At 43.0% G+C, this 576,716-nt stretch overlaps 1 protein-coding gene across 1 annotated transcript; it reads right to left on the bottom strand.

Moving 5' to 3' along the window:
- Positions 1 to 74,116: 74,116 nt before the first annotated feature.
- On the bottom strand, positions 74,117 to 410,330 carry LOC146856904 (G protein-activated inward rectifier potassium channel 4-like). Its single transcript, XM_085646777.1, has 4 exons — positions 410,117 to 410,330; positions 171,608 to 171,884; positions 137,900 to 139,142; positions 74,117 to 76,160 (listed from the first exon to the last, which is right to left on the bottom strand). Exons 2-4 carry the CDS (start codon positions 171,821 to 171,823, stop codon positions 75,700 to 75,702), a joined length of 1,920 nt encoding a protein of 639 aa, XP_085502903.1. The 5' UTR covers positions 171,824 to 171,884; positions 410,117 to 410,330; the 3' UTR covers positions 74,117 to 75,699.
- Positions 410,331 to 576,716: the final 166,386 nt, after the last annotated feature.

A 576,716-nucleotide genomic window follows, 5' to 3' on the forward strand; every position in this document is an offset into this window, starting at 1 on the left:
GCGTGGAAGCAGACTCTCTCATTGAGGTATTTGGGTCCGATGTTGTGGAGGGGTTTGTAGGTGTGGGTGAGAAGGTTGAAGGTTATTCTCTTCTCGACGGGGAGCCAGTGTAGGTCTTGCAGGTGTTGAGTCATGTGTGTGAGAAGTTGGCCTGGCATATACTGTCCACTAGTTATAGTGGGCACCTTGCACCAGTCCAAACTACCCTTATTGACGATAGGTTTAAAGACATCCTTTATTGAAAGCTATCCTAGTGGTAGCTATGGAGAGCAGCCTTCAGGCTAAGTCTTGAAGGAGTGTAAAGCAGCTTGGTTTACCAGATTATAACCTCTTGAATTACTAAATGAATGGAGAACCACGGAATGTATATATATAAAATATATGCATTTATTTCTAAACACCCTCTACTAACCTCTTTATGAAGTTAGAGAGCACAGCACACAATGATACAGTTCTAAAACGACAATAAATAGCTCAATATACAATGGGCCCTAGGGGCGGACCAAACCATATATTTAGAAAGTGGTATAAGAACCACAACTTGACTAGACACAATGCCTATAGCACGTATAATCGCTGTGACCCCAAGGAACCACCCAAGGTAGTGACACAGGAGACCCACGGGGGACGCGTGCAGTGTGAGAACACAGGCGCGAGACCCGTACTATTCTATGGGAAAGTCGCAGTTGGAATTTTAGAAGTTAAGGACACTTAGGAGCGGACTTTGAGCAAACCCCTTTAGACTTAGGGGGTTCTAGGGCCAGCACCCACAGGAGCACCAAAGTACTCGAGTTACCTCACCCAGGGAAGCCGGGTGCATAGGTGTCAAATAGTGTCGGGAATCATCGTTGATTTCAGTAGCGATCTGCTGCAAAGTGCTGCTGCCGGGAAGGAGAGAAGCGTCCGGTGTGATCCAAGCCTGGATTGAAGATCAGAAGAACCTGAAAGCAGAGGGGACAGAGTCCGGGTCGCTTGCCAGTGACCAGGGCACAAAAGACGAATGCCCACCGATGTCGGGTGTTTCTGGTGTGAAGAGGTGAAGCTTGACTCTGCAGCCACGAGGACCAGGAGGCGTTGACGACAACCAGGAGCTGGATTCGAGCTTTCCCACGAAGGATGTCGAGTGCTGCGTGTCGGTGCCCGGATTGGACCCAACAAGCCTTGGCAACAGCAACCCACGCAGGAAGAGAAAAGATTCTTCGGTGTGGACCAGCAAGGTACTGGGGACTCCCCAAGCGATGGAGAGTTAGGGCACGTCTGGAGCAACCAGGTAAGCCCAATTAGAAGTAAAGTTGCCTTCACAAAGACCCACCAGTTGACGGACTAGGGATCGCGAAGGGACCTTGAGAGAAAACACAAAGGGCCAGCTCACAAAACACTCGTGGAGTGTAAGGGGGCAATCTTCGGTGCAAATGCTGCTCAGGGTCAGGGCTACAAGTAACCCAAAGTTCAGCTGCAGGAGGCGCTGGAAAGCTGATGCTTCTGTAAATGGTCGCGGTGTCCAGGAGTTCAGGTTGCACGGTCTTCCACGAGGGATACAGGCCTCAGAATTGTTGAGTGCACAGATCGACCTCAGAGACCACGGAAACCCACCTCCTGTGTTGCAAAATTCTTTGGAGTCCAGCAGGAGCTTCGGAGATGCAAACCGGACAGATGCGTCTTTGGTGCCTGCCTTGCAGGGGAGTAACTCCTTTACTCCAGGGGAGATTCTTCAGTCATCTAGTTCAATGTAGATCATCAAAACAATAGGTTTCCTGTGACAGGAAACCTATTGTCCAGGATTCCCCTGCCAGAGTTTCATCCAGCAGCAGGAGGGCAGACTCGTGTCTGTGGCTGGCAGCATCCATTTTGTGATGCCAGGGCTCTGTTAGCTGGTACCGGGTGTACCGGTGCTATCATGACTCTCCCTCTAGGAGGGTGGGATCATACTCCCACACCAGTTACTGGTGTGGGGGTATGATTCCAAGGTGTTTGACACCAAACATGACATATTTCCGTGCAGCCATCCCAAAGATAGCATTTACCGTTTGGTTATAATGCACTTAAGAGTATATGGTTTGGCTGCATCACAAACAACCCCGGAATACAGTTTCCGAAGGCTGCAGATGTATGGGCATCCTTTCACTTAAAACCCAGCACCCTGCCTTCAGGATTAGTAAGGCCTGCCATAGGAGTGACTGATAGGTTTATATGTGCAGTGATATTGAGAGATATAGTGAACCTATATCTCAGTAAGGGGTGCATGCACCACCTTACCCAGGCTGCAGTAGCAGTCCTGTGGTGTCATTTTGGAAGGCTTCCCAGGGGTGGCATAAGGCATGCTTCAGCCCCTGGTAGGCCTCTGGGGTACCTATGCCCTGGGTACTTAGTATACCATATACTAGGGACTTATAAGGGTACCCCGGAATCCAATCTGGAGTGTACCTAAAGTACTGGGAATCATTTTAGAGAGGAAGCAGCTAGGCTGGGGTCCTGATTAGCAGGATCCCAGCCAGACTAAGTCGAAAACCAGCTAAACACCAGGAAAAAAGTGGGGGCAACCATGCAGTCAGATTCCACCTTCCTACATGTTCGTGCCTAGGGATCCCGAGAACGAGTCTGGCTGCGGCGTTCTGGATGGTTTGGAGCTTGTGTAGAAGTGTCCTGGTGACACCGGCGTAGAGGGTATTTCCATAGTCCAGTCTGCTGGTTATGAGTGTGTGGGTGACGGTTTTTCTGTGTTCAGGGGGATCCATTTGAAGGTTTTTCAGAGGATGCGGAGGCAGTTGAAGCTTGTGGAGGTGATGGCGTTGATCTGATGGGTCATGGTGAGGGGGGAGTCGAGGATGATGCCGAGGTTCCTAGCGTGGTCTGTCGGGGTGGAAGGGGTCCCGAGGGCAGAGGGCCACCATGTGTTGTCCCAGGCGGAGGTCGAGAGACCTAGGATGAGGACTTCGGTCTTCTCTGTGTTGAGCTTCAGGCAGCTGTCCTTTATCCAGGCCGCGACGTCCTTCATTTCTTCCTGGAAGCTGAGCCTGGTGTCTTTGGGATCCTTTGTGAGGGAGAGGATGAGCTGGGTGTCATCGGCGTAAGATACTATGTTGAGCCCATGCTCTCTGACGATGGCGGCGAGGGGGGCCATGTAGATGTTGAAGAGCGTGTGGCTGAGCGATGATCCCTGTGGTACTCCGCTGTTGATCTATGTAGGTTCAGAGATGAAAGGGAGGAGTCAGATCCTCTGGGTTCTGTTGGAGAGAAAGGAGTGGATCTAGTCGAGGGCGGTACCTTGTATCCCGACGTCGTGCAGTCTGCCTGAGAGGGTGCGGGGTGAGACGGTGTTGAATGCCACAGAGAGGTCCAGTAGGATGAGGGCGCGGTGTGTCCCTGGTCGAGTAGCATGCGGATGTCGTCGGTGGCGGCGAGGAGGGCTGTCTCGGTGCTGTGGTTGCTGCAGAATCCAGACTGGGAGACATCTAGGATGGAGCTCTCTTCGATGAATGTGGTCAGCTGGGTGTTTACGAGTCCTTCGGTGACTTTGGGGGTGAAAGGGAGCAGAGAGATGGGCCGGTAGTTCTTCAGGTCCGTTGGGCCGGCCATGGGCTTCTTAAGGAGGGGCTTGACTTCCGCCCGATTCCAGTCATCAGGGAAGATGCCGGATTGGAGGAAGGCATTGACGGTCCGTCCTAGTTTGGGTGTGATGGTGGAGGCTGCCCTCTGGTAGATGCGCGGTGAGCAGGGGTCCGTGGGGTCATGGTCGTGGTGATAAGATCCACTGTGGCGGGAGTCCAGGTGGTGATGGTCGGTTGGAGGTCGGCAGAGGGGGAAGGGGTGGTGAGCGGCATCTGGTCACTGAAGTGGTCATTGAGGGCCTTGATTTTTCGATGGAAGTAGGAGCTGAGCTTGTTGCAGAGTTCCTGCGAAGGTGTGATGTCCATGGCCTCGCTGGGGGGTTTGGTGAATTGCTGTATGAAGTTGAAGAGTTCTTTGGCGCTGGTTGCCCTGGTGTCGAGTTTGCTCTTGATGAAGGTCCGTTTGGTGTCCCTTATGAGCTGGTGAAACTCCACTGTAGGTGAGGGTGGTGCGCAGCGTGGTCTTGGAGGAGGTATGGATCTGGAAGTGGAGGTGTTCTGTGTTGGAGTGGGGGTCACTCGTACTGGAGGAGATTCATATTTTTTAAAAGAACTACCTACTTGTTTTTGTTTTAATTGTAATACTTTGCTCATTTTGGTAGTTTTCTGTTTTTATATTATAATATTTTATATTTAAAAAAAATTGTTACAATATGCAAATGTTACTCAAGAATCAGTTGATTCGAGCTAATGACTGTATCTCTCTGAAACCAATGGAGTATATTGTTTTATCATAATCTAACTTATTGAATAAAGTGCAAGTGCAATAAATATTTATCTATGTGAAAACCTGTGGACACTTACACATTCAGAATTCCACAATGGTAAGAGCCATGGTATAAAGATATATATATATATATGTATATATATAGTGATATGGAGGAGTGAAGTCAAATACATTTTTGCACTGCAATTTAAGTGGAGTTTGTGCCTGTGTGTTTGTCCGCTAGGAAAAGTGGAAGGGCTTTTGCATCTTTATATATATATGTGGATTTAAACACAGAAGCATCATTTAAAGACACTGCTGATAGATTGGGCATAGACATTTATGGAACTAGTGCAACAGAATTTAAAACTAAATCAGCTTTTGTACTGTTACTTCCAAAAGATTCAATTGATATGTTTTCAGATCGAGTCATCAACGATTTAAAGGACATTTCAATAGAATCAAACAAAAACTATGGAAGGGATACTATGGAAAAGGAAAGAGACAATACAAGAATCATGGATAAATTGAAAACAAGGACAGACATAGTATTAAGACAATCAGATATTGGGGAAACGTAGTCCTTTGGCCCCTTAACAAATACAACGATGAGCCAAATCACAACTAAGAGACACTGAATGTTACCAACGGGTACCACAAAGCAATCTTGTGTAGGTGAAAAAGAAGTACTATAAGGAATTAACAAGATGGAGATGTATGGGACTTGTAACAGAAGCAGAATATCAATATTTAAGAGTAAATAATCCTGTTGCACCAGTATTGTACCTCATACCGAAGGTTCACAAAGATATGGTACCCCCCAAGGTAGACCGATAATTTCGGCCATTGGGAGTCTCTTTCAAACCTCATCTAGATACATAGACTATTTCCTGCAGGATCTTGTAAAGTCACTACCGACCTATATACAGGACACATGAGTTTTTTTTAAAAAGAAAACTGCATTAGGTTCACTGGGAAGAGTCAGATCTCTTGATAACGTTAGATGTAGCCTCGTTGTATACGAATATCGCACATCAAGATGGTCTAAGAGCTCTTAGACATTTTCTGGGAACCAGATCAATAAAAGTTTATCAACACTCAGAAATGCTTTTTGCATATTTTGTGGGAATGCCCGAAGGTGGAGCGATTCTGGCGTGGTGTGCATGAGGTCCTGCGAGTGGTTACGCATGTCGCGCTGCTGCCTGAAGCGAGGAGATGCCTGCTGAATGTGTGGGAACCAACTGACTACTCGGTTCCGCAGACGCGATGGGTGACTCTGGGATATATGATAGCTAAGCGTGACATTGCTCAATTGTGGGGATCCCAGAGGCCCCCGGCGGTGTCGGCCTGGAAAGAACACATGGATTGGTGCATGTTCCGAGAAAAGGTGGTGTATGTGGCGAGGGGTAAGCCTGGGGCATGGGTGAAAGTATGGGGCCCCTGGAACGCCTACCGCGGGGGTATCTGCGCACCACCACTGCTGCCTGCGGCCTCACCAGCCCCGTCCCCTTAGTTGACTCCTTTCCATAGCCCCGAGCACGGAGTTCCCCCAGTCCTCGATCTGTTCCCTTTCCCCTCTTTAGACTCCTGTTGATGGCTGGGGTCCCCCATTCGGGGAGCACGTGCTGTTACTTTCGATTGCGGGTTGCCTTGCGGGTGTGGTTTTTGTGTTGTGTGTATAAAATGAAACCGTATTGTGGGGTCAGAGTGATGTGGCCCACGACGCCGATACCTCCTGATTTTGCTTCTCTGCACCGCCCAGTGTTCTTATATGAATGTCATATGCTCCTGTCATTCTAGCGGCCGGCCGGAAGGTTGTAGGCCCATACTTGTATATTCTTGAGATTGCAATAAACGGTTTCACAAAAAAAAAAAAAAAAAAAAAACCACTCAGAAATGCTTATCAAAATGGCAGAACTGTGTCTAGAGAACAACTTTTTCCTTTTTGGGAATGATACCTATAGGCAGCTTAGGGGTATGACCATGGGCACCTGCTTCACCCCCAGCTATGCAAATTTACACATGGGCTGGTGGGAGGAATATATATATATTTATATATAAATATATATATAAGGACCAACACATTTAAATGCGTTAGTCTAAAGCCTAATGTGTGGTACATGACAGGGCTGTGAATATATATATATATATATATATGTATATGTATCCCTGTCAAGTACCACACATTAGGAGTTAGACTAACACATTTTAATGTCGTGGTCCCCATCATTGCATTAATATGCATTGTCACGCATTTTTAGCTTCTGTTGTCCACCTGCGCACGCTGTGAACCTGGTGAACTAAGCAGGTATTGACCGCAATTGTCAAATACTGCAGCAGGGCGTCCTTGAGACTGAGCGCACTGTCGAGGCACAGCTGGGGCAGAATACAATGCTGGTTTAAAACTGATTAACTGAGGAGTAAAGTATAAGGATTTTTGTGTCTACCTTTCCCACGAGTGTTATTGGCTAAGGTTAGAAAAAATGCTCATTCGAAAATCCCCAGGCTGCTGCACCGGAAGAGACATCACCTTTGCTCCGGAGCCCAGAGTTCCAGACTGCGTGTGATTACTAAATTCCTTCACCTCTTTTCTACAGGACAAGGCAACGTTTATTGGGTCAGGGGACGAACGCTCTCTGATGCTTTCTGTAACTCTGGTGTTCGAGTGGCCAGCCATGTCCTTTGGCAGCAACCCTCCTGCTTGATGCATCTTTGCCAGTGTAATGATGATGGTTATCTTGATGCTGTGCATGAGGTGAGTCGAGCTGCAGTATTTATTTCAGTTTGTTAATCCATATAGATTCATCAGTCTCCCCAATACTGCATGGGTGGGGAGCAAGCCTGAAACTCATACAGCTATTTGGCACAAGTGGAGCTTGCCACGTGAGTGAGGCAACAAAATAACAGGGAGAGCTGAGCCAGAGCCGAGCTATGGGCAGGCTCTGACTCTAACAGCCTGTGCAGAGCATTTCAAATATTTGCCACGTATATCATGCAGCAGTGTGCTATTCACAAACGGTGGGACTGGCTGCATAAGAGTGTTTTTCAATAAGTGAACGTATGCATAACTGTGAAACTAATAAACAATTGCATATCATTGTAAAAAAGCATGTAAATAATGAACATGAGGAAGAAAGTAAGGTAGGAAAGTGAAAGAAGGGCAGAAAAAGGAAGGGAGGAGTGGAGTTATGGAAGGAAGAGAAAGGTTAAAACAAAACGGAAGAAATAATTAAGGACGAAAGATATATGACAGGATAAAAGAAATAAATAGCGCAAACACAGATGGAAAAAAAAGGTTAATGTTGTTTAAGCAACCCTTTGATTTAAAAAGTTTCTAAGTGTAATGTGCAACTTTTCAGTATTGAACTGGAGGTCAACAAAATATTTTGGCCACTCATGGCACCATCATGGGACAGTTCAGAGTCCAGTGAAGAGACCCTGGAGTTGTTGTGCACTATCGAAGAGTTTACAGATCTCACTAATGGCAACAGCTGCAGCAGCGCACACACATAAATGGGGGAAAACATTCAGCTCACCACACAAAGATTCAGCAGTGCAAGCTTCCCTCATGATTTGACTTTGTCAGTGAGTGAGTGCATGTGTCAGTGGTATATGGGTGAGTAACTGGGTATGTAAAAGCAGGATAAGTGAGTGATAGGATATGTGAGTGACTGTATGGGTGAGTGAGTGAATGTGAGATTGGCTGTATGGGTGAGTGTGTGGTTGTGTCAGTGACTGTATAGGTGAGTGAGTATGTGTTAGTATATTTATGAGTAAATAAGTGGGTGTGTGTGTAACTGTATTTGTAAGTGGCTGTGTGAATGACTGTATTGGTGAGTGAGTAAGTGTGAGAGTAGCTTTTTTAGTGACAGACTCAGTGTGAGTGGCTTGGCTGTATGAGTGTATGTCCGTGGCTGTATCAGTAAGTGAGTGGGTGTGTGAGTGGGTGTATGGGTGAGTGAGGGGATGTGTGTGTTGATCTGTGAATCAGTGAGTGGCTTTGTAAGTTCTGGTATGTGTGTGTGAATGGGTATGAGGATGGTAGTGTGAAAGTTGGAGTGGGTGTATGAATGATTATATGGGACGTGAGTGTGTGCGTCAGAGATTCTGTGGATGATGTCGTCAGTGATGTCATTTGAGATGTCATCAGCAATGTCATGAGTGATGTCACTGACCATGTCATGATGATGTAATATGTGAGGTCATAAGCAGTGCTTTATGGGGGCGCGAGTTATAGTTAGCTCACTAACTATAACAACTGAATTTCTCTGGTTATGTGTGAAATGTTAGCCTAACTGTAATGTCTCAGTAACCGTTGTTTTTTACAGTGAATTTATAAGGTTTTTTAAATGCTATTTCCTAACTAAACATTCCTGTAGCCTTTGTTGTTTTGTGTGATTTTCTAAGGTTTTTTTAAATGCTAATTCCTAACTATAACACCCCTGTAACCTTTGGGTTTTTTTCAGTGAATTTCTAAGGTTTTTTTAACTAGTAGTCACCTTTACAGAGTGGTGGAGTAAGGGTCTGGGCCTCCGACCAGCTATCAGGAATCCCGCTGTGTAGGACTTACAGGAGGTATCAAGAGGGCTTCTTGGCCCCCCCAAGGTCCCTCAGGAGTAAAGTGGACTTCATCTCCCAACCAGAAGGGCACCTTGAGCTGCGTTTGCAGAGTGATGGAGAAAGGGGGCGCTCCCACCATGCAATAGCAAACTGCAATGGCCCGGGTGTGGGCACCCTGGGACATTGCTGGAGGAGGCCCTGGGTGGTGGTGTCCCGAGGGCTATGCACGGCTCCAGGATGGGGGGGCGCTCGGCCTCCCTTCCTTTAGTAGGGGCCTGCCCTGGGAAGGTGGTGGTTCCCAGGACCAAGAATGGCCTGGGAGGGGGTCCACATGGTCCCCTCCCATTTCTTTAAAAAAAACATTTGGCCCCGGGGAGGTTTTGGCCCTAGGGTTAGGGGGGTCATCCGCGAGGCCCCCAGTCATGAAAATGTTAAAGCAGTGGCGGTCCCCAGCGATGCGGTGGAGGCAATAGGGCCTCCCCCACACCTTTTAAATATGTAGCCCCTGGAGGTGGCAGTGCTCGGGGCTGCGGGGGCACTGCGGGGGCCCCACGGTCCCACGCAACTCTTTTATTATGTTTGCCCTGGGGAGGTGGCGGTCTCCGTGGACAGAGGGTGTCGCATTACCGCATGAACTTCCCCCAGTACCTGGCCCACCTGAGGGCCTTTATTTAACAAAGATCCGGAGATGGCGATTAGTTTTATTTTTCATTTTGTCGAGTTTTGCTGATCCAATGCGACTCCTCCCCAATTTGTTTTTCAAAAAATGTTTTTGGGTCCCTAGGGGTCCAAGTAGAACTCCCCCCCTCCCACACCCCCCAAGACGACTAGGGGTTAGGGGTCAGGATGTTTCTACACTGCCCCCTTTTCTTTTTTTAAAATCTTTATTCTTGTGACTCAGTTCAACCATTTCATGCCCATGTTGGCAATAAAATCTTTGTCACTTTACTTCATCAGTTGATCCGGGACATACCACTTAAAAGATGAAGTGAAGTGACTGAGATTTTATTGCCAACATGGGCATGAAACGGATGTATGGAAGATAGATGTCATTGAGCACATAATAGGAACTCCAAGTGTACGAAACAAGATCATAATTGAACCAAATAAGCTTGTCCCTGACATCAAAGGTCTGATCCATAAATAACCAGCATGGGGGTGAGAATATTGAAAAAGCCCTGAAGAAGTGTCCAGGAAGAGACTAAATGTGTTGGCTACATGTGATGAATAACATATGATAAAAGAGAGAAATGAATAGAGGACAATGAATAAAAGTTTTATTAAACAAATTTAAATGGAGTCTGTGCATCATTTGATTTAAGTTTTCTGGAATGTACAATCATTTTTGTAAAAGAATAAGTAGTGAGTGCTGATTATTTTTGTTAAAATAACTAGGTTTCAGATCAGAGCACCACTTGTTGATACTGTATCCTCTTCCTCTGGTTTCTTTGTTTGCTATACCCCACAGAGCTGCCTGCAGCGCCTCGTTGACCATTCATGAGCTAGTAAATATGTAACATTAGCATTGTAGTGCAGTGTTGCGAACACAAGGACCACAATGTGTTACTTTAACCCCTCATACTTGGAAGCCACTGCAGACAAAAAAAATCAATAAAGCATTTGGATGTGTGGTCTTGTTGGTCGGAAAGTTTTTAATGACAACAGTGTACCCTGCTGGTTAGTTACAAGTGGTCGTGACAAAAGCTGTGCTACAATTGAACAATAGACTCTGGGTGCAAACCTGCTACTGGCAACACAACCAGTCTTTCCATTGGCTAATGCGAGCATCTGTAAACCTTCACAATGTGAGCTTGAAGTGAGAAACTTGACAGATGAGGTAAAGGGCCTCTGCTCTCCTGTCTAACTATTGTTTCTCACACCAGCATTCCATGCATGCCTTGAACGGTCATGCCAGGTCTAGTGTACGAAACAGCACCAACATAGAAGCAAAACTAGAGTTCCATGCATCTTGTGGTGCAGCACTCATTTCTGACTCTGCACTGGGCCACACCTCCTTTTTATCAGAAGCAATCAATTGAGATGTCTTCATTACAAGTCGCCTCTGCAGATGCTACCCAATGTTCACTACTATGCCCTGCTACATACAAACCCACTAGCACCTCCAAGCCAGAAATGTGGCAGATGACCACTGATTTGTTAAGTACGAATGTATTACCTCATTTGTCATTTTCTATGAATGGCTATCATGTTGTGAGTATGGACCATATTTCATGAAGCTGGCAGGTCACGCCAGATGCCCCAAGAACCTATTCATGCAAGGCAAACAAGCACACAAGGCTAGAGGCATTTTAAGGCACAAGGCAAGTGGTCAATTGCACAGGGTCCCCAGGTTCTGAGGGGCTCTTCGAAAATTGATTGGGACTATCAAACCTTCTACTATGATGACATTGTACATACAAAAAACAACTTTTTAAAAACAAATTGACAGCTGAGACTGCTTAAAATAATGCATGGCCTTGCCTCAATTAACCTTCACTGTCCCAGGCAGCTGGTAGCAATTCTTTAAAAAAGAATCTTTCTAACTCCCTCCTTAGTACACCTCATCTCTTCTACATTACCTTTCTCTCGCAACCACTTTCTCTAGCTGTGTCTGCTTCTCCATCTATCAACACCATCTCACTCTTGTTCAACCCCTATGTCTATCTCACATTCTCCCTCAACATAAAAAAGCTCATTAACAAGTTAAAAGTTGACTAGACATTATTGTTGTATTGATAACTATAGTCCTTTAAATAATGTGTACAACAAAAAAGTGCACAAGTTTCTCTCTCTGTAAAACAGAAAAAAGGGGAATTAACAAATGCTGGTCTCTCTCATCGGTGTATCCTGTATTCGCTAACAAGATATAACTAAAGCTATTAGCAGAAGTGAATGTCTCATTGTCTATTGTAATGTTTCTTTCACCATGATACATGCAGAAATAACATTGCAGGAAGATTAATGTGATGATGTGCAGGGGAATGAATTCATGCAATGTATTTTAACGTTGTTATTTTACTTTGACATAGGAGATTTAATTCATAATGACTGCTTGCGCCGTATTCATATTTTATTTATAATTAAATACATGAATCTGGGTGGAAAGGGATAGAAATTTATTTAATTTGATGTAACATCTTGTTTCCTAAATCGTTGCTAACAGAATGTTATGTATTTTAAAATATCAGAATGTTTGTCTGTATAATGAGTATGGTTTAGAACATTGTAAGAGGATTTGAGTTTTTTGTCAAGAGCTCTCTTCTTTTTGCTTGGATCTCTGCAGGTCTGTACTGCTCTCTTTTTTATTTGCAGATATTTTTGCTAGAACATTTTATTTTTCTGCATTTGCTTAAATATTTGCACATCTGCTTTATTAATGCTTGTAGCTCTTTTGCCTGAAAGCTCTCTCTCTAACTGTAACTTGACACAAATAGCACTGGCTATTTCATTCAACTTAACATCAAGCTTCTCAACAAGTGCACAATTTATGGCTTATATCTCTGCGCATAGGATGTGTTTTCTCATGCAAAGCATTGGGTACGTATTCTAAATTACACGGTTATTTAATATTTTTTTTAAACTAGTTCATGTATTGTTTCTTTTGACAATTTATATACAGAGAACCTACAATTGGTTTTCTGTTCTCTATTATATTTATGCAGGTTTAAATAAAGATTTAACATTAATTATATTTACTGCACAAATCGAATGATTAAAATAATAAGGGCCTGATTTTGATGTCGGTCGGAAAGCCTCCGACCTGTGGTTGAAGACTTTCTGACCGACATCTTTGGTTTCAATTCTGACTGCCGTATTACGAATACGGCGGTCAAATTGAAACTGGCCGGTCATTCCGACTGGCTTCTGAGCTACTCAAGGAGCCTGTCAGCCAGTCAGAACCAGCACGTAATCCCTCAAGAACGGTGTTTACGCCATCGGGATTATGATGTTAGTTTCCCATAGGCTTTTCATGTCGGGCTTTCTGATATGAAAAGCCTGTCGGAACGCGACTTTGAGGGCCCCTAGCAGGGCCCCCTTTCTACTGTGGCCTCTGGTTGTAGGCTTGGGGGGCACATATGGTGCCTCCTTGTCAATCCCTGAACCCAGTGGCAGGCACCATGTGGTGCCTGCCACGCGTTGCAGGGATTAACACAAACTCCAATTTGCCTATGGGAGCTTGTGCTGCAGCCGGCTTCTGACTGCAGCACAAGCTCCCATAGCGAAATGGGAGTGTGTGACTGCACCATGTGCAGTCACATTCTAATACTGAGGTCAGTCTGTCCAGATTCCCCAACGGTATCGTAATGAGGCCCAAAGTGAGAGCTTTTTGGTTTATTATTTTAAGCTCAGTCTATCTACCTGTACCACAGTGCCTTTACCTGTTTCTAACACACATCTCTACTAATCTCAATTCTCTTTTTGCCACCCCTCAGTGTACCTCACTCTTTTCTCTTTTTCCACATTTCCTATCTTTAGCTCTCTCTAATTCTCTACTTCCCTCTAAAGCCTTGTCCCTCTCTCTCCACTTACTTCATCCTATTTTTACCTCTCTGTATCTTTCTTTCTGGCTACTTGACCTTTACCTTTATCAATATTCCTTACATCTCTCTCAAATTCATGTATCTCTCTACCTCATCACTATCTCTCCCTCTTCCCTCCATTTAATTTTCATTGTACTATTTCATTTCTATCTCTGCTTTTCCCATTGCTTTCCCTTCCAATTTTTCTTAACAAGCAAAGTTAGAGGTAACTGTCTAATGAGAGAATTGCACACAAAGACAGGGGAAGTGAGATTAGAAGAAAATTAGCAGATTTCAGTAGATGGAATAGTGAAAATGCTCAGAGAAGTGTTTATATTTTTCTGTGTTTCAGCAAGAATTCCATTGATGAATGTGATTTATTTCTGATTATGAATATCCAGGACCTAAAGCTTTAGTTACAAGCAGTGTGTGCAAACATCTTATTTTAATACTATGCACAGTCCAGTCAGGGCTGGACTGGCCGTAGTGGGCAGTGTGTGGTTCCCCGGTGGGCCGGAGTGGTGGGGGCCGTTTTTGTACCCTTGGGGGCCGGTTTTGTTACTGAGGCAGTGCTGCAATATTGGCCCCCTGTAACAAAAGCAGGAGCAGTGCTTCTCACTAGTACAAATCCCTCACCCCCCCTCCCACCCACATGCTCTTGGGGCCGGTCGAGCAGCAATCTGCCAGGGTTGGTTGCTGTTTCCAGTTCTGCTGTGAATCCAGTAAACATTCACCCTAAAAGGGCCTTTCTTACAGTGGGAAGAGCAGGTTGGGTTGATACTGAATTCCATGCAAAATATTGTTACATATCAAAAAATACATTTAGTTCCAAGCACATAAGGAATGGCATTACCAATGTGTGCTCAAGCTTTCTTCAGGTATTGTGTGGCTGGCTGACACCAGACAGCTTGAGTTTCGTCTGTTTTTCTGTGTCTCCATTTCTGAAAGTTTAACTTATAATTTAATAATATATGCAGGGCCGCAGCCAAGAATGTTTATTCAAGGGGACATGGCAGCCAGTATTGGCATCATGCGAAGGTTCAATTTGAGTGCACAAGAAAGTGAGTTTTTTTTGACTGACATGTTTTGAAAATATGCTGCAGGTTCCCTTACAATGCTAAAGTGCTCATTTCATGTTTGGTGGAAATCTTGATTCAGGCAAGAAAATTAAGTTTTGTCCAAATTGGGATACAAGTTGTTTTGCCTGTGCAGAAATTTCTAGAAAAAAAACTTCTGGCTTTAGGCTTGGAGTTGGCTGTCAGGCTTTTGTATTGGTCATTGATTGTTCTGTCATTTGTTTTGCCAAACAGCATTATCGGAGAAGCTACCAGGTCCACAACAATGTATACAAAAGACTGTTGGCTTAAAAAAATTAATTTTTGAGGCAAAAAAAACACACATTGGCATAGTAGTATCTGACAGTGGAGGGAACTACTGTTTTTGTGGATATGGTCCCTGTGAAAAGTTGTGAAAGACCAGAATGCCGTCAATTATGTTGAAGTTAGCCAATTGAAGTGGACTGACCTATTGTCCCAGTCTGTAGTGGGCGACAGAAACATGTGAATGCTGCAATAACAGGACAATAGAAGAAAAATACTAGCTGAAAGCCCCTAGAAGTGAGTATATTTATATAGTGTTAGTAAAATGAAAAGGTTGTGACTAACACCAATCCAAAGAATGGAAATATGGGATGGTTTAAAGTGCCTAAACTAAGGGAAAAAAGTTGGAAATCATCTATATGTAAGCATCAATCAAGCAACAGGCTTTATTTGTTGAACAATACATTCAATTAAACCAATGAAGTCAATGACATGCAGAATTATTATAGAAAAGAGACCATGGATGGAATCGGCTTGCAGAAAACTCTGCATTTGTAAGAGAGATTATAACTGAAAAGAGGGATTGATTGAATAGGTGTGGATACTAAAGCATTCCAACACCATTTATCAGAGATTTCCCTAAGAAGAAGACTAGAATTAATGAGAGATTGACAAACATATTTTCTTTACCTCTAATTTGATTTTGTCAGCAAAGTCTAAGCATTAAGTGTGCATATAAGCTGTATTCATACACTTGCTCTTCCTTCTTTATATCTGTTGTTCATTCCCTTGCCTCCTACATCTTACTGTTTGTGTGCTATTTAACTGTATCCATGTCAGAAGTGATCCTGTGTGTGGCTTCAGTTTTTAGGTCTCGCCTAGAGAATGCAGCGCATGTGCTGCTTCGCCTTGGCGAGCCTATTGTTGTCGGTTTGGTGCGCGGAGAGAGACAAACCATGTGTGCGCATTGACAGGCGATGTGCACGTGCATGGCTTCTCCTCTCTGCCTCACACGTTTGCACTGCGCACTCACACGCTCCCACCGTGTGCTCACACGCTCCCACCGCGCGCTTAATTCAGCTTTTAGTTTCACTGCGCGCTGCAACTATATAAGGCAGACACGCGCTTGTTCTGAGTTGGTTAGTGGAGCAGACATGGGTACCTAACTTTCCTTGCCACTTTCCTACCAGGCCACTACTGTTTAAATCATGTCAGGCCAATTTCCTCAGAATCCTTGCCCATCCCTCAAGATTTATGGCCTCTAGACTCTCCTGTTCTCTCTTTCCCTCTGTATTTCCTCTTTTGCTTCCTTATTGACAGGCAGATGCCTAAGATTGTTAACTATTTCTCCATCTTTGAGAAGATCATTGCATTCACAAGGCACCTTCCTCATTTCCTCTCTCCTAGTCCTTCGTTTCACATCTGGGTTTTCATCAATATGTTTAGGACGAGAGCAACATAAAGTGCTTTACAATCACCCAACATAACATAATACTTTACATGCCCCTTTGTCTCTGTGTGAGGGACTGAATATCAGGTGTATTGATTGCCCTTAGAGTTGTGAATATGAGTGTATGTTTGTCGGCTGGCCTGTAAGTGATTTTTCAGTAACAGGACATGTAAAAGGTACAAGTATATGTCCACTTTTTCAAATACATTGCACTCTGCCCTCTGGGCTATGTTGGGCCTAACCTAGAGATTATATATGTATTAAAAAAGAAGGGTTAGGCCTGGCAAAAGGTTAATTTGCCAGGTCGAAATGACAGTTTCAAACTACAAACACAGACTGCAATGACAGGCCTTAGAAATGGTTAAAAAGCGGGTGACACCATGAGCGTTGCAGGCCCACCAGTAGCTTTTAATTTACTGGCCCTAACTACACATAGTACCTGTACTAGGAACTTGCAGGTAAATTAATTGTGCTAATTGGGTGCAAGCCAGTGTTACCATGCTTTAGGGGGAGAGCAAAAGCACTTTAGCTCTGGTTAGCAGTTGGAAAGTGTGCAGAGTCCTAAGGTCTGCAAAAATGAAGTCAGCAAAAAGAGGAGGAGTGAAGGCAAAATGTCGGAGGAAACACCAAGCCTAGGGTGGCAGGTGCAACAGTAGGAATGTGTTATGAACTCGCACTCGAGCGCACCACAGCGACATCGTCAGACGCCCCAGCCTCGAACTACGTTTCCCGGCATCCCGAGCGTCGTCATGCTACACGCCTTGTCTCGTGCGTCACGCCGCTACGTCTCTTACAAATGCGGAAGCACCACCATACAGCGCGTCGGAAATTCCTGGCGGCGGCTGTGGATAGCTTCGCACAGCATCTTGTACACGTTCATTGTTTGCAGGGGAAGAGCTGGATCCGGTACAGTCTCTGCAGCACTCCTAGAGCTCTCCGAGGCCTTTATGCCTGCCACCGAGGTCTGGTAAAGGTGCGGTGCACCGATACAATATCCGCTCCTTCTCTACTCGTCTCCCCTCCTCCGTTGGTGAGCCATTGACGCGCTCATGCGGAGGGAGGATCCTTGTTCTAAATTCCTTTGTGCTTTGTTGGAATTGCTCTCGTGCCTCGCATTTGAATTCTTATCGGGTGGGGCTACGGGGACTCCCGGTTCTTCGCATTCCACAGGAACCCCCTCAACGAGGCCTGAACTATTGAGTGGCCTCAGAGAGCTACGCTCTTCCTGGTACCTAGGCTCCTATCAGTTAGCCTGGAAACAACAAATAACGTTTGCTCATTCTTTTCGCCATATTCTGAAGCCAAGAATATAAATATGAGACACATTCATGAGCGAAGTCTTGTTGGTGTTTATGTATACGTTGGTTATTGTTGCTGTTGTCCTTTTTAATCCACTCCAACAGGGATCTACCGTAAGATAGAGGTTCACGCGCTCTCCCTGTACTGAAGAGTGGAGTTTATACTAGGGTAGGTGCTGCGGGGTGGGGAAAACACACCTTGATTGCTGTCTATATTGCGGAAACTCTGTGCGAGAGCTGGCAAAGCTTTTGATGTTGTTCTATGATGCCCTTGTCTAATATTTGTATTCATATCTTTAGCCAACACAAGAGAACAACAAGTACGACCACGCTAAGATGTAGATGTGTCAAGTCATAAAGCAACTTGTTCTTTTTCTTTACAGGTATATTAAGGAAGAGAAACTTAGTAACGGTCATTATATTGTCGGATGTGTAGTCAAGAGGTTAGGGGAGATAGGTAGGGTATTAAATCTTGTTTCTTGTGTCTTACAGGTCTCCCTCCCCGCTGTTCCCTTCCTTTCCTTCCCCCATTTGATCCTCCCGATGACCTGTGCCATTACGGCTATCTAGGCTTGGGTAGATCAAGAGGTGGACCACTATTAGCAACAATCCGATCCCAAGGACTGAACCAACGTGACAGAATGTTTGAATTAATGTAAATCATGTGGCAAATACTCAAGCTGCCAACCGCAAATCAGTCTTAGCAGTGTGGGATGAACTAGGAGTAGGATCAAGGCTGATTTATACAGAATTAGTCTAGAATGACAAAGCAGTAAACAATAATGGGCTGGAACGTGACCCAAGTAATTTCCAATACCTGCGATTCAATCAGGCATTTTACCCATCACCAGTGTTTTTTAACTGCACTATATCTGTCATTTGTGATTTATTGTTTGCTTTGTAATGGGGAGTAATGTGATGACCCTAAAGCGGGTCCATCGCCTTGATGACGGAGTGCAGGTGCTCCCATGGGGGTCTCACTTCTCCAGCAGGGGCTGTCAATCAGTTTGCACTTCTTGTTTCTCCTGGTAACAGCCTCTGGCAAACAGGGTCACCATATCCTCCATGTACACGGGTTCCAGTCTTTTGGGCACAACAAAGTGCTCAGCTGGGGCACTTCCTGACATACGGTTTCGGGACTCACCACGGCACAAGGGCCACAGCTCTCACAGTATGGCAATATTCTCATGGCGGCCCAATCCTCACTACATACCAGCCTGATAGGCACAGTGATGCACATGACTTATTTCATGGCAGCCTCTGACAAATGAGGGTTGCCAACTTTGTCCTGCACAAGTGCAATGACATGATCTCTGCAGCAGCCGTCTCCTCACACCTTGTGAATGGAGAGCACTCCACATGGCTCCCCACTGTTCCTTGCTCCCTCTAATGCTCTCATCTTCCTCACAGGAAACATTGTCCTTGGCAAGCAGGAAGTTGCTGATGCTCTAGGTGATGTCACCTAATCCATTAGGGAAACTAGCAGGCCTTTGCCCCCAGTCCTGGTCACAGGCAAAAGTTTGCAGAGCTTCCTCTTCTCAAACAGTCTGTCTGGCTGCTTTGCAGATTTCAATTTTTGAGGCCAGAGTGCCCCTTCATATAGTCCTTTTCCGGACACCAACTGTGATTTAGAGTGTGAGTCTGTGAGGTTTATGTTGGGGGTCTGCTTCTTTTGAACTGTCCACTCCTCTGTCCTCTTTCTATTTAAAGCAGTCTGTCACAGCAGGAGTGACTCCAAAGTAGATAGCCCCACAACACAGGCCATGGGAGGGACTAGAACTCCCACCTGGATGTCAGTCACAGTGATATGTTTATAAAAAGGTTAGCCAAGGCACCCAGCCCTACTCTTTATCATTTACTCATCAGCACCATCCCCTTACCAAGATGTGCCCAGTTCCTTCCTTGTGACATCTCCCTGAATCAAAAAGCACCATTTTCAAGTGTACATACTGGGTCTCCTGTCTTAAGTGTGTGTCTCACCCAGCTCACAGGAATGCAGCAATCCACAAATCTGGGGGGGGGGAATTTGGGGGGGGGGGGTGTTCCTTCACCTCACCGCCTCATGATTCAGCATGCTGCTGGCCTGATTCTCACAAAATGGAACACAGGGTCCTCTATGTATTATAACATTCACAGACACACATACACGCAGTGCATGTATACGACATACTCACACTGCACAGCAATATATCCTTTGTGCATTGTACCACTCATAGGGACATATACACCTAATAAATATATTTAACATGCATGCACACAACAGCACTACAACCCTCATGTACAGTACCACTCATACAAAAAGAACAATTGATGGGCAGAATGCTGATGCATTCACCCCAGTTCAGAGATCTGGGCCTAAATCCATTGTTTCTTTGCTCCCTATGCCATTCCAGTTTAGATCCAGCCATATGCAAATCATTCTTGACCCTGTTCCCCATGGGAACAGTCCAGCCTGAACTGCAGGCCAACTCCTCGTGGACTGGAAGCAAGCATCCTAGGACCGGTTTTGGGGTATTGGTGCAGTTCGGATTACTCAATTACCCCCTGCTTCTACAGACAGAGTGATTTCTCAGTCACACACACATACACACATCACACGCTGGTGGGGCCCATAACACCAACATTCATTGTCTCAAACTATCCGTGCCTACAAGGGGACATCAATTCCGAACCACAACTATTCTCTTTGATAGAGGAAAACCACTTCTCCTGAATCACCCTAACGATTCCACCATCAGGAGGTCGATTGAATCATTTAGTTGGTATTTAGTTTATTGACACTTTAACTCTCAAACTAATCAATAAACATTTCAATGAAATAATCACCCGACACAGTAATTCAAATAATGATTTTCTTTATCTAATTTATATGCAGGTTAAATCTAATAATGCAATATCATCTTTTGTCATATTTACCTATTCTGGCTAATTGTCGTTTTCTAAGTCAGAACTTGTCCTCAGTAAATTCATCAGAGTTCTTGGTCTTATCATGTAGAGTCACCGTCCTCTCCGTCAGCATAACATCAGGATACTGGAAATGACGTTCAAGAAGTGGCGTTCGTACCTCTCTAGTCTACCAATATTTATACTAAAATTTACATATTAAAGTTACATTTTCTCATTTCCCAGGCAAACGATTGGCTGAATTCAAATACATCTCAATACATTAGGAAACATTTTCAAATTCTCTCAAGCGGAAAAAGTCTCAAAGCAAACGTATGGGACCAAATGTCCATGGTCCTAAATGTAACAGTTAGTTGAAACAGGTTGGGTTTGATAGTTCATTTTCTTATCTTGCAACATTTGCTTCACGTTCAGGGGCATTGGCACCTCGCCCAGAGTAGTCTTCATGAGCATGGTCTGACAGGTCACACAAGGGAAGTCAGTGCAGGCGCCTTTCTCCATTGTTCAAATGATGAAGTAATGTACTTTAGTTAGGTTTCAGTCGGCGGCCATCTTTTGGTAGGCCAGAATAGTCAACTTTAAGCAAAGAAACACAAAATTGTAATTAATACATAGAAATGATTAAAACAGTGTTATTCCCTTGCTAATACCCTTATGTGTATGCCTTTATCTAGCCATATGCAACATTCAAAGCAGTTAATGCTGGTTTATTTAAGCACAAATCACAATAACATTACTCAAGCGACATTTATCGTTTTAATATGCATATTTCACCTATTATTTTAGTATTGCAAATGCATTCCCACGTATATTCTCCCTGTTAATTAGGTTGGTTTAGTACTCTCACGTCACACTGTTAATTATTATAATTAATCATTAGTTCTTTTAATATAAACATATAGAAATGGATTGGGTATATAAAAAGAAAACATTTTACCCGCTCCATCAATCCCCCCTTTGGTGATTTTATCACCACAAAAATCAAAACCCACAAAAATCAATTTATTTTCCCCTTTTATGGAAATTCGAAATATTTTCTTGCTCAATTATAATTCAGTTTCCCCTTCATCTTCTCTTTTTGTTTTGTCATACATGCTCTCCTTCCATTCTTCTAATTCTATTTCTTCAAAATATCTTTCTTGTTTCTTTTCCTTCTTTTTAATATTTTCTCGTCTAATTTTCTTTTTATTTCTTTTGTGTTTGCAACACATACATCCTAATCTAAGTATTAATAATATGAAAATGACACACATTAATGGAAATAATATTTTCCCTAATATAGTACTACCTAATTTCCCTAAGAAAGTCTTAATAGCAGCCATTTTATTACTAATTTTAGTCCAGATACTTTCAACCTCCAGTGGTTTTATTTCATTATGCAATTCTGTAATGTTTTTGATATAGACTTTTAGATCTTTGCTTTCATCTGGAATGTAAGTGCAACAATGTTGAACTTTCAGCATTCCACAGACTCCACCCTCTTTTGCCAATAAGATGTCAAGGGCAAGTCGATTTTTCATAATCATAGCACGCATAGCAACCATTTCAGTGTTTACCAAAAGAAAACCTCCAGCGGTGCTTGTTGACAAGCGATCCACTATAGTTGACAATTTTCGAATATTATTTGCATTCAAAGATATTCCCACTGCTGGTATCAAGGCTCCAAAAATATCACCTACAATTTCTAACCAAGTTTCTCTTCTACTACGCATTAGTAGGTTATGTGATCCACTATTTTCTACTCTGTCCATGTGAAAGATCTTTGGAAAGACCAGGCCAACATAACATGTGCCATACCAATGGTCGGGCAACCTGTAATAAGCCTTGTTCCCACAAATGTAGTACAATCCAGGAAACACTGGATCCTCTCCGCCTCTAAATCCCCATCCAGATGCAATAAAATATGTATCATGACACTCACTTGTCCCTATATAATAATAATCATATTGAGATCTTTCCCTCATAATACATAGTTTGCCTTCCTGGGGTGAGTCTATAGCTATTGTTGGTCTAACTTCACCCTTTATCTCCTTTTTCCCATCTATGGTCCAAATATTTTCTCCTACTTCATGTCCTCCTGCCTTTTCATGCATTTTCACTCTCCTTTCTTCGACCATATCTAGAAATGTTTTTCTTCTTTCTTCAAACTGCAAGTTAAATTGTTTCTAAAAATGTATTCTAATGTTAGTTCCTTAGTCTCTATAAAAATCTCACCTAGTACATTAGCAGTTTTAGCTGGATTCAATTAATTATTCATGGGCAATTGTCCAAGAATGTTATCTATATTAGACAGATTATATTCTAATTTCCCTAATTGATAAAATATACTTGTTAAAACGCTACATGTTATTCCATAAGTTGCTGGGAGGTGATGATAAGTCACCCCTTCTGAAACAGAGGCAGGTAACTGCATACATACATAGCAATCCCTTACATCCATGGTTTTTACATATTCATACAATAATTTTGAAAATACATTGCTAGAAAAATCAGTTATAGACCTATCCTTGTGTATATGTTCAGTGCTTGTTTTAAATGGAACTACCTTTTGTGAATTCTTCACTACGTTAGTCATATTTTCTGTATGCCCTTCTAGCGTATCTAAAGTTACTTTGAAAGAGATCAAAAGAGCGAGTACGCTCCATAGAAGCATTAATAATCCTGTACAACAGCAACATATTTTGCACCATCTTCTCATAAAAGTACATCTACTCTTGTTATCATCTATGTTAGCCATCTTGATAAATTGACTGTGTGTTTTGACTTAGCCTCTTCTACTCCATTCCTTGCTCCTTCACCTAAAAGAGCAAAGCACTTATCAGGTTAACCCAGTTCTTCAATTTCTTATTCAATCCTTTATATTTTCCACAATGACCTTCTTGAAATTACTCAGTTTGGCATCTCATCGTTTTTCACTTCCTTTTCATCATCCACATACAGAAATTCCTGAATTTCCGCTTCTTCTCCAATATCGGATAGGATAACTCTCAGGATTTCCGCTGTTTCTTCTTCCTCCACCACTTTCAGTAAAGTCTCCTCTAGATTTCCTTGACCTCTGTCTCACCCTCTTGTTCTTTGAGCTGACTAGTCACTTCATTCACTTGTTCAGCTTTTGTGGGTTTGACTCGTGTCAATCGGTATCTCAGTCTCTTTATTTTGTTTGGCCAAAGGTCTCCTTTAGCATTTCTTCTTAGTTTACCTTCTTTACTGTTTCTTTCCTCGATCCAAGTTCTCCTTCTCAGAACTTGACCCTCTGGTATTTCAGTTTCACTGTCTTCAGATTCTGTCTCGTTTGGCTTTTCCTTTTCAACAGTTTCTTTTTCCACCTCTTGTGTTTGCCCTACTTCTGTCCCTCCTCGGGTCTCCGGCACGCAATCTTCCTGCTGACTACTTGTCCCTTCACCTAACTGGGTGTTGCAGTTCCCTACACCTCCTCGGGGATCCTCCGCAATCTGTCCCTCTTTCTCTGTACCTGTCCCTTCTTCTCCTTCAAGAATTTTCTCTGGTGGAACTTCTCCTACTCTTTCATCTGGTGTGAATGTATCTTCTGTTGAAATATTCTTTTCTTTTCTTTTCTTCTTTCTATGCTCGCCACTGGCGTTTTGCTCGTTTCCAGAATCTGAACTTTCTGAAATCTGCAATCTCTTTCTCAGGATTTCTTCTCTTGGAGTTGGAACTAGTCTTGGCTCCTTCTCCCCCTTTCAGGATTTTCTTTTGTCTTTGAATTCTCATCATCTGAATCAGCACTTGATTCCGAAGCATCAAAATATTCATTCCCAATGCTATCTGCTGGATTTGGAACTCTCAAAGTGTGACTTGCATGTATCCAATTTTTCAGTCCGGCACACTTCACAGCAGTTGTTGTGGTCAGGATGACTTGCCTTGGCCTTCCCCACCTTGGAACCAAGCAATTCCTTCTTCTGTGTACTTTTATTCTCACCCAGTCACCTGGGCTCAGATCATGGGCTGGTTTTCTCTCAAGGGTGGTGGCATCCGCTCCAACCTGGTGAAACACAGAATGGACTGTGTCAGCCAGACCTTTGCAGTAATCCAAAATCATGTCATCAGTTATTGTCATCAATTTGTTGACTGGAACAAACACGTGTCTCATGGCTTGTCCCATGATAATTTCGTGGGGACTCAAACCTGTAGTTCTGTCTCGAGTAGACCTGATTGTCATCAAGACTAGAGGCAAGACATCAGGCCATTTCATTCCTGTGGCTAAACACATTTTCCCTATTCTGTTTTTGATCGTACCATTCATTTGTTCAACCACACCACAAGCCTCTGGTCGATAAGCACAATGTAGTTTCTGTTGTACACCCAATGCTTCACAAATCAAACCCATTATCTCATTGTAAAAGTGTCCTCCTCTGTCTGATTCAATGGTCACTGGGAACCCGTATCTGGGGATGAATTCCCTTAGCAATAGTTTTGCCACTGTGAGTCCATCATTTCTTCTTGTTGGGTAAGCCTCCACCCACCTGGAGAACAGACAAACTACCACCAGAACATAACTCAACTTGTTATAAGGGGGCATTTCAATGAAATCTATTTGCATTCGGGTGAAAGGTCCTCCCTCTCGGCCTATTGTGCCTAGGCTCACCACTGTTTTCCTTCCAGGATTGTACTGCTGACATATCAGGCATCTTTGACAGAGACTTTCTGCTATCAATCTGAATTTTGCATTGTACCAGGTCTGCTTAAAGGCCCTTATCATGGCATCCCTCCCTAGGTGCCCTTGGCCATGATACATCCGTGCCATGGTTGACATCATGCTATCAGGCATTACTGGTCTTCCATCCCGATAGACCCACACATGATCTTTCTCCCTTGGGGCACAACCTGCTTTTACCCACTGTTTCATTTCTTCATCTCCTGCTTCATCCTGCAACTGCCTCACTTCTTCCCATTTTCCCACAACGTTAGTAAACTTTATGGAGCAAGAAGACATTTCCTTTTCTTTTCCCCTATTGATGGAGTACTGGTTTCTGGCACAGTACTGAGCCATGTCATTTGCGTATCGGTTCCCAGTAGCGATGTAATCACTACCTTGACTATGAGCAGCACATTTCACAACTGCCAGCTCTTTAGGCAACTGTATTGCTTCAAGCAATTTTCCAACCACTTCTGCATTCTTTATAGGAGTTCCACTAGAGGTCAGGAAACCTCTCTGTAGCCACAGTTGGCCGAAGTCGTGGACAACTCCAAAGCCTTACTGGCTGTCAGTTATCACAGTCACTCTCACATTCTTCCCAATTTTGCATGCCTTTGTCAGTGCCACTAGTTCTGCTACTTGAGCGGATTTAACTCCTTTCAAGTGCGATGCTTCCACGACTGCTGCAACTGTGCATATTGCATATGCTGCACTCAACAATCCTTCATCCGTTCTCAAACAAGATCCATCCACAAACATCACATAATCACTTTCTGGCAATGGTAAATCTTTTATGTCTGGTCTGGGTTTTGTGCAGAAATCAAGCACATCCAAGCAATCATGATCAATATCATCTCTTACCTCCACTCTTTCCGCATCTGGCAATAGTGTAGCTGGATTCACATTCACACATCTCTCCAGACTTACATTGGTTGCACCTAGAATGACCTTCTCATACTTAGTCAGCCGACTATGTGACATGAACTGTGTTCGGCTCCTTGTTAAAAGGATCGCCACATCATGTGGTACAAACACTCTTACTGGATATCCCATCACAATTCTCTCACTTTGCTCTAGACTTCGACATGTTGCAGCTACTGCTTTCAGACATCCTGGCAGACCCACCGCTACTGGATCTAGCATTGATGAGAAATATGCAACTGGTCTCCTCAGTCTTCCATGTTTTTGTATTAACACTGAGAGTGCACATCCGTTTCTCTCACTGCAGTACAACTCAAACTCTTTCTCATAGTCTGGCATACCCAGAGCTGGGGCTTCACAAAGTTTTTCCTTCAATTGTCTGAATGCTGCCAATTCTTCTTTGTTCAATTCAAGAGGATCCTTAACCTCGCTTTTTGTCAACTTTACCAAAGGCTTAGCAATCACGGAAAAGTTACTTATCCACTGACGACAGTAGCCAACCATCATTAGGAACATTCTCACTTCTCTTAGTCATTGGGGCTCTCATTCATCTGATAATTCTGATTCTGTCTATTGTCACTTTTCTCAGCCCTTTTTCAATGTTATTTCCTAGGTATTGTACTTCCTGTTTGCAGAATTGCAATTTTGTCGGAGATACTTTTAGTCCTCCATCTGCCAAATGATTTAGCAAAGCTATGGTAGCTGTTTCACAAGCTTCACGCGTTTTCGATGCCACCAGTAAATCATCGATGTACTGGACCAAAACTGAATTTTCAGGCATCGTAAGACTCTCCAGAGATTTCTTTAACAACTGATTAAATATTGAGGGGCTCTCTGTGTACCCCTGTGGGATTCGGCACCATGCCAAAATACGCTCTCCAAACCGAAATACAAAAATCGGCTGGCCGTCATGATGCAACGGAATGGAAAAGAAAGCATGACACAAATCAATTACTGTGTACCATTCTGCATCATGGGGAATCTGGTACAAAATTATTGATGGATTTGGAATAATGGGACAGCATGACACAACAATTTTGGTAATTTTTCTCAAATCCTGCACTATTCTGAACTTTCCATTAGGCTTCTTCAGTCCCATTATAGGTGAGTTACATGGACTGCTCATGATTTCCCTCAACACTCCTTGTTGAATCATTTTCTCAATTAAAGGTGTCACTCCTTCAATTATTTCAGGTGCCAGTCTGTACAGTGGACTGTTTGGATAAACTAATCCTTCTTTTAATATACTTTTTACTGGATCTACATTTCTCATAAGGCCTACATCTTCTCCAGTAAAATCCCAGACTCCTGCTTTCACAGACTGCTTCAATTCTTTGGGAAACTCATCAGGGTTAAATACTGCATAAGTTCCTATAACTTCATGCTCTTGATTAGCTATTGTCATTTTATACAGTACATCCTCATCTGGTGTCTCAAAGGCTATTCCATCTGGGGTACAGAATATAGTGCAATTCATCTTGCACAACAAATCTCTCCCTAACAAATTTACAGGACTGGTATCACGCACCACAAATCGGTGCATGTCTGTGAATTTCCCTATTTTAACCTTTACCGGTTCAGTAAGGTAGGTCCTTATCTGGGTGTTTGACTCACCAACTACTTGGATTGTTTCATCCGAGAGAGGAAGATTCTTTACATCTGCTGACCTGACAGTTGATCGTGTAGCCCCAGTGTCTACTAGGAAAGTAATGTTTTCATCATTAATTTTCCCATCTACAAATGGTCCTGTCTGATCTATTTCTAGAGTTGTGCCAAGCATGCACTCTTCTTCCTCCCTTCGGCACCGTCAATAATTCTCCTATGAATCACTCTCTTCATTTCGCAGCCAATATTGTGAAACAGCGCTCACGCGTTGCGGCTTGTTTACCTGTTCTTCATTGTAGAATCCCACTTCTTTATTGTATTTTTGGGTATTTCTGCTTTGCGACAGTGGCGGTTTTGGCACCTGATTCTGTGGATTAACAGCCTTCTGCTTTTGCTGCGGCTGGCCACCCACCTCACACTGCACCTGTGGATTCAATGATTGGATTTTCATTATTAGTACTTGGTGGATATTTACACTCGGATTTCCAATGCCCTAACCTACCGCAATTGTGGCATGGGAACTTCTTTTTGGCTTCTTCTATTTTACCCTTCCCCTTTCCTGGGCCAAATCTCGGTTTGATTCCTGGGTTATTGGCTTGTTCGACCAACTGAGCTTCCTGTCTTTCTGCGACTTTCACTTGAGCCCACATTGCCTTTTCCTTCAGTTTTCGCTGCTTTGCCTCAATTTCATCACTAAAGTATTTGGCATGCCTTAAGATCTCATCTATTTTCTTGCTCTGCCAGTCTACCGTATGCTGCTTGATCATTTCGCTAATTTCGGGACGTAAACCATACACAAATCTGTACACAAAATGACTCAGATCCTTTTCTCCGAGATTCTCATCTCCACTAAACTGTTTGAAAGCTAGTATTAGCCTTTCATAGTAAGCATGAACTGATTCTTTCACTTCTTGATGCGTTCGATCTATTTTAACCCAGTCTGTTTCTTTGGGAGGCACTTTGTTTTTCAAAAATACCATAACCTGTTCGTATTTCTTCATTACCTCGGGGTCTGGTGCTCCTGTTTTGGGGTCTCTCGGGTATTCTTTAGTTGGCCAATCTATGACTATCTTGCATTCTGCCCATAAGTCTGCTGGCACTATTATATCGAATAGGCTATTTAGATCAATCCACAGTACTTTTGACAGCTTAACAAATCTGTCCACCTGTCTGTACCACTCAACGGGCTTTTCCCCGCAATCGAGGGAAGTCATTTGTAAATGACAAAATGTCCTGTCTTGTCCACGGGACATGCACATATCCCCCTCCTGGAATCTCTCCCATGGGGAACTCTGTCACTACCTTTTCCTTTTCTCTCACAGGTAATGCTGGGAAAGTTCTGTCTGATGTATCATCCCGCTTTCTATACCACTTGCTTTTCCATTTGTCCACATCTCCCCATTTACTTAACACTGTGATTATATCCTTAATCTGGACTGTTCGTCCTGCAGGGTTCAGATTTTCAATATCCTTTTCCGTGAAATCCACTCGGTAAGGCTTCTGTAAAGCTTTTACCTTATCCATGTCAATTCCCATTTCACTTGCTATTTCTTCTAGCCTGTCATGTAAATTCCTCGCTCTCCAAGTGACACTCTTGCACAAAAACAACAGTTCTTCATCCTGGTAATTTTTCAGCTTTTCTGTGGGGATTGTCCCTACTATTAATTCTTCTAACACCATGCGTAATTTTGCCACATCAATAGTTTGAGATTCTTTCTCTTTTCCCTGCAGACTCTTCAACCATTCGCTCAATTCAACTGTAGTTATACCTACTGATTTTTCTACATTGCCTGGTTCTGTCATTCTTTGTGGTTCTAATATTGATCCTCCTACTATTCTGTCTCTTTCTACAGAATCAGGACTATAAAACGGGTTATTTGACATATTTAGTCCACTTTCACTCATTGTGTGTCTCCAAGGATTCTCCCTTGCTTTCATTAGAGGCTGTTCCGCTTGTCTATTGCTTACATACGGAACTGTTGGACCATGCTCACTTTCTTTCTGCTTCGAAAAAATGGGCATAACTGGATCTATGGTTACAGGGACTGTAACTGCTTCTAGATTCTTTTCTATACGGAGGTGGGTTTTTGTAAAACAATTCATCTAGGACATCGTCCTCTGATTCATTTGCTCCATACCTTCTAGATTCTACATTATGTCTTTTTTCTACACACTTCCTTCCTTCATTTTCTCCTGCAGCTCTAACGGGAAACAGTCCTTCAGTCATACTTGCATCTCGCCACCTTCTCATTCGATCACAATGAGTTTCGCGATCATTTGGCCGTCCAAACATGTATCTGTACCTACTACCATTTCTCTGTTTTTCTCGCTCATGCATCTCATCTTCCCACTCAGTCAATGCCTCAAACTGTGTAGGTCTCGGACGGGGGTCTAATCCCATCATCCTTTCACGTAGATTCCTTAAAATCGCCAAATTAAATGAACCATCTTCCTCTCTTTCGTGAACCCCTAGGGTTTTCGTCAACTATACAGTCTCTAGTCCAATAGCAGCGCGACTCTCACTTACGCACCAATCCGGGGCATCTACGTCACTGTCACAATCCTCAAATCCCTGCGCGACTCACACTAACGCACCAATCCTGGAGCGTGTACGTCACGCTGTACTTCTCCCAATCCTTTCGCGGCACACACTAACGCACCAATCAGGGCGTTTCTGCTGTTCTGACCCACTGTCCAATCCCAGGGCGGTCTTTCTGACGTCAGCAGTCGCTGCAGCAGCTCCTGCTCCTGTCTACTGTCTCCAGTCTACCCCTCTTTTACAAAACTACTCGGCAGACTTTGTTTCAATTTTACGATACTGTTAGTCACAACATACAAACATCCCCATTGTCTGCTTCGCTACCCACAGAATAGCAATAGACCTTTCCCACGAGAATTCTGCCTTTCCCGAGAGCAGTGCTTACCGCTGCCCTACTACTGAATCATTACTTCCGTTGATAAAGTAGCACATCCCTCTACTTCACCCTTCTATCAAGCATCAATTAACTGTTTTCTCCGGAATTAAGACACATAGTTGGAAACGCAATGCTCCTGAGAAATAAAACCAGAGTTCCGCAATTAACCTGAATGCTATTTCATTCACGCACTTTCACACAAGAAAATGTAGTTCATTCACACAGAATCCTGTCTTTTCCGAGAACAGCGAACAGTCTGTCCTACTACAGAATTATGACATACGTTAACAAAGCAGCGCTTACCTCTACTTTGTCCTTCACTCAAGCTCAGAGAACACCTGCTACCTTTTCAGTGATAAGCGTTATCGGTATGCCAATTGGTTTCCTGGTACTTAAAGACCAAAATTTCACAGGTACCCTTCGCTATCATACGCACTTCTTTCACACAGAAAATGTCTCTAATGGCAACACACGACGATGTCACCGAATCGAACCCAGACAATGCGACACGCAACTTCAATTGTTACACGTTTTTCCCCGTGTACCTACGGGCAACCACAATCCCGTCCTTCCCGAGAGCAGCGCTTACCTCTGCCCCACTACGGAACTGTCACCGACTTCTTACATCCCAGAAGCCGTACAGACTACATAAAACTCAAGACGACTTCAACATGTGGTGTTAGTATACATATTAATACCAATCGATAAGCTATATACAGGCAAAAAATCATCAAACCAAAACAATAAAAACCATCATCTTGCTACCAGTGCAGTTCGGATTACTCAATTACCCCCTGCTTCCACAGACAGAGTGATTTCTCAGTCACACACACATACACACATCACACGCTGGTGGGCCCATAACACCAACATTCATTCTCTCAAACTATCCGTGCCTACAAGGGGACATCAATTCCGAACCACAACTATTCTCTTTGATAGAGGAAAACCACTTCTCCTGAATCACCCTAGCGATTCCTCCATCAGGAGGTCGATTGAATCATTTAGTTGTTATTTAGTTTAATGACACTTTAACTCTCAAACTAATCAATAAACATTTCAATGAAATAATCACCCGACACAGTAATTCAAATAATGATTTTCTTTATCTAATTTATATGCAGGTTAAATCCTAATAATGCAATATCATCTTTTGTCATATTTACCTATTCTGGCTAATTGTCGTTTTCTAAGTCAGAACTGGTCCTCAGTAAATTCATCAGAGTTCTTGGTCTTATCATGTAGAGTCACCGTCCTCTCCGTCAGCATAACATCAGGATACTGGAAATGACGTTCAAGAAGTGGCGTTCGTACCTCTCTAGTCTACCAATATTTATACTAAAATTTACATATTAAAGTTACATTTTCTCATTTCCCAGGCCAACGATTGGCTGAATTCAAATACATCTCAATACATTAGGAAACATTTTCAAATTCTCTCAAGCGGAAAAAGTCTCAAAGCAAACGTATGGGAACGAATGTCCATGGTCCTAAATGTAACAGTTCGTTGAAACAGGTTGGGTTTGATAGTTCATTTTCTTATCTTGCAACATTTGCTTCACGTTCGGGGGCATTAGCACCTCGCCCAGAGTAGTCTTCATGGGCATGGTCTGACAGGTCACACAAGGGAAGTCAGTGCAGGCGCCTTTCTCCATTGTTCAAATGATGAAGTAATGTACTTTAGTTAGGTTTCAGTCGGCGGCCATCTTTTGGTAGGCCAGAATAGTCAACTTTAAGCAAAGAAACACAAAATTGTAATTAATACATAGAAATGATTAAAACAGTGTTATTCCCTTGCTAATACCCTTATGTGTATGCCTTTATCTAGCCATATGCAACATTCAGAGCAGTTAATGCTGGTTTATTTAAGCGCAAATCAAATAACATTACTCAAGCGACATTTATTGTTTTAATATGCATACAAACTTAGTTCACCTAATATTTTAGCCATGCAAATGCATTCCCACGTATATTCTCCCTGTTAATTAGGTTGGTTTAGTACTCTCACGTCACACTATTAATTATTATAATGAATCATTAGTTCTTTTAATATAAACATATAGAAATGGATTGGGTATATAAAAGAAAACATTTTACCCGCTCCATCAGTATCACCCCTCATCAGCCAGGCTAGCTTGATGCCAGTGATATGGAGAGCACGGGACACACGTCGGGGCATACCCATCCCACATGGATGACAAATGCAAAAAGAGCAATTGATGAACAGAATGCTGAACAATGTCATGCATTCACCCTAGTACAGAGATCTGGGCCTAGATCCATAGTTTAGTACCACTCATAAGCACACATTTATCCACCACATGCATTTAGCATGCATACACTGCACAGTTCTGCATTATTCCTGTACTGTACCCTTCCCAGGCATACATATACCCAGAACAGATACACTACTCATGCGTTGTCAGCGCTTAATTTGAGCCGGTGGTTACCTCTGCTAGGCACCAGCACTTTATTGTCTGTACCTGTATTTATGACAGCCTGCCACATGGTGGCGCTGTGTGTCTTATTTTTTTGAGGAGAACAAAAGCTGTTTTTTAATAATTAAATATACATTGAAATCACTTATACCTGCCACCCAGCGCCAAACAAATAGCTTGAATTGCATTTATTCGTTATTTTAATGTATATTTAAAGTCTGAATTAAAATACAAGTACGAGTTTGATGGCTAGTAGTGATAGTACTGTCATTTGCAGCGATAATGGGAGAAATGGGTGGTACAAGCTACTGTGGCCTCCTTACACTTCTTTTTTTTCACAAATTAAGCACTGTGCACTGCACAGCACTATAAACCAAACTGATGCAAGGCAAGGGTGAGTTAAGCACAGAGCAGTGGAACATTAACTGACTGAGTCTGTGGGCCTCACTCCAGTCACACATGTTAAAAAGGACATGCTTACTCCATCTGATCACTACTCGATATGGTACAAACTGCTTAACTCCTGGTGAAAGCAGCAAGCTCTCACCTCTATGAGAAAAGAGCTTTGGGCATCCCTCTCGGTCCAACAAGGCCACAATCCGTGAGACACACCTGTGTCATGATGCACATGCATAATCTGCGTTTGACTATCACAACACAATCAGCATGAGGGATCCAGATATCAGTACAGTTTTGCCACTCAACATATGGGTGCATGCCCATTACCACAGGGAGGACTTTCCATCCCGACATACACCAACAAGTACTTGAAGAAAAGATCACCTGGCCAAACAGACTCTCACAGTGGAGTGAAGGGATTAGTCCACTGAGACACAAGAGCTAGCAATAGTCCCATGATTTAGCCATGCTGAAAGAATTATAATGTATTACCATCTTGCATGTAGCATCTATGCTTTGCCTCGATGAACACAGTGATTACACTCGCTAGGTCTCCTTGGTAGACTTCATAGACATCCCCAATCCTCAGCAAGATATCCATTTAAACAGAATGATCATTCACAGTCAAACTGCTTTTCATCCGACATTTCTCTTGCAGCTGCACAACATGTACGCATGTGAAGAGGAGAGTAGTGAAAATTACTGCACCGATGGCTATTTAAAGCTGCATTTCTTCTTGTATGCTTTGTGTTGTGCAAAGGTAGCTTTGACCCTTTTATTGATATATTATTAGCTCCAGGATAATAGTCCATCCTGCAGCTTCAGAGTGTGGTCACTCTTGTAAGGATTCTGGAAACAAAGAAAGTGGATGCTTCATTTTGTGTCATGTTAGCGTATTGGTTGTGGCCACTTAACCCCTTCTGTGCCACGCCCTTTCCCCCTCCTGTGCCGGGCGTTACATTAGTGGGTGGGGTTCATGACGAGATAGTCTCGTCATGGGCACAGCGCGACCGTGCTCCATGAGGAGACTATCTCGTCATGGGCACTGAAGAGGTTAAGTAGAAGTTACTGAGATTTATCATTTTCTATAATATTTTTTAAAATTGTGTATTTTTGAAATGTACTGTTATTTACAATTTCTGTGAACCTTTGATTGTATTCATATCATCTTCTATATTATCCTTTTACTATTTTAATGGATATTATATATCATTATTATTCTTTATTACACCTTCATGTATTTATGTATTAACAAATAACTGCATATACGAAGTATTGTTTTTAAGATCATATTACTCTTTTCATTAAACCGTTTCTTGAACTTAAAAAAAGAAGTTACTGAGATGACAGAGATTATGTACCGCTAGGTAACAGAAATGCAGAACTGCAAAGCACTTTGCTCATGATGCACAGAGCTCCGTAAGCAAAGTACTGAGAAAAAACACTGTTTACTGAAATTGTGAAGGAAAAAAGGGCAAGGTTTACTCGTGCATCTGCTGCAGAGCACTTGAAAGAAACTGTTTCATAACCCAGAGGTCCAGCTAATTTTCAGAGCTATTCCAAAGTCAATGCAATGAGTACCAAACCTGCTACCAACTTTGTAAGATGCAAAGAAACTTCAGAAGAATACAGTAAGCTATAATGATTATTATAACTGAGTACCAATAATATCACTCTCTAAATACTTTGCATTTTGTTATCTACAAAGGTGGCTCTCCTGTTTTGCTTATCGCACTTTTTACCTCTTGCCTTACCATGGTTTTCTCACAGTTCTTAAGAACTATCTCCTGGCTATACTTGCTGTTTTTATTTCTAGCTTTGCCCTGTTTATGAGGAGTATAAAAATGTCTATGTCCGTGATGTTTGCAGTGCCTATTCAGTGTAGTAACTATCATTAGTGCAGCATGGGTAATGACTCCAGGATCAGTAATCTGAGAAGCTCACATCCACACAATGGAAGCGTTTATCAAACAACCTAGAAAGCCACTTTTACTTGCTTGCATAATGACACTTAACAGCCCTGATACCCCACTTGTATCTCTTTCAGGAGCAGCGGTAGAAGTGAAAAAGGACTACGGGGTGCACGTATTCAGGTTATATATCAACGTGTGCTAGCACAGTGTGGTGATCTGTGTGCAATACCACAACTGATTGAAAGATCAGAGTTCTGATGCACATGTGCACGCATTGCCCTCTTTCAAAGAATGATACTTCACCTTTATGGAGCAGACTGAATGTGTCAATTTGCATCTCAGGTCACAGGGAGCCATGGACAGAAAGAGCAGAGTGATTCTTTGACACAAAACAGCTCGCCAGAAGATCATGGAAGGGTCTAACAGGCTTCAGGACTAAGCCGAAGGTGTAGGGGGAGGTAGGTGCAGTGACTGTGACCAGGCATTCAGGACCTGGGAAGCTATTAAAAGCCAAGAGAAGCTCAGGCGGGGAAAGAGACACGCTCTTCATTGCTGACACAGAATCTTATTGAAGGTGCAGTAACATAACAGAACAACTCTACCAGTCTCTCCCACCAACCCTATCAACCAAACTCTCTCCCAACATCAGCTTCTGACAAATGTCTGCCTAGTTTAGTAATATCAAGCCTACAGTAAATTTTGTACCATCAAGGTAAGCAAGTAATAAAAACACCTGCAGCAGGATTAATCTTCAAACTTATAGACCTATAGAATTAACCACTATATATATATATTTGTATGTGTGTTAAAGTGTATCCTCATGAGAGCCATCACAAGTCACGCAAGCATTGTCAACTTGGTACTGGAATAAGTAAGCAAGTTGTTTTGATCGAAGTGTAAAAGGTAGCACAGAGACAGGGCCATACGGAAAGGTCTGTCATGCTTGAATAATTTTCCTTCCCACTTTGTGACAGCCACTCAGGAAGACAGCGTGTCAAAGTGAAATTGAAGTGAGTCACTTATTGGGTTGCTACCTGGCTCGTTTTAATGTCCAAGGCAATACAAAGTTAAGAAAATAACTCAAAGCCAGTATTTTTCCTCTTATCGGTACATACTTTGAACAGTTAAAAAAAGAGGAAATAACTTTAAAATGTGTTCTACCACTGCCTTAAAGTAAACAAAAAGACCGAAAGGCCATGCTAAACACTAATACATTCAATTACACAGAAGATTGCACTTCCGATCACGTTCGGGACCTTGTAGAATCTTAAAATGCATCCGACATTTTTCTCATAGACTGGTGGCAACCCCACTCACTTAATGGCACTACCTTTTATTGCAATGGTGTGTAGGAGTCCTTGGGCTATCTTGCAGCAGTGGGGCATGGCCACAGACTTTCAGCAAAACCCCGGTCATCTCCAAGCAGGCCGGCCGCTCCCGATCCCGTGTGCCAGGAGGAGCGGTGTGATGGTGAGTGCCCTGACAGGTTGCAGAGAATAAAGGTAAGGGATAGATTCTGTCCCTGATGATAAAAATAGCCCCAGGACAGGGCAGAGGGGCCAGTGACATGGGCAGTGCAGGCAAGCATGCTGCAACAAGAGGGTATCGACGTGGACCAGCTCGTATGACCTGCACAATGTAGAGCAAAGGTTCCCTTTGTTACTATTCCAGAAGCTGGTGATTGTTTGATTCCCAACAAAGACCGTAGGATAGTCTTAATCATAACTGCACATGAAGGTGTTGCTTCCGCTCATGCCAGTGTGGCGGTCAATACACATTATTGGCAGCATGGCTTATACAAACATGCCATGAAATATGTCCTTTGTTGTGACTTTTGTCAACAAAATAAAAGTTCTACTGTGGAATGCCCACCACAGACACACCTGTTTATATCCAACAAACCTTTCGACTGCATGTGTTTAGACTATTGTGGTCCTCTGAATGTGGATGGAGTGTCTAAATTGATCCTACTTGCAGTTCATTCCTGCTCAAGATTCCTCTGAGTGTAGCCAAAACGTTCAGCTGATGCTACATTGTTATTAAAGATTTGCAAGTCTTTTTGGAACACATGCATGCATTACATTCCACTCAGGCCAGAGCCCTGCTTTTGCCTCTAATGTGTTTAGGGATACTATGGCTTCCCTGGGGGTAGAAGTGCGTTACTCTTCTCCATACTGTCCCAAGGGAAGTTTGGTGGTTGAAAGGATGAACCATGACTTAAAGAAATCATTAACAGCTAGAGTAATAGATTCAGGGCATAGTTGGATTCATCCCCTTTATGGGCAGCAAAGGGAACTTCATAATCTCCCTAAATAATCTCTGAATGGCTAAACACCATGCAAGGTCCTTTTTGGCATCAAAATGTATGTTCCAGACCTTGACAGTATAGACATTGTTGCGGCAGCCAAGCCCTTTGACATAAATGATTGTTGTTCTGTCTTACAGGATTTACAAAACGTCTGCACAGTCCAATCCAACAAGCAGTTGAAGATGTCTGACTCTACCTGGATCAAGGAGCAGCCAGCACCTTCTGGCTGGATTCCACGAATTGTGGATCTCGTTCGAGAAAAGATAGTGGTAAAGAAGGAATATGTGAATTTGCTCCATCAAGCCAGTCCTTCTCATTCAAGGTACATGAACTGTAATATTGCCACAGTTAGCTGGCTCTAATCACATCAAGTTACATCATGTGGCCAATTCTTAAGAGAAAGCCACGGGGAGTCCTTGGTAGTTTCCTACTTCTCTTGCTACCGTACAGGAAATTTCCTTACAGATTGTGTGAAACATCAAAGCTGTTTCTCCCAAGCTGGGGGGGGGGGGTGGACGGAAAATGAACTTCAGTTACCTCTTAATACTGCTACAAATGCCAGCTATTCGATGAATGTGAGTACTGCAGATGGTGTTGTTTATACTGATCCACCGCTAGTGGACTATGCCAGTTTTCTTACTTCACATGTAGCTCCTGTTTTTTAACAAACTGCTTCTGGGTATTTTGTGGGAACAGATGACTTCTCATCTGTCTCCGTTGACACTTGCATCTACACTCTGCCTACATGGGTCTGTGTTTTCTTTTCATGGCTGAAACACAGTTATCTGGTCTCTCCTTAGATATATGTTTGGATATCACTTTCCATGTTTTTTTCTATTTCTTTAGTTTTGATCTGTGACTGTTTTCTTCTTGCTAATCTTTGGCCATTTCCTTCCAGAACACTCTGCCACAGAACTGGTAGATGAGGTGTTGACGTCTCACTCATCTTCAAGATAAACTGAAAAGAGACCTGTCTCTTGTAACATTTCAGCTGTCCCAGTAATTATTTAGGATAAGGTCACTTATGATATTTTCGGCCCCACAGAAATAGTACAGATTTCTTATGTTTTTAAAGTCTCTATGAGTTTGGGATGTTGATACTGTAAATTCCACTCCTTCACTGAATCTAAATTCGTCTAATTATGGTGAAAGGTTGTGTTATCGTGTTCAATGCACACAGGGGAGCTTAAAATATGTAGAACCATATATTCTGGACATGAGGCAGTTAACCAGAAATAACTTTTATTTTAAACTTGTCCCTACATCAGCAAAGAAATTCATGCTTACACAAACCAAGCTAATATGTACAGTTTTGTTTGTCAAACAGTTATCCATAAAAGGATATGAGCATTAGAAGGATACTGTTGGCATGAAATCAGTTTGGAGTACTGCACATTGGTAAGTTCAGGGAACAGACACTTTATTTAGAGCCTGTTTAATTCCAACACAAAGGGTTTTTCCAAATGACAAAGTTCAACAGACTACTTATCTAGGATTTGCTAAAATTAAAGACATGAATTCTCCCAACAGTCCTTCTATTGCCCGATTTGATAATTGGCAACATTTAACAAATTCTACTGAAGAACAGCTCAATAATATGGTGCAGAATGGTACACTTAACTTCACACTTTCAGGTCCAAACTGGTGGTTATTGTGGCCAATGGAGACAGATGGTTATTATGCTCGTTTTTTTAATGCCATATCGCGGTTTCAGTCAAGCAGACCCGACCCTCGTTATTCCTATTCACAACACTCCGGTATAGTCACAACCTGTTCCGTAAGGAAATTGTGCCAACAATGGTTGGAACATTCCACTCTGTCTGTAGTAAACAACATCTTTCCCTCCTCTCAGAAAACATGGACCGATCTGATTTCTTCTTGGATCCTAAGTCTCCATGGGGCATATCAGCACCGAGAGGCGATAGAATTATCGCCACGTTTGCAGCCGTTTTTCGGCCGAAAAGCGGCGATAATTTTATCGCCTAATTACCAAGCTCATGCTAACGTGTGAAAACTTGCGTTAGCGTAGGAATTCCTAACGCCCAGCTTTGCATCTCTAATGAGATGCAAAGTGGGCGTTCCTGACCTGACATGACAGGAGAAATGTTGCTAAGCGACATTTCTCCTATCATCAAGCCCCACGCTATGAAGCATTGCGGCAAGAAAAGTAGCGATAACCCCTGTTATCGCTACTTTCCTTATGCCTGCTTCAGGACTGACTTAGCCATGATATCCTATGGAAGGTGGATATCATGGCTAAGTTTGTGAGTCCCTATCATCAAGCTAACGCCACAATGCGTGAGATTATCGCTGGGTTTCCAGTGATAATCTCACGTTAGGCAGTTAGCGTGAGGATTTTTATCGATTTTGAGATAAGCGTTGCTAATAGCACGCTATCTCAGCGATAAAAATCCACGCTAGCCGGCGATAATTATCCTAGCGCTAAGTGCGCTTAGCGATAATTATCGCCGGTTGTTGCTGATATGCCCCCATGTTTTAAAAGATTTGTTTATGCAACCTACAATGAAATTTGGAAATTGTCATAAATGGAAGAAGCTGCATGTGTAAGGCAAACTGAGCAAGATAATTTGGACAAAGTACTTGCTGTTGTTGATAATGGCATTAATACGTTGTCTTCTTGCATTTACATTTTGAATAACATTGTGTCATCCGTTATTGATATTATGCAAAATGACATGTCTTTATTATACCATAGGCAAAGTAATCTTAGATCATTATGAAGTTTAGTTGGAGACTTCATGTCCTCACAAATGGTCATGGGCCATGGCGTTACCTTACTTCAACGCAGCTAATTTTGCCTTTCAACCTGACACGTAAACAGCGACTCTGGGCCACAAAAAAATGCCACTTACGCAATGTCACACATTGAGAAGTTAGAACAGTTGCCCTTTATTGTAGCTGAAACACCATCCCCCTTTATGGTTAATTCACGGCGTAATATCTTTGCCGAATGCCACATTCCAATTCCCATCTTGCACAAACATTTCCCGGTAGGTAGATACAAAGCCCTGGGAGGCCGTCACAAATTGTGGTCACTCCATTTTGACTCCCGATGTGAATAGGCAGACAGGACGGTATTCCTTACTGGAATGAGATTCATCCGTCGGCTGCTTACTTGTTTGTAAAAATGTTACAGTCCATGGGGCATGTGACACTTTAGTAGCAAATTTGGCGTGTTTTCTTAAAGGAATACCAGTCCCTTTAATTCTTCCCCTCATACTGTCCTTTCCAATGGAAGTTATTTAATGTTAAGTGATCAAGACTGTTGAGGAATGAAGGCCAGGATCCGGTATGTCCAGTCTGTTTCCCAGATAGTGACCTGATGCAATAATGTGCTTTTTACACCAATGCATGTGGTTTCTGATAGTTTGTTGTGGCCTTCAATTCCAACTTTAAAGATAAGCTTTAGCAAGCTAAGTCGAATCAAAAACTTATTGTTTTAAAAAGATGTGGGATTGACATCTGCCCGAGAAATCTTTGAACTTCAGGTTTCAAGGACATTGGGCGAAATACAGCATATTTTAAGCACAAATCTCCCACAGCATTTTGGTGAATGTGTGCATCTCATCTTTATTGATTCCAACACTGCCAGTATTGTGCACTTAAAAAAAAATAATTGGAGCTGGTTTCGTCATTACATTTCAGACAGTCTTTGGAGTAATACCCACCTTTATACATTTCCTGTTTTCCAGTGTTTTTGGGCGCATATCCTTGGTGTTATTCCTCATTTGCGGCATTTTGCTTCTATTTCCTCTACTCTGCAATGGATGTTCCGTTTCAAAGCTCACTGGTATTGGAACTACCACTGGCCCAGCTGTGCGATAAGCGCATGATGCAACTCTTTGGAGTCCTACTGTTCCAGGAACAGAAAGCTGACTAGGCATTATCATTCCGACCTGCCTGGCTCACCTGCGTACAGCTGTCGTTTTATTGCATATGGTGTCCCTTCGAGTGGGTACCTGATGTCTGACGTGCACTGCAGTAGCCTGTTCCTACTAACATGACCCTATTGATGAATCTGATAACAACCCATTTTCGGAGTTGTCCCATGAACTTGCAGCTGACACCCAGATACTAACCTTGAACCTGTTTTCCGCGAGGTCATCCGGTCCGGGGAATATTTCAGCCTTTCCTTCAAATGGGCTAAGTCAGAGATTTTTTCATTCATAGATGACTTCCAGGCCCGACCTTGGATTATCCTCTAAAATGGAGTCCTGATGGTGCACATTACCTTGGGATATGGGTTTCTTGTGAACTATGATGATCTTATCAATGCTAACTTTGGCACTGCCCTCGAAACATTCAATGCTAGGGTGGAGCGGAGGGTGCGTCTTCCTCTGTCCCTTCTCGGTATAATCTCCATAATAAAGATGATTGTGCTTCCTGAATATTTACACCTATTTTCTAATATGCCAGTCCACCTCATCTGTATTTTTTCAATCAGCTGAAGAGAACTTTAGATTGATTAAATGTTAGTGGCAAATCTAAAATATGCCATGAAATTCTCATATGACCCCTGCAATCTGGTAGTCTAGCACTGCACGATTTCCACACTTAATACCTTGCAGCACAGGCCCTCTATTTAAAATCCTGGATCTCGATGCCGACTGCACCTGCGCACATCATGGTGGAATGGGCAATAGCCCAAACTCACTCACTGCTTGGGAAGCTCTGCGTAGTGCTACTAATTGCACGACGCAATGTGAATTTCCTAGCCCTTACTTGTCATGCCTGGTGGCAACTTTCACACGGCTTGCACAAGGGGAATCACGGAAAATCCTCTGCTACCCTACCAACCATAGGTGAGAAAGCCACGAAGACACTGATTTGTCAGATGGGTCTCCTCACACTAGGAGATATGTTTGTGAATTACACTTTTATCACACAGCAAGCCTTTTGCTCCCATCAAATTGCAACTTCTCTGGTTCTGTATTGCTACTTTTGGCTGCAGTCTGCATTCCGGGCAGATGTACCCTCAGTCCCTGTTGCTCCACCAGAAGCCCCACTTCTCACTGCTTACATTAGAAGGACAGGTATGAGACACTCCATCTCCTTCTCATATCTATAAATCAATTATCTAACCTCCATGTTGGACATGATGCCTGAGGCACGGCATAAATGGTAGTCCACCCTCGACTACCAACATACTGATAGACATGGGCATATTGCTGTTCGCGAGGTAAAAACACCTCCTCTAATTATAAACATCAGCTAATACAGTTCAAGTATCTGCACCAATACTGTTACAGACCTGCTCAAATCTCCCCTTTTGCTGGACATAATGGCAGTGTATGCCGCAGATGTGGCCTCATTAAGGCGAATTTTATACAAATGTCTCGGCTTTGCACAGGCATAGTTTCTTTTTGGCGCGATGTATTTCAGTCCCTGTCTGATATCATAGACACTCAACTTCCACGTCCCCTCCAGGTAGCCCTGTTGGGCTCCTGCCCTCATGCTGGCGCCTCACCTCTTGTTTGCTAAACACCAGTGGTGGCTAGTGATATTTGAAAGTGGTGAGGTGTAAAAGTTCTGGACAAGTACCCGGTGTCAGCGAGCATTGCATACATGGACTTCGGGGGGTTCCCCTACCCCAAGAACATTTTGAAAAAAGAGTGGGTAAATGGTGCATTTTCAATCAAATTTTAGAAAGCAAGAAGGTTAATATAGTGATTGAGAAAGTGTAGTTATAACATCAATAAAGAGTACAGGAAGCTTGAAATAAACTAGATGAGATGTAAATGGCCTAGTATCTGTTGCTGGACAGTTAAGATGTCTATCCATTTTTAGGTCTCGGGACCATCCGGTCGGCAGACCGGAAGTCCGGAGATTTAATGTCTTTGAGAAGAGGGGCTTGCACCCGCCCCTCTTCTCTCCTGTTCTCCATTGGCTGGCCTCTTAAATGCTGGCCAGCCATTGGAGAAGAGGTCCCGTCACTCCAATCATGCCCCGTCCTTTTCGGATCGGGGGGCGTGTTTTTTGCAACTTTTCTCATTCTCTCCTCCAGCCAATGGCTGTGTCTGCGAGCTCTCAGTCCGCTGCTCTGAAAACCCAGGGAAGGTCCTTCGTTTTCGAGGCCAGCTTCAAGCTCTTTCCCAACATGGTAAGAGTTCAAGGGGAAGTTTGTTCGGTAAACCGGGGCTGGGCGATTACAATTTTATTGAAGGAGTAAATACGTTATATCCGTGCGCTCTGTGCCAATCTGTAGCGAGAAAGGCGGTGGTGTGCCTTTTGCTCTGCCTTGTTGGGAGTACTGTTGCTTTAACAGCAAGCCGGCAGAGAACGGCGCCTTTAAAACACAGCGGCTGCCTCTACTGGGAACAGCTGTGTCTGCGAGCTCTCAGTCCGCTGCTCTCCCCAGGGAGGGTCCTACCTATCTCACAACTTTTCACTGACTCTTAAAACCTCCAAAACTGTCCCCTTCCTCACTCCTGCCCACAGACAAGTGTACAGCATGGGTTGGAGCTTCGAGGCGCTCTGAGCACTGCCAATGGCTTCATGAAGGAATGAGCAACCAGAGTCATCGCCTGTCCTTTTCAAATCTTGCATGGTCGCACCTTTAAAACTACGAAGCACCATACAAAACACTTTACAAAACAATAAAATACATTGACTCCAAAGACGTTTAGTTGTATTGAGAACCAGTTTAGAAATAAATAAGTGCCCCGGGTTTTGTCTGAAAGACTGTGCCTTGTGCATAGTCCTGATTCCACCCCATGTCTCTTTCTTCCGGCACCTCACACTTCCGGCCTCTAGCTCATCCTTGCAGGGGCTCTCGTCTCAATCATAATGCTCTTCCTTTGTCTTCGCGTTCCCGTGGTTCTCTTCCACCTCCCATTGCTGTGTTTCTTTCTCTTGCTTCGAGGCAAAGTCTGACGATGCAAAAGAAGTCTCGGTTCCAAAAAAACATTCCGGTGCCCACCACCTGCAACCGCCGGCAGAAATTAAGCACCAGAAAGCTGGCTCTTTATAACACTACAATACCGCAAAACTGCGTAGCAGGTACAGTTAAAAGTTGGAGCGGCTGTTTCAAAGCTTTGGGTGCGGCTGACTCCGTTCCAACCCTTGTGGTTTTTATGTTATAGTGCTTGGTGCGGGCAGCATGGAAAGCCCTGGCGAGGGGCCGGAGCTCTGACGAACGTGTTCCCAAAACATACACGCACTCAGGGGTACCTCGCCCCCAGCCTATTCGATAGGTTTCCTATCGAATAAACGATGCATCTTAAGGAAAAGAAAAATGTGTCTTTTTGTATTTATCCCACGTACAAAAGCGTGTTCCAAGAGTAGGCAAATTAACAGACCGTCTCAAAAAATGATGAATACTACCAGCAGCGCGCAGCAAACACGTTACAAAACGAACTTCTGAAATTTACAAAACCGCAGTTATGGACTCTAATGTTTTACAGGCGTCCGGGCGTCCCTGAATCAGCTTTCACTTTACGCACGCCACCGTCGCAATATTTGGAAAGCTCATCATATTCGGCACCAATGCGGGTTTTATATGTGTTACGATTTATCTGTGGTGCCTTTTTCTAGTGTTTGTTAAACAGTTTATTTCACGAAGGTGCGAAAACGGCGCGGTGGGCGTTTTTTGGGGTAAACAAACACTGACATTTTTAAAAGTCAATCATGCATGGCCAATTAGCAAAAAAAGGGGGGGGGGCAGGCCTGTGTGAAGAACAAGTCTGTGTCAGCGGTGGAGACTCAAGGTCCGGTTCGGGCGTTCGGGAACGTATCAAGCTTACATATAACAAGGTTAGTAGTCTCCGGCTCATTATATATCCTCAACCTGCTTGCCAATGTGGGGTGGGACAAAACCGAAAGGACTCCTGTCGTTTATTAGAAAGAAAGAACAAGCATTTACAATGCAACGGTCTCGGCATTGTTAAAGTTAGAGCTATTGGCATTGCTCATGACATTATTTTTGTTTATGTTTTTAAAACATGTAAAGAAACGGCATTGTTATTTACAATGTCAATAGCTTAATCTGTGTGTGGGTGCAAATGCAATAGGTCTCGCATTTGAGAGTGATTAAGCTATTGACATTGTAAATAACAATGCCGTTTCTTTAAATGTTTTAAAAACATAAACAAAAAAAATGTCATGAGCAATGCCAATAGCTCTAACTTTACTAATGCCGAGACCATTGCATTGTAAATGCTTGTTCTAATTGGATTTAGTCTTCCTTGAAGATTTTGCTCACAGCCGAAAACTGCTGTAAGACTGGACCTGCAAGTGGTACATCTGATGGGTCTCTGCTCTTGTGTTCTGGGGTTGAAGCCCTTTATAGGTCGAGCATTCAAGACCTCTTGTATATACTTTAGTATATACGTATTATATATTTATATGTGTATGTACTTTGTGGGCTCTGGAGACCAGCCCTAGGACTTGTCTCCTTCCGCTTAGGGACTTTTTTTTCTGTTCAACTTCCTCTATTTAACTGTCTTGATAGAAAACAACCAGCAGAGGTCAATAAAATACCAGAATTGCTTTCTGCAGAGGGGACTTTCTTTTCTTAATTTTTCTTGTAACTGCCTCTATTTAACTTTCTTGATAGAGAGCGACCAGCAGATGTCAGTAAAATACCAAAATCACTATAGCATTCTCTAGATTCCGGTCCATAGAAATTGTCTTCCACAAGCACCAGTAGACAATAATATTTTTCTCAAATCTTGTATTTTCAGTGATATGAACACCGAAGGACCTGATTTTATATTAAAAACAGAGCTTTGGACTATACCATTTCCCGCTGAAAGGCAATATTTCTCTCCATGTGTTCCCATACCTGGTGTGTCATGCAGTCTGGTGCTTACTTTCCCTTCATGTTAAAGAACAGTAGATATTTCAGCACCCAGGGTAATGTGCTGCATCGCTAAATAGATATATGGTCCCAAAGGCGAGACCGATTGCATTGCAAATGCTTGTTACTTCCCACATATGCAGTTTCAGCAACAGAGGGATAAGTTATATGCCCAGTCTCATATTTATTTTGGTCAAGTGAAGAAGAGTTAAAACCCAGGTTTCTAAAATATTCAGCACAGTGGCAACTCAGCTAATTTTCAATGACAAAATGACAAGAAAATAATCAAACAAATTAAATACAATTTTAGCTTGGTAGAGCACGATTTCAGCTATTTTCTGGTGGATTTTAAATTCATATTTAAGGAACTAGAAAAAATGGTTGGGACTGTGCAGGAAGCTCTAAAAGTGGATTCTAATATAATTGTGTGGTATCTGCCTCAAGAGGTAACATATGCCAATGTTTCCCCAACACATCCTGGTCCTGACCACATTATTTAGGACAGCCCTCAGCACATACAAACATCATATACTACTGAACACTGTACAGGCGCATGCAGCAGAAGAAGGGCCTGATGAGAGACGGATGAACTCCAAGGGGCATATTATCAAGAGCACTATCACCGCTTTTCCGGCGCATATCGCCGGAAAAGTGGCGATTTTCCTATCGCACAATCAACAAGGACTCGCTAACATGCGTTAGCGCTTGTTTCCTTGCGATAGCGGCCGTTTTTTTGCCGCTTTGCATGTCAGCAATATTAATCGCTAATGATATGCAAAGTAGGCGTTCCTCACGACAACAACATGGAAACAGTCGCAAACTCAACTTCTCTCTATTACCAATGCGGCCCCGCACCCGCAAAGCGATAATAAAAGTCGCACTAACCGCAATTATCGCTGGTTTCTAACGCCTGATTAAAACCTGACTTACCCATCTTGTCAATGGGAGGTGGATTGTCAGGCTGAGTCTGCACTTGCCCATTAGCAAGCTTTACAATAGCGCAGTGAAAATAGCGCTGGTTTTCTCACGCTATTGCTGGTTTACGCCGCTATCACTGGATTTTGCATCGCCTCTGAGATAAGCATTGATAATAACGCGCTAACTCGGAGACGAAATCCAGCGATAGTAAAAAACGCGCTAAGCGAGCTCTGCTATGTTTTTCGCAGTTTGTTGATAATATGCCCACAAGTATTGGCAATAGAGGTTAATCTCAATATAAAAGGAGATTGCGTTTTATGCTGGGGAATATTGTCATCAAATATAGGAGTGGAAACAGTGACTGGGGCAATGCAAGACCTCACACCTGTCAACCGTTGCCTCGGGTGCACGCAAGTTTGCTATGAGATTTTGATTTAGGGCCACTGATGAAAATACCATGGGCAGTCTACCAGCCCTTTCCTCCATCACGATCTATGATGCAAAAATAATAAATTGCATATTATTTCAAGGGAGGGATAGCAATATTTTCAAAGCCCAATATAGATTCAGTGAGACTAAAAGAAGCAACTATAACTTAGTTTGCTTTTATTCTTCTGCCCTTTCAAATGTCTGTAACAGATGTTACTGTCAGCCCCTTCAATGGCACTCAGTTTGTCGACCACGGAAGGGTGAACGTCGGAGTTGGTATCATTTAACATTAAAAAAGGGAAACTCTCAGAGGTACCATGGCATAACTCTTGATGGAATTCGTGTGCACTCGTGGTTTCTTATTTTTACAATTGTGTATGTGTTTATTGCCATTAAAGGAAAACAAATGTCGATCAGTCACTCTGAACATAGATATAGTGATACCTCTATGGAGTTTGGTGTGATTGCAACATCGCTGCCAGTCGGGGCACTTGGAGTATGAAAATTAGGGGAAGAAGAAAAAAGGCTAGAAGGGGAGATGAATAAGCACAGTACGGAGATAAGTAACGGGAAAAAAAAATAATCAGGCACACTCTTCCATAAACGGAATGGGTTACATTTTCGGCGAGACATTTGTATCTAGAGCAAGTCTCCCCTGTGAGAAAACTACGCAACCAGATTTAGCATTAAGAGAACAGAATTTGCATGCAATACATTTAGCGTACAAACCAACAAGGCAATATTATACTCCTAAAAGACATGCTATATAGAAACACTGTTATGAAGCTCTGTATAAATGCAACTACAGAGTACAGAGTGCCTGTGGAGTGTCTTATACTGTGCACTCGCACACCATTCGTGGGAGGTCAAAGGTCGAATTCCCGATAATACACATTAGAAAAATGAAGATTTGTAGAGCTCTGGTCAGATGTCAGAAGCCATGAACTGCACAGATGGTAAATTGGTCCAAAGGGGGGGGCGCAGCACAGACCACAAACAGCTCTATATGTGTGCAAAAGGCCGCTTTACTGAAGACAGGTGCACCTTACAACAAAACAATGACCTTGGCCTTTGCCGTACAAAACTAAACCTCACTAAATATTTTTCTTCCTATCTTTCCTCCCACCCCCACCCCCAACCCCACCCCTAAAGTTTCCCCTTTCCCCTTACTTGCAACAGTTTATAATACCCCAACTCGAACATTCCATGCTGTGACATTAACCTTGTAACCTCTCCTTACTTCCTAAAATAACTATCTAACTAAATTTCTAATGCTACCTTCCCCTTCCTGCCTGCTCCCGGCATAACTTTTCCAAACCTAAACCTAACCTGTAACCAATATAAACCACTATTTACCAAGAAAAACACCACTCAAAAAAGTCCTTGCCTTTCAAACTTTTTTGACCACCCAACTAGGGCCTAGGACTTCTCCGTCCAGTACTTCCTTAATCTGAATGATGTACAACTCCAAACCAAAACGTGGCAAGTGCACCCCATCCTGTCTGAAAAAATATATTGCCATGTATCTAAGGTCAGGATGTTCCACTCTCTCCTTGCACTCCTTGTCGCAAAACAGTCTCATGTCCCTGTTGATTTTCCTCCTGGCCTTATCTATCGCTGCAGGTCTCTTTGCCACCCCTCCAATGCCTTCTCTGGATGAACTCTGACCAGATGACATAACATACAGAGCATTATTGCTTTATTTCCAATAAGTCTCACTTCATCTGCTTCAATAAGGCCAAACTCTTGCACATAACCAAATCGTTCTCACCCAAGTGGTGATCAAAACATCTGGACAAATGTTACCTCTAACCAGCTCATTTAACAACGGAAACAACTCATGCCATCTCATGCCCCCTTTCACATGTCAAGAACACTTAAACAATGCTGTGTCAAGACCGAGACTCAAACCTTTCCTTTTATCCCACTTGTGACGCTCGGCCCACTTAACGAAGGAATGGCCAACAATCCAAATGGACAACTCAGCGGGCGCTGGCCCAGCCACTGCACCTGAAAAGACACGTATGTGAGAATCAAACACTGGAACAAATTTAAGCCTCTCCTCCCCCAAATTCTGTAACTGAATGTATAGTTTAAAGCAATCTGACTTTCATCCTCCCAAGTGCATGATCCTGTCCCTCCCCCAACCCTGCAAGGCCGCCTCTGTAGTTGCCCCTATGCAGAAAGAATGGGTACCAAAATCGCTCGGCGCTTTGCCTATGCACAATAGTGCTCGTCGCATTATCCACAGCAGCTGCACCGCTGTCACACGGAGGCCTGATCCCCTACAGAAAACCGCTCCAGAACCCGGCATCCTCCACCAACTTAAAGCCCTTCCCCAAAGAACTGGACACAACTCCCTGTCATCTGTGGCACACATAAAAACCCACCTCCCAGCTCCTCTCTGGTCTGTCTTGGATTGTGTGATATTCAATGCCACCCGCTCCTCCCTTAGTTCTGCTTTGCCCCACTGCACCCCCTGTAGGCCCTTCCTACCCAAAAGTTCTGACACCCGCAAGGCCCCAAAGTACATCCAAGATATTAAAGTGGAAAACAAAACAGCCTCCTCCCTGTTCCTGCATATCCGAGGCACTGCCTGCAGCAAGCCGAACAACAAAACCTTAGACACCGGTCTCCTCACCCGTGGCCTAATACCCCTTTCTCTCACCCAACCTTCCAGCATGCGGCTGCCTAGCTCCCCCGCTGAAGGAGCATAGCCCCACGACAATTTCCCCATAAAAGCGATGCCTGACAATTTGCCTGCTATTGTAACCTTAGACAAGCCTCTGTCAATGAGTGACAAAATAAATTGGACCACCTCCTACTCCCTCGCCCATTGTTCTGCTCGTCCCCGAGCCACCCTCCAGAAATTCTCTCCATTCCCGCGTCAATGGTGCCAGGGACCCTACTACCAGGTCAAGCATCCTTTGTCACCTACTGACCACATCCACGCTGGAACCGGCATCTTGCCTTCATCCACCTCCGTGACTAGCACATGGAACCGCTCCCACTGTGAACGAGACAAAGCGTCCGCTATGTCATTGTCCATGCCTGGCACATGTCTGGCTGGAAACAAAATTTCATGTTTCAGACAGCTAAGAACAAACACCCTCATCAACTTAAGTACCTGTGCATCCCTCGCTGATTGTCTGTTCACCACCTGAACCACTGACATGTTATCCACTTTAAAAATCACTTTCTTGTGCACCAAATCCTGCACCTAAACTGCCACAGCCACCACTAGCGGGAAAAGCTCCAGAAAGGTGATACTTCTCCCCCCATTCTTCCAGTGTCGAGGCCACTCTTCTGCGCACCACCTCCCGTCCCACTAAAGCTCAAAACCATGAGCCCCCGCTGCATCGGAGTATATGATGACCTCCCACTCCCACTCCTTTGGTGTTGCCATGGGGATGCCATTAAAATCCTCCAAGAATGTTCTCCACATGCGAAGATCTGCCTTCGTCCCTGCGGACAGTCACATGTGATGGTGTGGCATTGTCAAGCTCGCCAGAGACCTCCCCAACCTCCAGCAAAAAGTCCATCCTGGCCTGACTGCCCTACATGCGAAGTTCAGGTGTTCTAGCAGTACTTGCACCTCCCGGACCGTCACCTTTTTCTTTGCCAGGATGTCATCAATCAAAATCAACATGTGCAGCTTTTTTTCATACGGAAGGCAGGCCTCCATCGCTTCCGAATCCACTAACTCCCTGGCTACGTCCACTGATGAATAAGAGACTGATGTCAGGTTATCCACTATCAAGTCGTTCACTGATGACCCCTCCAGCCAGGAAAGGTGTTGTATCAGCCTGAACTGCCCTGGCTCCTTCTTTGGCATGATCCCTATGGAAGAAATAATCAATTTCTTGATGGGAGAGACTGAAAATGGCCCTACCATGCGCCCTTTCACTACTTCCTTGAACAGTTTGTCCCTTACTACCTTTCTGTGTGTTGTAGCTGATTTCAAATTTTTGGCACACCTGGCAGTCTGAGGGCCCTCATAGCCAATTTGAAAACCTTCCCTGAAACCCACTCTTTTTTTTTAACACAGAATTTTATTAAGTTTTTGTTTTAATACAGTCTAAAACAACATCACAGATCACATAAATAGTACGTACATATAGTAATACCCACTCTTAATAAATCTGCGTCCTCTGTAAGGGATAGGCCGCCAAAAAACGCTCTAAGCATGTCTGTCTAAGGGGTGTAGGAGCCTTTTCCCATATTCCCCTGTGCTCCTCGGCCACCCATATTCCCGGCGTTGTTGTGAGCCCCTTGGTTAAAATGCTGTCCTTGTCCGCTGACGCTCGGCCCATAGCATTGAACCAATGGGTGCTTGCCTGAGCACTTCGAGCATTCGTGTTTGAACTTGCAATACTCCCTGGAACATGTACCCTTGTTTAAATCCCAGCATGCCCCTTGCACATTTCCTGTGCCTTTAGCTTTGTATCCCACCCCCCCTCAGGTGGGGCGGCTCTGAAAGGGGTGGTAAACCAGTGGCAGGTAGCTGGCCGTATAAGTCGTTTTCCCAAACTTCACAGCCCCCATTGTATGTTGCTAAAGATCTGCATCTATCTCCCCCCACTTAGCCTCTGTGTCCCATGCGAGCCTAGCCCAGAACTCCTCATCATAATGTGAGCATGTGTATCCCCCATATGTTAATTCCGCTCTTCTGATCATGTCCATGTATTTGAACAGGGCAACCGATCTGTCTGGGTATTTTTCGCAGTATACGCTTGCGAATATCAAAAAGGCCGCTGACCAGTTTTCAATGGTCATGGGCACCCGGGGCCTCTTGCCCAGTTCTAGCTCTTGCTCCTTTGACCCTGCCAGGCCAGGTCCTCCCTGGACCAGAAACAAGCATCCTGGGACCAGTTTCAGGCTATCATCGAGGCTACCTTGAAAGCAGTGACATAGCAAACAAGGGACCTGAGTCTGGGCATACCCTTGGCAACTTAGGGCGAACACAGCAAATACAACAGATGATAGACGGAGTGCTGAAACTTTTCAACCACTCACCCCAATCACAGATCTAGGTTATATTCATTGTACTTTTGCTCACTATGCCACCCCAGTTCGGACCCAGCCATATACAAATCAACATTGACCCAGTTCTTCATGGGAATAGTCCAACCCGAACTACCAGGCTAGGTCCTCCCTGAACCAGAAACAAACATCCTGGAACCAGTTTTGGGGTTTTACCCCTCATCAGCCAGGCTACCTTGAATCCAGTGGTACAGGGAACAAGGGACCCATGTCTGTGCATACCCTTATCCACTAAGGGCGAACATAGCAAACACAACAAGATGATGGACGGAGTGCTGAAACCTTTCAACCACTCACACCCAGTCACAGATCTGAGTTTAATCCATCATTCTTTAGCTCACTAAGCATTGCCAACCCAGTCAGATCTTTGTGACTGGGGGTGAATGTTTGCATTGTTCAGCATTCCCTCCATCAATTGTTCCTTTTGCTTTTGCCGCCCTAAGTGTGAATGCCCAGACATGGGTCATGTGATCACTGCACCACTGGATTCAAGCAAGCCTGGCTGACGAGGGGTGATACCTCGAAACCGATCCCAGGATGCTTGTTTTTGGTCTAGGGAGGAACTGGCTTGGCAGTTCGGGCTGATCTGTTCCAATGAGGAACAGGGTCAAGGCTGATTTGCATATGGCTCGGTCCAAACTGGGGTGGCGTGGTGAGCAAAAGACGATGGATTAAACCCAGATCTTTGTGACTGGGGGTGAATGTTTGCATTGTTCAGAATTCTGTCCATCGCTTGTTCCTTTTTCTTTTGTCACCCTAAGTGGGAAGGGTATGCCCAGACATGGGTCCCATGCTTACTGCGCCACTGGATTTAAGCTAGCCTGGCTGATGAGAGGTGATGCCTCAATACTGGTCCCAGGATCCTTGTTTAAGTTCCAGGGAGGACCTGGCTTGGCAGTTCGGGCTGGACTGTTCCCATGAGGAACTGGGTCAAGACTGATTTGCATATGGCTGGGTCCAAACTGGTGTGACGTGGTGGGGTGAGCAAAAGAACAATGGAATAAACCCAGATCTTGGTGACTGAGGATGAATGTTTGCATTGTTCAGCATTCTGTCTATCAATTGTTCCTTTTGCTTTCTCCTTACACATCCCTGTGTGCCATGCCTGCCAGCACTACATGTGGCATAGGTAAGACACCCTTACGGCAGGCCTTTCATCTCTAAAACAGGGTGCACAAGACCCCTGTGAGGGCATGTCTGTGAGTCTGGAAATGCCTAGGTGATATCTATGTTCACCCTTAGATATTAGCAGTGCACAGAGAAACCATAATGAGTACATGGGATTGACACTTGTCATTACAGGTTTCCCAGCTATATGATGGCCTGACTGTACCCCAAGGTGTTTGGTCCTAAATATCTAATCTAAATAAACCTAAACTTATGCCAGTGCTTGATTTATTATTAAATTCACACAGAGGGCACCTTAGAGGTGCCCCCTGAAAACCTACTGACTACTTGTGTGTTGGCTCACTGGGCTCGACCAGCATGCCACCACTAGACATGTTTCTGGCCTCCAGGGGTGAGTGGCTTTGATCTCAGAGGCCGGGAACAAAGCCTGCTCTTGGCAGAGGTGTTCATACCTTGTCCAAGTAGGAACTGACTTCCAGGGCAGAAAGCCTCATAGGCCATCCCACCTTTGGAAGCAACCCAGGCCTCTCCAGCTAATGGAAGATGCAAACCCCCCTGTCCTGTCCCCTCTTTTTGGCGGGAGGACAGGTGGGAAAACTAGTTACATTAAGAGGTGTTCCCACCCCCAGCCAGCACCACCCATAAAGTGGGATAGCTGATGTGGACCCCACTTTTTAGGATCCTCTATCTTGTGTTGAATGGAATTAGCCTATTAGGTTCAGGGTTATGTCCATTTCCCACAGGAAGTGGTCATATAGAGGGTGTAGTCGCCCTACAGATATCTACCCGGCACTCCCCGTAATGCCCCTAAATTGAGTATTAGGCGGCACCCCTCGACCCTGAATTTTGGATTTGACTGCCCTAAAGACAAAGAGGACAAAGAAGAGCTGCTGCTGAACTCGAGACCTGCGTGCCTGCTGTGGTGTTTTTCAAAAAGAAAAGATTGTGGACGGAATGCTGAACCAATCAAACATTCACCCCCAATCACAGATCTAGGTTAAATCCATTGTTTTTTTGCATGCCATGCCCTTCCCGTTTAGACCCAGCCATGCGCAAATTAGTCTTGACCCTGTTCCTCATGGGAACAGTCCAGCCCGAATTGCCAGGCCAGGTCCTCTCTGGACCAGAAACAAGTATCCTAGAACCTGTTTCGGGGTTCCACCCCTCATTAGCCAGGCTAGCTTGATTCTGGTGGCATAGTGGGCAAGGGACCTACATCTGGGCATACCCTTCCTACTGTGGAGACAGAAGTACCGTCTGGAACCGTGCAGTACCAACCCCTAGGATACCGGACGCCCTGCACACAAGACTGGCATTGAAGAGTCCAATCAGGACTCCCACTGTACCAGAGCTCAGCAGCTGAGACCAACTTCGAGAGGCGCCAACCAGTCCTGAATTTGCTCCTCTGACCACGAGAAGCACCTTTACACACTGTGGCCGGCCAGCCTACCTGCTCTGCTCCTCAGCCGCCCAGCCTGTGTAACGATGAACTGGCCTGCTCCCTTGTCCATGAGGCCCTTTTGACCCCAGTCCTCATTTGGGAGCTCTCGGACTTGCCCACAAGTCCCCTTGTGCAGCCTGCCTTTAGAGGCCCCTCTTCTACAGTTATTAACTCCCTGCCCCAGCGGAATTCGATATGCACCTAACGATCTGTTGGTAGAACATTGGACCTTGGCTCCCTACTGCTCTAAACCCTGAAGATGAACCCCTACAACTGCCTGTGCTGTGTGCTTTCCTACCTGTTTTTTCTTCCAATAGGATTGTATGGTGTGTAATTGCACACATCTTTGTACTATTTGCTTACATTTTAAAATTCATAAGAAAAGAGTAACTTACCTCTGAACGTAGTTCTTGGTTTGAAAATATATATAAAACGACTTGTTATTCTCTAAATTGGTCACAGATTTATTCTTTGAGTGTGTGTCTCATTTATTGCCTCTGTGAGTACAACTAATGTTTAGCACTTAGAGCAAATGTTTAGCGCTACCCTCTGATAGGCCTAACAGCTCACCCACACTACCTCAAAAAAGAGCATTAGCGTTATCTACTTTATCCTCTGCAAACCGATTGGGGACCCACTGGTCTCTATGCACAAAGTTCTTTGTTTTAGTACACTATTTGGAGAGCCAGCTTTCTACACTTCCTCTATGCTAATGTCATCCAGCATTACTAGAACAAGCTAGATACACAAACAGCAGTATGTTAAATGAATGCATAGGTCAGAAAGATCATGAAACATAGTTGTAGTTGGTGACTGAGCCAAGGAAGGTGAATCGAAACAGCATGAATAATGACAAATCAAGGCTAAATCGTTCATTAGTACACATTTATGAGGGATGGGACCTTAAGAACATTTTCTTTAACATAGTTGCACAGTCCTCGTTGAAAATTAACTGCCAATGGATAAGAATTCCAGTTGAAGTCAAGGCTAAGTGTTTGAGCCTTGTGATGTATATCAAGTCTTTGTTTCAATTCTTGGGGGTCCAAGAGTTCTTCTTAGGACACATGTTCCATGAGGCGTCCCTGACTAGCCAAATGGAATTTGTTGATGTAAGCAGGAAAAGAAGAAAAGATGGTGGATTGATCATTTGCAATTAAAGAATGGGAAATTGATAAGGTGGCAGACCATCAAGAAAGCATTGGACTTTAGGGACCCTAGAGGGTTCTGGAATTTGGTGAAGACAGGCAACCCCGATGGTAAGAATGCAATTGAGCCAAACCTCGGGGAGGAAATCTGGCGAGACCATTTCCTAGTGTTATACTCTAAGTCCCAAATAGGAACAGCTGTAACTGGACTGCCAGTAATTCATTCTACTCATGTTCCACCTACAGACATTCCCCTCTGTTCCTTGGCTGAGGTGAGAATGGCTTTGGCCAAAGTCTTGCCCAACAAGGCACCTGGATTGGATAGGGTCCCAGGAGATTTATTCAGAACTGACCAGATAGTCTGGGTTCCATACCTGTGGTCTCTTTTTAATGCAATTCTTCTTGGTATGTCACCTCCCAAAACGTGGGTGGGTGCTGAGATTATTCCCATCTACAAGAAAGGTTCTCCAATAGATCCGGCAAACTATAGGCCTATTAGCCTAATTGATGTATTGCAAAAGATCTTTGCACGCGTTCTCTTGGGAAGACGCCAGTTATGGATGGAAGACCATAACATACTTACCCCTCTCCAAGCTGGTTTTAGATCCAAAACTTCAACTATAGACCAGTTGTTCAGATTACAATTAATCTATTGGAAAACCATCATGTTGGAGGGTGGTTCCCTCTACCTTACTTTCATGGATCTCAAATCAGCTTTTGATTTGGTAGACCGAGATCAGCTGTGGGACTTGCTGTTAGAGATGGGGGCTCCAGTTTATCTCTGTCTACAGATAAAACGCCTCCACAAAGTCAATTTCGCCAGAATTAGATTTGGAAAAAGAGGGGAACTCTCTGTTCCGATTCCTATAGAGAAGGGCGTGAGACAAGGTTGCGTTCTCGCACCAACTCTCTTCTCCCTTTTTCTAAATGGGCTAATTGAAGATCTCTTATCAGTTAAGGATATAGACTCCCCTACACTTGCCAATCGTAAAATTCCTGCTCTAATGTTTGCAGATGACACGCTGCTCCTATCTAAAACACCTATGGGGATGCAACGTGTCCTAGAGAAGTTTGGCTCGTTTTGTAAGAAAAGGAATCTTGAGGTAAACATAAAGAAAACAAAGTATATGGTGTTTCATGCCAACTCCACAAATTGCCACATCCCAAAATGGACGAAAGGCCTCTAGAGAGGGTCCCAGTCTTCGATTATTTAGGGCTTACCATAAGTGATAAAATGGACTGGGGCCCGCAGATCGCCAAGGCGAACTTAAAACTTACTCAAGTTAGTGGGGGGATTTTAAAAGTCCATAGGAGCTGTGCCGTAAGGGTTATTGGCCCCCCTGTAGAAATTTATAAAGTCCAAGCAAGGGGTGCAACCCTTTACGAAGCTGAATTATGGGGTCACTGCCAGACTAAATCCCTGGCACTGACCGAAAAAAAAAATGTAAGGCAACTTTTGAGTCTCCCTCAAAGTACTCCTTTAGTCCCTCTAAGGATGGATCTGGGTATTCTCCCTATCACTGAAGTGATAGCCTCTCGCCCATTATTGTATTGGCGAAGGCTTTGGAGTACCCCTGAGCTGGTTATATACAGAGAGGAACTAGAATCAGTTATGCACATCTGGGGGGCGGAAAAAATCCCTTGGCTGTCCTATATTCGGGATACCCTTCGTCAAATTGGGAGGAGTGATTAATGGTCTTCTCCCGAGGAATCTTGTCTTGACACTTCTAAACAGTCACTAACCTCTGCTTTAAAAGAATACTGACTGATGTGTACCAGTAGGGTGATGTTAAAATAGACTACAAATTGGAGCCAGCTCTTGATCTCATTCAACCCTTTTTAGCCAAGAAACTTTTCTTCAATTCCGACACGTGACGCTCCCTCTCTATGCATTTACTAACAACTGGGCGGCGGCCAACAAACTATTATGTCCCGGGTGTAACGAGACAGATGAGACTGAGACCCATGTGATCTTTTTTTTGTCCCGCATATAAGGCCGCTAGATCTAAATGGGTCTTTCAGCTCTGTAGGAATTTGGGAATTAGAAATTTTAGAGAGGTTTTTAGGCTACTGAAATATGATACACATCCGGTCCTTGTTGCTGCTATATCCAAATTTCTTTTTGCTATGTGGTGTAAACGCAGATGCCTAGTGAAAAGTTAGGGCTGAGATTTGGGTGATGATATTTAAATCGATTTTGTCAGCGTAATTTTAAAATGTTATTACTGATGTTCAAATTTCAAATCATGTCTACCAGCTTATATATATTGTTTTTTAAAAGGTATGGTGCAAGAGGATGATACTTTTCCTTATATGGTCAAAAACTGCTTCATCTAATATACCGCTCCTAGTCTAAAGACTTTAATGATCTAATATCTATGTGGGAGTGAGAATTGTTTTTATTGTTATCTTCCTGTTAACAGGGTTTTAAATCTAAACAGCACCTTTACCTGTTATTTGTTTCTATCTTTTATTTTCTTCTTTTTAATCTTTAATATTTAAATTCTATTACAATGCTGTATTTTTAATCCTATCTTATTGTGCTTTTATGGCAGTAATTGCCGAAATACAGCTTTTGACTGACTGGCAATTAAAGACATAGGGGGATAATTACAACTGAAGTGGCAGTGTGAGGCGTTAGCCATTATGGCTCAACGCCTCACTTCGCCACTTTAGAAATGCAAGGCTGCTCTATATTTACGAGAATATAGTGCAGCCTTGCGTTTCCCCATGCACTGGTGCTACACCTAGCAGTGTAGCGCCAACACAGGCATCCTTTCACCATAGTGCAAGGGTGTCTGGTTGCAGACATAAACGATCTTTTAATGCCATTTTGTCACTTCTATGTGTGCTGCTTAATGCAGCACACTTGGAAGTCACAAAATGTAATTTTTAAAAAAAAGATTGTTTATGTGCAGGAAGGGGGACCTTCCTGTACATAAACAATCCAAGGCTTTTTGCTTTTTCCATGTGTGCTGCACAAGGCAGCACACATGGAAAAAGCAAAAACGAGGAGAAACAAAGAATTTCCCTTCGTTTCGCCAACTTAGGACCAGCTATTTCCTGGTCTTAATTTTGGCGCTGCCTTCTATTTATGCTGCCCTTCTAAATAGGGGACAGCATCAAAATCAACGGCTAGAGCGGTCGACCTTGAATCTGGGGAACTGGGTTCGAGTCTCGGCAATGACGCTGAACATCCTGTGATTCTGGGCAAATCACTTCATCTCCCTGTGCCTAACAAAAAAATGAATGTGTCATCATGTAACGCAACTGGTGCTATGTAAAGCGCTCTGATACCTGATACCTTCGGGTCAAGTTCGCACTATATAAAAGTCCGTAAAAAAAAACACCCACTGCTGGACCATGGGAAAGTCACACGTTCTGGGTGACCGCGATGAAGTGCCAGTCGAATACAGGGACCAGGTTCATTCCGCTGAAGAACTACCTTCTCGAGACTGAGTGAAGAGCTGCTGTTTACATTGGCGGGGGACACTAGTAAGTTTTTGTTGACCGAAGGAGGAGGTTGGGCATCATGGATGGTGTCTGTAGTGGCGAGAACAACTAGTCATTGCAGGAGATTTGTGTTGGCTGTTGACATGGTCTGTCATAGAGAAGATCAGATCTCGCTGGAGCTTCGTGTTGGTGGTGGCCACTGATGGTCACTGACGGCTTGAAGAGCAGGTCCTGCTGGAGCTTTGCATTGGCGGCTGTCACGAGTGGTTGATTCTCAGCATGAAGAGGTCACTTTGCACTTATGAGCAGCCCAAAACCTCTGTACCTTTAACATTTGTTCAGTAGTAGTGCACTTTGATGCCAGCCAAGCGTCCACGACAAGAGGGATACTTCTTGGGGATCAGGCCAGTCAAGAGCTCAGGGAGACCAGTTGATGGCCAGCTGGGTATTTGCAGGTATGCCTCTGGAAGCTTGTTGTGTCCCTGTAGTTCAAGTCAGTCAACTGACCCTTGAAGTCAACTCTGGGAAGCTTGGGTTAAAGACAAGCAGGTCCAATCTTCTTTTTTCAGACAGCAGGGCATTCCTTCTTCTCAATCTACCACATGTCCGGGAGTGTTCTGTTGAGAGGTTCTGAAGGTGTCACTTTTATACTTGGTGCCAGCCTTTGTGTGGGCAATTCCCTGGCCTTCTCCACAAACTGGTTCTGATCAATTCTTCCTCTTTCCTCTTTCCATAATGTCTACGGTGAAAAAACACAAGGGCAAGCCTGGTGTCAAGTTCCTTTATGTGTGCAGCAGGCAGGTCTCTTTGAAGTGCAATCAAGGCAGGGCACAGCTCCTCCCCAGCCATCCGGTCAGGAATACCCACTCTCTCCACACCTATGCCACGTTTGTCTCGATGTCTGGAAATGCTACACAACCCACCACAGGAGAACCATTCACAGTCATGTGACCCTGGACACTGGCAGAAAGGCACATTTGGCTTAGGCAGAAAAATTGCAACTTTAAAAAAATTATAAATATCCAAAAAGGCACATGACTTACGCACCCATCAGTCGCACTGTTTAAAAGTGGCATTTTTGGAATAGTAACTTAAATTCCAACTTTAACATTAAAGGGGATTTTAAATTACAATTCATTTGAGTGGAAACAGCATTTCCCTATATGGTCCCAAACCGAAGTTATAGTTTATTAAGTGTAATAAGATAACACAGTGTTAGTCTGTGAGGGAGATAGCCTTAATGCAGTGAAAAATGACTTTAGGAGTTTTTCCCTGCCAGGACATGTAAAACTTAGGTACACATATCCTAATTATTAAAAACAATGCGTCTGCGCTATGAGCATTTAGGGCCTACCTTAGGGGTGACTTATCAGTATTAAACAGAAAGATTTAGGCCTGGCATAGGGTTATTCGAAATGGCATTTTAAAAGAGCACCACAGGCTGCAGTGGCAGGCCTGAAATTTGTTTTGAACGGCTGTTTTAGTGGGTGGCACAATGAATGCTGCAGTTGCATTTAATTTACAGGTCATGGGTACATGTAGTACATATACTAGAGACTTAGAAGTAAATTAAATGTACTAATCAGGTGTAGTCCAATTTCACCAAATTTTCCAGGGCGAGCATGATCGCTTGCGACTACTTAGCACAGAGTCCTAAAAGCCAACAAAAGCTGATTAAGCAAAGGGAGGAAAAAAACTGGAGTGACCCTGCAGAGTTGGCATTGCCCAACTGGTGTAGGCATGCAGAGCATCACCTTTCACTCAAAACTGAGGGTTCCGCTATATTGAACCATTGAACACATGCTAAGCCTCATGTTGATTGTGGCTAAAAAAAATAGTGAATTCTTGCAGCTTATGCAGAACGAATCCCAAAAGGCTGTAGCTGGTTTATAGATGCAATGCTGTAGTTTTGTACATCTGTAGCATAGCTGCGAGCACAATTGGTCTGGTTCAAATCATACTTGGGAGAATATAACATAATAGATGAAGGAGCAGGATGGATGGACTGGCCCATCCCAGCCGGAAAGAGCCTTGAGCCAAGAAAGGAGGAGTACCAGGCAAGGATCTGGCAAGATATAAGCAGGAGAAATCATAGAAATCTCTCAGGAAGTTTAAAGTACTTGTTGAGAACACTGTTGTAAAGCTCTGTTATAAAGGACAACTCATTATGACAGTCTGTGCTGGGATGAACTTGCACAAAGCAAGTGGGAAGGACCACTAATCCTTTGCAGGGGTGAATAAAAAGGACAGCACACCACTTTGCACAGATACCTGCTTTCTCCACACATCCGGGAAGATAGTATGCCCCAAGGGAATTGCCATGCTGCCCTAGTGGTGTGCAAAGGTTGCCCTGTAGCCATACCAAAATTCCTAACCACTGGAATGCTATTCCACAGGTAGAACCATGGTAGCCGATCTTATAGGATTACTAGTTTGATCTGTGTGCTGGTTTCTCTGGGAACTGTGGGCTGGTGGTGCTTGTTTTATTCTTACATCAAGTGGCTTAACTCTATGCAAGTAATTTTGCGGACTGCCTTTTTAATCAGCACACATTTTGGGTGATGGTAACCCTCCCTTTCCTGCACTTGGGATGTTTTCGATTTCTGTCACTCATGTGGTGGTGGTTTTGTATGTGCTAGGTTTAGTAAGATTATTCATTTTAATATTTTTGTACCATTTTCCTTGTTTCATGTAGGTAAAAACTTGTATGGTTACTTTGATCTTGTGACATGTTGTCCTGATGATGACCCTGATCAAGTCTACCTTTAGGTTGAAACGTCAACCTATATCTATGCACTATTAATTGCCTTATGTTTTGTTTTGTTTGATTCTTACTTTTTCAAAAATCTCTGAATTATTGTTATTTTTGATGAACAGTATTGCTTCGATGAACTGTTGGAAGCTTATTGAGCTGTGTGGTCTTTATCAGCATTATTTGTGTTGCTTTTAATTTGTTTTATTAATTAAGAACCCTTTTGTGACCTAATCTTTCAGTTTTTGGCAATTTCATTTTCACTCACAGTTGTTCACTGTTTTTGTGTTTTGGGAACAATTGGGGACATAGGTTTGTATTCTCCTTTTCAATCTGCGCTACTTAGTTTCATATTTCCTTGTGTGTTATTTAGATGCAACCATTGTTCGGTTATTTGGGGGTTCCTTACATTGCAGGCACATTTTACTTCCAATGTTACATGTTTTCATTGAGTCTCAGCCTGTGTTTGTTGAGACTATCCCAAGTGAACCACAGTTACTTGCTGATGTATCATGTATAAAACCATCATGACTGACTGCATACCTGGCTGACCATCTCACCATCTCTGATGACTTCCGGCACTGCCACAGCATCGTCAGACTGGGGGCGGAAAAGGCAAAAAACAAAAGCAACGCAATATGCAGGCAGGATGTGGGACAACATCCCTGTATCCATAAGGACTGCCACAAATTAGGAAAGAGCTGAAGAGGCTCCTGCTTAAAGAATACTATATCACGATGCAGCAACTGTCTGCTACTGCACCCCAAACCCTTGTTGACTGTATCTTTTCCTCTGACACTGTACAGCACTCCCCTGCACATACATACATATATGCCGAAGGTGAAATATCCTTCTGAAATACCACTGAGCAGCAGTGTTCCTCCTAAACTCAAAATTTACTCTTGAAAGAAACTACATCACAATAGAGTAACAGTCCACTTGTGGTCTCAGTACCCAGCTACTTCACCAGTCACTTGTTGAGTGTCTTTCAGGCGCGGTGCGTCCATTGGGGCGTTGGGGCGTTGCCCCCCCGCCCCCGCCCGCACCCGCAGCTCCCTCCTCGATGTCTCTGAACTTAGTTTACTTAAGTTCAGAGACGCCGAGGGTGGGGAAAACTGACAATGCATGTCAGTCAGCATGACGTCGGACCGTGGGCGGTCCGGCGTCATGTTGACTGACATGCATTGTCAGACAAGTCAGGGAAAGGCAGCACTGCAGCACAAGTGCGCATGAGTGGGCATGGAGAGTAATTTTTAGCCCGTGCCCAGTCATGCGTACTTGTGTTTTTACTGCCTTGCGCATGCCCATTAGGAGCCCCTCGGTCTCCTAATGGGCAGGCGGCGGGCGTAGGGTAAGCTGTGCCCTCAGCAAATCCTGGCACTGCAGCAGCGCCAGGATTGGCTGAGGGGTTGCCACTCCAGTGCTGACGTGGTGTTCCGGTTTGAAGGGGGCAGAGGCGCCAACGCGGACCAGGAGCAGAGGCGGTCAGGTAAGTTTTTGTTTTAATTTTATTCAGTTCTCCCGCTGCTGTCAGCTGCCTCCCCCCTCCTTCCGCACTAGAGCAGTAGTTCATTCAGGTGGTGCTGGGGTACACCGAGGAGCAATAGCGGAGGTACAGGGGGGCAGAGAGGCACCATGTACCAGCCGGCGAGGCTGACAGCAGCTCTGTACAGGTGAGAAGTGGTACGTGGGTATAGCGAGGACTGATACCGGAGGTACGAGAGGCTGACAGGTGCCGTGTACCAGCCGGTGAGGGCTCACAGCGGCTCTGCACGGGGTTGATGTGGTACTGGGGTTTAGAGAGGAGTAGTTCCGGAGGTACAGGAGGAGGGGACAAGAGGCGCCGTGTACTAGCAGGTGAGGGCTCACAGCAGCTCTGCACAGGTGAGAAGTGCTACGGGGGTACAGAAAGGAGAAGTACTGGGGTACTGGGGGTGCTAAGAGGCACCCTGTGCAGCTCTGGGACCGCATGACAAAAAGTGATTGGGAGCCAACAAGAAAAGTCAGGGAAACTAGCACCAGGGTAGGGCACAGGCAGAAAGGCAGGTGTGCGGGATACGAATAAGCTAGAGCAATAGAAATAAACAGATAGCGGTTGGAGAGAGAGAGGTGAGGAGAGGTAGAGGCGAGGATAAACGGAAGCGTGTGCACCAGAACAGGCTTGGCAGCTTTATCTCCCACCTTTGCGCCGAAGTGGTAAGCTAGCGTCCAGATTATGTTACGGGGCACTCCTCCAGCACTTTTACGCCCCGCCATTTTCAAATGTCACCAGCCGCCCCTGGTGTCTTTACCATTGACATTGTATTGGGCTGTCTTACTCTTTGGCTTGTTTCATGCCATACAAATACCATATAAATACTATTCTGAGAGTTACAGGAATTAACGCCTGTGGAATGGTGCAAAACCTGGGAAAATCAATGCAAGTGAAACCGTAATTCCAGACCTTTATTTAGCAGCAGGCTTGTAAGGAAAACTTTGGGCCTGGCGCTTATTCTTTAACAAATTAGGCACTGGCAAAAGGGCACCAATACCAAGCTCAAAAGGCCAACCCACCGCAAGTGGTATATCATCAATTGTGTGTGAAAACAAATACTACAAAAACATATTTTGCACGCAAAGTAGATTGCAATATACGGATTGCCAAAATCTCGATTTACCGCACATATTTTCCTTACAAAAACTTGCCCTATATTTAAACTTTAAAACTCTTCCAATATAATTTCAGTGAAGTAATTTTACTTTCTAACGCCAGTCCTCGCAAATTAAGAGGCATGTGAATGATGGCGTTTTTAGGAGCAGGTAGAAAATTGTATAGGGAAATATTTATTGGAAGCAGATATTTTGGAAGTCACTTTTTAGATATTGTTTTTCAGTCAGTTATTGCTCTTCATGTTTTCTTTTCCATGCTACCCACATCATTACCTCAGCACCACCCTGTATTTTCTTCATTGGAGAAAGAATGAAGGTCATGAAAAGTTTTCACCTGCCATTTACACACATGTCTGGCCCAGGTTGGCATACTCTGCAGAGAGGTTGAGTTGGACTACTGCCCCTTACCTTGTCTACCTGGTGGTTCAGGAGGCAGGTCACCACCAAATCTGCAACACATTGAGGCCTGAATTTTGACTACAAGACTTTGAGGCATAAATGATAGCGGCCTCGAATCCCTATGCTATTGCATATATATGTATATCTTCCTCATGCAAACACACTTTTTATGACCATTTTTTAATTTTGCATAATGCGTTTCACACCTAAAAAAGATTAACTTACACAAAGTTTTTCGTATAAGTGTACTCTTCAGCTGTGCGGAGTCGGTGTATCATGCTAAGAATGCCCTTATAGTTTGGTTAGAGCCAAAAATATGGGAGCAAAATCCAGAGTTCCTGTATTGCATAAAGGATAGAAAACAGCACAGAGCCATATTTATGGCCTGCTGCTGCTGTTAGTCCCTGCACAGGCTCCATAAAAGGCTTCCTTCTGTGATATACAGTATCGCACTGAAGAGCAATGGTGAGTCTGCACTGTCTAGTATGAGAGTTGTATTAGAAACATACACACGTCTAGTGCAAATACCAATGCCTGGACAAACACTAAAGCATCCTACACATTGGATGTGTGCTATGCACTGCAGTACTCATGCAATGTTTGGCCAAATTAAAGTATTTCCCCTTTTTAGGTAGAAACTAGGCAGTGCATGCGCTGCTCTGCGAGGCGTGCTGCATTTGGTATATGGGCTATTGGGTACTTTGGACATGCCCACCACTTTTGGTTGGGTAGTTGGGCTGCTCTTTAAAATTCCTTTTTTCTGGTTGGTTAATATTGTGCATCTGGCCCGCCTTTTGGTGCTTCGTTCTCTCCCAAAGGACATCACCAATTGATTATTTTGGTTGGCCAGCTCTGGCCATCTCTTGACTCCCCGCTTGCACTCCCTCCCATCGCACGTAAATGCAGCGTACATCCATGTTGTTATGTGGAGGGGGAACATTTAGGCCATTTTCTACAGACTACTGGCCTGCTGAGTTCACCTCATGGGATCCCAGAGGTAAGATCAAGATTAAACAAGTATGTGCAAATCAATAGGTCTTGCATTACTGACAGTTTGATTCATTGGCGTTGCAAATAATAATGTGACGCCAATAGCTCAAACTTTCAACAATGTAAGACGTATTGCATTGCAAATACTTGTTAACACCTACTTGAAGGAAGTGATATTGTTTGATGCAAAGCCGGGTCTGCCTATTTTGTGTCAAAATCTTTGGGTGTTTTGCACTTATCTACCCAAGTTACACCCCACTAATATCACCTTCACGCAAAGTGATGCAAAAAGCCATAAAAGTTCACATTTGCAACACAAATAATTTCCCGCCGGAAAGTTTATACCCTTGGAAACTTTGTATGACCTTGCGCCAGTGCAAGTTTTTATTAAATCTAGGTCATAGGTGTCTTTTTTTAACAAACCTAAACCCAAGCCATTTTTGCCATAGAAATGATGAGGTATATAACCATGTAAGAGGCGGGAGGATCAGAGTGATGCATATTTCAAAAAGTGTTTTTGTGTAAGAACTTTTCCCACGTGTAATGTCCCCTAAAAGAATGTACTGGAGAAATGTCAACATTACGTAGCTGTGAGCATGAATTAAGTCATCTAAAGAAACCACAAGAAATACAAATGCGTGTTACTGGGCTGACTGATTCCAATAGCTAGTGTTTGAAATGGGTGGCCACCAGACACTGGTACATTACCAAATAGTTCCTTTTCTGCAGAATGAAGCATGGAGCAGCAATACACCGGGATACTACGACATGCCCAGTCGTTTTTAAACTTCGGTACTACTTCGCCTGCACTGCTTGCGCTTGGCTGAACGTGATCTGACATAGGCTGGAGAGTACGGGATACTCTGCAGCCCCAGAGCTTGTGTGCTGCCTCCAACCCCTGGATTGTGGCATGCAGTGGTGAAGCTTGCCGGGTGGCTCAAGGCATGTTCATGCTGCAAAGCATCCAACATCAGCTTGTGAGCTACATAAAGAGAACATCGTCACAGAAGATCCCTCAGCTGCTCCGCGCGACTCCATGAATAAGGTAAGGTGCAAGCGCTCAGACCGGCTCATGCCTTCATGTTCAAACCAAACCACAGCAGTTCAACTGTTGTCAGCTTGTACAAATCACAGCCGATAGAAACAACTCCATAATAAAAAATCTCACCTCTAATGGCCCCCTAAGGCCGCCGGGTCCACAATCAAAGTTTTTGATAAGCAGGCAATGAAAGCGGCTCAGACAAAGCACTGCCACACACCACGACACGGTACAAAAACATATTGTGCAGCCATATCCCTTCCAGACCTTACGCATTGATGATCGTGACGCATGTATAATCCTTAAATGATGCATATTTTCTTTAAAATGTCCACCTTCTAGATGCAGGCAACTTGGTGCCAAATTCTACTGTGATGTCAAATGTTCCACACATCAGATGAGGTAAAGTTGAAAAGTTCACAACAGATATCCAGTTGCATGAAAAAAAACATTGTAGGTTGTCCGCTGTGAAGGACACGGGTGGGGCTGCAAGGCCTGGTGCTCCATTTTCTCTGCTTCCTTGTTGACACTTGTTCTCTTCTGTGAACATCTTCTTCCTTGAAATGTACTTTGCTCTGTCTGCTCTTCTGTGAACATCTTCCTCCTTGAAATGTACTTTGCTCTGTCTGCTCTTCTGTGAACATCTTCCTCCTTGAAATGTACTTTGCTCTGTCTGCTCTTCTGTGAACATCTTCCTCCTTGAAATGTACTTTGCTCTGTCTGCTCTTCAGTGAACATCTTCCTCCTTGAAATGTACTTTGCTCTGTCTGCTCTTCAGTGAACATCTTCCTCCTTGAAATGTACTTAGAGCTGTCGGCATCTGTAGTTTCAGTAGGCTCCTTCAACTGTACAGACTTCTTTACCATGTCACCCTTATCTTCCTTAACACCAGTTTTCAAGCATGAGTTTGTCTCCAGATAATAACCAAAGATATGTTCTGACGTACCAGATGTAGCCGAGTTGTATCTTTGTAGTTTCTTTATTAAGCCTCAGTTACAGGTTGGTTTCCATGTAGCGCAGCCCCACCAGGAGCAGCCTGCCTGCTGCTCAGCCCATCTTCCACTGTCACACCTCGCCACATGGGCACCCAAACATTCCATGCATCTCTGTCACACCAACATTCCACTCAGAACACACACTGGCTGAGCAGCTAGGAGCTCGTTAAGATAGGAGTAACATTAGTACATAGGCAGGATATAACAACATTGTTAAGCATTTAGGAAACAGAGTTTCATCATGAGCAAAAATATTATCCCTACTGAGAAAAAATGTAGCAAGTGCATTTGTAGTTGTTCTGGGAATATACATGTGTATATTTTCTCATGCAAGCATTACATTTACAAAAGTCCACCTGTCAGTAGCTGGACAATATCAGCAACATCTGCGAAGAACTTTTTTACAAGGAGTTTAGTGAGTGTGAAAGACTTGTACCCATGTATGAACAAGACAATACAAGAAAAGAGGACAAAGTGGCTCATATTAACCTTTGAGGAGTTCTAAAGCAAGCTTAAGTGGGGTGAAAGGGTGAGATTTTATGTTCAACGATAGACAGAAGTGACACAAACCACCCATTTACCCTTTCAGCGCTACAATACGAGCAGTTCAGGAATCTGCAGTCGCACATCCGGCAGCGCAGATAACACCAGATGGGCCTTCGCCGTTACCTTCAGCGGGGCCGCCTGTCGACGTGGAGAGAAAAAGACGTAAACATCCAGTGCTAAAGTCAAGGAGCCTATTTTGCACCTGTGCTGTCATGGTGAAGACGGAGGCAGGGAGGGAGACATCTGCAGGAAACCGTCAGTTCTGTCCCATTAGGCTTATCAAATTCGAACTTCCAAAGGATTGCAAAACTCAAGTGCAAAAGCAGCGTTTGGGCCTCTGCTCCGAGGTTTCTTTTGTGTTTGATAAATCTCATGGAATAGCACACTTATTTTTGTTTGTGCTTTTTTTTTACCTTCCTTTACTGCTGTGTCGGATTTGAAGGGAACAGATCATGATCTCTCTAAAATGTGATGTTTGCAGTTATATTTGAATCGTTTATTGTCCTGTGAGATTCAAAACGTATCATGCACAACCTGAGATGGGGGAAGGGTCAGCTCTCCCTGGCTTTCTCGGAGTCCCTTAGCCTGACTACTCAAACGGAACAGGGTAGTTCTTAGTCTGTTCTGAGTAACACCAATCTGCTAATTAGCACCATGTTAGGTATTCGTGAGGGAATGCTATTTTACCAATTGTTTTTTCCTCAGAGGTAACTACTATTCTGAGCAACAAAATCAGTAATCGGGTCAGGTGACGTGTAACATGTTAAATAAGTCAACATACAATTGTATATCTACTAGGCCTGGGCTAAAATTCCGTTCCGCTCGCGGAAATTGCGACAATTTGACATTTTCGCGCTCCGTGGAGAACGCAAAAATGTCAAAATTTCCACAATCCGCATCTTACCGGAATTTCTTTTCTTCCTCGCGCTGTAAAAAAAAATACATTCTCACATGCGCGTGATTGCCTTACCTGAATGCCCGCGTTCGCCGACAAGTTTTCCCGATCCAGTCGCGTTCTCCACGAGATGTTGGATTGTTGGAAGCCATTTGCGCTGTATCGCGACAGTTCACGCTCGCGTTAACGTCGTTTGTCACGCGATCACGTCATTCGTCGTGCAATCACATCTTTCTTCTCGCGATCATGCTCCGTGAGAGTATGAGATGATTGAGATCTCGTGGCCATGAGCAACCGCATGGGTAAGTTGGCGAGCCGCGATCACGCATAAAATATCGCGAATGGGCAGGAAAAAAACTTCTGCGTCTTCGCGATATTTCCCTGTGTTTGCGGAGATTTTTAACATTTTCGCGATAGTTTGCGAAAGTGAATTTCGCAAATTTCGCCCACCCCTAATATCTACCTAATTCAGAAGGAATGGTACAAATAGCAACAGATTTATGGCTTAAAAGAAGTTTATGAAAATAACTCTTTTTCCTAAATCAGTCGTAAAAAAATATACTTTTTGAAAAGTGACGGTATGCAAAAGTAGGTAATGGTGTATGATGCCTCCCTGGTTGACGCGCAGTACTCTAAGTGTGCAGGAAGCAGGTCTCAGGAACTAGCAGTTGACAACAGCAAATGATGATCGGAAATATGTGATTTAAAAAAAAAAAAAACGCTGTTGGGAGTGTGCTCAATGGCGGGGCAGCTACGGTGCTCAGGTGGTGAGCTTCCTGAAGTCCCCCCATGCCTGTATCTATTTAGGTTGCATGATGGACTAGTCTTCACGTTGGAGCCGACTGGAAGAGCTGGAACCTGATGACGTCGGCTGACCTTAATAGGCCAGCGGTTAGAAGTGGAATGGAGTGTGGTAGAGAAACAAATGGGTGACATTGGAGGAAAAGCCATTGTTGGCCTCCGTAATGACTGCCAAAGCGAGTCGAAGCTCGGGCATTTTAGTAGGAGAAACTCAAGTCATTTAATATATGTGAACAGGAATTCTCAGTAGGTGGAACAAACAGTCTGCATTACTTTCAATTAAGGAACTGTGTACTATCTCAGAACTGTAGGATTGCGAACACCAGAGACTTAACAGTGTTTGAGACACGCTTTGCAACATTCTCATCATTCTCACCCAAGGATTTGATCTCCAACATGTTCTCCCTGTTAGCACGCATTGCTGTGGGATTTGACTGGTCCTATATGAAAAGATTTGGAAATATGCTGGGTATAGAAACTGGTGGCGTAGGCTAAGAAAAGATATGTCTAACCTGAGTTTCAGTGCACTGGAGGGGAAAAGATGCATAAAGTAATTTTCCATTGGTATTTGATTTGACTTCAGACAAACTGAAGCACATGTATCCAACATGATGGAGGGTGAATGATGGAGAGAATGTGGAACGCAGGTGGATGAACTGCTTATCTGGCCGTCGCGTCCAACGAGCCAGCCTTACTGGAAGGAGGTGATAAGTCACATTAAGTGGACTTTGGGGTACCAGGCTATGATGGACCAACCCCCAGTGATTCAGGGATTGAAACCAGCATTTTAAGCAGGGATGCCTAAAAATTATTGGATGCTAGCTGCTAAGCATACAATTGCGGTTCACTGGAAGAGTATCCATCCCACCCCACCCCACCGTCCACATGTGGTCAGGAAGGTTGTAGTCGATGATGCCCATGGAATTATTGTTGTGGAAGGTGCAGCATGAGGGTAGTAGGTTTGAACAATGTGCACATTGATGCCGCACTGTTTGAATGCAGGATCTCACACCAGATCGCTTCACCTACTATGGGAACCATGTAAGAAGAGAAAGATGGAAATGGTGGTCTACAGTCTGGGGACTTCTGTGGTGAATTAACTTTCTACTTTGTGAATGCATATTAGTTGTTACTGTTGGCTATATGAAAGGGAGACCTGAACTTGTGGGGGGGGGATAAAGTGGAGTGATGGGTGTCTCTAAGACATAATGGATATGTGTCCTGTCAAGAGCGTTGAATGTGTTCTAATATAGCCTTATAGCCTGACGTAGCAGGCTCTACTGGCCATTAAAGGCCCACTCTAGCGTTAATGGCACGAGCTGATGGCAAAAGCCTTTAACAAGGGAGCGGGACTTTAATGCCAGTATAGCCCAGCTACAGAGGGCTATAAGGCTATTAGAAAATTCTGCCACTAGAGAGCAGAATGTTCCTACAAAAAAAACAAAGGCCTCAAAGAGCCCGAAGGGAATGAAATCCCCTCAGACTCAGTGAGGCCTCTGTTCACAATAACAGCTGTGAACGACAAACACTGAAATGTTGGAGCTTCGGGCCTCTACCGGCCATTAGAAGCCCAGAAGACTCCGTTGTCTTCAATTGAGCTTCCAACATTCTACTATTAGAAGGCATGTTGCTCGGTATGGTACTGTTTCCTAAGAAGCTGGGTAGGATCACCCCTAGCTCAACTTAGCCACCTCAGGTCTCTTCTCTCTGTAACTTGCATTCTCGACCCCTACCTAGGGTAGTGTTTACAGGAGGTGAAGGTGTACATGTACGAACTGATCTTTACAACCCAGGGATTACATAACATTTCAGAATTTTCGTGACTCAACACATTTCACCCTAAAAGAACAATCTGACTGACGTAGAAAGATGACCACATCAATGTTTCCTTGCATTTGATATTGGTATACATTACCAGTTCTGGAACGTTTTGGAGATAGTTTTTCGGAAACATATTCTTTTTATTTTTTAAATCTGATTTGCAACAGGTGCACTCAATGTGATATAGTTAAAAGGAAGAATTTGCACTGTCCAAATGTATCACGTGTGCATAGCAATTAGGAGGCAGCAAAGAAGAGCGGCGCTGGAGTTAACCTATGGTAAGGAGAAGGCGGGATCAAAGTACTTTTAGTGAACACAGCATGTCTTGCAGACAGTGCAGGTGCCCTGCCAGGCTCGACCTAAAAAGGGGACAAGCAGGACACAATGTGCATGGTGAGTGGGGTCAAAAGAGTTGTTGGTCACTCTTCAGCTAGAACATAGGCTATAAAAGCTTTGGAAGCTTGAGCAATTAATGTTGATAACTGGACTAATAAGGAACAGAGCCTCTCTCCACATAGAACATACAAACATTTAGAATGTGCAGCATGCTGCTTAAGCTCGATTGCTAAAAGGTATACCAATACTGGTCCATGTTGACACATGCAAATCCACACACATGCAACATTTCTCTGGATGGCAATCATGCACCAGCGGACAGAAAGAGCTGTGAGTCCTGCCCACCTGCAATGGGCCCACCCAGTGGTGAAGGGGACGTTTCTACTGAAAATGTGTTCACCTGTTTGCCGCACAAGTGCATTTCTAATGAACTTGCAGTATTTTTTCATTTGATTAACAGCATTCTTAGGTTCTCCTAGTTTATAAGACATTGCTATGCTCCCAAATGACCTACCACAGTCAACAATGACAGTTGTAATCACAATCTGCTTGTTTGTGCTGTTTTGAGTGAAAACACTAACAGATTTCCCCACAACTGGCTAATTGAGATGGCCAACAATTTTGAGCCCAGTTGATCTTCTGCTTAAAGACTTAGATGAGCACTCTTTATATTTCAGAATAGCCTGCACACTCCCATTGTACAAATGAAATGCTAAAATATTTTGGGATTAATATATGTCAGCAAAGAGAAAACTTTTACAGAGAACACACCACAACCAAACTTCATTATTGGTAAGAATTCATGTAAGTCATTATAGTATTTAATTTTCTTAACCACTGGGGTCAAAAGGATAATTTCTTACTAGTTAAAGGCTTACAATAAGCATTACAATTAAGGCAGGATAAAGAGCGGAATTATGGCGAAACATAGGGTTACAGCAAAGGTTTATTTTTGATTTTCAGCAGTTGTATATCTCAACCATAATCCAGACAGTTTACAGTTTGACAGAAAGAACCAAGATAGTTAAACAGTGTTGAGAATTCAGAGACATAAAGTAAACAAACATTTGAGAGTCATATGCAAGAGTGGTGCAACAAGAATTCCTGGAAGTGTTCGTGAGAGGGGGCAATAACCTCTAAATCACTAGCTGGAGAGATAGAAATAGTAAGGCGAACAGAAAGTAAGGGTAGAGTAGGAAACTGGATGGAAAGATGCTGAGAGATGTTTAGAAAGAAGGAAAAGGGGACAAGTTAATCTTTAGCAAAGGGTTAATCACTTGACTATATATGCTTAAAGTTTCAATAACTACCATCAGCGACTATGCGATCTATAGTTAAGAGTTAGGATAATGTTAAAGTTGAAGTCAGTTAAACTTATGGTTTGAATTTGGATAAAGGTTATATTAAGAATTAGGGTAAGGGATATATTAGGTTTAGATTAGTATATGTCACATAAGAATTCACTGTAGCAAGTCTGTAGGGGCAGATAAGGTAATGTTAAGTTAAAAAATGTAGGGGTTCATGATGGAGATTCTTTGTAAATACATGGCCTGCTCTGTAATCATCTTCTGTGTAATGAAATAAACAGAAATCTCAGCAAGCCAAAGACATTTGAACACCAGGTCATCATATAAAACACCAGGCCCATCATATAAACCACCAGGTCCATCATATAAAGGTTCACACCACCTACTTTGGCTTTCTGAAATTACAGAACATACTTCTGCAATATTGCGATGTTCAAAAATTAATAACACCTGCACTAAACACTGTTGATTCTCTCATGGGAAGAAACTTGAGAAAACCTACCAACATCACTACAGCCATTTGCTGAAACTTGTCCACTGCCAATCTTTAATCCTGCCTCTATGTGTGTCTAAAGCTACAGACCCTTTTTGGCATTCTACCCCAGAAGAGATCCTATTTTTGGAGAACATTAATTTAAGTTGGCTGACCTGGAAGAAGGTCTGAATAGGATAGGCGGTGAAAAATAAGAAACAAAACCTAAAAATGTAATTGAGTACAAAGTTTGGCATTAACTTGCATATGTTGAATAAGATCCCATCTCATACAGTCGTCTGAGAGCCTTTGAAAAGGAGGCTCGAATGATGTTGTCTATGTGGGTCCCCAGAGGAAAAACTATATTTCTATTTAGAATTGAATACCAAATTTAGATTTCCAAGATTCTACACTTACTAAGAACACAAAATATGACTATTTATATACATAAAGTAACACACAAATAAAATTGTTCATAGGCGCTTAAGTAACAGGTGCTATTAATAACCTTCATATTGGTACCTATTTCATTGACATCCAGGCAATGAAATTCTGAGTCAAATGTGTAGGGATTTAAACCTGTGATCTACAGGTGTCGGGGGAGAAACTCATCACATTGAACTATCTTGCTGCTGTTTGTGTTGTTTATGTTATGTCAGCTCAATACCATTATCTCACCCGACACAATATATAGCACTGTATAACAGTGACAGTGCCCTGAAGCTGAGTACTGCAATGTAGCCCAGATTGTCTGACTACATTTTGATGCTCCGGCACATTGACAAGAATGTCTAAAAACTGTCAAACATCCATGTCGTTGCTGTTAAACTCCTCACTCTTCTCCTCACTAATGCTGGGAAAACCCATCCTGGAGTAGTCTTGGGAAGCATCATCGTTGGGTACCATGTTCATATCGTTGGGCACCATGTTCATATCATTGTGCATCATGTTCATATCATTGTGCATCATGTTCATATCATTGTGCATCATGTTCATGTCATTGGGCACCATGTTCATGTCACCTCCTGTGACACAGGCATGGCCCATATTATCCCAGAACAAGCTAAGTGTTGAATTATCAGCCTGCTCCATCTCTTGCATCTCCTTAGCACTCCCCCATGGAGTCTGGACATCAAAGGTCTTGTCGAACCGGCTGTAATCGACCCGAAAGGCGCCCTTCTCGAGGCTCATGCAGGGCTCGAACCGATGGCCCCAGAGAATCTCATCTTCTGTGTATGAAGTCCTGGCTTGACAGGTCATCCCTGCATTGAAAGAAGATGCTTTGTCAGCTTCCTTTAGGTCAAGCAATTGTTTACAAAAGTCAACAAAGAATTTCCTGTTCCATTAGATAGACCTTATTGATCAGAACATTAGACATTGCTGACCATTCTTTCTACTACATAGCATTCGACTCATCAAGTGACAAACTCATTGAATATACTGAATATTGGATAGATTTTTTAGAAAAATCTATACATCAAGTTTCTTACTGAGAGTTACCTTCTCATAAACCTTTTAAAAAATGTGGCAAAAGAAGACAACACAAAGGGCGATTGGTGTATCATTGATGCCCAATTGTTAAATTATAATAATAGATTTACCAGTATTAATGCTAGACACGGTAGTAGTGGGAACAATAGTAATGACAAACGTTTTTCTAGAGTACCATCGGTCACAGTAGCACTAAGTAGCAGTTTAACCACACATTGTAATAGTAATTGTAATATTACTCTTAGCAGTTATTAAAGTAGATTTCTCATTCATGTTGGAGAGCATCTTCAAACTTTCTTTCCCTTCTCCCATGAATTAAAAATAAGCTATTTAAAGCCCCTTGGCCTATGATGAGTTATTTTAGTGGACCATTGAGCATGATCATGAGTACATTTGTGCCCACAGAGACTGATTTGTAGTTTGAAGTACAGTAATTTCCTCCGTCAGGGCGACAGTAAAAATACTTTGTCGTCCTGATGGAAGAACTGTGCTCCATACTGATGAGATATCTGCTGGCCCACCAGACATCTCTTACCATTGGCAGGAACCGCTGTCACAGCAGTTTTTATCAATGTATTAAAAGTTTGATGGATGGCTCTGTTACCACAACTGTACCATCTGTCAAACTTGTAACATGTTTTTGTATTTGAATAACAAAATCCAAAAGCGCGATTTTGTATTTGAAAATAAAAAAACTAATGGCCCTCACTCTATTGGAGTCGTCTTCCATGATGTGGGGGTTATTATGCTGTTTTCACTGCCCCTTACTGCCATTTTTAACCCAGCGGTGACGGACAGTGAAAAATGACCTTTCGACCACCACTCTAAATCGTGTGTGTGGCTGAATCGATATACTTCAGACTGCCATTACTCTGTCAGGCTGTCAAGGAGAATGGCAACAACAGAGAGATACTGAGGGTCTGTAAATCAGGCAGGCGGACCTACAGTTTGGCAGAGAGGGTACTCCGTCTCCTTTGCTATGGAGCACCCTCTCTGCCAAACTATAAACCAGTCTCAGAGTCTGGTTAGTCGTAATGCCCTGTACAGGGAGTAAGTAGACATTCCAAGTGTCAATGGTAGATACAGAGTTCGGGAGAGCTTAGTGTTTCTTTATTATGTATTGTTTGGGTGCTTCCCAATCTATTATTCTCCAGAGGGGATTTTCTTTTTTTTTTTTTATCTAAAAACAAAAAGTTACCTCTAGGTTTAATTCTTTGACTGTTAAAAAGCTTTTTCAAGATCAATGTATAAAATCACAATTTTTGTTCACCTTAATAACATGTGATACAACTGCCAAACGGTGGCATCATTTTGGAATAATTGTGGTAATTTTGCACTTCACATTCTTTCTGCACAAATTCCTTTAGGTGTTATCTAGACAAATCGGTATGGTGAAAAAGATCACAACAAGGACAAATGCATGGGATTTGGGTGCAGTAATACCTATTATGCACTCTATCCCTCTTCCTAACCAGAAAAAAATTGAATATGGTGATTACATCGACCTGGAGAGAACGGCAAGTTCAGTGATGGATGAACTCTCGGGCAATTTTACTATCAGTAATATCTTGTCAATGGAATGTGGGACAAGTTTAGGAACTGAATACAAAAGGTTCTCACAAAGTGTGAAAGTGGAGGAGGGTCCAAGGGAAGATTTAAAGACCAACTACAGTATAAATCCCCAAATCTATATATACTTAACAACAAGTACTGAGGGTCTACTATTCTGTATGTACATAACTCTAACGAACTAGACAAATGAAACCTCCAAAACAATTACAATGAATAACATGTCAAAGATATGATTCCCATCACCCACCAGAGGTGGCTTGTCATCATCTGGGAATTCAGGGCTGAACTAAAAGGACCAACCACTCTGATGGTAATGGTGGTCAAATAGTTATCCCAGTCGTGAGAGAAAACGGTAGGGTGATGGTTGCAGTGCAAAAAGTGAAACAGAAAGTGCTATTAAAAATGGCTATCTAGATGCTAATAATTTTATTCTGGCGCTTATCTAAATGCCATTAGTAAAACCTGTGCGTAAACAGCTTAAAAAATAACTGCTGGATTGATGGTCGACATGTTTCGGCAATTGGACAATGAGTCCAAGCTCTCATCAGGACCCAAATACGCTACTGCAAAAAGTGTGAAAAACGGAACATTCAAAGGAGATTATAAGTTACAGACATGATTTCCACCAGAAGGGTATAACATACAACCTGATCTGTTCTGTATGTCCAATTTGAACTATTACAGGTTGGAAACCTAGGTATAAATCAGAAATTGAAGGAGGTTCAGCTAGATGTTAGTGACAATACAACAGGATGTATAGAAAGACAATGTGGCTTATCATTTGTCATGATCATAATGTATATATGACTACAAGTCAAATAGTACTTGAATTGTGCACTTACCCACGAATTTATGGGCATGTACCTCACCTCGCCTGGCATCTGCTCAGGATATTGAGGCCCCGCTCTACAGAAGGAAAATTCAGGTAAACTCATTAGAGATAAATCCCAATGGGCATGAATGTTCAGAACATTGGAATTACCAGAAAAAACCAAAAAGAGCGTTTAGGCTAGGCAAGTGTAAATACAAGGCAGAGTGCTGATCTGAAAAGACAGAGCGAGTAATGCTCACTTAGATAGTAATGACCGTGTCCTGATAACAGCCACAGCCATATACACCCTTGTCTGAAAATGAAGACACTGATGTACATCTGTCATCAATCAGTAAAATGTATCGAGTGATTGCCGCTCATGTGTATTCTATGAATAAGAGCGAAGTACTGAGGTATATGCACACTCATAATAGTATTGGCGTGCCGAAGGAGTGAAAGTATATTCACGATGTGAATGAGCCGTTAAATAGGCTCACTCGAACACCGGAATAGCAAAGCCTCGTACAGATTAAAAATAACATTGCTATTACGGTAGATATTACACAACTGCTAATCGCGCTCAGGCGTGTAACGTACAGATTTTGAAAAAACGAGCATGTCAGATAAGATTGCGGGCGTGGGACGCTCACCGGGGACGAAGCAGAGGCAAAAGGAGAGGGCAGCCACAGGTACACTGGCAAGTGGACCAACAACTGCCCAACACCCGCAGCAGGAAAGGTCCCCTACAACCGCAACCCCAACCAGGGACCAGCACGGACACAACGATTTAGTTGTGAATTTGAGTACTAGGCCTTTAACATCTATTGAATCACAGGTTCTGAACAAAGGTTTAGGTTATGTTCCAACCAACAAGGGAGATTTGTTCCAACTTAGAGTTGAAATGGCCAAATTCTTTCGGAAAATCCGTTTACAATTCTTTTTCAAAGATAGGGAACTTACTATATCCCAGGATGATATTTCTGATAAGAATACTGGTCTTAAATTACCATCTACATTCAACCCTCCAACTCACCTTGTACCGGATCGGGTTAAGGTGTTTGAACAAGCAGTCATCCATGACATCACTGGCCTAGGGTCTAGGCAAGAAAAAATCTATCAGAATCTGTCCAAGAGTGAAAAGCAAGCCCTTACCACGTTGGCAAATGATGAGAGCATCATTATCAAGCCGGCCGACAAGGGTGGGGCTATTGTCATTCTTAATACTGTGGATTACCGTAAAGAATGTCTGAGACAACTGGACAACCCGAAATCATATAAACGCTTGACTGTAGATCCCACCCCGAGACTAACAAGAGAAATTCTCGCTCTGGTTGAGGATGCGGAAACAGCTGGATGGATCACAGAGCAGGAAGCACGTTTTTTAACACCCACACACCCGGTGTCTTCATTTTCAGACAAGGGTGTATATGGCTGTGGCTGTTATCAGGACACGGTCATTATTATCTAAGTGAGCATTACTCGCTCTGTCTTTTCAGATCAGCACTCTGCCTTGTATTTACACTTGTCTAGCCTAAACGCTCTTTTTGTTTTTTTCTGGTAATTCCAATGTTCTGAACATTCATGCCCATTGGGATTTATCTCTAATGAGTTTACCTGAATTTTCCTTCTGTAGAGCGGGGCCTCAATATCCTGAGCAGATGCCAGGCGAGGTGAGGTACATGCCCATAAATTCGTGGGTAAGTGCACAATTCAAGTACTATTTGACTTGTAGTCATATATACATTATGATCATGACAAATGATAAGCCACATTGTCTTTCTATACATCCTGTTGTATTGTCACTAACATCTAGCTGAACCTCCTTCAATTTCTGATTTATACCTAGGTTTCCAACCTGTAATAGTTCAAATTGGACATACAGAACAGATCAGGTTGTATGTTATACCCTTCTGGTGGAAATCATGTCTGTAACTTATAATCTCCTTTGAATGTTCCGTTTTTCACACTTTTTGCAGTAGCGTATTTGGGTCCTGATGAGAGCTTGGACTCATTGTCCAATTGCCGAAACATGTCGACCATCAATCCAGCAGTTATTTTTTAAGCTGTTTACGCACAGGTTTTACTAATGGCATTTAGATAAGCGCCAGAATAAAATTATTAGCATCTAGATAGCCATTTTTAATAGCACTTTCTGTTTCACTTTTTGCACTGCAACCATCACCCCACCGTTTTCTCTCACGACTGGGATAACTATTTGACCACCATTACCATCAGAGTGGTTGGTCCTTTTAGTTCAGCCCTGAATTCCCAGATGATGACAAGCCACCTCTGGTGGGTGATGGGAATCATATCTTTGACATGTTATTCATTGTAATTGTTTTGGAGGTTTCATTTGTCTAGTTCGTTAGAGACAAGTTTAGGAACACCATGCATTTTTTATTTATTACATCTTCACACCATTTAAAAATGATATTCCTTACAATGTTTTTATCCATATCTTTATGACAAAAACTGCACTCTTTATGCTCATCATGTTAGCCATCCACTTCACAATTCGTGTACACGGATAGTTTCTTACCTAACTTTATTATTACTCTGCGTTCATTTTGACTGATACCATTTTTCACAAATTTGGTACACAGCATTAGTCTATATAAATCCATCATGTCATTATTTTCCTTTGCAAAACGCCATCTTAAAAATATTTAGGGACGGTGGAAACACACATCAGCTCTGCCTAGCCATACTTCCCTTTGATGTTCCCTTTGAAATTTCTCTACTGGAATTTAAAGACAAGGGTGCCTGCCGTCTGTGCTATCACTATGTGTACCCCAAATACTGAGTGTTCTTTTCAATCAAAGAGACATTCAGGGGCATCTATATGTAGCAGGAGTGAGGTTGAAGGAAGTGAGAGCTGTCTTTGCAATCAGGTCCAGATGTAATGCGATCTCTTTGGGTGGTGCTAAGAGAGACAGGCAGTGCCAGAGTCATAGATACTGGCAATTAAAGGCTGAGCCTCATTGGGGCATAGTTGGCAAATTTGTAAATAGTGTTCTATGAAAGAAAACCCATTCTGGTAAAGCTGCTAATGCGTGTGCGTTCAACGTGAGACATGCACATACATAAATTGTGACATGTGGCGCCATTTTTAATTTATCAAACTAGCATGGTGGATAGTCGTATTAGACCTGTAAATTAAAAGAAAAAAAGGTTAAAAACCTGCTCAACAGTATAAAAAATGAATCGAGCAGACTGGCAGATTCTAGACGCTTGAATAAATAAATACAAAAAAGATAAATGGGAAAGGGAACATTGGAGGGGAAGGGGAGCAAAAAGACATCACATGGTGGGCACTGAAACAGGCGGGAGGGAGAGCAAGAAAACCTGTGCACTCTCATAGAGAGGTAAATGAAATCTCTCCAAAAAGTCTAATTGAATTAGCAGAGAAGGGATACAGCCCATCCAATCAGAACACTGCAGGACTGAAATGCTCCTGAGTGGGACAAACACAAGAATAGGAAAGAAAGCGACACAAACAAAAGCAGAAACCCGATATTGAAAACAAATCCATCAAATTATGTGCGATGGATGACTCAAAGCACACTCTAAGTATATATTATGTTTGGGAAAGAACAGGTCTTGTCATAGATAGCTAAAGAAAGTCTATCGTTGAGACGTAAGGAGCATCAGAACCTGGAATGGACTCTGAGGCAAAGGGGAAGTAGTTGACATGGAGTGTCTGAGATTGGTAGATATAGTAAGTGTTGTGGGTTGTCTCTGGACCTAAATATTGAGTGATATGCGTTATGGGCAGTGAGGTGCCTGCCTGCAGGCTGTGGCAGTCTTCATATTTAAGGACTGTGACAAGGAAGAGAGACGCTTGGTTTTTTCTGATTTACACAGAGGAATGCTTACTTCAAGATAACAATAAATAAGGGTGTAGCAAGTATTCGGATCAGCTGTTATCCGGTCATTTATTTCAGCCCTTCCCTCAAACTGAAACATTTACATCTATTTGATGCTGTTTTGAACCACGCGACAGTACATTGGATAATGAACAAAGTCCCCATCTAGCTTTTGCAGAACTAGTCTGCCCCAGTCCCAGTCGGATAGCAACAAAATCTGAAAACCGACAGAAAGCAGACACTGACTTGTCCTCACCCTAATTAACAAATAAATAAGGAATCTGGTGTTGATTCCTCCTTGTGATGCCAAAACGGTGGCTGTAAGGAGATCAGACAGAAGGAGATTATTGAGAACATAAAGTACAGGACAGTAATCTTTTCCCATTTGCTTGCTTTATTCCATAAGAGTGAAATTTATTTGTACCAATAATCCCCTTGCAGAGCTTTGAAACTAAATAAAATTCACCCGGCCTGCTCCATGTTTAAGACTACATGCCTCCCAGTCCCTTTTCATTCACCAAAGATAGGGAGATGCCTATACATACAGTATTGAGCTACATTTCTAAGGTTTTTATTAGATTGCTTAATTGTCCATCCAGCCTCTTAAAAATGGCACCAGCTTTCTCCTGTTTACAATGTTGTTGGTACATGGAACGCTCACACATCATCATAGACATTGCCTGCCCCATGCGTTGCATGGAAGGGAGTGATGGAGCAGGGTTTTCGCGAAACAAAACCTGCTAGGATTGAACCTCTCATTTGCAAAATAATCATTAAAAAGTTAACTGTGTGCTATTAATCGAGTTTGAATTTAACATTGTGCATGCATAAATCAGAACCCCTTTAGAGAAATTCTTGGGTAGGCCGCAAGCCTGCACATGACTAATGCAGAAATTAATGACTAAAGGGCTGCAAGTTAATGATTGTACTAATGCTTTTTGAAATCTTGTGCAAACCATTAATATTGCTTAGCAGAATACTTTTAGAGAATAAACTCATGCATGTCACTGCTGCCACCTTTTGTACGCTACCTTTAATAAGCGGTAAACGAAGCTACCGCTGGTTACAGGTATTTTCTTCCCTCCCGCGGACTGCCTAGGATCACATATCCCAGGGGGCATAGCGACTGGAGCCGTGCATCGCTCTCGCGCCATCCGGCGCATAAAGCATCACCGGGACTCCCGCGGCGCAGGACGCCTGTTTGATTCTGTCACTGCTGCCACCTTTTGCACGCTACCTTTAATACGCGGTAAAGGAAGCTACCACTGGTTCCAGGTACTTTCTACGCTCCCGCGGACTGCCCAGGACCACATATCCCAGGGGGCATAGCGACTGGAGCTGCGCATCGCTCTTGCGCCATCCGGCGCATAAAGCATCACCGGGGCTCCCGCGGGACGCGCGCAGACTCTTCGGCCGGGCCAAGGGCAGGTCCGTCCTTGCCCGTCAGAGCCCGTATGAGACTGGGCTGGGCCCAATCTCTTGTGTCGCCTGGATCACGACGAACAGACTAAGTAACTTTACTATATAATCAACGCTGTGGATTGGTACTTAGATTTCTGTGCATTAGGAAGGCAACTTTCCATTAATTGTTCATTATTATACAAGTGACAGTTATTTACGTTTTTAAGAGTATTAGTACTTGTTTTTCATGTCTAAGTTTTCTTAGTCGGTGGATGAAAAGACTCTGGCAGGGGCTGGAGAAATCTATTTACTGTATTAATCGAATAGATTAAAAAAGAAAAATATAATGGGGAAAAGAAAGTTACCCAACGCACAGCATACAGCAGTAAATACCCTGTCGGGGATGTACAACAAACTCTACTGAGCTATCTTACAGGAGCAATGGGGGCAATAGATAAACAAATATCCTCAGTAGAAGAGTCAATAGTGGCGGGCACGACTTGTCCTAACACCAAACTAGACAGAGACAAAGACACAGAGCCATCAGAGTCTCTTGGGCAGAGTTTAAGGGATAGTTTACCTCAGAATGGTTGCATTCAAAATGTATCCGATGAAATAATACTTAGCGATTCCGATTGTTTTACACAACCCCCTCAGAAAAAGAAAAAAAATCCAACCATAATTGACAAAAGAAACGATGAGTATGAAGGAGAGACAGATTATATAAAAAAAAACTAGTCTGGCCCCTAATACCCCAAAACAAACTAAGCAGGGAAAAAAAAGAACGGGGACAAGAAAAGGCTCTTGGAAATCCAAAGAAGAAACCCAAAGAAAGACTGACTCACAGGGCAACGACTTAAAAAAACTAACAGTCCTGGTAGAGAGATTAGACCTCTACCTATGAGTCTCACTGGATAAAATGGGGGAAAGAATATCTGTAATAGAAGCCTCCTTGACCAACCATTTACACAGTGGAAGCAGCAAAAAACATACACCTATTGACTCTAGCAAGGGAAGAAATGATAATCAGGAAACAAGTAGCATTGCTGATCCATCAAAAACTCATTCCAATACTGTTCATAGAAAAGAACTTGTAATTCGTCGTGAGAGTAACTCTTCCGAAAGAACCTCCATCCCTAATCCAGACACATATAAATCTAACATGACTGGTCATTACTCTAATAGCATAGAGAATAGGGGCAGAAGAGGTAGAAGTATGGATAAAATCTCAGAGCGTAGGCTAAATTACTCTATCTCCAACCAACAGATAGTATCGCAACCTGGGGTATTATACCCAGAAGCATGCAACAACCATCTTAGTAGAGGCCAACATTTAGATCTACCCCCAGCGGCAACAGTCATCTTAGCAAATGTACCTAAATTGGGCACTTCAGAAAATGAAATATGGGAAACGCTCAGAAACAAAGCACTACACTGGCTTAGTATGAAGGTCGGGTTTACTGAACAACTCTTTACTGAGTTTAAGATGGCGCGTAGGATCCAGTGGATAGGCAAAAGTAAAAAAACACTACCAGGGGACTGTGTGGTTTTAACGTTTAAAACACCCCTTTTGGTGAAAAATATTATATGCTTTGCAGGAAATAACTTTGTGTCACCAAGAGGGATTTATATATTGCCACTGTTTTTTTTTACCAACCACCCTTTAGGGTAGACAGAGCTGATACTATTAGTAACACCGTGGCAAGGCATAATTATACCTACAATCTCCCGACTGTATTCCTGAAAGTTCACTTTGCTCTCGGGTTTGGAAAAGATAGACTGACTGGCCCAGACACAGGAAACGCAGCTAAAGGAAGCATTAGGATGTATACCCCCTGGATCATACTGTATAGACTCTATTTCCAAACCTAGCCTGCATGGACCATATTTAGAAAATGTCTTAGAACCACAGACCAGGAGTTTAGTTAAAAACTTGACCATTAATAGGTTAACAGTAAATTCGAGCTTAGAGGCTGAGCAGTAAACAACTACTGTCATGAGCTTAGCTGTATATTCACCTAGGTCAACAACAGTTAACTTTAAACAGGTATCCATCACTAATGAACCTAGCCTTATAATTTTATTCTGGAATATATCTGGTATACGATCGAAATTGACTAACCACATATGGTATGATTTTTTGGGGAAATGTAATATTCTCTGCTTTCAAGAGACATGGGCCACTGCTGAAACCCATATTGAGGGTTATAAGACTTACCATACCCCAGCTATTCCGTCAACTTTTGGGAGGGCTAAGGGGGGTTTGACAGTATATATTTCCAACTTGTTGACGATAAAGGAAATATCTTTTGCAAAGTCAGAACCTAACTATAAAATAATAATCCTCAATATGACCAAGCAAGATATATATGTATTTGTTAATTCTTACAACAATGTACAGAAGGAATATCTGGGGGATGTTTTAAAACAACTTAGAAATGCCTTGTTACAAATTCAGAATAATTGTACTCAACATGTTTTATTCATCTGGGGGGGGGGGGGATTTCAATATTCCCCTTTTTACAAAAAATAATAATTTAAAATGTGGCTTGACTGATGAGAACAATAGGAGCCTACCCCACTTCCCTCATACAACCAACGGTGACTGACTAACACAGACCTTTAATGGCAGAGGAGCAAGTACAATCATAGATTTCATTCTAATTTCAAATAGGCATGCTTCCCGTCTTTTGAATTTTGGTACTCATCAAAGCGCTATTAGTGATCATTTACCACTGAGTGTTTCATTTTCTTACCGTATAAAACTGGCAGAAGTGAGAGTAAGAGGATACATGGGCCCAAAAATCTGGAAATCAAAAACGTAAATGGATATTCTTTAAAATGGAATGAAATTGAACCACAGGGGATCATAGAAGTAGTGGTTAAAAAATCCTTAAATTCTATTATGAAGTGCTTTGACTCCTCTACTCCACATCATGAAATTTTAAAAAGCTACGTGGAAATAACAAATGTTATTAAGGATTCACTGAAAGTCCAACTGAAACAGAGAAATGATGAGAGGAAGGGCTGGTTTAATAATAATTGTACAAAAGCATATACTGATTTAAAATCTGCACTACACAATAGGGATAGGGACAGCTTGGAGATTAGACAGCTCAGAAAAGCATATAATCGGCTGTGAAATTAAGAAAAAGTGAAATAAAAAAAGAAACATGGGAAGAGCTACACAAAGCCTGCATTAACAAGGACAGCATCGCCTTTTGGCGAGTGGTTAAATCCCCCTTTCTTTCTACAACAGGAGATACACCGTCTGTAGATATTGCAATAGATGAAAAACATTGGGTGGAACATTTTTTTCAGATCTTTGGTTTGTCTAACGAGGATAAGTATGCAAGCAGGCTTAGGTAACATCAGTACCTGTCCCCGATTGATACATTTTCCTATAGCCCTTGATGTCACCTCAGCAGAGGTTGAGTCTGCACTAAGGGCTAGTAAGGGGGGAAAGGCTCCGGGCCCAGACGGGGTCCCAGCAGACCTTCTTAAGTACAATATGGAGCTATGGTCTCCAATATTAACAAGGGTGTTGGAAGCTTCCTGTGCTGCAGGACTTATAGAATAAAGGTCGGAATCCATCTTAGTTCCGATATTCAAGAAGGGTGACAGACAGAATCCGGCCTGTTACCGTCCTATTTCATTGCTAGATACATTGGGTAAAGTGGCAGGCCGTATTGTACTTAACCGTTTACAACAATGGGCAGAGGACAATAATGTACTGTCGGATCTCCAATTCGGATTCAGGGAAGGATTGGGCACCATAGAGCAAGGTCTTAATTTGACCCTTCTTATGGGAAAATATGTAAATGCGAAAGGGGGAAAATTGCATATGGCCTTTGTAGACCTAACAGCCGCGTCCAATTGTGTAAACCACTTTAAACTATGGAGAATCCTGGAAGCATGGGTGTGGACATCCCCATAATTAACTTCCTAAGACAACTCTATGGAAACGCGACTGCTAGGGTGCGGTTTGGTATCAACGGGGAGTGTATGGGGTTGTTTAAATTAGAGAGAGGGGTAATGCAGGGTTGTGTCCTCGCACCCTTCCTTTTTACACTTTATACAAATGGTCTGGAACAAGTGATGTTGGAAGGGTGTCGGGACCTACCACTGTTGCAGAAACGTCCAATCCCTGCCCTCCTCTATGCGGACGATGCCGTAATTATGGCATGGACCACGATAGGAATACAACGTGCCCTTAACTCCTATTATAAATTTATGGTAAATTTAGACTTAAAAATAAACATCAGCAAAACCTTTATAATGAGTTGTGGGACAGGTGGAAGCAAACAGATGGATATTTCTATAGATAACATAAAGGTGGAGTCTACTAAAACATACCCGTATTTAGGTATTTTAATCGATAATAAGGGCTCATGGCGACAAGCAATAAAAGCAAGGAAATTACTTTTTATGAGGTCAACAACGGCTTTGGTGAATTTCTTGCAGAAGTTAGGCAAGAGGCCCCCAACGGAGATGGTCCAAATATACCGTGCCAAATCCGTAAGCATAGCAACATATGGGGCAGGTATCTGGGGATATGGTGAAGTGAACGAACTACAGAAAGTTGAGAATGCCTTTTTAAGATATTTATTGGCAGTCCCTCAAGGCACCTCAACATTCCTTTGTCACACAGAATTGGGAATTCCCTATATCATAGATACAATAAAGATACAACCTGCCTTACTATGGCATCGTATTTGGTCGTCTCCACAAACATCATTTAATCGGGAGGTTCTGAAAGATAGTCTTGGCCTTGAGAATGCCTTAAAGATTGGGTGGCTCAAGTACGTAAAACATTTCTTGGTTGACTTGAGTTTAGAAAACTACTATAAAAAACCCACTTTGCTAGCCTTAATCCGTAGGAAAACATTTTTAAAAAAATGCATGAGTCACATGGAGGAGCTTAGATTCACCGCAGAGGCAAATAAGCAAACAATACAGAATAATCTAATGATGCAATCTAGCCTTGGCATTCAACCATATCTAACGTTTATCATAAGTGGATACGATAGATTTGTGTTGACACGCTTTAGGCTGGATGTTTTTCATCGCTTGGTTAGCTTCCCTAAAATGAATGATTGGAGCAAAAACCTAGCAAATTGCCCCTGTGACGAGGTCTCGCCGCAAACATCGATGCATGTGGTTCTGTTTTGTAGATTTCATAAAGAACAAAGAAAAAAATGGATCAAACCAATTTTAAAAATTTGGGGAATGAGACAGTGTCGCCCAGCCTATCTTGCACTACAATTTTTAGATGCAGAATGTTTTACGAGGAATATAGCACAATATCTAAAATCTACAATTAAGCACAGAAAGTATATGTGAAGAATGTTTTACCATGAATTTTGTTTGTGATTAAGTGATTAAGTTTTTAACTTTCTCTTTAAATTGATATATTAGATTTTTTAAAGAAACATCTTCTTGTTTACAGTACTTAATAATGATGTCATGAAATTAGCAACTGAAAAGAATTTTTAAACTTAATGTTTTAATGAGATAGGAAAATTGCTTTTATTGTTGAAAATTGTGTTTTTATTGTTTTTTTTGTATCATCATATGAAAACCGAATAAAGATAAATTGATTGATTGATTGATATTCATGGTGTACTAGTCTTTTTCTAGAACATTTTCTAGAAAATTGCTTTGTGCTGGAGAGCAAGTCCTCAGAAAATCTAGCTTGAAATATTAAACCATTGTGTGAGGAAGGGAGAGTGCTCAATCAGTTTTCCGTGTGTCTTCGGTAACCAAGGTTACGGAGGAAACAATGAGCCTCTGAAAGCTAGTTCCTCTGGAAGTGGACTGAGTGGATAGAACAGTTACAATAAACATGCGAACATGCTGCGGAAGAGAAAGGTACATAAGACTGCAAATGACGTATTGAATTTGAACAATAGTGTGTTTGAAAAACAGAACTTGCTTGGAGTGGTGTGACCAAGACAGCTCCTTGTTTTAGCCAATTAGAATCTTTAGTTAGGTGGAGTGGATAGAGTAGGGGCTGGTTTAGTGTCAATTTGGGGTATAATTATACCTAGTAAGTAGGTAGGGTAAGGCGGCGTATTCCTAACTTTGAGTGAGGAGAGAGCTGTATCGCTGTTTCCTATTCTCTTGGGCTGACTGTTGATCTGCTGTTCCTGACTCTTATATTTGAAGTGCCCTGCTTACTCATGGCCAGAGGGTAGCATTTCTAATCTTAAGACTTGAATGATAGGTAAATATAATCAGTTTCTGATTTGCATAATTATTTTGCAAATGATTTCTCTTCTTTGTCTCTCTACCTATCCACTTTCAAACTGCGCTGTTCATGAGATGTATACTGACTTGATTAAAAACGAATGTTCTTTGTGTGAAATACTCTGATTTATGCTGTGTTTGTACTTAATGAGCATCACATTATTTTAGATAAAGATTATTGTTATTAATAGAAAAAGTGTCTGTTGTTATTCTGGTATCATTTTAGATCACGGTATAAGTTCTGATTATTATTTACCAAATCCCTTCATTCTTAAAAAAGATTAATCATTTAGAGGTGATACAATACATAAGTTGGTAAGGACTAAACTCATAGTGTGGAGGCAACTAAAATTTGGGTCCAGACTATGAATGAGTTTTCTATGACTTTCCAAAACGCTGCATCAGTTTTTGGTAGCAGAGATTGATGGTTTAAAGGGTTACTTTTGGTGAATTAATAGGTTGGAACTAGTGTGTTTGGTGATTAACAGGTCATACAATGAGTTGTATTTAGTGGTCCGTCGTTTACCTTAAACTCAGGCATGAGTGGCCTAAGATCCTAGGATGATATTATTAACCTGATGGGCAGAGGAATAAGTGTGTCATACACTACAGAAGTGTTTTGTCTGCTGGTGTGATATTATGCAACGAAGGAGGTTGTTAATAATGCATAAGGAACTCTGAAGTTTGTATAGTTGAGATTTATTTGGGTACCTCTAGAAAGCACAGCTGAAGAATTCCCGAGAAACTTTCACTTGAGAGAGGGTGGAATAAAGCTGGTCGATATTCTGCTAGTATCAAAATAATTCTTTGTGTGTTTCTATCTATCTTTTCTGGTTTAGTGGGGCAGACAAAGCAGAATTGTTTTATGTTGTTTCTAACATTAGTTTATTTTCAAAAGAGTTTGAAAAACATTACCGTAGAATTTTTGTAAAGGGAGTGTCAGTTGTAAGAGTTACACTGACGTCACCGTGTGCCGCGCTGGCATTGGTCAGCTAGTGTGAAGTGTCATTGAAAGCTGTGCTGGCATTGGTCAGCTAGAGTGAAACGTCGCAGTGAGAGTCGCGTAACTATTGGTTGGCAGATGTGAGGTGCGCTGGTATTGGTTGTAGTGTACAAATAACATCTGAAGATTTACGAAAGAATATTGTGTTTGTTCATTTAGAATTAGTGTAGTGAGTAGAAAGAAATGCAATTGTTAAAAATGATGAGGACATTATTCAGAAAGGATGAACCAATTGAAATTAGAACAGGAGTCCTAGTACCAAAAGATGGTACACCAGCTACTTTCATGACTTTGGAACATGGTTATCATACGTGCTCATGGTTGGAGAACTGGATGACATATACCAAAGTAGATGGTGATTTGGCATTTTCAGAGAATGGTACTTTTAATGTGAGAATTTTAGAAAATTTAAGGTATCAAATGAACAGGTTGAGACCTAATCCTAGACCGATGCAGTATGAGGCACTTGAGGCATGGGAACATGAGGCATATCAGAGAGAGAAAAACAGGACAGAGAATAGATACAGAAATACAATGAATAGATATTCAGAGGCAAAATGGGATGCACAAATGAAGAGATGGAGGAGAAATGTGAGAGAAAGTGAAGGGTTATATCCGGTTATGGTAGCGGACGATCAAACAACAGAAAAATGTAAAGAGAAAAAGAAAAATGTAGTAGGTGTAGCATCAAATCCGAATGAAATTGATGATGAGTTTTTGGATGAGCTTTTATTAAATAGACCTCCGCCATATCAAGAAGAACAAGAGAGGGTTACACCTAATGCACCATTAATTGAAGATGAAGTTTCTCAGTCCTGTCAAATAAGAAATGTTGATAACTCAATGCAGGTAAAAAATTACTTGGAACAAAAGATTAATCAATTAATTTTGAATGCAGAAGCTTTATCGGTACCAGTGACAATTAGTCCAATAGTTCAGTTTTACAGTGAAGGTCAAAATATATCTCAAGTGCATGCCTTGAAGTTGCCAGTGCATGCCTTGACGTTGACAGTGAAGTTTGTAGAAGTGCTGGACTGAGTGTAGCAGAACCTTTGGTTGATATTCCAGAGAGACCTGTAGAAACTCCAAAGCATAATGCGCAGATAGAACCAAGGAAATAGTTACAGAATTCGGGAGAAGCAACACCAACATCGGAGGGGGTTCAATAGGACCATTTCCAGAAGAGTTAGATGAATGGATTAGAGGAATGGTGTCGCACAGAGTGAATGTCAACGTGGATGTAGGTAGATTAAAAGAGGATTGGGAAGAAATGTATCTAGGTACGATAAGTGAAGAAAGAATAAGTAAATATCAGGAAGAAGAGTTGTTATTTTTGTGTAAGAATATCACAATGAGAGCTAAAGGTCTTCATGAGAGATTTGCTGAAGTAGCATAGACGTATGGAGTGGATATTGAGAAGTCAAAGTTTTTACAAAAGACATATTGATTGGACTTTAGTGATAAAGTTTTAGAGAGTTTAAATGCTTCAGGGAAACAATTGCAAATTAAAGAGCTAAATAATACATTAAAGCGCTGGGGTGAGTTAGAACGATGGAAGGGCAGATGGGCTCAAAAGAAAGAAGAGATGCTTGCCAATACAGGAGCAACATCATCAATGTATCCAGTGAGGGAAACAGATAAAGAGACAGTGACGACTGAAATGATATATTGAATGAGAGAAGTACCAGGTGGTGGATATGTTGATGTGCCATGGAATAGAGAGGATATATTGTCTTTTACAAATGACTTACCAAAATTGAGGGTAAAACCAGTTGAATGGTATAGACAAGTGTAAAGATTTGTAAAAGTGTCAAAGGTTTTGCTAAAAGATTTGGATGGCTTGTTTGATATTGTGGTTCCAGCAGAATTGTGAGTTGAGTGTAAGATTGCAACAGATTGGCCTAAGGAAGAATACCCTAGAGATCCAAAAACAGGAGCACCATCGAATGAAGTAATGAAAAAATATAATCAAGTCATTGCATATTTGAAAGGAAAACTATCACCAAAAGAGACAGATTGGGTTAAAATAGACAGAACAACCCAGGAGTCAAAAGAAACAGGGCATGCATATTATGAGATGCTTTTACAGGTGTTTAAGCAATATAGTGGTATGAAAAATATCACTGATTAAGAAATGGGACATTTTGTGAATAGGTTTGTGTTGGGATTGAAACCAGAAATTAGTAATATGATTAAGCAGCATTTGATATGTTGGCAAAGTAAAGGCATAGATGAGATACTTCATTTATGGAAAATATTGTAGTGATGACATTGACTCAAGGCCCAAAAAATTAAAAGAGAAACTGATGTGGGCACAAATGAAAGCAGCACAGAAAGGTAGGAATTTTGCAGATGGTTCTCAGACAGGTTTTCAGGGAGAATGTCAGAATCAGAATACTTAGAATGGATAGTTTTCTAGCATGGGAGGTGTTGTGATGAATGGAGGTGTTCAAACACAGGTGAAACGCAGAGGTAGAGGTAATAAACAAGATTTGAAAAATAAATTCCCTTGTCATGCATACGGTAAGTTCGGGCATTGGAGACGCAAGTATAGGCTTGTTCTGGAAAATAATGGAATGGATCAGAATTTCAATCAGCAGATGCAACGTTTAGTGAATAATAATCAACAGCCACAACATCAACAACAGCAAGTAGTGACACAGGCACAGATACCACACGCTCTGATGCCAGGTAATGTGAATGCTCAGGTACAAAAATACAGTGCGAATGTGGGTTTTCATTCAGGAGGACAGGATGAAAATAATCAAAATGTACAAACGTCTTCACACTATTGGCTGCAGTGTCAGGAGAGTGATTCAGATACATCTCAATGACGCTGCCTGAGATGGAAGGAGGAGTGCGTGCTTGGCACATCTCTTGAGGTAGATCAGTGTGGTCCCTTTGTGGCTGGAGAAGTAGAAGGTAATGCAGTAACATTCCTTGTCGACACTGGTGCTACCCGTTCCACAGTGAGAACTGCGGAAATTCCAAACCTACCCCTCTCAGGAGAAACAATCCAGGTTGTTGGCATATCAAATCAGGTGATTAAAACTCCAGTGACAAACCAATGAAGGTACACATTGGAGATTTTCGAGACTCGCATCGTTTTGTGGTGCGTGATTCGGGTCCAGTAAATTTGTTAGGTAGAGACTTGCTTTGCAAAATGAATTGCACCATCTATTGTATGCCAGAGTGAAGAGCATTTCAGACCCCAGATGAAGATTTTGCTTTTAAATTAATGTTGGCAATACAAGAGTCAAAAGTGAATGATGAGTTTACTTTGTTTATTGTGAAATATTTGCCAGATTAATTGAGTGACAGAGTGATAATGGATGAGTGGGATTTTACAGGACGGGATATTGGGCTGATGAAAGGAGTTCACTCAATTCAAATTTCAGTGAAACAAGGAGCAGAATTTCCAAAAATCCCACAATACAAAATGAGTCCTGAGACAATTACAGGAGTAACGCCAGCAATTGACCAAATGATTGAACAAGGCATTTTAAAAGAAATATTGGGAAGTCCTTGTAATTCACCTATTATGGGTATTAAAAAAACCAAGCAGGAAAATATAGGATTGTACAATATTTGAGGCAGGTGAACAAAATAGTTATAACTTGCTGTCCATTTGTACCATATCCAAAAGTGAGCAAGCATTTTTCTCGATACCTTTACATCCGTATAGACAATATTTGTTTGCTTTCTGGTTCGGAGACTGTGTTTTGGCATGGTGCAGAGTTCCTCAAGAGTATACAGTGAGTCTCTCAATTTGCAATCAGATATTGAAAAATGTTTTGGAGTCATTGGTAATGCCAGAAAATTCGGTACTGGGGCAATATATAGATGACTTGCTTGTTGCATCAAAAATGAAGGAAGCTTGTGTGACAGATACCATTGCTATACTGAATCATTTGGCAGTAGATGGGAATAAGGTGTCACCAGCTAAATGACAATTTTGTAAAAAATAAGTTTTGTATTTGGACACAAAATTGAAAAAGGAGTCCAGAAAATATCACAAGATCGAATAAATGTGATCTTGCAAATGAATCCTCCCAGAACACAGAAAGAAATTCTAATGTTTCTGGGCATGGTTGGATATTGCAGCAAATGGGTCAGTGGTTTTTCACTGATTGCCAAGCCCTTATAAAGATTGACACACAAAGATGTGATCGATTCAATTGATTTGGATGAAGAATGCATGAAGGCATTTATAGAGTTGCGGTACAGTCTTTGTTGAGCACCTGCATTGGGAAGGCCTGATTACAGCAAGAATTTTACATTATTCTGCTGTGAAAGAGATGGTTGTGCACTTTCAGTTTTAACACGAACACATGGAACAATACGCCGACCAGTGTGGTATTTTTCTGCTACATTGGATGCTTTGGCAGCAGCATTGCCAGGTTGTCTAAAAGCAGTAGCTGCTACATGTGTGAGCTTGGAACTAAATGAGCCCATTGTTATGGACTATCCTTTGAGAGTGTATGTGGCTCATTCTGTGGAGTTTTTATTGACCAGAACTCAAACACAGCATCTCACTAGTAGTCGTCTGACTAAGTATGAGAGAATGATTTTGGGTGCAGAAAATGTGACAGCAGTAATAATAAAGACTAGACCAGAATGGTGGGCAGAGTTTTTCGCAAAGATGTACCAAGTGATCGTGGAGACAGGAATTGTACCAGAAAGTTGGAGGGGTGCAATTATAAGACCAATTCATAAGAAGGGCGATCGGAAATTACCGAAGAACTATAGGTTGATAAATCTCCTAGATGTAGGGGAGAAAGTTTTTGCAAAAGTCAGTTTGGGACTACTTAAAGAGTGGACGGAGGAAAATCAGATTATACCCCCAGAACAGGGGGGTTTTAAAGCAGGCCATTCCACAATTGACCATTGTTTTGCTCTCTGGTCCATAGCGCGGAAGTCGATCGAACAGTGGGGAAATTTATTTTGTTGTTTTGTGGACTTTCGTGCAGCTTTTGATCTGGTGGATCGGGAGTTATTGTGGGAGGCCCTAATTAGTTATGGTATCCCAAAAGATTTGCTAAGTCTGGTTCAAATGCTCCACACAAAGAATTGGGCCCAGATAATTTTAGATGTGGATGGAAGTTTAACTAGGAAGATTGAGATTGGAAATGGATTGCGGCAGAGATGCGTATTGGCTTCCCTGCTGTTTTCCTTGTTCTTGGCAGATTTGCCATCGACCCTAGAGACCGCCAACGGGGCAGGCCCAAAACAAGATGGTAAGCATATTGCATGTTTGCTCTATGCGGACGACCTGGTGATCATGGATCAGACAGAAATCGGCCTGCAGAGGAAACTAAAGATATTTAACGATTATTGCTCCAAGAAAAAACTTGTGGTTAATATGGACAAGACTAAAGCCCTGAGATTTGGCCAGAGGAAAGCTGGGTTTGTATGGTTTTTGGGGACAGAGAAAATAGAAACAGTCACAGAATATAGGTATCTGGGAATGTGGATTATAAGAAATTTGAACTGGCATACCCATCTAGATGCGTTAAAATTAAGAACATCAGCATCGATTAGCGGTTTGAAATTGTTTAACAAAACCTACGGTGCGATGTCAGATAGACCAGTGTTAAAAGCTTACTCTGCCATGGTACCTCCGCAGTTTCTGTATGGCGCGGAACTTATACTTGAGCGGCAAACAGGGCTGGGATATTGAGGAAGGCAAATGTTTAAAAAACCTATTCTCACTCCCCTTGTCGGCAATGGTACAGGCCACAAGACTTGAGTTAGGACTGACCTCATGGGGCATTCTAGCCAGTATGGCTCTTCTCCGTTCTTGGCAACGCCTAGGAGTAGGTGAGAACACCAAAATATCACAATGGTGTAAAAACGAAATTCAGAACAGTGAATTAAAATGGGCAAAAGAGTCTAGAGCTATCATGACGAAACTATGTTGTACGATGAAGGTCAAATTGTGCCCCATCCCTTATACGATTAATTGTGATAAGAAGGTACTTAGGATGTTGGGGAATGAAATATCACAGGCACGTGATCAAAACTACCTTGCGAATAAAACCTCAGTACACTTTATGACTATGGCATGGAAAAATGAACAATGCTTTCCCTATGTTGACAGGTTACCCGATTGCCGTTTGCGAAGAGAGGTTTTAAGGGTAAGAATTGGGGTAAACCCGTGTTATGTAAATAATGTGGTAAAAAGTTCAACGATTGATAAGATGGGAAGATGTACTTGCACTTTGGGCACTTCATGTGACTTGTTACATATTTTAATAGATTGCCAGAAGTTTTTTGATATTCGAATTATGATTTTAAGACCGATTTTTAGGAAATATGAGATAAAATCTAGGGCCCAGGCTGTAACGTTGGTGATTGAAATGAGCCACTTAGACAATGCCGTTGCTATTTGGGAAGTTTATGCAAAGAGTGAAGGCACTTCTTCTTATTGGTTTTAAATGAGTTTTAAGCCACCAAGAATTAATTAATTAATGGAGGGTGTATTAATTGTATGCGTTTTAAGATGTGTTTAGTGTATTTAAGGCTATGCAATTTTAGATGTATTTTAATTATATATGTAAGGTTTGAGGACCAATGGTCTAAATAAACATAAATTGAACTGAGCTTATGGACTATCCTTTGAGAGTGTATGTGCCTCATTCTGTGGAGATTTTATTGACCAGAACTCAAACACAGCATCTCACTAGTAGTCGTCTGACTAAGTATGAGAGAATGATTTTGGGTGCAGAAAATGTGACAGTGACAAGATGTACAAACCTAAATCCAATCACACTGTTACCAAGTCCAAGTTGTGAAGAAGTGGTGGATGAAACAGAACATGATTGCCCGGATGTGACTGAATTGTGTACAAAACCAAGGCCAGATATTAAGGATACTGTAAAGAAGAACTCTTGTCAGACCTATATCTCTTTATGTGTGGCCTCCTAGGGCTCACATGCAAGACTGATCCCCAGTATAAATATCATATACAACAAATTATTCGAAAATATATTGTATTTATATATTTTTTGCATTAAAAGTTTTTTCCTTTTTTTATATAAAATAATTTCCTGCAGTTTTTTGTTCATATCTAATCATTATTCACAGGTATGTACATATGTTACACAATTCATATGTGAGCAGATAGACAACAAGTACCATTACACCGTTGCAAGATCTTCGGTTCCTTTGTAAACATTATATCTTATGACAAAAAACAAACATGACATGCAAGAATCAATATATTACATATATAAAAATCAACAATAACCCCACTCTCAACAATCAAGCAGTCACTCTCACCAATTAAACAATCTCACCCATGCTAACACTCATACACAGAATGATCCAATTGTATAGGGAAATCCTAATGTTTTCTCGACGACATACACTCTATCTTAATTCTGTGGTATGTTTCAATCTGAATATTTTGCAGTGGTGTGGTGTATTTTTATGGGATTTCCCATGTGAGCAGTCGTGGTCAATGCACGTTTGGAAAATTTTCAGATTGAATCATACCAAGGAATTAAGATAGAGTGTATGTCACAGAGAAAACATTAGGATTTCCCTATACAAATGGATCTTTCTGTGTATGAGTGTTAGCATGGGTAAGAATGTTTGATTGGTGAGAGTGACTGCTTGATGGTTGAGAGTGGGGTTATTGTTGATTTTTATATATGTAATATATTGATTCTTGCATGTCATGTTTATTTTTTGTCATAAGATGTAATGCTTACAGAGGAAGCGAAGATCTTGCATCGGCGTAATGGTACTTGTTGTCTATCTGCTCACATATGAATTGTGTAACATATGTACATACCTGTAAATAATGATTAGATATGAACAAAAAACAGCCGAAAATTATTTTATATAAAAAAAGGAAACAACTTTTAATGCATAAAAAAAATATAAATAAAATATATTTTCAAAAAATGTGTTGTATATGATAATTGTACAGGGGATCTGTCTTGCACGTGAGCCCTAGGAGGCCACACATAAGGAGATATAGGTCTGACAAGAGTTCTTCTTTACAGTAATTGTATTTCCCCCTCACTCTTGGACCTGGAAATTTATATAGGGGGACCTTTTCTTCTAGATGACTGATATTAAGGATACACCTTTGTCTGAATCAGATTGTGTCATGTTTGTAGATGGATCATGCATAAGAGATGAAAAGTGTTCTTTGCGTGCTGCATATGCATTCTGTACAGTGGCAATGGTTCTTGAAGCTTCAGGCTTAAAGAGAACAGTCTCAGCGCAAATTCCAGAACTTGTGGTGCTAACCAGAGCATGTATAATTGTAGAAAATTTAGGAGTAACCATATTCACTGATAGTAAATATGGTTTTGGGGTTTTTCATGATTTTGGACAACTGTGGATGCAACGTGGATTTTTATCTTCAGCAGGCTCACCAATTTGGAATAGTAACTTTGTAAAGTTTTTATTGGTTGCATTACAGCTGCCCAAAGAAATTGGAGTTGTAAAATACTCTGCACATAAATGTAGAAATGATTAAATTACGGTTGGTAATAAATATGCTGACCAGGTTGCACGAATTTGTGCACAAAATTCAGTCTCAATAAACAAAAGTACCCAGAGGTATGATGCAAATTGTCATCTAATGTTTTATTCTGTTGAAACTTGGTACGAAAATAGACAATTGCAGGAAGAAGCTAGTGATGAAGAAAAAGAATTATGGATTAAGTCAGGTTGCACACGTAAGGAAGAAGACGAGGTGTGGATATGTAGTGATGGAAGACCAATAATGCCAGCTAGCTTGCTGTCACAGATGGCAAGAATATATCATGGCGTAACACACATAGGTAGGGATGCCATGATCAGACTTTTTAAGCAGACATGGCATAATTCCAAATTCAGGGTCAATGTAGAGAGTCTTTGCCAAAGGTGCGTGGCGTGTCAACAAAATACAGGGAGGAAAACAGTTGTCAGTTGGGGATGAATTGGAAAAGCAGCAGGCCCATTTACCAAATTACAGGCCAACTTCATTGAACTACCCCCTTGTAATGGACTAAAATATGTGTTGGTGGTGGTTTGTCTGTTCTCTAGTTTGGTGGAAGCCTACCCAACAAGATGAAATGACAGTCTAACAGTTGCTAAATTACACCTGAGAGAGATAATACCTAGATTTGTATTTCCAGTCTCTTTAGAAACAGATAGAGTGGCATACTTTAATAATGAAATAATTTGGATGATTTGTGCAGCTTTGCAAATTGAACAAATAATACATTGTGCCTATCGACCAGAAGACTCAGGTGAGGTTGAAAAAATTAATGGCACTATCAAATCCAGATTTACAAAAGTATGTGCATCCACAGCACTCTAATGGCCAGATGCTTTACCCCTAGTTCTGATGACTCTGAGACGTATCCCTGATAAGAAAACTGGATTATCCCCTCATGAAGTGCTTATGGGGAGAGCGATGAGACAGCCAATAGTTCCAGCGAATCAATTAATGACAATAACTGATGATCTACTGCTCAATTTTTGCAACAGACTGGCTGATGTGTTATGTTCTGTGTTTCATCAGGTTGGAGAAGTTCTAACCACAACACAGCAAGAACAAGCACATGACCTAAGTCCAGGTGAGTGGATCCTAGTGAAGAAACATGTGAGGAAGTCGTGTTTGGAACCACGTTGGCATGGGCCATATTAAGTGATACTGGTGACAACAACAGCAGTGAAGTGTGGTGGTTTACCAAATTGGATTCATGCAAGTCACACAAGAAGAGTCCCAAGTCCACAAGAAATGAATGAAAGAGATCAAGAACAGGCTGAAAATAATGGAGAGTCTGAAAGTGATCGAATAGAGTGGGCAACAATTACTGGGTCCCAAGAAATTGTTGAGATTGTTGTCAAAGAAGAAGGAGAACAGATTCCAGTTCAAGGAAAAATTCAAAAGAAAGAATCCACCAAAATAAGTTTTGAGAATTGTCTTGAATCTGGTGATTCTGTGCAAGTTAAAAAGGCGAGAAAAGGAGATGTATGGCGAAAAGGAGTAAAAAGACTGAAATCTACTCTGAAAAAGAAGATTCCAATTCCAATAATAGAAGTATTGAGCCAAACAGAACAAAGTGAATGTGAGGACAAGACAGTTCGGAGAAGAAAGAGAATAAAAGCACCGAACAAAAAGTACACAGCACCTGAATGGACATGTGTGGTAACTGAAAAGATCAAACAAAAGAATCAAAGCCAAGAAGAAGTTGTGACAGGTTCAAGTTGTGAGCATTTTTATGAGCCACCCTAAGTAAACTGTCAAATAAATTAATGGTGAAGAAAATCGAAAAGAAAACTCGAAAAGAGTGAAGAAAATTGAACTGGAACGAAGTCAAGAGCTGTGAAATAAAATAACAAATAAAAGAGGCTTAAGTGGTGCTTGGATACACTATATTTTCAAAACTTTAATTTTTTGTTTTGTTTTAGTTTTTTTAAACTTTTCTAAATGGCAGAAATAAAACATCATGAGACTAGATATCACAATCAAGGTTGTAAACGTAGATGTGTTAAGGCTTGTTTCATAAGTATCTTACTACTAATGTTTGTCTGGTTAACACTGATTGTTGTAGTGCCATATTTAATGTATCCTACTAAAGGTAATATTACTACTGATGGGGTGAATGAAAAGATAGATGTGGGAAGCCTTAAAGAAGAACCACAATCTAGCATAGAGAAATTAACAGATGATAGCATGTATCATCATCATAATTCAATTATTGACTTTTCGTTAAATGTTTTTACTTAATTACTGTATGAATATGTAGACATAATGGATACAAGAGACTGTTATGTGTGCATGCAATTACCTTCATCTGTGTCCGAAGGAGTGACTTACCTCTAATGTATGGTGTTTCATGCAGCGTCTTAACAAGTCTCTTTTATGAGAAGGGTAGTTTACAGTACTATTACTCTAAATACGATCTAGTATTTTCTGAAGTACCTATCAGAATATGAATAAAGTGAGTAGTACACAAGATGTAGAATATTTTGGGGATTTCTTCCATACAACTAATACAATTGGCACGGTATATGCACATAGAAATAATTGAACCTATAGATTACATAATGAAGAGATTGAATTCATAGATTTAGTGGAAGTAGAAGACAAAGTTTTTAAAAAAAGGCTGCCAACAAAAAGTCTCATATACGTCCATGGGCTTTTAGGGAAGGGAATTATAAGAAAAGGGAGACATGCTGAAATGACGCTGGATTAGAATCACAAGGGAAAGCTTTTGTTTACTTAGACAGAAAACAGATTTTAATAATTATTTCATTGGTTCTAGTGAATGTGATCATGTTTTCTTAATCACTGGTGGATGGGGATTAAAGGGTGGTACTGACCCAGTCTTTCCGGGAACATATGTGTGTGTTAAAAATGCCTATTATAAATTGCCTGCACATTGGTATGGGTGTTGTTACATGGGAATAGTCTTTCCAAAGGTATATCATACAGATAAAAATCATGGAACCCATGGGAAAATGGCTGGACTAACACAGAATAAAAGGGGAGCTAATTTTACTGAAATTGTGGGTGATATATTCAGAGCATTGAAACCTTCAGTTGATGTTATCCTTAAATCACACAAAATTAGAAAATTGTCTACAATGGTTGATCGTTTATCAACAGATACTGCTGGAGGATTTTTAATGATTGATACTGAAATAGTTGCTATAAGGTCAATGGTTTTGCAGAATAGACTTGCTCTTGATGTAATATTGACAAAAGAGGGCGGAGTCTGTACAATGCTGAACATTCAACAGTTATTTACCTCAATCCCAGACAAAAGAAAGAATCTAGAGGGATATATTAAGAATTTTACTGATTTACATAAGGATTTGGCTGAACTCAAGGTTGACGGTGCTTGGGAGAAACTTGGTAAGGGTTTCTCTTCAGTAGGTAGTTGGGTTTCCATCTTTAGTAACAGTTTGATGGGGAAAATACTAATACCAATAATTGCAGTGGCTAATATTGATAATGATATATAAATGTTGTAAATTCAAGAAAGAAAATTAGATATTAGATGTAGAGCTAAGAAAAGAAAAAGAGAAGATATTAAACTAGAAGATAGAAAAAGAAATTACTATGAAATAGTAAACGATATAGATGAAATAAGAATGAAACAAAAGAAAATTGCAGCTTTTTAAATAACATATGATGAAAATAAGATTTTTGGGTTAGTTATTGATGGCTCAAATCGCCATCAATTGATGGAGCAGGGTTTTCGCGAAACAAAACCTGCTCGGATTGAACCTCTCATTTGCAAAATAATCATTAAAAAGTTAACTGTGTGCTATTAATCGAGTTTGAATTTAACAATGTGCATGGGAAGATGTGTGGGCAGCGTCCAGGGCGACTGACACCGGAAGAAAAAGATACATAAGCTTGAAAATGACGTATTGAATTGGGACAATAGTGTGTTTGAAAAACGGAACTTGCTTGGAGTGATGTGACCAAGGCACCCCTTGTTTTAGCCAATTAGAATCTTTAGTTAGGTGGGATGGATAGAGAAGGGTCTGGATTAGTGTTAGTTTGGGTTATCATTATACCTAGTAAGTAGGTGGGGTTAGGCAGCGTATTCCTAACTTTGCGAGAGGAGAAAGCTGCATCGCTGTTTCCTATTCTTGTGAGCTGGCTGTTGATCTGCTGTTCCTGACTCTTAGCTTTGCATTTCAAATTCTTCTTTGAAGTGCCCTGCTTACTCTCATGGCCAGAGGGTAGCATTTCTAATCTTAAGACTTGAATAATAGGTAAATATAATCAGTCTCTGATTTGCATAATTATTTTGCAAATGATTTCTCTTCTTTGTCTCTCTGTCTTATTGCACTGTTCATGAGATGTATACTGATTTGATTGAAAACGAATGTTCTTTGTGTGAAATACTCTGATTTATGCTATGTTTGAACTTAATGAGCATCACATTATTTTAGATAAAGATTATTGTTATTAACAGAAATAGTGTCTGTTGTTATTATGGTATGGTTTTGCATCACAGTATAAGTTCTGATTATTATTTACCAAATCCCTGCCTTCTTAAAAAAGATTCATCATTTAGAGGTGTTACAATACATAAGTTGGTAAGGACAAACTCATACAGTGTGGAGGGAACTAAAATTTGGGTCCAGACTATAAAGGATCTTTCTCTGCGTTCCCAAAATGCTGCATCAGGGGTTTGTTGCAGATGTTAAAATTCAGCACAGAGGCTAAAACCCCAGGCTAGATATATATTAGAACAATTTTAAAATAACCAGTGGAGCTGTATTCTTGTGACCGAAATGCAGGATGTGGTGGTGCTTCGCAAATAAAGACTCCAAACAATCTTCTAAACCATGGGTGCCCATATTTTGCACAAAAATTAAAATTGCGGACTGACATATTTGCACATGCACATTTTTAAAGGATTTTAAGAAATTTCTCAATGTTGCACACCGTAGCACAATTCTGGTCCAAATTCAAGTCTGCATGTGTTTAGTAAATTTTGCCTGATGGTGTTAGAGTATAATTATTACTAGATCTTCTAGTAGCAATTGCACTCTTTGAGGAAAAGCAAACATGACGTCTTAGCTCTGCTTTGAACATCGAAATAGAAAATGATGGTATATATATTTTTAAATATTTATGTGTGCATTGTATACAGTGCAAATGAGTTCCTAGGGAATTAGAGTGCTTTACATTCAAATGAGCAAAGATACACCATATAGCACAGACAACTACATCACAACCAATGACATAACAGTCTTTAAACCTCAAGCCAATTCTAACTATCTGAGAGGCAAAAGATTCCATGTAGTTAAATACAGCCAGAGCATCAAAGCCAAAATAAGCCTCCAGATAAATATACAAAAATCAGCTTTAAAAACCCCTATTATGGAAGATATTTCAAAGTGGAGACATGAAAAGAAGGAAGTTGCAGATGTTTCCCACATTTGAACTATGTGTACATTAATATTGGTTGTTTTACATCTGACTTCACACATGTTTATTAATATAGAGCTATTGCAATTGAAGCAAAATCATTATGATGTATTTCAGTGTGTTTTTCTGGCTTAGACTAAATTAGGCCTTAGTTATGCCTCCTCTCCATCTTTGTTAAAATCTGCCATCTCATGATGTTCGTTCTGTGTTTATATTTCTGGTTTGACACCACGTGCAGGAAGATGTGAACTGTTTATTTTGCTTGACATATTGTTCTTGAAGAAATTGCTGGAGGTAGACCTTGGCTACTGTCCAGGATCTTCCTTCTAGCACACTGTACTGTTTTCATTCACAATTGTTTTTGTAGTTTATGTTACTACTTTTTTCTGACACCTCTGGACATTATGTCAGAAGTGGCAAATCAATATTCATGTAGTGGGTTGGTGCTAGGATGGGAGGGTATTGTGACGTTTTAGAAATATGAAATGTGATTTGCTGGAATATTGCTCACATTATGTTGTCTTAGCAGATTTCCCATGTTGAAATTGTCCATGTAACCCCTTGATTTCAAGGATGAGCATCTAGGGATGCTGCTCAATTTCCTAATGATTTGCTGCACATTTGGGACTTACTTTATTGACCTATTTTTGTTCATTACAGTACTTCTGTAGTTGAAAACCTTTATGGCAATTGTTTTTTATTCATCCTGACTGTTTCAAAGAGATTGTTGCTGTATTTGCATTTTTCTGGCTTCTGTGTGGCGCTTTAAATTTTAATAAACACTGTGCACTGTATGCGGGGGCTTGAAGAATGACACTGCAATGCAATATAAGACAGGGGTGAGCCTGCAGTGGTAGAAAGCTAATGGTGGCATGCCCTCCCATTAGCTTAGCCAGTGTGCCATGGGCTCTAGTGCAAGGAAGGAAATGGTCCATGTTGGCTGCTGTTTGAACTGAAAAATATAGCAATTGTCCCGTCTTACTCTGAGGAAAATGTTTCTAAATAATAAAAATATGATATTGAAAGAATAATACTATTATTCTTCCTGAAATTAAGGAAGTCATGGCCTGTCGAAGGCTAAGCCCCAAAAGTAGACTGCAACCTTTTGGGAGAAAAGGAAAACTAGCAGGTGTCTCTCGCCTTTAGCATTGAGATATGGTTATGTGGGTAAGGGTGTCAGGTGACAATACGGAGACCTACCTTAAACTCAACAAGTTAGCACACAATTATTAGCATTTGGCAGCAAATGAGAAATTGTTATATGCTCTCAAACATCCACTTCCTGACTCTACAACTAGACCAAAGTTACTGTTGGCTCTGAAAAAATATTACTCAATCACTTTTTAGGGTGAGTACACAAGTAGGAGAAGAGGCAACGCACATGACTCAGAGAGATTGGCGATTGTTCCCCTCCTAGCCCTTGAGGTTACTCCCCTTGTATTCACTAGGGGACGTGACAGAGGGACCATAAAAAAGCTGCAGATGCGGAATGCAGATTTGTTTTGATATAGCGCAAACTCGATCCAAAGGTTTTGGAGTGAGGAGTGAGATTAGAAATGTGTTCTCTAGTTGGCAGAGGTATGCACCCTGTCCAAATAGAGACCACAATCCTAGTCAGGGTAAGTCACGACACAACCTGAATTATCCTGTGCTCACCTTCTGGTAGCTTGGCACAGAGCAGGCAGGCTTAACTTAGAAGGCAATGTGTAAAGTATTTGTGCAATAACACATACAGTAACACAGTGAAGTTGAGATATTGAATTTTGAAGAAATAAATGCAGTAAAGCACTTAGAAGCAAGAACCACTAAAAAAGGTTACTTTAGCTCACATTGGACTGGGGCAAAGTAAAAGTTCAGGCCAACCGTGATGGAGCGCCGACCGGATACAGGACCCACACGGCCGCAGTGAACAAAGTACTTTTCCTGGACACAAACAGAAAGATGCATTAATATCTAGGCCCATAGGCACAGGATGTGTCGATCTTCTCCACCCAGTGAAGGCGATGCGTCAGTTCCGAAGACAGGTGCCAGAGTCGAGAGACATTGAGTGGTGCACCGGATTCTGCCACGCAGTTGGGGTGAAGCGTCGATCCCACCAAGCTGTAGCGGCAGCATTACGCTCACCGAAGTGTCGATCTCTAGAGGCAAAGCGCTGGTTCCCAGGTGATGCTCCAATTATACTGCCACAACTAGGTCGATGCACCGGTTCTGCTACAGTTAGACAGGAGATGCATCAAAATCCATGTTGCAAGTATCTGGGCCACTTCCATTGAGCCAGGAGCAGGGGTAGATACTTTGATATCCCTGAGTCTCAAGCAACAGGAGGTAAGTCAAAAAAGCCCTTGGGGATCACTTGGAGTGACGACAGAGTTCCGCTTCCCTTAAGCAGAGTCAGAAAGCAGCAGGCAGCAGGGCAACAAACAGAAAAGTAGGCCTTACAGACCAATAGTCCAGTTGAGTCCTTTCTGCAGCACATCACTTCGCCTGACAGAGGTTCTCTTGTAGACCTAGAAGTGTCTGATTTAGTGGGGTCAGAGATCCAGTACTTATGACCAAATGTGCCTTTGAATGGGGGAAACTTCAGAGGGTGCCTTTGAAGTGCACTGGTATCCCTTTCAACCCAGTACTGTCTGCCAGGCAATCTGTGAGATATAATCAGTCCTTTGTGTGGAGTCAGGACACAACCTAATTGAAGTATAAGTGTTAGCCCCTTCCTCCCTTCCTGCCCAGGAAGGGCCATCAGAATGCAGATTCATGTAGATGGATACTCAGCAACACCTAGCCTTCCTGTGTTTGTGGCTGTCTGGAGAGAATGCACGAAGTGTAGCTGTCACCCAGCCCAGGTGTATATTGGAGACAGGCTGTAAGGCACACAGGGTATTAAAAGCATTTAAATGTCCACTTTCTAAAAGTGGCATTTCTAAAATAGTAATATTAAATCCAACCAGTAATGAGGATTTGTCATTACCATTCGAAAGATATTAAACATGTTGCAGCTCCTTTGCAATTTTGAATTGCAGCTTAAAGGTATTTTAAGGATTTCCCAATGTTATTCTATGAAAGGAGTAGGCCTCACAGTAGTGAAATACAAATCTGAGTGTTTGTCACTACCAGGACATGCAAACACAAAAGTACATGTCCTACCTTTTACTTACACAACACCCTGCTCTATGTGCTACCTGGGGCCTACCCTAGGGGTGACGTATGTGTAATAATGTAATAAAAGGGGAGTTGAGGGCTTGGCAAGTAGTTTTAAATGTCAAGTTAAAGTAGCAGCAAACTGAACACACAAGCCTGCAGTGGTAGGCCCGAGACATGGTTAGTGGGCTATTTGGGTGTGTGGCACAAGCAGTGCTGCATGCCCACTAGTAGCATTTAATTTACAGGCCTTGGCCACATGTAGTGCTCTTTACTAAGAACTCATAAGTAAATTAAATATGCCAATTGGGTATGAGCCAATGTTACCATGTTTTATGGAGAGAGCACATACACCTTTGCACTGATTAGCAGTGTGCAGAGTCCTAAAGCCAGCAAAAACGAGTGTAGAAAAATTGAGGGAGGCAAGCAAAAAAAACACCCTAAGGCCGTCAGGTCTCACATGTGTCCCCCAGCTGAAAGTGTAAAGAGCTACCCAACCCCTTTGGAGCTCTCTTCTCTAAGGCGGATGAATCTGGGCGACCAGCAGCATTGGTGCGGTCAGTACCCGGGTGATGCTCTACCGTAAAGACCATTCCCTATAGGAAGATGGACCACCTCAAAAGTTTGGGATTTTCACCCTTCATTTGCATGTGCCATCTGAGGGGTCTGTGGTCGGTCTGAACCAGGAAGTGAGTCCCAAAAAAGTATGGTCTGAGCGTTGTCAGTGCCCTGACCACAGCAAAAGCTTCTCTTTCAAAGACACTCCACCTCTGTTCTCATGGAAGTAGCCTCATGCTAATGAAGGCTACTGGTTGGTCTAGGCCCTCCTCATGTCAAGTCAAAACTACTGATGAATTTGGCAACACCCAGCTTGTCAATGATCTCATCAGCTCTGGGAATGTGCATCAGTCCTGGTGACTGAGTTGAGTCCTCTGTAGTCCATGCATAACCAGAGTTCCGGTTTGGCACCCCGTGGGACAGCCTTTGTTACCAGCACCACAGGGCTAGACCAGGGACTGTTAGAGGGCTCAATCACTCCTAAGTCTTGGGGACTTCCTCCTTGATGCAGGCTCGCAACCTGTAATGTTTGTCCTTTACAGGGGACTGTCTCCAGTGTCAACATCCTGGACACACAGATGTATGAGTCCAGGTGTGTGGGAAAACAGTGAGGCAAACTGTCCCAGCAACTGGTAACAGTCACCTTGCTGTCCTGGAGTCAGTGTGGCACAGTGGTTGACACTCTCCACTGACCGATTGTGTTCCTGTGCAGAGAGGAGGTTAGGGAGAGGTTCACTCTCCTCTTCCACACCCTCATCCGTCACAAGAAGCATACTCGCTTCGGACCTCTCAAAGTAAGGCTTTAACCTGTTGACATGGAGAAGCACCCTTAAGGGGTTTCAAGGGAATTGGAGGTCCACCAAGTAGGTGCCCCCCTTGCGCTCCTTGACTTCGTATAGGCCAGTCCAGTGGTCCTGGAGAGCTTTGGGGTCTACTAACTCCATCACCCATACCTTCTGGCCAGGTTTAAACTCTACCAGAGTGGCCTTCTGGTCATACCAGCATTTCATCAGCTTGTGGCTGGCCTTGGCCATCATCCAGAAGCTGTGCATCTGGTTACAGGGGGCCAGCATGTAGCTGACCACATCCTGGGGGTGATTACTAGGCGCTTTGTCCCACCCCTCCCTTATAACGCTCAGAGGTCCCTTTAAAGGGTGCCCATGGAAGAGCTCACAGGTACTGAACCCTACTGCTTTCTGTGTCACCTCCCTGTAGGCAAAGAGAAGGCATGGCATGGCAAGAGAACTTCCCACTTATGCCTCTTGGGCTCAGGTGGGCCTACAATCATGCATTTCAAGGTCTTGTTGAATCTTTTAACCAGACCATTGGTTTGGGGGTGATAGGGAGTGGTGAACTTGTAAGTTACACCACACTAATCCAACAGTGACTTCATGTACGCAAACATGGAGTTAGTACCTCTGTCAGACACTATCTATTTGGGGAACCCAACACGGGTAAAGATCCCTATCAGAGTTCTAGTCACCACAGGTCCAGTCACTGTCCGCAGAGGGATTGCGTCTGGGTAGCGTGTGGCACAGTCCACCAAGAGCAGGACATATCTGCTGCCTAAGGCTGTCTTGAGGCCATAGGGTCCAATGACATTGATGCTCACCCTTTCAAAGGGGGTGTCAACGACAGGAAGTGGGATTAGGAGAGCTTCCTGATTTTCCCTGACTTCTCACTGGCCAGGCAGATGGGACAGGTCCTGCACAATGTAGCTGAGGCAGTCATCAATATGGGCCAAAAGAAGTGAGAGACAAGTCTGGTGAAGGCCTTGCCTTGCCCTAAATGTCCTGCCACGGGTAGGTCATGAGCCAAAGCTAGATGGAAGGCCCAGTAACATTGGGGGACCACCAGCACATGGGCTGCCCCATCACCAGCGATCTTAGACTCACTGTAAAGGAGATCCAGGTAGTGTGCTCCAGGTAATTGCCTAATAGACAATCTACAGGCATGGAGGGCTCAAAGGAACTTTCAGAGAACATGAGACCCCCCCTACTCAAAGGGAACCAGAGTCACTGACAGATGACTCTCACGATTGTCAGTAATTGCCAGTGACTATGATTTGGTGGAATGTGTTTGGGAGGACCTGTTCTGCTGAGACCAGCTGACACTTGATAGTTGTCATGCTGGCTCCTATGTCACGCAGAACCTCCACTTGTTGCCCACTAATGGTGACCAATTGCATGTACTTTTAAGTTGTTTTCAGGCCTGAGAGCTTTTGGCACCATTTCTCCTGGAGAAACTTGGGTCACCTCTGGCTGTCCCTCAAAACTAACTGGGACTACCTCCTCCCTGAGTTCTATACTCACCAACCCAGGTGTCTGCCCACCAGTGGGGGGCTGTGCCCTGGTGAGACATTTGGAGTCACCCTTAGTGTGACCATAGTCATTGCACGGGTACAAACCTCCCTTATTGTCAAAGAGCTCCTTTTTCTTTAGATCAGACTGGGACTACTCCCTTGGGAATTATTATGGGGGCCTTTTGAGAGCTCCTTGTTTTTAGGTTTTTCAACCCCCTCATTCTTTTGATGGGAACCCTGACCACCTTTGTCAGTGTCCCTCCAGATACATTTTTGGATACTCTGGTGCTAGCCCAGAGGTCTGCCTCCTCAGCAAGCTTCCTGGGGTCAGTCAGCTTATTGTTAACGAGGTACTGATGCAACTAAGTCAAGCAAATACTGAACATGTGTTCTCTCATGATCCAATGACAAAGCCCTACATAATCATTTACTTAGCTGCCACTCACCCAGCCAGCCATTCAGTACCTTTCTGGAGTAATCGACAAAATCTACCCAGGACTGGTTGGGGTGCTTCTGGCTGTCCCTGTACATTTGACAACACTTCTTAGGAGTCAGCCCAAATTTGGCAATAAAAATGGTAGAGTAATGTTTATTATTTAGTTAATTAAAACCATAACAATTTAAAACAAGTAGCAAAAGCACAAAATTACAATGAGCAGTTAAAAGCAGAAATTTAAATATAAAATCATTTTGTTTCTTAAAAGTCCAATGCAGAAAGTTAGACATCATTTATCCAGCTTCCGACCCTTTTAGCAATGCTTTTTAAAGGCTTTTAGAAATTTAATCAGTCTGCTATGCAATGGGGGGTCTGAGGGGCTTAAGCACGCCATTATTGCGGCTCTGCAAGATCTAATACCTCTTTCGTTGAAACTTGTCTTTAAGAAGATTGCACGTTCAACCCGCAGTTTTTTACATGTGCAAATTATATGAATGAAGTCTTCTTTGTGATGATTGCACAGCCGACACGTTTTAGGGCCTGTATGCAGCCAAACTGGCTGCTCAGCCTGGGATGGTAGTGTTCCAAAACGCAGTGCCATAAGTTGTTTTTTTATGTTAATTGAGTAAGTTTCGCATAAATAAGCCGCCGGTACGAGGGTCTTATAGTGGTTTATCACCATCCATGCGTGCAACCTCGATCTTAAAATATTTTTATCCAGTAGCAGTGAATGAGTTTTTGATGCTTTATTTACAACTTGTTTAAACGATTGGTACGGCAAGTTTTTGTTCCATATTTCCGTCGTACATGTGGCCGAAAGGGATTTACAAAGGTATTGATTAAAAGGAGAAGATTTGTCTTGATTTAGTTCAGTCCAGATGGCCTCGGTGATTTTTGAGGTAGCAGCATTTAACTTAAAGCGGTACCAGGTTTTCACCGTCGCATACATTCTGCCAACTTCTTCATTTGTAAGGCCGAAATCCAGCCGAACCTGGGCTGGAGAAGCTGACCTTGGAATCTGGAATACTTTTTTGTAGATGGAAGCTATTAGTTGGTTTAGGAGCTCACCATCCTCGCCATGGAAGGCCTCGCTGGCATATGTTAGAGTTGGCAGGATTTTTGCCTTCATTACGGCGAGCAAAGGTTTATAAGAGGGGCCCTTCAGCTTTTTAGCTAGTAGGCTAAGAGCAAATGTTAGTGCACTTGATCTCTGAGACATATATTTTTTGTGCTCCGTGAGATTTCTTGAGTTGTCGATATAGAGGCCTAAGTATTTGTATTTTTTTACCTCCTCGAGTTGGATTCCGTTAAGCCAGATTGTCTGTTTTCTTAACTGTTTTTTCCCAATCACCATAGTTTTTGTTTTAGATGTGTTTATTTCAAGTTTGTTTTCAGAAATGTAAACTGACATTTTATTCAGGCATCTTTGCAGGCCGATCTTTGTTTGGCTCATTAGTACCACGTCATCCGCGTATGAGAGATGCGAAAGTCTCAATTCGCCAAGTTTTGGTGGATGGGAATTGGTACAGTCCAGCCTTGGAGAGCGGTCAGATAGGAACAAATTAAAAAGGTGGGGGGCCAGAACACACCCTTGTTTCAAGCCTCTGGTGGTTGTCAGCTTCCTTGAGAGTCTGGACCCGTCACCTATCTTAATCCTTAGCCAGGTGTTTGAATAGAATAACAGGATGCCTTTTAAAAGCCTTTCAGGGATAACCCAGGCTCGCAGCTTTTTCCACAGGAGATGGCGGTCAACACTGTCAAAGGCAGCTTTTAGGTCTATAAAGCAGAGGTAAAGTTGCAATTTCCTCTGCTTACACTTGTTTGTAATTAGCGAGAGACCTAAAATATTCGTTGTCGTACCAAGGCCTTGTCTAAAGCCCGTCTGGCTTTCCGGAATTAGGTTACGGTCGTCAGACCATGCCTTAAGCTCTTCAAGTACCAGGGAGGCATAATATTTGGCCTCTACGTCCAGCAGGGCTATCAATCTGTAGTTGGCCGGATTAGCTCTGTCTCCGCCTTTAAATAAAGGTGTCAAAATCGAACCTTGCCAGTTTACTGGTATGATGTTTAGTTTCTCTATTTCTTGATATAAGTTGGAAAGGTGTTTGCCTCAAAACGGAATATCATATTTGAAAATTGCTTGAGGGATGCCTGGTGCGCCGTCGTTTCTGCCTTTCTTAATTTTGCATTTAACTCCTTCAATCAATGAGGACGAGTAACTTATGGCTCAACTCGGGGAGACATTTTCCTCCATTGGATATATAACCACGTTCAGTTGCTCCTTCTGTTTTGAAGTTGCGGCGTCTTCTGGGCTGGTGCTTTCCAAGAATCCACTGGGCTTTACATGAACTGCCCCGTGATCATAGGTGTTTCCCATGATTAATTCTGGCAACGGAGCTTCCCAAAACCTCCTAGATAGAAATTCCACCCACTCAGGTTCTTGTATGTTTGAGGATAACACTGTAACCGGTCGATTCAGGTTGTTTATAATGGTCCAAAACTGTTTTGAGTTGGATTTCTTTGAACTACAGAGGAGTTCGGCCCAGAATTTATCGTTGCTCTTTCTTTTTTCTTCCCAGAGATCTTTTTTATAACATTTCCTGAGCTGTCTTACTCTGTCCCATTCAGCTGAGTCAGGAGTTGTTCTTTTTAGCATCCTTATGTATTCTTTGAGTTTACGTTTCAGGGTTTGCAGACCTAACGTTGTTGTTTTTTTCCGGGCGTTGGGCTGCTTTTGTCCTGACGGCATTAGTGTTTTTAGCTCAGCTGTGAAGCTTTCCCATGCTTGTATTTTCTCCTGGGCTCCAGTTTTGCTAATAATTAACAAGTTTTTTATTTTTAACTGCAATGTTTCAATTGTATCGTTTGACCATTTTAGACGTTTTATGTGTTACCATCAATAGTTGTATTTACCTGATGTTTGGTAATTTTTGACCTAAAATGTATCAGCTGATATGAATGGTCACTCCTGGTTGTAAACTTTAGCGAAAAATGCGATAGGGATGGTATCAACGATACTGAGATTGCTGTGTAATCCAGTCTTGATCTTGTCTTCCCCCCATGGAATGCAAACGTTGGGGGGAAGTCATCTGGAGTTCTACCGTTCAATACTCTTAGCCCAAGAAACTCTAAGGCATTAACCAACTCTTGACCTATGCAGTCCACTTTTGGCCTCAGTGGCTGGAACTGGTGTGGAACGGACCAATATATGTTGTCTGCTGATGTAGAATCGTCCTCGTCCGGAGTATAAATCAAGTTTGAGTTAAAGTCCCCTGTGAGTATCAAGTCCCACAAGGGAAAGGTGCTCCGGATGTTAGTAATAATTCCGACTAGTTGTTTATTATGGGCCAGTTTTTTCCTGGCCGAAGGGTGTGTGTATGTGTTTATCAAGAGGACGATTTTTGATCTATTAGCAGGCCCTAATGTCAATTTGATCAATTGAATGTTTGGTCCTTCTGAATCCATTTGTTCACTTTCAATCTTTAACTCTGAAGAGATATAGACTGCCAAGCCCCCTTTTGGGCGACCAAAGGTTTTGGTTTTGGTTGCTGGAACTGTATAATGAATGTAATTTGCCAATGGGAGGGCTTCTAGAGCCCAAGTTTCCTGCAAGGTTATTATGTCATAATTTGCCCATTTTTTTGGGAGTTCTCCGTTCTCCAACCATTTTTTTGCCCCCGCGATGTTCCACGAGAGCATCTGTATGTTGCCTATGTCTTGAGTTGATAGATTGTTTTCCGTTGGTCAGAGGCTTGTTTTCGAAGTTAGTACTCCTGGCAACCATCCCCAGTTGTCCTTAGTCCTGTCCATTCCATTTACCCGGTCATTAGGTGCCCCCTCTTTCCATGTTGTAGAGAGGTTGCTGCCAATTGCCCCTTTGAGTAATGTTTGAATGTTAGATGTGTTATCATTTCGCCTTTGAGCTTTTCCTTTACTACGGTTGAGAGTGTTGTTTAAGGGGCCGGGATAACGGGGGGTCGCTGGTTTTAGCAATTTAATTCCCCAAGCTTCAAATTGCACCTTAGAATCCATGATGTGCTGTGCGTCTTCTTCAGTCAGCCAGGTGGTCAGTGTTTGCTCCTTACTCTTTTGGTGTTCCATTCCTATGAATTCTACTGCCAGTAGATTAACTGATGTTAAGTATTTTAATGTCGGAATGTTTGATGTAATTGCAGGATGTTCCCTCTATTCAATATATCATTGGGCCCTTTTGAATCGTATTCTGGGATTAGCAATAATTGCCGTTCTGTTGGTGCAGTGCAATGGCCTGGCTGGGGCGTTTGGTGTTCTTCCATATTACCGAGTGTAATTTGCTTTAAGTCGCCTGTAATTTCGACTTTTATGTTAACCCGGTGAGACTTGAGATCCAACGCAGACTGATCGACCAATAGGTCGTCCACCCAGTGTCCAGCGCTCGAGATTGTTTCTGCTTCCCGTGCCGTACTCCTTAAGATTGAGTCGGCTTCTTGTTTTGGTTGTGGTGTCTTTTGGTTTCCCACCAATCCGTTGGTTCCCCCCAGACTAAGCATTTGGAACTTTGGGATGTCCGTTTTCTGGGCAACTTTCATGCTATCACCGTGCTTTTGGTGCCCCATGTTTGGAGTTTCTTGACTGTCAGGGAGTTTCCATATTTCTCTTTGTCCGTCTACACGATCTCTATTAGTGTCATGGACCATTTCTAATTTGTGTTGTCCTTGATTGTTTGCAACTTTGTTTCCACTGCATTTTTCTTCAGGGCAATTTAGAGCTGTCAGGTTACTAATCGTAACTCGTTGTTCGCCGTGACTTCTTGCGTCTACAATGATGGTTTCCATTCCTTTCCCTTTTTTTTTGTTTTTAGAGCACTTGTTTTTTGTTATTTGTTGGGTTCCAGTAAAGTCTCCAACTCGGGCACCTCTTTATTTGGGCCTTGTTTATTATCTCCCTTTCCTTCTGCTAGTTTTTCCGTTGCTGCCGGATCTAAGCAAGCTCGGGTCACCTCTTTATTTGTGCCTTGTATATTATCACCCTTTCCTTCTGCTTGTTTTTCAATTGCTGCCAGGTCTAAGCAAATCACACTATCGGTGAGATCATCTGTTGAACTAACCGAGGCTGTTGTTGTATGACCAATCTCTGGTAGGCGAAACATTGGATAGATCTTTGTTGTATGCTGCTCTAAAGGCAGAGACAATTTATTCCGTGCTTTCCTGTCGCGTTGTTTTTGTTTACGTGATAATTTTCGATCTTTGTTGCATGATCCATCCTGATTGTCTGTCTGTTTGTCTACTTTTATTTCATTATGGTGCTCTGGGCTTGACGGAGCTTGATCGTTTTCTGTTTTAATCATTATCAATTCCTTTTCTTTTGTTATGCCCTTCAGGCCCAAGGAGGATTGATTGAATTGAATTATCTGATCTAGGAGTGTTGGCAACAAGCTTAGTTTGTCTATTATTGGGCTGCATGCGCACTGGACGGAGTATTTTGCCTGGGCTCTGGAGATAAGATTGTTCATACTCTCCAGTTTAGTATTGATCTCTGCTATTTGTGTTGCTATAATGTTCATCAGGTCTATTTGAATGTCCATCTTATCGTTTTGCATATTAAACGCTGTTATTGTTGTCTGTAGTGTATTCAATAAAGATTTAGATGTCTCCGAAAAAAAACTGTAGTTACAGGCTGATTCTCCTTGTTGCAATTGTGATTTTGAATTTTTGGTCTCCTTTGGGACTTGTTCCTGGTTAAGCTGATGGGTATTGTCGTCAATCACCCTGCTGAAGCTATTGTTGGTATACCTTTGTTTGCTTTTTTTTTTCCAGGGTGGATTCTTGTGGCATTGTATTATTTTGGGAATTAGCATGATGCTTTCCACCCACTTGAGCAGGCATTTCGGACACGGTTATTTGCATGATGTCTTTGTTTGATGGTGACATTCTTGCAATTTGACGGACGTTATCAATACATTCTTGGTCGTCTTGGTCCGGCTGGTGTACCTGAGCGGCTATGTAAAGTCTTGTTGGTCTAGCGTTGTTTATTACAGGCTTCGGGGTGGACGATGACATGTCCCCTCGGGGTGTTTTGAGTATTGGTGTTGGCGAGTAGGATTTTTCACTGAGACTTAACGCCCTTTGCTCGATGGTTGTTAAGCCTAATGTCTGATTCAGGCCGACCGTGGGGTTAGTTAGTTCTGTGTTGTATTCAGTGATATTGAATATAGTGCCCTTGTTATTTGTCCTGTATGCCTGTGCTATGTCAGAGCTCAGGCTTAATTCCTCTTTAAGTGCCGTTCCTATGCTGATATCGTTCATCAACTCCTCCCTTTCTGACGCTGACAAAACAATCTTTTCCTCTTCCAGGCTTGGTTTTCGTAGAAGCCACTGTTTGATGGTACGGGCTGAGTTTTGTCCCCCTTCCTTTTGTGGCTTATTTTTTCCATTCCAAGGCAAAGAAAGTGTCTGAGGAGCTAGAGGGGTCATAAGGCCTGGGATCTCCGCTGAAGTTGAGTATATGGCTGCACCAGGATCTTTCAGCAATAGCAGTCTGGCGCCATCCTTAGTGTTACTAAACATAGTTGCAATCGGTGATATTAAAGGGCTTTTTTGCTTGGTGCCACAGCTTTCTGCTTCGATTTGTGAGCCTTGATTTTTCTTTTTCCTATTCTGCCTGCCGCTCTTGGTTTTCTGAGTGGGGGTCTGTCTGACTCTCCCCGATCTCATCTCCCTGAGTTGTCTGCCCTCGTCGGTCTTGCTACTAGCCACCAGGTTGAGCCAAGTGCGCGGGCTTCCTTTGTCTTCTTGCCTTATACCCCCTTACAACACCCTTTTGCCCTTTCCTTTGCCCACAACTATGCCGTTCCCGGCCTGTGGAGGAAGACCTAGTTGAACTGCCTAACGGTCAACCCCCAGGTTCTTACTTTGCGGCCGCCTCAATCGGCAGCCGCGCTCGCGTCTCTCTCCCCCCCCGCCTTGTGTCGTGCTCTGGTACTGGTAACGAACCCGGTACCGAATTACCGGGATGCGCAGCCTCACCTTCCTTTCACCTTCCTTTCACCAGGGAGATGGGCGGGCGGTGCAGAGTGCTCAAACCAGGCTGTAGGGGCCCTGAAGGGGCCCTGGATCGCTGGAAGGGGATCCCGTAAAATCCTATGCCTTCACTTTTGCCTCTCCTCGCCCCACCTTCAACACGCGACTGAGACGTGACTGGGACGATAGAGGAAATGAAGGCTAGGGTATGCCTTGCTTTCCTTTGCTTTACTCTCGAGTCTCTCCTCTCCCACCGCTGTGTCCTGTGCCCCCAGCAGCTAACCACGAGCAGCGCCGGCGGATGGGGGCGGCTCTCCACTCACTGCGCTCTCCCCGCTTTCACGAATCCAAAAGCCGGCGTCCCCTGCAAGCTGTTCTGGCCCCGTGACTGCAGCAACCGCAGAAGCAGCCGCCGAGGACGACCCCCAACGGCAACAGCAAATCTCCTCACGAGAAAGCTTCAATGGTAGCAGCGCCGCGGGGGCAGGCTCCAAGCTCACGGCTCACGGCACACAGCTCGCGGCGGTGGCGACGGCGGCAGCTCTCTGTACAGGTTCTTGCTCTCCGCAGTGCAACAGCAGCACAACAGCGGCACACAGCGACACCTCGTTTACCACCATAAGCAGTTCCAGGACATTATAAAAATCAAGGATTTGAAAAGCCATTTTCAGTCATTTTTGCTGCCTAGGAGTCTTGCAGTTTAGCAGCTGTTTTCAGAAAACATGAAAATTCAACAACTGTGCTTGGCTCACTTCTGTCTCATTGCTGATTTCAGCTATCGACCGCACTTACCACTATTACTGTGCAGTTTTCAAGCTGATTCCCAGCTGATTCAGGTGAAGCAGACTGCTGCTGGAAAGTGCGGCATGGAGGAACCGGTAATCCGGTAGTCCTAAACCCGTTGGGGTCGGGGTCAGATCCGTCAGGGTCAGGCTCTGGTCCTCATAGGCCCCCTTGCCGATGTTTAATTCCGGCTGCGCGACTGAGCGGCTTAACAGCTCGCTTCTGCACTGCCGCTTCTGCACCACCACTAGGGCTAGCCGCCGTCGCACTGCTCTGCTCTCTCAAGGTCCACGAGCCGGCAATGGCAGCTGCCTGCAAGTGGCAGCGGCAGCAGCAAGGCAAGGATCGTGGATATAGCAGGATACCGCGGGAGCTGCAGGAAGCCTTAGCAAAGTTCAAGCGGCGCTCGGCAGCTCCTTGTGGGGTAAAGCTGAGTGAAGGAGAGAGCAGAGAGCGCAGCGTCCTCCTGGTGCTTTCGCTCAAACTCGCTCGCACAGCGTCTGGCAATCTGCAAAACCTGGTCCGGAGTCCTCCTAAAAATGGCTTTAATGGGGGTATACTTGCTGGGGGCCCCAACCTCAAAGTTTAGGGGTGTCTCCCTCCCAGTATATTATCTGTGAAAAAATGCCTCCCAGACCATCAATTGGTATGATTCACAACTGAAGGATTAACAATGTTATCCTTTGTGTTTTTTTTTTTATTTAACCTTCATTGACTCTCAAATTTTTATGTAAGCTTAATTTACCAACATTCCTCTTTTGGCTTGGTATTTTGACAGTACCTCACGATTACTAAACTTTCATACACTAAAATTTGTATTCAAATTTTTGTGTCAAAAATCGATTATACATAGTTATGTGACAAAGACAGACATATATGTAAATAAAATTTTTTTTTACACGTAATATAGAACACATTGACCACAACATTAAAGCAAGCATGTGCATCAATTAGATGCTACCTTCTGACGGGAAACAAATTAGTAACCTCAGGTATACATCAAAGACATAAATCGTTCTATAATATGTTAACCTGCAGTACAATTAATATCTTTACAGCGAATTATTGTGTCCGGTTTAGTAAGTCCTGGGACAAACTGCTGTTATGTCCTCTCGTGTTTTGGTATATTGGTCTCACTCCATGGTCCTGGAAAGGTAAGAGGTATCATTACATAATTTGATGGTTGCGCCTTTCCATGCGCTTGTCACCTAGTGCCGACTGTGCACTTTCCAATTATTTTTGCTAGACTCTTGACCTATATATATAATACGCTGACGCGTTTCGACCTTCAAATATGGACCTCATATAAGATTTCAGATAGGTCTTCTTCAGGGCCAGATGTACATTGTAATGACACGTGTTGTCTTATCAATTCCCTACAGTTTGGTGTTTATGTCTCATTGAGGAGGTGGGTCTCCATGCTGTTTTCAGGAGAAACCTTGTACTTTTTCGTTTTCTTTCTTTTTCTTCAAATTGCTTTAGATGTCGGGACCTCAATTCCGTATTCTTCGTTGGTGTCTCTCTCTCAGATAATGCTATTTTGATTCCAGCCTCCGCAGTCCTGAATTTAATCACCCCCCCTTTAGGAGACTCCCTCCCAGTGTAGACATGTGTCCCTCCTCATGCCTCCCCACCTCCCAGTGCTCCTCAGGGATCCTGTGTACCTTCAGTGCAACTGCATAAGCAGAAAACCACTTATCAATGTCGGCTCCCACCTCATAACTGGGCTCCAAGTCCTTGTGTACATGAACCTTCTCATCAGGTACTGAATGTATGTTTCCCCGATCACTTCTGAAATCAGGCAGCCTGGCATTGATCTCCAGCTCCTTTAGACTCAGTTCATGAGCCAACAAATGTTTCTTCTCAGCAAAGACTTTTTCAGCCTCAGCTTCCATCTTTAACTTTGCCATCTGTAGTTTGAATTCTCTCTCCTCCCTTCTCTCAGCCAGTTCCTCAGGGAATAGGCCACGGCTGGAGATACTGCTACCTGCTCTCACAAGAAACTCAATTTCAGGGATGTCACCCTCAGGCACTGCAGGTGATTCCTCAGAAGAGCCATTACCAGACTCTCCCAAACCATCATTCTCCTTGGAGCGGGCTTCTGCCCATGCCCTTAGTGCCATTTGAAACTCCACCTTCTTGGTGGCTCCTTGTGGCAGGTACCCCAATCTCGCATTTTCAACTGTTTTACTGTATAATCCTCCAGCTTGGCCAGCTCAAACTCCATGTCTCCGCTTGCAGAACTAGCGAGACGTCATGTATAGGATGGATCAAAGATGTAAAACAGGGAGAAATGAAGAAAAATTGAAATGGTCTTTGATTTGGATCACAGTGTTCACCAAACTACTGCTAGGCACTGCACAAATATAAGCCCTATCCTCACCGCTGATCACCAATGTTAGAAATTGGTTCTCTAGTTGGCAGAAGTATGCACCCTGTCCAAGTAAGACCACAATCCTAGTCAGGGTAAGTCCCAACACAACCTAAATTATCCTATGCTCACCCTCTGGTAGTTTGGCACAGAGCAGACAGGCTTAACATAGAAGGCAATGTGAAAAGTATTTGTGTAATAACTACACAGAATAAAAAATAAAGTATGATTTTAAAAATAAAACAAGAACAAAACAATGAAAATCTAATGTGTGGAAGCAGAGATACAGAATTTTGAGGAAAAAATGCAGGAAAGCGCTTGGATGCAAGTAACCCTAAAAAGGTTACTTCAGGCCATGCTGAACCTTGGCGAAGACAAAGTTTGCGCTAACCACGATGGAGCCTTCCCCGACAACAGAACCCAAGCAGGCCCCTGTGAACAAAGTACCTTTCTTGATTGCAAACAGTGAGATGCGTTAATGTTGAGGCCTGCAGGCGCAGGAATCGTTGATCTTCTCCATGCAGTGAAGGGAATGCGTCAGTTCAGAAGACGGGTGCTGGAAACGAGAGGTGTCGCCCGATGCACCAGATTCTGCCACTTAGTCAAGTGGATGCATCGATCTCACTAAGCTGTAGCAGTGGTGATAAGCTGTCTAACGCGTTGCTCTCTGGAGGCAAGGAGCTGGTTCCGAGGCGATGTTCCTATTTTAGTCCTGCAGCCTTTCAACCCAGTCCTGTCTGCCAGGCTATCTGTGGGGGTAATCAGTCCTTTGTGTGGGGTCAGGCCACCATCTTTTGAAGTGTAAGTATTAGCACACGAAGAACCATCAGAATGCATATGTATGTAGATGGGTACTCAGACACACCTAGCCTTCCTGTGTTTGTGGCTGTCTGGACGGAATGCACAAAGTGTAGCTGTCTCCCAGCCCAGACTTCAATTGGAGACAGGCTGTAAGGCACACAGAGCAGTAAGAGCAGAGAAATGTCAACTTTCTAAAAGTGGCATTTATGAAACAGTAATGGTAAAACCAACTTTACCAGTAAAGAGGATTTATCATTACCATTCCAAAGATATGAAACATGATGCAGCTACTCCTTTCCAATCAGGATTTGCAACTAGAATTTATTTTAAGAAATTCCCATTGTTAGCCTATGAGAGTAGTAGGCTTCACAGTAGTGAAAAACCAATTTGGATGTTTATCAATACCAGGACATGCAAAACACAAAAGTACATGTCCTACCTTTTATTTACACAGCACCCTGTCCTATGGGCTACCTAGGACATACTCTAGGGGTGACTTTTGTGTAATGAAAGGGATGTTGAGGGCTTGGCAAGTTGTTTTAAATGGCAAGTCGAAGTGGCAGTAGAATGCACACAAAGCCCTACAGTGGCAGGCCTGAGACATGGTTAGAGGACTACTCAGGTGGGTGGCACAAGCAGTGCTGCAGGCCCACTAGTAGCATTTAATTTAAAGGCACATGTAGTGTACTTTACTAGGGACTTATAAGTAAATTAAATATGCCATTTAGGTATACACCAATGTTACCATATTTTAGGGAGAGAGCGCATGCACTTTAGCACTGGTTAGCAGTGGTAAAGAGTGCAGTGTCCAAAAGCCAGCAAAAAAGAGTGCAGAAAAATGGAGGGAGTCAGGCAAAAAGTTGGGGGAAGACCACCCTAAGACTGTCAGGTCTTATGAAGCACTTTACATGAGCCCCAGTAAATTACATAAGGGCGCATTCATTTTAGGCTTTTTTTAGGCACAGGGAGATCCTGAGGCTGATTCACAAAGGGCCACCATGCTCCTGGTGGAGGCCCTGCAGTCATGTGAGAGTATTTGCACTTAGGGCGGAATCTCTGTAATGAGAATTCTCATTGCGGAGATTCCACCCTAAGTGTGGTAACTCCCCCACAGCTGCAGGGCCTAAGACATGAGTGTGGAGGCCCTTTGAGAATCAGGCCCTAAGTGATTTTACCAGAATCACAGGATGTTGAGCTGACACCGAGACTCCAGTGTGGTTCACCAGTTCCAAAGTCGGCAGCTCTGGCCGTTACTCCACATTCTCTCCCCCATAGTCAAGCATGTTGGTGGGAGGTTGCACACTTGCATTCCACTGACTGCATTGTTCCTCAGCCCCTTTCAAGGAGATTACCTGACACTTGAGTTGCAGAAGTGGCTTCAATGCCGGTGTGCTCGAAGAGCACCAGCTTATAATATTTGATGTAGAAATGTTCTATAGGAGTTATTTGTACAAAAAACCTGGAACCTAATCACATTGCTGATTTTCTTTAGTGATTAGCACCAATTGAGAGAGCTGTGTTATCTTCACGGTGCTTATTGAATTCCCCCTCTAAATCAAATGCAGCGAAGGGAGTGTTATCAAAGTCCTGCGGATACAGTTGGCAGTGTACATGAATGGGACCATTTTTTATACCTTACGTAACCCTCAATGTTATCTTCTTACACTTCCCTGAGGTAGCTGCCATAACCTTTTCCCTTTCTGGATAGTGCACAAAGTTCTTTTACATTCTGCCAAGAAATCTATGGCAGAAACAAATACACATAGAATGAAAAGGTGAAACAGTGGCATTACTAACCGCAAGTGACGGAGGAGCGTTCTCCACCGGCACCAAGGGGTAAGAGAGGTATTACAAGGAAGTGGATACACCCCCCCAAGTCAACTACAGTAAACGTAAAGTATCCAGAACCTTCAAGCTCAAAGTTAGACTTACGTGGTGTATCCTGCTCGAACGTGGGAAAGGAGGCAATTCCTTTTTGTTAATTAACCCTCACACACCCTATTGGTGTCAATCTTCATCATAGGGTTCACCCTGACTCCTAAAGGTCAGGGTGGGCTCGACCATATTTCAGGGAGCGCTTAGGAGATGTAGGCTAGGGGGTCTAGAGATAATAATCCTACTGCGTTCCCCAGGTATCCCTTTATTTGTGGGGACGCAGCGGAGATTAAAAATTATTATATACAAGGGGTCGTTTAGAGGTAATGATCCTATGACCCTAAAGATGTGCCAACATGTTTCAGCCCTTGTTTTATGGCCTGTCCGGTCCCTGGTTTTCTTCAGTGCAAAACAAATTTCCCTCCCTGGTATTAAATAAGGAATGTTCCTATATATTTTTATTTGACAAAACAGAAAGCTGCTCCCTCATGAAAAGCATATGGAGGGTATACTTATCTCTCCATCCGGAAAGAACACAAAAATTACGCCTGTAAGGCAAAAGTAAAAAGAGACAAAACAGGCAATTTTTCATTTTATCACATTTTTCATAAATATGCACTCCCGATGAGCTTGGTGTGCTTTGATTCCTTTCACCCTGTGATCTGTGACCATATGAATGTGCTATTGTTGGGTAAACTTGAACCCAGACTCGCAGTATGCGTCCAGTGCTCACATTCAAATTCTACTCGTAAACTGTGAGCACCTACTAACAGTTAAAAGAAACTCGAACTCCAGTATTCCACCTCCTCTATATGAAAATCTTAGAGATACCATATACATCTGCAACATGAATCACTCCACTACTACGTGTATTGCCCATCATCTTTTTTGATAGAGTTATATCAGGATTTGCCCATACCCGATTGTGGTGGAAAAAGCGATTCTCATGGGGATCGGGAAGGGGTAGCCTTATAGTCAAACGCTGTGGAAAAGTGAAATGAACCTCAGCGTTAACAATACATGCCCCCGTAATAAAATTGACATTTTTTAACTTGGTTCCCTGGTCTCGCCAAAGGATGGCACTTACTACTCCAAAGGTTCGCCCCTCACATCACCTATTAGGCTCCTGCGTCTCCCGACATTAGCATTAGTCTTGCCCGGGTCGCGGCTTTAAATAGAAAGGACTATTGGTGTCAGCGTACTTGGAGGGGGTGTGGCTCGGGCACAGTCGCCCGCATGACTTGTAGACTGTCAGGTCTTATGAAGTGCTTTACATGAGCCGCAGCTACATTAAACAAGGGCGCATTTATTTTAGGCTTTTTTAGGCACGGGGAGATCCAGAGGCTGATTCACAAAGGGCCACCACTCTCGTGGTGGAGGCCCTGCAGTCATGTGAGAGTATTTGCACTCAGGGTGGAATCTCTGTAATGAGAATTCTCATTGCGGAGATTCCACCCTAAGTGCGGTAACTCCCCCACAACTGCAGGGCCTAAGCCATGAGTATGTTGGCCCTTTGAGAATCAGGCACTAAGGGGTTTTACCAGAATCACAGGATGTTTAGCTGACACAGAGATTCCAGTGTAGTTCACCAGTTCCAAAGTCAGCAGCTCTGGTCGTTACTCCACATTCTGTCCCCCATAGTTAAGCATGTTGGTTGGACGTTGCATACTTGCATTCCACTGACTGGCATTGTTCCCCCCCCCCCTTTCAAGGAGATTCCTGACATTTGATTTGCAGAAGAGGCTTCAACGCTGGTGTGCTCGAAGAGCACCAGCTTATAATATTTGATGTAGAAATTTTCTATAGGAGTTACTTGTACAAGAAACCTGGAATTTAACCACATTGCTGATTTTCTTTAGTGATTAGCACCAATTGAGAGAGCGGTGTTATCTTCACTTTGATTATTGAATCCCCCTCTAAATCAAATGCAGCGAAGGGGGTGTTATCAAAGTCCTGCGGATACAGTTGGCAGTCTATATGAATGGGACAATTTTTTATACCTTACGTAACCCTCAATGTTGTCTTCTTACACTTCCCTAAGGTAGCTGACATAACCTTTTCCCTTTCTGGATAGTGCACAAAGTTTTTTTACATTCTGCCAAGAAATCTACGGCAGAAACAAATACACATAGAATGAAAAGGTGAAACAGTGGCATTGTCTGCTGGTAAACACAAATAATTATGCAGACTAATTAAATCCTTTATTTTGTGGTGAGGGGTGCATGAGAGATTTGAATGAGGGGGAAATATCAGCAACTGTAGCTTGCATTAATGGTTATTTGGATCATTCACTAAAGTGGGACATCACTAGTTAGGATGTATCCCTAACATTCATCATAAATTTCCTTGGATTTGCCCTATAGCCCATTTGCGAGTAAATCATTGCTTCTTTAGATTATGCCTTTCTCCGCCACTGAGAGATATACATAGACCCTTCTACTGAGGTGCAGTAGACTGGATATGACTGCACTGTTGCTTTTGTTTGGGATCCCATGAAGCCATCTACTGATGGTATCTGGTTCTCTCAAGGTGCCCCTCTACAGTTTTGATTGAACTTCACAGACCTTTATAAAGTGGTGATAATTTTACTCTGTTCAACACCCGCCAAGATGGAAAGGATAGAACTCCCACTAAGCTTCTATTTTTCAATCAGTTACATGGAATACGTGATGCACAAAACACACATTAATCATCTTACATACTTCTACAAGCTAGCAGCGACAAGTTCACTGTCACATAACCAGACTACATGTAAGTACCTCAACTCACCTCTCCAAAGCCTGACCACGTAGGCCAAATGACTACCTCATGTAACTTCACCAAACATTCAGCTCCTTCTGTAATTGCTTCCGTAAGTTACAGTGTTAAGATTGCACACAATGGGAATTGCACACTACACAAATGCCAGATCACAGAATGCAATCTGACACAACAATAGCTCACAGAGTTCTCAATCACTGATGGATGGATACTGCTAGAAGGTTATTATCCTTCATTGTGCAATGGTCTATCTAAAGTTACTCCAGTCTTTAATGTGTTAAAGCAGGTCCTCACTTTGAAGTGCATTTGTGGGCAAGTATAAAAAAGCAGGAGGCCACTCTATCAGCAAGCCAACACTTCCATCAAACTGTGGCCAGGTGTTATCAAGAACACCAGTGGCACCATAAATAAGAGACACCACTGGTACAGCAAGAGAAGGCACATATTTGGATTCTCAGGGCCACCAATTATCCCAAGCATCAACAGAGCACAATAGTGAGTACAGGCACTACCAACCTACAAGAGATTAAGATGTAGAGAACGATGGATAGCCTGGTGAGAAAAACCAAGGATTGTGTAGTCAGTCAAAAAATATGCTAGATATTCTTTTGGTGGTAGAAATGAAGTATAAGGTATAATCAAGAGTCAAAATAATTAAGCGGTAAAACAAGCCATTAAAATTAGGATCTTGTGATCAGTTGGTAACACAACAGGAGACATACCCTCTCCATCACTGTTCCCTATAGAACAAAGCAACTCTACTCCCAATTCTTGGATTCAATGAAGTTGCAAAGGTGACTGTTGTAGTATATCATAAGACAAGCATTTGTAGAGCGCACATGTCTCTTGACACTACTTGACAAATATCAGATGTTCGAGGTTATTGAAATGGTTCTCGTTTCAATAACCTCGAAATGACGAAAGACTCAGTGGACTGCAAGTATTTGAACCTGCGATCATTGGCTCCAAAAATGATCATGGATCAGATGCATTAGTTTACTTAGCCACCATGCCAGCAGGCATTTAAACTGCATAATGTTCTTGATGGCGGAGAAGCACAATTCATAGTGAGGACTGAGGTGATAGAGATAGCAGGAAAAATTCAAAACTGTGAAGCCAGAATGATTTAAAAAAATGAAAAAGAGTCACAATTTGCTAGACAGGGCCTTTGAGACCTTTTATATCAAAAAGTAGCTTGATAATGGCGATGCAAGGCATTAAGAAAGTAAATTCAGTCAGACATACTGTTTATCATAAGGAAATCAGCTTGGGAAACATCCTGACAAGGGACCTTCAAAGTGTTACATTTCTGTAGTTTCAGGAAGCAATTCAAAACCGAACCATTGCAAGAGATCACATTTAATAGCTGCTATGTAAAGGAGGCAGTCATTAATACCATCTGGCAAAGCAGAGCCCAGATATTTGAGCAACCAATGATGCATAATGTGCTGCAAGGCACTGTTGACTAGTAATAGGAATTTCACTATCAAATTCTAAATGTAGTCAATCCTAGCAGACGATCGTGGAAAACAGTTTGCCATGATCAGCGAATGCAAGAAAAAAGATCAGCATGGATCCTGACTCACATCTAACTCCCAAGCTGGCATACCACATATAGCCTGTTTCCAGCCATTTATTAACTATACTCCCACCTAACACTTCAGGTGGCAGCGCTTAGTAGCGACTAACTGGACTAAGCTCATAATAGGAACACCCCTCTCATAATCTGGATCTAATGGTCTAATTATTAGGTTGATGGTCTTAGAATACAAAGGCTTGGGTTTGGACTCTGGCTTGGCACTTGAACAAAAAATGATTGATTCTGGAGAAATTGCTTTATATCAGTAGGCAATTGGAGAGGTGGTCTTGATGCAATTTTGTGTTTTTTTACGAAGGACTATTTTCTTAATTTTTCTGGTGATGACTCACTGTAAGTCTTCATAATGTAGTTAGGTTACACATGGGAAGTTTTTGAAAGTTCAGGAAATTGTCATGTTACAGAAAATGAAAAGCTTTCCTTTTGACAGTTTACCTCCGGCCACTCTTTTGAATTCTTTATAATAGGGACCTTAAACATTTCTGTTACAAAAGCTACTTCTGATCAATGTAAATTACACAGATACTTACAATTTTTATATCAGCAATCACCCTTTGCAGAATTACCAGTGGTCACCACACTGGAAGTGATATAAGCAATAAGTCTCTCCCACTGTGCTAGAATTATCATGCCATTATCATGCCAGTACAAGCTTCAAATGTAAATTGGAAATACAATTTCCATAGATGCCCATAAAAGTCCAAGATTTGCTATCATTATTAAGCCAGTGAAGGATACCACAATGTCAAGAATGCCAACAATATGTCAATAATGGATATATTTATGTCAGTGATGTCCACCTTTGTCCCTGAGATAGTCTGTTTAGGCCAATTATACCAATAATGTGGCAAAGATGGCCACCATTTGGTGTGGGGTGGCCGCAATGTGAAAAAGGATACCCACAATAAGTCAATAATGGCAACCATTATGCGGGTCCCTCATAATGCCCAGGTTAGACACCATCAAACTAAGAAGGGTGATAATGTAAAGGATGGACTACATTATCCCATAAGGTGTCACCATTATCCCACTGGTGGCCACAACTAGGTTCACTGACAGAATATCGGAAACAAAAATATATGTGAACAGAATATTGTATCAAAAATATCAGTACCAAAATATCGAGAAGGTAAGTGCAAATAGGTAAGTATAGATTAACTCTTCTTAATTCCACATCTACGTACCTTAAAGAGGTACATAGATGCGGGTAGGTTTGTGCTCTCCCCTTGCTGATTCGCTGCTTCGCTACATCGCTGGATAAGTGAAATTGTTTATTTTGTTAATTTTGCTCAATTTTGTTTAATTTTGTACTGTCCACCTCAGTTAGTCCTCTGTTTATTTTAGTTTAATTCTGCACTGTAGCTGTGAATTGCCTTTGTTTCCCCTGTTGTGATTTTCCTGTTGTTTTTCCACCGGTTTGCCCCCACAGCCCATTTGCTTTTACCTGCCATTTGTCCTGCCGTATCTCCCTCCTCCTTACCACCAGCCCCCCCGCCGCCCCTCAACGACCATACCTCCTCCCAGGACCTACTTAATGGAGACCGCAGCGCGCCAAAGGTGCGATAAAGGCAAGCCCACCTGTGCCTGGACCGCGCTGAGCAACAGGAACCCTGGCTCTCCCACGACTCGCAGATACACTGCCGCTGCACTCCGAGCCCTGGACCTCAGACTCCGCAACAACAACTGCTGCTGCACCTCTCCATGATCAACAGTAGGACCTTTTTCCTTACAGCATTGTCTCGTCTCCTGCAACACTGGAGCACCCAGACGCATGAAGACCACTACCACGCTGACCATGACCGCTCCAGAACAACTCCACTGTCTCCTGTTCAATGCACAATCCCTCTGGAAGCACACCAACAAAATTTGGGACACCATCACCTCCCTCACCCCGGCGTCATCTTCCTCACAATACCTGGCTTAAAACTGCATCCACACCTGACATCGGCTAAGCAACTCCTAACGGATACAAGATAGCACACCAAGACTCCATCATCCACAAAGAAACCTTCGACTGCAACATCATTATATACGACACCACCCCAATCATGGTACACCTCAGCTTCCAACTCCAAACCTACAGCAAAACAACCATTAGAGGAACACTCGCCTACAGACCCCCAGGACTCACCCCAGCTTCTGTGATGCCATCCCTGAATTCAATGCCCCACTTGCTATTGACTCCAAACTCCACCCTTCCCCGGAGACCTCAATCTTCACCTTGACGACCTTAATGACACCTACACCACCAACCTCCTCAAAAGCATGAACATCATCTGCCTCACATACCTCACACACACTGCAGGACACACTCGACCCCATTTTCATGGCCAGCGACAGAGTCAAGCACAGCCATGGCACCAATTTCACCTGGACAGACCACACCATAGTCCACTTCACCATCAAAGGATCCCCTGGTACCGCCAGCAAACTGCTCAGAGCCTCAGATTACAGCTGGAAGTAAAAATCAGAGAGCCAGTGAATCAACACCCTCAACACCTCCCACCCTGACTCCTCAATTAACCTAGAACAGGATGTCAAGAACTTCTCTGACTGGATCACCGATTTACCAACAGAGTCGACCACGTCAAACCAACCAAACTCAAGAGATCCTCCAAACAGGCAAGTTGGTACACCGCGGAACTGAGAACCAAAAAACGTAACTGCAAGTGACTTGAGAGTAAATGGCGCACCAGCAAGAAACCCACAGACGAAGCCACATTTTAGACATCCCTCAACCAATAACACCAACTCCTGAAAGAGAAGAAAAGGAGTGCTCTTGCCAACCTCATCTAAGTCAATCCTAACCACAGCAAAGAACCCTTCAACATTGTGAGAGAGTTCTCCAACCCCCCAGCAACTGAAAACATCATCACCCCTACACAGGAACTCTGCGACAATTTGGTGAACTTCTTCCACAACAAGATCTCCGCCATCTACAAAAGCTTTGAAACCCAACCCACCACTGCTGACATCCTCAGCCTCCTTGTTCCCACAGATGCAAACTCCGACTACTATTTCACCACATGGGACCAGCTCACTACAAAAAACACCTCAGCCATCATAAACTACATCCACTCAGGAGCACCCAGAGACCTCTGTCCCCACCCCATTTTCAACCTCAGGAGCAAGATGATCAGCAACACACTCATCACCATCTTCAATGCATTCATCACCACGACTATCTTCCCTGAAGAACGGAAACACGCAGAAGTCAAGCCCTTTCTCAAGAAACTGTCAGTTGACCCCAGTGAATTCAAGAACCACTGTCCCATTTCTCTGCTCCCCTTTCTCGCCAAAGCCCTCGAAAAGGCCATCAACCACCAACTCAACAAACACCTGGAGAACAACAATTTTCTGAACACCTCCCAATCCAGATTTCGCACCAACCACAGTACTGAAACTGCCCTGATCTCTGCCACCAAAGACATCAGAATCCTTCTTGACCAGGGAGAAATGGCGGCCCTGATCCTCCTCAACCTGTCAGCAGTGTTCAACACTGAATCCCACCACACCCTTATCAAGAGACTTTACCACATTGGAATCCAAGGAGACATCCTCAAATTGATCACCTGCTTCCTCCCTGGAAGAACCCAGAGAATCAGCCTACCACCTCCAAACATAAGAGCATAATTTGCGGCATCCCTCAGTGCTCAGCCCTCAGCCCTATACTGTTCAACACCTACATGACCCCCTTACCAACATCGTCAGAACCCATGGACTAGACATCATAGATGCTCAACCTATCGCTATCAGAAGACCCCTCTACCACGATGGCAAACTTCTGCAGGTGCATGGCAACTGACGCCATCTGGATGAAAGACAACTGCCTAAAACTCAACAGAGTGGAACAACTCCTGGTGGCCTTCCGAACTAGGACCCTTACCCACTCCGACAGACCATTCCCGCAACCTTGGCATCATTCTAGACAGCAAGCTTACCATGAAAAGCCAGACCAATGCAGTCTCCTCAGTCTGCTTCCTCACTCTTCGCATGCTCCATAAGATCATCAAATGGCTCTCTGTCAACAGTAGCTAAAATGTCACTCAAACCCTAGTCACCAACCAATTGGATTACAGCAACCCATCTACGTAGGAATTACCTCGCACCTCCTGAAGAGACTGCAGACCATACAGAATTAAGCAGCCAGACTCATCCTCGACATCCAAAATCAGACCCACATCACCCTCCACCTCAAGAAGCTCCACTGGCTCCTCATTCAGAAGAGATGTAAATTCAAGATGCTGATCTAAACCTACAAAGCCCTACACAACCAAGGACCAGACTACATCAACCGCCACCTGACCTTCCACCAGCTCTCCAGACACCACCGCTCTGCCTTCCTCTCCTTCACTTGCACCCCCGCATCCACTGAAGCAACAGTGGACAACGCTCCTTCTTCTACCTGGCTGCGAAGTCCTGGAACGACCTCCCCTTTACCTCCGGACCTCCTCCTCTCTGTTAAAATCCAGGGAAGGATTCCAGAACAGGCTGTTTAACTGAACACTCCATATGCAGCACAGTACTCAGCGCCTAGATACCCTCACAGGTGATTAGTCGTGCTTTATAAGTCCTGATTGATTGGTTGAGATATGTATAGCAAAGAGGTATATGTATGTGGAGCTATACATAGTAAAACTTTGGTTACCTATAGAAACTTATCTTCACAAACATTTTGTCCTCAATATTTTTGACACACTATTTTGTCCCACAAAGTTTTTGTTTCTGATATTCTGTCTAGATACCCACTATTAGGCCAACAATGCTCAAAATAAAATGCACAAGCAAATGTTTTGCCTTGTCAGGATCACTGTAATTTAGGAATGGGCACCAGTATGGCAGAGATTTCCTGAATTGTGCCAGAGATGTCGCATAGTGATCCCAGATTCTTGGGATTATATCTAAGAAAGTACAATATCTGTCAGTGAGGGCCCACACTCCAGGTGCTCACAGACGTACACAGACAGGCATGTAACTCATGCGCATATATAAATACATAAAGGTGCATATATCTCACACAGTTCCCGACAGCCAGTGAGCTACTTACATATCTACACTCCTGCTCCTGTCCTGATGTCTTTTTTTCCTGGACATATTTAGCACATGTGTTGTAACCTTTGCACCCACCCATGACATCACTCTCAAGCTTCTGTGGCTACCACAGACTAACCCTGGGCAGAGTACGCGGAGTGCCACTACTTGGAGTTCCACGGAGGTTAAAAAATACTCTATGGAACTCTGCTCGGCTCCACCCTCCCTAACAATAAAAAACAGAAAAAAAATCACTTACCTGCTCTGGCGTCTCCAGGCTGCCCTCCTCCTCGCCGACGAGGACGGCGATGAGGAGAGACCACAACGAGGAGGAGGGCAGCCTGGAGACGCCAAAGCAGGTAAGTGATTTGTTTTCCATTTGTGTGGGCATGGGAGGGGCGTGGGCAGGGGCTAATTCCACTCCACCATGGAGTCAGAGTTTTGCTTGAATTCCACGTTCCCGAAGGAGTGCAGAGTTGGCAAAACTCCGCAGACTCCACTGGCAGAGCGGAGTTTGCCACCCGGGCTTACCACAGACATTCATATTTCCCAATCATGTACTTTAAATCAATGTGACTGATAGCATTGGCTCTGGCAGCATGACCAATCCCCATGACAAGACGTGTATGTAAGCATGCAATATTGCCATCAGTTTGGTTGGCTGCAGTTCAACAGGTCTGGATCATAGCAGGACTGTCTCCTGCAATTTGCAGAAGGTACAGTGGCTCAGTTCCAGACATCCCACTTGGTGAACTAGGCTGAGATTTAGGATCCATACCAGCAGCTTACCAGGCCCTGTTTGTTGTTTTTTCAAGCAGGCAAGCACTCAATGTTACCATTTGTTTATTGACTTGTTCAATGAGTTTGATATTTAAATGTTGAGGTTGGGGGTCCGCTATAAAGAAGTTTGGTTAAGTTGAGATGGCGGCTCCTAAAAAGTACTGTGAAAACAACTAGTTTTGGTTTTAAAAAACAGGTTTATTTCTTTTGTAACTGAGTCTTGCTCTACTATCTGTGATGAGTCAGTGGTTCCTTGCAGATATTGAGTGTTGTTGGAAGAGAGATGCATTATATAGTGAAGGAGGATAGGGCATGCCTATATTGGCTGTGTTGCACTGCTTAGATTTTTTACTTTGATTTCAGGTATGAACACTAAGACAAGCAAATCCTTTTTTGACCATGTGCGGAAACTCATAGTTTGGATTGAACCCATATTGAAGGAATGTATGACACTGCAACGCAAACTATTACAACGCATACCTTTACAACATGGTCGATTCAACGCAGCTTCCATTACAATGCATGCCATTTTAACGCAAGCCATTACAACGCGTATTCCATTACAATGAAAATTACTATTCTAACACCACTGGGTGCTTACCTCAGGGAAGGTGTTGGTCAGTGATATGAGTTGTAATGGCATGCGTTGTAACGGCATGCATTGTTATGGATCCTGCATTGTTTTGACAGCGTTGTAAAGGCATTGCGTTGTAATGCCTGTGTTGTAATGGATGTTTCCCGTATTGAAGGTCTGTACTACTTTTCCCACCGGTTCATGTCTTTTGAGGTTATAGGTTTTTGGTGAGGTGTGACTACTAAAATATCTCCTGATTTACTTTTGGAATTTGAATTGAGCTCAATTTTAGATCTTTTAAAACTGTCTTTTTTATTTCACTGATATTTTTATGAAGTCAGGGTGGATCCTATTGCATGTGGTGGGGGTATTGGGAGTTGAGTTTCATGTTGCAGGCTGGTGGCTTTCTGACTCCATGTGCTGGGTGGAACCAATATATTTTGTGATCTCAGTCTCCTAAACCCTGGAGGCATTCTAAGTCTTCATACTGTGCAGATCTGGCCTTCCATCGTTCCATCACAGTGATAGGTCAGCTTACCTGGGAGATCATTGCAGAGGCCGGTGAAAGTCAGATTGCGGTCTTTGAGTCCTTAGCCGGCTGCAGCACAAGGAGGCTTGTCAGCAGAAAGTAGAAACCCCGGATGGTGTCAGAAGCCATTAGGGACAGAAGACAAGTACTTCAGAAGAAAGACTTGGGGGGAGGCCATTAGGAACAGACGTTGGGTTATGGAAAACTGCAACCTAAGCTGCAGAACCTGGTGCCTGCCATGTTTGTGCTCATCCAGGGCACATTCTCCAGCAGTAGATTCATATGAAAAAGGGGGGCATGAAAGTGAGTTGAGTCGTGCCCCCTAAGGCCAGTGTGCCTCTGGGCCCAAATAGGATTGACTAACTTTCAGACCCCGATGGATGAGTACAAAGACATGAGAGCCACTGGTATTGACAAGTGCCTTTCTTTTCTCCAGGCATGAGACCTTAAGAGAGGGTGGAAGGGAGAGATGTGGAGCATATGGGAGGGGATGAGAGCAGAGACACGACAATCACTAGGGTTGACAAGTCCCTATTTCCGTGTTCCTATTACCTCAAGGACAGTGGAGAGATAGACTAGAGTTATCCCAAGTGGCATTTGTAATCATATTAATTGTATATGAAGCAGCATCCAATCATCCAGATGTACATCCCAGAAGTAAAGTGCTTCTTTGGATAAATATAGCTCTTCACCCTGTGCTCCTTGGATGTCATATGACAGATGGTGAGAAATGAATGTCTTGACCATACAGTTAGTAGAATAGTGCTTTTACATCAATGTCATATTTGGCTACTAGGCCAATGTGTCAATATGTCCTGTTGAAAGTGTGTGAATGCTCACAATTTGGAGGTAACTATATATGCTCAACATCTTTATCCCTTTTTGCCCCATGTCCAGTTGCTCTCTTTTGACCTACAGCAGGAATACTACAATTGCAAGATCATTTTGGAAAAGTTCTTAGATGTAATGGCAGTTTGGACATATAATCTAGGAAAGAATGTGCAATAGCCTGAGGATGGCAGCTGACTGCTATTAATGTTTTCACAAGGCAACTTCAGGGAAACAATGTATAGTTCAATAAATTCACACCAAAGTAACTTTTCATCAAGCTGCACAACCTTAAGAATCTTCCATTCATTCTCAATCAACCCCTGTTCTGCCAATCTGAATTGACTGGAATGGAATGAGACAAAACAGTGTGCTGCAGTTAAGAATATGAGGGTATTACAATGTAACCACTGCATTCCTTAAACAACAAAGAATTTTCTTTACAGGGTAGTAGAACATTGGAATGTGGAGCACTCCATTGTAGACAATGGAGTTCTCCGTGCTTCTACGGGCCGGTAAACGCCCGCAGAGCAACATTCCAATGTTTTACAAAAGCCTCTCGAAGCTCGAGGGGATTTAAATCTCTTCGAGCTTCGAGAAGCCTTTGTTTAATTTGTTAGAACATTCTGCCCTCTAGTGGCAGACTGTTCTAATAGCCTTATAGCCCTTCGTAGCAGGGCTATACCGCTATTAAAGTCCCGCTGCTTTTGTTAAAGTCCCTCGTTTTCGGCTCGGGCCTTTAACGCTGCAGAGGGCCTTTAATAGCCGGTATAGCCCGCTACGGCGGGCTATAAGGCTATATTCTGTCCCAAACAGACCAGATCAATGTTTGATATTGACAGATATGATAAAGATAACAATGCCATTTTGTTTGTTAAAAGTTTTCTTGGCTTTGTTTGTTTTTAGAGTGCCACACACTGCATTTTTTACATTTCTAACAACTACAATTGACAAGTTTTCCAGTACTCGATTTAATACTCAATTTATCAGGCACAGTGGAAAGGAAGGATGAGTTGGCCTTGCATGAATCTACCGCTTAATTTTGCACTTCTGAGTTGGTGTCAGCAGGTCTAGAATAGGTTGAACCATCTAACCAGTATCCTTGTGGTTTTTGGCATTGTGCATACTACTGAAAATTGGTTATTTGGGATTTTTGTTTAAATATAGCTAATTATTTATCTAATATGTGTACACACTACACACCTGATAATATATTTTTTTTAACTCAAAATCTTTAAAATTTTCAGGAGTATGGTCTCCCACAATAAGTTTAGTTTCTGTAAATCACTACTCTATGGTTCAAACTTATCTTGTAGCACAGACTTGCATTTATTTACCCACCTGTTGCTTCCACAATGCCTTCTAGAATCACAATGATCTCAAACTCCTCCCTTTTAAGGGACTCTGCTGTCATTTCCCAGAAAGGACTATGATCATTAATGATGTGACAAATGATCTGTGGCTCCACCAGAAACAGTCGGTCCTCCCCTGTGTCGTAGCCAAGGTTGATTTCAGATTGTTCCAGGGGAATAAATTCCCCTTCCTTTGTCTGTCGGGACTTGATCAATTTGGCTCGTATTTTAGCATCCACCATGTGGCTGTCTCGCAGGTCTCCAATTCGAAACATGAGGCAGAGTTTGTCATCCCTGTGAGACACCACACACTTTTTACTGAACATTAAAGTCTCTGCTCTTTTTTTAGGGCGGGAGATTTTAACAAACATACAGCCCACCATAAGAGCATCAATCATCGATCCAAGAATCGACTGGATCATCAGAAGTATTATGCCTTCTGGACAGTAAGCTGTCACCATTCGTGAGCCATAACCAATTGTTCTCTGACTTTCCACAGAGAATAGTAAGGCAGAAAGGAAAGAGTCTACATTTGTAATGCAAGGCTTCCACTCTATGTCAGCTATGTGGTTCACATCATCCCTTAACAAGGCGTCCACATAGTAGATAACAGCGAACATGACCCAAGTCACAACATAGCATGTCATAAATAGAAAAATAAACCAACGATATTTCAGGTCCACTATGGTGGTGAAAAAGTCAAATAAGAACCTTGTTTTTTCCTGAATGTTTCCAAGGTTTACTCGGCATTTGCCATCCTTGGTAACATATCGTTGCCGTTTTTGTCTGTTGCCAAGATTGAAAACCTGCCGGTCATCATACATAAGTTTGCACCGCATTTTATTTGATTTTTCTGAGGTGGGCGCAGACACCACACTCCGTGTTGGAGTTTTACTGCGCATGGGAATGTTGGGCACACTGAGCACATGTCTTGGGTACCACTTGCTGTTTGCGTTTGGGGCAGGCATTTCATTTTTTGAAGCCCGGTGATATGTTGGCAGGTCCTCTGTTTTGATCGAGACGCTGGGTCGGTGCTTGTAGCCATGGCCTGAGGCAGTCTTTGTGGAGTCAGCAGAGCTCAGTCTTCTGTGGAGGCTGGCCAATGCGGCAGCGTGAGGGGCATGGGGTAGAGGTATGAAGTTTGACATAATCCCACTTTTCTTTCGAGGAACTGGCTCAGGTTTGTGATTGATCTCTTCTGTTGAAGGCGTGGACACTACCATAGTTTCAGGCTGCAACACATAAAAATTGTAAGAATAGTTAACAAAGACATCTTGAAGAGTCTACCACTGTATTCTTTCCGCAGTAACGAAGCTAATTTGGCTACTTTTCAAACCTTTCTTGATTGATTTGAAACATGCCCTGGTTACATTCTGATATTTATGTATCCAAAATATAGGTCTTCAAAAGTTGAACAACTTAATGTTGCCAATGCTTAAAATACAAAACCAATCTCTTTTACAGAACATTCTAGTGATATGTTTGATCAAACAAATGACTGTTTAGAATTTTCTTCCCAAAACAACAACCCAATATGCTTCCATTTATCAGTATTCATTTAAGGAAATCAAAACACGAGAACATTTTGTACACAAAAATTGTAATTAAACCCCTTTGATGGGCTTGGTGCAGAAAATCAGAATGTACTTTCTGATTGCTTGTTTGGGACCTGACTTCAAAACTACCCTTATTTATTTGGACAAAGTTTTACTATTTTGCGCCAGAGCAGTAAGATCTAACACAATCCATGGAGTATGATTCACTTTACTTCTATATTATACACTTAAATCCATGCTGGGAAAGGTATGCAAAATGTTTTATTAGAAAGTTACATTTTTCAGATTTTTTTCTACGCAGTAGAAAATTACATTTTATGTGTGATGCATGCGTTTTGCATAATCATGTTTTATAGTTAATTCAAAGATGCATGTGAAATAATTGGCCTTAAAAGTCACAATTTTCACATGCACGTTTTGAAGTAGGAAATTAAAAACTACACAAAGTTGCAATGTTTTAAAAAATAATTTGCAAATACTGTGTGACTCCCTAAGAGCAAATACAATCTTCTGAGATTGGTATGTCTCCACCATTCTTCTACACAATATTTAGGAAGTTGCAGGTAAAAAAATATTCTTTAAGCTTTTAATGCTAAAGTCGATGACGATTCAAGGTAAAATGGAAGCATATAGGTGAGCACACACATCTATGGTGAAAGTACACAGTAGAAAAATACAGCAAAGAACTAACATAGGATTTTCAGGTGGTCCTAGGTACCTGGAACTGGATGGATGTGAGTCAATGCGGTAGGCCAGTGATTAAAGATTGGCCTACCAAGGAAAGTTAACCTGTTTTTATCTAGCAGTATCATGCTTCATGCATTAGCCAAGTAACGTCCGATGACTAATGGCAGCTTTGGAAGGAGCCTAGTGATGACACACACTGGTAAAAACACTGAATGCTAGAGGTAGGGCAAGGTGCTTTTGAAGGTTCATTAACCCTTTCCGTGCTCATGACGGAACCACTCCGTCATGAGCCACGGGTGCGCTGTGCTCATGACGGAGTGGTTCCGTCATGCAGTGGCCGTAGGCGGCCGCTCCGCCCACGCGGCGCTAATTCCCCGCCTGTGCGGGCGATTAGCGCAGTGGGCGGAGACGTGACGGAACCACTCCGTCATGAGCACAGCTCACCCGTGACTCGTGACGGTGGTTCCGTCACGAGCACAGCGGCACCGCAACTGCCCCCAAACTCCCCCAGCGCCGCGGCGGAATTCCTGCCGCGGCGAAGGGGTTAACAGCAAAGGGTTATTGGAGGTCCCGGGTGTTATTGTAATAGGCTGGATTTAGCATTTTCATGGCTTAAAAGGCCACAGCGGCTGCCCTGGTGCTTTTCTGTTCAATGTTCCAGCATGGCAGATCACTTAGCAGAAGCTGAAAAAGAATGGCTACACAAGACCGCTGGAGAAGTATAATTTTAATCCCATCTTAGATACAGTAGGAGGGCATAATAATCATGATTAGTCAGCACTCGAATATATTCCATGTAAATAACATCACTAAAGAAAATGGAGTATTGTATATTTAAAGGGCTCCACGTGTAACAGATACAATATTATAACTTGTGTGTTTAAACGTGACAAATAGAAAAAGCTGAAATACTTATTCATTAATAATATAAATGAAATCTAAGTTCCTGACATGATTTACTTTGAGACTAATGAGGTGAAAAAAATGTGTAACTACTGTTTAGAATTTATGTGTAGCATGACATATTCACTTGAGAGTATTTTAATTAATATTTTGTACTAGTCTGTGCACTATTCATGCGTTAAGAAGCTTCAGTCAGGTATGCATTTACATGTGTGCACATATTCTGTAACCCCTTTTCACTGCTAAAGTTGACTAGAGTGGGCCTCGAGAAACCAGTTCAGTTCAGTTCATGCTCACATTTAAAGTTTAACATGTAATTCGTACTTTACCTTTTGCGTAGAATGCGTTTGCTTGTATTTTGTTTTGTAGTGAATGAGAAAGTTGTGCAATCTCAGTATTAACACAGAATCATGGAAGTGCCCGTAGACCAGTTAGTTGCCGTTTTTTCAGCTACTCTGGATCCAGTAGCATCAGCTTTGCCTTGATGTCTCAAATCTGTTGCTGTAACAGGTGTCAGCATAGAGAGATGCAAGAGCTTCGTAATGGGCCACATGTGACTGTCTACATACCCCATTCAGTCTAGATATTGTTCACTCAAACTCGTACTCAGCACCTAACCAATAGTAGGCTTACGAGGTATGGGCAGAATATTTTGGCAGCTGAGAACGTTACCTTGAAAAGATGTTCAGTTCTGAACCCTGCTTCATTGCTCCCCTTACCTGATTGTGATACAGATGAGATTGAAGTAGAGTATGACTGTCTCAATGTCACTAAACTCTGCACCAAGCCCCGTCCCGACATTTCTGACTAGCTATTACCTAAATCTGATAATGCCCTGTTTGGGGATGGCCCTTATCACTGGGACAATGAGGGAAACCTGAGGGCTGCTTATGCTGTCTGTACTGTTACGGGAGTGGCCAAAGCTGTCTTGCTTCAAGGAGTATTCTCAGTGCAGGTGGCAGAACTGATTGCTCTTTCCCAAGCACGCTGCATTTCAGACAAACTAAAAGTGACAATATTCACCGATAGTCAGTATGGGTTCGGTGTCGTTCAAAACTTTGGACAGTTATGGTCTCAGAGGAGATTAATGACCTCGTCATAGTCCCCGATCAGCAATGGAGAAAAAGTGAGAAAACAGTTAGAGGCCCTGCAGATGCCAGAACAAGTGCCTGTCGTTGGGTGCTCTGCCCATTGTAAAGCAAATTATATTGTGACAATTGGGTATCAATATACAGAAAAAGTTGTATGTTGTTGTGCACTAAACATTTTAATGGTGAATAGACAAATGAGGGAACAGATGAAACCAATTTCAGCCTTTTGATGACAATTGCTGACACATGGGAGTAAGTGAAGAGGTTGCAAGAGGATGTTACTGAGGAGGAACGGCAAGGTTGGATCACAGCAGGATCCGTGAAACAAGATGATGACATTTGGGTTTCAGGAGATGGAAGAACCAGTACTGCCTAATAGTTTGTTGCCACCGATGATGAGGTGCTGTCATGGGTCGATGCTTCTTGGAAAGAATGCCATGGTGAGGTTGTTTAGACAGACTTGGTTTAACCCGAGGTTTCGAGCAATGTCTGAGGCATTGTATTACTGATGTGTGATTTGCTAGCAAATTAATGTGGAAAAGTGAACTGCTGTTACACTGAGTTACATATGGAGATCTGGAGTTCCTTTTAACAGAATACAGATAGATTTCATTGAGATGCCAGTATGCAGGTGATCTTGATCACTACGACTAGAGTGAAATGTGGTGGTCTTCCTAATTGGATGTATGCGTTCCACACTCGTAGAGTCCCATATTCCCTTGAATGAGTAACAGCACCTCTCCTAGAAGATACGACAGCAGTGGTCGAAAGGCCACAGGAAGAGGTCAGCAAGCTGTACGGGTCCAGACAGAGCCTGAGGCAGCACTTGAACAATCTGAGTGGGGTCTTGACAAATCTGAAGCCAAATCTAAACTTGATTAAACTGATGCTGTGCTGGGGAATTAATCAGATTCTAACCTCAAAAAAGGAACTAGTGCTGTGAGATCACGAGTAGTGGTGGAAGAAAGCTGCCTAAAGAGTAAGGTGAGGAGAAGGATACAATTATCCTCTGAAAGAAGTCTTACACCCATAATGGAGGCATTTGGTGAATCAGAGCTGAGTAGAAATGAAAGTGAAGGATCAAATCTCAGAAGATCTAAAAGTTCGAGGGTACCTTGTCAGAGGCACTCTTCTCCTGAGTGGACTTATCTCACTACTGATGACAACGAGGGCGACTTATGGACGTTCTGGAATAATAGTGAAAATTCTTCTGAAACTTTTGTAACTTGATTTGAACTATCTCTTTACATTTACACTTCTTTATCCAACAAGACTGAGTGCTTTGAGGAACTTAGTGCTGAATGAGACCGAATTTCCCTATCTGATTCCATAAAAGTCTCTTGTGCTTGTTGATGGGCTTAGAATAATCAGCATGGAGATGCTTATTAATTAACTTGGTCCTCACATAATTAGAGATGATGAATAAAACTTTGTTGACTTGCTTAAAAGATTAATACCTTGGTCTGAGTGGAAGAAGACTAAAATCAGGGTTGACACTTAGAAGAATACAGAGAAGGGGATGGGAAGCCTCATGAAGATTGCGCATATTTGTAACTAAAGTTGAGCACAAATAAAGACTGTTTTGTTATTGACACAAGTCTAGACCAACAGAGAAGATTCTGTTGCTGCTATTTCCCTACCCACTTAGTCTCAATCTAAACAGTATGGAATCAAATAATACTACTCGTAGACGTAGGTACATATAGACACAATATTAATATTTTTAGTGTTAGGATTGATAGTGCAAATTGCAGGATTATGTTTGAGCTCGATGAAGGTCAAAGAAGAGCAACATACATCTGCTCTGAAATCATCAAAAAAAGTAGGTAGAGGGTATATTCATTAGAAGGGAAGAATCTACATACTGATTCATTTAGAGGACATTAAACATTAAATGCTTACACAAATTTGCTTTATTCGGACGTCAATACAATAGAAGCAAGGGACTGTTTGCATGCAGTTAACTTCTTAAGTGACTGAGGGCATTACATACCATTGACATATAGCAGTACATTTAGCTTATTGTGCAGTATTTTCCATGTTCAAGGCCATTTTCAGTATTACCATTCTAATTACGCTTTGGTCTTTTCAGAAATTCAGCTATTCAAACATTAGAACCGACATTGGTATGCTCAGGTTGCAGAAACTATTCATAGATATTTTGCCCTGATTAAAACGTGAGACACTGCTTATGCACATAGGTACAACTTGGCCTGTGCCCTTGCTGACATCGAAAGGAAATTCCGAGAGCAAGTAAACGATAGATATAGAATAGTAAAGACTGATGCAGCTAAAGGCGTTTGTGTTACGAGTTAGTCTCAGGAAGAGGTAGATCATCACGCTGCAGGAAACACTGGAGCAGTGACATTAAATTGGCAACACCTAGGAAATTGTGCATACACAATGAAAAGAATGAATATGATACTATTCCTGTAAGAGAAAGTGAGTGTGATCATACCTTTGGGGTTTGAGGTTCTTGGAAGTAGTTTCTGGATGGAACAGACCCCATGATTCCTGAAGTCAAATTTATTTGTGACAAGAATGCATATTTTAAGTTGCAGAAAAAAATGGTATGGCACATGTTATGTAGGAGTAGTGTTTCCGAAGATTTATCATGTGGAGGATTTTGATCATCCTGTGCGGGTGGAGAAATCTAGGTCCAAACAAGGTGCTAGCGCTGGGGAGATTATGGGAGATATTTTGGCGCAATCATTCCACATGCAGGGGTGATATTGAATGGCATTAAGATTAGAAAACTTACCACTGTAGTTTCAAGCCTTGAACTGAATTGCAGCATGAAGATTACTGATGCTAATTTGTCATTTGCAATACTTTTTTGATCTAACAATATTTTATTTGTATTTATGTAAATGTGATTTTATGGTTTGTATTTGCGAACCGAATACAGAATCGTGCATAAAGGCACAACCCTCGCCACTGTGTATCGCCCCACACGTCCACCAGCAGTGAAACCTGAGTCACTGCAGTGGCCTATCAGTAAACCGCTGCCAAACCAGCAACCAGTTACGTTTGAGCTCTTTGGACCTCAAGACAACACTGTTTGGGATTCATCTGTCTGACACATGCCTGACGGTGGGAAACAGCAACAGCAAACGTGCAACACACTGTAAAACAAGCACGAATTTACAAGGCACAATGAACAAAAAAAACACAAACCACTACTCAGTATAAATGACAATCCAGTGTTAAATACAATGACAAAGATAAACAAGAAGCAAACTACAGCTGAATAAAAAAAGTACACAATAAGTGAAGTAAAGCAACACACCACAAGTAGACAAGCACTTACTAAACAACAGAATGTCATTCGGGACAGTTGAGGACACAACATTGGTAGGGATGTGCAATCTCGGGCACAGCGGAGAAACAGTAATTTGCCCAGGGAGACAGTGAAAGGACACAAACAACATCCAATGGGTCTGCTTTAGCAAATGTTCATTCATCAATGGACCTCGCGGGGCGCATGTGCAATTTTCGGACTAAATAATTGTTTAAAGTCATCTGAAATACCAATACCCACGAACAAGAAACATCTTTTGCTGCTCTGTTCAGAGCCAGAATACCAGTTGTCCACTGATCTATCAAGAGTGGGGCACAGACACGTGGCACTGTGAATGAAAGCACTCATTGCCTATTTATTTATTTAATTTTAATGTGATGTATTGTCGAGGGTGTAAGCAACAAAGTAGCAAGACACATCATAATAATGCAAAAATCAGAAAAGCATTAATTCTTTTTTCGGCTCCACTCAAGATGGCCGCCTGAAGAGGGAGGTCCGCCGCATCACGGAAGCGTTGTGATATTTTGGCGGTTGACGGCGCCCCCTCAAAGGCCCAAAATACAGGCACCTCACTAGGAATGCACAGAGATGCAGGGAAGCCACTTTGTTAGTTGAAGGTCGGCGCATTTCTTCAAATTCTCTTGTCGTCGCGGCCATTTCCTCAGAGCGGCTGCCATTTTAGATTCCTGCTATTGGCTCACATGGACTCGTGCCTCACAAAGTAAGGTCTCTCTATGCAGCGGGTCAAAATGCAATGCCTAACATTCCTATTCAGCGTATTAACCAATGTTGTCTTCAAATAATTGTTAAGAATATCCCTATAACTCTTTTTTCCCCTAATGCCGTGTACCTTTCTGGATTTATCCTTGAATTCTTTGCTCTACTAAAAGTCTATGTGGTACTTATGTGTTCTAAGCACAGCTGGAGAGGGTAGAGCCTGACCAGTACTGCCAGCCTCTGGAAATTCACCACTGCCCTTATCATATGATTAAATGTGACTAAAAGTTAATTGTGTTTTTATATGTCTTTTTGTTTGGAAATGTTGTGTACTACTGGAAGCTTGAGGTTCTCTGAAGTGGCATTTCTTGGTGCAGGTTCAGCTGGGTGCTCACCAGCGTATGTATTGTCCTGGCTATCGTCTACTATGCATGGGGAAATTAAGGAAACCACAATTCATTTTTGCACCCAAATGACGCTCCCTGGCATATCGGAATAGCGATTCCACGTTTCTTTCATCAACAGAATATCCATCTCTTGCTGCTGGAGAAATGGCTAACTCGGCCTCTGCTCGCAGCTCCCTGACAAACTCTGACGCCAGTAAGGCTTTGCCGCCCTCCTCTACATCAAAAAGGCTGAAACAAGATCCTCCTTCAGCTGACAAATCCGGGCCCTCTATCTCCTTACAGTTGTTAATGGAGGAAATTCGGCTATTACACCCTTTTGTGGAGGAAACCAATAACAGAATCCAGCATCTTCATGACAAACGGTCATCAATGGATAGCCGTGTATAGGTCATGTAGCAACAACTTTTGGCGGTTCAGGATGAAACGCATAAAATTTACTCCCTGGAAAGAGATGTCCTCAAGCTTTAATAACATACAGAGGATTTGGAAAACTGGAATAGAAGGAACAATGTACGTAATTATGGCCTGCCAGAAGCTTTGGAGGGAGATGGCCTGTCTCCTTTTTCACTTCTTTCTTGCCTAAACTACTGGATATGCCCTCCTCAACTTCGTTCAATATTCAGAGGGCCCATAGACTTGGTCCCCATCTTTCGCTGTCTACTCCCCAGCCAAACCCAGAGGAGTCATTATTCTCTTTCTCAAATTTACAGACTTGCTTTTGGTTCTTTCTGCTGCCAGGGCTAAACGTCAAGTCTCTTTGCTGGATCAAAGGGTGTTCCTCTCTCAGGATGTTTCCAATGCCACTGCAACCAGAAGAAAATAATGTTTCAATGTTCGAGCTACTCTTCGCTCACTAGGAGAAAGATATGGTCTTTTTCATCCATGTATTTTTAAAGTAACTCTCCATAACAACACTACGTCATTTGAAGATCCAGCGGAACTTGAGAAATGTATTCAATCTCATACTTTGAATAGCATGGATACTGCTGGTCCATCTATGGTGGACTCCTATGACATTGTTTGCTTTTGATTTTCATATTTGACTATTTTTTATAATTTTTTCTTCTTTCCTGAAAATTGAATTGAAGTTTTTTTTTGCATTTGTTCAATATTTCTCAGACTGTAATTTTTAATATGTTATATTGTGTTTTGACATTTCTTATGTTGTATTTTTTTGTCTTTTCCATCCTCTGCAGATTAGTCTGAGGTAAATCCGTAAGTTTGGTCCGTTCTTCTCAGTGTTTTTGGTCATGGTGTGACTGGGCCTCCCCCTTCCTCGGATGTGTCATCGTCTTATGTGTCGTCACCACCCTTGTTCTATTTGGTTTTTTTCTATACAGGTATGTGTTTTTGGTCGTCCTTTATGGATTTGTACTATTGCTTCTTTTGGTCCTTTGTTTCTTTTCCCCTTCCATTTCCTTTTTCTATTTCTTGCCTCTTTTCATCTTTTCCTTTTTCCTTTCCCATCTATCTTATTTTAGTATTGATCCTTCTCTTCCTTGTATTCTATAATGATATTTTTGTTTATGCCTCACTGCTTTCCAATAGTATTTTTTCTCTCGTTGTATATAATTCAGAGTAATTTCATGGAATATTAAAGGTTCGCTTAATCCGATTAAAAGACAGAGACTGTTGCCCCATTTAGGTAAATCTAAACCTGATCTAGTTCTCCATCAAGAAACCCCTCTTACACAGTCTGAGGCCCTGAAATTTAAATGAGCATGGGTGGGATATGTGTTTGTATCGCCGTTGGTGGGTAAAAAGAATGGAGTGGTGATATTGGTTAGAAAGTCCCTTAAGGTTCATTTGGTCTCCCAACAAATGGATGATATACGTAGGTGGATTATCGTAAGCCTTAGCATAGATAATGTCCCCCTTATCATTATGAATGTTTATGCCCCGACAGAACCTGATACTGCTTTTTGGCCCTTCATTTCACAGAAATGTACACAATTTCGTGACTCTTACTTTATTCTTGAAGGAAACTGCAATTAAATAATGGACCCATTATTAGATAGACAATCTACAGTTAGTTTTTTATCCCATAAAATGCACAAAATATTTCAATCTGTTATCTATAAAGGAGCCTTGGTAGACTCTTGGAGACTGTCTAATCCTACTGGCCGGGTTTTTTCTTTTTACTCTGCCTCTCATGGTTCATTTTCACGATTGGACCTCATATTTCTTCCTAGGTCCCTTACACAATATATCATACAATCATATATCTCCCGAATTGTACTTTTCAGATCATGCTATGGTTATTACAGACTTGGATTTGGTTCCCCCTCATCCTTGCTTACATAGATGGAAATGTAATAATTACTTTTTGCAAGATGCTCAATTCTCCAATTTATTTACTGCTTTTGTCTCTGACTTTTTTTCTTTCAATGACAATATGGAAATCTCTTCTTCCTTGCTCTGGGATACTTTCAAGGCATCGGCAAGAGACTTCATTTTAAATTATGCGTCTTGGCAAAAGAAGTCACGACTAAAGGAACATACTAATCTTCTCTCATTAATCAAATGTGTAGAAAATAAATATTTCACTAAATTACTCTCTGATCTTAATGCCCTACTTAAGGCCAAACTGCAATTTAATATGATTTCCACTGAAGAAGCCTCTTCTGTGTTTCTTCGGAACAATGCGTGTTACTATGGGGGGAGAAACAAGGCAGGCAAGTTATTATCAAACTATCTCAAGGGACCTAAGGAGCAGCATATTATAGATTCTATTCCCGCAGTGTCTGGAATGTCTATCACTAGTCATCAGGCTATTTTAGAAGAATTTGTTGTGTTCTATAAGTCCCTGTACACACCTGAATCAACTTCATCTTCTTCTGCAATTGTGGATTATTTGCTTCATACCCCCCACCCTGTTGCTCCTGATTTGGACTTTGGTTCTTTAGAGATTGACCTTTCTACTGAAGAAATTGTGGCAGCGTTACAAGAACTCAAGTGAGGGAAAACACCTGGTCCAAATGATTTACTGTGGAATTTATCCTTCATTTCTCCAATATTCTTCTCCCTTATCTTTTTTGCCTATTCAATCACTTTAGTACATCTTCCTCTACTTCTGGTACTTTTCAAGAAGCTATCATACGTCTTATTCATAAAGACGGTAAAGACCCGCATGAGTGTGAAAATTATAGGCCTATTTCTTTACTAAACATGGATTATACAATCTTTGCTAAGCTTTTAGCTCTTTGGTTAGAATCTTTTCTTCCGCACCTTATAGGTAAAGAACAGTCGGGATTTAGCAAAAGAAGGCTTATATCGCATAATGCAAGATTGTTTCTGAGCATTCTCAGTAGTGCTTTTTCTTTTAAATCTTCCCTTGCAGCTATAAGCGTTGACACTGAGAAAGCAATTGATAGAATAAATTAGGACTTCTTATTTCACTCTTTAAATGGCATGGGTTTGGACCAAAAAACTGATAGCTCTCATTTCCCTTTTATATCACACGTCCCAAGCATCAGTAATAGTTAACGTCAAGATTTCTTCCTATTTTCCTCCCAAAAGGGGGGTTAGACAGGGCTGCCCTCTTTCTCCTTTATTATTTGTTTCAGCTCTCAATCCTTTTCCTTCTCGGATCCGCCTTAACCCATCTATCTATGGCTTTCCCTGTGGAGATGGTCACTTAAAACGTTCTGCATATGCAGACGATATTCTATTCTTTATTTCTTCTCCTAAGGACTCAGTACCTGCTCTACTCCAAGAAATTTCTCTATTTTCCACTATTTCTGGATATAAAATTAATAAGGATCCAACGGAAATTATCAAACTTACACATTCAGTAATTCTTACTCCCTTACTGGGTACCAATGGTCCACTTCTGCAAGAATTACATATTTGGGGCTATGGTTTACAAACTCCATCCATGACACAGTTAAAATCAATTTTACGGAACTTAATATCAATATTGATAAGATTCTTTCCTCCTGGAATCCTCTATTTTTATCATGGTGCGGTCGTTTAGACTCTATTAAAATGATGATCACTCGCTTACTGTTATATCTTCTTTCAATGCTGTCAGTTCATATTCCTAAGCAGTTTTTCAAGAAAATCAACACACTACTCCTTAACTTTGTTTGGAAAAATAAAAAGTCAAGATTAGTATTAACCACTTTACGAAAACCGAAGTTAGTGGGAGATGTTAATGTTCCTCATTTTTATGGTTATTATAGAGCTTTTGCTTTGCGTCAAGCAGCACTTTGGACTCAAGATCTATCCTCGCCCGTTTCTCCATTATGGCTAGATATTGAACGTGTTTGTATTCTTTCCTTTAACTTCAAGGAGCCTTATCTCTGACCACTAAAACGTCGCTTCTCCACTCGCCTATTTTAAGAAACACGGTATTGTTGCTCAAATCGACTTTTCTTCCACTTACGCTGGACACAGACTTGTTTTTAAAAATGCTAATATGATACAATTTCTTGCTAAAAAAAAAATAACAGGCCCTTCTTTTGGCGAACTTGGAAGGATAAGGGCGCAATGTGGGTATCTCAACATTTCTATAATGGTGCCCCTATTTCTTTTCCTCAATTTTGCCTTATGTTTCATTGCCCTAAGTCTTTTTATGCTCGTTTTTTTTTTATTAATTAATGTGGTCCTGGCTGTTTATCTCTCCTTACAAAACTCTTTGAAGTCGGACCCTTTTCTTCCGGCATAACTGTATTTCTTTCTTAAGGCAGGTCCTAGGGCGTCAGATATTTATAAATACCTCTATCTCCTTGACCCATCTAGAACCAAATCCAAATCTGAACTTTTGTGGGAAAGAGATCTAGGAATTTCCTGGTCGGTCCCTTTTTTAAATAAGATATGGGCACGCATATATAAAAGCTTGAGGTCTGCTGATGTTACACAGTCTCTATTTTTTATTTATCACAGTTTATTTTATTCAATTGTCATGATACATGGAACTTCTGGTACAAAACTTGGGCTTAGATTAAGAGGATTTGTAATTTTGATAGCTCCTTTAATGTCACTTATCTTTTTTTGGGAACATTGTTGAATTCGATCATGCCATCTTTTCCCAGGAATAAAATACTAGATATATTGTTAGCAATTGCTTTCCACCAGATCACTTTAAATTGGAAGTCGTCAGGTAAGCTTTCCTATGAAGTTTGGTGGGACTCAGTATGTTCCCATTATAAGTTGGATATTATGTATGCTACACAGAGTACCTCTTTACATAATGAACATTTGTTATGGTTGCCTCTTAGTTCATTTATTAACCAGGTTCAGAGTAATGTATCAAATACCATGTCTATTCTCTCTGAATATTTTCACCCTCCATGAATTTTTCTCTCTGTCTTTATTCTATATTTGAATAGGTTATATGATATGTCTATAGGTGTATTGTTTAGTATATGAAATTAACTAGAGGCAAGTTGTTGTTATTACTTTTATTAAGCATCTAAGAACTGCTCTAAGATTTCCCCTCTGTCCCTCCCTTCTCTACCCTTTTATCCCCCCTTTTTTCCCCCCTCTTATTTAAAATTATAAAGACTTTTATGGTTTTCTTAACGGTCTTTAATACTGCATCTGATTATTATTACCACTCTTATTATATTGTTTTTATGTAGTATATATGTAGTATATACTAAACCTAATAAAGTCTTTAAAACGTAAAGAAAAGCGTGAATGAATCATATATATATATATATATTACCTACTGGCGGTCGCCAGTAGGTAGTTATAGTTAGGACCCCTTTTCCATAGGAAATCCGCAACATTCTATTTTGAATAACTTTGGCGCCGGTTGACGAATCCTCGCGAATTTCTCAAAATAGGTGGGGCGCTACGCTCCGCTCCTACCCTGAAAGTCTCGGGGGGATTCGTCAAGCGGGGGCTGAGATAAAAGGGGGGTCCCAAAACGCGTTTTTCCCATGCATTTTTCCATAGGACCTTTAGACAGGGCTACAGCCCGAACGGCTGAACAGAATTACTAGAAATTTGGCAGAGAGGTAGTCCCTAGGTCAAGGAAGTGCCTTTTGTAGGTTTGGTGTAAATCTGTTCAGTAGATTCTGAGAAAATAGCCTTTAAATCAATATATATATCTGAGCCAGCTTACGGTACGCTTACCGTAAGCTTACCGTACGCGTACGGTGGCGTGCGCGAGCGCGATTCTGATTGGCTGTTACATCTAAGTAAACATTCGAATCGGTCGAAACCAGGAAGCGGCGGCCGCCATTTTCTCTCTCGCACTCTGAGGGGGGGCTGTAAACAAAGGCAAAAAACATATAAAGGGGCTGTTTAGACAGCGCCCATGCACATAGCCATGTTAGTTGAGTCCTCAAAGATCCCCTAAGGCCAAAAACGGTAAATTTTTATTTTTTGAAAATTTCGCCGATTACGCTTACGCTAAAAATTTAAAAAAAAAAAAAACACTCTCTGTGCATGGCGTATTATTGTCATCACTTACAAATTAAATTTAACAGATTACCTATCACAAGGAAGCGCATAATATGTCCTCCATGTGCGCACGGTGCGCTACGCGCACCGCGTGCCCACCTTGCGTGTACGGCACTAACTGCGTAAAGTGGGCGCGCGGTGCGCGAAGCGCACCGCGCGCGCATGGAACGAACTGCGTTAAGTGGGCGTGCACGCCACGAATGGCGTAAAGTAACTTAGCATTTAAAAAACCATACAAATTCACTGAAAAAACCATAGGTTTCACACACGTTATAGTTAGGAATTAGCATTTAAAAAACCTTGCAAATTCACTGAAAAAACCATAGGTTTCACACATGTTATAGTTAGCGGAAATTTTACTGATAAAAAACCAATGAAATTCCCCCGTTATAGTTAGTGCAGGCAACTATAACTCACGCGACCGCAATCTTCTGCTGATGACATATGTGTCTTTATGAAAAAAAAATATTTGTAATATATGTATAGCTAAAAATGCATGGAAGAAGACATGGGCAAATAAGTGTCTAAATACAGTATTAGCATCAGCAGAGGATTGCGGTCGCGTGAGTTATAGTTGCCTGCACTAACTATAACGGGGGAATTTCATTGGTTTTTTATCAGTAAAATTTCCGCTAACTATAACATGTGTGAAACCTATGGTTTTTTCAGTGAATATATATATATATATATATATATATATATATATATATATATATATATATATATATATATATATATATATATAATTGGAGATAGGCAAAAAAAATAATTAGCATAATCAAGAATCTCTAATCTGACATCAAATAATCTTCCATATCCCTCTAAATTCGATTAAATTTCAAGGTAGAGCCCCTGGCCTTAGCTTTCTGAAATTCAAATGCACGTGCCTCCATTACTTCTTTTCACCACTCCTCATGCTATGCCGGACATAAAGATTTCTAATTCCTTGCAATGTTAAATCTAGCTGTGGAAAGAATATACAGAACCCTGTCAGCAGCCCCTATGCCAAGCAGGATCATTTTTGGAGTAAGTATTCCTGCATGAGGTTGTACTAAAGATATCTGCAGTTGTATCAAATACCAAAATCGTATCAGTTTAGGACATGTAGCAAACACATGACCATTATCAACTGCTTCGAGAGCACAATGTGGGCAGCCGTATGATCTATTATACCATTAGACAATTTGAAAGGACTGATGTAAAAATTTAACATTTTGCGATAAAGCTGTCCGGGTAGTTATGTTTATCCAGCAGAAGTTTATAAGAATGAAAGAACAGGATTTTCAAGACCCTCTTATATTAGTCCAAATCTTTTCAAGAGCTATCGCAGACTTTAATATAACTTTTTGGAAAAATTTACTGCTTTTAAATTTTGTACTACTGCTACCAGGATCCTTCATGGCAAGGATGGCATGAAGACAGTTATCTGGATAAAAGTTATACAGCATGCTAAAACGGTCAGCCATACTAATAAAAATGCCAGTCCGGAAGTGCCCAACCACCTTCAATTATTGGAAATTTCAGAAGTTTTAAAGATCTCCGCTCTTTCTTTTTCTGCAATATGAATCTTGTAATAATAGAGTCTAGCATTGTAAAAATACTTATAAGGGTTGTACAAAGGTAATGAACGAAAAAGATACAACATTTTTGGGCAAATGTTCATTTTAATTAAATTAATTTGCCCAATAAGAGAAATAAATAAATCCATTTATCTAATAATAGTCTTAGAGACTGTAGTTGTGCAATATAATTATATTCATAGCACAACATTATCGTAGATGCCAAAATAATACCTAAATACCTTGCTAGAGTTATCACCCTCTGATCACAGCTAGTCGCACCTCCCACAAGGATCAATTGTGTTTTATGAGCCTTTATTTTATACCCTGAGACCTGGCCAAAATATAGTTCAATACGCTCAACACTTTTGATTATTGGTTCAGAGCAATGAGAAAAAATTAAAACGTCATCTGCATGGACGGCCAGAAGGGAAGTCAATGAAACATACTGGTCACTGGGAACATTTCTGCGTAAAGGTCTGATATTCGGCTCCATATATATACCAAGACCGCTGTGTCGGTCGAAACGCATCAGAGCCGAATGACGTTTGTGGAAAAATAAACCGAGCACTTTATTTTGCACCAGCATATTTGTGTCCGTGTCTTTTGGTAGCACCGGCTGGTGCTACGGAAGGAGGATTTCCTGTATATATATATATATATTTTTTTTTTAGGCATATTTCTATAGCGCACGACTCACCCGGGGGCATCTCGGCGCTTACATAGTGAAAGAGGGTGAAAGGTGGGAACCAGAGTCAAAATTGATGCATAGATTCAAAACAGAAAGGCTTTTAATTGTTTCCTGAAGATGCTATATGAGATACAATCACGCAGAGCAATAGGCAATTGATTCCAGTACCGTGGGGCATGGTACAAAAAAGCCTTGCCCCTAGTGCGACTAAGACGTATTCAAGGGACCTTCAAGAGAGCTAGTGACTTAGATCTAAGGTTACGAACAGATTCCTGTTTAGTGAATTTCTTTTACAGATAGTAGTGGCCTTTGTCGTTTAAGGCATTATAGGTGAGGCAACAGATCTTGAAGTTAGATTGCTTCCTCACAAGTAACCAGTGAAGCTCTCTCAGCAAGGGGCTTGATGGGGAACCTGCCGGGCGATTCAAAATCATTCTTGCTGCAGTCTTTTGGATCACTTGCAATTTAGCAAGCAACATCTCGCCTACTTTAGCCAACAGCACATTTTCATAGTCCAGCGACTAATCACCATGGCCTGGACCAGGGTTCTACGATGTTTGGTGGGCAGATACGGCAACATCTTACGTAGGGGACGTAGGCTATAATAACAGGAGCTAGTAATAGCCGCGATGTGATCTTTCATAGATAATGTCTGATCAAGCTTTAATTCAAGATTTTTCACACATTGTTTGGGGGTGGGGGCAACTCCCAACTGAGGCGGCCACCAATCATCCGTCCAAATGGTTGATGCTTTCCCCATTAGCATAACCTCTGTTTTACTAGGATTCATCTGAAGGCAGTTCTCCGTCATCCAGTTTGAGATGGCGAGCATACCTGCCGAAAATCGGATTTTCTCAGCTTCTAAGTTGGGACTGATTGTAAACATAAGCTGAGTATCGTCAGCATATGAATTTATCTCGAACCCTAGTTGTTCTACAATTTTCGCCAGAGGGGCCATGTAGACATTAAATAATGTTGTACTTAGGCAAGAGCCCTGGGGTACGCCCTTGTCTAGGCGAGTTTTCTCTGAGAGGTAAGGCCCTATCCGGCAAAAAATTCTGCAGCCATTTTAGGGCTGTACCTTGAATACCACAAGAGTGTAGTCTCTCCACAAGCTTTGAGTGTGAAATGGTATCGAATGCCGCGGAGAGATCTAGTAGGATCAGGACTACTGATCCTCCGGCATCCATTACCTGCCTAAGAGAGTCAGTCACAGCCAGGATAGCGGTCTCAGTGCTAAAGCCTGGACGGAACCCTGATTGTGAGGGGTCCAGAATTTTATTAGACTCGAGATATGAGCTTAGCTGCCTATTTATTGCAGTTTACAAATGTTTGCCCAACAGGGGTAACAAGGATATAGGTCGATAATCACTAAGTACCTGAGGGTCGGCGGTTGTTTTTTTTTTATATTGGTCGTACATATGCCTCTTTCCATGAGGTGGGGATGATACCTGATTGAATTGAGTAATTAAAATTTTTTTGAATTTCAGGAGCAGGGATCGTGTGGCGAGCCAGATTTAGCAGAGGATAGTAAGTTGGCAACCTCATCTAACGTAATTGCTTCAAACTGATTGAGGGTGCTGGATGTCGGCGTCCCCAATTCTCCAGGTCCGATAGGGGAATCAGGATTATGGGACTTCATAGTTGGAAAGTTAGCATAAATATGTGCAATTTTTTCATGAAAATATGCTGCTAATGAGTCGCATAGTTCTTGAGATTCCGCCAGGGATTGTCTGCAAGCTTGAGGTGACACAAAGTCCTTGACTATGTTAAACAGGACTTTGGATGAGTTACTGGCCTGGTCAATTTGATTCATAATAAAGGTTCGCCTGGCAGTTTTTATACTCTGATGATAACTGGACAGAGATTGTTTATATACTTGTCTGTCTAACGGATCTTTACTGATTCTCCATCGTCTCTCCAATGTCTTATACTTGGATTTATCAGTTTTTAGCTCCGATGTATACCAGGGGGCTGATTGCCGGCGCTGAACTGAGCTATAATTGTTTTGAGGAATTAGGGAGTCCAGTGCTGTCACTAAGGTGGAATTAAAGCCTTCCAACAGCCCAGAGACGTCAAAGCCACTCTCAGATGTGTAAGGACAGAATACCTCCTTTAAGGTTTCCTAGGATAGGTTATGCCAAGGTCTACACAACTCCTTTTTCCATCCTGCATTCCCTGCTAGGCTCGTAGTAGACTGAGATTGGATGGTAAACATAATCATAGAATGATCAGTCCATGTTAAGGGATAAGGAGAGTTACAGGTCAAGTGGTCAATATTAGTAAAGAGTAAGTCCAGGGCGTGGCCAGCCCGATGTGTAGGGCCGGTAACCCTTTGGGAAAGTCCAATTAGATTAAGACTGGATATAAGCTTATTCACTTCTGGATTGGAGAAGTCTTCGCCATGAAAGTTAAAATCTCCCAGCAGGATAAATTTGCTGGAGGCTAATACTTGCTTGGCTATTTGCTCAATCAAATAATTGGTAAAATTAGCTCTAGGTTCTGGAGGCCGATAAATCAGCGCTCCATTCCAACTATCAGTTGGAGACATAGTTATTTTAAAGATGCCCAGTTCCAAGCTGTCATTGCTTAAGGTGGAAGTCCATTGCACATTAAGATGGTTTTTGAAAGCTATAGCAATGCCACCCCCCCATTTTTCCATCCCTATCTAGATGAATAAACTTATAGTCATCCGGGATGGCCAGATTGATCGATGGATGGTTTGTGGGATTTAACCAAGTTTCGGTGAAAAAAGAAAGTTCTGGGGAGTGTGTGGTAATCATATCCCATATTTCAATGGGATGTTTTGCTAGAGATCTTACATTACATAGAATGCTATTGGGACTAGTTGTGTCTTGGTCAATTTCATTATTATGATGCAGTGGGCTAGTCATAATAAGATCTCTTTGAAAAAAGCAGATCCTGCAAGCTACCGGCCCCTCCAGAACAGTTGGAAATTTACTAGAGCAACATGTATAAGCAGAATGTTTGGTTAGTTCCCTAGATCTAATATTAAGCAAGGTTTTAGCAGAGTAAGTTAGTCGGTTCGTGGTTAAAGCGCTTACCCCGATTTGTGTAGCATTTCCTGCCTCTGGGCTCGTTCGGGCGCGGACGGGTGCAGACGGGCTTGCCTTTGGTGCGCCCTAGGCGCGCCAGCGGCAAGCCCGCTGCACGAGTCCACTGCGTGTGCGTGCTACCGCAGTCATTTATGCAATCAGGGGTGAAAGAACTAGCCCGCTACCTGTTGCTACCCCCAAGATGGCGGCTACTTCAACCGGCAGTCTCTGATGCAGCCAAATTACCCCCCCCCCCCCCCGGTCAGCACCTAACTCGGCTATTACGGTGAGTGCATAAAATGGCAGAAACACAACTTAAAAAAGACAATACAAGTTTTTTAAAAAGCGGACAAGAGTGCGAGTGTAAGTATTAGATTGACTCCTGGCTTCCGCCTCCCCCGCTCTGTATATAATGCATACAGAGCGGGGGAGAGAGGGAGACTTGCCGAGTACCCCAGGAAATAGAAATGAAGGGTGTTGGCTCTTGTTGTATACTAATCTAAGCTTTAGGGGCTTTATAAATGGTTTTTACCATTTTAACAAATCAAGAGCTAAAATTTAAACTTGGCAAGCACTTACAAGAGAAACTTCCAGGATACACGATCAAATGATTTCTCAGCATCAAGTAAAATAGTATGAGGCTGTTCCTGGAAAGTCTCAGCGTGATCTATTGGTATAGTAATTATATTTGTATGAGTGGTCGTATCCTTCCCTCGAATAAAACCATGGTGTTCTGTGATACAAGGTTAGAGATAACCATATTAACTCGATAGGCCAGAAGCTAGGTGAATATTTTGGAGTCAGCGTTAAGAAGTGAAATAGGATGATATGAGCTACATTCTGTTGAATCTTTATCCTTTTTCAGGAATATTGTGATAATGCTTAATTCCAAGAAGTTGGGACCACGCCTGCAATCTGAATTTTTTTTAACACCTCTAAAAGAAGTGGAGTGATTATAGATGCAAGAATTTTATATATTTCTGATGGAAGAAGATCTGGCCCTGGCACTTTCCCTGTTGATAGGCTGGCAATAACCCTTCTAAGTTCATTCACCATGAACTCAGCACCAATTATCGCTCCTTGCTAGTTTGGGGAGACCTAAAGGGACAAGATAATCCTTAATATTTGTAGGGCTGCACTGCAGCTCCTCTTGACACAACACCAAGTAATACACCATAAAAGTAGATAGAATATCACAGTGATAAGTGCAGACCCTCCCTGCGGCGTCTTGAATTTGTGTGATAACAGTTCTTGGTGTATCAACATGACAGAGACAAGCCAGCCAGCAGTTTCCCTTACTTCTCTCAAATCTTGCAATTCAGGGCTCAAGATTGAAAAGCTTTTTTATTTATGCGGGCCGTTAGTAAAGCAGAAATACAACCTCGTAGACCCATAATTTGCAATTATGTAGCTTGAGCTACGTCTGAGCGAGATGCAATTTGTGTCATGTGTAATTGAATTAGATCCTTCAATTGACCCCTAATGGATCGCTGTTCTTCACTGTCTGCCTTTGATATATGGACAACAAATGATTGCGGGTGCCGCTAATATAGGCTTTGCATGTGGCTATATCACCAATGGATAAATTCCTGCGTATGAGTACAAGGATGATCAATGGATGTTCAATCAAGGAGTATGATCTAGCACACGGTTACTCATAGTACGGCCCGTGGGCCGCCAGCGGCCCGGCAGGCCATCCTTGGCGGCCCGCGGACCTTGCAGACATCCTACCTGTGTTTAAAAAAAAAAAAATAATTGTGTTAGCAAACACTGACGGTTGCAGCAGCCGGGACTCTGAGGGAGCGAGACAGAGGGAGAGAGACAGAGGGAGAGAGACAGAGGGAGAGAGACAGAGGGAGAGAGACAGAGGGAGGGAGACGGTGGGAGGGAGACGGAGGGAGGGAGACGGAGAGAGGGAGGGAGACGGAAGGAGGGAGGGAGACGTAGGGAGGGAGATGGAGGGAGGGAGGGAGACGGAGGGAGGGAGGGAGGGAGGCGGAAGGAGGGAGATGGAGACAGGGAGGGAGATGGAGACACGGAGGGAGACGTAGGGAGGGAGAGAGAGGGAGGGAGCTGGAGGGAGACAGAGGGAGACGGAGGGAGAGGGAGGGAGCCGGAGGGAGAGAGACGGAGGGAGAGGGACAGAGGGAGGGAGATGAGGTAGGGAGATGGAGACAGGGAGGGAGACGTAGGGAGGGAGATGGAGGGAGAGGGAGGGAGACGGAGGGAGAGAGACGGAGGGAGAGGGATGGAGACGGAGGGAGATGGAGGGAGAGGGAGGGAGAGGGAGGGAGAAAGACGGAGGGAGAGGGAGGGAGACAGAGGGAGACAGGGGGAGGGAGACGGAGGGAGGGAGACAGAGGGAGGGAGACAGAGGGAGGGAGACAGGGGGAGGGAGACAGAGGGAGGGAGACAGAGGGAGGGAGACAGAGGGAGGGAGGGAGGGAGGGAGGGAGAGGGAGACAGAGGGAGGGAGGGAGAGGGAGACAGAGGGAGAGGGTGGGAGGGAGAGAGAGGGAGGGAGAGGGAGAGGGAGAGGGAGGGAAGGAGAGGGAGGGAGAGGGAGAGGGAGAGGGAGGAGAGGGAGGGAGAGGGAGGGAGAGGGAGGGAGAGAGAGGGGGAGAGAGGGAGGGAGGGAGAGGGAGGGAGGAAGAGGGAGAGGGAGGGAGAGAGATGGAGGGAGAGGGAGAGGGAGGGAGATGGGGAGGGGGAGGGAGAGGGAGAAAGGGAGAGAGGGAGATAGGGAGGGTGAGGGAGGGAGAGGGAGGGAGAGGGATGTGTGTATGCCGGGTCTGGTGGCTCAGTGGGCGAAGGCGTCTGCTGCAGGGACCTGTGTTCAACCTCATGGTCACAATTTTTTTTGCTTTAGCCCCACCCCTCCCCCTCTGACCCCGCCCCCACCGGTGCGGCCCTCGGCCACAAACCACACTGTAAATTTGGCCCACGAGAGAAAGTTTGTGAGTACCCATGATCTAGCACATACCTAGGGAAGTAAGACAGACGTAAAGTCAATTCAATAGCCAAGTGATCTGAATGTAGTAAATGTAAATTTTCAGTTCTACAAATCTAAACAATTAAAGAACTAATCAGGCAGAAATCTATATGGGAGTATTGTCTATGGGGTCTAGAGAAAAAGGTATAATTCCAAATGTCAGGATTTTGCTCCCTCCAAATATCGAGCAAATTCAGATTAACCATCATATCTACTATACTATTTCTAGTACTGCTCATTCAAGCTGTATGAACAGTACTGGTTGTATCAAGCGCTGGATAAAAGGCACAATTAAAATCTCCAATTATGATAATAGGTAAATTAACGTCGCTAAGTTCTAGAATCATATTGGTGAAAAATCGCAGTTTTGGTTTGTTTGGAGCATAAATGCTTACCAAAACAAAAATACGTTTACTTTGTTGGTCAGCAATTTCCACTCTTACCCACCTATCATTGTGGTCTGCTTTAGAACATATAATTCTAAGATGTTTATGAAAAGTTATAATAGAAACCCCTGCTGGTCTGACAAAATGTAACACATACTAAATCATATATTTTAGGTGCAAAATGGCCCAACAGCATTTAGACATAGAATGAATATCGGCCTCTTTTTTAGTAAGTTGTGTCCCTTGAAAAAACAAAATATCAGGCTTCATTTAGCAGGCCTCTGAAAATATCTTGGCTTGCTTCCTCACCCCTTTTAAACCATTTATATTCCAAGATATACTATTAACCATTCGGCTTTATTAGCATTTTGTTACTCCTAGCCATATTACCAACCAAAAAGCATGCTTAGACTCTCTTTTTGGAGTTAATTATAGACCATATGTTCCTATTAACTACACTTTTGCCATTACAGCATGGCTGCACTCTCTTTTCACTTTTTCTGCCTTCCTCCTCCTGCCACCCCAGCCCTCTTCCTTCCCTTGTCTCCACCCCCTTGGGCTTTCAACATACCTCTAGTTTGGCACAGCTAGGGAATGGAGCCTCCCCCGAACACTTGTGATGTCACAAAAGACATCAAGGCAATATTGTAGTGTCACCTCCTACCAATCATAAATAACACAGGTCAGTGAACCAATATATCCCCCCTGCCACCCATCCTTAGCATAATTCACAACTATTAGCAAGGGCATCACACTGCCCCTCAATATCCCAATACAGCCATTCAACGTGGAATACCCTCTGAATCCAAGAAATGTTTAGCCTGCTCTGGTTTTGAAAATGTTATAAAATGTTATGAATGAAGTCTTCCAATGTATTTTAAGAGATGAACCCTCTACAAATGAAACTGGAATGGATGCAGCTTTGAGCTTGGGAATGAGAGACTGCATTCTCTGCATCCTTGTTGCTGTCTCCTATGCCAAATATGGAAGGATAGAAAAAGAATAGCCATCTGGAGTGATGAATCTTTGACATTCCTTGGCAATTTACAAAATTCTCTCTATAATCCTATAGTCCTGAAAGAAAATAATTAGAGTGTGAGGCCTGTTTCCAGACTTAGGTGGCCCGATGGAGTCTTATGTGCACGTGGATAAAAGACCTTCTGAACCTGGGATATTACCCACGCTGCCTGACAATATGTATGTAAGAGGAAAGTTGGCAGTCCATTTAATCATTGCAGCATCAGAGTGATCCATATACTTGGCTGTCTTTAAATCCTCTGGCACTCCCACTGTGCACAGATTTGATCTACTGGAGCAATTTTCTAGGTCCTCACATTTGCGCTTAAGGAATTTCATTTGCTCCATCATCACTACCTGCTTGCCTCCACTTGAGTTGTCTGTATCTACAGCCTCTGTTGCTTTGTATCAATTTCTTTATGTGTCTGTAAATTCCAGATTATCAAATCTATAAGCTTGTGCAGCCTGATTGTCTTTGACAGATCGGATTTCTTTGAGATTCATTTTCAGTCAAAGAGGCTGAAGAACAGGTGGAAGTTGCTCCGATTCCTCTGTTGCAGAAATAACAGATATCGGGGTGCTATGCGGAAGGTCAGCCTTATCAAGCTCAACTTTACAGCCATCACTGTGTAGCATAGCTCTCTGTCATTCAGTTTCACTTCTTATTTCATGAAATCCTATTTGCAGAGCATAAGAAGCATAGCTTAACGAGTCATGGATATTGGGTAGGGCCTCGTTGAATCGGCGTAGCCAAATTACTGTCTCTTGAGCCTTAGCTTTGGAAATGATACGGAGTGCTCTCTGTGCAGATAGATTGGAGTTGGAGTAAACTACTCCTTCTGAAGCCTGACTCAAAATGTTTGGATGACTGCTCCTTGGTAACAGAAGCTTGGCCAGTCTTTTATTGCCAGTATTCCCATGTGCATATAGAGCGTCGGCCCTCCCAACTATGGACACTAGCGGCTGTTCATCCCAGGGATTTACATGGAGAAACGTAGAGAGCGGCAGCTCATTCCCCTCCTTATTAATAGTGCTTGCAGTACAGGGTTAAGTTGCCCCTGCTTCCTCTCCCATTATTATAGCATATGGGACCATATTATCTTGATTAAGTTCATCCTGGAAAGGAGTTAGAGAGCATGCAGGTGCTGCATTCTCAAATGCAATAGTGCTCCTGCTATTAGATATGATATCTGTGCCCCCCTGCACCAAAACTGCTAAACTATCCGCAGCATTTCAACTATTCATTACCTCTGAGGGGCCAAGCTGAGTGTCATTTGTTAGGCTGCTATCCTGCAGTTTGCTCCCAGGGAACCTCTCAAAATCAGTCGTATCAGCCATAATAATTGTGCCCCATGTGCTATGTGCCTCCTCCTCCTCCATCTGAAAATAAGACAGCCCTCCAGGAGAGATTCTGAGCTTTTCGTAACTTCCCCTGCCACCACTGAGTTTGCTGGGTTTACTAGATTTATTATATTTACTCAAGTCTGTTTTCGAAGTGACAGGATTTCTACTGCTGCTATTCCTGGTTTGAATACTGGCCATTATCCAGCTTCAAAAGTAAGGACCTACAATAATACTATGTTGTGATCTCCAGCTCAGGGCACACAAGGAGGCTGATGGCTTATACCAATACTAACTCAAATTAGTCAAAATAATCAAGCCAGTCAACTTCCTACCATTCAGTCTCTATTTAAACTTCTACAACCAGCAGAAACCTTTATCAAAAGGTCTCTGCCCTGAAAAGTAACCACAAAAATGCTTTTAATGCATGATGTTCTTAATGCCCTGAATCCTTGCTCCACTCACAGTGTTACAGCATTCTCTAATATCCACAGCATTGTCAAAAGCCATCCAGCATTTGCTCTGACTCAGTAAAACTCCCTCCAACTCCAACATCACTGCCAGCCCTACCTCCGGCCCCAGAAGAGAGCAAGGAATACATGAAAATGGAGTAGAGTAGCCGTGAGAGGTGTCACCGGTCAGGTGACTCTGCTAATAAAAGGGCCAAGGACCATGTCCCTTGGGTCAGTTCCAGTAACCTTAAGACTGTGTTAGTGTGCATTATTTGCAAGTATGTGGGCCTAGAACACACTGCTTTATAATGGCAATTACTGGGTCGATTCCCACGTGTGTGCTGGCAGTTATTTTGCAGTTCTTCTTGGGGCAAAGTGTAGCCCATAAATAGGGCACACCCTGCTGCCAGCACGACAGCTATCGAGAGTGGTGAAGGGCGAGAAGCATCCAGTCAAACACTGCACTCAAGGACCTCCATGCTGACAACCCTCCTGCAAGAGGCCTCCCCCATTCTGCAGTACCCATGTGGGCAGAAAGAAGAACAGCACATACAGTGAAGCAGGTAAAGAGGACTGCACGTGAGAAGAGCACAGCGGGAAGTAGCGGCACCCCCATCCAAGCACATAGTAAGCACCGTAGACATGCCGCCTTGCCACCCGAAGTGTCCCCAACCTGCAGAGTTTGCTAATAAAAGGGGCCAGGCGCATATGCCCAGGGCCAGTTCCAGTAAACCTCATACTGTGTCCATGTGCATTATTCGCAAGTATGTGGGCCTAGAGCCCACTACTTTACACCACCTAGTGGACTGCTGCAGACTTGTTTGAGACCGGCGTGATGCACAATAGTTCTAAACACTGGCAGTAGTAAGCTACTCCTCCATAGCTCTTTACAACTTGCGGCATACAGACATCCAAAGCTAGCAAAACCGGGACATTCATGTACCAAGAGCGCCGTTACAGTAACAATATCTTCAAATAGCCGCAGTTGCTCTCAGCTCAGCACCTCAGTTCCAATCTTCCAACATGATTCGCGGCCCCCCTGCGGCTCTGCAATCCTCCGCTGTGGCATGGATCTGCCAGAATGAGCCTTTCACAAACCAAAGGAGGCAATCCAACAGGTGACTCTACAGGGGCAAACTTTAAACAGTTTAGGCAGCCAGGACCCAGGCGTCTGCAAAACACATTGTGAGGAGGGAGATAAGATCGCCAGTGGTGTGTGGGAGGTGAACTGCTCACAAGTGCTACAGCGCTCCTGATGCGGCGTTCTGCATGTCGGCTGTCATACTGCCCCCTCAGTGACCAGAATGTGTTTAAAGAACCTGTTTGACACAGTTAAAGCACAAGAGCTTCCAGAAATCCAAGAAAGAACTACTGAAGAAAAATAAAACCAACATAAGTTACTAACAGACACAATTTTTGGGATCAAAGAGCAGACAGGTGCTACTGGGTCCCAATAATGTGGTTGATATTGTTTGCAATTGGTTTCCTGAAGTCCGTCCTTCTATGGCTCTGCAATCTGGGCTAAGAACATCTCTTTTCCACACCTACATCTCAGGGTAGCAAGGGCAAGCAGTCACACACTTCTCAAGAAGGAAGTGGGGGGGTAAGTGATCAGAACTTGACAGTCAATAAATGCCCATACCAGTGCCTAACTTTTTAGAAAAAGACAGTATGTTTAATCTCAGTTCAAATCTCAATAGTACTATACAATTCAGATCAAACTCTTAGGATTTGCTTTTGTACCACACAGACTCAAGGAACACCGTGGTTTTGTCCACACAAGTCTCAGTTTCTCTCGTCTCCAGGCACAGCTACGCCTGTTGCTGTTTGGCAGCCATCCGGGCTTTGCAGCAAGAGTGGGGGTGTGCCCTCACCCATACAAAGCAGTCTCCTTTGGGGCTTGTTTACAACAGCAGCAGCTGTGTGTAGGACAATCTCCATTCGCCCGGGTAGGTCATCCGCTATCGCACACGTTCTTGGTCGTAGTGCTGAGGCCTAGTCTACCACAGACACACCCACACAGTGCAGGAACCCTCCAAGCGTGTCAAAAAAGATCTAAAGTTGTCTTCTGGTGGAGCCATTGCAGCCACCAGGGAGCAAGGAAAAGTGGCCCAAATACGGTGCGTTAGCATTAATATTCTAGTGAAATCTGAAAATTGGAAGTTCTTTCCAGTGCAATATTTCAAATATCTTCTTCGTCACACAAATGTTCCCATAGAAGTCAAGGGTTTGTTAATGCTGACCTGGGCAATACAATCCTGCCCACCATGCTGATTCACCCACTACAGTCATGAAGATTTTAGGCAACTAGGAACCCTGCCGCATTATCTCCTTTTTTATCTCCATCTCCTCTCTATCTTCTGGACCCGTTACAAGTTGCAGAAAAAGACGATGCTCTACATCAGTGATACTCAAAGTACAGCCCGCCTGACCTTTACCCTGGGAAACAGCAGCACTGGGCTGCTGTTTACTTGACTCAGCACTACCATTAAACAAGCATTGGCATAGCCAATAGGTCTCGCCTTTGGGACCTTATAAGTGTTTAGCTAGAGATATTGACTTTGCCTCTGTCCTTAAGCTGTGCTGTACAGAAGTCTGCAGCATGCTGAAAAGTTATAATAAAGAAGTGTCGCAAGCATTTTTGTTACCTTATATATGAGCAAGAAATCATTATGTACAACTGAACAACCATGTTAAAAAAGTATTAACAATAAATAATATCTTGAGTTTTTTTTGTCCTTTCAATGCTAGCAACTTCTATCTGCCTCTCCCAATGGTTGCTTGTTATGGTACTTTTTTGTTATGGGGGGCATAAATAACAGGAGGGTGAAGGTTGGGAAAAAGTACCTGTATAACAGTCAGTGAGAGAGTCAGTCAGTTAGTCAGTCAGTCAGTGAGAGAGTCAGTTAGTGAGAAAGAGAGAGAGTGAGAGAGTCAGTCAGTCAGAGAGTCAGTGAGAGAGTCAGTCAGTCAGTCAGTGAGAGAGTGAGAGAGTCAGTCAGTCACTCAGTGAGAGAGAGTGACAGAGTCAGTCAGTCAGTTAGTCAGTGAGAGAGAGAGTGAGTCAGTCAATCAATGAGAGAGTCAGTCAGTCAGTCATTCAGTGTGAGAGTCAGTGAGTGAGAGAGAGAGAGTTAGTCAGTGAGAGAGTGAGAGAGTCAGTCAGTGAGAGAGAGAGTCAGTCAGTGAGAGAGAGTGAGTCAGTCAGTGAGAGAGAGAGTAAGAGAGTCAGTGAGTCAGTGAGTCAGTGAGAGTCAGTCAGTCAGTGAGAGAGTGAGAGAGTCAGTCAGTGAGAGAGAGATTGAGAGTCAGTCAGTCAGTGGGAGAGAGAGAGTGAGAGTTAGTCAGTCAGTGAGCGACAGAGAGTGAGAGAGTCAGTCAGTCAGTGAGAGAGTGAGAAAGTCAGTCAGTCAGTCAGTCAGTTAGTCAGTGAGAGTCAGTCAGTCAGTGAGAGAGAGAGTCAATCAGTGAGAGAGAGAGTGAGAGAGTCAGTCAGTCAGTGAGAGTGAGAGAGAGAGAGAGAGTCAGTCAGTGAGAGAGTCAGTCAATAAGTCAATCAGAGAGTCAATCAGTCAGTCAGTGAGAGAGTGTGAGAGAGTCAGTCAGTGAGAGAGAGAGAGAGTTAGTCAGTGAGAGAGTGAGAGAGTCAGTCAGTCAGTCAGTGAGAGAGTCAGTCAGTCAGTGAAAGAGAGAGTGAGAGAGTGAGTGAGAGAGTCAGTCAATCAGTGAGTCAGTCAGTCAGTGAGTCAGTCAGTCAGTGAGTCAGTCAGTCAGTGAGAGAGTCAGTCAGTGAGAGAATCAGTCAGTGACAGAGTCAGTCAGTGAGAGTGTCAGTCAGTCACTGAGAGACAGAGAGAGTCAGTCAGTCAGTCTGAGTCAGTGAGAGTCAGTCAGTTAGTCAGTCAGTTAGTCAGTCAGTCAGTCAGTGACTGACTATGATAACTGACTATGATAACGGAGTGGTGGGGGACCACGTGGCTTTTCAGTTATGGTTTCGCTACTTGTCTGTTGCATAAAACCTAATAAACAGATTTTTTTGACAAAATAGTAAAATAGGTTAAAGTTTGCTGCCTTATTTGCAGATTTTGAATTAAAATGTTTGGGGCTGAACAGGAACTGCAACCAGACTATGTTCATGCTCTCTCAGCAGGATGAAATATTACATACCACTCGTTTGGGTGGCAACGAGGTGCCACCAAATGTGAAGTGGCCTTGGAGTATGTGAGACACCATCAGGCAGTCCTGGTTTTTACGCCACCAATGCTTTGCATGCTGGGATCTTTGATCCCATACTTGAAAGATTCAGCGTGCCATTGTTAGCTCCAAGGGCAGGACAGGCTGCAAGGATGACCCACGAACTGGGACCAGTTAGCACCTCGGCATCCCTAGTCTTAATTTGAACAGCAATTAAATAAACACTTCTGGTCCTGCTTTTGCAATATACCTAATTTTTGATGGAGGGAATAGGGCTCCATCTACTGCGAAACGGTGACATGCCGCGGTCAGGCGTGTGATTAATGCATTTGGTCTGGATTCAGGCGTCTGGCGTGCAAGCTCCATCGCAGCCGAGTGACGTCAGCTGACCTAGCTTGCACGGTAGAAGCTTGGAGACTAGGAGGGCCAAACGTGCCCTTACACAAAGTGTGCATGCTCCCTTTCATTCGCAGGGGGGCTGCCATCTCTGCCAACGCGGTAACCATCCCTGGCACATTTCAAACAGCACTTTTACCGGCGATGCTAACAACGTATGGATAACTGGGGCGCTTCTACCCTCCTCCCGTTTGATTGGCAGTGGAAGCATCAACGCCTGAGTTAGCAGCCGTTTGGAGATTCGAGCATAAAGTAACACATTTGGTTTGTGAGCGGGGCACAGACCTGACTTACAACATGCACCTACCCCAAAAAATGACAGCTATGTATAAACAGCGTTTTAAAAACAAAGAACGTGGTTCACATGTGGAATCCTTGAGTAATAAGGCTATCACGATTTTTATTTTACACACTACAATACAAAACGTAAACTTTATTATAGGGTGTCTAAAGCTGTGGGCGCTCTCATTCGTGGGAGCAACATAGGGCTGGGGCAGAGTGACTAACGTATTTGGAGACATATTTGGATAAAAATGTGTTTAAACTTTATTTCCCCAAGGAATTCCGCCTGCTTTCTCTAGAATCAATCGTTGCTGGAGACATGAATAAGAATTATCAGGAAACATGCAGCCGCAAAAGTGAACGCGACCGCCATCTGTTTCGAATTAACGCGACCGTGAGACAGGCAAATGTAAACAAGTGCGGGCGCCATAATTGGAAACAGATGGCACAGCTGCTCGCTCCCGCAAGGTGGATGCTGTACATGCATGAGTACTCATTGGAAACAGTGCAGTACATGCACGAGTTTTCCAAAAAGTGCAGACCACTTCCAAGAGGTCATCTCCTAAGCAGCGCTTGCACTCTGCGCTAGGCTCAACCTAAAAAATGTTAAATAAACAGCAAGCACTTATTTAAAGGGTAATTGCAGTTAAGTAAAGGAAGAAATGCAGCCCGTAACTTTAGGGACACCTTCGTGTTTAAAGACCGCAAACAAGTAACAATATGACACGCTTTTTGAGTTTTGAAAAGACTATTTCATTAACCTATAGAATAATTTCACCTTAGTAAATTAGATTATAGCAGTGCTTTCAGAAGCACTTTTTTAAAGTGATAGTTTTCAAATTTGAATTTAGAAACACTCATACCCCCCCCACCCTGACTGACAACAATGCCATTAGTGATTAAATCCAAACACAAGAGAAGGTTTTGTACAGCATGCATCCTGAAGTCATGTATTTCGAGGTCCTCTTATATATAATATTGAAGAAAAAGAGGGAAATTGAAATAAAACAATGCCCAAGATCACACACTTTGGTCAAGTGGGGAAGCCGGGATTCATCCTAATTTTTCTGGTTCCGCATTGGGCAATTCAGTGCAGCAACTAGATATACATGCTATGCTTCCCCTCCACCCACTTTACGCCTCCTGCCTGCCGCTGGCATCAATGAGGCCCTCGGTCACACCAAAGACCAAACCTTTCGGCCCCCAGGAAAATGTTTACGAGAACCCATGCTCTACAGCTATGGAGTCATTAGGTTCACGACTCAGAAATCAGTTGTGAACTCTACTTTTTAATAAAATATTTTTTACTGAATGCACTATTATATTGTTAATTGGATTGTATGAATTCTCTGTGACGAGTTCTGGCATCCCTTGCATATTTTTTGCTGAATATAAATGTGTGGCAAGTAAATAAATCAACTTCTATTGGAAATTGCACACCTGTGTTCTCTACTACCAATTTAATCCAAGCGTTGTTCATAATTACAGATGCTGTGGCGGCGTGCACCGAGGTATCACCCGCTAAACCTGGGTGTATGAATAATATAGCACTGATGCACTTGCCAGACTGGCAAACGTTCCTCGCAGTGCACTGCCTTAAATCCAAAAGGAAAAAGTTTTACTCCAAATTCAACAAAGGTTGCTCCAACATGTTATTTTATTTCACGACATTGGTTGTGGTACTTTCATTAATTCATGAAGTGTATTCCTCTTGTATATCAATCCATAATGAAAATGCTTAAGAAACACCAAACGTGTGTTTGTTTATCCCCAATGCATTTCGGACAATCTCCTGCCCTTCGTCAGGGGGTTTCCTCTTGTGGCGTCTAAGAAGAGTTCCCCGTGTTATTCCGAGAACGTACCACAACCTATGTCGTGAAATAAAATGACATGTTGGAGCAACCTTTGTTGAATTTGGAGTAAAGCTTTTTCCTTTTGGATTTAAGGCAGTGCACTGCAAGGGACATTTGCCAGTCTGGCAAGTGCAACGGTGCAAGTAAATAAATAGCATAAGCAATAGATTCTATGAAAATTCTGATGGGAATTTCTCTGGTGCCTAAATTGTACTTTTATGCTTCTTTTCTTTAAATAAAAAAAGTCAAAATATTTGACTTTTTTAAAGCATGGAAAGTAGCATGTATGATTTATTTATGTATATGGTGCCTGTAACATCCTTATTCAATGAGTTTGATCAGCAGTTCAAGAGTATGTAGGCAGCAGTAATAAATAGTGTGAGTGGGTGCTACTGTACTTGCCTTCTGCGGGAAGGTTCCATATCGGCTTGTATCTGTTGGCGGTCTGGGTAGGTATGCTAGCATGTGCTTGGCATTGGGGGTCTGTACGGGAGGGATGGAGTTCCGCCGCCCCCGTGCTTCCTCTAACTTCACCCGGTAGTCAGTGACGTGGTTGTGAAAGCACATTCCATTGTCCTGCTGCAGCTCATGGCTGCTGCTGGTGAGAGCCATAGCCATGGCGGAGCTGACTGCTGCCTGCTAGGACTATTCCAGAGCATGACACCCTCTCAGCCGTATCCTGCATCGAGAGAAAAGGGGACAGCATTACTTTAGGCATGTGAAATAATGAAGGAATTCTTCAGATCAATCCTATCACTGGGATTATGTTATTACATTACAATTATTAAAAAATCACAAAAACACAAATTATCATAGCAAAAAAACTGAACTCCTCCAGAATGCTGCTCATGACATCAAAGAATGTACTAAATTAGACAGATGAAATAATTGATGACATCATATGGAATTTTACATTGCGTAGAGTGGGGGAGATAAAGTACAAGTAGGAATACTCATCACACACTACTGACATTCAAATGCCCTTTACTGACACCCAAGTACTCACAGGTTCCCCACTCATGTCTCACATAGCAGTGAGGCCTTCATCCAGTGGCGGTTGCCCCTAGCTGTCTCCAAGGCATCGACCCACTACCTCGGTCTGCCATTATTGCTTGACGTGTTACAGCTTTTGCATATAAACAAACCATCCACAGATTGTTTGTTTGCATTCAAAAGCTGTAATAGCAGCTTACCGGCAGAAGAGGGCTCTACTAGCTACATTGTGCATGTGTTAGCCGGAGGCTGTTAAAGCTATTGGCTTTTCTAATGTATTTCAGCCAAGTTGTACATCAGCATGATGGCTGTTCAGCGTGACTAAAAGTTAGTGGCGTAGTGGCGAGTGGTGTAGCGTGTCATAGAGTGGAATGGCAAAGAGTGGAGTAATGTATTGTAGAGTTGAGTGGCATAAATTGTCGTGTATTGGAGTGGCATAGAGTGGAGTTGCGCAGAGTGGTGTACAATGGAGTGGCATAGAGTAGAGTGGACTGGTGTAGAGTGCATTGGCGTAGAGTGTTGCAGAGTATAGTGGAATAGAGTGCATCAAGAATAGAATTCAGTGGTGTACAATGCAGCATTGTAGAATGCAGTGGCATTAGTGTGTTACGTAGTAGAGTGAAGTGGCATAGAGTTGAGTGGTGCAGAGTAGAGTGGCATAGAGTACAGTAGTGTAGAGTCCAGTGGTGTAGAGTAGAGTAGAGTGGAGTGATGCAGAGCAGAGTGGCGTAGAGTGCATTGTCATAGAATGCAGGAGTGCAAGTAGAGTGACATAGAGTTCAGTGTCGTATAACGAAGTGTTGTAGAGTACACTGGTAAAGATTGGCATGGACTGCATTGGCGTAGGGTGTTGTTGAGCAGAGTGGCGTTGAGTGCAGTGGCCTTGAGTACAGTGGTGCAGAGTAGAATCCACTGGTGTAGAGTGCAGTAATGTAGAGTACAGTGCTGCAGACTGAAGCAGAGTGCAGTGGTGTGGAGTGCCATAGAATGTACTGGTGTAGAGTGCATTGGAGCAGAGAGTTACAGAGTATAGTGATGTAGAGTGTAGTGGCATAGAATTCAGCCACATACAATGCAGCGTTGTAGAATGCAATGGCATAGATTAGAGTGGTGCATAGTAGAGTGGAGTGGTGCAGAGTAGAGTAGAAGAGAGTGCAATGGAGTATAATGCAGTGGCATAGAGAGAAGTGATGTGGAGTGCAGTGGCATAGAGAGGAGTGATGTGGAGTGCAGTGGAATAGTGTGCAATGATGTATAGTCGTGTAGAGTGCAGTAGTGCAGAGTAGAGTTGTGTAGAGTTCAGTGGCGGACAACGCAGTGTTGCAGAGTAGAGTGTCACAGAATGCAGTGGTGTAGAGTGGCATAAAGAGAGTGGCATAGAGAACAGTGGTGCAGAGTAGAGTGCAGTGGCATAGAGTGCAGTGATATAGAGTACAGTTGTGTAGAGTGCAGTGGTTTAGAGTGGAGTGGTGCAGAGTGGCATAGAGTGCAGGGACATAAAGTAGATTGTTTTGGAGTAGAGTGAAGAGGGGTAGACTGGAGTGGTGGGAGTGGTGCAGGGTAGAGTGCAGTGACGTAGACTAGAGTGGCCTAGAGTAAAGTGGTGTAGATTATATTGGCGTAGAGTGCAGTGGTGCAGAATAGATCAGAGTGGTGTACAGTGGATTGGCATAGCGTGAAGGGGCATAAAGTTGAGTGTTACAAAGTAAAATGCATTGGCATAGAGTGCACTGACGTAGAGTACATTGTTGCCGAGTAGAGTGGAGTAAAGTGGCATAGAGTGGAGATGTGCAGAGTAGATTGGAGTGGCCTAGACTGGGGTCGTGTAGAGTACAGTGGCAAATATTTGTATTTTATTTTTTTATTTTATTTTTAGTGCAATGGTGTAGAGCAGGGTGACGTAGAGTGCATTAGACATAGAGTAGAGTGGTAAATGGTAGAGTAGAGTGGCATAGAGTGAAGTGGCATAGATAGAGTGGAGAGGTGCAGAGTGGAGTGCTGCAGAGGTGCAGAGTGGTGCAGAGTAGAGTGGAGTGGTATAGAGTGAAGTATCCATGGTGTGAGCATACAGCCATTACAGACAACACATTTTCAATTAAAATGACCATTACATTTACACAGACATGTAGTTTTACTTATAAATCTATAGAGCGCACAAACAATAATGTGTAGAAATGGCATCACCTAGTGTAATGATTTATTTTGATTATATTATAGCATTTGTTTCCACCACACTTTAGAATTAACAAAAAATATGCTTTGTGTTCCTAATTCTGATATATTCTGAAATATGTGCACGATTCATTTAAACATTGTGTACTAGAACAAAACCCTCTCCTATCCCCAGTATCAAGCAATATTGTCACATAAATCCTCTCAAGTCGAAAAAGAAAAGTAAAAAGCCTGATATTTGATCCTGGTCTTTGAATGCACAGCAAATATGACAAGATAAGAACAAGATTTACAGGCTTATTACCAGAAAAGAGCATTCATGGAAGAATACAAGGGGAGTTGGTGTGAAAAGGCTTGGCTCCTTGGAAGGGACAAACTCATTCTGAACAGCCTAAAACAAATACAGCCAGCAAATAGTAAGCCAGATATTGTGAATTACAAACCACAAAGCCACTGGTAAGCAATTCTCAGGGAAGATTTCTGAAAGTTCCCCAAGATGTCTTTATGAAACCAGACACCTCTGCTGTTTTGTAGGCTTTGAATTAAAAAGGTCTACCTCAGTACCTTCAACCCGATTCTGGCTTCTGATTAGGTGGAAGCTTCTGTGTATGCCTTTGGTATTTCTGCAGATGGATGGGGGAGCTGGAAATTGTGGGCCTGCCCAAGGTAAGTTTTGTGTTTAGCAGCCTGAGTGTGGCCCCACGACTTCCAAATTCCACCAGCCACCACTGCCTTCATCTCACCTCCTAGCAGAAATGTACCCTACTTACACCATTGTACTGATTCCTTGTTACACATTCATCCTACTTATATTACTTATGAGCCATACTAACTTGTGCAGTTTATCCACCTATTACCACTCATTGTCATCCAATAACCTTTAAAATTAATCGAGGCAGAATGCAGCACACATGGAAAGACTAAAAAGGATATATTTCTTGTGGCATCTCCCTAATGCCACTTATGAGGTGGCATTACAATTTGACGCATTCCCTGGTTTACATTTCCTCGTAAATATAGGAATGCTTCATATTACATGGGTGTTGCGGGGCAACACCGACAGCAACACCCATGGAACGCCCCTTTCACGCAGTGTTCCTGGTGAAAGGGACTCATATTTCTAAGGCCATGAAAAGCCACGCAAAATGGCTTTGCTTGGCCCTGCAAATATGCTGCAGCACACTGCGCCACCTGAGCATCAATAAGTGACGCTCCGGCGGTGCAAAAGTGCCGCTTGGGGCCTCATAAACGAGGCTCTGTGTTTTTCCTATAATTGCCCTACAACTCACACCGGATCATGGTCTCTTCCATAAACATGTCTGTAGCTTATAGGGGTGTCGTCCACACTCTGGCATAGGTGCCTGGACGCGAGAGAGGGGGACAGTTTTCCCTTACATCGGCTGCAGTTAGATTAGCAGTCTCTAGCTTTAAATGTTTTAACCTCAGAGCCTCACACTTTTAACCCTTGGGGTGAGGAGAGAAAGGTGGGAGATTAGGGACAAGAGCATAGAGGATAAAGAAGAAACTGAAAAGAAATAGGAAAGTACTGAACCAAAATGAAAGGATAAAAGAATGAAAGGAGAGGAAAAAGTGACAGAAAGGGAGAAGGAGGTTAGGACGGTTAGATGGGATAAGGAAGATGAAGAGAAATGGACCAGGAAGAAGAACTCCAGGACAAGAACAGGAGGAAGGAGATGGAAGATAGAGAGGCAAAGACAAGTTATTAATGTGAGGGAAAGGGAGGAAGGAGATAGAAAGAAATGGTATATTAAGGATTTGAGAAGAGAAGGGTGGAACACAGATGGATGAGATAGGATACAGAAGTGTCAGAGAGAGGAAAGAGGAAGAGAATGAGAGAAGGCTTTAATGGGAGCGAGAAGAGAAAAAATAAAGCAAGGGAGGAGGATGATCAGGATAAGTGAGCTGTCAAAGTGAGAAATATGGAGGCGAGAGGACAGGGTTTGGAGGGAGGTAAGTTCAACAGGTATAGTGGCACCCAGCCTGTACCTGTTGCACTTACCTCCCTCCAAACCCTCCAAGCAGTGTGAGGATCCCTTTGCACCTCAGTTTTGACTGTCTTTTATGACCAATCTAGCGTGCAGAGGGCCGATTATCCATTCTTGCACTGGAGCCGCCATCTGTCCACAAACAGATAAAGCCCTGCAGTTTACCCCTTCTATTTAGGTTCTACTCTAAATCTGTTTCCTTTGGCTTCCTTTGCACATCGGGGCTGTACTTGCACTTTGCTATACGTCTTTTCAAGATGTGTCCCTAGTTTGACCCATGCATCTTAAATTTGTCACTTATATATCATTTAGAAACTCACGTGTGTTGCAAGAGGAAAAAAGGAATGCGTACAGTGTTGTGCTATGTCAAGAGGTGTCATCAATTATGTTATGTCACCAACAATAAATGCGATGGGGCGGATTTACAAGCCCCATGCGCCACTTTTGTGCCGCCGTTGCGTCACTTTTGTGATGCAGCGGCGGCGCAAAGCAAGCGCCATCCTGCGCCAGATTTACAACGCGACGCATCTAGGGAGATGCGTCACGTTGTAAAGCCCTGCGCCACATTAAACCTGCGTCAGGTTTAATGTATGCAGGGTGGGCGTTACGTCAGAAAAAGCCTCGGAAAAGCGACGCAGTGAAATCTACAAGATTTCACGCAGTCACTTTTCCGACGCTGGTGCGTCAAATCCTTACGCCTGCTTCAAGCAGGCGTAAGGCGTGACGCACCATGTTAGTGATAGGGTAGGTTGGAACAGTGCTGGAGTTGCGTCGCGCTTGCGACACAACTTCAGCACTGCGCCAACCTTACGCCGGCAGATGCGTCACACATCTGCTTGTCCTTGCGCCACGATGCACCGCATTGTAAATGCGGCGCATCTGCGGTGGCGCAAGCGCAAACTTGCGTGACGCATCCCTGCTGATTTGCAGGGATGCGCCAGGGAACATAAATCTGGCCCGATGGCTTTAGAAATGTCATGAATTTGATGTGTCACAGTTTTGAGGTCTTGCATTGACTCCTAATCAATAAATACCCTCACCTCAGCAGCTTTTCTGACTAAATATCCTTGATTGTCTACTGACATAGGCGGGACTTCTCATAAGAAGGTGAGAGAGGGGCTCGGTTAGAAGCCTTTCTATCCTCCATTTTCTGGTTCTTCCTGCCTTGATGTGCAGTCGACAAAATGTTTTTCTTTGACTTTGATGATTTTGTATTGCAACACAATTACAAGTTCTATGTAGAAATCGAGTTTTTTTCTGCTGAGGTAGCAACAGTGGGAAACAAACTTTGTTTTGCACTGTTATGTCATTAAAGCAATCCAGGATGCGCTGACAGGCTCTCAGGCAGCCTGTGAGCAGAGCACTGGCTCGCAGCTCATTCGAGAGCAGGGAGCACAGCTTTAGTTGGGGAAGGAGAGGGACGGCAAAGAGAGTGGTAGGGGTGGTTGGCAGGAGACAAGGCATTTATTTTTATCTTTGGGAGATGGAGTCTTATTAGGAATGGTATGTCGCTGCACCTCAGATCCACAACTAATCTTCTCTCCTTTAGGAAGGCCTTAAAAACCTGGCTTTTCTCTGTCTGATCTTTATATTTGTTTCCCTCATGGCCTCCTCATGACTTCACATAGCGCCAGGACACCCTTGGGTAACAGCGCGCTCTACAAATAAAAATAACATAACATAACATGTATGGCTTCCCTATTAATCCTCTGCCAACACACAGATGATTAACCCCTTCAGTGCCCGCCCCTTTCCCCGCCCTGTGCCGGCCGTTGAATTAGCGGGCGGGGTCTATGACGAGCTGGACTCGTCATGGGCACAGCGCCACCGCGGCCCAAGACGAGTCCAGCTCGTCATGGGCACTGAAGGGGTTAAAGCAGGGGCAGATCATTTCGGGCGGACATACGTAACATAAAATTATAGATGCGTAAAAAGGGAATAATGGTGATGTTTTTCACTGCCAGAATCGGAGTGACATCATAGACAAAGCGAGTTTTGATTTTGCCTGTCTATTTGATGTCACACAGAACCCCATGGTGAATAACATCCCCCGTTACTCACTGTGACCCACTGATGATTCTAATATGAAATTCATGGGCGCCTCCAATCTCTGTATAAAAGGGCAGTTTCTAATATCCTTGCTACAGTCAATTTTTGATGTTTCTATTCACATGTAATGCCAAAATGACATAGCAGCTCAACTGTTATAAGTTGTAACTATTCAGTTGTTACACCATAATGCCTCTTACCAGCAGCCAAGGGGAAAGGCAGGTCACAGAGCATAAATTCAGCAGCGCGTTTCCTTCTTCTAATATCTTTCTCTATAATGATCAAATATCAACACAAAGGAGGAATGTGGGCAACATGTTAATTTCTTTTGCACCGTAGAATTCCTTACAGAAAATAATGTCCGCATGTTCTGAGCCACAGCCTTTATTTTTTAAATGAGATTTACAGTGAACCTATTCTACTACATTTGAATATGTCTGCATGACTTCCCTACATGGATTGTTGATGAGCCCAATGGCGAGCCGTCTGGGCATAAAGGCGCATTTCCTCTTTGGCTGTTGGGAAATATTAGGTCATCATTAATAATCATTATCACTAAACTGGTTGACACTTGACAAGACTGGACACTCAAATTGCACTATTATAAGAAATGACTCAACATATTGTTCAATTATCCTAAAAAAAATGCTGACTTACACCGCCCAATAATCCAAGGATCAGGAATGTCAATGCTAAGCAAGGTTTGAATTGCACTTTACCAAATAGCTCACGAGTTCCAGGGGCAGATGCTAATCATGAGTCAGGGCAGACACAGGACGTGGTTATTGAATATGAATATCAACATCTTTGAACTTCCATCCTTCATACTCCTAATGATACTGATGGTCCACACAATGATGACGCCAGTTCAGCTCCTGATAATAACACAGCCACAGGAACAGCGGGATGCGAAGAGGTAGCTGAGCCTGAGGCCAGGGGGAACCCACCCCAAAGATTTCAGCACCATTTGGAATTAACCCCTCTGCATGGCCAAGAAGACCATTATTCGGGTGGCCCAGGACTGTCTAGAGGAGGGGCAGCTTTATTTTTCAAAGGGACAAAACTAAATGAATGCAATAAAGCAGGAACCAGCTTTCTACCACAGCTCAAACCACGCTATGCCTTACCAGTGCGGTCAGAACCACGGATGCGTCTTTACAATGCATTCCTTTATCATGCAAGTCGTTCAAATAACTTGCAGTAAGGAAAGTGTTGTTGGATTGATGTTGGACTTTAAGTCGAGCACTTTCCCTAATGTTGCACAGGCTAGAGTTGGAATAGTAAATTATACTATTACAACTCCAGTGCTTTCCCTAAGGCAAGTTGATAAAAATGACTTGTGTTGTAACAGATTCACTGTAAAGATGGATTCGTTGTTCAGACCACATCATTAAGGCAGGTGGGATTAACGCCTGCGTGGTTACGACATACAACCCAATAAAGCTGGTAGGTCCTCCAAACAAGCAGTGACCAGTGACCTTGGTGCCGAGCTTTCTCCGAGCATTGTTTAAATTTCCAGAGCAGAGTGTGTGTCACCTCTGCCTCAGCACTTAGCACAGGGCCAGCTGAAGGCACTGAGGATAATATGGACTCTACCAGACTCTCCAAGCTGATTGCTGCTCCAATCAGAGTAGTACGTTTAAATGGATCCAAGGGAGATTGCCTTAAAATATGCCCCAAATACTAAATCATGCAGTACAACCAAAATTGATTCAGTAAATAACTCGGCCATCCTATTAAACCCTCAACGTGATTTAAGATCTCTTGGGATATAGTAGAAGCAAGCAATGCTAAGACATTTGATTATAACTAATGCATAGGCTGCAACCACTATTAGGTAGGACTGGTGTAAGCAGTGAAATAATCCCACAAATTACTAACTTTCTTTAACCAAACTTTGGGGCATATGTACAAGCCCCTGGCGCCACCAGAGCGTCACTTTTTTTTACGCTCTAGCGGCGGTATGCCCTGCACCATATTAACAAAGTGGCATTAAACCACTTTTTGTGGCTTAACGCTGCTTTGTAAATATGCTACCCTTTCACACAGGTATCTGCATGAAAGGAGAATGCAATGGGTGTTGCTGTGGGTGTTCCACCTCAGCACCCATTACTTTTTACGCTGCCCCAGATTTACAAGATTTACAAGGAGGTGTAAATCTGTGGCAGTGCCAAAACCTAACACCATGCAAGAGCAGGCATTAGAATGGCGCACAAGAAGGAATACTTTTATTTATCCTCATTTTTGCTTTTTCTATATGTGCTGCAGAATGGAGAATGAAGAGTGTTTTAAAGGGACCACCAACCAGATGTAATTTTCATATCTTTTTTCAGTAAATTAATATCTCACCCAAGACAAAGGAACACACATTCCTCTTGCATCGAAACTGATAAATTATTTCATCAATTGTCTGAAAAATATTTCCAATTTCAACCATTTTCTTTATTTGAGAATATAACAATGTTGATTTTGAACATGTAATATCTAATGGTACACTGCCCCTCTTCCACAATTCTGGATGCTGCCACAGGTAAATGGCTTTATTTTGAGCATTTGTACCTATATTTAAAATCTTTGAATGGTGGATTTCTCCTGGATCAACATGCCCAGTTCATCGCTATCCCTCCCTCTGAGTCTTGTGCTGTTCTGGATTACACCTAGATATAAGCCTGGTTCGCTGATCAAATCTGAGAATGTATGATTACTCACAGGTTTGAAAATAATAATTTCCCACCACATATTGCTTTCTCCTAAATAAAAGTGCCTGGAATAGAAATGAAAAAGGTTCTATCTGTTTCATCCACAATAATTATTTTCTGAAGTGGGCTCAGGCCAATTTAGATAAAATTCTAAATTGGTCCAACAATTTTGAGGAGACCTCCATCTAGGTCAATGCTGGAAATTAAACCTTTAACCGAAGATGAAAGCCCGGAATATTGATCTTATGTTACAGTTTTTTTAAAGAAAATCTCCATGAATAAGTCAAAAAGTGAATACAAATTGGCAAAAAACAACTGCCTACCAGTATTAGAGTCAAACGGGTCTGTAGCCGGTCACCTATGCTTTTTTAACATATTTCTGGCTGACCTATTTTCTATAGCTGCCAGGGTAAATTGCTACCCTACTAAACTGTATAGTAAAGAAGGCACCAATCAAGGCATATGCTGAATATCTTATAATAATGGATACAACCCTTAATGGTCTGCAGTGATCCTTGGATCTCATTTCCCATTACTGTACAGAAAATGGGCTCAGGATTAATTTAACCAAAACCAACATCATGCATTTTGATAGGTCAACTGAAAGATTTAGCTTGGCGTTTCTAAGGTTGGAGTCTGAAGATCACCCTAAGATTACCTGGGTATTAACTTGTCCTCTAATTTATTATGATCACCATAATGGCTTCACTAAAAAACAAAACTCAAAAAACTTTTATTGGGTTTAAACATTCTATATCACAGTATAATTCAGCTGCCACCTAGTGGTTTTGAAGGGATTGTATTGTCAAGATTTCCCCTGTATTTCATTATTGTTCTATTATATCTAATAATGAAATTAATGCCAAACTAGAACATCTTGAGACATCTTTTCATAGGAGCATTTTTAGGATCAGAGTAACATATAAGCAAGCATATGCCTTAAATTCTGTTTAACGTCATTGGTAAATTGTGGGATGAGGCAGCTTTTCTTGATTGTTTTAACTTACATAAAGCCAGAGTCAATGGTTCTCTTTTAGTCCACCGACATCATGTAAGGAATTTGAAAGGAACCAGAAATACAGCCTTACTTCAATTTTCATCAACTAACTATGCAACTATTTAAGGTTCCTGGATCTATGCCTTTCACTTAAAACTAAATTTGGGAATGTATTGGCACCTACTTATTCCATCTTGACCCACAAAGTATTTAACTGTACAGATACACCAGAAAATCCAATGCCAGTATCTGTGGCGTCTCCTCCATTATACAGAGTTTGGGCTTACCATGGCTTTCAGTGTGGTAGCGTTAAAGAATGACGGCCACATTTGTGGGCCAGGACTGTGTGTTTTACTCATTTCTTATGCATCTGTATCACATTGTTTTGCATATAGAAAATATTATTTAAAACTCATGTATAGTGCAAACAATAGAGTCTACCAACCTTTTGTCACTACAACGTCATACTAACCAGAATTGTACTTGGGCCATGAGATTTATTAGATACTTGTCTCATACGTCTCATACTCTGCAATCCCGGATCAAAGACTGTAAATGACTTAACCTAAAAGAACTTATATGATCACTGGTGTAGCTACTTCTCTAAATTAGTTGCTCTTTGGTACAGATGATTCATTTTGTTTATAATTTTGTATTTCATCACTTGCGTTAAATTTAGTGCATAATGGGGATGCTCTTCAAAGAGGGATTCTGAATGACATCAGGTAGATGCAAGTGAAGCTTGAGCTATCTATAATGTTACTCAGAACCACAAGGTGAAAAACACAGCTGCAATTCACAGAGGCCCATCTTTAATTTTATCTTATGTATATCCCACCTAAATCATCTGTCCCTGCTTATAATTTCTACGCAGGGGCATTGGAGTAATGAGGAGGCAAAACACAAGATGGCCTCTCTTCTCTGCCTCAAATTAAATTTAAAAAAATATCTGGCCTCCTGCCACCTACCCACATCACCCTGCGTGCCCTCCAACTCTCTCGCCTCCAAATGCTATTATTATTATTATTATTATTATTATTATCATTATCATCTTCATCTTTCTTTTTTTCTTTTTTTATTATTATTATCATTATTATTATTCCTATTAATATTAATAACAGAACCAGAAGTCTGATATTCCACAGTGGGACAGACAGTGCTAAATGTAAGTGAAAGCTGCAGTGTCATCCTTTCCATGTCCTCTCCTTGTCCTGTACGTATCATCATCTTATGACACGGGGAACCTCTTAATCACTAAATCCTATTAACTTCCTATAAGAGTTAACATGTAAGGTTACCCTGCACTCATATTGACCCAGGGAAATGCGTAGGAGGCATTGAGCGGCATTCCCCTGAGATGCTCCCTGACATGGGACTGCTTAACAATGCTCATCTACATATATTACCGCAGGGCACTCCCTCATTGACTAACATTATGTAGCAGGACAGTGTTACCTTAATCTCCTGTTCCAGTTAAAGCACGCCTCTCAATTCATTTAAACACAACCCACTCAGCATTACCTCCTGTCAACAAAAAGCACTGGCAATGCCAATAGGTCTGGTTTATAAATGAAAATGCCTGTTCAGTCTTTGATGGGTGTGGACACTCAAATCTCATCATACGTACACTCTGTCACATACCCTTTCCCTCATGCATCCATTCGTCCACCCCTGACTAATTCTTACATTCATCAACATAAACAAGCACAATAAAACACCTACACAAGCTAACCCCCACACACAAAACAACAAATGCAAGCTACAAAAAGTAGAACAATCATGTTGCAACTTAAAGAATGCATGTGATTGCAATGTCAAATATATGTGGCCAATACCATTTCACGATGGTTGCCCGGTTTAGAGACACGCGGAATACTATGAACTGCAGATGAAATAAGTGACATGCAAGATGCCCATTAGCACTGTCTGGGGAGCAAATAGAGAAAATGGAAAACTAAAGTTCTTGCCAACCAACCTTGCCACTGGAGTACACACATTTTCAAGTACATGTGGTCATGTGATCAGACAAATGCAGTGACTCACTGGGCAGAGGACCTATTGTCTGAAGTGAACTGACCTATTACCTGATTATGTACGCTGTAACGAATCAAAGTAAAGGATAAATGACATACATACAGAATAATGGCAGGAGAGGGCTGACCCAAATCTCCTGCATGTGATATGTATATGGATGTGTGTGTGCTGGCAGGCCTTCCAAAGAGTTTCTAGCAAGAATTAATACAGATCAGATCTACCCTAGGGTTTGTCAAAGGGGGGTAATCAGCACCACAATGCTGGCCTATAAAAGTAGCCTGTGAGATTCAATTTAAGGAGATACATGTCTGCAGGTTTGAACAGGGTACATTATCAATCCACCCTCAGAGGCCTGATGGCTTTAATATACATTTGATAATAATTAAATCAGGACTACTGCTTTTGTTGTAACTTTGCATAAAACGGATTGCACATCTGGCATGTGAAATAACGTTTCCCAGTGAAACATTCAGGACAATCGCATTTGTTATTTCTCTTGTCATGATAGCCAACTCTGCCCTAATGAATTGAGCATACGTTTTTCCACCAGGTAGCCAATTAGGTTTACCATAATAAAATTACGAACATGTTCAAAATTACATTTGTCAAAACAGTATAAAGCCCTAATTTGAGAAGCTAAAAAGGTTTATAATAGTGCAAATCTTCTATCTTCACAGTTTGTTGGAGTGGGTCACCAGCACAAAACCCAGCTTACTATGGTAATCTGTGAGATTTCATACATTAAAAATACCTGTCTTTAAACTGTAACACAGTCTGATAACACTTCATAGTTAAAGGTCGATTGGCTTTAACAAACACAATGCATATGTCAGGCCTAGTGCCTTTGTCATAACTTTTCATAATAAACAGAACAAACCTATAGCAGTGAACATACATTATCCCAATGAAGCAAGCAGGCCTTCAACCTTTATTATTGGCTTGTAACCATAAGCATTCAAGGCCTACTGTATTGAGCATAAACTTACCCACAAGGTAGGGAAACATCCATTATAACGCAGTCATTACATCGCACTGCTTTTACAATGCAACTGTTTCAATGCAACTTCCTTTACATCGCATGCCATAACAACGCATGCCATTACAGCGCATGTTACTACAACGCATGCCATTACAACGCATACCATTACAACGCATGCCATTACAATGCATTATAAGGTAAGTAATGGAGATTTTTTTGTTTTAGGGTGGGTATGGGTTTTGGGGTAGATGGGAATAGTAATTTTTACCCCTACACTATCCAACACTTTCCCTACTGTTAAACTTAATGGAGTGGGAATAGTAATTTTTACCCCTACACTATCCAACACTTACCCTACTGTTGCCGTAAAAGTATTCTGCATTGTAATGGTATGCGTTGTAATGGATGTTTTAAAAAATGCATTGAAATGGCATGCGTTGTAAAATCATGCGATGAAATGGTAGTTGTGATGTAAAAACTGCATTGTAAAAGCATGCGTTGTAATTGTTTGTGTTGTAACGTCATATATTCCACAAGGTAACCATCAGGTAAACATGAATAAAATCGCAAAGTTATACAAATTCACAGTTGGCAAAATAAAATACTATTGCTCCTAAGAGCACCTAACAAGTGTTATCGCAGTGCAAACCTTCTATCCCATGGTTTGCCGGGTGGGAGCCCCACGACTAAAATGCTTGTCAGCTACAGTCATCTGTGAGTTTCGATTTAACAATATAACTTTTTGCAAGCTTCAATAAAGAGTAGATAACAATTCCACCTTTTATGCCTATTGACTATTACATATGCTTTTCACAATAAATACTCCAGGTCTACTGCCTGTACAATAACTTTTCCTAATAAACAGATATGGCCTGTGTCTTTGATCATTGGATTGCCACCATAACCAACTCAGTCCTGCTCTATCGAGCAACATCTTTCCCACAAGGGAAAACATGCAACAGAAAGGCTTTTTTTTCAGTGGAGGTGCAAATCTTCTGTCCATTCAAATATTGTACTCAAGAAAACCACCTGTGGACAGAACCTAAGCCCCCCTCTTTCAGTCGTACTTCTGAAAGCTCTTTTTCAGTTGGTCAAATAAGGGCTGGCGAACCCTGTGCTGTCAAGCTAGACCTTGAAAATAAAGAACATAAGACATCAACGTTTCAGTGCATACCTGAGTACAATAGCTTGACCCTTTACCCATGTCCTTTCGTTACACATCAAAATCCATCATTGCCAAGCTGCACATTATGGCACCCATCACCAGTCTGCAAATACCTACCAGACTTCAAGTCACTACTGAGGAAAGAGAACAGAGCGCTAATATGATCTTAACTGCTTATTACTAAGCCTGGGCGGAGTTCTGCAAGTGCAAAAAAATCTCCGCCGCGCTATGCTGAGCTCTGCAAGCGGCTGAGTGCATTAGATAAATGCTGTTCGCGATGATTTTCAGTACCAGATGCTTATTCGCACTGTGCAATCATCACAAACGACACCATGCACAGCGCAAGCGGGCGCTGCTTCCTTTCTGCCGCTGGAGTAGTTTTTTACTCATGTGGCAGCTTTCTCAACGCGAACAGACAGTTTCTCAACATGTGTGGTCGCAAGCATATGCGACCACTACGATGAGAAATTTGACCGCCCGCGTTGAGAAATCTCACCAGGAGGTTGATTTTCCACGCTCGCTATCGCCACCTTGATGTTGACGATAGCGAATGAGGAAAAATCACTCCGGGAGGTGGATTTTCCTCGCTCGCCAACTTGGCGTTAATGAATGCGAGAGAGGAAAAAAACTCTGTTACATGGAGCAGAACGGATTTTTTCTGAACTCCGTGAGCTCCACGTAATGCAGAGTGTGGAAAACTCTGCAAACTCGGCGAGCGCAGCGGAGTTCACCGCCCAGATTTACTCATTACCCTTTGCCATGGCAAAATCTCATACCGTGGCCACAGACACCCCACACTGGGTTAATCAAAGCAGGCTACTTGAAATTGTATAGTTTGCGTGTTTTTAATCTTGTATATATTTTAAAAGGCATTTGTTTTAAGTGTTTAGTCTCTTGTTCTAATTTGATCCTCTATGTACTGTGTACCTGTACTTGTTTTGTTTTGCTTTTATGACTTTTGTCGAATAAAGCTGTTTTGGGTAAAAAAGCAGGCATTAGTATGTTGAATGCTTATTACATGTACACAAAGCAATGGCACAACTAGCAACCTTCACAATTTTTGCTGTTATTATTTATATTAACAGCAGAAACAGTTCTGCTATGACACAGAATGATGTGATGAAGTTGCAGGGAGCTATTACGCAAATGACTTGAGTGCGCATGCGTGTTGTGTTGTAGATGGGTGGCAGTGGGAGCGGAGGCACCAGGAGGAGAGAAGGCTGCCAGCCTCCAGGGTTCCTGTATTACTGACTTCTTATCTCTAGCCTCTATATCGGAACAGGAATCAAAAAACTGCATTGTACTATAGCAAGACAAGACGCATTAACCTGTCAACCTCACTCTGCCTCTTCACCAGGCAACATCCTAGCTTTATCCGGTGTGTGACTTTAAGCCAGTGTGGGTTGTCCGGGAACCTGGTCTTGAATGGCATCTCTCTGGACAGGTTTATTCAGTGGGAGCTGCAACGACCGCAACGTAAACCTGATTTAGGGGGATATTTATAATAAAGTGGAGAAGCTTGTCATTAAGCTAAGACGGCTAACGACATGCTTCGTCGCTTTAGAAACGCAGGGCTGCACCATATTTACTAGAATATGGTGCAGCTCTGTGTTTCCCCCTGCGCTGGCGCTAACCTTAGCTGCCTAGCACCAACGCAGGCACCCTTAACAATCTTTAAATGCCGTTTTGTAACTTCTATCTGTGCTGTTTAATGCAGCACACATAGAAGTTGCAAAACAGCATTATTTTAAAATGATTGTTTTTGTGCAGGAAGGGCGGGCCTTACTGCACATAAACAATCATAGGCAATTTGCTGTTACAGCAAAACAAGGAGAAATAAAGCATTTCTCCTCGTCTTGCCTGTTTAAGAACAGGTTTTCCCTGTTCTTAATTTTGGCGCTGCCTCCTATTTACGCTGCCCTTTTAAATAGGAGGCAGCGTCAAAATCAATGGGTGTTGCGGAGGAACACCCACTGCAACACCCATTGCGCTCCCCTTTCACACTAAATACAGCGTGAAAGGGTGTCTTTTTCACAAGGCAGCATTAAGCCACTTTAGGTGGCTTAACCCTGCCTTGTAAATAAGGCAAGGTCCCTATCACCATCACAACGTCACTGAAAGTGACATTGTGGTGGCGATAGGGGCTTGTAAATATGCCCCTTAGTTTCAAATCCTTCTGTAGTACCTTTGTCTAGCAAACAAAAAATATTTTTGAATTCAAATTAAGCCTCCCTAGACTAATGTGGATTTAGGAGTAAATCCGCAGAGTGCAAGATATCACCAGTATCAACACTGAACTACTGCCTGAAATGGGGTATTAGCCCACTCCATGTCTAAATTACAAACTTCCGATGTAGTATTAATATCAGCATTAATGGGCACTACTTTGTAGACAAAACCAGTTATTGTATTCATTGCATAAGAAAGGTATAGAACTCCTCCGTGGTGTGCATCTTTTCCCAACTTGATCTGAGCAGCCATACCTGTGGTGTTACCAAAGAGGCAAATTGAGCAGTTTTTAATCTGACCATGTGGGGGCATGGCCAGCAACCACCCAAGATGGTAACATAGTGGTGGCACTTTGGAACCGGACTCCAACAAAACACTGTAGGTGAAATTAAATTGGACCGGTGTGTCCCTCGCGGATGTTGGTGATACACCAGAATCACCCCCAGTTACCCATGGGAACGGGATCTTCACAACAGATTTACACTATGCTTAGGCAATACCATTACCAGTTTACAATCCTCCCTTTGGGCCTGAAGTTGACTCTCATGTTCTCAAAGAGCTTGGCAGTGGTGGTGTTGCACTTGAGAAAGCCAAAAGATCTTTGTCTATCCCTACATAGGTGACTGATATTTTAGGTGGCATCTCAAGACTTAGTAATGAAGTTCTTCAATTAACCAGCAGACACCTGGTATTACAGATTAATATGCTGAAGTTGACAGATACTTCTGTGGAAAGTTTTCACTACTTGGGAGCACCCTTAGACACCCAGGCTGCAAATACTGTGTAACCTTCGGAGGAGAGTCTCATTTCTATCCAGTAGACACAATGCAATTTGTTACACACACTAAACCAACTGCTCGACTGCTTTCTCCTTTACTGAGTTCAGTGCATCATGAATCTTTCTAGTTCCAAACACCAGATGTTTTATGAAGACTTTGTGGCAGAGCCTAGAAGACCAGTGGAACTAGGTCCAGGAAGCTGGGAGAACAATTTTAAGCTAATGCAAGAAGCGATTCAGTCACTCCAATGGTGGTGTTGATCAGCCAATCTTTTCAAAGGATTTCTATCAATGAGAACATTCCAATGCAGACCATAGTGACAGATGCTGTCCTTCTATGGTGAAGCTCTCACATTTACTATCAGCAAATACAAGGGACATGGTCATAGAAGGAAGGATCATATCCTATCAACCTGGAGGACTTGAGAACTGTCCATATGTAAGTAATTCTCTCCATCAATTAGATCGAAAAAACCTCCTCATTCAGGCAGACAAAACGGGCTAAAAGTTTTATTCAAACAAGCAGGGGGTAACCTGTTCAAAACCCCTTTCTCTTGAAGCTCAAACCATTTAGAAATGGCAGGACACAAACAACAAAATATGCTCATGCTTTGCTTTGAACTATTACTAACGAGGCTCTTTGGAAAGTGGGGTCAGGGAAATACATCCACACTTTTTCCCCATTTTAGTAATACCAACAGTGCTCATCAAACAATCCCAATGTAAGGTGAAGGTTCTGCTAATAGACCAGGAATGGCCACATCAGTGGTGGTTAATGGCACTCGCACACCTGTCCACGAGACCACATAGGAGGCTACTGTGCACACCAGATCTCTTGTACAAGTTTCGGGGGCAGATACACCATTCCAACCTACTATCATTGAGCTTAGCGGTCTCGCTCCCGAAATCTTACAATATGGTCATCTAAATATTCCTCATGACTTAATGGAGATTGTAAATTAGGCAACATTCCCTTCAACTAGGACATCATATTCTTTCAAGTGGAAGAGTTTCTGCATTTGGTGTATACAAGATAACTGCAATCCATCAAGATGCAGTGGTTGCATAACTTCTGTATCTTGCAAGGTCTGGACTTTCTTTTATGTCAATAAAAGTACACCTTGCAGCAATCACTGCAAATAGGAAATCTCCTACACAAAACTCTTTTCTTAGAATGCCAACAGTGAAAGATTTCTCGGAGGGTATTAAGATGGTCTTTGATCCCACTAGAATCCCTATTCCACCTTAGAAATTGAACATTGTTCTTTCAAAATTATAGGGCTCACCTTTTGAACTGATACACAAAGCTACTCTGCAACATTTAACATGGATGGCTGCCTTCTTGGTGATGACCATTTCTGTTCTCAGAGTAAGTGAGATGGGTGATGGTCTCTTTCTAAATTTGTAGGATTAGATTTGAGCTTTTACTTATGAGGCTGGAAATAGTCTCTTTGCAGGAAACATACCCAACTAGAAAAGAGTCTAGTAAATTGGGTGCATAGGTTTATGAGTTAATTTGTGCTTCTGGATACAATAAACCAATCAGAGTGGTGGATACCTCAGCGGAATGCAATGTTTGGACTTGTTAGAAAGCTCAAAGAGATAGACTGGGGATCGGGTGATAGATAGTCTTAAGAGTAAGGACATCCCTTTTACACTATGAAATATTTATGGCACTAATAAGGATGACCCTTCTCCACTTCAGCAACTGCTTGTTTGGGTAGCATCTGGGGACAATCCATTCGTTTTATGTGAGGACTTTAATGTTACTGTTTGCCCACATATTGATGTGCCATATATGGGTCATGGTGATCGTAAATTCCCAAACTGTGCTATATTGTGACATTTGGTGCAATTATAATCATTGATTGATAGTTGACGCTTTACCACAGCCAATTCTCCTGATTACTCACCCCACACAAGCATCATTCTAGAATGGACTATAATTTCATTTCACTCGAATTGGTGCTCCATATTTCAACCTGATTATTCCCTCGGATATTGTCAGATTATAACCTGTTAGCTATTGCAATCTTCGTGGAAGGTATTAGTAATTCCGTGCATCCTCGTAGATGGACTTTCGACAGTTCTTTTATGCTAGAAATATCATATCACAAGTATATGTCCCACATTTTGGACAATTTCTTCATAGAGAATCAAGGATTGGCTTTTTCTGTTATTGTATGGGATGCCATGAAAGCTCTTATACTGGGCGTAACGCTAAACTTTGGAATATGCAGGGGTATGGAGCGGCGTAGTGAGGAAGACTTTTTACGCTGGGAGTGATAGGACTTAGAACTGGTGCACACTGATGCACTATCTCATAAGAAGCTGGACGCAGAGGTTACAGTTTACAACCAAACAAATAAACTCCAACAAGTAATTTGAGATAAGTTTGTCAAAATGTCTCATTAAAGTAAGTTAATATTTTTGGAGAATAGCAAAAATATGAATCGCCTCCTGTCTGACCAGATTATGCAGGTTTTTCAGAGCATTATGAATTGCTATATGAGTAGTAAAGAAAGAAGAGCTTTAGAAGACTTTCCTTCTTTCGCACATGATTTCTATTCAAGTTTATGGGTTTAGTCCAATCTTCAAAACGTAGGGCAGTTATTTGAGGGTCAACAATTTCAATCTTTTTCCGCTTCAATTGCATGATAAGCCATTTCAATGAAGGGTATTTTTAAATATATAATCAGATGACATTTTTTTCCCAACAAAATCAGTGACAATCATTTGCTGGTTGAAGTATCAGTTTATCAATGTTTGCATTACATTGATCCCATAATTTATCAATTCAGGTAGACATGTCCCTCCTTTTAGACTCAATTACACTTAACAAACTATGCGTGGATGTTTCTGGACTGAAAGGACATAATTTTAAAGTAAAAAATATATATTTATGATACTCTCAATCTGCTTTTTGAATGAGTTTTCCATCAGAACTCAGAATGCTTTCACCGTGGAAAACCCCGGGCTGACACTACCCATATATTTTCCACCTGTTGTCACTTATTTTCGTACAGGAAATAGGTGTTTGATTAAATCTCAAGGGTAATACAGATGCTGGTATTTCCTAACCCACAACTAATCATATTTGGTTGGTGCAGTAATACCAATAAACGTTGCTGGTATCGTGTTTTTTATAAGAATCACTGCTAGTTTATGTATTGCATGACTTTGGCTAGACCCTAGCAATCTGTTGGCAGTGAGCTGGTGGAATACATTTTTATATATTAGTGGGTTGGAGCTACCTCTTATAGCAGGAAATTCGGCAAGAAAACATTTGAGTCAAATGTGAGGTGGGCTCCAGTCATTCATTGGAGTGTGTCTGCCATTTATTAGGGCTCGTCCGCAGTTGTTGGGGTGATGTTGTCTGTTGCCCTCAGTAGTCTGGGACAAATGTAAATTAGAATTTTCAGTTTTTCACTCTCTGATTTTCGCGTGCCTCCTTGTTCCATATGTTTCTGATCTTTACTTCTACTTTATGTGTTTTCCTTTGGCTGTTTTATAGGAAAAATAGAATTTTTCAATGGAACATTTTTCGCTGCTCTGATGTATTATCTTGTATCTTAAATAGAAAATCTATGTAAAAATGGCAAAAGGGAAAAAAATGCATATAATGAGACTTTCCCTAGAAGAGAACTATGATCACAGGTAAATAACTTTACCATCTGAAGGTAACAAGAAGGAGCATATAGATTTTAGAAACACTATAAACCAACTAAAGTGTCAAACTAATTTTAGCAACTGTAATGAGTTCTAAGGTGAAATCATCCTATGAAAATAAATGTCCCACTAGTGGAATTTGATATATAGTCTTTACAGGAAAACAATTTCTCTCATGAATTTCTCAACAAAACATGGTTCACTCTGAAACATTAGCTGTTAATTTAAACCACATGACACGGACTCAAAAATTATTAGTTTAATTAGTTGTATAAAATACGGTTAGCTCTAAAGAAAGCTAAAATTAGGACATATTGTTTATAAATTATATGGAGAGAAAAATGGTGCCTACAGCAGCATGTCTCAATAACAACACTTGTCATTGGTAAAGTAATCACCATTCCAAGCCACCACCTTCTGCTACAAAACCAATTCCAGGAGAATCTCTAGAAACATCCTGTGAGCTGAGATGTTTTTTTAAGAGTTGCAGGACAAGCACAAAGATACAAGAAACTCAGAAGTAGACAATGTCAAGTACGAAAATAAATAATATTGTAAATGCATTTATATAGCACTTACAACCCCCTGATGAGGCACTGAATTGCTTTTTGCGGTGAGTAGCACGCTACTCCGGAACCCAAGATTAGTAATTAGTAGGTGAATACAATGTTATGTTTTGTTTCTCTTTTTTTCTTTCTTGTGATTTGCTCTTGATTTCTTGTGTGTCTAGTAGAGATTGGTGAAAGAATAGAAGATGACAAGACTGGATTTGAAGAGGGAAGTCGTGAAGTAGTGAGCTGTTTTGTAATCAAAGGACATGTGTGCTTGTTAGTTGGGTGGCATGGTTTAAAAAGAAAGGGTGAAAAATTGAGAACGAAGATTTGGAGCTTATAGTATCGGAAGGTTTGGGATGAGTCAGTAAGAAGAGATGGAAAGGACAGAAGGTTTTTTTGAATAATAGCAAAATGCAAATAATTTATATATACACATGACGTTTGGTTGAGTTTTGTCTGCTTGATTAAACCACTCTATATGAATACACATGTGTATATTGAAGTGGCAATATCTAAATGGTCTGCTATCCAGATTTATCATGTGGTGAACTTTTATGATTACAAATAACTGTAATCAACATATATATATATATATATATATATATATATATATATATATATATATATATATATATATATTCCAAAGATGCCCTGCAGTAGAGACGCACTCCTCCAGCCAGGTGAATTCACAAATCCATTTATTTAGAAACAGGCATTTTCACTCCGCTTACATACATCCTCCTGCCTGACGCGTTTCAGAGCAATCGTGCTCTTTCCTCAGAGGCAAGTTGGCTGCACAGAATGTCTTTGGCAATGCCTGTTTCTAAATAAATGGATTTGTGAATTCACCTGGCTGGAGGAGTGCGTCTCTACTGCAGGGCATCTTTGGAATATTTACTACACGGCAGGTCCAGCCGTGGGAGAACGCACCGCCTGCTACATTGTAAAAGGGTCCGTCTTTCCTGAATCATGTAGGGAAGTATTCGGCGCAGCAGGTTCTGAAATTTGAAACAGGATTATCACTCTGCAACCCACTGGAGGGTATGATTGATCCTTTAATTAGTTGTACTGCACTAAATCCACTAGAGGACATTAATGAATGGAATTCAAACCACAAGTTCCAGCGTGCATTAGGAAATGAAAACTACCAAGTGAGGCACACCGGAGGCCTAATTAATGTGGCAACGCAGGGAACTATGGGAGCCAAAGACATTCTGTGCAGCCAACTTGCCTCTGAGGAAAGAGCACGATTGCTCTGAAACGCGTCAGGCAGGAGGATGTATGTAAGCGGAGTGAAAATGCCTGTTTCTAAATAAATGGATTTGTGAATTCACCTGGCTGGAGGAGTGCGTCTCTACTGCAGGGCATCTTTGGAATATATATATATATATATATATATATATATATATATATATATATATATATATATATATATATATATATATATATATATATTTATTTATTTATTTATTTATTACCTACTGGCGGTCGCCAGTAGGTAGTTATAGTTAGGACCCCTTTTCCATAGGAAAACCTCAACATTCTATTTTGAATAACTTTGGCGCCGGTCGACGAATCCTCGCGAATTTTTCAAAATAGGTGGGGCGCTACGCTCCGCTCCTACCCTAAAAGTCTCGGGGGGATTCGTCAAGCGGGGGCTGAGATAAAAGGGGGGTCCCAAAACACGTTTTTCCCATGCATTTTTCCATAGGACCTTTAGACAGGGCTACAGCCCGAACGGCTGAACAGAATTACTAGAAATTTGGCAGAGAGGTAGTCCTCAGGTCAAAGAAGTGCCTTTTGTAGGTTTGGTGTAAATCTGTTCAGTAGATTCTGAGAAAATAGCCGTTAAATCAATATATATATCTGAGCCAGCTTACGGTGCGCTTACAGTACGCTTACCGTACGCGTACGGTGGCGTGCGCGAGCGCGATTCTGATTGGCTCTTAGATCTTAGTAAACATTCGAATCGGTCGAAACCAGGAAGCGGCGGCCGCCATTTTCTCTCTCGCACTCTGAGGGGGGAGCTGATAAACAAATGCCAAAAACATATAAAGGGGCTGTTTAGACAGCGCCCATGCACATAACCGTGTTAGTTGAGTCTTCAAAGATCCCCCAAGGCCAAAAACGGTAAATTTTTATTTTTCGAAAATTTCGCCGATTACGCTTACCGTACGCTTACCGTACGCGTACGGTAAAAAATTATAAAAAAAAAAAATTCCACACTCTCTCCACCCCGTGTGCAAATGGTGGCCTACGGCCACCATTTGTGCATGGCTTATAAGAGTACAGCATTTCCCCAAAAAATTTCAACAGATTACCTATCACAAGGAAGCGCATAATATGTCCTCCATGTGCGCACGGTGCGCGAAGCGCATCGTGCGTACATGGCCCATCTAGCGTAACGTGGGCACGGCACTAACTGCGTAAAGTGGGTGCGCGGTGCGCGAAGCGCACCGCGTGCTCACTGTGCGCGCACGGTGCGCGAAGCGCACCGTGCGCGCACGGAACAAACTGCTTTAAGTGGGCGCGCACGCCACGAATGGCGTAAAGTAACTTAGCATTTAAAAAACCGTACAAATTCACTGAAAAAACCATAGGTTTCACACACGTTATAGTTAGGAATTAGCATTTAAAAAACCTTGCAAATTCACAGAAAAAACCATAGGTTTCACACATGTTATAGTTAGCGGAAATTTTACTGATAAAAAACCAATGAAATTCCCCCGTTATAGTTAGTGCAGGCAACTATAACTCACGCGACCGCAATCCTCTGCTGATGACATATGTGTCTTTATGAAAAAAAAATATTTGTAATATATGTATAGCTAAAAATGTATGGAAGAAGACATGGGCAAATAAGTGTCTAAATACAGTATTAGCATCAGCAGAGGATTGCGGTCGCGTGAGTTATAGTTGCCTGCACTAACTATAACGGGGGAATTTCATTGGTTTTTTATCAGTAAAATTTCCGCTAACTATAACATGTGTGAAACCTATGGTTTTTTCTGTGAATTTATATATATATATATATATAAATAGAGAGAGAGAGAGAGAGATAGATAGATAGATAGATAGATAGATAGATAGATAGATAGATAGATAGATAGATAGATAGATAGATAGATAGATAGATAGATAGATAGATAGATAGATAAATACACACATTGCACTTATTGTAGTTATTAGTAGCTGCATAACCCTCTATATATGCACCTATATTTACATAGAAGCAGCAATTCTGACATGGTCTTAGATACACATAGATCATGTGGTGTAATATATACTTTCCCTAACATAAATGTATCTGATTAAAGCAGGAGACCTAGGTCAGATTACAATGGTGTGTAGTAATTGATGATAGCTTTTTCCATATTGCAAGAAGTATAATTTGTCATGTCTGAGTATACTATTATCATGCATTTGCAAGCTGTGAGCAACGTCGTCATGAAGGGAAGAGCCAGCTTTTTTACTAAACTTCTGAAGTGGAGATGGGTGTCTGCAGATCTTATGTTTGCAGGTAGGGAATTCCATACTGTGGCTGCTTGAACAGAGAAGGATGGCCCACCCATGTGTTTTTTTTGTTTGTAGGGATTATAAGCTAGGAAGCCATTCTGGAGCATAGGTTAGTTTGTTACATGTATTTGTTGATTTTCTTCCTCATAACGAGTGGTCATTTGCCATGTATTATTTTGTGTGTGATACAAAGCAGCCTGAAGGAGGATATTTTGGCCATTGGTAACTAGTATAGTGCTCAGAGATATGTGCATGCGACCTTACATGTAGTAGGAGTCCAGTGAGAGCATTCCGTATTCTTTGTAGTCTTCTCTTAGTTGATAAAGTTGAGCTGAGATATCATTAGCATAGTCTAATTTTGACAGGGCAAGAGAAGTGGTAGTTTGAACCTTGTGTGGGAATTCTAGGTGTGGGTAGATGCGTCACTGTGTTTACATTGTGAACATTGTGAAAAAGCTTGATTTGGCTACCTTATTCCCTTTGGGATACATTGACAGTCTGGCGTCCATGGTAATTTCAAGATTTTCTACCTGCTTAGATATTTTTGGAGGTGGTCCTAGATCGTAAGGCGCGGCACGCAGAGGGTCATAGGTTTTTCAGTCATCACAGGTGAGTATCTTTGAAGGCATTCAATTTGAAGTGGCTCCATGTCACCAACTGGTCAGCAACCCAGAGGCAATTGAAGAGTTTTGATGTTTTATTGTCATTTGGGCTTTTCAATTTCAGAAATATCTACGTGTCATCTGCGTAGTTTTAGAAGGTGATAACTCACCGGATCTAGTAACGATTTCATGTCGGCGTTGAAAGGAATGGGTGAGATGATTGAGCCTTGAGGGATTCCTGCTTTAATATTGTAAGGTTTAGAGAAATGGGTTATTTGTATAATATTTGTTCTGTTGAGTAGGTACGATGTGATCTGAATGAGAGCTGTGCCCTCTACTCCTGCTTCCTCAAGTCTTTGGATGAGTGTAAGATGATCCACTTTGTCAAAGGACACTGAAAGGAAAGAAGTGAAGCAACTTCGTTCTGGTCCACTGTGTTTTTAAGACTATCCCAGACAGAGATTAGGGCCGATTCAGCGCCTTTTCCTGGCCGAAAACTAGTTTTGAAGTCAGAAAGTAATGAATTGTGATACCTGAGTGAAAGCTACTCTTTCTACGAGTTTACCCAGGGATGGTACATTTTCAGTAGGTTTGTAGTTGTCGGGGTCTTGATTGTCCAGGTTAGGTTTTTTTAAAAAGGGGGTGTACGTATGCCTTTTTTAGGTCTTCTGGGAAAACTCCTGTCATTAAGGAATTTCTGATGAGTGTTCTTACTGGGATGGCTGCTGAAGTTGATAGTAGGATTTTTTTAGGTGGGCAAGGGTTCGAGGGGTAGTCGGCCAGCCTATATGCTTTGACAAGATCCAGGAAATCAGTTGATGATAGTTCTTTGAAGGAGATTAGTTGCCGTGTTTGCCTTTGGCTGGTGAGTGTTGTGGGAAATGGGTTGGTGCTGTGTGTATTTGTTGTTGTTTGAGTAGGTATCCAACATATTTGTTTTAGATTAGTAATGGCCAGCCAGCTTGCCACAAAAATCTTGAGAAATGGGATTGGTAGTTTCTGTGCATTGTGGCTCACGGAATTCAGTGAGACTTTTATAGAATTCTTTATTGGCACATTTTTGCATTGTGGATTTGTTTAGAATAGTATTTTTTGCATTTTTGATTGTTGACTTTTATATTCTGTTATGTCTGTGTATGCATAACTTGCCTTCCGCATTGTTTGTTTTGAGCCATTTGCATTGAAGCATAGCATTTTGTTGTTAAATTTTTGGGTATTATTTTTACTGATAATACAACAAGGCATTCAGCAGTAAATACATCGGAGCAATTAAGGGCAGCCACAGTATACTCAGTATACTCAGTGCACCAGCTCATACACACTTGTCCACATTCCTTCACCTGTCCCCCGTGACATCTTCGAATATATCATATCTCAAATTTGTGGAGGTACTTGGCCTTGCGGAGGCGGCCACACATTTTTTCCATTTCTTGGGACAACCCCTGCTTTCATATACAACTTTCTCATCCGCCATGCACCCCTCCATATCTTTCTGCCAGACCTGGAGAGTTGGTGCTGTGGATGCTCCCCAAAAACAAGCGATGATACTTTTGGCTATTGTCATCCTCAAGATCACCCAGGCCTTCTCTTTGCTGGAAAGTTCAGTAGCTTCTCATATGTTTAAAAGACACTACTTAGGCAATTGCACCATCAGAGGTGTTGTGATATTGTTGGACGTGTTAACTGTGAGGGGAGAGAGAGAGTGATGTTGATGGTTTTCACTGTCTTCTTCCAAAAAGCTTTGAAGAGATTGCTTTGGGTCGGGGTGTGTGGGTGGCAGTGAGTGTGCTTGAAAATAAGGGGTTGGCCTGTGGAGTTGTGTCTGAGTGGTGGGTTTGTTTTGAGATAGATAAAGGGATGTGAAGTTATGAAGAGTGTATACCATTACAGCGCATATGCCTTTACCACGCATGCCTTTACAAGGGATTTCGTTGTAAAGGCATGAATGGTAAAGACATATGTGTTTTGCATGTAAATATAAGAAAAGTATCTATTTATATATAATTATATATATATTATGACGGGCATAGCAATGTTTCTTTTTTTAATGTTTTGGTGATCAACTATTTAGGAAACACACGCTAGTGTATTGTGCCCAGTATGAGACCTCATGCACCCCATTTACACAGACCGTCAAATATTGTCCATTTCTCATTCAACAGGCCTCCTGCAAGAAACCTCCACGACATTTCTGCTTTCTGGTTCAGCCCTGATCACAAGACGGACAGATTGCACCATTTGCATGCAGTTTCACTTTTACTTATAAATATATTAGCATTCTGTGTGTCATCCCTATTTTGGTTTCTAGGGTAGTTATTTAGGAATCTCTGGGCCGTACTGTCACCTCCCTTCCACAACAGTTGTGACATTTGCATGGGAGTGGTTGAGTGCTGTCACATCGTTATGCCTGACTCCGGCGCTCGGAGGAGGGGCTGGAGGAGGGAGGAGAAGGAAGGGCAGGGTGCTGACGAGGCGCGGGCAGAGAAGAGTTGCAATTAAATAAAGAAGGTTGTGCCCTTACCGAGCTGAGTTTGGCGCCCTCATTTCGCGGACACGACACTGGTAACGAATTGGGATCCTTAACCTGCCAATCCCGGTCTGGAGACACGCGCTGCAGCAGTGAGTCAGCGTGTGCCAGCTGATGCCTGTAAATATGCTCCCAAGCGCATATAATGCTGGCTGCAAGTGGAACTGCACTGAAGAGACTGCCATCTGCCAAAAGCCTGACACTGTGAGTCACTGTGTGCTGCATCATCGCGCCCAGGGTATGCTCCTGCCTGCTTGCTTGCCTGCCTGCCTGCCTGCAGTTCATCAACAGTTTTTGCCAAAAACCTCATGCACATGTGTCCTACTCGCCCGCCATCTTAGAGTCAGGCCATATAGCCACACCATGTCGGCCATCTTAAAACCAGGCAGAAAGTTTACAATAACCTGCTCACTCAAAATTCCTGGCACCATCAAGGCTCCAGAGCACCCGCGGAACCCCAGAGAGAGCCAAGAAGCCACATTTACACAGCAACATGTCAGTAGCCCCGGACACATCGCAAATCGCGCAGTCAAGTCCAGTAATGCTGGGTGTATCCTTCCTACGCCCCCCACAACCTTTGGTCCTCACGTCTGGCAGTGGCATAGGTCCAAGATGGCAAAGCAGGCTACAAGATTTCGAAGACTTTATGATGGGGTCGCAAGTCACCGTCCCCAAACAGCAGCTCATTGCCATGCGCAACCTAATAGGCAAAGACGTCGGGCAAGTTATTAAAGAACTACCGCCAGCCACTGCAACCTCATATCAAGACGTGAAAGAAGAACTGAACAGGAATTCCTGCACAAACGAAATTTAGACTACGAACGGTACATCTTCAATCTGGCGTCACAGGAAAAAGATGAACCAATGGGTGACTTCATCACATGGCTCAAACGGTTAGCTCGCTACTGCGAATTCGATAACTTCAACACAGAAGATGCACTTCGCCTACGGATTATAGAGGGGTGTTAATTGGAGTCACTACGTCGTCACCTGCTAAAGAAACACTACTCACTCGAAGACATCGAAGAGCTGACGCGAATAAATTATCAAGTCGAAGACCATGCGAAAAAGATGGAAGCTGGAAAGACAGAAAAACGTGAACAAGCCTTCTGACTCCACTCTCAAACAGACACGCGGAACTCATCGGATTACAAAAAAAAACAGAAGCCTGCATGCCAAACTCGCAGTGGGAACAAGACTAGCAGCAACAAGAAACAACTACACTGCTACCGCTGTAGACTAGATTACCCTCACACGGGCCCATGTCCTGCCATGAGAATCACTTTGAACAAGTGCGCCAAACACCCCGCAGAGAATCTGCGCCAACAAGACGCACCCCGGGACCTCACCATCAGGTGTCCCTTCCTGTACATGAACAAACCTTTAAAAAAATGCAATTCTGTCACTTTCATTTGTGCTGCAAAAGCAGCACACATGAAAGTGACAAAATTGCATTTTAAGATTGTTTATGTGCAGGAAGGGACACTTTCCTACACATAAACAATCCTCCCCTGCACGCAGACACCCTTGCACTCTGTTGCAAGGGTGCCTGCGTTGGCGCTAAGTTGTTAAACTTAGCACCATCACAGGCGGAAACGCAAGGCTGCACCACATTCTTGTGAATATGGTGCAGCCTTGCGTTTTTCGAAGTGGCGGAGCGTGTCAATAAACCAAGGAGGCTAACGACACGCTCCGCCACTTCATTGTACATATCCCCCAAACTCGCCAGGAAAGGGAAAAGAGCAAATTAAGATATAGGTTCAGAGTCAGAAAATCTACAAATAAGTTGATCAATACTGCTTTAAGAAATGTAACAACACTAGCAGAAGATGGCAAGCAAGACAATAGAGTAAAATTATAACAACATCAACAAGGAAGTGGTGGCAGCCCTGAGTCCTGAAAAAATGCAAAAGAAAGACTAGGCTATCACATAGTCTTTTTCATTGCAGACAAGCAATATTGCAACAACCTGGTTCTCTAACCCTCAACTTCTCCTCTACCTAACCATTCCCAGGGCTAGCCCAATTACTCACCGTAAGGATTAATGATTCTCGGCCCTCATATGTTATCCATTCCATGCTAGGAATAGCTCCGATTTTCTGAGCAAGGACAAAAAGAAGCTTAAGGCCAGATGTACTATTTACTGGTCGCAAAATTGTGACCAGTATTTTCCACCCAATGCATAACTCCCAAAACTGACCTCTGTACAAATAGGTTGGTTCTGAAAATTCAGATGTGGAGCAAATAGCAATCCAACTTACCTCATTAACATTCAAGAAATAAGTCGTAAATTGCTGCTCACTACACTTGGATAACAATGGACTGGGATGTGGGCATGAGTAATTACCAGTGGCTGAGACTAATTCAAGTATTCCATTCATCACTTTGTTATATACTTCATGCTGACTGAAGGCCATTACAGAGATGGTGGGGTGCTAGAGCCAGCAGACCACCAAGTCTGTGACTGCTTATCAATGAAGTTAACTTTTTTTTAAATGCAGCCCATTTTTCTTAAAAGAAACGGAGCTGTATTTAAAACATAGGTTTACTTTTTCATGTTATGATTGAGATCTGCAGTGGTCCCGTGAACCACTGCCTACTCCCCAACAAAGGTTTTTTTAAGTTTACAAAGGGAAATAAGAAACTACACCTCAGCTTTCGGTAGTCAGTAGATTTCCTATGTTTCGCAACTGTATTTCAGCCTCAAAACATTGATACAGTACTGATTCAGTATTTGGAAGTCACAAACACAACACCCGACTTTCCAAATAATTTATCAGCATCATTCCAAATCCTAAAGAAAACAGTGGAGGCAGGGAAATAAATTAACACCACATAGGAACTGATGTTAAATGAATGAAATAATTTCGACATTTAAATTATATATATATATCTTGGGGTGCAACTTACAAAAACTCCGAACATTACCTTTAGAAAAGCTCGGTCAATGAGCGATACCTTGGTGAGTAGCAGCCCTGAAATGAGAAGAACTAAAACCTGGTTACATTCTAGAAAAGGGTTTTTCAAGTGTACATCTTGCAGAGCTTGCAAATATGGGGTTAATAAAACCTCATATACAACCCCATTCAAGTTAGAACCTGTGCCCATTACCAAGTTACTTACCTGCAAAACCGAATATGCAGTGTATATGCTGGAGTGTTCTTGTGTCCTGCAGTATGTAGGAAGTACAAAACTGCAGGTCCACAAACGAATACTCCAGCACATTAGGGCCATCACTAACTGTGATGCAACTTACCCGGTTGCGAGGCATTTTAAGGACTCCCATGGCAATAACTTGGACAATTTAAAATACTTTGTTGTGGATGCAGTCCCTCCGCTTAGGCGTGGAGGCAACTGGGAAGCTCTGCTGCAGAGACTTGTAACTAGGTTTATACTGGAGTTAGATAGTAAAACGCTACAAGGTCTTAACTCCAGTGAAGACTTTTTTACCTGCCTTTGATTGCTTTTATGTATATACTCATGAAATTATTTATGGCTCGGCCTCTATATTGTTTTTAGTCTTCATGTATTGTATTGTTTGCACATTTGCAATTTTTAAACCATTATGGTTTAATATGGTGGCACCTTCTTAGCACTAGCACTTTATGTCATAGCCATAGGGGATAGAAACGGCCCACCAGGGCTGAATTGTTCAACAGTTGCACATGATACCTAAGCAATTGATCTGTAAACATTGCACAATACCATTTGGGTCTACGATTGGCATGAGAGCTTACTTAACTGATTTTAGACGGGGTTTTAAAATACGCATTATGCTTGAATTTTACCTGTCGGATCTCAGTGGCATTTTATGCTCTTTAAATGCATTTTGGATTTAATTATGCATTGCCTTTTTTTAAAAATATTTATGAATTCATACGTATTTATTGAGTTATTGCCTTTCTTTGATGAAATCATTATGGTTGTCATTTACTTTGTGTCTGTTTGCAGCTGTATCGAGGTATGGCAATTACTTATCTATGTCTCTTATGATGTTAGACTTATGTCACGTGTTTCTAGCACTTGCACTTTAAAAATGTGAAGGCACTCCACATGTGCATCATGTGATCAAGGCCTCCTGTAGGCCGAAATGAGTCATGGCGGTGGTGCAGGACATTCAATAAAATCATTGCACCAAATACCGGGTCCGCATTCGTCTGTTCCAGAACTAATGTATTGTGTATGGTGAGAGAGAGATGTGTTCACTGAAAAAAACAACAGTTACAGGGACATTAAAGTTGGACTCAGGTTTCACTCGTACAAAACCAGTGAAATCCAGCAGCTATAGTTAGCTGAGCTAACTATAAATCTCGCCCGGCAATGCACTGCTAATGACCTCACCTATTACATCACCCATGACATGGTCAGTTACATCACTGATGACATCTCAAATGACATCACTCATGACATCACTGACAACATCATCCACAGAATCACTGATGCACCAACTCACACCCCCATAGAACCTTTCATATACCCACACTCCCTCCCACACAACCATTCACAAACTCCTTCACAGACCCATACCGGTACTAACACACCCACTCACTGATTCATAGATCTACATAAAAATCCACCTATTCCCCCACACAGCCACTCATACACCCACTCACTTACTAATACAGCCACTGACATATCCACTCATACACCCATACAGCCACTCACACACTGAGTCAGTCAACCATAACGCTACTTACACACCTACTCACTCATCCATACAGTTGCACACACCTACTCACTTACTCATACAGATACTAACATGTACTCACTCCCCTATCCAGTCACTGACACAAGCACACACTCACCCTTACAGCCCATCTCAAATTCATTCACTCACTCATACAGTCACTCATATGCCCCATAACTCACTTATACTGCCTTCACATACCCAGTTACTAACCCATATACCATCCACTCACTCACCCACACAGCCATAGGCACACTCACTCACCAATACACCCCCTCAGACATGCATTAACTAACCCATACAGACACTAACTCATCCACTTACTCATCCATACAGGCAGTCATATATCCCCTCATCCACCCATACAGGTACTCAGACAACCAATCACTCACACATACAGCCATTCACATAAACACTCACACACTCATACAACCACTTAGACACCAACGGATACAGACATTCACACAACCAGTCACTCACCCATACATTCACTGAGACACCTAACAACTCACTTATACAGTCAGTCAAGCACCCAGTGAATCATCCATACAGGCACTTGGGGGCCAACTACCCCTCCTGTTACCTCCAGTAAGTACAACACAGCTGCATTGCTGAGACGTTTTCAGTGGCCATGCCACCTTTCGACACCACTTTGCAAACGTGCCTCCTAGCGCGCTACTAATTGGCGGATGAAGTCCCATTGACTCTTGAGGGTCAGCTACCCCTCTTGTTAACACCATTAAGTCCCACACCTCTGGATTGTTAGGAGATTGTTGGAGGCCACGCCCCCTTTCTCCACCACTCTGCAAACGCACCTCCTAGTGCACTACTGGTTGGGGGATAAAGTCCACTTTAGTCCTGAGGCCCTCAGGAATAAAGTGGGATTCATTCTGCAACCAGCAGTGCACCAGGAGGCGTGCTTGCAGAGTGGTGGAGAAAGGGGGTGTGGCCTCTGAAGACCTCTCGACAATCACCCAGTGTGGGACATACTGGAGGTAATTTGAGTGTGTGTTGGCCCCCAAGGACCCTCTTGACCCTTTGGGACTTAATCCATCAACTGGCAGTGAGCCAGGAGGCACACTTGCAGAGTGGTGGTGATGGGGGCGTTGCCTCTGATGACTTGCCGGAGTTGTTTTTCCCTTTTTTAATGGAGGGTGGGTGCGCGGCCTCCATACCCTGGGCCATTATTGGCCCTGGAGACCCCATTGCCCAGGGTCATGCCTCTTTTCAATGGGTGAGGGGGGACTTACTGGAGCTAACAGGAGTGCTTGTTGGCCCCCCAAGGACCCCCCAAGGACCCTTGGGAGTACCTTTGATGAATGTGTGATTACAAGGCCTCCCTCCTGCGCTCCCTTGAGAATCACTAACCCTAGAGTTGTTGGGGTAATTCCTCATTCAGACTGGTGGCAAGTATTAGGCTTGTTCCATTTTATAACACTTGTAATGCACTTGGCAAATAGCACACATGCACTCACATCTCTGGGGGAAGTAACCTCATTATGTACCACACTGAAGAAAGCCCAGGACCTCTTCAGGCCAGTTAAATCGGGCTGAAACATGTTGGTGCTGATTTTAGGGTTATAGGACCATCACATCCTTAACACCCATTTGTATATATTTTAATCTACCCTCCCACTCCACTATTAAAGATTTATTTAGGAGTGGGTGAGGAATTTTATCTTTAATGGTATGCCCCCTTACAGAATATCTCTCAGTGCTCCCTGAAAAACCGTCAAGCCCACCCCACCCTTTAGGAGTCGGGATGGCCCAATGATGAAGCATGTCACTATTAGAGTGAGTGAAGGCAATCAAAAGAAAAGGGTTTCTTTCCCTTCCCACCCGCATCAGCGGGTTGGTATAATTTTTTGATGGGAAACAACATTTACAAATGCAGTCATTACATTGCACTACCTTTACAATGCAGTCATTACAACGCAACATCCTTTACATCACATGCCATTACAACGCAGTCATAACATCGCATGTCACTACAACACATGTCATTACAACGCATGTCACTACAACACATACCATTACAACGCATACCATTACAACACATAGTTTTAACCCTTACACTATCCAACACTTACCATATTGTTGCACTCACCGGATCGGGAATAGTAATTTTTACCCCTACACTATCCAACACGTACCCTACTGTTGCACTCACTGGAGTGGGAATAGTAATTTTTACCCCAACACTATCCAACATTTACCCTACTGTTGCACTCACTGGAGTGGGAATAGTAATTTTTACCCCTTCACTATCCAACACTTACCTTACTTGCAATGTAATGGTATGCATTGTAATGGTATGCATTGTAATGGTATAATGCGATATAATGGAATGCGTTGTATATGTAGTTTCTAAAAATGTGTTGTGGTGGCATGTGATGTAAAATCATGCGTTGTAATGAATGTGGCGATGTAAAAACTGCGTTGTAAAGGCATGCATTGTAAATGTTTGCGTTGTAACAAGTACTATTCTTTCTTGATCCTCTCAGCAACTTTGCACTTGAGAGATTCATCATTATACATATAGGAATCCCCCACCCAGTTTAGTTGTCTGCTTCTTTTTTGATGTCCCCCCACCATGGGAAGGGTACACAAAAGAGACCACGGGAAGCACATTTTGTTTGGTAAAAGTGTATAAAAGAGGTAGGAAATGTCCTTTCTATCCTCTTAGTTGAGGACCTCTCTACCCGCCTTGGACCTTTGTGGCCCTTTGAACTTGTGAAACAGATATGCAACTTCCAACCTAGGTATAACTTTACACTTGGTGAATTGCAAAAAAGTGTTCAAAGATACCAAGCATTTGAGGACTTCTGAGGATGATGTAATAAACTGTAGTGGTATGCCTTTAAGGCATAGAAAGAATGTTATTTGTATTGTTATTCTATATTCTGTATTCAAAAGTTGTTGCTCAAATGTGAGACTTCTACGGTCAGTCAGTTGATTTCTAGCTGGCTAGGGATGACCACGCTCAGATTGTGACGAGGAATAAATCTTGGTACTAACTACTGCTTGCTCCCAGTGCCTTCATGACATTACACTATCACAAATATTGATAGCTGTTTCCACTTAGTTACAGCTCTTTCGAATATTTCTTGGGAAAATGCAGGTGTGAGGCCTATCCGGGTACATTGGAATGCAGCACTCTTACCAAAGAGTAAAAAAGAGACAGAAAGATGCAGAAAGAAGCAAGAGAAGTGCTCAAAGAAGCAAGAGAGGTGCATAAAGAAGCAAGAGAGGTACAGAAAGAGGAAGAAAGGTGCATAAAGGGGCAAGAGAAGCACAGAAACAGGCAAGAGAGGTGCAGAAAAAAGCAAGAGAGGTGCAGAAAGAAGCAAGAGAGGTGGAGAAAGAGGGGAGGGGCAGAAGGAGGAACAGATGTGCAGAAAGAGGCAAGAGACATGCAAAAAGAGGCAAGAGAAGTGCAGAAAGAGGAAGAAAGGTGCAGAAAGAAGCAACAGAAATGCAGAAAGAGGAAGGTAGCTACATAAAGAAGCAAGAGAAGTACAGAAAGAAACAAAAGCGGTGCAGAAAGAAGCAAGAGAGGCACAGAAAGAGGCAAGAGAGGTGTAGAAAGAGGCAAGAAATGCGCAGAAAGAAGCAATATAGGTAGAAAGAAGCAAGAGAGGTACAGAAAGAGGCAAGTAAAGTGCAGAAAGAGGAAGAAAGGTGCAGAAAGAGGAAGAAAGGTGCATAGAGAGAAAAAAGACACCAAAAGAAGCAAGAGAAGTGCAGAAAGAAGCATGAGAGGTGCAGAAGGAAGCAAGAGAGGTGCAGAAAGAAGAGAGTGAGGTGCAGAACAAGACAAGTGATGTACAGAAAGAAGCAAGAGAGGTGCAGAAAGCAGCAAGAAAGGTGCAGAAAGAGGAAGAAGTGTGCAGAAAGAAGTAAGGGAGGTGGAGAAAGAGGCAAGAGAAGTGCAGAAAGAAGCAAGAGAGGTACAGAAGGAGTCAAGAGAAGTACAGAAAGTGGCAAGAGAAGTACAGAAGGAAGAATGAGAGGTGCAGAAAGAGGAAGAAATGTGCAGAAAGAGGCAAGAGAGGTGCAGAAAGAGGCAAGAGGTGGACAGGAAGAGGCAAGAGAAGTACAGAAAGAGGAAGAAAGGTACAGAAAGGGGCAGAAAGGTACAGAAAAAGGAAGAAAGGCATAGAAAGAAGCAAGAGAAGTGCATAAAGAAGCAAGAGAGGTACAGAAAGAAGCAAGAGAGGTGCATAAAGAGGGAGAAAGGTACAGAAAGAGGCAAGAGAAGCACAGAAAGAGGCAAGAGAGGTGCAGAAAGAAGCAAGAGAGGTGCCGAAAGAAGGAAGGTGCAGAGTGAGGAAGAGATGGGCAGAAAGAAGCAAGAGAAGCGCTGAAAGAGAAAGAACGGTGCAAAAAGAGGAGAAGTGCAGACAGATGCAAGAGAAGTACAGAAACAGGAAGAAAGGTGCAGAAAGAAGCAAGAGTAGTGCAGAAACAAGCAAGAGAGGTACAGAAAGAAGCAAGTGAGGTGCACAAAGAAGCAAGGTAGGTGCAGAAAGAGGAAGATAGGTGCAGAAAGAGGAAGAAAGGTGCAGAAAGAAGCAAGAGAAGTGAAGAAAGAAGCACAAGAGGTGCAGAAAGAGGCAAGTGAGGTGCAGAAAGAGGCAAGAGAGGTGCAGAAAGAAACAAGAGAAGAGCACCTTTCTTCCTCTTTCTGTACTTCTCTTGCTTATTTCTGCACCTTTCTTCCTCTTTCTGCACCATTCTTCCTCTTTCTGTGCCTCTCTTCCCTCTCTTTGCACTTCTCTTGCTTCTTTTTGTACTTCTCTTGCCTCTTTCTGAGTCTTACTGTCTTCTTTCTCCACTGCTGCCATCCCATCCTACGTTAGTCACCCTGTGCTTACACTTTTCATTATCTGTATTCGGGAGCTCCTGGTGTACTCATTTCTATCTCACACACTGTACTTTTTCATTATTTGTTAATGGTTGTAGAGTCTCACTGTAGGTTTTTGGGGAGTCTGTGTGCCAGCTCTATAATCAATTAAATTCTGTCTTGCTTTTTGCTCTATACAGTGCCAGCAGGTTATTTTCTTTTGTTCTTGTTTTCCATTTCAGTTAATTGTATCCCTCCCATCTATGTAACTTGGACTCCTGCTCATGTTTACACGACATCCTTACTATTAGCGACGTCTATTCATGTGAGGTAATGCTTTATTAACATTTCAAAATATGTAATCCTTGCCAAAGCTCGGATTACTGTGTAAATCCTAGAAACATCACACAGGTAGAGCCTCTTTCTAATGTGTATGATCTCACACCCTGGTAACCTAGACTCATAGGACAGCAGTCCATAGGTACCCCACAGTTTTCTTGTGTGGCAGGTACCAGAATACAGTTGACAGCTGGCCCTTTATGGGTCTCGCCTAAGCAGCGCTTGTGCTGTCTCTTCGAGACATACTATATTTAGGATATGGATATTCAACATGTCAGGGCTTCTAGTTGGTTTGCTGTCTTGCCTTTCTATATTCCTTTACTCTGGTTGGTGAAAACTGTCCATCTGTCCTGCCTCTGTGTAATTGGTTTCCTCCCAAAGGACATCACCAATTAAATTTTTGGGTTGGTCATTTGTTGCCTCTTCTGCTTTGCACCCCCTCCATCCCGTCATTGCTGACATCCTTCCTACAGAGAAGACCAACCACCTTGCACAACACTGCATTGACTTTTGAGGCTATGGCAGCACACTGCGCTTTAACTTTAAACATCTAAAGCGTGGCGTGCCGCCCTTGCTACAAAAATAAATAAATAGAAAAATATAGGCAGGTGGATGCCGCATTTGTTTTACATTTGCAAAGCAATAGCTCAACATTTAACTAATGTGAGACCTATTGCTTTGCAAATGGTTGCGTACCATTAGTACCAATTTAACACCAACATTTAGCAATAAGTAACAGGTGACCATTCCAGCTTTGCAAAGGGCCTTCCACCACGCTGTAACACTTGTCGCTGAATATTTGGTAACGTTTGAGCCATTTGAGCTAGAAACAAGGTTTTTTTGTTCAAATCTGCAGATTATGCGGCAGATGATGGATTATGTGGCAGATACAGAAAATGTAGAATTATGGGAAAATTGGTGCAGCTGAACAGTTGCATAATTTCAGTGGCCCTGCTCATAGCTCTGACTAGGTCCAGAAGTGCTCCTCTGTGGTTGCTTCTTTTTTGTGTCTCATTGAGTTTATAGTTTAACCTCTATGGAAATGAGGCAGACTAAACCTGAGGTTACCACTCCACAACACAAACTACCATACCACATAATTACTCTCTATAACAAATAATCCCATTCCACATGATTCCTTTACACTAAATACCACATACTTTCTATCCACATAATTTCACTGCACAACATATGACATAATTCCACTACACACAACATACATACACTCCACTCCCAAAAACTTTAGTAAAAAACCTTTACATTTGCAACACCAATAGCTTTAACTCTCTCAAATGCAAGACCTATTGCATTGCAAATGCTTGTTTAACTAGTAGTCACGGTTGCAGAGTGGTGGAGAAAGGGGTCTGGGCCTCCAACCAGTGCTCAGGACTTCCTCTGCCTTGGACTTACAGGAGGTACCAGGAGGGCTTCTTGGCCCTCAAGGCCCCTCAGCAACAACGTGGACTTCATCCCACAACCAGTAGTGCACCAGGAGGCATGTTTGCAGAGTAGTAGAGAAAGAGGGGATGGCATCCAAAAACCTCTTAGCAATCCCACTGTGTGGGAATTACTGAAGGTAACAGGAGGGGGTGGTTGGCCGCCAAGGATGTCCTTGGGGCCAACTACCTCTCCTATTACCCCCAGTAAGTCCCAAACAGCAGGATTGCTTTGTTCTGATACCAGGCCTCGCCCCCTTTCTCCTCCACTTTCAAATGTGCCTCCTGGCACGCTCTTGGTTGCAGAATGAAATCCCCTTTGCTGCTGGGGTTCTGTAGGAGCAACTAGTCTACCTGTTACCTCCAGTAAGCCCAACACAGTGGGATTTCTGAGAGGTGGTCGCAGGCCATGCCCCCTTTCTCCACCACTCTGCAAAAGCACCTCCTGGCTCGCTCTTGGTTGACGGATGAAGTCTCCTTGCCTCTTGAGTGTCCCTGGGGGCCAACTAGCCCTCCTGTTACCTCCAGTAAGCCCCACAAGGCTGGAGTGCTGAGAGGTGGTCAGAGGCCATGCCCCCTTTTTACATCACTCTGCAAACATGCCTCCTGGCGCACTGCTGCTTGTAAGATGAAGTCCACTTTAGTCTTGAGGTCCTCAGGACACACGGGGACATAATTGCCCCATCAGCAGTGCACCAAGATGCGCGCTTGCAGAGTGGTGTATAAAGGGGCGTGGCCTGCTTACTGGAGGTAACAGGTGGGCTAGTTGGCCCCTAAGGACCCTCCGCATTGAAGTGGACTACATCCCCCAACCCAGAGCGCACCAGGAGGTGCTTTTGCAGAGTAGTGCAGAGAGGGGGTGAGACTTGCAGCGAGTTGCCAGCTTCTGTTTATTTTTCCTATTTTAAAAAGCAGGGCTGTGTGGCCCTCCTTCCCTTGATACTTTTTGGGCCCTGGGGGCCCATCCCCCAGGGCCTGACCCATTATAAAAAAAAAAAATGGAAAGGGAGCAGCACAGCCCTTCTCCCGGGGCCGATTTTGGCCCTGGGGACCCCATCCCCCGGTGCTAGGCCATTTTTTAAGGAAAGTGGGCATTTTGGCCCCTCTTCCCTGAGCCAGTTTTGGCTCCAGGGACCCCATCCTGTGGGGCCTGCCCTTTATTTGTATTCTTTTGTGCGAGGGGCTGCGTGGCCCCCTCCTGAGGCACATCTTGCCCTGTGGACCCCATAGGGCGGGGCATGACCACATCCTGGCCCGGACATTTTTTTATTTAGATTTAAAAAGGGAAGGGGGCTGAGCGGCCCCCCAGGGCCATTTTGGGCCCCAGGGACCCCATCCACCAGTGCATGACCAGAACTTTTGGGACCACAGGGGGGGCCCCAAGGCCCCCGCGGTCCCTGCTGGCTCCCCGCCTCCTGCAGGAGCCGGCATTGCTTTTAGAAAAAGGGAGCTGCAAACATGCAGCTTCCTTTACTCAAAAGTGATTCTGCTTTGTTTCATGGAAGCAAGAGCATTTTCCATGGTCGGCGCTTCCATGAAGTGAACCAGAGTTTGCTATGGCATGACAGGAGCAGTTCCCCGGTCATGCCATAGCAAACTTCAATTTCCTGGGGGAGGGCATCCTAGGACATTGCTGGAGTAGGCCCTAGGGGGGCAGTACCCAGGGCCAAAAAGGGCTCCTGGAGGGGGGGTGTGCGTGACCCCCCTCCAACATCTTCAAAGCCGCGGGGAGGTGGTGGTCCCTAGAGCCGGGGGTCCACAACAGACCTCTGCATTTAATTAATGTATGCCCCAGGGCTATGTGGGGAGCTTGAGCCCCCCACTCTTTCGTTTTTATCATAGCCCCAGGAAGGTTGTGATCCCCAGGGCTGCGGGAGGCTGCATGGCCCCCCGCATTTAATATTTAGAGCCCTGGGGAGGTGGTGGTACCCGGGCCTGCGGGGGCCATGTGCCCCCCGCATTCAATGGCTAACACCCCGGGGAGGTGGCGGTTCACGGGGAAGCGGGGACCCGCATCATAATTTTGCATTGCCCCCAGAACCTACCCTACTCGGGGGCTCAAAAAAAATAAAGTGCAGGAGACAAGGCTTCGCTTTTTTAATTTTTTGGGCAGGATTTGCACACCCAGCACAAATCCCACTGAATTTTATTTTTTTTTAAATACTTTTTGGGGCCCTCGGGGTCCCTGTGGGACCCCATGAGCAGGCCTAGGGGGTTGGGGTGTTTCTACCCTGCCCCTTTTTCTTGTTTTTTTCCGTTTTTCTTGTGACTCAGTTCAATAGAGTCACAAATGGCTGCCAACATTTCCTAGTTTGAAGTATTGGCAGCCAATCATATCTCAGACGCCAGATGGGGAGGGTTCACGGATCATTCACGTCCCTAGATATACAATTGGGAATTCCTTTACATTTCTCAGGAACTACTGAACAGATTTACACAATTTAACAACAAGAGTGCGTTCTGGACCAAGAGCTACCTTTCCGACAAGTTTGGTGTAATTCCATTCAGCAATTTGGGCTGTAGCTACGTCAACAGTTTCCTATGGAAATTACCATAGATAAAAAGCATTTTGGGACCCCTTGTTTTTCTCGGCCCCCGCATGACGAATCACCCCGAAATTTTCAACACAGCAGCTGAAGTGATAGGGCCATTCGTTTTCAAGATTTCAAGAAGATTCCTCAAATGGCACCAAAGATATTGGCAAAAGAAAATACACTTTTTGATTAAAAACAAGGTCCTAACTTTAACTACTTACTGGTGACTTTTGGCACATCACTCAAACCAATGCGTTTCAGCCCTCCCACGGCTTTTCTCACGGTCAGTGAGTCCTTCTTTAGTTACACTTTTTATACCCATCTTAAACTTAATGGGGCATTATGGGATTTGTAGTGTATCCATGTAATTCAAAAAAAAATTACATATTTACAAAAAGGACAAATGCGCTTTCGTCAGGTATTCACTTTCTAACAATAACTTGTGTTTGTATTTTCTACGCACTACATTTTAAAGCGCTATTGCATGCATATTCATTTTAATTATCACATCTTTGGTATAGTATCTTGTAGTTATTTAGACTGCATAGCTTTAACATACAAGCAATTTTACCAATCCCTTGGTGCTTCTTTCCAGCATCCAACAGGAATTTGATCTAATGCGTCTCAAGTTTTGGGTATAGTACCCTTTCAAAAAAAGAGAAAGAGAGAATGTAGTCTCAAAGTACATTAACACTGTTAAACTTATGCCATCTTTTACAGTTCCTATATTCATTCAAGATGAACAAAAAGTTCCTCATCATTGTTAATTCCTCTGGGGGTTTTTGTCCTGAGCCTGATAATATATCGCGATTCCATTTGTCTCAATTTTTTGACTCTGTCCCCTCCACGTCCTTCCGGGGGTATCATGTGTTTACCATAATAATTCATTGCCCTCCAGTCTCCTTTCTGGCACTGTGCCAAATGTTTTGCTGTGGCATAAGTCATATTCCTGTTCTTCACTGCTCAAATATGCTCGAGGATGTGTTTTTTGCGCATGCATGTTGTGCTTCCAATGTACTTCATTCCACAATTGCACTCTATTATGTATATCACAAACTGAGATACACAAGAAATATTTTGGTCGATGATGATCACATTTCCATTGGGTTCCATAATTGTGCCCATATTTTGGCCGATTTGATAAGCCTTACATAGGTTACATTTTTTAAAACCCTTCTGGTGGTCTGTTAGCCAGTTTGTACTTTGGCTTTCCTGAAAGTGACTTATAACCAGCATGTCCCTCAGAGATTTGGTCTTTCTGTAGGTAACTACTGGTTTCGGCCCCAAGATGTTCCCGATGTCTGGGGGCCCTGAGATTAAATGCCAATATTTTTTGATTTTATTGACTATTCTTCCACTTTCTTTGCTGGAAGTAGTAATGAGCCTAGGTGGTACTTGTTCAATGATTTCCTTGATCTTTGGCTTTGTAATGGAAATGTGATACCTATCGGCCAAAATATCTCTTGTGTATCATCAGTGATGTCATCAGTGAAGTCACTGACCATGTCATGAATGATGTAATATGTGACGTCATCAGCAGTGCATTGCGGGGGCGTGAGTTATAGTTAGCTGAACTAACTATAACGGCGGAATTTCTATGGTTTTGTATGAGTGAAATGTCCAACTAACTATAACGTCCCTGAAACCTATGTTTTTTTCAGTGAATTTCAAAGGTTTTTTAAATGCTAATTTGTACCTATAACGTCCATGAAACCTATGGTTTTTTCAGTGAATTTCAAAGGTTTTTTAAATGCTAATTTGTAACTATAACGTACCTGAAACCTATGTTTTTTTCAGTGAATTTCAAAGGTTTATTAAATGCTAATTTGTAACTATAATGTACCTGAAACTTATGGTTTTTTCAGTGAATTTCAAAGGTTTTTTAAATGCTAATTTCTAAATATTTTCTTCTTTAAACCAATAGTTTTTTTTAGTGATTTTAAATTATCACTTCATTGTCAACCTAGTGAAAACAGCCAATATACCCAGTTTTCCAGCAATAGCTTCCACCCAAAAAATGTGTCACAAATGAGAATAACAACTAAAGGTAATAATATACAGAGTAGACGTCCCCGTGCAAAAATTAACACAAAAGCACCAGTACCCGATATTTTTAATGAGCATCCAAATCTGGGGTGTGATCCAAAAACAGGGAGTAAGCCACGTTTGCAGTAGGTATCTAACATCTGTATTTTACTGGTGCAAACCAGGACAACTACCTACAATATGAAAGGGATCGCAGCCCAGAATCACATCTGAAGCGCAACATATGTGATAGAGTTACTGATCACGCAGCTCAAACACCCATGAAGGCTACAATAGTACCCACTTCCACCAGCCTCAGGATGTCCCCCCGGACCACCCTCCTCCCTACTACCACCAAGGCAGCGCAAAACAGGACAGCGGACCTTCCAAAAACGGCATGGTCCCTCATCCACACAATACTTGAATGTTGGCAGATATGACAAGCAAATATATGTGAAGAACGCAACTCATCCATCAATAATAATAATGCACACAATACCAAGTGTAGCGGTGATGTGCTGGACAGACCTCACTATACAGATCATAAACCTCTCCACCTGTACATATACTTCTGGTGCTTGTAGTGTTGTGCACAATAGACACAACCATGTTACCTCAGGGAGTGGGGAAGATCTCGGACATGTAGCTGTGTTGTCCTCCCCTGGAAGCGGAAGCGCAGTGGACTGGTCCAACGTACGCCTCTCCAGTGTAGGAGTATGAATAAATAAGCTGGGGCTCTGGGCGTGGTTCACTTGTGAACTGTGAAGACCAATGAGTCTGCTAGAGTGGTGGGCCTCACCCTGCCACGTGGCAGCCGTCATGACCGCGGGTCTCCTCGACACAGGCCCCCTGAGAACCCAGCGGCACAGCACCACAGACTTTTGGCTGTACAGACTACTGCCTTCGATCTACACTGCGGACAGCAGGCATCACAATTCAGATGGAGTAGCGATTGCAGATGACGCAGTCCAGTACGCAAGATACATTGCTCCCAGTGCGGCCCTCTCGGACCACGAATCATCGCAGATTGCGCACACACTGAGTGCTTCAGGTGCCACTAACTCAGTGCACCACAAGTCATCACCATGTGGCCTTATTGATGCAGAATTCAATAGACAAAAGACATTCCTCTGAGTGCGGCCCCTCCGGATCACGCATCATTGCAGGGAACGTACACGCTGAGCGCCAAAGATACTTCTAACTCAGTGCACCATAAGTCATCGCCACGTGGCCTTATTGAGGCAGAATTCAATAGACAAAAGACATTGGTCCTAGTACAGCCCTCCCGGACCATGCACCATCGCAGGGTATGTACACGCTGAGCGCCAAAGGTACCACTAACTCAGTGCACCAAAAGTCATCGCCACGTGGCCTTATTAAGGCAAAATTCAGTAGGCAAAAGACATTTCTCCCAGTGCAGCCCGCTCGGATGATGCATAATCGCAGGGTGCGTACACGCTGGTTGCTTCAGGCGCCACTAACTCAGTGCACCACTTATCATCGCTGGCTGCACACACGCTGAATTGCCAATAACTGTGCAGCTCTACCAAACGCCACATGGCTGTGGGCCCTTGCTGACCGCTGCCTCTGGCCTACACTGCGCTCAGCACGATTCACAATTAAAATTGAGTGTTTATTCATTAATTACAGCGTCCAGTAGGCAACTAACTACAGCGTCTTCAAAACCTAAATAATATCCTTTTAGTATCCTTGCTCAAGAACTTTGTTGATATCAATTATAGCTTTAGTACAATCACAAAATTCATCTTGCAAGTCCAAAGGAACACTGAATGGAAGTCTACACTGCGGCCAGCAGAGCTCACAGTTCGTATTCAGTCTTGATTCATGAATTTCAGAGCCCAGTAGGCAACTAACTATAACGTCTCCAAAACCTACACTTTTCGACAATGTATTCCATACATATCTCATCTTTTGTTACCTACACTGCGGTCAGCAAAGCTCACAATTTCCATTGAGACATGATTTATTAATTGCAGACAGAATTGTACTCTATGTCCTCGGATTTTGTCAAGAGAAAGTGACAAAAAGCATTCCTCGATGTCTGTGCTGACTACTGCCTTCCATCTACATTGTGAATAGCAGGGCCCACAATTCACATCGAGTCGCAATTGCAGATGACGCAGTCCAGTAGGCAAGAGACATTGCTCCCAGTGCTGCCCGCCGGGAACACGCATCATCGCTGGCTGCGCAGAAGCTAAATGCTTCTGATGCCCCTATCTCAGTGCAGCACAACTCATGCACCCTTTCTGATACAATATTTTGTGTATAATTTCACATCTGCTGTCCTACCTCAGTGTATCACAAGTCATGAACCCTTTACGATAGAATCTTTTTCTGTATGATTTCATATCTGGTACCCGTACCGTAGTGCAGCACAAATCATTGACCCTTTATGATTTAATCTCTGTGTCTGATCCAATGATTACTGTTGTACTTGTTGCCAGCACCGACCATTCCCGGAGGGTTGGCTTACAATCACCCCACACGCATCCACCACAGACGTCACTGGACATGTGACCCTGGTAATAAAAAGGAGTCGAGCGCCCGTGCCCGTACCCAGTTCCACTATCTATCTGTGTCCGTGTGTTCATTATGTATGCAACATGCTGCCCCTAGGCCCTACCACATTACTTAGTGCTCTGGACAGCGTATGTAACCATCTTACCTTTGACAGCGGGGGAAAGCTTTAGTTATGTAACTTTGTCTCGGTCATTGTACACGTACGTACGTAGAGACTGCATCATTAGAGTACTGCAAGCAGAGTGTATAGTGAATTTATAAGTGCGTGAGGATCGTCGGAGTGATTGTATAAGTACATATGTTGGCACAGCCTAACTCCGACAACAAGCTTGTCTCTAATTGGCTGCCCTCCATGTGCCAAAAACTGAAATTTCAACTTTCCATGGCCCTGTATTGCTACAGCTGCAACACCCCACTGAATGTGCAATAAACATTCATATCCACACAGATGTCTCATGTCCACCATCTTTCTTGTGTGGAACTATGGATGAATATAGGGTCAGTAATTCCCGTACCTTCCATGTTGGCTATATTGTTGGACTTGGCTCACAGAGTGCCATTTTGGCTTTTGCAACCCGGGTGACAGTAACACTCCAACACGGACACCCGCATCCAGTGTTGTTAAATTTTTCAAGCTTTCTGTAGCCCAAAGCCAACCAAAAAGTAGCCCAAAGTATCCAAATATTGCTGCTTTAGGGAAGGCGGGGCAGGGACAGAGTCAAGCAGCAGGATGCCAAGTAAATAGTTATCTAATAAAGCGCTTTAACATACTACTTTGCTGGAGCGCTGTATATATATTTATAATCTGGCAACTAGCACAAACCAAACTTTTACCACACAACTGGCAAAATATAGCCCAATTGTGCATGATCTAGCCCAATCTGGCAACACTGATGCCACAGCCACTCCCTCACGGCTGGTATACACCCACACCACACCCATCCAGCACAGGCGTCACAGGACACATGACCCTACTAATAAAAAAGACCGGGTGCACGTGATGTTTTGTGTGCTCTGCTGCACCTCAGTGTAGGCCTGAGCCCAACTTCTCACTGAGTAAGTAGCACCGCAAGCACTGAGCGGGTGTACAACCTGCTATGATGATAGGTGCACAAGTATGTCCTCTGCCATGGTGATATCAAGACTCAATTCCAAATGTGAGACCTATAAGCTTGCAGTACGGAGCTGCATGATGTGGAGGGTGCCATGACAGCGAAAACGTGAGCAGTGAGGCCTTGGTGCGCAGCGTCAGACAGATACCTCTGGATGGTGGGAGTGGATGGGGTACAGCAGCCTGAATGCAGAAAGACGGCAAAGCGATTAAGGCGTACGCACTCGTATATACTCTGCCACAGCGTCGGATTGGTAACACGGGCACTGGTGCAATGCCTGAGAAGCTGGTGCTGAGTTCCAACTGTGGGCTGCTTTTTGAGGCAGTCTGGGGGGCAGATTTGGGCGGTGACGCTGTTGTTTGGATACAGCCAGCAGCCCAGTGGGTGTCTGAATGGCCTTTCTGGAGACAGATGGGCGTCATTACCTCATGTTTAGCAACAGGCAGAGGTGTCACTTTCTTTCTCTCGCAAGCCCGCCCATTAATGTATGCATACCTAGCAGGGCAGGGGGCCTGAGCAGAAGTGGCCTCACTTCCTTTAAGTCACCAGTGTAAACGAATCTGTGCATTTTTTTGCATCTCCCCCACCCCCCCTTTTTTAAATAAAATTTTGCAGTGTTTTGAGGAAAGACAATATGCAAATGTGGGCCACTTTTTTTTTTAGCGTGCCAGGGCCGATTTTGAATCCTAATCCAATGCTGCTCTGCCATTACTAATTCTGTACTATCTTTAAGATGTGGGAGCTTGAGAGTTCCACTAGGTCGCAGCACTTGGTTGGAGACAGAGCGGTGGCGTAAAGGTAAGCTGTGACGGTTTTGTACACAGTGTGGGCACTCACTGTCCCTCTTCATCTCTTACTTTCTCTCCTTCACACTCTTTCTCTCCCTCTTCCTCTCACACTGTTTCTCTCTTTCTCTCTCTCTTCCTCTTTCTCACATTCTTTCTCTCTCTCTCTTCCTCTCTCTCACTGTTTCTCTCTCTCTTTGTCTCTCTCACTCTTTCTCTCTTTCTCTGTCTTCCTCTCACTCTTTCTTTCTTTTTCTCTCTCTCTTCCTCTCACTCTCACTGTTTCTCTCTTTCTCTCTGTATTCCTCTCACTCTTTCTTTCTTTTTCTCTCTGTCTTCCTCTCACTCTTCCTTTCTCTCTCTATCTCTCTTTCTCTCTCTTTTGATGGACGCATGATGCACAATCTTATCTTGCTTTTGTCTAGCAGGTCTGCGATGATGCGTGGCCATCCTGCAATCAACACTCAAACTGAATTGTGAGCGCCGCTGCGCCACGTGTACACAATGGGTGAGGAGGTTTCTTCGGCACGTGGAGGACCCTCTTAGACACACACCGGTGGCAGAAAGGTGAGCTCTGAGGATTTTCCCCACAGTGTCAACACTCACTCTCCCTCTTCATCTCTTCCTTTCTGTCACTCACACTCTTTCTCTCCCTCACTCTCTATCTCTTCCTTTCTCTCTCTCACACTCTTTCTCCCTCTCTTCCTCTCTCTCACTCTTTCTCTCTTTCTTTGTCTCCCTCTCATTCTTTCTTTCTTTCACTCTCTCTTCCTCTCTCTCTTTCTCTCTCTCTCTCTCTCCTTTGCTGGATGTATGACACACCATTTTATCTTTCTTTTTGTCTTGCAGGCTATGATTCACGAATTGTGCACTTGTATGTACTCATCCATTACAGATTCCATACTATGTTTCAGATGACTAAGCTTGAGGGCTGCCCTATGTCCCAGCACGTGGTTGGAGACACACCGGTGACACAAAGGTGAGCTGCGAAGATTTTCTCCAGTGTCAACACACCCTCTCCATCTCTTCCTTTCTCTCTCTCACACTTTCTCTCTTTCTCTGTCTATTCTTCTCTCTCTCATTCTTTCTTTCTCTCTCTCACTTTTTCTCTCTCTCACTTTCTCTCTCTCTCTTCCTCTCTCTCTCTCTTTATCTCTCTCTCTTCTTCTCTCTCACACTGTTTCTCTCTTTATCTCTGCTACCGAGCCACAAGATGGCTGCCAACACTTCCTGGTTTGGAGTGTTGACAGCCAATCACAGTGAAGCTTGTGCACGGGACTTAGGTTCCGCCCTGATATTGAAAAACTTTTATTTTTCTAAATTCTCAGCAACTACTGAACGTCTTTACACCATTTAAATAAAAGGCTGACCCACTCACTACCTTTGTGCCATATTTGGTGTAATTCCGTTCAGTAGTTTCAGCTGTAGCCTTGCACAAAGTTTCCTATGGGAAATTGATTTTTTTACTCTTATTTTTTGAATTTCTCAAAAGCTACTGAACGGATTTACACCATTTAAAAAAAGGTCGCTTTCTGAACCAAGCTCTACCTTTCTGCCAAATTTGGGGTAGGTCCGTTTAGCAGTTCGGGCTGTAGCTCGTCGCAAAATTTCCTATGGAAATTAACATGGGGAAAACGTATTTTGGGCCCCCCTTTTTTCTCAGCACCCCCTTGATGAATCACCCCAAAACTTTCGGGCTAGGAGCTGACCTGGATAGACTTTTTTTGGGAGAATATCGCAAAGATTTGTCAAACGACGCCAAAGTTATTAGCAAATCAAAAAATGCTTTTCCTATGGAAACTAGGTTGTAAATATAACTACCCACTGGCGACCGCCAGTAGGTTATATATATATATATATATATATATCACGTGACCAAGGCTTTCGAGCTGAAACGCGTAGTGAATAAACACCCTTGAATTATGGAGTTCATGTGTGGTCCGTGCTTCTGAGCGCGTACGTTAAATGGCAAAGTTTTCTTTGGATGAATTAATTTACCGACACGCCCCGCCCGGGTGTACGCCACCTCCCTTGGGTCCCAGGCAGCCAGAAGGAGCAACTATATATATATATATATATATATATATATATATATATTACCTACTGGCGGTCGCCAGTAGGTAGTTATAGTTAGGACCCCTTTTCCATAGGAAAACCTCAACATTCTATTTTGAATAACTTTGGCGCCGGTCGATGAATCCTCGCGAATTTCTCAAAATAGGTGGGGCGCTACGCTCCGCTCCTACCCTGAAAGTCTCGGGGGGATCCGTCAAGCGGGGGCTGAGATAAAAGGGGGGTCCCAAAACGCGTTTTTCCCATGCATTTTTCCATAGGACCTTTAGAACGAGCTACAGCCCGAACGGCTGAACAGAATTACTCGAAATTTGGCAGAGAGGTAGTCCCTAGGTCAAGGAAGTGCCTTTTGTAGGTTTGGTGTAAATCTGTTCAGTAGATTCAGAGAAAATAGCCTTTAAATCAATATATATATCTGAGCCCGCTTACGGTACGCTTACCGTAAGCGTACGGTGGCGTGCGCGAGCGCGATTCTGATTGGCTCTTAGATCTTAGTAAACATTCGAATCGGCCGAAACCAGGAAGCGGCGGCCGCCATTTTGTGTATTTCACTCTGAAAAAAAAGAGTGAAAACAAGAAAAGGGGGCAATGAGGAGAGTTACAGCCCCCCTAACATTTGTAAGGGGGTCAAAGAAGGACAGAAAAGTACAAAAAAAACATTTATTGATTTTTAAAAAAATCACGGGGTACGCGTACGGTAAGCTTACGGTAAGCGTACGGAAGAAAAAATAAAAATGAATAAATGAAATGAAGAATTAAGAGTTAAGATATTAGGGAGCTCTAAAAAGAGCTGTTGTGTTTATGAAGTCATTTTTTTAGTGGTACCTACAAGTAAGTACCGATGCAGAGTCTAAGGTTCAAAAGGAAGACTCTGTTCCCTTCATCATTGAAGTGCACACCATCTCCTCTATAAATGTCTTGCATGTCATAACGCAAGTTGTTGTGGTAAATGGCACCCATACCATAGTCACGGAGGAAAGCAGAAACAGATTTGTTGACGTGCTTTCTTGCTTTGTCAATCTGTGGACAGAAATGATTGGACCAGTTCCATTTTTGCCTTTGGCATATGTTGGAAAACACAAAGGCAGTTTTAGGGAAAAGTGAAAACAGTTGTGCAAAGGTGTCCTTCATAAGCATTTCCAGACCTACCCCAGTCAAAGTGCCTAGGTCATTGCCACCAAAGTGCACTATTATGAGGTCAGGGTGTTGGATTTGCATGAAGGATTTCACCAATGGCATCAATTGGTGCCACTTTAACCCTCTCTGACCAATCCATTTAATGTCTACATTTGGCAAAGCAAGGTCTCTCACCATATCTGTTTTCTATGCAAACTTTTCACTCCAGAAGACATAGCTGTGCCCTACAATCCACACTGTGAACATCTTCAAAGGAGAACTGGATGCACTCAGGAGGTGTCTTTCAGTAGAATGGCAATATGAAAAGAAAGACAGTTTGGAAATGGAGGCATACATATTTTTTTCAAAACAAAAAGAACTGATTGGCTGTTTCATACCATTCTAGAATAAAAACTAGGCTGTATGTGTAAATTAATAGAAGCATGTTTTGTATTGGTACAAAAAAATGTGTAACCAAAGAACAGTACTATGGATTTGCTGTTAGGTTTGAAAAGTCAAGCACTCTTGCTCTGTGGAATTGAAACATTGTTTGGCGAACTTCTGACCTAACTCAACACAGCAGTGTTCCATGAGCTGTTGCTATGGTAGCAGGCAGAAGTCAAGTTGGGGGAAGGGTACTAGGCAGAAGTCAAGTTGGGGGAAGGGTACTTTTGGAAAAGGGTTGGTTTTCAACCAATAGAAATGTGTGATTACATTTGAAAAAAAGGGGGAAGCACTGAGATTTGAAACGTACATGTATATGTGTGGAAAAATAGAGGGAAAGTTTGCCATTATCTGGTTCTGCTGAGAGGAGAGAGGTGAACACAACAGAGATCCTGGCTCTGATAATCTGCTGTTTGAGTGTCACATTTCTTTCACAACTAACTAATTTTAAAGGTGAGTTTAGAGTTTGAGAGGGGATGTATGTGGTAACTTAAGAAATGAATAATAGAAATGGAAATTGTTTTTGTTGTAGTTGCGTTTATCATTTTCTGTTTTGGGAGAAATTTAAATGTGAGGAACATGTAAAATAATATGGAGTATGTTTTCACAATAAATTAAGGTGTACTGGAAAAAAAAAGAATAGTTTAAGGGTTTGAGGTTGGACTCAGTAATGCAAATACATTCAGCATCACTAAGGCTGGTTGCCCTTGCTGGAGTGTAGGCAGCCACCCAGGTTACACATGGAGGTGGTCTGAAAAAGAAGTTTGGACATGTGCATTTAAGAAAATCAAAAAAAGTGGTTTCATAATGTGTCAGTCTGTAAAAGTGATTTTCACTTGCTCCGAAAAAAAAAGAGCAGTAAGTGTGCTTTCAAATTGGCAAAGAAATTTCGTTTTGGGACTAATGTGAAAACATGACTCTGTGTGCAGAGAGGAATTATAGGCAGAGATTTATTGCGTATTGCTCTGGTGATTTCACAGTTGCATTAGATGGAAAGGGGGAGCGAATTTTTGGGGGAAGAAGCAGACTCTTAGCACACACCCATGTGCTTGCCATGTATAATCATGCACAGTATTTAAAAGCGAGTGGGGTTTTCAGGTTTCAGTCTGTAATGCAAATACATTCAGCATCACTAAGGCTGGTTGCCCTTGCTGGAGTGTAGGCAGCCACCCAGGTTACACATGGAGGTGGTCTGAAAAAGAAGTTTGGACATGTGCATTTAAGAAAATCAAAAAAAGTGGTTTCATAATGTGTCAGTCTGTAAAAGTGATTTTCACTTGCCCCAAAAAAAAAAGAGCAGTAAGTGTGCTTTCAAATTGGCAAAGAAATTTCGTTTTGGGACTAATGTGAAAACATGACTCTGTGTGCAGAGAGGAATTATAGGCAGAGATTTATTGCGTATTGCTCTGGTGATTTCACAGTTGCATTAGATGGAAAGGGGGAGCGAATTTTTGGGGGAAGAAGCAGACTCTTAGCACACACCCATGTGCTTGCCATGTATAATCATGCACAGTATTTACAAGCGAGTGGGGTTTTCAGGTTTCAGTCTGTAATGCAAATACATTCAGCATCACTAAGGCTGGTTGCCCTTGCTAGAGTGTAGGCAGCCACCCAGGTTACACATGGAGGTGGTCTGAAAAAGAAGTTTGGACATGTGCATTTAAGAAAATCAAAAAAAGTGGTTTCATAATGTGTCAGTCTGTAAAAGTGATTTTCACTTGCCCCGAAAAAAAAAGAGCAGTAAGTGTGCTTTCAAATTGGCAAAGAAAACACGTCATAGTTTTTGGAGATCTTTTGCAACTTACTCCAGTTAAAGGACAACCAGTGTTTAATACTGTCACACATGAAGACACGAAGAAGTCATTGGGAAGCATCGGAAATACAAATATTTGGTCCTTCTTTGAGTACAAGGAACTTACTACTAATATGAGGCAAGCAAACGATGAAGAATATGGAAGTATTCTGAAAGATATCAGGATTGGACTACTCACAGAAGTTGGCAAAAAAACATTACAGAGTTGGCTGCTACATAATTTATTTCCAAAGGAAGAAATAGTTGCAGAGAAGATATACAAGAACATTGCAGAAAACAAAAGTGTCATCTGCTTAATGCCAACTCTACGTGAATGCTCAATATTCAATGAGGAGCTTTTGAAATTGGAAAAGGAAGAGATCAGGAAATTGGAAGCAGTGGACAAAATTGAGGATGGAAGAATTACTGTCACAGTAACAGGCAAAATGAAAAATAAATTGGACTCACTAGAGAAGAACATCTCCAAAACAGCTGGATTAGAAAAAAATCTATATGTTTGCATGAACTGTAGAGTATTTTTAAGGAGAAATTTGGATGTTGAAAAAGGTTTAGTTAATGGAGCGATGGGAAGAGTTGTGGGTTTTATTAATTATCAGAAAAAAGAAGGAGTTGAATGTTTAAAAATAAAATTTGATCAGATAGAAGAAGTTAAAGATATTTGTCGTTGTACTGTTCGTTTCATGCTTGTGAAAGACTTATATGTACGTAGGAAGCAGTTTCCGTTTTCTCTAGCATATGCTGTAACTATTCACAAGTCTCAAGGATTGACTGTAGATTGTGCATTTGTGAACATTGGTTCAACTGTGTTCAAAGAGGGTATGGCTTATGTAGCTTTGTCACGAGTGAAAACATTATCAGGTTTATTCATGATAGACTTTGATGACTCAAAAGTTAGTGCTGATACAAACTGTGTAAAGGAGTATAATAGATTAAGAAGAAGCTATGCTCCTCATTTAGGTCAGTATCCTGTGTTGGAGAAACGTGTAGTTTCTCGTAAAAGAAAAAATGAGAATATCTGTAATGAAGATGTAGAGAAGAGGAAAAAAAAGAGGAGTGATGTAATTGCAAGCAAAAAGAAAAAGGAAAATGAAGAACAGGTTGTAGGATTTCATTTTGAAAATAGCTCTGGTGTCAACTGCTACGCAAATGTAGTGCTGAATGTTGCATTTTATCTGGAAAGTTTGCAAGAGCAGATAATAGTAAATCAGGGAAAAAGATTCTGTTCTGAGCTGAGTCTCCTTTTTCAAAAGCTGAGTAAAGATAAAACTCAAATAGAAAGTGCTACTGAAATTAGAAAACTTTTAGATGTATGTTCAGGACGAACACAGTTTTCTCAAAATGAACAGCAAGATGCACATGAATTTATGATGTATTTTCTTCAGGTAGTGGAAGAAGAAGGAGTTCCCATTGACATTTTTTTTGGTCTCTCTTATAAATGGGAACATAGTTGTGATAATTGTTATAATATATGTGGCTCTATTGTTGATAATGAAAGATTTATTTATTTGACATTGCCAGAGAGTAAAACAGTCACTTTTGCAAAATTAGTTAAAGATGCTAATCATAGCATGAAATGTGGTGAGTGTAATTCTGACATGTTTTCAACATTAATTTTAAAGGAATACGGACAGTATGTAATTTTAATGATGCAACGATGTAGAGCTGATGGTTCAAAATTGGATACTTTAATAAAGAAGTTTACAGGACAGCAATTATCAATTTCAGGAAAAACTTTTGTAACTGTTGCAATAATTTTCCATGATGGACCTACTGTTACTTCTGGACATTACACAGTTTATCTTAAATGTGAAAAAGGCTGGACACTGTGTAATGATTCCCAATTGATTTTCAAACAACGTTTGCCTTTTGATTTAGCAAATTCCTATCTAATCTTCCTGAAACCTAAATTTTAGACAGATTTGGCAAGATCTCGACAAAATAATTTTACCATTTTACTGGATTACCATTGCAATTTTGTAGAAAAAAGATTTTTTAAATTATCATTTGGCCTAATGGAAAGATAACCAATTGTAATGTGGACTTTTTTAATTTTTAATGAAACTTTGAAAAACCAATAATTTAGAGATTATCGGTAACATCTGCACAATTTAAATTTTGGAATGTTATTGGACTGCCATTGGAAATTTTTTCAAAAATGATTTAAAAAATTACTATTTGGCCATGCGGAAAAGTAATCAATTCTATTGTGGACTTAATAAATTATTCAAAAAAATTTTGTGAACCAAAATGTTATAGAGAATCGGTGAGATCTGGACAAATTAAACTTTAGAATTTTATTGGATTACCGTTGGAAATTTATTCCAAAAAAAAATTTAAAATTACTATTTGGTCTAAAGGAAATGGAATTAGATGTATTTTGGAGTTATTTGAGATATAATATTGTGATTATACTTCTGAAACAAACATATCAGACGGTATTTTAAAGAAATAAGTATTGGTATTAGATGATATTTTTTTAGAATATTATGCATTTCTATAATGTTAAGTTTAAGTAAAAAGAGAATCAGGGCTTTTTTAATACAATCTTTGTGATTGTTATTTTTTTTTGCCCGCTGTAAAATGATGAATGCAATTGCTTTCACAATTTATAGTGAAATGCAATATATTCTGAAAACAGCAAAAATAAGGCAAAAATATTTTTTTGAAAAAAATGTAAATATGTGTACTATATTATAAATTGTTTCAAAAATATTAATACTTTTTTCTTTTTTTCCAGATAGATATAGAAAATTTTCGAAAACTAGAACCATTTTTAAAACTATTTTTTAAAAAAACAAATGAATAAATATTTTTTTGAGTGAGTATGGTAAGTCAATAATAATAATAGTAGTCTCTCAAGGACCTTGTAATGTGATAAATGATTTTTAGTGTTTTTTTTAAAAAATAAAAAAAAAGTACGCGCACCGTACGCGTACGGTAAAAAAAAATAAAAAAAAGTTTTTAAAAACATATGTAAAAAAAAGATGAAAGATAAGGTTGGCTCTTAAAAGAACCGTTGTGTTCATGCAGGGACAGAGGAAAGGAAGCATGGGAAAATTATTCAAAGCGACAAATGTGCTGATCTATTTTGTTGTTCACTAGGGAAACACTGGTCTCCCTATGGCAAATTAGATCTTGATAAAATGTGCATCGAATATCAACCTTCCGAAATCGAGGGTTCATTTCCAGAGGGCCAGCAAAAGGAGATTCTCCCCCCACAGATGAAGGGCTCACCTGACCTGCAGAAGAAGGAGTCAGCCCTGCAGATGATGGTCCAGGCTGAGCTGCTGTGGATGTACTGGCTTGTCTTTCTGAAGAGTTACCTCCAAAAAGATGACCATGTGTCCTTTTGTGTACATCCTTGAGGTGTCTCTTCATGGTGTGATTCCCAAAGGAATACTTCCTGTCAGGATTACCTCTAGAAAGTACACGCTGACACAGCCTGCAAGTTACTAAGGGTGCATTCACCTTTTGCTGGCCTTCAGGAAAAGTAAAATAATCCCATACATAAGAGGGCTTTTGTTTCCTCGATCTCTGCCTCAAGACAGTGCTGCTAGTGCTAGCCTCACTCTCAGAAGAGCTCTGCTGTTCTGCCATCGTATCCCAAAGACAAACCAGCTCCTTCTCCCAAGGGATCACAAGCAGAAATGAGGGGAATGGGTGTGGTGTAGGAGAGTTCTAGAACTGAAAGTAGTTTCAACCAATCAAAAGTTGTGTTTCATGATCACATGACCTACCGTACGCTTACGGTACGCTTACGGTGCGCTTACGGCAAAAGTGCGCATGCGCGTAAAAAAGACACGCGCTTGCGCGCATGCGCATAACAGTCACTCCCCGGCACTTCCGCGTAACGTGCGCGTGTAGCGTACACGCGTACGCGTCCCACGCGGAGTACGCGCGGCTACGCAAATTGCGTAACTATACGCAAGCAGCGTAGAAAAATTACGGACGTTGCGTAAACCGTACGCTTACCGTGAGCTTACGGTACGCGTACTAAAAAAATAAAAAAAAATAGAAAAAAAATACTGCAAATAAATTTTACATGTTTATTTTAAAAAATATATTAAAAAAAACATATTAAAGAATTTTAAAAATGTAATCATAGTCTTTATAAAAGGTAAGAAAATTAAAATAAAAATATGTTAGAAAAAATAGAAGAAAAAAAAAAACTTAGAATTTAAAAAACCTTGCAAATTCACTGAAAAAACCATGGGTTTCACACACGTTATAGTTAGGAATTAGCATTTAAAAAACCTTGCAAATTCACTGAAAAAACCATGGGTTTCACACACGTTATAGTTAGGAATTAGCATTTAAAAAACCTTAGAAATTCACTGAAAAAACCATAGGTTTCACACATGTTATAGTTAGCTGGACATTTTACTCGTAAAAAACCATTGAAATTGCCCCGTTATAGTTAGTTCAGCTAACTATAACTCGCGCGCCCGCAATGCACTGCTGATGACGTCACATATTACATCACTCATGACATGGTCAGTGACATCACTCATGACATCACTGATGACATCTCAAATGACATCACTGATGACCTCACTGATGACATCATCCTTGTGATAGAGTGGCAGACCTCCTCTCACCCTAATATAACCTTTGATACACACATACAAAAATAGAGACTAAAATTTACAAACGAATTGACATACCAATACCAGTAACAACAACCTCTTCAGTAATTCTAAGATCCACATACACATCCATTCATTCACCAACTGTTCAATACAGTCACTCATACATGTACTCACTCATCATATGTACTCATACACCTATACATCCTGTCACACAATGCCACTCATCCATAGAGTTACTTACACACATAGTCACTCATGCTAATAAAGAATCAAACATCCATTTACTTGCATATACAGTTATACAAACACCACCACACTTACTTCTACAGAAACTTACACATACTTAGTCTTTTAAACAATCACTTATAGAAACACATACTTATTCATACAGGAACTCTTTCAATCTCTCACTCTCACATATACTCACTTATATACACCAATAGTCAAATATACTAGTTTAAAACATATGTAGTTACTCATAAAGACACTATTGAGACAGTCATTCACTCACTAACACACCCATACACACACTCATCCACCCATACAGTCCTGCACACATGCTGTGTTCAACACATACAAACAGTGAGTCACTCATTCATGCACCTATGCACTACGTAATACCCTCCACCAAACCATGCAGACACTCATACTGATACTCAAAAAACCAACTAATATCCTATATAGACACCCATGTAGCTACTCACCAACCCATGCAGCCACTTATACACAAAGTGAGAGACTGATACAGATATTTACATATTTAAACATTACTCACTAAGCCATGTATTCACTATGATACACTTAATCAGTCAGTTACACAATCAATTTTTCAAAAAGAAATCATCCATTTAGACAGTAATATACCCATTTATTCTTCCATCGACCTTGAGATATACATATATAAAACATATTTAATTTTCAGAAAAACACACATTCACTGGATGATGTCATCAGTGAGGTCATCAGTGATGTCATTTGAGATGTCATCAGTGATGTCATGAGTGATGTCACTGACCATGTCATGAGTGATGTAATATGTGACGTCATCAGCAGTGCATTGCGGGCGCGCGAGTTATAGTTAGCTGAACTAACTATAACGGGGCAATTTCAATGGTTTTTTACGAGTAAAATGTCCAGCTAACTATAACATGTGTGAAACCTATGGTTTTTTCAGTGAATATATATATATATATATATATATATATATATATATATATATATATATATATGTATATGTATATATATATATATATATATATATATATATATATATATCCAATCGTGTTGCATCCCTTAACCTCCAGAACGGCGAGAAGGAATACACAAACTCCTCTTATGTGCGGTAAGATTTTTTATTCTCTCCACATCGTAGTCATGATGCATTTCGGCCGGTAAAACGGCCTTGATCACATGCGGAAATGGCTTACGGTGAGACATTTAAAAAATTTTAAACATATCATGTGACCCCAAACAATACAGGAGAAAGACTATTGCTGAAACCTCAAATTGTTAAATGCACTTGGTTTTGAATCAAGTATTATTATAAAGGGCGTTACACCGTATTTCAGCAGAGCTATTGCCTAGAGGCTAAAAACAAATCTAAGTATAAATACGAAATTTGCACAAAAGTCAGTATTATAGTTCTGTTCGGTAGATATCACCCAACCTTGCTTTGCATATGTGTTCAATTCAAATCTATGACATTACTACACATTTATAAATAAATATGCAATAAATATATATATATATAGAACAATATATATAAAAAATCGTTTTCAACATCATTATTATAAATTGGTTATTTCATACTAAAATCATTGATTAATAATCATATGAGTCTTATTCCTGCATGGATACAAATATATAAAATAAACCAAATATCCCCACAATGAAGTCACAGTATGATGTCATGAGCATTGAATGTGCAAATTAGCTAGGCAAATGTGGAATCCACATGTAACAGTCCATCCTAATTAAATCGAATTATAGCACCAATGTCATTATTACTTGTTCTTCTGCAAGCGCCTATGTGCTTATTATGTGCAAAATTACGCAATACTGTGCAAAAGTGCAAAAAAGTGACAAATATAAAAAGTGTAAAATCCAAATATTTTCTAAAAAAGCACATTTTCTATAGATGTATATGAATATATATAGGGGTTATTTTTTATATATACCAATGATTTATACAATTCAATTATGTGCTCATGAGGCTATTACATACACAATGCAATATCATTATTACTAGCCCAATCCAAAACCAGATGTCTCATGCGTAAATCAATATTTCTACTCTACTTGCTAATATGGTCACGTCAAATATCATATTCAAAGAAAATTATACAAGTCCTCCGTGGTGTTAAGACCATTTGGGGACTTGCTGTCAAGCTCCATAAGCATGCGAGTTTCCAACTGGTGCAATCTGCGCTCTCTATTGCCGCTTCGTCGCTGAACTGGAATGGCATCTATTATGTAATATTTTAAGTAAATCAAGTTGTTTCCATGTACTGCTTTAAAATGGTGTGCCACTGGATAAGATGCATCATTGTTTACTATTGCCCTCAGATGTTGCAGGATGAGTATGTGTGCTTGCAATTTGGTGCTTTCAATATAATTTAAATCACACGTACAAGTCAACACATAAATGGCATATCCTGTGCGGCAAGTATAGTGACCCCTTATTGGTATACTCACATCGCTAAATGGAGTTTCATAGTGAGTTTTATTTACACCAAACTTGCACGCACTGCATGTGGCACACTTGTAAAAGCCATGTTTTGGCTGAAGCCAGGTACCTTTAACTGTCAATTCAGGGCTATTTCTGACCAACAGGTCTCTCATGGATACTGCTTTTCTAAAAGTCAATGTAGGTTTAGAAGGAAGCATAGGTGTCAACACAGCATCAGTTAAAATTATCGGCCAAATCTTTTTAAGAATGGCCTTTATTTGTCTTTGCTGTTTGTTATAAGTAGTAATAAGGCGTGGGGTCTCATTTTTTGCTACCTCACCTGATGTCTGATTCTGTTCTGCATCAGTGCTAGCTTTACTGGGTTCCAATAATACTTCCCTATTTTTTAGCTCCATTTTGGTCTGTGCTTCCTTAAGGATACTTTTACTATACCCTCTAGCTTTAAATCTGAGTAAAGCGTCTTTTGTACATTTCAGAAGTTCTTCCTGAGTGCTACATATCCTTTTTAGTCTGATTAACTCTGCATAAAGAATTCTCCTGATTAAGTGGTTAGGGTGTGAGCTTCTGGCATGCAGGGTAGCATTACCAGCTGTACTTTTTCTGTGTAAGGTGGTTTCCAGTTTGTTGCCTGCTACATATACAGTAGTATCCAAAAAGTTTACTTTATTTTGGCTGATCTGTGATGTAAATTTTAGATTCATATTATTGACATTAATTTATTTGATGAAGGCCTCTGCACTTGTGTGATCCCCCTTCCATACTATAAAAACATCGTCAATAAAACGTAGCCAATACTGTCAATGAGTGGCACACATTCTGGCATAGTTGCCCATTAAGACCTGCTTCTCCCACCAGCCTACGTGTAAATATGCATAGCTGGGAGAGAAGCAGGCTCCCATTGCTACACCACGTTTCTGTCTGTACATTTCAATGTTAAACATGAAAAAGTTATTAAAAAGGCACCATTTGATAAGTTCAAGCAGCATAATGTTATGACTGTGCAGATTCAAAGCCCTAGTGTCTAAATAGTGCTTGACAGCTGTTAGTCCAGTATGGTGGTCGATGCTCGTATAAAGCGGCTCTATATCTAAAGTTATTAAAAGCAGATTTGAAGACCCCTGTATTGATTTCATTTTGTTCAAAAAGTCACTTGTGTCCTTTATATACGTAGGCAAGGCCTGAACATGACTCTGAAGAAAGTATTCAACATATCTGCTTATGTTTTTACATATTCCTCCCAGAGCAGATATAATGGGTAATGGTAATGTTCCCTTATGTATTTTTAGTATTAAATACAAAGTTGGTATGGTTGGTATGATTGGAAATTCATTGTGCAGATAGTTGTACTCTTGATTCGATATCAGGCCTTGTCTATTCCATGATAGACTTTTTCAGAGATTCCTTTGATTTTACATACTCTGTCATGGTGTCTTTTTCATAACAATCCTGACTATTCAATTGTCTTGTTGCCTCCTGGATATAATCTTGTCGTGGCCAGATGACAATATTGCCACCCTTATCCGCTTTATTTATTACCGCTTCCTGATTAGTCTGTAATCTCCTTATCAAATTTTCATATTGTATATCCTGATGCTTTCTTCTTTTTTTACTAGTGTTGATCCTCCGGTATAGATGTTTCAAGTCTTCGGTTAGTCTATCGCGAAAAACTATCGATAGCATCTTTTGGCATCATTGGATAAAATGTAGACTTTGCCTTGAAGGGATTGATCCCAGCACTGGATTGAGATATTTCAATGCCTTCCAACCTGACCTGAGTCAATTCTTGTTCTTGATGTGTTGAATTGTCTTTGGCATTTTATTCATGTAAAGTCAATAGCAGATGCACATCTGAGACCTGGAGATTATCATGCCTGAGTTCATTAATCCTATCTTTACTTGTATTGGAATTAATCTCTTTATTTCCTTCCTTTATCGTGAAGAATTTTTTCAACTTAAGTTTCCTAATGTAGCTGAAATATATATATATATATATATATATATATATATATATATATATATATATATATATATATATATATATATATATATTCACTGAAAAAACCATAGGTTTCAGGCATGATATAGTTAGGAATTAGCATTTTAAAAACCTTCCTAGAAATTCACTGAAAAAACAATAGGTTTTAGGGGTGTTATAGTTAGCTGGACATTTCACTCGAGCAAAACCATTGAAATTCCTCCGATATAGTTAGTTGTACTAACTACATCTCGCGCGCCCGCAATCCACTGCTGATGATGTCACATATTACATGTTTTTTAAATGCTAATTCCTAATTATATCATGCCTGAAACCTATGTTTTTTTCAGTGAATTTCAAAGGTTTTTAAATGCTGATTCCTAACTATATCAGGCCTGAAACCTATGGTTTTTTCTGTGAATTTCAAAGGTTTTGTAAATGACAATTTTTAATGTATTAATTGTTATACTGATTTTTTTTATACTGATTTACTACATTGTTTAAACTATTTATTTTTAGATATTTTATTTTTTTATCTACATTATACATTACAATACAAAATATACTTTCTCAGAAGGAATTACTTTAGTTTAAATACTTTGCAAATAGGCAATAGACTTTTAAGTACAGTAGTTACAGTTGTTGCAATGGGCAACACAATTTCAAACACAAAGCAACATTGAGCTCAATGTGAATTTCTAGTCAAATGCAATTAGTTACTTTATGGATTACTTTTCTAACCACATGACTGGCTGCTAGATTCAGTCCTTGGACATCTCCTGTAAACAGTTGAATAAAAACGTTTTGGTTACAGTAGTGATTTTTAAGGATTATTACTGTATTTTAAAAGTTGACACAGAACATTTTTCACATAGAATCACCAATGTTATCCTATGGCAGAAAATTCACTTAGCAGGTAAGTAGTGTTATCGTTACTTTTTCTTACTCAGTGGTGGATCCTGGATCCAGCACAGGTGAATCTCCTGTAAACAGTTGAAAGAATGTGTTTAAGTAATACAGACGATTTTTCAGGAATATTTTTAGTTTGTGAAAATAGACACTTAGAAACTTTTCTACTTAAAAGCACACAATGGATTCCTATGGAAGGAAATACAAGTTACTGGTAAGTACGCTTAGAATTATTTTTCAGGGTCAGTGCTGGGCTAAAAGATGCAGCCCTGGGTTCTCTCCTGAGAACAGGTAAATCGGAATTCGTAGTTTGGCTGATTTTAGAGGAATATTTGTACGTTTCAAAAATGGACACTTTGAAACTTTTCTGCTGAAAACCACACAATGGATTCCTATGGAAGGAAATACAAGTTACTGGTAAGTACGCTTAAAATTATTTTTCAGGGTCAGTGCTGGGCTAAAAGATGCAGCCCTGGGTTCTCTCCTGAGAACAGGTAAATCGGAATTCGTAGTTTGGCTGATTTTAGAGGAATATTTGTACGTTTCAAAAATGGACACTTTGAAACTTTTCTGCTGAAAACCACACAATGGATTCCTATGGAAGGAAATACAAGTTACTGGTAAGTACGCTTAAAATTATTTTTCAGGGTCAGTGCTGGGCTAAAAGATGCAGCCCTGGGTTCTCTCCTGATAACAGGTGAGTAAATTGGAATTCGTAGTTCGGCTGATTTTAGAGGAATATTTGTACGTTTAAAAAATGGACACTTAGAAACTTTTCTGCTGAAAACCACACAATGGATTCCTATGGAAGGAAATACAACTGGTAAGTACGCTTCAAATTACTTTTCAGGGTCAGTGCTGGTCTAAAAGATGCAGCCCTGGGTTCTGTCCTGATAACAGGTGAGTAAATCGGAATTCGTAGTTCGGCTGATTTTAGAGGAATATTTGTACAATGGTAAAGGAAGGGGGTGGGGCCTGAGGTGACGTGTGTAAATACGCCCTGTGGCGCATTTTAAGTTGGGGAATTAATTCCTCTTCAATCCTGCGGTCCCCTGGGGGCCAACCAGCCCACCAGGTACCTCCAGTATGCGTCAGGGAGCTGCGTTGCAGAACGGTGTTCAGAGGCCACGCCCCTTTTTACAACACTCTGCAACGCAGCTCCGTGGCACTTCCTGGAGGTACCTGGTGGGCTAGTTGGCCCCTAGGGGACCTCTGGATTGAAGAGGAATTAATTCCCCAACTTAAAACGCGCCACAGGGCGTGTTTGCACACATATCACCTCAGGCCCCGCCCCCTACCTTCACCACTGTGCAAACATACCCCGTGGCGTGTTTTAAGTAGGGGGATTAAGTCCCATTGAATCCTGAGGTCCCCTGGCAGCCAACTTACCCACCAGGTACCTCCAGTATGCGCCAGGGAGCTGCGTTGCAGAGAGGTGTTCAGAGGCCATGCCCCTTTTTGCAACACTCTGCAACGCAGCTCCGTGGCACTTTCTGGAGGTACCTGGTGGGCTAGTTGGCCCCTAGGGGACATCTTGATTGAAGAGGAATTAATTCCCCCAACGTAAAACGCGCCACAGGGCGTGTTTGCACAGTATCACCTCAGGCCCCACCCCCTACCTTCACCACTGTGCAAACGTGCCTCATAGCGCGTTTTAAGTTGGGGGATTAAGTGCCCTTGAATCCTGAGGTCCCCTGGCGGCCAACTAGGCCACCAGGAAACTCCAGTAAGTGCCACGGAGCTGCATTGCAGAGAGGTGTAAAAAGGGGTGTGGCCTCATTACACCTCTCTGCAACGCAGCCCCCTGGCGCATACTGGAGGTTCCTGGTGGGCTAGTAGGACCCCCAGTATTCAGGGGAATTAGTTCCCCCTCTGCAAACGCGCCAGGGGGTGCGTTTGCCGAGTGGTGTAAGGAGGGGGCATGGCCTCCGGCCCGATCCCAGTCTTTTCTTTTTTTCTTAGAAGGGGGTCCCCCCTTCTTTTCCATTTTTTTGGCCCTGGGGACCCCATCCCCCAGGGCCTGCCCCCAATTTTTGAAAATAAAAAAAAACAAAAATCAGGAAGGGAGCCGTGTGGCCCCCCCCTCCCGAGGCCATAATTTGCCCCGGGGACCCCATCCCCCGGGGCGTGGTCCTTTTTTTTATGGAGGGGGGCTGCGTTGCAGAACGGTGTTCAGAGGCCACGCCCCTTTTTACAACACTCTGCAACGCAGCTCAGTGGCACTTCCTGGAGGTACCTGGTGGGCTAGTTGGCCCCTAGGGGACCTCTGGATTGAAGAGGAATTAATTCCCCAACTTAAAATGCGCCACAGGGCGTGTTTGCACACATATCACCTCAGGCCCCGCCCCCTACCTTCACCACTGTGCAAACGTACCCCGTGGCGTGTTTTAAATTGGGGGATTAAGTCCCATTGAATCCTGAGGTCCCCTGGCAGCCAACTTACCCACCAGGTACCTCCAGTATGCGCCAGGGAGCTGCGTTGCAGAGAGGTGTTCAGAGGCCACGCCCCTTTTTACAACACTCTGCAACGCAGCTCCGTGGCACTTTCTGGAGGTACCTGCTGGGATAGTTGGCCCCTAGGGGATGTCTCGATTGAAGAGGAATTAATTCCCCAACGTAAAACGCGCCACAGGGCGTGTTTGCACAGTATCACCTCAGGCCCCACCCCCTACCTTCACCACTGTGCAAACGTGCCTCATAGCGCGTTTCAAGTTGGGGGATTAAGTGCCCTTGAATCCTGAGGTCCCCTGGCGGCCAAATAGGCCACCAGGAACCTCCAGTAAGTGCCACGGAGCTGCATTGCAGAGAGGTGTAAAAAGGGGTGTGGCCTCATTACACCTCTCTGCAACGCAGCCCCCTGGCGCATACTGGAGGTTCCTGGTGGGCTAGTAGGACCCCCAGTATTCAAGGGGAATTAGTTCCCTGTGGTGATGTCATGTTACTAAGTTACATGTGGAATTCTGTTAGGTCAAACAGAGTGTTGAAAGATTCTGTATCCAATGTTCCGTGCTGTCAGTTGTGATCTCTGTCCTGGCAGCATAAGGGACGACTCTCTGTATTCAAGAATAAATCTTCTTCTAATCAACAAAGTCTACACATCTTTTCATTGGCGACAGAGGAAGGGATTGCGGACTACAAGCCATCGTTTTACTACAAGGTGCCAATTTTGATTTCCTGGTGTTCAGGTACTGCGTATCCTGATTTTCTGAACTCGATTTTCTACAGTGAGTACGTTTTTCTAATCAACAAAGTCTACACATCTTTTCATTCCCCCTCTGCAAACGCGCCAGGGGGTGCGTTTGCCGAGTGGTGTAAGGAGGGGGCATGGCCTCCGGCCCGATCCCGGTCTTTTCTTTTTTTCTTAGAAGGGGGGCCCCCCTTCTTTTCCATTTTTTTGGCCCTGGGGACCCCATCCCCCAGGGCCTGCCCCCAATTTTTGAAAATAAAAAAAAACAAAAATCAGGAAGGGAGCCGTGTGGCCCCCCCTCCCAAGACCATAATTTGCCCCGGGGACCCCATCCCCCGGGGCGTGGTCCTTTTTTTTATGGAGGGGGGCTGTGTAGCCCCCCTCCTCTGGCCAATTTAAGGCCCCGGGGACCCCATCCCCCGGGGCCGGCCATTGTTTATTTATTTATATATTTTTTTAATTGGGGAGGGGGAACGCGTGGCCCCCCTCCCAGGCCACTTATGGCCCCGGGGACCCCATGAGCCCCCCCGCATATAGTACCTCTGAGCCCCGGGTGGTAGCAGTCCCCGGGGCAGTGTGGGGGGACTTGGACCCCCCACACTTTTTTTATTACTGCCCCCAGGATTTGGCCCCCCCAGGGGCCAATTACCAAAGGAGCATGGGAGCCCCAAGCTTCTTTTTCTAAAATTTTCAGCCAAAATTCACGCTGGGTGCGCAAATCTCACCAATTTAAAAAAACAAAAAAAAAAGAAGCTTTTTTTGGCCCAGGGGTCCTTGTGGGGCCCCCTGAGCAGGCCTAGGGGGACAGGGTGTTTCTACCCTGCCCCCTTGTTGCGTTTTTCGCGTTTGTTTTATAGGTTTTTATTTATGGAGGTGTGGTAAATAAAAATTCCTTTACCGGGACTGAATTTGATACAGAAACATTATAAAATAGCTCAGTAAAATGAGAGGCAGAATCCGTGATATTAGAGTTTCGGAATGGGCTTTATTCCAATAATCGATTATAATCGGATGCTTCAAGTTCCATCACCACGGGGGTTCAGGAAGTGAAGTACATACTTTATTGACAAGAAGTAACTTTTATAGTACATACATTATAATGAAGTGAATACAGTAGGCGTAACAATTGATAAGGACATTGACGTTTGGTTTGCGTAACCGAAAATGGGTGTAATAATGAGTAAAAAGGAACATGATTGGTTATGATGTAATACATAGGTGGATCTATAAGATAATACTTGGCATTGATGCGTGCGCAGCAGTATGACGTGTAATTGACGTGTAACTAGGGGGTGACGGGGACTTGACATTTAGCTCTATATGTGGAGACGAGAAGTCTGGGGGGTCAAGTCAACCTAATCCCAAATCATATCTAACATCCTATGTTTAAAGAACTATGTTATCCATAAAAGAGGGACTCTCGGACAGAATCTATTCTATACTGACTGTGCGTGCGTGTACAAGCGTCTAAGTGTCTACACTGAATGCGAGGGGGTAGGAATATTCCATGGTAACAGGGCTATGAATTACTTGCATGAGGACAGAGAAGATGGGCCTTTTTGCTTGGTAACTGGAAGAATGTTTACTTAAACTACTAGGCAGGAATGCATCGGCTGAGGGGGAGGCAGATAATTCGAAGGTGAAATACAGTTCTTGGCAGAGAGTAAGCTGATGTCAGGCTTCGTGAGCCGCGCAGAGAATGAGACAAAGTTCATGGTCACAGATGCAGGCTCGGGCTGGAGCTTTCAGAGGCAGAAGGCAAGAGGAGTTTTGATGACAGAATCAGGGCCTACTTGCCTGGACTGAAAAGTGGCATAAGTGAACCATATAAAGCCGATGGCCTTTCATATTTAGGAATGGGATATCCGGCCTATACATGGCGGATCTGTCAAAGGACATGTTGACTGTGGACGCACATGTATTTGCGTCTTCATAACTGGAACTGGAGGGAACATACATGTACTTGTGACATGCACATGAAACCGTTGGGGTCCAAGATAGGGGACATAACTGACCAGAAAAATCCATATTTCCACATTCCCTCCTTGTCCCCTACTTGCCCTTCAAGAGATATCAATCTTCATCAATCCATTGATCTGTTCATATAGCATCATTTGTTCTTCTTTCTTCTTCCGGGATCTTGAATGAAAATCTTGATGTGGAATGCACGATGTGGCACACAGACCACAAATTGCTGGTCCACATTGTAGACATAGACAGCAACTGAATAGTATGAGAAGGCCAATACCTAGGAAGGATAAAACTCTCCATCCCCAGGCTGATACCGCATTCCAAAACCAACTGGACCAAGTCCAAGTGCCTGGGTTCTGGTGTATCTGGCTTACAATCTTATGAAGGCGAGTGATGGCTTTATATACAGATGGCGAATTTTCTGGTATGAATACGCAGCAGCTTGATCCGATGACCCTACAAGCTCCGCCCCTATCAGCCAGGATGACGTCAAGGACAAGACGATTTTGAAGCACAACAATCCGCATAGCAGACTGCTCTTCCGTTAGATTGCCTAAGGCGGAAATAGTCTCATTCACTACTGCTTCAAGGGTTCTAGTTAATCTACGTATCAGCTTACTATTAGTAACAGTACCTATATAGGGAAAGATGCCTTTATTAAAATCTACATACTTGTCCCATGCCGTCTCAGTGTAATCGACAATGGGGAGATCTCTCCGTTCTCTGTTGTGTACTAAATGAATATTTCTGTAATAATCAGGAGGAGCTAGGAAAACAGGTGGCAAAAGGAATGCAATGTAGCAGGTACCATCCCAATCTAGAGGTAGACGCATATATGCAGTCTGACCACATATAAAGTAGGAGTGGCGAGAAGCTCTAAATGAAGATCTTCCTTGATCACTGAATTCTACCATAGTAGTGCATTTACTATGGCCCATATGTATGGAACCAACCTTTCTTACACATAATTCACCCCTCGCTGGGAATACTGACATGGTGGGTAAGACTAGTTCAATTTCAGATACGACATTTAGAATCATGAGATTAGGTGTAAAATTACCTAATCCATATACTTCATTTTCTAGATCAGTTCCTGTTCTTTTGGGGCGACCCTCCTTGTCAGGGTAACAGACCTTGAGTAAAGCTAGGTTCAGATTTCCCCATACCCAATGATCTTGGTAAACTGCTGTGTCTGAGTCTATGGAATTAATTAAGCTAAACCTTGCTCCACAGGAGCCATTATGTGTAAATGGATGTGGAAAGAAAGGCAGGACTCCTTCATAATTCTGATAGGGAGGGAGTCGGCCACACACCCAACAATTGGTGGCATTACTAGTCCGATGGGAATGATGTAACATACTAATGAAAGTGTTATTGCGCAGCGCAAGTCTATAAGACAATTCATGCGGAGGTAAGTCACTAAAAGAATGTTCAGCAGCAACATTATAAACATGTCTAGAAATAGGGTAATATATGTGCAACAACATACTTGTAATAATTATTAAAAGACTCAATAAAAACAAAATTAATAATGTCACTATGCAGTGGCTACGCAGTGATTTACAATACGCCTGTCGTTTCAACATTTTTCGGGTATTTTCTCTACTCAGGTCCAAGGGATACATGTCAGAAACAATTCAACCGCTTCACCTTGGAGAGGACTTAAACAATCAAATTGCTCGACTGGTTGGGCCTAAGCTTCAGTTTGTAATTTTCAGATTTGTTAGGTTCAACAAAAGGGAGTTTTGTATCAGTCTGTGAGGGAGTGCAGGGCACAATGTCTATATCTGAAGATAGTCCATGAAATTTCTTGATGTGGCTTGAATGAATCCAGCCCTTGCGGCCCTCGATCTTCACGGCTGTTCTTGTGGTCAACAGGACCAACTTGGGTGCTTTCCACCTGGGCTCCAGCTGAGTCTTTCGGTCGAAATTCCTCACAAAGACAAGATTACCCGGAACAACGTCATGGGGTTTCACCTCAGTGTTGTCGGGAAAGGCTGCAGCTACCTGTGAACGAGAAGATTGTAGTGCAGACATCAAGGAAGCCAAGTAATCTGTCAGCATATTACAGTCAATATCGGTTATTTTACGTGGTATAGGCGTCCCCCACATATTCGGTGGTCTACCGAAGATCACCTCATACGGGGATAGCCCTGTTCGAGAGTGTGCTACCATTCTCATGTAAAAGAGTGCAACTGGTAACGCTACTACCCAGTCGACACCTTTCTCTCTGCATATTTTGGACATTCTAATTTTCAGTATCTGGTTATGTCTTTCTACGAGACCTGCTGCCTCGGGATGTCGGACACAGTGGAATTTCCACTGATATCCTAACAGGAGTGAAACGTGTTTCATTAATTCGGATGAGAACGGCTGGCCGTTATCTGAGTAAACAGCACGTGGTAAACCGTATCGTGGGAAGAATTCTCGAACCAACTGTTTGGCAGTAGTCGGGGCAGTGTAATCTGAAACCGGGTATGCCTCCGTCCAACGGGACAGAGCGCAGACAACTACGAGAACATATTTGAATCCTCTGCATCGTTCCATCTGGATATAATCCATCTGGAGTACTTCAAAAGGATGATTAGGGGTATGAAATCCACCCTGTTCTACGGGAACGCTTTTTCCTGGGTTGAACTGACAACAGATCATACAGGTACGGACCTTTTGTTTTGCTGCTGCTCGTAAATGTTTATTGAACCAAATGTGTTGAATGCTGTCTAGCATAGCTTTTTCTCCTAAATGTGCTGGACTATGTGTAGTGTTAATTATGACTTGGACCATTGAATCAGGAAGGAACCATACAGACCTTTCCTTCATCATCCATCCTTGGTCCGTTTGGATCCCTCCTAATTCAGTCCATTTCTTTATTTCGTCTGGTGTAGCATGTGTCTGTATGTCAATTACGTCAAGAGTAGGATCTTTAACTGTCATACAATGTGTCGGTGTCGGGACTATTGTCTTTGTCATATCGGGGGTTTGAGTTTGAGCAATCAGTTTAGCTGTTCTGTCGGCTAGATCATTGCCTTGGGAAATGATATCAGTAACCTTCGTATGAGCCTTACATTTCATAATTGATATTTCAGTGGGTAGATGTATTGCATCTAATAATGCATGAATGAGGGGTCAGTGCTGAATGTGGGCACCGTGGGAAGTTAAATAACCTCTCTCTCGCCACAGCACGCCGAAGTCATGTACAACTCCGAATGCATAACGTGAGTCAGTGTATATGTTGACTTTTTTATTCATGGCTTGAATACAGGCTTGTGTCAGAGCGATAAGTTCTGCGGCTTGAGCTGACAAAGTAGTTATACGATTAGTTTCAATGACCTCAGTATCTGTTGTGACTGCGTAGGCGGCTACTAACTCTCCTGTACTTGTTCTCATGCATGAACCATCTACATACAAGGTCAGGTCTGGATCTGACAATGGGACATCGGTTAAGTCTTGTCTGGGTTTTGTTGTTATTGTAATAACTTCAATACAGTCATGGGCTAGTGGGTCTGTTCCGACTACTGGTAAAAGTGTGGCAGGATTCAATGTGTTACAGCGTCTGATTTCTATATGTGGCTGAAACAATGTAAGCTCGTATCCTGTAAGTCGCGCTACAGTCAAGTGTTGTGTTTGCGTTCTATTTACAAGAACCTCTACTGCATGTGGTACTTGAACTGTCAATGGATGTCCTAACACTATGGCATCGCTTTGTCTGATTGCTAAAGCTGTTGCTGCTACTGATTTTAGGCATGCAGGCAAAGCCTGAGCTACGGGATCTAATGTACTAGAAAAATAAGCACATGGTTTGTGTGCTCCTGCTTGTTCCTGTGTGAGTACTGACAAGGCCGTACCTTCGCGTTCTGTAACAAAGAGTGTAAACTGTTTTCTGTAACATGGCGTTGCTAAAACGGGTGCTTGACATAAAGCTTTCTTTAAGCTTTCAAAAGCTTGTGTGTGTTCCTGAGTCCAAGGGAGAACAGTCGATGTGGCTGCCTCCTGTGTTGTCAACTGAATGAGTGGTTTTGCTAGAAATGCATACTGAGGGATCCACTGTCTACAATATGAAGTGAGGCCTATGAAAGCCCGTACCTCCTTTTGTGTCTTGGGTATTGACATGTTAGCAATTAACTGAATGCGGTCGGGTGTAAGCTGTCTTCCCTCCTTGGACAGCGAGTGACCAAGATAAATAACTCGCTGGACACAGAATTGCAGCTTAGAAGGGGACACCTTGTGCCCCTTTTCGGCTAGAAATTGTAAAACCGTCAGTGATGCTTTCTCACATTCTGGTTCGCTTCTCGCGGTGATCAGCAGATCATCGACATATTGAAGCAGGGCAGTGTTAACCGGCATGTGGATACTGTCAAGTTCTCGTTTCAGTGCTTGGCTATAGATGCTGGGGCTTTCTGTAAATCCTTGAGGTGCGCGGGTGAATTTAAAGCTTCGCCCATTTAAACTAAATCCGAACAAATATTGGCTTTCCGGATCTATTGGGACGCTGAAAAAGGCATTTTTGAGATCAATTACAGTAAACAATGTTGCTTCGGAATCAATAGCTGTCAATAATGACGAGATATCTGGGACCACAGGAAATTGTGGCACAATACATTTGTTTAACTCGCGCAGATCAATAACCAATCGATATACTGGCGGAGCTGTAGGATCTGTTCGTTTAAGAATCGGAATTATCGGTGAATTACATACATTGGAGTCTGTTTCTACAACTACTCCTTGGGCAATAAGCTCGTCAATGATTTGTAGTAAAGCCGTTACAGCATCTGGTGGTAACTTGTATTGTCGCATTCGTGGTAGCACCACTCCTGCCTTTAGTGTGACTCGATATGGTGTAATATTCATGCAACCAACATCAGTAGGGCCTTGTGCCCATAGATGTGTAGGTAAAGTCTGCAGTCGGGGATCCATGTCTCTAGATACATAGTGACCTTTAAAATCACGTAAAAACAACCTTACTCCTTCCGGAGAACAACATATTATGGCTCCTAGGGCTTTCAACGTTTTTATTCCTAACAAGTTTTCTGGACATGATTTAGTAAGCAATAAATCTGTAGTTCGGGTCAGAGGTCCTATCGTAAGTGGAAGAGGCTGTGACACTTCATTAACAATAGGTTTTCCTGAAAAACCAAGGGAAATATTCTGTGAGCCTGAGAGGGGTGCCCCTGGGACTTCACTTCGTTTTATAGTTGTTCGACTTGCCCCTGTATCGAGTAAAAATTTTCTATCTTGACCTAATAATTCACTATGTACATAAGGTCCTTCTTGATCTACAGGAATCTCGATAAGGGGTAAGTCAACTTCCCTCTCTAGGCTAGTTCATGCGTAACGTTGATACTCCGGATATTCATACTGTGCAGTCTGATACATTTGTCGTGTTGTTGTCTGTGTGGCAGCAACAGGCAACGGTGGTGCAGCTGGCACAAACTGTATTGGCTGTTGTGCGGCTGGCATGGCCTGGGCATGCTGCGTAGCTCCTTGTTCATTCTGATCTTGTCTTAGTGGCCGTGATCTTTCTTGTGTTTTACCTATGGCGATATTATGTTTTAGCACTGGACAATCGTGTACGTAATGACCTGGCTTTTTACAATAATTGCATGTCCCTTTTACAGGTCCTGCTGAATCGGAATGTGTCATACCCTTTTTATGTCCTTCAGCTGGAACTGTCTGGGAAACTAGCATTTTCATTTTCGTGTCTTTCATGCGTCTGTGTTCATGTTCTTGTTCCTCTTTAATTCTATTGTGGTGGTACTGTAACATTTGTAACATTTGTGTTGGAGTGTTACCTTGCCAGGTACTTTCGAATTTTAATACTCTATTCTTTACTGGGGGCAGGGCATTTTCCACTAATTTTGTTACAAACAGATGCGGGTATGATTCGCTACTTGCTTTTATGCCACTATTTATACCAAAACATTTCTCGAATCGGGCATAGTAATCGCTAGTGTCTTCATCTTGCTTCTGTTTGCAGGCTGAAATTGTACCCCAATCTTCCTTTTTCGTAGTTAATAAACGTGGCAGTACCTGTACTAGTAGACCTGGTAGTGCTTTAGTTTTGTCCCCAAGCCCCGAACCTGGACCTCGGGCCCTTTCTTCTGCTTCTAATGCTGACCATTCTATCTTTTGATCACCTACCTCCCACTCTTTTTCCTTGAGTTTCTCATAAATGCCAGCAGGCATCAACACCTTTAATATTGTCATAATGTCGGGGTAGGTATACTCTCCCATGAGTAACATGTCTTTAATTTCTCGGTGAAAACCCGCTGGGTCCTTGTCATGACTGGGTACTACTTTCTTCATTTCTAACAATTCTATTTTCGATATAGGCGTATATACAAATACACGTTTAAACTCATTGTCCTCGCCTTTTATTGGGTGTACTTCTCGTAAGGGATTCTGTCTATCCAGGTGATACGTCGTTCTTTCCTTGACAGGCAATGAGACATGCTCTGAGCATACAAAAAGAATATACTGCTTTCTAGATACTAGAATTTCTTTAATTAATTTGGTACCTGGACCTCTCCATTTATTCATAAGCAATTCAGTCAATATGTCAGGTAAGGGACCAGGGTCCGAATGCTGACTCTGATATAGTATAATGAGTTGTTGAATCATATAAATCCCAGCTAACCTCTGCTCATCTGGGGTGAGATTCAAAAATGTACGTACTACTGTCTCATCACTATATTTTCCGGGACTGTCCACCCAATGAACAGCTGCCCTCGCTAAATCTTGTTCATCCATAGAATCGAGAAAATGATAACCCCTTCGTTCTCGGAGTAGTTTGTCGGCGGTTTGGAACGAATGCTCGTTAGACCTTATGTTAATTATAGGTATTTGGAAATTCCTGTCATTATCTGGACATATTGGACGTATTGGGTCAGTATGACATCTAGTCTGATTCCTATTACAAGATCTTCCTCTACCTACATAGGCTATGGTGTCTGACTGTCCGGCGGGCAGTCCTGACCCTTCTTCCTCGCTTTGCTCGAACTCGTCTGTCTCTAATCTCTCTTCGTGTAGGCGTTCTATTTCTTTACGGATCTTTCGGCACATGGCTATTATACAATTTTGCTTATCGTGTCTCCCTTCTGATATATTCTGGCTCCATTTTGTAAGAATTTTCATTGCTTCCGGATCTACCCCCGGTCGGTCTTGATTTCTGATCACACAGTTTATGAGGAAACGCAACAGTTCCCCCTGTATCTCTACTTTCTGGTATTCCATAGCTCTGTTAATACATTCTGGATCTCGCCCTGTTTGAACAAAATGATATATTTTATCTAGATGCGCAGTCATTCCTGGTAGCTTCGCTAAATACCCTGCGGCTCGTCTGATACGTAATGATGCCAAGATCATTTCGTCCTCTTTACCGAGCACCGGGTCATATCTACAATCTATAAGAAGTTCCTTAAGCGTACGATCACTTACGAATTTGGGTGTACGTGAATGCGCTGACTCTTGGAAAATAAGTTTATTTATTCTAGGTGGCGTAGAAAAAATATTGGTAGCACCTCCCGTGGCCCCGTCTGGGGCGTCGGGTGTGAAAGGATTCGTCGAACGTGACACAGCAACTATAGGTGTGGACTCAGCTATAGAAGTACTTGTAGAAACAGATGCAGAAACAGATGTGCTTGCCGGAACTTGTGACTCGATTTGTTGCTGCAGGGATACGGGTGCTGGATCTTGGCGTTGGACCTCCCTGGTATGCGGTCTACGTGGGGCGGAATTAGCATACTCGGGAGCTGCGTCATCTAAATATGAGGAAAGAAAAACATCTTCTGCGGTTCTAGGATGCCCCTTAGGGTGTACCTTGATTGGGAATAATGGGGGTGGCAAGTCTTTCGGTATCTCTGGAGTAGCCTTAGGTAATCCTTCGGCCAGAAGGGGATACATACCATTCATAAGGGCATTTCTTTGTCTGTCTACTTGTTCTGATTTCACTCGGATACCTTCCTCAATTAATAGATTCTCTCGAACTTTATTGGAATTCTCTTTACTCTTCTCTTCCTGTCTACGTGCTTTTTCTGTTCGTCTATGTGATTCTTTACGCCATAATTCAACGGCGTCTTTCTGTGACTGTCTGACTTTTCTTTTCCATAACTCTTCCTCGACTTTCATGATGCACTCTGCATCCCAGGTCCCCGCTGTGGGCCACCTCTGACTTTCTGGTAATACCTTGGTATAGTCTACCCATAAATCAAGAAATAATATAGCGTCTAAGCCATGTTTGTGATACATAAAGTGCCCTGGAGTGTCCCTAGGAGGAATAGGGACGGCTTCTTCGAGAACCCCTTTTCTGGTAGTGATCTGTCTTAATTTCGAAAAGAGCGGCATATTGAGAACTGACCTTATACTTGATTTTGACCTGATACTTGAATTTGAACAGACTTAATACAATAAACACGATAATGAACAGTCATTCATACCACGATATACAGAACATACTTAAACACTTTAAACATTTAACATTAAACCTTTAACTGAAACAACAATGATGATCGTCTGCATAACTAATCACCAAGCTTAATTCGCGACAATAACTAGACAATAACTAGATACTTCGGAATACTTCGGAATACTTGATATACTGCTAAACAGTACAGATACACTGCTAAAACAGTGCAGACCGGATTTGTGTACCCAAACCCGTCTTGACCGGCACAACCTATGTGCACGTCAGAAATGCCTCCCCAGCAATGGTACTCACCGGGTAGCTTCGGAAACGGAAGGCCTCAGTAACTTGAATTTGAACCGGACTGGACTCGACTCGACTCGACTCGTCGGACACTGGGCTTGACTTCGGACTGGTGGGTCTCTGTATACCTCGGATCTTGCTCTCTCAGCTAGGCTCTGGTCGGGATACTTCGCACTTCTCACCGCCTCGTCTGGGTGTTGATCGCAGTCTCAGTCGCCCCCGCTTGACCGGAGGGAGATACAGGAAATCCTGCTGGTACGCGTTATTGTCCGTCCAGCTGTGGCAGGAGACCGGGCCTGCAACGCACCGCCGGCGCGTGAGATGAGAAAGTGTCCCTGTTCGGGCGCCATCATGTGGTAAATAAAAATTCCTTTACCGGGACTGAATTTGATACAGAAACATTATAAAATAGCTCAGTAAAATGAGAGGCAGAATCCGTGATATTAGAGTTTCGGAATGGGCTTTATTCCAATAATCGATTATAATCGGATGCTTCAAGTTCCATCACCACGGGGGTTCAGGAAGTGAAGTACATACTTTATTGACAAGAAGTAACTTTTATAGTACATACATTATAATGAAGTGAATACAGTAGGCGTAACAATTGATAAGGACATTGACGTTTGGTTTGCGTAACCGAAAATGGGTGTAATAATGAGTAAAAAGGAACATGATTGGTTATGATGTAATACATAGGTGGATCTATAAGATAATACTTGGCATTGATGCGTGCGCAGCAGTATGACGTGTAATTGACGTGTAACTAGGGGGTGACGGGGACTTGACATTTAGCTCTATATGTGGAGACGAGAAGTCTGGGGGGTCAAGTCAACCTAATCCCAAATCATATCTAACATCCTATGTTTAAAGAACTATGTTATCCATAAAAGAGGGACTCTCGGACAGAATCTATTCTATACTGACTGTGCGTGCGTGTACAAGCGTCTAAGTGTCTACACTGAATGCGAGGGGGTAGGAATATTCCATGGTAACAGGGCTATGAATTACTTGCATGAGGACAGAGAAGATGGGCCTTTTTGCTTGGTAACTGGAAGAATGTTTACTTAAACTACTAGGCAGGAATGCATCGGCTGAGGGGGAGGCAGATAATTCGAAGGTGAAATACAGTTCTTGGCAGAGAGTAAGCTGATGTCAGGCTTCGTGAGCCGCGCAGAGAATGAGACAAAGTTCATGGTCACAGATGCAGGCTCGGGCTGGAGCTTTCAGAGGCAGAAGGCAAGAGGAGTTTTGATGACAGAATCAGGGCCTACTTGCCTGGACTGAAAAGTGGCATAAGTGAACCATATAAAGCCGATGGCCTTTCATATTTAGGAATGGGATATCCGGCCTATACATGGCGGATCTGTCAAAGGACATGTTGACTGTGGACGCACATGTATTTGCGTCTTCATAACTGGAACTGGAGGGAACATACATGTACTTGTGACATGCACATGAAACCGTTGGGGTCCAAGATAGGGGACATAACTGACCAGAAAAATCCATATTTCCACAGAGGGGGGCTGCGTAGCCTCCCTCCTCTGGCCACTTTAAGGCCCCGGGGACCCGGGGACCCCATCCCCCGGGGTTGGCCATTGTTTATTTATTTATATATTTTTTTAATTGGGGAGGGGGGACACGTGGCCCCTCTCCCAGGCCACTTATGGCCCCGGGGACCCCATGAGCCCCCCGCATATAGTACCCCATGAGCCCCGGGGGGTAGCGGTCCCTGGGGCAGTGTGGGGGGATTGGAATTGGGACCCCCCACACTTTTTTTATTACTGCCCCTGGGATATGGCCCCCCCAGGGGCCAATTTCCAAAGAAGCGCGGGAGCCCCAAGCTTCTTTTTTAAAAATTTTTTTTTTTAATTTTCGGCCGAAATTCGCGCTGGGTGCGCAAATCTCGCCAATTTAATTTTTTTTTAAAAAAATGCTTTTTTTAGCCCAGGGGTCCTTGTGGGGCCCCCTGAGCAGGCCTAGGGGGTCAGGGTGTTTCTACCCTGCCCCCTTGTCGCGTTTTTCGCGTTTGTTTTATAGGTTTCTTGTGCCTCGGTTCTACCGAGGCACAAGATGGCTGCCAACACTTCCTGATCTGGAGTGTTGACAGCCAATTAGAATACAGCTCGTGCACGGCAGGGTGCGCGCTGGGTGCGGGGAGGGTGCGCGGATCCTCCGAGGCCAGAGATATATCTATCTTTTTAACTCTAATTTTCTCAGGAACTACTGAACGGATTTACACCATTTAAGCAAAAGGCACGAGTCTGAACTGAGGACTACCTCTTTGCCAAATTTGGTGTAATTCCGTTCAGCAGTTCGGGCTGTAGCTGCGTCAACAGGTCCTCTGGGAAAATGCATGGGGAAAACGTGTTTTGGGACCCCCTTTTTTTCTCGGCCCCTGCTTGACGAATCACTGTGAAATTTTCAGGATAGAAGCGGACCGGAGCTAGCCAAAAGTTTGGAAAATTGCGCGAAGATTCGTCAATCGGCGCCAACGTTATTCCAAATAGAATGTTGTGGATTTCCTATGGAAAATAGGTCCTAACTATATCTACCTACTGGCGACCGCCAGTAGGTAATATATTCACTGGAAAAAACATAGGTTTCAGGCATGTTATAGTTAGGAATTAGCATTTAAAAAACCTTAGAAATTCACCGAAAAAACCTTAGAAATTCACAGAAAAAACCATAGGTTTCAGGGGCGTTATAGTTAGCTGGACATTTCACTCGTACAAAACCATAAAAATTCTTCCTTTCAGCTAACTATAACTCGCGCCCCCGCAATGCACTGCTGATGACGTCACATATTACATCACTCATGACATGGTCAGTGACATCACTGATGACATCACTCATGACATCTCAGATGACATCACTGATGACATCTCAAATGACATCACTGATGACACCACTGATGACATCGGTGTGTGTTTCTGTAAAGTTTAAATATGTTTAATATATTTATAGGGAAAGGCGTATTGAAGAATGAGTGGGTGTATAAGTGTCTGAATGAATGATTTACTAGGTGCGTGACAGACTATAAGTGAGTGATTAAACATATCTTACTGAATGCATGGATTAGTGACTAAACTGTGTGAATCTCTGTATACGTCTGTCTGTTGGTGTGTAAGCAGCTGCATGCGTTTGTGAATAACTACATGAGTGTCTATATGAGTTATTCATTGGTTGTCTGAGTATCTGTATGGGTGCCTTAGTGTTTGTGTGGGTGGGGTGTGTGTGACTCTGTGCATAGATGTGTGAGTGGGTGATTCAGTGGGTGCATGGTTTCAAGACTGCATCTGTGATGGACTGTATGGGTGGGTGAGTGTGTGTATGGGTGTGTTAGTTAGTGAATGTATATCTCAGTGGTACATGTGTGAGTAACTACATATGTGAAAGGTAGTATTTATGTGTGTTAGAGTATTTAAATGACTATAAATGAGAGTGTGTGATTGTGATAGTGCCTGTATGGATGAGTGTGTGCTTGTATCAGTGATTGTATAGGAGCGTAAGAATGTGCTAGTATTTGTTTGAGTAAGGGAGCTGGTGTGTGTATAATTGTATAGGTGAGTAAATGGGAGTGTGATTAAATATTTGCATGACTGACTAGGTTTGTGAGTACGTCTATGGATGAGTGGCGGTGTGTGAGTGTCTATATAGGTGTATGAGTGCATATGATATTCCTGTACTGAGTGACCATAAGAATGAGTGACTGTAAGGGTGAGTGAGTGGATATGTGTGTAGACTTAAGAATCAGTGAGCGGGTATGTGGTTATAGGTCTTGGAGTGTCTATGGTTTTGAGAATCGCAGTCTGTAATTTACAGTGGGTGTATCAAAAGTTATATTACGGTGTGAGAAGATGCATGAAATTATCACATGAATGATGTCATCAGTGATGTCATCAGTGATGCCATTTGAGATGTCATCAGTGATGTCATCAGTGATGTCACTGACCATGTCATGAGTGATGTAATATGTGACATCATCAGCAGTGTAATGCGGGGGCGCGAGTTATATAGTTAGCTGAACTAACTATAACGGGGGAATTTCTATGGTTTTGTATGAGTGAAATGTCCAGCTAACTATAACGACCCTGAAACCTATGTTTTTTTCAGTGAATTTCTAAGGTTTTTTAAATGCTAATTCCTAACTATAACGTGCCTGAAACCTATGGTTTTTCAGTGAATTTCTAAGGTTTTTTAAATGCTAATTCCTAACTATAACGTGCCTGAAACCTATGGTTTTTTCAGTGAATTTCAAAGGTTTTTTAAATGCTTATTTCTAACTATGCCTACAGAGATAGAACATGTGAAGAAGGAAGAAAAAACGCACATAAAGAAAAAAAAGAAATGCAGAAAGAAGCAACGGAAGTCCTCAAAGATGAAGAAAAGTGCAGGAAGAAGGAAAACGTGCAGAAAGAACAAACAGAAGAGCAGAAAGAAGCCTTGTTGCAAAATCATCCTTTACCCTCAACTTTTTCAGACGGATACTGGTGGTAACTGGTGGGACTGACTAACCAGTCCTAGAGCCAGTGCTATGTTAAAAGACACTTAGAATACAGTGAAAACACCTACATACACTAGGGAACACTTTGCGTTGGGGTCTCCCTGTGATTAGCATGCCCTCCACTGTAAGCCCCTAGTATATAATAGGACAGGGGAATTAAAACTACCTCTTAAAACGTGCCACAGGGTGTGTTTGCACACGTCACCTCAGGCCCCATCCCCTCCTTTCCCCACTGTGTAAACATGCCCTGTGGCCATTTTAAGTTGGGAGATTAAGTCCCCTTGAATCCTGAGGGTCCCTAGGGTCCAACTAGACCACTAGGTACCTCCAGAAAGCACCACAGAGCTGTGTTGCAGAGAGATGTAAAAAGGGGCACGGCCTAGACCACCTCTCTGCAACGCAGAGCAGTGGCACTTACTGGAAGCAACTGGTGGGCTAGTTGGCCCCCAGGGTCCCTCTGGATTGAAGGGGAATTATTTACGCAACTTAAAACGCGCCACAGGGCTTGTTTGCACACGTTAACTCAGGCCCCGTCCCCTCCCTTCACCACTGTGTAAACACGCGCTGTGGCCATTTTTAGTTGGGAGATTAAGTTCATTTGAATCCTGAGGGTCCCTAGGGTCCAACTATCCCACTAGGTGCCTCCAGTAAGTGCCACAGAGCTGCGTTGCAGAGAGGTGTAAAAAGTGGCACGGCCTGGACCACCTCTCTGCTACGCAGCTCAGTGGCGCTTACTGGAAGCACCTGGTGGGCTAGTTAGCCCCCAGGGGCCCTCAGGATTGGAGAGGAATTATTTCCCCAACTTAAAACGCGCCATAGGGCGTGTTTGCACACATCACCTCAGGCCCCGCCCCCTCCTTCCTCACTGTGTAAGAACACCCTGTGGCCATTTTTTAAGTTGGGAGATTAAGTCCCCTTGAATCCTGAGGGTCCCAAGGGGCAAAATAGCCCACTAGGTATGTCCAGTAAGCGCCATTGCAGAGAGGTGTAAGAAGGGGCACGGCTTGCACCACCTCTCTGCAATGCGGAGCAGTGGCGCTTACTGGAAGCACCTGGAGGGCTAGTTGCTCCCCAGGGGTCCCTCAGGATTGAAGGGGAATTATTTACCCAACTTAAAACGCGCCACAGGGCTTGTTTGCACACGTTAACTCAGGCCCCGTCCCCTCCCTTCACCACTGTGTAAACACGCCCTGTGGCCATTTGTAGTTGGGAGATTAAGTCCCCTTGAATCCTCAGGGTCCCTAGGGTCCAACTAGACCACTAGGTACCTCCAGTCAGGGAGATGTAAAAAGGGGCACAGCCTAGACCACCTCTCTGCAAAGCAGCGCAGTGGCGCTTACTGGAAGCAACTGGTGGGCTAGTTAACCCCCAGGGGCCCTCAGGATTGAAAGGGAATTATTTCCCCAACTTAAAACGCGCCACAGGGCGTGTTTGCACACGTCATCTCAGGCCCCGTCCCCTCCCTTCACCACTGTGTAAACACGCCCTGTGGCCGTTCTAAGTTGAGAGATTAAGTCCCCTTGAATCCTAAGGGTCCCTAGGGTCAAACTAGCCCACTAGGTACCTCCAGTAAGCGCCACAGAGCTGCGTTGCATAGAGGTGTAAAAAGGGGCGTGGCCTCAGAACACCTGTCTGCAACGCAGCTCCCTGGTGCACATTGGAGATACCTGTTGGGCTAGTTGGCCCTCAGGGACCCTCAGTATTGAAGGGGAATTAATTCCCCAACTTACAACCTGCCAGGGGGCGCGTTTGCAGAGTGCTGCAAGGAGGGGGCGTGGCCTCCGGCGCGATGCCGGTCTTTTATTTATTTAATTTTTTTAAGGAGGGCTGTGTGGCCCCCCTTATTTTTCTAATTTATTGGCCCTGGGGACCCCATCCCCCAGGGCCTGCACCCTAATTTTTTTTGTTGAAAAAAATACATTTGGCCCTCCCAAGGCCTTAATAGGCCCCGGGGACCCCAACCCCCGGGTCATGGCCTTTTTTTTTTTAATTCTTTAGGAGGGTGGCTGTGTTGCCCCCTCCTCAGGCCACTTATGGCACCGGGGACCCCATCCCCCGGGGCCGGCCTTTGTTTTTTATTATTTTAAAAAAATATATATTTATAGAAACAACTAGGACATGCTGGACAAACCGTATGTACCTATCACCATGACGATTTGCCTGATATTCATTAAAAGGCGACTATGCATACAATGAATCCTCGTGGAATGTATTTACACTGCTAGTGAAGCTCTGACTTGCCTGACGCCCTACCGTGCCTAATCCCAGTGCCCCCGCCGGTGGGTACTCTCCAAGTAGACACCCTTGTCGTATATTTATACAAACATGGGTAGCAATTGACGGGCACATTTAATACACACGCACACCAAGCCATTCAAAGGGGATTAGACAAAAATTCGATCAAACTATGCAAGAAACCCCCCTCACGGTTAATAAAACTCACATCCACCGCCGGATGTGTAATACTTTTTATTTTACTCTCTGGAAAGGAGACAAACCTCACTTGAGAGTCACAGCGTGCTCCTGGCTGAGCCCAATGCTGTGTTACACCCACCAGTGCCCGCCGAGTGCCTCACACCTCTGTGTTGTATTCCACCAGCTAGTGCGTATGCTATGACACTCTCTAGCCCATGTGCACTGTAACACCACCCCGTGAATATGTCATGCCACACTTGCCTTCGCACAGGTTATATTGCCCCATCTAACGTGCCTTCCTCGATGCCTATGTTATAACGCACAGCGCTATGCCATACATATTACAATCTGGGATCCATATGTTTGTCACATTGCATATGCAACGTTACACTCCTCAGCACATATTTTATATTACAACTTTAGAGACTAGTTAGGTTACATAACACTGCCCTGTGCATATTACACTCCAAGGCGCATATCGCATAGCACGCGCAAGTGCCTTTGCTATCTTGCGCTCTCCAATGAATCTGTCACTGCGCACAATGAATTGCATATTATATTTCACGCCTAGGTTCATCTTATATCACACGTTTTTGGTGCATAGTTTATACCATATACTATATCTAGTTTTAATTTTCAATCGTGCTCTCAGGACAGAATATCGACCCTAAGGTAAGTATTTGTATATCGATGTTAGTAATATCGAAGTTAATAATATCGATATCAAAAATATCGATGTTACTAATATTGATGTTACTAATATCGATATTTATATTATTGTTATGTATTTCAATATGTATTTAATATGTATGTGTTATATGTTTTCTGTTAAGTGTTCTACTGGTTTTAAAATAAATGTATACAATTTGTATATGTTAATAATGTTTTTTTAAGTCAATTTTGTGTTTTAGTACCGTAGCGGGTTGTGGGTTTATAGGGGAATAAGGTAGGAAGTAATTTAATTATATGAAATTAATTATACATTTTTAGGAATTATTAATTAATTTTAATTAATTTTTGCGTTTAAGTTCTGTAGCGGGTTGTGGGTTTATAGGGGAATAGGGTGGGAAGTAATTTAATTGTAATTAAGTAATAATTTATTTTCATTTATTGGTATTGATAATTATATTATTGTTAATTAAGTATTAATTGGTAATTAATTTGTATTAATTGGTCATTAGTTTTTATTAATTGATTAATTGATAATTATGTTAAGTGTATTATTTTCTTATTGGAGTGTGTTGTGCGTTTATAGGGGAATAGTGTTGGAACTAATTGAAATCTAATTAAGTAATTATAAAATTTGTTGTTGGGTATTGATAATTAATTTATTGGACATTAATTATTAATTGGTAAATAGTTTAAATTATAATATGTTGGTTATGAAAAATAATTTATTGCTTATTAATCATTAATTGGTAATTAAATATGATCACATATTTATTGAAATGTCTAATTAATATATTAATAAGTAATTATTAATTGGTAATTAATGTTTAATAATTAATATTTTTTGGTATACAACATATTTATTTGTTCAATATTTTTACATTGGTAATTAATGTTTAATAATTATTATTTTTGGGTATAACAAATATTTAATTGTTCAATATATTTTAATTGGTAATTACTTTTTAATAATTAACATGTTTTTTGTTATGAAAAATATTTTATTGTTCAATATTTATTATGTTGTAATTAATGTTTATTAATTATTATTTAATGGTATTTATTATTAATTTATTGCGAATTAATTATTCATTGGGAGTTGTGTTTTTAATAATTATTTATTGGTATTTGTAAATAATTTAGAGTTATTTAATAATTAAATCAATAATTATTTTAAATAAATATTTTATTTATAAGTATGTTATTTTTAACTTCTACACTATTCAACACCTTCCTTACTGTTGCACTCTCTGGAGTTGGAATAGTCATTTTTACCCCTACGTTATCCAACACTTTCCCTACTGTTGCACTCTTTGGAGTTGGAATAGTAATGTTACTATTCTCCTTCCCCCTGCCCTGTCTTTGTGCATGCCCCTGCTGCATCCTTTTTGCCCACCATGTCCCATGGACCTGCCACTCCTATCTACTCTGAGTGTTCTGTTGAGCTGCCACTCCCCTCCCACCTGCCTAGCATTGTCAGATGACTGTAACCTGTCCCAGCCACCTCCACCCTGCCTGTCCACATGCCATGTCCCTATCCCCTTCCTCCTGTCCTCCATGGTCCATTTTACTACCATACCCTTCTGCCCTCCCTGGTCTGTTGTGCTGCAACTGCTCCTCCTGCCTGCCCCGTGCGGTCTGTTGTGAGGCCCCTCCCCCTGAACTCTCTTGTCTGTGCCCAGGTCCTGACCCTCCCTTCTATCCTCCTTGGTCCTTTGTACATGCCCATGCCCCCTCCTTCTTGCCCATCATAGCCATTATGCTGCCACTAACCCTCCCGCTTGCCATGCATGGTCTTCTGTGCTGCCATGGCCCCTCCCACCTTCCCTGTGTGGTCAGCTAGCTGCCCCTGACCCCCTCCCATCTTCCCTCCATGGTCTGTGTGTATGCCATCATAGTCTCATTGTTACTTTCCATGGTGTGTCTTGTTTCTAGTGCCCATCCTGCCTGACCTCCATGGTCATCGTGCTGCTCCTCCCCTGCCCCCTTGCCCCCAGCCCTCTGTTTCCATGTGCAGACCCCAATTCCCTCCCTCCTGGCTTGTCTGTTCCATTGTAATGCCCCTGATCTGTCCCTCCTGCCCTTTATGGTCTGTTATGCTGCAGCTTTCTCTCCTGTCTGTCCATTATTGTCAGCTAACTACCATTGCCTCTTTCCCCTCTGTTCTCTGTTGTCCATGTGCATGGTCCTATCCTCTCCCGCATGCCCTGTGTGGTGTATTGTGCTGCTGCAAACCCTGATGCCTGCCCTGTAGGGTCAGTTTGGTGCACCTCTCCATGTCCCTCCTGTCCTCTGTTATCCAAGTCCATGTTATCACGCCAAAAAATTCCCTTTCTGGATCTCCTTATATCATTGGAGAATGGTTGCCTACATACAACCAACTACAAGAAGCCGACAGACAGGAACAATCTCCTGATCTATGACAGCCACCACCCAAGAGCACTCAGAAACAACCTTCCAGTTGGCCAATTCCTACGCCTGCGGAGGAATTGTGACACCAGAAAGTAATTTGAAATACAGTCTGATCTTCTCAGTAACAATCTGGCTCAACGACATTACCCTAAAAACATCATCCGCCAAGCTCATAAGAGAGCCAGGAACAGCCCTAGGGAATCCCTTCTTGAAATAAAAGAAAAACCTGCATTGGACACTATTACTTGTGTAACAACCTTCACTCCTAGTTCCAACAATGTACGAAAGGCCATCAGAAAACATTGGTCTATACTGAATTCAGGATCATTTGACCCTGGCCCACCACCTTTGTTCGCATTTAGACGAACGCAGAATTTGAGAGACCACCTGGTATAAAGGCCAAAACCACAAACTACACCACAATCAACACTCTGGTCTTTACCACCAGTAGTAGGCCATTATCCGTGTGGCTCTTGTTCCACATGTGCTGAGACCATGGTTTCAAAAGAAATCGACTTGGGCCTCGAGACACCTTGGCGCCAAACAAGACACACGAATTGCAACACGACCAACTGTGTCTATACCATCGTCTGCCCTTGCAACATGAGATATGTGGGTATGACCACAAGAGCAGCGAAGATTCGTATAGGGGAGCACAAAAGTACCATAAGACGAGGCAAAACAAACACGAAATTATTGACACATTTCGCAGAACAAGGACACACAGCGAACAGCTTAAGATGGACCATCATTGTCTCCAATCCTAACTGGACAAAACGTACTCTGTTCAGACAGGAGCAACGATGGGTCCACAGATTGGTATGTGACACTAGGGGCTTGAATGATGAAATTCCATGGGTTGAGCTAATATGACACCTTCATTCCATTTCGCACATCTTATAAGGATTCATACCTTGATATATTGCTCAAATTGTAGAGATAATCACGATCCTCAATGACACAAACAATGTTTGAACACTCCTATGCCTTGTTCAAAAACAAAAGATGATAAACCCTTTATGATCCCCAACATCACGAACATGGTTCATACGAGAGTATTCCACACTACTCCTTTTTGTAGTCCACATGGCGTAATAACAAACTCCCTTTAAAAGACACCATTTAGATTCTATTTAGTCTCTCTCACATGCCGGGAACTTTTTGATGTCCCGCTACGTGTGCAATCACATTTCCTTTCGATAAAGCTGGCACATCTCCCTGCCAGACACACCCCCGGTCTCCATAACAACCGAATGTTCAGTAATACTACGTCATGAACAATCCCCATGGTCTCCAGGACTGACAAATCACATAACGACCAATAAGGTCCGGCGGAACCCAGAATCACCTTGACTACGCATGACGCTACGTCATGACGTCATCATTCAGCGTCCCGGGACCGCCCCTACCCGGAACTAGCAATCACGAAGTAACATACTTATAAACGGGGCTTCGAATCTTCCTTTGTCCATCCCAGCGTTGTCCGGAGGAGGGGTAGGTTACTTCACCCTTGGCGAAAGAGCACCCGTGAGTATCCACTTGAATCCAATGAGGTGAGCTCATGCGCTCTGTTTCTGATGACAGTTTACCGACATCCTTGATAATTTTTGTTTCCTTTATCCAGTTTCTCTTTTTGCCTACTCCGCGCTGCTGATGGAGCCCATTCCCTATGCTTTCAGGGTAGGCTGAATCATGTAGCTCTGTACTTGGAAAAGAACCTCACAAACAATAGCATTCCAAGCTCACGTCATGACCGTCATTAGTATTTTTACACAGGTTGTCGAATACTCATTGGTGGCACTCGAGTATTGTTAATAGACTCAATATTACTCGCACCCCACCATAGCGGTCCCGAGCATGATGTCGAATACGGTTCCAACACTAATTATCTGTATGTGCATGCAATCATTGTGAAGCATGGTTTTTAACTTTACTGCTCGTGCTGGGTAACATAGCGATCACAATAGATCCTGTTTACCAGATGTTGTGTTTTATTTTTCTCTCTCCCCTATCCATTTGTGTGTCTTTCTTTGTGTATTTCTACCCTATCCAGGTTGGGTAAAGGTTATCCATACAAGAAGGAGTACCTACCAGCGCGTGGACGCTGCATTTACCTATTATTGAGGTATCACAGGTTTACAATACAGAACCCTTTTTTTGAAACCTGTTCCCCTTCATTCACTATTGTTTCACTCATTTATAGTTCGGTCCTGACGAAGCGCATCGGGATCCCTTAAGGACCCACCTTGAAGCGCGAAACATGTTGACCAATTTTTATTAGGACTCACATGCACTTTCCTGAGAGCAGCAGTAATCATCACATCTGCCCTCTTTATTTCTTTTCCAAGAGGAGCTCCAGGATCACCATTTTAAACTTTTACTAGGTAGAGTTGCGAATAAAGGTCTAATACTTTATCCAGTAATTTTTAAACACACCACTCACCACCTTTTAGATAGGCCCACACACCCCCATGCACAACTGCGGCGTCTCCGAACAAAAGATCTCCGACAAAGAGCCCTCTTGCGGGGCCCGTGGGGGACTGCAGCGCCACCCCCACGAGGAGCAACGCCCCATGATGAAGCAAGACACTCGAAAGGGTGTGTGAGGGCACTATATTCAAAAGGAGAAATTCCCCATTTTCTACCCGATCTGTCTACACTTCGAAAGTACACACGACCCTCTTTAGGAACAGCTACCCTCTCAATATATCCAAGTCCATGTCCCTACCCCAATTCCTCCTGCCTCTCATGATCCAATGTACCATACTTGCGAACATTTTGAACTTGGTAAGAGGGATATTTTGAAAAAAAAACTGGGGCATTGATTTTCCCCTTTGAGTTACATTGAAAAAGAGGAGATTGTAGACAGGAGACAGATCAAATAAAGCCCATTTGAGCTTAAAAACATTGGACGTTTCCCGGCTGAAACGGGTCTGTTGGCATGTATGGTTGTACTACCACTACCTCTTCCTTCTGCCCACAATGGTCTATTATATTGCCACAGCCTCTCTTGCCAGTCCTGTATTGTTGGTTTGTTGCCCCTGCCCCCTTTCCACTGCCCTCCATAGTCTGTTGTGCTGCCACTGCCCTTCCTGCCTGCCCGGTGTGGTCAAATTGTTGCCTCTGCACTCTCCTACCTGCCTTCAATTTTCAGAGTCCGTGCCCCTGGCCTCTGCCTCTCAACAGTATCCCAATGAACAACTAGATTGCTAACATTCTATATTTATTACAAAAGTGTGGAACGTGGAATTATGGTTAGTGCTCTAAAAAACCTAAAATGAGGACATATTTTCTGAGTTTTCAAATAGCGACAAAGAACTTTTAAATGATTTGTAATCTTTATGTTTTTTATCCAGTTGACCACTTGATTAAATTTTGCACCTAGGGGAGAGGATGTGGTGTTATTTCCAGAGCTGCAGACTTTGCAACTGGGGAACCAGTTTGGAGTTTTTGCTTCAGCTCAACATTCTGTGATTCTGGTCAAATCACTTAATCTCCCCATGTCTACAACCAAAATGAATTTGATCTTGTGTGATGTAACCCATGCTCATGTAAAGCACTCCAATACCTGACAAGTCTGCACTATATAAAACTGCAAATACACAAAAAATAAGTGTTTTGCACACTTCTGTCATTGGGCTACATGTGGGCTACATCTGGGTGATATTTGTGCTGCATTTGGGCTCTTTTGTCTCTGGTGGCCATCTTGAGAGATTTATTTGTTATGAAGTTTCCTAATTTCCTCATTTACTGCAGTCTCCTCAGTAGGAAATGCTTTCAGTTTTTTACTTTGATTCCATCCAGAAGGTATTCAGATATGTCACATATTTGCCATAAATTCTGAATGTTAGCACTCTAGTTGCTCATTAGATCACTGTAGTAAAGCTACTGCTCACCACGGAAGTCTGCTGCTGGTATTAAAAGTGCATGTTTCAGTCTGCATATCAGAATTTTTTAATGAAATAGAAGAGGATTTGAGAAGTCAAAATGTGCCCTAATTGTTCTTTCTGCAGCACTAATCATAATTTCTAGGGCAAAATGAACCCCTTCCTTTTGTTCCTTTGTAAATTAAATGTTTTAAGTGTTACCACTTTATTCAAATCAAGATGGCTTCAGGTGTGCCATACGTTTGTCATAAGTAGGACTGTTAGCGCTCTAGTTGTTCCTTAGAACACTCTGGGAAGCTGCAGTAGAACACAAAGGAATCAACTGACAGTCCCTGCCCTTGTTGGATGTACATGTTTTACTGAGAATGTCAGACTTCATTCTCACATGACTGAGAAAGATAATGTGAATTTACAGAAAATATGCTCTCAGTTTAGCTCATAGATCACCTTCCAAACCGCTGTGGGAAAAGCATGAGAAAATAGTTTTCTCTCAAACATGATTCATGATATCACAGCAGAAGGCTTTTTCACATGGTAAAATCACCTTAGAACACACCACAATTCCTAAAATGAGTATGGTACCATGAACAAATTATTTATAATGTAACTAAAGTCTTAAAACCTTCTATTAACTGCAATGCTTTTTAATGAGGTGCTATCATATATATTGGTCCCAAGATGGCTGCCAACACTTCTTGGATGAAGTACTGACAGCCAATCAGATCTCACGATGAGATGTGTGGTTAGGCTCCACCCAGATATATCTATCTTTTTAACTCTAATTTTCTCAGGAACTACTGAACGGATTTACACCATTTAAGCTAAAGGCATGAGTCTGAAATGAGGACTACCTCTTTGCCAAATTTGGTGTAATTCCGTTCAGCAGTTCGGGCTGTAGCTGCGTCAACAGGTCCTATGGGAAAATGCATGGGGAAAACACGTTTTGGGACCCCCCTTTTTTCTCGGCCCCCGCTTGATGAATCACCGTGGAAATTTCAGGATAGGAGCGGACCAGAGCTGGCCAAAAGTTTGGAAAATTTCGCGAGGATTCGTCAATCGGCACCAACGTTATTCCAAATAGAATGTTGCGGATTTCCTATGGAAAAATAGGTCCTAACTACAACTACCTACTGGCGACTGCCAGTAGGTAATATATATATATATATATATATATATATATATATATATATATATATATATATATATATATATATATATATATATATATAAATACATAGTGACAAAAAATGAAATGTAAAGAGATTGATCAGTTCTTTCGTCAGCACCATTCTCTATTAATGAACCATTGCTTCAGTCAATGAACAAAGCAACAGCACATCTATGACCTATATGGCACGAGAATACACACTTCACTGACCTTATCAATGTAATCTGGCACTTGCAGTCTTGCTTCAGTTCACTTGCGATGATTCTACTGTTGCACCCGAACGATGACCTATAATCGGACTTTCCCAGGCTAGAAGCACTGCGTCCACTAGACACGGAACCATAAACCAGCCAATTTCTGTTTTCTGGCTCCCTTCGCCCATGCCACTGGACGACTCTCATTTCTCCTCTCCGCTAATTGAATTAAGGATCACTGCTGCATTTGGCTGCTCTAGGAAGTCTGGGACAACAATACATAACCGCAGTGTATCTCGGCTCTGGTGGGATTACGGAATTATGAATCACAGCCATAATTATTTTGCTTTGTGGTTTTGTTTTATCCTTAATCTAAATAGGCTTATCCGTTTTAGCGAAAAGCATATCTGAGCTGCCTAGTTTAAATTGATCCCTATGACAGGAAAACGATATCTCGAAGCCTCGGGACCACAGATTTATTGCAGTATGCAATATATTCCTCTTTATTTTACTAAAATTGCTTATGCTTGCAATATTTATTATCAAAGTGTCATTATTTCATACCTCAGCTGTTGCTTTTTACTATTGCTGGATATACTTATTATAAAACAGGAATTTCCATGTATTCCAAATAGTTTGCAGTACGCACTTATTGAAAACATTTGCTAAATAAAATATGAGTACAGCAGTGGATCTCAGTAGTTTCACCTTCAATTTCAATTTCAATATCAAAACATCATTTTTTCTCTTCTTGGTATAAATATTAAGGACCTCATTGATGAGGCCAAAGCAGCACTTTTGCTCCGTCATAGTGAAGTGCCTCTTGTTTAACATTTCAGTGTCCCAATGGGCCACAGCATATTTACAAGGCCACTGCTTGAAATGGGCGTTCCATGAGTGTTGTTGTGGGTGTTCCCATGCAACACCCATGGAATCTGAAGCATTCCCAGATTTAAGAGGAAAGGTAAAGCTTAGAATGCGCCAGATTCCCACACCTCCCCAGTGGAGGTGTAGGGGTGGCGCAACTAGGAGAAATACTTTTATTGTGCCTCGGTTTTTTCTCTTTCTATATGTGCTGCATTCTGCAGCATGCATAGAAAGAAGAACATTCCATCAATGATTGTGAAACAAAAGTGATCAATGCTGACCCTTCCTGCACAAAAACAATCATCCCCACAATGGAGGCACCATTGCAACATGACGCAAGGGTGCCTGCATTAGCGCATGGCAGCCCATTGTGCACCAGCACAGGGAAAAAGGACAGGAATGCACCGTATCTTGTAGATATTGCACATTTCTGCCCTTTTCTTTTGACGCAGGGCAGCACAGCAGGAAGGTCTGCTGTGCTGCAGTGCATGAAAAGTTTGTAAATGAGACCCTCAGTGTTTATACTAGGAGCAAATTAAGGGAAATGTTTACTCTTGTATTGCACATGTTCGCTTGAAGGATGGCATACCTGGACTGTTCCCGATGTGTCATGATACATGGTACAAGTATCCATCATTGTCGTCCCTCAATTTTCTGAAGACCTAGAGCACCCTGCCCTGTAAATTATCATTAATATTAGTCATATTATAGTAATCCCAGTAGTGGTAGTAGTAGCAGGATTAATAATGTATAATCATAATTTGAAGGTACTCAAATTCCCAACCTTAGAAAGACGGATGTTTGAGTTGGCCTTGATTTTATAAGTATTCTTTGTGGTAAGGGCCTAAGGCTGTAGTAAAACCTACAGATCGCTGTAGATCTCACCAGGAATCATGCCAGGTAGATGTTCCACCACGTTTTTTGCTTTTTGGTCTTTATTAATAGGATTGCATGTCCTGGCACTTGAGTGTGCTAGATTTAAAGGGCTGACTCGGAGGAGAACATTCATCTGACTGAAATCCTACTAAGACAATGGCACTTAAACATCTCTGGACTCCCTACAGCTGGCCCATACCACAGCAAGCCATGACAGTCTGTATGACAGTTCTACTCTCGTCGGACGAGATGAAAAACGTATAGTTTAGCTGACTATTATATTAACAGATCTGAACTGTCACAGGCACATTGATACGGATGAAAACCAACCACAAACCACCTTAAACCAAACCACTCAATACCAAAAAGGACATGGATCCCAATCATGCCGCGATCTGTAAGCGTGAGTGATATCTTGGTGGACTCCAAGATAGATCTTCAATGCAGGTTCCTTCTGCATCTCTCACCATGCACACAACTGGACATACCAAAACATTACCCCTATCTGGACGACTCTAATGCAGACCATTCAGGCGGATCTCTGACCCTCCTCTGCCCTATCGTTCTAATTCCTATATTTACAAGGTTCACGGGGTAGGGAGCTTAATTGCTGTACACAGAACAGGAATTGAATTGAAAATCGCCTGCCATCACATTAAACCCAACATGGAACCCTCCAGAGCGAATTATAGTTGCCAGCTAACTATAGCTTAAGTGCTCCATTCTTCCCATGTATTCTTCCTCCAACACAAAGCTAAACGCTACAATGTAAGACAAAAGAAGACCACCACCTGCAAACGTCCACATAGGCTCAAAGCAAGCACAACACCCATCCAACCAAGCACAGCCCCATGGTGTAGTGTACTGCCCATCAGATACTATGCTTTGATGCACTGCAATAGGGTTTTGGGGTACTATATAAATTGAATTGCAATACAATACCCTCCCAATGGGTCTCGCAGCTATGTGCTGAAAGTGCTTCAGAAATCTAAGTGCTGCATCTGCATTATAACAGCACTGAGATGGGTACTAGAAGTGCCTTTGTGTGAAGAGTGCCTAGTCCTGTTTGAATGAAACAGAATGTCCCACTAGGTTCACAGTAAAATAAAGGACCACTTTGCATCACAACAACAGGCATTCAAAGTGAGAGTTCTTAAACATGAACTCAAAACATTTCTGCCCCCGCTCTGATGATAATGGTATTAGTGATCTAAGAGACACATCAGGGTTCACGTGTACCCTACTTGTGGGATAAATTCTTAGTAAACATAGAGCAAACTTACAGTCTTTTGAATAAAGTAGGTGTCTATACAGCACACACCCTGAGTGCTTGCATTTGAAAGTGCTCTAATGCGTGAAAATGAACAAAACGTAGGCTTGTAAGGTACAGCATTTGCCTCCGATCACACACTTTGGTCAAGCAGGGACGCCAGGATTAAACCTAGATTTTCAGGTTAGTTTCTCAATGATCATTCAGCCACTAGATGGGTATCTCTTTATGACATTAAAGCTTAATGCTTCATTTTTAATTCTTGGAGAATAAGACTAGAGCGTGGGTGACAGGAAGGGTCCCATTGTATGCTGAGCTAAGGCTGGGATTCAAGCCTGGCTTCCCATGATGCATGATGCAAATTTTGCAAATCCCTAGTTCTTTATTTTCCATGTAAACATTGTTTTTATTGGCTTTGTTGTGAGATGCATGTGTCATTCTTCCTATGTCTCCTCTTGACTTTCTATTGATCTCTCTCCTAGTGGAACCCTTTCTTGCCATGTCTTGCCTGGAGATCTGGAGATCATAGCTCCTGCCCTGACCTTTCTTTGCAATATCTTCCTTGCCTCATCGTCAGTTCTTATCAATATGAAAAACTGAAAAAGCTGAGGACGTTGCTCTGCTCAAAAAACCATCAGCAGTCTCAATATTTCACAGCATCTTCTGATAACTTTTTGCTCCCTTTTTCTCAAAACTCCCAAAGCATTTTTAGGTAAGACATAAAAGCCATAAACATATTGTGAGACTACTACTTTGGGTCAGGGGCAATAGGTGAATAATTGGCAGTCTCTGTGGTGGATACCATTGTTCACCATTTGCTTTTTAGAAGTGGCAATTTCATTTTATTTGGATACGAGTTATTCCTTTTACAAACTTGGCTCTCCTATGGTGGCAAAAGCGAGCAGTCAATGCTTACTCTATGAGATGATAAAGGTACTGGAACTCAAATATAGTATGTCATATTTATCTTACCCAATAAACACCGTATCCAGTCAGACTAGCTATGTTTTTTAAAAGGGGATTGATTTATAGAACGTGATTACAGAATCAAACACCCAAAAATTTACTCTGTGACTAACAGTCCCCCAAAACCCAACAAACGTCTTCTGATGTCTCTGTCTGTGCAAAGTGTCCTGCAAAGTGATAATGGACAGTAGTCTACGCTGCAAGAGCAAGGAAGGGGCTCGGCTCAGAGAGGAAAGCTAGAGAATCCAGAGTTCACCAAGAGACCTATGGCCAGGGCTGGATGGTGGGAATATTTTTTTATTATTGTGGATAAACTGGGCTCCTGGCTTGGGATGGCATCGCTGCTGGTGCACAACCCAAAAGACTGCTGCAGCCTTAGCTTGGTGTGCACAGAGTCCGTCTGACTGTGCTCTTAATCCAGCTGGCTCATTGTGATGTGCATAAAGACAATGGACCAGCTTGGGCAAACACAGTATGATGTACACCTTCCACAACAAATAATCGTAAACCTCAAGTGACATCTAGGCACAGGGAAATTGCTGCTTTTCAGCAACACAGTTAGAGTTGTCCTCCTGTGGGAGGTGAGGAGAGGAAGGGGGTGTGTAATGGAGAAGGAGGCTATGCTGAGGATTGACGGGCATTCCATAAAGTACATCAATGCACATGGAGTAATCTGCCGTTCATTACATCTATGTTAATTGTTGGCTAGAAGGTTCAGAGATGCAGATCTTATATTGGAGGTTGGAAGACCAAAAGTGTATGGATTGGTCTCTTGGGGTGTGACCGGAATGACTAGTGGATGATAGAAATGGTATTGCAAGGGTCTTGCATTTAATTACCTCTTTAACCAAGATCCAATGTAATTACTTGAGGGCAGACACAATTTTGCAATGACTTCATAGGCTAAATATGAGTCGAGCAGCACGGTTCTGGTGACTTTGCAATTTAGCAAATGTCTTCTCATGTATAAGGGACATGTGTCTCAAATTTTTGAAATTGTAAATCTCTGGCATTATTTTAGTTGTATTATGCAAATCAAGCAACACTTCCCCACATTACCAATTCCATGATGCTACATATACAGGTGTAAACTGCACATAACCTACTGAAGTAAGTCCATCTTTTTTTGTTGCCTAAATACACTTCTTGTCTCGTTAGTCACTGGCTCCCGGTCTAGCTTTTGGCAGTCTTTTTTCGGTGGGGACAAGCTATAGTCCCTTTTCGAGTCATCTCTTCTCTATATATTTAAGTTAGCCACCCTTTTGCATCTCTTAAAAATAGACTTTAAGAGTCATTGCTGTGTTTAGGTGCTTATAGTGCAGGTGTGTCCAGCCCTTTGGTGCTTTTGCCTGCCAATATATCAGCCACACCGTCAGTGCATAGAATTATGACAACACCTATTGAGATACATAAATGACTGGATTTAATTGTTTGAGCATAGAAAAAGGTCAACATGTCAACCTGTTCGACAGACAAACGCATGTCAAAATCATCATTTTCAATTAATAAGGGTGTAAGTAAAGTGATAAGTGCAACATAGATAGGGATAGGTGCAAACGATGTGAAGGGGAAGGTCGTGTGTTTAAGAACATCCAAAATCAATTTGAAGACCTAACCTGCCACTTAAATGGCAATACACACAAATGCAATAACATGAACAACAAAAGCAGTTGTATAATCACTGTCAGTCTCATGTATTGAAAACAAACAAGGAAAAAGTCGTCGACGTTTCGACCCCTAATCGAGCCAGCAATTAGGAATTCTTGGAAGCGGGGTCTTCTTCAGGACCAGTAAGGGGGGATGGACTTACACCAACATCAGCAGGGATGACTCATGCTGGACGATATGTGGAATGGGCCCAAACGGCTCCATTGGATGTTGAAAAACCGGTACTTGACTGAGAATATTCTTATCGGTGTCTGAAGAATCAGAGTGGACAGTGGTTCACATGTAACCAGAGCTCCCGGGCAGTGTCAACAGCATCTGACAGCTAACGGTTGACTAAGAATATTCTCAGTCAAGTACCGGTTTTTCAACATCCAATGGAGCCGTTTGGGCCCATTCCACATATCGTCCAGCATGAGTCATCCCTGCTGATGTTGGTGTAAGTCCATCCCCCCTTACTGGTCCTGAAGAAGACCCCGCTTCCAAGAATTCCTAATTGCTGGCTCGATTAGGGGTCGAAACGTCGACGACTTTTTCCTTGTTTGTTTTCAATACATGAGACTGACAGTGATTATACAACTGCTTTTGTTGTTCATGTTATTGCATTTGTGTGTATTGCCATTTAAGTGGCAGGTTAGGTCTTCAAATTGATTTTGGATGTTCTTAAACACACGACCTTCCCCTTCACATCGTTTGCACCTATCCCTATCTATGTTGCACTTATCACTTTACTTACACCCTTATTAATTGAAAATGATGATTTTGACATGCGTTTGTCTGTCGAACAGGTTGACATGTTGACCTTTTTCTATGCTCAAACAATTAAATCCAGTCATTTATGTATCTCAATAGGTGTTGTCATAATTCTATTTAAGTTTACACAACACACATGTGTTCTAATTGAGTCAAATTGCTCCACTGTGACTGTCTTTTCATGTACCAATATATATACCCGAGTCCAGTGGTCTATCGGGTTACCCCATTGATATATAACTATACCGTCAGTGCATGACATTTGTGCTGTCTCCTCTTCTTAACTTTTGCAATGTGAGTGTTATGTTGTTTACTGCAGCACTTGCAGGTCACTCCCCTGATCTAGCATGAATCATTTTGTGTTGATCAACTATGCCTGCTGAAAATCATGTGCCTTGGCGTAAACAGAGGGTTGGGAAGTCACCTAAACTAAATTTTAATCATGCACTAATCTGGAAACAATTAATGAACATCTAAGTAATCATATCAGTTTCGGAGAGCCTTAGACCCAGCTTTTTCAACCAGACTGATTGACTTAATATATTTCCACTTACTACAGTAAAATATATGCACTTATTTTATTAGGGTTATTATTTATATTTTTTAGCTATTTTAGTGACATTCATGCTAGGAAAGTAGCTTTTTGCAAAGCTGCTTCAACAATATGAGGAAATGAATGGCCAGTCAATGTTACTTCCTGTGGAGTTACATCGTAGAGAGTCCTCACATGTTCCTGTTCTGCCAGGAGGCACACAAAAATTAGAACCGATACGGCTTGGACTATGGCTGAAACTCACAAGTGCACAGAAATAAGACCAAGGATAAGCTGTAAAATTGGAAACTAGTCTAGCTGTCCTAGAGAATACACGGGGGGATAACCATCATGTCAGGATGTGTGCTGTCTCTTGTGTTGTACTCTAATGCATACACAGATCATTACATGTGTCCAGTGTCTCACTGAGTGATTGAGGTGTGTGTGGGTGATGACCACTTCCAGTCTAGAAGCGAGGACTCCAGGCATTGGGAAAGTTGACACGGATTCACATTCTAGAAGTCTAGAGGAGGAGGACACAAGCAGGGTCACGCTGAGGACTGATCGGGGTGTGTCCCTCTGGATCACAGACCCAGTTGTGATTAACAACGAACAATTGAAAAAGGTTCAATTAGGGCTATATTCATGTTGCTTACTTTACAAGCAAAAACTCTGATTGATTTCGAAACAATGTTAAACATGTTGAGGTAGTCTATGTCAGTGATGTAGCACCCGTTCATGTTTGATTCACCTTGAATTCCATAAGAGTATTTGTTTGTCCAGTTGCTGTGTTTCTGTAGTTTTCTCATGCAATATGACTCTTGTATACTGCATACTATGTTTGAGTCACCTCTAGGTGTCTGGGTGAGTTTGGGTTTTTGGTGGGTGTTTATAATGGGTCAAGACTGAGAGCTCTAGAGCTGCAGCTGTAGGCAGTACAAGTTCCCCACAGTGCCTGTCACTGGGTTATAGAGGTGTGCAGACTACATGCACGTCCAATACTTGGCTTCTCTGTAGATTGCTCAGTGGTCATATGTGCCAATTGCAACTGTGATTTTCTGTGAAAAAGTATGAAAGAGGTAAATAGTTGTGAGGGCATGCGTTGTGTGTGTGAGTGTGTATTGTATTGTATTGTATTGTAATTTCATGTATATATCGCTTACTGCCCCTGATGAAGCTTCAAAGCGCTTTTCGGGGAGTAGCACGCTACATCGGGACCCATAAAGGATTAGTGGTGAATTAGTATAGTGAAATTCGAAAGTAATTTGAGTGTTCGATATGTTAGTCAGTTATTTAGATTGAGAAGGATAGTGAAGGGATAGAAGAGGAAAACAGGTTAGCATTTATAAAGCACTTGCTACCCTTAATGAGGTGTTGATGCGCTTTTTCGGTGAGTAGGACACTACTCCGGAACACTTAAAGGATTGGTGGTGAATTAGTAAAGTGAAATATGAAGGTAATTTCAGTGGTGGATATGTCAGTCAGTTATTTGGATTTAGAAGGATAGTGGAGGGATGAAAGAAGGAAAAGGTTTGCATGTATACAGTTTTCTGGGCATGGGGGCTGTTTTTAGGGCTCAGGGCAGTTGTGGTTGAGGTAGGTTTTCAGGTGGGGCCAGAGTTTTAGGGCTTAGGGCAGGGCGAGTTGGGATAGTTTAAGGTTTTAGGTGGGGGGTCGTTTTTAGGGCTCGGGGCACAGTCGGGTTATAGAGCAGGGGCCAGGATTTTAGGACTCAGGTCGGAGGGGCTAGGTTGCGAACTTTACCACACATCTGTTTACCAAACAAGCCTTCACCACAAAAGTTTGTGGTAAACGCATGTGTGGCAAAAGCATGCATGGTAAACTATCGCATTGTTTAGACGCATTTGTTGTTGGGGCTGCGTGGTAGAGGCAAGCGTGGTTTAGCCATGCGTGCCTCTGTCATACAACTTAGAATGGAATATGCATGGTCTGGTTGCACACTGCCATTATAGGTAATACATTTTCAATTGAAATGACCATTACATTTGCACAGATATACAGTTTTACTAATAAAACTATACAGCGCACAAACGATAATGTGTGGAAATGCCATCACCTAAAGCATTGATTTGTTTTAATCACATTAGAGTATTTGTTTCCAACACATAATTAACCAACAAATATGCCCCATTTGTGCCTTGCTATTTCTGATATAGTCTGAAATGCTTTCTCAGTTGATTTAAATGTTGTTGTGTGCTAGAAAACAAACATTTCCCCTATTCCCATTATTCAGCATGATTGTCACATAAATCCTCTTATTATGAAAACAGAGAAAGAAAAGTACACACCAACCTCCCTGGAAGAATGAAACTGATATTTGACCTCTGTCTTTGAATGTACAGCACATTTGACAAGATAAGAACAAGATATACAGGCCTGTTTACAGAAAGGAGCACTCGTTGAAGAATACAAGAAGGGACGGAACTCTTGTGAAAGAACTCTCCAACCCCAGCTCCAACACCAGTGACATCCCACTATCGCAAGACCTCTGCGACTCACTTGCCATCTTCTTCCATTGCAAGATCGTAGACATCCACGATAGCTTCAACAACCGGGCCGCCCCAACAGCCACCGACACCTCAGACCACACGGCCACCACCCGCATCGATCCCCTGCTCGCCTGGACCAACATAAACGACGATGACACCATCAAAATCGTGAATACCATCCACTCCGGCTCTCCGTTAGACCCATACCCACACCACATCTTCAACAAAGCTAGCGCCACAATCGCACCCCATCTCTGTAAGGCCATCAACAACTACTTCAAGACTGCGACCTTCCCGGAGAGCTGGAAGCACACGGAGATCAACGCCTTACACAAGAAACCCAAGGCAGATCCGAAGGACCTCAAGAACTTCCGGCCCATCTCCCTTCTCCCGTTCCCGGTGAAGGTCATCGAGTAGACCGTCAACAGACAACTGACCCCTACCTCGAGGAGAGCAACATCCTGGACCCGTCCCAGTCCGGGTTCCGCAGCAACCACAGTACCGAAACTGCCCTTATCGCCGCCACCGATGACATCAGGGTCCTGCTAGACTACAGCGAAACAGCGGCCCTCATTCTCCTGGACCTATCAGCCGCCTTCGACACTGTCTGTCACCACATCCTATGCACATGCCTCCACAACGCAGGGATCCGAGACAAGGCTCTGGAATGGACCACCTCCTTTCTCTCCGGCAGAACCCAGAGAGTCTGCCTCCCCCCTTTCCTGTCCGTAGACTCCGAGATCATCTGCGGTGTACCCCAAGGATCATCCTTCAGCCCGACATTGTTCAACATCTACATGGCACCGCTCGCCCACATCGTCCGACTGCACGACCTCATCATCATCTCTTACGTCGACGACACCCAGCTGATCCTCTCCCTCACCAAGGACCCCCTCACCGCCAAAACCAAACTCCACGAAGGAATGAAGGCTGTCGCCGAGTGGATGAAGAACAGCTGTCTGAAGCTTAACTATGACAAGACAGGGGTCCTCATCCTCGGCTCCACCCCCTTAGCCTGGGACGACTCCTAGTGGTCGACTGCAGTGGGAACAGCACCGACACCCACCGACCATGCACGCAACCTGGGGTTCATCCTCAACTCAACACTCTCCATGACCAAGCAAGTCAATGCCGTCTCATCCTCCTGCTTCAACACCCTCCGCATGCTCCACAAGATCTACAGGTGGATTCTCACCGGAACATTAAGAACAGTCACCCAGGCCTTCGTCAGCAGCAGGCTGGACTACGGAAACGCCCTCTACGTAGGAGCCTCGGCCAAACTCCTGAAACGACTTCAACACATACAGAACGCCTCTGCATGCCTGATCCTCGACATCCCTCGCCACAGTCACATCACACCCCACCTGAGAGACCTACACTGGCTTCCCGTCAACAAAAGAATCACCTTCAAACTCCTCACCTACGCTCACAAGGCACTCCACAACACCGGACCGGCATACCTCAACAGACGACTCACCTTCTACACCCCAAACCACCAGCTCCGCTCCGCCGACCTCGCCCTCGCCACCATCCCCGCATCCGAAGAGCGACCGCCGTTGGCAGATTGTTCTCCCACCTTGCGGTCAAGACCTGGAACACCCTCCCCATCCTCCTACGGCAGACCCAGGATCTACTAACCTTTATGAGGCTACTCAAGACCTGGCTATTCGAGCAGTAGCAGCACCCCTTCCCCCCCCCCAGCACCTTGAGACCCTCACGGGTGAGTAGTGAGCTTTACAAATATTCTGATTGATTGATTGATTGAAAAGGCTTTGAGAGGAACAAACTGAACTTGGACCGCCTAAAACAAATGAAGCCAACAAATAGAAAGTCAGAAAATGTGAGTTACAAACCACAAAGCCAATGGCAAGCAACAAGTGGAATGCATTCCTCAGTAGGGTTTCTGAATATCGATAAGATGTCTTCAGCAAACCAGACAGCGGTGCTGCCTGATAAGCTTCGACCTAAAAACAAGCCCCACCAGGCTTGTTTTTGCCTTACTGTGAGGAGTTGGTAGAGTCCATAGGCAGATTTGTGAACGGTGCTGCTGGTTATTCTTGTGGGTGGGATAGACTGATTTACATATGTGACTTTTGTCTTTCTGAAGTATAACAGAGAGATTAAAATGTAGTTTCCTATTCAGAAGAGCATTACATAATACTCCTCCTGGAATGTAAGATGTATATCTTCCGGCTCGGCGCACCACTTCCTGTCTATGTTTTAAAAAGGAACTGTAACATCTGCTATGCTTGGTTTATTTTGCACAAGTTTGCCTCTATTCTATTTTGATTCCGAGATCTTTCACACTGATCTTTTATTCTTTCCTCCTGCCTAGACCTTCTTGATTCTTCATTCCCTGCCGCCAGTACAGTAATGACCATCTCTGCTTTTACTTATGTCGATGTTGCCTCTATCTTCAGCTTGCACCGATCATACCTAAGCCCTATTGGTACACCCACATGTATCCCCAAGCACCCAAAATAATATTATTATGATGTCTCTCTTGTTCAAGCTCAGACTTCTACTGATGAATGGGATCAGGTAGTTTCAGGAATTACACATTCTTACCATATTGTATTTGTATATATTTATACTAACCCTGCCTTGTTATATTTGTATTGTTCCTACTATAAGGTGATCTAATACTATTGATTCACAATTGGGCTAGTTTTATAGCAAAATATCAACACAAAATACTGTGGGGCCAAACACTGTGGCAAACATACCAAAATATAGAGAAGTTTAGAGCATGTAAGTAGTAAGTTGCTATTCTCAACTCCGCATCTAAGCACCTTAAAGCTATATATATAGTCAAGGGGCAGATATGTGGAGTCAAGTCCCACAAACCTACACCTATCTTCACAACACTCCAGTCCTCAATATTTTCGCCACAATATTTTTGGCCGACAATATTCTGTTGTTGATATTCTAGTAGAATTATGTTCAGGCAATGTCAAACACTGCACGGTTTTTGGCAGGGTTTCCATGCCGGCCTTTCCAACATGGAAACCCTGTCTAAAAGCGTGTTTGTGGGCCCCTAGCAGGCCCCTCTTTCCCTTGCGCCCTACAGTTGGGAACCGAGGGGGCACCCATGCTGCCCCCTGTTAATCCCTGCACCCCCTGCCACAGGGTGCAGGGATTAACACCACCTCCCTTTTCCCTATGGGAGCATGTACTACAGCCGGTTTATGGCTGTAACACATGCTCCCATAGAGAAATGTCAGAATGGTGGTCTGGACCGCCGACCGGAGGTTGTTCGGTCCCGTTTCACACAGTGTCAAGCGGACGCAAGTCCACCCGACATCGTAATAGGCCCCTATAAATTTCTACTTCAAGCGTACACTCAATATCCTAGAGGAACTGGTGTGTAAAAGACAGCCAAGAGAGGAATGCTGTAAACGAGTTAATTTTTGGCATTATTTATTCTTTATAATCAGATAGTATATCATAAACCTATCTTTGGTAGAAGAGATGCAGAAGAATAATACAAACATATTCAACTGCCCTGACTGATGGTGAAGCGAGGATGCAAGAATTTGCATACTTGCGAGAGGGGGTGCTGAAGAGGAAATAGATGAGGTTGGGGATATGCAGATGGAGGATTTCAGAAAGATGTGTGGATATAAGAGTGTAAAAGTTCAACAGAGAGTCTGCACTGGAAAGTGGTGTGAGGGGAAGAACGGAAGTGACTGAAAAGGTCCGCTTTCCATAGACCCCAATAATGTTTAATTGCACTCTCATAATTTCATAATTGAATCCTTTTCAACTCTACGTATTCACAGAAAAATCGTTGCTGTTACTCATTTAGCTGATACTGCTAAAAAGCATTTGCATAGCCAACAGGTTTGACTTGTTTTAGATGCATATGCTTTACTGTGTAAAATGCCTGGATGCAATAACAGAAATGTCACAGAGATGTCCCAAAACACTAATAAGGTGGCACTCTGTAGAAAGGACAACATTTTAGTTTGCATATTTTACACCACGCCGCTTGGAAGGGATTCCTAGTTAAAAGAAGCTTAGCTCCCGTTCCTTTTAGAGACTGCACTTCACAAGCCTCCTACCATCCCCCACCTTTTGCCATCCCACTTGAAGCTCTTGACATGCACCGGGTCTCATTGCAATGACCACTGACTCCTTCCTACAGCCACTAGGTGCCCAGCAACCCCAAAAAGAGTAGCACTTTTTACATAGTTGATTTTCTATACATTCTTCGTAATTACCCAGCATCCTTTCCTATCACAAATACACATTCCTTGTACACAATGCATCCTTGGACCTGTCTGCGCTGTTTTTAGAGAACTACGGGGCATATCAACAAGGAGGCGAAAAAAAATTATCGCCGCTTTTGCGGCCGTTTTCGGCCGAAAAGCGTAGATAATTTTATCGCCTAATCAGCAAGGTCACGCTAACGCGTGAAACCTTGCTTTAGAGTCAGGATTCCTAACGCCCAGCTTTGCATCACTAATGAGATGCAAAGTGGGCGTTCCTGACCTGGCATGGCAGGAGAAATGTCGCTAAGCGACATTTCTCCTATCAGCAAGCCTAACGCTATGAAGCATAGCGACAGGAAAAGTAGCGATAACCCCTGTTATCGCTACTTTCCTTACGCCTGCTTCAGGACTGACTTAGCCATGATATCCTATGGAAGGTGGATATCATGGCTAAGTTTGTGAGTCCCTATCAACTAGCTAACCTGAAATTATCGCTGGGTTTCCAGCGATAATCTCACGTTAGCCAGTTAGCGCTAGGATTTTTATCGCCGATGAGATAAGCGTTGCTAATAGCACGCTATCTCAGTGATAAAAATCGGCGCTAGCCGGCGATAATTATCCGAGCGCTAAGTGCGCTCAGCGATAATTAACGCCGGTTGTTGTTGATATGCCCCTACTGCTTCTCGGGTCCTTCAAAATCAATGCAGTACGACCCTTTATGCTCAATTTAATCAGCCTCACACACATCTCCTATGAGCTCTTTTCAAGCACAAGCCCTCGAACTGTGGCTGGATGAGAAAAAATGACCTCTTTGCTCTCTGCGTTTGATCTGTGTGGGGGATTAATTGGTTTTGTTGGTATGACCCACTTGTCGCTCTGATCTGCTCCAAATGTAATGAGTGCTTGAACCGTTCAAGCTCTGCATTGTGCAATCACATGACTAATATGTGTGTGCGGCATGAAAGCTTAGCCCCTGAAATGATGGGATCAAGGCTGCAGAGACCGGATGTGTTCAGTAGTTTTAGCCTTTCGGAGACACAGGACAAGGTGAGGTATGACTTCAACATAGATGTCCGAGCCAACAAATTGCTAGGGCAAGTGGAGTGACAGAATTAATTTTTTGGCTCCCGCCCCCACCATCAGTGTCTTAACAGTGTTGACCCCTTCCTGAATGCTCAGCTTCTTAACAGTCTCCAATGTACTGTTCATGGGATAGGTAGTAGAGAGGAAACCACAGATGTCAATAGGGCTCTGGTAGCCCTGTTCACTATGGGCCCGATTCACAGAACTAATTTAAGACAAAATCCTAAACTTGCTACCATCTTGGTATTCACAGAAGGCACCTATTCATTGATGAGTAAGTTCCTTCTGTGAATACCAAAATGAGTATGTGTACTTACTCATTTTGGTATTCACAGAAGGTACTTACTCATCAATGAGTAAGTGCCTTCTGTGCATACCAAAATGAGTAAGTGCCTTCTGTGAATACCAAAATGAGTAAATGGTAGTAAGTTTAGGATTTTGTCTTAAGTTAGTTCTGTGAATCGGGCCCTATGTGTTCCTGTTGTGGCTATCAAGACTTCTAGACCAGACGTTGCAAGGGTAGTCCCAGTGGAACGCGAGGGCAAGCCAGCGGTACCAACCGACACCCATGAGTACCCATAATAGCCATCCATGGGCTTCAGTGCACAGGCTCTTCCTCAGAAGCGGACATATTTGTGATGTTGCTTTAAGGGAGACTTGTACTTTGGCAGTGTGGGGGTGGGGTTTGAGGGAAGCAAGGGTCAACTCTGAAAACAGAAATAGTCTATTTGGAAAACTGAATGTATTTATTTTCACACTTCTGTCCCAGGACAGTGAAAGGCTCTGTTTCCAAGGCCTTCTCCTTCCCAGTGCCCGCCACATCCTTCTATGGAAATTAGTTGTTGGTAGCAACAGGGAGGTATCAAACTCCCTTAGCTCAATTGATCATTCTCTTAGGCAAAACCTACCCAATATTCATAATATCACCCATCACAGGTGAGGGTGATTTTATGAATACTGAGTAGGTTTTAACTAAGAGCCTCGTTTTCAGTTTGTGCTTACGGGGTGGAATTAAACATGAACTGGTACTCCGTGGGCAAAAGAAAAACACAGCTGATTTTTGAAGAATGTGAGGGACTGGACAGTGTGTTTACTTTAATGCTATCTGCATTAAGGTAAAAACAGTGTCCAGTTCCACAGAATGCACTTCACAGCAACTTCTCCAGCAGGTAAGTCTGCACAGTGAATTTATAATGAACATAATGTGCATTTCATTGAGTTAATTACAATGGCCAGCCCCTGACAGGGCAGTTGGCAAAATAATTCCTTGTTCCTTGCATTTCTTAATGGCTGCAATGAAGAATTCTTATTTTACAAAGAATTTATCCTTCATTCTTCCCTTTTTTAGGGCTGAGCCTGCAAGATCCTCCTTGCGAGGCACTGTTGTTAACAAAAAGGGCTTGAAGCCCGCCCGTTGCTTACCATTTGTTGGCTTGCATTGCATTCTTGTTTTATTTTACAAGTCTTCTTTTCTGACTTTGAACTCATGTTTTCTTTTGTTTTTGCAGGTGGGCACCTTTCTCAAAAGATGAGGATTATCTTATTGGAAAGAGTAATTGTTTCTTTCTTATGTGTAATTACTGAAATGATGCTTTAACACATAATCGTGCAGTACACCCCAATCCACCCACTCCAATCCACACCACCTACCCATACAAATCCACCCTACTCAATCCAATCCACCCCACTCCAATCCAAACCACTCAGCCCAGTCCAATCCATCTCAATATAATCCTCCCAACCCACCCCACTCCAACACACCCCACTCAATCTGCCCCAATCCAAAACAATCTGCCCGCTCCAATCTAAAACAATTTGCCCCACTCCAATCTGCCCGACTTCAATCTTCCCCACTTCAATCTGCCCACTCTAATCCAAAACACTCTGCCCCACTCCAACCTGCCCCACTTCACTCTAAAACAATCTGCCTACTCACATCCACCCCACTCCAATCTGCCCCTCTCCAATCCAAAACAATCTTCCCCACTCCAATCCATCCAACTCCAATCTGTCCCACTCCAATAAGAAACAATTTGCCCCCCTCCGATCCAAAACAATCGGCCCCACTCCAATCTAAAACTATCTTCCCCAATTCAATCCGCCCTACTCTAATCTGCCCCACTCCATTTCACCCCACTCTAATCCAATCCACCTCACCCCGATCCACCAACTCCATCCCAATTTACCCCACTCCAATCCACCACAATCCACTGTACTCCAATCCAATCCACCCCACACCAATCCAATCCAGCCCAATCCAATCTACCCAACTCCAATCCAATCCACCTCACCCCAATCCATCCCAGCCCACTCCCTCCTCAATCCACTCCAATCCAAAACTATCTGCCCCATTCCAATTCAAAACATTCTGCCTCATAAAATGGCTATGCATGGCCATGTCAACCTCCCACCCTGATCGAGTTGTTTTCATACCCTGTGCAACAGCGAATTTGACACGTCAAGATACAATATTACAATCTTAATGAAATACTGAAATAAAAAAATCAATTGAAAAATGTTGGGAAGTTAAGAAAGAAACGACTCTATCCAAACTCCAGGGGAAAGTCGAAGGCCTTGATAAATCATTTTACTCGAACTTTTCTGATAGACTCAAAGTCCTAAAATGCTCATTACCAATGTGATTTGTTACTGGTTCAATTCCATACTACTCGGAGACATGAGGTGAAGCTCACTCTGCAACCCTGCAAAGGATTTCCCATCAAAGCCTTCATGCATTTATGGCAAAACCACTACAATCTCACCTTATGCTCTGCTACGATAAAGAGGGACATCCCAAAGAGAGAAGCCCTTCTACGGTGGAGGACTACACTTTAGAATGCAAGACCAGCACAATATTAGCACAAAAAAATGCCACCCCTTTCCCCCAAAACAAAATAGGAAATCTGGGAAAGTGTTACAGGTGGACCCAGGAGTGGTGTTGCAAAGGGACTTGGAAATCAAAACAAGATTCAAGATAACAAACTGAATGAAGCCCTTTAAATCACTTTGGCTGAGTAACTTTACAAAAACTTGTAATCTCTTGCCTGGAAAGATTTTTAGTAGAAAACCCTTGGGCTTCAGTGTAATTCTTCTATTTTACCTAAACCAAGACTGGACTTCAGCTCTTGAAAACAGCATATCTTAAAAAACACTTATATTATTCATACAGAAGATTAGCACACGTGAGGCCAGTATGCAGAAACTCTCATATTTGTAGGCTACACTGAGGCTCACAAAACACTCGAAAGAGAAATAAAAGATTTTCCTCCAAATACTTGCAAAAGCATAAAAAAGCTGCCAGAGGATCCACATGCAGAAACAAATTTTAAAGCTGCACATACATCAATCTGAAGTCGCCTTACAGAGACCAGCGTTCCCGACTGACATCTGGGCACGTTCATTTTCCAAGTAACAACTGCACCAAGGGACAATACACTCCACACGACGATTGAAAAAGCACAGAAACATGCCTCAGTACTTAGCTCAGGCAGACACAAAGTTCAGGAAAAGCAAAATATTTTGGAGAAATGCTGGATGGAATTGTTACACACACACTTTTAAATGTGCAACATTCCATCAGCATAATTACTATCAGCACCAAAATCTTTCTCCACGCCGACCTGCTACATGGTTGTAATTCTTGTACTGAAATTCTTACACGGCCTTGAGTTCATCTACCCGGACCAGTCTGCTTCTACACAGGAGGGCCCTCTTGGTGAACTCGGATCAGTTGTCCTTCACTTCTAAAACCTTTAGTGCATTGCTCCATGTAATGAACTTCTGAGTGGGGGAAAATACTTGGTTTATCACTAGTCTTCTTCGCTTCTTCATCACCACCCTTACTTTGGCACACTGGACAGGAGAAACCTGTTTTCCTAATTCCAATAAATGAATTATATTTTTTGCTCTTCTTCCATTACTGTGCTCTTTGAGTAGAACTGCCTATGCATCGCCTTAGAAGTCCATCTATACATTATCCCTCAATGGATGAGGTGGTCAGGGAGAAAGAGAACAGAAGGGGACTAAACAAAAGGGCGGGACTCCCAGTAGCAGTGACTACCAGTGCCATCTTAATGCATGGGCACACTGGGCAGTCGCCCGGGGGGGGCCTGAGCATAGGGGCACCATGCAGACAAGAATTTAACACAATTTTCCGTTAAACATTTTTATTCCTGTGAGTGGTTGTGTAGGCAGGGCACAGTGCACTGCTTTGCCCGGTGGCCTATCAGGCTGATAAGACGGCCCAGGTGACTAGCAGTAAATAACCGAGGTAAGGACTTCTCATCCTTCATTCATCCTCGCTACAGTTCTCACCTTCATGAGGAAATGCTAAAGCAGTATCTGACTCTAATCTGCAGCCAACCAGTGTCAAGGTAATCAACATAAAGCAATTCCTTGCCTGGAATAATCTCAAAAACATCATGAGAATCCTAACACTGAGCTCACCTCTTGTTTTCTGTCCAAACTAAAGGAACAGCACCTTTGGAAAACAAAAAACAATCATGTTATGGGTCTGGTCGTAGATACCAGAGGCCCGATTCACAGAACTAACTTAAGACAAAATCTTAAACTGACTACCATTTTGGTATTCACAGAAGGCACTTACTCATTTTGGTATTCACAGAAGGCACTTACTCTTTTCGGTATTCACAGAAGTTAGGAGTCCTAACTTTAGGACTCCTAAATGCCTTCTGTGAATACCGAAAGTTTTAAAGTTAGGATTTTTCTCAGTTTAGGAGTAGTAAAGTTAGGACTCCTAACTTTAGGACTCCTAAATGCCTTCTGTGAATACCGAAAGTCTTAAAGTTAGGATTTTTCTCAGTTTAGGAGTAGTAAAGTTAGGACTCCTAACTTTAGGACTCCTAAATGCCTTCTGTGAATACCGAAAGTCTTAAAGTTAGGAGTTTTCTCAGTTTAGGAGTAGTAAAGTTAGGACTCCTAACTTTAGAACTCCTAAACTGAGAAAAATCCTAACTTTAAGACTTTCGGTGTTCACAGAAGGCATTTAGGAGTCCTAAAGTTAGGACTCCTAACTTCTGTGAATACCAAAATGAGTAAGTGCCTTCTGTGAATATTAAAATGAGTAAGTGCCTTCTGTGAATACCAACATGGTAGTAAGTTTAGGATTTTGTCTTACGTTAGTTCTGTGAATCGGGCCCCAGGAGATTAAAGTGTTTTCTCAAAAAGGCTGTTTATTCATAGACCAAAAGTAGATTAACAGCAACTCTACATGGACATTTTTTTATTCTATTATAAATACAGTGTCGTTGTTTGAAGTTTTTCTTTTCTTCCTTCTTGAATCTTCAGGGACAGACCAGGCGTTGAAGAGTTTCCTGTAAACTTAATTTCCCTCTCCCCTTGTACGTTGTCCCTTTGTCTCTTCTGTCTGTTCATTTTAGCTTCCGGATTTGTATTTCCCCTCTGCAGGTTCTTACTCTTTTCCTTCTAGGTAACCTCTGAGGTACGTAAAAGAGGAGTCTTGGCTCTATGGTAGCCCTGTTTCCTAGTTATGATTTTAACAGTCTCTTTTCTCTTGAGGGCCTTTCTTTACTTAAAAAACTCGTAAGTCTAATTAGGGTACCCTTTTCTAATGGGGTAACCTTTAGTGCCTTGTCTCTTTTTTCAGGGTTTTAAGTTATGTAAAGCGCTTTCTGTCAAACACCATTTTTGTAACTAAAAAATACTTAAGCAGAGGGCTAATTAAACATCAAACTTTCTGACTGTTTTGCTATTTTACACTCCTGCTCTTGCTTTAGGTGCTTTTTAATAAGACACCATTTGGGTACCCAAAGTAGCCCTGGCAAATGTGGTCAGACCAGCCCCCGTACTGTGCATAGTGAGTGCAGAGACCAAGCCCGACCACTACAAGAAGGGTTTGGGAGGTGGCGGGGGGGGTCTCCCTTCAAGATCATTTGGACAAAAATGACACTTTCTCAAATTCAACAACACATTTTTCATTATTTATTCAATTGCATTAGCTTGTAAAGCATAGTAAATGATGACCTTACAATGCACCAGGATACAGCAATCTTTATTGGGGCTCTTCAATGATTTCCTCACTACCACCTTCAAACAGTGCCTCTCATCTCTCCATAGCCCCTCACTCACATGTATTTCATTTGTTTTATAGCACCTCTCATACCAGTGGCAGAGTCATTTACATCTCACACAAGTACATAGACAATGAATCATACATGTGTAAATCAGTGTGTAGAAAAAGTTACATAAGACAAAGGGGACTACAAGGTGTAGGATCCATGTCATTCATACTGGTAGGCATGTTTTTAAGAGTGCTTGACCCGTAGAAGCACAAACTCAGGATTCAGAACATAACACAGTGGTAAGGGTTGGCTTTACTAATAAGCATGTATTTCTACAGAAGCAAACCCATTTTAGAAACATGAGGATAATGAAAGACTCAGAAAAAAACATAACTTTTTCCTCTTTACCATGTAGTTTGCACGCAGCTCTTTGATGACACTTCATAGCTCACTATGCTAGATTATGACTGTAACTTAAAGACTGCACTGTAGCAAAAGTGTCTCTGTGACAAAAGCAGTAACCCCCTCAGCTATGCACATAAAATACTGTTCTTTGAACTGCATGGTACACGTCCTTCGCAGCAGGCATATTAACCCTCTGAGCTACCTTAGACGAGTCAAAACTGCAAGTGCTTTCAAAACTAATACCCTGGTGCAAAAGCAGCCCCCAGTAACAAAACCGTCCCGCCATCCTTCCAGCATCCCGGGGAAACACACCATGCCCGGTACGGCCAGTCGGCCTATCAGCTGAACACCCCCGTATCCTGGCACCCACTGTTAGAGCCACATTCCTTCAGGAACATGGCGGACCATAGTGCAGATGGGAGGCACTTCCTCATAAGCGCTTGCCTCCCATGTCATCCTTTCACTCTTGGGCTCTCTTCCTGCTCGTCTTGTTCTCTGCACCATGTTATTTCCTCTTCTTTGCCTCTGACTCCTTCACAGCCTTACTCACTCCTTCTGCCTTCCTCTCTCATGTGTCTTCCTGGCACACCTTTTTTTCTCTCTTTGTGTCTTCTGAGTTCACATTGGTTCCAACTAGGAGAGTGGGAGAATAGTTTTTGTTTCCTTTTCTTTATTCATAACCACTTCTGTCTTTGCTTGTCAATGTTTTGTTCTCTTTGTCTTTTAGATGTTGCTGTGCCTGGGTCCCAAATAGCTCCAAGTGTTTAGTTTGCGTGACATTTTTATGTTTCCATTTCCCCTATGTGTGACATTTCAATGCCCAATGTGTGACATTTTGGGTGACACTCTATGATGAGTGGACAAGGCAGTCATCAGACTGTAAAGATTAATTTTAGGAACTAATTACTTTTTCCAAAATATAAAGGTCTGGAAGAGGCATTGAGAAAAGTACACCATACCTGAAATTCTAATACAGGTTATAAAACTGTAAATGCTCATAGATACCTTCAGTGCGGCCCACCGGTGAGTACTCAACAGCTAGATTTGTTAGACACAGGTAATTCGTTCAACTGGGATATTAGGAGAACATGGGGCAATGCCATGGATCCTGAGGGCTACAGGCAGAGCAAGCAAATAAATGTGAGCCGTTCCTGCTCTCTAGAAGTTTTTCAAAATTCAGACAAAGGTGAGGAGCACAGGGTTAGCTCAGAGAGGCAGTATTAGGCAGCCTGGCTCTTGGCACCATTGACAGTCAGATACAAACTGATACTCCCATCAGTCTGATTTCCTTGCCATAGTATCCCTGTTTGAAAGAAGCTCTACCAGTGGACTTTCCCTGCAGATTTAGTCCTTCCTCTAGGAATCTGTGAATTTATCGTTGCCACAGCCAATTACCTATACCTGTATGCTAAGGAAATAAGTAAGATAATGCACACAAGGCACTATGCATCCTTCCCTTGATGTGTAATTAAAACGGACTAATTTATTAACTTCCCCTGTTTTCTTCCACCTCTCCACTTTTCCTTCACACATTTGTCTTCTTACTCTCCACTTTGTTCTCATACCACACATTCCATTTCCCGTTCTCTTTTTCCCTCCTCTCCACTCACAGTTCCCTTCTCTTCATCTCTGTGTTCTTCATCTCCTTTCACCAAATCTTGCCTCTCTATTACTTCTTTATCTTTGCTTAGCTAGCTGTCCTTTTCTTATCTTATGCTGTTTTTTAGGTCAAGCTTAGGCAGCGCTGGCGCTGTCTCTTCAAGACATGTTGTATACACATTGTTGGCTTACAGTCCGCCCATTGCCTTTTTATGCTTTCGTTCATTTGTTCTTTAAAAAGGCTTGCTTGCTACTGGTTAATCCTTCCTCTGTGTCCCTCCTTTTTGTTGTTGTGTTTCCTCCCAGGGAGCACCACCCAATTACTGGTATCTTGACACTTTGGGATTTAAGTGTTTGTTTTGGAGAACTATTTTCTTCTTCGTTTCGTGGCCGTGTTGTCTGTGTCTGCACCACCCCCCCTTGCCACACATCAGTCCTTGTTTGTGTTTGTTAATCCCTCACAGCCAAAAGGCAGGATGATACTTGGAAGCGGAATTTTTGAATCCGTACAGAGCAAGTAAAAACTCACGCCTCTGTTATTATCGCAAGCGCTTCCCCGTCTCCAAAACACATATGGTACCATCTATGTAAATATGAACTGATAAGAGTGGGAACATGTAAAAGGAATTTCTAATTGTAACTGAGGAAGAGAAGGACCAGATAAATAGTCATATTGGGCCTTGTGCCATTTTTAGTTTCAAATGAAAGATTTATCCTCATCATGCACTGTTGTGGATTCAGGAGATGTTGCTATGCATTTATATTTCAATTCTGTGAGATAAATTGAGTTGCGATGCTTTGGTAAAGGAATGCCATTTTCTCAGGTCGATAAAGTCTGGCTTTGTACGATGTGATGAAACACCGTACTGCATCGATTTTGTTTGTCACTTTGCGATACTACCAACCTCATGATTAAAAATGACAAATTTGTTATAATAAAAAGAAAGCAGTTGCCTTTGTTTCAAATGTTGCTAGATTGATTTGGCTCGCGAGGTAATTCTGCTAATTATCAGTGGATGAACTGTGGCCATCTTCTCTTAGTCTCGCCTTCCCCTCCCTTTTGGGCTAGACCATCGCCACCGAGGGGTGTTTCCTTCCATTTGCCTCTACAAAATGACCAGTTGTGATTTGTTTTGATGCAAAAAAGCATTTGCTCCTGTTGACTACACACCCATTGTATAAACCTGAGTCTCGACTGTGTTTTTCTTGGCTCTTGAGGGAGGAACCACAGTGCGCTCCAGGCTGTGCATCCCCTTTGACGTAGTGGGTCAGCCCGTAGAGGTTACCAGACGTTGTGGTGCTGCCTTGTTGGACACTTTATTGTAGGCGTCTTTAAACTCTGATGGGGAAATCTTTTTTTTTTTTATAACTACAGTGACGTGCATGGAGTCCAACTGGAATGGCTTTCCTGCTCCAGGTAAGAGCCCGTCCCACATGGAGTTTGGAGGGGGTGGGGGAAGGAAAAGTGGGAGGTACCGGGGGTGAAGTGAGTAAGAAGGAGGGGGCAGGGAGGGGGATTCACTGAATGGCCCGCTGGATATCTCCTCCCTTTTCCCCCTCCCTCCTGAGAAGACTGAACATCACAGTGATACCTGAGGTTGGACTTTTACCAGTGTGTCCTGGGTTGTAGTAGTTTACGCTACAAGGGCTTAACCCTAATAAAACATCGCAGAAAGGCCTTGCACCCTAATATGACACTCTTGGAACAGCATTAGGTTTCATACCCCAATGGCCAATCCCATTTTTTGGAAGGGAGGGTGGGTGAACTAATTTTAATCATGTCCTTTATATCATATATCTTATATATACAGGCAATACGTTTCTTTCCAGTCGGTCACATAAACAACGTTTCTGTTTTTTAAAAACTCATCATTACCCTCCGCCGAGAAGATCTTTAGCTGCTTTCATCTTTTAAAAACATATAATCATTTAATAAAAAAAAAAGCAAACTACACTTAACTACCCATTCACAAAGGGCTCTATCCCTCTCACAAAGACTTTCGATTAAGGTTTGGACCGGACTTATAACAAATAAGCATTCAATGTGAAATTGTGAAAACTAGATATGTGAAGGAACAATGTTTTGTGACGACGAGTGAACATTTAAAAATGCAAATGCTTATATTTTTTGTGTTGGCGAGGTCAGTGTCTATATGCTGCAGAAGAACAAAATCTAAACTCTGTGATAGCCCTTGGGAGATGGGCCGCATCGGTACCCGCATTTATTTTAAAGATGCTATGAAAAAATAGTTTTGTCTAAGAGAAAGAAAATAGTAGCCGCTTTCTTGTTTCCGCGGCAGAACGTCTGCAGAACTTTTTTCCATCTTTGACTACACAAATCAATAAAACGTACAAAAGATAACAATTAATTCATCACACCTTTCAAACAGCTGTTCTCCTTCTCGACTATTGCAAAAAATGCAGCTACACAAAATAAGTTGGTGCTCTTGAGAATAAAAGCGGACCCAGGTCCATAGCCTGCACAACAGTTTTAGTTATTAATTATCTCATGCTGCCTCCTTCCTACCCATGATAGATTTGCCTTTTCTTAAACACATCTTTAGCCCACGGTGAGCTGATGTGCATGCCCGCCACTGTGATTTTTGTTTTGTTGTTTATACTCCTACAAAAATAATTGCATATTTGAATTGGTATCATCAGTAGATCTACCCCATCCCCCTCCAATCTACCCTACCCCACTCCACCCTAATCTACCCACTTCACTCTACACTGCTCCACTCTACCCCCTCCACACTTCCCTAATCCACTGCACTCCACTCTTCCCCAGTCCACTGCACACTTCTCCAATCTACCCCACTCTACTCTACACCAATATATCTCACTCCACTATACACTGATCTACCCCACTCCAATCTACCTCATGCCAATCCAATGTGCTCCAAATTTAATGTACCTCCACTCCTCTACTCCAATCTACTCCACTCCAATCTACCCCAATCCACTCCACTCAGTTCTAACCTACCCTACTCTACCCCACTCTGCCCACTCCAATATACTCCAAACCACTCCAATGTAAACCACTCCATTCTACACCAATCACCCTGTGCTTCCCAAATCTACCCCGGGTGAAGAGCTCCAGGTCATCAGGTAAGTCATTAGCCCCATTACAAATCTAAAGAACAGCGGCCCTCAAGTGTTATTGACTCTACTTTGAGGGTTAATCCATAACTGGAGGGGCACCTGCTGGAAAGAATAATCCGAGCGGGTTCAAAAGAACAGTGACAATTTGCAAACCATAGAGAACATTTTGGAAAGTACACAGACCAAATTGTCACTTGAATTGGAAGGATGGGGTACACAAATATCTCACATCATTAAGGCAGCCAGTGGCTAAAGGAGGAGGAGAGGAGTAAGGACTTAAGGGCAAACTAGTGGAAGTAAACAACAGACAACACTATCATTAGAAAAATGCCAGGATTTCTAAAACAGAGTATTGAAATGGGAACCTCAAATCAAAATGGCTATTAACTGAAAAGTGCTAAGGCACTGAGAAACATAACACCCTTGTTTGCCTCACCCTTCTTTGCATGTACTCGGAGTAGAAAGCTGACCAAGAGAACACGAGGAAAAACAGATCAGCTTGGAATATGGCCAACATAGGTAGGATACAAACTTTAAACTCTGGTAAGTGTCAGCTGGCAAGTGAGTCCATCTGCAATTCATGGAAAGTCAGACACAATCTCAATGACCACAATTTACACCTTGATAACTCATGCTGAATTCCCACTTAGTTACAGCCATCTAATTCCAAAAATGTAGACTTGTTACCAGCCAGTTCATTTTTCATTAATGAATCCTGGATCCAAAACTGCTATAAGGACAAACCAACTATGAAGAAGTGGTGAAAATAAAATATGCTGCTTCATTGAAGAAGCGGAGAGAGAGAGAGAGTTATTTCATAGGATGGAATGTTGATCTAATCCTCTGTTGTTATGTAATGTGTATTTGCAAAGCGCACTATCACCCGTGAGGGTATCCTGGTGTCTGAGCCTAGCCATGCCTATGGTAGGTTGGTTAAGTGGAAAGCCAGGTCAACAGCTTCTTGCAGGACTCAAGAAGAGAGGAGGAGGCTCTGATGTGGAGTGGGAGGCCATTCCATGCTTTAGAAATGATGTAAGAGAATGCTAGTCCTATTGATCTGGTTCTGTATATGCATGGGATGTGTGCAAGCAGAAGTCTTGCGGAGCAGAGATGTCTAGATGGTTGGTGGAAGGAGTTGCGACTGTTCAGGTAGGGGTGGCCTAACTTGTGTAGTGCCTTGAATAGGTCTGTGAGGAGTTTGAAATGAGCGCATTTGTCAATCGAGAGCCAGTGGAACTCCCTACGGTGTGGTGCATGGACATCAATTAGGGGTTGCCCTAGGCCACCCGCTGTGACCCCTGCCGCCTTCCTTGTGACCCCTTGGACAGCATTATCATTACTCACTTTTCACTCTTGATTCCAGCCTCACTAGACTGGCCAGCCAGTGCTTATGTGGACTCAACGGTTATAGAATAAAAAAATGAACAACATGTGACCACTCCCTAGTGGTGTGTTTGAGAACCACGTGACCACCCCAGTGGTGTGTTTCCTCACAGGGCCGTCAATCTGTAGGAGCACGTGAAAGCGCTACCAATAATGGCCCTTGTATAATATCACATCAATCATGTCACTTTGACCTTCCCCCGCCCTCTATACCCACCGGCCCTCCTCTCATTACACACCACAACCTCTCCTCCTTCTGAGTCGTCAGAAGACTTCGTGGTGGTGCTCTCTTTTGGAGGTTGTTGAATGCATGTGCCTTGTGCAGACGGCCCCTACCCAGGCCTGCAGCCAAGCCAAGCCCGGGCCCAGGTAGAATTCGAAAGCAACAGACAGCCAGTGATAGTAAATTATAGCCCTGGCCGCCTGACATAATTTTTTGTTCTACCCTGCCGGGCCCCTCGCTTTTATTCCTCTCCTCCTGCAGTCATTTCCCTCACTTTGGCCAACATTACATGTTGTATGAACAGTGTTGAGTGAAGGTAAGAAACAGTACCCCACTAACAGTTGTCCTTGACCCCCATGGTTGGATTGGTTAACCGGCCATTTTTGGCAACGGGTAAAGGGCCAGCGCCTGAGGCCCAGTTGTTGGCAGTTTTTTTTTTATTCAGTGGTGTGCCCATTTCAAAAGGTTTTGCAGTGAGCTGACCTGTATAGACTGGTGTCGCCAGTGGCTATGTGGGTCATAAGCACACTCTTTCAAAGCTTGCAGGAGGAGCAGATGAAATCTTGTAATCTAACCACATGTTAGGTGGGGCTGGCTGCGTCCTTACATGTCCCCTGGCGGGCCTGCCCTTTCACGTATGGGGCTCACTTGGGCCACCCATGGTTAAAATAACATGTGCAGATTGAGGCCGGTGAAGGGAGGGGAATGAGTAGGCTAGCAACGCTGAAGCCCAGCTGTGAAAAACCTATAGACTAATTTACACACACATGATTCATTGGTTCTGTATTGTGTGTGACGTAACGTGCTCTGACACCCTACAATACTGGTATGAGTTGTGCTATAAAACAGAGGGGCCAACAAAGATTATGACACTGGGTGCCCCCTGCGCTAATGCTGTTCAAGCCTCAAACACCATGCACGGTACACATACATTTACAAGTCGATAATGCCTATATTATCCAGGAGACGAAAGAAAAAAACACTTCTGAATAAGTATTTTTAAATGTATGTTAACTTGCTGTGCTTCCCTTGAACGCATGCATGCATTTAGATGCGGTGCCGGTGAGAGATGCAGCAGTAAGAAGCCACATAAACTCTTCGGACAAACATCAACATCTCTTTTGGCTCAAAACTCTCACTGCACCCCTCTGTAACCCATATCATTTAATTAGAATTGGTTTAGCTAAAAAATGTATTTTTCATTTTCAAAACATTTAGTTTTGAAAACACCCAAACATTCTGCATTTTAAAGTCCGTGCAAGATACGCCTCCCATTAGCATGATTCAGGAGAAACATTCGCTCTTCCACCGGGTTTCAAAGGAGCATTCGATAAATAAAAGAAGCTGTGAAGAACCTTTTTTCACCCTATTCCTCACTGTATGAGGCCAGTAGCTTTGTTCATCTGAACCCTCCCCTGCCAGTCAGCACATGATAGATGTGGGTTCGGATCCTGAGCAGCCGCGCTGGAACCCAGGTGTGGTGGGCCATTTCACAATTTCATCTCCTTGCCGGATCCAGCTTTATGTTGCCCTTGTTCCTGCCCCATCAGGCTCTCTGCACATGTCCTGCAGCAGTGCTGTCCCTGCAAGCCCACCTACCTTGGGAGTATCAAAGGAGGAGGCAAAGAAGGAGAACAAGGAGAAAACTTAACAAGTGAGGGGGCAGAGAAAAGGGTAGAGGAGATCCTGGAGACAAAGAGCTAGAGCAGGAAGGTGTGGGATAGGATGGAGGAAAAGACAGAGAAAAGGCCATGAGAAGAGTTGGAAGCACAGAAAGACGAAAAGATTAGAAAGAACGTGCAGGAGGAAAGAAAACAATTGTGGTAAAGGAATGGGCAAGAGAATGGAGTACCATAAGTGATTAGAAGAGAGATCAAGAAAAAAGAGTCAGTGAAAAAGTGAATAAGAAGAATGAGAGGTAGTGATATCAGGGGTGGTGAAAAAGTGAGAAGTAGAGAATTTTGTGTGTGCACGTACATAAAAGAGGGAGAGGGGGAATAAGAGATAGAGGATTGAGGCAATGTGCCTCACTAGCTGTGCTTCCTGGGGGTGTGCAATTAATCTGTTTCACTTGTTGGTGATGCAAGCTCTGCTGCTGGGACTAGACTTGGACGGCCAAGTGCTTTCATATAGCACTTCACTTTGTATTTTTATAGGCACTGTCTGTAGAAGTGTCTCTTTCACCCAATTGAAAAGTATTAATATTCCAACCTCAGAAGGATTCTTTAGTTTTGCCTGTATTAGAACACTTCGCCTGCAGGTCACAGCATATGTTATCAGCAGTCGCAACTCATTGAGCACTTTTGCAGGAGCACATCACTGGTAAGAGAGTCAACATATTCTTGGAGTCTTTGTGGGGTTGTTGGCACGGCCTCTACATTCTCTGCTGCTTATGTTCTAGAGTTCAGCAGTGAACCAAGCTATGCATTCCCTTCCCCAAACATTGGAGCACACTAGGTTGTTTATAAAGCATATAATATATTCAATGAGTACTGTCACTTCTAAAGAGATAGCATTAGCTGCCATTTTAAAGGGACTTTAAATAGGACTGCAGGGGCACTTCTAAACACATTGGTAATATTTGAATGGGGATATACCTGAATTTCTAATATAAGGCCCTTAATAATGTTGGGTGATGTTTGTGGTTCTTAGCCAATCCCCAACAGTAATGGACATTAAAGCTTCCCTCCTAACCTCAATATGGCTGTGCCACCTCCCTCACTCGCCAGCCTGCCTTCGCAAAAAAACAACCAGGTATGTTTTAAGAAAAGAGCTATGTGGAAAATTGCAAAGGCCCGTACATTTCAAGATCCCTTCTGATAAAAGTATCTCTCACTCTCTTTTTTTTCTCACCACTGACTCTTTAAGAAATCTCTCTCCTTCTCTCTTGCTATTTCTGACTGTGTTTCTCTTAACAGCAAAAGGAGTGCATGTAGAGTGTACAAGTAGTACTTGCTTTAGGGTGAATTTCAGTGGTTTTGTTAGTTTCAAATGGTGTGTTTTGCGTGCTACTGTCGCCTAACTATAATATCCCTTTAACCTTTGTTTTTTTCCAGTGAATTTCTAAGGTTTTTTAATGTAAAGTTAAATATTCTTACAATTCCTAACAATAATGTCACTTTAACCTTTGGTTTTTTAAGTTAATTTCTAGGGTTCTGTAACATGAAGTAAGATGTCCATTGTAATGCACAGCAGGGAGGCTAGGCGCAGACTGCTGCCCCTAACCCCCACTTCCTTGTCCTCCATTGTCCAAGTCCATATCCCTTCCACCATGCCCAGCCTTGTGTGGCCCTTGTACTGCCACTGCCCTTCCCGCCTGCCCTGCAAAGTTAGCTTGCTGCCCCTATCCGATGTTTCCTCACTGTTATGTGCAGTGTAACATGCCATGCCCTAACCCTTTTTCTGTATGTTTGACATTTTAGCAGTGAAATTGCTGAGTTCAGCTGAAAACAAAGGCACACAGATTAATGTTTTTTCCCTACTAACAAACCCAAAGATCCAAAACAAAGATCAATATTGCATTTGTTCACTAAATGTGGTGCAGCAATAGTATCTTTCAATATGATGGTGACATCATCATCGGGCATGTGCTGGCAGACTTGGCTGACAATTTTGTAGCCAGTGGGTATAGCTGTAGAATTGTGCATTACAGAGGTTGGGTTTAGCCATGTTTCCATGAGGAAGAGCAGGTCTGGAGTGTGGTGGTGCAGTAGGTCCCATGTCTCTGTGCGTGTGGTTAGTGAGCGGGTTATGAGGAGCATGCATGAGAGCGTGGCATGTTGTGTGGGTGGTGTCTGGTCTGTGTGAGCATGATCGGGCAGCTGATTTTAGTGAGTGTGAGCATGAGGGGTGCTGTTGGTGCGGGAGATGTGGGTCTGCAGAGAAAGTGACATCACTGGTTTCCCACCAAACCATCTTTAAAAGAAGAAGCCAAGCAAGAGGACTTCATTTCCCATCACTCATCAGAACAGGAAGTGACATCACTGGATTTCCCATCATCCATCAGCACAGGAAGTGCCATCACCGGATTTCCCATAATCCATCTGCACAGAAAGCGACATCTCTGCTTTCCCGCCAAAAACGTCTTTAAAAGAAGCAAGTTGTCCTGGAATGATCAAGGCATTCAACAGACTAACTTTGATGGACTTAAATATCATTATGTGACACCTGTTCTGGAATCTAGGCCAATGGTTCACCTGCTTCAACAAATACTCAATTTAGGAAGAGGTTGAAACGTCTATAAAGGGGAAAGCTCTCTATTTATATTGATTCTATCCACTGAAGCAGGTTGCAAGCAGGTTTTGCCTTCACCGAGGTAGAGAACAGATGGAGTGTGCCATCCCTTCAGTTAACACTATCCCATGCATGGTAGCTCTAAACACTACCCAACAAATCTTTATAAACATAAAGACCTACTTCACAAGCATGCTAAAAAAACTGAAGCAGTTTGACTATTTGTTGCTGTAGATGATTCACTGAGACATCTAATTTTATAATTTATCACCTCAGCTCAATCTATAATATTTATCCTTTGGAGAGAATAACACATGCCAGCCGTCAAAACCTTCAACTTTTTAAGAATGCAGCACTTGGTTTCCAGCAGAGAGAACCCTTGTCGGCATATTATGTTTTCAAAATTAAGCCTGCAGGTTATGGTAAACCGTAACATTCTAAAGGTCTTATTTAGCCCCTGTGGCTACAAATGCCACAGGAACAGGGAGGCCATGGCACCAGACAACATTAGCAAGCCCTGCAAAGTGGATAGAAATATTTTGACAAAAGTGCTTCCACCAACATGGCAGGAGCACTTTCAATGAACATTCTCATGCCTGTAAACAACGCAATAGCACCTCGGCACTCTTGATTTAAATATTCCCATTCATGTATAGTAAAACATATGTTTCAATTTCTGATCAATTTTACAACTCACAACATTTTCTCGATAGAAAATAAATGAAAATTTGTAGTTCTTCCAGTGAGTTGTAAAATTGATCAGAAATTGAAACATATGTTTTACTATACATGAATGGGAATATTTAAATCAAGAGTGCCGAGGTGCTATTGCGTTGTTTACAGTTTAACAGGGGATTTCTTTGAAACCCCCTGTAGTGACATCCTTGGTAGTGGGGTGTAGGTTCTTGTCACCTTGAGGGGCACCATTATTAATAAAAAGTCATAGATTATTATCGATTTCTTATACTTTAAACAGAATTGATGTGCTACCTGATATATCACCACTACCTCCCTCTTGTTTTGTAACATTCCCATGCCTGCCTGGCCATGTAATGGCAGCCTAGCTGTCTATACAACCATTTTATTTCTTTTTAGCAGACAACTCCAAGGCGGGAACTCATTTCAGAAAAACAAAAAGGAACTTCCTGATACACTGAGTGTTCATGTTTGGGACTGTCATGGACGAGAATCAACAGCATATGCAGCTGACCCTCTGGAAAGGTATTTCTGATGGCTAACTTTCTACTGTTCAAAACTCCAGAGCTCTGCCAATTCTGAATAAAGCAGGGGAACTGAAACTGGACATATCAGACATCCAATGCTTTTTATTGAATGTCTTGTTACTGCCAACTTTTAATTGAGGCCCTATATCTTCAGAGCTTAGCCTCCTTTCTAAGCGTTCCAAGTCTACAACCATATGACTCCAGAAAAGTAAATTATCCCCTAACACTAATTCTGCAGAATTTAGCTTACAGAATAAGAACATTCATGCCAACATTCTAAGTATGCTAGATAAATCAAACCCAAATGTATATACAAAGAATACAAAGTTCCTTAATTTGTGTTTATCTTGAAAATCTGGAATGCATGTAGCTCTCCATGGCCCACACTGGACATGTTTTATATCACAATCTGTGTAATATCATTTGATGTTAACTAATTACCAGTATGTGTATGATCTGTAATAGGCACCACTTCATAATATTTGTGTTTTGCTTGACAATGCACTATTAATCTTGTAGTGGTACTGTTTGTGCAATGAAATAATATAATTTTAATGATGATGAAGCACAAAACATTGAAAATAAATTCACACAAATTTGTTTGAGCAGAAAGAGCCTGATAAAGAAGAAGGTGAATATCAGAAATGTTGTTATTAATTTGAAGGGGGGTACCCCTACCAAGTCAATAAAACCATCATAAATCCACAATAAACACACAGTTCTCTATCTCTACTGAACCCCCTGGTGGTTACAGCACAAGAATAGGCAATCCACAGAGAAGTGTGTGCAAGACAAAGCAGTATCAACAATTTTAAAGCAAAGAGCAAAACCAATAAAATTCCAAAACCAATTTAGCAAAAGAGAAAATAATATCATTCATAAAAAATACACCTAGATAATCACAAAGGGGATCAGAAATATCAATCTTAAGGCAAAAATGGACACAAAAGTACAGTGTCAATCAAAAGTGACTGTTCACAGTTGACTGGGATTTAGGTGCGAGGTTGGATACAAAAAGCGGGTTGTTCTGTTCAAAGTTTTTACATTCTGACGTAGTCTTTTTTTATAGAAGTCAAAATCTTCCAGTGAGGCAAGGACCAAGATTGTGGCCAGTGTGGGTTTGCCCAAGTCGGACATGGGGTCATCGAGTCCTGCTGAAGTTTTTGGTTTTGGTGCCAAAACCTTCAAGCAGGCCATATCGGTTCAAAACTTTAAGTTTGGACTCAGTAGCTTTTTTGGAAATAGAAATCCTCCAGCGAGTCAAGGCTAGAAGCTGTAGCTATGCAGGGCTCAACTTGGCAGGATACCTTTGCTGTGAGGTCCTACTAAACCAGTTTTCTGCAGAGCAAATAGCTTTGAGAGCAACAAACCTGATTTTCCTGCTTGGGTGTGACCTCCTTGGGCACATTTCAGCACACGTATTCCACTCCTCTGGAATTCAAAAAAATGATAACGCTCCAGCTCCTCAATGCAGGCTTCTAAGCACCAAGATCTCTCCTCAGCCAGATCTCTTACAGGGTGCAGTCTTCAAAAATCACCTGCGCCTTCTTGGGAATCATGAGTCCTGCTTTCTGAAGCAGTAAAACAGGAGGCCAAGTACTTGCCCTAGGAGAGCAGCTCAGTTTCCTGCATGCCGGCAGAAGTTTGGAGCTATTTGGTCATTGCAAAGGATTACCTACGTACATCTGGCCCCAGCTTACTACTTTATGACATATGCCCATTGTCAAGAGAAGCTGAAGCTAGCCATATTGTGGGGGCCAAGTTGCACGTCCGCTCAACAGACATCCAAAGGACCACATCAAGGAGCCATAATTCAAAAACTCCCAGGGAGTTGAACCATACTCCTTTATAACTGTCTCCAGAGTAGGGATCTCTTTGACAGAATAGCAATCCCCAGCTGTAAAAATCCCAGCCTCAGACCACAGCGACAGTTGACGTGCCTTAAAAAAGGTGGAGGCATCCTCATAAGGGAGCCCAACCAGAGGCAAAACAATGGTGTACAAGTGACATCTAGAATTCCTAGCAAGAAAGAGGGCATCAATCACTTGTTCCCTTAAATATGTGATACTGCTGAGACATATACCACCTCTTTTCACTTTGGCCACTGGGTTAGAGTACAGCAATTTCATCCAACTCCTTTGCATTCTAACCCTGCGAAGGTAATGTTTGCCTTTGTACGTTTCTAGCCAACTCCAGGCTTCAGAAGGCTCAGTGAACAACATGGATACACAATCAATCATTACTTTCAGCTTTGCATGGAATAATAGTTAAAATTGCAAAGTGGTTTCTGTCAATGCTCTTTTGTCTTCGCATTATAGTCCAGAAACAACAACACAGTACCATTCTCAACCTTGAAGAGACCAGTAGCACAACATTGTAGGATATGAGCAACATTGTAGTACAATGTGGTGCTCTCAATACTGGAAAAGTCTTGCCACCACCGGCATACTGTCAACCCAAGAAGTGACTACCCGGCAGGCAGCCTATGTGCCCATTGAAGCGCAAAGAAGTTTGTGAAGTCCTGGGGGCCACCTCAAACTGCAGCCAATTTTTCAAAAATAAACCATGTATGTGCCCTCCACAACCACTGGCACACTCACCACTCATATTATTTCATTGATTGCTGTCTTCAGAGTCCCCTGCCCTGTGTTCAAGGAAATAACCCAGCTAAGTTAGTTCTGCAATCTGCTGTCGTGCCTTGGCACATACAGTGTGGGTTTCTTTTCAGGGAGTCTTCAGAGAATTCCTCTCTGTCGGCCAATATATGCTGGACTTTACAGAGCACGCCAACACCATTGTCACGCTGTCAGTTTTAGTTTTGGGGGTCTTCCTGGAGTCCCATATTGCTGACAGGAACTATGGAAGCTTGGTTTGCAGTGGATCAGGTATCAGGTTGTGTTCTCCCACGGGCCTCAAATGCCCCTTTACAGTGTCTGCACTCCTCTCAAGCAGGGGGCACCTGCCTGCACACTTATCTCCTATTCTGTTTGGGCTTCCCCAACTTGTCCTTGTGCAGCAGCTGTTTGCTCCACCAACCACTGGGAAGTACAGGGAAATTCCAGCACTGTGCCAGAGCAGGCAGTCAGGTCCTGAACAAATAGGGTGCTTTATTGCTTAGTAGGTCTTAGCTGTGTTTACACATTCAGTGATCATAAATGCCCTCACCTCAGGATGCATTGGCTTCCATCTAGTTTACGGGGCCAACTCAAGCCTTAGATAGTCAGGGCAATAGCAGGAGTCTGAGCCCAAAAGGATTGGAAGTCCTCAGGCAGTCAGGGTGATACCATTCCACTCCAGAGCACCAGCCACCGCAGAGTGTCAATGTTATCATTAACTAGGGTGTTCGGGTATTTCAGGAATTATGAAGTTTCTGCAGCAGGGGCTCACCCAACCCTGGGGCCCCAAGTTAACCAACAATGGCAACAACGGTAAAACGATCAGCAAGTTAGAGCACTCACCCAGTCCATTACAACCAAAAAAGGACATGCCTCCACGGATGCTCCGCCAGCCAGGAAGTCCTGTCTTGATGTAGAGAGTCTGTGTATTTGTATCAATGATCCACAATATCCTTACACCCTGCAAGAGTCTCCAGTGTATGCTGGTGGTGTTGATTCCTCTGTTCCTTCCAGTATAGCACAGTACAAGGGTCATGTAGCCCTGTCTAAGCCAATCCACAGGAGTGCATCCAGGAGGATGGTGCACTGACAACAGCTGCGCTGCCTCAGTCCAGCCCAACAAGATAGCTAAGGGTCGTCACAAGTCACATGGTGTCCATTCACCCTTCTTTACAGGTTGTGCCGCATGAGCGGCGTAGCCATTTTCCCAACACTGGGAGTCCTGTCCCAAATGTGCGCCGCTATCTTATTTGTGGCAGCAGGACCGGCCCGCCTCTAATTAGGACAGTCTAACCATTTCTGGCTCCCAGGGAACGGTCCGTCGGAGTCAGCTGCTCCTGGAGGGGCTCTCAATGCGAACGGGTGCGGGGGGGCTTAGGTCACACAGGATTATTAGGGAAAGACAGCCTAAGCATGAACTGCATACCACACCCTCCAAGCAGGCACAATGATGGCAGTGGTCTCAATAGATAGTGCAATGCACCTCAGTCGAGGAAGCAGCATTCCTCTACATTCCGGAGAAACTAAGGAAGCACTAGTTGTTCCTTGTTTATCAGTGTTCTGTCTTATTGACAGAGGTAAACATGCTCTCCATTGGCTCTACCTCTGACTGAATTGGATTCACTGTTTCTAGGCATAAATGTCAGATTGACTCCTTTGGATGAGTATGTGATTTACCTACTTAACTTTCACTCAGACAGGCTATACACATTCTTTTTTTTTTTTTAAGTATTTTATTAAATTCATAGAGTTCATGAACAAAACATACAGGCTTCGGTAGCTATAGTTTATCAATACAGTACAGTACAACATTCCGTCATTATTATCAACCACATTTCCATATCTCTTACATCAGTGCAGATCTATACAGCTTGGTCAGAGTGAAGATAGTCAACCAAAGGCATCCAGTAGTCTCTGGGTTTAGACCTGGAGGGTACTTCCTCTTCATATGTGTTTAATGTATCTTTGCAATATGCCATATCCTTAATCCACTGTTTGCTCTGTGGGGTTTTCCCACTTCCCCATGACATTGACACTCTTCTTTTTGCCAACAGTAATGCTATCAGGCAGAATTTACATTTGGTAGAGCGTATATTATGGAGTAAGCCTAGCAGACATGTCCGAATTGTACATTCAATGGGGGGTCCTAGTATGTCACTCAATATGTTAACAATGTCGGTCTAATACGCCCTAATCGGAGAACACTGCCAAGCAAGATGAATAAAATCAGCACTGTCCACACCGCATCATTGACATCTGGCATCTGTACGGAGGCCATATTTGTGTAATTTAGTAGGGGTATGATATGTTTGGTGCAAGTATTTATAATGCAGTATGCGCAGGTTGCCATTAGTGGTGACCATACTAGTCAAGGCGCAGCAGGAAGACCACTCTTCCTCTGTGAGATGTGTGTCGAGTTCGGTGTTCCAGTGGTCCCGTGCTTTATATGTATTATCACCTATATCTTCTTAAAGCCCTGTATACAACTTCGTCACCATGTGCATATTGTGGGGAGTAGTGATAATCATTTGCAATGTGTTTATTTGTGGTGGTTCATCTGGGAAGGTAGGGTATAGCTTTTTTATGGCACCTTTTAATCTATGGTATGTAAACTTAAAGAGCGGTGTCTGATTGCTGATATTTAGGAGGTCTTCAGGTTTTATGAATGTGTTGTTGGTGTATAGATCTCCCATTGTCGCTATGCCACCCTGTTGCAATAGCTCCATTCCAACCTTTTCTTGGGTAACAGATAAATGTGGAGGGAACTGTAAGGACATCGCCAGTGCGTACAATGGTAGTTTGCGCACCAGCCTCCCCATTCACTGCCATGCCGCGCTAGTGGTATGTATTGTGTTTATTTCGCGCTTGGATACACAGATATGGTGACGTGGTAATACATTGTGTAGTGGGATTGGGTTGTGGTGCCGTCTTCGATCGCTATATGAGGTAGGTAGGGAACAGAGTGGCACTAGTTGTGCGCATATTGCGCTTGGGTGCACAGGTAGTAGAGGAGGAAATCCGGCACCTTAAAGCGTCCTTTAGCGAATGGTATCGTTAAGGCACATAGCTCGATACGCGCTTGCTTACCTGCCCATATGAGACGAGTAGTGGTGGCTGTCAACCTCTGAAATACAGTCCCTGGTGGGGTGATGGGGATATTATTAAAAAGGTAGAGGAATTTAGGCAGAATGACCATTTTGACAATAGCCATTCGGTCTGCCAGAGAGAGTGATAAGTGAATCCAGCGGTCGACTTTCTCCTCGAGTTTGTTAATTGCTGTCCCATAATTCGTGGGGATAACTATTTCAGGGGCACGGTGGTACCAGACACCTAGATATTTGATCAGGTCTGTTTGCCATTCTAGTGGGAACTACGCAGGGTGTGGCCTGGTATTTTCTGTTAAGAGGATAATAGTAGATTTAGACTAATTGATTTTGAGACCCGAGTGACGACCACATTTAATATACTAGCTAGACACATTCTTGGTTGACAGTCCTGATGAAGACCCCATGGTGATGTTTACCACTCACACTCTTATATTGGGGGCTGAAACGTCGATGTTATTTACACAAGCGCCTTTTGCCCAAATACACAAAGTTGTATAAAATGAGAATTTTGTGTCTATTTAGGGCTGTCTAAGACTTTGGGACCCTTCTAGAATTCTCTGTTTGCATGTTATTCGTGTGTAACATTATGTTTTTGGGGGGTCACACTTCTATGTCACTAAAATCTTTTGTATCTGTACTGTTATATATTGTATAATGTGTAATATTCATGTTTTTTATTAATATTGTGATGTCTTTTTTCACATATATATAACGTTTAATGTATCTCATAGCATTTTTTCTGTCAGATTTAAGTCTTTGTCAGTTTTTTGAGTTATTTTTGATGTTTATGGTCAGTGTGTGTGTATGATTAATTGTTGGTCCGAACATTTGAGTGGACAAAACAATCTCCTTAAAGACATTTCTTAGGACATGCTGGACAAACCGTATGTACCTATCACCATGACGATTTGCGTGATATTCATTAAAAGGCGACTATGCATACGATGAATCCACGTGGAATGTATTTACACGGCTAGTGAAGCTCTGACGTGTCTGACGCCCTACTGTGCCTAATCCCGGCGCCCCCGCCGGTGGGTACTGTCCAAGTAGACACCCTTGTCGTTTATTTATACAAACATGGGTAGCTATTGATGGGCACATTTAATACACACGCACACCAAGCCATTCAAAGGGGATTCGACAAAAATTCGACCAAACTATGCAAGAAACCCCCCTCATGGTTAATAAAACACACATCCACCGCTGGATGTGTTATACTTTTTATTTTACTCTTTGGAAAGGAGACAAACCTCATTTGAGAGTCACAGCGTGCTCCTGGCTGAACCCAATGCTGTGTTATACCCACCACTGCCCGCCGAGTGCCACACACCTCTAAGTTGTATTCCACCAGCTAGTGCGTATGCTATAACATTCTCTAGCCCATATGCACTGTAACACGACCCAGTGAATATGTCATGCCACACTTGCCTTCGCACGGGTTATATTGCCCCATCTAACGTACCTTCCTCGATGCCTATGTTGTAACGCACAGCGCTATGCCATACATATTACAATCCGGGATCCATATCTTTGTCACAGTGCATATGCAACGTTACACTCCCCAGCACATATTTTATATTACAACTTTAGAGACTAGTTAAGTTACACAACACTGCCCTGTGCATATTACACTCCAAGGCACATATCGCATAGCACGCGCTAGTGCCTGTACTATCTTGCGCTCTCCAATGAATCTGTCATTGCGCACAATGTATTGCATATTATATTTCACGCCCCGGTTCATCTTATATCATACTTTTTGGTGCATAGTTTATACCATATACTATATCTAGTTTTCATTTTCAATCATGCTTTCAGGACTATGTTCTATATAACACTGCGTCCACCTACCCTTTTCACGGGCAGTCGCAACTCATTGAGCACTTTTGCAGGAGCACATCACTGGTAAGAGAGTCAACATATTCTTGGAGTCTTTGTGGGGTTGTTGGCACGGCCTCTACATTCTCTGCTGCTTATGTTCTAGAGTTCAGCAGTGAACCAAGCTATGCATTCCCTTCCCCAAACATTGGAGCACACTAGGTTGTTTATAAAGCATATAATATATTCAATGAGTACTGTCACTTCTAAAGAGATAGCATTAGCTGCCATTTTAAAGGGACTTTAAATAGGACTGCAGGGGCACTTCTAAACACATTGGTAATATTTGAATGGGGATATACCTGAATTTCTAATATAAGGCCCTTAATAATGTTGGGTGATGTTTGTGGTTCTTAGCCAATCCCCAACAGTAATGGACATTAAAGCTTCCCTCCTAACCTCAATATGGCTGTGCCACCTCCCTCACTCGCCAGCCTGCCTTCGCAAAAAAACAACCAGGTATGTTTTAAGAAAAGAGCTATGTGGAAAATTGCAAAGGCCCGTACATTTCAAGATCCCTTCTGATAAAAGTATCTCTCACTCTCTTTTTTTTCTCACCACTGACTCTTTAAGAAATCTCTCTCCTTCTCTCTTGCTATTTCTGACTGTGTTTCTCTTAACAGCAAAAGGAGTGCATGTAGAGTGTACAAGTAGTACTTACTTTAGGGTGAATTTCAGTGGTTTTGTTAGTTTCAAATGGTGTGTTTTGCGTGCTACTGTCGCCTAACTATAATATCCCTTTAACCTTTGTTTTTTTCCAGTGAATTTCTAAGGTTTTTTAATGTAAAGTTAAATATTCTTACAATTCCTAACAATAATGTCACTTTAACCTTTGGTTTTTTAAGTTAATTTCTAGGGTTCTGTAACATGAAGTAAGATGTCCATTGTAATGCACAGCAGGGAGGCTAGGCGCAGACTGCTGCCCCTAACCCCCACTTCCTTGTCCTCCATTGTCCAAGTCCATATCCCTTCCACCATGCCCAGCCTTGTGTGGCCCTTGTACTGCCACTGCCCTTCCCGCCTGCCCTGCAAAGTTAGCTTGCTGCCCCTATCCGATGTTTCCTCACTGTTATGTGCAGTGTAACATGCCATGCCCTAACCCTTTTTCTGTATGTTTGACATTTTAGCAGTGAAATTGCTGAGTATAGCTGAAAACAAAGGCACACAGATTAATGTTTTTTCCCTACTAACAAACCCAAAGATCCAAAACAAAGATCAATATTGCATTTGTTCACTAAATGTGGTGCAGCAATAGTATCTTTCAATATGATGGTGACATCACCATCGGGCATGTGCTGGCAGACTTGGCTGACAATTTTGTAGCCAGTGGGTATAGCTGTAGAATTGTGCATTACAGAGGTTGGGTTTAGCCATGTTTCCATGAGGAAGAGCAGGTCTGGAGTGTGGTGGTGCAGTAGGTCCCATGTCTCTGTGCGTGTGGTTAGTGAGCGGGTTATGAGGAGCATGCATGAGAGCGTGGCATGTTGTGTGGGTGGTGTCTGGTCTGTGTGAGCATGATCGGGCAGCTGATTTTAGTGAGTGTGAGCATGAGGGGTGCTGTTGGTGCGGGAGATGTGGGTCTGCAGAGAAAGTGACATCACTGGTTTCCCACCAAACCATCTTTAAAAGAAGAAGCCAAGCAAGAGGACTTCATTTCCCATCACTCATCAGAACAGGAAGTGACATCACTGGATTTCCCATCATCCATCAGCACAGGAAGTGCCATCACCGGATTTCCCATAATCCATCTGCACAGAAAGCGACATCTCTGCTTTCCCGCCAAAAACGTCTTTAAAAGAAGCAAGTTGTCCTGGAATGATCAAGGCATTCAACAGACTAACTTTGATGGACTTAAATATCATTATGTGACACCTGTTCTGGAATCTAGGCCAATGGTTCACCTGCTTCAACAAATACTCAATTTAGGAAGAGGTTGAAACGTCTATAAAGGGGAAAGCTCTCTATTTATATTGATTCTATCCACTGAAGCAGGTTGCAAGCAGGTTTTGCCTTCACCGAGGTAGAGAACAGATGGAGTGTGCCATCCCTTCAGTTAACACTATCCCATGCATGGTAGCTCTAAACACTACCCAACAAATCTTTATAAACATAAAGACCTACTTCACAAGCATGCTAAAAAAACTGAAGCAGTTTGACTATTTGTTGCTGTAGATGATTCACTGAGACATCTAATTTTATAATTTATCACCTCAGCTCAATCTATAATATTTATCCTTTGGAGAGAATAACACATGCCAGCCGTCAAAACCTTCAACTTTTTAAGAATGCAGCACTTGGTTTCCAGCAGAGAGAACCCTTGTCGGCATATTATGTTTTCAAAATTAAGCCTGCAGGTTATGGTAAACCGTAACATTCTAAAGGTCTTATTTAGCCCCTGTGGCTACAAATGCCACAGGAACAGGGAGGCCATGGCACCAGACAACATTAGCAAGCCCTGCAAAGTGGATAGAAATATTTTGACAAAAGTGCTTCCACCAACATGGCAGGAGCACTTTCAATGAACATTCTCATGCCTGTAAACAACGCAATAGCACCTCGGCACTCTTGATTTAAATATTCCCATTCATGTATAGTAAAACATATGTTTCAATTTCTGATCAATTTTACAACTCACAACATTTTCTCGATAGAAAATAAATGAAAATTTGTAGTTCTTCCAGTGAGTTGTAAAATTGATCAGAAATTGAAACATATGTTTTACTATACATGAATGGGAATATTTAAATCAAGAGTGCCGAGGTGCTATTGCGTTGTTTACAGTTTAACAGGGGATTTCTTTGAAACCCCCTGTAGTGACATCCTTGGTAGTGGGGTGTAGGTTCTTGTCACCTTGAGGGGCACCATTATTAATAAAAAGTCATAGATTATTATCGATTTCTTATACTTTAAACAGAATTGATGTGCTACCTGATATATCACCACTACCTCCCTCTTGTTTTGTAACATTCCCATGCCTGCCTGGCCATGTAATGGCAGCCTAGCTGTCTATACAACCATTTTATTTCTTTTTAGCAGACAACTCCAAGGCGGGAACTCATTTCAGAAAAACAAAAAGGAACTTCCTGATACACTGAGTGTTCATGTTTGGGACTGTCATGGACGAGAATCAACAGCATATGCAGCTGACCCTCTGGAAAGGTATTTCTGATGGCTAACTTTCTACTGTTCAAAACTCCACAGCTCTGCCAATTCTGAATAAAGCAGGGGAACTGAAACTGGACATATCAGACATCCAATGCTTTTTATTGAATGTCTTGTTACTGCCAACTTTTAATTGAGGCCCTATATCTTCAGAGCTTAGCCTCCTTTCTAAGCGTTCCAAGTCTACAACCATATGACTCCAGAAAAGTAAATTATCCCCTAACACTAATTCTGCAGAATTTAGCTTACAGAATAAGAACATTCATGCCAACATTCTAAGTATGCTAGATAAATCAAACCCAAATGTATATACAAAGAATACAAAGTTCCTTAGTTTGTGTTTATCTTGAAAATCTGGAATGCATGTAGCTCTCCATGGCCCACACTGGACATGTTTTATATCACAATCTGTGTAATATCATTTGATGTTAACTAATTACCAGTATGTGTATGATCTGTAATAGGCACCACTTCATAATATTTGTGTTTTGCTTGACAATGCACTATTAATCTTGTAGTGGTACTGTTTGTGCAATGAAATAATATAATTTTAATGATGATGAAGAACAAAACATTGAAAATAAATTCACACAAATTTGTTTGAGCAGAAAGAGCCTGATAAAGAAGAAGGTGAATATCAGACATGTTGTTATTAATTTGAAGGGGGATACCCCTACCAAGTCAATAAAACCATCATAAATCCACAATAAACACACAGTTCTCTATCTCTACTGAACCCCCTGGTAGTTACAGCACAAGAATAGGCAATCCACAGAGAAGTGTGTGCAAGACAAAGCAGTATCAACAATTTTAAAGCAAAGAGCAAAACCAATAAAATTCCAAAACCAATTTAGCAAAAGAGAAAATAATATCATTCATAAAAAATACACCTAGATAATCACAAAGGGGATCAGAAATATCAATCTTAAGGCAAAAATGGACACAAAAGTACAGTGTCAATCAAAAGTGACTGTTCACAGTTGACTGGGATTTAGGTGCGAGGTTGGATACAAAAAGCGGGTTGTTCTGTTCAAAGTTTTTACATTCTGACGTAGTCTTTTTTTATAGAAGTCAAAATCTTCCAGTGAGGCAAGGACCAAGATTGTGGCCAGTGTGGGTTTGCCCAAGTCGGACATGGGGTCATCGAGTCCTGCTGAAGTTTTTGGTTTTGGTGCCAAAACCTTCAAGCAGGCCATATCAGTTCAAAACTTTAAGTTTGGACTCAGTAGCTTTTTTGGAAATAGAAATCCTCCAGCGAGTCAAGGCTAGAAGCTGTAGCTATGCAGGGCTCAACTTGGCAGGATACCTTTGCTGTGAGGTCCTACTAAACCAGTTTTCTGCAGAGCAAATAGCTTTGAGAGCAACAAACCTGATTTTCCTGCTTGGGTGTGACCTCCTTGGGCACATTTCAGCACACGTATTCCACTCCTCTGGAATTCAAAAAAATGATAACGCTCCAGCTCCTCAATGCAGGCTTCTAAGCACCAAGATCTCTCCTCAGCCAGATCTCTTACAGGGTGCAGTCTTCAAAAATCACCTGCGCCTTCTTGGGAATCATGAGTCCTGCTTTCTGAAGCAGTAAAACAGGAGGCCAAGTACTTGCCCTAGGAGAGCAGCTCCGTTTCCTGCATGCCGGCAGAAGTTTGGAGCTATTTGGTCATTGCAAAGGATTACCTACGTACATCTGGCCCCAGCTTACTACTTTATGACATATGCCCATTGTCAAGAGAAGCTGAAGCTAGCCATATTGTGGGGGCCAAGTTGCACGTCCGCTCAACAGACATCCAAAGGACCACATCAAGGAGCCATAATTCAAAAACTCCCAGGGAGCTGAACCATACTCCTTTATAACTGTCTCCAGAGTAGGGATCTCTTTGACAGAATAGCAATCCCCAGCTGTAAACATCCCAGCCTCAGACCACAGCGACAGTTGACGTGCCTTAAAAAAGGTGGAGGCATCCTCATAAGGGAGCCCAACCAGAGGCAAAACAATGGTGTACAAGTGACATCTAGAATTCCTAGCAAGAAAGAGGGCATCCATCACTTGTTCCCTTAAATATGTGATACTGCTGAGACATATACCACCTCTTTTCACTTTGGCCACTGGGTTAGAGTACAGCAATTTCATCCAACTCCTTTGCATTCTAACCCTGCTAAGGTAATGTTTGCCTTTGTACGTTTCTAGCCAACTCCAGGCTTCAGAAGGCTCAGTGAACAACATGGATACACAATCAATCATTACTTTCAGCTTTGCATGGAATAATAGTTAAAATTGCAAAGTGGTTTCTGTCAATGCTCTTTTGTCTTCGCATTATAGTCCAGAAACAACAACACAGTACCATTCTCAACCTTGAAGAGACCAGTAGCACAACATTGTAGGATATGAGCAACATTGTAGCACAATGTGGTGCTCTCAATACTGGAAAAGTCGTGCCACCACCGGCATACTGTCAACCCAAGAAGTGACTACCCGGCAGGCAGCCTATGTGCCCATTGAAGCGCAAAGAAGTTTGTGAAGTCCTGGGGGCCACCTCAAACTGCAGCCAGTTTTTCAAAAATAAACCATGTATGTGCCCTCCACAACCACTGGCACACTCACCACTCATATTATTTCATTGATTGCTGTCTTCAGAGTCCCCTGCCCTGTGTTCAAGGAAATAACCCAGCTAAGTTAGTTCTGCAATCTGCTGTCGTGCCTTGGCACATACAGTGTGGGTTTCTTTTCAGGGAGTCTTCAGAGAATTCCTCTCTGTCGGCCAATATATGTTGGACTTTACAGAGCACGCCAACTCCATTGTCACGCTGTCAGTTTTAGTTTTGGGGGTCTTCCTGGAGTCCCATATTGCTGACAGGAACTTTGGAAGCTTGGTTTGCAGTGGATCAGGTATCAGGTTGTGTTCTCCCACGGGCCTCAAATGCCCCTTTACAGTGTCTGCACTCCTCTCAAGCAGGGGGCACCTGCCTGCACACTTATCTCCTATTCTGTTTGGGCTTCCCCAACTTGTCCTTGTGCAGCAGCTGTTTGCTCCACCGACCACTGGGAAGTACAGGGAAATTCCAGCACTGTGCCAGAGCAGGCAGTCAGGTCCTTAACAAATAGGGTGCTTTATTGCTTAGTAGGTCTTAGCTGTGTTTACACATTCAGTGATCATAAATGCCCTCACCTCAGGATGCATTGGCTTCCATCTAGTTTACGGTGCCAACTCAAGCCTTAGATAGTGAGGGCAATAGCAGGAGTCTGAGCCCAAAAGGATTGGAAGTCCTCAGGCAGTCAGGGTGATACCATTCCACTCCAGAGCACCAGCCACCGCAGAGTGTCAATGTTATCATTAACTAGGGTGTTCGGGTATTTCAGGAATTATGAAGTTTCTGCAGCAGGGGCTCACCCAACCCTGGGGCCCCAAGTTAACCAACAATGGCAACAACGGTAAAACGATCAGCAAGTTAGAGCACTCACCCAGTCCATTACAACCAAAAAAGGACATGCCTCCACGGATGCTCCGCCAGCCAGGAAGTCCTGTCTTGATGTAGAGAGTCTGTGTATTTGTATCAATGATCCACAATATCCTTACACCCTGCAAGAGTCTCCAGTGTATGCTGGTGGTGTTGATTCCTCTGTTCCTTCCAGTATAGCACAGTACAAGGGTCATGTAGCCCTGTCTAAGCCAATCCACAGGAGTGCATCCAGGAGGATGGTGCACTGACAACAGCTGCGCTGCCTCAGTCCAGCCCAACAAGATAGCTAAGGGTTGCCACAAGTCACATGGTGTCCATTCACCCTTCTTTACAGGTTGTGCCGCATGAGCGGCGTAGCCATTTTCCCAACACTGGGAGTCCTGTCCCAAATGTGCGCCGCTATCTTATTTGTGGCAGCAGGACCAGCCCGCCTCTAATTAGGACAGTCTAACCATTTCTGGCTCCCAGGGAACGGTCCGTCGGAGTCAGCTGCTCCTGGAGGGGCTCTCAATGCGAACGGGTGCGGGGGGGGCTTAGGTCACACAGGATTATTAGGGAAAGACAGCCTAAGCATGAACTGCATACCACACCCTCCAAGCAGGCACAATGATGGCAGTGGTCTCAATAGATAGTGCAATGCACCTCAGTCGAGGAAGCAGCATTCCTCTACATTCCGGAGAAACTAAGGAAGCACTAGTTGTTCCTTGTTTATCAGTGTTCTATCTTATTGACAGAGGTAAACATGCTCTCCATTGGCTCTACCTCTGACTGAATTGGATTCACTGTTTCTAGGCATAAATGTCAGATTGACTCCTTTGGATGAGTATGTGATTTACCTACTTAACTTTCACTCAGACAGGCTATACACATTCTTTTTTTTTTTAAAGTATTTTATTAAATTCATAGAGTTCATGAACAAAACATACAGGCTTCGGTAGCTATAGTTTATCAATACAGTACAGTACAACATTCCGTCATTATTATCAACCACATTTCCATATCTCTTACATCAGTGCAGATCTATACAGCTTGGTCAGAGTGAAGATAGTCAACCAAAGGCATCCAGTAGTCTCTGGGTTTAGACCTGGAGGGTACTTCCTCTTCATATGTGTTTAATGTATCTTTGCAATATGCCATATCCTTAATCCACTGTTTGCTCTGTGGGGTTTTCCCACTTCCCCATGACATTGACACTCTTCTTTTTGCCAACAGTAATGCTATCAGACAGAATTTACATTTGGTAGAGCGTATATTATGGAGTAAGCCTAGCAGACATGTCCGAATTGTACATTCAATGGGGGGTCCTAGTATGTCACTCAATATGTTAACAATGTCGGTCTAATACGCCCTAATCGGAGAACACTGCCAAGCAAGATGAATAAAATCAGCACTGTCCACACCGCATCATTGACATCTGGCATCTGTACGGAGGCCATATTTGTGTAATTTAGTAGGGGTATGATATGTTTGGTGCAAGTATTTATAATGCAGTATGCGCAGGTTGCCATTAGTGGTGACCATACTAGTCAAGGCGCAGCAGGAAGACCACTCTTCCTCTGTGAGATGTGTGTCGAGTTCGGTGTTCCAGTGGTCCCGTGTGCTTTATATGTATTATCACCTATATCTTCTTAAAGCCCTGTATACAACTTCGTCACCATGTGCATATTGTGGGGAGTAGTGATAATCATTTGCAATGTGTTTATTTGTGGTGGTTCATCTGGGAAGGTAGGGTATAGCTTTTTTATGGCACCTTTTACTCTATGGTATGTAAACTTAAAGAGCGGTGTCTGATTGCTGATATTTAGGAGGTCTTCAGGTTTTATGAATGTGCTGTTGGTGTATAGGTCTCCCATTGTCGCTATGCCACCCTGTTGCAATAGCTCCATTCCAACCTTTTCTTGGGTAACAGATAAATGTGGAGGGAACTGTAAGGACATCGCCAGTGCGTACAATGGTAGTTTGCGCACCAGCCTCCCCATTCACTGCCATGCCGCGCTAGTGGTATGTATTGTGTTTATTTCGCGCTTGGATACACAGATATGGTGACGTGGTAATACATTGTGTAGTGGGATTGGGTTGTGGTGCCATCTTCGATCGCTATATGAGGTAGGTAGGGAACAGAGTGGCACTAGTTGTGCGCATATTGCGCTTGGGTGCACAGGTAGTAGAGGAGGAAATCCGGCACCTTAAAGCCGCCTTTAGCGAATGGTATCGTTAAGGCACATAGCTCGATACGCGCTTGCTTACCTGCCCATATGAGACGAGTAGTGGTGGCTGTCAACCTCTGAAATACAGTCCCTGGTGGGGTGATGGGGATATTATTAAAAAGGTAGAGGAATTTAGGCAGAATGACCATTTTGACAATAGCCATTCGGTCTGCCAGAGAGAGTGATAAGTGAATCCAGCGGTCGACTTTCTCCTCGAGTTTGTTAATTGCTGTCCCATAATTCGTGGGGATAACTATTTCAGGGGCACGGTGGTACCAGACACCTAGATATTTGATCGGGTCTGTTTGCCATTCTAGTGGGAACTACGCAGGGTGTGGCCTGGTATTTTCTGTTAAGAGGATAATAGTAGATTTAGACTAATTGATTTTGAGACCCGAGTGACGACCACATTTAATATACTAGCTAGACACATTCTTGGTTGACAGTCCTGATGAAGACCCCATGGTGATGTTTACCTCTCACACTCTTATATTGGGGGCTGAAACGTCGATGTTATTTACACAAGCGCCTTTTGCCCAAATACACAAAGTTGTATAAAATGAGAATTTTGTGTCTATTTAGGGCTGTCTAAGATTTTGGGACCCTTCTAGAATTCTCTGTTTGCATGTTATTCGTGTGTAACATTATGTTTTTTGGGGGTCACACTTCTATGTCACTAAAATCTTTTGTATCTGTACTGTTATATATTGTATAATGTGTAATATTCATGTTTTTTATTAATATTGTGATGTCTTTTTTCACATATATATAGCGTTTAATATATCTCATAGCATTTTTTCTGTCAGATTTAAGTCTTTGTCAGTTTTTTGAGTTATTTTTGATGTTTATGGTCAGTGTGTGTGTATGATTAATTGTTGGTCCGAACATTTGAGTGGACAAAACAATCTCCTTAAAGACATTTCTTAGGACATGCTGGACAAACCGTATGTACCTATCACCATGACGATTTGCGTGATATTCATTAAAAGGCGACTATGCATACGATGAATCCACGTGGAATGTATTTACACGGCTAGTGAAGCTCTGACGTGTCTGACGCCCTACTGTGCCTAATCCCGGCGCCCCCGCCGGTGGGTGTCCAAGTAGACACCCTTGTCGTTTATTTATACAAACATGGGTAGCTATTGATGGGCACATTTAATACACACGCACACCAAGCCATTCAAAGGGGATTCGACAAAAATTCGACCAAACTATGCAAGAAACCCCCCTCATGGTTAATAAAACACACATCCACCGCTGGATGTGTTATACTTTTTATTTTACTCTTTGGAAAGGAGACAAACCTCATTTGAGAGTCACAGCGTGCTCCTGGCTGAACCCAATGCTGTGTTATACCCACCACTGCCCGCCGAGTGCCACACACCTCTGAGTTGTATTCCACCAGCTAGTGCGTATGCTATGACATTCTCTAGCCCATATGCACTGTAACACGACCCAGTGAATATGTCATGCCACACTTGCCTTCGCACGGGTTATATTGCCCCATCTAACGTACCTTCCTCGATGCCTATGTTGTAACGCACAGCGCTATGCCATACATATTACAATCCGGGATCCATATCTTTGTCACAGTGCATATGCAACGTTACACTCCCCAGCACATATTTTATATTACAACTTTAGAGACTAGTTAAGTTACACAACACTGCCCTGTGCATATTACACTCCAAGGCACATATCGCATAGCACGCGCTAGTGCCTGTACTATCTCGCGCTCTCCAATGAATCTGTCATTGCGCACAATGTATTGCATATTATATTTCACGCCCCGGTTCATCTTATATCACACTTTTTGGTGCATAGTTTATACCATATACTATATCTAGTTTTCATTTTCAATCATGCTTTCAGGACTATGTTCTATATAACACTGCGTCCACCTACCCTTTTCACGGGCATTACATTTTGCGATGGGGGGTGGAGGATCAGGGGGTGTTTCTGCCAAGTGAGCCCGGAGTCACAGTCCCAAACGTCCTCTTCTTCCTTATTAAAAGTGAGATTATGCTGCATACTTGTTCATATTTTAAGTAGTTCGCGCAGACACACATTTTAAGAACAATAAAGTTCCTAATACCCACCTTCTCTGAACAGTTAGGTGCTGCCCCATCCACCTCCTCCCTATCCTCTGTTGTCTGAATCCATGGACTAGCCTCCTCCCTCCTGCCATGCATGGTCTGATGTGCTGCCACTGCCCTCCATTTAGCATGATGTACCAGTCCACTCCTCCTGCCCTCCATTGCCCAATTCTATGGCCCATCATTGACCTCCTGCTTAGCCTCTGTGCTTAGCTTGCTGGCCCTATTCTCCTTCCCCCTGCCCTCCGATGTCTTTGTGCATGCCCCTGCTGCATCCTTTTTGCCCACCATGTCCCATGGACCTGCCACTCCTATCTACTCTGGGTGTTCTGTTGAGCTGCCACTCCCCTCCCACCTGCCTAGCATTGTCAGATGACTGTAACCTGTCCCTGCCACCTCCACCCTGCCTGTCCACATGCCATGCCCCTATCCCCTTCCTCCTGTCCTCCATGGTCCATTTTACTGCCACACCCTTCTGCCCTCCCTGGTCTGTTGTGCTGCAACTGCTCCTCCTGCCTGCCCCACGCGGTCTGTTGTGAGGCCCCTTCCCCTGAACTCTCTTGTCTGTGCCCAGGTCCTGACCCTCCCTTCTATACTCCATGGTCCTTTGTGCATGCCCCTGCACTCTCCTTCTTGCCCATCATAGCCATTGTGCTGCCACTAACCCTCCTGCTTGCCATGCATGGTCTTCTGTGCTGCCATGGCCCCTCCCACCTTCCCTGTGTGGTCCGCTAGCTGCCCCTGACCCCCTCCCACGTTCCCTCCATGGTCTGCGTGTATGCCATCATAGTCTCATTGTTGCTCTCCATGGTGTGTCTTGGTTCTAGTGCCCAACCTGCCTGACCTCCATGGTCATCTTGCTGCTCCTGCCCTGCCCCCTTGCCCTCAGCCCTCTGTTTCCATGTGCAGACCCCTATTCCCTCCCTCCTGGCTTGTCTGTTCCATTGTAATGCCCCTGATCCGTCCCTTCTGCCCTTTATGGTCTGTTATGCTGCAGCTTTCTCTCCTGTCTGTCCATTATGGTCAGCTAGCTACCATTGCCTTTCCCCCCTCTGATCTCTGTTGTCCATGTGCATGGTCCTGTCCCCTCCCTATTGTTTTCTATGGATTGTTATGCTGCACTCCCGTCCTGCATGCCCTGTGTGGTGTATTGTGCTGCTGCAAACCCTGATGCCTGCCCTGTAGGGTCAGTTTGGTGCACCTCTCCATGTCCCTCCTGTCCTCTGTTATCCAAATCCATGTCCCTACCCCAATTCCTCCTGCCTACCATGATCCAATGTACTATACTTATGAACATTTTGAACTTGGTAAGAGGGAGATTTTGAAAAAAAACTGGGGTATTGATTTTGCCCTTTGAGTTACATTGAAAAAGAGGAGATTGTAAACAGGAGACAGATCAAATAAAGCCCATTTGAGCTTAAAAACATTGGACGTTTCCTGGCTGAAATGGGTCTGTTGGCATGTATGGTTGTACTACCACTGCCTCGTCCTTCTGCCCACAATGGTCTATTATATTGCCACAGCCTCTCTTGCCAGTCCTGTATTGTTGGTTTGTTGCCCCTGCCCCCCTTTCCACTGCCCTCCATAGTCTGTTGTGCTGCCACTGCCCTTCCTGCCTGCCCAGTGTGGTCAAATTGTTGCCTCTGCACTCCCCTACCTGCCTTCAATTTTCAGAGTCGATGCCCCTGGCCTCTGCCTCTCAACAGTATCCCAATGAACAACTAGATTGCTAACATCCTATATTTATTACAAAAGTGTGGAACGCCTGACGTCATCTTGATGTAATCAAAACTGTAATACCTAGAGCATTTCCTTTAGAAATTACATACATGAGAGGGTCTTATTTGCATCAAAATTATGGTTAGTGCTCTAAAAAACTAAAATGAGGACATATTTTCTGAGTTTTCAAATGGCGGCAAAGAACTTTTAAATTATTTGTAATCTTTATGTTTTTTTATCCAGTTGACCACTTGATTAAATGTTGCACCTGGGGAGAGGATGTGGTGTTAATTCCAGAGCTGCAGACTTTGCAACTGGGGAACCAGGTTGGAGTTTCTGCTTCAGCTCAACATTCTGTGATTCTGGTCAAATCACTTTATCTCCCCATATCTACAACCAAAATGATTTTGATCTTGTGTGATGTAACCAATGCGCATGTAAAGCACTCCAATACCTAACAAGTCTGCACTATATAAAACTGCAAATACACAAAAAATAAGTGTTTTGCACACTTCTGTCATTGGGCTACATGTGGGCTACATCTGGGTGATATTTGTGCTGCATTTGGGCTCTTTTGTCTCTGGTGGCCATCTTGGGAGATTTATTTGTTATGAAGTTTCCTAATTTCCTCATTTACTGCAGTCTCCTCAGTAGGAAATGCTTTCAGTTTTTTACTTTGATTCCATCAAGAAGGTATTCAGATATGTCAAACATTTGCCATAAATTCTGAATGTTAGCACTCTAGTTGCTCATTAGATCACTGTAGTAAAGCTACTGCTCACCACGGAAGTCTGCTGCTGGTATTAAAAGTGCATGTTTCAGTCTGCATATCAGAATTTTTTAATGAAATAGAAGAGGATTTGAGAAGTCACCCAAAATGTGCCCTAATTTTTCTTTCTTCAGCACTAATCATAATTTCTATGGCAAAATGAACTCCCTCATTGTGTTCCTTTTTAAATTAAATTTTTTAAGTGTTACCAGTTTATTTCAATCAAGATGGCTTCAGGTGTGCCATACTTTTGTCATAAGTAAGACAGTATGCGCTCTAGTTGTTCTTAAGAACACTATGGGACATTCTGTCATTGGGCTATACTTGGGCTATATCTGAGTGATATTTGGGCTACATTTTGTCCATCTTGGGAGATTTATTTGTTATGAAGTTTCCTAATTTCCTCATTTACTGCAGTCTCCTCAGTAGGAAATACTTTCAGTTTTTTATTTTGGTTCCATCAAGAAGGCATTCAGATGTGTCACACATTTGCCATACATTCTGAATGTTAGCACTCTAGTTGCTCATTAGATCACTGTAGTAAAGCTACTGCTCACCAGGGAAGTCTGCTGCTGGTATTCAAAGTGCATGTTTCAGTCTGCATGTCAGAAATTTTTTATGAACTAGAAGAGGATTTGAGAAGTCAAAATGTGCCCTATTTTTTCTTTCTGCAGCACTAATCATAATTTCTATGGCAAAATGAACCCCCTCATTGTGTTCCTTTGTAAATTAAATGTTTTAAGTGTTACCACTTTATTCCAATCAAGATGGCTTCAGGTGTGCCATACTTTTGTCATAAGTAAGACTGTTAGCGCTCTAGTTGTTCGTTAGAACACTCTGGGACATTCTGTCATTGGGCTATACTTGGGCTACATCTGGGTGATATTTGGGCTACATTTGGGCTCTTTTGTCTCTGGTGGCCATTTTGGGAGACTTATTTGTTATGAAATAGAAGAGGATTTGAGAAGTCACTCAAAATGTGCCCTCATTTTTCTTTCTGCAGCACTAATCATACTTTCTATGGCAAAATGAACACCCTCATTGTGTTCCTTTTTAAATTAAATGTTTTAAGAGTTACCACTTTATTCCAATCAAGATGGCTTCAGGTGTGCAATACGTTTGTCATAAGTAGGATTGTTAGCGCTCTAGTTGTTCTTTAGAACACTCTGGGAAGCTGCAGTAGAACACAAAGGAATCAACTGACAGACTCTGCCCTTGTTGGATGTACATGTTTTACTGACAATGTCAGACTTCAGTCTCACATGACTGAGAAAGATAATGTGAATTTACAGAAAAAATGCTCTCAGTTTAGCTTATAGATCACCTTCCAAACCTCTTTGGGAAAAGCATGAGAAAATAGTTTTCTCTGAAACATGATTCATGATATCACAGCAGAAGGCTTTTTCACATGGTAAATTCACCTTAGAACACACCACAATTCCTAAAATGAGTATGGTACCATCAACAAATGATTTATAATGTAACTAAAGTCTTAAAACCTTCTATTAACTGCAATGCTTTTTAATGAGGTGCTATCATGTATATTGGTCCCAAGATGGCTGCCAACACTTCTTGGATGAAGTACTGACAGCCAATCAGATCTCACGATGAGATGTGTGGTTAGGCTCCGCCCAGATATATCTATCTTTTTAACTCTAATTTTATCAGGAACTACTGAACAGATTTACACCATTTAAGCAAAAGGCATGAGTCTGAACTGAGGACTACCTCTTTGCCAAATTTGGTGTAATTCCGTTCAGCAGTTCGGGCTATGGCTGCGTCAACAGGTACTATGGGAAAATGTATGGGGAAAATGTGTTTTGGGACCCCTCTTTTTCTCGGCCCCCGCTACACGAATCAACGAGAAATTTTCAGGATAAGAGCGGACCGGAGCTGGCCAAAAGAACTAACTATAAGGGGGGAATTTCATTGGTTTTTTACGAGTGAACCAATGAAATTCCCCCGTTATAGTTAGTTCAGATAACTATAACTGGTGCGCCCGCAATCCACTGCTCATGATGTCACACATTACATCACTCATGACATGGTCAGTGGCATCACTCATGACATCACTGATGACATCATCCTTGTGATAGAGTGGCGGTCGCGCGAGTTATAGTTATCTGAACTAACTATAACGGGGGAATTTCATTGGTTTTTTACGAGTGAAATGTCCACCTAACTATAACCTGTGTGAAACCTATGGTTTTTTAAGTGAATTTGCAAGGTTTTTTAAATGCTAATTCCTAACTATAACGTGTGTGAAACCTATGGTTTTTTAAGTGAATTTGTACGTTTTTTTAAATGCTAAGTTATGTATTTATTAATATATATATTTTTTCTTAAGGTTTTTCACTGTGCGCGTACCGTGCGCGCACGGTGCGTTTCACGCGCCATGCACGCGCACGGTGCGTTTCACGCGCCATGCACGCGCTTTTGGGGGCACCGTGCGCTTCGAGCACCGTGCACCGTGCGCGCACCATGCGCGCACCCCGCAATTTTTATTAAAAAAAATAAAATGTTTTTTTCACCCATGGGGGTCCTTCTGTGACCCCCTGACAAAGTCTAGTGGGTCAGGAACTCTCTTCCCTGCTCCCTTTTCACGTTTTCCACCTTTTTTCCCCCTTTCCTTTTCAGTGCGAGAGACAAAATGGCGGCCGACACTTCCTGATTTCGACCGAATCGAATGTTGACTGACATCTATCAACCAATCAGAATATTCGCTGGCGCACGGTGCGCGCGTATAGATATTCATATGCTTTTAAATGCTATTTTCTCAGGAAATACTGAACAGATTGACACCAGACCTGCAAAAGGCACTTCCCTGACCTGAGGACTACCTCTCTGCCAAATTTCAAGTAATTCTGTTCAGCCGTTCGGGCTGTACCTTCGACTAAAGGTCCTATGGAAAAATGCATGGGGAAAACGCGTTTTGGGACCCCCCTTTTTTCTCAGCCCCCACTTGACGAATCACCCCGAGACTTTCAGGGTAGGAGCTGAGCGGAGCGCCCCATTAGTTTTGAAAATTGCTCGAAGATTCGTCAACCGGCGCCAAAGTTATTCAAAATAGAATTTTGAGATTTCCTATGGAAACACGGTCCTAACTATAACTATCTACTGGCGACCGCCAGTAGATAATATATATATATATATGTATATATCCAAAGTTCCATTGTAATTATTCCAAAATGACAACGGTCCACGGCACCAAAATGCTTTCAAGCAGATTTTATTTTATGGCAAAGATACGACTCTAGGCGTTTCGGAAAACTAGTTTCCTTGCTCACAAGTGCCGAGGTTGTGGGAAACAGGTGATTAAATAAACATCATGTGACTTGTGATTTCAGTGAAAAAATGTGAAGACAGAGTTCACCACTTGCGAAACAAAATACATTTCATTGAATTGACATCATAATATTGCCTTATATTGCGTTGTCAAGAGTTCAAGCATTTTTTATGGTTGGAAACATTCAAAATTAAACATTGTTAGACCAAAATAGCGGATCTAAATATTTTCGATTGTGCTGTATCCTTGGTGTTACAATTCAAACTTTATTGTTTCCCAGTCTCTCCCACTAAGGACATTACTTAACACTCGTATGTCTGACATAAATGGAAAATTCCCTCATAAGTATTTCAGAATTTAATACCCAAATCATGGATTCAATTTAACACACTAATAATAATCGTGCGTCCCCTATTTAATCATTTGTTTTGCAAAATTGTTCAAAAAACGATGTTCTGCACTGGTGCGCAGGGGCTATTCAAATATGAGGAAAAAATGTATAAGTCATGACTTATACATTTTTTCCTCATATTTGAATAGCCCCTGCGCACCAGCGCAGAACATTGTTTTTTGAGAAATTTTGCAAAACGAATGATTAGATAGGGGACGCACGATTATTATTAGTGTGTTAAATTGTACCGATTTGGTTTTATATAAGTCAAATGTCCAACTAACTATAACGTCCCTGAAACCTATGGTTTTTTTCAGTGAATTTCTAAGCTTTTTTTAAATGCTAATTCCTAACTATAATGTCCCTGAAACCTATGGTTTTTTCAGTGAATTTCTAAGGTTTTTTTAAATGCTAATTTCTAACTATAACGTCCCTGAAACCTATGGCTTTTTCAGTGAATTTTTAAGGTTTTTTTTAATGCTAATTCCTAACTATATCGTCTGTAAAACCTTTGGTTTTTTCAGTGAATTTCGAAGGTTTTTTAAATGCTAATTTATAAGTATAACGTCTCTGAAAGCTATGGTTTTTTCAATGAATTTCAAAGGTTTTTTAAATATTGAACTACTATTGTGTATTTGTCATTAATACAATTTTTTCTAACTTTTCAACTACATAAAATAAACTGCAAAAGTACTATGTAACGTAATACATTTCACAAATTACAATGAGTTTTTAAATAATACAAAACAATTTAACATTCAGATAATTTTTCTCCCTTTTGTTGCTGTCATCAGCTACTACTTAACTTCACTATTCACAGTGATGTCAGTGTAGTTTCATCATAAAAAGCAGGGGAAAAAAAACAATCAACTAGATTGTTAAAAAAAAACTAATTCCCTCAAATATAATACAAAATCAACACAAATAACACATCCAATAGTACTTCAAATGTTCAAAGCTTACCTTTACTTCGTATATTGTCTGCAAATTTTATTTAGTTTCTCTGCACATTTTCCCAATACGCCAGATAATATATCAAAAATTTCGCTTTGAAAGCATCCAGTATGAATTCCTTAAAGATCTTACGTAGTTTCTCTGCACAATTTTCCCAATACACCAGATAATGTATCAAAAATTTCGCTTTGAAAGCATCCAGTATGAATTCCTTATAGATCTTACGTAGTTTCTCTGCACATTTTCCCAATACGCCAGATAATGTATCACAAATTTCGCTTTGAAAGCATCCAGTATAAATTTTTTAAAGATCTATACACCTTCCCATTAAAGCCGAATAGTGTATCTAAAATCTTTGTTTCAGAAAAATTAGGTATGAGTTGGGTAATTCATAAGGCAATCTTGGTTTCATTTCCAAGTGTGTATCATTACAGTGACTCCAACCATTATTACACTTTAAATAAACTGTATAATGTCCACTTGTAGTAGTACTTCCAGCATGGAAAACAATAGCAACTGTTGCAAAAGTTCTTCCAGAAATAGGTACTTGATTATCAACAACATTTTTAATTTTGGTTTCCACTTTTCTTCCTTTTGGTCGACAGCGTTGCAGCATTATAATCAAATATTTTCCATATCTTTGTAGGCATAATGCAGATAGCATTCTTGATTTACAACGAGAACACATCATCTCATGATCAGCTTCTTTTACTAATTTGGAAAATGGTACAGATTTGCAGTCAGGTATTGTTAAATATAAAAATCATTCTCTGTCAACTATAGTGCTTGAAGTTAACGAACACTCTTCACATTTATTTTCCCATTTGTAACTGAGTCCAAATAAACTCTCAATCTGAATTCCTTCATCTTCTAGTACTCCAAGCATAACCATCAGAAATTCTTGTGCATCTTGCTGCATATTAGCACTGAAAGTTAAACATCCAGTTCTCAATTCTTGAAATAAAGTTTAGAGTGCAGAACATAAAGTTTTTTCCTGACTTTCCATAATTTCACCACAAACATCTTCAAGATAAAATATAACATTTAGAATGACATTACCATAGCAGTTGACACCAGAAGCATTTTCTAATTGGTATCCAACAAATCATCACTTGTTTGTATTTTCTGCTTCTTTACATCTTTTCTTTTCTGTTTATTTTATTTTCTTTCTGCTTTTCAACCATAGTTAACTCTTCAACATATTTTCGTTTTGAACACACAACACATTTCTCATAAATAGGATATTCACCTAAATGGGGAGCATAAAGCCTTCTCAAATGATTATATTCTCTTACACAATTAACATCAGCACTAACCTTGTTCTCATCAAAATCAATTAAATACAAACCAGACAACGTTCTAACTTGAGATAATGCAACATATACCATTCCCTCTTTAAACGCAGTTTTTCCCACATTTACCAAAGCATTATCTATTCTTAAACCTTGTGATTTGTGAATAGTTATTGCATATGCTAACCAGAAGGGAAACTGTTTTCTATGAACATACAAGTCTTTTACAAGCAAAAAACGTGCGGCAGAACGTCCAATCTGTTTTACCACTGCAATCTGATCAAATTTAACTTTCAAAAATTCAATTCCATTTCTATTTTTTTATTTCACAAAATCAATAACTTTCCTCATTGCTCCATTCACTAAACCCTCTTCTACATTCAGATTACGCTTCAAAATTACCCGACAGTTTAAACCAACATCAAACTTTTTTTCTAAGCTAGCAGTTTTTGATACAGACTTTTCCAAAGAATCCAATTTAGTCTGTAGTTTTTCTGAATGGACAGTTGTTATTCCTTGATGCTCTATTTTATCAATAGCTTCAATGTGAACTCTTTCATAAGCTCTCTATTAAATGTATTACACTCTTCCACTGTAGGCATTAGGCAAACTATAGACTTTTTTCTTTCATTTTCTTGTACATTACTTCTGCTGGTGTGTTTTCATTTGTAAACAAGTTCTTTAGTAGACGACTTTGAAAAGCTTCTTTACCATGTTTGCTTAGAACACCAATTATTACATCTTTTAGAATATTTTCATAATCTTTATCTCTTGCTTGTCGCATATTCTGAGTGAGTTCTTTATATTCAAAATTTAAGCACAGATTCACATTTCCAATTCTTCCCAGAGATTTTTTGTGTCTTCATGTAGAAGAGTTTTTAACACTAGTTCTCCTTTTACAGGGGTTAGTTATAGCAGATCTCCAAATACAATTAAATGTTTTCCTTCAAAGAGAACGTCGTAATCTGTTTTTAATACCTGTTGCATTCTTAAGTGTACAAAAGCAAGCATTAAGTTTGAGACCATGCTCACCTCATCAATAATTAAAAGTTTCATTTTCTTCAGCACTCTTGACACTTCATAAGAAGCTTCTCCAGACAACTTCTGATATTCTAATCTATAATCTATGCGAAGTAACTCCTTTAACATTGTGTGCAGCTAATCCAGTTGGAGCTGTTACCACACAACATAAATGTGAACCAGTAGTTTTTTTAAGATAACTGGTCAAAACTTTAATTAAAAAACCTATACCTGTCCCAGCTTGACCACTGATGTACATCAGAAGAGGTTTAAAAGATGAACACAAACATTCTTTTTTTTCATGCAACAAACAATGTTCTTGTGATAAGGAGGAATCGGACGCCGGGAACTTCAAGATGGCGCCCGACGGGACGCCCGTCGATGCAGCGGTGAGCGGTGTAGCTTCTGTCGATTCAGCAAGGAGGAGTTCAGCTTCCGGGATAAAGGGAGGAGCGGCGTCGGGAGAAGGAGAGCGCGCCGGTGAGAAGGAGCGGCAAGAAGCGGAGGAAGAAGGAGAAGAGGAGCGTGAGAGGGAGCGGAACGGAGGAGGAGAGACTGGCGGGACGCCGAACGTTGATGCGAGACTCGAGGAGGGCGGCCCAGCAGTACTGAAGGAGAGGCACTCAACCCATCACGTTCCAGTATCCGGTGATCCCCAGAGGCATCAGGACACCGAGATACCCACTGCTACGGTCCCCGCGGGCCGTAGCCCCAGGCAAGTGACGTGGAGGGAAGGGTGGAGGAAGAGGTTGGAGGGAAAGGGTTTCCTGGGTTTGTGGAACAGTTAGAAACCCTCACGCTTTGAACGTAACTTTTGCACCACCCCCTCCTCTTTTCTCCTATACCAGTCCTGAATACCTCGCACTCACCCTGGTGACCTAGGGAGATTGGTGAAGGGAGCACCCTGTAGAACTATAGCTTCAGTAGAACACTTGTGACATAAGTATCCTGTGTTTCTTTTGTTTTTCCGGTTGAACGTTGTGGGAAGCACCAGCCCGGGGGCAGTTTCGGGGAAGAGTAAAGCTGGAAGACGGCGCCGACCCTTGGAAACAGGACAATTCCCATAGACAACTATGTTGTGAAATTTATATGCTTTGGGCCCAACCCCTGTCAGGACTGTGTAGTTAAACAAATAAATTTACGTTAAACACAGGACTTGTGAGACACCTAGTTACTAAGAGAAGGGAAGGGGCGTGTCCTCCGGGGGTAAGACGCAGCCGACGAAGTGTAAAACTATCACAGTGGTGTCAGAAGTGGGATATTGCATCTGAAATAAGATGACGCAACCCGTAACCGTCCAGGATATAATAACCCAATTGGCTGAAGACCAGAGACATTTGCAATTGGTTCTGGAACAACAGAACCAAAATGCTCAAAAAGAAAGAGAAGCCTTTCATGCTGCCATGAAGGAACAGGCAGTTCTTTTGACCAGTAACCAGAAGGTACAGGATACAGCCATTCTGCGACTCACAGACGCTATTTCTAGTACCAGAGTGCATCCTAATATCCCTGGTAGTGTTTTGCAAAAGTTTCAAGAAGGGGACGATCCGGACTTCTTCTTTACAAACTTTGAGAGGGTGGCTACTACTGCTACATGGCCTCCTGAGAGATGGGGACAATATATAGCGCCATTATTGTCCGGGGAACTACAGGCAGCCTACCAAGCCGCCAATCCAGCAGGGGTAACTGCTTATCCCGATATCAAGAAAGCCATATTAGAAAGATTAGGGTGTGACCATGAATATTACAGGGCACGTTTTCGAAAAGAAAAATGGGCGGCAGGAGACAACCCCAGAGCGTTATTCTATAGGGTTCGAGACTTGGGGAACCGGTGGCTTCAGCCTGTTTCCTCTACGATGGAGGAAGTCACGGAACTGATTTTCTTAGAACAATATCTGGAAGCATTACCCCCCAACACCAGGGCTTGGTTAAAACAGCATCCCGGTCTCACTACCCAGTCTGCCATTGAGTTAGCGTGTGCCTACCATAGGTCTCCAGATTTCAAAGCCCCAACAGGAAGAGCCCCTATAATATTCCCTAAAGCAACACCAAAATCGTCCAGCGACAGTGGGGACAAAAGACTTGGTTCATCCCCTAGGCCACCTCCTAAACCATTTTCAAGGGCTATTACACCGACTCATATGGGACCCCAGTGTTTTAGGTGTGCCGAGTGGGGGCACATATCGCGCAATTGTCCGTTAAATCATGACGGTGCTGAACCCATGGAGGTGGGTTGGTCTCGAGGCAGAGTGTTGGTAACTGGTGTCTGTAGAAAAAGATACAAAAAAACTATTAGACTTAACGGTCGACCAATGGAGGCTCTACTAGATACCGGGTGTCACCATACAGTAGTAGCACAGGAGCTTGTCCCGCTAAAAGCTATTTGTGAAGGAGAGACGGTGTTAGTCTCATGTGTACATGGAGATGTAAAGGAGTATCCTCTAGCTGAAGTATTACTCGAGATAGATGGGTATCCTCAAGTACGGAGAGTAGGAGTGGTTCCAACTCTGCCAGAAAGCATATTGTTAGGAACAGACTTACCACACTTCCATGAGTACTTGGTGGAGGCGTCTGAACAAGAGGGTGAGGAGGGGTGGTTACAGGAAGCTCCATTTTCAAGTGAGACTATAGCGAGCCCTAGAGAAAGAGAAAGGAAGTCCAAAAACGAGAAAAGAAAAGATAAAGAAAGATTCATCCATGCGTGTAGCTATATTGCCTCATGTCTACTCTCTTCTCCAGAACATGGGAATACTCCAGCCCGGAGTTTTCGTGCAGCGCAAAAAGATGACAGCACCCTGACAAATGCTTGGAATCAAGTGCAGGAGATCGATACAGGGAAGGTAGGACCCTATTTTTTTATCAAAAATGGGTTGTTATACAGAGCATGTGAGGGACAGAATGGGAAGGTGGAACAGTTGCTGATACCCATGGCTTTCAGAGAGCAAGCCTTAAAGTTAGCTCACAGCCAAGCGGGCGGAGGGCACTATGGACAGGAATTAACCTTGTCATACCTACTAGACAAATTTTATTGGCCAGGGGTGTATAGAGAGACTGCCAAGTTTTGTGCATCCTGTCCCAGATGTCAGGTGATCAATCCATCTAAAGATAAAAAGGTGCCGCTATGTCCCCTGCCTATTATTGATGTCCCGTTTCGGAGGGTAGGGATGGATCTTGTGGGGCCCTTACTTCCTTCAGCAAGAGGACACCAATATATATTAGTGTTGGTAGACTATGCCACAAGATACCCGGAAGCGATACCGCTTTCTAGTATGACCACGTTGACTATTGCTCAAGCAATGATATCTTTCTTTTCTAGAGTGGGTTTTCCTTCAGAGGTACTGACAGACCAAGGTACTCCTTTCATGGCTAAGCTCATGAAGGACATTTGTAAACTGTTAGGAGTGCAGCAAATACGGACAGCAGTGTATCATCCCCAGACAGACGGGTTGGTGGAGAGGTACAATAAAACCATTAAAACGATCCTGAGGAAGCTGATAGGAGAGACAGGAAAAGATTGGGATCGTAAACTACCGTTGGTGATGTTTGCGATTCGCACTCATGAGCAGAAGTCTACGGGGTTTTCGCCGTTTGAACTTCTGTTTGGAAGGAAACCTCGCACTCTGTTGGACATGGCGGCCGAACAGTGGACAGAGGAGGAAGATGAGGGAAAACCCCTCCTGGGGTATATACAGACCTTAAAAGAGACATTGGCCACCCTTTGGGACAAAGTGCACCAGAATATGGAAAAAGCACAAACAACGCAGAAAAACCATTATGACAGGACTAGCCAAATGAGAGAATTAAAAGTGGGAGATAAGGTTTTAATATCACTCCCTTCCTCTGACAAGAAACTGCTGGCCACCTGGCAAGGACCATATACGGTGACTAAAAAAATAACTCCAGTCTCTTATAGAATAAGCGTACCTCACAGTAAGAACGGGGGGCAGACATACCACATTAATTTACTTAAGAAATGGGTAGAACCTGAAACAGACCACCCAGATCCAAAGACGATCCAAGCAGTTAATCACGTCACCATACACAAAACGTTAGACTTAACTGAGGAGTTTGAGACTAGAAAAGAAAGAGAACAACCAGGAATGGGACCTAACCTAACTTTAGAGCAAAAACAGCAACTAGACCACTTAGTGAATCAATTCCCTACCATTAGTTCAGGCACTCCGGGGCGAACCTCTTTGGTTGCACATGATATCATCACCCAACCCGGCAAAGTAGTCAATGTAAAGCCCTACCGAATTCCTGAGGCCAGAAGAGAGGCAGTAGAACAAGAAATCGAAAAAATGCTTCAGGCAGGGATAATTGAACCCTCCAAGAGCAATTGGCGGTCTCCCATCGTGTTAGTGCCTAAACCAGATGGGAGTATTCGTTTTTGCATAGACTTTCGGCAGGTGAACGCCCACTCCAAATTTGATAATTACCCTATGCCCCGAGTGGACGAGCTGATAGAAAGGTTAGGAGACGCTCGAGTCATGTCCACCATTGACTTAATGAAAGGCTAGTGGCAAATTCCTTTAACTCCTTCAGCTCAAGAAAAGACAGCGTTCTCAACACCATCAGGGTTATATCACTTCAAAGTCATGCCCTTCGGACTCCACGGCGCACCCGCCACGTTTCAAAGGCTCCTGGACATTCTATTAAGGGTTCACCAAAAGTATGCAGTGGCTTATTTGGATGATATCGTGGTATATAGCCCGGACTGGGAAACACACATGGAACATCTGAAGGGCCTGTTTGACACACTGACTCAGGCCGGTTTGACTATGAACCCAAAGAAAACCACCTTAGGAACCCACCAAATAAACTACTTGGGGTATACCATAAGTGAAGGTACTCTTAAGCCACAAGTCAACAAATTAGAGGCGATACAAAACATCCCTAGACCCACCACTAGAAGGGAAGTAAGAGCCTTCTTGGGATTAGTAGGGTATTATAGGAGATTTATTCCTCAATTATCAGACGTGGCCAGTCCTCTCACGAACTTGTTACGACACAAACCCTCTAGAGCCAAGATGGACTGGGGTCCGGTTCAGGAAAAGAGTTTTAATGCCTTAAAAACTGTACTGTGCAATGCTCCAATACTGACTTGCCCAGATTATAAAAAGTCGTTTGTGCTGCAAACTGACGCCTCAGATAGGGGACTAGGAGCAGTATTGTCACAACCAGACTCACACGGTCTACTCAAACCGGTATTGTACCTGAGTCGGAAACTATTCCCGAGGGAGACCAGATATGCCACTATGGAGAAAGAATGCCTCGCAATAAAATGGGCTATGGAAGCTCTACAATATTACTTGTTAGGACGTACCTTCTTTCTCGTAACCGATCATGCACCCTTAACTTGGTTAGCCAACAATAAGGATACCAATGCTAAAATATTACGGTGGTTCTTAGCATTGCAGCCCTTCTCTTTTCAGACTCTTCATATGCCTGGGAAATTACAAAGTAATGTGGACTACCTATCCAGGTTCCCTATATTGGAATGGCCCGATCGTCCATCCCAAGAAGAGAGGCAATGTGATAAGGAGGAATCGGACGCCGGGAACTTCAAGATGGCGCCCGACGGGACGCCCGTCGATGCAGCGGTGAGCGGTGTAGCTTCTGTCGATTCAGCAAGGAGGAGTTCAGCTTCCGGGATAAAGGGAGGAGCGGCGTCGGGAGAAGGAGAGCGCGCCGGTGAGAAGGAGCGGCAAGAAGCGGAGTAAGAAGGAGAAGAGGAGCGTGAGAGGGAGCGGAACGGAGGAGGAGAGACTGGCGGGACGCCGAACGTTGATGCGAGACTCGAGGAGGGCGGCCCAGCAGTACTGAAGGAGAGGCACTCAACCCATCACGCTCCAGTATCCGGTGATCCCCAGAGGCATCAGGACACCGAGATACCCACTGCTACGGTCCCCGCGGGCCGTAGCCCCAGGCAAGTGACGTGGAGGGAAGGGTGGAGGAAGAGGTTGGAGGGAAAGGGTTTCCTGGGTTTGTGGAACAGTTAGAAACCCTCACGCTTTGAACGTAACTTTTGCACCACCCCCTCCTCTTTTCTCCTATACCAGTCCTGAATACCTCGCACTCACCCTGGTGACCTAGGGAGATTGGTGAAGGGAGCACCCTGTAGAACTATAGCTTCAGTAGAACACTTGTGACATAAGTATCCTGTGTTTCTTTTGTTTTTCCGGTTGAACGTTGTGGGAAGCACCAGCCCGGAGGCAGTTTCGGGGAAGAGTAAAGCTGGAAGACGGCGCCGACCCTTGGAAACAGGACAATTCCCATAGACAACTATGTTGTGAAATTTATATGCTTTGGGCCCAACCCCTGTCAGGACTGTGTAGTTAAACAAATAAATTTACGTTAAACACAGGACTTGTGAGACACCTAGTTACTAAGAGAAGGGAAGGGGCGTGTCCTCCGGGGGTAAGACGCAGCCGACGAAGTGTAAAACTATCACAGTTCTATTCGTTCTCTCACTTGCACATATATTTCTTTCTGTTCAACATTTACTTATTCTTCTAACTTTTCCAATGTTATATTCTCCTCGTGTGCTTGTTGCATTGCAATTTCGATTTCATGCAGAGCAATCGCTGCTTCATTTTCCAGCATTGGTTGTCCAAGAGGATCTTGACTACATGGACCACTACTTTGACTATCTTGAGAACTTTCATGAGCTATTTCAGCTGTAATAGTCTTTTCCTGTTCAACTTCATCATTCGACATTTTTAAATATGTAGGGAAAATTGGACATCAAATGCTATCTTTACAAGCATTAAAAGAATCTTCGTAGCAGTTAAACTCTCCAAGTAATTCACTTTCGCTACCTTTGCATGTTTTACTGAACAACCATGGCATCCAACAACTGCAAACTTTCCTTCTTTTAAATTCTCTTTAATATTTATTTTGAAGCTGTAATGTTGAAGTACTTCATACAGACATAGCTGTTCCAGATGTTGATTTCTTTTCAGATAGTATGTGTCCAACCTATTAGTTTTAAGAATGTCTGTCCTATCTGGCTCATTTGCTGCTAATTGTTCAATTTCTTCCAATGATTTCAACACTCTATTTCGTTTGCAGGCAAGACCTAAACTTACCCAAATGATTCCTCATGACTTTGAATATAAACTCGAAGAACACAAGCGGTCTGAACATTCATACGATCCAATTTCTCGGTGGGAAAGCATTTTCCAAACTAAAGCTGTACAAATTTTTGCTAAGACTATTCTCTTGTGCAATTTCTTCCCACATTTGTTTCATCTCTGTTTTTTCAGATTTTGTTATGTATGATGTAATATAATGTGCAACAGCAATTGAGTTATCTGCAACATACTGGATGTCCATGTTCGCATTCCACATTTTTAAAATGACAGGATTGTAATCATTGATATACTTTGACACTTCTGTTCTTTTTAAGTTTAGGTGTTCTTTGGAGATTTCCGAGTTATTGTGTGCCTCACAGAAGAAAAAAAATAATTTACTCTTCCTTTACAAATGACTGGATGGGGAAAACTAAACCGACATTTGGTGTAAAATTTTCATTTAGACTTGTATTTTCTTCTGCAGTACTTTCCACAACGGTGACTTTGGAAACATAAAACTTGCTGTCTCAAGCTTCTATCTCCTCCTTCTCTTGGAATCTCACATGCCACATACTGTTCGATGAAAGACAATACTGTTTCATTAGAATCAGTTCCAAATTTAGGTGCATCCTTGATCCATAGTTGCATATGTATATGAGGTGCACCTCTTGCTTGGTACTCCTTTCTCCAAAAGAAATCGGTAACTTCTCCAAGAGGTGGATTATTTTTATTACAGATAGAAGACATCATACCTTGAAACTTATGATTAAAATATCTGCACACATTTACAGGATCCAATGAACACAGTTCACAAGGAGTCTTTATTTCAACATTTTTTATATTAGAATTTGCTTCTCTTAAAAACTCAAGCAAATCTTCCCATGCATACTCTGCACAGCTAAGTGTGACAAACCATGTTGGTGTACCTAAGTTCCATAACATACACTTGAGTTCTCCATTACGACGATACCAATACTCATTTGTTCCATGTTGACATGCCATCAAATTGATTAACTGTGCTTCTAAATTTTCATCTGTTTCTTGAACTTTCTCCACAAATTCTTTCGCAGAAAGAAGTGATTCATGAACTCCAGTTTTAAGTATATGATTCACTGCATAAGAGAGAGAAGACAGATCATGGTCAAACAAAAGGTGAAATGTGTATGGAATGCACTGTCGAAATCTAGGATCTTCAGAATATAATCTTGTTGACTGATATTCTGAAGCTGGAATCCGTACAGCTCGGTCATCATATCGTCCACCTTCTCCAGTAGGAAACAACTGTGGAAAACAATGAGCTTCCAAGCTTTTCTCCCATACACTCATTGGAGTTCCCTGTGCTTTTTTCATTTGAAATAACTCAATGCTACTTCCTATGACTTCTTTTGAATGCAAAGGACATATTGTATAATGTTCATAAATCTCTTCAGTCCTTGACTTGTCCACTTTCTCTATTTGACCACTTGAAATTTCAAAATCATCTTCTAAACGTATTACCTGTTCATCCACATTTACATTTTTGTAATAAAGATTGTTCTCTATAAGTTATAAGGTAACCTTTTCAACTATATTAACATCCACAAATTCTTGCCATATTTTCCGACTCCTTGTGGGTATACCATTTACTAAAATAACTACTGCCTCGTCTTCCTCTTTCTCTCCAGCAATAGTTTCAATGTTTTTCTTAAAATCCAAAGGTAAGTACGCCACTCCTCCTTTCAGCCCTCTTTGCAAGTCTGTTGGTGGCAGTTTACCTGTTTTAGGCTCCATCCGAATTATAGTTTGAAAAGGATGAACAGATTGAATTAGAACCGACTCATATGTATTCAATTTGGCCATCTCCTGCGGAATAGCTACTAACTCCAACTTATTATGCACTGCTCTAGAAGGCATGTTGTTCTCTTCTAATTTGTTGTAACAATATTTACATATACATTGATCACTACCTAACTCAAATCGACATTCAACAAACAAGTAAGTTGCAATTTTTCCCACTTCCATTGTTCTACTTTTCACTTTTCAAATACAAATCAACATTACTACTTTGACTTTTATAATGAGTACGTCGACAACAAACACAAACAGTTTGGTATTTCAGAGCACACTACATTAAACTTTCCAATTTCTTCTTCAAACTGATCAGTGCTAATCACTTTCTCATCTCCTCCAACATCTGTAATTGTCAAACTTTCACTTTCTATGAACTGCTCTTCTGAACCAAAATATTGCATTTCAATATCATCACACTTTTTTTGAACATCTGATAAAGACCCATATAAAATTAAATATGTTTTATATATGTATATCTCAAGGTTGATGGAAGAATACATGGGTATATAAGTGTCTAAATGGATGATTATTTTTTTTTATTTATTGTATAACTGACTGATTAAGTGTATCTTAGTGAATACATGGGTTAGTGAGTAATGTTTAAATATGTAAATATCTGTATCAGTCTCTCACTTTGTGTATAAGTGGCTGCGTGGGTTGGTGAGTAGCTACATGTGTGTCTATATGGGTTATTAGTTGGTTTTTTGAGTATCAGTATGAGTGTTCGAGTGTCTGTATGGTTCAGTGGGGGGTATTACTTAGTGCATAGATGCATGAATGAGTGACTCACTGTTTGTATGTGTTAAAGACAGCATGTGTGCAGGACTGCATAGGTAGATCAGTGTGTGTATGGGTGTGTTAGTGAGTGAATGACTGTCTCAATAGTGTCTTTATGAGTAACTACATATGTTTTAAACTAGTAAATGTGGGTATTGGTATATATAAGTGAGTATATGTGAGAGTGAGAGATTGGAAGAGTTCCTGTACAAATAAGCAGGTGTTTCTATAAGTGATTGTTTAAGAGAGTAAGTATGTGTAAGTTTCTGTAGAAGTAAGTGTGGTAGTGTGTGTCTAACTGTATATGCAAGTAAATGGATGTTTGATACTTTGTTTGCATGTGTGACTATGTGTGTGAGTAACTCTATGGATGAGTGGGGGTGTGTAACAGGATGTATAGGTGTATGAGTACATATGATGAGTGCGTACATGTATGAGTGACTGTATAGGGACTGTTGGTGAATGAGTGGATGTGTGTGTAGATCTTGGAATTTCTGAATAGGTGTGTTGTAACTGGTATTGGTATGTCCATTGTTTTGAAAATGATAGTTTGTAATTTTGAGTGTGTGTATCAAAGGGTATATAAGGGTGAGAGGAGGTCTGCCACTCTATCACAAGGATGATGTCATCAGTGATGTCATCAGAGAAGTCATTTGAGATGTCATCATTGATGTCATGAGTGATGTCACTGACCATGTCATGAGTGATGTAACATGTGACGTCATCAGCAGTGCATTGCGGGCGCGCGAGTTATAGTTAGCTGAACTAACTATATCGGGGGAATTTCTATGGTTTTGTTCGAGTGAAATGTCCAACTAACTATAACGCCCCTGAAACCTATGGTTTTTTCAGTGAATATATATATTTATATATATATATGTTCCCTCAAAGTGCCAGAGCTTTAGGAACGCACTCAACAAAGGAGCCACCATCCGGTAATTTCAAGGTTCGAAACACACTTTATTTCCATTTGTTAAATGCCCTACGCGTTTCAAAGCACACTGCCTCTTCCTCATGGGCGGCTCGATAGACAACCATTTCACGACAGTTTCCTGCTGCATTTGAATATTTCAAAGGCCCCACGTGGGCCTGATTCAGTACTTGTTATGCATGACGGTACCTGTAGTCCCAGGAAACAGGATGGTTTAACCCTCAGTGGGTTCCGTGAAGATTCGTCTTTTCAAAAGCACAAAATTATTTCCTTTAGTAGGTAGGAGTGCCGGTGTGAATCATAATTTTCCTTTTTGGCTCCTCGTGCTGACACAGTTTGGACAAGGTTCCATCTGCAGCCTCTCTGCTTCCGAGATGGTGCGTTCCCCACGACCTGGCAGTCGTGTGTAAAATGTTCCCTCAAAGTGCCAGAGCTTTAGGAACGCACTCAACAAAGGAGCCACCATCCGGTAATTTCAAGGTTCGAAACACACTTTATTTCCATTTGTTAAATGCCCTACGCGTTTCAAAGCACACTGCCTCTTCCTCATGGGCGGCTCGATAGACAACCATTTCACGACAGTTTCCTGCTGCATTTGAATATTTCAAAGGCCCCACGTGGGCCTGATTCAGTCCTAAAGCTCTGGCACTTTGAGGGAACATATATATATATATATATATATATATATATATACACACATACACTTTTTTACTGATTAAAACGCAAAGGATAAACCTACATTATAATTAGGTGGAAATCTCAGTGATAATGTAAAGTTTTAAACTAAACAAATCACTGAAATTCACCAGTCATATTTACTATAAGTCATGCCCGAACGTAACTATAACTCACGCCAATAGGTGAAGCTAATCAAATGCCCCGCACTGCTTTCGGCCATGCTTAACATAGGGTTGGCTTCCAGGCCTGAAGTCTTGGCCACAGGGCCTACATCTAAACCCTCACAAACAAGCAACCCAACGCTGCACACGGGCAAAGGCATGCACAGCCTGTGGTTGGTCTTGCCGGTCCAGGCTGCACTCAAAGAGTCACAACACCAAAATAAAAAGCCTATTGACTTTATCCAGGGGTGCGCATATAACAGATCTATCGTCTTTCTCCAAAAATCCCCAATATTTTTAATCAAATGTATATTTCAGTAATTTGCACAATGCAATGTTTAATAATAGATCTAATTATAAAAATGTTCGGTAAAGTTTTAAAAAAAACATGTCTGTGAGTCTTTCTTTTAAGATGTGATTGCATTTTGTGTGCTGAAAAATGTTAACTAAAATAAAATAACACCAACACGTCTCTGATCTTTCTACTAATATTTTTCAGCCCACCTGAAAATGCAATCATAAACACAACTACAAGATGGCCTTGCACTCCACCTGAAAAGCAAAGAGGTCCAGATAGGAGTGCTTTTTAAAACAAATATGGTTAGCCATCCAGGGTCATGGATTTAATGACCCAGGAGATGTAATTTTCTTTAATGTTACTGGTGGGTTACTGCATTACCTGTAGCCCCCCAACATTTTAAAAAGGCTTCCTGCTGCCCCTACCTATTAGAGGGATGCCACCAAGCTCAAAAGCATATCAACAAATACCCCCTCACAGGCATTGTGGGGCATTCCTTCAAGGAGCAGTGAATAATAAACGAATGGCACCCGGTACTCACTTATTAATTTTTGTGGCTGCTGTCCACCTGGGGCACATAAAAAAAAAAATATATTATTGGGGATGGGGGCATGTGGCCACAGTTATTAGGAGAACAAAAACAACTTCTCTATGAAAACATAAACCTAATTATAACTACCCCGTGGCAACTAGCACTGGGTAAAATAATACATAGAAATGCATTTTTCATAGACTATTCTAGAGCAGACTACAGCAAAAACTGATGAACGGAATTACATGAAATTTGGCAGGAAGCTAGATCTTGGTCCACAGTTCCTACTTTATGTGATTTGGTGTACATTCCTTCAGTAGTTTTTGAGAAATTAAGGGACAAAAATAAATGAATATCCAGACGTTTGAGAGCGCCAATTTAAACATAGAGCAATCTGATTGGCCCATGGAGCTTTATTTCCCTTGGGCCATCTCACTCTAGTGAGAGTCGCACACCTGCAGGAGCCAGTGGTCTCATTGGCTGCCAGCAACATGAGAAAAATGTTGCTGGCCGTCATTACAGTACTTGGGGACGTAGTTGAACGTCCTGAAGTTAAAAAAGAAAAGAATTAGAAGGGGGCAGGGTAGGGAAAGCCTGAATTCCTAGGACCCAGAGAGACACCCAGTGGAGCCAAAAAGAAAACAATGGCCAAAAATGCTGTGATCGATCTAGACTCTTCCTGGATCGAGAAAAAAACCAAAATGATGGCTGGTCTGCATCAATCAACTATGAGCCCCGGGCAGCTCACCGCCGGGTCAGGAAACATTGTTTATGGAGAGTGGGATGCATGGTGCCTCTCCCCAAGCAATCAGATCCCCTGGGAGCCCACTCACGGGTTCAAACATATTGTGTATGAGAAAGGAGGTGTTAGAAATGGGGTTTCTGATTGGCTCGGGTATGCACTTAAACCAGGCAGAACCCACTGCTATGGTAAGGGTGAGTAAGAAACACACCAAAGATAGCCTGTGCTCACCCTCGGGTATCTTTGCGCAGAGCAGGCAGGCTTATTATCTGAGGCAATGTGTAAAGCATTTGTGCAACACACTCACACCAGTAAATAAATACACCACAAAAGAGACTCCACACAGGATTAGATAAACGTATGGTGTATATTGTACATAAAGAATAAACCAAAACAACATGGATCAAAAATACTGTGAATATTATGCACATACTGGAATATTGCTCTTTATCCTCCACAAAATATTCCCATGGCTGGTGAGACGGTTTCCTGCTGCGACTGAACCTCAACCTATACTCTTCAGTTGTTATTCCATACTTTTTTCAGGGTTTTCATCATGTGGGTGTACCTCTGCCAGTCATTCCCTTGTAGGAACAGTAGGGCATTTCTCCCATCCTCAGAAATATATTCCCCAGGCAGTTCCACAATCCTCCACATGGATCCTGCACCTACCAGAGTTCTCTCATACTCCTGCATCCAATGACGTATGTTATCCCCCCTCCTTGAAGTTCGGCACCAGATCAGTGGGTGGTAGACTAAACACTATATTGCTGCCACCACTGGACTTCTAATGCAGCACTGGTGAGTTCAGAACTCTCAAACTTGGCTAATTTCCTTTCCTCCAGAGCTAGTTTCTCTCTGGGGAAGTGTTATACCTGCTGCTCAGCCAGTATGACTGTGTTGATGGAATGTTGGTATGTGAGGTGGCAGTGGAATATTGGTGAGTGAAACAGTCAGTTGGTAGATGAGCTGAGCAGCAGGAAGGCTGCTCCTGGTGGGGTTTCTCTACATTGTAACATCTATCCTGAATAAACCTACTTGACTAATCTACATGGAACTGGACCTGCTTTTTTTCACAACAGGAAGGGCCTTTGAGCCTTTGCCATCCTCTCCTCAGCTAAGACTCTCTCAGCCTCTGCCCTTCTCTCTTTAACAGACAGCTGTAACCGCAGATCCCTCTCAGCCTATCTATCTCTGAACTCTTCAGGGGAAAGGATGTGGGAGGTGACACTGCTCCTGTCACTAGATCCAGAATGGGACTACCAATCTATGGGGTTCTCTCTCTCTACAGGTGTTCCTGCCCAGTTATTTGCTCCCTCCTCCTCAAACTCTGCAGGGTCACTGCCCTCTAGGGTATTGAATGGGAACCCTCCCAGTTAAAATCCTCATTAATCTCAGGGTCCTCCTCAGGGTCTTCTTGAAAACCACCAACCTACTGGTTCTCTGTTAACAGTTTTACCTGGTCCCTTTCAAAATAATAAGGGGTTTTGTGAAGGTCACTACTCACAGGTAGCCCTCTCTCCCTGCAGAACCCCTTCAACTCCTCCACACTGTAGGTGCGGGGCTAGCCATGCCTGAAGATGGAGGCTTTGTAAGTGAGCTCCTTTGGTCACCTGACGATCCTTCAACTATCCTGCACACATAGCCTGCAAAATGGAATAAAACCCATGAATATATTCATCAGAAGGCAGCGGCATCCAGTACATCCCGCTTTCACTGCCGAAATTAGCCCCGAAGTGCAGCAAAACAACTTTACTTCCTGAGCTGGAGCTCAGCCTGCATGAGAGTGCGTCCCGTGGGCCTGCGAGTCCGCTATGTGAGACCCTCTGTAGTCAGAGAGGAACTGTTGGCGGAGAGGACATCGCGCCACGCACGCCCCGGTAATCAGGGCTCCCGCCGGAGTCGCCAGTCCACTCAAAGCTGCCATCCGAGGACCCATGATCTGAAGCGGAGCAGAGACGAAGACTGCGGAGGCTGGACCATACACTGCCCGACGGTGTGGGCAGCACCGGTGCTCGACCCTGGGAGGCTGCCTGAGGCCTCGGAGATGCGGCTGAGGTGATCTGCATCGGCGGAGGGGGCTCAATGTGTGTGGTGCACACCAAAGACTGCTGCTTAACAACAAGCGGCACTACAATCACCAGCCAGTGAGTACAGCAACAAAGACAAAGGGGGGGTTGCATTACCTGTGGCAGATATTTTAACAAAATGGTCAGCATGCCGCACGCAATAATGAGATACACAGTCATAGGACACCACTTTGCAACTAATATGACCCTACCAGGACATGGGTAGTAGACCACAATCTGCAAGAAAGTTGATATTCATGACATGGAATGTACGGGGCCTAAAAAATCCACAGAAAATCAGGAAAGTCTTCGCATACTTAGACCGTCACAAAGTTGATGTAGAATGTCTCCAGGAGACTCATCTTACTAACACAACAGAGAGTAAAATAGGAGCCCGATGGGCCGTATACACACTAGTGTTCTCCTATTCTACGTATGCCAGGAGTGTACTGTACTATTGCTTATAAAATGCAGCACACCATTTACGATGCTACATTCGATTAAAGATGACCAGGGTAGATACGCCATCACTCAGGGGAACTTTGGAGGAACATTCTTAACCATTGTCACTGCATATGGCCCAAATACAAATGTTCGCTCCTTCTTTGTACAAGTATGGGTTAAACTGCGTACATTACCATTGTCAGCAAGACTCTGGGGTGGGGATTTTATCACATGCATTGGCCCCCTCATTGGCAGGTCCACGAGCAATGATAGATATGGGAGGCAGTCCACCAAAGCACTCAAAGAAGGTATGGAGGAATATGCAATGACAGATATATGGCGATTGCGTCACCCAGGCCATAAGGAAGGTACTTGTATTTCTTCCACACATAAAAACGTGGTCCAGAATTGATTACTGGATAGCCACTGCTGATGTTTGCACATGGACTATCACAGTCACACATATGTCTAAAGCCCTCTCAGACTATGCACCGGTCAAACTCGAACTTCCCCTCGCACACCCCAAGACAGTATACATGGAGCCTAAAGCCTGGCATGATGTTAGACCAGGTGTTTTAGAGTGGAATTGCGGCAAGCCATCATTGCATACTTTGAGACCAATGTGGGTTCGGTAGACAGTGCCAAGGTACTGTGGGAAGCCTTCAAGGTGATGATCAGAGGGTTCTGTAAAGGCAAACATGCTGGCATATTGAAAGACATTCAAAGACAACTGTTCATGGTCGAGACGGACATAAAACAATTAGAGACAGACTACACGAATACCCCGGAACCTACGATACTAGCAGACATTAGGAAAAAACTTGACATTTATCATGAATTCACGGAAAGTGAAATTAAATATATCTCAAATAGGTACACAGCACGTAATTAAGGTGAGGGGGCAGGCCAGGGCGAGCGCTCTCCAGCAGGATACATCCCAGTCACATGGCATCTCACATTACCCACATTGTAGACACGTAGGGTGTATCTAAATATGATACCCCATCTATCATAAGCTGCTTCACGGAATACTATGCGTGACTATACACTGCAGGGGCGAACACGTCCACCACCGAGATTAGCCAATACCTAAATGATATAGCCCTAGCGTGGCTATCTGACGAGCATCGCAAATACTTCAGCCATCATATCACAGAAGATGAAATAAGGGAAGCTATAAATTCCATACCAAATAATAAAGCCCTGGGTATGGATGGACTACCCGAAGAATTCTATAAGGAATATAAGGATTTACTAATCCCACACCTTGCTGCAATGTATGAGGAGGCGTATGAGGAGAGCATATTGCCATCTTCGTTATGTGAGGCATTACTAATTACTCTCCCCAAGCCAGACAAAGACTCTGTTGAATGCGAGTCATACTGCCCACTATCTTTAATAAATATGGACGCCAAAATACTGGCAAAAATAATTGCACTACAGTTACAGCCCTTAATGCAGAAGTTGGTATTGCCAGATCTAGCCGGTTTTATACTGATGCGTTCAACAACACAACATTTAAGGATTGTATTTGCGATTACGATTTTGATTTCCACCAATTAAACCCAGAGTTGCCAGCTGCTGCGGCCCTACTGGAAGCAGCAAAAGCATTTTTCACTGTGGAGTGGCCATACATGTTTACTTAGCTGCGCAGAATGGGTTTCCCAGAACCGTTTTTGCACTGGATAACACTACTATATACTGAACAATGTGCACAAATAAGAATAAACTGCAACACATCTGACCCTCTTAATATATACCGTGGGGCGAGACAGGGCTGCCCACTGTCGCCGCTGCTAGTTACTTTAGCACTAGAACCACTATCCTGTAAGATACGACAACGACATGCAGACACTGCATTACAGTTTCAGTTACGACATGTCAGTATGTCATTGTACGGGTACGATATGGTCCTCTACACACGACATCCGGACGTTCATCTAAATAAACTTATTTGAGAATATATCAGATTTGAAAACTTTTCTGGTCTTAGTATTAACTGGGACAGGTCTGTGGTGATCCCCCCCACCCCGGCGACAGCCAAACCAACACTAGACTATCCACTGCAGTGGCAGACAGAACCAGTGAAGCATTTAGGCATCTGGATACACCGAGATCCAGAGATAGTGGTACGTGAAAATTATGGCAGAGCGATATCGAAATTAGATAATTAGATAGATAGATGGATCAAGCTGTCACTATCACTCAGTGACAGAATTGCACTACAAAAAACTGTGGTATTGCCTAGATTCCTTGATCTATTTATGAATATACCGATTTGGATTACACAAGTACTATTCGCTATGATGCGCACAGCCATGCTAAGGCTCACATGGGCAGCCAAACAAGCAAATGTAGGTTGGAGTACGAGAGCACAGAGCCTACCCCTCTGATCACTTTAATTTTAACACCAAAACAGAGCGCTCCAAGCGCTGACATACAACCAGCTGTCTGCACATCGAGAGCGTGGCATATGCTAGTGAAGCGAGCACATAAGTTTCCACCCTATGCGCCGGCACTGCCCATGAAACATCATCCACAAATCACGGTGACACAAGAAAGAAACATGATGAAGCTACTTGAAGAGATAGGCCTCTGTACTATGGGGGATATTTTCCCGAATGGACAGTGTATAGCGCAAACCACAGCGTCCCTTAGTACACACTATACCCCCTTAAAAGTATGTGCGTATTTACGCCTGCAGCAAGCGGTGAAGAATTTAATAATAAATAAATAATAATCCACATTTGTAAAGCGCAATCACCTGTAAGGGTCTCTAGGTGCTGGGGGCTGTCGGTAAGATTAAGCAAGCTGTTGCCCAGAGTCACATGGTGCTGGGCTAATCTGCTGCTGGTGCCGGGGATCAAACCGTGATCCCCAGATTCCCGAGTCAGTCGACCTGGCTGCGGCGCCACACCTCTTCCCTGGTGTTCCCAACATTCCCAGATGAACCACCAACACATAATGCACTGCAAGTCCTATTGACATCACCATCGCGTCAACGCCTAGTTACACGTTTGCACACTGCGGCTCAACGTGAACACTTCCGTATGATAGATAAACCCCTCGCGAGGTGGGAGGCAACAATTGGTGATAAAATCGCCCAGGAAGACTGGGAATATAGCTGTATACAATTGCAAATGCTCACATCCGAATGCAATTTACGAATGATACATTTTAAGTTTCTACATCAGGTGTATTACACACCTGAACAGTTGCATAAATATGGCTTAAGAATAGATGATAGATGCCACAGGTGTGGCACACCCAAGGCAGGTTTTTTACACATGGCATGGTCGTGCCCCAAGCTTCAATCATACTGGATAGAAGTAACCAACATCCTCTCTAATATGCTGGTGGAGCAGATCCCAAATGCACCATTAGTGTGTCTCCTAGGCATTTATAAGATTAAACTGGCTCGTAGACGCAAGCTCCTGGCGGTAGCATTGCTGCTGGCCAAGAGACGCATAGCAATGCGATGGGGAAGCAAACGTGTACCACAATGCAAAGACTGGCTTACAGATATGACATAAGGTAAGGAGAGACTGGAAACGTATGCGGAGGAACTACCACAGGTTTCCCGCCCTAGGGACTTTTGGGGTCCATTGGTACAATAACTTACATCTGCGCAAACGGAGGACTGATCACATACCCTGATGCGTAGGCACAAATCACACTACCCAGGCATCTATATTTGAGTATGTTGCAACAGACGGGATTTGTATAGGATACGAGTAGCAAATGTCAACAACATGATCTTGCTTCATTCTGTATACCTCAGGGCAAATCTCTGTAATGTGGCTGTATATAATGACTGTTAATTGCTGTAATTATATTTTTTTTAGATCATACGATCTTGATGTTTATTTGCGATGTATGTAGCTTGCAAACATGTATGTACCTAAGGTGGCATTATGTGCTATGTTTGACTGACCAAAATGAATACAAATAAATAAATAAATATTTTCCAAACCTGGAAAAAAAAACAACAACAAAAAAACTTCTCCACACAGTAAATAACAGGGAGTCAGGATCAAAGGTTAACACCATTTTGGTAAGGTATACAAACACAAGTGCAATAACAAGATTTTTAGGTGTAAGAGCTGCAGCAGGAGTAAAAATAAAAATGACTACTGAGAGAACAGGAGAAAAAAATGCATAATGGTCTAAGTGCAGAGTTGTAGTGCAGCAATGAGTCACTGTAGTATCATGTAAATGCAAGTCCTATCCTCACAGCTGATCACCAATGCTAGAAATGGGGTTTCTGGTTGGCTAGGGTATGCATCTAAGCCAGGCAGAGCCCACCACTCTGGTCAAGGTAAGTAAGTTACACACCAAAGATAACCTGTGCACACCCTCACCCTCAGAGGCAATGTGTGTGTTTGCCCAACACACTCACACCAGTAACACAATGAATAGACCACAAAGGAGAGATTATATAAAATTATATAGTGTGTATTGTACATAAAGCATAGACGAAAAACAATATGGATCATAAATACTGTGCATATTATGCCAATACAGGAATAGTGCTTGTTATCCTGACAATGCCGGAATCGAAAATGACATACAGTTTAACATCGGGGCATGAAATGCTGAAGGTCACTAATGCAGAAATTACGAAATACCACCAGAAACATCAGCAGCAATAAGCCCATGTGGGCAGAGAAACCCCAGCGCCCCTATTAGCGGGGCCACAGTAATCGTTGGCAGCCCTAGTGCAATGGTTTCATATAGGCATAACACGTAGGCCACAAAAGCACCTGTGCGCTTACTACATGTGATATGGTAATTTCAGTAACTTTCCTCAAACAATAACATGAGGGCCTCAAAGGTCTCACCACGTATTGGGGCACTCAAGTCAATGCCCCCCAAATTGAATCCTTCATGGTAAGAGGGGGCACAATTGTAGTTCTCAACGAGGAGGTCTCTTTGGGTCCCCCGCTTACAGGTTTCCCTAAAATGCAGCTGCCCGCAAGTGCATGGTGTAGCTGCTTCAACACAGTGCCTGTTGCCACAGGCACCCCCGAGGTCACTTCTGAGCCGGGCGACCGCATCCATGCAGGGAACTCCTGGTCTGGAAATTCCTTGGGGCTCAGTGGATGTCAGCGGGCCCTGGAAGTGGGCCCATGTTGTCAGCTCACCACATGTGCTGATCCTAGGGTCAGGGTTTGTCGGTACAAAACTTTGGTGCTTGGCCGCCCCTGAGTTTCTGGGCCACTTGTCCATGCCAAAGCGGCACTGGGAGCTGTTGAGATGGCTCCCTCTCACAGCAGTGCCTTTACTTCCCGCCTGCCGTGATTCCGACTCTCCTGGGCTGCTCTTCACCAGATCTTAAGCGCTCATTCCGCGCTGATGCGGCCCGGGTGTTCCTAACCACGCTGGCCCTTCCAATCTTCATTGCAATGTAAAGTGCTCAACATGCGCTGGTTCACAGTATATCGATGAGAGTACTCCAGGTTTACCCAAAACAAAGAACTTCATATGCGCTGCCTAAAAAGAGGAGGGATGCCAATAAAATAGTGCTCACCAAGTGCTAATTGCAGATGATATGAGAGGCGGGACTCAGAGTACCACTGCCAATTCTAAGTAGTCATCCTTCCGAGGAGAACCCTTTGGAGCACAAGCAGGGAGCAATAGACAGGCAGACCAGCACAACAAAGCCAGCAGCTCCAAAGCCGCAGTGCCTTGATAGAACAGAGTCAGGGAGCAGCTGGCAGCGGGGCAACAAACAGAAAAGCAGTTCAGTGAGTCCTTAGACCGCCCAGCAAGTAACAGGCAGTAGGGCAACAGCAGAAGAGCAGTCCAGATGAGTCAATTGATCAGCACAGCGGTCCTTCTAACAGTTGTTCTTTTAAAAAATAAGATCAGAGCCCCTTTACATTTACAAAATTTGTCTTTGTTCAAGGGGTGACTTTAAAAGAACCCTTAGAAGTGCACAACAGTCCCTTTCAACCCAGTCCTGGCTCCAGACATTTGTAAACACATTTTTATTAGCATTTATAAGACGTGTATAACAATATCAAACAACTTACCCTCACTGCCACCACCCTCCTTTAAGTCCATTCTCCATTAAAGTATGCATATAGCACATTTATTTTTCAAATTACATTTTTACCCATTTTCTTCCCCAGAATCATCACTCTTTTCTTAATCTTTAAGGGAATCTAATAAATGATCCCATGCATTAACTTTTTCAATTGATCCTCTCCCTTTCCTTATATCACTAAACAATACTGCACTCTCATAACCAGCTCAACAAACCAACGACAATTTCCATTTTGCTACCCTAGGGGACCTGGGTGCCTTCCAGTTCATAGTTATTTACGTCTTGCAAGTACCAAAGCTAAATCAATAAGTCCTGTAGTATTTTTTACACTTTGTAGGTCTTAGAAATACCCCCAGAAGACAAACCATTGGAGTACACTCAATTGATCTCTTTGTAGGTTCATTTATACAGAATATTACTTCCCTACAGTATTCCACTAATAATGTGCATGATCATACCGTGTGCAATATTTCTGCACCATGTTCACCAAATCACGGGCATGCCACATCTGTATGATAAATTCAAGCTATTTTCCCCGGAGTTAGATACGCTCTGTGCAAGTAGAAAAAATAAACATTTCAAATCTCACATTTCTAGATACAATGTATGAATTTTCAAGAATTTTGGACCATTCCAACTCTGGAATTTGATGTACCAAATCCTCCTCCCACTTTTCTCTTAGGCCAAAAAGAGGCACTACCATATCACTTCTTATTGCCTCATAAACACACTCTACTGCCTTCATACAACCCGTCGTGGTACACAAAATTTGACAAGCACTATGTACTTGCAGCTCTACTAAACCTATATTACAATGGTTGCACAATATAGTGATCACTGCTTGATGCAACAAAAATTGCTCTCTTGTCGGGGCAGCGCCACCATTTTTGCTACTGTTATTCTTCCTGAAACTGAAAACGGCAACGTTCTCCAAAAATCTACACTTTTCTGTAAACTTCAAATCGACACACCAATCTTACCCTCCAGTAAATCAATTTGAGCATGGTATAATCTTACCCCCCAGATATTTTAGATACGTTCCCTCCCAATTAAGCCCCCTCAAAATCCACAGGCTGTGGAACATCCTACTGTATTAGGAACAAATATTATTTTTTCCAGTTGATGCATAACCCTGAGGCTCGCCGATCTAAGAGGTTCATGGTACGTGAAAATCAACATTAGCGTCTTTGAGAAATAACAACATGTCATTTGCATATATTGCTGAATAATGTTGCACATCCCATACCTCCAGACCCCTATAAACCCCTCCTGTCCTCACCCAAATAGCATGTGACTCCATAGCAATTAAAAATATTAATGGTGAGAGAGGGACCCCTTGTCGAGCCGATCTTCCCACTGCATATTTTTCTGAAATATGTCTACCCGTTGTGACACGACCAGTAGGTGCAGCAAACATAAGCCTAACCCATGCAATAAATTGGTTTCCCAATCCCATCTTATTGAGCACTTCATAAAGGAAATCCCAATGTAAACTTTTCAATGTCAATTGCTGCAATCACGCCTCTTTCCTTCTCTGTAAAATCAGATTCCGTGATTGCCAATACCCTCCTAATATTATGAGCCGTATTCCTTCCTAGAATGCGCCCAGACTGGTCTGTATGTATTAACTTAATGGAGATAGGCACATTGCCAAAACTCTACTCAATATCTTGTAACCCAGATTATGCATAGAAAGTGGGAGATAAGCCAGTACATCCTCAGAGGCCCTTCCTGCTTTAACAATGAGAACACTTTTGCTTTTTCAGTTGTGTGGGGCAATCGTCCCACCTTACAGGCTGCCAAGTAAATATTAAGTAGTCTTGGTGAAAATTCTTCCATATATGTCAAATAAAATTCCAGAGGGAGCCCATCCATTCCAGGGACTTTCCCTCTTGCTATATGCTTTATGGCAGCCTTCACTTCTTGAATTCTTACTTCCCCACCCTGGTCTTTTTTTCTCCTCCACTGTAAGGCTCTAAAAACTCATTAGTAAAACGTGGTGGAAGCTCCAATGAAATAGCATGTAAACCTGAATAGAAATTAATACATCTTCTATTGATAGCTTCCTGTGTACCCTCCTCAGGGGTAAATTAGCCCTTTGTGTGAGAGCAGGACACAGCCAATACAAATGTTAAATGTGAGCGCCCCTTGCTCCCCCAGCCCAGGAACACCATTAGGATGCTGATGAATGCAGATGTAACTCTGTCGCACTCAACCCTTCCTGTGTGATGGCTGTCTGGAAAGTATGCACATGCACATAGTGTAGCTTTCACCCAGGCATAGATGTGGATTGGAGGCAGGCTGCAAAGCACAAAGAGCCATAAGTATATAGAAATGCCCACGATCTAAAAGTGGCATTTCTAAAATAGTACATCCACCTAAACCAGTAAGCTTCATTTATCAAAACTATTCCACACATACCAAGCATGGCAACTGAGGAAATTCGATTTTCGATCTCGCTTGTATACAGCCACCATTTTCTTTTTGTGTGTTCCACCGCCATTTTGTGTTGCCCTCACTCAGGCAGCACAATGAACGAAGCTTTTCTGCTGATCTTATTGCGACGTGTCAAATAACCTTCTGCCTCTGTTTACGAGACTGATGTCAGGGACTGGCTGAGTCCACTAATCCTCGTCTGGTTTGACTAAACCCTGTCTCAACTGTCTGTCGGCTCACACCATTCTTTCCTGACTTTATTTTATCTTCTGGCCTTCGCTATTCTCTACTTGTATTCTCTCATTTCACAACTGTCCTCCAAAGCATACAAATATGTCCTGCCACCTGCAAGTTGAGTTGTAGACACTACCACTGATTAACTTGTGGGGAGGGGTGACAAAAACAGTTGGAAGAGAGGTTTATTTGGGTTACTTGATATCTTGTTTTCAAACTTTTCTCATTGGTTATATCTTGTTTTCAAACTCTTCTCATTGGATAACCATGTGTGCATTGGGAGTGTTCTTGGTGAATCTATGTGCTATAAAAGATTGTGCGCCACGGAGTAAAGTGGCAGTCTCCTAAGAACATACTGAGTGTACTTCTGGGACAACTGTACTTAGCTGCAGCTAATAAACCTGATCTTCTACGCTCAACAGAATGTCCTGTGCCTCTGTTCAACAAAGCAGGTGAACTCAGAAGATTAAGGCGTGCCCTGTGCCGCCAGGCCCATACGGCCCTGGTTCTTCAATTGGTGCCCTCTGTGAGGCAGCTTCAGAGGTAGCAGTTCTTGCCCGAGGATCGTGAGGAACCCCGCAAGAAAATTCTGGTGGAATCGCGAACCACGTCAAGCGACCCTTGTATGTCGAAGTGGACCGAAGGTCTTTTTCAGCGCGGTTTCTCCTTCCTGACAGCTGCTGACGACTGCTGCCCTGACTGCCGCCTTGCTTTGGCCCCTTTTGGTGATGTATGGTATCGCGAGACGTTAGACGGGCCTCTGTTGGTGTAAGAAGACACTTAGTTAAGTATTGGTGGGTAGCTCCCACTATTTTTGTTTTGATTTAGGTCTTTGATTCGGCTATTGAAAAAGCCGAAGCCGAGGGGTGAGTACATTTGTGCTGTGTTATTTGATTTAACCCCTTGATGTTTGTGAACAGTCCAGTGAAATAACGATGCCTGGTCTGAGTAAGTTTAGAAAGTTTTGTTGTTTTGGTTGTGATAGGGATTCCCGGCTGGAGGACTCTTGTCCAATTCCTCCGGTTGGAACTCCCATTTATGAGCTTTATTCTAAACATGGTGTTGGCCCCATTGCCTTTAATGAGGCATGGATCCGATACACAAAGAACAATGGTGTTCTACAGTGGCCACAGAATGGTAGCTTTGAGCCTGACATAATAGATAATTTGGAAGCAATTTTGTTTAAAAGAAAAGCCGGGCCGGCAATGTTGGACTCTTTCCGCCTCTAGCGTAAGGAAGCCAAACAGAGAGAAATAAACAGGCAAAACGAGATAAGAAAACACAAAGTATGACGATTATACAGGCTGCCCAGCAGTTTAAAGATAATGAGATTAATCATGAAATGGAAATTTCAGAGAGACAGCATCGTATGGCGATAGATAAATGCTATCCAGTGTTGCCTATTTCCCCTTCTGATAAAAGTAAGGATCCAGAGGAAGACCCTTTGATGTCTCACTTATTGAGATTGCCTCCTCCCTATGTACAAGGTGCTAATGCACCCCCATTGTTACAACCAGTTCAGCCATTAGTTGCGCCTCCGCCTGCTCCGGCTCTTCCGCATTTGCCCCTTCCGGTAGTGCCACCCCCACCTCTTCCGCCACCGACTTCTTTGCCTCCGTTTCCTGAACATCAATCTCCTTTGCCTTCTGCTCCCCTTATAACTGTTAATTCTTCTGTTAGTTCACCTAATACCTTGTCCCCTGTTCTTATGTCTAATGCTCCTACTGTATGCAAACGAATCACAGATACTGTCTCTGGGTTTCGTTCTCCTTTCTTTTAGACTTTGAATATGTCTCCGGCTTTTTCTCGAAGACAGTCTCGTAGTCAACTCCCAGGTTCCGACGAACGGGTGGTATTGGACTCTCTCGCTCGCAAATGGATCGAGAAGGGTCCCCAGTATAGTGTGAAAGATATCATGACCACCTTTCATCAGTGGGAGGCGCCCACGCAGAGATATGTATTTAATGTTATGTGTGACACTCTCGCTAAAGAATGGGAGGTTATGGATTTGGGTTTACTTCCTCAGGGTTTGTTAGATGTTCAGGCTAATTTCGATAAGGGACTCATTGTGGGTTCTAAGGTTGAGGATGCCGTAAGGACACTTGTCACTTTTAGGTCCTTACTTTCCTCACAGACTTTTATTGATTCCGATCCTGCTGTTAGGCTGACATCCAAACATTATCCCATGAGAGAGGTTCCTCAAGTGTGGAGAGAAGCGGTTGCACAAGCAGGTGCTAATCCAGCTGTTCCCGCGCACTTCCAGCGTATATGGGTACATGTCCCCTGGATGAGATCTGAAGTTTTGGCTCTTAAGCAGTCTCTACCGGATCCCCGAAAAAACCCTGCTGGCTATTAAAAGGAGTTTTCCCGGACTGTTGATGCCTGTATTATGAATTTAGCCGATATTGATATGTTGATGGGAAATGTAGTCCCACAAGCATTGTGGGCTCGGATTCGTAGAGAGGATCACTCCCAAGCATTGGGTGGCGATTGGGCTGCTATAATTGCCGCGGATGCAGCCCAAGTGGGTGGTGCTAAGCCTGATGTTTTGATTTCAGAACTCCCTGGTAGGATTATTACTTTAATGAAAACGATGATGCCCGCCTTGCGAGTTAATTGGGATAAATTAGCTGCGTGTAAGCAGAAGAAAGATGAGAGTGTCTCTGATTTCTTCACTCGTTTTGAGGAGACGTTTATTGATCACAGTGGTCAGGATATGACTACGGAGGGTGGACAGCGATTATTTGTAGATACATTCGTATTTAATTTGCTTCCCGAACTGTCACATAAGTTGAAAGACTCCGAGAGTTCATGGGCTGTTTCTTCTTCTGCCCAGATATTGGCTACTGCTCAATATTATGAGAACAGGCATAAAGAGGAGAAAGATAAGCAAGAGAAGAAGACGAAAGAATTAAAAACGAAAGTTCTTCTGCAACAAGCTTATCCTCCTTGTTATGCTCAGCGCCAGTTTCAACAGCCTCCACAGTTTCAGAGGGTGTATCAAAAGCCTGAGCCCTTTAATCCGCGACCTTTATTAGGTCCTAACCAATATGCCTATTGTAGAGAGGAAGGTCATTTTAACAATAGCTGCCTGGTTTTATTGCAACGTAAGGGAGAACTATCTGCTCCACGAGGCCGTGGTGGTTTCCAGATAATATACAGGGGTAGAGGTCGGGGTGTGATGCCTCAAGAACAGCGTTCCTTACCCCCTCCAAATTCTACGAACTACTTTGATCAGCAGAATACTCAGTCTACACAGTATTACAATGATGATTATCATGTTGAAGGTGAAAATGAAAGCCTTCACGCTAACTAGGACAGCCATAAACAAAGTGAGGGAGTTGTATCGATTCCAGTAAATCAGGATGGGCCTTATGTCAATGTCACTACAATGGGTGTTTCAGAGCCATTTCTTTTAGATACTGGTGCAATGAGAAGTTCTATCATTCATTCTAAACTCCCTGGGGCACCTTTTTCTGGCTTAACAAATGTATCGGTAGGATTTTCTGGCGCCCCAGTTTGTAACCCGGTCTCCTGTCCTCTGCCTATTTCAATTGACCCTTATGATATGGAAGCTCCTCTTCTTTTAATGACTGGTTGCGGCGAGAATCTGTTGGGTTTGGATCTATTGAAAAGAATGCATGCAACGATATATTGTTCTCCTTCTGGTGTGCACCTTACTTTAGGGCAGAAATTGACTTCTTCAATGTATTTGTCTAAAGATCAATTCCCACCTGAATTGCTCTCTCTTCCTGCAACGCTCTGGGCTACGGGTCCAAATGATGTTGGTTGTCTTGAGATCCCGCCATATGTTGTTACTCTCAAGCCCAATGCTAAATTGCCACGCATTCCTCAATACAGAATTTCCAATGAAGGTGAAAGAGCGCTTTTGGATATCATTTATGATTTGGTTCAGAAGGGTGTGATTGAGGAAACGAGAGGAAATGTATGTAATAGTCCTATTCTTCCTGTTCTTAAATGCACTGATCCTTCTAAGCCTCCTGTTTATCGTTTTGTGATTGATCTTCGGGAGGTCAATAAAATTGTTGTACCACAGTTTCCTATTGTTCCAGATATCACTGCCCTGTTAACTATGATACCTGCCTCAGCGGCTTGGTTTTCTGTTATTGATCTGAAAAATGCTTTCTTCAGCATTCCCATTGCCAAAGAGAGTAGGGATATTTTTGGTTTCTCTCTAGGAGGCCGAAGTTTCCGGTTCAAGCGCGCACCCCAAGGCTATTGCGAAAGCCCCTCCATTTATAGTCAAGCTCTGAAATGTCAGCTCGATGTTTTTCCTTTGCCCCCAGGTGCTACTATTATTCAATATATGGATGATTTGTTGATTGCTGCTGATTCAGAGGATGTCTGCAAGAATATGACTGTTGCACTGTTACGTCACTTGTCTGATCTTAATCATAAGGTTTCGCCTTCTAAACTACAATATGTCCGTCGAGAGGTTACCTATTTGGGTCATCTCTTATCAAAGGAGGGAAGGCGATTAACCCCAGAACGAATTCAAGCAATTGCGCAAATGTCTGTGCCATCTACACAAAGAGAGGTGCGCGCCTCTCTGGGCATCACTTCTTATTGTAGACAGTGGAGCCCGAATTTTTCTTTGTTGGCCAAACCTTTGTTAGCACTTACTTTGAAAGACACACCCCAACCCCTTCCTTGGACTGACGAATGTCAGAAGAGTTTTTCTGATTTACGTACTGCTCTGTGTTCTGCTCCTGTGTCGGGTACTCTAGATTACAGTAAGCCCTTCACGCTCTATGTCCATGAAAGAGAGGGTTGTGCGTTGTCAGTCTTAACACAACGATTTGGAGACAAACAGCGGCCATGTGCCTATTTTTCAGCTACGTTAGACCCAGTAGCCAAGGCATTGCCTAGTTGTCTTAAAGCTACAGCAGCAGCAGCGATTTCTATTCGTCAGTCTGCTGGAGTGGTGCTAGATAATACTCTCATTGTTATGGTACCACATGCAGTGGATACCTTGCTAAATAGGACAAAAACACAACATCTTACAAGTGCTCGATTGTCTGGATATGAGCTGACGCTCTTGGCTAGTCATGTGCACATCAAACGATGTAATATTTTAAATCCAGCCACACTGTTACCTCTTCCAGAAGAGAAAGATATTCGGAAACAACATGATTGTGTTCTCCATACTGAGGAGGAGACAAAAGGCAGGATTGATTTGAAAGATACGCCGTTAGTGGATCCAGATGGGATCCTATGGGTGGATGGGTCTTGTTTTAAACTCCCAAATGGTGAGACAACTTCAGCTTATGCTGTTACCACCTTGTATACAATCGTGGAGACAGCACGCATCAGACATAATTCAGCTCAGACAGCTGAACTGATAGCTTTGACCAGAGCGTGTATGTTATCTAAAGGAAAGAAAGTGAATGTGTATACCGACAGCCAGTATGCGTTCGGTGTGGCGCATAGCTTCGGTCGTTTGTAGAAGGAAAGAGGATTCCTTACCTCCCACGGTACTAAACTACAGCATGGTCAATTGGTAACTGATCTTCTTGAGTCACTTGTTTTGCCTACCCAGATAGCAATTGTGAAATGTAGTGCGCATAAGAATATTACTGATGATGTTGGTCGTGGAAATGCTTTTGCGGATGAGGTAGCTAAAAGGACAGCCAGAGATGCTACAAGTCGCATGTATGTTGCGGGCCCTGCGAATTGGGTCAGGGAAAGAGGGATGTGTGAGGACACAATAGAAAGTGTGAGATCGATTCAGGGAGATGCTACAGAGAAAGAGTTGAGAAAGTGGAAAGAGAGTACAGGAATGTTAGACGCAACAGGATGTTGGATAGAATTGTCAGAACACCAGCGTTGGCTGTTACCAGATGCCTACGTACTGCCTGTAGTTACTATGGCGCATGGTCCAGCCCACATCAGTGCAAAAGGAATATGTAAACTTCTGGCTCCAGTGTGGCTAAACGAAGGGATTCCAAAATGTGCAGATAATGTGGTGAAACATTGTATCATTTGCTTGATGTACAATCCGGGAAAGGGAACCCCAACTCCGGCAGGTCATTTTGCTCCCCCAACATATCCTTTTGAGGTGTTGCAAATCGACTACATTCACATGGATCGATGTAACAATCTCAAATATGTTTTGGTAGTGGTATGTGCCTTTTCCAGATGGATAGAGGCTTACCCCCTGAAAGACAACACTGCTTTGTCCACTGCTAAGGTTCTTCTAAAAGAGTTCTTCCCTAGGTTTGGTTTGCCGCGCATTGTCTGGAGTGACAATGGAAGTGAATTTGTAGGCCAAATTATGCAAAAGGTGTGTACCGGTCTTGGTATAAGGCAGAAGTTTCATGCGGCAAATCATCCTCAGTCCGCGGGTTTGGTAGAGCGCTATAACGGCACTCTCAAACTTAAGCTTGCAAAAGTACAAGCCAGCACAGGTCTTAATTGGCCAGATGCTTTACCTTTGGCTCTCCTGTCCACTAGAACAGCTGTACATTCTCATTTGGGACTCAGCCCATACGAGATTGTTTTCGGGCACCCAGCTAATGTATGGGGAGTCCCTCACCCTAGAAAGTATTCCGATATATAGTATCCAATGCTGATTGACTATTTACATGACCTCACCACTAAATTACGTGTTCTTCATCAACAGGTTCAAAACGCTTTACCAGAAGCCTTCACAGACCCAGGTCATTCTATCCAACCTGGAGACTGGGTCTGTGTGAAAAATTTTCAGAGGACAAAGAATTTGGAACCTCGCTGGAAGACGTCTCGACAAGTCCTTCTGACAACTCGCACAGCAGTAAAAGTCGAAGGGAAAAAGAACTGGATCCACAGCGTGCACTGCAAGAAAGTGCCCTTGCCCTTGCCTTTTGATCAGTGGGTTCGTAAGGGTATAGGTGATTCTGAAGGAGAAAAAGTCCCCCAATTCATACCTTTCAGTAGTGCACACCTGGATGGAACTCGATCGGAGAAAGAAGATGACGACATTCTACAAGAAGCCGTACCTTCCCATCTCCGATTAAACACTACAGAGCCACAGACCCTATTTCAAGACCAAACTGTACCAACAAGGACTAGATACAATTCAAGACCTAGATTGGTCAAGGACACCTGAGATTTCCATCTCTTCTGCTACATTTATCACCTGTCCAGGTTGCAGGGTCAAGGTTGGAGTCTTGGTTTGTGACCTGTATAGTGGCTAGGCCCCCAGGACTTGCAGTGTCATAGGACGGCTAATAATCACAGCCAAGTGAGTAAGGAAGATTGCAGTGAGCAACAATTTTAGAGGATGGATGTTAAATTAGAAAAGAAGGATAATAAGGAAGAGATGAGAAAGAAATATTGTAAAATATTGTACAGTCGATGTGGCGTAACATTGTGTGTTTCTATAATTTTGTGTATCTTATTGGCTTGTGTAGGTTGGGTTATTCATGCTATGCAGCAAAAAGTTGTCCCTAATTCTATCTCCTTGCCTCTTCATTCTACTATCTCCCCACATCAATTATATACACTTCCCCAACATGAACTAATCAGGAGAACAGAATATTTTAATAATTCATTTATCCAATTGTTGCACCAACACCAATTGGTAGTCAACACAACCGACTGTTGGGTGTGTGGACTTATGCCTCATACCACAGATAAAGGGATGCCATATTTAGTCCTTCCATTTACTTATGAAGGTTCCGCTTGGGCCTATTTTGTAATATTTTCAAATGCATATCAGAGCCGATTTAGACGTCCAGTTGGTTCCTATGGTAGTAAGCCAGATTTTAGTCATAATTCTCCGATAAAGGGAATGGTGGCTATGACTAAAATTGTGGAGAATAATAAGGTTCCTGTTGACGAGAGACAAACATATACTAATTGGAACATGACTCGTTACATTACTAGCCTTACAGATAAAACTAAACAGGGAAAATCTCCACCAATTTGGACTGTCCCTCATCAAGGTAATTTCTGTTTACAAATGAATGGCCAGACTACTGACACTGGACAAAGAAAAAGCTTTTGTTCCCATACATACATCTACACGTCTCAGAATTCACCGCCGTTAGTGCCATCCCAGGGCACATATTTTGTCTGCCACGATAGAGCTTACACGTGGCTACCAACGGATTTTTCCGGAACATGCTATATAGCTTTTCTTCTCCCTCCTACATACACTGCTTCTTCAGGCCATCATAGAAACAGATATGGCAGAGGGATTATTGATCCTAAAGACTCAGCAGGACAAGAGGGAAGTGATTTCCTCAAAGGATTTCTTCCTTTTTGGGGCCCAATGGCCAACAGCAGAAACATGAGACACCTGGTTCGTGTTGTTGAGACTACCATAGATGTCACTGTGGGAGCCTTGAGTAATCTCACAGCTGAACTTCAGGCGGATCGTCTCATGACTTTGCAGAACCGGATTGCACTAGATGTTATTCTTGCAGATCGTGGTAGAGTCTGTAAATTGATCGGATCTAGCTGTTGTACTTATATACCTGACGACGCCCCTACGGTATACCAAGCCATCTCCAAATTACACATGATCTCCGAATCGATTCATCAAGACGAAGGAGATTGGTCTTTATTAGGATGGTTTTGTGGATTACTATCTAAATGGGGATGGAAGGTACTAACCTTCCTTGGAGTGGAATTGGCCATCATTTTTTTCTGTTGTCTCTGTATGCAGTGTGGCCCCGCCATCTGCGGTCTTTGTGCCACTCTGTGTGTCCCAAGACCTGAGTCACAGAAAACAGAGAACATTAAAATGATGTTGCAGCAACAGTTTGACGACCTCATGGCTATTGACATTGATTCAGATTAACGTGAATTCGTGTATTTTGCCTGAGTTATGGCAAAAGGAGGGTCTGAGGAAATTCGATTTTCGATCTCGCTTGTATTCAGCCACCATTTTCTTTTTGTGTGTTCCACCGCCATTTTGTGTTGCCCTCACTCAGGCAGCACAATGAACGAAGGTTTTCTGCTGATCTTACTACGACGTGTCAAATAACCTTCTGCCTCTGTTTACGAGACTGATGTCAGGGACTGGCTGAGTCCACTAATCCTCGTCTGGTTTGACTAAACCCTGTCTCAACTGTCTGTCGGCTCACACCATTCTTTCCTGACTTTATCTTATCTTCTGGCCTTCGCTATTCTCTACTTGTATTCTCTCATTTCACAACTGTCCTCCAAAGCATACAAATATGTCCTGCCACCTGCAAGTTGATTTGTAGACACTACCACTGATTAACTTGTGGGGAGGGGTGACAAAAACAGTTGGAAGAGAGGTTTATTTGGGTTACTTGATATCTTGTTTTCAAACTTTTCTCATTGGTTATATCTTGTTTTCAAACTCTTCTCATTGGATAACCATGTGTGCATTGGGAGTGTTCTTGGTGAATCTATGTGCTATAAAAGATTGTGCGCCACGGAGTAAAGTGGCAGTCTCCTAAGAACATACTGAGTGTACTTCTGGGACAACTGTACTTAGCTGCAGCTAATAAACCTGATCTCCTATACTCAACAGAATGTCCTGTGTCTCTGTTCAACAAAGCAGGTGAACTCAGCAGATTAAGGTGTGCCCTGCGCCACCAGGCCCATAAGACCCTGGTTCTTTACAATGCTACTCCTTACAGATCAAGAATTACAACTTAAACATATATAATGGAGCCCCCCAGGGCCTGCCTTAGGGGTGACCTATATGTAGTAAAACGGTGTTGAAGGCTTGAAAAGAAGTTTTAAATGCCAAATCAAAGTGGCAGAAAACTGTGCACACAGGCTCTGCAGTGGCAAGCCGGGGATAGGATTGAAAGACTACATCAGTGGGTGGGGCAAGCAGTGCTGCAGGCCCACAAGTTGCATTTAATTTACAAGCCCTGGGTATATTGAATACCACTGTACAAGGGACTTACAAGTAAATTAAATATGCCAAACAGCTGTAAATCAATCATACTATTTTTTGGTGGAGGGAAAAAGCAATTTAGTACTGGTTAGAAGTGGTAAAGTACCCAGAGTCCTAAACCAACAGAAAGAGGGTCAGAAAAATAGGAGGAAAAAGGCAAAAAGTTTGAGGATAATCCTGCAAATAGGGCCAGGTTCAACAGGGAGACACACAGCCCCCTCCCTGAGCAATCAGATGTCCCAGGGAGCCCACCCCCGGGCTACACATATTGTGCATGGGGAGGGGTGATGTGGGCCCCCCTCCCTAAGCCACAAGAGGCCCCAGGGAGCCCACTCCTAGGGCTGAAAGTTTGCAAAATGTATAGGGTGCCCTCCCAAAGCTCCTAGAATCCCAGGAGAGCCCACCCCTGGGGGGATAACATTTAAGGTAGTGGGGCATGCTGCCACCCTCCCTGAGCTCTTAATGGATCCGAGGACCCCATCCACCAGGGCCAGCTCAGATGCTATGTCCAGGGGAGCACACACCGTATCCCGGGAAATAGCTGTTTCCCCGCCTGCTTGGAGGAAGCATTATCAAAACAAACACCAAGCAGGAGCAAACACCAAGTCCACTCCCAGCAGGCAGGAGCTTTGAAAATGCTCCCTACGCTAGGAGAAAACGTTCAATGTTTCCCTACCCGCCCTCTTGCGGGCAGGGAAAAAGATCAAAATATTGCTGGGGGATGGGGTCCCTTGGGCCAAAATCAGCCTGGGAAGGGGGTTCCCTAAGGCACACCAAGGCACCTCCTCTTTATTCAAAAGAGTGGCCATGGGGGAGTGTCCCAAGGGCTTCACAAGGCTCATGGAGGAGGGCCAGGCAACCACCTTCTGCTTTATTTAAATAAGTGGACCTGGTGGATGGGGTTCCCTGGGCTTATAGGTTTCTGGGAGGGGGCCGTGTGGCCGTCCTCCCCTTAAAAAAATACAGGGCCCTGGGGGATAGGGTTCTCATATTATTCTGACAATATTTTAACTTACCTTCATAGCTCTACTAGTATACCCATTTAAAGAGTATTATGCTAAAAGAAGCTTGGCTGATGTAATCAGTGATGTCATTAAATATGTAATTTGAGATCTAATCAGTGATGTCATAAATGATGTCATAGAAAATGTCATGAGTGATGACATATGTGAGGTCAGAAGCAGTGCATGGCAATATCTCTCTCTCTCTCTCTCTCTCTCTCGCTCTCCATATATATATATATAGAGAGTAGGTAGTTATTGTTAGGACCTAGTTATCATAGGAAAATTGTAAAAAATGTTCCCAGTAACGTTGGCGCCAGTTAACGAATCTTTGAGAAATTTTCAAAACTGGTGGGGCACTCCGGTCAGCTCCTATCCTGAAAGTTAGGGGGTGATTCATCAAGCGGGGGCCGAGAAAGAAGGGGGGGTCCCAAAATGCGTATTCCCCATGGCATTTCCCATAGGAAATTTTAGACACGGCTACAGCCCGAACTGCTGAACGGAATTACACCAAATTTAGCAAAAAGGTAGCCCTTGGTTCAGATGGTGTTAATCCGATCAGTAGTTCATGAGAAATTAAAAAAATAGAGGTCAAAAAATCAATTTCCCATAGGAAACTTTAGACACAGTTATAGCAAAAACTGCTGAACTGAATTGCACCAAATTTGGCAAAAAGGTACTGTTTGGCTCAGAAAGCGTCCTTTCTAAAAATGGTGTAAATCCGTTCAGTAGTTTTTGAGAAATTAAGAAATGAAGATAGTGATATCAAGAGGCACGTAGGATCTGCGCACCCTCCCGATCACGAGCTTAATGCTAATTGGCTGGCAACACTCCAAACCAGGAAGTGTTGGTAGCCATATTGTGCCTCGGTAGAACCGAGGCACAAGAAAACAGAAAAAGAAACGTGAAAAACAAGAAAAGGGGGCAGGGTAGAAACACCTGACCCCCTAGGCCTGCTCAGGGGGTCCCACAAGGACCCCCAGGGCCAATAAAAGCATTTTTTTTAAAAAAAGATTGGCGAGATTCGCGCACCCAGCACGAATTTCAACCAAAAATGTTTAAAAAACTTTAAGCCCGCGCTTCGTTTGATTAAGCCCTCGGGTGGGCCAGGTCCTGGGGGCAGTTAAAAAAGTCACACACTGCCCCGGGGACCGCCACCTCCCTGGGGCTTGATCAAAGAGGTGCCCACCCCCAGGACACTGCTGTTTGCAATGACGGGGTGAAGCCTCGCGGCTCCCTCCCTGTCATTGTAAACTGCTTTGCTTCATTGAAGCGAGAGCAGGGAACCCTGCTCTTGCTTCAATGAAGCAAAGCAGATTGCTTTTCCAGATGGGGAGCTGCATGTTAGCAGCTCCCCATGTGGAAAAGCACCACGGCCCCCCTCCCCTGTGCATTTGAAAAAAAAAAGGCAGATGCCAGGCCCCGGGGATGGGGTCCCCAGGGCCATATTTGGCCTGAGAACGGGGGCCACGTGGACCCCTCCGAAAAAAACAAGAAAAAAGCAATGGCTAGACCCTGGGTGATGGGGTCCCCGGGGCCAGAAGTGGCCTGGGAGGGGGGCTACGCGGCCCCCCTTCCAAAGAAAAAATAATAATAAATAAACAAAGCCCAGCCCTGGGGGCTGGGGTCCCCGGGGCCAATAGAGGCCTTAGGAGGGGGCCACGTAGCCCCCCTCCATAATAAAAAAAAATATTTGCCCATGCCCCGAGGGATGGGGTCCAAGAGGCCAGAATTGGCCACGGGAGGGGGGCCCATGCGGCCCCCTTCCCGTAATATTTATATATTTTTTTTACAAATGGGGGTCAGGCCCTGGGGGATGGGGTCCCCAGGGCCCAAAATATAGAAAAGTAAGGGAGCCACACAGCCCCCCTTCTTTAAAAAATAAATAAAGACCGTCATCGCCCCCTCCCTGTAGCACTCTGCAAACACCCCCTGGTGCGTTGTAAGATGGGGAAGTAATTCCCCTTGAATACTGGGGGTCCCTGGGGGCCGACTAGCCCACCAGGAACCTCCAGTATGCGCCAGGGAGCTGCGTTGCAGAGAGGTGTTCAGAGGCCACGCCCCTTTTTACACCTCTCTGCAACACAGCACTGTAGGACTTAATCCCCCAAATTAAAACGCACCACGGGCACGTTTGCAGAGTGGTGAAGGGAGGGGCCTGAGGTGACGTGTGCAAACACGCCCTGTAGCACATTTGAAGTTGGGGAATTAATTCCTCTTCAATCCTCAGGATTCAAGGGGACTTAATCTCCCAACTTAAAAAGGCCACAGGGCGTGTTTGCACACGTCACCTCAGGCCCCCCTCCCTTCACCACTGTGCAAACGTGCCCCGTGGCGCGTTTTAAGAGGTACTTTTAATCCCCCTGCCCTATTATGTACTAGGGACTTACAGAGGAGGTCATGCTAATCACAGGGGTACCCCAACGCATAGTGTTCCCTAGTGTATGTAGGTGTTTTCACTGTATTCTAAGTGTCTTATAGCATAGCACTGGCTCTAGGCCTGGTTAATCAGAGTCCGTTACCACCAGTACCCGTCTGAAAAAGTTGTGGGCACAGGATGATTTTGCAACAAGGCCTCTTTCTGCTCCTCTGTTGGTTCTTTCTGCACATGTCTTGCTTCTTCCTGCATTTTTCTTCGTCTTTGTGGACTTCTGTTGTTTCTTTCTACATTTCTTTTGCTTCTTTCTGTGCGTTTTTTCTTCTTTCTTCAGATGTCATACTTCTGTAGGCATTGTTAGAAACTAGCATTTAAAAAACCTTAGAAATTCACTGAAAAAACCATAGGTTTCAGGCACGTTATAGTTAGAAATTAGCATTTTTTAAAACTTTGAAATTCACTGAAAAAACCATAGGTTTCAGGCACGTTATAATTAGAAATTAGCATTTAAAAAACCTTAGAAATTCACTGAAAAAAACATAGGTTTCAGGGGCGTTATAGTTAGTTAGACATTTCACTCGTACAAAACCCATGAAATTCACTCTTAGTAGTTAGTTCAGCTAACTATAACTCGTGCCCCCGCAATGTACTGCTAATGACATCACATATTACATCACTCATGACATGGTCAGTGACATCACTGATGACATCACTGATGACATCTCAAATGACATCACTGATGACATCATCCATGTGATAATTTCATGCATCTTATCACACCCTCATATAACTTTTGATACAACCACTCTAAATTACAGACTGCCATTCCCAAAACCTTAGACACTCCAACATCAATAACTACATACCCGCTCACTGATTCTTAGGTCTACACACACATCCACTCACTCACCCGTACAGTCACTCATACTTATGGTCACTCACTACAGGACTATCATATGCACTCATACACCTATATAGACACTCACACACCGCCACTCATCAATAGAGGTACTCACACACCTAGTCATTCATGCAAATAATTAATCACACTCCCATTTACTCACCTATACAGTTATACACACACCAGCTCACTTACTCATACAATTACTAGCACATTATAACGCTCTTATACAATCACTGATACAAGCACACACTCATCCATACAGCCACTCTCACAATCACACACTCTCATTTATAGCCATTTAAATACTCTAACACACATATATACTACCTTTCACATATGTAGTTACTCACACATGTACCACAGAGATATACATCCACTCACTAACATACCCATACACACATTCACCCACCCATACAGTCCATCACAGATGTAGTCTTGAAACCATGCACCCAGTGAATCACCCACTCACACATCTATGCACAGAGTCACACATACCCCACCCACACAAACACTCAGGCACCCATACACATACTCAGACAACAAATTAATAACTCATATATACACTCATGTAGTTATTCGCAAACCGATGCAGCCACTTACACACCAACAGACGGATACAGACATTCACACAGTTTAGTCACTAACCCATGCATTCAGTAAGATACGTTTAATCACTCACTCATAGAGTCACTCACAAACCCACTAAATCATCCATTCAGACACTTATACTTCCACTTATTCTTCAATACGCCTTTCCCTATATATATTAAACATATTTAAACTTTACAGAAACACACAGTCACTGGATGATGTCATCAGGGATGTCATCAGTGATGTCATTTGAGATGTCATCAGTGATGTCACTGACCATGTCATGAGTGATGTAATATGTGACTTCATCAGCAATGCATTGCGGGGGTGCGAGTTATAGTTAGCTGAACTAACTATAACGGGGAAATTTCACGGGTTTTGTATGAGTGAAATGTCCAACTAACTATAACGCCCCTGAAACCTATGTTTTTTTCAGTGACTTTCTAAGGTTTTTTAAATGCCAATTTCTAACTATAACGTGCCTGAAACCAATGTTTTCTTCAGTGAATATATATATATATATATATATATGTATATATATATATATATATATATATATATAGCCCACTGGCTTTTGTCAGTATGTAGTTATAGTTACAACCTAGTTTCCATAGGATTAGAATTTGTTTACTTGCTTATAATTTGTTTATAACTTTGGCACCGTTTAAATAATCGTCATGTAATATAAAAGAATAGTGTCTTCCTCATTCTATTTGTGCATGGAAAGTTTCGGGGAGATCCGTCAAGCGGGGGTCGAGAAAAAGGGGGGCAGAGGCAACATGTTGACCATGCTAGGCAGGCATAATGTGCAGTAGCAGAAAAACATACCATGGAGGGGATGGGGAAGGGAGGGCAGGGAAACAACCCAATCAGGCTTAGATTGTAAGGTGGTGTTCTAAAATGCATTTAATGCAGCACTTTTATCAGAATTAGAAAAACAAATCATGTGGCATATGATTAATAATGTTTAAGAGATTTTGCTATAGAAATCAGTGTTAGTCGAAAGATAGTCCGGTTTAGAATGATGGATAGCCCAATGCATTAGGAGTACTACTTCAAAAAGAATCTGTTTCCCAATGAGAAGCCAGTGCAAATTATGCAGAGGCCTGAAAATGTATTCCTGCCCTAGCAGATCCAAACCAGTCTTCCTGCATACTGAATGAACTGGAGTCTATTCAGGAGGTATTTTGGCAACCCTGCATATAATACGTTGGTGTAGTCCAATCTGGACATCACCAGGGCCAATATCACAGTAATCTTTGTTGAAAAATATAAAAAATGCAAACTTGTTTTGCCATACGCAGGATTCCAAAACAAACAACAACCACTGAGAGAATTTGACTATGAAATGGCATTTTGTTGTCAAATTTGACCCCTACGTTTTTTACAACAGCAGTTTGGGTGTCTTGTGAAGGTACCCCTTAAGGCCAATGGACATCTCAGTTTAAGAAATGGTTATGTCCAAAACTAAGCACCTCTGTCTTCTCTGTGTTACATTTCAAATGGATGCATGTCAGCCATTGAAAAGTAGCAGAGAGACAGGGCAATATGGCATCTGAATTGATGTAAGCCCATTTTCTAAAGGTAATGAGGATATGGGTGTCATCAGCATAAGAAATAATCTTAGCCCCAAATAATGCCACCACCTTATCTAAGGGGGACAAGGAGATGTGAAACTAAGTGGGAGTAAGTGCAGAACCCAGAGGGACTCTGACTGACACCTTTCGACTGGTAGAAGAATAGGGAGGTAGCCAAACTTCCTGTCTCCTGTTCTTAAGAAAGGACTTAAGCGAGTTCCAGGCATTATCTCTAATGCCAATCTACCAAAGCGTGCAACTAGCCTGTCATTTGAGAATGTGTTGAATGCTGCAGGCAGGTCCAATAATACCAGGACTGCACTTCTGCCGCCATCAAAGGTACATCTTATACAATCCGAGACCTCCAGCAAGGCAGTAACGGTACTATGCCGAGGCCTAAAACCCGACATGCTTCAGTGATGAAGCCTATTGGCTCTAGATAACTTGAGAACTGTCGATTGACACATTTTTCAACTATTTTAGCATATGCTGAAAGAAGGAGAATAGGCCTAAAATTGCCTGGGACATCTGGATCTGCACTAAGCCTTTTAGTAGAGGAATTATTGTTGCTCTCTTCCAATATGAAGGTACCGTAGCAGTGACAAGAAACTTATTCAACATTTAATTCAAAATGGGATTAATAATGTCCACACCTAAAGCCAAAATGATAGGAGGACACCTATTATTAGGAGAGCTTGATTTAAGGTTAAAATCGATGTCCTAGAGTATTCCAGGGAGATAGTATTGAACTCTGAGAGGCCACAGGAAATCAGTATAACAATCTGACCTGTACAACCAGGAGTCACATCTGGGATAGAAATTACGGGAAGACTATTCTGTATTACTTGGACTCTATTTTGAAAAAATAGTGCGAGTTGCTCACACCAGTCGACCGATGGAGCCTTACTTATATGGCTAGCCACAGGATCAGTAAAATCCTTCACAATCTTTGCTGCTTTTTCTATACGCCCCTAATAAAACTTTCTCTTCATGAAATTTATCAGGGTCACATATTTCTTTAAGGCTTTTTTGTATAATATTTTTTATTCACGGCTATAATTTTTTCTCCATGTCCATTCCTCCTTTTTACATAGCTCTTTTGTATAAGAGTATCAGAGAACAAGGGATTAGAGATGTTTTTCTACTGGAAGGGTGAGTGGGGAGAGGGGCAAATTTCCCCCCAGAAGTACGCAACCAATGATCATATCCCATCATGGTGGAATTAATGGAACCTGAGAGGGGTGGAATGGTAACTTCCAAAGCCGCCTGCAAATTGTCACCAGTCATTTTAGAGAAAGGACAAAATAAAGGCATTGTAATATTTTCCCACTGGACAGGGAGTAGACCAAATAAACTGGATCAAAAAGTGATCTGACCAGAGTAGAGGAATTTGGTCGGACAAGGACAGATCCAAAGTTAGAGAACACTAGATCTAATATATGTCCGCCACTTTGAGTGGGCATTGCTACCCAGTGAGAAAATTCCAAGGGAGACATAATGTCACTTAAGGTGATGGTGGCTTTTTCAGATGCAAGATCCCAGTGAATGTTAAAATCATCAAGATAAAGCAATGGGTATACCGTAGTGAAAAAAATTCAGTCGGTCCACTGCACTGTTTATGACCTCACATAACACATTGCTCACCTTTATTTTTTCCAGAGTATATATGTATAGCTTTCTGGGCCAATAGCTAACTTTCTGCCAAATTTGGTGTAATTTTGTTTGGCAGTTCGGGCTCTAAAGTTTCAATGGAATTTAACGTGAAGAAAATGTGTTTTGGACCTCCCTTTTTCTCGGCCCCCATTTGACAGATGCCCCATAATTTTCAAGGCAGCAGATGAAGTGAGCAACAAACTAGTTTTGAAAATTTTGTGAGGGTTCGTCAAATTAGGCCAAAGATATTGGCAAAGGAAAAAATGCACTTCCTATGGAAACTACATCCTAACTACCACAAGTAGATATTACTCCACAACTACTGAATGGATTCACATCAATCTGTAAAACAGGAGCTTTCTGGATCCGCAGCTAACTTTCTGCCATATTTGGTGTTATTCAGTTTAGCAGTTTGGTCTGTAGCTGTGCCTAAAATTCCTATGGGAATTAACATTGGGGAAAATAGCCCCTGCTTTACGAATCACCCCAAAACATTCAAGGCAGCAGATGAAGTGAGTGGCAAACACGTTTTGAAAATTTTGCAAGGATTCATAAAACAACGCCAAAGTTATTGGCAAATGAAAACTGGCCAGTAGGCAATAGTTAAGATGTATTTTCTCAAGGAAGAATGTTTTTTCATTTGCCATTAAGTTTGGGGTTGTTTGACGAATCCTAGCAACATTTTATCAAATTAAAATTCACTTAAAAAACCAAAGGTTACAGAGTTATCATAGTTAGGAAATAGAATTTAAAACACCTTAGAAATTCACTGAAAAATCCACAGGTTACAGGGACGTAATAGTTATGCTCATATTTCACTTGTACAAAACTAGTAAAATTCAGCAGTTATAGTTACCTGAGCTAACTATAACTTAACAACCCCGCGATGCACTGCTTATGACCTCACGTATTAGATCACTCATAACATGGTTACTGGCATCACTGATGACATCTCAAATTACATCAATGATGACACCATCCACAGAACCACTCACACACTAACTCACACCACCATACAACTTCTCATATGCCCACTCACACACCCACACAACCACTTACATACCCATATCAGCATGCATACACCCACTCATTCCTCCACAGAGCCACTCACACACCCACTCACTCAACCATTCACTCACCCATACAGATACTAATACAACCACTCACTCACCCATACAGTCACTCACACAGCCTCACGCTCAGCCATACAGCTACTCTCACCCACTTATTTACCTACACAGTCACTCACACACCCACTCACTCACCAATACAGCCTCTCATCACAGCACTCACATACCTACACAATCACTTACATACCTATTCACGCATCCATAAAAGCACTCACACATCCGCTCACTCCCCATACAGCCATTCACACACTCACTCTCCAATACAGCCACCCACATACCAACTCACTTAACCAAACATCCGCTCAAACAGCCACTCACTCACCCATACAGCCATTTACACACCCAGTCACTCACTCATATTAGCAATTCAAGCACCCACTCACCCATATAGTCACTACACACCCAGTTACCTCACCATAGAGCCACTCACGCTGCCACTCACTCACCCGCACAGCCACTGACACACCCACTCATTCACTCACCAATACAGCCGCTCACACAGCATCTCACTCACCAAGCTACTCACACACCTACTTATACACCCACACAGCCACTCACACATATACACACAAGAATACACACAGTCACACAGCCCCTCACATAATATATGTGAAAAGTAGTGTCACTCAGTAATAGTTCACCTAGCATACTTATTTAACTGTTGTACTTGGTTATTGTGTATGTTTAACACCCATAAACTCTTAAAAACACTTACACTCACTTGATGATGTCATCAGTGATGTCATTTGAGATGTCATCAGTGATTTCATCTTTGATGTCGCTGACCATGTCATCAGTGATGTAATATGTGAGGTCATAAGCAGTGCATTGCAGGGACGTAAGTTATGGTTGGCTTATGTAACTATAACTGTTGAATTTCACAGGTTTTGTATGAGTGACATCTGAGCCTAACTAGAACTTCCCTGTAACCTTTGTGTTTTCAGTGACTATATGTGAAATCTGCCTATTATTTACAATAATAAATGTATGCTAAGACTTTTAATCCTAGGGTTGGTTTTATTATTTGCATTGGTAGCTATCAAGCAATATCTTGAGGAGTCAGTGTATGGGCTTTAAGATTCCAACAGTCATTACCAAGCTTAGTCGATCTTTCGGCACGAGACACAAATTTATCTTCCTGACACGCCTGATCTTTGTCCAAAAATACTACTTCTTACCTTATTCGTGCATCTATCACAATTTTTCTGGGTGACAGACCCAACTAGGGTCACAGAGGTGAAGGAGAATCATGGTCAGGGCTTCCACCCTGTACTCTGGATTGAATTTTGGAGTACTAAGTACTTCCTTGTAATTCAAAAGAGAAGGAATGGTCTAGGCATTAGTTATAATGTATGTTTGATAATTGTTGAGTTCTGAGCTTGTGCACCACATACTACCCCCTACTTCCCTTGCTACCCTGAAAGTTAACTGCAGAAATGTTGTACTTGGCCGAGTTTGAAAAGCCATAATACACCAGAGGCAAAAGACATCAACCTCGAGGTTTGGGCCCAATAGCGGCTGTCTTCCCTGTGAACACCTAAATGGGGTATAACACACTACAGTTCAAGCAGCATAGTATCATAGTTTTACTTGAACTTCCAGAAGTTAACAGGTGATCTCATACAGACAAGTGGCTATGAGCACAAAGAACAATCCCCTGTCCAAAATTGGACTGGACCCCCAAAACAAAAAAAGACCTTGCACTAGTAATACATTGAAACATCAATGAAAATGTGCATGCAGCAGGTCTAAACTTTTACCTAAAAATGAAAATCTAGTCACATAAAATGAGCACTGCAAGTGTGAACTAAAGACATAGTTTCTGTCCCAGCTTTTGACTGAATTGTAAGGACCGGCCAATCCAAGTATTTTCAGCCAATGGTAAGTCGGAAACAAGGGCTCTAACCTCTGGAGTTTCCCAGGACACAGTGTTAAGCCCAATACTGTTTAATATTTACATCTGCCTTCTGGCAGAGGTAACAGAGAGTTGAGGTCTGACCTTATTCTCTTAGGCAGATGACACTCAAATCATCTTTTCCTTGTCATGTGCACAAGGTCATGGACCATCCGATCTTAACCTAGGATTGTGTTGCACAGCTTCTTGGATGAATAATAACTTCCTCATGCTAAATGCAACAGCGGAGGCTCCTCTGCAATGGCGAGGAGCTTCACCAGCCTGACTCAGAGTCAGCAGCAGAAAAATACCATATTTCATTATTGTTTTATTTTTCAGCTGCTGGCTGAGCCAGCAGCGTGTGCGGGGAGGGGCTGGGCCATGGGAGGGGGAAGAAGTGTTGTGTATTTCTAAGTGTGCATGTTAGTTTGGCTGGCCGTCTCAGGCCAGCCAAACTGACATGCGCACTTAGGTTTCTCCAACCGGGCTGTAGTGTACAGCCGGGTTGGAGAAACAGTACAGACTACCTGTGCCTGAGCGAGCGTTGATCCAGCCCACTCAGGCCAATCCCTGTGCTGCTCTCATGCTTGAGAGCAGTGCGGGGATTGGATGGTGAGTCAGATTATATCCCAAGGACTGCTGGGGAGCAAATAGCAGGCAAAAGGCAGAAGAATCAGCATCAGGGAAGTTTTACTTTTATTTCTATATTTTTATTACCCTCCTGCTCTCCCAACCTCGCGCTGTGCCCCCTGCACCCCCCTACTCACCTCACCACAGTTTTTAAGCATTAGCAGCGACTGAATGGCATTTAGATGGAGGTCATGATCCTGGGCAAGAATCCCCAACTCTAGGTCCCTCAGCATTGGCTGCAATCACTAGGGTCTCCTCCTGCCTTGTCCCCTAAGGTTGAGAATGTTGGCTTTGCATTGGATGAGAAACTTTCCATTAAGCTGCAGGTGATCAAGGTTACTGCCACCTGTTTCCCTCTGCTCAAGTGGTTGAAAAGGATAATCTGGATGATTCCCCAAACAGCCCAAAGGACTGTGGTACATGCCCTAATTTTGTCTAGATTGGACTATGGTAAAGTCTTGTACTTGGGTATAGATTAAGCATCCATTCAACTCATACAGATAGTTCAGAATTCAGTGGCTAGACTCCTGTACCTGCTCCCGAAGCAAGCCTCGGTCTGGAGCAGGCCCACGCTACATACAGGATCTGGTAGTGCCTTATCAGCCCACAGACAAGCTGAGATCTTGGAACATGGCCCTGTGCCAAGATTTTGCTTGGCTCGCATCAGGGGGGGCTCCTTCTCTGTTCAGGGTCCGAAACTTTGGAACTCCATTCCTGATCCCCAGAGAAACTGCACTTCCTTACTTGCATTCTGTAAAGGCCTAAAGACTTGGCTGTTTTAAGCTGTTAATCTACCATCTTTTTTTGCTCAGTGCCAGAAAACCGTTTTCTACGTAGCTGCATGCTTTACAAGTTTATAAATAAAAAAAATATGTTAATTAGTTCAAGAGCTACACAGAGCTATTTTTACCACCTGCGGCACTGTTAAATGGGTCCTTGTCCTGGAGACTTTAAAGGCAAGTCCTGATTTTTGCTGAACTGTAATAGCATGTGTGGAACTCTAAAGTAAACAACAGCACAGAACACGATAACATACACAAAGCAGCATAACGACATAATGTAAAACATATCAGGGCACAACACAACAAAGCAGTCAAAGCAGAACTCCATACAACGGCCACAGTACAGCACATCATAATGCAACAATGCTGCCTAAAGACAGCACAAATAACCTCACACCTCAAATAATTGCACCATAGCAAATATGCACAAAAATTCTTGTTACAAAATAACACCACCACAAACCTCCCTTCATAATGCTATATAGGTGTTTGCATAACCAAGAACTTCTTAACTTAAAATCAAAGACATGACATAGCACCAGTCAAAAATATCTAGTGATCCGGCCACACTCTATCATGAATCAGATCATGAAAACACTTTTTGTAATTACCTATTACATAACTTGAATTAATAGTTGGAATTACCAAAATCTGATTCAGAGTTTCAGGATCTGATCATGTTTTCTACTAATTATTCCACCTTCTGCATGGAAAATCTGCAGATTTGGCAGACTTAATGCAGCTTTTTGGTTTTGAGTTGGACACGTGATTGCCAAAGGGAGAGTCAAAGATGTCACCACCGAAAATCTCATAACTTGTGTGAATATTTACAAAGATTTCAATTTTGTTCACCCTTCTTCGAGTTGGGATAATCATGCTAATGTGATTGACATGCTCCTCCTATCACTGCCCTCACACGGTGCTTGTTCTGAGGGTGTAGGAAAGGGGCTTTCTCCTGATGGGAACATATTCTCTATGTCAAAAAGAAATTCAGAAATTAAAGAAAAATGCACAAGGAAATTTCACAATGACTCTAGCGGAATATAAGTAGAACAAGCTTGGAAATCTATGACTTGAATAGATTTACATCTGTAGTAGAACGTTAGCACTTTGTAAAACAAATAAGTTAGAGCCATTCACAAATAAATATGGCTGGAACTGTATATATATATATATATATATCTACAGCAAAGTTTGCCTGTTGAAGAGAAAGCCGCACTACAGGTAAGTTTGTGCCAAACCATCATTTATTGAAGGATGCTGCGAGGATTTCGGCTGGAACAGCACAAGGTATTTGTCCAGAGCCTGACGCGTTTCGTGTGATACACTTCCTCAGAGGCGTGGACTTGCAACTTCAAAGGCACGGCAATTTTGGCGATGTTATATCATACTTTCTCCGCCCTGAGTGGGCGTAGCCACTCCCGTGGCTTTCTGGTCTATGTAGTGCCGTTTCTTGCTTCAGTGAGCTGACGTGCCGTTGGTGCAAAATAAAGTCAAATAATACCGCAGTGGGTTTGTGATGTCAGCCTCGATACTTCGCTGCATTCTTTGCCCTTCGATAACAGGCACCTGCTCCATTAGCAGCGGCGTCGGTTGGCGTCGCTGCAGGAATGCAAACTGCATCAGGGCGTTCTCCGTGGCTCAGGCGGGGCCACTAACATCTACAGCAAAGTTTGCCTGTTGAAGAGAAAGCCGCACTACAGGTAAGTTTGTGCCAAACCATCATTTATTGAAGGATGCTGCGAGGATTTCGGCTGGAACAGCACAAGGTATTTGTCCAGAGCCTGACGCGTTTCGTGTGATACACTTCCTCAGAGGCGTGGACTTGCAACTTCAAAGGCACGGCAATTTTGGCGATGTTATATCATACTTTCTCCGCCCTGAGTGGGCGTAGCCACTCCCGTGGCTTTCTGGTCTATGTAGTGCCGTTTCTTGCTTCAGTGAGCTGACGTGCCGTTGGTGCAAAATAAAGTCAAATAATACCGCAGTGGGTTTGTGATGTCAGCCTCGATACTTCGCTGCATTCTTTGCCCTTCGATAACAGGCACCTGCTCCATTAGCAGCGGCGTCGGTTGGCGTCGCTGCAGGAATGCAAACTGCATCAGGGCGTTCTCCGTGGCTCAGGCGGGGCCACTAACATCTACAGCAAAGTTTGCCTGTTGAAGAGAAAGCCGCACTACAGGTAAGTTTGTGCCAAACCATCATTTATTGAAGGATGCTGCGAGGATTTCGGCTGGAACAGCACAAGGTATTTGTCCAGAGCCTGACGCGTTTCGTGTGATACACTTCCTCAGAGGCGTGGACTTGCAACTTCAAAGGCACGGCAATTTTGGCGATGTTATATCATACTTTCTCCGCCCTGAGTGGGCGTAGCCACTCCCGTGGCTTTCTGGTCTATGTAGTGCCGTTTCTTGCTTCAGTGAGCTGACGTGCCGTTGGTGCAAAATAAAGTCAAATAATACCGCAGTGGGTTTGTGATGTCAGCCTCGATACTTCGCTGCATTCTTTGCCCTTCGATAACAGGCACCTGCTCCATTAGCAGCGGCGTCGGTTGGCGTCGCTGCAGGAATGCAAACTGCATCAGGGCGTTCTCCGTGGCTCAGGCGGGGCCACTAACATCTACAGCAAAGTTTGCCTGTTGAAGAGAAAGCCGCACTACAGGTAAGTTTGTGCCAAACCATCATTTATTGAAGGATGCTGCGAGGATTTCGGCTGGAACAGCACAAGGTATTTGTCCAGAGCCTGACGCGTTTCGTGTGATACACTTCCTCAGAGGCGTGGACTTGCAACTTCAAAGGCACGGCAATTTTGGCGATGTTATATCATACTTTCTCCGCCCTGAGTGGGCGTAGCCACTCCCGTGGCTTTCTGGTCTATGTAGTGCCGTTTCTTGCTTCAGTGAGCTGACGTGCCGTTGGTGCAAAATAAAGTCAAATAATACCGCAGTGGGTTTGTGATGTCAGCCTCGATACTTCGCTGCATTCTTTGCCCTTCGATAACAGGCACCTGCTCCATTAGCAGCGGCGTCGGTTGGCGTCGCTGCAGGAATGCAAACTGCATCAGGGCGTTCTCCGTGGCTCAGGCGGGGCCACTAACATCTACAGCAAAGTTTGCCTGTTGAAGAGAAAGCCGCACTACAGGTAAGTTTGTGCCAAACCATCATTTATTGAAGGATGCTGCGAGGATTTCGGCTGGAACAGCACAAGGTATTTGTCCAGAGCCTGACGCGTTTCGTGTGATACACTTCCTCAGAGGCGTGGACTTGCAACTTCAAAGGCACGGCAATTTTGGCGATGTTATATCATACTTTCTCCGCCCTGAGTGGGCGTAGCCACTCCCGTGGCTTTCTGGTCTATGTAGTGCCGTTTCTTGCTTCAGTGAGCTGACGTGCCGTTGGTGCAAAATAAAGTCAAATAATACCGCAGTGGGTTTGTGATGTCAGCCTCGATACTTCGCTGCATTCTTTGCCCTTCGATAACAGGCACCTGCTCCATTAGCAGCGGCGTCGGTTGGCGTCGCTGCAGGAATGCAAACTGCATCAGGGCGTTCTCCGTGGCTCAGGCGGGGCCACTAACATCTACAGCAAAGTTTGCCTGTTGAAGAGAAAGCCGCACTACAGGTAAGTTTGTGCCAAACCATCATTTATTGAAGGATGCTGCGAGGATTTCGGCTGGAACAGCACAAGGTATTTGTCCAGAGCCTGACGCGTTTCGTGTGATACACTTCCTCAGAGGCGTGGACTTGCAACTTCAAAGGCACGGCAATTTTGGCGATGTTATATCATACTTTCTCCGCCCTGAGTGGGCGTAGCCACTCCCGTGGCTTTCTGGTCTATGTAGTGCCGTTTCTTGCTTCAGTGAGCTGACGTGCCGTTGGTGCAAAATAAAGTCAAATAATACCGCAGTGGGTTTGTGATGTCAGCCTCGATACTTCGCTGCATTCTTTGCCCTTCGATAACAGGCACCTGCTCCATTAGCAGCGGCGTCGGTTGGCGTCGCTGCAGGAATGCAAACTGCATCAGGGCGTTCTCCGTGGCTCAGGCGGGGCCACTAACATCTACAGCAAAGTTTGCCTGTTGAAGAGAAAGCCGCACTACAGGTAAGTTTGTGCCAAACCATCATTTATTGAAGGATGCTGCGAGGATTTCGGCTGGAACAGCACAAGGTATTTGTCCAGAGCCTGACGCGTTTCGTGTGATACACTTCCTCAGAGGCGTGGACTTGCAACTTCAAAGGCACGGCAATTTTGGCGATGTTATATCATACTTTCTCCGCCCTGAGTGGGCGTAGCCACTCCCGTGGCTTTCTGGTCTATGTAGTGCCGTTTCTTGCTTCAGTAAATTTGCACCAACGGCACGTCAGCTCACTGAAGCAAGAAACGGCACTACATAGACCAGAAAGCCACGGGAGTGGCTACGCCCACTCAGGGCGGAGAAAGTATGATAAAACATCACCAAAATTGCCGTGCCTTTGAAGTTGCAAGTCCACGCCTCTGAGGAAGTGTATCACACGAAACGCGTCAGGCTCTGGACAAATACCTTGTGCTGTTCCAGCCGAAATCCTCGCAGCATCCTTCAATAAATGATGGTTTGGCACAAACTTACCTGTAGTGCGGCTTTCTCTTCAACAGGCAAACTTTGCTGTAGATGTTAGTGGCCCCGCCTGAGCCACGGAGAACGCCCTGATGCAGTTTGCATTCCTGCAGCGACGCCAACCGACGCCGCTGCTAATGGAGCAGGTGCCTGTTATCGAAGGGCAAAGAATGCAGCGAAGTATCGAGGCTGACATCACAAACCCACTGCGGTATTATTTGACTTTATTTTGCACCAACGGCACGTCAGCTCACTGAAGCAAGAAACGGCACTACATAGACCAGAAAGCCACGGGAGTGGCTACGCCCACTCAGGGCGGAGAAAGTATGATAAAACATCGCCAAAATTGCCGTGCCTTTGAAGTTGCAAGTCCACGCCTCTGAGGAAGTGTATCACACGAAACGCGTCAGGCTCTGGACAAATACCTTGTGCTGTTCCAGCCGAAATCCTCGCAGCATCCTTCAATAAATGATGGTTTGGCACAAACTTACCTGTAGTGCGGCTTTCTCTTCAACAGGCAAACTTTGCTGTAGATGTTAGTGGCCCCGCCTGAGCCACGGAGAACGCCCTGATGCAGTTTGCATTCCTGCAGCGACGCCAACCGACGCCGCTGCTAATGGAGCAGGTGCCTGTTATCGAAGGGCAAAGAATGCAGCGAAGTATCGAGGCTGACATCACAAACCCACTGCGGTATTATTTGACTTTATTTTGCACCAACGGCACGTCAGCTCACTGAAGCAAGAAACGGCACTACATAGACCAGAAAGCCACGGGAGTGGCTACGCCCACTCAGGGCGGAGAAAGTATGATAAAACATCGCCAAAATTGCCGTGCCTTTGAAGTTGCAAGTCCACGCCTCTGAGGAAGTGTATCACACGAAACGCGTCAGGCTCTGGACAAATACCTTGTGCTGTTCCAGCCGAAATCCTCGCAGCATCCTTCAATAAATGATGGTTTGGCACAAACTTACCTGTAGTGCGGCTTTCTCTTCAACAGGCAAACTTTGCTGTAGATGTTAGTGGCCCCGCCTGAGCCACGGAGAACGCCCTGATGCAGTTTGCATTCCTGCAGCGACGCCAACCGACGCCGCTGCTAATGGAGCAGGTGCCTGTTATCGAAGGGCAAAGAATGCAGCGAAGTATCGAGGCTGACATCACAAACCCACTGCGGTATTATTTGACTTTATTTTGCACCAACGGCACGTCAGCTCACTGAAGCAAGAAACGGCACTACATAGACCAGAAAGCCACGGGAGTGGCTACGCCCACTCAGGGCGGAGAAAGTATGATAAAACATCGCCAAAATTGCCGTGCCTTTGAAGTTGCAAGTCCACGCCTCTGAGGAAGTGTATCACACGAAACGCGTCAGGCTCTGGACAAATACCTTGTGCTGTTCCAGACGAAATCCTCGCAGCATCCTTCAATAAATGATGGTTTGGCACAAACTTACCTGTAGTGCGGCTTTCTCTTCAACAGGCAAACTTTGCTGTAGATATATATATATATATATATATATATATATATATATATATATATATATATATATATATATATATATATATATATATATATATATATATATATATATATATATATATATATATATATATATAATGCGAACTCCAAAGAAATGGAATGTCGACGCTGTGTCGTTTGGAAAAATAATTTTATGTCAGCTGTTAAGAGTCGGACGCGTTTCGCCTGCCCAGCAGGCTTGCTCACCAACAACTCCAATAAAGTTTTTTGCCACCATTTAAACTCGTGAATCAGTTCCGTGTCACATGGTAAACTACAACCATAAACAGTGAAGACATACTCGTAGTTTTTGATTACCACATACATTAAACTCTTTTGCGTTATTCTCTAATGTGTTTAAAATTTTACTTTGTGGCTTATACATACCATGATAGCATAGCGGATAGCACATATCATTTTTACAACGCTGCTCAATATTGCAATAGCACATTTCTCCAGTGAGAATAATTATTAGCGTGCATGTTAAAATAACATGTCTCAATCATACGCACTACCAAAATAATAGGTTCAGTGACACAAATTGTTCTCAATCATATTCAAAAAGCTCATTTGATAGCCTATAAACATTACTAACAGTCGACATCTCTAGTGAGAGTAATCACTGCGCTAGTGCCCCAAAATTAAAACCGGTCTTTCTGAGATTCAATGCGTCACAATTTATCAAGCATTTTTCACAGCAATACTACCCCAGTGGGTTATCATGTGGATTATCCCATCTTTACTTGGTATTAGGTTAATGTATTCACGCGCCAGTGCGCAATCATTACCTTGTTTTTTTCTTTGAAGTATACCATCATGTATTAAATTTCCATACTAGATTGTCTCCACATTATTCAATATTCGTGAAAAGTGAAAACCAAAACCAAATTAAAACATTATTTCATATTTACATAGCAAGAGAAAATAGGATCGTGAGGAGAATTCATAAATATGTATTCAAATCTTCTTCCACATTAAGCCCCATGGGGGTTTTTGTGTTAAGCTTAATAATGTAACTAGATTCTAATCTGCGTAGGGTTTTCTGCCGATCACCCCCTCTAATGCTGATAGGTATAGCATCTATGACAAAATACGTCAAACCGCTCACATCTTTGTTATGTTTTTGACTGAAATGGCGGGCAACCGAATACGATTGGTCCGCATTCTTTATAGCCCGCAGATGTTGTAACACCCGCTTGTGTGCTTGGAGAATAGTGCTGCCTACGTACCTCAGGCCACAAGGGCACTGAAGCACGTAGACAGCAAACTCCGTTTTACAAGAGAATTGTCCCTTGATTTTCTGCTCCCTCTCCGTGAAGCCAGAAACATAACTGGTAGTATTCTTCCCAAAAGTACAGGTTTTGCACTTTGTGCATTTAATAAACCCATCTTTTCTGGTTAACCATGTACTTTTGGTCTTAGATATTCTGTCAGGTGGTAGCATGTTGCTCACTAGTGCCTGCTTCAACGAACGTGCCCTCCTAAAAGTGATGAGAGGTTTCCTCTGAACACACTTTTTTAAAATTGGATCGTTCCAAATAATATGCCAATGTTTTTGTAAAATATGGCGCAGATCCTTGTGTTGATTATTGAACGTGGTGATCATCCTACATTGGGAATACCCTGTCTTCTTACTCTCTATTTTACTGGGTTTAAAGAGTAGTTCTTCTCTTGATTGTTTTGTGGCTCTATACACAGATGATGCAATGCATTCTTCTGAGTATCCTCTAGCAGAAAAGCTGTTTTTAAGACATTCAATTTCCGCCTCCAGATCCTCTTTAATGCTGCAATTCCTCATGGCTCGAAGACACTCTCCATAGGGAATGCTTCTTACCAAATTCACTGGGTGAAAACTTGTGGCATGCAATAACGTATTGCCATCAGTGGGTTTACGAAATAATTTTGTGTGTAGTTTGCCTTGATGTATATAGACAGTCAAATCTAAAAAATTCACCTCTACACTGCTTATAACACTAGTGAATTTCAAATTTAATTGGTTAGATTGTAGGCTCTTTACAACATTTTGGGCACTGGTAATATCCCCCTTCCATATGACAAATAAATCGTCAATGTAACGGCTCCACTGTATGACGGTGTTCTGCCATTCTTGGGCAAACTGCGATTGGATCACCTGCTCCTCCCACCAGCCCATATGCAGATTAGCATAGCTGGGGGCGAAGCAGGTGCCCATCGCTGTACCGCACTTTTGATGATAAAGATCTTCACCAAAAAGAAAAAAATTGTTTTGCAAACATGTGGTGGTCATAGATAGTAGCATTTCTGTGTGGTGCCAAAATTTTGCAGATCTCTCGCCTAGGAAGTATCTGACTGCATTTAACCCATCTATGTGACGTATGCTAGTATATAAAGTCGTCACATCTATTGTCATTAGTAAAAAATCAGGTTCCCATGGTACATCATATATTTTGCGCAAGAAATCTCCCGTGTCTTGGATGTAGGAAGGGAGCCTAGTGACTAATGGATTTAGGAAGGAATCAACAAATTTAGATGATTGTTCAAAAGCACTGTTAATAGCTGAAATAATAGGTCGACCTGGAGGGTTTATCAGATCCTTGTGTACTTTAGGTATTAAATAAAATACTGGTGTAGTGGGATTAGATATTTTTAGATAAACATGTTCATCCTTATTAATTAGACCCTGTTTGTGCCATTCGAGTAATTGAGTATTGTAAATATCAAAACTGTCCTGCATTACAGTGTTCTGAGTTTTAACATAATTGCTTTTATTACTCAATTGTTTGTTATCCTCCATCAGATATTTGTCTCTTCCCCATAGCACCACATTCCTGCCTTTGTCCGCATTGCGGACAATACATTCCTTATCGTTGGCAAGTTTTGTTACTAATGCATGATATTCTCTCGTTTGCTTAGTGGAAGGTTGTCTCTTGGAATTGATCCGAGTATACAATTCTTTCACTTCATTCACCACTAGCTCGTTGAAAATGTCGACATTCCATTTCTTTGGAGTTCGCATTATATTACTGGACCGGGCTTCGGAGGTCCATTAACGCCGACGCGCCTTGCGTTCAGGAGGTGGTGGGTTGCAGAAGCAAGTTTGAAACCCAATATATATATATATATATATATATATATATATATATATATATATATATATATATATTCAGTGAAAAAACCATAGGTTTTAGGGAAAGATATACTTAGTTGGACATTTCACTCATACAAAACCAGATATTTATGATTATAAAAAATAAAGTTTGAAAAAAAATTAATAACGTTTTTGGTTGTTCTCGTAACTGCTGTGTGACTCTTTCTTGTTGTTATTACTGTTATTTGATGGAGTCCACCATGGTGTTAAATTTTGGGGCACTTATCGCTGGAATCCTGGTGATATCTGCAGTTTGCACCAACTTCTGAATAGTGTGTTAGATTTATCTCAACTTTACTTCTGTTAAAGTGCTGATAATGAAATGGAGACTAGCCGTTCTCGTGCAAAAATACACGAGGTGCACCTTTCCAATTTATTCTAAATACTAAAATCCTGTATAGAATTGCTCTGATGTATTGGCTGCAATTACAGTGTACACACAAAATCTATTAAGAAATCTCATTGTATTTATATTGATTGGGAATAGTGCGTCAGGTGCTGGGTCTTGACGAGATACACTGCTCAGTTCGTATATTGTTCTGCACACGGAAAAAATCACATCACAACTTTCACACCAATTGCAATGCGAAATAAATTCCGGCGATAAGACACGTTAGCACCAGGGATTTTACACCTGCTTTCTGCTGGTGTTAAGCAGGATAAATACCTGCACCATGAAAGGGAACACAGCCAAGAGCCACACCAGAACACCCACAGGTGCCATAGAGTCAATGAGCATGATACAGGGATACCCATGAGGGCCAGAAGACTCATCTCAACAACTCCAGGACCACCAATGGCCCCCAAACCCACATCTTAGTAAGTGTGTCCCTGTGGTCATTGTCTTAGCACGATAGGCACGAGCCCTGCAACATCACAGTGTGCTGTCACCTCAGCGTTGGCAGTGAGCCTGGACGTGTAGCTACGCACACATCCTCCTGCATGCACAACTGGCGTGTGCTGGTCTGGGGTTCAAAGGTCAGTGCAGGGGTGTGCCTATCCGGCAAGGGGAACGGGGTGTCTCGGACATGTCCGTGTACAGGAAGTGCGGTAAGTGTGTCTCTGTGTTCTGGTGTGGCCTGGTACAAGAGCCGCAGCAGTCGATATTGTAAAGTGGCATGCACCACCTCCAAACGGCACTGTTATGGTGTAGTTGGAATGTAGCAGGACATGCGCAAATAGGCATTACAATGGTGTGCCGTACGAGTGCACGAGATACAACAGTGCACCGTACAAAAGTGTGGGGGCTCATGGGAGGGAGGAGCAGCCGTTTGGCAACATAACACACAGTGAACTCGATCATGTGCCACATGCTGGACATCTCATCCATGATGACCACGGTTGCAGTCATCCCACAACACCAACGACTGGCCTTTGTACACATCCTGTATGAATGCAGCGTGGTTTTCACTTCTATGCTCGTTCAGTGGTGTGATGTTGGCGGGTTGTGTGACTTGTGCTCCTTGTTGGTGTGTTTCATTTTGGCCATTGTTAGTCTATATGTGTGTTGTACTTAATTGTGCATGTGTGCCATTCTGCCCATCTCCGCCCTCCCCCACTCCCTGCTTCTTCCTCTTCCTAGTGCTGTTGTGTCTATAATTGTGTTGCTGCACACATAAATACATGTAAAAAATAAATTAGAATAGTTCCTTGATTCTTTTAGGTTTCAAAACTTCTCTATTGGTTTCTTTTTAATTTTCCATATGAACCGTTTTTTTAATATTCAACAACACATAGAAGTCAGAAGTGCAACGTATTCTATCAACACACTTTCTAGAACATTCTGCAACACGTGCAGGTTAAAAGTTCATCAATTTTTTAAAACTTAACGATATGTTTTTGCAACATTTTCTTGAACATTTAACGACACGTGCAGGTTAAAAGTTCACAATTGTTTTAAGTTCGAATAGTGCCTTCCAAATGCAAGTAGCAGGTTTGGTTGAGCTGAGCAAATGATATGTACTCCACATTGAAACTGCTTTTTCTTAACCAATCACAAAGATGCTTTTCCACAAAACTAATGTGCACCCTACTTTTAAAAAAGAATGCTTTTCATGATATCTTTAGAGATAAGTTATAGATAGGAATTAGCATTTAAAAAACCTTTGAAATTCACTGAAAAATCATAGGTTTCATGCACGTTATAGTTAGGAATTGGCATTTAAAAAACCTTTGAAATTCACTGAAAAACCATAGGTTTCAGGCACGTTATAGTTAGGAATTAGCATTTAAAAATCCTTAGAAATTCACTGAAGAAACCATAGGTTTTAGGGGCGTTATAGTTAGCTGGACATTTCCCTCGTACAAAACCCTAGAAATTCCCCTGTTATAGTTAGTTCAGCTAACTATAACTCGCACCCCCGCAATGCACTGCTGATGACGTCACATATTACATCACTCATGACATGGTCAGTGACATCACTTGATCCCAAAGGTGCATAAACTAACTCAACCAGTACCAGGAAGACCGATTATTTCTGCCATCAACAGTGTCAGTGAACACGTTTCCCAGTATATTGACTTTTTTCTACAGGACTTTGTAAAAAAACTTCCCAGCTACATTAAAGACACTGGTGATTTCTTAAATAAGATCAAAGACATCACATGGGAGACGAACTTCTTATTGATTGCTCTAGACATTGAATCGCTATATACTAGCATCAATCACACGGATGGGCTGAATGCTGTTAAATATTTCCTTGACTCAAGGGGGAGTGAATTGTTTCTTCATAACAGAATGCTAATCAATTTGATAAATTAGTGTCTCAATAATAACTTCTTTTTATTTGGGAATGACATTTTCAAACAGCAAAGAGGCGTGGCTATGGGATCCTGTTTCTCCCCCAGCTATGCCTGTTTACATGTTGGCTGGTGGGAGGAACAGGTCCTTACAAAACAACATTGGGAAATTTTTAATCGTCATGTGGTGCATTGGCTACGCTATATAGATGATGTTTTTGTGATTTGGAGAGGAAATGAGGAAAGTGAAATCAGTTTTATTTCTACCATCAACCAGAATCATATGAATTTGCACTTCACATCACAAATCAGTACAACCACGGTCGAATTTTTAGATGTTAGAGTGCTGATTGAAGATAATATACTTGAAACAACTTTATTTAGGAAGCCTACAGCAGGCAACAGCACTCTACATGCTAATAGCAGCCATCCTAAACATTTAATAGAGAGTATTCCGTTTGGTGAACTACTGCGGATCAAACGTATCTGCAGTACAACGGAACAACTTGACAAATGCACCAAGGATGTGTTACACAGATTAAAACAAAGAGGGTACAGTGACCAAATCTTGACCCGTGCGGTGTCGAAAACACGAGACAGATCTAGAGACACCCTTCTACATGGGACAGCCAAAGAAACTGACGTAACTGAAGCTGACTCATGTCCAAGGTTAACGGCGAAAGAAATAAGACCCACTGTCTACACTAGCTCTGATGTCATTGGGCCCAGAATTGGGTCACATTGATGAGAAAAGACCAGGGGCAGAATTAGACTCAGAATAATAGGGGAATCAGAGAGATAAAAATAGAACAATTTTTTATTTCAATCACAATATTCAACAAATGATGATTTTGATATAAAGGTTAGGTCATGTAACATACAAAATATTTGGTATATGCATAAAGGTCCCACACGTAAAGACAAACAAACATGCACTCTTTCAGACGACATATTCATATATAGACCAAATGCAATACAAATACAAACAATATACATATAGTTTGTCAATAAGGTTTAAAAATCGCCTCAGCGATATGGGGTTTCAACAAAAGGGAAGGAGGTAACACTTCAGGTAAACTCGTGCATTTCCGATAGATGGGGATAAATGAATTCGCTCAGGGAGCACGAGGTAGCAGAGGCCAACGCACGTTTCGGTGTGAACTACACCTTCATCAGGGCAACGAAGATGAAAGGCGTGTGGGACAACACAGAAGAAGCCTTAGTATCAAGGATGCTGCTCACTATTCAGGTCTTCTGAGGATATTCAGAAGTGGAGGGGTGTACATAAAAGCACAAATCGGATAGCCCGGTATGGAGATGGAGTAAAAGTGTGCTAATCCAGGATGCGGTCCAGAGCATGGCATATTATTTGGAACGATCCAATTTTAAAAAAGTGTGTTCAGAGGAAACCTCTCATCACTTTTAGGAGGGCACGTTCGTTGAAGCAGGCACTAGTGAGCAACATGCTACCACCTGACAGAATATCTAAGACCAAAAGTACATGGTTAACCAGAAAAGATGGGTTTATTAAATGCACAAAGTGCAAAGCCTGTACTTTTGGGAAGAATACTACCAGTTATGTTTCTGGCTTCACGGAGAGGGAGCAGAAAATCAAGGGACAATTCTCTTGTAAAACGGAGTTTGCTGTCTACGTGCTTCAGTGCCCTTGTGGCCTGAGGTACGTAGGCAGCACTATTCTCCAAGCACACAAGTGGGTGTTACAACATCTGCGGGCTATAAAGAATGCAGACCAATCGTATTCGGTTGCCCGCCATTTCAGTCAAAAACATAACAAAGATGTGAGCGGTTTGACGTATTTTGTCATAGATGCTATACCTATCAACATTAGAGGGGGTGATCGGCAGAAAACCCTACGCAGATTAGAATCTAGTTACATTATTAAGCTTAACACAAAAACCCCCATGGGGCTTAATGTGGAAGAAGATTTGAATACATATTTATGAATTCTCCTCACGATCCTATTTTCTCTTGCTATGTAAATATGAAATAATGTTTTAATTTGGTTTTGGTTTTCACTTTTCACGAATATTGAATAATGTGGAGACAATCTAGTATGGAAATTTAATACATGATGGTATACTTCAAAGAAAAAAACAAGGTAATGATTGCGCACTGGCGCGTGAATACATTAACCTAATACCAAGTAAAGATGGGATAATCCACATGATAACCCACTGGGGTAGTATTGCTGTGAAAAATGCTTGATAAATTGTGACGCATTGAATCTCAGAAAGACCGGTTTTAATTTTGGGGCACTAGCGCAGTGATTACTCTCACTAGAGATGTCGACTGTTAGTAATGTTTATAGGCTATCAAATGAGCTTTTTGAATATTATTGAGAACAATTTGTGTCACTGAACCTATTATTTTGGTAGTGCGTATGATTGAGACATGTTATTTTAACATGCACGCTAATAATTATTCTCACTGGAGAAATGTGCTATTGCAATATTGAGCAGCGTTGTAAAAATGATATGTGCTATCCGCTATGCTATCATGGTATGTATAAGCCACAAAGTTAAATTTTAAACACATTAGAGAATAACGCAAAAGAGTTTAATGTATGTGGTAATCAAAAACTACGAGTATGTCTTCACTGTTTATGGTTGTAGTTTACCATGTGACACGGAACTGATTCACAAGTTTAAATGGTGGCAAAAAACTTTATTGGAGTTGTTGGTGAGCAAGCCTGCTGGGCAGGCGAAACACGTCCGACTCTTAACAGCTGACATAAAATTATTTTTCCAAACGACACGGCGTCCACATTCCATTTCTTTGGAGTTCGCATTATATTGCTGGACCGGGCTTCGGAGGTCCATTAACGCCGACGCGCCTTGCGTTCAGGAGGTGGTGGGTTGCAGAAGCAAGTTTGAAACCCAATATATATATATATATATATATATATATATATATATATATATATTCAGTGAAAAAACCATAGGTTTTAGGGAAATATATACTTAGTTGGACATTTCACTCATACAAAACCAGATATTTATGATTATAAAAAATAAAGTTTGAAAAAAAATTAATAACGTTTTTGGTTGTTCTCGTAACTGCTGTGTGACTCTTTCTTGTTCTTATTACTGTTATTTGATGGAGTCCACCATGGTGTTAAATTTTGGGGCACTTATCGCTGGAATCCTGGTGATATCTGCAGTTTGCACCAACTTCTGAATAGTGTGTTAGATTTATCTCAACTTTACTTCTGTTAAAGTGCTGATAATGAAATGGAGACTAGCCGTTCTCGTGCAAAAAATACACGAGGTGCACCTTTCCAATTTATTCTACATACTAAAATCCTGTATAGAATTGCTCTGATGTATTGGCTGCAATTACAGTGTACACACAAAATCTATTAAGAAATCTCATTGTATTTATATTGATTGGGAATAGTGCGTCAGGTGCTGGGTCTTGACGAGATACACTGCTCAGTTCGTATATTGTTCTGCACACGGAAAAAATCACATCACAACTTTCACACCAATTGCAATGCGAAATAAATTCCGGCGATAAGACACGTTAGCACCAGGGATTTTACACCTGCTTTCTGCTGGTGTTAAGCAGGATAAATACCTGCACCATGAAAGGGAACACAGCCAAGAGCCACACCAGAACACCCACAGGTGCCATAGAGTCAATGAGCATGATACAGGGATACCCATGAGGGCCAGAAGACTCATCTCAACAACTCCAGGACCACCAATGGCCCCCAAACCCACATCTTAGTAAGTGTGTCCCTGTGGTTATTGTCTTAGCACGATAGGCACGAGCCCTGCAACATCACAGTGTGCTGTCACCTCAGCGTTGGCAGTGAGCCTGGACGTGTAGCTACGCACACATCCTCCTGCATGCACAACTGGCGTGTGCTGGTCTGGGGTTCAAAGGTCAGTGCAGGGGTGTGCCTATCCGGCAAGGGGAACGGGGTGTCTCGGACATGTCCGTGTACAGGAAGTGCGGTAAGTGTGTCTCTGTGTTCTGGTGTGGCCTGGTACAAGAGCCGCAGCAGTCGATATTGTAAAGTGGCATGCACCACCTCCAAACGGCACTGTTATGGTGTAGTTGGAATGTAGCAGGACATGCGCAAATAGGCATTACAATGGTGTGCCGTACGAGTGCACGAGATACAACAGTGCACCGTACAAAAGTGTGGGGGCTCATGGGAGGGAGGAGCAGCCGTTTGGCAACATAACACACAGTGAACTCGATCATGTGCCACATGCTGGACATCTCATCCATGATGACCACGGTTGCAGTCATCCCACAACACCAACGACTGGCCTTTGTACACATCCTGTATGAATGCAGCGTGGTTTTCACTTCTATGCTCGTTCAGTGGTGTGATGTTGGCGGGTTGTGTGACTTGTGCTCCTTGTTGGTGTGTTTCATTTTGGCCATTGTTAGTCTATATGTGTGTTGTACTTAATTGTGCATGTGTGCCATTCTGCCCATCTCCGCCCTCCCCCCACTCCCTGCTTCTTCCTCTTCCTAGTGCTGTTGTGTCTATAATTGTGTTGCTGCACACATAAATACATGTAAAAAATAAATTAGAATAGTTCCTTGATTCTTTTAGGTTTCAAAACTACTCTATTGGTTTCTTTTTAATTTTCCATATGAACCGTTTTTTTAATATTCAACAACACATAGAAGTCAGAAGTGCAACGTATTCTATCAACACACTTTCTAGAACATTCTGCAACACGTGCAGGTTAAAAGTTCATCAATTTTTTAAAACTTAACGATATGTTTTTGCAACATTTTCTTGAACATTTAACGACACGTGCAGGTTAAAAGTTCACAATTGTTTTAAGTTCGAATAGTGCCTTCCAAATGCAAGTAGCAGGTTTGGTTGAGCTGAGCAAATGATATGTACTCCACATTGAAACTGCTTTTTCTTAACCAATCACAAAGATGCTTTTCCACAAAACTAATGTGCACCCTACTTTTAAAAAAGAATGCTTTTCATGATATCTTTAGAGATAAGTTATAGATAGGAATTAGCATTTAAAAAACCTTTGAAATTCACTGAAAAATCATAGGTTTCATGCACGTTAAAGTTAGGAATTGGCATTTAAAAAACCTTTGAAATTCACTGAAAAACCATAGGTTTCAGGCACGTTATAGTTAGGAATTAGCATTTAAAAATCCTTAAAAATTCACTGAAGAAACCATAGGTTTTAGGGGCGTTATAGTTAGCTGGACATTTCCCTCGTACAAAACCCTAGAAATTCCCCTGTTATAGTTAGTTCAGCTAACTATAACTCGCACCCCCGCAATGCACTGCTGATGACGTCACATATTACATCACTCATGACATGGTCAGTGACATCACTTGATCCCAAAGGTGCATAAACTAACTCAACCAGTACCAGGAAGACCGATTATTTCTGCCATCAACAGTGTCAGTGAACACGTTTCCCAGTATATTGACTTTTTTCTACAGGACTTTGTAAAAAAACTTCCCAGCTACATTAAAGACACTGGTGATTTCTTAAATAAGATCAAAGACATCACATGGGAGACGAACTTCTTATTGATTGCTCTAGACATTGAATCGCTATATACTAGCATCAATCACACGGATGGGCTGAATGCTGTTAAATATTTCCTTGACTCAAGGGGGAGTGAATTGTTTCTTCATAACAGAATGCTAATCAATTTGATAAATTGGTGTCTCAATAATAACTTCTTTTTATTTGGGAATGACATTTTCAAACAGCAAAGAGGCGTGGCTATGGGATCCTGTTTCTCCCCCAGCTATGCCTGTTTACATGTTGGCTGGTGGGAGGAACAGGTCCTTACAAAACAACATTGGGAAATTTTTAATCGTCATGTGGTGCATTGGCTACGCTATATAGATGATGTTTTTGTGATTTGGAGAGGAAATGAGGAAAGTGAAATCAGTTTTATTTCTACCATCAACCAGAATCATATGAATTTGCACTTCACATCACAAATCAGTACAACCACGGTCGAATTTTTAGATGTTAGAGTGCTGATTGAAGATAATATACTTGAAACAACTTTATTTAGGAAGCCTACAGCAGGCAACAGCACTCTACATGCTAATAGCAGCCATCCTAAACATTTAATAGAGAGTATTCCGTTTGGTGAACTACTGCGGATCAAACGTATCTGCAGTACAACGGAACAACTTGACAAATGCACCAAGGATGTCTTACACAGATTAAAACAAAGAGGGTACAGTGACCAAATCTTGACCCGTGCGGTGTCGAAAACACGAGATAGATCTAGAGACACCCTTCTACATGGGACAGCCAAAGAAACTGACGTAACTGAAGCTGACTCATGTCCAAGGTTAACGGCGAAAGAAATAAGACCCACTGTCTACACTAGCTCTGATGTCATTGGGCCCAGAATTGGGTCACATTGATGAGAAAAGACCAGGGGCAGAATTAGACTCAGAATAATAGGGGAATCAGAGAGATAAAAATAGAACAATTTTTTATTTCAATCACAATATTCAACAAATGATGATTTTGATATAAAGGTTAGGTCATGTAACATACAAAATATTTGGTATATGCATAAAGGTCCCACACGTAAAGACAAACAAACATGCACTCATTCAGACGACATATTCATATATAGACCAAATGCAATACAAATACAAACAATATACATATAGTTTGTCAATAAGGTTTAAAAATCGCCTCAGCGATATGGGGTTTCAACAAAAGGGAAGGAGGTAACACTTCAGGTAAACTCGTGCATTTCCGATAGATGGGGATAAATGAATTCGCTCAGGGAGCACGAGGTAGCAGAGGCCAACGCACGTTTCGGTGTGAACTACACCTTCATCAGGGCAACGAAGATGAAAGGCGTGTGGGACAACACAGAAGAAGCCTTAGTATCAAGGATGCTGCTCACTATTCAGGTCTTCTGAGGATATTCAGAAGTGGAGGGGTGTACATAAAAGCACAAATCGGATAGCCCGGTATGGAGATGGAGTAAAAGTGTGCTAATCCAGGATGCGGTCCAGAGCATGGCCCATAGTTCTTACAGATGGTGTTTTTTGGATCCTCGTCTCCCTGATATTCCTACTATCACTTTTAGAAGAGCAAAGTCTATGAGGAGCCAGTTAGTTAAAAGCTGCCCAGAAACAGGAACTACTGGCACTTGGCTGAAACCAAGAAAAGGTTTTTTTAAATGCTCCACGTGTCGTGCGTGCAAGTTTGGTGTCAATACTACACATTACACCACCCCATTTTCGGAAGAAAATGTGTTAGTCATGGGAATTACAACTGCCGCACTGAGTTTGCGGTGTATGTTTTGGCGTGTACCTGTGGCTTGCGTTACGTTGGCAGTACCAAGCTACAGGTGCACGTCAGAATTCTTCAACATATTCGGGCTATAGTTAATAATGATTCTTCCTATCCTGTAGCCAGACACTTCAAACGAGAACACAACAACGATCTCAGCTGCCTCTCGTACTTTGTTATCAATGCGATTCCCCCTTGAGAAGGGGTGGAAACAAAGAAAAGAAACTAAGGCAATTAGAATCTCGCATTATTCTAGAACTGGACAGTAAAGCACCACATGGGTTAAATACAACTGAAGATCTGCACAACTTCCTTTAGTAATACGTGGCTGTTCCCCCTATTACACTGTGTTGACCTCTCCTTGGACCTGCTATTTTTTAGATTGTTTATGAGCTTTTATAAAAAGTTTTTACAAGCTTTTATGAATTTTCATGGATTTTTTTACGGGTTTTGGTAGATTTTTGTAGTTGTTTTAGTCACATCTTTGCTTACCCAGCCCTCACTCCTTCGTAATATCTTGCAGGGTCTTCAATTGGCTCTATTTTGTCTTTTTTGTCAGTACTATTATAGAATTCCAGCTGCTTTTGCTCGTTTTGCACATTTTTGGTTTTTTAGATTTTTTAGATTCTTTCAGGATCTTTTAGGGAATTTTCATGGGTTTTACTTATTGTAGATTTTCCTTTTTTCAATAGAGATGAAAATAGACTTTTTGAAGGAAAGGATAAATCAGGTCATGCTTTCGCACATAATTGTGGCACTTTATATTTATTTCTACCTCAGACTATGCATTAAGACATGTAATAACCACACTCAAGCCATATTCATATCTATCACTAGCATTCAGGCTGTTATGTATCACCTTCGCTGGTTCATTACTGGATTATGTGGCACTATTTTTTCTGTTTTATTAGTGATATTTTTATCCTATTTATTAACAGTTTTTATATCGTGTTACATTCTTTTATCCATTACCAGTGTTGTTGTAAATATATTTATATATGTATTTGCATTATTTTTTACTTTGAATTGTACAAAGTGAACCAAGTGATATATATTTAACGATGATGCTGTTTTAATTTTATTTGTATTTATACAGATATATTGCATACATCATCTAGTAATTGCGTGATGCATTTAAGCAATTTATGGTGATTGTATAATGGAATGTACATAATCTGTCTTCTTTGCAAGTCTTTTTCTTGTGTCTATGATCACCTGACACAGGAAGTGAACTCACCCTGTATGTTTAAATGGCTTTGGCGAACTGTTACCTGTGTGTGATCAAGGGCACGGCTGTGCTCGAAACGCGTCACTAAGCAGAGGAGCAGAAATAAAATCTTCCTGCCAGCAATTGGGGTCCGTTTACTCTGTTCGCCGCTGCTGCTGTGTGTTTGTAGCGGAGGTTCGAGGAGTTCAAGGAGTTGCATATATATATATATATAGAGCTCCAAGGACTTCACTCAAAGAATGAAGGAGATCGCACTCAGCAAGGTTTCTCGATGCGATTATTTATTGCATTGTTTCGAGATAGCAGCAGTAACACCAGGACGCGTTTCGGCGTTCGCGCCTTTTTCGACTGAGTTACAATGTGCAGGTTACGTGAGCAGTATTATATCCGGTTCACATGATCTAGTTCTGGTTCACTTAAACATAAACATAGTGAAAAGACTAAAAATACAGTTTAGATCGGACTTTCGTTCACTTGAAAAAATACTATATATTTTGCATCACAAGTAAATAATTCTTAATTCATTATTACAAGTGAAAAAAGCATTTTGGAACCAATAAAGTAAATAATTAGACAGGCGGTCAATTTAAGGCGAATTATTACCCTGAATGAGTCAAGTCAGCCTACAATAATTAATGCAAGATTCTGCATTTAACAAAAAGTAAATATTTACATATAATTCATTTCAGACTCTCTAGACATAATTGAGCCCTGTATGGGCATAAAGTGACAATAATATATTCATCACAGTGAAGCAGGAAAAACACTCTGCCATCTTAGTCCCCAAATATCGAAAAATTATATTGTTTCAGCGTTTACCTAGGTGACATGACAGTTCCTCCTCTGTATTCAAACCATAAGGTGTTGTGGTTTGAAGGTCAATAATAAAGCGAGATTCTAATCTCCTCAGCCTCAATTCCCGATTTCCCATTCGGTCACTGACTGGGACATGATCAAGGCAGAAAAACGACAATAGATTTCTGTCACTATTGTGATGTTGTGCGAAATGTCTTGCTACAGGGTATGAGGTGTCTTGTTTTTCAATTGCTCTGGCATGTTCTAGGATGCGCTTTTTTGTGGGGTGGATCGTGCTGCCAATATATTGCTTTGGGCAAGGACATGTAAGGCAGTAAACGCTAAATGGCGTATTACAAGTCATCAATTTGTTGATTGGTCTCGGTTTTTTCATACCGGGGACATTGTATGAAGATACCTTTTTACTGTTCCTACACGCCTTACATTTCAGACAAGGGAAGAAACCGGAGACTTTACTGATAGGTTGGACAAAGGAATAGGTTCATAGTGGCTGTTAACCAATTTGTCTTTTAAGGATCTACATCTTCTGAAGGTTATTTGTGGATAGGGTGGTAAGATGTCACCTATTATTACATCTGTTTTCAGAATGTGCCAGTTCCGGCAAAGAATCTTTCTCAGGGTATTTGTCTCATTAGAGAAAGTTGTAATAAATCTGCAAATTTCTGATGTTGTTCTAGTCTTAGCACGGTTTGTGTCTAGTAGGGATTGTCTTGAGATTTTGTTAACCTTACTTAAGGTTTTCATTAGTAGGTTAGGACAGTAGCCACATGATCGAAATCTTTCAATGGCAGATGATGCTTCATATTGAAAATCAACCTCACGGGAACAATTTCTTTTTAGGCGTAGTAATTCGCCGTAAGGGATGCTGTTTTTTAGAGATTTTTGATGGCTACTCTGTGCTTCTAATACTGAATTCCCTGCAGTCTCTTTTCTGAAGAGAGTGGTACATATGCTCCCGTCTTGGACAAAGACTTTAAGATCCAAGAAGGGGACTTGTTGCGTGCTAATTTGTCCAGATAAATGAAGATTCAAAGTATTTGTGTTAAGTGCTGAAATATATTTTTCAGCTTCATCCTTAGGTCCCTTCCACAAGATAAACAGGTCATCTATGTACCTATACCATAAAACAACATTTTTAGTCCAATGTTCATATGTATCAGCCCAGGCCACCTGTCTCTCCCACCAGCCTACGAATAGGTTCGCATAGCTGGGGGCGAAGCAGGTGCCCATGGCTGTACCCTGGATCTGACGATAGTGTTGTTTGTCAAACAAAAAAATATTGTTATTGAGGCAGAACAGAATAAATTCAGTGAGCATGATATTGTGCTCAGCGAATTGGAGGGATCTCTCCTTCAAAAAATATTCCACTGCCTTCACACCATGCTCATGTTTAATGATTGTGTAGAGGCTTGTAATGTCCAAGACAATCATGAGCATGTCAGACTCCCAAGGTGTATTGGCAATGTTACAGATGAAATGCGTCATGTCTTTGATATAGGAAGACAATGTTACCACAAACTCCCTCAAGAAAAAATCAATGTACTGAGACATATGCTCTGTTAATGACCCAATGGATGACACGATAGGGCGACCTGGCGGTCTGTCCTGATTTTTATGGATTTTGGGTAAATGATAGAAAGTAGCTGTAGTGGGATATGGACATGTTAGATATTTGAATTCATCAAAATTGAGCATATGTCGATCAAACCATTTCTGAATCAATATATGATATTCATTGATACTTGCAATATACTCAGATTTAACAATAGGAGAATAACATGATCTGTCTGAGAGTAATCTCATTGCCTCCTCCACATAAAACTTTCTCGTCATTAATACCACATTCCCTCCTTTGTCGGAGGGTTTACAAATTATGTTTGGGTCATCCATTAGTTGTGACAGAGCAGTCCTTTCTTTCACAGTAAGGTTGTTGGATAAGTTCGTAGATTCTGAGAGTCTCAATTCCATGAGATCTTTCTTCACTGATTCCTCAAAGATATCTATAGAGTCGTAAGGAGTAACTGGAACAAAGGTTGATATTTGCTTGAAATGGGTTTTTGGAGCAATTTGTTCAATACCAAAACTTTGGATACGGGAAATATCTTTAGTAGCACCTAATCCCATTGTTTCTTGACTGGAAAGTACACACAGTGTTTCAAGGTCATCCCCTGTAAGGGTTGTTGTTGGATCAGGGACAGAGATCTGCTGAGGTGCGCCACTGATATTTCCTTGCACGTTTTTGGATTTGAAAAATTTCATCAATTTTAACTTCCTGGAAAAAAGATATAGATCGATCCGTGTTTGTGTATATTCACACCTTTTTGCTGGACAGAAAGTTAGGCCTTTTTTAAGAACAGATTCTTGTTCCTCCGTTAGTTGTTTGTGAGTCAAGTTAACAATAGTGAGATTATCAGGGTTCTCTAATTTTTGGATCCTCTCTTGCTGCGGGTTTGCCAGGCGATTCCTTGATTTTGGCTTTGAGTGGCCGCCCCGTCTTGTTTTCCGGCCGCATTTCTTCTCCTTGTTTGGAACCTGCCGCGTCCCCCTCTTTGTCGTGAGTTGCGCATTAGTTTGAACTCCTCTAAAAAACGACTTTGTATTGAGGAGGGCATGGCTGTTTCACTAAATTCCTCCCCTGATTGCTCTGCGTCTGTGCTCACGTTTGATTCAGAGGTATCTTGGATTTCCTGATCTTGAGGAACAATCCTTCTGAGCGCTTTCCTTGGCCCATCAAACTTTCGTGCAAAAGTAAGTACTCTTCCTTGTTCGTAGTCCCTTGCATCTCTATTGAATTTCGTATGCTTGCGTGTCTTGATTTTTTCTTGGTAGTTTATCAACCGGTCCTTCATTGCTTGTCTGAGTTCATCTTTGGTTTTTGTATCCGGGTTAGTCGCAATAATGGCTTCCAATTCCTCGATTTCTTTGAGACATTTTTCACGGTCGCTCCATGCAAACTTTATCAGAATTTTAAGCATGCCAACTGAAGATTCCGTTGTGTATGCAGCCCATTCCTCTAGCAGCGCCGGGTCCGGGTTTTCATAAGAAGGAATCGTATAAATACGTAAACCTCGAGGTATACGTTGTACGTCGATATAATGTTGGAGCGAGGTGGCCTCCCACCATTTCCGTGTTTCTCGTTCCAAAAGTCTCTCTAATTTGACAAATTGATTCTCGAGTGAACTGGGTTCTTTGTTTGCCTGATCCTTTTCGACACGGGATGTCGGGGCACATTTGAAGACTTGTGCTGCCTCCGCCTGTCTTTATTCATTTGAAAACATATTTATTTTCGGGCTCGTAAAGCTGCACGCATTAAATTAAGGTTCTTGCTTTGACGCTCGTGCTGCCGTGAGAAATTACAAGCATGGACTTTTACTTTAAACAAATATACCGGTGGGCACAGACTCACCGACCGGGTCCATATATATTATCTACTGGCGGTCGCCAGTAGATAGTTATAGTTAGGACCGAGTTCCCATAGGAAATCTGAAAATTCTATTTTGAATAACTTTGGCGCCGGTTGACTTATCTTCGTGAAATTTTCAAAACTAATGGGGCGCTCCGCTCAGCTCCTACCCTGAATGTCTCGGGGTGATTCGTCAAGCGGGGGCTGAGAAAAAAGGGGGGTCCCAAAACACGTTTTCCCCATGCATTTTCCCATAGGACTTTTAGTCGAAGGTACAGCCTGAACGGCTGAACAGAATTACTTGAAATTTGGCAAAGAGGTAGTCCTCAGGTCAGGCATGTGCCTTTTGCATATATGGTGTAAATCCGTTCAGTAGTTCCTGAGAAAATCAAAAGTAAAATCACATATATATCTGGGCAGAGCCTAACCACACATCTCATTGTGAGATCTGATTGACTGTCAGCACTTCATCCAAGAAGTGTTGGTAGCCATCTTGGGACCAATATACATGATAGCACCTCATTAAAAAGCATTGCAGTTAATAGAAGGTTTTAAGACTTTAGTTACATTATAAATCATTTGTTGATGGTACCATACTCATTTTAGGAATTGTGGTATGTTCTAAGGTGATTTTACCATGTGAAAAAGCCTTCTGCTGGGATATCATGAATCATGTTTGAGAGAAAACTATTTTCACATGCTTTTCCCACAGAGGTTTGGAAGGTGATCTATAAGCTAAACTGAGAGCATATTTTCTGTAAATTCACATTATCTTTCTCAGTCATGTGAGAATGAAGTCTGACATTCTCAGTAAAACATGTACATCCAACAAGGGCAGAGACTGTCAGTTGATTCCTTTGTGTTCTACTGCAGCTTCCTAGAGTGTTCCAAAGAACAACTAGAGCACTACCACTCCTACTTATGACAAACGTATGGCACACCTAAAGCCATCTTGATTGGAATAAAGTGGTAACTCTTAAAACATTTAATTTAAAAAGGAACAAAATGAGAGGGTTCATTTTGCCATAGAATGTATGATTAGTGCTGCAGAAAGAAAAATTAGCGCACATTTTGAGTGACTTCTCAAATCCTCTTCTATTTCATGAAAGAATTTTGACATGCAGACTGAAACATGCACTTTCAATACCAGCAGCAGACTTCCCTGGTGAGCAGTAGCTTTACTACAGTGATCTAATGAGGAACTAGAGTGCTACCATTCAGAATTTATGGCAAATGTGTCACATCTGAATGCCTTCTTGATGGAACCAAAGTAAAAAATGCAATAGGTCTCGCCCTCGTTTAAGTTAAAGCAATTCTGTTTGTAATTACGTGGCATTTTAGCTTTGCTTTTATGAGTGTTTTTCAAAATTTCATGTACATAACATGCATTTATGTATATGTATGCATGCATTTATATTTGTATTTATATAGATATGCAGATTATATATATGTTTATATATGTATGTATATATATACACATACATATATATAAATACATATGCATAGATGTGCATATGTGTGCGTGTAGAGCGAGCTAGAGAGGTAGAGGTGTAAAGGTAGAGACGTAGAGGTAGAGAGGTAGAGGTAGAGAGGAAGAGGTAGAGAGGTAGAGAATAGTAGAGAGAGAGGTAGAGAAAGGTAGAGAGGTAGAGAGTAGAGGATGAGTAATAGAGAGTAGAGAGTAGAGAGAAAGTAGTAGAGAGTAGTAGAGAGAGTAGCAGAGAGTGAGTAGGAGAGAGTAGTAGAGTGAGTAGTAGAGAGTGAGTAGTAGAGAGTGAGATGTAGAGAGTAGTAGAGAGTAGTAGAGAGTCAGTAGTAGAGGGAGTAGTAGAGAGTAGTAGAGCGTGAGTAGTAGAGGGAGTAGTAGAGAGTAGTAGAGAGTGAGTAGTAGAGAGTAGTAGAGAGTGAGTATTAGAGAGTGAGTAGTAGAGAGTAGTATAGAGTGAGTAGTGGAGACTGAGTAGCTGAGAGAGAGTAGTAGAGAATGAGTAGTAGAGAATGAGTAGTAGAGTGAGTAGTAGAGAGTAGTAGAGAGAGTAGTAGAGAGTGAGTAGTAGAGAGTAGTAGAGAGTGAGTAGTAGAGAGTAGTAGAGAGTAGTAGAGAGTGAGTAGTAGAGAGTGAGTAGTAGAGAGTGAGTAGTAGAGAGAGAGTAGTAGAGAGTGGGTAGTAGAGAGTAATAGAGAGTGAGTAGTAGAGAGTAGTACAGAGTGAGTAGTAGAGAGTGATTAGTAGAGAGTAGTGGAGTAGTAGAGAGTGAGTAGTAGAGAGTGAGTAGTAGAGTGAGTAGTAGGGAGTAGTAGAGAGTGAGTAGTAGAGTGAGTAGTAGAGAGCAAGTAGTAGAGAGTGTGTAGTAGAGAGAGAGTAGTAGAGAGTAGTAGAGAGTGAGTAGTAGAGAGCAAGTAGTAGAGAGTGTGTAATAGAGAGAGAGTAGTAGAGAGTAGTAGAGAGTGAGTAGTAGAGAGTGAGTAGTAGAGAGAGTACTGGAGAGTAGTTGAGTAGTAGAGAGTAGTAGAGAGTGAGTAGTAGAGAGTAGTAGAGAGTGAGTAGCAGAGAGAGTAGTAGAGAGTAGTAGAGTGAGTAGTAGAGAGTGAGTAGTAGAGAGAGAGAGTAGTAGAGAGTGAGTGGTAGAGAGTAGTAGAGTGAGTAGTAGAGAGTAGTAGAGAGTGAGTAGTAGAGAGAGTAGTAGAGTGAGTAGTTGAGAGTGAGTAGTAGAGAGTGAGTAGTAGAGAGTAGTAGAGAGTAGTAGAGTAGTAGAGAGTGAGTAGTAGAGAGTGAGTAGTAGAGAGTAGTAGAGTGAGTAGTAGAGAGGGAGTAGTAGAGAGAGAGTAGTAGAGAGAGAGTAGTAGAGAGTAGTAGAGAGTGAGTAGTAGAGTAGTAGAGAGTGAGTGGTAGAGAGTAGTAGAGAGTGAGTAGTAGAGAGTGAGTAGTAGAGAGTAGTAGTAGAGAGTAGTAGAGTAGTAGAGAGTAGTAGAAAGTGAGTAGCAGAGAGTGAGTAGTAGAAAGTAGTAGCGAGTGAGTGGTAGAGAGTGAGTAGTTTAATTTAAAAGGAACACAATGAGGAGGTTCATATTGCCATAGAAATTATGATTAGTGAGGAAAAAAGAAAAATTAGGGCACATTTTGAGTGACTTCTCAAATTCTCTTCTTTTTCATAAAAAAATTCTGACATGCAGACTGAAACATGCACTTTCAATACCAGCAGCAGACTTCCCTGGTGAGCAGTAGCTTTACTACAGTGATCTAATGAGCAACTAGAGTGCTACCATTCGGAATTTATGGAAAATGTGTGACACATCTGAATGCCTTCTTGATGGAATCAAAGTAAACAAGCATTGAAAATGCAATAGGTCTCGCCCTCGTTTAAGTTAAAGCAATTCTGTTTGTAATTAGGTGGCTTTTTAGCTTTGCTTGTATTAGAGTTTTTCAAACTTTCATGTACATACCATGTATATGTATGCATATATGTATATGTATATGTTTGCATGAATTTATATTTATATAGATATGCAGATTATATTTATATGTTTATATATGTATATATATATACACATACATATATATAAATGCATATGCATATATATGCATATATATATGTGCATATGTGTGCATGTACAGAGAGGTAGAGAGGTAGAGGTGTATAGGTAGAAGTGTAGAGGTAAAGAGGTAGAGGTAGAGAGGTAGAGAGTAGTAGAGAGAGAGGTAGAGAGGTAGAGAGTAGTGAGCGAGTAATAGAGAGTAGAGAGTGAGTAGTAGAGAGTAGTAGAGAGTAGTAGATAAAGTATCAGAGAGTGAGTAGTAGAGAGTAGTAGAGTGAGTAGTAGAGAGTGAGTATTAGAGAGTGAGTAGTAGAGAGTAGTAGAGAGTGAGTTGTAGAGTGAGTAGTAGAAATTAGTAGAGAGTAGTAGAGAGTGAGTAGTAGAGAGTAGTAGAGAGTGAGTAGTAGAGAGTAGTAGAGAGTGAGTAGTGGACAGTGAGTAGTAGAGAGCGAGTAGTAGAGAGTGAGTAGTAGAGAGTGAATAGTAGAGAGTGAGTAGTAGAGAGAGAGTAGTAGAGAGTGAGTAGTAGAGAGTGAGTAGTAGAGAGTAGTAGAGAGAGAGTAGTAGAGAGTGAGTAGTAGAGAGAGAGTAGTAGAGTAGTAGAGAGTGAGTGCTAGAGAGCAGCAGAGAGTAGTAGAGTGAGTAGTAGAGAGTAGTAGAGAGTGAGTAGTAGAGAGTCAATAGTAGAGAGTAGTAGTAGAGAGTAGTAGAGAGAAAGTAGTAGAGAGTGTAGTAGAGAGTGAGTAGTAGAGAGTAGTAGCGACTGAGTAGTAGAGAGTAGTAGAGAGTGAGTAGTAGAGTAGTAGAGAGTGAGTGGTAGAGAGTAGTAGAAAGTAGTAGAGTGAGAAGTAGAGAGTGAGTAGTAGAGAGTGAATAGTAGAGAGAAGTAGAGAGTGAGTAGTAGAGAGTAGTAGCGAGTGAGTAGTAGAGAGTGAGTAGTAGAGTAGTTGAGAGTGAGTAGTAGAGAGTAGTAGAGTAGTAGAGAGTGAGTAGTAGAGAGTAGTAGAGAGTGAGTAGTAGAGAGTGAGTAGTAGAGAGAGAGTAGTAGAGAGTAGTAGAGAGTCAGTAATAGACTAGTAGAGAGTATTCAGTCAGTGTCAGTCAGTGTCAGTCAATGTCAGTCAGTCAGTGTCAGTCAGTCTGTCAGTGTCAGTCAATCAGTGTTAGTCAGTGTCAGTCAATCAGTGTCAGTCAGTCAGTGTCAGTCAATCAGTGTCAGTCAGTCAGTGTCAGTCAATCAGTGTCAGTCAGTGTCAGTCAGTGTCAGTCAGTGTCAGTCAGTGTCAGTCAGTCAGTGTCAGTCAGTCAGTGTCAGTCAGTCAGTGTCAGCTAGAGCAGCTCTGCTGACCTGGTTCTCTGGCTCTAAAGAAGCTCTGCTGACCTGGTTCTCTCTCTCTAAAGCAGCTTTGCTGACCTGGTTCTCTGGCTCTAGAGCAGCTCTGCTGACCTAGTTCTTATGCTACAGAGCTGCTCTGCTGATCTAGTTCTCTGGCTCTACAACAGCTCTGCAGACCTGGTTCTCTGGCTCTAAAGCAGCTCCGTTGACCCAGTTCTATGGCTCTGAAGCAGTTCTGCTGACATGGTTCTCTGGCTCTATAGAAGCTCTGCTGACCTGGTTCTCTCCCTCTAAAGCAGCTCTACTGACCTGGTTTCTCTGGCTCTACAGCAGCTCTGCTGACCTGGTTCTCTGGCTCTAGAGCAGCTCTGTTGACCTGGTTCTCTGGCTCCAGAGCAGCTCTACTGACCTGGTTCTCTGGCTCTAAAGCAGCTCTGCTGACCTGGTTCTATGGCTCTATAGCAGCTCAACTGATTTGGTTCTCTGGCTCTAGAGTAGCTCTGCTGACCTAGTTCTTAGGCTCTAGAGCAGCTCTGCTAACCTGCTTCTCTGGCTCTAAAGCAGCTCTGCTGGCCTGGTTCTCTGGCTCTAAAGCAGCTCTGCTAACCTGGGTCTCTTGCTCTAAAGCAGCTCTGCTGGCCTGGTTCTCTGGCTCTAAAGCAGCTCTGCTGACCTGGTTCTCTCTGTCTAAAGCAGCTCTGCTGAGCTGGCTTCTCTGGCTCTACAGCAGCTCTGCTGACCTAGTTCTTAGGCTCTAGAGCAGCTCTGCTAACCTGCTTCTCTGGCTCTAAAGCAGCTCTGCTGGCCTGGTTCTCTGGCTCTAAAGCAGCTCTGCTGACCTGGTTCTCTCCCTCTAAAGCAGCTCTACTGACCTGGTTTCTCTGGCTCTACAGCAGCTCTGCTGACCTGGTTCTCTGACTCTAGAGCAGCTCTGCTGACCTAGTTCTTAGGCTCTAGAGCAGCTCTGCTGACCTGGTTCTCTAGCTCTACAGCAGCTCTGCTGACTTGGTTTTCTGCACTCACGACGCACGCACCCGACTTCGCGAAAATATATGTAAAAATAATATAAGTATCTTATAAGTAAAAATATATTATTTTGATGAATATCTTACATAATCTCTTGCCTTAATATGTATATTAAAGACACATACATATCATTTTGGAACATACATTTTTTTTGCGGGAGTCGCGCACCCTGCGCGCCCCAGCACGTATATGATGTCACGCGGGACCCGCAAGCGCGCAAACATCTCGTACCGTGATGCACATGTGTCGCGAATGCGCGAGAGCAGGAGTCGCAGACTGGTCCCATACCAATCGCGCATATCACGTGATATTAAATGTATATGATGTAACTGAAAAACACGCAGCCGTCGCACTCCACACGCGGATCCTTCATGACTTTTCTAAAATGGAGGCTAGAATGCGCGCACCCACCGTGATGTGTACACTTTGAGTGCGCGACTGCGAAAAAAATTGGAATTTTTTTTTAAAGAAAATGATATAAATATATTAAAATAAAAAATGAAAACAAGAAAATTAATCAATATTTCAGTTTTAATTAAAAAATGTTTTTTTTTGCAATTTTCAGAAAAATATATAATGTTATTTAATTAATAAAATATTTATAAATAAACAGTTAAAAAACTGTAGAAAATCAGTACAAAAAAATAGATATAACTACTATCACACTTAAAAGTTAGCATTTAAAAAACCTTTGAAATTCACTGAAAAAAAACATAGGTTTCAGAGACGTTATAGTTAGAAATTAGCATTTAAAAAACCCTAGACATTCACAGAAAAAACCATAGGTTTCAGGGGTGTTATAGTTAGCTGCCCATTTCTCTCGTACAAAACCATAGAAATTCCTCCGTTATAGTTAGTTCTGCTAACTATAACTCACGCGCCCGCAATGCACTGCTGATGATGTCACATATTGCATCATTCATGACATGGTCAGTGACATCACTCATGACATCACTGATGACATCTCAAATGACATCACTGATGACATCATCCACTTAACAATCCGATACACCACATCATACACTAGTATAACCTTTCATCACTCACTGTAAAATACAGAGTACCATATTTGAAACCATTGACACACCAATACCAGGTACTACATACCCACTCACTGATTCCTAAGTCTACACACACAACTACCCATTCAACAACAGAATCATCTATACATGCAGTCATTAATTAATAGAACACTATCAAATGCACTTATACACATATATAGACATTGACACATCAGCAGTCATCTTAGTCGGTTATGCAGTCATCCTACTCACTCATGAAAAAAATGTATCGCACTTAAATTTACTCACTTACACAATTATCCAAGGACACCTCATTTATTCAAACACATAGTAACTCATTGTTAATATGTTAACAAAGCACCATTACAATTATACACTAATTCATATATTTACTCTCACAATCACTGACTCTTACACAAACTTATTTATATACACCAACTCTCACATACAATGCCTTTTATTTTTTTACTTTGTTGAAGATGTACAACTAAAACATATATTCGCTCACCAACACACAAATAAATACACTCAGTCACCCAAACAACTGTTTCCACATGCACTCTTAAACCCATACACCTAATCAATCAACCATTCACACATCTATGCATAGAGTTACACACACCCCATCCAACCACACACAAACTTAGTGTCCCATACAAATACTCACTCAACTAATCAATAACTAATATACACACTCATGTAGTTAGTGACCAATTGAGGCAGCATGTTATACAACAACAGAGACAGTGCTGCACACATTCACATAGTTTAGTTACTAATCCATGTATTAAGTGAGACACTTTTAATTACTCACTTAAAAAGACAGTCAGACAGCTACTAAATCCTCCATCCAGACAGTTATATATCCACTCAATCTTCAATACAGATTGGTATATATATAATACATATTTAAATTTCAAACTAAACCACATTCAGTGGATGATGTCATCAGTGATGTCATCAGGGATGTCATTTGAGATGTCATCAGTGATGTCATCAGTGATGTCACTGACCATGTCATGAATGATGCAATATGTGACATCATCAGCAGTGCATTGCGGGCGCGTGAGTTATAGTTAGCAGAACTAACTATAACGGAGGAATTTTTATGGTTTTGTACGAGTGAAATGGGCAGCTAACTATAACACCCCTGAAACCTATGGTTTTTTCTGTGAATTTCTAAGGTTTTTTAAATGCTAATTTCTAACTATAACGTCTCTGAAACCTATGTTTTTTTTCAGTGAATATATATATATACACCCACACATATATGTGTGTATATGTGTAATACCATTGAAGCCATTTTGACCATCATGTGTCTGCTTGCAAAGAAGCATCCCAGGGCGAGCTTTTGGCCCAAAACTTAAACCAGAATGTGTGCAGAGTGGCTGTTGCAACTCCTCAACTGCCAATTTCAACCCTTCACAAGACGAGTCATTCCTTTGTGGCCAGAGTTTGTTATTGACATAGATGCAAAACAGGAGCAAATATTTGATTTCTGCTATTTATGCAGTGCGCACAATAGGAGCTGAATCAACCACATTTTTCTACAGTCTGTCTTGCATGAATATTTGTGCACCGTAGAAAAATGGAGAAAACAAATCTGAAAAAATCTTTCAAAAGCTTTTACATTTTTGCTATAATTCATTTTATATTTGTAAAATCTAGCGTAGAACCTGATCCATAAATAATCCCCTCAAACAAACTAAAGCCATAAGCCAGTTTTTCACCATTTATGATGCATTTGAAAAGATAAACAGAGCAAGCTAATTTTACCTCAAACGTAGATTCATCTTTCAAATTTAAATAAGCAACAGAATGAGGCAAAAGAACATTTGCCTCATGTTTGCAAAATGTATGCACTCTATCTAGTCAAAGGGGCACTTGCAAGGAAGTCCATTCCCACCCCATGCTACAAATAAAGACAGAAAACAGAGCTCTCCGGGTCTCGCAGTAACTTTAGAGTTGCATAACTATTCCAAATGAATTTGATGGTCCGAAACATTTGTTCTATCATCAGAACATACATCAGAACATCGCCATTCCAGTAAAAACAGACAATAAATAGTACAATTTAAAATCTAAAAAAATAGAATAGAATTCATTCATATTTTAAAAACAGAATAAAAAATGTGAAAAACGCATAATCTCCTAAAATAACTGCCACTGTACATTCAATTGCCCCAACAATAGAAAACCTACAAACAGCAGCCACCGCCACAGGCAATTCAGATCAACTAAATATATACAAACTTGGTTTCTTAGGATATATAGCATTCTTCCTCTGGTTAACCATGCTGTGTGAAGAAATTTTGACAGGCCACAACCACAATCATGGAGGTTTCACTTTTGCATCTGGTGAGTGAGCTCAATGGCCTACACATTGAGACAAGTCATGTGGAGCTGGGTTTTACATAAAGTGGGCAAAAAACACAGGAGATGCTCCTCACTTTAGTGTACATTTTTACAATAGGCCTGGTTCATCTTTCTCCAACCAGCAGTAAAAACGGCTACAGGGAGTGAGCCATACCTAAATTGAAGGTACAGAGACTGAGCCCGAGCAGGGCAAATAAAATCCAAAGATTCCTCTGCCTTACACACTGGTTTCAATAGGAGGTAGGCCCTTGTTGAGGTCCCTTGTGAGGCTGTAGATGAGTGATCCTTGAACCTGGTGGCCTTATCTTCCATCTTCTTTTTAACTAGGGCTGCATTGTGGCTCACTCCAACATTTGCCCAACTCATTCCCACCCTTCTTGAGTGCCCTATAACCATTTAATTTCCCCCCACCATTGCCCAAGATAACATCCTGCACACACCATCTCTTAAGAGGGACAATTCATCAGTGCCCTAGATTCTGATCCAATACAATAGGGGTCTCAACGTCACCAGTGAGGAAATCTCATAAATCCCCAGATACATGTACGCGGAGCAAGAATTGTGCCCTTCCCTAGGCTCATCAGACTTCTAATAAAATTATTCTCTGCTACACTCAGGGGACTGATGTTGGAAAACAACCACATTTCGGCCCCATAAAGTGCTGTTCCCTTACTTGGGCCTTGCAGATTTCCACTACTGAACATATAGGGGACCATAAGGCCTTTTTGGTCAACTTGATTGTAGCATAACTATTCATGTTATCCTGAAAATATTAGGGTTTGTGATTTTGTGAACCTTTGTGTGCACTTAGTCAGTGGTGTATTTTCTAAGCTTTGTCGAGTTTAAAAAATATTGCTGACAAATATTTTAAAAAGTGGTTGAAAAAATTAATGAAATATAAGGGGGAGGGCAGAATATATTTTTTTTAAACATACATTAACAGTCGTAGATTCTCATAAAAGTTTAGCAAAGTACATAGGACATTTTCAACAAAACTTTTTTAGTGAGATACATTATTTTCGCAATTTCTCAAAGTGCAAATATTGTGTACTGGGAAGGCTTTGTTATAAGTTTTCTCTTCAAAACATAACAAATATGTTTTTAATACAGGAAACTTTGTCCATACAAAAAGTAATAAAAAGCAAAAGGCAGAGCACATCTTTTTATCCTCATGGAGCACTATAGGTGATAGTTACTACTCATTTTTTTAAAGTGTTTCATAAATATTTAAATCTTTCCAAGGTTGATAACTTGAGAATCATTCAATTTGATAACAGTACTACTTGTGATGTTCAATGATTTGAAGTGGTAAAAGGCAATAGTACGGTATACATAAAAATACGAATATTTTAAGTATTCAACATTTATTACATGATATTCCATATCTGCTATAACATTGGTTCGTATTCTTTTCACTGAAGTACCACTGAAAGCTGTGGATCTCCGCCTAAGCACTGTCTACGATTTGAAATCTAAAATAAAGCACACAAATACAGAAAGAGGTATTTCTCAAACATATTCACACATTTTTAACATCTTTTTATTTACAAATAACACACAAAAAGCTAATTTTTAATTTTATTGGTAAGGTTGGAACTTTCAAAAATGATGTTTTATTTTTAAAATATGAAGCAATAGGCTGGGCTCTAGCATATAACTTTGTCTTTTAGCCCCTAAATCATGCACTATTTTTGTCAATTGAGTCCACCCGTCATTCATAAGATGCTACGCTTACTATTCTTGTACTTCTCCCATGAAACAAGCTAAAGATGCTAACTTCACATTTACAGAGCATTTTAAAATTTTCAATTTTCATTTTTACTTTTTTATGTATATATACTGTATTAATCGACGAATATTATCTATCTAGACCCCCTGAGTAGGTATTTTGAAACCCAGGTTAAGAAAGCGAAAATATAAAATCTACCTAACTTGGCAAATGGTGGCACCATAGTCATTGTCCCTGATATGCTTGGATGAAAAGGGTTGACTTTTAGCCTTTCAGACACACAAGATAAAGAAAACAAAAGAAAAAAAAACAAGCAAAAATAAACAGAGCTGAATAACTGTCCCTGGTCAGTTGTGAGTATCCTCAACTGCTCCACTTGATAACTTTGCATGCTGGTACCTCTAGGCCACATTTATAGTAGTAATATGACAAGTGGCGGTAACCAATGAAAATCGGGGCTGTAGGAACTTCTCACCCAACTATAGAAGGACAACTTGATATCTCTGAGATCCAGTTTTACAGACAAAAACAAATTTCAAAAGAAAATTCCAAAATCCGTGTTCACGAATAAGCTGTGGTGACATGTTTTCTGATGTCATCAGGGTCAGACTGGCCGACCGGGCAACTAGGCAGATGGGCTGGTCTGACAGGTTAATGTGTGGGCCAGTTTTTGGGCTGTTTGTCGGCCTGTTTATTGTCACCTTGGCCGCTTTTTACTGTTGGTTTCCCTGATATTAAAACAAACATTGCCTGCAGCAAGCTCCGATCATGCAGACTTCCATAACTTGCAAAACATTTATAGAGCGTCTCCTTACAAGTTCAAAAATGCCCCAGTTTCCAAACAAGGGCCACTTTTTTGTTTTCTAATTATCTAATTGGGGACACTGTTATTTTGGTTCCCGGGGCCTCTTTTTAGTGGCATTTTGACATATGCTAATGTTGGGCTGGAGCGGGACTGTGAACCCTTCTTGTTGAGCCACGATAGATAAGCCGTGAACCACCACATATTAAGACGTATTTTTGGGTATTCACATACATCTTGGAAGTAACTTCCCACCCGAGAAACACAGGAGTAAGCAGCTTTCAGTGAGAATGAGGAGGAAAACCTTTATGCAGTGGGATGTAGGTAAAGGATTTCCCCACAGAGAAAACGACGTTCCCAATGAAAACAAAAATGTTACGTACCCATGCACAGTTGCACTTTATTTACGAATGGCCAAAATTTAAGATCAACAATGATAAATACATAGAAATCCGACCTAACGTGAATTAATACTTGTGAACTGCCTCAATTGTTATTCAAGTAGTAACAACCGAGTCCATTAAAGACTAGCATGTTACTCACCAATGCTGTTCCACTCACAGCTAAAACTGAACAATTTATTTGCAAAATCCAAACATTTACAATGGTTTCGTGGTGCGAAAAATTTATGAACACAATGGCATAAGATTTATCAACAACAGAGGAATGAACAGTTGGGTCACCCTCGAGATGATTCACAAATTCTTTACATACATATTTTCAGCAGCACGCTCTATTTTATGGTAAACATCCTGTGGTAGTAAGCTGGAAACGGGTCCAGAGGGGACGTACCTCATTGTCCCTGCAGGTGCGTCATTAACGGGGCGGAAGGTTACACCTGGGGCGGTCATCCCTTTTCCTCCTCCGCTTTTGGTCGGGTTGGCGTGTACCAGGCTTTCCGCGGGGGGGTCGTCCAGTAGCTGGTGGCAGTAAGATTGGAGCCAGCGCTTACCCCCATCCAGGTTTGGAAACGGACAACTTCCGCGCACGGGTATGTGAGTCTGTGTTCGTAGCTGTCGATCACAGCAGACCAGGGCTCCGGAGGTAGGGAGTGCAGCCCTCCATCGCAGGAGGTCACTGATTAATCTACCTCAATGTCAGGCAGAATTACTCGGAGATGGTTTAATCGGGTAGGCTGGGGCCGTGCAACAGGCGGCGCGCGGACCCGGCAGGGTTAATCTCTGGAACTTCATTTTCTCTGCTGTGCCCGGCACGATTTACGAGGGAAAGTCTTTCCTGTTGGTATTTTTCAATAGCATAGTTAGTAGGGGATTACCTGACCTCAGGGTAGAGAAAGCGGCTGGCTGTGTTTTGCACTTTAATCCTCTTAATAGCATCACATGACCAGGCTCTCCTCCCAAAATCATTCGGTCAAGAGCAATGAGGGTCTCGTCATGAAATGGACCACGGACGACATTGACTGGAACCACCCTCATTGTTGGTTGATGAGTCTTTACCGGGTTGTCTTTGGTCAACATAAGAATCATAAACGAATTAACTGTGCTGGACCTGGGTGCTAAAGAGAATGCAACACCTGGAATTCTGCTGCCTTACTTTGGGTATATAATGAAAACGGAGAGCTGTCTCTGCTGTCTCAAGCATTCACCATCCTAACCCACGCTGTTTAACAACTGACGCGCTGTTTCCCTCCTCGGTGTACTGGATTGAACCATATAAGTAGTTACTTTTGCACCGTTTTTGTTATTATTTAATTCTTTGAAAGTTTTTAGTCGACCACCCAATATCACCGGATGCAACACGTATTTTGTCCGTTAGTTAACAAGATCCAGAGTTACAGATAGAGAATGTCTAATAAAAAGTTTTGGCAAGCCTATTTTTAGGGTATCCGACCAATAGCGTTCAGGAATATGTTACGGTAGTTAGTTCTGTTTTTTCCCATATACTCTTAGCAGAGACACTTTTTATATACATGTACTGTCCATACATGGAATTTAATCATGATATATTTATCATACCAGGTGTCAACACGTGGATGCCCAACTGAGATTCTCCACACCCTGCAAACCACCGCTGCTGCCCACAATTCTCAGATATTATGATGACAACCGCACCACCAGCCTACATCTGCTAAAGATACTAAAATCTTCTTCATATGAAGCTGCATACACCCAAAGGCTCCTGCATTCCACTGCAAGTCATCTTAAATCCTCCGAACAACACTTTGAGGAAGTCCTCAAATTTGCCATGTCTCTGTTTATAATGTCTTCTGATCCACTCCTGCGTCCACTTTCAGATACTAGACTGCGTGGCCCTTGAAACAAAGCGGAGTTCTTGTACAAACTCATCTGCATGAGGGACTTTGTAAAATGTCATATTAGAAGTATACCCTGAAGCCCTCCTACCTCAAGTCCAAGCAGGGCTCGACAGCATGAACCTGGAAGTTCTGATAGCTTCTTCTAGCTGCAGATTCCTCACCTTGTGAATCTTCCCAGGTGCCAGAGTGGATTTCGAAACATGCAATAGCTTTCACACAATGGCACATCGTGCCTTCAGACTCCACGTGGACTGCACTAACTCTGGGGGTTGGAGGAGCCAGGTTCCACATTCTAGATTTGCTCTGGGACCCCAGGCCGATGTCTCTTTTTGTCTGCATGAAAGTGTGGAGGGGAGGAAATTTGTTAGCCAATTACTCATAACTGTTCAAATGAACTAAGACTCAGAAGAATCACAGACTCACAATCCAAAGTTTAGTTCGTTTATTACAAAGCCAAGAACAATTGGACATACAAGCACCTCAAAACAAGGGTGTATAAATGCATTGGAACTAATACAAAGTCAAATCTACGAGTGAAATTGAGACGGTGCAGCATGCACAGAATAATCAGTTCCAGAACCAAGATACAGAATATGATGGCTCCAATGTCCAAATTATCCTTCATCGGGGTTCGTAGGTGAAAGGCATTAGTCCATACCTACACTACCGATAAAGTGACATCCCTACTTAGCATTACCCAGGCAAGTTCCTTAAAGGTGTCAGCACATGAAGGCTTCCTAAGAAGTCCCTCCACATTGACTGGGTCAAGTAGCATAAAGCTACAGAGCGCGTTCTAAGATGCTCTCTCTCTCTCTCAAGGCAAGGCAGAAGTCCATGGACTCTGTCCCTAACTTCAATACAAGGGGCCCGATTCACAAAAGTAATCTGAGACAAAATCCTAACTTTATGAATTTCGGTATTCACAGAAGGCATTTAGGAGTACTAAAGTTAAGATTTTGTCTCAGTTCAATTTAAGTTTTGGTCTTAACTTAAACTTAAGACAAACGTAAGTTTAACTGAGTCAAAATCCTAGTCGTAAAGTTCGGGTCGCGTCCCAGAACATATTGCGGCATCACCCCATCCAAGCAAGCCACCTCCTCGTAAGTAACTTTCCATGTGATAGCGATGCTCCCATGCCTTGGCCCAATGACCTTGATTCCCAGGATCTGTCCGATGAGAAAGAACACTGTCCCTTATTATCAGCATCGCCGTTCAATGTATCTTCTCCTCCATAAGCCTAACTCTTAAAACAAAGACATTATTCTAACTAACAAGGATGCATTTCTCCACCTGCAACAGAAACGTGAGAAAGAACAAATTCCACATGCACATGAAATTTACTAGTGAGTCTAATCCGAGAGCTTCCAGGGAAAAATACGATTCAGGCCTACCGAAATCGGCCAATATAAAAGATGGCACATAATTTTATAAGGCACTAACATAAATGAACGTTATTACTGAGCACGTTTAAATCACCAAATTACACAAACACATTAATTACAAAAATCTTCGTTAGCCATATGTACAATTCTACACATTAAGGTTTTCATCCAGCCACATGTAATTGCAAGGCTGATTTCTTCATGTTTACACTGAAAAACACCTAACACTTCACTTTTTACGGTATTACAGTACACAATCTAATGAACCAATGTTAGCACAATAAAGGATTACATGTGGTCGCGAACTACCCATGCTTACAGTGCACCCCTACAAATGAAAGAGCAAAATCGTACTCAGGGTGATGAGACACAGCCACATAACAGCATCACCCCTGCATACTGTCACCAGATTCTCTTTTTCTGCACCCTTCAATACGTATCCCGAGCTCCGCTGCCAACTTAAGTTTACCGACTCAACAAAATTCCAAAAAGTTCAGTATGATAGTGAAATGACTTCTCCAAAGAAGACACCTTCAAGCTGTGGCATGACTGACATAAGCAGATGTCCCTGGGGCTGCTTTCCCCCACTTGTCAGTTTCCCTGACAATACAGGAAAGTCCAGGGGTTCTTGAAGGCTTTGACTATCAACAGAGGCAGCCCATGCCACAGCCTGCCCACCTCTTTCATGGATCCATGCAGGGCCAGACTGGGAACAGCAACCAGCCTTGTCAGATTCCTGCTCAACCGGCCCTGGGACCGGGGGAGGATGGGAGGGAAGGTGCAGCAAGAAGCACCCCTCCTGCTTTTGTTACGGGGGAGATATTGCATTGCGACAATGCAGCCCCCAGTGACAAAACTGGCCCCCACTTGCACAAAACTGGCCCCCACCCCTCCGGCCCACCATGGAAATGCCCAGTGCCCCCTACAGCCAGTCCGGCCCTGGATCCATGCATGCATAGAGAATGAGCAGAATTATCTCAGTGGTTTGTATACGCTGGAAGTTGTCAATGTGATGTTGCCGGCTCACCAGCCTTCCACTAAGTTCATCTATGCTGTCCATTGTGCTAAGTTTGTGGCTTGGTGCAGGCACTGTTGCATTGACTATCTCTTCAGACCAAATTGTTTGACTTACTCCTGTTCATTTTATCTTTGGCCAGACAAGTCTTTGGTGTGGTTGTTGGTTACCTACCAGCCTTTTCAGACTTTCTCTATTTGTCACGTCAGCCTTCTATGTTCAAATCACCTGCTATGATAGGTTTTTTGAAAGGGTTACTTATATGTTGCTACCTGTGTTCTTTGTTAAGCAGCATTGAGGTCTTCATTTGCTTCTTACTTTATTGATGTGAATGCTCTGTGAACCCATGCACACTTGTATCCTGAGATTCTTGGCTCTCAAACCCTTTAACCATCTCCCTTATCACTATCAGTTTTGGGTGAAACGCCCAACACTTCATTGAGCTATAGATATTATCTGTGCAGCCACCATCCAGCACATTCTTTCCTGGTAAGTTAGTGCTTTGGACTGTGGTGTCCCTTTTCTCATTAGTGGTGTTGCCCTTCCATTTGATGCTGCCTGTCATGCTCCCTGCATTTTCTCTCTGTCATATTGCTTTAAGAAGGCGGACTGGATGCACCTGTTGGATCCCAAATGGACCCTCAATTACTACTTCAATAGGACTAGGGATTGCCATCTCGATGATAATCTTTCCATTGATGTCACCTTTTTTAAGGTACTGCTTGGGTATCAAATGAAAAGGTGAGGAGTCTGCAGTTAGGAGTGTCCATCAGAACAAGTTAAGAGAAGAACAAGGTACTTACCTTTAGTAACACACTTTCTGGTGGATACAGTAACTGCATATTGCTCACATCTTGCCCTCCTCCCAATTCTCTGGAGTGGACTTTTCATGCTAAAATGGCCCCAAGTTAGAATTAACACACTTTCTATACTTATTTGTCAGTAACTGCATCTGAGGGCACGGAAGATATAGTGATACACTTATGTCAGTGTGCAGGGGTGGCCCCTTTAATTGGTTCCATTTTGCCGCATCTGGGGCTTATGCATAGTCAATGCAGAGTCCAATGGCTCCAGCTGCCAGTCCATGGGAACTATTTCAAGTTTCCCGTTCAAATATGGTCCCAGGTAGGATTCATAAGGTGAGGAATATGAGATTCGATTAAGTGTCAAAGGGAATGAGTGTTACCAAATGTAGATAACTGATTCATTTCAGCACATGACACTCCGCCACCCCCAAGTCAACTTACTTTTATATTGAAATCAGCCAGTCCTTCAAGGCCTATGTGAGGAAGAAACTCAAGTGGCTTGATCCTTGATCAGCCTAGTATGAAAACTGCGAGTCAAATTTTCTCCTGATCGAGGCAATGTCTTCTGCGGACCTTAATAAATTTGCATCTACATTGGCACACACCTTATGAGTAAATCTTCCACAGATTATCCAATCATTATGATTGTACTACAGGCTAGCGGACTCCCTAAGCATCTGTCAGGAGAAAATCACATAACACTAAAGAAACTGCCCTGGCACCAGTACCCACCCACTTCAAATCGTGTGGGTGAGATCCATGAGGCAATCCACACCTACAAATCTGGCTACTTAGATCGCAATGCCAAAATCTCTGTTGGCACTAGCCCAACTTTCAGCGTCTCCTTGCTAGGCCCCTAAGATTATGGATAATGATAATTGAAACATGCTATCACTGTCTATGCCTGTAATCTGTGAATGATGTCATCCAGCATCTAAAACTGGCCGCGTTCCAACAGCACATCAGGAAAAATCCCAAGACTCATCTCTTTTTCACCTTCCGACCTCTCAAGCATTGATTCTCTCCCCTCTTCCTCTGCCACTGTCTATTTTACCTCCAAACCTCAGATTAACACACTGTCTTTTTGAAAAGAAAACGCCCAAACCTGCCTCTTTAAACTCACTTCTTGGTAATATATTTTCTGTTGCTACGTACATTTCTTTGTGCCCTTGGAGACACGACCACACTCTATAAATCCCATCAGTAAAAAAAAAAAAAAAAGTTATGCCAGGTACGGCACACTAAGAAGGTCTGCAGGTGGTCCAATAGGCCTTATTTAGATAGTCGGTCTCTGAAACCAGCTACATGCCATGCAGTATGCTGCTTATTAAGTCAATCGGAAGGTGGTCACAGGAGCCTTACAGAGATAGACTCTGTAGGAAACATCAGGACATTTCAGGAACAGAGCTTTAAGAGAGTTTCCAGTTGGTCTCTATGCCTCATGAGATAGATTCTGTTCCTTTGAGCTGCTTTCGGCACTGCCTGTTACAGGTTTCTCAGAGTAAGTCCCATAGGCTACGTATAGAGTTCTTCCCTATGAGAATTAAGGCTACCCATACCAGGTATAGGTTATTAAGAAACCATGCTTGTAGTTCCATAGGCCTTATGGGGAAAAAAGTATGTCTCTGTGACCAACATTATGCCACATCGGGCACAAATCACTAAGAGTCTTATTTAGAGATAGGTTGTCAGGATACTCCGTCAAAACGCAGGGGATGTCTTGTCCGTCATATTACAACTGCCATTAGTTATAACTAAGCAAGATTTTGAATATTTCTTTTCAGGAAGCACGGCCCTTTCTGGCAAAATCTGGGTGGCCCAGCGGTGACTAGTTTGATTTTTAATTATTCATTTAATGGCTCAGATGACCAATCATGTAAGATACTTTGAAGGATCTCAACACTTTTTCCAGAGAAGGCAAGGAACCTGAAAAATTTGCATCATTTTAGAATATAAAAAGTACCCTAATAACATTGTGCATTTATTCGATAAAACCTATTTTAGTCCCAGTTTCCATCCATGGCCATCTATGAAATTGCTGGATCCTTTATGGATATGTATCTTCTCACATAAAATTTGCGCCAATCTTTCCTTTTCTTCTCATATCTTTATGTTGTGAAATTGCTTTGATAGTAGAATTGAGGAATTTACCTTTGAGTAACTGATAGTTTACACTCTCCAGTCAAAAAGTCAAAAACTACAATTGAGGGATGGTAGATAGGACCATATGCTTCACAAATTTTTTTGTTTTATGAATGAACTGGGTATTCTCTTTTAGGAGACACAGCCTCTGACTTATATGTAGAGACATTGAATGCTGCTTGTGCCAGATTTACACAAGTGCAACACAATTGGATTAAAATGTGCAAATTGGCACCAGATTGGCGTACGTTAAAACTCCCTGCAGAATGTTTTGCATGGGCAGAGAGCACTTAGGATGCTGAGAAGGCCCCATCACGACGCAAGGTGTACTTCTGAAAGAACCTGAAAGCTGGAAACCTACCTCTTATACGTACCCCTTCTGCCAAGCATGTAGCGGATGGTAACCGCCTGGATAAATATAGGCCAGCACAGTTTGCACTTTGTTCAAATTTGCACTGGTACTAAAATGGGTGAAACTGCATTTATCTGCAACTGATGAAAGCTTGACTTAGAGGATACTAAATTATATGCTTAAGGCACATCTACAGAGCAAACAAGAGGTTGTAAGGCAACGTACATTTATTACCATCATCTGCAGAAGAGTCAGAATCACGCCAAAACCATTCACCGCTGCAGCTGATCATTGTCCTGGTGGAACTCGCTGTCCCAGGATACCATACTGTTTCTGGAGGGGGGGAGGCACCAACAAATGCGCTCACAGTGCTTCCTCGACCTCTGTGGCGCGAGAATCCAAAACCATTCAACACTGCCGCTGATCATTATCCTGGTGGGACATGCTGTCCCAGGATACCCTGCTATTTCTGGAGGGGTGAGGCACCAACAAAGGCGCTCATAATGCTCCCTCAACACCCGTGGCACAGGATGCCAAAACTATTCATTGCTGCCGTTGATCATTATCCTGGTGGGACTCACTGTCCCAGGATACCCTGCACAAATTTGCTCATAGCGCTGCCTCTACCATCGTGGGGCAGGACGCTTGTGAGCCATACCCGGGCAAAGCCCGAGGCAACGGCTGGCACATCTTACGACCCGAAGAGGCTGGGCCACCCCCCTAATCTTTGTGTCACCATCAAAATCAGATGAGAAGCGGGTGAGCACTGTACATGAACAGACTGTTTTTTTGTCCAAGTAGGAGAAAGTATAAAGCAAACAAGCATCTGCCACAGCTTGATAAGCCGACAAACATTGATAACATGCTTGAGAGGGCGCTCGGCGTAGTAGGTACTAAAATCGCCCTAACTGAGCGAAGACTTTCTCTGGGGCAAGGGTCACGCCCGGTTGCGGTAACAGATTGCTGGGAAGTGAGCACTAACAATACATCTGGCACTAGTAGAGATTCAGTGGCAACCCCAGTAGAGGATTCTAGAAGTAAGAGACCGGCAGAAACAAATAGGAGAGATGAATCGAGGTTGAGCATCTGCAAACACACAGACTCAAAGGGTACCTTAAGTCATCATGCCTCCCCTGAACCAATCCCAAAATGTAAACAATCAGTTGCTTGTGCACCACGCAGTAGATTGCAACCTGGCAAGACAAGGGTAAGGGACGGAAAGGATGAAGTAGAATCTCTGAACGCTAATAGTATGCATGTTTTGTTGAAGGAGGTACTAGATCCGAGTCTGGCACCTATATTGTAGCGGTTGACAGCAATTGAGGGGATTCTAAAGGCAAAACCGTTCTCCTGTCTAACTTGTGCTAACCATAGTCATACCCTGCCAGAGGATAATATGTGTACTGTTGTTTCACATAAACCCACGAAAGAGAAACAAGTTCAGCTCAAAGCAGTCACGTCCTTAAATACTCTTAGGCATGTTACTCCACGGCATGATATAGTGCGCAGGGAGAGAGGTATCTCTGTAAGACAGCATGACAGGTGTCGTGACATTTCATGTTTATCCTACAGACCCCCCCCCTCAGCCTTACCATTCTTGTGATGGTACCACTCTATGAGAGAGGGCTAGTCTGAAAGTTGCAAGTTAAAGCACCACAATTTTGAACTTACCTCCAGAGTGCTGTCCCTAAGTTGTGATATTGGGGGCTACAACACCATTAAAGAAGATGCAAACTGAATCATGGGAACAGGCACCGTAATAAGGTCACACACTGGCTAAAAGTGAACAAGCGTATAACTGACATTAGGCTCAAGACATTATAATGGTCAAGCGGGTGGGGTGGTTGAGGCCCGATTCTAAGGATATCCCAGGGAACTGCATGGTTGTAAATTTTAGGCACCCCAGTGTTGCAAGGAGACAGTTAAATATTGATCTAGGGGATAAAATGTTGAAATCTAATATAGTTGCGTTACCACTGGGATATTTCTACAATCCCACCAATGTGAGGAATCATTTTGCTTTACCTCCTCTGTTTAATGAGGCTTGTCCAGAGATTGTATGTTTTAACAGATATGTTACCCTTCAGGATTGTAATGATGTTGATTGACGGAAGGGATAAGATAGATCGCTTGAGTCTGGGTACACAAGTGTAAGTCATTATCCAAACCTTGCAACTGATATGCAGCCAGCTGGTACTTCTAAAGTTATGGCCTCTCTAGCAGTAGAGACTTTTTCTCTTAGTGAAGCAATCCAGAGCCCAGTATTTGCCACAGCTAGAAAAAAATAAAACATTAAATGCTCAGCGACCCTTGAAGATAATGAGCTGGAATGTCGCAGGTCTTAGGAATAAGCTGGCGATAACAGAATGGCAGAAATTAATCAGTTTTTCTGCCTGGGTGAAGATTCTATAGACTGAGAGTTACCATTACTTTAATTTACCAGCCATTCCTTCTTATGCAGGTAAAGCGTCGGGGGCCTATCAATTTGGATTAACCTATTATTGGATGGTAACACGGAGGCACTTAATGTCCCAGGAACAGATTTTCAGATCGTTTTATTCAGGGGTAAACCTCCCTTATATATAATACATTTCTATAACAATGACCAAAGAAGATTCCTAAGGATTTTTAAGCATATAGCTTCCCTTGTGGAGACTGCATCTAAGAAGGGGCGTGTATATATATATATATATATTCACTGAAAAAAACACAGGTTTCAGGGGCGTTATAGTTAGCTGGACTTTTCACTCGTACAAAACCATTGAAATTCTCCCGTTATAGTTAGTTCAGCTAACTATAACTCGCGCGCCCGCAATGCACTGCTGATGACGTCACATATTACATCACTCATGACATGGTCAGTGACATCACTCATGACATCACTGATGAGATCTCAAATGACATCACTCATGACATCATCCAGTGAATGTGTGTTTTTCTGAAAATTACATATGTTTTATATATGTATATCTCAAGGTCGATGGAAGAATAAATGGGTATATAAGTGTCTAAATGGATGAAATGTTTTTTGAAAAATTGATTGTATAACTGACTAATTAAGTGTATCTTAGTGAATACATGGCTTAGTGAGTAATGTTTAAATATGTAAATATCTGTATCAGTCTCTCACTTTGTGTATAAGTGGCTGCATGGGTTGGTGAGTACCTACATGAGTGTCTATATAGGTTATTAGTTTTTTTTTTGAGTATCAGTATGAGTGTCTGAGTGTCTGTGTGGTTCGGTGGGGGGTATTACGTAGTGCATAGGTGCATGAATGAGTGACTCACTGTTTGTATATGTTGAAGACAGCATGTGTGCAGGACTGTATGGGTGGATGAGTGTGTACATGGGTGTGTTAGTGAGTGAATGTCTGTCTCAATAGTGTCTTTAAGAGTAACTACATATGTTTTAAACTAGTATATGTGACTATTGGTGTATATAAGTGAGTATATGTGAGAGTGAGAGATTGAAAGAGTTCCTGTATGAATAAGTATGTGTTTCTATAAGTGATTGTTTAAAAGACTAAGTAGTTGTAAGTTTCTGTAGAAGTAAGTGTGGTGGTGGGTGTATAACTGTATATGCAAGTAAATGGATGTTTGATTCTTTATTAGCATGTGTGACTATGTGTGTGAGTAACTCTATGGATGAGTGGCATTGTGTAACAGGATGTATAGGTGTATGAGTACATATGATGAGTGAGTACATGTATGAGTAACTGTATAGGACTGTTGGTGAATGAGTGGATGTGTATGTGGATCTTAGAATTACTGAATAGGTTGTTGTAACTGATATTGGTATGTCCATTGTTTTGAAAATTTTAGTTTCTATTTTTGAATGTGTGTATCAAAGGTTATATTAGGGGGAGAGGAGGTCTGCCACTCTATCACAAGGATGATGTCATCAGTGATGTCATTTGAGATGTCATCAGTGATGTCATGAGTGATGTCACTGACCATGTCATGAGTGATGTAATATGTGACGTCATCAGCAGTGCATTACGGGAGCGCGAGTTATAGTTAGCTGAACTAACTATAACGGGGGAATTTCAATGGTTTTGTACGAGTGAAAAGTCCAGCTAACTATAACGCCCCTGAAACCTGTGGTTTTTTCAGTGAATTTCTAAGGTTTTTTAAATGCTAATTCCTAACTATAACGTGCCTGAAACCTATGGTTTTTTCAGTGAATTTCAAAGGTTTTTTAAATGCTAATTTCTAACTATGCCTACAGAGATAGGACATGTGAAGAAAGAAGAAAAAACGCACAGAAAGAAAAAAAAGAAATGCAGAAAGAAGCAACAGAAGTCCTCAAAGACGAAGAAAAGTGCAGGAAGAAGGATAACGTGCAGAAAGAACAAACAGAAGAGCAGAAAGAAGCCTTGTTGCAAAATCATCCTGTACCCTCAACTTTTTCAGACGGATACTGGTGGTAACTGAGTCTGACTAACCAGTCCTAGAGCCAGTGCTATGTTAAAAGATACTCAGAATACAGTGAAAACACCTACACACACTAGGGAACACTATGCGTTGGGGTCCCCCTGTGATCAGCATGACCTCCTCTGTAAGCCCCTAGTATATAATAGGGCAGGGTATTAAAACTACCTCTTAAAACGTGCCACAGGGCGTGTTTGCACACATTAACTCAGGCCCCGTCCCCTCCCTTCACCACTGTGTTAACACGCCCTGTGGCCGTTTTTAGTTGGGAGATTAAGTTCATTTGAATCCTGAGGGTCCCTAGGGTCCAAATAGCCCACTAGATACCTCCAGTAAGCGCCACAGAGCTGCGTTGCAGAGAGGTGTAAAAAGTGGCACGGCCTGGACCACCTCTCTGCAACGCAGCTCAGGGGCGCTTACTGGAAGCACCTGGTGGGCTAGTTAGCCCCCAGGGGCCCTCAGGATTGAAGGGGAATTATTTCCCCAACTTAAAACGCGCCATAGGGCGTGTTTGCACACGTCACCTCAGGCCCCGTCCCCTCCCTTCACCACTGTGTAAACGCGCCCTTTGGCCGTTCTAAGTTGAGAGATTAAGTCCCCTTGAATCCTAAGGGTCCCTAGGGTCAAACTAGCCCACTAGGTACCTCCAGTAAGCGCCACAGAGCTGCGTTGCATAGAGGTGTAAAAAGGGGCCTGGTCTCAGAACACCTGTCTGCAATGCAGCTCCCTGGCGCATACTGGAGATACCTGTTGGGCTAGTTGGCCCTCAGGGACCCTCAGTATTGAAGAGGAATTAATTACCCAACTTACAACTGGCCAGGGGGCACGTTTGCAGAGTGCTGCAAGGAGGGGGTGTGGCCTCTGGAGCAACGCCGGTCTTTTTTTTTTTTTTTTTTTTTTAAGACGGAGGGCTGTGTGGCCCCCCTTCTTTTTTTAATTTACTGGCCCTGGGGACCCCATCCTCCAGGGCCTGCACTGCACCCTAATTTTTGTTTGTTGAAAAAAATTAATTTGGCCCTCCCAAGGCCTTAATCGGCGCCGGGGACCCCAACCCCCAGGTCATGGCCTTTTTTTCTAAAATTCTTTAGGAGGGGGCTGCGTTGCCCCCCTCTTCAGGCCACTTATGGCCCCAGGGACACCATCCCCCGGGGCCGGCCTTTGTTTTTTATTATTTTTAAAAAATATATATTTATAGAAACACCTAGGACATGCTGGACAAACCGTATGTACCTATCACCATGACGATTTGCGTGATATTCATTAAAAGGCGACTATGCATAGAATGAATCCACATGGAATGTATTTACACTGCTAGTGAAGCTCTGACGTGTCTGACGCCCTACCGTGCCTAATCCCGGCGCCCCCGCCGGTGGGTACTCTCCAAGTAGACACCCTTGTCGTTTATTTATACAAACATGGGTAGGTATTGACGGGCACATTTCATATACACGCACACCAAGCCATTCAAAGGGGATTCGACAAAAATTCGACCAAACTATGTAAGAAACCCCCCTCACGGTTAATAAAACACACATCCACCGCCGGATGTGTAATACTTTTTATTTTACTCTCTGGAAAGGAGACGAACCTCACTTTAGAGTCACAATGTATTGCATATCATATTTCACGCCCGGTTCATCTTATATCACACTTTTTGGTGCATAGTTTATACCATATACTATATCTAGTTTCCATTTTCAATCGTGCTCTCAGGGCTATGTTCCATATAACACTGCGTCCACCTACCCTTTTCACGGGCATTACATTTTGCGATGGGGGGTGGAGGGTCAGGGGGTGTTTCTGCCAAGTGAGCCCGGAGTCACAGTCACAAACGTCCTCTTCTTCCTGAATAAAAGTGAGATTATGCTGCATACTTGTTCATATTTTAAGTAGTTCGCACATTTTAAAAACAATAAAGTTCCTATTACCCACCTTCTCTGAACAGTTAGCTTGCTGCCCCATCCACCTCCTCCCTATCCTCTGTTGTCTGAATCCATGCACTAGCCTCCTCCCTCCTGCCATGCATGGTCTGATGTGCTGCCACTGCCCTCCATTTAGCATGATGTACCAATCCACTCCTCCTGCCCTCCATTGCCAAATTCTATGGCCCATCATTGACCTCCTGCTTAGCCTCTGTGCTTAGCTTGCTGCCCCTATTCTCCTTCCCCCTGCTCCATCCTTTTTGCCCACCATGTTCCATGGACCTGCCACTCCTATCTACTCTGAGTGTTCTGTTGAGCTGCCACTCCCCTCCCACCTGCCTAGCATTGTCAGATGACTGTAACCTGTCCCTGCCACCTCCACCCTGCCTGTTCACATGCCATGCCCCTATCCCCTTCATCCTGTCCTCCATAGTCCATTTTACTGCCACACCCTTCTGCCCTCCCAGGTCTGTTGTGTTGCAACTGCTCCTCCTGCCTGCCCCGTGCGGTCTGTTGTGAGGCCCCTTCCCCTGAACTCTCTTGTCTGTGCCCAGGTCCTGACCCTCCCTTCTATCCTCCATGGTCCTTTGTGCATGCCCCTGCACCCTCCTTCTTGCCCATCATAGCCATTGTGCTGCCACTAACCCTCCAGCTTGCCATGCATGGTCTTCTGTGCTGCCATGGCCCCTCCCACCTTCCCTGTGTGGTCAGCTAGCTGCCCCTGACCCCCTCCCACCTTTCCTCCATGGTCTGTGTGTATGCCATCATAGTCTCACTGTTGCTCTCCATGGTGTGTCTTGTTTCTAGTGCCCATCCTGCCTGAACTCCATGGTCATCTTTCTGCTCCTGCCCTTTCCCCTTGCCCCCAGCCATCTGTTTCCATGTGCAGACCCCTATTCCCTCCCTCCTGGCTTGTCTGTTCCATTGTAATGCCCCTGATCCGTCCCTCCTGCCCTTCATGGTCTGTTATGCTGCAGCTTTCTCTCCTGTCTGTCCATTATGGTCAGCTAGCTACCATTGCCTCTTTCCCCTCTGTTCTCTGTTGTCCATGTGCATGGTCCTGTCCCCTCCCTATTGCGTTCTATGGATTGTTGTGCTGCACTCCCGTCCCGCATGCGCTGTGTCGTGTATTGTGCTGCTGCAAACCCTGATGCCTGCCCTGTAGGGTCAGTTTGGTGCACCTCTCCATGCCCCTCCTGTCCTCTGTTATCCGAGTCCATGTCCCTATCCCAATTCCTTCTGCCTACCGTGATCCAATGTACCATACTTGCGAACATTTTGAACTTGGTAAGAGGGAGATTTTGAAAAAAACGGTGGTATTAATTTTCCCCTTTGAGTTACATTGAAAAAGAGGAGATTGTAGACAGGAGACAGATCAAATAAAGCCCATTGGAGCTTAAAAACATTGGACGTTTCCTGGCTGAAACGGGTCTGTTGGCATGTATGGTTGTACTACCACTGCCTCTTCCTTCTGCCCACAATGGTCTATTATATTGCCACAGCCTCTCTTGCCAGTCCTGTATTGTTGGTGTGTTGCCCCTGCCCCCTTCCCACTGCCCTCCATAGTCTGTTGTGCTGCCACTGCCCTTTCTGCCTGCCCAGTGTGGTCAAATTGTTGCCTCTGCACTCTCCTACCTGCCTTCAATTTTCAGAGTCCGTGCCCCTGACCTCTGCCTCTCAACAGTATCCCAATGAAAACTAGATTGCTAACATTCTATATTTATTACAAAAGTGTGGACCGCCTGACGTCATCTTGATGTAATCAAAACTGTAATACCTAGAGTATTTCCTTTAGAAATTACCTATATGAGAGGGTCTTATTTGCATCAAAATTATGGTTAGTGCTCTAAAAAACTAAAATGAGGACACATTTTCTGAGTTTTCAAATAGCGACCACCAGTAGGTTTTATATATATAAAACTTACTGGTGGTCGCCAGTAGGTAGTTATAGTTAGGACCTCATTTCTAATCAAAAAGTGTTTTTTGTTTTCCCAATAACTTTGGCGTTGTTTGACGAATCTTCACGAAATTTTCAAAACCGGCGGGGCGCTCCAGTCAGCTACTGTCTTGAAAGTTTCGAGTGATTCATCAAGCGGGGGCCAAGAAAAAAGGGGGGTCCCAAAAGAGAGAGAGATATTATATATATATGTATATATATATATATATATATATATATATATATATATATATATATATATATATATATATATATATATATATATTAAGTACGCAAGGTTGCCCAGAGAAGATATCACACACCTCAGGATTCCGCACAAAGTATCGTAGGCGGCTTCACAGGAGAGAGTGCAGCATGCTCTTCAAAGCCATACGCGTTTCGGGCTCCCTCGAGCCCTTGATCACTGGCAGGTAATGAGGCAGGAAGCGGTACTGAAAGAACAATGCTTTATTGAATATAGAGTCCCGCCCATGTGGGCGTCAACAGGGGCATCATGGTCCTGGTAGTCCATTGTATTATACCCAAAGGCTCAATAGTTCTCTCTTCCAAGTGGCATACTCGCTGACTGACTCAATGAAACTCATCAAAGTGGAGTGCATGCCACCACCCCTCTCGTGTTGCCCAATCTTTCCTACGACGAAGGCACCTGTGGTCCACACGAGCGCTTCGGTTCAAAGCGCCCAGGAACGCCTCAGCAGTGTCGGGATATCCTCGCGGCCGGACGAGCCGTTTTAACATCAAGTACGCAAGGTTGCCCAGAGAGGATATCACACACCTCAGGATTCCGCACAAAGTATCGTAGGCGGCTTCACAGGAGAGAGTGCAGCATGCGCTTCAAAGCCATACGCGTTTCGGGCTCCCTCGAGCCCTTGATCACTGGCAGGTAATGAGGCAGGAAGCAGTACTGAAAGAACAATGCTTTATTGAATATAGAGTCCCGCCCATGTGGGCGTCAACAGGGGCATCATGGTCCTGGTAGTCCATTGTATTATACCCAAAGGCTCAATAGTTCTCTCTTCCAAGTGGCATACTCGCTGACTGACTCAATGAAACTCATCAAAGTGGAGTGCATGCCACCACCCCTCTCGTGTTGCCCAATCTTTCCTACGACATGCACTCCACTTTGATGAGTTTCATTGAGTCAGTCAGCGAGTATGCCACTTGGAAGAGAGAACTATTGAGCCTTTGGGTATAATACAATGGACTACCAGGACCATGATGCCCCTGTTGACGCCCACATGGGCGGGACTCTATATTCAATAAAGCATTGTTCTTTCAGTACCGCTTCCTGCCTCATTACCTGCCAGTGATCAAGGGCTCGAGGGAGCCCGAAACGCGTATGGCTTTGAAGCGCATGCTGCACTCTCTCCTGTGAAGCCGCCTACGATACTTTGTGCGGAATCCTGAGGTGTGTGATATCTTCTCTGGGCAACCTTGCGTACTTGATGTTAAAGCGGCTCGTCCGGCCGCGAGGATATCCCGACGCTGCTGAGGCGTTCCTTGGCGCTTTGAACCGAAGCGCTCGTGTGGACCACAGGTGCCTTCGTCGTAGGAAAGATTGGGCAACACGAGAGGGGTGGTGGCATGCACTCCACTTTGATGAGTTTCATTGAGTCAGTCAGCGAGTATGCCACTTGGAAGAGAGAACTATTGAGCCTTTTGGGTATAATACAATGGACTACCAGGACCATGATGCCCCTGTTGACGCCCACATGGGCGGGACTCTATATTCAATAAAGCATTGTTCTTTCAGTACCGCTTCCTGCCTCATTACCTGCCAGTGATCAAGGGCTCGAGGGAGCCCGAAACGCGTATGGCTTTGAAGCGCATGCTGCACTCTCTTCTGTGAAGCCGCCTACGATACTTTGTGCGGAATCCTGAGGTGTGTGATATCTTCTCTGGGCAACCTTGCGTACTTGATGTTGAAGCGGCTCGTCCGGCCGCGAGGATATCCCGACGCTGCTGAGGCGTTCCTGGGCGCTTTGAACCGAAGCGCTCGTGTGGACCACAGGTGCCTTCGTCGTAGGAAAGATTGGGCAACACGAGAGGGGTGGTGGCATGCACTCCACTTTGATGAGTTTCATTGAGTCAGTCAGCGAGTATGCCACTTGGAAGAGAGAACTATTGAGCCTTTGGGTATACTACAATGGACTACCAGGACCATGATGCCCCTGTTGACGCCCACATGGGCGGGACTCTATATTCAATAAAGCATTGTTCTTTCAGTACCGCTTCCTGCCTCATTACCTGCCAGTGATCAAGGGCTCGAGGGAGCCCGAAACGCATATGGCTTTGAAGCGCATGCTGCACTCTCTCCTGTGAAGCCGCCTACGATACTTTGTGCGGAATCCTGAGGTGTGTGATATCTTCTCTGGGCAAACTTGCGTACTTGATGTTAAAGCGGCTCGTCCGGCCGCGAGGATATCCCGACGCTGCTGAGGCGTTCCTGGGCGCTTTGAACCGAAGCGCTCGTGTGGACCACAGGTGCCTTCGTCGTAGGAAAGATTGGGCAACACGAGAGGGGTGGTGGCATGCACTCCACTTTGATGAGTTTCATTGAGTCAGTCAGCGAGTATGCCACTTGGAAGAGAGAACTATTGAGCCTTTGGGTATAATACAATGGACTACCAGGACCATGATGCCCCTGTTGACGCCCACATGGGCGGGACTCTATATTCAATAAAGCATTGTTCTTTCAGTACCGCTTCCTGCCTCATTACCTGCCAGTGATCAAGGGCTCGAGGGAGCCCGAAACGCATATGGCTTTGAAGCGCATGCTGCACTCTCTCCTGTGAAGCCGCCTACGATACTTTGTGCGGAATCCTGAGGTGTGTGATATCTTCTCTGGGCAACCTTGCGTACTTGATATATATATATATATATATATATATATATATATATATATATATATATATATATATATATATATATATATATATATATATATATATAATATCTCTCTGCCTTCCCCCCCACCCCCATGGGTGGAAATTTTACCACTAAACTGCCAGGGACACAGATTTGCACAACAGCTGAAGGGTAGATGCTGGGGATAAGGGGCAGGGAACTGTAAGGTTTTTTTTAGCTACAGCTGACCTGTCAAATTTAAAGGATTGGGCGAGGCAGATAATTTTGGTCTTCCTACTTAGAAATAGCAATTCTGTAATTGATTATATCTTTGTTTCTCGTAATCTTACACAATTCCTATTGCAAAGCAAAATTATTAATACGAACTTTGGGGATCATAATTTGGTTGAAATGGAGGTGGCAGTTCCTTCCCGGAAAGAGTTCAAGATTCTGACTGTCCTTAAAGACCTATTCCCATCCAGTGACAATCTCAGGGTCTGTTGAAGGTTGGCAGATCCAACATCATTTATGGAAACTATGATTAAGAAGAATATGGATCTAGCCCTTATGTGTCTATCAGAATGGACTGATGGAGGGCAAGTTGTGTGTTCATTTGATGCCATGTGGCATGTTATTAGAAATGCACTCTTTAAGCCATCTGCAAAGTTGCCCCAGACACCGCGTTGGTTTAATAAGGAATGCTCTAGAGCAAACCGCGCACTGCATAATGCCTTGACCAAGAAGCCCAGAGAACGAGCTTTGATTATCACTCTACGGAGCTGGCATCATGTCATGGGCGTAACAAAATTCTTACACAGCAATGTGAGACATTGAGGCTCACTGCCCAGACCAAAAACAGTAATATTTTCAGAAATGCATTAAATAACGTGTGTATTTGATCAGAGGTTGTCTCATTCTAGCTGTCATATAAACAGCGATGCTTGGCTATCTCCTTTTTTGCAAATGTATTCTTATGCTGAAGAAGAAGCCACAAGTTATTCGGTGGACCAGCGGCTGACCCATAATTACTATAATTCTCGCTGCAGGAAGTGACTATGGCCATTTCACAAAGCATCCCCTATAAGTAACTATGTGATGCACATAAGTTTAGCAAAATCGGAAGGTCAAACTAACACCGGTCTAAAAATCGATCTGGTGTTGGCTGCCAGCCTTTTGCCTTTAATAATGCTATTTAGTAATTATTTTGTAAATTTCTAGCACAAATAGATAGGTGTGCAAAACAGATAGAGATGCTTGGGAAACAGACAGGTTTGGATAGGGAGACAGAGAGGGTAGGAGAGACAGACAGAGAGGTTTGAATAGACAGACACACAGGTAGATTGATAGGGTTGTAAAGATAGCTAGGGATAGATAGATAGATAGATAGATAGATAGATAGATAGATAGATAGATAGATAGATAGATAGATAGATAGATAGATAGATAGATAGATAGATAGATAGATAGATAGATAGATAGATAGATAGATAGATAGATAGATAGATAGATAGATAGATAGATAGATAGATAGATAGATAGATAGATAGCACAGAAAAGATTAAATGAGCATGACATACAAGAGCACTGAAAGCAAACTAGAAAGACATGCAAGCAGCCCATATAGACCAAACCAGTGTACAAGCATAGCTATAGTCCTCAATTCAAATACGTACTGGAGTGCAGTTATAAATGCATTTCATTGAGTGCATTCTATAAAGAGAATGACTTTATAAAGAATCGATTCAAATGAACACAATCTGGTATATTCTGATAAAGCGGCAATCAGATAAACAAAAGCAGCCCCAAAAGAAATTTACAACATCATTAGCAGGAAGCAGGAACTGATAAAACTGGAATGTGTCCTGTCCTGTGAAGAGCTGGAAGAAAGTGTCCTGCTATCATACCAGGCTGTAAACACAAAGGCAACAATTGTGTAAATATTAAGTACAAACAAAAACATTGGCAGTGAGTCGAATTGCCTTGAGTGCGGATGTTCTCCTAAAAGAGCAAAATTTAGTCACTCATAGTGAAGTTAGATGCTGAAGTAGGCTGCCCCCTGCTGTAGGCTGTGGTGGGCGGACAAGAAATGTAAATCCCACAAACACAGACCAATGGATGAAGACAACAGCAGAAAGCCCTTAAAGTAAGTATATTATACATATATTGTTTGTAAAATCAAAAGCTCTTGGATAACGCTAGACCAAAAAAGAATAAAATGGCATACACACCCACTAAGGGTGATGCATGTGCTCGCATATGTCATCATAACGTGCATGCATGTGTTTGTGTCATTGTGCCTCTTTTTTTTTTGTTTTGCCAATTCTGCACAGTGGAGCAGTGTAAATTTGGCTCCACGCTTTTTATGTCTTAACCCTTACATAAATACATACACACAGTGCCATATATTTGTGTGATTTAATATCATTAACGTAATGTAGTGCACTTGAACAGATACAGAAAGTGCATTTACTGTATAACCTTGGCATTTATATAAGTGTGCATACTAACTTTTAAAGAAAAAGGCACCACAGATTATGTTATCAGAACATAATTCAACTCACTATAAAGTACTGCATAATCACATATAGTCTAATATTAACTCAGAGGGTAACGTTACAGAATTAATCCAGCTACCGAACAAGTTAGCCCTTGAACAAGTATATTACTGAGTGTTGGTATGAAGAAACCTTAGACTAGAGACCGAGATAACAATGATTGTAAATTAAAATACAATCTGAGTTTACCCTGCTAGAACTTTGGTCATGTTAAAGTTACTGGTGTATCTGACACAATACTGGTTTAAAAACAACTAATTAAAAAACAGCTAATTTTTCTAACATAAGACAGGACGAGTATATGACCATTAAAACAGTACAACAATGAACCCAGAATGTATGTGAAAAACTATGACACATAACAACGTCACAGTTTTTAATGAAATGGTAGGGACCAAGTGTCAGGAAATGGATGTCAATGCATATAGACAGTATAGCATAATGTGTACTTTGAACAAGTGTCTAATTTATGTGATAAAAGATCTATATATTATGGAATGTTAGTATACATATTTAATTGTAATGTGCAGTATGACTAGATTGTGGAATGTATATTGTCTAAACTAAGTATTTTTGCCATTTAGATCTGTTGAATACTTTTTTAGTCCTGAAGAAGGTGAAAGTATCAAGGTGTCACCGAAACGCTGCGTCAACTGTTTTTAATGTTTTTTATCTATTTGTGTGATATATTTAGATTGTAACCTCCGTTGGGAGGAGTCTTATTATGTCCAGTGAATGAATAAGTGATGTATTCTGTATGTTTATAAATATACTTTTATTCTAATAAATTCCTCTTTTATATATTTCAAAGAAATTTTTCTGTGCCGGATATTCCTCATGCTAGATGAGGTGTTCTCTTACATAGACACTTGTCTCATACTTATGTTAGATTAGCGACATACCTACATAGACACTTGGTCCATGGTGAGGTGTTTTGCACTCCTGATAGCAGATTATAGGGACTTTTGTTTCTTTTTTCTCCATGTGTATACCCCGTCCCTTTGCTTAGCACTGGGGTGACTCCCTCCTCTTTCATTATATACTAAAGTTTTCCTTACAGTGTCACCGAACTGCAGTTCTGATATACATCTGCATTTGATTGGTTTGAATAATATTGATAATTTCTGTATAATCATCTGTTAATTTAAATGGTAATCAGCATTTACATTATGACTGTATATTTATCCTTAGCCATGCAGTTAAACTTGTACTGACCAAAGACCTTAATCAATCAGATGTTAATTTTTAATATTTAACCTTCAACCAAAAATCTTGCTTAGGTTGCAATGTTTTTCTCTCCTCTGCAGGTGCATTCATATGATCTAATGGCTAGAGATTTTCTTTGTGCCGCAGCGCAGGGACACACTAGTTAGTGTAGCCATGCGCTTTATAAGTTTGTTTATTATTATTATTATTAAATGCACATTGTGTATGAGAGGTAGAAAGGCGCGAAAGGAGTATCATTGGCAAAGACAAGAAGTGCTAGCATGCAAAGAGAGGACCACAGTCTGTCTTGTATCTGTGGAAGAAAGAAATCCAAGGACGTTCTAATGTGCGGATCAAAAGAAGGGAGTTCCAAGTGTAATTACCAAAGTTTTACCATGAGAAGGTGGACAAGCCATGAGATATGTGATATAAGATTCTCAAATGTTCTTTGTGGGTGTAATTGATGATCACACCTTAGCTTCAGACAGATTCTTTTGAGACTTCGAGGGGTACAGATTTCTTTGCTTTTTTTCTATTGTGTGGCTTCATGCTATATAATACCTTTGATTTGAGAGGATTTCTACAGAAGCTCTATACAATGCTGACACCTTTCAGTTTTATTGGATCAAATTACTTTCCCCAGCCGTACTAATAAGGTTAGGTTTAGTTAGGTAATCTGACTTTACTCATGCATAGACAAGGGGAATATAAATCAAATTCTGATAATCAAATTCTGTTTTTAATCTTCTGCATTGCCGTTACTATAATTTCTTGTTTGTTTCATGTTGTTTCGGCTTAATATTGTTAAACGGTTTGGTCTACGATTAGTGATTCTGTTGTTTTACAATGCATATTTACGACTAGTGTCGTGATAGTGTATATCAGCTTGGTTTTGAATTTGTAATACATCTATACTTAATCCCATCTACCAACTTTGGGTCCTCACTGTGAGGCCAAATGGGTTACACTGAAAATCAAATTTGGGGATGATGTTAACTCCTCTTTATTCTTCAGGCATCTAGAAAGTTCTGTTGCAGGGTATTAGACTTGGCATCCTTGGCGTCATTTTCCCTGACTTTTTGCCTCTATCTCCTGTATTTCTGACGGCTTAGATGCTTTGGGCACTTTGCAACTGCGGATCAGTGTCAAAGTACAATTGCTCCCGTATAAATTGTTATTATGATTGGTTAGATATGATTGCCATTTTTGATTTACTGGTAAGTCCCTAGTACAGTGCACTGAGTGTGCCCAGGGCCTGTAACTCAAATGCTACTAGTAGACCTGCAGCACTTATTGTGCCACCCACTGAGCAGCCCTGTAAGTGTATCTCAGACCTGCCACTGCAGGGTCTAAATGCGCAGTTTTAATCTGCCATGTCGACAGGCCCCTACAATCCATTTTCTTACATTTTGCTACGTTGTTGTGTGCCACATGGGCTGAAGTTCACGCTAGTTCACTTTGTGCACTCACCGTGTAGCACCCTGTTTTCAACTGTTTTTACCTGTTTCATGCTCACCACGATATTCTGAGAGTCAGTTTTCACAGGGAATATGAGAGAATACACATACCTATAACTGCAATATACTTACCTATGTGATTTGTTCTCTTTCCACAGGTAGTCCCAGTACTACCAGGTATCTGACTAGTTAGTCGTATGGTTGATGTGAGTGTGCGGCCACAACACCATTTGAGTTTTAGTTGTAGATAGTATACCCCCACTTTTTTGGTCCTGACGAATTGCCGGCAAACTATTCATTTGGCGAGAAACATGTTGACTTATCACCGATAAGAGCACCATAACCTGAGACATAAACCTCAGCCTAGCACCTTATATCTTTTGTTTTTACTTAGGGTAGGAGACCCTTTGATTAATGTTGTTGTCACTGGTACTCCCAACCCTATTTTAGATTTACTTGAAACACACATTCATCTACACACACTAGGCCCCTCACCCCCACGTCACCAAATGGCTGTTGGAAAAATATCTACGCTAAAGTGCCCCTACTATAGGGAGCCCGTCGGGTATTGCACCGCCGACCCGACGAGGAGCAGCCCGATGATGAAGCATGGCACCCTACTGGGTGTGTGAGGGCATTATAATCCAATGAAATGGATTCCCAACTTTGAACCACTCTGGTCAGGTTGGTCTATATTCCCTTTATCTGACTCTCACTTCAGAGGAACAGCATAATTCTTTTGTCTAGACTTCCCTTGGGGTCTTTATGCTGGACCTGCCCAAAAGCCCTTTGTCCCCTATTTGAGTACTAGTTTCAGCACGGGCCACCCCCGTGGGACCTTTCTGGTGGGTAAAACTATTGTTGTCCCCCAACTGACCACCTTGACACTGCTAGACTTGAGTCAGTGTCCCTTGAGCATTCGAATTTTCAACTATTCCTCCAACACGCCTGACCTCTACAACATGGAGGGCCAGGGTCTGAGTTATGGAGAAGATATAGCAGCAGAGATACTGAGGGCACCATCTATTCTGGGAGCAGAAGGAGGTGCAGCAACAGGAAGCCAATCAGAGGACTGGCAATCCCTTACAGCTATGAAAAGAGAATGGGTCAGGATTACCTTACATGGAGCCCTAATGACCAAATATTTGAGGGCCAATATAGCACTGAATGGCCTACTAATAAGAAACTTCCCCCTTATTTTCCGTGAGTACATTCAAGATAGAATGGTCCCAAATCTCATGGAAATGCATGCGGGACCTATTTATACTGATAATCAACTCAGCCAAAAGACTAGCTGATGACTTATTAGCAAGGATTCAAATAGCAGAAAGCGCTCTGAAAAGCTCTATTCCATCGGCCAGCTTCAAATCTAAGCTTACAGAATAGAACAACGAATTGCATAACATAAGGAATATCTTATGAAACAAAAAGTGGTGAAACTACTGAAAGATATCCGTAGATTTAACAAAGAGAAAGTATATCCGTACCTGAAACAGGACTTTGTCCCTCCTGACACCAACAATATCTCAGACACAAGCTCCAATTCCACTAGGAGGGGCTTATCCAGCAACAGTGATTCCAGCACAGAGAACTGGAATAATAATCACACCAGCAGAGGTGGCCGACAAGGCTTCCAAGGGTCCCCTTTGCCCCATTACCCGGGACCAGCGTATTGGCAATACCCCATGTTTCCTCAGGGCTCCCAACCCTTCTGCCCTCCATGCATGAGCCAACCTTTTTAGGCAGAGGTTGGGGCAAAGCACGTGGGCGAAGAAGAGGTAATCAACAAGACAAGAGGGTACAATGGGAAGAACCACAACAACGTGGTGGATACACGGAGCCACACCAAGAAGAGAATCTGATCGTAAACCTATCTCCCAGATCTCTAACAGAGATAGAACACAGAGTTCTACAAAACGGCTTGGGGTTTGTGCCCACCCCTAGGGTGGACAAGTTCAAACAACATTGTGAATTACAAAAATTATTTTGTAAGGTACACCTCAGAGCCTTCATCGATAGGGACGCCCTCCCAAGAAGCTAGTGACTCTGGCCTACACAAACCCTCCACGTTCACTCCAAACACCAGTATGGTACCCCACAAGGTTATCACTTTTGAACAGGCTGTCCTCAAAGACTTACAGAGGGAGTCTGACTCGAGACACTCCAGCAACATCACCAGTGGAGAGTTGTCAGCTGTCACATCCCTGGCGAATGATTCCTCCATCACAATTAAACAACCTGATAAGGGCGGGGCATGAGTAATCATGGCCACTACTGATTATGACACTGAGTGTTTGAGACAACTGAGTAATCGACATTATTACACCCCCATTACCAGTAGTCCAGTGACACGTTTAACCACAACGATAACTGCGCTTGTCTTTGCAGCCGAAACCCAAGCCTGGATAAGCAAGAAGGAAGCTGATTTCCTCATGAAAAAAGACCCCACGAACCCCTATTTTTATATTTTACCCAAAATACATAAGGGGGTCACACCAGTACCTGGCCGCCCTATCGTATCGGGCATAGACTCTATTCTTGAACCCTTGTCGCAATTTTGTGACCATTTCTTGCAACCACTGGTCAGGTAAATACCGTCCTACATACAGGACACCACTGATGTGCTACGCCTACTTTCAGAATTCCATCCTACGAGCAATATTGATTTCCTCATCACTCTAGATGTTGAGGCGCTCTACACCAACTTCCCACAAAGAGCAACGCTAGATGTGATAAAGGAGGCATTAAGCTTGGCACCTTGGGATTTCCCCACACCACCCAGTTTCATTCTTGAATGTGCTACCTTGGCCCTGACCAAATTTTTTTTCGAGTTTAAAGGACAGTTATACCACCAGACGCAAGGTACTTCCATGGGGAGTACCTTCGCTCCAAGCATAGCTTGCTTGTACATGGCGGCTTTTGAGGGTCAGCTCATTTTCCATGATTCAAATCCCTATCATCCAAACATACGCCTATGGAAGAGATTCATAGATGACATTCTTGTGTTCTGGTCAGGTGACTTAACATCATGTGAAGAATTTTGTGCTTGGATGAACTTACTGAACCCATACCTGAGATTCACTAGCATAATCTCCCAGAACCAGATACCATTCCTAGATCCCACGATCAAACTTGAACAGGGGGGTTTGACGACCACCATGTACAGAAAAACAACAGATCACAACAGTCTGTTACTCTACAGTATTATTACCCTCGCGCCCTAAAAGAGAACCTCCCCTTTGGGCAATTTTTAAGGGTGATAAGAAATTGCAATAACATTGAAGACTACAGAACTGAGTCAGAAATACTGGCAAAAAATCTAGCGGCACAGCGATATCCCCCACGAAGTATTGCCATCAGCAGAAAGAGAGCTGGAAACAATAATCGCAAAGCGCTTTTAGAACAGAGAGAAAAGATCCCCAATGATACACTCACCTGTGTCACCACTTTTACACCTGCGTCCAACACACTCAGTAAAGTGATCAGGAAGCACTGGGGCATACTCAATACTGGTTCCATGGCATTGGATCTACCATGCTTTGCTTTTAAGCGCTCGCGAAATTTGAAAGATATGTTAATTCACACCAGGCCCAAGACATTGACACCGGCTGTCCAAAGAACCCTATGGGATTTACCACCAGTCAAGTGCCACTATCCCTGTGGGTCTTGTACGGCGTGCACTTTCACCTCAATACATAACACCATCACTTTTACCAATTCCTTCACTTGGGAATTGCGGGAACATACCAACTGCAATACATCAAACTGTATTTATTTGATCACCTTTCCCTGCAATCTACAATATGTAGGGATGACCACCCGCCCCATCAAGACACGCATTGCTGAACACTGCAGCAACATTAGCTGCCAGAAAATAAATACGAAAATGTGCTCCCATTTCCTTGAATTGCGCCATTCGCCCGATTCATTGAAATGGGTGATCCTAGAGACATTCAGTAAGATCACCAAAAATGCTCTCTTTCTGAAGGAGCCGAGATGGATACACCGATTATCCTCACACACCCAAGGATTAAATGATGATATACCTTGGAGTGCACTGAGGGTATGACTCGCCATTGTACATATCCATTCCTTAATACATCAATGGGATGTACACATTTCTGAACACTGTGAACAACCTCTAATCACGAGAATCTGCAGATATACATTATGGCCTCACAGTGGCATCACGCATTAATACCAAGGCTCATAACATCGCTCCAATATGGCCGGTCCTCCTGTAATAAACACTGTTTGACAGGAACGCCAATTGGGCATAACCTTGCAAGTATTAACAATTGAATCTGCAAATATTTATTGTGAACGATGGCGCTACACATAAAAAAATTCCCGATGTCAACATCGCTACGATGTGGCCGCCATTATTATCATCCTGTGATGATTACTATTTTTTTTTTTTAAAGGTCTGTTTTTATTTTCTATGAACAAAGTAGGACAGAGGTCCAAAATGATACAGCGTTAAGCCTACACCCCCTTTAGGGCCAGCCGCGTTTCACCCAAGACTCCCCGAGAATCTGTAGAGGCATGAAATGAAGAGACAATTGTAAACACAGCATGTTGCCTACAACCCTTAATGGGCCGGCTGTGTGACATTGTATATATAGCAATATTAGGGTGGTGTGCGAAGTCTTAGGATCTTTTTAGTACAACAGCAAGAACAGAGAAAACACGGGCCTGAGACCCATCTAAAGTGGATAGTGATGAAGGAGTAGAAAAAGATCAGAAGAGAGGGAAAGAAGAAAAAGTAGGGAAGTAGGCAACTGTAAAAGTAACCAGGCAGGCGGGCGGGTATATGCGCACAGAAGTGCATGGTGTTGAGAGCGCATATTTTGAGGCCTGTCGCAGGGGACGTCCTCCAGGACTGGTGTAGTTATGCAAGAAGTCTATTGGGGTCTGACGGAAGTATGGCATCTTCAAACATTCGTAGCGCTCTAAGCTTGGAAGGTAGATAACGCGCATGCTCTACTTTGCATAGATGTTGGACTAAGGGTCGCCAAACAGCAGTGAAGCGGGTGTCGCGCGATTGCAGCCGTGCTGTAAAAAGTTCCATGGTTATGACATGCCATAAGCGCGTGAACCATGCAGTGATTGGGGGAGGTTCTGTTTTTTTCCAGTACAGCTCTATAAGTTGTTTAGCCGCCCCTAGCATATGTAGTGCTATAGTCCAGTCGCTGCGGGTAAGCGCCTTTAAGTTGGTTGGTTTAAGGCCCAAAAGGATCGTGGTTGCAGACTCAGGCAGGGGGAAGCCCAATACCTCCTTAATATGACTAAGGACTTCCTTCCAGAGCAGGGTCAAGAGCGGACAGGCCCACCAAATGTGAATGAAATCCCCAGAAGTATTCAAACATCTCCAGCACAATAGGGACACGGCAGGGAACATTTTGTGCAATCGGATAGGCGTATAATACCATTGTGTCATAATTTTATAGGCATTCTCCCTTTGCGGGATGCTGCGATAGACCCCAGGGATATCCCCCCAAAGGCGTCTCCACTGTGACGGTGTGATTTCCGTGGTTGACGCTGATTGCCATTGACACTGACACGAATGCGCATTTATTATTGGAGGGTGCTGTAAGATCTGGTATGTCCGAGAAATAAGGCCTTTCGAGTCATTGAAGGATCGGACAAGTCGCTCAAAGGGGGTGAATGGTCGAACAGTGGCCTGTTGTATCTCAGGTGAGGACAACCAATGCCGCAACTGGGCATATTGTAGTCTCGCACTCAGCGGGAGACAAAAGTCCTCCCTGCACTGTGCAAATGTCTTAAGCAGTCCCCCTCTATACAGGTATCCGATCACTCTGTAACCCCCCTGTAGCCAGATGGTGAACGTGTGCGAATGGAGGGCTGGAGGGAATAGTGGGTTACCAGCAATAGGGGTATGAGGGGAAGGGAAGGTTGTTAATCCCTTACGCACTGCTACTTTGTCTCATATATCCAGAACTGTTTTAGTAGGTGCCGCAATATAGGGACTGCGTGAGCGCGCCTTACGATGGTGCCACGCAAGGTCCCAGATGGAGCGTCCAGTTGCCGTCCTGTCCATATGAAACCAGATCTTTTCACTTTCAACAGCTATCCACTCCGAGACAAAGCGGAGATGTGATGCCCAATAATAATCCAAAAGATTAGGGCATGCTAGCCCCCCTCTATCTCGCGGCAACATGAGGGTCTTTTGAGAGAATCGCGGCCTACGCCTGCCCCAGATAAAGCGAGTGAGGTCCTGCTGCAGACTCTGTATTTGGTGCTGCGGGATAGAGGTGGGAAGACATTGAAATAAATATAAGATTTTAGGGAGTATCGACATTTTCACAGCGTTAAGCCTGCCCAACCAGGAGAGAGTTAGGGATTTCCAACCCCGTAGATCCTCCAAGACGGTTCTCCTGCATTCACGCCAATTGACCTGGGTCCATGAGCCCAAGGAGGGGTTCAATTGAAACCCTAAGAACCTGATGGATACCGTGGCCCATTGATAAGGGGCAAGCGTTTTCAACACTGGTATCTCCTCCTTCGGGATCGTAAGATTCATATCCCAAGATTTGCCGTAGTTACTTTTAAGGCCGGAAGCCTGGTCAAAGGACTGTAGTAGATTGTGAAGCGCCGGAAGGGAGGTGTGTGGACGCGAGAGGGTGAGAATAAGATCATCCGCGAAGAGCGCCACCTTGTTCTGCCTGCCTTCAAGAGAAATGCCATGTATGTCTGCATTCTGTCTGATCATTTCTATTAAGGGCTCTACCACCAGGGCAAACAACAGGGGTGACAAGGGGCACCCCTGCCGAGTACCTCTGTGTATGGAAAAAGGATCTGTGAGTTGTCCATTAACCCGAACCCGAGCTTGCGGGGATAGATATGGGGCCATGATCATGGATATCATGTTCCTGCCTAGTCCAATCTTTTGCAGCAACGCGCGAAGAAAACCCCGGTCTACCCGATCAAATGCCTTCTCCGCGTCAAGCGAGAGAAGGCAGGCTGGTATATTCCTGTGCTGTGCTTTCCCCACCAGGTGTGCGATTCTACGCACATTGTCCGCTCCCTGCCTATTGCGAATGAAGCCCACTTGATCTGGCTCCACTAGGCCAGGCATGTGGGGGTCCAAGCGTCTGGCAAGCATTTTGGTGTAGATTTTGAGGTCCGTATTCAGCAAAGCAATGGGACAATACGAGGCACACATCGCAAGATCTTTTCCCGGCTTGGGCTATTTCAGCCATACCCATGGAGGGCGTCAGCCCTTTCATGTCTGAGAAGGAATTGTAGAGACGCAAGAGATGTGGCTGGAGTTGTGGTAGGAACATACGGTAGAATACCAGTGGCAGGCCATCTTGTCCTGGTGTCTTCCCAAGAGGGAGATCTTTCAGCGCTGCCATCAATTCCTCCGCCGTAAGGGGATCTTCCAATTGTTTGGCATGATGTGGGTGAATTGGAGTCCAGGGGCATTGGTTCAAAATATCATCAATATGGTCTGGGGAAGGCGGTTCCGCCGCATAGAGGGCAGCGTAATAGGCCCTGTTCGGATATTCGCTATATGAGCCTTCGCTGTGCATGTCCTCAAACGATTCTGCCCACCTCGTACCCCCCTTGTCCCCCCTCAAAATATCTTTGTTTTAAGGCTAGCAGGGATCGTTCAGCTCTATTGGTGCGCAGGGCACGAAGCGGGCCCCAAAGGTTCGCAAGTCGCCTCCTACCCGCGAGCAAGGGATGTCCCTGATCTTGCTTCTCCAGCATCTTAATATCCTTGGAAAGGCTATCCTCCAGACGGCGGGCTTCCCGCGCCCGTGCGATCGACAAAGAAGTGATGTGGCCGCGGATGGTAGCCTTAAAGGCATCCCACACTACAGAAAAGGGGGTCTCAGTGAGGGCATTGGTCACGAAATAAGAGTCAATAGTGGTCCGTATGCTCTCCGCATCAGTCGGGTCGTGCAAGACATGCAGCGGCAAGCGCCACCACGGAAGGCGAGCAGAGCAAGCGGCCGAATCCTGTAAGATGAGCTCCATGTGGACATGGTCAGATAGCGATATATCAGACATAGACGCCCCCAACGTGTCCCTCATGATGTCGTGCGAAATAAAAAGATAATCAATACGCGAGTACGAATGGTGAACATGGGAGTAGTACGAGTAATCCCGCACCTCCGGAGAGTAATATAGCCATACGTCTAGCAGGCCAAGGTCTGCCATCTGTTTCCGGAGTGCAGAGGACATGGCCCCCGTCCTGTTGGAGGAAGCTTCACTACTTTCCATCGCAGGATCCCACACCAGGTTAAAGTCTCCCCCCAAAATTAGAGAGGAATCGCCACATGGCACATGTTCCCGTAAAAGTGTGCGGAGATAGGAGTCCTGCATCTGGTTCGGTGCGTAAACATTGCACAATGTAAGTAAGCGTCTCCCCACCCTCTCCCCTGCCCTGATGAAGCGTCCATCTGGACTGCAAAAGACTTTGAGGTCCCACTGCCTGATACCCAATCTGCATAAAATAGCCACTCCAGCCGTTTTAGTAGTTGTTGTGGCCCAGAATTGGAGGGGGTAACTTGGGTGCGCCATGCGGGGGGTATCGACCTGCAGTAGGTGGGTCTCTTGCAAAACAATAATGTCTGGGTTATGTTGCCGTATGTAACGCCACACCTGTTGCCGCTTGTTGGGAGAGTTCAGCCCCCTGACATTAAGAGTTAGCACCCTTAAGGGACCAGGAAGAGCCATGGATATAATGGGTCCCGAGTGAGCCGATCATGCCACCTCATCAAGGGTATCAGGGAGATGTAAAGGAGATACAGGAGTGTGCAGTCCCTGGCAACAAACGCACATCGCAGCCTTGGGGTCGCCCGACCGCCATACCTAGTGAGCAAAAAAGAGGAAGAGAGAAAGCGCAGACAAGTGGGAAAACAGAGAATATAAAGATGTGCAACCAACTTCGGCCAACCGGGCCACATTGTTTTGTTCCAGTCGCGGGCTGACCTACACCCTAAGGTTCGGAAAAGCCTAGAGATGTCATTCTCTCAGGAACAGAGGGGGGGGGGTGTCGTCCGCTGCTCTCTAGGTCTATCAGGCAGAGTGCTCCGGCCTCAGCTACATTGCGAAAGAGGACCTGGGGGATACATGAGCCAGTGATCAGGATGGTGGAGAGTCCGGGCCTGACTCTTGTGTGTCCCCTTCCAAGGACCGTATGTGCTCTATAATGTCCTGTTTGGCCTGCAAGGACGCTTGTTCAGTGAAGGGCGATGAGTGTCTGTGCCGGTGCACGGTCGACCAGGTTGGCTTGGCAGGCACCCGCGTAGAAGGTGAAGGGCGAGTGGGGCTGGTGAGGAAGAAAGTCGGAGCAGTTGAGCCGCATCACTGTAGGATCGAATCACCCTGCGCTTGGACTCCCACATAAAAATAAGAGCAAATGGGTGGCCCCACTGATAGGGGATGTTCAGGCTCTGCAATTTGTCCGTCACAGGTTTAAAGTCACGGTGGCGGTGCAGGGTAGTGGGTGCCAGGTCCTGGAAAATCTGGATTTTGTGCCTCTCGTATGTAAGATCTGGCTTGGCTCGGCTGACCGATGTATAGCTTCTTTTTCAGTAAAAAAGTGGACCCTGGTTAAAATATCCGGAAGGAGGCCCAACCTGCCCGCGGGCCCGGAGACGTGATGAGCGTGATCCAAAGCCGGCGGGGAGGCATCATCATCTCCCCACACCTCGTGTAGTAGCCGCACCACATAGGTCATAATGTCCTTCCCTTCCGCTCCAAGAGGAACACCCCGAACGCGGAGATTATTCCGGCGGCTTCTATTTTCCAGGTCCTCCTGCTTTAGTTGTAGTTGTGTTGGTCTTCCTGGATGGGTAAGCGCTGCCAAAGCTGTTCCTGGTCTTCTGTACGGGCATCAACCGTCTTCACCAGCCCATCTACCCGCTCGCCCAAATCTGTGACTTCTCTCCGGAGTTCCCGAACACAGGAGTGCACTTCCGTCCGCAGGGAGCCAATCTCGGTCTTCAATTCTGACATGAAGGAAGACAAAAAAGCCTGTGTCACCAGCGGTGAGTCCTCCCCGCCTGTGGGGCCCCCTCAGCAGGTGCGGACGAGCCCACCTTGCCCCACATCGCCGCCACCGAATTGTCCTTGGTTGTCGGCCATGGAGCGTCTTTGCCTCTGTTAGTGCGTGTCATTTTTAGGCTCTAGTCAGTCAATCGGCTTCCAGTCCCTAAGGGTATAAGGAGACCACCCGCAGTGCCTGCAAAGCCTGGGTCCCAATGGGAGCACCACGCCCCACCACAGTGCCCCTCAGAGGCAACCGGCCTCACCGCAGGCCGAGGCGAACCAGGCAGTTCAGAGTACAAGATCCCAACACTCAGGTTGTCGCGACAGGTCCACAGCTCCCATCCGCGCACATGTTCAGCGTCCCCTGTCTATCCTGTAGCACTCCCTCACTGATCACATCAGCCCCACTGTAAAGCGCGGTCGGGCCCCCCAGACGCAGTACAATGCCCCAGCCGCGTCGCGTGAGAAGCACCCAGGGGGGGCCCAAGGGTGCGCAAGGTCCATCACCTCATCACAGGATTGGCGCTATGTGTGTGGTGTGGAAGCCCCTCTTGTGGCTCACCAGCAGGACGGGAGGGGCCCAAGGTTTTACAAACAGCGCGGGCAAGGTCACAGGGATCGAGTTAGCATCAACATCTATACTGCCTGGTGTCGCATCGTAGAGATAGTTGGTAGGAGGTCAGCGTGAAGACCGGCAAGCAGCAGGGCTCCCCGATAGCCGCCCCGTCCCAGCCTAGTCTGCAGCGTGCCAACTCAGCTCCAGGCAAGGCACAGAATGAGAGGGCCCCACAGGGCTATGAGATGCAGGTTACCAGAAGGGGCGAACACAGGGGCGCACCAGCAGAAAGGGACCCCACCTTCCGCACCCTCTCTCATGCCGCGAGGTTGCCCCACCAATGGCCAGCAGCAGATCACTCAGGGAAGGTGCCCTCTCTGAAGTTTCTCCTGAGGCGGAAGCCGGGAGACTTAGTTGTAATTTTAAAATACTTCGCTCACTCCACTGTTTTATATTGTGCAATTTCTCCTGAGGCGGAAGCCGGGAGACGTGACTCTAATTTTAAATACTTTGTTTTTTCTACTGTTTAACTTTGTGCACTGTGTTTTTACCTGCATCTCTGGCCGTCAGATCTTGTGTGCTGGACCGTGCCCTTCTCTCACCTTTGTTGAGCACCGCTATCGGGATCCTCGCTGCCTCAGCCAGCGCGGTGACTTTGGCGGACATCTTGGGTGGGGCGCGAGTGCGGAGAGCGTTCTAGTGGTCTAGTTGACTGGCTCAGCAGGACTATAAGTCTGCATGCCACCGCGAGCGCGCTGACTTGCAGTTTCTCCTGAGGCGGAAGCTGGGAGACTTAGTTGTAATTTTAAAATACTTCGCTCACTCCACTGTTTTATATTGTGCAATTTCTCCTGAGGCGGAAGCCGGGAGACGTGACTCTAATTTTAAATACTTTGTTTTTTCTACTGTTTAACTTTGTGCACTGTGTTTTTACCTGCATCTCTGGCCGTCAGATCTTGTGTGCTGGACCGTGCCCTTCTCTCACCTTTGTTGAGCACCGCTATCGGGATCCTCGCTGCCTCAGCCAGCGCGGTGACTTTGGCGGACATCTTGGGTGGGGCGCGAGTGCGGAGAGCGTTCTAGCGGTCTAGTTGACTGGCTCAGCAGGACTATAAGTCTGCATGCCACCGCGAGCGCGCTGACTTGAAGTTTCTCCTGAGGCGGAAGCCGGGAGACTTAGTTGTAATTTTAAAATACTTCGCTCACTCCACTGTTTTATATTGTGCAATTTCTCCTGAGGCGGAAGCCGGGAGACGTGACTCTAATTTTAAATACTTTGTTTTTTCTACTGTTTAACTTTGTGTACTGTGTTTTTACCTGCATCTCTGGCCGTCAGATCTTGTGTGCTGGACCGTGCCCTTCTCTCACCTTTGTTGAGCACTGCTATCGGGATCCTCGCTGCCTCAGCCAGCGCGGTGACTTTGGCGGACATCTTGGGTGGGGCGCGAGTGCGGAGAGCGTTCTAGCGTTCTAGCGGTCTAGTTGACTGGCTCAGCAGGACTATAAGTCTGCATGCCACCGCGAGCGCGCAGCGGGCGAGCGCAGCGGGCGCGCCGCCAGCGCGCCGAAGGCGCGCTAAAGGCAAGCCCGTCTGCGCCCGTCCGCGACCGTTCGGGACCAGGGGCCATGACCCCTGTCCCCCAGTCTTACCAAATAAAGTCCTACAGCGCTGACGATCTACTAAAGTTGCGCGACCTTAGGAATACAGAATGCCTGCACTCTTTACACGTCTTAGATCTCCCCGCGATCTGCCCTCTATGTAACCATGTGTTCTACAGTTCTCTGTCTACCCCTTTTAAACAAGTCTTTAAGCTGCTGCTCCTTAACTGTAGATCTTTACCGAAGCACCAGCTCGAATTCAAGCTGCTGTTGGAGGAACACAAACCCGACGTATGCTTCTTGACAGAAACCTGGCTTACGCCACACTCTGACCCAGACACCGTTGCTGCCTTGCCTCTGGGCTTTCAGATTTTACGCAAGGATCGCTCGACTGGTAGAGGAGGCGGCCTGGCAATCGTTTACAAGGAACAATATTCCTGTAGAAGTATGACCAGTGTTATTCCCGATTGCGAAAGCCTTGCCTTCGGTATCAACTTTTCCCCCAATACCTGCTTCTCGGGCACCCTGGTCTACAGGCCCCCGGGCTCCTCGAGTCAGTTCCATAAGGCCTTGCCTTCGCTCTTAGCTGAAGACGTCACCACATTTTCAAATTATACAATGTTGGGTGACCTTAACCTTCACTTCGATACTGTTCATGACCACATCGCTACTGAGCTGTTGAATGATCTAGCGGCTCTTCAACTGGAGCAGCTGGTTGATTCTGCCACTCATGCTAAGGGCCATTTACTGGATCCTGTGTTCAGCAACTGTCCCGACCTTAAGGCTGAACCCCCTATTGCTCTGCCATGGACAGATCACCTGCTTGTCCCCCTTTCGTGGTCTACCTATACCTCTCCCCGGGCTATTCACCAGGAAAAGAACTTCAGGAACTGGGCAAAACTCCCTACAATACCCTGGTCTAAGTGCCTCGCGAGTTCACGTCCTTGCCCCAAGAGAGATCTCAATGTAGCCAATCGGGAATATGAAGAATGGATCTCGCGTTCTCTTGAGACCATCCTTCCCCTCCAAAAAATTACCACCAAACGTTTGCAAAAGTCCGCCCCCTGGTTCTCTGAGGAACTCAGGGAAAAAAAGAGGGACTGTAGGAAAATTGAGAGGCGATGGCGAATTGATTTTCTTTCAAGTGAGAAAATACGGTATAGAAAGGCTATTAGAGCGTATAAAAATGAGGTTAAACTCGCTCAAGCTACCTATTTTTCCGCTCAAATCCTGCAGGCCAAATCCAAACCTAAGGAAATTTTTAAAGTAGTAAAAAGCCTTATCAAACCTCCCCCGCCACCCATTTTACTGGATAACACTCTACTACACTGTAACAACTTAGCAACGTTCTTCCATCCAAAACTTCTTTTAATATATTCTTCCTTCTCTGACGCTGACGCAGATCAGACTTCTCAAACTCAGCCCTGCCATGTGAAATCTCCCCCCCAACCCATGGCTAATTTGGAATGTTTCCCCATATTGGAACAGAACGCTGTTGAGTCACTAGCACGGCAGGTGAAATCTGGGTCTCCCTGCGACCCTGCCCCTCCTAAGGCCATGATGTCGGTTATTCAGACGGTCCTTCCCACCATCAAGGACCTTCTCAACGCCTCTCTTACGGCAGGCGTTGTCCCAGCACCCTGGAAGCAGGCCATGGTTCGTGCCTTGCTTAAAAAGCCCAATCTGGACCCCGACGACTTCAGTAATTATCGCCCCATTTCCCTGCTCCCATGGATAAGTAAAATCTTGGAGAAGCACATCAACATCCACCTTATGGCTTTCCTGGAGGCCAATCAGCTGCTAGACATCACCCAGACTGGCTTCCGACCAAAACATGGGACGGAGACTGCCTTACTGGCGGTAACCGAAGAAGCCAGGAGGATGATGGATCAGGGAGGATCAGTGGCAGTGATCCTCCTTGATCTAAGCGCAGCTTTCGACACAGTGAGTCATGACGTGCTTCTCTGTCGTCTCTCTGAAACAGGAATCTCGGGCAAGGCTTTAAGTTGGTTCACATCCTTTCTAAGCAACAGATCCTTCCGGGTCTTTGAGGGAGACACTGTCTCCACTAGTAAACCTCTCACCTGTGGGGTCCCGCAGGGCTCATCACTGAGCCCTGCACTGTTCAATGTTTACATGCGACCGCTGGCTGAGATCGTCCGCCCATTTGGCATCAAAATAGTGTCTTACGCGGACGATACTCAGCTAGTGGTATCCCTTGCACAGGAGAACAACGGCCCCATGCAAAAAGGACTAAGGGACTGTCTGGAAGCTGTGAAAGTGTGGATGACAAGATCTTTCCTCAAACTCAATGGGAGCAAAACAGAGCTGATGTTTCTGGGGCCTGCTGCCCCCACTTCCTTCGACCCTTTTTGGCCCCCCTGCCTTGGCACCCCGCCTGTCCCTAAGGACAATATAAAAAGTCTGGGCATTTGGCTGGATAAGGCTCTAACACTCAACACCCAAGCCACAAAGTTGTCTGCAACCTGTTTTGGCCTGCTCAGGATGCTTAGGAAAGTGCTCCCATTACTACCCATGGAGGCCAGGCAAGTCACTGTACAGGGTTTGATACAGTCTCGACTTGACTTCAATAATTCTCTATACCTAGGCGCCCCCGAATACACCCTCCGCAAGCTGCAGACAGTGCAAAATTGTGCTGCCCGCACACTACTTCAACTGCCCCGGAAAATATCAGTAAAACCCGGACTGAGGAAACTGCACTGGCTCCCGGTCCGTCAAATAATTTTTTTTAAAGCACTGTGCATTGCTCATCAGGCCTTCTGGGATACTGGCCCGGCAATCTGCCGGAACCTCATGACTCATTATCATCCCACAAAGCACCTCCGATCCAGTCAGGCCTACTTAGCAACTGTACCAAGAGTTAGAAGAATGCGGTCTGGTGGCAGGATGTTTTCATTCAATGCCGCCAAACTATGGAACCTCCTGCCCCCTCAACTCAGATCCAACTCCAATCTCTCTTCATTCCGTAAACTCTTGAAAACTTTTCTTTTTACTTTCCAAAATTAGCTTCCCGAAGTGTCCCGGCCAGCCCTCACTCCATTCTTCAAGTAGCGCTTGGACGCCTTTTGGCAGCAACTGCGCTTTATAAATCCACTTTTCATTTCATTTCATTCATTTCATTTCATTTCTGCATCAGCCCACCTCCAGCAGACTCCCGGGCCTTCTCCCTGTCCTGCGTCAGCTCCAGAAGGACCGGGGAGGCTCAAGGCGTTGGGCCCGGTGGTGTAAAAGGCTGTAGTGCTGCACCAGGCAATGCGAGTGCGAGCCCCCGGGACACTCACAAGGCCCGCAACATTACTTCAAGGCCGCATTCGTCAATTTAGGTAGCATGCTATTTCCTGCTACCTATTGCTTACTCGCTCCCCTACCACTCTGTGCGATTGTTGTGTGCGACATTACTCTGGCCGATTTATTTATTTATTTAGTATGCAATGTTTGTGCTACATATGGCTTACCTGAACCCCCATCAAAACACTAATACAACCTGGGTCTGTGATTAAGCAAAGAAATTACACAAAGTGGTCTAGGTGAACCCCATTCTCAACGTGACAACTCTATAGGAGAGCACTCCCTTTAACAGGACCCATCAATCACTTAAGGTGGTTAATTGTTATTATCATCTGGGTCTGTGTACTCCAACCAGCAGGACCAGTTCATGAAACAGTGATCCGGTCACTAGCATAGAAGGAGCAACCAAGGAGGATTGTCACCTGATCTCTCACGAGTATTGTCTTGGATGAGGTACTACCCATAGATCAAAGGTGGGAGATCCTAAAAATCAGCAGTAAAATCATAATAGTGAGATTTAAAAATGGCTAAGGGTGCTCAAAAGTTCTTTATTAGTAGAGGACCCCTGTCACGTTTAAAAAGCAAAATGGCAATATGGCATAATTTAAATTGACATTATGCTATTGTCCATAGCAAGTACGGTACCTGAACCCCCACCACTCTGTGTGGAATGCAGATCAAGCAATACGGAGCATTAGACATTTTTGTCGTCAATTTCGCCAGCACGTAATTTTCCCAAAACTAAGCTTACTCAATCCCCCAACACTCTGTGAGAAGCGCATGCCTGGCTACACCAAATGCCCCATCATGCATTTGACCAACGAGAGATCCAGGCTATGGTTTTTGATTGATAAATTGATCGTTTGTATTTCAGGTTAATCTACCTGATATTGTATGGAATTAAGAGTTACATACCTTTTGACTGCTCCAGTTTCTACTGATTTTCTGGTTATTGCTTCCAAATGCTATTAATGCTATTATCCCATCGTTCTTCCCTCCATTTTTACCCCAGTACATGAGGAACCCCTCGTGTTTAAAACCTACCGGGTACTGTGATGCCTGGTTAGTCCACAGCTTTGGGTGAGTCCATATGCTCTCTCTGCTACGTTGTTGTGTGCCACAAGGGCTGAAGTTCACGCTAGCTCACCTTGTGCACTCACCGTGTGGCACTCTGTTTTCAACTGTTTTTACCTGTTTCATGCTCACCACGATATTCTGAGGGTCATTTTTCACAGGGAATATGAGAGAATACACATACCTATAACTGTAATATACTTACCTATTTAATTTGTTCTTTCTCCGCAGGTAATTCCAGTACTACCAGGTATATGACTAGTTAGTCGTATGGTTGATGTGAGTGTGCAGTCACAACATTATTTGAGTTTTAGTTGTAGATAGTATATCCCCCCTTTTTTGGTCCTGACGAATCGCCCGCAAACTATTCATCTGGCGAGAAACATGTTGACCAATCACCAATAAGAGCGCCATAACCTGAGACATAAACATCAGCCTAGCGCCTTATATCTTTTGTTTTTACTTAGGGTAGGAGACCCTTTGATTAAAGTTGTTATCGCTGGTACTCCCAGCCCTATTTTAGTTTCACTTGAAACACACATTCATCTACACACACTAGGCCCCTCACCCCCACGTCACCAAACGGCTATTGGAAAAAGATCTCAGATAAAGTGCCCCTACTATAGGGAGCCCGTCGGGTATTGCACCACCGACCAGACGAGGAGCAGCCCGATGATGAAGCATGAGAGCCTACTGAGTGTGTGAGGGCAATATAATCCAATGAAATAGATTCCCAACTTTGAACCACTCTGGTCAGGTTGGTCTATATTCCCTTTATCTGACTCTCACTTCAGAGGAACAGCATAATTCTTTTGTCTAGACCCCTCAGGTAGACTCAAGGTACCCACATGGGCAGGGTACTGTGTATGTAAAATGTAGGACATTTGCTGGTGTGTTTTACATGTCCTGATAGTAAAATACTGCCAATTTTGTTTTTCACTATTGAAAGGCTATCTGTCCCATAGGCTAACATGGGAGTTGCTTTGTAACATCTTATAAATATAACTTTCCATTGGGACAAGATAGAGGAATTGAGTTTAGGCTCTCTGAACTCAGAATTTAATAACACTTCTTTTTAGGGAGATGGTTTTTAAATTGTGTGTTTGAAAATGCCACTTTTAGAAAGTAGGCATTTTCTTGTTAAACCATCCTGTGTGCCTCTGATGTTTGTGTATTGACTGTCTGGTTTTAGAGTGACAGGAGCTGGGGATGTGCATTCACTGTAGACAGCCACAAGGGGGGTTGAGGTGTGGTGTGCCTTTCCTGGGTGACTCATAGCTGGGCTGAATAGATCTTGACTGCATTTAGAGTGGTGGGAAGAGTTTCACCTGCAGCTGAATAGGCTGTGTCTCCTTTGCCCAATGCTGTGTCTACCTCTTGTGGTCATGCTGCACCAGTGAGGACAGAACTGCTTTGGACTGGGCTCAGTGACCCTTGCCACAAAGAGAACAAAGAAAAAATGAGGTAGCAGTATTGGACCTTAAACCCAAGAGAATTAGATCATTTCTTGACTCAAGAGGAACCTCTGCCAAGGAGAAGATCTGGAGAGCTGTAAGGAGGAGTACTGCCCCTTTTCTGTGTGTGCTTTGCTGGGTTGACCTACAGTTGCAGCTTCTGCTGAGGATAGGACAAGGACTGGAACTTTGCTGTGAACCTGCCTGAAGAAGAATCTCCAAGGGCCTGTGTTTGCTGGCCTCCTGTTCTGAAGTCTCAGGGTCACAAAGACTTCACCTGCAACCCACTGACCAGCAACTATGACTCCTCTGTGGACTCCTGCATTTAAAAGTTGGCCAATTCCAGTTCCTGGGCCCTGTGAACTGTGTGGTTGGTACTGTAATGCAAGTAAAACAACTCTGAGGCCGTTAGCACCACCGCCAGTGACTCAGCGACCTGCACCAAGGCTCGGGGCACTGCTTGTGAAATGCTTAACGCACCACCCTGCCTGTACCACAGCTCCGACACCCTTCAATGCCTGCAGTTATTGGCCTTCCCTCCGCCATCGCTCGCACAGATGCTGTCACCGCCTACATCCCGTTATCGCGGAGCCAATAACCGATGAATGTGACTTCACAAACTCTTTGTCGCATCGCCTCACCGGCACCGATGCCTCATTGACGCCGCCGCCTAACTTTCCATGTCCTGGATTTGACGCCTCACCTCCTCACAGGCTTGACACCTCGCCTCCCCTGTGGCAGAAAGGAACCGGCTTCACTTTGGCACCAACTCCTCACCTCCACTATGTGGTGCACCGTCTGCTGACTTGGTTTCTAAGGTACTGTTGTTTGGGGGTCCATGTGACTCTGTTTGTGGCCCGCGCACTTCGCTGTCAGCGCCGTACTTTGGATTTAGGCCTGTCACGGCGTCGTAATAACCCCAGGTGGAGCTATTTGTTTCTACAAGTGCTATTTTGAAGTAACTGTTCTTAAAGTGATATCTCAATACATGTATGATGGGTTTTTGTCGTTTTGGCCTTATTTGGATTAGATAAAGATACTTTATTTTTTTTAACTGGTGTGGTGTCCATTTGTGGTGTTTACACTGTGTTACTGTTTGTTTGGATACAAATACTTCACACATTGCCTTTGGGATAAGCCTGTCTGCTTGTGCAAGCTACCAAGTGGGTGAGCATGGGTTATCTAAAGTATGTAACTCCCTTACCCTAACTAGAAGGAAAGGTCTCTACTTGGACAGGGGTACATACCTCTGCCACTTAAAACACAGGGAGATTTGGACAAGGGCCCGAGTGCTCTAGCAAATGGTAGCAGAGGACGGTTACGTCCTGAGATAAGGGAGTTACAATACTTTATATGAGTAGTTTAGATCCCAGCCCCATACCTAGAGCTCATGTTTTGGTTTGGAGGATTGGCAGAGTTCCAGAGGTTCGGGACAGAGTTGTAACAGAAGAGAAGTGAGTATCAATAAGGGTGAGCGTTTGAACGGCTTATGCTTAACTTGCGGTGTTTAGAAAGATTGTGTGATATTTGGCGGAGCTATTTTGAGTGTCGTGGGTTTGTGGTGATTAATGTGGAGAAATTAAAGTTGTTATTGGGTCTGATGTGCCCTAAGATCCAGGGGTAATATTAAAAAGTGTAGAACACACTGTATTTTAATTGTATGCTAAGGTTTTGTGGTGCTTTTGTGAGACATCGTCAACAGGAAAATTGAGATAGGGATAATTATCTTGTGTGTGAAAGTGAGGTGTGGTTAGTGTGGTGAACCCTTTTGAGCAGGTAGAAACTTTTCTAATCAGGGTGAATCCCTGCATCTCCAGAGGTTGCGGTTTCATACGAGTATGTATAGGAGTTGGTCGGAAAGTGGTATTCCGAATAATTTCTTGTATGATTGAATACTGTCTATCTCTTTAGCGGAGCTGACAAAGTTATTGGTTGCAATTGCTTTACATTTGTTTGCATGCGTATTGCTGAGGAGAGTATGTTTGTGAAAATTGTAAAGGAGGATGAACTGCGAGGAGTGAGATTGACATCACGAGTGCCGCGCTGGTATTGGTTGTTGATTCCAAACGAGAACTGTAACGAGAACTGTGAGTAAACTATTATTACCTGTTCTGAAACAAAATTCTATTTGTGATTATGGACATTGTTACCTGGAAATTAGATATTTTAAAATGGGGAGAAGTGACGATACCCGTTAGAGAAGAAGATGAGACATCACCTGAAGATATTGCAGTTCATTATATGGCAATAAACGTAGGGCTCCACACTTTTATTTGGCTTAAACAATGGCATAATATCACTGAGGAAAAAGGTGCACTGGCATTTCCATGCTATGGTACATTTAATGTGAGAATTATTGAAAATTAAAGATTATACTGTACGAGATGAAGCCACAACCTAGACCTACACAGTTTGAAGTGCTCAAAGATTGGGAGTGTGTGGCATGCAGAGAGAGGAAAAGGTGTTAGGGAAGAGCTAGGGAGACAGTGCATGCAAACGTTGATGCAAGGCGGGATGTAGAACAGAGGAGGTGGAGAGTGGACATGATAGAGAGGGCTAAGTTATATCCTGCATTAATGGGTGATGAACTTGTGCAGGGAAGGAAAGAGGAAAAACTGAGAGAAAGGGGATGAGTCACAGGAACATGATTAGAGAGATAAAATTGGAGACAGTGACTCTAGCGACAGTCTTCTAAATGTATTGTTGTCAGAACGCCCACCTCCGCATAATGAGACCCAATTAATGTGAGGTGGAAGCACTAATGCAAAGAGAAATTCAGAAGAGGCTACTGTACTAATAAATGTGAACCTTAGTACCACCAAAGCCACCCCTATACATGTGAATCAAAACCTGATGGGAGGAAATCCAGGGATTTGTGTCCCGGGTACCTCCATAGCTCCTAACGTTCCAGATGCTCTCACTGTCCCGGTTACAATTGGTCCTGTGGTCAGACACGGGGTCCTGCATGCTGAATCTTTGACATGCAGCAGTCTGACATCCCTTGCGGGGTGTCATCCTTGTAGCAGAGACGGGGTCCTTCATTCTCTACCATCGGGTGAGGGGATTGGAGCTTCCCTAGGGAAATCTTGGTTATATACATACATATATGCACATATACATGCATATACATGCTACACCTACATATCCAGGCTAGGTACATTTAGGCAAATTACGTGGGACGCACATTATAGGAGTATGCAAATGCTACTGTTTATCTGAACTGTATATGTTCATCTTTTTTTAAAAAAATATATCTTTATTGACATTTGAAACAAACATGACAGAAACGGCATGGACAGTTGCAAAATTATACAATAAGACTCATCAAATATTCAGGAACATTAGGTTGATTGGGGCAGGTACATTCCATGCATATATTTTAAACCAATTATTAAGAGCCAAGACCAATATTCATGAATTTTCATTACAGATCCCGCTCCCCATAAGGCTTTATGCCTTAGTCCATGTCTTCACAATAACAGGGGGGGGGTGCTTGGCCCAAAGGACCCACAGCACCCAAGAGGATTTCAACCAGTAGTGCACCAGGTAGTGCGTTTGAGGAGTGGTGGATAAAAGGGGTGGGGCCTCCAGCCTGCTTTCAGCAATCCCGCTGTGTGGGACTTACTGAAGGAACTACGAGGGGTTCTTGACCCCAAAGACATCAGCATCCACGGGGACTTTATCCCCCAATCAGTGGTGCGCCACAAGGTGAGTTTTCAGAGTGTTGGACAAATGGGGAGGGCCTCTGACGAACTTTCTGGAATGCCATTAGCATATTGGGCAGGGGTGATTCCCGGCCCCAAATCACTCTTTTGAGCTTACCTAATGTCAGATCCACTAGTAGTAAGCATTGTGGAGGACCAAATTATGCAGTAAGTTTATGGCAATCATGCTGCACAAAATGCAAATTATGCAGCACATTCTCAGGCAGTATTATTTCCATCCGTTTGAGCTAGAAACAACATTTTAGTGGAATATCAAAACTATGCAAATATTCTGGCAAATGCAGTATATCCATAATTATGCAGTAAACGCGGCAGGCAAGGAATCACAGAAATGTGCTGGCTATTACCAGAGCCCATTGTTTTATCATCAGTTTTGTTACGAAAGATAAACAAAACCAAATATTATAATTCCAAATTCTAATTCCGGTCAGTGCCCATTATTATCTGCATTGTAAAGGATATAGCTTTTTCAAGCTAACTACCTCAAGATAAATATATCAAAAAGTATATAATGGGTAACGTGTAAAATGGTCTCATATTGCCATTTTTGAGGTTCTAGTGACATTAACAAAACACTCACCCTTCAGCCTCATAGTTTATTATGTCATCAGAGCCTCTTCATGACTATATTGGACTATATTACACAATCATGTGTTAGCTGTTTTATCTATTTGAATACAAATTATGTGAATTCTTTATTTACATTTGCACAAGTGTTTCCTCCCATTGCATGGTGCCACTATCTTACAATTCAAATAGTCACCAGACAATTTTATTTAAATCATTACATTTTGTTCCTTTTTACCAAATACATTAACTTGCATACAATTCCTAATATTAAAAGAATATTCTAAATACTTAGGGGCTTATTTACAAGGCCCTTGCGCCACTTTAGCGTCAATTTTTAACAAGGGAAAAGTGACGCAAAAGTGGCGCAAGCAGCTTGTAAATCTGCCCCTTCGTTTCTAAATTTCTTTATATCTTCTGTGAAATTCTAATACAAAATCCTCTCTGTAGAGCTTTCACATGTCTTAGCTTGCCTGGTACATGCTTTTACTATACTATTCAGTAAAAAAGTAAAGTTAGATTGGAGTTACGCTTTATTAATATGTAGGCTGCCTCACAACTTGGAACCCATAAAATGAGGGACAAATTCAATAAACTTATGTGTTGGTGAGTTAATAGGGACATGGACTGAAGACCAGGCCCTTCCATCTCAAATCACTGTAAAGACCTATTGAAAGACTCCTTACAAATTGGGGGGGGCTAGTTTGCCATCTTTTTGTGAGTGGCTATCCAAAGTGCAAGACTTCCCTCAAGCTGATATACTGAATCTGATTATAAACAACTTCATCATATCTACCTTCTCCCATGTGGATCAGCAATGCTTGACCGCACTTTGGCTGCAACTGAGACCTTAAAGATAATCAGAGCTATGCCCGAAAACAATAGGTCCAAACTGTTTCCCAGGGTGTACTCTAAAAAATATGCTTCTATCTTGACCCTACATCTACAAGCACTAAATGAGGAAACCCTCAAGACTCCCACTCTGCATTATGATCTATGATGTGCAGCTATCTCAGTAACATTGAAACCCAATGAATCCCCAACCTCATTCTCCTCATATCAGTCCACTTTGCTTATAAACATCGAGACCAAAATATCAGTTAAGGTCTTTGCCGACCGACAGGTTGAGGTAATTGCTTTTCTCTTTCATTGAGAGCAAAATGGCTTTGTGCTGAAGTATGGCACACACCACTACCTCTGCCACATGAACACAGCCCTCACCAGGACTCTGAGCCTTGTGTGCCAAGCACTTTAGTCCTAATGGACATTGAAAAAACCTTTGACTCAGTTCACTGGCATTCTATTTTTTGGCTACTGAATCAAATGAATTGTATCCCCCTGTTCCAGAAATATGTTAAAATCCTTTACATCACTCTATGGGCTCAGGCCAGGGTAAGTGGAATAGTTTCCTTCCCAAGTGAGCAAGGCACTAGGCAACAATGCTACCGTAATGCCATTTTTTCGGTCTGGCATTGGCCAAGACCTTTTGATTTTACTAAAATTATATGTATAACATACTTAAAGGGGCTTTCAGCCACCTCTCTTCATCCATTGGTCTGTTGTTGTGTCATTCACATTTTCCTTCCATCTACTACAGCATACAGCATAGGGCAATGGATCAGCCTGCTTAAGCCACTGGTTAACTTCATTTTGAGTGACTGCATTTTGTTGTTTCACAAGAAGCACATCCAAATACAAGATAGTTCCCATCAGTACCAGTGTTTTTGTTTTTAGTTTATAATTACTTCAGTGTTATCTTTGTGTTTAGAGCCTAATGAGATAGCAAAATGCTTTCGATGTGAGTACAGGGCACATTCCTGCTTCATCAGATCCCACCTCCTCTTGGAGTGGCCTTTGTTTATATGTCTACTGCTATTTAACATCAGCTCATACAAACTCTGAATATAAGCTTATCAGTGTGCTCTATCTTTGAAACCCTAACTGTCTGTCTCTTTCTTTTTCTCTTTCTCTCTCGATTTAGTTTCTTCCTTCTTTCCTGCCTTCTTTCCTGTCTTCGTTTTTTCTTTTTTGCTTGCTTTCCTGCCTTCTTTCCTGACTTCTTTTTCCTTTTATTCTTTCTTTCGTTTCTACTTACTTGCTTTCTTTCCTGCCTTCTTTCTCTCTGGTCTTCTCTCTTTCTTTCTTTCTTTCTTTCTTTCTTTCTTTCTTTCTTTCTTTCTTTCTTTCTTTCTTTCTTTCTTTCTTTCTTTCTTTCTTTCTTCCTCTGTTTCTTTAATTCTTTCTTGCTTGCTTTCTGTTAATAAATGGGTCTCTAGTTGACAGTGGTTTCCACCCAGTCCAAGTAAGGACCTTCACAAAAGGCAGGGTAAAGGAGTCACACAGCTAAGATAACCCTTGCTCACCCCCTTGGTAGCTTGGCACAAGCAGTCAGGCTTATCTCAGAGGCAATGTTCAAATAATTTGTACTCACACACACAGTAACACAGTGAAAGCACTACAAACGGAGTCCACACAAGTTTAGCAAAATAGCCAATATTTATCTGAATAAAACAAGACTGAAACAACAAAGCTCCAACATACACAAGTCAAGATATCTCTTTTGAAAGATTAAGCAAGTTTAGTCCATAGAAATCAATGGATGCATTTATTTTAGCACAAAATACCATATTGCGTCAAAAACCAAAGGCGGTGCCAGGCACAGGTGAGGTGCCGGAAAAGCAAAGAAAGGTGTTGGTTCCTTACTCCACAGGGGAGGTGATGTGTCGGTTACTTACTGCGAGGGGAGATGATTTGTTAATTCCTTACTAGAAGGGGAGGTGCGTCAATTCCACAGCCGCCGACCAGGTGCAGTGTTCGGGACTCGCGCTGCAGCAATTTGTCTGACGTGCTGCAACAGTAATCTGGAGTCAACGATGAAAGCCGTGGTCAATGCGCCAATCAGGAACCACACTTCGGTGCAAGCAGGGGCGAAGCGTCGATCTTGTGCAGTGATGCATCAAGAAAACAGGCACTGATAGTCCTTGCAATAGTGAAATACAAAATTAGCAGTATTTCACTATTGGGACATGTAAAACACACCAGTACACTGCACCCTGCCCAGGGGGCTGCCTTGGGCCTACCTTAGAGGTGACTTATATGTAGTAAAAGGGAATGTTTGGGCCAGGCAACTAGGTGCATTTGCCAGGCCGAAATGGCAGTTCAAAACTGTACTCACAGACACTGCAGTGGCAGGTCTGAGATATGTTTGCAAGGCTACTCATGTGGGTGGCACAGTCAGTGCTGCAGGCCCACTAGTAGCATTTGATTTACAGGCCCTGGGCACACCTGGCGTACTTTACTAGGGACTTACTAGTAAACCAAATATGCCAATCATGGTTAAACCAATAACCAATACATTTTAGACAGAGAGCAAATGCATTTTTGCACTAGTTAGCAGTGGTAAAGTGCCCAGAGTCCTAAAGCCAACAAAAATAGGTCAGAAAAAAATAGGATGAAGAAGGCAAAAGGTTTAGGGATAACCCTGCAAAAAAGGGCCAGGTCCAACACTTTCTTTCTAGCCTTCTTTCGCTTTTGCCTTTTTTATTTCCTTCCATCTTTTCCTTCTTTCTTTCTCTCCTGCCTACTTTCTCTCATGCTTTTTTTCTTACTCTCTTGCCCTCTATCTTGCCTTTCGTTCTTTTTTCTTTCTTGATTTCTTAATTTCTTTCTCTCTTTCTTGCCTTCTTTCTCAAATGCAAGAGTCTGGCAGCCACTGTTTGATGAATTGGTGTTTCTGGGTCTGTGCTAGCCAAGACCTTTTGATTTTAATAAAATTATGTGTACTACATACTTATAGGGGTTTTCAGACAGACAGGAATAAATTAGTCCGTGGTTACGTCATTCACATATTTCTTATATCCACTTCAGCATGCATCAAGCGGCAATGTATTAGCCCACTATTGCCTGATTTCACTATGGCTTATGGCATGCTGCCCTTTCATAAAGGCCACATCCACACACCAAGTATTTCCCGGCAATACCAGGGAGTTCTATGGTAATGTCTGCTTTTCTCTAGATACAAATGTTGTCTTTTTTTTAGCTTTAGCCAATGTATTTTTTATATTGTTAAAAGCCTGGCAGCTTCTTGAACTGTAAAGTTTTACAAAAACCATGACAAATCAAAACAATACCAGACCTAATGGCTTTGACAATGCTTGTTGCTCTTGTTATCGAATTACTCGCAGAATCGATTAGACAGGATGCATGTCTTAAGGGATTTAGTTAGGATGATCACCACGAAGTCAGAGGAGCCGTGTATGCAGACGATATGCTAGTATATGTCCAAGAGCAGGAAAACCTTGTACCTTCGCTGAAGAAAATGTTTCAGGTATATGCAAAGGCCTCTGGCCTTGCCATAAATTGTGACAAAACTCTCTATGTACTGGTCACAGGTGTACACCTCTGATTCCCAAGCAATATGTACCAAACTCAAGTGAACAGCCAACCATTTTAAGTACAGTGTTGCGCATATCGTAAAAGACCAGCAAAGAAGCTGGGAACTGAACACTAACCTCTTTTCAAAGGAGTAAGTCTAGATATGGAGGACGGTGCCATTTTCTACTGCAGGCAGAGTAGCACTCTTTAAGATGGTCTCCCTTTTGCAACTTGTCTATGTGATGCAAACTTACCTCATCGAGAGCCCCACACATTCTATTAACAACCAACATTCATGTGTATGGAATTTTTTATTGGTGGGTGCCCCATGATAGATATCCTTTACCAAATGCGAACTATCATACGGTGACAGGCTAGACCTAGCAGGCATTATATGGTATTCCAAATAGCTCCAGTGAATGATTAGATGTTCTTGGAGTGTGATGACCCCAGCAGCAGGCTAGAGCTGGCTCAGCTGGATCGAATGGGACCGCTTGATCTTTTATATTGTTCAGCTAGGTGTGAGGATTTGCCTCCAACCGCTGCGACCACACTGCTGTGCTGGTACTGGGCACTGAGATGGATCCGACGGGCAGGAGTCCCCACATGTGAGACCTTGGTCTGGAATGGGGTCCTGGCTGAGATAGGTAGCAGGTTTGCAGGGCTTCCGAGTCTGGACACTATTGGTATATCTAAATTGAGGCATGTATGGGACAGCAATCATATTAAAACATGTGAACAACTCTCTACTACATAAGACACAATTCTGCAGATATCTATAATTGTATCATGCACTCAACGCACTTAAAAAGAAACTTGTTCCACTCGCCCAATTCAATCCTATTAAGGCTAAGGTCACCATTGGCAAACTAGAGCGAAGGAGGATCTCCATGATTTATAAAACCCTGCTATCCAGAACAGCAGCCCAGTCATATAACTATGGGCTAGGTGGGAGCAGGACCTGGGGGTTCTGGAAGAAGCCGACTGAGCAGAGACAAAAATGGCTCCTTGCAGTCCTGCACTGTCAATGTGGTGTAGGCTGATAGAGCTGAAATATTTCACAGAATTTACTAATGCCCGCACAGACTATGGGAGATGAAAAGAAGTGCAAGTGCTGGAGCGGGTAGTGCAACATTTTGTATATCCCCCCCCCCCATTCTGCATGTTTATATTAATCTAAATAATCAACTAATAGTAATAATATTAATTTGTTTGAAGTGGAGACTTACCAATTATATTAACAAAAGAATTACACATGGGAATTGCACTTTGCATGGCTAAACTAATTGTATACAAACATATGTACGCATACTAATAGTAGAAAATTAGAATATTGCATGATATATGTTGCTTTTGTGATGTAATTGTAAGTTGCGCATCATTGAGTGAGTATAAACACTTTGAATGTTGCTAATATGCTAGATAATTACTTACACATGAAGGAATTAGTGAGGGTTTAACATTTTATTAGTCATTTCCATGTTTTAATTACGTTTTTGTGTTTGTTTTGCTTAAGTTGACCATTTTGGCCTATTTTAAGATGGCTGAACGAGACGTATAACGTGACTGCTGCTGACACACGAGGTTCTTGGTGAAGTGCGCATGCGTCACTGCCAGAAACAATGGCCTAGTCCTGACCCAGGAGATGATGTGCTTACCAAGGACACTGGGAGCTTCGCCAAGGATAATAGAATGGACTGTCTTTAAAACCGGAACCAGCAAGTGCGATGACTTAATCCTGTGGACTATGTGAGAACTTTACCGCTTGACCCCATGTCCACCAATAAGAGCAGTCTAAAACCCCAATCTTGATACATTTTGACATTTATTTCATTATAAAAGTAGGTAGGGAAGTGAACTTAAAAACTCTCTCTTCTTTGACGAACTCGATTTCCTGACGTTATGCTGACGGAGAGGACGGTAACACTGCTGGACAGCTGTTATCCTGAATCTTTGAGAGACTGAATTACGGCCTGACTTTGACGAATTTAAAGGTTTTTTGTCCACAACTTGACTGACTTAGAGGACGACTATTAGCCAGATTAGGTAAATATGATGTTCTGTGGTTTGGATAATGATTTCTAACAATTTGCAATTTTATGAGATAAACGAAAATTGATTAATTGACAAATGTGTTGTGTCGATTATTTGAAGAAGAAAATTAGGATAAGAGAAGAGTATAGATAAATTAATTGGGTCACTAAAACATAAAACAACTAAATTGATTCATCACCCAATGAGGGGAATATCACAGGGTTGGAGTTAGTAAAGTATTCAATGCATTTAGGGTTTAGGTAGAGATATTCCTTTCATGTCAGCGTTTTGAAACGTATTCCTCTAGGGAAGCAGATCAATGAAGTATGAGTGTTGGTGTTATGGGCCCCACCAATGAATGTATTTGAGTGAATTTGCTATTGCTGTATTTGGTCTGTGATGAAGGGGGAATTTGATGTTCCACGCTGCAACACAAGCCCCAACTGTCTTTGGCACACAATAGTGATATGCGCATTCTTTGACACAATTTGGTTGCGTCCTAAGATACAACATTACTGGACCAGTATACATGGCACATTGGCCCAAGTGGTTGCAGACCCATTGTTCTTGAGCCTAAGAAGGCACTGCTAGGGCCAATGGATAAATGGAGGAGTGCAAGAGGCAGTACCTTGGTCTCAATGGGTTTAACTGTGGCAAAGAGGGACATTGAGAAGTATTGAAGATCCAACACAGCCCGTCCCTCAATGAATGGGTTAGAGGCATGATTACTGCACCACATCCAAAAGGTTCATCTATAAAGCCTGTACCTGCCCCAGAAGCACATGAAAATATGGGACCAACGGCTGCATCATAATGCTAATGATGGGCTCCTGCTGAAAGGAATGGTTAGTTCGTCCTCCACTGTGTTCCCTAGCTATCTATCGCAGGGATTTGTAAAGCACCACAGCTTATCAATGAGTGTCCCGGAGCGATCAGTAAGAAATCACCTAACTGATCAGGGATCCGAATGCAAGTCCAAAAAGCCAGGCTTTAAGGTGACGCTTGAAGGTCTGAATATCTGCTGTGGCCCAACGCTGCTGTGGTAGAGCGTTCCAGTTCATAGCTGCAAAAGTAGGAGTAGGAGCTACCGTCCAATTTTTCCTTTTGAATTTCAGAACCACCACTAAGAGAGAACTGGAGAAACAAAGTAATCTGGATAAGTGGTAGTGGAGGATTTTTTGTGATAGGTAATGGGGGCCGGATTTGTAAAAAGCTCTATTTGTAAGGACTAGACCTTTGAACCTCACTCAATCCTTTATCAGCAGCCAATGAAGCTCTTTCAGGAATGGGAAAATATGAGTCCTCCTTGACAGCTTCAGCAGCAGTCGTGCTGCAGCGTTTTGAACCAGCTGCAGTCTTTTCAGGAGAAAGGTTGGCAGGCCCCAATAAAGTGAGTTGGCATAATCCAGCCTTGAGGTGGGAGAGGGAAAAGATAGAGAAACCTTTTTATGCTTTTCAGTAGTCCGAAATAGGAGCCCACTACAATGGCCACCTGGGTGGCAAAGGTGGCAGTGCTATCAAATTTCAACCCAGGCTTGAGGGCCACTGTAGCAGGGGCTGGTGGGGGTGTGATCCCACTCATCCAGATGTCATTGTTGCAATTAGGAGGATGAGGGATCCCAAAAAGCAGGATTTCCGTTTTCCCAGCATTACATTGAAGATCATGGCACACATCCAAGAAAACACAGCCAATATGCAGGGCTTGAAATTGCTCAATGCATTGGGAGCCGCTTCAGCTAGGGTGAGGAGCAGTTGTGTTTCATCGGCGTACAAAACTATTTGTATGCCGTATGATTCTACAAGATCACCAGTGGAGTCATATAAATATTAAATTTTGTGGTGTAGTGTGTTCTCCCTGAATACGTACATACATTGTTAAGTTAGCATAACCACGTTAGATGTTAGAATGCCATCTTTCTGCTTTTGCACACGACACTGCGTTTACATGTTATTTCTTAAATAAAACTGCTGACTCGAGACTTGCTTCACACGAGAGCAATCTGTTGTTACCATCCCAAGCTCTGCGCAGCGACCTTGGTCTGTACATGGTGTGACAAACAGTCTGGAATATTACACAATGCATGTTTTCTACTCTAGGTTGATCGACCCACTATTTAGCCATAACACACGCGCAGCTGCACATACCTGAAAGTTGGTGCTTTTAATATCACAGACATCATGTTTATTATTCAGACCGAAGACGAGCCTTCCTGCGAGAAGTCTCCTGATGCTCCTGTGATGTGATTTCACTAAGCTGATCTTTGAGGTATGGGGTCCCCTATTCAAGCCTAAGAGACTTTCTATTAGCATAATAATAATATTAGCTTATTAGTGAAGGGAAGGTGGTAGTATCCACTGTCATTATAATATGATCACTCCTTTTATATTCTATGGTATTGTAACTATGTTGCTGGTTTTGATATTAATCATTTGTCTGCTTGTATTAGCCAAAGTACTGCATCTTAGGACACGTGGTCTATAAAAATAAACTCTTTTTATTTACACCGTGTCTCTGTTGATTATTGTTGTGGACTGATGTGAGAATAATATACGAACAGGTATTTCCGATTCCCACCATTCCTGAGAGTACACTAAGTAGCTTGTTCTGGGTTGTCTATTCATTGGGATCTCTGAGCTAAATCTTGGATAACGAATGGGACACTTATGCTAGCCGGATACTGGGTTCTGGGTTCTGAGGTGAGTTTCTGGTACACCACAATTCACTGAGGTCCTGGGGTTCTACGCATAGTTCTGTGTATCAGCAGAATCCCTGCAACATGGCGCACCTAACGTTTGGTCTATGAGTTGAAACGCCTTAGTAGTGCTTACATTTAGTCCACAGCACCCTCATTCTTGTTTCCGGATAACAAGTCTGACGGATTTTAAACCTACCTAGTTCTATTGATATAGGTTCCTTCAAGCTTGATTATTAAAAAGGTTATTGAACCCTTGTGCTACTGAATACTTGACGTGTAGCTTGTCCTAATGGCGATAAATATTGCGGCGCATAGTCGTGCGGCACTGAAACGTCATTTGACGCAGTATGGAGTGCCGGACGCGGGCATGGACGTCATCTTTGTGGTGGGAGCCGATGCGGCTCATCCCTTTGAGTTATTCTACTCTTGGGTGACGATTCCGGCAGTCAGTGGAAATGATAACACATTTCATTCATACACTGCCTCTGCAGTGCCTGCTGCCTATGCACCGTATAGGACACAGGAGATACCAATATCTGCTTGGCAACATCAGATTTGGTTTAATGGCGCCCTCCCCCATGTGGTTATACCGCCGAGAATGGGCCCTTTATCAATTGCGGGGGCCACTTGGCCGGTACTAGCCGGATTTACGCCTCATCCCCGTTACCTCATGGTGACGGTGGATGAACTGCGTGTACTACACACTGCCCTTATAACAGTATATAGGGCGTTAGTGCAGTATGTGTCGCGCACTGTACAGGCGGGGGCGCCTGTTGGTGCGGGACAACCTGGTGATCGTCACGCGGTGGTCATTAGTCCTGTTATGGTTAATTCTGTTGTAGGCAAGCGCCCCCTCACGAGGGATGATTATCCCTTTTGGCTTGCTGAAAAATTTGACCAAATAGAAGCGGTTTATCCGCATACTACTCCTGTGGAGAAACACAGGATCCTCACCATTAGTTTGCCTAAAGACTTAGTTCCCCACATGGATGATTGTGTTTCTTGGGGTAAGGTTTTTGCTGCAACGTACGCGCAGTGCTTTGGCACTCCGTCTATGTTGCAGCTGCCCTCCGTTATCAAACGTGTTCAAGAGGACCATGGAGCGGAGTCTGCGATAGAATTAGGGATGCGGCTCCTCGGAGATTTTGGCCTGGTGGCTACCATGATAATGGGAAACCTTAAGGGTGATGCGTTGCACTTTCAGGTTCGTAATGAACTGAAGAAAGTTGCTGAAGAGGACAAACCGCAGGAATTTGCAAAAATAATTTCAGAAGCATATCGTGATTTGGGTCGTAGCTCTTTAGGAGTTAAGCCTGTGATCAAAAATACCGATTCTAAGCAGCAGGGTAAGGCAGGAACTTCTGGTAAGGATGAACGACCCATTTTTCCAAAACAAAAGTGGCAGTTTAAACAACAGGGCAAGCAGCAGCAGAAACAGGGCTCTCGGCCTGCCTCTCCCGTACAGTCAAGTAGTGAACGCACTTATGATCTGCGAGATCGTGCTACTATTAAGTCTCCTGATAGATTTCAGGTTTCTGAACCGCGTTCTCCTCGTTCTTCACAGGAAACATCGGCTACACAGTCTGGTGGCGGAGGCGGTGGCAAAGGTCGGGGTGCTCCACAACAGCGTGACCAACCCCGACAGACTGAGGGTAAAGGCAAGCAGGACGAGTTTGCTCGACAAAGACCCCCGTTTCAGAAGAAGAAAGTGGCGGCTCTGACGGCAAAATATGCCTCAGATAGTGCGGACACAGCTTCAGAACCGGACATGGGCGCTGACGCTACTAGACAGCGCGGCGGAAATTACCATAGTCCGTCAAGCTCTGCGTCCATTTCTGGCGGCGACAGCAACTGATGTTTTGGTTACTGTTGAAACAGCTGACACCAGAGTGGCTCCCCCTGATAGACTTTATGAAATAGTCTTATTAATTGAGGGTGACATACAACGTACCATAAAAGGGATTTTTTGGGATAATCTGACCACCACCTATGATATCCTCCTAGCGGAGGCAGATTGGCCCCCAGCCTTCATTTTGGAAGCTCCTAGAGGGGAGGAGAAAATCCTCCCGTCCTTTGCGCACACGGTGCCTAAGGAACAAGCTGAAATGTACGCTGGTGAGTGGGCGCTGGCGCTTGCGCCAGCGGTATATCGTACTCAAGTGGGTTGGGACCGGTTGTCCCCCTGCCATGAGATTCCATTACGGTCTATGCCCCAGCCTCAGCCCCAATATCCCATGCGTCGTGAAGCTAGACCCCACGTCGCGGCGATCCTTGAACAATTGGAATATCAGGGTGTTATTGAAACTTGTGTGTCCCCTATGAATAACCCTTTATTCACTGTAACGAAGCCTGACGGCTCGTACCGTTTAGTTTTGGATTACCGGCACCTAAACTCCCATTGCCGGACCTGCGCGGTACAAAATACACATAGCTCGGCTTTAGTCGACAGTCTCGTGCGTAAGAGGTTTAAAACGACACTTGACATTTCCAATGGCTTCTTTAGCCATAACCTGTCCACACTGAGTAGCCAGTGGACAGCGTTTACTTCGGGCGGAAAACAAAAACAGTTTACGAGATTAGCCATGGGCTACAAAAATAGCCCTGGCGTCTTTTCCGCTCGCGTGGTTTCTCTCTTAGAAAGAATAGACCCCGAAGCATACTCCTATGTTGACGATATCTACCTCACGGATGATGAGCTGTTGCCGCATCTGTCTCGAGTCGACAATATTGTAGTAAGTTTTGCTGACTATGGCTACAAATTCAATTTTGCGAAGTCACACATCGCGGAATATACAGTGTTGTTTTTGGGCTACGAGCTCAATAATGAAGGAAAGGGGTTAGCTCCCCACTTTCTGGAAAAGTGCGCATGCTTGAGTGCGCCAACGACGCTAAAGAAATTACAATCTCTGCTGGGCTTTCTGAATTTCGGCCGTACGTACATTCCTGATTATGCCCAGCGTATCAAGCCGCTTTACGCCTTGGTACAACCCACATTTTCGAAGTCTAGCTGGCAGCTGGAACATTCTAAAATTTTACAGTCTTTACAGGCTGATCTTCTTGCTTCACAATATTTGCTGACACGTGATAACCGCACTAACCTGGTGATAAGAATAGTGCCAGGCGCCGTGGGTTTCACGTATTTGACGTTTAATGAGGGCGATACAGTCCCCATTGCGTACAAATCCCACTTGTACACCTCTGCTGAATTACGTTTTTCTGCGGTCGAAAAAGTTCTGACTGCTGTACAGATGGCGATCCTTAAAGAACGCGCACTGTCGCATGGGAAACAGATTCTGGTTGTAACACCCTATCCTGCCTTAGAAGCAGTGACAAAGGCAAGTGTACCAAATTCTAAAGCTTTGCATCCTCGGTGGATACAATGGGCCACAACACTGACGTCGCCAGACGTCACTTACATCTTTGATGCCTCATTACAGACTCAAGAGTTCTTGCAGTATGAATTCGTTCATCCGGCACCTCTGTCTTTGCGCCCGCTCGAAGAATACCATTGTGTCATATACACTGACGGGTCTGCGCAGCCCGCGATTGGATCGAAGCACGCTTATTCAGCGGCTTGCGCAATTGTCGTAGGTACATTCGTAAATGGTGAATTCCAATCTGATGCAGTGCATACGCAGTCATTGGGTGATTGTACCGCGCAATTGGCGGAGCTTCGGGCTCTGGTGCTTGCACTGGAGTTTGCTGATCCCCGGGTCACTACTCTTATAGTGAGTGATTCCTTCTACTGTGTCCAGTCCTACAATGACAATTTACACTTCTGGTCTCAGAATGACTATCGAGACACGAAAGGTGGCACAATTAAGCATAAAATGCTTTGGGTTCGAGTGGCAGACTTTAAAGACCGTCTCCCTCTCGTGAATGTTATTCACACTCTTGGTCACCAACGACTTGGTGTCCATGCTGTCGGCAACAGCTTGGCTGACGAGGCAGCAAAAACAGCAGTGGCTACGTACTTAGTGGCAGCAGTTACCAGATCAAAAAGTAAGATTGATGATGACATCTTGGCAGCTATTGCTGCTACAGAAAAGGGAGGCGATTACCCGAAGGGTTTTCCTTCTCGTTACATTTACCATTTAAGTCCTGATAATGTCCCATTAGTGAGGATTAACGACGTTGGTGACAGAATTATTCCCAACGCGGACTGCTGGCCAGCACTGATCTTGGCTGCACAAGAGGGGTTGGCGGCTGTCCACGCCGGTGTGTCAGCTACAATATCTCTGCTACAACAACGTTACTGGTGGTTTGGTTTATATAAACAAGCGCGTGCTTATGTTCTTGATTGTGACATTTGCCAACAGATTAAACGTTCTACTGTTGCGCGGCCACCACAGACACAGCTGTACATCTCTAATAAGCCATTTGGTTGTGTTTATTTAGATCACTGCGGTCCTTTTTCCTCTGATACTGCGTACAAGTACATCTTGGTTGCAGTGGATTCGTGCACACGTTTTCTATGGGTATGGCCACAAAGGAGTGCTGACTCGCGGACTGTCATCAGGGATTTGCGTGTCTTTGTGGGAACTTTTGCGTGTGGTACCTTCCATTCTGATCAGGGCCCTGCGTTCGCCTCTAAGGCTTACAAGGAGGCTATGAGAAATTTGGGGGTCCTAGTCAAATTTTCGTCCCCCTACCGACCTGAGGGTAATAGTGTGGTGGAGCGAATGAACCGTGACTTAAAGCAATCATTGACAGCACGTGTTTTAGGCACAGGCCGGAACTGGCTAGCCCATTTGTATAACGTCCAACGTGCACTTAATAATCTCCCTAGAAGGTCTCTGGGTGGGCGGACCCCGTACATGATGCTCTTCGGAATCAGAATGTTTGTCCCAGACCTTGATGGTCTAGACATGGCGGCGTCGACCGCACCCTTTGACGTAGATGATCACTGTGCTGTTTTACAGACTCTACAAGAAGCCAGAGACACTCTTTCGAAGGAACATTTGCCCTCCATATCTGAAGCTGAAGTTCAGGTTCCGGTAGTCGGCTGGCTACCCAGAGTTGGAGACCTGGTCCGTGAGAAGGTGGAGAACAAGAAGGAGTTCGGCCCCTCTTATCGTGCACCAGTTCCAGTGCTTGGAGTGCAGGGTACAAGAACAGTCATTTTACCTCCACTTCCTGGTCGCAAAGAAAACAAGTACATCTCTATTGACAATGTCAAACTTCAGCGAGTGGCCGATACTTCTTAGTATGACTCCAGCAGTTTCAGGCCAGACGATGCAAAGAAATTCAATGTTAACTCTTGCTTCTAACACCTTGCCTGAGGTTACCATCGAGATGCAATCTGTTACTGATCCCTTGTTAATACCATCGGCTGGTGGTTTGCCCGAAGAGACTGAGTACGCTTATCCTACACGTGGTCCCTCACCTGTTTTACAATCTACAGCACTTGGCCAGTCCCGTTTCTCCTTTGACACTAACTCATTACCCTCAAGCCCCCCATCAAACATTGCTGTTTTTTTCAGCTGGTTTAAGAGACATTTTTTGATTGCCCCTTGGACATACATCTGGTTGATACTTTTCACTATTTTTTTGTTTATGTCAATTGGATTTATAATAGTTTTTTTCCGTCTTGTGGATGGCCACTATCTGAGTGAGAGATCGACAATTAGACTTATCAATGGAACTTTGGCCCCCCACTCCTCGTCCCACATCATGAAGAGGGACCAGACTTCTGTGAATATTACTGCCTGGCCCGTCTTGGATGGAATCGCATGGGATGCTGTTAAATTCCAAATTCATGGGCCTACAGAGGTCATTAATGTACCTAATGTATTTCGAGTTTCTATGGGTGATGTGGTTAGGCAGAACATACGTTCTGATGATTGGGATGTACACGCCATTGAATCACTGTTTTCTGATTTGAAATATTATGCCGCTTTTGATGCTGAAGATTTATATGAAAATGCGGCTAATTATGCGGAACAGTATTGTTTTCAACATTATGGCAATCATTTCCTGCATAAAGCAAATACATTTAGAAATTTTGTAAATTTTACCCAATGGGAACACTGTCCTACTCCCGAGTTCGGAAGTTCACAAACACTAGTTAACAAGTATTCTTATTTTACTGATTTCAGTGTTTCCGACCCGGCAGCGTTTTATTTTAAGGTGCTGCCTGAGTCTGCCGCAAAGGTTAGACTGACACACACAAAGCTACTTTATTCTAAGTCCTTTATGGACGAGTTGTCAATCAAAGGTTATGATGTATGGAAGGCTACTATTGATCTAAAGTCGGTTTGGGGTTCCAAGCCGTGGCAGGTACAGGGTACAGAGGCTTTGCATCGTGCTTGTCTTATACCAAATCATATTTTATTTTTAAATTCATCCATCTTCCAAACCACCTGTTTTGGATTGGCTACTTCTAAACAATTAAAGACACCTTCTGTGCCGGATTTGGGCGCTTATCCCAATTGGGATAACCACACAGATCTATCCCTTACTGCTTTGCAATCCTTAGTTTCAAATACATCTTTCAACATTTCGAAATTTCATAGTGAGGGTTGGTTAGTTTGGCAAAGCAGTTCAGACGCCTGTCAACGTCGCTTTTTGGGACTGAAACCGGGGTATACTCAGGAACGCGTAGATCCTCGGTTTGAGTCGTCACATACTGTAACTACATACTCTGTGGGCAAGTTATGCCAATCTTGGCTGCGACATTCCACCTTGGCGTCTGTCAAAGTTCATTTATCACAATTACATGACAAAATAGATTTGAATGATTTTGTTAAGGGTCCTGTGGGTGGCAGAACAAAAAGGTGGGCGTATGCTATTTACAACGAAGTCTGGAAGTTGTCGCAGATTGAGGCAGCTTCCAGGTTGAGAGCTATTGACCAAGCAAACATGGAGAAGGTTTTAGCTGTTATCGATAATAGCATTAGCACTCTCTCTTCTAGGATTTATACATTAGATAATATTGTTTCTTCTGTTGTTGATATTGTGCATGATGATATGTCTGTGTTATATCATGGTCAAAACCAGTTGCGTTCTGTTATGCAGTTTGCATGGACATTGCAGACGTTAAAGGCGGGGAGAGTCCCTTGGGACTATCTTAACACTACATCGTTATTTCTTCCCTTTAACCTTACTGACAAGCAGCGATTTATGTCCATGAAGGATGCTACATATTCATTGTTACATATTGAAAAATTAGAACCATTGCCTTTTTCTGTAGCGGAGATCAATTCAGCTACGTGGTTAGTCCACGGATTGATAACTCTCCCTTTTGCGCTTTTTAAGTTCACTTCTTGTATGAAACATTATGCTTTGGGTAGATATGAACCGCTGGGCACCGCTTTCATACATGAGGTTTGGTCCCTCCCCTTTACGTATAGATGTACTAGGGACGGAACTGAGGTTTATTTGAAAGGCGAGGAATGTACCACGACACCAGACCATTCCTTGGTATGTAGGCACATTCAATTACACGGCGCATGCAATGTACAAGCCCCGAACTTGGCCTGCGTCCTACGAGGTATCCCAGTGCCTGTGATTACGCCTTCTTTCACGTTGCTTGCAAATGGTAGTTATTTAATTTTGAATAATGAAGCTTGCTGCGGGATGTTAGTGGGAATCCCGTACATAGTAACTGTCTCGCAGAAAGTTGTCTGCTGCAATAATGTTCTCTTTCCACCCCCGCGTGGGCAGCTGGATGTTTCAATCTGGCCTTCGATTCCAACCTTGAAAGCGGAGTTCAACAAGTTGAGCAGAATAAGAGCTTTATTGTCCCAAAAAGAGGTGCCATTGACTTCCTCTCGTGAAACATTTGTCCTTCACGTTGCTAATACGCGCACTGAGGTACAGGCGCTTCTGAATACTGACCTCCCCCTACATTTCGGCACTTTGATCCAAACTATTTTTAATGCCTCGTCCACGACCGGCCTGGCTCATTTTTTTAAACTTGTGGGCTCGGGTCTCGTGACCTCTTTCAAAACTATTTTTGGTGTGATTCCGGCATTTTTTCATTCACTTTTCTCGAGCATCTTTGGAGGTGTTCCGCTGCTTCTGGCGCTGGTGGCAGGTGTGCTGCTTTTACTTTTCATACTACGGAATGGATGCTCCTTCTGTGCCACACGAGCGCCTGTCCCGCCTGCATCTTCTTCGTGATAGGATGCTTGACTTTTATGGAACTCTGCCGTTGGCGACCTTAAGCCTGGCATATGGATTATCCTTCAGGTATTCCTACTTCACCTGCGTGCAGCCTGTATTTCACTGCCTGGATTGTCCCTTTGAATGGCCTTTGGATTTGTGCTTGACCAACCTGGTGTCTCCGGTGCCGGATTTCGATCGACTGATGAGGCCCTTAGTGTCTCACGAGTTGGCCTGTTCTGGTGTCCGGATTATGGCCTGTGGTGCGGCGCATGGTATCCTGGGTAATTGGGACATCTCAACGGCTGCCTACAACTTCTTGGCTATGAGCTATTTGGAGGAACATTCCGGGTGCCCTCTGATCGTGCTAGAGGCTCCGATGGTTGAAGAACACGTATGTTCCTTTTCGTTGATGGATTGGATGGCTGAGACTTTCAGTGGGCCTGCAAACGATTTTTTGTTGGAAGCAGTGGCCACATATGCTGCCTATACATTCATGGATTAACTGGACAGTTGTCCTTTGCGCCTGTGCTACTGGACAGCACTTTAGCGCAACATTTCTTCTTTTCTTTCTCTTTTTTTTCCCGATGGTCGTTTTGAGTTTTTTTTTTTCTTCCATATTTTTTTTCTTTCAAAAAAACCCTGGTTTATATTTTTTGTAGTTTCGGACTTTGGCGCATTCTGAAACTCTGCATTGGTTACGCCTTGTTCTGCTCTGACGACACTGAACTCTGCGTTCTCTCTTTTCTTGCCTATTAAATAGTGCTTCGATCAAGGGGGCGTGTAGTGTGTTCTCCCTGAATACGTACATACATTGTTAAGTTAGCATAACCACGTTAGATGTTAGAATGCCATCTTTCTGCTTTTGCACACGACACTGCGTTTACATGTTATTTCTTAAATAAAACTGCTGACTCGAGACTTGCTTCACACGAGAGCAATCTGTTGTTACCATCCCAAGCTCTGCGCAGCGACCTTGGTCTGTACATGGTGTGACAAACAGTCTGGAATATTACACAATGCATGTTTTCTACTCTAGGTTGATCGACCCACTATTTAGCCATAACACACGCGCAGCTGCACATACCTGAAAGTTGGTGCTTTTAATATCACAGACATCATGTTTATTATTCAGACCGAAGACGAGCCTTCCTGCGAGAAGTCTCCTGATGCTCCTGTGATGTGATTTCACTAAGCTGATCTTTGAGGTATGGGGTCCCCTATTCAAGCCTAAGAGACCTTCTATTAGCATAATAATAATATTAGCTTATTAGTGAAGGGAAGGTGGTAGTATCCACTGTCATTATAATATGATCACTCCTTTTATATTCTATGGTATTGTAACTATGTTGCTGGTTTTGATATTAATCATTTGTCTGCTTGTATTAGCCAAAGTACTGCATCTTAGGACACGTGGTCTATAAAAATAAACTCTTTTTATTTACACCGTGTCTCTGTTGATTATTGTTGTGGACTGATGTGAGAATAATATACGAACAGGTATTTCCGATTCCCACCATTCCTGAGAGTACACTAAGTAGCTTGTTCTGGGTTGTCTATTCATTGGGATCTCTGAGCTAAATCTTGGATAACGAATGGGACACTTATGCTAGCCGGATACTGGGTTCTGGGTTCTGAGGTGAGTTTCTGGTACACCACAATTCACTGAGGTCCTGGGGTTCTACGCATAGTTCTGTGTATCAGCAGAATCCCTGCAACAGTGGTACTCAAGGCAGACCCTTGGGGCGCCTGAAAGCCCAGGGGTTTTAGTTCTAAGGAGAATGGAGCCATCCAGACAGATTGGTGTATGCTTGTCAGGAAAGAGTGAAACCAAGTCAATTCAAGGCCATCAACACCTATGTCACCCAGGTGATGCAAAAGAGTAGTGTGTGAGTTAGTATCAAAAGTTTCAAATAGATCGAAGAGAACCAGGGCCACCAGGTTGCCCCGATCCACCGCTAGCTTGATGGAGACACCAACCTATAGCAAAGTTGTCTCCATGCTAAAGCCAGGACGAAAGCCCAACTGGGAGGGATGCAGTAACTTAGGCTGCTCTAAAAAGCTCAAAAGTTGCCAGTTAATAAGTTTCTCTAATATCTTTGCAAATGCCAGCAGCAAAGAAATAGGTCAGAAGTTAGACAAATTGGATTAGTCGGCTGATGGCTTTCTTAACAGGGGAATTAGTTTGGCCTGTTTCCAACAACTGGGGACGTTAGCCATCTGAATAGACAGGTATAACAGCTGGTTTAATGGTGGGATTAATAGCCACACTGTTGGAAACAAGCATGTGACGTGGGCATGGATCATCCGGAGACCCTGATTTGCATGTACTAAGAGCATGAGCAGAGTCTTCTAGAGACATGGGGACAGACTCGGGTAAACAATGATGACTTGGTATAGACAGAGCCTCTGACTGCACTGTGGGTTCCTTAATAGATCTTTTTTATATTTGAGTCAACAAAGTTTGACAGTTAGGGGCATAGATTAAGAGAAGGCATTAACGGCTAAAGTAGAGCATCTAGGTGAGTACATTTTTAAACAATTTTAAATAACTCTCCAGGTTTGTTGATAGAGGAGTCAATTTGAGTTGTAAAGAAGTCTGATTGAACTTTCCTGTTTGCTTGATGATATTGATTTAAGGCCTTCTTGTAGATTAGTTTATCTTTTGGGAGGTACTGGCACCTGCAGCCTCTTTCAAGTCTCTTGCATTGTTTGCCAAGCTCTTTGAGCTCCTCATTAAACAATGGTGCCAATTGTCGTTTGGCCATGGGAGTGGCTATTTGCGATTTAATGGATGAAATGGTGTCAGCTGTTTGTGTGAGCCAGGCATTGACTGCTGCAATATCAATGTTGATATCTCCACTCATATGTGGGGGATGTTCGTTCAAGGAAAGACTAAACTCCAAGGGAGTGACTGTGGCCCAGTTTCTGTGGGACTGGCGGGAGCCTGTCCTGCGACCACAAGGGCCTTAGTGAATCTCCCATGCAAAGCAGATAAGGGAGTGGTCTGACCAAACCATGAGTAGAATGTCATACACTATTATATGACCATTAGGAAAAATGCTGTCTGGGATATTGCCAGCAACGTGAGTGGGCTGAGTTACAAATTGCTGAATATCCCAAAAGAAGTTGCCCAAATAAGTTGGAAGGAGAGTACACATGTATGTTGAGGTCTCTGCTAATCCAGAGTGTTTTAGCATAAGTTTGGATAAGATTTCCTCTAGGGAGGTCTGGAAATCACTAGCAGGGCCATGGGGACAATAAACTAATATATCTGCAAGGGTTGCGTGAGCGGACAAGGTGAGCTCAAAACCCATTGATTTGGCTCGAGCAGCTCACTATTGTCAAAACAATTGGTAGTACATCTATAAATAATGGCAACTCCACCTCCTTCTTTGCTGACTCTGTCACAGTGTAACAAGGAATAGCCCTCTGGGATGGCTATTGCAACATCCGGTGCTGAGCCATGTTTCGGCAAGGAAATATCATGAATGTGCAATGAGGGAATATTGGCGAGTAGAGCGCGAGTTCCAGGCCTGCTATTAGGTCTTTGTGGATGAGGCAGCAGTGAGCATGTATCTCCCGCCTTATTACAAAGTGGGGAAACAAAGGGGAATATTTACAACAGAATGGAGAAGCATGGTGTTAAGCAAACATTGCTAACACCACGCTTTTCCATTCTGAAAATGCAGGGATGCGCCATATTCACAAGAATGCGGCGCACCCCTGCGTTTCCCCTAGCGCTGGTGCTGAGTTCAGATGCCTAGCACCAACGCAGGTATCCTTGCACCATAGTGCAAGGGTGTCTGCATTGGGGGGAAGATTGTTTATGGGCAGGTATGTCTCTCTTCCTGCACATAAACAATCATTCATGGCCGTTTGAAACTTCTCTGTGTGCTGCTGAATGCAGCACACATAGAAGTTGCAAAACATATATTTTTTTTATTGTTTATGTGTACATACACAATCAATGGCAACTTTCTGTTTCTATGTGTGCTGCACAAGGCAGAGCACATGGAAACAGCAAAGACAAGTTGAAATGAAGCATTTCTTCTCGTTGCGCCGGGGTAAGACAAGAGTTTCCCTGCTCTTAATTTTGGCGCAGCCTTCTATTTACACCACCCTTGTTTATAGGGGGCCACCTCAAAATCAATGGGTGTTGCAGTGGAACGCCCACAGCATCACCCACTGCCCTCTGCTTTCATGCTGAGTACAGAGTGAAAGAGTGCCTTATTTACAAGGCAGCATTAAGCCACGTTAAGTAGCTTAACACTGCCTTGAAAATAAGGCAATGCCCCTATCGCCATCACAACGTCACTGAAAGTGACGTTGAAAGCCTTCTCAATGGCAAAGACTCTATTGGCTCACCTATTAGGAAAAACATGGCCAGAGATGGAACAAAATTAAGGTAACTACAGGTACCTGCCCTATAGGGCCGAGGTGCTACATTAAGATCAGTGTTGGCACCCGCCTTTCGGTGCCAGCGCAGATATCCACATGAGAGCATGATTGGATAAATGATCTCAGAAAGAGGTCTAATTGGTAGGGGATACCACATGTTAAAATGTCATTTTTCCTGGGACCCTAAAAATCCTTGTTCAGGAGCATGGTGTGGGGTGTGAAGACAACGCTGACAATTATTTCAGACTGGCCAGTTTACCAAAATTTAAGGGAGAGCAAACTCCATGGAAGTTCACTTTCTAATCCAATGGCGGACCAGCACAGAAAGGTTTCAGGTGTAACTGATGTGCTTGGAAAATACTCCTAGCACATTAGACACACTCTCAAAGTAGATACTAAAACATACGCCCCAGTGCAAGGATTTTTCGAGGACCGATATTTGCTGGCAACAGTTCCGTCTTAGGCCACATGAGAAAGGAGCCTCAGTGGAAACAATACCCCCCCATACTTTCCTCTCATCTGTAGAAGACTTACCTCAGCTGGCGCTGTGGCACTTCCTATCCCACACTTGCGACAATGATGTCCGCCATTCAACTTTGACATTAAAAAATAAATGCGGAAACCGAGAGAAAAACATAAATAAACTCTGTTATGAGACTAAGTCAAACAAGCATTGGCAAAACTAATGGATCTTGCCTTTGTGATCTGTTGGCATAGTCAATAAATGCAGCATCTGCAAAAAAGCAACATTTCTGGAAAAGGCAGAAAGATGCACATTCATACCGTAGGCGTGCATACTTGATGACTTGCATGACCACACATGCGCTTGCCTATGGAATGACACAGGAACCATTTTTTGGGGGGAGGGGGGGGGTTGGGTCACCAATCCAAGATGGTGGTTGCTACTTATATTGGTCATTCTAAAAAAAAGAGAGAGATGTATTCGTGCAAAAGTGCATTTTGATAAGGGGAGCAACCCAACAGCAAGACGCAGATTCTGGGCCCTCCAAAAACGGTAAAATGAAAGGACCACGAGGGGTGGTAGATCAAAAAATAAGCAGGTGAGATGAGCAGGTGGGGAGGAAACAACAAAGTGGAATTGGGGGGAAAAAGTATTTCTTTTAATAAAGAAAAGCCAGGGAGGGGTGGGAAAAGCAATTGGCTAGCTTTGGAGCATGAGGGAGCAACACTAAGGGGATTATTTACAAGCACCTCATTTTTAACATGGGAAAAGTGACGTATGGGTTGCGTAAGGGGCTTGTAAATAAGCCCCTAAGTGCACACTGGGTTGTTTGTTGTAGAAAGCAGCACATGAGGGAGAAAGTAGAAAACCCATGCACTCATGGAGTGCTGAAAGTAAAACAAAGTTAATATCTAAATATGAACAGGGGAAAGATTCAAGTCAGCCAATCAAAGGGATGGTACAGAGGCTATGTTTCAGGGTAAGGACAAGTTCAAAAACAGAAAGGCAAGCCATTGAATAAGAAGCAAGCAAATAAGGTTGACAATAAACTCCACCAGTGATATAAAATGGGCGGGCCCTAAGCCACTGTAGGTTTTTGGTATGGCCCACAGCTAAAAGCTATCTGGTAGGAAGAGACCTACAAATGATGCCGAGGTAGACACGCAAAATAAATGAAAGCTTTAAGAAAAGTAAAACATGCTGGGAGAAAAGCCCAAATAAAACTCATAAGACCCGGTTAAAGAATTAGGTGTAAACAAATGACAGAAGAAAACTAAGTAAAACTAGATCAGAATAAAAGAGAGGGATCAGAGTGAAACGTGCAACTATAACTAAATCTAACAGTACCAGGTAAAACAAGAAAAAATGCAGAGAAAGAAGCAGAACATAAAATAATTGTCACAAAATCTGAAAAATATGATGCTGCAGAGAACCACATAACTGAAATTAAGTGTAACAAAGACTAGTATAAAAAAATTGCACAGAGAAAGTGTCATTACAACCAAAATCAGAAACAGGTAAAAGGGGCATGATAAAAAAAGTGAACTGGAATAGGTTTTGCAAAACTAGAAAAAAGAAGACGGTGTCTGAAGCCAAGTGCACCACATTATAGTCCAGTGGGATGAATTGCAATCAGGTATCTGTAGAAGTAAATGTGCCCATTGTGAAATTGTATCCCTCGGTTTCTATAGAGCACAGGTGTCCAATGTTGGTCCACAAGGATCAGACCCATGCCAGAATTTGCATCGATTCAAGTTACACAAATCCAAACATAACAAACCTAAATTGAACTATTTCACATAATCAGTGGTTATCATGGAAATCTGCCATTTATTTGGCCCTTCTGGATGAAAAACCACCAGTATCTGATTAAAGTTCCTAAGGAGTGAGTTTATTTCAGTCTGATTTCCATCATTCTATTTTTCATGATTTTGTAGCGTGTTACCCATAATATGAACTCCATGTCCTCTGAAGAGACCTAAGAATGATAAAATACTGAGTATTGGATGCATTATTCCACTAAGCCATCAACCACCTCCCTTGCCAGTGCAGAAATTATGGGCCTCATTTACAAGAAAGTGCTGCAGTGTGGCACCGCAAGCCCTTTGGCTGCACCACGCTGCTACACTTTCATAGCACAGGGATGCAACATATTTACAATTATATGTTGCAACCCTGTGCTTTCCCCTGCACTGGTGTACAATTAGCTGCCATGCGCTGACGCAGGCCCCCATGAACCATGGTGCAAGGATGCCTGCGTCACGGGATTAATGGTTTATGTGCAGGAAGGGACACCTTCCTGCACATACACAATCACCAGAGATGATTTCCTCGTTCTATGTCTGCCGCACCGTGCATGAGTTGTGGTAGAGAGTCAAGATGACAGACTAGTTAGACACGGGTCGGTGACACGAGTTATCATCACCGACGATCATCTCCTCGATCTTGGATCGGATCTGCACTGCTCCCATTGTCTTTAGCAGGTCTGTGCTCTACATATCCCCACAGTTCTCCCATATATTCATGAAATATTCACTAGTGCTCAGGGCTCCTACGATATCTCCTTTTCAATATTTAGAGGAAGTATTTTAAGTTTCTTTCAGCAGATGTCATTTTTCTGGCTGCCATGGCATTAGAGCTCAGATTAAGTGGGCTGACAGCCCCTGTATGCCCTATCTCAAGTTCATCCTGATAAGAGATGTTGTCTGATTTTGTCCAAGGATTGTAACTGTTATTACCATAGAGTAGGTCTTGTTGAATTCTCCACTTGTATATAGATCTCTTACTGTTTATATGTACCACAGTGACCGTCAGTGGAAGAACCGGAAAAGTTTCTGGTCAGACGGCGTCTGTTTTTCTTTTTCTAGGAGTTCTTCTGGAACTGTCCATTAGGGGCATGACGTTTCCATCCCACAAGCTCAAGAATTCCATGTCTAGACAACCTGGGCACAACTACATAATTGTGATTCACATTATAAGCTGTTTATAAGGTGTGAGATTCACTGATGTCTTGTGCTCTGGACTAGGTACATCGTACTTGATCATTTTTAATGAAAGAAAACTGTGAAAATGCATCTGGAGTTAATGGTCAAATTAATTCTTCGGATCTTTATCATCAAAAGCTCAAGGCATTGTTCTCAGAGTCTTTCTATTCTGTTTATCGCTTCATAATCTGACCAAGACCCTTACAGTTGCATAGTGTCACCTAGAGAAAGAAACTGTGTGGTACAGCGGCCAGAGCGCCTGACTCCGGAGCGCGGGGCTCACGGCTAGATCGCCGGGGGCAGCTCAGCTCGGCATCATGTGACTCTGGGCAATAACTCACTTAGGGGCATATCAGCAACAACCGGCGATAATTATCGCTAAGCGCACTTAGCGCTAGGATAATTATCGCCGGCTAGTGTGGATTTTTATCGCTGAAATAGCGTGCTATTAGCAACGCTCATCTCAAAACCGATAACAATCCTAGCGCTAACTGCCAAACGTGAGATTATCACTGGAAACCCAGCGATAATCTCACGAAGTTTGGCGTTAGCTTGATGATAGGGCCTCACATACTTAGCCATGATATCCACCTTCCATAGGATATCATGGCTAAGTCAGTCCTGAAGCAGGCGTAAGGAAAGTAGCGATAACAGGGGTTATCGCTACTTTTCCTGCCGCTATGCTTCATAGCGTGGGGCTTGATGATAGGAGAAATATCGCTTAGCGACATTTCTCCAGTCATGTCAGGTCAGGAATGCCAACTTTGCATCTCATTAGAGATGCAAAGCTGGGCGTTAAGAATTTGTGCGCTAATGCAAGGTTTCACGCGATAGCGTGACCTTACTGATTAGGCGATAAAATTATCGCCGCTTTTCGGCCGAAAACGGCCGCAAAAGCGGCGATAATTTTCTATCGCCGCCTTGTAGATATGCCCCTTAATCTACCCGGGGGCCCCAGTGCCTTGAAACCCTAAGGGACAGACATATATACCCGGCTCGCCAGCTTCATCTTTGGTAAAATGACAAGGTCTCGAGCCTGTACTTGTCAGGTTCCGGTTTACCAAGCTGCCTCTATAATCAATCCAATCTCGAGCTATCCTTCCTGTAACTTCGAGAGTGACGGGTCCTCGGGACTAAAGTAGAAAACTGCACTTCTTGCTCTCTCTCTCTCTACACTGAAATCTCTGACTTTTCCATCAAAAGACACTTTCGAAGGTTAATGATGCCTTTGACTTCAGTCTAGGAGGAGCTGTGAAGTTACATCTATAGTGCACTTAACAACTGACATGCAAGGCAGGACAGATTGGACAGGTTGTCTGAAGGTAGGTGAGCAGCATTCTTTAGTCCACATTGTCTCAGTGACAGCCTGGGTGATTGTTTGTTTATGAAGCTGAGCTCAGAGCATCACTAGGCCAAAGGGAGAGTTGCCCGCACTCAGGTCTCTGGGCTCCCGTGTCTGTTGTTCATCTGCAGCATGGCTCACACTTCACAGGATGATACTGGTGAGACTTGTGGTGGTCTTTTCATTTGGTTGGTCGTGCATGCTTGGTGGATGCTGTGTGTCTGACAGAGGCAGGAGGTTAGGAAATCTAAAGCTGGTGAAGGTATGCGTGTGGTGATGTCTGATGGCCTTCGGAACGCAGGATGTATCTGATCCAAGAGGAGGCCAACCTCTCTTCTTTTGTGATTGTGAAACCTGGAAGTGCATCCAGACCTAGCCTCGGCTGCAGATGATGCTCACTGACTTTCTATCCTTGTGGAATGGAAGCACATGCTCCATGAAGCAGCACAAAGCAGCTCTACAGTGCCTACTACCAGATTATACTGAATAAAAAGATGTGGGGGGTGTAGGATATGAAGACCACATGTGCATCTTGCTGTGATAATATTTCATACCCATGCAGGTGCGTTCATGCATTGGTCAGGGTAAAGATCTCCCCTTCCTTATGTGGAGACGTAATCCTGGTGTGTGTCTCTTCATAAAATTAATTCTTAAAATGAGCATCGACTTGATGTTAAAATGTATTTTAATGTTGATTGTGGGATCATTACATGACATATTTTGACTGCTCTGTTTAGATTGTGGGGTCTCTCAATGTCCTTTTCAAGCAGTTAATGTAGAAATGTTTTCTGTATTATAATTAAAGTTGAAGATGCCTGCTGGGAGGATGACATACCTTCCTAAATGTTTGACACCGTGATTTAGAAGATGAGATCAGAAGATATCTGCTGTAACCTGTGGTTGTTGGTGTTCATCCTCTTCTTGATGAGTGCCTGGCTGGGTTGAATGCCGGTTGGAGAGAGTGGCCTGAGCAGCAAGGATGCTGCTCCTTGTAGGGCTTTGACCACCTTACATATAACCTGTAACTAAGACGAATCTTATTCAATAAACCTATATATTATAACCTTCATGACTGGCTACCTGCTTACAAGAGATTATCTTCATTACAATAATATCACACTTGAAATGGGGTTTCAGCAGTGTTGTGTTCTCCAGCTGATAGATTTAGCTTTACAAGATTTGCTCAGACCCTGACACAGCAAAGCCTGCTTGCACAACAACCAAAGCGCCTAGATGCTGTTGTTTGTCAATTAAAATGCATGTTATTGTTTATTTAAATGTGCTGGATGTATTAATAGCTTTTCTGAAATCTTTCGAATAACAGCCAAGGGAAACACAATGATGCCTATGTGTTTGGTTTACATGACTAAAATGTGTTATATTTTGCTTTTCAGCATCTGGTAAAGCCTCAGGCTGACGAACTTTACTTAGTTTTTGGGAAAAGAAGAAGAGGCACCAACCTCCTTTGCTGCTCTTGCGCAAACACAACACACTCAAAAACCTCAGCATTTAAGGTAAGGAAACTGATGCTATATTTTTTACATTATAGTTAAGGGCTATGAAAGTTGTCTACATGGTGGGTGGCGTGTACATGCACATCAGTATCAATTTCATTTGAGGCATATCACTGTGTAATCAATATTAAAGATCAATTTGAATGGTCAGCGCTCAATTGAAGACAATTAATTGGCTCAGTGATAATAACGGCTGGTGTAAGCCTTCTGCTCCCAATGTTTGACGTTCTGTTTCCCTCTTTTTAATTTGAAACATTCTACCTTAATTGGATGGAATGTAATAATAGCCTTTTACCGCCCACCTGCCTCTGGCGATGCCGGTTGTTAAAGGCCCTCTCTCTTGCCTTGTACTAGGCCCTACCTGTGGCTTAGGATATATGTCTGCTTGAGTGCCGTCACAACCAGTGTGTCACACCAAGGGAGCAGGCTATAGGGCTATATTTGTATCAGTGATATTGTGCGAAGGGGACCTGTTGAAGATATATTGCGAAAATGCACAAGATATGCATTTATACAAAAATATGATGTATTTGCACCAAACCTCATACGTTGTACTTTGATTATTGCCAGGTAACTTTAATATTGGTAAGACACCATGATTACAGTAGAGCAACTACTTACAAAGCCATTCATTGGACTGCAAAGTGAAGAGAAACTAATTGTAACACAATTAGGACCTCACCGGCCAAACCTAAACCTACAACAAAGTTCCCTAGACAGAAGGAGGATTTACACATGTTCATTCTCAAACACATTCTTTGTTCTGCTTCCCCTGCTTGCTGTTTGGTGGTGAAATTCCTCGGGTAAAAAAATGAGTAACAGACTTGAAACATTTGTCAGATAAATTAAAGAAGCATGCACACACAAAAATCCATATGGAAAACCTGACGAGACTGGGAATGTTGGGAGACACACCGATTGCAGCCCACATAAGCGACGCGTTCCGCAAAACAATAAAGAAACACAATGAAGCAGTTGATAGGAATAGACACATACTATCAAAAATAATGGATTGCATTAGTTTTTCTGGTGCTTTTGAACTGACACCACGAGGGCATGATAAATCTCAAAGTTCCGCAAATCCTGGTATATTCAGAGGCCTTGAGGATTTAATAGCAAACATAGACCGTGAAATGGAAGCACATCTAGCAAGTGCTACAGCCTTTAAGGGCACCTCTAAAATAATACAAAATGAACTATTTGAGTGCATGCTAGAGATTGTAAAAAACGATATCGTGCAAGGGTTGAAAAACACTGACTTTGTGGCTATTCGGGCTGATGACACCACTGATGTGGCCACTAAAACACAGTCTGTACTGATCTTTTGGTACCTTGACAATGACAGCAAAGATGTGGAGAGGTTCTATAGTTTCACACATTTAAGAGACTCTAGTGCAGAAAGCATTTCTTCAGCTATACTACATGAACTAAACTTGATTTTTCCAGAACATTCTCAAAAACAAAAACTGATTGCACAAAGCTATGATGGTGCTGCAATAATGATTGGAATCTCCGGTGGAGTACAAAAACAGAGATGTGTGCTCTAATACTAATTATGTGCACTGTTATGCCCACCAACTTAATCTTATTATGCAACAAGCAGTAGAAAAGGTTTCTGAGGCACTGATATTCTTTATGGATGTAGGTGGAATGGCAGCATTCTTCTCACGTTCCCCCAAAAGAACGGAGGTGCTTCAGACGATTGTCAACAGAAGGATTCCAAAGGGAGGCCCAACTTGTTGGAATTTTCACATACGTACACTCAGCCTAATATACCCATATAGAATTGAGAAATGTTTCAACACCATAGAAGACGATGATGACTTTTAATTCAAAAGCCGGAATGAGGTCCGTGGCTTTGCTAGAACTTTACAAGACAGGGAGTTTCAGTCTTTTCTGTTTTTGTTTCATGAAGCAATGCCTCATGTTGACTTACTAGATAACCAGTTACAAAAACATGAAATAGATACTGTCTTTGTGGAAAGAGCTACCTCCAACTTTGTCACCAGCATGAACAAAATCAGAGAAGGGGTTGACAATTTAGATAGCAGACTGCCAAATACTTCTAGTTTCTCTAATCACAGTAAAAACATTAGCAGTCTGGTCCGAATTGCAAAAGAGATAAGTGACACTATAATTGTGCAGGCAAAGGAAAGTTTTTCTTTTACAAAGCATTTGGTGAGTGCCACATTACTACAAAGTGATCATTTTGAAAAATATGATAATTCCTCCCCTGAGCAAGCACTGAATAAGGCTGTGGAAGCTTACCCGATGCTCAAGAAAGAGGATCTGAGATCTAAATTAACTGTACTGTATGGAATGAATGTATACCGGCAGGCCACTCGTGCCATTTCTTTGCTTGCTTTAATTCAGAACTTTAATATGGAAAAGTCACTTACAGAGACAGTGGCTTTACTAAAAATAGTGATTACCACTCCGATGATAACAGCAGAGGTGGAACGATGTTTTTCCACATTAAACAAAATTAAGACATTCCTGAGGAACACCATGATTTAGGAAAGACTGAACGCTTTGGCGATGCTCTCTATAGAGAAAGACCTTGTTAAAAGAATCCCAGAGTGTAATGCTCAAGTGATTGAGAGGTTGGCAGCTATTAAAGAGAGACATGATAATTTTCTCTACAAAAAATGATCAATTTGTTAATCCTAACATTTCTTGAATAGTTTGTGACCATTTCTTGAATGCTGCTCGTTTGTGACCTGCTCAGTTGTTTCTTATCTGCTGTACATATATTGGAGACACTGAAATTAATGGTGTATTATGCCTAAATTCAATCTGTTTAATGTTCACTTTATGGTTGGTTGCTCTCAATGAGACGTACAATACCTTGTAGGGTGCCCTACTACCTGTTAATGTTTATTGCTTGCTGTCTCACTATGTCCAGTCCAACAAATCAAAATAGCTTGTATTTCCTCAATGTACTTAATTTCTAAAGATATCACTAAATAAAGAAATCTATGAGGTGCTTAGCATTGTTATCTCAAAGTCTGTTATGAAGTTTTGTGGTTATATTGATAAGCAGCAACCTACATTATATTATCATACAAAGTCTCTTAATTGATGTCATTGGTACACTTTCCCAATTGCTTTATTAACATTCTTGCTTTCTAAAATGTCCTTGAAAATGCACCATTTGCCCGCTCTTTTTTCAAAATTTTCATGGTGTAAGAACCCCCCCGAACCCCCTGTAGGAAACAGGGGTGCACTAGCTACGCTTGCTCGCTGCAGTGCATTACGACAATTATTTTACGGCCACCACTTTCAAATGTCATCAGCCGCCACTGCTGGTTGCCCTTGCGGGGCAGCTCATGCTTCACAAGGCAGGCATACCAACGTGACATTGCAGGCGCTCCACTTAAATCACACCAACCTCGAGGCATAGGATAGGCTGCAGATGAGGGCCAGCTGCACGTTGTTTTTTTCCTCTTTTCGCTGTCTCTTCAGACACATTCAGCTGCTGCAGCTCATATTGTTGTGGTAGATAACAGCTTTTAGCATGCCTCTTGTTTTTTCAAAGAGTGTTTAATCTTAGCCCGTTAGCAGTGAGATGCTGCATTTGTTTTTGAAAGGCTACTCTACCCTCTCATATACTCGGCTGTTGAACCCTTGTTGTCAACAAGAAAAAAGGCACAAGGTTAGTAACTACATTTTATTTTGACTTTCACAAGTCTACCAAGTGTCATAACGACATGATACCATCAGGCATTGCTGGATTTTTTGCCAAATGCATGTTGCATTTTGGGGCTTGAAGTTTTGCCTTTAACACTGTCATTGTGGGTGCAAAACCCCAGCATAAAACTTGATATTGGCTGAAATGCCAGAATCGGCTGACAATGTTATACTGGCCATAGAGCCAGTTGTCAGCTCTATTTTAAAATCTTACCAAATTGTTTAGGTCTTTTGAATAAACTGCTTGTTTCACACATGAATACAAATGTAAACTATGCTTACGCATTCTGCGAAGATTTAGTCTTTCATTTACACCATACAATATCCTAAGCATTGGCAATGTGAAACGTTTTCTATTTTTTGTAGTGGAACATTTTTATACCAATCTAGACAATACAACAAATATACAACATGGAAAGCAGCAGTGAAGGCTTCCCTAACACAAAGGAGGAGGGGGCGAGAGGAGTTAAATGTCTTTTGTTCACCCTCTGTAGTCATTAACATCAGGAAACTGTTGAACCTCTTATGGAATTTCTATACATTATGGAATTACTACACATTCTTGAACTCACAAAGGATGATGTACCGTCACTTATCTAGTATGGTATGATTCAACCTTTAAACAAACACAACATGGCAACCAGGCTCGGAAAAAAGAGACAAAGGATAGAAACCATTGTTGAAGTCTACCTAAGGTATCCAAAGACTATTGGAGTAGACGCCTCACCCACTAATAGTGGCATGCTTCATCCTGGGATCCCTGCTTCTATCCAGTAAAACTTTTATATAAGAACTCCCAACTTCTCACGATGTAGCAGCAGTGACTTATAGAGGACCTTGCCGACTCGGGCTGGCCTCTGTCCCACTCATCTTTATCTTGCTGACCGCTCCAACAGTCCTTGCTACCAGACATTCTGCCTAAGCCGCCGGTTCATCTTTCCATGAATATTGGACTTCCGTCACAGGATCCGGGCAACACATTTATTAAGTTGTGCTCTCGCTTTGGATTTCGCTTCCATCCTTGATATTGCCTGATTGGAGCTTATCGGTTTCCCTCCTTTCTTTCCCCCCTCGGACACTCCACCATCTACCTCAACACACCAAGACAAGGGTGCTACTCCATTCCCCCGCCTGAATTGGCCTACGGCAATTACCCAGCACTCATTAATTTGTAACCTGGTTCTGAAGATGACCTGAACTGAATACAGGTCGAAACGCCGTCGACCTCTCAGCGCAATTTTGGTCGCAACTTTCATGGTTCATCGAAATTACCTACTCTCTCTATTCTTTGCTAATGAAGTGGAACCACAAAAAAGTTCTTTGAATATATTGACATTTCTGTTCTCTTTGCACCATTTTTTTGGCTGCTTTCACTAGTCATTTGCCCCATTCACTTTGTTTTTTGATAAGCACAAATGTGCACAAATCTGTACAGGTTACATGCACATTCAATGTAATAGAGTGCCGTCATTGTTTTCTTTTTACTTTGTGTAAATGCAGACCACTCTTTGCATTTGTTGCTACAACCAATATTGCCTCCCTGTCTCCTCCTTTTGCAATTAACGTGCATGCCTTCCATGCCTTCCAAAAACTGTCTTTAAATACTACCTGCTGAGACATTGCTGTTTGCTATTCATACTAATCACCCAGGTCTCAACTGGGTTTACGGGTATCCTCCTGTGGTTTGATTTCATCACACACTAATAGTGGCATGCTTCATCATGGGATCCCTGCTTCTATCCGGTAAAATACTTTATATAAGAAATCTCAACTTCAGTTCAGTCTGCCCTGGTGGTATCATCCTACTAGAGTGTGGAAAGGTGCCAATGAAGAAGCATGCCACTATTAGTGGGAGAGGCGTCTACTTCAATTCTCTATAGATACCTTAGGTAGACTTCAACAGTGGTTTCTATTCTTTGTCCATTTTTTAGAGCCTATTTGCCATTTTGTATTTATTTATCTTGTGTGGGAGAACGCAACAAGGAAAATTTCTCTTGCTCTCTTCAAGTGGAAATATGCTTCAACCTTCAGCACAGGGAAGCATCTGAGAGTACAACTGTTCACTGGTTGCACTGTCTCCGAGTTATGGCACTCCTAGTTTGGGTGAGGTTTTACCCCTTATGTTTACATTTGTCACTGTTAAGCTGTGTGACCTATATTAAAAGTGTGGGTGGGTCAGCTAAAACTGCTTTTTACTGATGTCTCCCTAGCACAAGAGTAAAAACGTTTTTTTTTTAATGGAGTTTTATATAGCCCAAACTTTACCCGAACGTATCGGGTATCAGAGGGCTTCACACAAGCACCAGTTACGTTACATGAGGACACATTAATTTTTTGTTAGGCACGGGGAGATTAAATGATTTGCCCAGAATCACAGGATGTTCAGCGTCATTGCCGAGACTCAAACCGGGTTCTCCAGATTCGAGGTCGACCGCCCTAGCCGTTAGGCAAAGGAACTTTCTCCTCTTTTCCGTCGACAAGTTTTCGTGCTCAAATATTGCCCCTATGGTGCCAGGCACCATAGGGGCTATGTTATATTAGTGCATTCAAAATATCCTTTATTTTTTCTAAAATGGTGGGCAACACAGGAGGAAAACACTTTCTTCATAAAAAAGGTAGACTGTGGGAGGGAACAGTGCAAGCTTTCCTCCTTCACAGGACAGGCACAGCTAGGGCAGCAGCAGATCAAATTTGCCCCATTACATAGCAGGTACAGATTAAGCACCAGCAGTGCAAGTTTCGCTTCCTCACAGAAGAGGTGCAATGTAGCAGTAGCAAAGCAAGCTTTCCTCTGTCACAGAAGGGCACAAGAGCCATGTAACAGTCACTGCAGAACAGATCCAGAAGGACAGGCTAGTTCAAGCTTCCATCGCTCACAGAAAATGTACAGTTAGGGCATGACTGACATTTAGGTTACAGACAGATCTCTGGAGCAGATGCTTAACTCCCTGACATAAATATATAGACAAGGACACTAGAATTATGTGATTGTGCAGCCATCACAATGTTTGCCTAATTATAGATTTGCTGCATTTGCCACATAAACCATCATCTGGCACATAATTTTCAGATTTTAACAAAAAAAATAGTTTGCAGTAAAAAGGGTTGAAAAGTTACTAAAAATGCAGCAACACGTGTTGCCGCTGAGTGGAAGGCCCTTTGCTAAGCTGGACTGCTCAACTTACTGTTGCTTATTGTAAAATTTGGGTATTAAACTGGTGCTAATTAGGTACAACATACTGCTGAGACACCTTGCGGAGGCTGGAATTTTGGGCTTGGCTTTGGAGTGGCTGGGCTCATTTCTCCATGAGAGGTCATTTATGGTTATTGCCCCCCCCCTGTTTGCCTCTGGCAAACATCCAGTTAAACAAGGGGTGCCTCAGGGCTCCTCCCTCAGTCCCCTATTGTTTCAATATATATGTTCAGCCTCTAGCGGCAGTTGCCAGCAGTAGAGGTCTGACCATGGTCTCCTACACTGACGATACTCAGTTGGTGGTGGCACTCTCTAATAACACCGAGCAGGACGCCCTTAAGTTTCAGGGCAACCTTGCAGCACTGGCCGAGTGGATGAACACCAACTGCCTCCAACTGCACTCTAATAAATCTGAGGTATTGTTAGTGGGTGGGGACCATGGTCGGTGAAGTGATCTCTGGTGGCCAACTAGCCTCGGTAAGCCCCCTTCCCCTAAACAGGTAGTAAAAAACCTCGGGTATGGCTTGATTCCTCCTTGAACTATCAAGTCCAAACGAAAAAAACGGCTGTGACATGTTTGGGACTCCTTCGGGGGCTTAGACCACTGTTAGGCCTTTTCGACGCCTCTGCGCGTCAGGTCATCATTCAGGCGACAGTCTTATCTAGACTTGACTATGCCTGCTCCCTTTATTTAGGGTCTAACAAGGCGGAGGTCCTGAGGCTGCAAAGGGCACAGAATGCAGCCGCCAGAACACTTCTAGGTCTCCGCAAATTCTGCTCTTTGTCTAATGCTGTTCGCCGTCTGCACTGGCTACCTGTAAGCCAGACGCATTGAATTCAAAGCCTTATGCATCGCCTTCAAGGTTTTGAAATTGGCCTTGCCTCCTATTCTGGCTGATCTCTTGCTACCTTATGTCCCCTCGCGACATCTTCGCTCACTGGCTCAGCATTTGGTGGTGGTTCCCCGACCCCGTAGAGTTCAGTCTGGCGGCCGGTCCTTTCGCTACAGAGCCGCCACCCTTTGGAACTCGCTCCCTCTGCAGATCCGTGGCCTTGACAACTACTTGGCTTTTAGAAAGGCCATTAAGACCTATCTTTTCCCTGCCCCTTCGTTTTTCTGGTGGGCTCTCTGCTGTGTTTGTCTTTCCTGCATTAGCGCCGGGACGCCCCCTTGCTGGGGCAGCTGTCGCACTTTACAAGCTAAGATAACATAACATAATGCCCAGTGTTAGCAAATTAAAAAATTACAAAATAATGAAGTAAATCTGTTACAAAATGTGCGACATTTTGCTGCATAATTTGCCTTTTCTTGCCGCATAATTTGGCCCTCTCATGCTGCATGATTCCAGTGGCCCTGTATATAGGTGAATGTGGGAGTGAATATGTGAGTTCAGGTGCTCTTCCATGCCAACATTCTCAAAGTCCTTCAGTTGTCACTCGGAGACCTACTGTTCAGTGGCGGCTGCTCCCATGAAGAAGTAGTGAAGTAGGGGTGGGGGGGCTAAAAATAAAAAATACATCACTTACCTGCCTGCTGGTCAGCTGATGCCTCTCCTCCATCCTCTCTGTCCTCTTCCTTCTTTGGAAGCAGGAAGCACCCAGGCTCCCCTAAGCCAATCACAACGCTGCAATACAGCATTGTGATTGGTCTGAGCTCCGTGGCTTGGCGCTCAGATAGGGACTGGGAGCCTGGGTATGTTCTCCATCAAGGTTGTACGATAAAGCCGGTGGAGAAAATGCCCAGCGCGCATGATTGTTTGGCCGGCCCAAGACAGCCAGCCAAACAGTTATGCGCACTTAGAAGATGCCACCACTCTTCCCCACTGCTCTGCCCAGCCCCGTCCCGCAAAACTGCCTCTATACAGAAAAATAAAATGATAATAACATAGCATTATTATTATTTTATTTTTCCTTTTTTGCAGTGCTGAAAGGCAGTGGGATGACAATCCTGCGCCTTAACACTCCTCCGCCTAGACACTCCTCTGCCTTAGAAGAGGAGCCGCCCCTCCTATATTTGTTAATTCTCTGGTTTTCCCAGTTTTGAGAAGTAGACATTACACCTTCTGGAATGTTGAGCGCTCTGTTGAAAACAGTGATGTGTCTCAGAGCCAATAATGGCTGGATAAATCTTGTGCTCTAACAATCCAATTTTTGTCTTTCTGTTTGTCTCTTTTCAATTTAAAACTTTCTACCCTCACTGTGAAAATGTTCTAATAGCCTTAATGACCTTCTCAGTGTTTAACTTGAGCCAGTGGTTTCTGGTGCTGGGTACCCTGACTTAATTGTCAACACCAGAGCTTGTATCAGTCTGCCACAAGGTGGCGCTGTCTAGAGATGACCACAACAGCAGGTAATTATTAATTCAATATACATAAATAAATACTATTACCTGCCGCCCACGCCTTTCTTACAGCTTTGGGGGCTTCCAATAGTCAGACCTGTCACACTTGTAAGAGCAATGGTTAGTAGTTGTGTTGTTACTATCATTGACAGTCTCGCAGGAGACTGGAGGTGGTGCAAGCTACGGTGGCCTCTTTACGAGGGCCCTGGCACTTATTTGTGTACAAATTTAGCACTGGCCAATCTACCCTGCACTATACCAGTTATAAAAAGCCTTTTCCCTCCTCATATGCCCCAGCGCAGAATTCGGGCTCGGGGCCTATCAACAGGTATGGATCCTGCCAGCTGGCTCTAGGGAGTCATTGTTATTCGGGTCAGCACAGTCACCGCCTACCTAACCATGCTCTAGAGAAGCGCGAGCTGCCACCCCCTCAGAGCGGTTTTAAAGGCGCGCGCCCGCCGCGCTCTGCAATCACAGCCTGGGTGCTGCACCTGCTCTGAATGCAGAGGGCCGCCACAGGCGTGCTTCCTCGCTTTGCTTCAACCGCGCGATGCTACGCCATGGAGGCAGTAAATTCCACCACCCCCGTACTAGAAATAGCTTCTCCCGTCTCAGTGGCAGGGTGCGGGCCCCATTTAACGTGAATAATACAACCACCATTGCATTTTCCCTGCGCGAGAAGGTACAGCAATTTAGAAAGCCTGTTCTTTAATAAGACTCTAGATAACAAAGAGGTGGGATTAGCGATGGATTAGAGCCGCAAACTCTCCAATACAGCTGGGATTCTAAAAACCGCTCATTGGGCCGCCTTTGTGTGTCCGCGAGCGGAGGCGCAGATGGGGAAATAAATGTGCGATGAGGCGGGTGAGCAATCGTTGGCGAGGGGCTCAAACCGTTCCTTTTCTGTAACAGGATGTTCTATTTATAGGTCATTTATATAAAACAATGAAAGCATTGCGGGACGAGGGCGTCTGCCTTGGTAAAAGAAACCAAATGCTCACTTAGATTTATTTCCGTTCCTTATTGTCGTATTATGTCGCTTCTGCATGAATATATGTATGTATGTGTGTGTATGTGTGTGTCTATATATGTGTGTGTGTGATTTATGATTTAAAATAAGTGTATATGTATGTGTGTGTGTATATATATATGATTTATGCTTTAAAATAGAAAATAGATTCAAATAAAAACTGCACAGTATTAAAACATGTACATTATGTTATTATTCAGAGCACTATTGTTTTAAAGACTGGTATTACAGTCACTATGAATACAATGGTATAATGAACAATAGAAACAGTTGCTTCTTTATACAGTGTTTGCTACGGCAGACATGTTCATTTCTTTTCTTACTCAGTGGTATCCATTTAATAATCCCCAAAAGAAAAACGGTTGCTTGGACCTTTCCGGTATTCTAAGCTATCACTTCCAGCCTGTACACATGATTTGGCAACCAGTGCTTAACTCACTTAGGATTTTTCTGCCAATTTATTACTAATATCGTTATTGTTGATAACCCTCTGTGATTGATCTGCACACAATTTGCCACCAACTTGACAGTGGTTCAGGTACTTCCTGCTAATTTTGGCCCGAGATACTTATATTCAAGGCCATCGGAATTATGTGGAAGGGGAGGACCAAATTCTGCAGCAAGAAATGACAAATTGTGCCTCATAATACCTGACATGTTGTGATCGATTTACTTCATTATTTTGCCATGTTTATACTTTCTAACACTGTCTCACATTTCAGTACCCATTTAGCACCTAAATGTAGCAATAAGCACCAGAAAGGCGACCAGCCAACCTTTGAGAAGGACCTTCCATTGGACAACACGTGTCCACTGTTTTGAGTAACTTTGGATCCGTTTGAGCTAGGAACAAATGTTTCTTCATAAATCTGCACATTATACAGTCGATAATGGATAATTTGGCAAAAACGGCAAATTCATAATTATGTGAAAAACGTCACACCAGTAAAATTGCATAATAGAAGTGGCACTCCTTTTATTGTGGCACAATAATGATAGAGATTCTAAAGCACCAATCTTATCCCAGGCTAAGACTGTAACTGCTTTTATTAACTTACTACTTTTTAGGTTTCGTCTATTGCAGCAGTCAGTTCTCGAAGACCTATGTCTACAATACAATAGAAAATGTATGGGGAGTCCATTGTTCTTTGCTGAATGGCTTTCTTGTCTCAGGACCTGCCATAAATGGCTTTCCTCTCTATTCTCGTGTCTATTGCACCCTACAGCATTTTTGTGTTGCCATGTTTCTGACTGAAGCACTTTTGAGGTACTAATTTTTAAATTGCAATTCAGCCCTGCATGGGAGTGCATTCACTAAACTTGTACTTCCTCTTCGTTTTCCTCTAGTACTGTGGCTGGACATCCTGGCTGGTACTGGGGTCCAGGGCTCTGCTCACTGTTGGCTGCTGCTTCCAGGTAAGGGCACTTTTTTTTCACAGAGTTGCATGTTTATATTTTGTACCGCTAGGCGAACAAAAGTGACACTACGAAGGCTAGTGTGTATTTTCTAGACACTAATTGGTTGAATTCAATGCGTCACTTTTACAGCATTAGCATCAAATTTCATAACGACGCAGCGCACACAACAGCATCAGTTTTTATGACGCTTTTTCTTCCTAATGCCATGGTGCCCCATATTGTAAATACGATGCAACCATTGCATTTGAATCTGTTGCACCGCAGTGGTAATTTTGTTGCCGCACTGCTGCGTCAAAACATCGGTGCACCAGTTTTTGTAAATATACCCCATTGTGTGGACAGATGTATTATGTGCCTACAGTCTTGACAAAACGGGGGGGGGGGGGCTAGGTGAGTGTACTTTTTCAGGTAGTTGAACGACAGAATCGCAGTGTGGCAGAGAGTAGTGAATGGAATTTTGTGAAGATTGTAACAGGCTGACCGTTAAGCATGTGTTTGAGCACAGCATGAGCGGAGGTATGTGGATGGATGCGGGTGATGTGGAATGGACCTGTTTCACTGCCACTGTGACTGGTTTGTGCTTAGCTCAGTGTCTGATTTCAAAACATACATTGTCTCACAAAGATCATATATTTGGAGATCCCTGTGAACAGGTAAAGTTAAAGTTAGGATTAAGTGATCTAGCACTAAGTGGTCTTTTGGCACTGTCACTGATAAGGAAGAACGGTAATGAGAATCTGAATTATGGAATAGCCATGCTTTCAGGAATTTCCTAAACAAGAGGTGGTTGGACATATTCCTAAAACAAGGCTCTTCCAAAGTGAAGTAGCACATAGAGGAAGGCGATATCTCAGTACACAGAGTACAAGAGATGAAGAGTAGTGAAGGAGATTATTTTGTTAGTCTTTTAGTAAAAAATGTAGAAGTCGTGCCATAGAGAAGGTGAAGAATAACACACAGAACTTTAAAAGTAATTTCATGATGGACAGAAAGCAGTTGTAAAGATTTCAAAGTAGGCATGGGATGGCTAAATCGAAGGGCTTCTCCCACAAGGTGAATTGCTTGACTTGAGTTGATTGTTGCCACAACCCCCTCTTGCGTCCCCTGTGTAGTGGTCTAGCGCACAGGGCTCATGATACTTTACCCCTATGGCTCTCTATGCATGCTATGACATCATGGCTGATGTTCCCTGCATCCTCATGATCCATGTTCCCCCAACTCCCTCATAATTTATGTTTTTCCAGCATCCCTCATAACTGATGTTCCCCCAACTTCCTCATGACAAATGTTTTTCCAGAATCCCTCATTACTAATGTTCCCCCTACTTCCTCATGACCGATGCTTCCCCAGCACTCTCGTGATTCCATTGCATTTGCACCTCTGCATGAGTTCCCCCTCAACCCTGTGATTCCTGTGCACTTGTTCCCCGTCCCAAGACCCATGAACCCATAGAGCTCCTTGAACCTGTTGTTCACTAGTGCCTTGGTGTGCTTTCCCTTTGAGTCTTTACAAGATTCCCCCAGTATACAGTGAGCCAATAGAATGTCTTGCAATCGCTGGCCCTAGGTCCTGATGTTGTTTTCCATCATGCACGTTTGAGCAAGAACAATACATTTGCTTCCTGTTGTTGGTTCCGATGTTCACGCTGCACCTGCTCTTCTTGTAAGGCCAAAGTGAGTGTACTAACACATATTTTCTCCAAGGTTCAAGAACCTTTCAGAAGGCCATGTGCCTCACCTGCCCCACTTGCCAAACATGACCTAGCTACTTCCTTTGAGCCTTCGAGAGGGTATATAATTCCCAGATCAACCCCCAGTCTTTGCCTAGCCTCACTCCCTGCAGAGTAAGCTTCACCCTTCTCACTCACCTGAAAATTCCTGCCGTAACCAAGAAGAGCTCCAAGATCCTTTATGTCCATAGAGAACCAGTAGTTCTGCGGCTCGAGCTTCCTTGACGTCCCCCTCCTGCACAGCTATTCCAGACCCCCTGCAACTCACTGGGTCAAGGCTTTGGGTCTTCTTCGAACATCAGTCAAGTGGAAGAACTAGAATAAGTGCTAAGTATCAAGTTAATGCACACTAATCCTCCTATAGTAGTTAGCAGGACTAGGCACTAGCGTCATAAAAGACTATAGACTTTTCCTCCATGCCCTTTCAGTGATTTCCTCCACTGCTTCTTGTTTATTCGTACTCAGGACCCCTCCATTCTACCCTGGCATTTGAACTGATTAATCAAAGACTTAAGACTCAGGGCTAAATGTACGAAAAACGATTTAGTGATTTCCTAATTGCGAATTTTGGTGATTCACAATTAGGAAATTGCAAAATGTCATGTACTTTCGCAGACCGACTGGATTTTGTGACTCCTGAACTAGTCAGTTCGCTAAATAGGAAATCAAAATTTGCGATTACCTATTCGGTCACAAATTGTGCATGCAGTTGAATTTGGTACTACATTAAAAAAAAATTGTGATTCAGCTTCCTCGGTGAGGAAGATGACCCCACAAGCAGGAAGTGCTGCCCAGGAGAAGCCAGGAGAGTGGTTGTATGATAGAGGCATGCATGGCTGAGACATGCATGCTTCTACCAGTACCATGCAGCCCCAACAATGAATGCGTCTAAACAACTCATTCCTTTACCACTCATGCTGTTACCCTGCAATTGCGTAGTAAAGGCATGTTTGGTAAAAGAATGTTTGGTAAATTTCGCACCCCAGCCCGCTGCCCTGAGTCCTAAAATCCTGGCCCATGCTCTATAACACAATCCCCCCTGATCCTTAAAAACAAGTCACTCCTAAAACCTTAAACTATCCTGACTCCCCCTGCCCTGAACCCTGAAGAATTCCTCCACTGCTCTGAGTATACCCCAAGCCCCCTGCCTGAGCCCAAAATCTCTGACCCTACCTTAAAACCTACCCTGACCCCCATGACCTGAGCCCTAAAAACTGCCACTGCCCTGAAAACTGCCACTTACCCCCTGCCCTGAGCCCTAAAACTCTCCCCCTCGCTTAAAACCCAGCACCACGGCCCCCCACCCTGAGCCCTAAAACCGGAACGCCTCCCTTAAAACCTAGCACCCCAGCCCAATTTACCTTGCTGGCATGTCCCTGCACAGGGCTCTCGCAGTTGCTGGAATGGGCCTCCCACCCATCACCAGCTTATACTTCTGGCAGCTGGACAGAGAGGAGAAACTAACCACACAACTTAGGTGCTCTTGTGTCTGACTGAATGTCAGGAAAAGGTTCCTCACTATACATTTCTCCCAACTTATTGCAACCACTTGCATGCCACACAGTAACCCTGGAGTGTGTACTCAGGGTTTGAAACTGAGAAATACTCCGGATGCCAGTCTCCTCCACAAATAGGCTCTGATGCATCACTGCCGCCACCACCACTCTGCACTAGACTCAAACATCAGTGCCGTCAGGTGGTAGAGGGCCCCCGGTTCCCCCTTTTTAGAGATACAAATATTGAGGGTGAGGGCTTTGGCCTTTGTGTATTTGGCAACAAGGCTGCTCCCTGGTTGGCTCCACATCTAACCGCTGAGGGAGGACCTGCAGTTTGGCTGAGAAATAGTAGTATTCCAGGTCAGGGGCATCCTCCACTCTCACTCGTTCATAAGGTAGGTTTAGCGTTGCTAATTTTATCCTTGGTCTTGTCCTAGGCCGGATTAGAGCCGTTTGTTTTCGATCCAAACCTGGCACTGCACAAAGGATGCCACACCCTGAAAGACATATAGTCTTTGAAGAAGGAAAGCCATTTTACTAGTGCCACTGGACCCATCAATGACAGTGGCAACCTAATCTAAAAACCTGTAAATCCTCATATCCCTTCTTCAATGCAAAAATAGATCGAATTGGATATGGTCTTGCACTATATGTGTCACCAGGATTCCTAGCTACCTCAGGCTATTGGGTAGCCATATCATCTCCAAGCCAGGTAAGGCACCCTTCCTCCTCTTACCACTTCACCCAGGAAGAAGATGCATGATTTGCCCCAAATATTGAATTTGATTGGCGTGGAAAATTATAAGGGAAATATTATTGAACAAATAGGGGATATGCTCTCACTATTTACTATTTAAAACACAAATGGATATCCCACACCCACAGATATTAAAACAGAGCTAAGTTTTGTGAGTATCACCCTATCAATTGGAAAAAACGAGAAATTCCTTCTACAGATTGGGCGAGTGAGCTAAATATGCATGAATTAATTTTAGCATAATTGTCTGTCCCCCTGTCTTAGAGAGGTAGACAGAAAGTTGATTCCAGGGCACGTTTTTTCTCCCGATGAAAGCCCACCATCTTAATGGCTAAAACATGTCAACAGATTATTAGGCTAACAAAGCCATTATACCCCCACCTTACTCTCATTTTTATTTTTGTAATATTACCTGATCAACCATCATGGTTGATCAAGGTATGTTTAGCCTTAGAAGACCAGGCTGGAATTCATATCTAAAATATTTCCTGGAATATGTTTGAGTCCATTGTGGTTTGTATGGACCAGGATGAGACCCGATGATGAAGAATGCCACTAATAGAGTGCGTGAGGGTCTAATTAAAAAAAACAGCATTGGCATAGCCAATAGGTCTTGCCTTTGGGTCCTTATAAGTATTTAGTTATGCAGCAGGTCCCAAAGGCGAGACCTATTGGCTATGCCAATGCTTGTTTTCTTTGTTTACTGATCCATTTTGGATCATAAATAAATGATTTTATAAAAATGGTACCTGCATCATTTCTTAGGCGTACATAAATGATTTTAAAAAAAAGGTGTCTGCATAATTTCTTAGCTGTGCATGCGTAGTGACACCTGCATAAGCATGTCATCATGTGTGCAGTGTGTCCACCTACAAAATGACACAGCCAACAGCAGTGGGTTGCGTCAGCGTGTCTATTTCTTTTGCTCGATGTTACACAGTAGCGACAAAAAGATGCTTCTTTTTTTATGTGCATTGCAAAAACACATAAATCTATTTATCACACAATTGGTATTTAGATTAGACATATGTGCGGCCTTTCTTGCATTTTTTTAATTCCTCACAAGCAGTTAATGTGCATTGTACTATCACTCATTCACTCATTAGTCTGTTCCTGGTGTTTATGATGATGTGGCTTTAACTGAAGAGAATTAAGCCCTGCAGTGGTTTGGGTTGATTCTGCTGCACAGAAATGAGTTGTTTCGTGAAGTACTTCCCAACAATCATAAAAATGACAAGGTTTTTTGCATTATTATTATACACTCGGGGAATGCGGAACCGCCTTAATTTTAAGCAATTAGCCTATTACCATAGGTGTGGTCATACTGTTTCAAACTTTGTCATAATGCCTCGCAAATGCTTGTTGAGCTGCCTATGGCTTAGCCCTAATGGTGATTCACACCACTCGCTGAATGTTGCATTTTGATTTTTCCGAGGTTAACAGGTCACGGGTCTCTTTGTATTAACAATTCTTTGTTAAGATTTTAGGTTGACAGTAACTCCAACATAGTAGTCACATTGCGGCAGAAGGGCGTATAAGGAGTACGCAGTATTACATCTGTAGTGTGAGCAGTCTCAGCAACGTAACTTTGTAACTTCTTATCTTCCTTCCTTACTGTCCCCCTTTCAGATCTGTTCATGTAACTTTGTCTTCACAAGTACATCAGACCTCGTACCAAGGCCATCAATAAACAAATGCGTCCAAACCAAGTCAGCTCTGAGCTTCCTGTTAAAATTGCCTTGTTTGTTCCACAGGGGGCATGCGTATGTTTGTTACAGTTCTCTATCAATACTATGCACTGTGTGCCAGATGTAAGTCATTGCCGATAGCACGGGGTTGAAGGAAGTCACATGTCTCTTAAAAATGAACATTTGGGAATACCTTAGTGATGCCAGACGGACCTGCATTAGTGAGCAGATTTAAAAAAAATAAACTTTAGCGTGTGGTGATGTGCATAATGAAAGGCTTACAACGTGCTCTATGTAGGTGTACACTTTTCAAAAGCACTTACTCAAATATGTTTGAACTTTGAAGTAGAATGCACCACCTGCCCAGTTGTGAGTGTAGTTGTGTTATTACACTCATTGGCAAGTGCTGAGGCATGGTGCAGCGAGTGCCCATTCTTCCATTTTGGCTGAGTCTACAACAAGCGCATTTGTTTTTATTTCACACGCATTCACTGTGGGGTTGGAACCTCTAAATGTTGTCCTTCGGCTCGCCCCTTACTGAAACCATAACATTGTGCTTTTTTCTGCCAAGACGTGGTAGCATAATTATTTACGTTATTCTGAGATGTTATACTGTTAGCCATGAGCGAAGAACAAAAACAATGAGAGTACGGTGAGCTGTGCAGAACAAAAGAAATACACGGCCGAAATTGTGAAAGTGAAAGCTGGGCATGGCATTTGTTAAGCAGGGGGAGGGGAGAGAGGAGGGGGCCTGCACCTGTTTCCCTTGCGGGAGCGAGCAGGAACCATCTGTTAATTACAAACAGATGGTTTGAAAGCTCGCTCCCGCAAGGGAATCGCCAAACGTGCACGCATTGCCATTTAAGGCAATGCAATGCGTGCATGTTTTTGCCTGCAAAACTGAATCGATTACTAAAGGTCTTTTCCTATGCAACGCATGCGCACTGCGTAGGCGAGACCTAAATAACCACTCAATTATTTTTCAGCTGATAGGGTGGTACTCGCAAAACTTGACTCTGTTTTAATATCTATAGGTATGGGATGCCCATTAGTATTTTGAAAACTATTGTTTTCGATTGACATAGTACATTAAAAAGAAATTAGCTGGAGCACACCATGCGAGCTTTCCTTGGACTCTAGCCACTCCACAGAATATTGTTGAACAGCAATAGGCAAAGGGAAAGTCATTCCTTGCAGAGTGGCAATGACATAAGTGAAACACCAAATAAGAAGTGTAGAGTGGGAATCACATAAGGGAAATACATAAGAAGGAAATGTGTGTTTGTGCCAGGATCGGGCTAACTTCTAAAATGGAACAGCTGTGGGTAGGAAAGAGTGTATTTCTAATTGCTGCTATAGAAATAGCACTTTCAATAAAATTTCTTGTACCAGTATAATATGTATCTTCCAACCGAGCTTGGCTCTGGTTTTGACTGATGAATTATGCATTTGGAAATAGGCTCGAGATTTTTATTTTAATAATAACGCAGCTATTTATGCCTGTTTTTCTACTCTGGATGAACTGCTCAGACAACTGTATGTGTAATTTATGACACTCAAGAAATGAAAATAATAAAAAAGCAATTTGCTGAAGACATATCCCCCTCTTAGACCTCATAGCCTTAGGGTGGTCTGCCCCTAAACGTTTTACCTGCTAACCTCCTCTTTTTGCTGATTTTTTTTGTTGACCTTACGACTCTGAGCACTTTACCACTTCTGACCAGTGCTAAAGTGCATGTGCTTCTCCCCTACACATGGTAACATTGCTTTATCCAAAACTGGGATATTTAATGTATTTGTGAGTCCCTAGCAGAGTGCACTTTGTGTGCTCAGGGTCTGTAAATTAAATGATACTAGTGGGCCTACATCACTGATTGTGCCATCTATCCAAGTAGTTCTTTAAACACATCTCAGATGTGCCTCTGCATAGCCTGTGTGCAGTTTTACTGCCATGTAGACACCATTTAAAATCCCCTGCCAAGCCTAAATCTCCCTTTTATTACACACAGTCCCTATGTAGGCAATAGGGCAGGGTGCTGTGTAAATAAAATGTAGGACATGCACTTTTAAGTTTTGCATGTCCTTGTAGTGAAAGACACATACATTTCTTTACTGTAAGGCCTACACATCTCATAGGTTAACATTAGGAGATCCTGACTACTATTTCAAGCTGGAGTCCTGATTGAGAAGGAGTAGCTCTCTCATGTTTTATATCTTTGGAATGGTAATGATAAAACTTTTTCCTAGTAAAGTTGGATTTACCATTACTATTTTCGAATTGCCACTTTTAGAAAGTTAGAAATGGCTCTGCTCTTAAAGCTCTGTGTGCCTGCAGCCTGTCTCTAATACACGTATGGGGAGGGTGACCGATTGAGTTTGTGCATCCCCTCTAGATAGCCACAGTCAAAGAAAGGTTAGTTGTGTCTGAGTGCCCATCTGCATCCTGCTGACTCATCCTGGGCAGGATGGGAGGGAGGAGCTGGCACACCTGAATAGGCAGTGTCCGGTTCCCCCCACAAACGGTTGATTACCCCACTGTGTTTACTCTGGAGCCAGGGTTAGTAAGAAAGGATCTCTGTGCACTTTAAAGACCCTTCTTTCAATTCACCCACACTTCAAAGGCACAAATGGGTAGAAGCACTGCCTTGTTTGTTCCACAGGGGGCATGCGTATGTTTGTTACAGTTCTCTATCAATACTATGCACTGTGTGCCAGATGTAAGTCATTGCCGATAGCACGGGTTTGAAGGAAGTCACATGTCTCTTAAAAATGAACATTTGGGAATACCTTAGTGATGCCAGACGGACCTGCATTAGTGAGCAGATTTAAAAAAAATAAACTCACCCACACTTCAAAGGCACAAATGGGTAGAAGCACTGGATCTCTGGCCCCACCAAATCAGACACTTCTGGACCTGTAAATAAACTCACTCAGGAAGAAGTACTGAAGTGCTTCTACAAGGACTGCCACTCTGCTGGACTGCTGCTCTTAAAGAACAGGTTTTCTGCTGTACTTCCTGCTTCCTACTACCCTTTGCCCCTGCTGAAGATGAACTGGAATTACATCTGGACCCAGAGTAATTTCCAAGGGTTTGATGGTTTCCTCCTGAAACACAGGGATATCAAAGTCACATCTCCTGCTCCTGGTCCATTGAAAGTGGATCCAGGCGCTTGCTCCAGTGGAACCTATACATCCTCTGCTTGCATGAAGCAGAACCAATGCATTGTCGCTGTTGAATGAAAAGGATCGGTGCATCACACTTGAACCAGAGCATTGTCTGACGAAACCGGCTCATCACCTAAAGGAACTGATGCATCGGAACGGCCACTTCTGCAGTGTGGGACGATTGACACATCCTCTTAATTGTGTGGAGAAACTGGATCATCGAACTTGGAACCAATGCATCTCAGCTTCAGAACCAATGCATCGCGATCATCGCATGGAGAACATCGATGCATCACCTCGCCTGCATGGACTGACACCGACGCGTCGCTTGACTACACTTCGCATCGCGCCGTAATGACCAGTCAAGGTATTTTGTTCAGCAGGCCTTCCATGGCTCCTGTACCCGGCCTGCGCTCCATTGCAGCCGGCCTGAACTCTTGATTTTGCCCTGGGCAAGCGCAACCAGATATCCCCCAGAGGCGCTTCCAGCTTCTAAGCGCTATTGACACTTTTATCCTTTCAAAATTCATATCTCGACTTCCACTTATTGGCTTTTTGTTGTGTTGGTCATGATTTATTTATAAAAATATCATCTATTTTTCTAAACTGGTGTGGAGTATTTTTGTGGTGTTTTCACTGTGTGACTGTTTGAAGTGTTGTACAAATACTTTACACATTGCATCTTAAGTTATGCCTGCCTGCTCTGTGCCAAGCTACCAGAAGGCGAGCACATGTTAAGTTAGGTGTGTGTCTGACTTACCCTGAGTAGGATTGTGGTACATGCTTGGCCAGGGTGTATACCTCAGTGAACCAGAAACCCAATTTCAAACAACCCCCCATTCTTGGGCCTTGTGAGAAGGCATAGCAGAAAATGCTGGAAGTCGTGAGGCTTTCCTTTAAAGTAATACTCATTGAACCCACTAGCCCACTCACATATGAAACATTAATCTACACTATCAAGAGTATTATGTCCAGGATTTCCAGTTTTTGAAGGATCGATTTATAAGAACGCATATTTCACACAACGAGTGTGGTATTTAAGATGCTGGTTTTGGAACCAAGATTCCTAATCTCTAAATCCATCTTCCCTGCTTGACCAAACTCGTGTAATGGCCAATAGATAAACCCTTCATCTTCCTGTCTCGATATCTGCTAAATGTATGAATGTTTAAAAATGGACTAAATGCTGACTATATTTCTTCTTTTCTACTTTTATATGTCTTTTTAGTTTCTGTAGAGTTGACAGGGTGTCATGCATCAGTATCCACCTCCACACTCCAATATACACATGTTAATTCATAATGTGTCCACAAGCCAGGTACTGTGTGCCGCAGGAGGCTGCGTGGATTTCTCAGATTATAAAAAGAGCTTAAAAAGAAAGGTGATTTATTACTACAACTTTGGGAATCAGGGAGGATATTTGGGAATTTAATGCTGGACTAAGGTCTCTGTGCTGAAAGGTAACTATTCAGAGGCAGTTAAGGCTGACAATAGATTTTGTCTGGACGCATGCAGCTTCAAAGTTTGAACTAGCACAGTGGTGACTCTTCTGGAGAAGTAACGGCCCACTATAATCAGAGACATACCATAGAGAGTGTTTTTTGGGAGGATCTATCAGGTTTAAACAAATCTAGGTTCTAAAGTGGTGGTTTGTATTGTTCCCTAAAGGTTTCCACTAGCTTTGATTGTGCAGAAAATTACTCTGCATACCAGCAAAATGTTACTTTGTGTAAACATTTGCATTTTGCAAAAATCATCCCTCAAAATTGCCTTTAAACTGAAGATAATGGATTGATCGTGTCCTGCAGTTTCCCATGTTTCTACCTTTCCCATCATTCTACCCAACACTCTTCATCTGGAGGCAAGGTAGTGACATATAACCATCAGGGGCTTTGGCACACTCCTGAGAGATGTAACAGGTCATGTTCCAGAAAAGAAATTATTTAGGGCTGTGCTCGAAGGGCTCCAAAGTTGCGGTAAGTAGGATTGAGCAGTGAGCACATGGCATGTGCAAAGGTCTTGTCCTATGACCAGAGGCTGCTGGGCAGGGCTGAAGTCACTGCCCACCATGCTTTTTGACATTGGGACAGTGGGAGGACGTGGTGCTACCCAGACTGCAGTGACCTTGGTGGGATTCTGAGGGGCAAAGTGACTGGGCGCACAGTGGGCCATAGGCTCCCTACCTGAGTGGCACAGTCAGTGTGCACAGAGCAGGCGTGCAACGCCCATTAGCCTGAAAGGCCTTAGGCCACCCCATCCCTCTCCCATCGTCTCCAGTAGCCCGGTCTGTGGCATGCACAGGCAGTTTGTTTGCTGTCAAGGGCTGAGCTACATCATGAGTCTTCAAAAGACCACTTATCAGTGCACTGGTTTTTGAGTGCTATCGGTCCACCTACTGTCCCCACTCTTGTTAAGGACTGTTGCTGCCAAAGTGGGAGAAAGAGTGAAAGGATTACATTTACAAAACAAATGAGGGAAAGCAGCAAATTAATATATAAGTCCCAGCCATTGGCGTGGTTTGCCTCCAAGCTCCAAAAAGGAACTGAGCCCACAATGTAGTATGTAACTCATCGTTTAAAAATCTGCCAAAGTCTCATATTTCTAAAATTATATTTCCTTAACTTGGAAGCGTTTCTCTTAAGTACACTAAAATGAATTTCTGCATTGAGTGACATTTATCAGAATTTACAGTCAACACTGAGGGGAGCGCAAATTGTGCACTGCATGTACCATGATGCAAAGGAGCAAACTGTTCTGGGTTATGATGTAGTGTCTGGCCATACCCTTTTCCCTGCCCAAACTGTTTATCATGACCACCTCTCCTCTACCATTTATCACACATTCCTAATGTTTCTTTTTGTAAAAATTGCATTCCAGCCCATTGATTACACTTTACCTTGTCCGAGCCATAGATTTTGTCTCGAGCCGGAGAGTATGGCCCTAGCCAGAGAGTACGGTCCAGGTGCGGAGAGTACGGTCCGGGTGCGGAGATTCCGGTCCAACTGCAGACGTAAATATAGGAGCCGTAAGTGATTTCTGTGAATACAAAAAATTGCAAGTGCCTTCTGTGAATACCAGAAGTAGTAAGTTTAGGATTTTGTCTCAGATTAGTTCTGTGAATCGGCCCCATAGTTCCCAGCTCATAAGGATACAAATTTATGAAAAACATGGCGATATGTGTTCCTGCCATATGGAATGACCTTCACAAAAAGTTGACCTGCCATATTTCAGTTGCTTACCGTTGTATTTAGATGTTAAATTGTTATTAATAAGGTGAAAAATTTCAGAGACAGTGTTACACTGTGTAAAAATTACAAAATTAAGTAATACTATCACAAAATACCCTGCATTATGCTGCATAAGTTGCTTTTTGTTGATGCATAATTTTGTCAACACCGCTGCATAATATGGGCCTCAGCTGCTACATAATTTCAGTTGCCATGGCTAGTGTGAACCAAGAGGCAAGTCAGTTGTCATGTGAACCCTGCCTACATTTTTATAACATATAGAACAACACTAAAGTCTTAAAGTCTATGAAAACATATTAAATGGATGTTTTTGAAGAGGGCACATCCTAAATTGAGTTCTTTTTAAAGGTAGTCTCAAGAGGGACAATAGAAGACATGGAGGCACATTGAAATAAGGTAATTGCCTGGGGTTAAAAATATTTTGTCTAGCAGGTAAACTGTGTTTGAAACCAGGTTTCCTGGTTTTACGGTGCACAACTTCAATCACTCAATCAATTAATCAATCAGTATTTATATAGCGCTGCTGATTACCTGATAGGGTATCCAGGCACTTGCAGGTCCTGGAGGCTCATTCGAACAGCTGGTCTTGAGGGTTCTTCAGAATTCCGAAAGAGAGTTGATGGTCCGGAGCTGCATAGGGAGGCTGTTCCAGGTCTTTGCTGTGATGTAGGAAAAGGAGAGTCCTCCCCTTCTGCTTCATGGATGCAGCGCGTGTGGGCAAGTGATAGGGAGGCAGAGCGCAATCTTCTCAATGATAAGTGGAAGCTCAGGTGGTGGTTAATGTAGGTGGGTGCTTGGTTGTGTAGAGCCTTGTGTGCATTGATCAGCAGCTTGAACTGGCATCTCTTCTGTACAAGGAGCCACACAGGTTCACAAGTCATCTGCCGCTCACATGGGCTCACCTTTTACACTCCCCAACACTCCCAAGAGCACACTGGTCACCAAGTTCTCACACAGGCGCACCACTCACCCTGCACTAACACCTCTCACCCTGCACTTACACAGCATTCCTTTCACCCTGCACTCACAGTGCTCACTCTGCACTTACACCACTCATCGTCACACAGCACTTGCAGACCACACCTCTAACACAGCACACATTAAACTACCAAACACCTGTGAACATGCACAACGGTCTATAAATGTGGTCACAGGGCATCTGTCCTTCCCGCAGTACTAGATGCTTATTCAGTTTCATCTGTAACTACAGGTGCAATGTAAGAGGGGAGAATGTACTTAGACTGTGGGATGGTATAGGAAAGGCAATTGACCTGGGGTTGTGGGTGCTGGTGTGGGAGCCGGGAACAGTCTTAGGCTGTGGGGATCAGCCAAGAGGGAGTGGTGAAAGTAGACAAAATCAGAAGGATGGGGGAAGCACAACAGGCTAAGGATGAAGCTCTGCAACTGTGGCTGTGATCTGGCGTGGGAGTTGACGGGTACTGCAGGCTAAGGGTGTGGTGCATGTGGGGGATGAATTTACAGCTCAATAGATACTTGTTGGCCCTGCAATGAGCCCAATTGGCCTTCATAACAGCCACCGTGAAGAAAGATGGGGAGGTCATCTGTAGCAAGACATGCTTTTTTGCTGCTTCTGAAGCAATGCTATAGACCAACATCTGGGACCTGTTGGCCTGCATAGCAATATCATTCTGCAGGGATGGGTGTCAGAGGGAAGAGCATGCTGAGGATTCAGCCAGTGTGTGAGATGGAAGAAGTCAGTGGAGAAGCCAGTGAAGTTGAAGAGAGTGTAGTGAGTTTGTAGGTTGGTGTAGGATGTGGGACTGGGATGAGCCTGTTGTGAAGCAGGTCCGCAGGCTAGTGCTGCAGTGAGCAGCACATCTGGAGTGCAAGGAAGGTCAGGCAAAACAAAGAATGTCACTAGTGCAAATGGGGAAGAAAAAGCAAACAGGCTCGGTTGCCACTGAGTCTTCACGCTGGACATAGCAACAATTTCGGATGGGGGAAAATCCCTTGTTGGAGGGCTCTATTCACCATTACTTCTACCAGTTATACTGCTGCTTGCTAACAGAGCTATATTCTTAGCCAATACTATCACATCATTGTGGAGGGGTCTTCTTCTTGCACACTGCCATGTTATTGAGTTTTAATAGGATAGCCATGTTAGGTGAGGACATACGATAAGTAGTCAATAGAAATGTAACAAGCACTGCTCCCCTTCTCGGCAGCATCACACAAGTTCTGCCCAATCAAATGCTGTAATCAAGGTAAACATGTGGGAGGAGCTAACATCTCTTTGACAGTAGAGTTTTTTTAAAGATATTTTCAGTTGAAAAGTACATCTGTAAGAAGATGTCTCTCTTCTCTCGATTTAGTGCACAAAAACGAAGTACACTGTGCAGAGACCAGAGTGACCCGGAGTGGTATACAGAGGCAAAAGTAAATAATACTAATGCTCCATTTGTGGTAGTGTGGGTGAGCAGTTAGGCTTATCAAAGACTAGTGCTAAGCATTTGTTGTACTCACTGAGGCAATAACTGATACACACAAGAATAAATCTGAGATCAATTTACAAAAATAACATCTTTTTTTCATTCATTTTCAGACCAAGAACTTTGTCTAGAGTAAGTACTTTTCAAGATATGAATTTTTCAAGTTTGCAAAATACATCACTCTTGTGTGCAATTATGCACCATTGAAGTCAAAGGGAGAAAATAGAAAAAATGCATAAAAGATCATACAGTTGGATTTCAAGGTTCACCTTCTGGATTTAGGTAAGTAGCAAGGCCAGGTCCAATATTTCACCAGCGGATTCTCGGAAGCATCCCAGATACGGACGGGAGCAGGGTGTTGAGGGCATTGGTAGCTGGCGTGCTATGAAGAAGGGGGCCTTTTGAAAACACACTGCACAACAGGACAGGCAGGGCAGGGCAGGCAGGTAGGTTGCATGGACAATTCCAGGACAGCAGGGCCACTCACAAAGTGGGTCTCTGGGTTCTTGATGTCCCTCAATAGGTGTGTGCTTCTTGGGCAATTGGAGTCCGGAATGGACTCTTCACCTCGGTGTAGGTTGCATGGGGTCCGGCACCCCGGGTACTAGTGTGGCATGGCTCAGGTGGGCCCTGGTGTCTCCATACTCAGGGGGAAGACAGATCTGAACCTCTGAAGCTGATACACCACATTTTGCTGGGACGCTGTGTCAGAGTCGCCGGGGAGCAAGTCGGTGAGGCAGACTCTGTGGGTTCGGTGCCTGTGGTCTGCAGGGGAGTAGTTCCTCTACCCCAAATGAGTTCTCTGTCAATTAGAGAAGGGATGGGGTTGCTCTGGGGTTGTTGGAACCTCACAGAAGCAGGACGAGACTGCACTCCACGGTTGTCAAGACCGGGAAGCAGCAGGTAGGGTTTTGCGCCAGAATCCTGCAGCAGGTCTTCTGCTCTCGGGTTTTTTTTATTTGTCTGTATCTTCTTTATGTCCATCAAATCTGATGTTCAGGGTCCAGGGAGGCCCCTTTAATACTAAATATAGGAGCATTAAAGGGGGTGACAGGTAGTATCCAATGGGCTGCCTACCTTTAGGGTGTCTATACCCTCTAAGTCAGTGTTTCCCAAACTGGGGTCCGTGGACCCCCAGGGGTCCGTGAAACATTCCCAGGGGGTCCGCAGGCAGCAGTTTTAAAAGTACTGCAAAGTTCCTTGTAGAATTAGCAGTTTTCGAGCAACAATAAAAGTATCAAGATAACACCAGTGATTAATGTACCTGCTGAAGAGAGATGAGAGTTTTGTCCAGGTGCAGGTTTGACTTATCTAATGTAGCACAGAGGGTTAATATGCCTGCTGCAAAGAACGCGTACCATACATTTTAAAAAACAGTATTTTATGTGCATACGGCAGTGGATTACTGCTTTGGTCACAGAGATTCTTTTGTTACTCTGCAGCTCATAAGAGACCATCATAATCTAGCACAGTGCCCTATACACTGGCATCAAAGAACTGCTTACACACTGTTTGGTACAAGTTAGTAACTTATGTTTTTTCCCAGTCTTTCATTATCCTGATGCTGCTAAAGGGGTTTATTTGGGTGGAAATAGATTTTTATTGTTAAAGTCAAAACTAACCACTGTGTTGTGTTCTAAATCCTGAGTTTGTGCTTTTCCAGATCAAGCCCTCTTTAAAAATGCCTACCAGTATGAAAGACCTGTGAATCCTACACCCTGTCGTCCCCTTTGCCTTATGTAACATTTTCTCTACACTGATTTACAAGTATGATTCATTGTCTCTATATGTGTGTGATGTAAAGTGCGCTGACATCCTACAATGGTATGAGAGATGCTATAAAACAAATGAAACGCTTGTGCGAGAGGGGCTATGGAGAGATGAGAGGGACTGTTGAAGGGTGATAATAAGGGAATCATTGAAGAACCCCAACAAAGATTGTTGTATACTGGTGCATAGTAAGGTCATCATTTACTATTCTTTAAAAGCTAATACAATTCAATATATAATGATAAATGTGTTGTAGAATGCACCATTGTAACCTAAATTTTCTTGCGGTGAGGGAGAGGCTCCCAAAGCCCTCTTGTAGTGGTCAGGCTCACTCCATGCACTTGCTGTGCACTGTAAGGGGACTGGTCTGAAAACATTTGCCAGGGCTGCTTTGGGTTTCCACTCTGGCCCTGGCAGGAGAGTTAATCACTGAGATGCAGCACCAACCTTCTCATTAAATTTTTCATTTTTTTGCTAACTCTTTCGATATAAAATACTAAAATTCTTACTAATTTGAGTATTTGTTTTGTGTGCACATGTGTGTTTCTTTTTTTCGAATTACGCTTTAAATGTATGAAATTTAAATCATACAAGTTGCTGGGAGTCCCCGGCTTCCAGTGGTGAGTCAATGAGGGTCCTCAGGAGCCAAATATTTGGGAACCACTGCTCTAAGTGACCACTTCCTTTAGGAGGGGGAACTACCCTAGCCCTGATAGGTTACTTCCTGCCATCCCAAGATTGAGGAATTGGAAAGGTTGGGCTCACATCACCTGCCTCACCTTAAGGGTGGGGGTGGCTGAATGGGGGCACAACCTCTAATCCAACTAATTTACTGGCCTGACCTGCCATGAAATGTGTAGCAGGACAGGGGGAGGCATCCTCCACTAGCTGGAGATGCCTGAGTTGCATTTCAGAAACAGCATCACCTTTGAAGCGTTCCGCTTTGGAAGGCCATCCTGGCTTTGGGAGGTGTAAAGCACCTCCTCCCAGAGCAGGCTTTGTTCTTGGCCTCTGAGAGCACTGGCTTCCAGCCGATGAGGTTAGAAACATGGCTGGTGGTGTAAGGCTGTCTAGGACTAATCAGACACTACACCAATGCTTGGTAGGTTTTCTGGGGAACCTCTAAGATGTATCCTGTGTGCATTTATTAATAAATCCAACATTGGTATCAGTGAGGATTTATTAAGACATGATGTTTGGTACCAAACATCTTAGGGTACAGTGAAACCATCATGGATCTAGGAAACTTGTAATGACAAATATCCAGCCCATGTACTCTCTATGGCTTCCCTGTGCACTTACAACATCCGAGAATACACTTAGGTATTAAAGGGTCATACCTGCTCATGCAGATATGTCCAAACATGGGATATAGTGCACCCTGCTGTAGGGCTGTAAGGCCTGCCATAGGGGTGACTTACCTATACCTCATGCAGTGTTTGGGGGCATGGCACACAGGGCATGTTGACTCTTCAGTTTTCTCTGCACCAAGATACGCAGCCTGCAATGGCAGTTTTGCAAGGTCTTGGTGAGGGGTCTCTGGGGTAGCACACTTTGTGCTGCAGCCCCAGTGGACCCTCTTCAGTCCCAATGCCCTAGAAACTAGGGGTACCACTTACTAGGGACTTACAAAGGTTGCTGATTTTGTGCCAATCGTGGTACAGTTTTAGGAAATATCTGGTACTAACAACCTGGTTAGGAGGGACCCATTGCACATTCAATTCAAAATAACAAAATGCACCAGGCAAAAAGTGGGTGCTAACCATGTTAAAGGAGGCACTTTCCTACAGCATCTCAGAAGTATTGAAACACATTCAATATGGTGCTTAAAAATTCACATCATAGCACTATACATTAGTGTAAGTATCTTAACGTTTGAAGACTGACACAAGGGGTTATGGCATGTGTTGTGGAGTGCTGGTGATTATCCAAAAGTTGTGAAGTGGCTTTTAAAACAGTATTAGTTTTATTCAAAAAAATCTTTGCATTCATTCTTTTCCTTTAATGCCTTTAGTACCTCTTGCATCAGTACTACCGGAACCCATTGTGCCCTTGACTCTCATTGACAACTTAGTATTAAATGAATGAAACTGACTATATAGACTTTGGTGGCATACAGTGTATAGTTGGTCAGTCTGAATACATATATATTCTGGCAAAGGGCATGTGTCAGATCCAGTTCAGAGGGCATGATGCAAGCTACAGGGCCTCAGCTGTGGGGGCAGTGGTGGTTTACCTTGGATGTCCCAGAGTCTGTCCTACTTTAGCTTCACAAACTGGGCCTCGTACAACCCCTTCAGCATTTGACTATTGAGTGGTAGCACTTTGGAGCATTCACACACTTCCCAGGGAGGTAGTGTAAGGGTATGGAAACTAATAGCTAAGATCACCCAGAAGAGCAATGTCTTTTTGTCCAACCCAGTGCTTTATTGGGATACGAAACATACTTCAATGAACACAATTAAAATGGTATGCTGCCACAGGTACAATAATATGCACTGCCACTTAGGCTTACACCTTGGGATATTATCTTTACTGTCTTTCTCTTCTCTTTTTCTCATGAATCCCTCCTCTTGTGAGTCTAAGCAGGTACCCGTTAGATTTGTTTTGTGAGACATTAATCAAAGCTCAGGTGCAGGCACCCATGTTCAAATTATGGTTGTGCTCAGTTCAGTACAATCTCCCAGATACAGCCTCATCACAATACAGATCTCTATGTGTTTCAGCATCACATGTCTCCGATGTTGCCCGCTTCTAGGATGAGACAGCATGGCTGCAGGAATGGCCCTCGTCTGGGTAGGCTGCCGCAGGATGGGGTAGCCAGAGCTACATCTGTGAGTCCTTCGGTGAATGCAGGTAATCAAAGTCAGTGAGGGCTCATGGTAGGAATCAGACCTGCTTCTGTGACATTGGGCAACAGATGGGCCACCACTTACATGGGTGTCACAACAGCACGCTTACAAGCCCATGATGCACTATGTAGATAATGCAGTGGTAACCGTCATGTGCACAAGTCTTGGCTACGACGGTGCCATGGACATCGTTTTTGACTTCTGTGATGATGTCAGACACAGGAACACCTCTGGGTTTTGTTCACTTCATTCACCATGGTCACAACTCTTGATTTAAGCATCAAAGGCAAACCGTGGTTGTTTCTATTGCAAGTTTAGCCGCCTGATTGTGATTTCTTCTTGGAACTGCACTTCAGGAGAGACTGAGCTGACCCTCATCTAACTCACATATCTCTTATAAAGTCAAATAGTGGATGATATCTCACCACAGCAAAATAAACACGTCACAAATCAAAATATCCATATGCAGTAAATGACTCAAACACTGCCCATCAACAATGCAGCCTCAGTAAGTAGGCCCACCACCAAATAGCTGAGTCTTAGGGTGGAATCTAGGGATAAATACAGACTCCAGTTTGTTTCTCATAATAAGCTTATGTTTGACTACTACATTTAAACTGCAATTTGGCACTTCTGTCTCTCATACAGGCTATAATGATATCTCTGCCTACATTGCAAAAAATGCATGTGCCACCTCACTGACTGAAAAGTGAGCCCCGTCCAAAAGGGGGATGAAGTTGCCCCACTGTCACCGAGGGCACGAATACAGGAGAATTCCACTCATTTGTTCAAATATATCACAGCAAAACCCCATGTACACACATGTGGACATTTTTGTCCTCTGCTAAGATCAGAAATTATCAGAAATTGTTTTTAAAAAAAACCCTTGTAAAAGGTCAGGCAAGAGGATATTATCATATTAGTCATGCTGCAAAACTTAGACACCACTGAAATTTACAATTATAGCGGTCAACACATTAACTCCTCCCGAGTGTACTACCAATGGCATCACAAATAACACCGGATGGGAATACATATCAATAATAATGTGTAGCTATATTTTCAATAGTTAGCTCAAATTATATAGATGCTTCTCCTGATGAACCTTCTTATCAGTAACAGTTTGATTATATGTTTTGCCAAACAAAACAATATTTAGCTTTTTTACAAAAAAAAAAAAAATAACAGCACCACTAGATTGCATTTCCTCAGATGGTGGCATTGTCATGGTCGAAAAACAGCAAGACCCCTGTAACGGGATCTACTGCGAATAAAAAACATCATTAGTGTAATAGTGTTAAGAGACAGGAAATCCCTCGCTGCAATGCCTTACTAATCTAAAGTCCATGTATTTAATATGGGGACAGGTTAAATTGACTGCATTGCTTCAGAAATGATTACTCCTGCCCCAGGGATAAGTGAAAGCAGCTGTCTGCCTCCCAGCTGCTGGCTGTCTCTGACCATGGATTAAGATTGTAACTCTGGCTTTAGGAGCCTGCCTTACGCACTCCAGCCAATTCCCAAGATATCAGTGACCGTGCTGCAATTAAAATTCAGCAACCATGGCCCCTTTTTTTATAAAAAAACCATACACGATGGATACTTGTTTCTGTGGACTAAAATCTAGAAACAACTGAACCAAATTTAAGAGGAAATAACTGTATTATGAGATTGTCAAACAGCTAAAATGCAGTCCATTTTTATATGGCTGCCCATGGTGAAGCTTACGTCACTATGGTTTAATCGTATTTTTTAGGTCGAGGGACCATCTCATCTGCCGAAGGCAGAACCGGAAGTCCGGAGATTTAATGTTTCTTAGAGTGGCTATTTAGCCCGCCTCCCTTTTTGCCTCTCCTCCATTGGCTGGCTTCCTAAACCGAGGCCAGCCATTGGAGGAGAGAGCCGTCCCTCCAAATAGGCTCCGTCTTTTTCAGATTCGGGGGCGTGTTCCGTGCTCTTCTTTCCACTTTTTAGCCACGTCCTTTTTTAGGCGTGTTTTTCTCTCCTCCAGCCAATGGCAAGAGGAAAGAAAAAGAAACACGCCCCCGAATCTGAAACCGCCGCTGCGTTTCTCCGAGGCATTTCTGCTTCGCCTCGGAGAAAGGCGGCGGTGTGTATTTTCTTTCCAACTTCCTATCTACGGCTCTTGCACCCACACCTAGAAGCTTCTCTGTCATGTCTAGTGAGATACACCTACGTGACGGTACCTTTTGGCGGAGGTTGTGCATGATTTTGAACATTTCTCCTGCAAGTGTCCAGTTGGATATATTGGGGAGCATTCACTAGAATCTAGAAAGCTCTTCCTGGACCAGCGAGCCCCTCTCCGGACCAGAGTTGTCGTCGCCCATATATATGTGTGAGGTAGCGGCTTAAGTGGGGAACAGCCGAGCGCTTGTTATGGCGGCGGTGTTGTGAAAGGACTACCGAGCCCACACTGCACAGCAACACCTACCTGGAACTGTGTCCACAATTTGATATATTTTTATGTTATTTTAAAGTAAGTGATAAAGGCTGTTATTTTTATCACACAGGCGAGGGAGCCGCTGACACATACGGTGTTATATTGACATCCATTACTTGTTAGTGCTGCTTAGAGATGTCAGCGGCTGCCAGTTCCCCCGCCGCCCCCGAGAGAGAATCTCCCGGTGCTATTAGGGAGCGGAAATGCCAGCAGAAATCACCAGCGCCTTTGCGTGCCTTTTCCCACAGCGGTGGACGCCTGAGACAAGCACGTGGCTCTGTCAGGAAGCAGACGAGCCCGAAGTGCTGCACTGTGGCTCCCTCGTAGGCCTGCTTTGGAAGCGACGTGAGCCTGCGCGAGGCTTGCGTAGCCTTTGAGTTGCCCAATGCGCTGACTTTAAGGTTCCCGACCTTCACCCATGCAACTTTCTCTCCACGTGACAAGATACTTTTCAGACGCAGCCAAGATGGAAAATATATGCGGACTTGTAATCTGCGAGTTTCTTTTATTTACATACATTGTTGCAAAAGTACTATTTTTAACACAAACCTCGGGAAAGCGTAAAAGTCCCAATTTAGCGAAGGTGTAAAGTTCTACATAAGCTCTATGTAGAACTTTTCAACTTCGCTAAATTGGGACGATTAACGAAAGTGACGAAAACGGACACATCCTTTACCGGAAGGAACTTGGATGCATGTCTCCCTCCATTTAAGACGTGTGCACAGCAGCAGTACTTAATTTGTAGCCAAAAAAGTGCAGAGGCTCTCGTCAGGAGGCCCTTGCAGCTTGCACCACACATTGCCCCTGCCAGTGACCCCACCAACACACTACTAACCCTCACACTCCTACAAGTGTGGCAGTTCTGATTATTTCAGGCCCCCAAAGCTATCAGAATGGCTTGGGCGGAAGGTGATAGTCTTTTTTTTTTAATGTATATTGAATTATTAATTAACTGTTGTTGCGCTCATCTCGAAATTAGCCAGACAGCCACCTCTATCTCACAACATCACTCACTGTTTCTATCTCACTAAGTCAGAAAATACCTCACTCACTAACTCACTCTTTCACTACCTCACTCTCTATCTACCTCACTCTCTCTCACTACCTCACTCTATTTCAATACCTCACTCTCTCTCTATATCTCACTACCTCACTCTCTCTCTGCTAATGCAATAGGTATCACATATGCAAAAAAAAAAATAATGCCAATAGAAATGACAATGCCATTTATTTAGGGATACAAAAATGAAAACAAAATAATGAGCAATACCAATAACTCTACCTAGAATATTGCCGAGACCATTGCATTGTAAATGCTTGTTTTTTAATTTCTTTTTATTACAGTTTTCAAATTCAAGAGGAAAAACAACAAACATGGGTTCCAGGGCATCTAGGAGTATGTCTCTGCGATATGTTGTTACAAGCAAGCAGTACGAAAAAAGGTCGGAGTATACAGCTGGAGGACACCCGGCTCTTGGAGTGCTTCAACAAATAATTTCTGGTAATACATTATGGAAGTGTTCCATCCATTTAAACCACATTCTTCTGTGTTTCTCAGGGCAACCGCGACTTCTATACCACGTGGCCTCCACTAATGCACAGCAGCAGTCGCGGCTTGCACCAATAGAGAGTGGTGAGGCGGGCAAATGGGCGGTGGGTTGGAGACACATTAAATAAAGGAAATAAGAAATAAAGAAAAAAACACTTACCTGCACGAACGTCCTCTATGCTCCAGTCCGGTCTACATCTTCTTGTCTTCTCGAGCGCTGGACCATCAACAACTCCCCTAACCAATCCTGGTGCTGCTGTCATGCTGCCTTTTCAGATTCCTCTAACACCTCAGTTGTGGACTCCGACCAGGGAAGGGCTCCAGCAAGTCAGAAACCAGAATAGACCTCCACCACCACTCCTACCCACCCATTTTTTTAGATGGGAACCAAGGACGCAGGAGAGACAGGACCAGTCCCAATGATCAGTACCAATATCCACGGGAACGCCAGACACAGAGAAGTTCTACCAATAGGGACTGCCTCAATAACCACACCGAATAACACATAAGAACCCGAAGTGCAAATGATTCCCATTTTCAATCTTTTTAGAAATAACTTGTCTTCTCAAGAAATTTCCCTTTTAAGTAAGGGTTTATTATTCACCCCCATGGATTGAAGTAATTTCTTTGACCTCCAAGGAAATTTACTCCAGTTTTTCAGATGAATTAGACTAAAACAATTATTTTTTGACAGACCACCTAGGAACTATCTGCCTCAATCCCGTTTCCATCCTCCTTCTACGTTCCTCCCACCTGTTGCTACTATGCCACCGGGCGTACTGACCTTTGGAAGACTAGTTCTTCAAGAAATCATGAAAATAAAAAACAAATTTGAGTTTCTCCCTAACAATCTTACCCTTGTAGAAAAATAAGTATTACTCAATCTAAAAGAAAACTCAAATATCGTTATAAAACAGCTGATAAAGGTGGAGGTATTGTCATTATGGACTTGGAAATATATGACTCGGAGATACTGAGACAACTATCTGACATCTCTCACTATCGAACCTTCACCTGTGACCCCTACCTGATATTCGTTCTAAAATACAAACTGTGAGTAATCAAGCCAGATTACAGAACAGAATTACAGAAAAGGAATTGTCTTTCTTAAACATTCCACATCCACGTATTCTAGTCATCTATATAATACCCAAGATACATAAGGATGCTGCCAACGCCCCTGGCTGTCCAATAGTATCCGGGTGTAGCTCTATCCTCGAGCCATTGGGAAAATACATAGATGCTATGATAAAGGAATTTGTCCATTCCACGGATACATTTGTACGAGACAAAACTGACCTCATTAACTTCATAGAAAACAGATCATTCAACACCAACACTGACTTGATGGTGGGCATAGACATTGAGTCTATACAGAAATATCCCACATGACAATGGCCTATTGATATTTGAAAACCTTTTGGATGCCCGACCTAAACCCACCTGCATCCGGACAGAATTTATAATGGGCCTACTCAGATTTGCTCTTAGCAATAATTACTTCTTATACAAGGACACCTTTTAGCGGCAAGTCAATGGTATTTCCATGGGCACATGGTTTGCACCTAACTTTGCTATCCTGTACGTACACAATCTAGAGAAGCATTGTATTCTTACACCTCTCAACCCTTTCTTTGATCTAATAGGATTCTGTTGCAGGTACATCGACGATATCCTCCAACTTTGGCATGGAAGCTACGACATCTTGAGTTCCTTAATGGAATCGCTTATTAACGGTGAATCTCACTTGATATTCACTTCAGACCCAAAGAAAAATAATCTCCCGTTTTTGCACCCTACTCTTCATGTAGAAGACGGAAAGATAGGTACCTCATTATTCAGAAAGCCCACGGAAGAGAATACGCTTTTGCTTTATTCCAGTTACCACCCCCGCGGACTTCGTGATGGTCTCCTCTATGGCCAGTTCCTCCATATTCAGAGGAACTGCAAATGGAAAAAAAAATATTTCCAAGAGGCTGCCATACTATCTGAAAATCTGACCCAACAGGGGTCTCCATTTGTAAACGTGCATGGTATAGACATAGAGATGTTCTGCTGACTCGAAGCTAGAAATGTGCAAATACACGCACTCTGTTTGTCTCCACTCTCTGCCCATTAAGCAACAAAATAAACAAAATTATTAAGAAGAACTGTATTATTCTTTTCAACAACCACCCTTATTCTCCTAAAAAAGAGAGAACAACCTGGCAGACCACTTGGTAAACGCCATCACAAGGCCAAATAAATCTGATAACACTGAATCTATCACATCAGCATGGGGCCTTCCATCCGCACTGGGACACTACAAATGCTAAAACTATGTAGTTTGCCCTCTCACATTTAATGCTAAAGAATTTAAAGTGAGTAATCAAACCAACCAGCCTATGCATTTCACCAATTGCTGTTCCACAAATGTGATTTATGTGATACATTGTCCATGTGATCTATTATATATAGGTCAAACTACACAGATGGTGAAACAACGCATTATTAAACACAAAAGTCACATTCAAGGGGGGCGTGGCCAAGATGGCGGTCTAGACGGTCGCTTGTCCCTGAGGCTCCTAGCGCCTGGCTCCTTCCTCCGGCTATATCTGAGCAGTAATCCCCCACTTGGACGTCACGGACACCGGGGAAATGTGAGGAAGAGAGGCGGCATTCCTGAAAGCGCAAAATAAGAAGGGTTCGCTCTCATTAAGCGGGTTGACCTTCTGAGGACGAGCGGCGCTGAAAGCAATTGGCGCCCGGGTCGTCCAACGACTAGAGCTGCTGTCGGAGCGACACCAGGAGTGGCGGCAACAGTGTGGCTGGCCTGAGAGGGGTGAACGGTCCGACTTGACTGACTAGAGCCCGCGGCCTCCACGGTGGCGAGAGCACAGCGGAGACTGACGAGCTGTGAGGAGCTGCTCGGAGAACTGCCTATGGACATCCCCGCCGCTCGCCGCTTGGGAGCGTGGCGCGAGAGGGCCCCGGGCCGGGCCGCACCAGACCTTGGGGAGGAGGAGGCGGACAGCAGTGAACGCGGGGCGGCAGACGGACCTGGATCCAACCCCTTCTGCCACTAGACAACAGAGGCACGGTAGGGTGGCAGTCTAGAAGCTAACGCCTTGGACTCTGGGCCCGGCGCTGTGTGTAGGGGCTGCCTGGTGCCGGTGGGAGGTGGCATACGGTGTGATCGTCCGGCGGTGGACCAGCGGTGCGCCCGGACCTAGCGGCGCGAGTCTGCGATTCCTTTGAGCGCCCACCGGCCCCGGAGCCTGTGAGAGGCTGATTCGGTGGCGGCGCTACCCTGGGCAGAGTGGAGACTGCAAGGGCCTGTGTTGTTACTGCCTGACTCGGTGAGAGCTGGGGACGTGTGGAGGGGCCCCGTCTTGCTCGCCCCAGTTTTTGGTTGTCCAGCAGAGTGTGACTGTCCCAAGCCTACAGTACCTTGCTGCCCTGGTGTGCTGCGTGCCTTCCCAGAGCTGGGGAAGTAGCCTGGACTTTTGGACTTTCTGGTGGCCTCCATCCCACCTACACGGTAACTGGGGGGAAGCTCCTGCATTGGGGCGGTGGGCATATTGAGGACGCGTGCTGCCCGTCTCTACTACAGACACCTGCTAGGAGGGGTTCCTGTTGGGGCAGCGCGAGGCACGTTGTCCCTGCTGCGGTGTTCGGCCCACTGCCCTGCCCACTCTCGCCTCTTCATGCCTGGAGGCTCAGCCTGCGGAGTGTTCTGGTCTCGGCCTGGGTGGGACCTGGGCCGCGGGCCCTCATCCTCGCTAGACTCCTGGGACGTGCTCCCCTGTCATGCACTTAAGGCCTTTGGAGATCCCCTGCGGGTGTGGGGCTTGTACAGTGGGCACCATCTGCGAGCCTTGAGATCTGGGTCTGCTGCCCTGGCATTGGAGTACCGGAGGGTGCCACCCCAGTTGGGAGATTCTCCAGCGATCACCTCGGTCCTGTTGGCGCTGTACCTCGCCTGAGGAGGGGCTTCTCGTTGGGCTGTATGCCCCAGTATTAGTCGTGGGGTGCCCCCCCACTTGTCAGAGCCTCTGACCTCCCCCTTGCTGGGGCCCAACTCCTGCCCCTCCAACGGTCCACCCATTGTCCTGAGGTTCGTCAGCGACCTGTGGGGGCAGCGGATCTTGACCTTCCTGACACTCTGTAGGGGGTGTCTAGGCGGACCCTATGTGTGGGATCACGGCTGCGACCCCTAAGCCGTCCCTCGGCCTCTTTACCAGTGGCGCTAGCATGGCCAACATGCGGAAGAAAGGAGACCATTCTTTAAAAGACATGCTCACAAAAGGGGCAGCTGCTAAAGGTGGGAGAAGCCCTACCCCGTCCCCACCGATGCAGTCCCCTCAAAAGGAGAAGGGGGAGGTCCCCATCACCAGGGCATTCCTTGAGTCACTTTTTAACACCCTCCGCGCAGACTTTCAAACACTTAAACAAGAAGTGGCGGGTGAGGTGCGAGAAATCCGCAGAGACGTCGATGAGCTAGGGGAGCGTGTTGCTGCCATTGAAAGCGAGGAGCATTCTAAATCTGAAGAACTGGAGCAGCTGCAACAGGAGGTCCTTCGACTTAGGGACCAGCAGGTCGACCTTCAGGCGCACGCGGAGGACCTCGAAAATAGAGCTCGATGCAACAACATCCGCGTGCAGGGGGGTCCCTTTGCAAGCGGAAGGGGCCAACGTGACTGAATATCTCCAGGGCCTCTTTTGAGATATTCTGGGGGCTGACCAGGACTTTGAAATCCACATCGATTGCCCCCCCAGATATCTTGACCTTCTTGCCAGACTTCCCCCTTAAGGAGCGCATATTGAAGGAAGCTCGCATCAAGCAACCACTCATGTACCAGGGGCAAGCCATTGCTCTTTACCAGGACCTGGCCTCCAGCACCCTTCAGAAACGGAAGGCCTTTAGAGACTTGATTGCGTTCCTGAAAGCCAAGGGCGTGTCTTACTCGTGGGGTCATCCCTTCTGTTTAATCTTCAAATGAAACATTAAACTGCAACTGGTCTGCTCTCTCCGAGAGGCCTCTGAATGACTCGGCCTTGAGCAGAACAGTCCCGACTCCTCTCCAATGCCCTCCCAACGATCTTCAAAGGAGGGTTGGCAGACGGTGGGAGGCCGACGCTCGTCGCTGGCACAAGTGAAGCTGGACTGTGCCACAATGACCACCGAAAGGGCTGCGGCCTTCGCTGCAATAACCAGAGACACTTCTAGACCGACCTCACCGTAACTGCAATATGGGGATGTTATCTTGCACTACATTTTCGCAGCCGGGGGGGGCGGTGGGCGGGGAGCCCGGGTCATCTGAAAGTACTGCTTACCCTTTTTTTCTTCTTCCGTTAGACCGCAGCTTGGGCTGAGGACATTGACCACTGTTGGTTGTTGGGAATGGTTGGTTGGGATTTGGGGGGGGGTGGGAGGGGGGATGGGGTGGGCGTTGTGGGGCAGGGGGGCGGGGAGATACCGGTGTGTGGCCACAGGGGTTCTACGGGGGCAGGTAGCTCCCCGGCCTGGGAGCTTGAGGGGGGCGAAGTCGCCGAGTCACCTTTTTACATGCACTACCAGCCAATGGTCACCGCGCACACCCCCACAGACCTGCTATGTCTCCCATGACAACCCAAGTCCTCACTCTTAATGTGAAGGGGCTGAATAACCCCATCAAGAGGCGGGCGATCCTGAGTTACTTGGAGAATTCTGGGGCCTCGATTTGCCTGTTGCAGGAAACGCATCTCCTACCAAAAGACTGGCATAGGATAAGGTCTTGTGCGTTTCATCACCAATTCTATTCCTCTAGGCCAGATAAGAAAAGGGGGGTGGCTATATTAGTAGCAAGACACTTTCATGGTAGCATTGGCGACAAAATAGCGGAGATAAAAGAAAGGCTACTAGCGTACAGGGTCTGGGTGGCGGTACCCCTGTTGTAGTGGGCTCCCTCTATGCTCCCAATTCTGGGCAAGAACCCTTCCTCATAGATGCCCTATCCGAAATACTCCACCACCATGATCGGCATATTTTAATTGGCGGCGACCTCAACTTGGTCATGGATCCCGATAGAGACAGATCTGGTCAGTAGCACGGGGGGGCGGGGCGATATCGAGTGCGGGGAGGGATTGGCTACAGAGTAGGGGGCTGATGGATCTTTGGCGAGCAGCTCACCCTCACAGCACTCACTATTCATTTTATTCCCATGCGCACCAAACGTATGCTCGATTGGATAATTTTCTGAGGACGCCCGACCTTCACGCTCTGGTTGGCACTGTGGAGATTGTTCCGGCGGCCCTGTCCGATCATGATGCGGTGACGGTTTCGCTCGACCTTCGCTCCTTGCGCCGGCCGGTGGGGCGATGGCGTCTCAGGGAGTACCTTCTACAGCACCCTGAGGTCACCAAGCAAGTGAATATATGCATCACTGACTACCTGTCGCTCAACGACTCCCCGGCCGTTCCCTTGACTGCGCTATGGGGAGCTCTTAAAGCGGTGGTGAGAGGGGAACTTATAGCCATATCTGCGGCGGATAACAAGGTCCGTAAAGAGAAACGGGCAGAATTAGCAGCCAAAGTGGCGGAGCTTGAGAGGGTACACTGTCTTACTGGGGCCCCGAGAATCTGGCGGCAGCTGAAAGCGGCTCGAGCCCAACTGGCCGGCCTGGATTTGGATAGGGCGGAATATGATGCTCTATGTGTCTAACACTCATATTATGTCGGGGGGGACAAGAAGGGGAGGCTTCTTGCGAGCAAACTCCGAGATAGGGCTCAGCGGTCTAAAATCGAGGCCCTTCGCACTCCGGCCGGTGAGCGGGTTGAAAGCGATGAACAAATCGCGGATACTCTCCATGCATTCTACGCCACTCTATATAGTAGGGACTTTCCAGTCGATGGCTCGGGGAAGCGTACCTCAACCAGACGGCAGTAACCGCTGTAAACCCATCTGGCTCTGCAGAGTTTGATGCGCCAATCAGGGTCGAGGAAGTCATTAGTGCAATCTCTCGCCTCAAACCCTTGAAGTCCCCGGGACCGGATAGGTTTTCGGCGGGTTTTTACAAAGCCTTCTGCCAGCCTATAGCCCCGATTTTAACTTGCTTGTTTAACTCCTTCGAGGGACCGGGTTCTATCCCGATGGATATGCTGGAAGCCGATATCGTGGTGATCCCCAAACCCGGGAAGGACCCCACTCAGTGCGCGACATACCGCCCCATCTCCCTATTTAACCTCGACCTAAAGTTGTTCACGGGCATCTTGGCTGCTCGCTTGGGCCCCCGCTTGCCGGGCATTATTGAACCCGATCAATCGAGGGTTTATACCCAATAGGCAAAGCAGTGATAACACCAAGCGGCTGATGCATTTAATAGACAAAGCCCATTATATGGGGCTGGACGCTCTGTTGCTTTCAGTCGACGCTGAGAAAGCGTTCGACAGGGTGGATTGGGGTTTCTTAGATCAGATGCTACAGCGCTTTAGCATAGGGGACTGTTTTAGGGCCTAGGTTGTGAGCTGCTACGACCGACCCACTGCGACGATCCGGGTGAATGGGATTAGATCGCAGCCATTCGATATCAGACGGGGCACAAGACAGGGGTGTCCTCTTTCACCTCTGCTCTTTGCGCTATATATCGAGCCCCTAGCGCAACGGATTAGAGACAACCGCAACATCTCGGGTATTCCTTTGAGGGGGAGCGTCACATCGTCAGTTTATATGCCGATGATATTTTAGCGACCCTTGAAACTCCCAGCCGAGCGGTCCCAGCGTTTTTACAGGAGTTGACTGATTTTGGCAAGGTCTTGGGCTTTAAAGTTAATGTGGGGAAATCAATGTGGCTGCCGTTGGGTCTTAACGAGAACAATCTCGAGAGCAACTTTCCAGAACTCGGGGGCATGCGACCGCAACCTGAACTCTGCTACCTGGGGATCATTCTAACCCCGTCCACGGATCATACAACAGCTCAAAATTATTCCCATCTCCACTCCCTAATCACTCGCGATCTTCGCAAATGGCGGTCCCATCCTCTGTCGCTGTTGGGCGCGTAGCCGCGGTTAAATTGTCAATTTTGCCTAAAATATTATACATTTTTCAGACCATCCTGGTGGGACCTCCCATGCGCTATATCCACTCACTCAAACGGGAGCTACACCATTTTATATGGGCAGGGAAATGCCCATGAGTGCGTCGAGAGATTGCCTACCGATCTCCGGATGATGGGGGGCTGGGGATTCCCCACCTATTGACTTACTACAGGGCGGCGCAGCTCCGATACCTCGTTGAATGGAGTAGGCCTGAATCAGAGAAATTATGGCTATTTCAAGACAGGGCGATGGCCGGTCTTTCCTTGTGGAAGGTACCATTCCTGAAGCCTTCGGATAGACCGACACACCTTAACAAATCTCCTATCACTCGATCGGTGGTGCGGGTTTGGGACGCGGTGGCGACCCGGCACCATCTCACCTCCTTCCCATCACCACTTACGCCCCTATTCGATAACCCAGCTTTCCCTCCCGGCCTTGATGCTCGGGAATTCCCAGAGTGGCGGGCTTCGGCCTGTAAGTCTGCTGGGCATCTATTTGATATCGACGGCTTCCTCCCATTTGCTGAGCTGACTGGCTGGCACGGCATTAAACATCCCAAACGCTTCCAATATTTCCAACTCTGCCATTGGTTAATGCACCCCGACACGTGGCCTCTGGTTAGCAGACATCTCATGACCTATGAGAAATGGCTTTTATCAAAGCACTTTGACCGCCACTTGATATCTGAACTTTATCATCTGTTGCGTCCCCCAGCCCTCCTGAAGCGCTCTGCAAGGCAGCGCCGATAGGAGACAGAGCTCGGTAGGAGTCTTTCCTGGAAAGAATGGCAACAGATCTACTATAGAGCTAATCATACTGCCAGAAACACAGCGAGTAGGGAAGCAGCGGTTAAAGTTGTCCTTTACTGGTACCTGACCCCGGCCCGCCTTAATAAAATTAGCGCAGACCGCAGCCCCACCTGTTGGAGGGGTTGCGATGATGATGGCACGTTGACGCACATCCTCTGGGACTGTAGAGAGGTGACGGGGTACTGGACAGCAGTCCTTAATGATATAGATACTTATTTTGAAACTGAAATACCCGGCTTCCCTGCCTACACTCTGTTAGGGCTGCCTAATGCCACTACTTTTCCAATGAAATCTATTTGAGGGAAACAAATGGGGTTAGCACTGGGCGCAGCAGTACACCGCATATTAGCGCTCTGGGGTACGCAAACTCGCCCGTCCCATACTGGGTAGTTACACATATTGTGGTACATTATTGGGATGGAATGCATACACGCTACCCTATCTCATTCTTCAGATTCCTTCTGCACTATCTGGCGTCCTATCCTGGCGCTGCTGGCGCATGAATTTAACGAAGTCACATGTCCCAGATACCTCCGCCTGCTTAGACTTACCGACGCCCCACAGTCTAGGGATACAGCTTAGGGGCTGGCTCACCTCCGCACTTCCATAGCGCAGCTACACACGGGTATCTCAGGGGGAGGGGAGTGGGTGTTTGGTTAAGGAGGGAGGGAAGGGGGAAACGGTGGGTGGGTCGTGACGGGGGGCTGAACTAGATACTGATTGTTATTGGTATACTGTCTGTAGCCGCCTTCGGCGTTATAAGCCAGGATATGCTGCCTCAGCTATGTATTGGGGTTTGTTAGGCCAAGGGCGGGCAGTGCTGGGTCTGCTCCACTGTTATTCCACCTGCTTGAAATTAATAAATAAAGTTATTTAAAAAAAAAAGTCACATTCAATGTAGAGTAGAAATTGCCCCCCTTATCACTCCCTAAATTGAGAAAAACCACTCTGAGACAGAGATGGTGTGGCAAGTAATTGATCAACCCACACTACCTCAACGTGGTGGCAATCTTCAACAACTCCTGAATAGATGCGAATGTAGATGGATCACTTGCTGTGTCTAACGTGGACTCAACACCTTAGATGAATGGAACAACACTATTACCATCTAAGGTACCTTGCCTCCCAGTGTCCTCAGTGGTTTATGATTTAGAGCCTCTACACACAATCTGAGATCTCTCTCAGCTGCTACTTTTTCTTTGAATAGATTTGGGATGGTTTCCGCCCCCCCCAACCTTTGTATACAACTGCTCAGATGTTGCCGAACACACCCACCTATGTAAGATGTGAGCTTCTGATCCACAGGAACGACGATAATGTTCCCGCACTCCCTACACCTCTCCACAGAAGAATGATTTAACAACACCCTATCTGCAGAAAGATAAAGGGAGATGTGGGGACCCAAAACGGGGAAGAATAGGTTTCAGATCACCCAGCTGGTTTCCGTCCAAGGGTGAGAATGGAGGAGCGACCTATAGAGGAGATAAACAGGGCATCATTAAAGACTGACCTTCCCTCCCACTCCTTTAACTACTCTCACGCTAGTTTAAAGGGTTGTATTAATGTACATCGTTTCTTGTCTTACCAGCTGGACATCTCATGGGGCTTTCAAAGGAATGACTCAGCAGCATCAGGTACGGGTTCCGGACAGGAAGTGGCGTAATAACTGATTATCACTTACTACCTCCTCGAGGACTAGAAAGGGAAGGTGACTTTAATCAGGGGATGAGACCGCCCTATATGAGGCGAAAAGAACAATAGGGACACTCTTCAACGAAGAGGACTATAACACCATCATCCGTGAAACCAAGGGCAAAGAGAATAGAATTACTATCCCTAAAGGGAACTCTCCCAAGAAGGTCTTCTTGGCAATTACAACAAAAAATGTATATGTATGCAGACTCCGACTTCTAGCGCGCACCGCGCAAGTCACTAGCTTTCTGCAATACTAATGAGAAAGCAATTATGCACTCCTCAACGCGCACCGCGCGTTTCATGACAAATTCCAAACCAGAAAAATAGTTGCCCTATAACACAGCAACTATAACGCGCTCCGCGCGTGTTAAGACAGCCCTTTCCCTGTGAACAGTGCACCTCCTGCTTCTTTGCACGTTTAAACATTCGCTCCTAATTATCTTTCATGAACGGGCAACAAAATATACACCAATACTACCCTGGAGGCGGGGAGGGACCAACAAGACGGAGGCAGTCTTGTACAAAGTATCACGGGTGCGAAAGGGAAAGAATGGAAGGGTTAGGAACACCGTAGAGGCGGCGGAATACAGGAGGAAAACACTCACTGCAACAGCGGCATAAAGCAGGCTTACCGCTAGGTTTACGGGAAAACTCTTAGTGCGTTCGACAGCAGAGCAATCCTCTCGCTAAGCAACTCGAACACACCCTCATTGACTCTTCTACCAGGAAACACCAAACAACATAGGCGCGGGAAATCAAGGAACAGCTAAGGGTTTGGCCAAGCAAGGAAACAGGATTCTAGGAACTGAAAGCCAAGCACTGGCTTCAGGTCGACGCCCATTATTTAAAGGAGGGAGCGTCTGCAAACTCCACCTCCATAGTCCTCGAGCAGGGAGCGTCTCAAAAGAGCATGCCCTCTTGGTTAACTTTATTGTTCCCACGAGGCCCATTTGATCAGACAAGAGGCCCGATGTGTAACAGTTCTCCCTCCCAAAGGTCTAGTTACCGGGCGGGGTTTTCTGGGATTGAGAGCATGAAACCTGCGTACCAGAACAGGAGCATGTACATTTTCTGCGGGTTCCCAGGACCTATCTTCCGGAGGAAACCCTAACCAATCAATTAAATATTGCAGTTTACCCCTGTATCTACGGGAATCAAGAATTCTGGTGAGGGCTGATATTTTTTCAATAAGGACACATGGAAAACGGGGTGTATTTGCATTTCTGCAGGCAATTCCAAATTCAGGGACACCGGGGAGACTATCTTGATTATCTTGTATGGTCCTATGAACCGAGGATGCAATTTACGTGGACCTTCTATACGTAGATTCTTGGTAGACAACCACACCTTATCTCCAATCTTATAGTCAGGTGCAGGACGTCGGTGTTTATCTGCTTGTTTCTTCATAGTGTCTTGTGTTTTTTGTAACTCTCTAGAGGCTTCCTCCCAAATCTGCACCAAATGTTCATGATGTTGCTGGACGGCAGGTACCTGATCTAAATGACCAGGCACTGGGAGAGGAAGGAATCGAGGATGATGAGCATGTGCAAAAAAGAAAGGAGACACCCCTGTAGCTGAATGAGTAGCATTATTGTACGCAAATTCGGCCAGAGGTAATGCCCGTACCCAATTGGAAGTGACAGTGGAGAGTAAACATCTCAGGAATTGCTCCAATGTCTGATTGGTACGCTCAGTTTGCCCATCCGTCTGTGGATGATAGGCTGTGGACAACCTATGGTCTATTCCTAAGGCGGTACACAGCCCCTGCCAAAACCTGGAAACGAACTGGGCACCTCTGTCTGTTATAATCACTGACGGAACTCCGTGTAATCTAATGACTTGCTCTATGAACACCTGAGCTAGTTCCTTAGCAGTGGGCAATTTTTTTAAAGGAATGAAATGTGACATCTTGGTAAATAAATCAACTACCACTAGAATGGTATTATAACCCTGCTCTGGGGGGAGATCTGTGACAAAGTCCATGCTAACTGTATGCCAAGGAACGGAAGGAATTGTGATAGGACGTAATAATCCTGCAGGAGTTGTATGTTGCGACTTTTGTCTAGCACACACACTACAGCCTGAGATGTATGAAAGAACATCTTTAGTTAGTCCTTTCCACCAAAACCATCGTTTACACAACTGTACTGTCTTTTCTCCCCCTGGGTGTCTGGTTAAAGAGGTATCATGACACCATTTTATTATCTGTTGTTGTAGATGTACCAAAGGAACATAGATTTTACCATCATGTAAATATAACCCATCTTTAATGGTACATAGAGCAGTATTCACCCATTCAAGAGGAGATATGTCACCGTAAGCTTTCATTAATAGGGATAGAAACGAATCGGTTGTTTGTCCCATTGTACTACTCCCTACAATCTTATGACCCGGAATGAGGGGAGGCGGTTCTGGTATTAGAGCTTTATGCTCGGATCCCAATCTGGACAGGGCATCAGCTTTTCCCTGCTGGTTTCCAGGACGATAGGTAATGATGTAATCAAACTCGCTAAAAAACAGTAACCATCGCATCTGCCTAGGGGTTAAAGCCTTAGCTGACTTAAAAAATTGTACGTTGCGATGATCAGTATAAATTGTAATAGTATGGGGAGACCCCAATAAACAGTGTCTCCATTCTTGAAAAGCAAGCTTGATAGCCAATAACTCCCTTTCCCCGATGGTATAATTCTGTTCTGCTGGAAGTAGGGTTTTTGAGAAATAAGCAATAGGATGCACCCTGTAATAGGATTGCGTTGTGACAACACCCCTCCTACCGCATATTGGGAAGCATCCGCTTCCACAAAATACGGTTGAGTGTTGTCAGCGTGACGCACCACTGGAGCTGTAGTGAATTTGTCCTTAAGCTGAGAGAAGGCTTTTTCTGCTTCTTCGGACCAAACAAAAGTCTTCCCTTTCCGCAAGAGCCTTGTAATGGGAGTGATCAAATCAGAAAAATGATGTATAAAGCGTCGGTAAAAATTAGCGAAACCTAAAAAAGATTGCACCTCTTTTACCGACTTTGGACTAGGCCATTTGACTATCGCTTCTATTTTCTTAGGATCCATGAGTATACCTTCAGGTGATATAACAAATCCTAAAAAATCCACCTTCGGTGTGTGGAAGAAAATGTTATCAAGTTTAGCAAAAAGATGATGTTCCTTTAATCTTTTAAGGATCTTCTTGACATGCTCTATGTGTTCTGCTTCGGTCTTGGAGAATATCAATATGTCATCGATGTATACAATCACAAAAATATCCGAATATTCTCGTAATATATCATTGATAAAATATTGGAACGCCGCAGGGGCGTTGCAAAGACCAAAAGGCATGACACAATATTCGAATAAACCGAATTTTGTGCGAAAGGCGGTTTTCCACTCATCGCCTTCCTTGACTCTTATTAGATGGTATGCTCCTCTTAGGTCTAACTTGGTGAAGATAGAGGAACCCCGCACTTGATCCAGTAATACTGGTATTAAAGGCAAAGGATATTTGTTCTTGATGGTCGCCTTATTTAAGGCACGATAATCAAGGCAGGCTCTTAGACCCCCTTCACGTTTAGGAATGAAGAAGAGGGGAGATGACACAGGGGACGTAGAGTGCCGTATGAACCCTTTGTCTAACATTTCCTTAAGGTATTGTTGAAGATATGTCGTTTCCGGCTCTGTCAAGGCATATACTCGACTCACTGGCAATTCTGCCCTCGGAATCAAGTCTATTCTACAATCATAACTCCTGTGAGGAGGTAAGGCGGAGGCTTTTTCTTCATCAAACACCTCTTTAAACTCAGCACACATAGGAGGTAGAAGCAGCTCAGATTTCTCCATGGCACAACAAACTGGGTAATCCCATTCAGGAGCCTCCTTAAAGCAATGCAATAAACAATGAGCAGATTTTAACGTGACCGTGTGACCAATCCAGTCAATAAGCGGGTTATGTACCTGTAACCAAGGTACTCCAAGAATAGCCCCAAAATTAGGGGTGTCAATAAGATCAAACACAATTTCTTCAGAATGTCCATTGCTGCATACCATGGTCAAGGCAGGGGTATGATAAGGTATTAAACCAGAAGATAACTCTGTTCCATCCACTGCTCTAATGGGTTCTGGCTTTGCCTTAGGCAAAAACGGAATATTCAGAGTGCGAGCCAATTGAATATCTAAAAAATTATCGGTCGCCCCTGAATCCAACAGGATGGATAAATTCTTGCGACATTGAAGGGATAAAATGAAAACTACTGCTATGGTGAAATGACGGGCCACCGGAGTAGACATACTAGCCACCTCTACAGAGACCTTGTTAACCAACTCACTTGAAGAAATGGTCTCTTCTTTCTTCAAGTTCTTTCGTTTCCCGCTGCAAAGGTGGTCTCTTGACTTAAGGCCACGGTCTTAGGAATGGCCCCTGTTTTGGCAGGACAGCTTCTCGCATAATGTCCTCCTTTGCCGCAATACAGACAAAGATTCTGTTTTCTACGTCTGTCTTTCTCTTCTCCCGTTAATGGATTCCTCAACCCTCCAATCTGCATAGGCTCACTGGTGTCCTTCTGTTCTTTATTATCTCTCTTATCACTTTTAACTATCATGAAATGAGTGATGTTTCCCTCAGCCTTTTCTCCTCTTCTTTCCGTTAACCTATGACTAAGTTTTACTGCTAAGTCTACAAAGGCATGGCAATCATCGTCAGGGTCCACTATATGAGATAATAGATCTTTCAACTCATCATTCAATCCTCTATAGAACAATGAGGTTTGTTTCTCCTCAGGCCATTGAGTCTCAACTATCAATCTATTGAACTCTGTCACATAGTGGAGAATGTCTTTATTACCTTGTTTTAAACTCAACAATTCACTGTCACTGGCTTGTATATAAGTGTGACGTGCAAACAAACTCTTCAATTTCTCTTTAAAAAGAACAAAGTTGTATAAGAGTGGATCATTGCTTTCCACTAATGGTACGGCCCAATTAGCCGCATTACCTCCTAAATACGAAATAATAAATGCCACTTTAGCAGCATCATCTGGGAAGGCGGCCGCCTTGCACAAGAAATGCAATTGGCATTGGTTGAGAAACACACTAAATTTAGTGCTATCTCCGTAAAATCGTTCAGGCACTGCCAACGGGACGGGGGTGGGAGTATGTACTGAGACCTGTACTGTCTGAGGAGGAGAAGGGTTAGTAGTAACAGAGTCTCCGGACTGAGAAGGAGCCATGAAACGGGCGGGTTGAATATAAGTACGCTTACTTTTTACTGAGGCGGTTTCCGCCGTACTCTCCCCGAGCTGTCGTTTTTCAAGTTCTGTATGTAACTGATGGTTTTCTGCTCTAAGTCTCCCTACTTCTCTTTGTAATTCTAAGAGAGCTGCTGCCAACTCATCAACTGTGGGACTGGAGGGGGAGCTATCCATTACAGCCCCTGCTACTTCAAGATTCATCGTCGCTCGGGTGGATCTAATTCGTGGGCTTGGCTTTCTGTTGCCGAACACACCCACCTATGTAAGATGTGAGCTTCTGATTCACAGGAATGACGATAATGTTCCCACACTCCCTACACCTCTCCACAGAAGAATGATTTAACAACACCCTATCTGCAGAAAGATAAAGGGAGATGTGGGGACCCAAAACGGGGAAGAATAGGTTTCAGATCCCCCAGCTGGTTTCAGTCCAAGGGTGAGGATGGAGGAGGGACCTATAGAGGAGATAAACAGGACATCATTAAAGACTGACCTTCCCTCCCACTCCTTTAACTACTCTCACGCTAGTTTAAAGGGTTGTATTAATGTACATCGTTTCTTGTCTTACCAGCTGGACATCTCATGGGGCTTTCAAAGGAATGACTCAGCAGCATCAGGTACGGGTTCCGGACAGGAAGTGGCGTAATAACTGATTATCACTTACTACCTCCTCGAGGACTAGAAAGGGAAGGTGACTTTAATCAGGGGATGAGACCGCCCTACATGAGGCGAAAAGAACAATAGGGACACTCTTCAACGAAGAGGACTATAACACCATCATCCGTGATACCAAGGGCAAAGAGAATAGAATTACTATCCCTAAAGGGAACTCTCCCAAGAAGGTCTTCTTGGCAATCACAACCAAAAATGTATATGTATGCAGACTAATAAGAAAGCAATTATGCACTCCTCAATGCGCACCGCGCGTTTCACGACAAATTAAAAACCAGAAAAATAGTTGCCCTATAACACAGCAACTATAACGTGCTCCGCGCGTGTTAAGACAGCCCTTTCCCTGTGAACTGTGCACCTCCTGCTTCTTTGCACGTTTAAACATTCGCTCCTAATTATCTTTCATGAACGGGCAACAAAATATACACCAATACTACCCTGGAGGCGGGGAGGGACCAACAAGACGGAGGCAGTCTTGTACAAAGTATCACGGGTGCGAAAGGGAAAGAATGGAAGGGTTAGGAACACCGTAGAGGCGGCGGAATACAGGAGGAAAACACTCACTGCAACAGCGGCATAAAGCAGGCTTACCGCTAGGTTTACGGGAACACTCTTAGTGCGTTCGACAGCGGAGAAATCCTCTCGCTAAGCAACTCGAACACACCCTCATTGACTCTTCTACCAGGAAACACCAAACAACATAGGCGCGGGAAATCAAGGAATAGCTAAGGGTTTGGCCAAGCAAGGAAACAGGATTCTAGGAACTGAAAGCCAAGCACTGGCTTCAGGTCGACGCCCATTATTTAAAGGAGGGAGCGTCTGCAAACTCCACCTCCATAGTCCTCGAGCAGGGAGCGTCTCAAAAGAGCATGCCCTCTTGGTTAACTTTATTGTTCCCACGAGGCCCATTTGATCAGACAAGAGGCCCGATGTGTAACATCAGACTATCCCCATTGGTATCCTTTGTTCCCAACAGAAGTTGATCCTTCCCACATTCAGGACTTCTCCTAATCATTGTCCAAATCATATTCATCATCTATTATTAAATATTTCTTTGTTAAAATCTATCTTCATGCTATAAATTGAATATTGTCACTATTACAGTATTGTTATATGCAAGACTGTGTTAATCATTAATCTTTTAAACTCCCATCACAATTGCAAATGGGCATGAATATCTGTCAAAAAAACCCTTGTTCTTGCTCTCGTCTCTCCCGGGGCTCTTTCGAGACCTTCTCATTCTTTCCACTCTCTGCTCTAGTGTTTTTATCTGGCCCCTTTAAATTGCCCTTACTGTCACCACTCCGCCCCTTCGGATTCAGACTTATGCTGATGTCTTGAATCCAGAGGTCTCCTTCCATTCTTCGCATACCTCTGCATCCACCCGAGTGCTGTCGTTATTCATTGGTGAGTGTCCAACACAGTATCCTTACCAATGTGCGCCCTCCTCACTTGCATTTACTTTCACAACCGTCCATCATCCATCTCTCCTTTTGTCTTCTGGGATTTTGTTCCTGACCCAGGCGTCCTTATAACGACGCCGGCTTTGGATTAACCATGCCCCCCTCCTCTAACCCTCCCTCCGATTGCACTGTCACACCCGGACTCCTGGACCAGCACACCGGCACCGTCTTTCTTCAATTCCAGTTTGTTTCCTCATTGGGACATGCACTGCCACCTGTGCCTACAGCGCACTGCTGTTTATTAGCATCCCTCCCCTGTAGCACACATTGATCTAGAGGGCATGTTACCTGATTGTTTTTTGTTTCCCCTCCCCCCATCATGTTCCTCTGCCCCGCTTATTTCTCACTGCCCGTGAGCCCAGATGTGGTTCTGTAGAGATGACTCTTACCAATGTATGTTCAAGGAAGAGGGTTTATTAAACAAGTACATCCATATACGAAGGGGCTCTGGAGCAACTGACACAGAAAGGAATGTTAGAGAGAGAACACTCATCTCTTGCTCCACAAGCTCATTGCATTCTAAGCCAAAGGCTTAGTGAAGACACATTACCACACATCTCCCACCCAAAAAGAAGTGAAAGAAATAGTAAAACAAAAATTAAACTCTAAATATTCCTAAACACATACATTTCTAAAATGACAAAATGTACCATAAAACTTTCCTTTAAAGAAATTAAAAGATTAGGCAATTGAATGACAGTGAACAATTGAATGACAACAAATTGATTCAAGTTAAAATACACAGACGATCACCCCCCTCCTTTAAAACTTTAACGAGAAACAAAGTCATCAAATCTTTTAGGTCTCAAGTGAACACGATCACTTCTTCTAAGTAAAAGTGAACTATCTTTAGAGTAATTTACAACTTTCTTCGGGACTGAATAATTACGAGAAATTAAAGCCCCACGAGTAATACCCCACCAATTCCCATCAGAAAGTTTGACAGAGTTCTTTCCTATTTCACAAACTTGAACAGGATCTTTAAATTTTGAAAATCCTTTCCCAACCATAATGGGATTTTTGACACAAACCCAGTCTCCTATTTTTAATCTGCAGGGCTTCACAGGAACAGAGGTGTTTCTGGTAAATTTTTTCAAGTTGAATAAATTGGAGCTAGATTCAGCAGATTTGCACCAGCTGTTGACATCCCCAGGTTTAGACAACACTTTTAAAACCCAAAAGGGACACAACTCAGGGGCAGCTTCTCTACCTCTCATTAGTTCATATGGAGATTTTCCAGTGACTGAGTGCGGTGTGGTACGGTGTGACCAAACCAATTCTTGTATTGATTGTGCAACATTCACGTTACTCTTAATCGAAGCTTGAATACACTCAACTAATACTTTGTAGAAACGTTCAACTTTTCCATTGCTCTGGGGATGATAGAGTGGTGTTCTTAAATGTTTTATCTTACAATTCTCTAAAAAAGAAGACATTTCCGAAGATACAAATTGAACCCCATTATCAGTGAGTAGTTCCTCTGGAAGACCCTCTCTAGAGAAAACATTTTGAAAACATTAAAGTACTTTTTTTGTGGTAGGTTCTGACACAGGTTCAACTTCAACCCATCTAGAGAGGTGATCTACCATAACAATGAAGTATCTTAGATTGTAGGGTAACATTTGATACAGGCCCAAAAAGTCAACACCAATGCGTTGCCAAGCTTTCTTAGGACAGAGGTTTACTGACTCAACTTGATGTTCAGTTGTTAACACTTTATCACTTGACTTACATTTAATTACCTTTTCAAGTCAAAAGCATCTTTATTCGATTCAAAGAATCATAAAAGCATAAATACAAAAACGTAGAAATAATAAATCTATTTACGTGTGCAAAACTTCAGTCCATCCATTAGTAATTCACATTGCAGAGCGTAAGACCTTGCAATATCGTAAGCAGCAACATAATTGTTTCCCTAGGAATCCAAGTGCATAGTGCGTAGATACTTTAACATTCGTAATACTTTAGCATATGGGCTACTCAAGTAATTCAAGGCCAGGTTGTGCAAATAGCCAAAGGTTAATTGTTTCCATAAAGTGCAAAATGCAAGATAAGAAGGTTATACCTTTTGCATAGCATCATATAATCGTAACTCTCCCAGTATATATTTATATACAATCATCAACAATTAACAATTCAGCTTTTGGTTTTCCATGTAGATCTCATATGATTACAATATATTGTTAAATTCATAAAGTTAAAATTTGAGCCCTTTCTTAGTCCTAATAAAATTGACAGCCAATAAAAATCTACTAATGCCAAATACAATAAGCTTTGAGGTGTCAGTTTTTAGAATGTGCAGCATTTCACTTTATTTCCTAATACATAATTTCCTGCCCAAGGGTTTTATCCATTTATTTCTATAGTATCTATATGCAGGGCAGAAGAATAAAACATGTGCGACATCCTCTTTACTTCCTAAGTGACACTGGGTGCACCTACAATCAATTTCCCCTTTCTGAGCTGTCCCCCACTTAGAAGTAAAAGACTTAATCTGGAGAGTACCGTACCTAAATTTTAGATACAGTACCTTGGCAAGTAGGGGTTCAATCTCATCTAAGAATTTTTCAAAATAGGGGATTATTTTAAACATCAGAAATTGGGTAGTAAGTGTACCAGCGCCACAATTTAAAATAACATTGTGCCTAATAAAATTCCAGTAAATGGTCTTAATTTCCTGTTTTGAGTCAGGGATCAGCACGTTTGGGTATTCCCAAAACCTGATCCAATAACCATTTACGAATATGGATCAACCACGGGAAACTAACATGTGTGTCAAGGGCCAAAAGTTCACTCAATGCTTTTCTGTAGGTATAAAGTTCCTCTGTCGTCCATATTCTTATCCAATATGACAAGTTCATCCAAACATCCCTTTGACCAATTTGTTTTATGCCCATATCGAGCATTAGGGGGGTCACAGGTGTATTTTGGGGGAGAGCGACTAATTTTCTCAGTATCTTGTTTTCCCCTGTGACTAAATTCAAAAGAGAACCCCCCTTCCCACAGCTCTGAGCCATATAGGGCAGCGGATTGGGCCCTAGACTTGTAAACTTCTAGGGCTGGAGTGATGGCCTTTGACGTGGTTGCAAAAAGTTTCTTTAAAACTGGTGCTGAATTTTGTATTAAAATTGATCTTGATTTAGTTATCTGTGGGTTCCAGGAGAGTTTGGAATCAATATTCACTCCAAGATAGATAAAATTAGGGACACGCTCTAGACTCACTCCATTCAACTTAATGTCGTTCTTAAAACACTTATGGGGCCTTATCGACATATTTTTGGTTTTTGCAGGATTAATTTCCAGGCCTTTTAATTTACAATATTCATTGAGTGAGTTTAGAAGACATTGCAAACCCTTCGGTGTTTGCGACAACAATATTGTGTCGTCAGCAAAGGTTAATTCACAAACATGATTCCCCCCAATTTCGGGGGAATCATGGTTGGATTTTTGCAAAAACTCAACCATGTCATTAACATATAAAAGAAAAAGGGTTGGCGCCAGGACGCAGCCCTGGCGCACACCTCTATTGACTTACATTTAATGCAATTTGAAACAAAGTCTTCAATTTCTGAATCCATACGGGGCCACCAGAATCTTTCTCTGGCCTTTCTTTTAGGCAAAGTAGTGCCTAAGTGACCGCTATGTGCCAAGTTTATTACCTGTTGTCGAAGAGAGAAAGGTACAACTAGTTTTTCTCCACGAACTAGTCTGGTTACCTTCTAAAGATAACTCATCAGCGATTTTCCAAAAGGGTTGTAAGTCATTTTCAATTGACATTCTTTAGGCCAACCAGATTTTACCAATGTAATCACTTCGTTTGAGATGCAATCTGATTGAAGAGCTGTAATCCAGTCATTTTCAGAACAACTTGCATCCCCTATATAGTCAATGAAGCATTCTTCAATTTCGGCTTCCCAGTCATAGTTGTCTGATTCATCAATGGGATGTCTGAAAATACAGTCTGCACGGGAGTTTTTTCCTCCCGGTATATATTCCACTGTAAATGAAAATTCTAACAATTTGGCAGCGAGTCTAGAGATTCTAGCTGTTGTTCGTTTGATTTTCTTTCCAGATAAAATGTTCACTAAAGGACAATGATCAGTTTTCAGAGTGAAATGTCTGCCCCACACATATGCTTTAAACTTCTCTACACTCCATACACAGGCTAGCAACTCTTTTTAAATTACTGAATATTTACGTTCAGCAGGTCTTAGGGTACGAGAAGCGAAACCAATAGGGAACTCATGCACATTTTCAGTTTGAGTGAGGACGCCCCTAAACCATATTCACACGCATCAACTGTGATGACAGTGGTTCTTCTCTCACAAAAAGATTGCAGGGCAGGAGCGTTAACAATCCTCTCTTTGATAACCTTAAACATTTGATCACAAGAATCTGACCAAGTGAACTCTGCATTTTTCTTTAAGAGAGGTCTGAAGCATTCAGTTAGGTTGGCAAAAATTTTCAAGACTTTTGCGTAAATTTCACAAAGCTCTAAAAAATAAAGTAATTGTTCTTTTTGTTTTGGAGCCGGTGCATCCAAAATACTTTTTACAAGGCAAGGTTTGGGCTTTACACCTTCAGCTGAATAGACATGACCCAAATATTCTATTTCTCTTGATTTAAAAATACATTTGTCTTTCCTCAGCTTGACTCCTCTAGATTATAGTATCCTCAACACTTTATTCACAACAACGTTATGTTCTGGTTCACTTTTTGTAAATACCACAATGTCATCTTGAAATACTGCCACCTGGGGTATATGATGAAACATACCTGACATCAATCTCTGAAAGACTGCTGCAGCAGATGCAGTACCAAAAGGCATCCTACAAAACTGAAAGGTTCCTTCTGGAGTGACGAAAGCAGTTAGATGACACGAAGATTGGTGTAAGACAACCTGGTGGTATGCTGACCTAAGATCTAGTTTCGTGAACCAACAGGAATGACCAATCTTGGTGATGAGATCTTCTATCCTTGGTAGAGGAAAATTGTCAACCCAAATCACCCCGTTGACACTCCTTAAGTCAACACACATTCTGAGTTCACCAGTCTTTTTTTCCGCAATAACTATGGGAGACAACCAAAGAGTTCCTTCCACTTTCTCGATGGTACCTTGTTCACACAAATCTGAAAGCATGTCAGATAGTTTTTTTCTGATACTTAAAGGTATGTTATATAACTTATGTTTAACTGGAGTAACCTGTTGTTTAACTTTTATGGAAAAGACAAAATCTGAAATTTTACCTAGTCTATCTTCAAAAACTTTGTTAAATTTCTTTTCCCAATCAAATTCTGAGGCAAGAGGAGTTTTATTATCTTGTGAAGTATTCATAGAGGCATTGGTACTTGAAATTTTGACTTTTTCAATAGTAACAGGATTACAAGAACCAGGCCTTATGACTAAATTGAGCTCAGCTTGGTGAATCAAACCTAAAACATTAATGCCTTTACGAGCAGCATAAACTTTCCCATTGATGTAAGAATCCAGAAATGTAATAATATTAGTTAAAAAATAACCAAACAAGTCCGCTTTGCTACCCTTAAATGCCACAGTAGTCACATCTGGAGAAAGCAGAGAATGTTTACTCCATGAAAGTACGTATTTTTGATGATCTATGATCGTGATGCGAGCACCAGTGTCTACTAGAAGCTTGATGGAGATTCCATCAATCCAAACTTCAATTTCCCGATCTGTGACTAAAGAAGAGTTAAGTTCTTTCACACATCTGACACCTAAAAGTAACTCGTTATTGGTATCAGAGTTGTCTGTTTCAACTTCACAACTTTCAGTGATTAACGAACGAATGGGATTGTTGAGTCTACCACCTCTACAAACCTTTGAAATATTACCCATCCTATTACATTTTTTACATTGTTGACCATGTGCTGGACAATATCTAAAGGAAGAAACATGGTTTGGTGAACCACACCTGAAGCAGACTATTTTCCTTTGCGGAAAATTTAGAACAATGGGTTTGGCTGGAGTTATGCTCTTTTTTTGGTCAATGGAAGGAATGGGTTTGTTAACAACAGCTCCTGAAATACTTGTTTTATTGAGAGATTTGTCAAGGAATTTCACGTCTTGACAAGAACCCTCAATACTTTTGGCTATGTCAATAGCTTTATCTAGGGAGAGTTTTTTGCAAGTGAGTAAACGTTCTTTAATTTTTTTTGGAACTGCATCTGACAACAAGTTGATCTCTAATTAATTGAGAAGTGAATTCTTCGAATTCACACGTGGAGGCTAACACTTTCAATGCAGTAACATAAGTGTCAATATTCTCCGAAGGTTTTTGTACCCTAGGAAAAAACTTAAATCTATGAACTACCAAATTTTTCGATTTAGCAAAATATTTATCAAGTTGAGCAATTGCAGCATCAAATTCATCAATCTCTTCGTCTGAACCATCATAATCAGGTAGGTGATCAAATATGTTTTGTTCCTCAACACCAAGATGGTAATACATTAGACCTTTCTTTCTGTCAGGTTTGAACTTATTAGCATCAATTGCCACCAGATAAGCTTGGAATGAGCGAATCCATAGTTTCCACTCTAATGGTGGATCACCTGGATCTTGCATGAAGGGTGCAGGTGGCGAAATGCTCTGCATGTTGCTTAAGTGCCACAAATCAAAACAGAAAAAATATATATAGGAGAAAATAAAGCCTGCAAATCGCTGTAGAAGAAAAACATTTTTTTTGACTGACTTGCACCTAACAATAAGCGTGCAAATCGCTGAAATTTGTAGAAAATCGATTCAAAAATACAGCAAAAGTGTGCAAATCACTGGTTAGCAGACATGCACAAATGATGAAAAGCGTGCAAATCGCTGAAGAATAAGGTAGATTGATTGTGTGCACATCACAGAAGGAGAAATGAGAGAAACAAACAAAAAAATAATGTAGAGTTGAAGATAAAAAACGTGCACAAAGTTGAAAAGATTGATTTTCACTTGATGGAACAACTGTGTGCTCATCACAGAAGAACGAAGTGAAAAGACTGCAATTTCGTGCTGAGCCACTGGAGGCGCTGTTTAGACGAGTAATTCCAAGTCTTTATGATCTCCTTAATCATAGAGAGGAATCAGAAGAGTGAGGAAACGTATTCAAGCTCTCGTGAATATAGGAATACGGCGCAAGTGGTGAGAGACGTTTCTCTTTCTTTTTTTACAAATACGTCAGATCGAATAAATATAGAGTTGGAGCGCTTACAATTGCAGGGAGTGCAAGTTGGAAGGAACACGCGAGCGTGTGATGATTTGAATACACGCTCGCGACGTGCGTTAGAAGATTGCCTCAAGATGGTTAAAGCTGCCGATTTTATTTTCTTTAAGAGGACATGGCAGAATGGTTACCGACTTATTTCAATAAAGCGTTATCCCTGGAGAAAGCGGAGATTCTGCCACGCTTCTATGCCCAACGCGTTGCCGTTAGAACAAGCGTAAGTTCTGCCACGTTTCTATACACGGCTACTTGGGATAATGTTCACGGCGTAATTGTCGCATGAAGTAAATATTAGCTTTCGCAGCTTGATTCCCTCGAAACGTTAATTAGTTCAAAGTGATGTGCGCTTGCTGTGAATTACGTACTGACAGTCACATAAGAAGTTGCTAGGCAGCAGGACAAACGTTGAGATGGTTCAACAATTAGTGTAGATTTGAGGATAATTACTTGAGGTCTGAAACAACGAGAAGTGAATGAAAATTAAATAGTTCTCTCACCTTAAGCGTTGACTTACTAGTGAAAAGTCCCGTCCAAAAATGATTTAAGTTGTCACTGGTTCGTTCTCTGGCCCCTTCTTTGAGAAATTCGAAATTCAGTTGAAAGGTGGGCATCCAAAATGATCCCGGTCGTCGCCAATTTTGTAGAGATGACTCTTACCAATGTATGTTCAAGGAAGAGGGTTTATTAAACGAGTACATCCGTATAAGGAGGGGCTCTGGAGCACAGAAAGGAATGTTAGAGAGAGAACACTCATCTCTTGCTCCACGAGCTCATTGCATTCTAAGCCAAAGGCTTAGTGAATACACATTACCACAGGTTCTTAATTGTTCAGACCTGTCTTTCTCTACCGTTGCAATCTTTGTTACATAAGGGCATTCTTCTCACCAAGGCAATACTGAACCTCGCTTGCTCACAAGTACTTTCTCTAATTGCCCATTTACTGGCCAACAAATACTAACATTTATTTGCCCCTCCCATCCTCTTCTTCATTTCACAGACATTCCCACGGAACACCAGCCGGTAGTGTCTTTAACTCCATCCATCCACCTGGATTACCTGCACACCAGACCTTGGGTGCACTATCGGATGCACCAACATTTGGAATTTCTTCCCGCTTCCCACACAGGTATTATGCCTTTCTCCTCACCCCTTTAATTTGATCTCTCAAATGGCCTACACTATTCTTATTCTACCCCCTTTATCCTCCGACTTGTACAGCGCCCACAAATGTATTTGTCACCCGGTCCTGAAGATTACCTGAATTGATGACAGGTCGAAACACCGTTGACCAACCAGCACAACTTTTGGCACATATTTGTTTATTTCAAATTTCTTTTTATAACATGCTCATTCGAATTTGTATAGTTCTTTAACCATTGACTTGATCGCATATTTTGTTTGGATCATTTTTGCTGTTATTTCTGCCTCACTTATCACTTGCACTGTTCACTCATTCGCACGAGCACATTTGTGCACAAGATTCTATGGGTAACACCCACATTTAATGTAAATAGTGCTGATACTACATTTATCTTCAATTTTTCTAAATGCAGACTGCGCCTTGTATTTTTCAAACAACTATTGATGTCTCCTTGCTTCTTCCTTTCTGCAATTTTTTGTGCACGTTTCATATAATTGTCTATAAATATTACCTGTTGAGACTTTGTTGTATGCTATAACACTATTCATCCGGGTCTCAACTGGGGTACCCTCCTGTGGATTGTAGTCTTTTAACATCTAGGCAGCCAATACTATACAGTATTTTCTCTCTGTTTGTTCTGTCCCGACCCTCGATGTATGCCCAATTGTGCCCTGCAGGGTTCACGCTCTGTAGGATAACCCAAAATATTTTGAAGGGTGGCATGAAGTCTGGTCCAGTATGTGCTTATCATTGGGCAGTACTAAATCATATGTAGCACATATAGTCGGAAAGAGTGGGTCGCAGCCCGCTAAAGAAGGTGTCAGGCGGTTTAATCATATTCTTGACTGCAGATTTGATGAGTGTCTCCAGAAATATCTTGTAATGACCAGACAGACTTCTGATGATGGGTGGTAAAGAAAGGAGTTGTATTTCAAACATGATTAGATACCCACTGTCATACACTTCTCCTTTAAACTGTGGGGCACTTTCTAGCTGCCCACACATAAGACCACTGGAATTATATTACTATGAAGGACACAATTACTACGGTTGTTTAACTTGTGTGGCAAATAAAGGCAAACATGCTGCAATCTGTAGTTACAGTATTATTTTCACATATGGTGAGAAAAATTGACTCCGAATGCATCCAACATATAAATGCTTCTCAACAAAGAAAATAAAACTTATTCACTTGTTCTCATGATTTTTTTAGACAACCAATTTTATTAGAATTTGTAAAACAAACACAATGGGCCTGATTCACAAAGGTAAACTTGCAACCTTTCCCATCTTTTTATGTGGAGAGAAGTTCTCCTCCCTGACTGCGGAGTCTCTGTAGTCATAAACTTACTATTAACTCGTAGTTTGTGAATACCCCAAAAAACATACATGTAAACAAAAGTGTAAGTTCACCTTTGTTAATGAGGCCCGGTATCGCTTCTGTGAATAAGCTCCTTGCAGTATACAAATGGGGGCCGTATGATGACAAGACACACTTGCTTATACTTAACTAACCCAACATGAAGCTTGCCACCCATTAAACTGATAGCTTTAGTAAAGTAACATGAAGTGTGGTGTTACTATCATCATCTAGTATAATAGCTCTACAGCCAAAGAACAGCCTGCTCATCAGCAAGACATGAGAACCCGGGAAAGCAAACCTATGCACATGCTGCACCCTTATGTTATACATAGTACCGCAAAGGTAGAAACTAAGGGGCTTATTTACAAGCCCCTTGCACCGCCAGTACGTCAGTTTTTGTGATGTACCGGCGGCACATTTTGCTGCCCCATATTTACAAGGACATGAAAAGCCACCCTGCATGGCTTTAACTGTCCTTGTAAATATGCCCCCTTTACACGCAGCACCTTGAATAAAAGGGGCATTCCATGGGTGTTTGCTGTGGGTGTTCCCACGCAACCCCCATGGAACCTGATGCATTCCAAAACTTTACGAGCAATCGCAAACTTGGGAATGCATCTGATAGAGCGTGGGTCACCAGCTCAGGTTAAACACACACAATACCAAAGTACTCACCTGGGCCCAGACCATTCACACAAATGAGCTCGCAAACCCCGCTGATATCAATTTTTAAGTTCTACCTGTAATTTATTTTCACCTTTACCAAGTCTTACCAATTTGATCTACTTAATAATTCCTTTCTCGATGAATCATGTTTCTGAGATAGTTTAAGGTAGAAAATGACATTTAACTTAAATAACTTTAAATAACCACAAACTCAAAACGTTTTAAAACTTTATCTAAATCAATAATTTTGTGAGTCAGACTCAATTACAGCTTAAACACATTCTTCCAAGAGGCAAATTAAAATCAAAATAAACAAAGTCATAATAATGATCAATGGAGACGGCACCTGGAAAATGGAAAAAGAGAGAGAGAGCAGGTACAATGACAGTTTTCACAGAATTATATTTACCTAAGGTGATAGATGAACCCAACTCTTTGAAGATAGGCCAGATAGAGTCTGCCAGGACAGGATGCAGACAGAGAATTGGACAGATTTGGATCTGGGAAGGTGACCGCTTCTAAGTGCAATGCCAGCGTCACACCTCTCTCTGATACTACTCTCCTCGGGTGTCCCTCTACTGAAATCCCCTTCTAGATGATTGGATTAGTGATCAGTATCTCAATTTATTGAGCAGAGTTTCTGGCAGCAGGAGGGTCTGAGACAGTGTCTCGGACGGAGTCTGTAGCAGGATACGTGTTGGGTCGGTGACGAGTCAGAATGACGGATCTGACAAGTCAGACAAAGTCTCTAGCTAACTTACCTCAATTATACTATTCTGTATTTGTGTACCACCCCCAGAAATTGCAAAATTCGTGTTTTCCCCTATTCTGATTGCTCGGGCGAGGAGGTGAGTTCATCACACCATATTAAAATTAATAATTTCACTGTGAACTATTGTTCTACGTTTCCGCCCCTTAATTTACTTTCCCATAGCTTTATTCCCACCCGCATTTCACATTATGATCATTACCAGTTATATATTTTATGCAAAATTGTTGCTTTCGTCCAGTTCAGGGGTTTACTTTCCCAGGCGTCTTCGCCTAATGTGGCCTTGGCTGTGATTCAAGTGTGTCATCCGAGTTTCCGACAAGTTTCTATGTGCGTGCGTGCAGATCATGAGTGGTAGGGATTTCAGTCACCCTCCGAGGCCCAAACATGAACTAATAATAAAGTCAGAAAAAGACACATTAGAATGTGACAATAAATGATTTCACTGTATACCACTTATCTCTACTCTATCCCCATTTACTTATTTTAATCTTTTGCATTAGTGTTTAATAGAACTTACGAGTTTTAGTTCAAGCAGTAGCATATGCGTTAACATGTGAGTTTCAAGCGGCCATTTTTAAAGCTATTGCGCAGCTGCAAAGTTTTCCCACCAAGAGACAGAATACGTCATACTAATGGCGGCCGTTTTAAGACACTCGGGTTACTTGTTAGTAATACACATAGGAAAGCTTCCCCTAGATACAGTATGTCGAGTATACTGCAATATTAATATTACAAAACGTGTTGGTTATGTGGTTACATGTTATTTGAGAGGATTGCATACAAGCAAGTTTCTTTAAACACGAAACCTTGCTCCATCAATACCCTCTCTGATGTCATTTAATGCCGTCACTAATTTCTACTAAATCAGATGCCAACTTTAGCACATCTCAATTTCTTCTTCAACCGTTTCATTCCTTTCTTTCTCCCCCTTACACTGTAATCCTCTCATTCTTTTGTAAAAGTCTCCTTTTAATTCTTCTAGTTGTATGTCCTCAAAAAAAAAATTCTTACCTCTTTCATTCAATTTATATTTCTTTCTCCCTTTGCAGCATTTATGCCAAAACATTATTGCTAATACTAATAGTGTTATTCCCATTATGGACAGTATTATATGGCCTAGAATACCATTATCCATGTTAGAAAACCAACTACCTAAACTAGAAATGCTATTTGTCAACTTCTTCCAAACATTTTCAACTTCCAGTGGTTTCAACTCTTCTTCTAATCTCATAATATTTTTAATGTATTTCCCAATTTCAATGCTTTTATACGTGCAACAATGTTGCACTTTCAATAATTTACAGACTCCACCCTCTTTTGCCAATAGTATGTCAAGAGCAAGTTGATTTTGCATAACCATAGATCTGACCGCAACTCAGTGTTGATCATTAAGAATCCTCCAGTAGATAACCGATCAACTACTTTAGATAACTGACAAATCTTCCGTGAATTTAGAAGAACTCCCTCTGAAGGTATCAATGCTCCAAAAATGTCACCTACTATTTCTGAAAAACTAGCTCTTTTTACACGTGTTAGTTCATTATTGCCTTCATTGCTTCCAGTGATTCTCTTTACATGATAAACTTTAGGGAATACTATTCCAAAATAGCAACTCTCATATCAGTGGTCAGGCAGCCTAAAATAGGCTTTATTGCCACACACATAATAGATTCCAGGAAATACTGGATCCATTCCTCCTTTTAGTCCCCATCCCCCAATTACTAAAAAATTATGTTCACATTCACTGGAACCATTAAACACATTGTTATATTCAGTCTTTAACCTAATAAGACAGATTTTTCCCTTCTTTGCAAAATCCAAAGACATTGCAGCATGAGTCTTGCCATTTGCATAATGCTCTTCCTCCTCAGCCCATTTAGGTATCTGAGGTTTAGGTTCAACAGCTCTCCTTTGAAAATCCTGTCTCCTTGTCTCAACTAAATTCAAAAATATTTTCTCCTCTTCTTGCAATTTACAAGTTAAATTGTGCATGTGTGCTTCAGCTATATATATTGCTTTCATTGTTAGAAAATATTCACCCATAAATTGTGAGTCTCTCATACTAAGGACAGGGTTCATGCTTTTTCGCATAGGAACCTCAGACAAAATTACATCTACATTAGAATAGTAATACTGAAATTCCCCGTTCTATAGAATAAACTTTCTAAAACGCTATACAAAATACCATATGTCAATGGTAAATGATGATATGTTACTCCTTCTGCTACAGATGGGGGTAATTTCATACCTACATAACAATCACTAACCTCCATGGTTTCTATACATTGTACTAACAAGTTGGTAAAAACATTCAAGTCTGTAAAATTTTAATTAACAGTGTGATGTAAATCTAACTCATCTGGTGCTTCTAATTTTACTTTGTCTCCTTTGATGGTATCTACCTTTCAATGTGTATTAGTGCTATTTTGTACATCTGTACCCATCAAATAAGGAATGGCCACGGTTAGTATTAACCATATTATGAGTACTAAAATTATACTACCTATACATATTCTACAACATTTCTTTACACTATTCGGTTTTCCAGCAACTCTATTTTCAGCTATTTATCAAATGGGATAAGAAGATCTCTCTTCTTTACTTTAGTATTTAACTTTGTTACGGAATATAAAGGGACATTCTTTTCAGGTTGGCCTCACTTCTTGATCAGTTGGTTCTGCATTTAAGCTTTCATCATCTTCTCCAATTATTTCCAAATTTTTGAAATCTTCAAGAATAACATATGTCCATTCGGGACCCTTGAATTTGTTATTTATTATTTTCCATCTTGGACTTCTTCGTTTCGGTACTTCAGTTGACGGTCCAGATTGACTGGATACTTCGCCTACTTGTTCTGGTTCCTCTCTTATGGGTTTAAACCGGTACTTCACTCTCTTGATAACACTAGGCCAATAATCGCCTCTCCTGATTCTTTTAGCTTGCACTGCGCTTTCACTTTCTTCGAGTGTTCTTTTATTTTCACTATGTTGTGGCACAACTTGATTAATTTCGTTTTCCGAATCCCTCTCTACCTGACCTTGTCCAGGGCTTTTTATTTTGATGTCTCTTGCCTGGATGTGTTCTTCTTCCCTAATCTGACCCTGTTCAGGTTCAGTTTGATTTGCTTTTCTTCTTCTTTTAGCTGAACTTGTTTGACTTTTCCTGTCTGGTCCTGCTCAGGTCTTTCTGTTTCTCGATTTTCTTCTGCCTGAACGTGTTCTCTAAGACCTGTCTGTCCCTCCTCAGACTCTGGGGCTGTGACTTTGACTTCGTCTGTCTGAGTAAATTGCTCTTTCCTTATCTGGGCCTGCTCAGGTTCCCTAACAATCGTGTTTTCACTTACCTGAGCGCGTTCTTCTGTTCCTACCTGGTCCTCACTCTTTTTCTGACTAGCTAATCTAGTTTGGCTCCTTGTTCTTACTATTTCTTCAGGTATCTCAACTATTGGGATCCAATCATTTTGACTGGTGCTTGGTTGTTCCTGCTCAGCTACTTCAGGATTTATTATTCATGATCCTTCAGCTGTACAACCTTCAGCCCCTTCACCTGCTTGAGTCTGTTGAGGTTCTTCTTCGTCTGGTGCTGGTACTCTTTTAGTATGGCTTGCATGAATTCAATTAGGCAAACCTGCACATGTTACTGCTGTTGTTGTAACCAATATAACCTTATGTGGTTTTTCCCACCTTGCTGCTAGGCACGATTCTCGAGTATGATTCTTCACTACAACCCAGTCACTGGGATTCCGAACATGCGCTTGGTTCGGCTGCCTGGGGACTGCGTCTTCTCCAACCTGGTGAGATATAGAATGCACTTGGTCAGCCAACTCTATGCAATACTTCAGTACCAAATCATCAGTTATATTTAACAGCTTGTGTCTTGGTATACAAGCCTGCCTCATTGTTCTTCCTATGATTATTTCATGGGGACTCAATCCGGTATTCTTGTCTGGAATACTTCTAAGTCCTATTAGAACAAGAGGTAAAGCATCAGGCCAATCCAGTGGAGTGGATGAAAGTACCTTTCCCAGCCTTGACTTAATTGTGCCATTCAATTGTTCTACCACTCCAGATGCCTCTGGGTGGTATGCACAGTGCAGCTTTTGTTCAATTTTGAATGCTTCGCAAATTAATCTAATTATTTCATTATTAAAATGAGACTCTCGATCTGATTCAATAGTTACTGGAAAACCGAAACGCGGTATAAACTCTCTTAATAGGAGGTTGGCCACTGTCAAGCTGTCATTTCTTCTGGTGGGGTATGCCTCCACCCACTTTGAAAATAGACAAAGGATGACAAGTACATATTTTAATCCTCGACAAACAGGCAACTGAATGAAATCAATTTAAAGTCTTATAAAGGGACCTTCAGCTTTTCCAATTTTCCCTGTATAGACTATTGTTCTCTTGCCGGGATTCATTTGTTGACATGTCAATCATCTTTGGCAAAGACTCTCTGCAATGTTCCTGAAACTATGATTAAACCAATCTCATCTGAAGAGTCTAATCATTGCATCTCTGCCTATGTGGGTGTCTCCATGATACATCCTAGCCATGGGTGCAAGCATACAATCTGGCAATACAGGTCTGTCATCTAAGTAAACCCATACTTCTGCCCTTATCTGACAACCAATTTTCTCCCACTCTTCTCTTTCTTTTGTCTCTGCTTCATCTTGGAGTTCTCTTATTTCTTTCCATGTTTGTAATCCTGACAACAGCATAAGTTGGCAGCTGATTCCACAATTTACAACTTTCCTGTTTACTGCCATTTGAAACTTTGCACAGTGTTGGGCAACCTGGTCAGCGTATCGATTACCTGCAGTCACACGGTCATTTCCTGACTTGTGTGTGGCACACTTGACCACTGCCACTTCGTTTGGTAATTGTATTGCTTCCAGCAACTCTTTTACAAATTATCCATTTTTAATGGGAGACCCCGAAGAAGTCAGGAAGTCTCTCTGCATCCAGAGCTGGCCAAAGTCATGCACAGCCCCGTAACCATACTGACTATCAGTGTAAATGGTTACCCTCCAATTTTTCCCATTTTTGGAAGTTTTAATCAAAGCTATCAATTCGGCTACTTGTGCAGACTTGACTCCTGGTAAATAGGATGCTTCGACTATTCCAGCCAATGTACATACGGCATAAGCAGCACTCAACCCTCCCTCCTCATGGCACATACATGAGCCATCTAGAAAAAACTTGTGCTCAGCATTTCTCAAAGGCTCACCCTGTATGTCTGGTCAGGGTTTGGTACTGAGATCTGTTACATCAAGACATTCATGTTCAGCTTCATCTTTCACTTTCTCATTGTATGGGTCTGGCAACAAGATAGCTGGGTTAAGAATGGTACATCTAATTATGGTCACATTTTCTGCTCCCAATATGATCCTTTCATATTTGGTTAATCTACTCAGAGTGAGATACTGAGTTCGAGTTTTTGTTAGCAGAATTTTAACTGCATAAGGGACGTTTACCTTAACAGGATGTCCCATTACAATTGACATTCTTTGTTCTATACTTACACACGTTGCAGCCACAGCTTTTAGGAATCCTGGCAATGCATATGCTACAGGATCTAAGGTAGCAGAAAAGTATGCCACTGGGCGTCGCATTAGACCATGTCTCTGTGTTAAAATTGAGAGGACACAATCATCTCTCTCACAACAGAACAATGTGAATTCTTTCGAATAATCTGGCATACCTAGAGCAGGTGCTTCACATAAACAATTTCCCAATTTTACAAAAAATTGCTTGCTCAGACCATCCCACTCTACTGGGTCTTTTGCTCGTTTCTTAGTCATTTGTATCAAGGGTTTTGCCAGTAGAGAAAACCCTACAATCCATTGCTTGCAATATCCCACAACACAAAGAAACATTCTTATTTCTTTTTGTGACTGTGGTAGTTTCATTTGCTTTATTATTTTTATGCTCTCAGTGGTCACTCTTCTTAATCCTCATTCTATTTGGTGCCCTAAATATTTTACTTAGTTTCTGCAGAATTGCAATTTTTCAGGGGACACTTTATGTCCACCTTTTGCTAGATGGTTTAATAGGGCAATGGAATCAGTTACACAATCACTCCTTGTTTTAGACGTGACCAATAGGTCATCAATATACTGCACCAGGACTGATTCCTGAGGCAGTACCAATGTCTCAAGGCATTTTTTAAAACTTTGGTTAAAAATTGAAGGAATTTCTGTGCACCCTTGAGGAACACGATTCCAAACATAGATATGATCCTCAAATTTAAAGTAAAATGAAAAATGGCTATCAGGATGTAGTGGGATGGAGAAAAACGCATGGCAGAAATCAATTACAGTAAACCATCTTGCATTCCATGGTATTTCGTACAAAATCACTGCAGGGTTAGGTACTATAGGGCAACATGGCACAACAATCTTGTTTATTTTTCTCAAATCTTGAACTACCCTATATTTTCCGCTTGGTTTCTTAATGTCAATTATAGGTGAATTACAGGGACTACTCATGATTTCCTTTAGGATGCCCTGTTCGACCATTCGATCAATTTCTGCTGCAAGACCAGCCTTTACTTCGGGACTCATCTTGTATTTTCGAGTATTTGGATAGACTGCACCTTCTTTCACAGTCACTTTAACAGGGTCTATGTCTGTCATTAACCTTACTTCTTTTCCTGTAATATCCCATACTTCAGGATTCACTCTTTTGACCTTATCAGTTAAGTCGTCTTTGGTCATCACTGAATATAATTCATCTACCCCTGTTCCTTGCTTGGCTAACATGATTTTATATACTATGTCTTCATCGGGGGTCTGAATGGCAACACCGTCCGGTGTGCAAAATATGGTGCAATTCATTTTGCACAACAAGTCCCTTCCCAATAGATTTACAGGACTAGAATCGCACACTACAAACTTGTGCATTTCTTTAAAATTTCCAATGCACACTTCCATTGGTTTTGTAATAGGGTCCTAATTTGTTTATTAGAAATGCCCACTACTTGGATCCCTTCTCCTGAGAGGGGTAGGTTTGGGATGTCTGCTGTTTTCACAGTAGAACGGGTAGCACCAGTGTCCAACAAAAAGGTAATGTCATTTCCTTCTACCTTTCCATCAATGTACGGACCTGACTGATCTACCGGTAAGGATGCATCAAGTGTGCCCTCCTCTTCCTCCCCCCTCCGGCACCGTCATTGATCTTGATCTCCAAAATATGTATCCTGCAAAAAGAAACTGCGATGTTACATAGTTTTTCTTACCACTTCCTTCTTGGAATCCTGTGTCCGCACTGTACTTGGCTTGACTCACAAAATTTGGCAAAGGGGCAGGTGGCAATTGACTCTTTTGGTTTACAACCTGCTGTGGTTGATTCATTAGCACCTCATTCTGCGTCTGTGGATTTAAATATTGATTTGGGCCATTATTATGTTATATGCTTTTAAACTTGTTCTTCCAATGCCCCAATTTTCTGCACCCATGACAGGGGAACCTTTTCTTAGCCTCTTCTCTACTTAACCGCCCGTTCGGTTTACCCCCATTATTTTCCCCCTGACCTTGCCCCCTTCCTGTATTTCCTGCATGATTTTGTAACTGGAGTTCAAGCTGTTCTGCTAATTTCACTTGAGCCAACATCACTTTTTCTTCGAAATTCTTTCGTCTATTGTCAATTTCATCTCCACAATATTTTGCATATTTTAAAATCTCGTCTATTGGCTTTGCTTGCCAGGACAAATTATGATGCTTAACCATTTCAGATATTTCTTTTCGTAACCCTGACACAAACCGATACACAAAATACGTCATGTCCTTATCCCCAATACTCTCAAATCCACTATACTGTTTGAATACCTGTAGGAGGCGCTTATAATACGCATGTACAGACTCATCTTTTTCCTGGGTTGTTCTATCTATTTTTATCCAATCTGTTTCCTTTGGGGGAATTTTACCTTTTAAGAAAGTGATTACTTGGCTATATTTCTTCATAACCTCCTCTGATGGAGCTCCTGTTTTCTCATTTCTTGGGTACTCATCATAAGGCCAATCGGCTGTAGGCACCACTATATCAAAGAGACCATCTAAATCTTTCAACAAAACTTTTGATACCTTCACAATCCTTTCAACTTGCCTGTACCATTCCACTGGTTTTTCTCTCAACTTTAGAAAATCATTTGTAAATGATAATATATCCTGTCGGGTCCATGGGACATGTACATAACCCCCTCCTGGAACTTCTCTCATTGGGTACAACCTTTCTGTCTTCTCTGTCTCTTCCATTAAATATTCAGATGTTACCCGACTTGCCTGGGCTTCCTCCTTTTTCTTTGACCACCGAACTTTCCACCTGTCTAAATCTCCACATTTCTGCAATATCATCATTAATTCTTTAACCTGCAATTTTCTTCCTGACACATTCATATTTTCTAAATCCTTATCAGAAAATTCTGCTCTTTAAGGTTTTTGCAATACTTTAGATCGCCCTATTTCTATTCCCATTTCAGAGGTTAAATTTACCAGTTTTTCATGAAATGTTTTTGTGTTTCGGGTTATGATTCTGCAAATGAATAGCAATTCTTCCTCATTATAGTTTTTTAACCTATCTTGTCCTACATTCCCAGTTATAATTTCTTCTAATTCAGCTCTCAATTTGAATATGTCTAATATTTTCGGTGATGAATTTGGTTTCTCTATTTCTTGTGCCCATCTTTCTATTTCTTCTGGGATTACAATTGTGGCACTTTTCGATCCGCTGGCTGTCTCGATTCATACCTCTTTTGAGCAACCTGGTGTGACTCTTCTGGGTGTGTCATTTATTTGCCCTCTTATTGGTAAATCCATTAATGAGATTACAGACTCACATTCACTAGCTTGGTCATCAACTATTAGCTTCTCTTTTCTTGGCTCAATAATGGGTGTAGTCATGACAGGTGTTTTAGAACAATTTGATTTATCCCCGTACAGTGGGACAACAGGACCTATAGTTACTGGTATGGTCAGAGCTTCGGGATGGGCGTTTAACTGCGTTATCTTCTGTATTAATTCATCTATATTTTTATTCATTGCTTCTCTTTCTTTTTCCTGAATTACCCTTTCCATTGTTCTCTCATGTACTATTTGTGGCACTAAGGGTGTATCTAGAATCGGAGCACTCGGGGTAGTTCTATTAGGTCTTTCTTGATAAGGCGAAGGATTTTTCATTGAGATATCTTCTAAATAATCATCTTCTGAGTCCCCGCAACCAGTTAATGTTAAATGTTTTTTCTTTTCTGTGCACTTTCCTCCTGTCTTTTCCTCTGCCACCAATACAGGTTATAACCCTTCATTTAACATGGCCTGTCTCCATTGTTTCATCTGCTTATCTCGAGTTTCATGTGGAAATTTTGGATAATATCTGTTCAAATGTCTGTCACTCCTAGGTCTATCTCGCTCAAATGCCTCAGTCTCCCATTCTTCTAGTGCTTCATACTGAGTTAATCTAGGTCTTGGTTCCAATTCATTCATTCTAGTGCGTAAGTTATGTAAAATTCTTCGAATTAAATGTTCAGTACTCTGAGAACACCAGTATTCCATCATCTTTTGTATATTCTACCCAATTTTCTATCTATACACAAGTATGATAACCTCTTTCTACCGTCATATAGGATGCAGGAGTTTTCGGAGGAGGAATGAGAATTCCCTCTTTAGTTTTAATGGGTTTATCCTTTTTGAAATAATTTTTAATTCTCTGCATAAATGACATTTTTCTTTTCTTTCCATGCATTTTGCGTGATTTTCCTTTTATGTACTGTTCGTGGGCAAAGCCTAAATATCTTCTGTCTGGGTGAGCCCCTATTAAAGTAGGATCGTGTCTCCACATGCAAAACCCACTATCAGTTATTATTATGGCTTCTATTTTTACTAATCAAATATTTGCTTTTACTTGAACAATTGACCTATACCAGCACGGCTTCTTATTCTGCTCACCAATCAGATTCTGTTTTGCTATCTTTTAGCCAATACAAGCGCGGCTGTAAGTGACGTCAGTATCACTCCTCACTACTGAACCCTCCTTTACAATTCTTCACATCAGTCACACGCCCGCTGTTTCAACCAATCACAGCGCGGCCCTCTGTGACGTCAGTGCAGCACTCGCAACTGACCCCGCCTTTACAAGGTAATGCATAAACGTATCTTCTACAAATTTACATGCAATTTTCAATAATCAACAACATAGAAACATTTGCTACTGTGTCTGATCCCCTAAATTCAAATAATAGTTAACTTTTTACTGCGAGCAAACCTTTTCCGCTTACTCTTCACACACTACGAGTAAACCTTTCCACTTACTCTTCACACAAGCATCAGAAAACCTGCTACTCCTTCAGTATTACCCTATCTAGGTGATATAAGACCAAAATTTCACCAGCGAACTCCTTTGCTACCAATTATTCTCACTTTATATGAAAGAAAATAATCCCTAAATCTGTGCTTCTAGTCCTGCGTAACTTTCAGCACTTTGCTGATCCAGACAAGAACCCTCACTGCAGTATGGCTTCCATTCACCACCCACTTTTCAATATTCCCTGGAATTTCCCCACAACATGAAACAAAACATAACAATTAACGAATAGTGGTTGTTAGTGCATAAATCAGATAATTCAATCCACAATATTTTCTACCTAATGAACTAGAACCTAACCATGCCTCTGCTACCAATGAAAAACTGATAGAGCGCGGGTCACCAGCTCAGGTTAAACACACAATACCTAAATACTCACCTGGCCCCAGACCATTCACACAAATGAGCTAGCAAACCCCGCTGATATCAATTTTTAAGTTTTACCTGTAATTTATTTTCACCTTTACCAAATCTTACCAATTTGATCTCCTTAATAATTCCTTTCTCGATGAATCAGGTTTCTGAGATAGTTTAAGGTAGAAAATTACATTTAACTTAAAAAACTTGAAATAACCACAAACTCAAAAAGTTTTAAAACTTTATCTAAATCAATAATTTTGCGAGTTAGAATCAATTACAGCTTAAATACATTCTTCCATGAGGCAAATTAAAATCAAAATAAACAAAGTCATAATAATGATCAATGAAGACGGTACCTGGAAAAAGTAAAAAGAGAGAGAGAGCAGGTACAATGACAGTTTTCTCAGAATTATATTTACCTAAGGTGATAGATGAACCCAACTCTTTGAAGATAGGCCAGATAGAATCTGCCAGGACAGGATGCAGACAGAGAATAGGACAGATTCGGATCTGGGAAGGTGACCGCTTCTAAGTGCAAGGCCAGCGTCACACTCCTCTCTGATACTACTCTCCTCGGGTGTCCCTCTTCCGAAATCCCCTTCTAGGTGATTGGATTAGCGATCAGTATCTCAGTTTCTCGAGCAGAGTTTCTGGCAGCAGCAGGGTCTGAAACAGCATCTCGGACAGAGTCTGTAGCAGCATACGTGTTGGGTCGGTGACGAGTCGGAATGACGGATCTGACAAGTCTGACAAAGTCTCTAGCTAACTTACCTCAATTATACTATTCTGCATTCGTGTACCACCCCCAGAAATTGCAATATACGTGTTTTCCCCTATTCTGATTGGTCGGTCGAGGAGGTGAGTTCATTACATCATATTAAAATTAATAATTTTACTGTGGACTATTGTTCTACGTTTCCGCCCCATAATTTACTTTCCCATAGCTTTATTCCCACCCGCATTTTACATTATGATCATTACAAGTTATACATTTTATTCAAAATTGTTGCTTTTGTCCAGTTCAGGGGTTTACTTTCCCAGGCGTCTTCGCCTAATGTGGCCGTGGCCGTGATTCAAGTGTGTCATCCGAGTTTCCGGCAAGTTTCTATGCGCGTGCGCGCGGATCATGAGTGGTAGGGATTTCAGTCACCCTCCGATGCCCAAACATGAACTAATAATAGTGGTAGGGATTTCATAAACAGTATGATTCTACCCTATATAAATGAAAATTGTTTAATATTTTTCAGTTTTTCTAGTGATACTAAGTAAGGTGTATTAGTGATCCATGAAATCTCACGGAGAAGCACTAAGTGTTTTTAAAAATACCCCTCACACACTATGAATCCCATAGTGTCATGCTTCATCATAGGGGTCTTCCCGTCCCTCTATGGGGCGGGGCGTGCTACAACCTGCGAATACGTGGGAGCACTGTTGTTGTGTAAAAATACGCTATGTGTAGTGTGGGAGTGAGAGTGGTAGGGTTAGTGAAAGTTACAAAAAAATTAAAATTCCCTGGCTAGTGGAAAAAACAATTTTATTCATTTCCCTGGCTGAGAACATTAAGAAAGGGGATGTGTAGGGGGTGTACCTTAATGCGATACCCCCTACTGGGTCAACATGTTTTGTATGCAGTCCCCACTGTACTCATCAGGACCTAGTGTGATCCCTACTGCATTCGAAATATGATACTTGTTTATATATATTGTACGCCTATTTTTCAGAAACCAAACTGCAAAAATGTGCAAGTCTGTAAAAGTTTATAGAGGGTACAATGACCCCTATAGTTTTCTATAACCAAATAGGTATCTGAAATGATAAGAAAACATAGTGTAAACAACCCTTTGATTGTTTATTAGAACACATCACCATACTGTGGAATCACATTATTAGACTACATTTTGTGATATATTTTTCTCTTTTGTTTTGGCAGCATAGGTCTTTAATCTGAAAACCAGTGAACTGCTGCCCGTTATTTGTGGAACATAATGGCAGGTTTGTTAAAGAAGTGCACTTAATTAGACAAGAAACAACAGTCACACACATTCATCCAAATCATCCCGTGTCGTTCAGCAATATTTAAAATGTGATGAATCATTCAGCCGGAAAAGCAAACATGCTGGTAAAAATAGGCTCATCTTAGCCCGTTTCAATCATAATAAAGGTGCTTTGTCACGTAAAAATAGCTTTGTACATACACTATTAGAAATTATAATCAGGCTTCATGAGCTTGCACCGGAGGGGAGGATGCCTTGAAATAATCACTGTTGGTAAAGTAAGAAAGCACATAGCGTTAGTGTTTAGAGATCACGCCGTGTCTTCATGGCGGGATTGCAAAGACTTCAGTGCATAGGGTAAGCGTGCCTGGTTTAAAGACTTGGCCTCAGTCTTACTCACATGAAGAAAGGTGAGATGTTGCTGCTATGTTCACACATTCCTGTTTCCAAATTCAGCAATAATCAATAGAAGGAAAAATAATAATGTTATTAGCATAACGAGAAAGGTGACGTAGATAAACTGTTCAAACATTTTGTATTACAAAGATGATATGCTTGCATATAAGTACTGTAATATATTGTACTTCAACCTAGCGCTTCCTAACCTAGTGTGCCTAGGGTGAGTGAATCTGCCAAATCCATGTAGGGTTATCTAACTCCCCGTTACCTTAGAGTAAGTGTCATTAGGCTGCACGTCTTGGTGGAGAGCTGGGCACCATCAATCGTATGAGGTAAACAGGACTCAGCTGGGCTGGAATTCTGGCATAGGACGACCTCTCAGTGCTAGCAAAATGCTCCCCTGATTAAACAAAGGAGTGACATTGTTTATATAATAAACATCATCCATGTTGCCATGCTGTAGGAAGTTGGCTCTGCATATACTATCCCAAAATGAGGTACAGTGTGTACAGAGTCCAGTGGCACCCCAAAGGTAGGTAGAGATACAGTTAGATAGCACCTCACTCTCTATTTGTGGTAGTGTGGTCGAGCAGTAAGGCTTTATCAGAGGACAGTGTTAAGCATTTGTTGTACACACTCAGTCATCAAATTAATTCACACACTCAAAGACTGAACTTCAGACCAATTGTTTTTGTATAAAAACATTATTTTAGTTATTTTATTTTCTAGAGCCAATCAAGCCTGGCACAGGTAAGTGATAAATACTTTGCAGTAAATATACAGTTGTAATACAGTTTGGATTGTGATTGTAAATGCACTTTGTTTTGACTTACAGTATTGTTTCTGAGAAATGCAATGCTTTGTAAATACAGTACATATACTTTGTATAAGATTTTCAGTAAAATTACAGTTACCTTTGAGATTACTTTTCTTACACAGTGTAGTATACCTGGATAATACACTAGGACATTTCCTGTAAACAGGTAAGTAAAATTGTTTTTGTTAGTTAGTGCAATTTTAAAGAATCTCTTTAGGTTTTCAAACTCCACACTTCGAAACTTTTCCAAGAAAAACAGTCAATGTTATCCTATGGAGGAAATAGTGTTATCGGTGTAAGGGTAAGTATGCAGTAGTGGGAGTTGAAGTTCTGGGGGTAGACTCAGGGGTCCCCCAGAGTCAGGGATGCACTCCCGTTACACCCTTGGCAGCCGGGTGCAGAGTGCTGAGGCCCAATGTTATCCAATGGGGGATAGGTGGCCTCCAGTTGGTGGCCGCTGACGAGCAGGCCACTTGGTTGTGGGAGCCAAGCTACAGCCAGTCTGGCCCTTGTCCCTCACTATACAGTCATTATGTTTTTAATACGGGGCTTTTATTTAAAACTTCAGAAACACTCTAAGGGCCTCATTTGACAGGTGCGCACAGAGTTGGCTTATGCTCCAGTCGCTCCCTTGGCGGGAAGAAATATGCCGCCCTTGCTGTTAAAAACAAGCATTTACAATGCAATGGTCTCGGCATTGTTAAAGTTAGAGCTATTGGCATTGCTCATGACATGATTTTTGTTTATGTTTTTAAAACATTTAAAGAAACGGCATTGTTATTTACAATGTCAATAGCTTAATCACTCTCAAATGCGAGACCTATTGCATTTGCACCCACACACAGAGCCACACACACAGAGCCACACACACAGAGCCACTCACATAGAGCAACCCACTCACAAATAGAGCCACCCACAGAGCCACCTACACACACACAGAGTTACCCACACACAGACAGAGCCACCACACTTAGAGCCACCTACAAAAAAAGCCACCCACACAGAGCCACACACACAGAGCCTCCCACACACACACACAGCCTCCCACACACACACACAGCCACCCACACACACACAGAGCCTCCCCCCACACACAGAGCTACCCACACACACACAGAGCCACCCCCCCACACACAGAGCCACCCCCACACACACAGAGCCACACACACAGAGCCACACACACACACAGCCACACACACAGAGCCACACATGCATACACAGAGCCACATACACACAGCCACACACACACACAGAGCCACACACCCACATACAGAACCACACATACACATAGAGAGCTACACATACACATAGAGAGCCACACACACACACATAGATCTAGACACATACACATTGATCTTGGGAGCCAAAGCAGAAGCGGCACCCACTTCACCTCCTGTTCAAATGTTAACTGGTCTCTTTGTTGCTTATGGCTGTACTCGCGTGTTAAACTGGTACTAAGGGTGTAAAACCTTTGTCCATGCAGTTTTAACATGTAAAAATGACAAACTAATTATGCAATACCATCACAAAATGCACCGCATTATGATGCATAATGTGCCTTGCAGTACCCCATAATTTAGTCAATCCTGCAACATAATTGGCTCCTTTCCTGTTGCATAATTCAAATGGCTTTGCAGGTACCATATTGCACCAACATCACTACGAGATTAATGGGGAGCCTTAACCGTCCTAAATGTAATGTTAAGTACGCAAAACCCAAATTAAATATGGATGAATATTTATACCATTAGCAAAACCAAATAAGTAGAAATACAAATGGAAAAGGCAAAAACAAAAGACCATAAACTGGGAACCCTAATTGTACCTGAAAGTCATACACGGGACAAATATCAGAAGATGTATCCCATCTATGTTTGCACCACAATGTCAATGCAAATATTGGTGGATAGGGCTGGTACCCAGGGCCACTCTAACGATACGATTCTGCGGCAGTGCAGTTTTCTGCACAAATATGGGTTTGCCTCATTTGCCACATAACGAATCATCTGCTGCACAATATGCAGAAGTGTAGGTTCTAGCTGAAACAGGTCAAAAGTTACCAAATGAAAAAAACGCTGCAGCAACTGTTGCTGCGTATTAGAAGACCCTGTTCAAATGTTAACTGGTCTCTTTGTTGCTTATGGCTGCACTCGCGTGTTAAACTGGTACTAATGGTGTAAAACCTTTGTCCATGCAGTATTAACATGACAAACTAATTAAGCAATACCATCACAAAATGCACCGCATTATGATGCTAACTCGCTCATTCATTCATTTTCACAGAACACGGCGAAACGCTTTATTTTTATTTGCAGTTTTAAACAGGTGAACTAGGACCAATGGCATTGGAGCACTTTACATACGCACCAGATGACTTTACACAAGGTCAGATTCACTATTAATGTGTTTAAGGCGAGATTAGGTGACTGCACTGTTCTGCCACTGGAATATGGTCCCTGGAGGAAATAGCGCATGTATAAACCAGGGTCTGAGCGCAATTTGCGTGACCCTCCTAAGAGGCGCTATGTATACATCCAGGAGCAAAGGAGATTCCGCCACACTCGCAAAGAAGCTATTAATAGGAAACATTTAATGTTACTGAGAACAAGTTCTCAAGTCTCAAGAAGCTGCAGCTGGCGGTAATTGTGATAAAAGTAACGATGCCGTAAGTAAGGTGAGGAAGTACGACTTGCCTCACAGGCCGATGGTAATAAGGGAGGTGCTGGCGTGCAGTTGCTCGCGCGCGTCGAGGCCTATCCCGGACCTCGTGAGTCCCCTAGGGCCGCGCTCTCAGGTGCGAGGGTTCGCGGGTATTACGGAAGTGCGTGGCGGGGATGAACCGCGCTGCGGCAGGCAGGCCTCTCCTGGAAGGGCCGAGCGGTTCATTCAGGTTGACAGCTATGGCCTCATTCCTCAGAGCGCTGCCAAGCTCCTTAGTCCTGCTTTTCAAGAAAAAACGGGTTAAGGAGCTTGAGGGAAATGAGTGGCAGCTTGCGGTTACGTAATGTTTGATCAGAGACAGAGAGAGCTCAGGCCCAGCATGAGAAACACCATGTTTGTACTTCTTTGCCGAGAGCAAGGGAGGGATGGGCGGCCTTGTAGATGAGGGAGAATGGCTTGTAGAAATAATGATCCTGCCGTTCGCACGTCGAAAGTCCTTCAACTCATGACAGATTTTGCAGAATTCAGAGTGGCTATTAAAAGAGGGAGAGGAAAATGTCAACACTGGGAGCACAAAAGCACCAGAAACTGCACTGTGCTGTAAAATGGTGTTAATCTCAGCCGGTGGCATCTAACCGTAGGCTGTGACAGCACCCAACACAAGACTGGAGGTGCAACCAAACCTTTACCAAAGGCACCCCGTAACTTGCTGCAGCTCCGTCCAGGAACACCACCTACTTTCTCCGAGGTCAAGCAGAAAAGCCTCGGAGAAGCGCAGCATCATTTTCGGAGTCGGGGGCGTGTTTTTCTTTCTCTCCTCTTCCCATTGGCTGGAATGTTTACATTCCAGAGGAGAGAAAGAAACTAAAAAACACACACCCGAATCCGAAAAAGACGGGGCTTAAATGGACAGACGCCTCTCTCCTCCAATGGTTGGCCTCCGTTTAGGAAGCCAGCCAATGGAGAAGAGGGGCGGGTTCAAGCCCCACTACTGAAAAACGTTAAATCTCGCAAGCAAGACTGCGCAAGCGCAGCCTTCGCTAGCCGAGACTTAAAAAGCGGCAGTAGGCCCTTTTCACGGGTCAGTGGTGGCAGGAGGTGAGGGGTAGATGGGAGGGCAAGGTAGAGGCCTGAATGTGTGCTAAAATACATTGATTGCAGCACTTAAGAACGGTTGAAAGTACTTTAAATGGAATCACTCGAACCAAGGGAGGGAGTTGCTGGTTGCGGGACCTTTATGCAAACTGTTCTTTTCAACCCTCTGAAGTATGGCATCCAGGCCAAGCATGCCAAAAGCCAGCCCTGGGCCCAAAAGTGAAAGATTGTGCAGAACTGATTTCTGCCCCATCTTTTCACTTAGTGCGCGTTACAGGATGAATGGAAATAGCTTTCACTGAGGACTTTTGCACACAGAAGAGTGCATTGGGAGAGGCGGAAAGAATGTTTTTGCACTTAATTCACCTAAATCACTAAAGAACTACTGGGGTGACAAACTGACCTGCTAAAGTGTGGAAACGGTTTTACAACCATTAGTACTCCAAACTGGAAACAAAGCTGCAGTCTTGGTTTGTTTTACGGAATAATACACTTGATAAATGTGGTTTAAAAAAAAGGAAATCTCAGGAATGGATACATGTTTGGTGAACCAGGACCGATCTGAATACCATCAGTGAGACATATGTTAGTGCCAGAGTGATGCAGGTTCTGAATGGTGGTGCTACATGTCTATTACAGCAAATATGTCAAAGATATGCAGGCTACTGAAAGAGGCCAATAATGAAATGGGCATGCAAAGTGCTTTCAATTGTTTCCTGGGAGTGATCATTCAAAAGTGAGCAAGGGTTGGATGGGCAAGAAAAATGAATTATTATATCATGCAGTTGAAGGGATTTCCATATGGAGAGACTAAGGAATGTATCAGTTTTGCTTCCCCACTATTCCTTCCACTTCAAATGTTATTCCCCATTGGCGATTAAATATTAAGAGAACATGAAGCCTAAATCTTCCTGGAATAAGTTATGCATCAATGCCCGTCAGCCCATCCCTCTATGATGATGTATTACTTTTAGAAACATGAAATGTGCAGTAGATAAAAGACATCGGGGCATATTCACAAGAAACTATCGCCGAACTAACGTCACTTTATCGCAGCCAAAGTTGTGATAAAAATACCTTCCCATTCACAGGCCTGTATAAACAGCCCACAGCACCAGCTTACCCGCGATAGCACCCGCAAAAAACATCGCCACAGAGGCCCACTGCAACTATCGCTAATGAGATGCAGAGTGGGCGTTCCGTGCCAAAAGCCGCAACAACATCACACCTCAACATTCTCAACGACCAGACAGAACTGCGATAAAAACACAAAACTGGCGATTAGGCGCATTAGCACCAGGAAATCTACACCTGCTCTGACCTGGTGTAAAGTCGGACGGGAGCCTGCACCACAAAAAGAGACCAGCCCAGGGCCACATTGGAAGGGCAACAGATGCCATGGAGCCACCTATCATGCGGCCGGGACACCCAAGAGGCCCATAACACCCACCCACACCACCCCAGGACCACAACACACACCCAGAACACCCCCCCACCCCCCGGACCTCCCCAGATGCAGCGCAGACAAAGACAGCGGACCCACAGGAAGCGTACCAGCCTCACAGACCCAACACCTGACAATGTCACCATCCACCACAGGCTGAAAGGGACAACCATCCCACGCATCCCGACCATCATCGCCCAACAGGCCTATGGCACCAACACAGCGGACAACCAACATCCCACCCCACACCAGGCTGCTGGCTTGGCTGCACCTGTTGGCCCCTGGCACTCCCCAACCAACACCCGCCAGAGTTGGAGGAGTCTCACTGCCAGCCACATCCAAGTCCCTCACACCTGTCCTGGATATCACCATCACCCTGGTACCCCAGTCCCCATACGTCCAATACAATACGCAGGTCACGCTGGAGACCAAGCAAGGATCATACGCCATAGCAGGATGCACGCACTTGTTGGGGGCAATCAACAGCACACATGTCCCACCTGTGCCCCCAGGTGACACAGCACACAATCACCGCAACAGAAAGCACACGTCCCACCCTAATGTGCAGGCAACAACAGAACACCGTGGAACCTCCAACAATGTCGCCTTCAAATACACAGCCAGTGTGCATGATACCTTCATCCTCCGACCGTCCATCACCAACCAGCATACCCAGGATGGCAACAAAGGAAATGCACAGCCCCTTGGCAAGTTCCAAATGAACACTCCACTCACCTCAACTCCACAACCATGCAAATCACATCTCTGGCAATGCACACGTCACAAAATCACAACCAACATGCACAACAACATGCCCACCCACCAGACACGACAGAACAACTCACAATGGTTACCTGGCCAAGCCGTGAACATGAGCCGTCAACGGCATGGCACCTCAGCCACACAACAGCCGAATGTGGGGAGTGGTGGCAAACAGGCATGTGTGAAGGATGCAGTAGTACCATGATTGGGAAAGTACACAATGCCAAGAGTGGTGGAGATGTGCTGGACAGACTGCAGTATGCAGCACACACCCATATCCATGGCGACGTACACCTCTGGTGTATGGAGTGTAGTGGCCAGTGGACGCAACCATGTCACCACAGCCAGTGGGGGACCTCGCAGAAATCTTGCCTGTTACGCCCCCCCCAAGCGTGATCGGAGTGGGATGGCTCGGCATACGCCACACCAGTGTAGGGGTGTGAATAAGAAGCACGTAGCCCTGGGTGTGGTCCTCTTCCGGAAAGCCCAATGTCTCTGCCAGGGCAGCGCCTCTCAGCCTACCACAAGGCCGATGCCGTGCTCTAGAGAGGAGATGCCTGCGACGCTGTGCGCCTGCCGGACCAAAAACCTGCCAAGCCTCACTGATCACCTGCTAACACTGGCGTGTGTCAAGGAGGGCCCACCACGTTCTGACGCAAGCTTCAGGCCCAAGTCCCGTGACCTTGGCGGCCTCCTCAGACCATCACGGCCTCCACGACATGGGCCCACTTTAGTCCTTTTTCATTGACATACTCTACTTCCGCCTCAGGCCTACTCCTCGGCCCAGTAGGTCCCATGTGTGAAACTGTGCCCTGAGTCATGAATAGCAGTGACCCCAAATCCGGGCCACCGGCAACAGCACCAGACTCCCTTCGATCAGTGAGCCATAGTTCCATATGGGTTTCTTGCTAAACGTGGTGCCACTAACCCTGTTCAACGTCAGCTTGCGACACGTGGTGCCACTAACCCTGTTCAACACCAGCCAGTGACACCTGGTGCCACTAACCCTGTTCAACGTCAGCCGGCAACACCTGGTGCCACTAACCCTGATCAACCCCAGCCAGCGACACGTGGTGCCACTAACCCTGATCAACGCCAGCCTGCAACACGTGGTGCCACTAACCCTGTTCAACGCCAGCTGGTGACACCTGGTGCCACTAACCCTGTTCAACGCTAGCCGGCGACATGTGGTGCCACTAACCCTGTTCAAACCCAGCCGGCGATACGCGGATGAGGGACCAGGACTAGCCTGCGGACCAGTAGGTCCCACATCCAGCACCTAGGCGCAAATCACGAATGGCAGAGTCCACACAAGTGGTCACATAGAGAGGAATAAGAGGAAGATGCAGCTCAGTCCAGACGAAACCCATGTCACATACACGGAGGTGTCCCAACACGTGGTGCCACTGAACCTGAACTACGCAGACCGGTGGGGCCATCCAACCTATGCAGGCGACACTCGGTGAATGGGCCGTGCTGACCGCTGCCTCAGGCCTACACCACGGTCCGGTAGGTCACTCATTTGGAACTGAGTCTTGATCACACCATGGCAGTGAACACCATTTAAGGCATAGGACAAGTCACTATACCCCCTTCGATGTGGTGCCAACAAGTCTGTGCATGGCATCACAACCACACATGTCTGTGGGCCTATGCGGACTACTGCCCTCGGCCTAAGCTGCGCATGAGGGGTCACAGATTTGGAACTGAACATCGGTTATTCAAAAGGCAGAATACATGTCATCACACGCACGGAGAGGCGTAAGAGGATGACGCGTTGCAGTCCGGAGGGAACAAGATGATCGTTACAGAGGTGATTGAACACTACTGACAGCTGCCCTTGTGTCACTAACTCTGTACCTCACCAGCCAATGACACGTGGCTGTGGGCCACTGCTGACCACTGCCTCCGGCCTACACTGTGGTCCAGTAGGTCACAGACTCTTCATTTTGCAATGGCTGAGTTCATATCCGCGTACCGGCATCATCGCAGACAGCATCCCCTCTCAGCCCTGGTGCCTCTAAGTCTGTTCGCCGATAATCATGGACACTCTCTGGTCGAACTTTGGTGGCGTCTGAGTCTATGGACTAAAGGGCAGTTTTCATCCTCATGTAGCTGATACCGAATTGGTGGTGGCAACAAGTCTGTCGAATTCCACTCCTCCATTTGCTGCTTCCAGATAAAATCAAACCTTTCGGCATCATGCCCTGGAGGACACCTTCCACTGTTCCCTGATACCCTCCGCAACACACACCTTGGACATTGATGGTGACCCGCTCAGGTCACTTGGCCCATCTGACTGCACCGAAAGTCACCGTCCCGCTGTGCATCTGGGGCCACTAACTCTGTACTGGTCAGGTCCCGGACCCCTTCTTCTGAGATATTGGATGGCCCCGGAAGCGTTGGCCTTGGGGTCGTCAACGCCATGTGCCCTGCGCTGTTCGCAGCCTCTGGCCTCAACTGCGGGCCACCAGGGCCCACACATAGATTCGGGACCTGACCAGCCCAGATGTCGCATCACTGTAGGAGGCACATGCCACCACCGCAAGGACCACCTCCAAACACCATCTGCCACAGTTGATACGGTGGTCCTGACAGACCTACGGAGTTGCTCAGACCTGTCGTGAATGCCATCATCGGCCTGATACCCTGCTCAGCACTCCAGGTGCCAGTGACTCAGTGCACCGCAAGCCATTGTCCATTAGTGATTGAGTTTTGTGCTGTGGAGATGTTGCGCAGCTATGTCACCTCATGTAGTGTGGAAGACCTGGGAATATGATGGGGAAGATGTGTCAAGTGTGCATACGGGAGATGGCACAGACAATGGGAGGGCAGGAGGCAACATCGCCAAGGCAGGAATGCAGACTGGAGGTGGTAGTCGAGCCACACACCCGGAACCATTACTGGGTATTGCGCTGTGGACTGCGGATGCAACAGTCACCTCAGGCAATGTGGGAGACCTGGGACGTTGATGAGGAAGTTGATGCAGGTGTAACACACCCCACTGCATCTGCATCAGGACTAACAATCGTAGCATCTCCTTCACATGAGCCTGCTCATCTCTACTGCCCCTACCTCAGTGTACTGCAACTCATGGAACCTCCTGACTGAATATTGGGGGAGCTCTGTCCTTACTCCAGCTCCCACTATGTTGCTGTGCAGTTGACTCTGTTATGCATGTGTTTTCTGTTTCCGTTGCACTGGGGTCCAATGTTCAAGTTGTTGCCAGCACCAAGCATTCCGTGCAGACTGGCTTACACTCACCCCAGAACAGGGTATATAGTACACGCACTGCGTAATAATAATTTGGTTGTTAATTGGTTGTTTCGTGCTCCAAGGTCTCGCTTTCCGAAAATGAGTGAGTAGAACGTGAAGAATGCACTCCCCAAGACATGGGGTGTGTCCCTCGGGCACAGATGTAGTCCTCTCAATGAGGTTTCAAATGTTGTTCAAATGAGTAGAGTTAGACTTTCATCAATTTGAAGAAACTTTATTCGTCGTTTTTGGTGGCGTTCATTTCAAACACGTCACAATAAACACTGACATAGGTTACGTATTCCCAATGCATTTCGGCGTGAGCCTTCATCAGGGGAGATCTACAAATGGTAAAGAGGATGGGTGAATGTGGGATCCATGGATGGCATAGCATATATTTACATAAAACGTTATTGGTTAAATAAACAGACAAAAAGGTAAAAAAAGGTGAAAGGAAGCGGGTTAATCGGAGTGAAAAAAGGTCAAACGGGCGTGGGTGACTCATTTATGAAAAGTGAAACATCGTGTATGTGTAGTTCAGTCGAAATAAGATGTCTAGTGCTTTTAGTAAAGAAATATCCCTAAAGGATACCCAAGGAATGGTTACAAACGGTAGGAAACTACCGTGAAGCGTGCGAGTAGAAAGTGCAAGTAAGGACGTGTAAGATGTTCTTACCGGGAGCTTAACGCCTCATCGTGTCGTCCGTGTGATCCGTGTGTGGCTGTTCGCGTCTGTAATCGTTTTAGGACGAGTTTAAATGTTGAGAAAGGGGCGTTGAAAGTGTGTCACGTGTCAGGTAGCAGTGTGTATGAACATAGGACTAAAGGATTGTGAACGTGAAAATGGTAGAAGGACTAGTGTGCCGAGACTACCCTATTTGTCATTATTAACGCGTACTGCGTAAAATGAGGATATCTAAAAGAAACGTGAGGTAATCACAAAGTGGTGATGAGTTTTGTTTAAGGGAACAGTTGAGAGCAGAACAGTCATAAACGAAAGTTGGTTATAAGTCGGTGTAAATCAAAGATGCATTGTACGATAGTTGGCAGGTGATATATATAACCAGATTGAAAGTGTTAATAAATGAATGATTAAACATATTCACAATTCATATGGTAATGCAGGTATAAAAAATGAGCACTTAAGTAAGTAATTACAAATAACATGAAAATTCAGTACGATCATTCAAGCCGTTCGGCTTCATCGAGTTCAAAAAATAAATCCAATGATATTCTCTTTGCAACATGAAGTTGCGATTGTCTCTCCCTTCTTGCTTTGTTACTGTTTCCAGAACACAAAATTTTAATTGGCTAACGTTGTGGCCAACTTCCAAAAAGTGTTGAGCAACTGATGATTTTTGTTGTTTAGTCCTAATGTTGGATTTATGTTCGTTGAGTCTTATTTTCATTTTTCTTTCGGTTTGTCCAACATAAATTTTGCCACAGGGGCATTTAAGCATGTAGATGACATTAGATGTATCACAGGTTGCCGTTGTTTTCAATTTGATTTTGTGCCCTTTCATAGGGTGTGTAATGTAATTACCTTTAATGATGTTATTACAGTTGTTACAATTCAAACAAGGGATAGTTCCTTTGAATGGGAGTGTTGTGAGAGGTAGTTGTTGTTGTTTCAAAAGTTCGCCTATGTTCTTGTTGCGTGTGTAGGCGAAAATTGGTTCCTCATCAAAAATATGGTTAAAGTCCTGTTCTAATCTGAGCAATTGCCAATGCTTTTTGATTATTCGTCTGTAGCTTGTACTCATGGTCGAATATTTGGAAACTATCGTAACTTGATTGCTGATTGGTTTGGGTGGTGTAGTGAGAAGTTGATTCCGGTTTTTGGATTCAGATCTTTCTTTCGCTTTTAGTAGTACATGATCAGGGTAACCACGAATTTTGAACCTTTGTGTGAGAGTGTTCAGTTGATCCAACGATTTATCTTGATTTGATACGATTCTTTTTACTCTGAGCATTTGGGAGTATGGGAGATGTTGTTTGAGTGGTGGCGGGTGAAAACTTTGATAGTGGAGGGTATTGTTCCTGTCTGTGTTTTTTCTATATAGGTCAGTCTCAAAACCCGTAGGTGTTTTGATAATGGTAACGTCCAGGAAGTTGATGATATCTGAATTGATGTTGAAAGTGAATTGTAGTCGTTGATCAATTTGGTTAAGGTTGTCAAGGTGATCTTTAAGAGTGTGATCCGAACCTTTCCATATGATGAAAATATCATCGATGAATCTGAGATATAGTTTTAAATTGCTGATCCAAGTAGATGAGCTTAAGATGTGATCTTCCTCGAATTGATTCATGAAAATATTGGCATACGCTGGAGCAGCGCAATTTCCCATAGATGTGCCAGTTAGCTGTTGATACCATTCATTATTGTGTACAAAATAGCTGTGGAAGAGGGTGAATTGCATTAGTTCCATCAAAAAAACCTGTAAGTTATGTGGGTGTTTGGAGTGTAGCAATGCCTGTTCAACCGCCTCTAAACCCATTTGATGAGGGATGGAGGTGTATAAGGAATTAACGTCCACTGTACATAAGATAATGTGTTCATCTTCTGATATAGATACTTGATTAAGTTTGATTAAAAAATCAGTGGTATCTTTCAAGAATGATTTCATGGAGCTGACACTGGGTTGAAGATGGCGGTCTAAAAATTTGCCAACTGGTTCATGAAGACTACCACGTGTTGAAACAATCGGTCGACAGGGAGGTTTGGTGGGATGCTTGTGGATTTTGGGTACCATAAAGATGGTTGGACTTTTTGGGTTGGATTGAATAAGGAAATTTTGAACCTTCTCATTAATGGTGCCATTATCAACGGCAGCTTGTACGATGGCCTGTAGAATCACACTGTATTGTGTTGTAGGATTACTTTCCAGTTTCAAATATGTTTCGGAATCCTGGACGTGAGTAGATATTTGCAAGTTGTAATAATCTGAATTGAGTACAACTAGTGCTCCACCTTTGTCTGCTTTGGTACAGATAATATCGGGATTGCCGGCGATGGATCTTAAAATGCCTATCTCTTTGTTGGTGAGATTGCTGCGTGTTGATCTGCTTCTGCTGTAATTGAGTTTAGATAAATCATTCTTTACACATGATTCAAATAGGTCCAGACATTTATGGCTAACCGGAGCCATAAATGTACTTTTAGTTCGCAAACCCTTCAAGGGATCTTCTTCTTGTTCTTTAATGGGTGTCAAGATGTTGTCAAAGAAGTGTCGGAGTCTCAGTTTCCTCATGAGCTTGTAAAAGCTGATGTGCAATTCGAGTAGGTTGCTGGTTGTTGTTGGTACGAAAGATGTACCCTTCTGTAAGACTTTCAGTTCGATGTCACTGAAGGTGTATTCAGAAATGTTAATGACCAAGTTGTTTATTGATTCATTTTCTTTGTATGTTGAACAACATTTGAAACCTCATTGAGAGGACTACATCTGTGCCCGAGGGACACACCCCATGTCTTGGGGAGTGCATTCTTCACGTTTACACTCACCCCACACACATCCAGCACAGGCGACATTGTACATGTGGCCCTGCCAATAAAGGGGCCGGGCGCACTGGCCCGTTGCCAGTTTGACATGGTATCTACGTGTGTCCCTGTGGTCGTGTTGTATGCCCTGGGCCCTAGGACATTACGCTGTGCTGTGTACATCGGATGCAGACATGTCACCGCAGGCAACGGGTTGGAGCTTGGACATGTAGCTTTGTCGTCACCCACTCAATTCATAAGGGGAGTGGCCAGGGCCATCGTACGTAGAGGCAACATGGGTGTGTGACTGCAATTTGAGCGCCCCTGCCCATGGTTCTGTACTGTGAATGTCCAACTGCATGTGTCTCTGTGGCAGTGCGGGTCTCCTTAGTGGGGTGTTGGTGGCCCCTGAATGGTGATAGACACCTACGTATGGGTCCTGGTTCGTATTCCATGGGTTCGGCCCCCACCCACACCTGTTGGGCCACCTCCTTTCTGGCATGCAGGAACATGGCATTGGGGTGCGATGTGTGGGTGGGTGAAGTGTTGTGGGCCAGCTGTGCTTGCGGGTGCTTCCTGCTTTGGGGTCTGTTGCAGGCTCGATGTTCTCCTCTGAGTAGCTTGGCTGTCCGGGTCCTGGTGGGGGGTTGCGTGGGATATCCATGTGCTGTTGTACGGCATCGGTGTCAACGGTGTGGTGGTCCTCTCCAGCATCACTGATGTGTTGAATTCTGTGCTCTGCCGAAGGTGTTGTGTGCCCCTCTGCGATGTGAAGGGGAGGTGCACATTGACTTTGCGTTGACATATATGTTGGGGCTTTGTGCAGGTTTGCATGCAGACTGCATGGCAATGTACATTGTGACTGTTTGGGGGGTGCTGGATTCTTCTGAGGGACAGTGTACATTTGGTCTACATGACGGATGTGATGTTGTACGCCTACATTTCCATTTCACAGTTTCTGGCTCTGTCAGATGTAGTAGGCATGTTACTGTGCATGTGCGGAGCCAGTTGCGTCCTCTGTTCTGCAGTGTCTGCTATGCACGTTGTTCCTCGTTGTCATCAATGTGGGTGTGCTGTTCGTGCCAAGGGGTTCTGGCCCATGGACCTGTGTGATTATGGGTGTGCAGTGTGCTACACCTCGTTGTGCATGTATGCCATTGTGCCCACTCCCCCGTCCCCTGTCCCCCCAGTCCCTGTTCATTGCACTCTTTGTTGATGTTGTGTCAGGTCCTCTCGAGCTGTGTCCGTACTCCCTACTCCTTGCACTGTCTCCTCACTGATGACTGTGGCCTGGATTTCCTTCAGCTCCTCAGGTGGTGCTGGACTGCCACCTATTGTCGCCGTTGCTGCCTTCCTGTTGGCAGCAGGTTTGTGCCTGGTTTAGGTAGACTTGTCAAGCCGGCGCCTATTGGCCTCCTGGATTGGCCTCCTCGGCACTCCGACTTCAATCCAGGTGGTCTGCTAGTGGGTCAGTTGCTGGTAGTGTTCTGTCTCCTCCGTGACACTGGTCTTGTTTTCCTGTGGTCTGCACCCTGACTTCCTCTCCCTCTTCTCCTTGGCCTTGAACGACCCCCTTGTTTCTTGCTGGAAGTCTGTGGGGGTTGTGGGGTTCGAGTTGTCCCCTGCGCTGTGCATCCATGTTGCTAAGCGCTTTGGATTGTTTTGGGTGTGTTTTTTAGTTCCACCATACGCGTGGGATTTGCAGGCTGGTAGCATGTTTTCGCTACTTTTTGTACCGCGGTTGGACTCATCGCATGTTTTTTTGCATTCGCGTATTGCATTTATGCGGCCTGGCGTTGATTTTCATGCGGAGATTTGGCGGGTTATCTGATGACTATCGCATGCTACCACCTTGTTGTGAATTCCATGTTGGCACAGCGTTATTTTCCCGCGATAGGCTGCGATATAGAAAGTTGCGTTACACTACTCTTGCGGTAGTTATCACACGTTCTCGTGAATATACCCCATCGAGTCCCACCTATGCAGCTCATTTTCTGCTTCTACTTCACAGAGGCCCCGAGATTTACCTTTGCTTTCGTAATACTATTCCCGTCAAATGTATTAATACGAACACGTTTTGAAACAGTTCAATATACTGTTTTCTAAGTCTCCTATAAGAGGCTTGAATAGTTATTTGTGTCTAGGTATATTTCGGAGCGCTGTATTACCGGAAGGCATCATGGTCCTAGGAGGTCAAACATTGTGCTACTCTTAAAAACATAAAGCAAGGCCTTTTGTGCTTTAGGAAAGTTCAGAAAAATGGCCTGACAC

Source organism: Triturus cristatus, chromosome 3_2 (assembly GCF_964204655.1).
Source record: "Triturus cristatus chromosome 3_2, aTriCri1.1, whole genome shotgun sequence".
NCBI lineage: Eukaryota > Metazoa > Chordata > Amphibia > Caudata > Salamandridae > Triturus > Triturus cristatus.

What these genes read in the sequence shown, in the direction of transcription:
- LOC146856904 (XM_085646777.1), bottom strand. Translation starts at nt 171,823, where the DNA reads ATGGCTATGGCTCTCACCAGCAGCAGCCATGAGCTGCAGCAGGACAAT. An exon ending in ATGGAACCTTCCCGCAGAAG is followed by an intron (nt 139,143 to 171,607) that starts GCAAGTACAGTA and finishes TATGTGTTGCAG; the next exon opens with CCTGAAACTATGGTAGTGTC. An exon ending in AGGCATTGTGGAAGCAACAG is followed by an intron (nt 76,161 to 137,899) that starts GTGGGTAAATAA and finishes CTTTCAATGCAG; the next exon opens with GGATGACCTGTCAAGCCAGG.